Source organism: Talpa occidentalis, unplaced genomic scaffold, assembly GCF_014898055.3.
Source record: "Talpa occidentalis isolate TD23 unplaced genomic scaffold, MPIMG_talOcc4v2.1 talOcc4.9, whole genome shotgun sequence".
NCBI classification, from domain to species: domain Eukaryota; kingdom Metazoa; phylum Chordata; class Mammalia; order Eulipotyphla; family Talpidae; genus Talpa; species Talpa occidentalis.
Window position 1 is genome coordinate 58,122,033 of NW_023605305.1, and position 530,317 is coordinate 58,652,349.

A 530,317-nucleotide genomic window follows, 5' to 3' on the forward strand; every position below is an offset into this window, starting at 1 on the left:
CTAAAGAAGAAAATAACCTGTTCTTGGCATAAAAACTCAGGGCAAGTTGCTTTCATTTACTTAGTACAGGCCTGTCCTTTCATTCTTTACATGGCATTGTATGACTTTCAGAATATCTCCTGAACTATTCTTATTACCTAGTGCAATGCCTGGCACATGAATGAACAAAAGAAGATTCTTTTTTCTATAAGTAGTAGAGAGAAATCTGTATTGATTCATCTGTTCTTTCTGTGGTAAACTGCAAAATGACCACAATTTTTCACCCCTCCTTCCAGTCACACCTCTGTAACATGGCCTTGCAGCCCTTGCCATTAAGAGATGGTGTCAATTAGCCCTCTCAAGTCCAGGATGAACTTGTGACCTGTTTTGGCTAAGAGAATTTAATGGAAGTACTGGTGTACCAGTTGTGAACCCAGGTCCCAAGAGACCTGAATGCTTTCACTTTCTCCCTGGAAACCTGTTCAACTGCCAAGTGAACAAGTCTGTGTTAGTCAGCGAAAGGATGAAAGACCAAAAAGAACAAAGACAAGCTACCCAGTTGGGTCCCTCTAGATCAGACAGACCTCAGCTAAGCTAGTTGCTGACTGCAGATACATGGGTGAGTCCCACTGCTACCAGAACTGAGAAGCTAAACTCCATCTAACTTGCTGATACAAAGACAAGTGAGCTAAATAAGAGGTTTCTTTGTTACAATGAGATACCATCTTATTCCAGTGAGAATGGCATAGATAAATAAAACTAGCAACAACAAATGTTGGCGAGGATGTGGAGAAAAAGGGACTCTCCTACACTGCTGGTGGGAGTGCAAACTGGTCCAGCCACTATGGAAAGCTGTGTGGAGGTTTCTCAATCTGCTAAAAATGGAGCTTCCATATGATCCAGCAATCCCACTCCTAGGTATTTACCCAAAGGATACAAAAACATTAATTCCAAAGGACACCTGCAACCCTATGTTTATTACAGCACTATTTACAATAGGTAAGCTATGGAAATAACCCAAATGCCCAAAAATAGATGACTGGATCAAGAAGATGTGTTATATATACACAATGGAATATTACTCAGCAATCAAAAATGATAAACACATGCCATCTTCTGCAGAACATGGATGGAGCTGGACGGGATCATGCTCAGCGAGACAAGCCAGAAAGAAAAAGAAAACTAACTGGATGGTCTCACTCATAGCAGGAATTTAGAAAACCTAAATAAGGGACCAGGAAAAAGACTATAATAAAGTAAAAATCAAAATCAACAAGCAACTATAAACCAGAGACACACTAGTGGGGGAGAAGGGAGTAGGATCAAAACAAGGGGGGGTGGGAGTTTTATGGGGATGATGACCAAGATGAAAATGAATACATTGTACAAAAATGAAAAATGATGTAAAAATATATAAAATAAAAATTAAAAAAAGAGGTTGTTTTGAGTCACAGAGTGTTAAGGTAGTTTGTTGCACAGCAAAAGCTAACTGATACATGGTTTGATCACACCCTTTTGTGGAAAATATATCAACTACCACACCCTTGTACATATTAGGATACAATGGGGATACCATTTGTATACAAAAATAGATAACCCTAGATTGTACTTATGATTTGTCTTTATATCAAACTGAACTAACAGAAGTTTGGAAGGAATGTGAGTTGGTGTTTGAAAGGGCAGTTATTCATACATTTACTAACAATCTCTTTTGAAATTAGAAGACAAATTGAATTTGGAAGATTGTATCTATTTGGATCTAAATTTTCAAACTTCCTGATATACATTTCCCAAATTTTTACTTTACCAGTAATTGTGTGTTTCTGTACATATTGCCAGGATGAGACAGGATATTTAGATGATCAAACAAGAAAGCATGCTCCTTGAGTTTCTTTGTATATTAAAAGTTCACTTCCATTTCACTATCTTGAGAGCATGAACTTTCTTTAGATTTTCCTTGATAAGATTCCCTTTTAATTTCTGGCCACATGAATATATTCATCCCAAGTGAAATATTAAAAGGGAATTCTTGAGCTTTTCCGGTTCTTTGTACAAATCAGATATTTTAATATGGGACAATGGCACTGAACTTTCTTTATCGCTATGGCATTAACAGAGGGCCTGAGGCAAAAGGGACAGGATTTCTACATTTCAGAATGCTCTTCTTTATAGAGTAAAATCAGTTCCAATTCTTTCATAGCTTTTTAATATGTCCAAGTCTTGAATGATGAATTCTATTCCCCACCAACTCCTCAGTTCCCGGACACTGTGGCTTACTACTGTTAGATAAATAACAAAATTGCTCTCCATGACGGAGTACCTTCTTCTTCCAGATCCCTAAGTCTCTTGGACTCTAGGCCTGCAGATGCTTACATTAAGTCTTCCAGGGGCTACTTGGGGCCTGACCAACTCTGACTGCTGTTACCTGTGCTCCAGGTATGCTATGTTCTAAGGACATTCTAGTTTATGAGAGGTTAGTGGACCTTCTGTATCACCAAAGCCTACAACTTCTGAGATTCAGAATGGGTCCAATCATCCCTCAATTCTTTCAACATAAGCTATTTGATAACTGAGAAGTTACTTCAAGGACAACCTTGTGGTAGAACTCTTCTCATATATGTTGGGTTTCACAGAAAATATTAAAAGTCCCTGTTTTTGGCCACCCAGCATATTTGGTCACCTATCCAAGAGGTCAGTACCTAAAATTCCTGTGGTCTCAATTCCTTATCTTCCATTTGCTTCAAAGTGAATTGAACATTTTTGAAGTGCAAAGATATAAAAATACAAAATACAAATTATAATTATCTTTTTACTCACTTTCTCCATTATTCTTAATTTTAAAATGAATATTGGAAACTACCAGTTGAATTACCAATGAATGAAAAGTGAATGAAAGGATAAATATATTTTTAACCAAAATAACTTTAAATTTGCTAACAGCTTTGGTTTCTGGCACTGAAGACACTGAACCATCTTGAGGTTGCCCTTTGCTCTGAAACAGAGGTAGCAGCCGGCATTAATCCCCTTTCTGTTTCTCCCCTTCTTCCTCATAGAGGTGAAATCTGGGGCTTTAGCAGCTATTTTGTAATCATGAAAAACAGGCATGAAGACAAAAGCAAGCATTCTGAACATTGTAAAGTAGAAATAAAAAGTGTGGTCTTCGATGACATCATTGTATAACTAACTGGACCAATGCCAGCAACTTCCTATACCTCAGGGAAATTTTGTGAGAAAAATAAATCTACTTGTTTAATCCTCTGTTAGGTCTTCCGTGGAGAAAAGTTTACTTCCTGTAGTAACACAATATGAGAACTCGGAGTTATAATTTGAACATTAAAGTAATAATAGTCCAACATCAAATTAAAGAGCTTCTGCACAGCAAAAGAGACAATAACAAAAACAAAGAGAAACCCCACCAACTGGGAGAACATTTTTGCACCCAACACTAATGATAAAGGACTGATCACAAAAATCTGCAAAGAGCTGATGAGACTCAACAACAACAAAGAAAATAATCCAGTCAAAAAATGGGCAGAAGAGCTAAAAAGAAACTTCTCTGAAGAGGAAATGCAAATGGCCAGCAGGCATATGAAAAAATGTTCAACATCACTTGCCATCAGGGAAATGCAAATCAAAACTACCATGAGATACCATCTTACACCAGTGAGAATGGCACATATTAAAAAAACTAGCAACAACAAATGCTGGCGAGGGTGTGGAGAAAAAGGAACTCTTCTGCACTGTTGGTGGGAGTGCAAACTGGTCCAACCACTGTGGAAAGCTGTGTGGAGATTTCTGGACCTACTAAACATAGAGCTTCCATATGATCCAGCAATTGCACTCCTAGGTATTTACCCAAAGGACACAGAAACATCAATTCCAAAGAACACCTGCACCCCTATGTTTATAGCAGCACTGTTTACAATAGCTAAGCTTTGGAAACAACCCAAATGCCCAAAAATAGATGACTGGATCAAGAAGATGTGGTACATATACACTATGGAATATTACTCAGCATTCAAAAAAGATAAACACATGCAATTTGCAGCAACATGGATGGCGCTGGAAGGGATCATGCTCAGCGAAATAAGCCAAAAAGAAAAAGAAAAATACCGGATGGTCTCACTCATAGCAGGAATCTAGAAAACTTAAATAAGGGACCAGGAAAATGAATAACTATAAGAAAGTGAAAATCAAAATCAACAAAAAACTATGAACCAGAGACACTTTTTGGGGGGGCGGGGGCGGGAGGGGAGGGATTGGGGTCAGAATGGGGGGGCTGCAATTGTATGGGGAATATAACAATAAAATTTAAAAAAAATAAAAAATAAATAAAAAGTACAGAGAGGAAATGAAAAAAAAAAAAAGTAATAATAGTCCAAACTGTGATGAAACAGATTGAGACTTATTATAAATTACTATACGTAAACATAACCAGAATAATTTCTTGATTATGTAGTTTGATTTCCAAATGGATAGAAACTTGTGAACACATCTATTATATATGACTGTCTCCTATACAGAAAACATTTTTCTCTACCATAAAGCATTGTTAACATGAACTTGTTGATACTTGGAAAATGCCTCAGGAGATCAAGTTGCATGTTATAATTCTATTTAGTGAAACAGAATTCAACTTGTAAATAAAATTATCCTTGGTTGTTAGAGTGATCACTTTTCATTTGGATTCTACTCTGGTCTCTAGAACTTAATGGTAAGATGCAGAGTCAGGAAGAGCGGTTGGATATCTAGGCCATGACAAAAAGCAAAATGGTTAGTCCTGATAGTAAAGTATGGAATACTTTAAATTTAGTCTTCATATCTATTAAGGAAATTTTTCAGAAATGAGAGTCAGCTGTCCTTCATCTTTTATGATGAAAACCCCAAATCAAGTGGGCTTATGTTTTTACATCTGGGAATCAGCCTAGTCAAAAAGAACTCCCTCCTGGGAGGTTAATATTGAATATTCCTCTTAGAATTGAAAATTTAGATAAGATTTGGATCTCATTCTCTGGGCTTTAATTTAATCTTGTGTCTGCAAAGGGGGAAGTAAAAACACCCCAAATAAATTCCTGGTCTCCTTACATACTTTGTTAATAAACAAATAGAGATGCCCCAATAGGGTCTCCAGGAACCCTCCCCCACACCATAACTCTGGGCATTTACTCTTTAGGGGCACTCATGATCTGTTTGTGAGGAGCAAGCAGGCAAAGTCTTTCTGGGTGAAGGACAGGCTCTGTCCGTCTAGCACCCTCCAAGTCCCTAGAGAATTTCCTTCTTCCCTCAGATAGGAGGTAAAGCAGCTCTTAGTAGATTCACTGACACCTGGAAGTCATCAAACAAATTCCTGCGCTTTTCTAATTCTCTCATATTCATTCTCATCTCTGAAAGGTGTGGTCTCCTGGTTGGTTCTATGACTTTATCAATGTGAATAACATGCAGGTTCTGGGTTATTTTCTTCTTGGTAAGCCTTTTCCCATATAGAGTAAACATATTCCTGGGGAAACAAAGGTATGATCCTGCTCTTATAAAATGTTCATGCGTCATACAAGCCTTTACGGAGACTTAGTACATAAAACAGCAGCTAACTGGTGCCACCTGGAGGGGAAGTGAAGTCTAAACAATAAAGCAAATTTTAAAAAATCTCTTAAGATTCTAATGAAATGAATCCAAAATCATTACAGAAATTTTTTAAATGGAATTTCTTGCTTTTCTCCTCCCTTTTTCTCCCAGTGTACCTGGGCCTATCACAATGGGGCTGAGGCCTCATGTTCACACAGCACTGCAACTTTAGACTTCACATCCTTTGACTGTACTTCCTTCTCCAAATTAACCAGTGCACTTAGTCTTAAGGCTTTATTACACAGTGTGACACACCACTTCCAAATGACAGCACTTGTACCATATTAATCATATTTGAAATGAATCTTAGAATTATATTTTGTTGAAAAGTATCATTCATTGATTATTTCCATCAGAATCACCTGTGGGTATTTAATAAAAATGTAGATTTATGGGCCTCAGTTTAGGCCTACTCCATTTCTTTCATTGTAATAATACTAGAAGGAAGTACAATTTGTTCTTTATCAACTATATTCAGCAGTTACTATGGGTCAGGCACTATTTTATCAAACATGCACAGCACTTATGGGTGAGGCATTGTTCTAAGCACTTTACAATATTCATGTATCGATGCATTAGGTCTTTACAACCAATATTATCCACTTCTGATTTTTGATTGATGAGGAAAACTAGGTGCAGGAAGGTTAAGGAACTTCCCCAAGGTCACATGCTTAATAAGCAAATGGCAGATTCAAACATTCTAGGTCCATAATCTGAGCTCTTAACTGCTATTGCATGCTACTACTCTGCAGTTAAATAGTAGGAATTAAATTAAATAGTCTCAATCGGAATTAAAAAATATAATTCTATTTTCACCTTCGTGTATTTTCAGTATATTTTTTCCTATTTGCATCTAAAAATAGAAAGTATGACTATAACTATAGTAGGGTTGGGGTATGAAATATCCTATCATATGTTAGGAAATGTTTCCATCACCTTCAATATAGTAAGGAGACACAGCAAGTAGACATAAAAATTAACATACACTGAATATTCACTATGTTCTCTGCTCTAAATAATTGATTTTTAATGTTTAATATCCTAGTGATAGGTACTATTGTAATAAATAGGTTATAAGTGAAGAATAAAGATATACTATATTGACATTAATCAAAAGAAAACTGGAGTTGCTATATGATTGTCAGACAAAGCATATTTCAAAACAAAGAAGGTCATTTCATAATGGCAAGTGGGCCCATTATCAAGAGAACACAAAAATCCTAATTGTTTCTAAACATAACAACAAAGTTTCAAAATACATGAAGCAAAAACTGATAGAACTAATGGAGGAAATCAATTAATCCACAATTGTAGTCAGAAAGTTCAACACACCTCTCTCAATAATTGATAGAACAAGGAGGCAAAAAAATCAGCAAAGAGAGTAAATATTTGAATAGCAAAATCAACCAACTTGACCTAATATTTACAGAGTTTTACATTCAATAGTGTATATATTTTTAAAAGTTCATGGCACATTTGTCAGATAGATCATACTATAAGCCATTAAATAAGTATCAATAAATTTAAAAAGCATTTAAATTAAACATAGCATGTTGAAATCCAGAGGAGAAAGTTCTCTGAAAAATGTCCAAATATTTGTAAATACATGGATCAAGAATCAAAAAGTGAATTAGAAGTATTTTGACTTGGATGAAAATAACACTTAAAAATTAGTGGGAAGTTATGAAAGCATTCCTTAGAGGGAAACTTACTTTAGAAAAGAAGAAAGATCTCAAATCAATGATCTCAGCTTCCAATTAAGAAATTCAGTGGAAAAAAGAATAAATTAGATTCAAAGTAAGCAAAAGGCAGGAAATAATTAACATTATATTGCCAAGCAGTAAAAGAAGGCAGAAATCAATAGAAAACATAAATTAAACCAAACGCTTATTCTTCAAAAATATCAAAAAATGATAAACTGCTAACCAGATAAATCATGAAAAAAAGAGAGATGATATAAGGGACATACTATAGATTTTATAAATATTAAAAGAATAGTGAGGGACACTTATGAATTGCTTTATGCCAAAAAAATTAGACCTCTCAAGTGAAATAGAATTACTTGATAGATGCAAACTACCAAAGGTCACTCAAGAAGAAATGGATATATTTGATAAGGGGATAATATCCAAAGTATATAAAGAAGTCATAAAACTCAATAGCAATAAACAATCTAATTTAAAAATAGGCAGAAGACTGAATAGATATTTTTCCTAAGAAGACACATAGATGACCAAAAGATACATGAAAAACTGGTGAACATCACTCATCATCAGAAATGCAAATCAAAATCCACAATGAGTTTTCACCTTATACTATTAGAATAGCCACATATGGTGTTGTAAATCAATGTTACTGTAATAAAATAAACCCTTAAAAAATAGAATGTCAGCAAAAAGACAAGAAATTACAAATGTTGGCAAGGATATACTCTGTTGGTGTAACCACTAAGGAAAACAGTATAAAAGTTCCTCAAAAAACTAAAATTAGAACTACCATTTCATCCAACAAGGAATTTCTTTATCCAAAGAAAATGAAAACATTAACTTGAAAAGATATATACAACTTCTACGTTCATTGCAGCATTATTTATAATAACCAAGATGTGGAAACAACTTAAGTGCTCATGAGGGAGGTATGGATAGGAAAATGTGGTATATATAAAAAAATGGGATACTATTTAACCATAAAAAGAAAAAATATGTGACTACATGGATAAAATTTGAAGGTATTATACTATGAAATATGCCACACAGAGAAAGACAAATACTGTATGATATCACAGATACGGAGAACAGATTGGTGATCATTTGGGAACAGGTGAAATGGGTGAAAAAGGTACAGACTGCCAGTTACAAAGTACCTACATCATGGGGATGAACTGCACAGCATGGTGACTATATTTGCATATTTAAAAGTTGCTTAAAGGGCCTCCCTGGTGGTGCAGCAGTTGAGCACTGGGCTGCCCGCAGCCTCTGCAGTGCCAGTTTGATCCCCGGCTGCCGGCGAGGGTCCCACATGGCGCACAGACCTCTCCTGCCGCCTGCTGCTCCCCTCAGCAGTGTATTTCGTCAGTCTGCCTGTTCTGCTCTCCGCTCTGGCTCTGGTGAATTCTCTCACCCTCCCGCGCTTCTGACTGTACCCAGTGCTTGTATAAATAAATAAATCTTAAAAAAAAAAAAAGGTTGCTAAAGTAAATCTTAAAAGTTCTCATTATAAGAAAAAAAATATGACTATATTTGATGACCAATGTTAACTAGACATGTGAGGATCATTTTGCAAAGTATAAAAATATCAAATCAGTACAGCAGAAACTAATATAATGCTATATATAAGATACACATCAGTAAAAAAGAAGAAATGGATAACCTAAGTAGGAAGTCATATAGCCATTTTAAAAATTAAAATTGTAATTAAATGTAACCACAAGGAAAACTTCAAGCTCAAATGGCTATACTTGGTGAATTCTACCTAACAATAAGGAAACAATAATAACAATTTTATAAAATCATTCTATGAGGCTATCAGTGTTCTCAAGTCAAACGTAGGTAAAGACATTTGCAGAAAAAATATAGTTGATTTCCTTTATGAACACAGATTAAAAGTTCTAAACAAAATATTAATAAATCAAATTAACAACATATAAAAAGACAATATACCATGAACAAGTGCTTGTGAGGATGTGAAATAGTAAAACTCCTTTAGAAGATAACTTGACAATTACTATAAAAATTAAACATATGCCATATAACCCAGCCAATGAAATTCTAGGTATTGAGAAAATAAAGCATATGTCTATATAAAAAGACATGTACACAAAAGTTCATGTGAAGCTCTATTAATTTTCTATTGCTGCATAAAAATTCACACAAATTTAGCTCTTAAAAAACAACAGACATTTATTATCTCTTAGTTTCCATGGCTCAGGAGTCCAGGTATGTCTCAGTTAGGTACTCAGCATCTTCACAAAGTGGCAAGCTAGTTGGCCATACTGCACTCTATTCTGGAACTCAAATGTTTTCTAAACTCACACAGTTGTTGACAGAATTCAACTTCATGTGGTCATAGGACCGACATCCCTATTTTCTTGCTGAGCTGCTTTTAGCTCCAAAGTCTGTGGGCAGTTTCTGGCAATTTGGCCTCAGAGTGTGACAGCTTACTACTCAAAGACAGCAGGACAATCTCTTCAGTCTGTTAAGATGGTGTTTTATAGAACACGTTGACAGACATCAGGGATCCCAAAAACACCCTCAGGCTCTGGGGGGGTGGGCATGCAAACGGGGGTAAGGAGGGAAATAAGGCGTGGAGAAAGACCCCATCCTGGAACTGAGAGCCAGGCACAGGATCTGGGGCATGGGACGCACCATAGCTGCGGGCACTGCACAGGGTGACAGCCAGCGTTTTGGATCTGATAGCCCTGGAACTGAGACTCAGAGTGCAGAAGTCAGGGCATGGGATCCACGCAGCTGCGGGCACAGTACCGGGTGAACATGGGGCAGACACAGCAGCCAGCTGGAATAAGAGCCCCTGTGTTGCGGTGCTCCCCTCCCACCCCCCCCCCTCACCTCCATTTCTCAGACAACCACTGGGAAAAAGCACAGGTCAGCAAGTACAAGTCTCTGGCGCCACCTCATGACCAGAACAAAATCACCAACTAGCTGATTCCTGTTGGAACTGAGTAAATACAGAGGGAGGGAACTGTAAGGGACAGTGCCCAGCAACACAGCACCAACACCCTGGTGGAGTTTTGGCCTACTAGTGCTGGTCTCAGTCTGGTGAACAGTTTCCGACACCCCTAAAGGAGCACTCCAAAGAGATGCCCACCAACACCAGTGGCACAATGTCCCAACACATAGAACTAATTAGAAAGCAAACAACAGGGAGGAGAAAAAATATAAATAACCAAGCAAGCCTGCAGGAGGACACACCACAAAAAGAAAGACATTCACCAGAGCTCAACAATGACATGGAAGAACTTCTTGGCCTATCAGATAGAGGATTAATGATTATCATGATTAAAAAGCAGAAAGAAAATGAAAAGGAAAAAAATGATTTGAGACAAATAATCACTGAACTGAAGAGTGAAATTGAGATCTTAATAAAGGAAAGAAAATATACATAGGAGATTAAAAGATTACTAGAAGAGATAAAAGAACTCTGGGAAAAGCAATGAAAACAGAATTGATGAAATGGAAGAATGGATCAGTACTACCGAAGATACAGAAATAAAAAGCCAAAAGAGAAAAGGAGAGAGAAGTGCAAATGAAGCAGTATGAGGATACACTCAAGACAATTATCAGACTCCATGAAGAGAGGAAATGTAAGAGTTACAGGCATTCCAGAAGGTGAGGAGAGAGACAAAGGAACTGAGAAATTATTCAAGGAGATAATTGAAGAAAACTTCCCAAGCATGAAAAAGGAGATGAATATAGACATACAAGAAGTGAGAAGAACTCCCAATTACCATGATGAAAAGAAAACTACAGCAAGTCACCTAATAGTAAAGCTTGCAAGAGTCCAAGACAAGGAAAAAATAATGAAACTGGCAAGGGGGAAGAAACAGATAACTTACAAGGGAAAACTAATCAGGTTAACTTCAGACTTCTCCAAAGAAACATTACAGGCAAAAGAGAATGGAGTAACATATTCAGCAAACTTCAAGACAGCAAATGCCAACCAAGAACAGTCTCCTTCCTCTATGAAGAAAAAATAAGGACCATCTCAGACAAACAGAAATTCCAGAAATTCATTACAACTAAACCTTCACTCCAAAAAATTCTACAAGACCTAAAGCCAAAACCAATGGAGGAATGAAGAACAGAATAAAGCAAGGAATAAAATCACAAAAAAAGACAAACAAAATGGCAAACACAGATGCCAATATATCAATATTAACTCTAAATGCAAATGGATTAAATTCATCAATAAAAAGACAGAGTAGCAGGCTGAACTAAAAAACAAAATCCAAGCTTCTGCTGTCTTCAGGAAACACATTTAACCACAAAAGATAAACATAGACTGAAAGTAAAAGGTTGGAAAATAATCCTATAAGCAAATGGACCAAAAAAGAAGGCAGGAACAGCCATACTTATCTCAGATGAAATAGACAAAGACACTAGAGCCCTAAATAAAGACACAGAAATCATGGACTTAACAGACATCTATAGGACACTGCACCCAAAAAATCCGAGTACATATTTTTCTCAAGTGCACATGGATCATTCTCCAGAATTGATCACATACTGGGCCACAAGACAAACATCAACAGATACATGAAGATCAAAATCATTCCAACTATCTTCTCTTATCATAAAGGCATCAAGCTAGAAATCATGAAAAGAAAACAAGGAACCCTCCCACTTCATGGTGATTGAAATCCACACTACTGGAAGACCACTGGACTAATGAGGAGATCCAAGAAGAAATTAAAAAACACTTTGAGTTGAATGACAAGGAGGACACCACTTTCCAGAATGTATGGGATGCAGCAAAAGCAGTAATAAGAGGAAAACATAAAGCACATCAACACACAAGAAAGAACTCAAAGAAATAACGTAATCTCACATCTCAAAGAGCTAGAAAAAGAACAACAACAACAAAAAAAAAAAAACAAAAGCCAGTAGAAGAAAGGAAATAATAAAAATCAAAGCAGAAATAAATGAATTGGAAATTAAAAAAACAATCCAAAAGATCAATGAAACCAAAAGTTGGTTCTTTGAAAAAATAAACAAAATAGACAAACCTCTAGCCAGGCTCACAAAGAAAAAATGGGAGAAAACACATATAAATAGGATTATAAATGAAAGAGTAGAAATGACAACAGATTCAGTAGAAATTAAAAGAATAATCAGAAATTACTATGAACACTTCTATGCAAACAATTCAAAAACCTAGAAGAGATGGACATATTCCTAGAATGATATAATCATCCAAACCTGGACAAAGAAGAAATAGAACAAATAAACAGACCAATTACAAGCGGTGAAATTGAGGCAGTAATCAAAGCACTCCCCAAAAACAAAAGCCAGGCCCAGATGGCTTCACAATGAATTCTACCAAATGTTCAGCAATGAATTAATGCCTATCCTACACAAACTTTCAAAATATTGAAAAAGAAGGAATACTACCAAATATGTTCTACAAAGCCAACATACACTAATACCAAAACCAAACAAACAGAGCACAAATAAAGAAAATTACAAGCCAATCTCCCTAATGAACACTGATGTAAAAATCCTCAACAAAATCCTTGCCAACAGAATCCAACAATGTATCAAAGGGACAGTACACCACAATCAAGTGGGATTCATCCAGGGGTACAAGGATGGTTCAACATATGAAAATCAATCAGTGTAATCCAACACATCAACAAAAAGAAAAATAAAAACCATATGATCATATCAACAGATGCTGAGAAAGCATTTGACAAAGTCCAACATCCATTTATGATGAAGACCCTTGAAATTCTCAGGATAGAAGGAACATACCTTAACATGATAAAAGCCATATATGACAAACCCACTGCCAACATTATTCTCAATGGCGAAAAGCTGAAGGCCTTTCCTTTAAGATCAGAAACAAGACAAGGTTGTCCACTCTCACCACTGCTCTTCAATATAATACTGGAGGGCAGGGCAATAAGACAAGAGAAAGACATACAAGGAATCAAATAGGGAAAGAAGAAGTAAAACTATCACTATTTGCAGATGATATGATAATATACAGAGAGAACCCAAAAAACTCCACAGAAAAACTACTCAAAATAATCAACCAGTTCAGTAAAGTAGCAGGATACAAAATCAACATACAAAAATCAGTAGCCTTCCTATACACAAACAATCAATCGGAAGAAGAAGAAATCAAGAAAACCATCCTTTTTATAATTGAAAGCAAAAAAAATGAAATACTTGGGAATAAACCTAACAAAAGAGGTGAAAGATCTATACAAAGAAAATTATAAAACACGGTTAAAAGAAATTGAAGAAGACACAAAGAAATGCAAAGACATCCCCTGCTCATGGATTGGAAGAATCAACATTATTAAAATGGCCATCCTTCCAAAAGCAATATACAGATTCAATGCTATGCCAATAAAGATCCCAATGACATTCTTCAAAAAAATAGAACAAATACTGATGAAATTCATATGGAACCACAAAAAAAACCACAAATAGCCAAAGCCCTACTGATGAAAACAAAGGAGAAAGGAAGTATCACACTTCCAAACTTCAAGCTATACTACAAAGCCATAATAATTAAAAGTTTGGTATTGGAACAAAAACAGACACACAGACCAATGGAACTGAATGGAGAGCCCAGAAATAAAGCCACACTTATATAAACAACTAATCTTTGACAAAGGAGCAAAGAATATGCAATGGAACATGGACAGTTTATTCAATAAGTGGTGCTGGGAAAACTGGACCACCACATGCAAAAAAATGAAACTAGACTATTACCTCTCACCGTGCACAAAAATCGACTCAAAATGGATAAAAGAACTGGACATAAGACCTGAAACCATAAAATATATAGAAGAAAATGTAGGTAAAACACTACAAGACATACATCTCAGAAACATCTTTAAAGACCAATCACCAAAAGCAGTGATAGTGAAGGCAAAGATAAACACCTGGGATTACATCAAACTGAAAATCTTATGTACAGCCAAAGAGACATTAACCGAAACAGAGAGATACCCCACTGAATGGGAAAAAATCTTTGCACTCCATTCAACTGATAAGGGACTGATCATAAAGATATACAAAGAACTTACACCACTCAACAAAAACAAAATAAACAATCCAGTTAAGAAATGGGCAGACGAACTCAAAAGACATTTCTCCAAAGAGGAAAGGCAAATGGCCAACAGGCATATGAAAAAATGTTCATCATCCCTTATCATCGGGGAAATGCAAATCAAAAGCACACTGAGATACCACCTTACACCAGTAAGAATGGCACGTATCAAAAAAACAAGTAATGGGCCTCCCCGGTGGCCAAGCAGTTGAGCGCTGGGTTGTGAAGCTGCCCTCAGCCTCTGCGGCGCCGGTTTGATCCCCGGCTGCTCCCCGGCCACCGGAGGAGGGTCCCACATGGTGCGCAGACCTCTCCTGCCGCCCGCTGCTCCCCTCAGCAGTGTACTTCGGTCCTTCTGCCTGCTCTGCTCCCTGCTCTGGCTCTGGTGAATTCTCTCACCCTCCCACACTTCTGACTGTACCCAGTGCTTGTATAAATAAACAAATAAACAAACAAACAAATAAATAAATAAATCTTTAAAAAAAAAAAAAAACCAAGTAACAACAGATGTTGGCAAGGATGCGGTGAAAAAAGGAACTCTCCTACATTGCTGGTGGGAGTGCAAACTGGTCCAACCACTGTGGAAAGCTGTCTGGAGGTTTCTCAGTCTACTTAAAATGGAGCTACCATACGATCTGGCAATTCCACTCCTAGGGATCTACCCAAAGGACACAAAAACAGTGATACCAAAGAGCACCTGTATACCTATGTTTATTGCAGCACTATTTACCATAGTTAAAACCTGGAAACAACACAAATTCCCAAAAATAGGTGACTGGATCAAGAAGATGTGGTATATATACATAATAGAATATTATTCAGCAATCAAAAAAGATAAACTCATGCCATTCACAGCAACGTGGATGGAGCTAGAAGGAATTATGCTCAGTGAAATAAGCCAGAAGGAAAAAGAAAAATATTGGATGGTTTCACTTATAAAAGGAATATAGGGGAACCAAATAAGACATCAGTATAAAAAAATAATAATAACAGTACAAAACACAACAAAGCAAAAACAGACAATTATAAACCAGAGAGATACTGCAGAGGAGGAGATGGGAGAGGGATCAGAGGGAGGGAGGAAGGAGCACAGGGGACTGTGGTGATGGTGCCTGGGTGCCTTGGAGAAGGAATTTCTATGGGGACTCAATCTGAGGGGGTGGGGGAAGCAAACATTGTCTAAAAAAATTAAAAAATGATAAATGTTAAAATAAATTAATTAATTTAAAAAAGACATACAAAATGTGAATCAGTCTCCAATAATTATGCTGAGCAAGAGAAAAACTAAACAAAGGAAGTATTTAGAGTATGATTCCATTTATATAAAACTGTAGAAAATGTATAACAATCTATAGTAACAGAAAGAAGATCACTAACTGCCTGTGAATAAGAAGCAAGGGCAGGAAGTTATTTGGGCAAAAGAGAGGCATGAGGAAACTTTTGGGGGTGACAGATATGTTCACAATCTATCTGTATTGTAGTAATTGTTACATGGGTATATCATATATCAAATGAATAGTTTAATTTATTGTATGTCAATTATCCCTCACTGAAGCTGCTCAAACAACCTAGAATCACTCTTCTGCTTATTAAAAGCTTTCCTTTTGTAACTTTTGAGTTCTTCTATTTGCTAAATTTTCCAAGTTTATTTTTTAACAGAAGACTCAGCAAAACAGGAGATTTTGTCTGAGGTGGAAAAATACATGGTAACTATTGCTATGTGGGTCCTATTTTGTGAAATGTCTTTTCCTCCTAGCAAACCAGCAGAGAGGAGTTAGAAACCCAGCCCCTAATGGTATGACCATCAACAAAACCATCTTTCAACTCCATTCTATAGATTACCCGATGTAAGGGATGGACCATTTACAGTGGCCTTTTCAATGGCGCATAAGAATGGCACATATCAAAAAAACAAGTAGGGGCTTCCCCGGTGGCGCAGCGGTTGAGCGCTGGGTTGCGAGGCTGCCTCCGGCCTCTGCCGCGCCGGTTCGATCCCTGGCTGCTCCCGGCCACCGGAGGAGGGTCCCACATGGCGCGCAGACCTCTCCTGCCGCCCGCTGCTCCCCTCAGCAGTGTACTTCAGTCCTTCTGCCTGCTCTGCTCCCCGCTCTGGCTCTGGTGGATTCTCTCACCCTCCCGCGCTTCTGACTGTACCCAGTGCATGTATAAACAAACAAACAAACAAATAAATAAATAAAACATGCCTCTGTTAAAAAAAAAAAAAAAAAAAAAAACAAGTAATGGGCCTCCCCGGTGGCGAAGCGGTTGAGCGCTGGGTTGCGAAGCTGCCCTCAGCCTCTGTGGCGCCGGTTTGATCCCCGGCTGCTCCCCGGCCACCAGAGGAGGGTCCCACATGGCGCGCAGACCTCTCCTGCCGCCAGCTGCTCCCCTCAGCAGTGTAAAAGAGCTCTAATATGGTCAAGTTGGGCAGGAGTCATGAAATTGGCTCTTGGCTGTACTTTGGTCCTGACAAAGGTAGGAGGAAATCTGGATAACTGCCACCATTTTGTGGTGCTGGTTAGGAAAACAAACATGTCAGGTACTACAATCAGATGGGATCTGAACTACCACAGATGGTCCTGGAAACAGCTAGTTTGCTAGTGAAGTGCCCAGACATCTGAGTACCTACAACAGAGCTTTTTTTCATTTTTGATAGGGGATAAAGTTAGCTTCTCTACAAATAAGGGATAGACCTATTTAACAAATAGATCCCAGGCACTTACAGGGTGTTTGTGGGAAAGAGTTGTGTGAGTAGGTCTTTCTGAAGACAAGGCAATAAATATTAAAAAAGAGAGAAACTGAGAGAAGCGATTAATGATATTGAATATACCCTAGAAACCCAGGTAGGAAGGACCTCCCTGGTGGCACAAGAGGTTGAACACAGCGCTGTGAAGCTGTCCACAGCCTCTGCAGTGCTGGTTCTATCCCCGCTGGCCTTGGAGCAACCCACATGGCAAGCAGACCTCTACTGTCTTGCCCGCTGCTCCCCTCAGCAGTGTATTTCGTCAGTCTGCTGCACTGTTCCCTGCTCTGTCTCTCGTGAATCCTCTCACTCTCCCATGCATCTGGCCTTACCCCAGCTCTTGCGTAAATAAAAAATAAATCTTTAAAAAAAAGAAAAAAGAAATCCAGGTAGGATATGGCATCTACTGAATTTTGGCAATATGGAAGACTGGTGGATCTTAGTGCATTTTAATCAAGTGATATAAGCAAAAGGCAGATTTTATTGTGCAATGGGTATGAACATGAGGTGAATTAAAGAAATCAAAAGAGCAAATGCTAGACTATTATTAATAAATGACTGAGAAAATATGAGTGATATACTGTTGAGGGAAATAAAAATGCAGGGTCAAAGATGGAGGCATTTAGGAGAGACAAGCATATTTTAAGGGTATACGGCAAAAAGACGAGGAGAAGAAAAGACACGAGAATATGAGAAGATGGATTCTTAAGGCTGAAAAGAAAACAGAGCATGTATTCTTGGAGAATACAGCAAGGGAACATTAGTGGATTGGTGACAGCTCATCCTTTCAAAAGGAGGGAACAAGGCTCTCAACCAGACAGATAGAAATAAATGTATAGATTCCCCCCTTGGGATCTATAGAAATAAATGTATAGATCCCCCACTTGGGAATCAGCCTCCAAAGCTCCTGAGTACTCCCCTCTAATCCCAGCCTCTTCCTGACCCAGGTTCTGCCTACAAAAACTTTCCTCTAGTTGGCTAACAACTGTGGGTATAATACCATTGATTGGAATACTATAATGAACACCCCATAATTTGGATAATTTAGTTTCTAAACAGCAGAGCTTAAAAAAATTCATAGCAACATATTCACTTATCTGTACTTATATTTCTAATTTGTACTAACAGTGAAGGGATGAGGCCAACCTAGAAAAAGTGGGACCTAAGTTTTCAAAGTCTTTCAGAGTTGTTCCATGAGGCTGACTGTGGTTGGGGTTGTAATAAATACACAAAAGCTTAGGGCATTAGACCTAATCTTGTAAACCATCTGTGTTAAGAGTTTTGCTCCAGGCAACCAGATCAGCAACTTCTTCTTCCCATGATTCTTCAAAATCTGTTAATTGGTCATTCTTCCAATCTGCATCTGATTCATAAATCTTTGTGACAATTTCTGTTTCACTTTGTGAATTAGGAGAAAAGTGAACTAGAATTGGAAATAAGAAAACAGAAACTTAAAAGACATGAAGAGAAAACAATAGAAATAGAAATGATGCTATATTTGTAGCAAAACACCTATAATCATTTTTGTGAAAGCAAGAAACCCTTTAAAATTTCTAAATTTCACATTTTGCAATTAATGTTTTTTGTTATGATACATTCTTTCCATTTTGGCCAATCTTTTTGTGCTTTGTCAGTTAATTCATTTAACATAGATTTACTAAGTGTCTGCTAGGTGCCAGTTTACATATAAAGGAAAAGCAGCACAGGACAGAATAACCATGTCTAAGTGAAACCAGACTTGGACTTTGAAAGAGCAGTCTGATAAACAGAGATGGATAAAGAAAGGAGGTGGAGCACTTTTGAGTGAGGACACAGACATACAGAGGACTTGAGTACTCTCACAAGTTGACATGAGAATTTACACTGTGGCAGCTGTTGTACTACATGTATATTATTATTTAACACTTATTTAACTCAGACACAACCCTTAAGATGGGCAGGTATTATTATCCTTGTTTTATAGATGAGGAAATCAAGATGTAGTGACTTACAGTAACTTGCCCAAGACATCCAGCTAATAACAAGCATTGATTTTAGATATATAGAATTCTAGATCATTGTTATAGTGCACAATGAATTCAGTGAAGCTGGCTACTTAGGCTGAGGCCAGGTTAGGAAACCCTTATAATTATTGCAAAGAGGCTTCCATCTTTCCTTAGAAACAATTAAATAATTAAAATTATTACATTTAAATTTTTTTTTCATATTTTTAAAGATTTATTTATGCATACAAGAGCTGGGGAATAGGCCAGAGACATGGGGGGTGAGAGGAGCCACCAGAGACAGAGTGGGGAACAGAACAGGCAGACTGACTGAAATACACTGCTGAGGGGCGCAGCGGGCAAGACAGGAGAGGTCTGCTGCATCATGTGGGTTTCTCCCTGGCTGGCCAGGGATCGAACTTGTGCTGCAGAGGCCGTAGATTGCTTCATAGTGTGGTGCTTAACCCCTTGTGCCACCAGAGAGGCCCCAAATTATTACATTTTTTTGTAAAAGATTTATTTATACAAGCATTGGGTACAGTCAGAAGCGCAGGAGGGTGAGAGAATTCACCAGAGCCAGAGCGGGGAGCAGAACAGGCAGACTGACAAAATACACTGCTGAGGGGAGCAGAGGGCACGGCAGGAGAGGTCTGCACACCATGTGGGACCCTTGCTGGCGGCCAGGGATCAAACGGGCGCTGCAGAGGCTGCAAGCAGCTTCGTAGCCCAGCACTCAACCACTGTGTCATGGGGTGGGGGCGGGGGTGCAAATTATTACATTTTAAAAAGGAGAATGTAGATACAGAATCTAAATTTCTCAGTATCTTCCATTCAGTGTAGTGATCTTGCTTTCTAGGGATGAACCCTCGCTGGTGCTATTTATGTTGTCACCTCTACAACCCCATCACACACTCCTCCTTTCTTTATAGCTGCCACCTAATTCATTGTCTAGTATGGGTTCCAGGACAAATTCATGTTTATTTCCCTAGGGACACATCATATGAACTATGTAATATTCATTGTCTTCTAGTTGTGCTATAGACAAGGGTTATGAGAGTTCTCTTAGTTTCTAGAAGGATTTGTAGAGAGATTTGGGTTCAAAAGCTGCCATTATCCTATGTGAGTTTTTATTTTTGTATTTTAATATTAATCTCTCATTTTCATTAATTTAAAACTAAGTTTTGTCTTTCGCTGGAGAGAAATGATGGACTACTCCAGTTCATTCTAACCATGTTTGGGCCTTTCTGAATTCATAAGGATGAATTTTGGTTACAAGAAATACAGAGTCCAATTCAAACTAGTATAAGCAGCAGGGGAATGTCTTAATCTCACATAAGAGGAAAGTCAGAGGTAGGGCAGTATTGAATGACATAATGGACTCAACACTATCATTACGGAAAAGTTCTTCCCACTTATTTAAACTTAATTGAATTGAAAAAAACTTAAATATTATTCTTATATTCGTTTTGAAAATAAAGCAAAACAAACAGACTGAACTTAATTACTTGGAGTTGGGAAGTGATGTTTTCCTTCAGTTGGATCATTGTTTTTGTGATACCTATTTTTTTCTCTAGTAAGCCGAGCCATGACAACAGCATACCTACAACAAGAAAGAGCAGATATTATCCAATTTTCCAAATGAATTTTGGGAATTACAACATTAGAGAAAAATAGGGCAAACACATCAAGTGAGACAGACATAACAGAGCAATGGGCTTTGAAAATGATGCCATACTGAATTTGACAAATGTGGTGGTAATATTATTATTCCAGGATGTGTTTTCCAACAGAATAATTAGGAAAGTAAACACATACAGTGTAAGATTAATACTATAAGAGTAATAGAGCAGCACGTGGCACAGCAAGTTGCATTCATTTCGGAGGATCACCATAGTAAATTACCTCACACATGGTGACTTAACAGAAATTTATTCCCCCACTGTTCTGGAAGCTAAAATCTAGAAGCAAGTGTTGTTGTGGTCATGCTCCCTCTGGAGGCTCTAGGGAAGAATACCTCCTTGCCCTTTTTTTTTTTTTAACACTTTATTTTATATAATTCTTACTTCATTTTTCATCTTTGCACAACGTATGCATTTTCATTATGGTTATATTCCCCATACAATTGCACCCCCCCCTTATTTTGACTCTAGTCCTTCCTCTCCCCGCCCCTTCTACCCCCCAGGCCCCCCACCTCCTGTAGTGTGTCTCTGGTTTATAGTTGCTTGTTGATTTTGATTTTTACTTTGTATTGATTTTCTGGCTCCTGCTGACTCAACTCACAGTGATCCTTGGGTTCCTTGGCTTGTAGCTGCTTCTGTCCAATCTCTACCTCTGTCATTATGTGACCTTCTTTCCCGTGAGTACCTGTGTCCTCTCCTCATCTTAAAAGGATAGCAGTCATTGGGTATAGAGTCCACTTGACTCCAACATAATCTCCTCTTAACTAATTACATCTGCAAACATCTTATTTCAAAATAGGGTCACATTCTGAGGTTCTAGGTGGACATGAAATTTGGGGGAACATTATTCAATCATCTACAAAGGGAAACAATTACATCAGAAAATTTCAAGACTTATCTTGGGAAAAAAGCACCACAGTGTAGGAGACGCTGATGAACCCAAGTCAAGCTGTCTCAGCATTTTCTTAGAGAAAGAATTCATAATGGAAATAATAAATTTTACAAGAATTTATTTGGGGGTCACTAAGCTTTGGAACATATTAAAGACAAGAAAACTTTTGGTAAAAATATTACTTATTAGGGAAAATGAAGTTGCATAGAATTGCTTCTGTCCCACAAGTGTACCTTGCTGACACAGTACTATAGAAAAGTTTATTCATTTGACAAATATTCAGAGCACCTATTTTGTGCATGGTACTGCTCTAGGACCTAATGACATAGGAAAAACAAGGCAGGGTAGGTCCCTGACCTCACAGAGGTTAAAAACTGAGTGAAAATAATGAAATAATGAAAATCATGATATAGCAGTAGTGATGTTATGATAAATAAAAATAAAACCTCTAACAAAATATTGCATGGGACTGGTGAGAATTGACATTATTGCCTCACGCAAAACATTGTCTTATACTATTATGTAAGTTGGATATAGTTTTTCATAGATGCACTTTATGAGATTGGGGAAATACTTCCGTACTCTTAATTTACTGAGAGTTATTATTTTATTCGGGAGCTGGTATTGACATTTTGCTCACCTATTGAGAGGATCATGATTCTCCTTTCATATTCTATTTTTACATTGCTTATTCTATTTCACATTTTTACTTAATTTTTCAATGTTAAATAAAGGTTCTATTCTGGCATAATAGAACCTTTAAGAACCTTTAAAGGTTCTATTCTGGCATAATAGAACCTACTTGGTCATGTATAATTACCATAAATATTAATTACAATAATTGTGACCAACTTGGGTTTATAACAGGAATGTAACCTTGAGTTAATACTCCCAAAAATCATTGACTCAAATGTTTAAAATATATAGCCATGTATATTTGGATTCAATTTGCTAAAATTTTGGCATCTATGTATACGAAATATATTGATCAAGTTTTTTTTTTATTGTACTGTTTTTGGTTTTGTTATTGAGGTAATGCAGAATTTATAACATGTTCTGGGAAGTATTCCTTTCTGTTCTTTTTTCTGAAGGAGTTTGTGTATTTGGGCATTATTTTTCCTTAAATAACTGGAAAAGTTCTTCATTGAAGCCATATGGGCTTGGAGTTGTCTTTTTGTTAAGGCATATAGCTATTTACTCAGTTTCCTTGTTAGCCATGGGATTATTCAGATTATCTATTTCTTTTCAAATGAGCTTTGGTAAATGCTATTTTTCAAGAAGTTCGTTCATTTCATCTATGTGGTCAAATGTATTGTTCTGGAAAGAATTTTATCTGCATTTTAGAGAGATATTTTTTATTGAATGCAAAATTCTATATTAACAATTTCTTTCCAGCACTTTGCAATTTTCTTCCATTATTTTTTTTTGGTTTGCAGGACTTGTGACATCAATTATTGGTTATTATCTTTTTTTCTTTATAAGAAATATGTGTTTTTTTTAAAAACTCTTGTTGCTTTTAAGATTTTTCTCTTTATCACTGAGTTACAGCTATTAGATTATGATGTGCGTTGGCTTCGTTTATTTATTTTCTGTCTCTTGGAATTTATTGGGCTTCCAATTCTCTGAATTTATAGCTTTCATCTAAATTGGGAAAGCTTTAGCCATAATTATTTCTTCACATTTTTTCCCCTGTCAATTCTTTTTTGGAACACCAGTTACATTTATCTTTCACCACATGATAATGTCCCACAGCTGAGACTGGCATTTTTTTCAGTCTTTTTTCGCTTTACTTATTTTCAAGTTTATATTCCTACATTTTCAAGTTTATGGATCTTTTCTTCTTCAATATCTAACTTGATATTCTTTCCATATAATATATATATGTAAACTATTTTAAATCTATTTTTATCTCCAGATATTACATTGGTCTTTTGTCTGTCCTCCATCTTTCTTCATCATATTTATGGTTTTCTTTATGTCCTAGAATATATTTTATAAGATGTATAATAGTTGCTTTGAGATCTTAAAGATCTACTTATAGATCTATATAAAAGTCATTTATAGATCTATTTATATTGATGGATTTTTCTTTTAGTTATGGATTATATTTTCCTGCTTATTTGCATGACTGGTTATTTTTGATAGGATGTTAGATACTGTAACTATTATGTTGTATGAAGTTGAAATTTGTTATGTTCCTTTAAACATGGCTCTCCATTGTTCCAGTATGCAATTTAGTATCTTGTAATCAGTTTGATATCTTCAAGATTGTGTTTAAGCTTTGTTATGGGCCCACAACAACCTTTGGGGGTTGAGCCCCAAATACTAAGTTATAACCTTTGTGAAATCTCTATCCAATGTCTCTTAAATTAAGAGACTTTGTCATTCAAACTAGCATAAACTTTTTTGAGTCCTCTGTGAGCTTTTTGTGAGTTCTAAAAAATGATTAGAAGCTTATTTTCCTCAGGGCAAACATGACTTTAGAAAACAACATAGCTTGATTTATACTTCCCTCCCCCCACTAATAAATCTTTATCTACAAAAAAACTAAGTACTGATTTCCTTTTTCTTTCAATCACTTGAAATTGTACAGGTAAAACATAAATTATAAAGGTAAACATAACTTATAAAGGTAAAAATGTTTACTGTCACTAAATAAAGACATACAATTTAAATAACTAAAAAAAGATGACATAATTAATAAAAAGTAAAATGAAAGAATGCACTACTTGTTTGTTTTTTTGTTTTTGCTCTATTTTTCTTTTTTTGGTTTATTTTAAATTTGCACATAATTTTGGTGGCACTATCAATTGCTATATATTTTTGAAAAGTAGCTTTATGTGCATAATAAGAGACATAAAACAATCTTTCTTCATCTTATAATTGGATTTTTTGTACCGTGTTCTAAGGAAACATTTGGGCTTCCTTCCACTCCTTTTTTCAGATGAAACAGGTTAAAAAGAGGGTAGAGAAGCAGCAGGTTGTTGAGGGAGAGGGCAGGCGGAAAGGAGAGAAAAGAGACAGACCACTCAAAAGAGTGTCATCTGGAACCAGAACCAAAGGAGCAATTCTCTTATGAAAAAAAAAAAAAAAAGTTCTTTATATGTTTTGACTGCCAAAGCCCCTCTTTTTAAAGAGATGAGAGGGAAGCATGTTTAAGTCACAGTGCTTATAAGAAAGGCGACTCCATCAGATTCTGTGTTACAACCAGAAATTCACGGTAAAATAGGGGCTACATTTTGAGAGAGAAATTGATGAAATGAATTATATTCATAAGAGTTCCGGAAACAAAGATTACAGTGTTCATAGCAGCACTTTCCACAATAGCCAAGTCATGGAACCAAGCTAAGTGCCCCATGACAGACCATTGGATAAAGAAATTGTGGAATATAAACTCAATGAAATACTGCTGAACTATTAAAAAAGATGAAATAGTGAACTTTGGGACAAAATGGATGGGTCACAAGGTGTTTGTAGTAAGTGAAATAAGTCAGAAAGTAGAAGATCAGATGGTTTCACTTACTGTGGAATATAAATAACAAAAAAAAATACATACTGGCAAAGCACAGCAAAAATAAATCTTAGACTCAATGAAAGATGTACTGGTTACCAGAAAGAACTGGGGGAGATAGGAAGGAAAGGGATAGGTCATGAGCACAGGAGGATGGTGGAGAGTGGGTGAAGCACGTGCACAAATGGAGGAGTAAATATAACCCCAAATTGTAAAGACAAGTAAAAGACTGCCAAATTAGTTTTAAAACGATTATGGAATTCATAAAACAGTTAAAGAATTAAATATACTTTGAATTTTAATTTTGAAAAAGAAAAACTTAAGGGAACATGAGAAAAAGACATAATAGCTGTTTTTTGAGACATAAAGAATTCCACTAAACAGAAAAGCCTTATTTGTGTTGCTTCCAAGGACAAGCAGAAATACTTACTTTTCAGTCATAATAGCATCCTTTGAATTTTACCCCTATTCAGCTTTCCCAAAGTTCCCAGACTCTGAGCTGACGTTTGATTTAATGGGGGGGGGGGGGGGGTTGGGGGGAAGCATTGGCTGTAGCACCTGGCAGGCCTATATTTGAATTTCAGCTCTAAGGAATCAAAACAAGACAAACAAACAAAAAACCAAAACAAAACATTTTTTTCCTGTACACTTTTATAAAAGGGAGGTAATTTGTCATTTTCTGTAAGTTTTGTGACAAACTAAAAGTCACACAGTAAAAACCTGTTGAGTGAATGAGAGAAATGTGGTATGGTTGAACATGACAAGGTATTAGATTTAAGCTAGAATTAAGGAGGATTAGAGCTATTTGAATGCTATGTGACGTACTGAACGCCATGTCTCTAAAAACATACAAGCATAGGTTCCATAATTGCTCAGCGGAATTTTTTTTCCCAAAGACGTTTCCCTTTGTCTATATATTTCTAACATGGCCATATTTTAAAAGAGATTATTTACAATGTCTTTCCCAGTGCTAATTCTCTCTTTAACCACAAGATGGCGCTCAAAGCTTAGTCTTTGAGGAAGAAAAAAGCTAGCATTCCTCAAAAAGACATTAAGTATATCATTATGTAAACTTATAGAAGCAATGTTCCAGTCCAATTACCCTGAAGAATAACATAAGCATATAAACTAATGTACTCAGCATGAATGTTTTCTACATAACTGGTAAAAAGGGAATCAAATATGCTAAAACAACATCACATACTGTCAATTAAAATATATACTTACAAAATGAGACACCAGAGGAACTTAGAAATAATATATACTAACTTCTTAATTAAAATGACAGTATAGCCAAGTCCAGAGTATATTTTACAAATGCAGCAAAGTTTTAGAATCACAAAGTTTTAGAACCGCAAAAGAACCCAAGTAGTAAAAGCAATTGTGAAAAAGAACACCACTGAAGGCATCACACACCCTGATTTCCAACAATACTACAAAGCAATTATAATCAAAACAGTATGATATTAGTGTAAAAACAGACACACAGATCAACAGAACAGAATAGAGAGCCAAGGAATAAATCCACATATACATGGGCAATTGATTTACAATAAGGGAGCCAAGAATACAGAAGGGAAGGGACTCTTTAATAAATAGGGTTGGGAAAACAGAACAGCCACATGCAAGAGAGTTATTTTTACATCATATACAAAAATTAAATGAAAATGATTATAGATTCTAAATGTAGGACTTGAACCCATAAAACTCCTAGAAGAAATTCTAACAGTAAGCTTCTTGACATCAGTCTTGGCAAATTACTTTTTGAATAGGACACCAAAAGCAACAAACATGAAATTAAAAAGGTAGAATTAGGGCCTCCCTGGTGGCTCAAGTGGTTAAGCACCGCACTGTGTAGCTGTCTGCAGCCTCTGCAGCACGAGTTTGATCCCCGGCCAGCCAGGGAGCTACCCACATGGCACAGCAGACCTCTCCTGACTCGCCTGTTGCTCCCTTCAGCAGTGTATATTTCAGTGAGTCTGCCTGTTCTGTTCCCCACTCTGTCTCTGGTGAATCCTCTCACTCCCCGCATCTCTGGTCTGTACCCCAGCTCTTGTATACATAAATATATCTTTAAAAAAATAAAAGAGTAGAATACATCAAACTAAAAGCCTTTTGCACAGCAAAGGAAATCATAAGGCAAAGACCATAGACCATATATCTGGTAAGTGGTTCCTATCCAAAACATAATGTTAGAAGAGAATTGGTGAAGTGTTGGTAGGCATGGGGTGAAATTATACATTTGTATAGGTTTAAATCTAAGCTTCCAAAGATACAATGATGTAAACCTATTTTACCTCAATAAACAAAATTTGAAAATAGCAAGTAAATATATTATTCACTGCTGAAAAATACATAAAGAATGCATGTAATTCAATTATAAGAAAACTCCATTTTCAGAGGATCTGAAAAGATATTTTCTCAAAGACATACAGATAGCCAACAAGTACATGAAAAGATGTTCAACATCACTAATTATCAGGGAAATGCTAATCAAAATAACCAAGACATATCACTTCACACCTGTCAAAATGGCTATTATAAGAAATACAAGAAATAAAAAGTGTTGGTAAGGATGTGGAGAAAAGGGAACCCTTGTGTACTGTTGGTGGGTGTTTAAATTGGTACAGTCACATGGAAAAGAATATGGCAGTTCCTCAAAAATTCTAGCAAATGTCTATGATTATACCCTTAGGAGTCCCAAAACAGAACCACAATCTCTACATTATAATGCGCCTTAATAGAACTCAGCACCTACATTTTATTTTTCCATTTCTGGATATTTGTCTGAAGGAAATGAAAAAAACTAACTTAAAATATACATACATCCCTATGTTAACTGCATGCTAATTGCACATTATCTAACTTGAAACATATATGCATCCCGATGTTAACTTCATAGTTAACTGCATGATAAGGAACTAACATTAATAATAGGATTTAAAAGCGACCAAAAAAATTATAAAACTTTTCCCCAAAAGGTTTATGCTTAATTTGTACTTGCAGTTGGGTTGGTAATATTTTTACATTTACCTGAAAAACTTAAGCTTTTAATAGTCAGTAGAAAATAATTTAGTTTTAGTTTTCAAATACAATTACATATTTATCAATAACTTCAGGCAAGTTAATCGCTTTATGCCTAATTAGAAAACTGCAGATATTTGCCTTCACTTTTCCAGAATTTCTGTAGAGAATTTTAGGTGTGAAGATCCAGTTGAAAGGGAAAATCAGGGATCTTGTCTTGAAGTTGTGTTTTCACAATAAGGAAAGTGCTTTGACCTGTGGCGTAGCTCATTTGCTATAGCTTCAAAGGAGGCTGATGGATATTATTGGGGATTACACTTTGAGTTACACTTTTGAGTCCTTACACATAGAGGTACAAGTGTCCACTCCACAAAGTGGCCAGTATTACACTGGAAAATGAAGGAAGAATGCCCAGCATACAGTAAGTGTTTTACAATATTAATGCCTGTTCCTATGTATAGACAAGACCAATATTCTTACTTAGAGCCACACAGAATGTAAAGTTTCTTTAAAATTAATAATTTTCATTTAGATAACCTGCTCATTGTCAAAACTTTTACTATTGGAATAGATTTTTCCAATACTACATAAGCAATCTTTAGCTATAGTGGATAATGTAGAAATAGCTTTATGGGTTTGTGTTGTTCAAAACAACAGCTTGCTTTGCTTTCTGATGTTCTATATTTCACTATTTCTCCAGGGAAAATAAATAAAAACTTCTGATTAGATTCTAGAGTCATATTCTTCCCATGTCTTTGCAGAAATAAAGCATTTACATGACTAGCCAAAAGACAGGCAAAGTGCATTGGTGAAGGAAATTCTATAGAGACTACACCTGAGGGAGTGGGGGAAGCAAATATTGTTTAAAATGAACAATGATGTAAAAAATAAAAAAAATTTAAAAGAATAAACACCAAACCAAATGATTGTTTTCATGAATATTTATGAGCTGCTTATAATGACAATAGGTTCCTATTAATACTAACCAAAAACATGTGTTAAACTTAAGGATTTGCATAAGATATTCATGATAGTCATTTATACTTTCAGTTTTTAATCACTGTTCTATGATTATACCCTTAGAATTCCCAAAATAGAAGCACAATCTCTACATTAGAATGTGCCTTAATAGAACTCAGCACCTACATTTTATTTTTCCTAAAATCAATGGCCTTCACATTTATCCTACTATTAAGTGGAGAAAGAGGGCGAGTATGCATCATTCAACACACAAATTGAGTGCCTACTAGTTGCCAGGTGTCATGCTAAGTATAGAGAACACTGGCTTCCAAAGTGGCCCTGCCCTGGTCACTCTCCATCAACAGCGCAATTTCCACAGCACAGGTGCTAAAGGAGAAAGATACAGAGCACTTTGGAAGGAAAGGATGGGGGAACATGGCAGCCTAAACATGTCAGGAGCCATTTCACAAAGAAATGTTTCTTCATGCTATCCTTCTGAAGCACTGCCAGGCAGAAGAGATAATTGACGAGGAGTTGGGAAGGAGAAAGAAGCAGGGACATAATGGACTAGAACAAATATGGTCACCAGAGATGCTGTTTTCTGCCTTCTAACCTGAGAAAATTTTATAATTTTTACATGATTCTGACAGAAACTTTTGTTTTCTGAAAAGTGGGGGAGCATGGATTTTGTCTCTCCCTCTTCTCAGGCACTAATATTTACTGAATGGTATATGCCATATATTTTACATGTATGATTTCATCTAAGAGTTTGAATGCAAAACAACCCTCTAAGGTAGGTAATGTTATTTTCACTTAACAGAAATGGAAACAAGCTCAGCATAGGTAAGAATTTTGCCCATATCTGTCTGACTCTTTCACCCTGTAACCTCTGGAGAAATGTTTTCTAAGAATTTAATTAGAGCTGCAATAGGAAAAGCATGAATATCTGCAAACTTAACTTCATGAGTACTTACTATATGTTATACCTCAATTTAAAAAAATGGTTTTATGCTGGCTAATATGTAGATAATATTTGAAGCATTTCCATGTACTATTTAATCTTGACAACATTTTTGGGAGGTAAGTACAATTTGCACTACAATTTATCATAACTGAGGCACAAAGAAGCCAGGTAAGTTGCCTATAGACACAGTGGCAGGATTCAAATATAAGAAGTCTGACTCCAGTGCCCCTGTGCTTCAGCACTCCGCATTCCACCTTTTAACTCAGACCAAATCCTAACTTTAGACCACCAGCAAAGACCCTGCTGGGAAAGATATCCCAGGCAGAAGGCACAAAGTGGTGAAGAGATCTTATGTCCCCAAATAATAGTGACAAGAAAGAACTTAGTGTGGCTTAAGAATTAGGTCTTGATTGATGAGGGGATGGGAAGACAGTAGGAGGAGGGACTGAAGCAGAAGAGATAGCTCTTTTTCCTTAACACTATGCAGATGAAAGATTCTCAATTATCATTTTGTTTGTTTATTTAGTAGAAAATTTCAGTGCAAGGAAAATATTTTCAAATATAATAAACAGAGAGATGCATAATAGTATCACACTGCATATACATATGGACCAGTTCACTGGCATAGTTGCCCAAACATTTTCTACTTGAGTCTCCAAGAACTATTTTATTGTATCTCATGTATCTTGATGAATGAGACTTTCAATAATTACTTAAAAAGAATTTGATTTCACCATTCTTTAGATTTTTGCACACTCTATGCAGATAAATGTAATATATTTAAAAAAAATTATTTAGTGGTTTTTTTTTAACTGATCAACTCCAAAATTTAAAAGAAGCAAATATTATCTGATCTAGATGTATTCTAATCAACCACCAGATGGCATAAAGTGTGAGAGTTTTATTCTGACAGGGTCACCACACACATGACAATTTGACCTGTAACTTCAAAATCATGTATTTGGGGAAATGTCCTAGCACTCAAACAGCTCACGATTATTTCAGCCACATGTAGAAGTGAATGGAGAAGTTGAAAATGACATGGCACCCTCTACTTTTTCTAAATTTGGGGACTGGGATGCTGGTAGTACATAATGAATGAATAATCAAACATGTAAAACAAAACATTTTTGTTAAAGTAAAAAAAGGAAGTCATGTCAAAGAAAAATTAACCTTATATTCTCAGTAGATTTAATTACAAACAAAACTTGAATTGTGCCTTCAAGGGAAAAAAATATGCTTGTACTCTTTAAAATTCTGCTTAATAAAAAACTTTTCTACTGCCTATAATTCATTGTAAAAGCAGAAAAGTAGAGCATCTCTCTATTTTGGCTTAAAGTTGATGTAGAAGTCAACAGACATTCATCTGAAAAAAACAATCTGAACTATGATACTAAAAGGTAGGAAAGAATATTTTAAGAACCTTGATTTTTAACCAAATTGAAAACACAGAACATTTTTTATTTAACAGAATATTCATGCAGAAAAGAAGACATTTTGCCAACAAGTCAAAGAGCTAAAAAAATGAGATAAATGCCAAATGTAGGAACATCAATTTCCTTCTGTGGTGGCATATTCACTGAGAACTAAAAATACACATGCTAGAATAAATAACTACTGCAACCTGGCCAATGCCACAGGACTGAGGTGATCTTTGCTCTAGCAGGATCAAGCAGCAGAAAAACTGCCTTTAGGAGTAAAGACACCTTGACTGTAATGTAATGTAATATGGTCTAAGATTCAAGGATTTCTAAGATGCTGCAATAATTTATTTTTGCATTTTATTATATGTTTTCTCAAGAGGTTGAAAATATTTGGTTCCAAGTGAAAAGTCTGTGGAAGAAGAAAAGATATTTGGAACTACAAGAAAGATAAAAAGTTAACTGGGGATATATATACACAGCCCTCTTCTCCCATTTGTAAGCCATATGTGGATAAGGATAATGGGGGTGGGAATAAGAGAATTAATGAGGAAAGTTTTGTGAGATTTCTTCCTTGGGACTTATGCCTTGTCTTCATTTTTGGAAGTCAATATGTAGCAAACATATTTTTTTACCTGGAGTCATATTAAAGGGAAAAAAATGACACTTCATATTCTTATGTTTAGAAAAAGACATTAAGTTGTTGTTTCCAAAGGGTTTCTTCTGGTGGTCCAATTAGATAGTAGAAAACAGAATGATAGATAATTCAAGTTAGGATAATATAGTGAAGATGCAACTACTTACTTAAAATTCCATTCTTTAGCACATGTTTTCTCATGTTTTTTCAATTTAAAATATTCTTCAATGAAACTTGGATCTTTAAGCACTGAAATTAGAGTATTTTTTAAAAAGGGGCTGTGCATACATTCTTTAAAAGTAGTTTAAAGTTGAAAATAATTCACTTCTCATTAAGTTTATATGTGGTAATACTATGCACTATATAGTTCCAATCATCATAATATTCACACTTTCCAAATTTTTCTTTTGTTTGAACTTTGTATTACTGGATATTATTTGAAATAAATAGTGACTTTGAAACTTTTAATTATAATGATATTTGTTCATATATATTATTTGTAATAATGAAGAATGTGTTACACTAACTACAGGCAGCACAGTTTAATAAAATCCTAGTTCAGCACTTCAAATGGAAAATAAAATCTTGGAGCTGGAAGTGAAAGATCTTGATCTTTCACAAAACAAGATGCTCAAAATAGATGATCAGCATTTAAACGAATCTCTTGCTGAAGACAGAAAACTTTCCTCTTTGTTGTTGGGAGGCTGCCAGTTCCACTGATAGACAGTAAATTCACACTATCCTTCCTAATTTGAGTACTAAGTTTCCACAGGTTCTAGATGACCTCTGGAGCAATATTGAGTAAGTTCATCTCTCCCCCATGAGAGAGAGTCCTCTAATATTTGAAGACAGGACAGCTTCAGTCTTCAGCTTTTTCTCAAGACATGATTTTTTAAAATCCTAACTATCCTCACCATATTGGCATTGAGCTATGTTGATGTTGCCATTAAAGAGTGCATATAGAAGTAGCTCAGGATTTTGATTTTGTTAGAATAGTAAAGATTATTAACAGTGGGATTATTAACTCCCTGGATCTATGTTTAGATCCTCCATTATCTATCAATTCAGCTTGGATCTGCACTAGTATTTTCTGGAAATCACATTATGTCACTGGTTCATATGTTTGTAGTTAATTATAAGCCTTATGCCTTCCATCAAATTCACATAAAATTTATTGCAGATCTACTATGCTTAAGATATTGGTAGTTTTCACATGAAATACTATTATGTTATATACATACATATACACTATTCTTTATATCCATCCATCCATCCATCCATCCATCCATCCATCCATCCATCCATCCATCCTCTACCTGTCCTCTATAATTACCCTGGGTTTAGAGTCTTGAACAATTTAACCAACTGCTCTTTAACAGTCTTGCCCTTATCTGGAGCTTCTTGCTTAACAATAATTAATTAACCTCTTCTAACTTGATGAAATTTGTCATTTAAAGAAAAATTTTTAAATGAATTGCTCTCCATTTCTTCTATTAATATTACATGTCTTTCACTAACAATATTCCTATACTTTATTTCTTCAAATATACATGAACACACATACATACAAACATACATACATACTCTTATAGACTTTATTAATGTAGTTTTTTTAATTGGTATATGGTTATACATTCCTCCCTTGCATTAAGGGGAGTAAAACTGAGCTTCCCAGAGTTCTTAGTGAGGTCTCATTATTTCCTTTAGGTGATAAAATGACTAATACCAATAGAGTTTTCTTACTATATATTGGGAACTTGTAAAGGTACTTGTAAAGTAGGCATACAGTAGTTAACATTATAACACCCAATTTACAGATGAACAAATAGAAGGTTGAGTAATGTGTTCTCAATGGGACTACGCTACTACCTAGACAAAATTTACAATTTATTTGAAGTTTCTATTCAAGAATAATTGATTGATATCACTCATTTTTTTAAAAATCACCTTTCCTACATTTTCTGTTTGATATATATATGACAGTACCCTTCTTATATGTTATGAAACCCCAAATGGCATGGCCATCTTTCCTAAATATTCCCATCAATTTTGTTTCATTCATTCATTGCTTTTTCTAGTGAGAGATGAAAAATGCCATACTATTTGTACAAACTTTTAACACTTCCTATTTATTCTCTGTGTTTTTTTCACTCATCTGTCTCTTACCAGCTGACTAGCCTACTGTCTAGACATAGACTCTCAGAGATATTGATTGGAGGAAAATAATGATGGAATGAGGGGTGAGGAAAAAAGAAGAGTGAATTTTTGTCAGAAGTACTTAAAGTTGAAATTTCCCCACTATAACCATATCTTTTCTTTGTGACTGTATCTGCAGTAGAAAAGCATCATCTATTGTCTCTATAATATAGTTCTTCCTTCTCAGAATTACTGAGTATAACTTTTGCTTTGTTTTTTTTCTATGGCACACCTCTTGCTCAATATTTGTATAGGCTGTTCTAAAATGTTTTCCCCATGGCTGAGACTGTCACAATCAAAGAAATATAATAGTACACACGCACCTTAACATGTTTTATTTTCATACATGCTATCTCATGCTAACCAAAGGGGAACAAAAGTAGAATGGATGTTTTTGGTCAATGAGTAGAAATGAAAAATGAGGTACAAAGTTAGATGACTAACCTAAATTCATTTAACTGTATGTGGTAAAACTAGTACAGCATTATGGAATCTCTAACTTCTGTCACCATATTCTTCCCACTAGAGCCTTTCCAACCTTGGTTGCACATTGTAACCACACAGGAGGCCTTAAAAACAACTGCTGCCTGGTCTTGCTCCCAGAGATTCTGATGTAATTGTTCTGGGGATGTGCCCTTGACACGGGAATCTTTATAAGTTCCTCTGGTGGCTTGAATGAATAGAATTAGACAAACAGACAATATTGCCTGCTTATCTTGGACAACTTGCCCTACCTGCAGCTCAAAGACTCAAAGAATGAAAGTTTCTTGGGGTAAAGCAAGCCTCTCCATGATGTTACAGGCTATTTGGTCTGTCTTGATGATAGCAAACAAACATCAGGAAGCCTCTACTTGTTATTACAGGGTACACCGGTCTAAAGGGATTCTTTTCCTTGAACACAAACATTTCCTTATGGGGATCATATTCTGTCATTAAGGTGCTATTGCCCACAACAATATGTATTGGTTTGTTGTCTGCCAAACTTTTTATTTGCCATTCTATAGAAATGGATAGTGGATCAGCAGTACATTTCCCCATATAGTTGACTATAATTACGAATTGGTAATTATAATTATTGAAAAATATACTGCATATACTGCAGAATTTGAATCTAAGCCTCAAACTATACAGAGATAACAATTTTATCTTACATTACAGAGGCAGTATAGAAAGACAGAAATGAGAGAAAGAGCAACAATTGTGGAATCAGAGGATGTGGTTCAAGTCCTTGGACCACAGCCTACTTGTATTAATTAATTATAGTCAGAGTTATTGATCATTCACTATGTGCTAGGCACTGTTGTAGTTTTTCAACCCTATAAGATATATACTGTGATTATACTCATTTTACAGATAAAGGAACAGGGACACAAAAATATTAAGAAATTTACCCAAGGTCACACACCAGTAAATAACAGAGCCAGGATTAAAACTTGGTTATCTGGTTCCACAATTATATATTTATCAATATATGATGTTACCTCTTACATGTACAAGTGGTTAGGAAAATTACTTAGCCACTCTTGGTCTTGATTTTCTCATTTATAAAACAGAGTATATTAAGAATGTCTAGTTCACTGAGTTGATATACCACTATGTATGACATACATTAGGTGTTAAATAAATATGGGTTGATGAATAAGAGAAAAATAAGGTTGTAGTGACTAGAAAACATAATGCAGATTATAAATAATAAACCTACTATTACTATGACATAACTGACTACATGTAATTTGTGGCACAATAATATGTAAAAGAGTTAATATTCAGAACCAAAATACAACCACTCATTACCATTTGTAAAGTAAAAAGCTTATAAAATATGCACAGAATTTAATCATCTTTCCAGTATAAGAATGTAACTGTAGAAAATGAAGTTGTTAGTTTTTTCCCTTTTATTTCTGTTAGTTGAAGAAGCATTCTACAATCTAAAAGCTGCTTTATTATTACCAGAAAATTGGGGTATTAAAAAAGATAGTACTGTATCTCATTCAGCTGAACTATCCAAAGACAAAATAGCCAGCACCATATGTAAGGTTAACATTTGATTCTTAAAAATCAAGTATTGATTATTACTGAAGGAAAGCTCTTGAACACCCTTATAACAAATCCCCAGGGAAGAGGAGGCAGGGTGACTGAAATCTTGCACCAAGGGCTAGAATCAAAGTCTCAAATTCTTTTGGGCTAGAGGTAAACATTACCAGCTTATTGCCTTCACAAAGAGGGATGAATTACATACCAAGTTAGGGACAGATGTAGAAGCAAGAACAAAATTAAACATTTTGGTGTCAAACTCTTTTGAAGAAGAAACAGCAGTCAGCAGTGTTTCATTATTTCGTTTCATTTTAAAATTCTTTATAGCAAGACAAGAATTTCCAAATTTTCTTAAATATTGGCACGTGCTTCCATTATATTTTTCTCTTGCAGTTTGAAGTTTCTAAGTGCTTCTCTATCTTTAAATGTTATTCCATAAGGCACCATCCTATCATGATCCTTTTCTTTTTTGGTTGAACAAGTTTGACACTCAGACTTTCCCTGGTGTGTGCCAATTGTCTTGACACCATGCTAAGGGTTATCACCTCCTGGAACCCCTCTGAGTCATCAGTGCCTCATACATAGTATATACCCAAAATATGTGTTGCTGAATTGACTAGGCAACAACCAACCACAAATCTTTGATGCGAAGTAAACATTCATGTACTTTCCTATCAATAATAATAAAATTATTCCTACTGATAGAGCTGCTAAGAACTATGTTTCTTAAAGCACCTAAAACAAATTACTGGTTTTCACCATTAATCTGAGTCCACGATGTAGGTAATATGTATCATAAAATAATAACCAACATCCTGAAACAACATGTAACTTTTTAGGAGTTTTTGGTCTAACTCACTTTTTTATACCTCTGAAGCTTTACACTACCTTGTACTCTCATTTGTGCCTTCAAGCTAGGAATATTTTTGTGACATTTTGTTCTATTGAAACCAATCATGAAGCAATCACAATGATGAGATGAAATTTGATTGGACCACAAATTAAGGGTATGGTCATGGTGGATAGACTAGAGAGGAAGAATTCACAATGTTGTAGCAGGTAAAATCAACAAAAACTCAACAAGATTTACCAAGGGAGATAAAGAGGTCTAGGAAACTCCTGTGATTCTGATTTAGGCCATACATGCACTAAATGTGACCCACCACTAGGTTGGACTTAAAGGAGGGAAATAACAGAGGGAGGCTAGGTTTTAGGGCAAGATAACAAATTCACTTTGGGACATCTTAAGTATGAGATGCCCACACCGCCTTTAGGTGAGGTGTCCAATATACAGTTATAAATACCCATGCAAAATTTTGAAGAGGGCTTGCCTATAGATAAGGTTTTAGGAATTACTGGCAGATAATGAAAACCATGGTGTGGGTGAGGTTGCTTGAGACTGGGTAGACATGACTATATGAAGACGTTTTTGCTATGGTAAGCAGTAGAGGAGACCTTAGGGAGGAGGAGGAAAACAATGAATGCATGGTGTCCTCGCACTTAAGGGCATAGCTGATGAAAGTGCAGGTAAAATAAAGACTAAAATATAATCCCTGAGTCTGGGAATTAAGAGGTCACTAGTGACATCAGTATGTACCATTTCAGGAGAAGCACTAAAGCAAAGTCATATTTCAGTAAATGCGCATTAAACTGGATAACCTACTTAGAGCCAAATAATGAATTAATGCTCTAAGGTTTGAATAATTGGAACCAGAAAGTTACCCAGCTCTCCCACTATCCCAGTCTTTTTTTTTTTTAGTTCTTAATATATAATGGTAACAAATGATTTTTCCTTAGACTGATAAAATTTAAAGTCCAGGGTTCATATATTTCCCTGCTGTCTTTTTACTTACTACATTCTCTGGATTTGAGGATAATTGTGTTTGGAATAAAAAAAAAATCTCCTCCTGCTATGAAGGTTTCTTTCTGGGGTAGAGAAAGTAATACAAACCTCATAACATTCTGTTTTTTAACCAGACTTAAGTCCAGGGCTCCACACAAAAGAGGATCTAAATGAACGGTTGTTGAATGATTACCATATTGTGCCAACAGAGAAGTTTATCACCCTCAAGTGACAAATATGTGTCGATTAGTCTTTGAAAGCAAGACAAGCTGAGAAAATTAAGAGATTAATATATGACCAGAAGGAAATAGGAGAAGGCTTGATCAACTCACGTGCAGTTCTGTGATATCCTGTGGCTTTTGACGTGGCTATTTCACACCATGACTTATAGTAATCATAAAATGAGATTGTTTTAGTTGATCTGAAAATATAAATTAAAATCCGACAATGAGTAGTTTGCTTTTTAAAATTACTTTATCAGTGGGATTGTTTCAAATAACAATAACATATCATGAGAAAGCAGACTGATCTATAAATTCTAACATATGAATCTAGCATATTAATTTCTCTACTAATGTATGCAACTCATAAAAAGGTGCCCAAACCATCTTTCAAAAGTGTAAGATATCTGCTTTATATAAGTAACATTATAAAAGGATATTAAATTAAAGCATTATGCTCCTAAATTTTCTTTCTAGAATATACAAGTTCCTTAAATTTCTATGCCAAATTTAGTAAAATATCACCTTTATTTCTTTTTTACTATGAGGAGAAATACACCACCAAGGATTGAGGTTATTATTTTACTTTTACAGAATAGGGTCATTTTTAGAGAAAAAGACAACTCATTTCTAATATTGCTGCCTGCATCTTTCTTTTCTTATGCTAATAGTACTATATGCTAACAGGAGAGCAAAGATTGTTATAAAATATTATACAGAAACTATGAAATTTCTCTTAGCTGCATTTCAAATTTTTTTTCTACAAACTTTTTGAACACAGAGATTCTCAACACTTTGTGAACAAAATATTACTTTGGGATATTTTTCAGACATGAGAAATCACCAATTAGCTAGCTTAAAAGATGCTTAAACATTATATGTAAAAGATGTTATGTCTGTTTGCCAGTATAAATTCCTAGCTCTTAGGAGAACGAAGCAACTTTTCAGTGAGAACAAAAGCCAATTATTTTTATAAGTAAATCATAAGTACCTTAAAGTAAATATTTGACTCAATTTTGAAATTAATGGGGCAACATCTACAAGTGTTAATACATTCATTTATTGAAATGATAACTACAGACACCCAGTTTTAAGACTAACATTTTTCAAACATGTTATTACTTTTGCAGTCACACTTAAGTAGAAATCTGAAACTTGGTGAAGATAAATTAATCACTTCTATTATTGCTTCCAGAGCTCCATGTAGTGCTTTCCACTACTAAATGATATACTAAACTAATATTAATTTGCCAATGAAATGTTTCGGCATTTGGCAATGGAGGCAACAAATGAAAGGCTGCATTATATCTCTTGCATGAAAAAGCTTGTGATCAATTTGCTGTCACAGATCATTTAGCAGACAACAATGACCCAAGAGGAAGGAAACTGTCAACACACTGTCTCGTGAAAAAAAAATACACCATCTTCAGGCACAATCGTCTTCATTGTTTTTCGCCCGTTGACGATGACCCATGACCCTCTCCCTTCCCAGTGGTGTCCTGTTCTGTTTCAAACTGTTAGCCCTCGGGGCCTTCTTTTTTTTCCTCCAGAATAATTAAAAATATTTTCCTAAAAGGTATAACTTTAGTATAGTTTCAATATACAAGCAGACTGTCTGAAATATTTGGGAATATTGGCATTTTCAATTGTATAAAAACAGCCACCCTTTAAAATAATAAACACCTATTTCACCATTGTTCAGATAAATTACTGTTTACAAAGCCACATAAAGTTCAAGATTCATGTGTTCACAGTTTCAGCCTACAGCTGGAATTTAGTGTTATCATTAGTATTGTGAATATGAGAAAGCAGAAGATATAATTTAAAACTGGACATCAGTGCTTACTATTGTGTTGGGAAAAAAAGATATAAACCTGAACTGCACATAGAATAGCTTTATATATTATAATAATAAAGGATTACATCATTTAACACAGACATTTGGAGTCTAAAGATACTTCTTTGTGGCAGTAAGAGAAAAAAGAAATAAAAAGGCTGCAGGAGGGAGATATGATTTTATTTTGAACTTAGTGGGGAAGGAGTCAGTTGGGGTAGAGGCCTGAAACAAGGAAAGAGGCCCTCTTGGCTAGGGGAGCATCTTCCTAAGGCTCAGATGAGAAGGGTATGGTATGTGCATATGTGCAAACAAAGGATGTTGGGGAAGAGATGACAGTAACGAGATACTGACCAGAGTGGAGGGTTCCAATTTCAGAGGAGTTGAAATTTAAAAAAAATAAGTGAAACTGGGCAATGCAGGGCTTTCAGATGTCGGCAGAGAATGGGTGTGAGTCACTTAAGAAATCTGACTGATTAGGTGAGAGAAAGAGCAGTCAGAAGTTCTCGAATAAGGCAATTGTGAAATCAGTGTTTGGGTAAAAGTTGTTTCTGGTATTAGTATGCAGGATAGATTACATGAAAGATTAAATGCAGGTGGACCGATCAGGAAATGCATACAGTCATTTAGGCAGGAGATACTGAGAGTTATGCTAAGGTGGCAGCAAATACTCTGAAGGGGAGATGAATCTGAGGCACTCTAAGAACTAACTGGACTAGTTGTTTAATAGGGTGTGGAAGGTGAAGAATCTAAGGGTCAAATATTCTTCAAAAGCCCAGAGGATCAGTTAGTTTTGCTATTAATAGAAAGCATCTAGAGAAACTGAAGTAAAATATGAGTTTAATTTTAAATGTGGCTTTTAGGTGATGACCTTTAGGAGTGTGATTGTGAAACTGGGACTGGAAATATGAGATATGGGTCAAATCAACATAAAGGTTGATGATAGATAATGCCATGAAAGCAAACTCTAAAAGTGTAAGTAAATGTTTTAAAAAGAGTAGAAATCAATTCATAGCTAAAAGGAGCCAGTAAAGGAAATAGAAAAGATTATTAAGGAAATGATGCAACATCCCAGCCATCACCAAAGCCTCAGGACTAAATCTCCAAATGTCTCTGGAGAAGAACTGGGTGCAGGGGGTGAGAGGATTCATCAGAGACAGAGTGGGGAGCAGGACAGGCAGATCTACTGAAATACACTGCTGAGGGGAGCAACGGGCAAGACAGGAGAGGTCTGTTGAGCCATATGGGGGTTAGCTCTCTGGCCAGGGATTGAACTCCGGCTGTAGTGGTGATAGTGCTGAAACTTAACCCCTAGGCCACCATGGAGGCCCAGAGACAGAACTTTCTGAAGTAATTGTGACCATTCAATGATATCAAACATGAAAGTTCTAGGTAGGGAGAGTAGCACTCTTCAGCACTGAGTGTCAGCTGATCTCATCAATGACCTTAGCTAAGTATTGCATCATTTCTCTCCTGAAAACTCAAAACAGTTTCCTAGTTATTTTTCTACCTCAGTCTCTTCCTATTCTAAGTCATCATTGCACTGCTTGAAAACCAACATCAGTTATCTAGTTCTGTAGGATTAATTGCCTTCAAATAAGTTCCCTATCATCTAGCCATTTCCATTCTTTTCTTCCACCATTCATTTGCACATTCAGAGGGCCCATCAAATGTAGCTTCCTGGTGATCATGAGTGTATCATAATGTAATATTACTGTATCCGTGAAAGCAGTTCCATTAAAGATTATTTTGTCTATGTGCCTATTAAACTCTTACTCATCAAAGTTCTGTCCAATAACTATTATGAACATTTGTAAGCAAGTCTTTTTGTGAAAATGTATTTTTATTCCTCTTAGGCAAATGTGGAAGAGAGAAGTATAAGGCAGGTGAATGTTGGATGTTAAAAACATGGATAAACAGGGTCTCCCTGGTGGTGTAAGGGGTTAAGACTCAACCTATGAAGCTGTCCGCAGCCTCTGCAGCACAAGTTCCATCCCCGGCCAGGGAGCTACCCACATGGCACAGCAGACCCCTCCTGACTTGCCTGCTGCTCCCCTCAGCAGTGTTTCAGTAGATCTTCCTGTTCTGCTCCCCACTCTGTCTCTGGTGAATCCTCTCACCCTCTCGAGCATCTGGCCTGTACCCCAGTTCTTGTGTGAATAAATAAATCTTTTTTTAAAAAACATGGCTAGACAATATTCCAAACTGGTTGTGGGTATGTCAAATGGTACAACAATGTGTGCAGTGATGTAAGAGTTCCAGTGAGTTCAAACCCTTGCCAACAAATAGGATTGTTATTTTTAGTTTCTATTGTGCTCTTCCAGTCTCCCATCTCAGTGAATGAAAGCAAAACCCTTCCAGTTCAACTGAAAATCTAGTGATAGACCTATATTTGTCAAACCCACATCCAATCAAATAAAACCTAGAATTCATTGACTTTGCCTTCTCTTCTCCCTTTTCCACAGTTATGCCCTCAACCTTCACCTGAACCACCACCATCTCTCCCATGCTCTACTAAAATAACCTCATTCTTCTGGCTTTCATCTTAGTTCCTTCCCAAAGCATCCCCCCACACAGCAATTAGAGTAGTCCTTTACAAATGTAATATTTTTTAACTTTTAATTTTAAGCAATTCTATGACAAACATTCTCATAGTCTATATTTATGCACTTGTCCGAGTATATCCTTAAAGATAAATTTCTAGAAGTGGAATTGCTATGTCCAAGTAGGCCTTGCGTTAGCACTTTTAAAGTGTAAGGCAAATGTTATGCTATTTTCTGTCTATAACCCTCAAGTTTTGCCTTGCATCTGCCCCTTTAAATTATTTAATAACCCACCCCCACCACACATGCATATTTATTATTTGACCTTTTAGGTCTCTTTTCCTCTTCTCTGGATTATTTAGCAACCTTCTCCCGTTCTCCCTATTATTTAGCAACCTTCTCCCGTTCTCCCTCTGATTTTGTATCTCAGCTTCTGAGCCTCTTTAGTTGCCCTTGGCACTTGTGATTCATTTTCACTTTTTGTCCTGGGTGTCAAAATACCTTCCTTTGGGCCAGAACACAGGAAGTATGCCCCCTCAAACCTCCATACCTGGAATATGCTATTCCCTCTGCCTGGCACAACCTTCCCCCATTGTCTGCAGCTGAATTTCTATTCTGCCTTTAGAAAGTATCTCAGGCAACACTCCTCCTAAAATCTGAATGGCACTCCCACTCCCAAGATTTAGTAAGACATTTCTCTTTCTATGCTCTTCCAGCGTCTTGATCTTATCTTATATTGTAAGTATTATTGTAGTACAACAACTAACAGTAATAGCATCTCTCTTTAAATAATTTTGTAAGACCTCATTGTGGCTGCTCTATTTAAAAAATAAAACCTAGATATAACTTAACTTAATCCCATGACAACTATACCAGAGGCAAACATTAGAATTCATTAATAACAAATTACAGCCTAATATATACTAGGAAAATGGAATATCATTGAAATTTATATTTTATGGCTTCAACTGAGTCCTAGAGATTTCTCTAGAGATGTCAGACTAGCACTAGGTGAGTTCACAAAGCAGACCTGAGTTTTGCTTCATTTATGCTTGGTTTGGTTCAGAACCTACTGAAACTGGTACCATAAAAGTTCTTCTGGTCTGCCTTATTAGTAAACACGGGCATTGAAACTTTGTACACCACTAACAAAAATAACTTTTTAATATTCCAGGGACATTCATGTTTTACAAGTGATAAAACAGTGTTTATGCATATTCAAGAACTACCTCAGTCAATTTGTGCCAACTGCTTTTCTCCACATTGACAAATTGAAGGGTAGCAATGTCCTCTGTTGAATCCCAACTTAATGAGCTACTCATTAGATTAAGCTTACTTTCCTCAAATTTTCTAAAACTGTTTCACAAACTGAAACCATTTGAGTTACTAAATTTTATTCACATTTTATAGAGGACCAGTCAAGGAAACCTGGGCTGAACCACGCATTAATTCAACAATAGTTAATTGGCTGTTTACTACATGTGATGTATTATCAAAATAAGGTTGATGCAAATATTCAAGAAATTAAATGCTGTGGGATCATATATGCTATTATAGACTTCTACCTTGTTCAGGGGTTCAAGACTGAATTGATGCCATTCTACAAGACTGTCTCCAAAGTGCACCATGGCTTCAGCCCCACTTCTCACCACTTCCCTCCAGAACATTTACCTTCTTCTAAGTTGGTTGGATTTTTTTTGATCTCTAATCTATAATGCTGATAACTCATTTTTTCCATTTTCAACAACGAAAAGCAAAAATTAAAAGGGAAGGCAAGTGTATATAGTTATGCTCAAATTTAATTCAATAGCTTAGAGAGAATTCTCCATATTCTTCCTGAAAACATTTTAAAAAATACTGGAAAAGAAAAAGCTATCTACTTTCTTTTTAAAGTTAAAAAACTGAAAATTCAATTATGATAAAAATTGTAAGCAGTTTAAATCAATAGTGTTTTTAGAAAAAATATTGACATAGAATTGTATAAAGAAAAACTTACTTGATAATTTTATCTGGCTTTTTAGGTGTCTTAGGGCTTTCATCTTTCACTGTAAAGAAAAATGAATGGATTTTGGTTTAGTTGGAAGACTGAATATATGAACTTATGTGTACTCTTTACAAATCTTCAAAAATAGTAGTAAAGGAATAAAAATAAGATATAAAGTCTCAAGGAGAGTAAAAGAAAGATGGTGAGAAAAAAATTCAAGATGGGAAGCAGATGTCAAGTAGTAACTGTCTTAGCAAGCCACAGCAATTTGAGACCTAACTACATAATAGAGAAGCCAATAAAAAGCAAAGAGATTTACACTTCACAACTTGAGAAACAGTTTAGGAATAGGAGATACCAAATACCTTTGAAAGATGAGAGGTACAGCACAGATACCAAAGACATATGCCCTCATCCTGTGCAACCAGATGACCACCATTGCCCATGCTGCGGGGGGAAACTGAGCCAGACAGACCCAGCCCTGGAAGATACCTGGTACAAAACAGAAAAGAGTATGGGAAGGGATTGAAAGTAGGGAATTGATCAAATAATTCATATTCAATAGAAGATCCCTTACTCTCTCCCATTTACCAGCTCCCAGAATGTAAACAAGTGCTTTTCTTTCTCCAGGCACAAGGTAGAAGATTCATTTCAGGAGATATCATTAAGCTTAACTAAAGGTATGGCTAGGTCCTTACTGAAAAATCCTACAATGATACAAAACAATCCATCAAAAAGCCCACTTTATATTCAAAATTTCCATTTTTAATGTACTATGTATCATAAATACAAGATATGAATGGATAGTTAAAGATCACTACACCCTAATGTCAATATCTTGAAAGGCAACAACTAAATAAAACAGGCTGAAAAATTGCAATGGAAACACACTTTTCTGGAAATCTTCCAGAATAAAGAGCAAAATGAAGAGATGAATAATAGGAGAAAATAAATTTTAAAAATTTAGAGGATAAGATCAGTAGACCCCAAATATCCAAATATTTGTATATTTAAAAGAGAACAGGAAAATGGAGTGAAAAGAAATTATAAATCACTTAAGAAAATTTTCTAAATTTAAGGGATTACAGCTTGTAATTTCAAGTCTAGAAAATGCTGTATGCGATGAATGAGGAGGAGGGAAAATACAAAAACCACACCAAGAAATAATCAAGACATTTCAGATTCTTGGGGAAAAGACTTTAAAAGCTTCCAGAATGAAAATAAATCACATGTGAAGAAATGGACATCTGAATGAAATCAGACTTCTCAAGAACAGCACTAGAAACTAGAAAGTAATAGGGTCTTTACAATTCTGAAAGAAAATTGTTTCCAACTAAAATTTAACCAAATTATGAACAGGTGACTGTGGAATAAATACACTCTTAGGGCCTTAGAGTCATAAAAGACTTAGCTTTCATAAACCAGGAAGCTCCTGGAAGCTATCTCCAGCAAAATGAAGGAGCACGCCAACCAAGAGGAAAAATGAGGGGTCAAGCAGGAGCTCCAATCCCAGAAGTAGGCATAAGAGCCTTCCCAGAATTCTAGGAGAGAACTGCCACTTCAGAACCAAAGAGGATGAGGACCACAAGAAAGAAGTCTCCACAGTGGGAAATGTACTGGCTGAAAACCTGAGGGTTATTTTAAGTGTTGCAGATAATTTAGGGACAGAATAGATGGTAGGAATTTATTTAAAAACAAACAAGAAAATGAAAAATATGACCATTTGCATAAGAAAAGAAAAATAATGTTAATGGTTCATATGTGATGAGAATTTACTAAGTCATATTAATGTAACCAAACTTTATTAGGAGGAAGTATGGTTGAAATGGCAGTATGAAAGCTAGATATTTGTACTTCAGAAGAAGCCTGTAAGTAATTTCTTACTGAAAACTCCCAAAATGTTAATATAGAATAAACTTAGAATTCTGGTGGTAAATTCCAAAAGAACCAGTCAGATGTGTTGACAGCTGTTAGTGTTTTTGGGGGTGGGAGGTACTCAGGTCTAAGGTCTTATATCTCATTAATAACCAGCTTGTATTATTTATCTTTTAAAGTATGAACATACATTTCTTTGATAGGAAATATATACTTAACAATTTTAGTCAAAACATGCAATTTAGAGACTTTTCAAAAAGGTACTGGATTATCTGGTGCAATGAAATACAAACAGAAAAATAGGAGTTTGTAACCCCAGCTGATACACACACACACACACACACATACACACACTGCATCCTATTAAACTCAGGTTTTCCATATGTCCTGACATCTGCAGATAATAGGCTAACAGTAACAATACTGTAACATCAACAACAAAATTGCATTTAAGTGATGGTATGAAATCTCATGTTGTTAGCTTCTGCACAGTGAGAGAAGTCATCAGTAAAATATAAAGATCCCCAACTGAATGGGAGAAAATATTTGCACATTATACATCTGACAAGAGGCTGATATCCAAAAATCTTCAAGTAACTCAGATAACTCAACAAAAAGAAAACAAAGAACCCAATCAAAAATGGGAAAAAGAGCCCATAGACACTTCTCTAAAGAAGACATACAGATGGCTAACAGGCACATGAAAAAATGTTCATTGTGACTTATCAGGAAAATGCAAATCAAAACCACAATGAAATACCATTTCACCCTACTTATAAGTAAGGGGGAGAGGCTATAGGTCATAAGGAGAAGGAGCTACCAGGATATGGGAAGGTCACTGGGATCTTCACCAACTGGGTTTGAGCTCACAGCTTGGCACATTCTTGTCAAAAAACCTAGGTAAAGACCTAGCTGTTCAGGCTAGGTGTTAGGGAAAGGTTGGAGAATAAGAGGCATTTGCATGGTTGCATACCAAATATCAGGCTTAGACTGAAGATAGCTAGAGTAACTCCAGACCACTGATTGAGAGGAGGAAAAAGTCCCCAACATATTCAAGCTATGTTCTGGCACAAAGCAGGGCCAAATCTTCATATTCTGGACTTCACTGGCTACAACCTAGCAGACTACTTCAATATTAGTTCTACTTCAGGTGCATGGGGCAACAGAGAAGAAATATTCTTTTTCTACAAAAATTTCCTTTCAGTGTTTGAAGACAGATTTTACAATTGCCTTTATCTTTTCTACAATTAGCTAAAGATACACAGTTTCTTTAGCCACAGGAAATGTGATGTCCCAAACTGAGCATAATGGTTTTACAGATGAGGGCCCACTAAACCAGAGCAGGGTAAAGCACATGCTTAGTGGAGGAAAATTTTTCATTGTGGCTTACATTAACTTTGTGATCAAATCACTCCCCGAGAATGTTTTTGTAGATTAGATTTCTGCTATCACGTCAGGTCCCTTCCATTCTCTACTTGGGAATTTTAATTGCTTGATCCCAAGTGAATGACTTTATGTTCATCCCATAAAACATGGGGACACAGTGGAAGTGGGGATGCCTGGCAGAGACACTGATGCTGCTTGCTGTCTGTCATCTGTGCTACCCCCACCATCACTGATCCTGGCTTCCTCATGAGAAAGAGGCTGTGAGGATCAAATGAATAAATGTTCGTGAAAGTACTTTGTAAACTAAAAAGTGAAATCAATACCTACAGCCAAATACTATGCTGGGAACAGAGGATATAGTTCTACACTAAAATTAGTGTTACAAGCTCGCTACCCCTTGAGTTTCTAGTTTATACAATTATCAGTTCCAGTTTTCTGTTATCTAAAAATGTGATAAAACTCCTAAGCTTTTTCTAGTTCTCTTGGTTAATATTTTGCATGTATGTCAGAGACGATTCTTGTGGCATTTTAGTGGAGATCTTTTCAAGCTGTAACAAGAAATTAGTTCTCATAGGGTGACAAACTTAGAATGAGCAAATTGTACTTTTTCAGTTCTCACTCATGGCAGCAGTCTCTGTTGTATGGGGGTATGTTATTTTCTTAGAAAGCTTCAGAAAATCGTTCTAGGCTACCACTCCCAGTGCTGCTGAGATAGCAAGCAAGCTGATAACAATTTACTGTCTTGAATTTCCACATATTTCACTAACATAACTAAAGAATAGAGTGAAAACCAACCAAAGTACTATTTGCTTTGTTATTCATTTGCCAGGTGATTTTTGCAATTTGGGCAGCTTTCATGTCTGGTGATAGCAAAACTGAAGAAATGAAAGAGTGAGGGATGATGTCTACCTGACAAGAGGACAAAAGATAGGGTCAACTTCTCTTCAGTTTTCTTCTCATCCTTTCTTTGCACAGCAAAAACAAAACCTATTGCTTATAGAATTATTTACTATAGAAAATTCATTAAAACCAGCTTTTAAATTTTCATTCACCAGAATGTGGATATAGCTCTGTCATAACTTTGATTATAATTGTATAGTAGGGCTCCCTGAAAGATTAAGTGATATGTATTGTTCATCCTTTCATTCCACAAATGTTTACTAAGTGCAGAGGATAAAATAGTAGATGCTATAGTGTCCTGATAGGTCGGAAATGTGGTCAGAGTGAAGCAGTGTGGCTCCTCTGTATGCAAACCAGTCTCAAAACTGTCAGGGAATGTTTGAGGAACTTGAGGGCAATTGCAACGTGGTTGAAGACACTGAAAAAGATGCCTGACCACTGCCACTTCTTTTGTATCAGACCCTTAAGCCCTGTGGAAGAGAATCTTTGAACTTGGTCACAACTGTACAGATCTGGTACTAGAACTTGCAGGTTCTAGAAGAGGATTGGAAAAAGGAGACAATGGACAGCTCTTGAACGAGCAAGCACATGAGAGATCAGTTTGGTGGAGTGAGTCTGAATAACACTAGCCACTAGATGAGGCTGCTCTAAGAAAGAGAGGCAGGACGAGGAAGGAGGAGGTGGGGCAGGGTACAAAGAAAAGAACTCTGTCACTATGGGCACAGCCCTCATTTGTGACCAACTCATCTTGGCATAAGGGGCCAATGACCTTGTTCTGCAAACTGCACAGAGAACACAGGAGCAATGGTGCCATAGTTATGGAGTTAAGATGGCAGGATGAGAATAAGCATATCAAGGGTATCAGAAAAACACTTGTCAACAGAGCAGAAAGATTGACAAGTTTCAGGTGCCATTTCCACATGGACTCTTAGAAGGAATACCTGGGGGAGAACTCACCAGAAAAAAAAGAGTATTTTCTAAATTAAGAGGAAAGGAGTCCTGGATCAATAAGATCTAGGTAGTGCAGATAAAATCTGAGAAATAGCTACCATAGATCAAAGAGTTAAATTAGGTGTTATATCTTTATAATCAATATCATCTAGCCATATGATCATAACATTTAAAGATAATAAATTTATGATTTTTGATAATTTTTCAAAAAGGATCATACTGATTGGCTCGACAAGTTCAATAAGAGAGGTCTTAATATGACTGCATTATTGAAAATAGATACATAAAACATTCCCCTATATTAGCTGTTTGCTAGATAAATTAATTGCTATACATGTATAATTAATAACTTGCAAATAAGAAGCAGGTTCTTCTCACATTGTAATGGCTGTTGGAAAAGTTTCAGCACTATTAGTCTGTACTTAGATTCATCTTTAGTCAATATTTTGGCTGCTTCCAAATTCACTGGATTTTCTAGCACTGGATTAGAAAGCATAACCTACAGGAAAACACAAAGAACATAGAGTTTATGCTGTAAATTCTTTCTTTGAGCAAAAAGACAAACATTCAAGAAGTATTTATTAAATACCTACTATGTATCTAGCTAGAGATAGAGTCAAACAGATATGGCCCCTAGTTTCAAAAACTGTGGAAAAGTTTCCAAATTTATTAAAGGAAACATATTTCCTTAAATGTTAGTCAAACAAGAAATTTTCAACCTGAGTTATCTATACATCTTATTTTGGGGTGAAGATAAAGTGTGTTTGTGAAACCATGAATATTTTGTGTATTTAACTTTTTTTTCTGAAAAGGTCCATGTTTCATTCTTTCTTAAATGTATCTATCCTAACAGTTAAGAACCAGTGAGCCAAACCACATTTTTCAGTGTATATTATGGTAAGAGTTATTTATTAAAATGAAGGGTTTATAGTATAATGTTATTTTCATATAAAAATCATACTTACATTTAACTCAAACTCTGCTAATCGGTGACCTCAGTCATCCCAATGCCTATGGGATGCAAAAGTATTTGCTGGTTTTGATGTCAAATATACAGGATGTCAAGTGGGGGAAGATTGGGTGAAGATTGCATAGGCCCTTCCCATACATTTCTTTGCAACTTCCTATCAATCCATATTTAGTTTACCTTGAAATAAATATTTTTAAATTGTATTTTTTAAATTGATATCATAGTGGCTTACAACACTATGTATGAGTTAGGGGTGTAAGGGTCACCTCTTCTGATGTTTTATTATATCATACCTACTGCCAAAGTCCCAATAATCCTCTACCATAGTTCCTTAGATTCCTCCCTTTGTTTCCCAACCCCACTTCCCCCGACCGGTCCCCTCTGGTAGCCTCAATTCTAGAGTTAATTTTGTCTGTTCTTTTGTTTTGTTTCTTTCTATTCCACAGAGGAGTGAAATCATACAATATTTGTCTTCCTTCTTCTGACTTGTCTCAGCATAATCCCCTCCAGTTCCACCCATGTTGTTTCAAATGAGAAGATTTCTAATCCATCTTGGTTTTATACTGTACATTCATGAGCCAAACAATAGGATCAAAGTAATTTATAAGTTCCTTTTGTAACTTATTCCTTCCTATCACATGAATTTAAACTGAATTTATGTGTAAAGAGAACTAAACATGAGGAAACATCAGAACACTTCCCCTAAAAAATGAACACATTTTAACAGGAGATCAAATTTAGATCACAGATAAACCAACTCATATATTAAGGCTTGTGAACACTTCAAAATCCCTCCAGATCTATGAAAGATTAATTTGGTGTCTGCAGTAGTTTCCTATAGCTGCTGGAACAAATTACAGAATTTAGCAGCTTAAAACAACACAAGTGTGTTATCTCACATTTCTGCAGGTGGGAATTCTGGGGCGGTTGGGTTGGTTTCCTCTTTTCCAGATTTAGTAAGACTGAAATCACTGGCTGTACTTTGATCACAGGTTCTAAGAAAAGTCTGTTTCCACATTCATCCAGGCGTTTGTTAGCTGAATTCAGTCACTTGCATTTGTAGGAGTGAAAGCCCTATTTCTGTGCTGGCTGTTACCTAGGGGTCACCCTCAGAGAGACCACCCATTCAAGAACTCTCTTGCTTGTCCTTACACTTGGACTCATACATCTCAGAGGCAACAAAGGTGTGGAAACTCCTGCTCATACTTATCTTTCTGACCTCCCCTCCTGTCACATCCTTTTCTCCTTCCTTCTACTGTATTTCTCAGAGTGACTCCTCAGTCATCCCTTTGATCGTTAAGGGTTCATGTGATTACTTTTGGGCCACCATGCGCAGAATTAGCATAGCCTTCCTATTTTAAAGTCAGCTGACTAGTAGCCATAATTCCATTATCAAAATTCTTTCACAGCAGTGCTTGGGTTAGAGTTTGTTTGAATAACCAGAGGATGAGAATAATAGGAGGCAGTGGGGACATCTTTAAATTCTACCTACCATGTATCTTTGCATCTGGACAAAATAGGTGATAAATCATAACAAACTTAGTAGTTCTGCCAGACCATGATCTTGTTTATTTGGCACCTCAAAATTAATATTAGCCAAAATTTCAAATGTTTCTTTTATAATTCATTATGATTTTGAAGGTTATAACATACTAACCTGGCTGTATATTTCAAAATACAGCCAAAATAATACTGACCATAATTCCTAAGTGTAGACGCAGGTCAAAGTGGATAACTGTGTCTTCAGAGTCATGGAAATGATGGCAAGATTTTGCAATATTCTCATGTCTATTACTTGAAAAGCACAAGAATATTCTGTTGCTATTTGAATTTCTTGTTTAGAAAACACATTGGACAGTATTTCCAAGAATACTGAATTGCTCAAGTAAGGATTCAGTGGGGGCTGCACTAAATATTTCAAAGTTGGTGGAATGCAGATGAAACATCTTTAAGAGCAAGCTTTTAGTCTTTGGCTGGAGAGATACCCTTCCTCAGGCAGAGACATCTGGTGAAGTTTATTCAATAGTCTTTGCGTTAACTGTGCCAAAAAGCCTTCTCATATAAAATGTATACAAGCTATTAAGTTTACTTAATTATTCTTAAGAACTGGAATTGAAGAATATTTTTAAACACACACACACATATATATAAAACTCTGCTAAAATAGTAAAAAAATAAATGTCTGACATTTAAATTAGCCATGTGATAGGAAGAAACAACTCTAAAGGGATACTTCTCCAGTGGATAAACAGAAATTTTGAAGCATTAGTAAACAACTAAAACAGCAGGTATGTTTTATTATATCCAGTTAATTAAAGCCCATAAATTCAGAATTCATCCTTTGGATGGGTGTTAATATTTACCTTTGCAGTTGAGCAAGTGTTTGAAGAAATTAAGATTAGAAAAAATTTTGGAAGAGATGACTAGTATATTTAGACTTTAAAATATTTTAAACACCATTTTCAAGTGTCACCCTTCGAAAAACAGTGTAGTAATTATGTTTCTCATGTTATCAAAAGGACAGTCTGCATGTGTAATGTAGGCTCTAGCCACATATGGGCAAATATTATTACTTAAAATTAGATACAATGAAAAACTCAGTGTCCCTCAATTATAGTGTTCAGTGTCCCTCAATTATAGTGTTCAGTGGCCCCAGGTGACTAGTGGCTACTGCATAGGTCAGACTGGACATCTCCATCAATGCAGAAAGTTCATTGGATATCACTGATCTTCAAAGGTTTATGATAGTACAGAAAACAAATAGCAAGCATTGTCAGAAGCAAATGATAATGTTGAACATTTTAAGTTGTGAAATCACTTGATTCACTTCTCTGAGGAAGGCAAGGTTCATGAATGAAGAACGATCTATACCCATGTGTAGTATTATGAAGTTTGAGGCCAAAAGAAAACCTAAGAATAGTTCTAGAATTAAAATAGTTTCTTCCCTCTTTTCTAAAATACGTATTCTTTGGTTGTGAAGGGTGTTAAATAGGAATTTCACTTTAAAACAATAGCCGTTGTAATTCAAGTTCCATTTTTATAATATTTTATTTTATATAATTCTTACATTATTTTTCATTTTTGCACAATGTATGCATTTTCATTTTGGTTATATTCCCCATACAATTGCACCGCCTCCTTATTTTGACCCTAGTCCTTCCTCTCCCCGCTCCCCCCCTTCCCAGTCTGTCTCTGGTTTACAGTTGCTTGTTGATTTTGATTTTTACGCAGCAATCACAAAAGATAAACACATGCAGTTTGCAGCAACATGGATGGAGCTAGAAGAGATCATGCTCAGCGAAATAAATCAGAAAGAAAAAGAAAAATACCGGATGGTCTCACTCATAGCAGGAATTTAGAAAACCTAAATAAGGGACCAGGAAAAAGACTAATTAATACAAACTAAAAATCAAGTTCCATTTTATAGTTGTAGAAATGTTATTGATTTACTCAAATTCTTTAAACATTCAAATATGCATTGTACATCTGGTTCCTTATATTTTGAATAACTGGGGTAAATGAAAGTACTAAAGAGAGCATTATGCTAATATGTCCTTACCTGGAGGGTAAGTAAGATGCTGCTTAATGTATAGCTGGTATTCCACTTATTAGGATTGTCCAAGAAATCTATACAGGGCTGACCAGTATGTTGGTCTACTGTATTGAAATAATACAATAATGTTAACACACATAACAAAATTTTTATTTAAAACTTATGAGCATTAAAATATAAGCAAAATTAGAAAACTCATGACAAATCAGGAAAATCATTTGCAATAACAACAGTTATTATTGTGTAGTTGTTAAAGAATATAAACTTCAGGGTAAGACACACATGCATTTTAACACTTTCACTTATCAGCTATGTGACATCAAGCAATTAATTTTAGCTTTACTTTCCTAATATGTGAAATGGTGACATGATTAAAGCACCTAGCTTCATGTAAAGACTTAATGAAAGGAAGTACTTAATTATAGTGTCTGATATATAGTGAATCCTGAAAAATTGATAAATATCATTATTCATTTTTTATTTTTTAATATTTTATTTCATATAATTCTTTTTTAAAATTAATTTCTATAACTCTTAACTCATGATGATATTTTTATTTTTTTTATTTATTCATACAAGAACTGGGGTACAGGCCAGATTCACGGGAGGGTGAGAGGATTCACCAGAGACAGAGTGGGGAACAGAACGGGCAGACTGACGAAATACACTAATGAGGGGAGCAGCAGGCAAAACAGGAGAGGTCTGCTTGCCATGTGGGACCCTCGCCAGCTGGCGGGGATTGAACCGGCACTGCAGAGGCTGCGGACAGCTTCACAGCGCTGCGCCCAACCGCATGCGCCACCAGGGGAGGCCCTATTTTAAATAATTCTTACATCATTTTTCATTTTTGCACAATGTATACATTTTCATTTTGGCTATATTCCCCAAACAATTGTACCCCCCCTTATTTTGACCCTAATCCTTTCTCTCCCCACCCCCCTTCCCCAGTGTATCTCTGGTTTATAGTTGCTTGTTGATTTTTATTTTTACTTTGTATTAATTAGTCTTTTTCCTGGTCTCCTATTTAGGTTTTCTAAATTCCTGCTATGAGTGAGACCATCCGGTATTTTTCTTTTTCTTTCTGGCTTATTTCGCTGAGCATGATCCCTTCCAGCTCCATCCATGTTGCTGCAAACTGCATGTGTTTATCTTTTTTGATTGCTGAGTAATATTCCATGGTATATATGTACCACATCTTCTTGATCCAGTCATCTATTTTTGGGCATTTGGGCTGTTTCCAAAGCTTAGCTATTGTAAATAGTGCTGCTATAAACACAGGGGTGCAGGTGCCCTTTGGAATTAATGTTTCTGTGTCCTTTGGGTAAATACCTAGGAGTGGAATTGCTGGATCCTATGGAAGCTCTATCTTTAGTAGGTCGAGGAATCTCCACACAGCTCTCCATAGTGGTTGGACCAGTTTGCACTCCCACCAGCAGTGCAGGAGAGTTCCTTTTTCTCTACATCCTCACCAACATTTGTTGTTGCTAGTTTTTTTTAATATGTGCCATTCTCACTGGTGTAAGATGGTATCTCATTGTAGTTCTGATTTGCATTTCCCTGATTACAAGTGATGTTGAACATTTTTTCATATGCCCATTGGCCATTTGCATTTCCTCTTTGGATAAAGGCCATATATGACAAGCCCATTGCCAGTATCATTCTCAATGGTACAAAGCTGAAAGCATTTCCATTAAGATCTGGAACAAGACAAGGATGTCCACTCTTACCACTGTTTTTCTTTTCTTTTTTTTTTTAAAGATTTATTTATTTTTATACAAGAATTGGGGTACAGGCCAGAGATGCACGGGGGTGGGGTGAGAGGATTCACCAGAGACAGAGTGGGGAGTAGAACAGGCAGACGGACCGAAGTACACTGCTGAAGGGAGCAGCAGGCAAGACAGGAGAGATCTGTCCCACCATGTGGGTTTCTCCCTGGCCGGGGGAATCGAACTTGTGCTGCAGTGGCTGCGAATTGCTTCATAGATTGCGTCTTAACCCCTGCGCCACCAGGGAGGCCCTTACCACTGTTTTTCAATATAATAATGGAAGTCCTAGCCAGAGCAATAAGACAAGAGAAAGACATACAGAAATCCAAATAGGGAAGGAAGAAGTTAAACTATCACTATTCGCAGATGATATAATATACATAGAGAACCCTAAAAACTCCACAGAGAAACTAATTAAACTAATCAGTTTAGTAAAGTGGCAGGATACAAAATCAATAAGCAAAAATCAGTAGCCTTCCTGTACACAAACAATAAATTTGAAGAAGAAATTAAAAAACCATCCCTTTTATTATTGAAACATTATTCATAATATTTTAATGAAAGTAATGTAAATAACTTTTATAAATGGATACAAAAACTATTAATATGCTGGTATTATAAAAGGCAGGAAATGAGAAGAAAATTTTGCAAAGGTGAAAAGAGAGGTCTTTGATTTAGCATAATACATTGTATTGTAGAATCACAATAATTAGAATAGTGCAGGAGGACACAAGATTAGTCAGAATGAACAATGTAAGACAAGAATTTAGCAACAAGGCCAGTATGCTTAAAAGTGTTGCATTTTAAAAATGAAATTAGGGGGCCTCCCCGGGGGCACAGAGGGTTAAGCACAGAACTGTGAAACTGTCCACAGCCTCTGCAGTGTGGGTTCGATTCCCAGCCAGCCAGGGAGAAACCCAAATGGCGTGGCAGACCTCTCCTGTCTCGCCTGCTGCTCTCCTCAGCAGTGTTTTCAGTCCAGTTACCCATTCTGCTTCCTGCTCTGTCTCTGGTGAATTCTCTCGCCCTCCTGCACCTCTGGCCTATACCCCAGTTCTTGTATGTATAAATAAATAAATAAATAAATAAATAAATAAATAAATAAATAAATAAATAAATCTTTAAAAAAAGTGAAATTAGGGCCTCCCTGGTGGTGCAAGGGTTAAAACGCAACCTAAGAAGCTAGCCACAGCCACAGCAGCACGAGTTCAATCCTTGGCCAGGGACCTACCCACTTGGTGCAGCAGACCTCTCCTGACTCGCCCACTGCTCCCCTCAACAGTGTGTTTCAGTCAATCTGCCTGTTCTTCTCCCCACTCTGTCTCTGGTGAATCCTCTCATCCCCTACATCTCTGGCCTGTACCCCAGTTCTTATATGCATAAATAAATAAATCTTTAAAAAAAAGTGAAATTACAACTCAGTGGTAAAAGATTATCAACAAGCTATATAAAAACTGTTGTGCAACTGAGTCATAGTCATTTACTACTATCTACTCTTCCTTTTGTTTACTTCTTCTTGTAACAAGAATAACTATGCTGGCACCATTCCCATCCCCACCAACTCTGTGCAGTTTTAGATGAATATATGGTGTCCAGACTATTTTCCCCAACCTCTCCTCTAATGAGATATGGCCACATGACTAAGTTCTAATCATGGGATATCAACAGAAATGTGCAACACCTGTACCATATTTTCTTAATTCTCTTTCCTCCTTCCCATTGGTGACAGTGTGAATGCTAGATTCAGAAATGGAATCCACAGGTTGAGGATGCCAGTTTTGTCTGCTATATACAGACTGGAAAGATATACAGAATCTGGGTCTATACCCTGACATAGTTAATTAATTCAATATTTTTAATTTTTAACTCTATGGTATGAAATAAGACTATGGGTGCCTTGGTGGGAGGTGTGGTGTGGTAACACATATGAGTAGGCATGAACCTATACCTTTGAATCATATACAGTGCTGTACACCATTGTTACCTCAAAAAACTAGGGGAACAATAAATAAAATAAAGATGAAAAAATAAAACTATAGAAATACTATGAGGATGTTAAAATGATTTGATTATATTTGGGGGGAATGATAATTCAAAAATTTGAAAGGACAAAATTAATAGACATGACTACATAAATCCCAAATGTAAAAATAAAATCCAAAATTTAAAATTTAATGACAAATGAAGGGGATAACAATGATAACATTGTTAATAAGTCTGACAATTCAGGGCCTCCTCGGTGGTGCAGTGGTTGAGCGCTGGGTTGTGAAGCTGCCCGCAGCCTCTGCAGCACTGGTTTGATCCCCGGCCACCAGATGAGGGTCCCACATGGCGTTTAGACCTCTCCTGCCACCAGCTGCTCCCCTTGGCAGTGTATTTTGTCGGTCAGCCTGTTCTGTTCCCCACTCTGGCTCTGGTGAATTCTCTCACCCTCCCGCGCTTCTGACTGTACCCAGTGCTTATACAAAAAAAAAAAAAAAAAAAAGTCTGACAATTCACAAAACTAAGAAATTCAATCAATAGACTGAAAAAGTGCTAACTTACCTGCATTCAAACTGCTTATTAAAGTAGAAGATTATCAAAGCAGCAAAAAAAAAAAAAAAAAAAAAAAAAATCTACAAAGTTTCAATGCTCAGAATTGGAGAGTGCTAAAAGGAGAACCTTATACATGCTTCCTGGTAGGAGTATAAATACCATGACTGAGGGGCAACTTGGCTTCATGTATCTGAAGGGATAGACACTTACATAGTCATCTTCTGGAGTATGGGCACTGATCAATAGCAGTCCACTCCTCCCAAGTTCATATATAACAAAACAGACCAAGGTGTTGATAGATGAACTTAAAAAAATTCAACTTAAGACTGTAATGGAGAATGCACTTGAACAACACCTTTAATTGGGTTCTACACAAGTCCTAAGGATGGTTGAAGAGAGTGTTGAGAAACTTCTGAGTCACACATGCTCAGTTTCTTCTCCCATCTCCCCAAATGAAATAAGCCATTCCCATTGGGAGGGGAGAGAGAAGGAAAAAGAGCACTAGTGAGTTTTCTCATACTTGTCCTAGAGACCAAGTTCTAGCTACTCTACAGAAAGGAAAGGGATGAGGAACAGGGAATAAGAATAACCCCCACCTGTTATGTGGCTGTGTTAATTCAGTAATACCTCTCCTGCTTGTTTTAAGCATATAAATGGCAAATGTGGGCCTCCCCAATGGCGCAGCGGTTGGGCGCTGGGATGCGAGGCTGCCCGCAGCCTCTGCAGCACCAGTTCGATCCCTGGCCACCGGCGAGGGTCCCACTTGACCCACAGACCTCTCCTGCCATGCCCACTGCTCCCCTCAGCAGTGTACTTTGGTCCTTCTGCCTGTTCTGTTCCCTGCTCTGGCTCTGGTGACTCCTCTCACCCTCCCGTGCTTCTGACTGTACCCAGTGCTTGTATAAATAAATAAATCTTTAAAAACAAATGGCAAATGTACACAACTTTTCATTATAAATTTAATCTTGTCCTTTAAAAATAGGTCTTAATTACTAAATAATGTAGTTGGAAATAATAACATACTTGGAAAAAATTACATAAAGTTATATAAAGGTTAAATATGAATGCTTCGCTCTCCAATTAGAGAGCGGCAATAATTCAGTTATTGCCAGCTGGTCTATATAAACATACAGAAGTGTGTGTGTGTGTGTCTATGTATGTATGTGTGTGTATATGTGTGCATGTGTGTGTATCTATGTATGTATGTGTGTGTATGACTTTTGTTTGCTTATTATTCCCTGCTACTCCCCCTCCACCCTTGTTCCCCATGATTATTCCATTTCAATGTCAGGGGGGATTTTGTTTTTTTAAATAAATGAACTGTATTTTACATTTTGTTCCTCGAAGTGTTTCTTTCATTTACAGTAAATTGCCAACATATCTCTGGACATACTTATTTTTAAAATATCTGAGCATGAACCATATAGATTTTAGGCATATAGATTTTAGGGATACAGCAATGACCAAAAAGTCTAAAGCTTCCTTATTATATTTAAAAGCAACACATACAGCTGTAGGATGTTTTCTTAAAGACGCCCCTATTAATGGACATTGGTTTGGGTTTTTTCCCCCCTACTTTCCCTATTTCCAAAACAGCTAATGGGAAAACATCTTTATTTTTTATTTTTTTAAGTTAATTAATTAATCAATTTATTTATTTATTTATACATACAAGCACTGGGTACAGTCAGAAGTGCGGGAGGGTGAGAGAATTCACCAGAGCCAGAGTGGGGAACAGAACAGGCAGACTGACGAAATACACTGCTGAAGGGAGCAGAGGGCAGGCGGGGCAGGAGAGGTCTGTCGCACCATGTGGGACCCTCACCAGCGGCCTGGGATCGAAATGGCGCTGCAGAGGCTACAGGCAGCCTCGCAGCCCAGCGCTCAACCGGTGTGCCACCAGGGGAGGCCCGGGAAAACATCTTTAAATATTAAACATATTCTTGTACATTTATGCAAGTATTTCTATGAAATAATTTATAAACATGGTATAAATTACATACAAAATAATTTATAAACAGGAATTTAGGGCTATTTGCATTTTATATCTGATTAGAAACTGTCAAGTTGCTTCCCAAAAAGGTCACACAAAGGTCCCCATTATGTCAGTGAAACCATGTTTGTCCACCTCCACTAAAATTGGATGCTATTTTTGAAAATTTGTAAACATAAGTGATGAATCACATTTTTGGCTTTAATATGCATTTATTTTCTTAGTAATTGAGGTTGCACATTTTTGTTAACTTGTTACGTTTCTTCTATCAAGTGTTTATAGTCTTTGCCATTTTTCTATAGTTTTATTTTTTTTTTATTGGTTCACAATGCTCTTCATATGTTATGGATATTATGTTTCTTACATTATAATTATCTTCCTCAGTTTGCAAAAGCAAATGTATATTATATCTTTTAATAATGTCATTGGCTATAGAGAAGTTATAAAAAGCTTATGAAGTTTAATGTGTCATGTTTTTCTCATGATTTTATCACATTTAGAAAGGTCTACCTCATCAAGCCCATAAAAATTCTACTGTTTTTTTTTCTGTTTATCATTTAAAATTTTTAGAGTTTTTTCATCCATCAGAAATTCACATTATGTATAGCTAAACTGATATAACAATTTAACCTGTTTTCTAAAATATTAATTCATTGATACATCATTCCTTAATTTAAAAAAAGAGTACAACTAAAATAACGAATAACACGGGAATGGTTAAATTTATGGTTCAGTCATTAAAAGTGATCTTTTGAAAAATGCTTAATAAATGCAGACATATGTAACTTAAATAAAAAAACTATAATAGATGCAAAACTTTATATGTAATATCTCAGCTACATAGAAAAAATATCTACATAGAAAAAAACTAAATAAACTTGGTAGTTTCTCTTTGAATTAGGAGTTTGAGTGATCATTTTTATACCTTTTTATATTCCCCAGTAGGAATTTATAATTATAACAAAGTTGTGAAAAACAAACATTATTAAACACTAAGAATGAATAAGGATAATAGGACCAGAGTCCTCAGTGATTAAAATTTCATTTGGTCCTTACCATTGGGATGAAAAGGAATTGTTTTAAATTTCACAAATGGTGGAGCCAAGTTGTACTTCAATGTAAAATTTATTTTCAGCTGGAAGAATAATCCTATGATATAGAAAGAAACAATTTTATTCAAGTGTCAAGTTGTTCTGATTAACTCTAACCTGATTAATCCTCAAGTTTCTTCCTACAGTTTAGTCTTCCCAACTTTTCTAGTTTCATTTATGAATAAATTGGATGAGAGGGTACACACACTCCTCTAAGTAATATAATGGAGTCCTCATTATCTACTCCCACTGAGTTTACAGCCTGTATCCCAACAGTCCATTTCATACACTTACTCCTTCATCCTAACACCTGCCCCCTTCACTGTGTAGCTCACTGGAACTCACTGTTCCATACCCTGTCTTGTCTATAAGCCTTTGTAATGCTGATTACTCTGCCTGAATTTCTTTCCCCTTTTCTAAACCTGGAAAACTTCTATGCATTCTTCAGGACTCGACCCAAACTCAAAAGCCATTCCTAACTCTCCAAAGCAATTTTTTTTTTTAAAAAAGATTTATTTATTTATACAAGAACTGGGGTCAGAGGCATGGGAGGGTGAGAGAATTCACCAAGACAAAGTGGGGAGCAGAACAGGTAGACTGACCAAAGACATTGCTGAGGGGAGCAGCGGGAGAGAGATGAGAGGTCTGCCATGTCACGTGGGTTTCTCCCTGTGTGGCCGGGAATGGAACCAGCACTGTAGAGACTGGACAGTTTCACAGCGCTGCGCTCCACCCACTGCACCACCGGGGAAGCCCTCCAAAGCAAATTTAACTAATCACTGTCTCCTCGGTGTTTTGTTAAAAATACATAATATCGTCTGCAAATAGTGTTAGTTTTACTTCTTTCCCTGTCTGGATTCCTTGTATGTCTTTCTCTTGTCTTAGTGTCCTGGCTAGGACCTCCAGTATTATATTGAAGAGCAGTGGTGAGAGTGGACAACCTTTTCTTGTTCCTGATCTTAAAGGAAAGACCTTCAGCTTTTCGCCGTTGAGAATAATGTTGGCAGTGGGTTTGTCGTATATGGCTTTTATCACATTAACGTATGTTCCTTCTATCCTGAGAATTTCAAGGGCCTTCATCATAAATGGATGTTGGACTTTGTCAAATGCTTTCTCAGCATCTATTGATATGATCATATGGTTTTTATTTTTCTTCTTGTTGATGTGTTGGATTACGCTGATTGATTTTCCTATGTTGAACCATCCTCGTGCCCTTTGGATGAATCCCACTTGATTGTGGTGTATTATCACTTTGATGCATTGTTGGATTCTGTTGGCAAGGATTTTGTTGAGGATTTCTGCATAAATGTTCATTAGAGGGATTGGCCTGTAAACACCGGGGATTACATCAAACTGAAAAGCTTCTGCACAGCAAAAGAGACATTAACCAAAACAGAGAGACACCCCACTGATTGAGAAAAAATCTTTGCACCCTAGTCAACTGATAAGGGACTGATCACAAAGATATACAAAGAACTCACCTCACATGACTCAACAAAAATAAAATAAACAATTCAGTCAAGAAATGGGCAGAAAAACTTAAAAGAAATTTCTCCAAAGAGGAAATGCAAATGGCCAACAGGCATATGAAAAAATGTTCAACATCCCTTATCATCAGGGAAATGCAAATTAAAACCACATTGAGATAACCCCTTATACCAGTAAGAACGACACATATCAAAAAAACAAGCAACAACAAATGTTTGCGAGGATGTGGTAAAAAAAAAGAACTCTCCTACATTGCTGGTGGGAGTGCAAACTGGTCCAACCACCATGGGAAGCTGTCTGGAGGTTCCTCAGTCTACTAAAAATGAAGCTACCATATGACCCGGCAATTCTACTCCTAGGGATCTACCCAAAGGACACAAAAACATTGATTCAAAAGAACACCTGTATACCCATGTTTACTGCAGCACTATTTACAATAGGTAAAACCTGGAAACAACCCAAATGCCCCAAAATAGATGACTAGATCAAGAAGATGTGATATATATACACAATGGAGTATTATTCAGCAATCAAAAAAGATAAACTCATGCCATTCGCAGCAACGTGGATGGAGCTAGAAGGAATTATGCTCAGTGAAATAAGCCAGGAGGAAAAAGAAAAATATTGGATGGTCTCACTTAGAGCAGGAATATAGGGGAACCAAATAAGACATCAGTGTAAAAAAAATAATAACAGTACAAAACACAACGAAGCAAAAACAGACAATTATAAACCAGAGACATCCTGCAGGGGAGGAGGAGGGAGAGGGATCAGAAGGAGGGAGGGAGGAGCACAGGGGACTGAGGTGATGGTGCACGGGTGCCTTGGGGAAGGAAACTCTATGGGGACTACACTTGAGGGGTTGGGGGGAAGCAACTATTGTTTAAAAATGAACAATGATGTTAAAAAATAAAATTAATATAAAAATACATAATAGCACATATTCTTTATTTTAATTATCACTTACATGGCTTCCCCCTCTCCTCACTCAACAAACTTATCTCATTAACCCATAATCGGAAAAGAGAATGATCACTAAAATGTATAGTGACCCAGTCTTCCTGAGAATTTGATTTATGGAAATTTGTGGGGAAATCATAGAGGAAAAAAATTAAATATAATTGTAGGATTTTGATGTCAATAGGAATTTTGACATCCATTCTATAATTTCATGAAAGACTTTTAGATGGTATTTTCAATTAATATTATTTATTGTGTCTACTTCTTAAAAATGTAGTAACCTTAATGTTTAGCATAAAGAAAAATTAAGTCCTAAAATGTCCATTTATGTTGATAAATGACAAAAAAATTAAGCCATATAATTTTAAAAAATGCCATGCAAAGACTTTCAGAAGCCTAGAAAATTTATATGATATAACCTTATACGTAAAAAAAAAAAAACTACAAATGGTATAACTTTTGAAAAAGTTATTGGTTTTGAAAACACAAACCTTGCCAGATTGTATCCTGCAGACCTTCAATAACAGCTTCCCACTCCAGCAAGTCTTCACTCACAGGAAAGGCACTAATACCCTTTAATTAAAAAAAAAAAACAAACCAGAAACAAAGATTAAATAAGTCAAAAATTTCTTTCATCAATTAAATCAAAGATTTGAAATTCAAAAATAAGGTTACAATGAATTCTAAAACCTCTACATTTTCTTTTTCTGATAAGTAATTGATTGGGGGGAAGGGCTATATATTGTCTCATTTCACAAAAGGTAAATTCTAGGAAACACATGCAATAATAAATCTAAAATAAATGATAGGCATTGAAATCACCAGTGGGACTAAGGATCAAGGTTGGGATGTGTGATTTAGGGAAGTCAATTTAAGATTCAAATTAGAAAAGAAGGAAATAAGTTGGAAAGCATGTGACCTTCCAAGCTTTTAAAAACCTTATGGATGTCTTCTTTGAAGACAAGATGCAAACAAACAAACAAAATAAACTTTAAAACACAATTCCAAAATTATTTTTGGAAACAAGAAAAAATTTGTCCTAAACCATGGGGTCCCAACAAAGGGACAAGAATGTATTTCATAGTGCCTCCCCTGGTGGCGCAGCAATTGAGCACTGGGCTGCAAAGCTGCCTGCAGCCTCTGCAGTGCCGGTTCAATCCCCGGCCGCCCGGGTGAGGGTCACACATGGCGTGACAGACCTCTCCTGCCACGCCCACTGCTCCCCTCAGCAGTGTATTTCGGTCCATCTGCCTTTTCTGTTCCCCACTCTGGCTCTGGTGAATTCTCTCACCCTCCCGCACTTCTGACTATCCAGTGCTTGTATAAATAAATAAATCTTTAAAAAAAAAAAAGAATGTATTTCATAGAAAACCGATCAATTATGCTGAAGCATACACTTAAATATGCTCCATATTTCTGAGCAACCACATAGTTATTATACTTGCTAGTTTGGAGAAACATTAAATCTGTTATCTACATTTTCTGTATTTACATGCAAATTGAATTCTTGTTCAACAGCTTTTCAAAGTTTAGGTAGAGCAGAAACACCAAATGTTAGGTTTGTGCATCTGGAAGGTCTGTTGTTGGTTCCAGTAATTATTCCTGGAACAACATCTCCAATGAAGGCAATACTTTTTTACAGCAGGGGTAGAAACAGAACAATGCCACTGAATTACATCTGAAGCAACCCTCCCTCTACAGCTTTATTCCTATTCTCTTCCCAAAGGATTCCCTTGCCCACAACACCTGCCTCCATTTTTAATTTTCATACTATATATGATAATCCAGCCTGTGACCGCCCCCCATGAACATTAACAACCTCACTGATGGCGGCATTCCAAGCAAAACCTTCCCCTGTGTTAAAATGGTCAAGGATGGGCATTTATGTGTGCGTGACAGCAGTTGGCAAATAGTTCAGTAGATGAGCCTCCCTGGTGGTGCAGGGGTTAAAGACAGCGCTATCAAGCTATGGCCAGCCACTGCAGCAGGAGTTCGATGCCCTGCCAGGGAGCTACCTACATGGTGCAGCAGACCTCTCCTGTCTTCCCAGCTCTTCCCCTCAGCAGTGTATTTCAGTCAGTCTGCCTGTTCTGCTTCCCACTCTCTCTGGTGAATCCTCTCACCCCTCCCACCTCTGGCCTACACCCCAGTTCTTGTATGTATGTATAAATCTTAAAAAAAAGTTCAGTAGAATATAAGACTTAAGAGAAAGGGGTTTTGAGTCTAAGGGCCAAATAGTTGCCTAAACTCTCTGAGGCTTAGATTTCTGGTAGGTAAAACAAAGACTGCAACCCTGCACCTACCCTTCACTTACTACCTGAGGGACCCTGATATTCAAGGCCTAAATCCACATAAATAGGGCGGTAGAGTGCACTCAATACCGTTAACTAATATTATTAAGAAGTGATATTAGTTATTATGATGAAATAGATGAAGTGAAAGAGATTCATTAAAAGACAATGCTGTGGGGGCAAGTTAGGTTGAGCTAAACTTCGCCTTACAGAATAAGCACGGATTAAAGGGCTTTTTAAAAATTCATACCCCGATGTAACACAGCCCTCCAAAGCCCCAGCACTCACTTTGTAATTGTTCTTCTTCAGCTTTCGGTTCTCTCTCTCCAGCAGAAGGTAAGCTCTGCTGGACATGATAAGGCGGTAAAGGGTCTGTCACGGGGTCCGCACTCCTGGGGGGCTACTCTGAGGCAGGTTTTCTGGGGTTCCGGCTCAAGCTCCCACACCTAGTTAGCGGACGAAGTGGCTTGCTTTTCAGCACTCTAGAACGCTGTGAGCGCCTCAGAGAAATTGGCTTCTAAGTCAGGCACGTAACAGTGGCTTTCCCGTCTCCTCTGCCTCCTCAAAACCACGATTTCCAGAGGGATTTGCGCCCGCGGCCTGTCTCTGCTGTGCCAGCCCACGCCCTGGTCTCAAGGCAAATTTGAAAGGAGCACCTGGGACGGGCATGTGGCTGCCACGTGAGGTGGGCGTGAGGGCTGTGCGTGCAAGGCCGTGGCAGCTGGTCGTGGTTGCAGCCTCGCAGGTGTAACTGGGCGGCCTCAGCCAGGGAGGCAAACAGGTTGCCTCCAAGCAGGCCCAGGGAGGGAGGTGGGGGGGAGCTTGGCCTCCAGTCAGCCAATCAGAGACAAAGGCTCTGTACACCCTCGCTGCCAATCATCAGCTGCTTTGCTTTGAAAAGCCAATGAGATCCGTTGTCAAGAGAACGACCCACCACCGCCCCACCACCAGCAGCAGCAGCTGCCTCAACTGAGCATAGCTCACCAAAAAAAAAAAAAAAAAAAAAAAACGCTTTCCAACCAGTTAGTGTAGAGGGCTTGGAGTCAATTCCCAGGATCCTGGGTGTAAGTCACAGCAAAAAATGTAAGGACAGGGCACAAAATATAAGGGCACAACAAAGGAGTGTTGTGTCCCAGTATAAAGCACGCTGATGTTTTATTAGCCTATAAAGTTTTAAAGTTACTTAGCTGCCCTGTCCTTATATTTTGTCCTGTCCTTTTATTTGCAGTGCTCCGAAATGATTTTTTTTTCTTTAAATGAGAATCAGGTAGCACAGGTCTGCGCTTATTAATACCTGAAGTTACATGGCATGTTACCATTCACAATACGTTCACAGACGTATTATTATGTCATTGAATCCTACAGTTACCCTGGGAGTATGCAAGTGGAACGGGGAGCTATTTGAAATCTCGAAGATTCTGAACTCTTACCGCAGTTTTGCACCTACAGTTCCTTCTATCTAGACATTTACCACATGCCCTCTGTAAAGACAGGACTGGACCAGCGCAGGTTTTCTGATCCAGCAGACCAGGTAAAGGAGGAATCAGAGTCCTTAGTGGGTTTTTGCAGGTCTTTTATTGGGGTTCACCAGGCATATGGCAGGCAGGGGTGCTGAGGGGCTGGGAGGCTGGCCGTCCTCCCAACCCCCAGCTAATCCTCACTCTGTCTGGGCTCTCTGGTGTTCTCTGCTTCTTCTGCTTCTGCTTCTCTGCTTCTCTCTCGGCTTCTCTTTTGGCTTCTGCTGCTGCTGGTGTCCCCGTGACGCCGCCCTTAAAAGCACAGTCTTTGCCCAGGTGAATCCCATCCACCTATGCCCACACCCTATTCCAGGTGCCCGCCATCAGGCATGCATTCAGGACCGCAAGGATCCATGATCTATCCTGATGGCGGGAGGGCAGAAAAGCCTGACATTTTTCCTTACCTTACACCCTCCCACAGTTTTACTTTCACTCATTCTTCAGATTTAATTTTACCTTTCACTCCTTATGGGATCCCCTAAGACAAGATTAGGTCCCTCTCTGTTGTGACCACATATTTCCCTTCCTATTACCAGTCATCCAACAGTATCACAATCGCCCATTGTCTTCTCCAGCAGACTGAAACTACTTACAGTGGGTAATTTGCCAACCTCAGCAATAGAAACTGGCATTCTTGTTCAGAGGGTTGCTATTTTCTTTCTTTGTTATTTATGTGCTAATTTTATAGAATGGGAGTCAGTTCAATCCATTCATTCATTTATTCATTTATATTAATTAAGCAATACAGTACATGCTGTGGAATGACTCCAAGTAAGTGACTTATCTTTATGGCTCAGTATACAATAAATAAGAATGCAAAACAAACTTATAATTTCACTTCATGTTAAGTGCTATGTAGACAATGGAAGTTAAGGGTTAAGAACGCAAGAATAAGTAAATGGATCACAGTTGTCATCACTGGCTGACAATTGTTGGTGTTTTAAACATTAGCTTACCTCCTGTGTGGAAGAGAGGTGGGTTTTGGCTACTGAGGTTTCCTGAGCTAATGACGGGAACCCGGGCTTAGGTGAGGAATAGGAGTGAGGGTGTTTGTACATGTGCCTGTGTGTCTAGCATCTAGCATGTGTGCGACAACTAGCTAAGTTTGCTTTCTACAGTTAAAAGCAACAGGAACTGGAGACGAATAGCATCAAATGTTCAGATGTCTGGGCCACTTGAAATTGGAAACTTAAAATTAGAGGACTTTCTAAAAATATTTTTCTCTTTATGGACTCACTTTCCATTTATGATAACAAATGTCAGTTTTAATATATTTATCTTAATATAACCTTATGCATAGTGTATATATATATAAAACTTTAATGTATAATTTTAATATAACTTGATAACATCAATGTTCTGTCTGTGTCACATCTCATTCCTAAACCATATCATCTGCCTATTCATCAGACTTATTGTCTGATGAACTCCCATTCCTCACCTAAGCCCCAGTTTGGTTTTTAATAAACCAACACAATCAGGAAAATAAACCCCCATATGTAGTCTTTCCACTATTTTTTGTTTGTAAGTCTGGTGGTAAATGGCATGTGATCTTAAGACAAATGAGTGTTGTGTCCCAGCATAAAGCACACTGATGTTTTATTAGCCTATGTAGTCTTAAAGTTAATTAGCTGCCCTGTCCTTATATTTTGTCATCATGTTACAGTAACATGCAGCCAATAGTAATACCTATCTCTCCAGATCATTGTGAGGATGAAAAGAAGTTATACACTCAGTTACTGGCTGACATAGAATAAGTGATAATAATCAACAGCTGCACTTACCATGTATTGGGCACACTGTACCCTGGTTGGCCTGTACCCTGGTTCTTGTCCAAATAAATAAATAAATATTAAAAAAAACCAAGTGTATGAAACAAGTACTTTTATGATTCTACTTATTCAGATGAGGGAAAATGAAGCCTAGAGACACTAGATAATTTGCCCTAGGTCACAAAGCTGGAAGGTAAAACCCAGATTATCTAGCTCCAAAGTCCATGCTTTTAACCACCCCTCACCACCCATCCCAGTGAACAAGTGTTCTGCTATATGACAAATCTTGAGCATTCTTGACTGATTGTTGGCTATCTATCAGTGGCAATTATTTACTGAGTACTTTAAAATGGGAAGCAATCATATTTATCTGAAGAGTTTTCTCTTTAATCATGATGATGATGGGATTCAATTCTATTTTCTATTTAAGTCACTCCTGATGATGATTTTGAAGAAATTAAAAAAAAAAACTGAAATCTAAAAAGAAAACTTACTAGCAAATATTTGTTTTTATACTTTTCTTGTCTTTATAATTGTTTCATTACAATTCTATAATTGTTCCATAATTGTTTCATTACAATTTCATTACATTACAATTGTCTTTATAATTATTTCATTACAAGTGAAGAGTAGGTTGAAATAAATCCTGCTACGTGCTGTTTTGGGCATTCTCCCACGGCCTTTTATTCTAAAAATAGGTCTATGGGATCGAAAAGAGAAATGTTGCATTATATTTTTTTATGGTAGAGAAAATGCAAAAGTGACCTCCAAGATCTCCATCCCATGCATAAACCTGTGAATATGATGGATTCTCCTTTTGTGATTACATTGTACGGCACATTTGACTTTAAGAAAGAGGGATGATCCTAAGTGAGCCTGACCTAACCAGGTGAGTTCTTAAGTGATACTGGATTCTTTCTGAAGAGATTCAAGATATTGCATGTGAAGGAGATTCTTTTTTGCCTCTTTGAAAATGGAAAGGGCTTTGTGGCAAGGAATGTGGGCAGCTTTTAGGAATTGAGTGTGCATGCTGGCTGATAGCCAGCACAAGAATCAGAACTTCAGTCCTGCAACTATAAGCAACTGAATTTTGCCACAGCCACATGAACCTGGAAATGGACCTGAATTTCACTTTAGAACACAATCTTGAGCAGAGAATTCAATCATACCGTGTCCAGATCTGTCTGGAAACAAATGGATATTATTTTAAGTTATTTTAATATATTATTTTAATATATTAAGCAATAAATAACTAATACAACTTCTGATGTAGAGTGCACAGCTACTAGCCAAGACAAGTTATATAGCTAAAGGTCAATCATTACTGAGTAGAGTTTACCCTAATTTACTGTGCAAAGAAATTGAAGCAGACATTAACATATATTTTCATGTCATTTAGTCAGGGTTAGGAGATAAGATGGGTATGGGATCTTGAAAAAGGAATACTGAACCAATGCTTATGGACAAATTTTCAGCATTCCAGTTGAGCAGGGCAACTGACAGTGTAATTATTTAACACTGGCAAAGTTACTGAAGCCATCTCAAGCTTTAACAATCAAGCATCCCTTCCCCCTCCTTTTTTAAAAAACAACTCTTTCCCTCAGGACTTGAACAGATGTTTTCATTTTACTTACACTGAAAGATTTTTTCTTCTCCGCCAGGAATATGTACCAGTACAAAGTGTTAACCTCATTTGGATTTGAACCCCATCTCAACAGCAAAAGAAGGCTGAGGATCGCCAAATGTCAGCTCAGCTGTGAGGAGTATTTTAAATCATATTTTGACGTATGTTACGCTGTTAACTAGAAAATGAAGTGCAGCACACATGCTTCTAGTAACTCTGGTTTCAAATCATATGATCCCTTCTTTGTCTTAAAGACCTTTTGATGTGCGTTCTCAATATTGAGTTTCTCTGCTTTTAATAATCTTATATTCTTTCCTCAATATAAATGTCATGAAAAGTTTTGAATGCTAATCTTCTAAGATCAAACAGGAAGAAAGAGGTAGGCAGCATAGTTCAGTGACTTGAATTCCTGAAATTTCTCATTTAAAATTTTTATTTTTACCAATAAGAGCCTGGGCTGGAAGAAATGTTTGGTTCACTCTTTTTTTGGAGGGAAAACTAAAGGTGGCCCCAAATTTTAGAATAATGCTAATTACAAAATCATTCAAAATCTGGTGTAAGACAACAGAGATGCAGGGGTCACTTGATCACATTTCTATCTAATTTGTGTCTACCTAACAGGAACTCAGAATTCCTATCACCATCTTTGCTTTTGCAGTGGTGACTGAGTCCAGCTTCAACTAGGACTGAAGGCTTTCTGGGACAAAGGACTTTTCATTGCTCAAACTGGGATAGTCCCTGGCACACTGGCTCAGTTGGTCCCTTTATCTAGGGCAACAAGAACCTTAAAATTGCCAAGGCAACTTGGTAGCAGCTGGTTGGAGCTTGGTATTTAAAGGAGCCCAGTTTGTTTCCTAAGGCACACGGGTGCCCAAACTCCATAATCAAAGTTATAAAATGCAATGCAAAGAATGCTGCTGGGAGGGGATATCATGGATGTCTACAATGAAGGAATGCAGTGCTTGCTTGTGCACTTTACATGTGCTGAAGTGTTTTAGGGGAATCAGGTCTCCTTTCATTTCATTCCCTGCATGGTTGAGATATATGGCATTGAATAATATCTAAGTACAACTGACTGTTAAGTGTGTGGGGGAAGGGGAAATGTTTAAAGATCATAATTATTCTAGGCTTCCTTCAAGTAAAGATCGGTTTAATATACCTAGCCATAATGCTCTCAGTTGCCCCCAGGGGTAGTTCCAGAATTTCAACATGGGAGAAGCTTTGAGGTGGCAGTTGGCTTTGAAGGGGTGTAAGGGATGACATCTGGTTTAGGGATGGCTTAGGGATGCGCTCTAAGCTGTTTTTACTTAGTGTATGTTTATTAGGGGTGGTTTGAAGGGAGATGATGGAAATTATTGAGGGGTTAAGCCCACCCCCACCTCATTGGCATCAGTACTGGTGTTCTACATTATGGCATATGCATGAATAATTAAGTAGAATAGTTCATGCTCTAAATATTTTACCACATTAGAAAATAATGCATCTCTTTCAAAAAATTGTTTAAAACACATTGAACTATGGCAATGTTATGACTTTTTTTTTTAAAAGATTTATTTATTTATTTATTTATACAAGCACTGGATACAGTCAGAAGCGCGGGAGGGTGAGAGAATTTACCAGAGTCAGAGCGGGGAGCAGAACAGGCAGACTGACGAAATACACTGCTGAGGGGAGCAGTGGGCGCGGCAGGAGAGGTCTGTCATGCCATGTGGTACTCTTGCTGCGGCTGGGGATCGAACCAGTGCTTGAACCAGTGCTCAAACCAGTGCTGCCGAGGCCACGGGCAGCTTCGCAGCCCAGCACTCCACCTCTGCACCACCAGGGGAGGCCCGATGTTATGACTTTTTGAGCACCTATTAGATGCCAGATTCTTTATATTTTTATATTCTCATTAAGTGCTCATATGAACTCTGAAAGGCAGATATTGTAGAAAGATTATAAAATTATATAGACTATATATTTTTGATACTTTGTATTAGTCTACTGCAGATTACATGAATTAGTTAATTATTTTAATGCAATTCTGTGAAGTATTTTTTCAGAAGAAATAGCAGTTTAATCACTTGACTAAATTCACATGGTTACCAAGAGTTGAAGAAGAGATTTACCCCTAGGCTGTCTGAGATCCCATGACATTTACTCTTAACATCCAAGCTACATTTAGACCATTTTCTTGGATAAGAAAATAGAGATTTGCCTTACTTACTCAAGGTCATCCGGCTCAGGTGCTGGAACAGTTGAAAAGTACATGTTGACTGCTCTTCTCTTTATCCAGTTTCCATGAAAGAAGAGGGCCTAGACTATACAGTGTTTCATATTATGTCTCAAGAATTTATAGGAGACTTCAAGGTAGCTTTTGTCATACATTTTGGGATGATCCTGAGAAGTTATACATTGCTCCTTGAACACCTCAGGGGATTAGGAGACTAAAACAGTTAAGATACACACACACACACACACACACACACACACACTTCTAATCAGCCCTTTGTGTATATGAGCCAGTTCCACATTCAGGTATTCAACCATGGTCATCATGGTTGGTTAAAACTGTGGACCCAGAATCTGGGGGAAAAATATCTGCATGTTAGCCAATTTATGCAGTTCAAGTGTCGACTATAGTTTTCAGAATCTCCCAAACATTTGTGGTAATAACTTGGTTTAACAGCTATTGTGCTAGTGCAATAGGAGGTTATCCAGGGCAGTACGTGGAACATTTTAGGGTTAAAATCTGAGCTCAGCTGAGAACACCAATTAGTGATGTGGGCCACTAATGCCGGAGAACAGGGACTCTGAGCCGTGGGTTTGCTAAACTGGTTCTGTCCACTTACGGCTTCAGCTGGTTTGGGGATTATGTTGCAGTCTCAACTGTACTTCTCCGTCCCTATAAGATTTTTACATCCCTGTGTTTGACTGTGATGGTGTAACTGCAAGTACCTCCCAGCAGGGCTGTGTACAGATCTTCCTGGACTTGTGGTGTTGCATCTAATAAATCCACCATAGGTTGAAAATATCCTAAGTTGAAAATGCATTTAATACTTAACCAAATGAACATCATAGCCATCAGAACACTTCTATTAGCCCACAGTTGGGCAAAATCATCTAATACAAAGCCTATTTTATAATAAAGTGTTGAGTACCTCATGCAATTTATTGAATAATGTGCTGAAAGTGAAAAACTGTCTATAGAGTATGGGTTGTTTACCCTCCTGATTGAATGACTGCCCGGGAGCTGTGGCTAACTGCTGCTGGCTGGCATCACAAGAAAGAATCTCTGCATATTGCTAGACAAGGAACATACCAATGTTCAAAACTTCAAGTACTGTTTCTACTGAATGCATGTAATTTTCACACCACCCTAAAGTTGAAAAGTTGTTAAACCATCATAAGTCAGGGACCATCTGTACATCCATGTCCTACAGCCAGATTTAGGCTCAGAATTTGTGTTGACTGAACAGAAGTTTTCCAAATGATTGTGTTTTAGTTCTGCCCCTTGCTCTTTTTCTTGCCTGGAAATAGCTTGTCCTTCAGAGTCTGGGAAGTGGCTGCAGCAGCAGATCCTCTTCTGCTGACATGAGTGAGAAATAAATGTTTGCTTTTGTAAGGCAAACCACTGAGATTTTGGGGTTGTTTATTGCTGCAACCCAGCTGACTGATACAAGCACTACACTCTATTTCCAGAGTCAAATAAGTCATTTTGCCTGAATATTAGTTTTAGTCTTACTAGGTTGGCTCTTAATCTATACATGCCATTAGCATGTTTCAGTTCTTTTAAGTAATTTTAATGTGGGTAGATACAAATGAAATTTTTCAAGGAATCCTATTACAGTGGGCCCAAATGATAACTACAGTCATCATTCCCACATTCAAGGACTGAAATAGTATAGGAGACTGACCTCCATCTATTTCTGATGCAATGTTCATATGCCTCTAAGGTCAGTGAGAGCTTTTGTAATTATCACAGGCTTCATGCAGCTGGTTCTGTTGTTTTGGTTATTTGAATTTGCAATGAAGAACACAGGTCCACAAAGATTGAATCAAGTTCCTCCAAAGTGAATATTCCCTAAATAATCTTTATTTCAGCCTATCAAAATATCGAGCTGTTTAAATGTGTAAGTTAGATTCCTGAATAAGAATATTTGCTGATCCTGGGCCTCCCCTGGTGGCGCAGGCGGTTGAACACTGTGCTGTGAAGCTGTCCACAGCCTCAGCGCCGGTTCGATCCCAGCCAGCTGGCGAGGGTCCCACATGGCACGGCAGACCTCTCCTGCCGCTCCTGTTGCTCTCCTCAGCAGTGTATTTCATCAGTCTGCCTGTTCTGTTCCCCGCTGTCTCTGGTGAATCCTCTCGCCCTCCTGCAAATCTGGCCTGTACCCCGGTTCTTGTATAAATAAATGAATAAATCATTAAAAAAAAGTTTTTTAAAAAAGAATATTTGCTGATCCTGTCACTTCAGTACACATACATCATGTCAGGCCTGGCCAGCCAATATTACAGAACTCATTTGTGAACAAGCAATTTATAGATACCTAGGGTTGACCAGTCATGAGTATGTCAGCAGGCCATCTTCCTGGGGTCTCTATGTTTCTAAGCCTTCCGAGACTGATTTCCCAGCAGATTATGTTGAGTGCTCTGATAGCTTGCGATGCTCTCCTTTCTTTGAGTTGACAGTATCCTAATACTCTTGGCATTTATGGTAACAAACTTCAGGTGTGGTCATATTTTGACTGCAAAAATTTTCCCTTTCAGTGTGTGTTCCCTTAATCCTTCTGTTCTTCTAACATAGCATTTCCACTTTAGCATTTGAACTATGGGTTTAGGGGACACAAAGCTCTATAAATTAATATGAGTATGAGTTTCACCTCTAGCACCTCCCTGGGCTCCCTCTTGCTGTCCTCCCTCAGAGCTCTCAGCCCCTAAAGGCAATGGGAGCATAGCCCAAGCAGAGGCGGGCTCTCAGCTGGCCAGCTGGGGCTGATGGGCTGCAGCTGGTGAGCAAGCCACAGGTAACCTCACGCAGCCAACTAGGTCACATTGTCACAGGAAGTGCAGGGGAAGGTGGGAGCCTCCACAGCTGCTTCTGCTCTGTGCTAGCTATGAGCTCGGCATTCCCCCCTCCCAAGAAAGATCAGCCTATCCTTGACCTCAACTTTCAGTTCCAACACAGGGAGAGTTCTTTCAGTTGTGTTAATCATCTGTCCAAGGAGACCAAAAAAAAAAAAAAAAAGTGCACTAAGACTGTGTTTTTTTTTTAATCTGTCCACATTAAGGAAAAATATTTTGGTTCCTCTCCAAGAATATGAGCCGTGGGCGAACTAGACAAGGAGTATATTCTTGACGAAGGCTGAATGCTGTCAGTTTTTTATCCAAGTAACAACTACAAAAAATAAAGCCAATTGTCAAATGGTTAATGTAAAAGGTTTTAGTGTTGAATTTTTGAATATGAAACACTTGATTTTTGTTAAAGGACTATGTGAACTAAAATATTACTACGTGCCTATGTATACACTACTAACAATGCCATGACCTCCCATCCCTACTGCCATGCCTTTAACTTAGGCTCTGTAATTGCTGGCATCTCAAACCTGAAATTTCTGACTCAGTACTTCAAAGCAGGGCCTGAGAATTTGTATTTCTAACCAGTTCGAAGGTCTACTGGCCTAGACTTCGAGAGATACGGGGACAGGTACTTACCTTTGAAGGTGTGTAGATAATAGAGCGCCTCCTATCAAGTTTTTTTTGTGGTTTGCAAGAGGCATCTGAGGTGGTACTGTGAGCTTGCAGATGTTGGTGATTAAGGAATTAAGGCCTCGATTACATAGTTACATGATTGGGGATGGGCGGGGGTTGGGAGGGTGTGGAGAGACAGAGAAGGAAATGGGAGTGAAGGCAGATTGAGGAATTCAAGTGAGAGGGAGAAACCCAACCTGACACTGATCTCACCGCCATGTGAAACGATTGCTTTATTGAGTTTGATCGCTGAGGTGGTGACAAGAGCTGTACCTAAAACAGATGGATAAGGCCCTGAAGGTTTTATTGTATTCCCTTCTGTATTAAATAGCAAAAATGGACAAGTTCTTTGAACTTTCATAATGATACTTATTTTCCTTGACAGTGTGTATTAATCGCCAGATGGGGAATTCTTTCTTTTGGGCAGATATGGTCATAAAGATAAGCTGTGACAATTAAATGACCACATTTATTTTATCAGTGTGGCTGGAATCTAAGTTAAACATGATATGATATACACAGCTTTTTCTTTTTTGGAGTTCTAAGACATGATTTTTGATATCTACAGTCATGTGGAAACATAGAGGCCAAAAAGGATACAACTTTTAAAACCAATTATATTCCACCTGGTTGCAAAGTAATCACACAATATTATTTGATTGAAAAATTAAAATCTTGCCACAGATAGTCTTGGAATTCTCCCCTCCACCTAAGATCACTAGCAAAAGAATGCCCACGTCTATTTAAAATCTTACTTAAAAGAAATCATTTCAGTGAAATTTTAGTAAATAGGAATTATGACTTATCTTTCCATGAAATGTCACTCATTAGGACAAATAATATGAACTTTCTCAAATCTCCATGATAGCACTATTTGGGAAATGATATTTTATGGTAAACATTTTTAATAAACAGCAGCATAAGATAATCAGTGTTTAATATCATCTCTGGTGTGTGAAATACAAATGCATATATCCTCAACATAATAGTCTTTTTGTCATTACAATTCCATGCTTGTCTACTTGAAATGCCCATAGTAACAAGTCAAACATTAAGTAATCAGTGATTAAATGCATGCAATGGAAATATGGAAAGATGACAGGGCAGGATATCTGAATATTGCCATATATACTTGAAGAAAATCTATATCAAGTTAAAAACAAACAAAAGAAAAGAGACCAGATATAAAAATGCAGAGATATATTTTCACTTCTGTGATACAAACCATAAACATAGTTTTGTGCAAAAAAAAAAAAGATCTGAAAATAAAGTCATCTTACAAATCATTAACAGTCAACAAGCAGAAGATATTTTTCAGTTTGTGAAAAAAAATACTATTTCAATACAAAAGGGACTGTGTTATGTAGAGTCACAGTGCTATTATAGAATACATTATTACAAGTGGTTTTGAAATTTAGTTTGCTCACCTTAATGACGTCAGTAATTACAAAATGTTTAAAATAAATGTTATAGTTCTTTGTAAAAAACTAAGTTGAATTTATTTTTTAACCATAGTAATGTTTTTCCAGAGTAGGTAATTTACTGGCTCATGGAATGCTCATTTCCCTTTAAGGGACTCCTAGAAAAACTCAGATTCACTGAAGTTGTGTTTACTTAAAATAATAAATATTTGTGGAAAATAGTTGATTGTCGTAGGATATAAAAATTGTGGTTTGAATCTTCAACATTAAACAGTTGCATAGCAACAAAAGGATACAAACATTCTCCTCTACCTAAAGTTAAGAAATGTAACTTTTGAATCAGCTTATTTATGTCACAAAATGTCTTTTTTTCTACCAGTTTATCTATCAATAAATCTGGATATAGCTAATTCTTTGCGTTCACAGTACATTTAAGTCCATATATGTTGTCTGAAGATTCAGTGTTTGGGAAATGGTAACACATTTTGGTGAAAATATTTCTTTGATTTACCATCCTAGTTGTAGTTTTAAAAACTGAAACATCAACATATTTCTAACTCACTTATATTCTCATCAAATATTTCCAGGAATTGCTTTATATCCTGTCAGTCTCTTTTTAAGTCTCTTTAGCTATAAAATTAAAATAAAAATGAGACTTTGAGACAGTGTCCTTAGAATAAAGGAGTTATTTTTGTAACTAGAGAAAATGCAAACATAAAATTCCTTTCTATATAGAACTTGAAACCCATTAAGAATTCTAAACTTGGCAAAAGATGGCTAGCAGGTAAATAGCGTGAGATGCACATTTGATACCTCCCGCTAACTAAGGCAAAAGTGATCCTGTTCTATTTACCAGTTTAAATAATTCAGTTCTTGGTAATCTTTTAAGTGAGAACTCAGTACTTATTAAAAAAATACTGAAATATTTCACAAAATAGAATTCATAGTCTTTGGACTCCAACTAACTCTATGAATAAATTGTTATAACTCGTGGTGCTAGAATAAAATCTGCGAGCATTTTGGATGAGAAAAAAACATGAGGGAAACGTCAGATTAACTAGATACTAGTGTTGTAGAGTTTTCTACCTCCTCAGAGTCAACTAATGATGAGGACCCTACCCATTGGACAACTCATAGGCAGAAGGTTGCAAGCATTGATATGATCGTCTGCAGACCTCCCAATCTCCAGCCTGTGAGGCTATCCCCATGGGAACCCTTGTTTCTCTCCCATGGATGCTGATTTATGTTGAGGGGCCTTTTTCCTGACTGTGCTTCCTTTGGTGCCTTTTTCCTAATGCAACAAAGTGAACTATTACCCACAATTCCAGTATCCATATCTAGCCTTCTTCGATGCCATATATTATTCCAAGCATTTGTGTAAACACACTGTAGAAAAGGCCATGATCAACAGAGGAGATCCACAAAGGCACACACTTTGCACCTTCCCAAAGGATCCCCATTGTGTAAAAGGCTTCAGGGAAATCTTATATTTGTCTTATGGCTCATTTCCAAATTTGGCCTAAAGTTTCCTCATTGATTATGAAAATCGCTTCCATACAAACATGCATAGAGTCTAAACTGAATCAATATAATTCCTGAACATCTGTCCCGAAGAAAAGACAGCAGGTAGACAAATGCTGCGGTATATACATTATGGGGAAGAGGCCAGTCATGGCGACTGGGGGTGAATACACAAAGCACCATTTGACCTTCCTTTTTGGTTTGATATTAAAATACAAGGTTCTTTTCCTCTTCACCGGTTTGCAGTTCTCAGTACTTGAAACCAGATGTACCAATCCCAATGCCATGTTATGCACCCTGATGGAGTGTAAATCACACAATGTTTTTTTTTTTTTTTTCCTGGCTGGTGTCTGCCTTGCTTGATAAGACACAGTTAAACTTCACAGAAGATACTTGTTGTAATGTCTGCTAAATGAGAACCTTACTTTAATAAAAATATTTGAATATAAATCTTTTCTACGGCTTTCTAGTTTTTCCTGTATACCACATTTACAAAAGTCATGCAATTTACAGTTCTGCAGAAATCATAGATTCGGTGTGTCCATGAATATTGGAATCTCCTAGCAAAGATGGTTGCTTTGAGTCTATTTTGTAGGGTTTTTGAGATTTGTTGCCAAAAACGGTGATACCCATTCCACCAGGATGGTTTGGAATCGACATGTGTGGTAGTAAAGGAATATTTGCTTCCTGATTGGATCCTGATGAGGGCAAGCTTGTCACATGACCAGTGCTAGTTGACCCACTGGCGCTGCTTGGGGACCGACTCTTGGGAGGCGGGCAGTGCTGAATCACTCTGGGAGGACCTGTTGGCTGATAGTGGGCAGCTGGAAATGCTGCATATCCAGGAGGTATTGGGTAGCCATTGATGGGGATGAATCGCTGGTTCTGAGGTATCGGTGGGCCAATGAAACCAGCAATCTGGCCCTGTGGTGTAATACCCTGGCTGGGGAACATATAATTAGGATATCTGGGGTTACTGAGATTACTCACGGGGCTGGCACTAAGGGAGGTTGTCTGTGTGGTGGCATTTCCTCCTGAAGGAGTAGTTGAGCTCGTGTGACTTGAGAGTCCCTCCCAGGACCGAAGTCGGACATGGATATCTTTAAATCTTGGTCTCCTGGAAGGAATCTCATTCCAGCACTCTGTCATAAGGCTATACATTCTGGGTGGGCAATCTTCAGAGCATGGTAACAGTTGTCGTTTTCTCACCATTTCGATCACTTCCTGGTTACTAAATCCATAATATGGTTGGAGTCCAAAACTGAAAATCTCCCACAAGACAACCCCAAAGGACCAGATATCTGAATCAGAAGAGAATTTGCCATACATGATGGCTTCAGGGGGCATCCAGCGAATGGGCAGCAAAGACTTACTCTGCACCCTGTAGTAATCAGCCGAATATATTTCTCTGGAAATCCCAAGGTCTGAAATCTTGACATGAAGTTGCTCTCCAATCAAAATATTTCGAGCTGCAAGGTCCTTATGGACAAAGAAGTGACTAGACAGGTAGTCCATGCCAGCTGCAATTTGAATTGCAATATGTAGAAAATCTCCATGATCCAGGCTGGATTTTACAGTCCCATCTTCATCACTGCTACAGCCAACATCAGAATGTGGGGATCGCATGATGAGGAACTCATGGAGATCCCCCTGATTCATATACTCAAAAAGCATACACACAGGCTGTTCCTGGGTGACAGCTCCTAAAAGGCAGACAATATTGGGGTGGTGTAGTTCAGCCATCAGGGAGGCTTCCTGTTGAAATTCTGTCCATTGCTGGGGGTTGTTAAAGTCTTTCAAGGTCTTTATAGCAACCAACTGGGCATGGTCCATGCCTGGGAGATAGAGATGGCCCTTATAGATTTTTCCAAATGCACATTCACCCAATTCTTCCATAAAACGTACAGCAGAAAGAGGCAGCTCTTTAGCCTTGCTCTGTATGAAAGACAGGAAAAGTGTGGTTTAAAGACATTTCTTTTTCTTTTTTTTGATATTTATTTATTCATTTACACAAGAACAGGGGTACAGGCCAGATGTGGGGGAGGGTGAAAGGATTCACCAGAGACAGAGCAGGGAACAGAATGGTCAGACTAACGAAATACACTGCTGAGGGGAGCAGCGGGCGAGGTAGGAGAGGTCTCCGTGCCATGTGGGACCCTCGCCGGCCGGCCAGGATCGAACCTGCACTGCAGAGGCTATGGACAGCTTCACAGTGCAGCACTCAACTGCCTGCGCCACCAGGGGAGGCCCTAAAGACATTTCTTAAGGTAAGACATGTTGGCATCTGAAAGGAGGAGTGGGGCATATAAAGAAACTTTCTAGACATCAGATTAAAAAAATATATATTGTAGGTTTATAAGTCTTTACATTTGCTGGCTGCCATTGCAGAAGATTCCATAGGTAACTTCTTGTCTGTAGCTCCATGCTCCTCTTAACCCCCCACCCACACCTCTGCTTCCACCCATGGTTTCTTGTTGTTTCCTAGAGTCTTATCACTCAAAGTCTGGTCCTGGGAACAGGAATATCAGCATCATGCAAAGCTTACTACAAATGCAGATTCTTGTACCAACTTCAGACCTATGAAATCAGAGCATGCAATTTAACAAGATCCCAGGGGATTTCAGTGACTGTTAGATTGTAAGATGCATTGCTGTAGACATGCTGCAGAGGATACAGCCTTGCTTTTTAGTCATGCACTTGAAGAGTATTTGGATTCAGTCCTAACCTGTCTATCCTTGCTTTTCCTCTACTTGAAAGCATCACTTTAGTTAAACAGGTCTTCATTAGACATCTCCAAACACCATGCACTTTCTCACCGAATATCATTGTTCCTCCAGTGCGCTCATGTTCTTAGGATAGTTATCCCACTAAACGTCAGAGAAACCACTACACAGTCTCCAGTCGAGGTAGGAAGTTTGGATGATGGGCTGCTCTATTTGCCTCATCCTTGCTTCCTCTGAAACACTCCCTGACCACTATGGTCTCTGCCTCTTTTGGAGTTCTGCTTTAAGACCACCTCATGCAAGAGGTCACGTGATGTCTGGTTACATGCATGGTTGGTTATATTATATGTCTGACTCAACAGCCAGACAATCCAGATTTGAACACTGCCTTCTCCACTTGGCAGCAGTGTGGTCTGCCCATTCTGGGTACAATATTTAATCACCCTCTGCCTCAATTCCTTCACCTATGTATGAAATGGGAGAATAATAACTGATGATAATTATATCTATCTCATAGAGTTGCTGTGAATTTTTAATAAGTTAACATCTTCAAGTACCAGCCTGGTGTCTGGCGCATGGTTAAGTGCTATTTAACATTTAGCTATCATCACCTTGCTTTTGTGGGTTTTTTTTTAAGGTTTATTTATTTATTTATACAAGAACTGGGGTACAGGCCAGATGCATGGGAGGGTGAGAGGATTCACCAGAGACAGAGCAGGGAACAGAACAGGCAGATGGACTGAAAGCACTGCTGAGGGGAGCAGCGGGCGAGACAGGAGCGATCTGTTGTGCCATGTGGGATTCTCACCTGCCGGCCGGGATTGAACCAACGCTGCAGAGGCTGCAGACACTTCAAAGTGCGGCGCTAACAGCCTGCGCCACCAGGGAAGGCCCTATTGTGGTTCTTTTTATGGATATATTTTGTTCTTTTAATCAGATTTCAATTTTTTGAAAGGAGGCATTGCCCTTCCCTACAGCTTTGCATGTTGAATGTTTACTGACCTTAACACAGAGAAGAGAAAGACCCAGCTCACAATGAAAATAAATATTACTGTGTTGTTGATTCTAGGTAGTGTCTATATAGTGTCTTGACTATTTTTGAAGTTCACCTCAAGTTTAGCACTTAGTCTAATTTGTTAAGGGAAAGTAATAAAATCAATATAATTTTACATCACATATGATTTAAAAAAAAAAAATCCTGGGTCTCCCCGGTGGTGCAGCAGGTTGAGAGCAGCACTGTGAAGCTGTCCACAGCCTCTGCAGCGTGGATTTGAGTCCCAGCTGGCCAGGGAGATACCCACACTATGGGTATAGCATGGTGCAGCAGACCTCTCCTGTCTTGCCCGCTGCTCCCCTCAGCAGTGTATTTTCGTCTGTCTGCCTATTCTGCTCCCCACTCTGTCTCTGGTGAATCCTCTCACCCTCCCACGCATCTGACCTATACTCCAGTTCTTATATAAAAATAAATAAAATCGGGCCTCCCCTGGTGGCACAGTGGTTGAGCGCTGGGCTGCGAAGCTGCCTACAGCCTCTGCAGCACCAGTTCGATCCCTGGCTGCCGGCAAGGTTCCGATATGGAGCAACAGACCTCTCCTGCCGCGCCCGCTGCTCCCCTCAGCAGTGTATTTCGTCGGTCTGGCTGTTCTGTTCCCCGCTCTGGCTCTGGTGAATTCTCTCACCCTCCTGCGCTTCTGACTGTTCCCAGTGCTTGTATAAATAAATAAATAAATCTTTAAAAAAAAAATAAATAAAAACAAGTTCCTTATAAATATTATCTTAATAAAAGGATTAATAAAAGAAGTTCCATTAAAAAATAAATAAAATATTTTAAAAAAATTAAGTAAAACAACTTTTTTTAAAAAAAATCCTGCACTTTAAATCCTACTACTCTGAGTATTTCAACTTAAGTTGACAATGTTGCAAATACATGTGGAATGGAAAGCTCTCTGGACAGTTTTAAAACAATAGTTTAGAAGTTAAGTAAAAGATTTCCCTAATCTACACTCTACTAATTTAGAAGCCATCATGAACTCTATTCCAGGCTGATATTTTCTAGGGCAAAATTCCCACTCACCTAATTATAAGTGTAAATAAATGCAACAAAATATCCACTTAAAAGGACAAAATGCAATTGAGAATTTTGAAACATTAATTCTTTGTAAAAATAATATTAATAATTTTAACTAGGTCTCATTTATTCACTAAAGCAGATTTTATGGAGTTTGTATCTGGAAGCATCTTATAATTTATTTCTGCTACGTAATGGTAATGCATTGTTTTAAATATTCAGTAAATGAAAGCTTATTACTCCAGCCTTATTTATTATAGCAATATTTGTAATAGAAAAAAAATTAGAAATGACCTAACTGTCCACCTAAGGGTAACTGATTAAATAAATTATGGTAAAGCTTGTAAATGAATAGTATATAGTTACAGGAACAAATGATGATGCTACTTATTGATATGGAAACATTTCCAAAATTTTACTGCTAAGTTATAAATAAAAAGCAAAAGAACAGTTAGTGCTATATACTGCTTTTGTGTGAAAGAGAAGAAAAAGAATAGATATATTCATATTTATTTATATACATATACACATAAAGAAACTCTGAAAGGACACTCAGGAAACAGCAGTGGTTACTGGAGGTAAGAACAAGGAGGAGGAGGGAGGTTCGGGGGGCATCATTTCATGTTATTTCATAATTTTACATTTTTGAATCAAGTGAATAGATTAACAATAAAAATAAATAAATAAAGAAGTATATAATCAATCATTCCATCTGGTTAATTCAGGAAATTTCCTTTGCAATCATAGCTCCATCCACTACTTTTCCTTTTGTATATTAGAGTGTGGTTCCTATAGGAGTTATGGAGTTCCTGTGGGAGAACAGGATACAGGTGATGGGAGGAGTAACCATTTGAACTAACCCTCTTTATTTCCTTGCAACATTCTGATAATTTTCCTTTTGTAGCCATAATACACCAAAGTGAATTTTTGCTGCATGATTAGGAATTTCAGCAGAACTTTTCCTAGTGATGTTAATGAATGCAATTCATGTGTCATTGAATGGCACAGTGGGTATTGCTTACTTTTTGACCTAAACAGCCTCCTCAGACTTTTGGTGATAAAGATATGACACTGAGAAATAAATTTCTTTGGAGGGGAAATAGAAATTAGGAACTAAACCCAAGGGATGTTGGAGGGATAGAACATGGAGGTAGGGCCACTGCTTGCTGGCCTCTCCCCACCTCCCCCTGCTAAAACTAACCCATAGGCAGTGTAGGCTAATTCAAACCATGTGAGTTTTGTACTCATAAAAATCTGAATTTGTATCTTGGACCTGCTGCTTTCTATTAATGATAGTTAAAACATATAGCACTTACTATGTGCCAGGCACTGTTCTAAGCACTGAACAAATATTAACTAATTTGTGTAGCACAACAACCCTGTGGGGTAGGCCCTATGTTTTAGCTCACTGACCTTGGGTGGGTTTCTCAACTTTTGGGACCTCTGTTTCCAAATTCATGAAATAATATAATATCTAGCTTCCATAGTCACAGCAGGGATCAGATGCAATAAAGTATAAAAGTAATTTTCACCTAATAAATGCTCTTTAAATCTCTATTATCCTTATTAAGGAATCCAGTAATTAAGTAGTAAATACCAATTATTTAGAACTATTTACAGCCTTAAGTAGTTCTAGACTGTCTTCTGTAGTTCCCTCCATCGTAAAAAAAAATTGTGTTAAGTTTTCTCCTGTTAAGCTTTCTCTGATCTCATGTAATTGTTAGTTTGTAACAACAATTCTTACAAAAGGTCCAAAAAAGTGGTTTTGGAGGCTGAGGGTGGGTGGGAAATTGAGTGACCAGCGAACTGCTTCTTGAGGATTCTGGGAGGTGCAGATGGAGAGAGAGGGGAGCAAGGACCCATGTGAAAGAGTGGATGGTGGCAGATGGGAAAGAAAGCATTTAGGCCAAGCTTCTGGGGAGGGAGTGGACAGAACCTTGGCACGAGCCTGATACATAGTCCCTGGGCTTCATAGGCTAAGAAGTCTGGCTACATTCCCCCACACTGAGGTAAGCAAATTAGTTCTCTTCGTCTTTGTAAGAATCCATACTCTTGCCATTTTACTGATAAAGAAAGAGGCTTAGAGAAAATATCAAGAATTTTTTAACAGAGCCAAAAGAATTTCACTTGCATGTGCAAGGCCTTTTGCTTGGGCCACACCACACTTTTTGAAACCAGAGAAGCCTGCTGGCCCCCAATCCCAGTTTGACACAGACTGTCTCTGGAGGTTCAGTGGGGTGGGCGGAGGGGTGGGGGCGGAGGCTGACACCTTGCATATTTGTGATGTCAGCCTTCAGTGTGTGGTCACTTGGTGGAATTGTGATTGTTCTTTCTTTCTATGCAGACACATGAAAAGGCTACATTTTGATCCAAAGTGTGTCTTGTCATTGCTCACCAATACCTGGTGGCCATAAGCATATTCTCCCAACTCCAATTCAGTCTACAGAAGGAAGGAATAGTTTATCAGAGCTAGTCATAACTGAATTTAGGGATCTGCTTAGGAAAAGCAGCACAGAAAGCAACTAAAGCAGATTTCATAAAATCTTTCCTTGGAACACCTGTGCAGCAGCCAGCATAGAAGTATCTAGAAAAAACTGCTTAGAGCTTGGTTTCAGGGGAACAATTTACACAGTGATTTGCATTTTTCAAATGCTCAAGTTACTTGGTACAAATGAGTCTTAACTATAGACTCATTTTCAAATTTTACATAAATCCTGAACTAGTTAAAATATCATAAAAGCCCTTAAGAAGCAGTCAGTAGACTGTACGGTGAGGGCAGGAAATTAGCTGTATTGTCGAGGAACAGATGGTTTACATTATACAAACCCTTTAGGCTAAACTTGTTTAGGTCTGGTATATTGTAAATTATATTTTAGTAATGAAAGTGAAATGACCTCTGCTTGACCTCAAGCGGAGTTTGTCTGTTTGAACCAATGTAGTGGAAAACTATGAAAGAAAATGAAGTCATAAAGTTTTGGCAGTTCAATTTTGGCTCACATCAAGTTAAGGGGTTATAAATCTGTTTAGTTTTTGTTTGACAAGTATTTGTCATACAGGGATGTACAAAATGTAAGGAAGTGTAAAATACACGTGAGGCACAGTGCCAAAGTAAACCAAGGACAAAGGCAAACTGGAATGAATAGGGTCCTGGGCAGCTATCTCTTTATCACCCCCTCCATTAGTTGAATGACAAGATGGGTTCGGTTTATTATGTGCTGTAAGGCAATTAAGTACCTTAAAACTGAAACAGCCTTTCAGTTGAAATGTTAACATTTTTACTTCTCAAAGTAAACACACATCTGCCTCAGTGAGGTTTAAAAAATTATATAATTTGGGGGTAGAGGGGAAAAAAATCAAAGTTGATGTAGAAATTGATACATTATTCTAAAATCTGATTGTCCTCCTTCTCTTAGAAGTATTTGAAGAGCAACTGCATTCGAATTTAAACAAAAGTTTCACAGAAGGAAAATGAACATTTTAGATGTGAGTCAGACTTGAGTTTGGTAGGACTGTCTAAACTGCTGACAGAGAGGCCAGGCCATGGTAGTGGCTTCTTCACTGAGTGATGAATACTACTTGGGAACATGTGACCTTTGTAGATCTACTAGCATAAGATATGAAAGTGATGGACCATGGGGAGAGCTTTTAAAAATTGTAATTATGTAGGTGGCAGATGGATAAGGAAAGCAGACACAGTAACTTTATCTCCTTCCACCTTTGGGAAGTTATATCTTTGGTGATTAAACCTGTGAAATGACTCCTCTGGGTGGCTCAGTTTACTATTAACCTGCATTTCCTGCTCACTTTGCCATAGGAAAGGAGCTGAGGTTTTGTGATTGCCACTAACTTTTGTGTCAGTGGATCTCACTATGTGACTTTTTGCCTCTAACCTCCACAGGGTACAATTGTTCTATTTTTCAGCCCAACTGGAAATAGATGCACAGATAAAAGGCAGAGTCATGTGGAGGTGGAGGGAACAGGAGCCCAGGAAGGAACAGAAAGATGAGTCCAATAGCAGGCGCCGAAAAAGGACTGAATTCATGTTTATTCAATTAACCCCAAAGCTCCCCACGAAGTCCCTTCAGCCCTTCCCCGGTTCATTTCCCATGCCCTAATGCCCCAAGGCTGCTGCTTTCTTATAGATCTTTTTTGCTACATGCATTTATTATTCTAGTTGAATATAAGTGTCTGCAGAAGAGCAGATTCTCTGCAGTAGCATTTGTCCTCAGTCCCATCAGAGTTTCAATGAGGTAGATCCTCAACTTATTGAAATTTCAGGGGTATTTTGAGTAATAGGAGGATATTACCTGGCCCTTTTTCTTTTTGGATGCACAGTTTTTCCTGAGGTCTGTACTCCTTGGGGACTTAACATGCTCTCTGAATCTCAAGTACTGATCAGCATTGTCTATGCTACAGCTGGCAGTGGAAACCCCTAGAAGAGCTTATAAAACAGATTGGTAGGCCAACTCCCAGAGTTTTTGATTTCCAGGAGATGAGGACTCTCCAAGACTGGAGGCCTCACTTTGAGAAGTATTGGAATAAATGAGTATGCCTTTCTGGATCAGACAATTATAGTAAGTCCTCACCATCAGGGTAGGTTCTGGAAACTGCAAGTTTAAGAAAAACCACTATATAAAACTAGATCCTTGGATAGCATTGTTTTTGTCTCTGTCATTTTTTTCCCTCATCAATGTTGCATGGATTGATATTGAACAAAATTTGAGAATCTTGTGTTAGTGAGCTGGGTCCCTGCTCCTTGATGATGAATGACCACAGTGTACCTAAAGAATCTAATTTAGCAATTCTGACTTGCACAAGGCAGAGAAAATAACACTGCTTCAGAGCGGCTTGGGAAATGTAAGAATCATTGACTGGTATTTAATATACTGCATGGCTACTGTCTTAGCAAGATTCAAGGTTTTGAAATACAAATTACTCTACAGCTTGGACCATGGTAGTATTTATTCTATTTTCATGTGCAACCAATAGTGTGGGATATATTTTAATTGATGCTATATGTACTGTATATCAGAGACTATACCTACAGAATAATATGAGGAACCAGGCAAGAACTGTGAGAATGGAAGACATATTCTAAACGTTTGTAATATGAGCCTAATAATAGCTCCATGTATTGAATACTTGCCATGTGTTAGACACTGAGATCATAATAATCGCTATGATTTTTTTCAGAGTGCTTATGTGTTTGGCTATAAGCACTTTATTTATGTTAACTCATTTCATCCTCACAATAACTTCATGAAATTGGTATTTATGACTATTATTCCCATTTCACAGAGTAGTTAAGTGATCCTATGGCTCGCTGGTTGTAAATTCAGACTCCAGAGTCTTTCTAATGACTACACTGCACCCTGGTCTGCTAAGTTCCTAGTGCACCAATTCATTTAACCCTCACAATAATCCTGTGAAATCACAATATGATGCCCCCATTTTATGGATGAAGAAACTAAGGCATTCAGTTGTTAAGCACCTTCCCTAAAGAAGTAAAATGATTAAGTGATGATGGCAAGATTCAAATTCAACTATGTCTGACTCCAAAGTTGGAGCATCTTTCTGGGACGAAAATGGCAGTTTTCATTTGATTCTCAAAGGGTTCTCCAATAATAAAAGCATGAAATCCATTGATGTAAAAGTGGAAAATCAAGGTGTAATGGTTTTCTGGTCTCTCATCTCTGCCTTACTCTGGTTGATTCTCTGTTGTCCCCATTGACAGACTGGGATAAATACCTGTTAACAGCAGCCTTTACCTGAGCTGGTCATGAGAGCCCCAGAGAATATATGAAATTGAGATCTCTTGGTATCTGGACTTGAATCTGCTTAATTCTAAAGCCTATTTTTCCTTTTTTGGTACATTTTATTGGACCTTAGGTAAACACTTGTTAGAATTGTGAAACAATTGACTCCACTCATAAATAAAAATGATTACACTTTAAAAAACTTAAAGGCTACTATTATTTTATTTTAGGAGGTTATGAATAGTTTCAAAGACTACAGTGTAACTAAGTGACTTCTGGCTTATGCAATCAAATTCTAGAGGGAATTTCAACCAAGAATTTGCCACATTTGCTACGTTTAGTTGCACTTCTCTGGAAAGGATTTAACTTCAGAAGCAGTTCTTTCTCTATAATGTAACTCTCTGAGAGTCAGTTTGAAGTTTGGTCATGACCAGGGTTGATTCTGTGGTAGAGTTACTTTATAACATCAATGGGAAAGGTTCTATTCTGTCTGGAAATAGGCAGAAGAGATGCCAGTAATTTTAATGTCAGCTTGAGCCACAAAGTGCTCATAACTTGGGCTCAGGTACTTTAGCCTGAAAATGAAGGCTGTAGAGTGAAATGGGAAAGCACTTAATCTATGGACCTGGGCAGACTCAGGTTCAAGTTTCAGCTCTGCCACTTACTAGCTTTGTGCCTTTATGCAAACTCAATCTCAAGTTTCAATTTTTTCACCCCCCTGCTCCCCAATCAGACTCAAAAATATTCTGCTAAAATAATGCATGTGAAGTATTTTAGCTTATTCATAAGAGCCATTTATGATATTATATACTTACAATACTATTTCTCCCCAAAAGTAAAATTTTTACATAAATTTAAGCTGAGATTCTGATTATCCATTCTCCCAACAGTCAACATCAGATGCTCTCCAACCTGATGGATTTTATACATGATGTGAATAGGGTATGAGGTAGGGGAACTTATGGCAACTGGATGGGCACAAGGAATACCAGAACTGTCCAAAGAGTTAATTTTTGCTGTGATTCCCTTTCCTCTGCCCCCATCCCAATTAATGCTCTGGGTCACTGAATCCTATAGTTGCTTTCGCAACCCACGTTATCCTACTCACAGCATTTGGTAGCTGATAAAAAGGTTTGTGGTTGGTTATACACTGTAACCAAAAATAATAATAACTTCGAGTTATTGAGTACCTGTGAAGTGCCAGACAGTTTCTTGAATTATCAAAAATATCTCTTTCAACTACTATTTTTATCCTGGTGAGAACAGAAAGATTCAGAGAACTTGATTAAGATCTTATGGCCAGAAAATATCAGTGCCAAGATTTGTAATCATATCTCTCTGCTTCTAAATGCTTGCTATTTGAAGTATATCATACCACCCTGCAGAAATTGACTAAGAAAAAAATGTCTAGAAAGCTAAGTTAGGTCCAGAGACTATCTTGGACTTTTGGGTGCTGGGATGAAGAATTTTATAGTTTGAGATTGGCCCCTCCAAGCTGGGGAACCATTATATCATGTGGGAGCTAAAGTGATGCCAGAGAATGAAATCAGCATGAGTGAGAGAGGAGGGAAAAAGGGCGACAAACATTATAGGATGCTTCAATTTTGGGAATGACAGAGGAGCGCTAGTGAAGAAAACAGGAGGAGATAGGAGAAAAGCCAAGAGAAAAAGTATTTCAAGATGGTGGCTAAGAATATTAAATGCTCCAGAGAAGTTAAAGGGGATGAAGACTTGGAAAAGGTCACTGGATTAAATTACATCACTGTTGATTCCCTTGGGGGACATAACAATAGAATGATGAGCTCAAAAGCCATAGCTTGAAGGAATGAGTGGAAAAATGAATGAGGATGTTTTAGCACCAAGTGTAGTGACATTGAATAAGGACTGGGGTTCCAAAAGGGTAGCCAGATCACAGCAGGGATTTTTAGATGGAAGCTTATTGCTGGCAAAATGGAGAATATAATCAAGTGTCAGTACATTTATACTGGCTGTAAAGGAAAAGGAGAGATGAAATTCCTGGAAGAAAAGAAACAGAAGCTGGCAAGAGATGAGGGTAAACTGAGAAATAAAATAGAGTTACCAACTTCAGAAATTGAGGCAAATCCTGCTTTCCCTCAAATGCTCTTTATATCAGTCAGGGGCTACAGAAATTTGACCCACACACCTATGAGGCTTAGGCTGTAGCCTGCCCCACTCACCCTGTCCCTCATTCTCAGTTCCTCCACTCTTAACCTCTCTGCTTCCCTCAAAACCACAAAGGTGAGTCACACAGGTATAAACAAATAGGCTCACCCTTTGCTGGATGGGAGACTCTGCTCTTCTAACTCCCCAGGAACAAATTCCATATCTTTGCCCCCTTAAAGACGACTATGTTTTTGAGACATAGGATGGTTTGTGGGGGTTTGGGGGAAGAAGAAATGGAAAACAATCAGAGGAAGGGAAGTTAGAGTCACCAGGCTTTTGGAGAAGGTTCATTTTCCACAGCACTTTTAAAAAACACCCACTCAGATTGTAAAATTTGTTATGCAATAGAGAAGAATCCTGCTTAGCTCATGCATCAGTAGAGTACTCATCAGAGGATTCTAGTACTGGAAGAGATAGGTGATTACCTAATGCAACTGTATGACTTGAAATCTTTTGCTGAACAAAATAAAAGAAAAATAAACAAGCAGCACGTTACATGAACGGTCTACTTCTTTCTCAACAGTAGAGAAAGTGGATGTTAGAGAGACTTCTCAAGGCCATGGGGCAGTCAGAGGTGGAATCAGGAGGAGAATCTCCATTTCTGACATCAAGGCTCAGGTTAAGCTGCCTCTCTGGTCTACTGCTTCTTTCACCCTCAGATTAGAAGGAAACGTGTACTTCATTAAACAGTTTAACTTCCTACTGCAACATCCTCTCTGGGGACTCCAGCCAGGTCCTGCTGTCAATGTCTGCAACTGCCTATTGTTCTCTTTGAAGAGGGTGGATCTAATCTCCCAGATGGGTTTCTTCTTCTTAATCCCACCCTTGGGGTCATTTTAGCAGCCCAGCAAGTGGAGAGAGATGGGAATAGATAGTTGAAGCCCCGGAGGGCACATTCATTTGGACAAATAAGAACTCCAGAATCTCTTTTTTAAAATTGGTCCAAAAGACCAACTTTCATTCTTATTCCTTTTTCATCCCAGCCTCCAAATACTTTTTGATTTTGTACTTGTAGGATGTTTGTTTTCAGGACTTTTTTCTCTCTTTCTTATGTGTGTCCCTTCCTTTTAAATTTTATAGGTACATGTAATATTTATGTGTCAGTGACCTTGCAAAGCAGTTTTAGAGATTGACTGTTTACATTTAGAAATTTTCGTTAAGATCTACAAAGTCCTTTGTGCTTTTTCCAGGAAAGGCACTCAGTAGAACCAAAACAAACAAGTGAATAACTCCAATTTGATTGGAGCCAAATCCCTTAGGAGAACAAGAAAAGAAAAAAGTTAGCATTTGTTTTTGTTGTTTTCTTTCCCCTTCTCAATTTAGTCAAATACACTTGAGCCATTCCTACTTCCATTCTGGCTCAGAATTGCATGTGAGCTGTTTAAGTCTAAATCCTAAGCTTCGCTTTGGAGAAATCTTGACACTGGGAAATTCTACAAGGCACACATCAGAAATGATCCAGAAATAATGGAAACAATGTTTACTTCACTGACTCTTTGGAAAATTTATCCCAGTATTCTTTGCATTTATTTCTATGACCATAGAGGATAGAGGACTATTATTGCTCTGGCCTCATTTTACACGTTCCTGCAGGACTAGGACTGCATCATTCGGGCTGGTGACTGGTAATGGGGGGCGGGGGGAGAGGGGCCTCTTGAGGATTTGTCACAGGCTCGGTGATACTTGAGGTCAGTGCTCAGCTGAAACCCACCAACTGGAGTCACATTGAGTTGTTTGCTCAATCTCCTACACCCCCTTCCCAGCTTTATTTGTTCTGAAAAAAAGTTATCTTGGGAGGTGGCAAGTGTAAGTGATGGGATTGAGAATTCCTATATTTACATTTTATCCCTTCTAACTACTAGTTATTTGACCTTGGGCAAGATTGCTTGAGTTTCCTGACTACATAATAATGATAATAATACCTACCCTACACCACAGGTGTGAGATAATGAACGTAAAAGTTCCTGGGGTAGTTCTTGACAGTTTGTGCTTTCTCTATGCAACAAAACTCTCTGAGCTTCTTTTTTTTGGAAGACTGAATATATCCAACACATCGTGCCTCTTGGATAGCACGTGTTGCAAAACAAACTTCCAATAAAATGAGATTGAATGCAGGCTAAGGCAGACCTACTCATCCTTCTCCCTTATGGAAATGACTCTCCCATGGTTCCTATCATAGCAATGAGGATACCACCCCTCTGGGATTGCAGCCTCTGCATAGTAACTGCTAGAACCAAATGGAACTAGGTTTCTCTCCCACCCAGAGTTCTGGCTTCTCAAAATTTAGTAACTGAAACAACAGGGAAAGATCCTCAGAACAGACTATAGCACAAAAAGTTTGAAGTCATAGGATATGAAAGTGGTCAACCAGGTGTTACTTCCTGCATGTGTAATAATATTAACCTCTCTTTTTTTCTACTACCTTTGAAAGGTAAGTGTATACTACATGAGATGCTATCATATAAGGCATTGGCTTGCTAGAAGCTAGGATGTCAAAAGAATTGTATCCCTACTTCCACCTTCTCAACACCCAAGCCACTTCAAACTTTGTGGTCTTCAGGGTCTTAGGTTTTTTTTTTTTAATTAAAAAAATTTTTTTGGGCCTCCCCTGGTGGCGCAGCGGTTGAGTGCTGGGCTGCGAAGCTGCCCGCAGCCTCAGCAGCACTGGTTCGATCCCCGGCCACCAGGGAGGGTCCCACATGGTGCGACAGACCTCTCCTGCTGTGCCCGCTGCTCCCCTCAGCAGTGTATTTCATCAGTCTGCCTGTTCTGTTCCCCGCTCTGGCTCTGGTGAATTCTCTCACCCTCCCATGCTTCTGACTATACCCCAGCTCTTGTATAAAAAGAAATAAATCTTTAAAAAAAATTTTTTTACATTGTTGTTCATTTTCAAACAATATTTGCTTCTCCCCACCCCCTCAGGTGTAGTCCCCATAGAGTTTCCTTCCCCAATGCACCCGCGCACCATCACCTCAGTCCCCTCTGCTCCTCCCTCCCTCCCTCTGGTCCCTCTCCCTCTTCCTCCCCTGCAGTATGTCTCTGATTTATAATTGTCTGGTTTTGCTTTGTTGTGTTTTGTACTGTTATTATTTTTTACACTGATGTATTATTTGGTTCCCCTATATTCTTGCTATAAGTGAAGCCATCCGATATTTTTCTTTTTCCTTCTGGCTTATTTCACTGAGCATAATTCCTTCTAGTTCCATCCATGTTGCTGCGAATGGCATGAGTTTATCTTTTTTGTTTGCTGAATAATATTCCATTATGTATATATATCACATCTTCTTGATCCAGTCATCTATTTTTGGGCATTTAGATTGTTTCCAGGTTTTACCTATTATAAATAGTGCTGCAATAAACATAGCGATGCAGGTGTTCTTTTGAATCAATGTTTTTGTGTCCTTTGGGTAAATTCCAAAGAGGAAATGTAAATGGCCAACAAGCATATGAAAAAATGTTCAAATCCCTTATCATCAGGGAAATGCAAATCAAAACCACATTGAGATACCACCTTAAACCAGTAAGAATGGCACATATTAAAAAAACTAGTAATAACAAATGTTGGCGAGGATGTGGTGAAAAAGGAACTCTCCTACATTGCTGGTGGGAGTACAAACTGTTCCAACCACTATGGGAAGCTGTCCGGAGATTTCTCAGTCTACTAAAAATGGAGCTACCATATGACCCAGCAGGGTCTTAGGCTTTTTTTAAGGAAAAAATTCATACTCATGGAACAGTAGTTTTGCTTGACTCAGAATATTTAAAAAAGGAATTTAGCATTTAAGAAATCCAAAAACTATACTAGCAAACGGTACAAACAATAGAAACATATCTTAAGACTTTTTAAATTAGAAAAAAAATTCCAACAAAGCAAAAAAAAAAAAAAAAATCCATCCCAATTATTCTACATTGGGCAAAAAGATTAGTTAATTTGAGTGTGAAGGCAATTTTTTCTAAGATTTTATTAAAAGTAATGCATCTCCTCTTAATGAGGATCAGAAGAATAATATGATCACTAGCCCACAGAAAAGACAAATATTTACTGAATGAATAAATGAATGTTTCTAGGAGTTGGAACAAGAAGAAAAGATAGTCTTTGGGAAGCAAAAATCCAAAAATTTTTAAATGAAATCTCTTTGCTGAGAGGCCTGGGCTTGAGGTGTTGGCTTTCTGGAAAGAAAGGCTCTGTTGTATTTCAGCTGTAAGATGTTGTGCATGTGCTCCATTTAAGGTAAGGGCCAGTGACCCTGAGTTCTGTGCCAGGACCTGGAGCAACCCAAACACTGAAAGATGCAGAGGAAAAACTAAAAGAAAGTGGGTTGATTTAGTATAAAGAGAAAGCTGAGATGTGTTAACCATAAAAGAGCATTCAAAGATTGTAGGAAGGACAATATTTCTCATAACATATGTTTAAAACCAAAGATAAAGGGATTTAGATTAGGCATAAAAAGTATTTTTTTTTAAATAAAAATACAACATAAAATTCACCATTTTTAAGTGTATAGTAGAGTAGTGATAAGTATATATATGTTACTGGGCAATAAAAAGGATTTTTTGACAATGAAGTTAGTGAACAAAGTTGAATTTCTCTCTCTCTGTTGATCTCTTTCAGTTTGCCTGTAAGAATATGGTTTTTTCCTTTTCGAAATCTTGAAAAGAAGCTCACTTTATGAGCCCGGTAGGCTAACAGAGGTAATTTCCTAAGGATTTCTTCCAACCCTAATGCCACTGTAAGGCAGTGATATAACCGACTCCATGCTGAAGTGGACTTACCGATGAAAGTAAGTTCAATTTGCTTTGAACAAAGTGAGAGATACATGGTTATGCTACAAATGAACTCTCACACTTATAAAACTGAGTCATTTGATTTCCAACCTTGGGGAGTTGTAAGTTTTGCTTTAACCTGAAGACTATAGCATAATTATAGCTCTAAACCGCTCACTTTACCTTGGGTTTATATGCGTTCAACATCGACATCTCTACATTTTGACCTCTGACGTGTTTGGGCTGCCTCTGGACAGGCGGTGATGATGACTTCTGATTATTGCGGCAGACACAAATGAAGAAGAAGAGCAAGGCGATGGCTAGGGGAATAGCAACACTTGGCACCAGTATGTAGAGGATTTCCATTTTATTTTTCTCCTTGGAATCTTTTGAATCTGGGTGCAGGAATGAAAAAGAGGAAAAGTTAGACTCGTTCAAATACCATGTAGGCTATCACATCATATAGTTTAAAATGACCAACTATTCTTCTGTATACACAATCAGGAAAAAATAATCATTGCTGTTAACAACTCAGTTCTATCAAACCTTTGATACAATTTATTGAAGTTTAAAATTTGAGAGTTCAGATGTTTAAAAACTTCAAAGGGACTTTGGGAAGGCTTTGCAAGTATGTGGGTGCCCCTATGAGGTTGCTTCTCTGGAGCAGCAGACCTGCGTTTCTCTCACACCTTCAAAGTTAAACGGCACGTAAATAGACTATATACATCCAAGAGCATTAGTGTGAACTACAGGCTCTTCTTTTACTGGCTGCCAGCCCAGATCAACCCCAACATGGTGTTTCAGAAATCACACCCTTGCCAGGTTGGTTTGGATGTACAGGGCCAGTCTTCCAACTTCTAGAATCAACATCACTAAAGAATCCTGGCCCCGGAGTCCAAAAAGCCACTGGGTTAGAATATGGGGTCCTGAAGTCAGAGCCAGCTCAGTCATTGAGGAGCTGTGTGACCTTGAACAAGTCATTCACTTTACTGCACCTCACTTTTTTTTATTCACAGTAGTGAGGTATCTGTTTGGATGATGGTGTACAATTCCCTCCAGCACAAAATCAGTGGTTGACTTGATGTTTTTTCTAAAACTCAAGAATTCTTCTTAAATGCTTTCATATGAATCCAATAATTATGACTGCTAACACTTTGAGCTATATATTTGAAATCTTACATGTCCACTGGACCCTTACTTTGAAAATAATATACAATATCTATAGAAGAACACAAGGCATACTTTCTTTTCCAATCAGTATGAGCCTGACCATTAAAATTAAAAACGCTTAGCATATATTATTATTAATGAATTATTTGACTGGCAAAATAAACATAAGAATTGTGAATGGTAATTAGATGGGTTACATAATGCTATGCCCTACTGACCAATAACCCTATCAACTCTCTTGCTTTGAGAAAACCTAAAGTACAAAAATTCAGATTGACACAAAATGCAGGGATGCTTATTACTTAGAAGAATTAACCATGCATCCATTCACTTATTCTCACACTACTCAATAATTCAGGTAACAAAAGTTACTATTGTCAAAAACATTCTTCTATGTACTGGGAATGCTGGGAATGTAACATTAAACACAACACTTCGCGGCCTCCCCTGGTGCACAGGCGGTTGAGCACCACGTTGTGAGGCTGTCCGTGGCCTCTGCAGTGCTGGTTCAATCCCTGCCGGCCGGCGAGGGTCCCACATGGCACAGCGGACCTCTCTTGCCATGCTGTTGCTCCCCTCAGCAGCGTATTCCATCAATCTGCCTGTTCTGTTCCCCACTCTGTCTCTGGTGAATCCCCTTACCCTCCCACGCACCTGGCCTGTGCCCCAGTTCTTGAATAAATAAATAAATCTGAAAAAAACAAACAAACAAACAAAACACAACACCTCTTTTGCTGTTAAGGAGCCATGGTCGGGGAAGGAAGACAGAGGAGATAATTACAGTATGTTGCTGGAAATGTTACAGTGGAAATATGACTAGAGTGGTGAAGAGATGCAAAAGTTCCTTTACAGAGTGAGTTTCCCTGGCCTCCCTGGTGGCCTAGGGGTAAGTCTCAGTGCTATCGCTGCAATGGCCTGAGTTCGTTCCCTAGCCAGGGAGCTACCCACATGGCACAGTAGACCTCTCCTGTCTCACTGCTGCTGCTCCCCTCAGCAGTGTATTTCAATCAATCTGTTCTGCTCCCCACTCTGTCTCTGGTGAATCCTCTCACCCCTTGCACCTCTGGCCTATACCCTAGCTCTTCTACACAAAAGTAGATAAAATCTTAAAAAAAAAAAAAACTTATTAAAAAAAAGAGTGAGTTTCCTTTGTACATGTACTTGAGAATATACTACTATGTAGTTTTTACTTGTACATGCCTTCTTTAAGGACTTATTGTTCAGGTGAGATAGGGTAGTAATTAACCACATCTCCTTTTCCCCACATAAATAAGAAAATAAGAAGTTAGGAAGGGGCACCCAAAGATGGGTGTTGGGACTGTGCTCTGTAGGTTAACCCACAGAACGATCCGGACAAAGATAAAATCTGGTTCTGGGGTAAGAAAATTACCGATCTACTATGTATTGTTTTCTACTGGCACAGAGTCATGTCAGTTATTATTAACGTGGGCCAGATACAGTTCTAAGCACATTTCCTTAACTCATTGATTTCTACCATCACAATCAATTCCCATAAGGTACGTGCCATCCTTATCTTCATTTCTATAGGTGAGGAAGCTAATTGACAGTGAGGAAGTAAGGACCCAAGTATATGAAGCTAGGAATTCAAAAGCTGGGATTCTTCTCCTGTTGCTTTTGCTTCTTACCCCTTACTCTGGCTACTCACGCCACTGCTAGGAATTTGAGAATGGCTCTTGGTTTGCACCCATTTTCTCATGGTAGGATTTCTCTTGTTTCATGTAAGTAGGGAGGATAATGAAGGTTTGAAAGATGAGGAATAACACTGAAGCTTTTCCAGATGTGCTACTTTTGAAGTCCCTACTGCATACAGTGTGGCAGATGAATTTATAATCCAGCATCCCTGGAGTCCATTCTTATCATTGATGGGAACTGGGGGTATGTTTTCATACTAGCAGTTTTAGTAACAATTGTGTCTGCATGTGTGTGGATGGGTGGGTAGACAGAAATAACATGGAAGACTCTCTACCGTATGTACATGTACACACACATATACAGATATACATAAACACATATACAAAAAAAAGATTTATATGTTTTAGAGTCTGAATCCTTTGAAGATGGCCTTTGTCATCATGTGCCCTTCAGCAGGCACTTAGCCTCTTTGAGCAAACTAATATAAAATGGGGATGGTAATGCCAATTCATAGAAAGGTTGAAAACAATAAACAAAGTAACATGGAGAAGGTTGAAAACAATAGACAAAGTAACATGGAAAGTGTCTATTCTAACTATAAGAAAGTGAAAATCAAAATCAACAAAAAACTGTGAACCAGAGACACTCTATGGAGGTTAGGGGGCGGGAGGGGAGGGATTGGGGTCAAAATAAGGGGGTTGCAATTGCATGGGGAATATAAAAATAAAATTTATTATTAAAAAAAATAAAGTGTCTATTCTAGTACCTGTGCAAACCCAAGTACTCAACAAGCACTCAACATTTACTCTTTACCTTGGAGTGAGAGGGGATTCAGGGAGACGAATGTTGGACTGGCAATTCTACATAGCCTTAGGCAAGAAACAACCTTTTTGATCTCAATATCCTCATCTGTTCAAGGGAGATAATAATAATGATTCCACCATTATCTTATTTGGTTCAGGGGGAGAGAACATTCTCGAAAGAACCCTGGAAAACTTTCACACAGTTGTTAGATCCTATGATTTATAATTAACATTATAAAACACTTAAAAGATTTGTTAGTACCATTGGGGGTGAGGTGGGGAAAGGGGTCCCTCTTGTTATTCTTGGATTTTTTCAGTGAAATTATTATGAGGGTAACAATTACAAAAGGAATGAGGTTAATTTAGTATTAATGTACTGGTAGTCATTTTTCTGGCCTAGAATTTGAGCAACAAAAGAAAGTAGGACTTTCACCTGTCTGGCAAACAAAGGAGTCTATTCTGTACTCATTTCGTATCAGATTTTTCACAGAGTACCTTTGATTGTAAACAGGAGGACTGGGACAAATCCCCCTGTTGGTTTGCAGAAGAACAAACTTCAAGAAGCTAAATCCTTTAAACACAGTAAAACTTGGCTCCTTCTGATTACTCTGAGGATATGCAAACACGCACAATGTCTTCTTGCCAAGTGAAATAATCAAGCAGAACAATACATGGTCAAGTTGGAAGTGACAGAAAATAAATTCAGGCCGATTATAAGTCTGTGATATAATAACCCACTTACTTCCCCACACAGCTTGTTTAGCTGGAAGGGAACCATAGTCTGGCTCAAAACACTTCATACAAGAACAACTTCACAGAACAACTGAACTGACCCATGGAAAACTATAAAATTAACCTTAGTCTAACCCCTTTTTAAAGTTCTGACATTTTTATTCACTGTTTTAACCTGATCCTGGTGTTACCTCAATTATGATGGATAAGAAAGGATAAATAATTTGCCAAAGCTAGGAAGGGTTGGAATGCAAATCTGAATGTCTTTACTCCATCTATATTTTTAATATTATATTACTAATGAAAATTAAAGTGCTATATTGAATTGTTTTTTTGTTATTCTCCTTAAAATTCCATGGTTCCCTCTCACTGGGTATCATATTACCGAAAGAATCACATTAGAACAATGGACATTATTCTTACTCTTCACTTGAAAGGGTGATAGATATCTCCACTGCATTGCAAAGAAAACTGGCTGAATATTACAATGGTGAAGATTTTAAATACTTTTGAATAGCTACTTAAAAGTTAAACTCACATATTAGTTACATCAAGTTAAATACTTGGGATTTTTGAAACCAACAATTTAGTCTGGATCACATGATTAATTTCCTTTTAAAAATCAACAATATGGTATCACAGTTCACATCTGACATTCCTATTTTATTTTTACAATGACATTTGATACTTTGATTAGTAATTAAATATAACAGAGAAAATACTCCTTCCTTATCCTGGGGCTTATAACAAGGTAAATAATGATTTTTTATTAAAGATGTATTTTTATAAAGGGACACATTATCTGGGACATTAGTTTGAGTTAAAACAAGAAAATGCTTAGATCTTTTTTTTTTTTTTTTTTTTTTTAGGAAATGATTCCAAAGTTTTAGTCAATATTGAAATTTTACAAATCAAAGAGCTCTTGCATTATATTATTCAATAGATACAAATGGAAATATTTCCTTTCAATACTCTGGATATATTGTCTGCATAATACTAAACTATCTCATATTTATAAAGGTAATATATATATATATTGCAATTTAATCTAGAAATTTGGCATTTAGGAATACTCTTGTCTTCTTGAACTTGGTTTTTTTTTTTTTTTTTTAGGTTTCTTTTGTTTTTGTTTTTTTTTTATTTTTTTTTATTAGATAATAAATTTTATTGTTATATTCCCCATACAATTGCAGCGCCCCCATTCTGACCCCAATCCCTCCCCTCCCGCCCCTGCCCCCCTAAAAGTGTCTCTGGTTCATAGTTTTTTGTTGATTTTGATTTTCACTTTCTTATAGTTATTCATTTTCCTGGTCCCTTATTTAAGTTTTCTAGATTCCTGCTATGAGTGAGACCATCCGGTATTTTTCTTTTTCTTTTTGGCTTATTTCGCTGAGCATGATCCCTTCCAGCGCCATCCATGTTGCTGCAAATTGCATGTGTTTATCTTTTTTGAATGCTGAGTAATATTCCATGGTATATATGTACCACATCTTCTTGATCCAGTCATCTATTTTTGGGCATTTGGGTTGTTTCCAAAGCTTAGCTATTGTAAACAGTGCTGCTATAAACATAGGGGTGCAGGTGTTCTTTGGAATTGATGTTTCTGTGTCCTTTGGGTAAATACCTAGGAGTGGAATTGCTGGATCATATGGAAGCTCTATGTTTAGTAGGTCCAGAAATCTCCACACAGCTTTCCACAGTGGTTGGACCAGTTTGCACTCCCACCAACAGTGCAGAAGAGTTCCTTTTTCTCCACACCCTCGCCAACATTTGTTGTTGCTAGTTTTTTTAATATGTGCCATTCTCACTGGTGTAAGATGGTATCTCATGGTAGTTTTGATTTGCATTTCCCTGATGACAAGTGATGTTGAACATTTTTTCATATGCCTGTTGAAAATGCTTAGATCTTAAATATGGAAAAGGTGAGAAGAAATCTTACAGAATCTTAGAATTCAAAGGAAATTAAGTCAGTTAAATTATTAAATTGTCTGGGAAAGGTTTAAATTATAGGAGGCAATCAGGGATCACAGTCATTTATTATTTGAAAACTACAAACTAAGTGAGTCTGTCTTGGATAGAGGCCTCACAATGATATGTAAGCATGTGCATGGAAGCCAAAGGGAAAAAGGTGGTAATTAGACCTTCAATTAGCATGTTGGGCTCAGTCATTCACCCTTATGACTTAATGATGGAAATACTAAGATCTATTGCTTTATATATTCTCCAATAAATTCTTTAAAAGACTGAATAGGCCATATATAGTGATTAAAATTGTTCTTAGAAAATATTTTAACTGCAAGGAGTTAAAGGCAATAACTCATTTGTGAGCACTTGAGAAAATTTAGTAACCAGAATCCACATGAGTTCACTAAAAGTTTCTTTAAATTCTCAGGGTCTCAATTTTCTTCTGTATAAAAGGAAAGAGGCAAGCTATTCTTCTTTTTTTTAATTTGAAACATTTTAACTTGGTAAAAAAAAATGACATAATTTAGCATCTTGACTATTTTTGTGAGAATTAAAAATATTTATCAATTTTAAAAATATTTTTGAGGTAACATTGTTATACAACACAGTATATGACTCAGAGGTATAGGTGCATGCCTCTTCAAATGTATGCTATCAAACCACACCTGCCATGAAGGCACCATAGACCTCTACCACCATCCATTGGGCCCCTTTCACATGTTGCTCCCCATCTGTTAGACTCAATTCTGCAGTAAGGTTTCTTGGGTTTATTTGTTTTGGCTTTGTCTGTCCCTTCTTTGTTTCTCTATATTATTCATGAGTAAAGTCATATGGTATTTATCTTCTGATTTATTTTGCTTAGCATAATCCCCTCAGTGTTTTCCATGCTGTTGCAAATGGCAAGAGTTCACCTTTTTCTAATAAGCAATAGTTTTATACTACAGAGTAGTATTCCATTATGTATATATACCACATCTTCTTAATCCACTCATCTGTCATTGGGCATTTAGGTTGTTTCTATAATTTGGCTATTGTAAATAATGCTGCAATGAACATTGGACTGAATATATCCCTTTGAATTTTTTTTTTTTTGCATTCTTTGTATAGATGTCTAGAAGTAGGATTGCTGGATCATATGGTAGATTTATTTTTAATAGCTTGAGGAACCTTCACATTGTTTTCCATAGAGGCTGTTTCAGTCAACATTCCCACCAGAAGTGTAGGGGAGTTCTTTTTTTTCCCCTGCACATCCTCACCAATCCTTATTTCTGACTTTTTTGATCTGAACCATTCCCATAGGTATGAGGTGGTATCTCTTGGTTTTGATTTGCATTTTCCCCATGATAAGTGATGATGACCATTTTCTCATGTGCCTGTTGGCAATCTGTACATATTCTTTGGAGAAGAGACTATTTAACTATTTTTTTTTTTAAATTTTATTTTTATATTCCCCCATACAATTGCAACGCCCCATTCTGACCCCAATCCTTCCCCTCCTATCCCCCACCCCCCAAAAAGTGTCTCTGGTTCATAGTTTTTTGTTGATTTTGATTTTCACTTTCTTATATTCATTTTCCTGGTCCCTTATTTAAGTTTTCTAGATTCCTGCTATGAGTGAGACCATCCGGTATTTTTCTTTTTCTTTTTGGCTTATTTCGCTGAGCATGATCCCTTCCAGCGCCATCCATGTTGCTGCAAATTGCATGTGTTTATCTTTTTTGAATGCTGAGTAATATTCCATGGTATATATGTACCACATCTTCTTGATCCAGTCATCTATTTTTGGACATTTGGGTTGTTTCCAAAGCTTAGCTATTGTAAACAGTGCTGCTATAAACATAGGGGTGCAGGTGCTCTTTGGAATTGATGTTTCTGTGTCCTTTGGGTAAATACCTAGGAGTGGAATTGCTGGATCATATGGAAGTTCTATGTTTAGTAGGTCCAGAAATCTCCACACAGCTCTCCATAGTGGTTGGACCAGTTTGCACTCCCACCAACAGTGCAGAAGAGTTCCTTTTTCTCCACACCCTCGCCAACATTTGTTGTTGCTAGTTTTTTTAAATATATTCACATTGTTGTACATCTCTAGAACATTTCCATCTTGCAAAACTAAAACTCTATATTCATTAAACAACTACCACTTCCTCTTCTCTCCTGACCCAGGCAACTACATTCCTACTTTCTGGCTCAATAAATTTGAGTACGTTAGAGTCCTCCTATAGGTAGAATCACACAGTATCATCCCTCTGTGACTGGCTTACTTCACTTAACATCACGTCCTTAAGGTTCATTCATGTTGTTGCATGTGACAGGATTTTCTTCTCTTTTTAAGGATGAGTAATATTTCATTGTGAGTATATACTATATTTTAAAAATTCATTCATCCATCAGTATGGGCATTTGGCTTGCTTCTACCTCTTAATAATAATGACGAATGAGCAATGGACACGGGTGTGAAAATATCTCTTCAACAACCTGCTTTCAATTCTCTTGAATACATACTCAAAAGTGGGATTTCTGGATCATAATATAATTCAATTTTCATTTTCTGAGGAACATCCATACTATTTTCTACTGCTGTAAATTTTGCCTTCTCACCAAGCATAGGAATTTCTCTATATATACATTTTGAAATAGGGGTCATCCTAATGGGTGTGAGGTGATATATCATTATGGTTTTGATTTGCACTTCTTTAATAACTCATGTATTGAGCATTTTCTCTTAAGATTGTTGACCATTTGTACATCTTTTTAGAGAAATGATTTTTAAGTCTTATGCCCATTTTAAATAAGACTTATCAGTAAGTGCTAAAATTAAATAGGTTTTATAAAATTGAATCTTTTCTTTTTGATGGGATTATTTTTCACTGGTAGACCAAGCACATTTAAACTTTAGCAAAAGCATTTGATCAAGTGACCAATGAAAACCTTATGGACAAAACATGAAGCGCTAGATAATATCAGTAGATGGATTTGTGATTCACCATATTCCTGCACACTAACAGTGTTAATAAGCATATCAGCATCAAATTGTAGAGGCTATACTTGAGGAAAACTACATGGTTAACATTATCATTAGTTATTGGATGATGACATGTTTATCAAACTTGAAAATAGCCTGAATTTAACTAACTGACTATAGAACTACAATTTTAGAGGCTCATATACATCTGGCTAAAATAATGATCCAAAACCAACAGCTGAAATAGTATAAATAAATGTTATAGCTTGCAGTTAGGTTAAAATTGTAGTTTAAGTAAGTTCATGATTAAGCAAATCTACTAAATAATAATAAATGAAAAAAACCCAAATGAATAATAATTTTAGTGAATACCTGAAAGTTCAATTGGATCCAGTGACAGCGGGATGAAATTGCTTAAAAAATGTTCACATAGCAACATAGAACGCTTTCTTGGCAATACTGAGTCATGATCAAGAATATCATGATCATCCTTCTACCTGTTCTTGTTAAAAGACAAGCCCCACTCTCCAAAAAGGTATGTTCTATTCTAAAAGCAATGCTTTAAAGAAGAGCTTAGACAGGGCAAGAAGCATTCAGGAATGGATGGTAAGGAAAGGCCGCAGGAGTGATGTGTCTTTTTAGACTAAAGAAATCAAATGAAGGATGTGATAGATGTCTAAAAATTTAGATGAGAAATTGGGTCAGAGTTTACAAACTGGATCTAGTACATAGATATGCTCCTTATTAGGATCTTTTTTCTTTCTTAAAAAAATTTTGAATCTGTGGCCAACATTTTTTAAAAAAGAGACTGCACATACTACTTTTGGTTTCTAGCTCATAAAAGCAGATTTTGAACAGCAGGAGTCATCCCATAACCTCTCTGGAGGGGAGTGAGGTCTTTGGCAATGTTCAAGCAAAGACTGATTTCTATAGCTCCTTCCAAAGCCTCCAATTTCAAAAGCTGAGTTGACAGGCCTTTTGTAGGTCTGACTTCTGACTCTTGTCCTATTGGCAGGTTGGTGGGCCCAAATAGTTAAGCGTTTCCTAAAGCTCATAGCTAAAGTAGCTTATGTACTCAGTAAATGACTCAATATATACTGGGGACAATAAAAACACCTCTGAAAAAAATTTTATGGCTAAAAATGTTTATGGAACATGATGTAGTTATAAATTTGGGGACTATTATTCTTTATTTGTCAAAATAGAGGAATAGAGACCTAAGTACATCTTGAAAATCTGTAGCATAAAAATAACTCTTCCGGGAAGCTTCAAACTATACCAAATAGTGTTCTGTTCCTCCCTTCTTCCCCTTCCCCACCATCCAGTTCACTGTAATGTTCAATTTTGGTTTGAAGAAATGGTTGAAAGCAAATTGCCTTACAACAGGTCCTCTATGAAATATGTGAGAAGGCTGATGACAGAGTGAGTTAAAAACTGCAGCGTTTGCAATCTGGAAAACATCTGCCTTGCCCTGAACTTAAAGCACCATGTTGTAGAAAATGGTTTGTGACAAAGCAGAACCCAGGGTGGGTATATGTAAGGTTATGGGACAAGTCAGGGCTATTCAGGCATGGAACTGGGCAATGTGCCGTTTGGCAAACTGTAACAAGTCAAGGATTTAAAGGAAATACAAAAGCAACAGACCAGGTATGAAAATTCCAGATGGAACCAAATGGTCCATGACTTTTCTTATCAATGGGTACTTGTCAGTGAAGCTGGTTTAGGAGTACAAACCCTACCACTGCTAGGAAGTTCTCATTGTGTGTTAGAGGCAGAAACCTTAACTTAGAGGAGAACCCAGACAAGTTGGACAGGGTATTTGAAGAAATGTGGCTGAGAAGGTGACATAGAATGAAAGAAGAGGGTCAGGGTTTGCATGTCCAAACACCATGCAGTCAAGGTTGTGCCTATCCATTCAAATCAAGATAGAAACCAATACGGGATCACAATTAGTGGGGGAGAGTGAAAGGACATGTCCTGTGGTAGAATCTACTCAAAGTAAAATAACCAGTCTATTGAAAAAGGAGCTCCCAGAGAAACAGGCATTTTCCACAATTCTGCCCTAGAGCTGTGCAGGAAAGCAATGATAAGGGCTGCAGTGCAACTGTGAACCTGGGAGGTGTGCCTAGGTGCCAGTTGGAAAGAACATAGGCAAATGTTTCTTTTTCAACTTCATTTCCACCCAACCCACAATATTTGACTTGGAAGGTGGCCACAGGGACTAGGAGGTGAAAGCATAGTGAATGTAGATTTGCAGACAGGATCTCAGGGAAGATGGCCAACTCTGAGGACTGGGGACCCAGTACTGCCGGGAAGGGAAGAGAGCTGGGACTTACTTAACAGGAAAAGGGAAAACACGATGAGGCCGAGGGGGAGATGTTGGGGCTAATCCATATCAGTGCTGAGACTAAGTGGAGCACCTTGGGGTCTCTCAGAGCAGATGTCTTTGTGGCTAGGGGCTCCATTCCTGCATCCATGGAGCCGAGTGAGAAAATTAGTGGACAGGGTGCCAAAGACCTAGAGAATTCATGAAGATCAAAGGGAAGAGGAAAATGGTAAAGGAATGTTTATTCCTTTGAATAATTTAGAATTTGTTCTCTAAGCAGCTATAGCATGGTGGCTAGAGGACCCATAGACCTGGCTTGAGTCTTGGCTTCAGTAAAACAATGCCTCAATTTCTCTATCACTAAAATGGAAATGATACCTTCATGTTGTGATTATTGTGAGGGTTAATTAATGCAATGCATTTCATGCAGCATCAATAAAGTCTTAGGTCAGATACTGGTGTAAAGAGCAGCAGAATATTCAATGAATAGCAGTCACCGTGAAAAGGCAAAGCATGTAATGGTACACATAAATGCCGAGAATGATACAACAGAGCTTAATGCAATTTGTAATTATTTTGTCTGATTCTTCTACCAGTTTGTAAGTTACAAGAGGGCATGGCCTGATTGAGCTCATTCACAAAGTATGAAATATGGTAGAAGCTCAACACATATTGGTTTCAGTGAGTTATTTCAATAAAAAATAACCATTCTAATTGTCTGGGATACCAAAGGACAGTCTTTACCAATCTGTCTTTTGTCCTTTCTTTCACTTTTTGCAAACACTGCCCATGCACACAGTCCTAGTTGAGCCAATTCCCACAATTCACAGCCAACATATTTCGTTGTGCTTAATTGTATTTTCTGTCTTAGAGTGAAAGTGCATGGATAAAACAATCTGTAGCAGAATGTTCTCAAGTGTCTTTATTCTAGAAAGTATAACAAATGCTCACATTCTGCATTTAATTAGGCCTATACTTCCTTTAACCTTACTTAGTTGAAACAAAAACAGAAGTTATCAGTAGGAAAATGAGAAACCCCACAGAGATTTTGAAATCTCTTTAACTTTGACTGACTAAAAAATGCAGGAACATTCCCAGGAGACTCCATCCCATTTGAGGAAAAGATCTCATTTCAAATCTGCCCCACAAGCTTACAGTTAATTGTAAGACAAAAAGTTATTCTAATCATCTATCTATCTATCTATCTATCTATCTATCTATCTATCTATCTATCTACCTACCTACCTACCTACCTACCTACCTACCTGTCTATACACAAAAATACATACACACTCACATATATAGCTCATAGAGTTTAAGACACTAGCTATATGTTTGAGTCCTGGGTACATTTCTTATTAAACCATGTGGCCTTGGCCTTAACTCTATGTGTTAATTTCTTTCATTGGGAAAAATAAAATCCAACTCATGCATACAGAACTATTTTATATGGAGTAATACATATAAATCTCTAGTATAGTCTTTTACTCATTGTGAATACTCAATAAATGTCAAACACTATTTTATATTATTGTTACTCTATAGTCTAAATATTATAATTTATACAATATGTACAATATGCTATGCTATATTCTGTAGCCCAAATTATAAAATTTCTATTCAGTCTCAGAGCTTCTCAGCCCTGGCACCACTGGCATTTTGGGCTGGATAATCTTTGTGCAGGTTGTTTTGTGCATTGTAGGATACTGAGCAGCATGCCTGGTCTCTATGTAGTAGATACCAATAGCATCTCCTTACTCCAACCCATTTTGACAACCAAAATATCTCTGAACATTGCTAAATGTTCCCTAGAAGGCAAAAATTTCCTTCCTGTTTGAGAACCACTGGTGTAGGACAAAAAGCAGTGAGTGGCTCTGAGTTAGGAGACCTAATTTCTATTAACGAATTTGTGATGTTGGGTAAGTCCTATGACTTCTCCTATGGGTTTTCTCCTATGGTAACATAATGAAAGAAACTTTATCTTTCATGGTTTTTGTAAGGATGAAGTAAGACCAAATACAATCAATGCTCTGAGGAAGTGTAATAAAGCCTTCTATAATGATTGTTTTGTTAGAGGTGGGTTGTGGAGGGGTGATTATGAGAAGCCTTGCCTGGGAACAACAGCGGATGCTGACCTGCTCTCTTCTTTAATTCTCACATCAGGGAGCCACTGGCCTCTCAGCAGTTTTTTATTGCTCACATGTCAAGGATCCCCTACTCCTTTAATGGATGTATTTGTGGCTTGGACTGATGAATTTAAGAGGAACTGTTTTCTTTCAAAATGAAATGAAAATGTTGTTTTTAAAAATTATTATGGCAAGTGGTGAAAACTGCCTTGTCATCTCTAGACTTAACTTTCATCTAAATTTATCTCTTACATGCCAGAACTAACCAGTCTTCCAAATTTTAACCGTGTCCTCTGCAGATTGATATTTAGATCTAGAAACCTTCTGAGGGTTTCCAAGATCACAATACTAGTAATACTATGATGGATGTCTTCAATGGTCAGGGAATGTGTTTTGGCATCATAGCACATTACAGAAATCACTGTACTGGAATCCAGAGGTGGAATCTAATGTCATTCTTGTATTTATTTCTGATAATTCTTTAAATAAGAGATAGCAGAGTGTGCAGAAAAACAGCACCGACTTTGAATATAGTTAATTATAGATAGAGAAGGGTTCAAGGTCCAATCTCATTAGTTGCATGATTTAGACAGGTCTTTAGTCCCTCTAAACTCAGTGGAATATGTCAGTAACACCATCCTCACTGTGTGGTTGTGTGTTTTATTTTTATTTTTTATTTTATTTATTTATTTTTTAAGATTTATTTATTCATGCATACAAGAACTGGGGTATAGGCCAGATGCGTGGGAGGGTGAGAGGATTCACCAGAGACAAAGCAGAGAACAGAACAGGCAGAGTGACTGAAATACACTGCTGAGGGGAGCAGCGGGCGAGACAGGAGAGGTCTGCTGCGCCATGTGGGATTCTCGCTGGTGGGCTGGCACCCAATCTGCGCTGCAGAGGCTGCGGACAGCTTCACAGTGCTGAGCTCAACTGCCTGGCCACCAGGGGAGGCCCTGGTTATGTGTTTTAAATGAAGATGAATATGTGAAGAATGTGATATCATGAGGATCTTGTAGTTGGGGTGATTGCTTTCTTTCTTCATGGTCTGAAAGGCCAGTTGGGCTTCTTTCACCCCTCAGAATGTGCGTTTTGTCTGACTGTTCAGGAAGCACATTGAAATGAAAACCAGTACTTAAAAAAATTATTTAGACATAAATTCATTGTAATTAAGCTTGGATCAGATTATCAGCAAATCTTTCAGTTTATAAGTACGTTACCACCCTACTTCTGATGAACATTGGTTGAAAATTAAGGGTTAGAAGCCACCTAAGTACAACAGGATTCTCCGAGTGGAGTGAGTAATGTATTCCCTCCTTAACATAATTCACCTGATCTCCTTAAAGAACACATCAGTGCCCTGAGCCAGCCCCGTAACAAGAGCCAAAGTTGTGCATCAGACATGACTGCCATTTCCCAGCTGGGTGAATTTGAGGCTCTCTAAGCCTCAGTTTCTTTGTCATAGCACAGGTTAATTATACCTGCCACAACAGGTAGGTGAATATAAACAAAACCTACAAAACCCACAAGCACTGAGCCTGGCATGTGCAAGGTGCTCAGAAAATGTTGCTTTTATCCCTGGCTCTATTATGCAGATTGTCACACCAGACTGAGTTAAGGAGAGGGGGCAATTAAGTAAATGAATCAACATTTCATTTTATTCTTTTCCTTCTACTGTTGAGTATGACATGGGGAAAAGTCATAAATTATTAAGTGCAAGTTATTTAAAAATATAGGCTTTGAAGTTACCAGTAGTGTTTCTGGTAGAGATATGTTTGTGTTGCATATGAAGGCATTTTAAAGCCCAGTAATACAAAATAGGTCCAGTCACCTCTGAATCTTGTCCTGTTTAACCATCCATAAAGCCATTTTGCAGGGAAAGAGTTTGGTAACATGCAAAATGTAAGGATGCAGTAGTAGAATAATAGTTTTCCAACTTTTCATCACTAAGTGCTCTTATTAATAATTTATTTGTATTGCTTTGGACCTCTTTAGTATATATTTAGATGCCTCTTTGGTGTTCCATAACATTTGAGCTAATTTCTGTTGCATGCTATTGTATCATGACCACTTTCATTCTTCTTTTAACCCCCTTCTCCATAGTGAGCCATCAAACAATATTTGCTAAACTGAGAACTAGCATTTCTTTATCTAAAATTATAATAGACAATATTTATTAAACATTTACTGTGTTCTGGAAAGCATAGAGTTTTTCATTTAATGACTCACTTATTCTCACAACAAGCCATGGGCTCACATCATTATTATTATTTTCATTTTACTGTTGTGGCTTTCCCAACAGTAACATCCTGATTCCCACATTATGCCTGGGAAGTCCACTTGATATTGTCTATGGGCACTAAGATGGACTGATGCCAAAACTGTCCCACACTCCAGGTTTTACCAACATCTTCAATCTCTTTCTCCTGACCTCTAAACATTTTATAGAGGGGGGCACAAACTGATTGAGGAATTTCATTTTCTTCCCATATTTCTTCTGCAGCATAAAAGGATGAGATGAGGATACAATTCATCCACAGATTTTCACAGAAGACTGGGTAATTGCTATAGTTTCATTCCGCTTGATGGGTATTTCAAGGACATAGGGAAAACAGTTATCTTTCTGCTTCCAATATACCTGTTGTGCTAAAACAGTGCATTTGGACATGGACCATTATGAATAACATCTTTACATGAATGACAAGCAGTTTCTCCTCTGCTTCTGCAGAGATGGGTACCTATTACACCCACTAATTCAATGGAGGCAGGTATAAAGGTAAGTTCACTTCTTGAATGCATGCGTTCCTTTCCTACAAGGTATTTTATGTAGAAACAGCAAGTCTATTTACCCTAGAAACACAGCTTGAGAACAAATACTGGCAATCTCCTTTACTCTCCTGATTCTCCTAAAGGGTGGGCATCTGTAAAAGTGATTAAATATATTTAAGGAAATGCCTGGAGACTTACCACATGCAGGGATGTCACACATTTCAGACTTAAAGTTTTCATCCAAGGTAAAGCACCAGGGTGCTTCCTTCTGATTGCCTGGGTTGCGGCAGTAGGAATGGCCTCCATTCAGCTCTGGGAAACGGAGGCCTGTGAAGGTGTGCGTGTGGGGGTACTGGGAATTCCATGGTTGGCACTGGCGCCCTGATTTGGTCACACTGACTGTCCCCCGGTAATCCACACCTGTACTGTTATAGCACTTGTGATCTGAAAAACACAAAAAGAAAATCCCAAACTTTGAAAAACAGAGGAGATGCTGGAGCTCCCAGGCAGCAGTTTCTGGAAGGATGTGCAATTACCCTCATGGCCAAGACCTCCCTGCTGATCAGGGACCAGCGGGGGCAGTCCCCCAGCTTTGGCTGGATGTAGGCAGTTACATTCCTGGGAGGATTTAAAGCTTATGCTTCAGAATAAAACCAGTCCCCCTGCAAGTATTTTTAATATTGAACACAGAAAAAATCAGAACTGGGGTGGGACCTGTGGGCACAGGAGTCATTTCCTAGTGAATTGTTCAGGGAAGGTTCAGGCCAACTGTACTTTCCATTTCTTTTGATGCCTTAGAGCATGAATCATGTGATAAAAAATCTAATTTGGTAGTTCATAGGAAATGTTTATTTGGGCCATCTATGCACTGATGGACAGAACACCCTTGAGAAGGAGGTCCAGTTATGTCCTCCTCCTAGGTGACCACACTACTCGAAAGCACTGTAGCATCTATTGAGTTGAAATAAATTGGAATTTGGAGGGGTAGTGATGACAGGAATAATAGTAAAGACCATATGCTAAGCACAATTCTAAGCATTTCAGATGCATTCAATTATTTCATAATATAGTATTAGTTACCAAAGGAAATAAAAAAAAATTACCAGTCAGTTTAATTCGATGAATGGCAAATGTACAAAGGAACAGTCTTTTGTTTGGTGGTGGTGAGAGAATAAAGGATGGAGGCGAGTATACATATAAATTGTGGTATAATACACACCATAAAATCTATCATTAGTGCATTTATTACATTCTCAGTATTGTGCAATCTTTACCACCCTTGACTTCTAGAATGCTTGAATCTCTTGTCCTGAAAGGACCCCCATCCCATTAGGCAGTCACTTCCTACTGCCCCCTGCACCTTGCCCATGGCAACCCTAATCTGCTTTCTGTCTATTGGTTTGTCTATTCTGGATTATTCATATAAATGGAATCATGGAATAATGTCTGGCTTTTTTCACTTAAGGTTCCCACAAAGGAAGAAACTAAGCAAAGGATTATGATGCTTGTTAAAGTTTCTGCACCCCAAGTTGGTAGAAAAAGCTGCTGAGAAGATCAGAATTTTAAATAAAGATCTGTGTATAACTAAAAAAATGTTTTCCAGATTCACCCATGTTGCAACAAGTATCAGAACTTCATTCCTTCTCATCCAGCCATCCATCCAATGTTGGACATCTGAGTTGTCTCCATCTTTCAGCTATAGTGAATAATATTGTTATAAACACATGCATACCAGTTTTCGTTTGAATACCCATTTTCATTACTTTTGACTACATACCCAGCAGTGGCATTATGAGGGATGTGCACTTTTTATGTGCAGTCATTGAGGTACCATCAACCCTATTTTTAAGTTATCTTCTTGAAGGTAGACACTTTCATCTAATGCACCAGTAAATGTTCTACTCCCAAGAAGTATTTAGCCCATTGGAAGGGAATCTGACTAGCAATATGAATAATTTTACACTTTTTATTGTGCTGTGGGGATGCTGGGCCCCAAGGCAACAAAGATGATCAGGGGCTACCACCTACTTTTATTGATGGGATCCGCCATGGGAATTCCAATCCGGATACAGTTTGCAGCTTCTGGGCTCTCTGGCTGGGGGAGATCTTCACAGTTTGGCAACTTGAGCCTCATCAGAATCATGGGATTTGATCTTGCAAATATGTATTCTGTTTGACACAGGACATTCTCCAGGATTTCACATTCATCGCGACACAAGTCACGGGGCTTTGGGACGGATGAGGTTTCATCACAGTAAGGGAAGGCATAGTGGCACAGGGAAGGAATGGCGAACTGGGAACACTTATCAGATAAGTGACTGGAGGTGCCGATCATGGTGAAGGCAGCTGGAAAACAAACACAATTATTAACTCCCAGGGACCAAGGTTTATCTGCTCCAGTTATCTAGTCAACAGATATGAGATCTAAGCACACATTGGAAGGGATTGGCTGTGCTCAAACAGACATGGCCAAGAGAAGGAGATTCATTTCAGTTGTCTAAGCAGATTACTTTCACTGGGTTGAAAAAAAATCATTTTGACTACAAAGTTAAAAACAGGATTAAATTACATATGTACCATTTCCTAATAAAAAGAATCAATTAGGTTAAAGCACAATATATTTTTCATTTTTACTACAAAGCAACAAAACATTGGGTTTCATCCGGTACTTTTTATTCATTTTGTAAGGCTTCTACAGCAGTTGGCAGCTGCAGGGTGGAACTCACTCGCATGGATGAACCTGATCACAGGATGTGTGTCTTGCCTCTGAGTGCTGTCAGTCTTTGGATGACTTCTTTGTTTTTTTTTAAAGATTTATTTATTTATTCATACAAGAACTGGGGTACAGGCCAGATGCGTGGCAGGGTGAGAGGATTCACCAGAGACAAAGTGGGGAACAGAACAGGCAGACGAGATACATTGCTACTGCTGAGGGGAGCAGTGGGCGTGACAGGAGAGGTCTGGTGCACCATGTGGGACCCTCACCAGCTGGCCGGGATCGAACCAGTGCCGCAGAGGCTGTGGACAGCTTCACAGCGTGACACTCAACCACTTGCGCCACCAGGGGAGGTCCTGGATGACTTGTTTAATTCCTTTGTAGCTTGACTGCTTTCTATTCCATCTTCTGAAAGTGAGGGGACTCACTTGAAAATTCTCAAAGAGCACAACTCAGTTGTTCTGGGGTGTATCACAGAATGTGAGTGGTCACTTACTCTACCCTGAATCCAGTATGGTCTCCAGGGACAAAAATAGCACCAGCCTCCCTTTCCATACCTCCATCAACAGGGAGCTTCTCCCTCACAAGGCAATCTCTTAGGTTGTGGGTGCATTGCTTCCCAAAACATATTCCTCACAACATTAATTCTATAGAATATTAAGAGTGTTTGGGAAACTAGTGGTGGAACACTAGTCCCCAGTGTTCCATAACCAAACAAGTTTGGGAAAGGCTGGATAAACAAAGATAAGTGGATTTTTTTTTTTAACTATAAAACTTTCCAGTAAGAGGATATCCTTTGAAAATCTCCAAGAGAGGATTATTACAAATGGGTTACTAAATATTTATATCAGAAATTCCACTTATTTTTGTGACTACTCAGTGAAAAGTAAGCTAAAGTGTCTTTACATGAGCTTACAGCTCCTCCCATCAGTCCTACTTCTGTTCTCTGGAATTTCACAGAGTCCTCCCTCCTAAAAGCATGAGGGATTCAGCAAATGGCACCTACATCTTCCTAAAGTTGCTACTCCAAGTTAAATAGGTGTCTCTGGACCCCTCTGGACATGGTGTCTGGACCTTCTGTTGTTCTGTGTGCCTGCCTTAGGTTTCTTGCCTGTCTTTTAAATCCTAGCATTTTCAGCTAAACAACAAGGCACCCAGTTCCATCTGAATTTCAGATAAACTTTTGGGATGTATATTAAAATTTGGCCGTTGTTTATTTGAAGTTCGAATGTAACTAGATGTCCAGTTTCTTATATGCTAAATCCAGCAAACTTACTAGAATCTCATAAAGACAGTTTTAATGGCTTGCAAGGGCACATGAAACAGAGACATGATAACCTCAGAAATGCAAGACTCCTGTAAGTACCAGAACTAAGACTACAAAATTGTGTAAGGTTGCCAATACACCTCACATGTTCTAGAATATGATTTGCCAATAGATTTCCATTAAAAAGATTCCTTCAGAACTCTTCTGCACTGTTGGTGGGAGTGCAAACTGGTCCAACCACTGTGGAGAGCTGTGTGGAGATTTCTGGACCTACTAAACATAGAGCTTCCATATGATCCAGCAATTCCACTCCTAGGTATTTACCCAAAGGACACAGAAACATCAATTCCAAAGAACACCTGCACCCCTATGTTTATAGCAGCACTGTTTACAATAGCTAAGCTTTGGAAACAACCCAAATGCCCTAAAATAGATGACTGGATCAAGAAGATGTGGTACATATATACCATGGAATATTACTCAGCATTCAAAAAAGATAAACACATGCAATTTGCAGCAACATGGATGGCACTGGAAGGGATCATGCTCAGCGAAATAAGCCAAAATGAAAAAGAAAAATACCGGATGGTCTCACTCATAGCAGGAATCTAGAAAACTTAAATAAGGGACCAGGAAAACGAATAACTATAAGAAAGTGAAAATCAAAATCAACAAAAAACTACGAACCAGAGACACTTTTAGGGGGGCGGGGGTGGGAGGGGAGGGATTGGGGTCAGAATGGGGGGGCTGCAATTGTATGGGGAATATAAAAATAAAATTTATTATTAAAAAAAAAAAAACCACAAAAAAAAAAAAAGATTCCTTCAATTCAGAAAAACAAAGGGTAAAATACAGAAATCCAGGTCTGTAAGAGACCTATGATCATCTTGTTTTATCATTCATTTCAGATGAAGAGATTTTCAAGGAGAGTCGGAGATCTCAAGGTCACAGCAATAGTAAATCTGGGATCAATAGGCAGAATTCTAAACTCTAAATTCATTTCCTTTCAGGCTACGTGATGTTTCCAAAAACTCTGTGAGGGAAGAGACATACTGGCTTACTCATCACACCATCATATCTTCAGCATCCAGTCCAGTTTCTGATAAGTGCAAAGCACTCAATAATATTTATTGAGTGTTTGAATGAATGTGAGACTTCTCAAAACTTCCTTTTCCTCTAAGGGCAACCTTCAATAAATTATTTTAATGTAAATTCCAGAGCACAGAGATCCTATCTCATGCTTCTTTATGGTCCTGCTCCCAACCTCTATGCTTACTCTCATCCCATGTCAAGAGAAGAACTCAATAAAACTTGTGGTGAAAAAATAGCTCTTCAAGGTTCAAATATAATTTTTTATTTTTACCTACCTGTGATCTGATTTTCTATTTCCCCCTGCATGTGCAAAGACTCCATGTAGACTGTGCGGTTGCCAATAAATCTGGCACATGCAATCCCTCTGTATGGTTGGCAGAATCCATCTTCTTCATATTCATCTCTAAAAATAAAATACAGCATTAGCTGTTGCAGTACATAGTTGGTTCTGACTGTGCGATGTCCTAAAAAGTCACTAGGGGGCGTAGTCGGGCACAGTAGCCTAAAGACTGGGCTAACGAATCAGGCTTCTCTTCACTTCCATCCTTCACTTAAAACATCTGTTGGTCATGTTGGTCAAGTTTCCTTCACCACCTCCCCCTCAGCCTCCTTCCCCCCAATCATCCTGAAGCACAAAATCATCCTTAAATATGGGAGAAAACACTTTTATTTTCGCAGCTGGTGGTGGGCTGGAAGATGATGTAGTAAGAGTAAAGAGGAAATGAGTTGGAAATCTGGGCACACGTTCTACAGTTTTTTGTTTTGTTTTTTGAAGCACAGATTATTTCTACTTCATTTGCTACAAAGGCGTGGGTGCATTATGCACAAGATCCACTCCAACTGATATGTCAACTAGGAGGTTCCACAGGGTGAGATGCTGGGCGCAGCTGGAAGAAACCAGAAGACAGTCCAGTTACATGGCTACTGACTACTGAAGATCCATTATTTCTACGCTGCAGAAAGAGGGCCAGGGCAAACCATCAACTGGAGAATTTCAAGTCACTAATTCCCAGGAAATCTAGAGAAGATGTCAATAAACATTTTGATCCTCTAAAATAATTAAAAATAAAAATAATCCTTTAAAATATTGCTGCCTTGAAATTTTATTTATTTTTTCAGAAGATTTATTTATTTATTTATGTGAGCACTGGGTACAGTTAGAAGCGCGGGAGGGTGAGAAAATTCACCAGAGCCAGAGCGGGTAGCAGAGCAGGCAGACTGACAAAGTACACTGAGGGGAGCAGTGCGTGGCAGGAGAGATCTGCGCGCCATGTGGGACCCTCTCCGGGGACCAGGGATCGAACCAGCGCTGCAGAGGCTGCAGGCAGCTTTGCAGCCCAGCGCTCAACCACGCTGCGCCACCAGGGAGGCCCTGCTGCTTGAAATTTTAATAATAAAGTGGGGGAGGAATAGAGATCTTACCCTAAAGATAAGGGACACCAGGAAGTAAGGGGATTACTGACAATGTGCAAGTGGCTGGAGATGAGGGCACAAGATGTCAGGTTTACTTTGAAAGAACAGAGGCTTTCACCTTCCACAGGGCCTTGATAAGCACAAGACACCAGAGTACAGAATATCCAGTTATTTCTCAAAGGGAGGCAACAGCCAAACAAAAAGCCACCTGCCCACATAAGGTTGACTTCCACCCTGGATGCTCCTCCTCCCAGAGCTTGCTGAAATCCACATATCATTTGAAGAAATGTCATTTCTCCTCACTGGCTACTTCTCATTGCTTCTGAAAAGCATTTTAGGGCAAAAGTTAGGAGAACAACATTATCTCTCTGTTTGTATCATTTGAGTAGCCTTAGCAAACTCTGAGTCCTCTGAGACATGTTTTTTTTTTTTTTGTTCTATAAATGTAGATAATTGATCTCTCAACCTTGTAAGTGAAAATCACGAGAAGCCTATTAAATGCAAAAATTTTTTAAAAATGCTTCACAGAGGCACATAGGATTATTATTCAAGTATTTGCAATTACTAAAGAACACATTAATTTAAAGGACAATATCTGACTAAGTTCCTACTTTGTAAGATGGACTGTGGTCAGTGTTATCTCCCCCACTTGGGGGCTCAGTGTGCAAGTCTAGAAAGTCCAAGATAACAGGAAATTGGGGGGGGGGGGCGGAATATGATAGGGTTGGTCACTCGTTTTTAGTGGCTTTCTGTTTCCTACTCACTAAAACAGTCATACTGAAGCAGAGATGGGGGAAGTATCTTCAATGTAGTCCTGAAAAGAGTTTGTATTGCAAAGCTCTTAAAAACTTAACCTTTAAGTACGAGTACAAATGAATATATCATATACCTGACATAAAGACATTGAAATTTTAATGTTGCAAAATCCTGTGAGCACTCCACATGTTTACTTTCATAAATCCTGGAGTAATGTTGAAGCCTTTTTGGCTTAAACTTTACTTGGGTTGTAAAATTAACCCCACTTTTATTGGGTAACTAATACCATAAACCTATGGGGAGAAAGAAGGTTCTCGATGACCTAGTCTTGGATCTCGGAAAATGAAGTACTGAGACCAGCATAGACTGGCCTGCTGCATAGACACCGCCACTCCTGCTATTATAGATGATGCTTTTCTATCCCTAGGCATTAACAGAGTTCTGGATTTTTAAGGTGTCATTCTGAGAACACCCCTTCCTCCCCCACATTAAACTCTCAAGGCCTCAATTTATATCTCTTGGGAGGACAAAACCCTGGAATTACCCCTAATATAAATCCCTAACCTACTGGGAGTTCCCATATTTTATGTGTGAGGCTTAGGCTAAACTTCTTACCACCTTTCCAGTTCAAGACTCTAAAAAGACTCTTTGAATATGTTTTTTAAGAATAAAAGGGAATGTAATTCCTTGGCCACATATTTCTTATCAACGGCTCAGAATTGCAGGTATATTGAATTTTTCAGTGTGCCCAGAACTCCTGATACTCTGTCCAGCCTCTTGGGGACAGAGGTGAAAACAAAAACAAAGCAAAACAAAACAAAACTACTTAATTTCATTTGCCAGGAAGCAGTTCTCAATGCTGGTGGCTTTAAAAAATCTCCTTAGGATGCTCTCAAAGGTAACAATGTCCAAAGTTCACCTTGGACCCACTGAATTATACTCTCTGGGGATGCATGTGGGTATTCACACATTAAAAAAAATTTTTGGGTGATGAGAAGATGGTTGAGAACCATGGAACTGTACCCTTCAAATGAGTATTATCATGCTTGCTTTACAGAGGGAGAAACTAGGGTTCTCAGAAGTGAAGTAACTGACTTAAACTTACAAAGGCAGCAAGTGGTGGAGCTAGGATTTAAATTTAAAATTCAAGTTCAAGTCATTACACTGTGTTGTTAGATCCCTTATGATGTTCTGCTTTTCAGTACTGTTTTTTTTTTTAAAGATTCATTTATTTTTATACAAGAATCGGGGTACAGGCCAGATGTGTGGGAGGGTGAGAGGATTCATGGGAGACAGAGCGGGGAACAGAACAGGCAGATTGATGAAATACACTGCTGAGGGGAGCAGCGGGCAAGACAGGAGAGGTCTGCTTCGCCATGTGGGATTCTCACCGGCTGGCCGGGATCAAACCCACACTGCAGAGGCTGCAGACAGCTTCATAGTGCGGCGCTCAACCACCTGAGCCACCAGGGAAGCCCTTCAGTACTGTTTTTAATTAAATCAGCTGAATTATAAATGAGATTGGATAATGAGCTTTTATTCTGTACAGGAACTGTTATGTTTCATTACATATAAAATAGATATTAAGTTACTTAATCCTAATGACAGTCTTAGAGAGAAGGTGAAGGAGTAATTACATTCACTTTACAGATGAGAAAACTAAGTGTCAAAAAGAGTAAAGAACTTGTCCAAACTTATACAAGTAGAAGACTTAGATTTGCTCCAACTTAATGACTGCAACCAAGGTATGCAGTTACCTTCCAAAAGGTTTGGTTATGGAGATTTTTGCATTGCCCACAGGGACTTTCTGCTGTGAAGATACCTTGGTGTCTGGTGGGAGGCAAAATGGTTTTCTTTTAAACATGAAGTCATAAATGCCTTTCATCCTTTCTATTTTTTCTGATGGCTTTGGCTGACGGGGAACAAATGCTCTTCCAGCATCAGTCAGTTTTATGCTTTTCTCCTCCTCACACTTCTTTCATCATTGATGTCCTCCATGCTCAGCAAATTAAAAACACAAAGCGGCAGCAAAAGTGCAAGGACACTTGCAATGAGAGTGCCTGAGGCTAAATTCTACAGAGAAGAAAAGTGCATTGTAAAAGGGCAAATGGAATTGTGACCATTCACCACAGCGGCTGGCACCAGCATGTACCAGCTACCTCACCGTGATGTTGAGATGCAGGGGTGCCTTGTAATGGGAACTCATATTTCCCATAAAGGTAATTTTGTGTACAAAATTATCTACAACCTCCTCAATTCCCTCCTATGTGACTGGGAAAAGCAAACACAGTTTGCTCTCTACCTTCGCTGTCTCTTGGGTCTCGCTTCTTCTTCTTTTTTTTTTTTTAAATAAATCTAAGTAACTTTTTTTTTAAGATTTATTTATTTATACAAGAGCTGGGGTACATGCCAGAGGCGCGGGAGGGTGAGAGGATTCACCAGAGACAGAGCAGGGAGCAGAACAGGTAGATGGACTGAAAGCACTGCTGAGGGGAGCAGCGGGCGAGACAGGAGAGGTCTGCCGCGCCATGTGGGTATCTCCCTAGCCAGCTGGGAATCGAACCTGCACTGCAGAATTGAACCTGCACTGCAGAGGCTGCAGAGGCTGCAGACAGCCCCAACCCACTGCGCCACTGGGGAGGCCCTCTCTTGCTTCTTGAGGAAAGGAGTTCATGTGGGATGGCCAGACAGGCCAGACAGCTGGTGGCCAAAATGGTGGCAGCTGGAGTATCTACCCATGAACCAATTCAAACCAAGCAAAGGGAAGTATTGTTGCTACAAGGAACAACAGTTTTTACAGTGGGAGGGAGTTTTACAGTGACAGTGGAAGTCAGTAGCTTCACATTCCTAGGCAAACTTCTCAGGTCAGTGAGCAAAGAAGAGAGCACTTGAAAATGAAAACACCCCTTGTAAATAAAGGGCATATGAAGGCCAAGACACAGTTTTTTAGGAGCAGGGACAAGGAAAGGAGATGAAAGCATGGGTGGGTGAGGTAAGGGGAATGAAAAGATGCAGAATACCCCTAATAGATGCCAAAATGGAGTTGGCCCAAGTTGGAACTATGTGATGTCTCCTCAAGATCTCTCTAGTGCTTCTGGGTAGGGCAAGGTTTCTGCCTCAATTGAAGAGAGAGAAGAGCAAACTCGACTGTTGACTTAGACACATGATTAAAAAGACACCCTTACAACACCTGAGAGGAGAAGTCAAACATTGTATAAAAATGAACAATGATATAAAAAAATAAATAAATAAATAAATACGGGAAAAAAAAAAAAAAAAGGGCACCTTAATGTTAGTGGGAAAAGTGTGAAATGAAGTTTGGCTATTTGTTTCCAATACTGTTCTAATGTTAATTTCTGCTTTTGATTCTTCTACTATATTTATGCAAGATGTTAAGAGAGCATATGGGGTGAAGGATGTATAGAAATGCTCTGCACTATTTTGTGCAACTTCTCTGAAATTTAAAAATATTTCAAAAAAGTAAAGAAAACATAGAAAGTTTTACAGGATGATGGAGAGTGGGCATTTTATTGTGTGCAGACAGAATAGGAGATGCTATGATGTGAGAGTGTTGGGAAGGATCTCAGCTGACCTCACTTAATCTTTCTAGTGATCTGATAAAAATCCCTATCTCTGGATGACTAATTCCCATCATTAACAATTCATGCATTATTTGAGCCTTGGCTTACTTTATATTCACATGCTTCCAGGAGAGATGACCCATTGGATCAGAAAGACATTAACATAGATTAATTGTTACTAGCTGCAGTGGGTACTTTATTTTTTATGCAAAGCTGTACAGCAAGGAAGGTTGGAGCAACAATAAGAAGTGTGCTTGGGGGCAAAGAGCCATCTCCCTCCCCTGCTTTACATGCAGGTCCAGGAGCAGCCTGGTGCCAGTTGAGATGACAGCATACGCACATCTGCGGAGGGGGGCTTGGGAGTCATAGTAGATGAGACCTCTCTCACCTGGTTCACCCTTCACCTAGTCACAAAGTTATCTCAGAATAAAAACTTGATAAGGTCATTTTCTCTATAAAAATCATTATACTTTTCTCACTTTCTTCAGTTTCCAGTTTTCCAGCCTTGTCCTCTGCCAGTCAAACTTATGAATCTAATGGTGCAGCCACACTAGTGACCTGGCTAGACTCAAAACAGAGAATGCACTTTGCTGCTTCATGGTTGCCTCATGCCTCCCCAAGGCTTGGCAAACCCTTTACCCACTTTCACACTCATGAATGCCTTGTCATCCTTAAGAGTCACATGCTCCTAATTCCTCCTGGAAAGAAGTTAGACACCCCCAACTCCTACCTAATATCTTTATCACACCAGTCAGCACATTTCTGACTTTGTATTAGGTTCATCTATTTAGTGCCTACCTTGCTGCTACTCTAAGACAAGGACCATGTCTGATTCAGCCTCAAACAGTAGGGCCCAGCACAGTGCCCAAATCAGCAGACATGGAGAGGGTGCTGCAGACAGATGTTCACATCCAGGGCTTCAGAGTTAGAAAAAAGGCTTGTTGCCTGACTAACCAATGGAACTGTAACAGCTGTGGATTTGTCCCGGGTTCACCGTTCACCCACTGCCAGGGAACTTTCTTCATATCAGAAACACCCTCTGAACTAGAAATTACTTTCTTTCATATCAAGTTTCCACTAGATTATGGGCAGATCTAACAGACTTACTCAGCTGAACTGATTCTTCCTGAAGAGCTAGGCCCTAAAATGTTCTCCTTTGGGGTAATAAGACCAGTTAAAAGGCATGTTTCTCCCTAGCAGGAAGAGAATAGACATAGAGGTAATTTGCTAATTGTAAAAGCTCATCAAACTAAAGCACTGTAAGGGGCAGGACAGGACACAGTGCAGGTTTTCTGATCCCATGCAGACCGGGTAAAGGAGGAGCCAGAGTCCTCAGTAGTTTTGCAGGTTTTTTATTTGGGGTTCACCAGGCATATGGCGGGCAGGGGTGCTGGCTGGGGGGGTGGGAGGCTGGCAGGCCTCCCAGCCCCCAGTAAGTCTTCACTCTATCTGGGCTCTCTAGCGTTCGTTCTGCTGCTTCTCGGCTTCTCTTTTGGCTTCTGCTTCGGCTTCTGCTGCTGCTGTGGCTGCTGCTACTGCTTCGGCTTCTACTGCTGCTACTGCTGCTGTTACTGGTGCTGCTAGCGTCCCCCCGTGACGCCGCCCTTAAAAGCACAGTCTTAACTCAGCTGAATCCCATCTACCTATGCCCACACCCTATTCCAGGTGCCTGCCATCAGGCATGCATTCAGGACAAGGATCCATCATCTATCCTGATGGCGGAAGGGCAGAAAAGCCTGACATTTTCTTTACCCTACAAGCACTAAAAACAAAAACAAAAACTTGTACACAAGTGCTCTTAGCAGCAAAAACTCAAACAGAAACTTGTACACAAGTGTTCTTAGCAGCACAGTTCACACATCAAAGGTAGAACAAACCCAACCTTATCAACAGAAGAACAGATAGACAAAATATGGTAGAAATGTGCAGTGGAATATTATTTAGTCATAAAAAGGAATGAAGTATTAAAATATGCCATAAATAAGAAGGATATCAAAAACATTATGCTAAGTAAAATAAACCTGGCATGAAAGGACACATATTATATTATTCCATTTAAATGAACTATTCAGAATAGGTAAATCCTAGAAACAGAAAGCAGAAGTTGGTTACTAGCTGGGGAGAAGGAAGAATAAGGAATAACTACTCAATGAGTATGGCCTTTTATTCTGTAATAATGAATATGTTTTGGAATTATATGGAGGTGTTGATCACAAAACAGTGTGAATGTACTAACTGCTACTGAATGGTATACTATAAAATGATTAATTTTATGTTATGTGCATATCACCTCAAGTAAAAAAAAAGAAATATCATGTATATGCAAGGAACAGGTAGAGAGGCCTTAGAAGAGAGTCAGTGGTTGGAATTTCCAGCCGAAGGTTCTAGGAAGAGGTTTAAGGAGTAGCTGTGTGGTAAACTGCATTGGCAATTTACACAGTATCAGAGGGTTTCTTTGTTTTGATTCTCATGGCTCTTCAACTAGAAAGCCAGAAGAGTGGTTCTCCAAGCCACAGCATGGCAGCCTCATGGGAATGGATTGCAGTGAATGAAATGATCCAAAACATCAGATTTTATCCTATTAAGCCCCTTTCAAGAGCCCCATTTTGAGTCAAGGAGGAAATCACATCAAGATGCCTCTGCTCAAAACCCTGAATCTCAGTTTGAAGGAAAACTAATGGTTAAAGAGATAGGGAAGCACAAAGTGAAGATTTTCTCAGATGGAAAGTAATTTCTCTTTGCTCAAACAAAAATAACTTGCCAGTGCCTGCCCAAGTGAGCATCATGTTCATAAATGGATAGGAAAAATACCCTTTAAAATGTGTTTATCAGATAACATATTAGCTGGCCTGGCTAAAGCATAGCCATGGCAGATTCACACACATGGTGCTTCCCAGGATTGGCTTTAGTAACCAGGGGGTGGGTATGAAGCTTCCTGCCTAGGAGGAAGGGTTTGACCTTGGGAGGTACCGTCAGATCTCTTAAAGATGAAAATTAACTGTCTTTTAATGAAAAAGGGGATGCATAAAGTTAAAGATCCCAGTAAAGACTGCAGAGTTATTTGAATGTGGATAAAAGCTCACAGACACAAAATTCAAGAACACATTAAAATCTGATGTGGGATGTAAGTTACTACCTTTCCAAAAATATGTCCTTCCTTTTTCTGGACAACTTCTAGCCTTGAAGCATCCTTGATTATCTGCCAACCAGGAAGAGCGGATATCATTTAAGGCTTATCAGCTTTAACTGCACACACCTTGGAATAAAAGGCCCTTGGAGAAGGTGCATCAAAATTATAGGTGGAGATGTGGGAAGTGCTAGTTGGAGTGAAGATGAGAAGGTGAGTGTCCTGCAAGGGGAGCTGTTGAAGGCACCAAAAGTAAGACCTTGGCTGGCTCACTCAGGAGAGCACAGGTTAAACATGTGATCACAAACTTCTCTCACAAAATCTGTTTTCTAAAGATCAAACCAAAAGTGGGTATCAAAGTGGGTAACATGTTAACATACTTGACCTTTAAGGTCAGCTTTCAAAGCGAGCCAATCCAGGACATCAACCCAGAGGGCTGATGACTCAGAGAAGACCTCAATCTTTAAAGCTGAGAATTTAGCTAACTCAAATATCCCTTCTCATACTGGAATGTCTCTGTGAGTCCAAGCAATTTGAGGTGATTGTGTCAAATATCACTTGCTGTTTCCCACACCTGGATACTGATAATTGTTAACATTTATTTCCTTAGCAAAAGAATCCCTTTTTCTCACACCACGTTTTTTGCTTTAAAAAATTAAATTAAATTTTAAGTTTTTTCCCCTCTTGGCCATGAACCATTAAAACAAACAGATGAATAACATTCTGTCATAGTTTCCAGAAAAGTACATAATAGTTACTTGTGTTCAAGTTAGAAATGGGAAGGTATTGGCTTTGCTTCACAGAGATGTCTGGAAACACAAGAGTTGCATTTCGTTTTGGAAAAGGAGCAGGATTACCCAGGCTTGTATCTCACAAATGCAATTTGAGGGAAAATTATGCGTGTAATATATTCTATTCCCATTTAAACACACATTTGAAATGATAAGACTGCACTAGCACAGTTAGAATATTTGTAAGAATATGGAAGATCCCTAGTAAAAAAGCATGAGTGATTTTTTTTCTCTCTTCTATTTACTGAGGTTTTTGTTGTAGGGTAGCCTCACACCATCTAAGAACCCTTGGGGTGTTTATACTTCTCCTCCTATGAAGGACCTACATGGCCCCTAAGCTCAGGCGGGAGCTGGGAGTGGGAAGGTGGGACTTACAGCCCCCAAGGTCAGGGCCCCTGAGTTCTCATTAGAAACCCTTTGGATGTTCTTTGGCAGCTTTCCAAATATCGGCATTCAAAGGACCCCTGATATTTGCCTATGGAGAATAATGGGAGTTTAGAATAATATGAAATTCACACATACCAATGTGGTCAGATTTTCTACCACAAATGTTACTAGGATTGCTTTGAATTTTTTTATACTTTTTTTATGCCTTTGGCCATGGAATTTTGAAAAAAGAGGTTTGTGGAATGAGTGGCAAAGGGAATTTAGAGACTTCCTAGGAGGGTTTTAACTTTATCTTACTGCTCAGAAATGGGGTGAAAACCAATTCCCAATTGTTGTTTTTCTGTGTAATCTCATCTTTGTTTCCCATGCCTTCTTCTGATATCATTTATAAAAGACTACAAGTTTCCATAAAAAGCAAAGCTGAATTGCTAGCCAACGTAGTATTAGAAGGTCTAGTTAGACAAAAGAAAAATATAAAGGGAAACTGTGAAAAAAGAAGTAAAGCTATCATTATTTGCAGATGACATGATAAATATATACAGGGAATCATCAAGATTCCATGGAAAAACCAATTGAAACAATCAATTTAGCAAAGTGGCAGGGTATAAAATCCCTGCACACATAAATTAACTACCTTCCTATCCACAAACAATGAGATAGAAGAGGGAAATATTAAGAAAATGATCCCCTTTAAAATTACACCACAAAAAAATTAATACCTAATACCTAAGAGTAAACCCAACAAAGGAGATAAAAGATTTATACAAGGAAATTTATAAGATATTGTTGAAAGAAATAGAAGACACAAAGAGATGGAAAAATACTCCCTGATCACAGATTAGAAGAATCAATATTGTCAAAATGGCCACCCTACCCAAAGCAATATACGGATCCAACACAATTTCAATAAAAATATCAATGGCATATTTCAAAGAACTGGAGCAAATACTGCTGAAATTCATATGGAATCACAAAAGATCCCAAATAGCAAAAGCAGTCTTGACAAAGAAGAAAGAGAATGGAGGTATCATACTTCCAGACCTTAAGCTATATTATAAAGCCATAATAATTAAAACAGCCTGGTACTGGACCACACATGGACCAATGGAATAGAATTGGGAGCTCAGAAATAAACCCACATATATATGGACAGTTTGTGTATGACAAAGCATTCAAAAACATATACTGAAACAAGGATAGCCTCCTCAATAAATGGAGTTGAGAAAACTGGACAGCTATATGTAAAAAAAATGAAACTAGACCATGAACTCACACCATACACCAAATCCAAAATGGATCAAAGACTTGGATGTAAAACCTGAAACTATAAAATACATAGGAGAATACATAGCCAACACATTTAATGACATAAGTTTTAGTTAGTCCTTTAGGGAGTCATCCCCAACAGCAAGAAAAACAAAAGAGAACATAAACAGCTTGTACTATATTGAACTAAAAAAGCTTCTGTACAGCAACAAAAACTGTAACTAAAATGAAAAGACACCTTTCTGAATGGGAGAAAATATTTTCACACCATATATCTGACAAATGACTGATATCAAATGAGTGATATACAAAGAGCATATAAAGTGCACAAAAACAGAACAACCCAATCAAAAAATGGGCAGAAGAACTGAACGGACACTTCTTCAAAGAAGACATTCAAATAGGAACAGCAGGAACACGTAAAAGTGTGCACAATCACTTATTAGAGAAATGCAAATCAAAACTACAATGAGATACCATCTCACACCTGTGAGAATGGCACATATTGAAAAGACTAAAAACAAGTGCTGGTGAGGATGTGGAGAAAAGGAACCCCCTACACTGCTGGTGGGAATACAACCTGGTCCCTCCTATGGAAAGCGGTTTGGAGGTGTCCCAAAACATTAAAAATGGATCTGCCATTGAACCCAGTAATTTCTAAGCATTTATCCAAAAAACTCAAAAACACTAATTCAAAAGGAAACCTTTACTCCCATATTTGTTGCAATGCTATTTACTATAACTAAACTATGGAAACAACCTTAAGTGGCCCAGAACAGATGAATGGATCAAGAAGATGTGGCACACATACACAATGGAATATTACTCAGCAATTAAAAAAGATAACTCATGCCATTGGCGACAACATGGACGGAGCTTGAAGGGATAATGCTAAGTGAAATTAGTCATAAGGAGAAAGAGAAATATCAGATGGTGTCACTAATATGTGTAAATAAAGTATCTAAATTAATGGTCAGATAAAGACAAGCTCAAAAACTAACCCTTGACAGCTGGCTACAGAACGTAAGCACCAAGGGGAAGGAAGAGGGAAGGATGGGTAAGAATAAAGAAGGAAGGACGCACCATGGTCTATGGTGGTGGAATATGGGTAAATGGGCTGTGGGTGCACTATGGAAATGCCTGATGGGGGTATCCCAAAATTGCCTCAATTAAAAATAAATAAATTAATTAAAAAAAAACAAAAGCAATAGTGAGTTTAATGCCTCTCCTAAACCCCAACCCAAAATACAACAATACAGAGACCCATGTTAAGCATAGACTCTTACACATTCAAAAAAATTGTATTAAAGGCAGAAATTTATATTAAAACAAGGATTGAGATGTGACATACTGAATGAGAGCACTGTAACTGGACAAGTGACAGAAAAAGGACTTTAGGATGTAATTGTGAATTCCATGAGTTCTTTCAGGAGAAATGAGGAGTAGGGGATGGTTTGGGAGGACTTTAATTAGGAAATGGGAAGGTGCAGAACAGAAAAAGAGGGGGACTTATGTACTCAGCATTGCAGCGCTATAATCTCTGTCACCAGAACTTTATAGTCTTGTGGGAGAGAAATGTTAAGTGTGATAATCTTTGTTCCCCCTTCTCTTCTTTCCTCCCTTTGTACCATTCTTCCTTTAATTCCAACCAACAAATTTGTTGTAGCATTGCGCTGAGAATAAAAGGAGCATCCAATTGAGGCTGGGGAAATTTTTGAAGGAGAAATTCAATAACTCATGGTTTAAACTGTATGTTAGCCAAGGTAAGCGGAGTCAGAGGCAGAGTGAGACTTAATGGGACTTTTGGGGTAGGGCTAAGAGGGGGGCAAGAGGCCCAAGGGGGTCTTAATCTGGGGTCTATTGGGGAGTAAAGAGGTTCACCATTCCATTATGTTCTTAAGGACCCAAATCTGGTTTTTATATTCCTCTGACATTTTTTAAAAAACATAGTCTTAAATTCATTACTTGAAAATTATAATAAAAAGGAGAAGGAAGTGGATTTTATACAGAAAGTGATGTGATTAATGACTATGCCAGTGATGGTACTAAAGATTAAAGGCAGGAGGTCAGGCCCTAAGACATCAGGTTCGGCTTGATAAACCCAAGACACAAGAGGAGAGAACATGTAGTGGTTTAAATGGGGAGAGCTGAGTCTATGTCAAGTGGCAGGGAATGGTAAGGGCTGATTGGCATTGGTGTGGAAGGAGACTGTGAACTCAGAGTAGGCACTATGCCTTGTGACTGTCATCTGGATTTATTCCCCATTTCAAGGACTCATTCAGTGGAATGGGACTCTGGTCCAATCCTCTATATAACTGAAAGAAATACGAGTTGCTATGTGACTTGATCAAGTTGAGTAAGTAGTTACACGGGCAGAATGAAATGTACGTCTTTAGAGACCCACAGAACGGGGTTTAATCCTGACAGCTGCCTTCTAGTTGTGTGTGGTCTTGAGCTAGGTATGCAATTTCTGAGTCTTGGTCTCATCTGTAAAACTAGTATATTAAATAAGATAGTATAAATAAACTATTCATTCATGGTAATTGCTTATGAAGTATAAAGTCCCTTTCTGTTTTATTTATTGTAGAAATATGTACTGAATTGCCTACTACATATGGGGCACTATTCTAGACACTGGAGGGAAGAAAACAAAAATCCCCACCTTTGCAGAGCTTACACTGGCTTAGATTTCTAGCTGGTTCTCCCATTCATTTTTTATAATTTGTGTTTTATAGTTCCTTCTTATTGTACCAAATATTAATCATGTGTAAAATATGCATGTGTGTGAACTCTATGGACAATTTAGGGATAGAAAGAGGTATGGTGTAGAAAGTCCAAAAGATTAAGACCAAGAATTTAGTTTTTCAGAAGTTTGATTAAACTGCCACTTTTTTTTGGTCTTTATTTTTTTTTTTGCATATAAGGATACATTTATTAAACTTGGATTGTTGAGAAAACATGTCATATACCAAAAAGGTGAATTTATTCTAGTTTAAATTGCATTTAAAGTTAATATGCTTAAGTGCATACTTTCATTCATAATGTCAGATATAATATTCCAAGTCTGCTTAACAAATGAAGTTTTTAGCATCTGGATTAGAAATGTAACACAACTTTCAGGACTATTAAATCTGTCTACATTTATTTTTTATTTTTTTAATGTTTTATTTTATATAATTCTTACATCATTTTTCATTTTTGTACAATGTATGCATTTTCATTTTGGTTATATTCCCCATACAATTGCACCCCCCCTTATTTTGATCCTAATCCCTCCTCCCCTTCCCCCAGTCCCCCTTAGTGTGTCTCTGGTTTATAGTTGCTGGTTGATTTTGATTTTTACTTTGCATTAATTAGTCTTTTTCCTGGTCCCTTTTTTAGGTTTTCTAAATTCCTGCTATGAGTGAGACCATCCAGTATTTTTCTTTTTCTTTCTGACTTATTTCGCTGAGCATGATCCCTTCTAGCTCCATCCATGTTGCTGCAAACTACATGTGTTTATCTGTTTTGATTTCTGAGTAATATTCCACTGTGTATATACACCACATCTTATATACACCACATATACATCTTATATACATATACATCTTATATACACTGTGTATATACACCACATCTGTGTATATACACCACATCTTCTCGATCCAGTCATCTATTTTTGAGCATTTGGGTTGTTTCCATAGCTTAGCTATTGTAAATGATGCTGCTATAAACATAGGGGTGCAGGTGCCCTTTAGAATTAATGTTTCTGTGTCCTTTGAGTAAATACCTAGGAGTGGAATTGCTGGATCATATGGAAGCTCTATTTTTAGCTGGTCAAGAAATCTCCACACAGCTTTCCATAGTGGTTGGACCTGTTTGCACTCCCACCAGCAATGTAGAAGAGTTCCTATTTCTCTACAACCTCGCCAACATTTGTTGTTGCTAGTTTTTTTAATATGTGCCATTCTCACTGGTGTAAGATGGTATCTCATGGTAGTTTTGATTTGCATTTCCCTGATTACAAGTGATGTTGAACATTTTTTCATATGCCTGTTGGCCATTTGCATTTCCTCTTTGGAGAAGTTTCTTTTTAGCTCTTCTGCCCATTTTTTGACTGGATTATTTTCCTTGTTTTTGCTGAGTCTCATCAGCTCTTTGTAGATTTTTGTGATCAGTCCTTTATCATTAGTGTTGTGTGTAAATTTATTCGTAATGTCAGATATAGTATTCCAAGTCTGCTTAGCAAACGAAGCGTTTAGCATTCGGGTTAGAAATGTAACACAACTTTCAGGACTATTAAATCTGGTGGGGATTCTCTTTGTTTTGGTTATTTTCTCTTTTGCTGTGCAGAAGCTCTTTAATTTGATGTAGTCCCAGCTGTTTATCTTTGCCTTCACTATCACTGCTTTGGGTGATGTGTCTGTAAAGATGTCTTTGAGGTGCATGTCATGTAGTGTTTCGCCTATATTTCCTTCTATATATTTTATGGTTTCAGGTCTTATGTCTAGTTTTTAATCCATTTTGAGTTGGTTTTTGTGCATGGTGTGAGGTAGTAGTCAAGCTTCAAGCTTCATTCTTCTTTTTTCCCCCCCCCAAAGATTTATTTATTTAATTATACAAGCACTGGGTAGTCAGAAGTGCAGGAGGGTGAGAGAATTTACCAGAGCCAGAGCAGGGAACAGAACAGACAGACTGATGAAGTACACTGCTGAGGGGAGAGCGGGCACAGCAGGAGAGGTCTGCATGCCATGTGGGACTTTCGCCGGCGGCCAGGGATTGAACTGGCGTTGCTGCGCTCAACCGACTACACCACCAGGGAAGGCCCACCCAAGGTACTAGTATTATCTACATTTTATATTCAAGGAAACAGATTCAAATTGTCTTTTGTTCCAAACCTTAGGCCTCACTCTAAATTTCCTGTTGTTTCTACTATAAGGAATACTATAAAGTTAGTAAAAATATATATGAAAATATATACAGATATGATTTAGTGAAAATGAGGCAACACCACCAGTATTCATGCAGAAAAAAGGCTGCTATGTGAAAAGTTATATGTACATAGACAAAGAGAGAAGTTATATGGAAAAAAGTTGACCTGGGTTATTGTACCATGTGCCCTCTAAATTGTCCTAGTGCTTAACAATGATACAATGGTTTGATTAAAATACTGAGAAAATGGGGAAAGAAAATGTGCTAGATTTTGTGGTATATAGCCGGGACTCAGCAAAGGAGAATAAGAAGTAGTTGGAGAAGATTTTCTGGAGGACAAAAAGAGGGTGGCAAAGGCAAGGGAGAGATCTAAAGCCAGAGAGAAAGAAGATAAACAGAGACATTCCCTCCCAGTCTAACTTGATACAGGGTCTCTTTATCCAGCAAGGATAGTTCTCATCTCCTAGATAATGACAACGAAAATCCTGGCCAAATAAGTTTCAAGTTTCTCTAGGATATCACCTAACAAGCAGGATGCTGGGACTGATCTTGGCATTGCTGAGTGGAAAAGTCACTGGGCTGGAAATCAGAAGGCCAGGGTCCTTGGTCCTGATTTGACTGCCAACAAATTTTATATCCATATAACCTTGCATAGGTCACACTTAGCCTCTTTTGTCCTCAGTTACTCCATTTGTATTATACAGTATTGAGTTGTGATAGGTTCTTTATAATTCTATCCTTTCTTTCATGTCCCATCAAGAGGTTAAATATCCATTCTTGACCCTGTACGTCAATCTTTCAAGCTGTTGCAGAATGAGCTAACAGGTAGATGAGATTGTCTCTTGCTTACAATGTCAGTGACAGCCCACTGCATAAAGTCCACTAGTGACAATTCTAACACATTAACAGCAATCACAAGCCCTCAATGACCATCCCTATCCACCTCTTCAGTCCTGCATCCTGCCATCGTCCACCTTGTATTTCAGGCCAGAGTATTCAGAATAGCTTGTAGTTTCTGAACACACCACATAGTTACAGACATTTGGGCCTTGACTATTTCTGCTCCAAAAAATCCATTCTCACCTTTCCTCACCTGGCTCACTATCTGTCCTTTATTCTGTCAGTTCCTGTTCAGTCTCATTTCCTTTAAGATGCTTCCCCGAATCCCCCAGATGCATCCATGAGAAGACAAGCTCTCTCTAGTCTCCTGCACATTATACTATGAATATTTGTTGAGATGTCTGTTTCTTTACCAGATAGAAGTTTCCTGCAATGTAGCAGTTCTGATTTTCTTTGTAGTCTTGACCCATCTCAAGTCTCACTCCCAGCAGAGTCCAGTGCATTTAACCTGATTCATAGAAGGTACCTCCCAAAATATTTTATGGGTTTGCACTCTGCTTCCTAGCTATGGTGGCAAAGATTTCCTCTAGACTCTGGTATCACCAGTCTTCAGCAAATCCTCTTTTGAATACAGTCTTGAAGGTGGTCTGAGGCAGGGTCCAGCCCTATTTCTTAAGTGCATTTAGCTTGCTCCTCCTGAGCTATGCACCACTCTGCACCCCCTCCCACCGATTTCTCCAACCGGAAACAAAAAGGCTCCATACTTGGTGCTACACAGGGCTTGCAGAACAGAACCATATCTGCCTCCATGAGGGTATTATTTTAAGCATTACTAAACACCCCTAACCTATCAACTCCTGGCTTTGTAGTCACTTCCAGTTGGAATGTCTTTAGGCTGAAAAAAGACAGGTTTGTGAAAAGACATAAACATCTTTGGTGAGAGGTGACATATGTTTTCTTCTAGTGGAAGCAAAGCACTCCTGTAGATTCTGCAGTTTTTGGACAATGCATAAAATACATCTCTTAGGTAATTAATCTCCTGGCAGGCTATAAGTGAAGCAATTACTCCATGTTTTTCTTTGTCATTGCTTGAAAGTATAACAGTGCATCTATTGAATTTCTTCCTGTCTGGAAAGCCAAACACTGCCTAGAAACCTCTGCAGTAAACATGTAAAACAACATTTCGTGTTCACACGTTTGATTTAAATATTGACAATTTTTTTTTCATTAGGACGTTAAACCCATAGCTTTAGTCATCTTACATGCTTTCCAGGAGAGTGACTTATCCATTAGAATGACTCCCAGTAACTCAATACAAACTTTGAAAGTGGGAGAACCAGGGAACCTGGTCGTCTATTGTGCACACATTCTGTGGTGAAGCAGCTGTAACTGGTTATGAACCAGTGCTGGAAATAGTATTTGGAGCTTTCTTGGCAGATTTCTTACGTCGTTATTCAATATGAATTGTAAATCATATGCTCGTAGTTATGAAAATGTCAGGAAACACCTAGTGTTCATGCTTTGTTTTTGACAAAGCTACTTTTTGGAGCAATGTTGGAAGGCAGAGGCATCCATGTCTGGGATGTAGAAGAAAAAAACACCCTTCTCTACCAGCAGTTTTTGAGAAGTTGGTAATTTGGTCCTATGTGACAAGAGCTGAGCTCGGAACTGAGGGACAAACATTTCACATAGTCTTGATTAGTCCAGGGTGTGTGTCAGGGCTAGTAGAGGTCTGGAAGGAAATGCAAGAAACTTGCTCACTTCTTGCTCAGTTTGGACCAAGAGAGCTTCAGATCAGGGTCAGCACACTGTTTAACTCCGACTCCTGCCACAGCAAGCAATGCCCGGGGGACAGAAGTAGGACTAAGTCAGAGCCAAGAAAGATGGGAGTGAAGTCCAGGGATTGGTGGAGAGCAGGAGGGGAAGAAAAAGGGATGGAAAGAACAAGCAGAAAGTGCTAAAGGAAAGCCAAATATGAGACTACAACATCTAACCACAGTGAAATAAATTTGTATTCCGTTTCCACAAAGATATTAGCATTTAAATTTAGAGTCTTATTAGCACATTCTTGCAAGATATGTAAGGGCATCCTTAATTGACCCTTGAAAAAACAGTGGTTGTTGAAATTTTAGGGAAAAAAGAGAGAATACAAAGAGAATTAAATCATCTAACATCCAAAACAGACAGATAATTGCTATTAACACATGTATTTTCTTTAAAGATTTATTTATTTATGCATACAAGAACTGGGGTACAGGCCAGAGGTACAGTGGGTGAGAGGATTCACCAGAGACAGAGTTGGGAAGAGAACAGGTGGGCTGACTGAAATACACTGCTGAGGGGAGCAGTGGGCAAGACAGGAAATGTTTACATGTGGGTAGCTCCCTGGCCGGGGGTATAGAACTCATGCAGCAGTGGCTACGGATAGATTCATAGGTTGCGTCTTAACCCCTTGAGCCATCAGGGAGGCCCCATAACATTATTTTTAAGCATGCATATAATCACAAAAGTGATTTTTTTTTTTTTTTAAAAATTGGAATTATACTGGAGTGGAAATACTGTAATTTCTTTTTTAATGTAATATTTATTTTCTACATTCTTCTTCTTCTAAAAAATGATTTTTAGTCTTCAATTAAACATTTAGGTCATACCCAAGTTCATTATTTATAAAAATGTTGAGATGAACATCCTTGCATATGAATCTTTATGTTAATATGTGATTATTTCTCTAAACTAAAAACATTGGAGTGTTCATTGTCAAGATACCAAGTATGTATTCCAGGTGCCAGAGCTCAGAGCTGTACCAAAGGTGGGATAGGGGAACATTGTGCTCTTGTGCAGCCAATATGAGGTGTTACATGTTTGGAGAATTTAAAAACAATAATGAAGACAACTGTAAATTAATCTGCTTTTATTACCATATGTGCCTGTTATTCAATGATGTCATATAAAGTTCTCCATCCGGCCAGGGTAGATGGTTCCACTGCCCTGGAACTGGTATGTCACTGCTGGGGTTTACAAGAGTGAAAGAATCATCCTCCAATCTCTGTCTCATGGGGCTGACATTCCAGTGGGGGGTTTGGGTGGAGGGGCAGTGATGGTGATTCTTCCTTTCCAACTTGAGGTTTTTAGATAGTTTTGCTGTAAGTTTTTAGCCTTAAGCATTTTTGCTATATAGCTAAATGGTCATAAGGCAATTCTTTAGTAAAAGACAAAATAACTGTTTCAACAGATGCAGCACTCCCATTTTGCATAATGTAAGTCTTAGCTTGCAGTGTCTCCAAAGGGATGAGCAGATATGGCACTCTTAAAATAATAGATAACAGCCTCCATATATTGACTTATATATGGTAATAAAAGTTATTGGAAGTGTATCAAGTGAGAGTTTCAAGCCAGATGACGTATTATGCTAGAAAATGACAACATATCAATTTGCAAATCCTTCAGTGAGCACTGCCATCCCTCCCACTCATTAAAACCAAGTTTACCAAACTATGGCAACTATCAAAGAGTTAGCGTAAATCACAACCGTCTTTGAGAGCATTAATTATCAGTTCTTTAGCTAATCTACATACAAATTTATGACATACTCTTAGAAGCTGGAGACAAAAGAATCAATCTTTTACTTTGTGTGGCTTTATCTTTTCTATGGCAAAATTTCCTTACTGCCAATTAGTTATGCTGTGAAAATGTTTGCAGTGAACTGCTTATGGCAAAGAATTTCTGTTGAATTTACTGGACACCTCAACTTTAATAGAACTGTGCTTATTAATTGGCCATAGGTTCATCCAGTCAGAGATAGCTAGATGTTCCCAGGTTACTTTATCCTATCCAAAGTGATATGGGCAGGGCCTCCCCGGTGGCGCAGCGGTTGAGAGCTGGGTTGCAAAACTGCCTGCAGCCTCTGCAGCGCCGGTTCGATCCCTGGCTGCTCCCCGGCCACCGGAGGAGGGTCCCACATGGAGCGCAGACCTCTCCTGCTGCCCGCTGCTCCCCTCAGCAGTGTACTTCGGTCCTTCTGCCTGCTCTGCTCCCCGCTCTGGCTCTGGTGAATTCTCTCACCCTCCCGCGCTTCTGACTGTACCCAGTGCTTGTATAAATAAATAAATAAATCTTTAAAAACAAAAAAAAAAAAACAAAAACAAAAAAAACAACAAAGTGATGTGGGCAGAAGAAAAGTAGGCCATCTCTAGGTCAGGCCCAGACAAAAAGAAAGGCGAGGGTGAAGGGAGAACAAGGGAGTTAGGGGAGGAGGAAGAAGAAGGCTATGTCTTTAGGAAAGAAAAGAAAGGGACTGCTCCTGATTAGAGTATAGCCATGAGGATGCTGTCCTGGATGTTATCTAAGACAAAGTATGCCACAGTCCGAGGCTGGTAGAGGGATAATACAGACTGAGCCTCAGGGTGAGCATGGCAAACAGGTACCCTTTGGCTCTAACCTGCATCCTTTGGACTGGAGAGAAATCAGTGTCTATCTTGTTTAAGTCACTGTATGTTTATCTATCTCTATCTGTTTAACTATTTGTCTATCTGTCCATCCATCCATTTACTGAACCTGCTTAGATGTATCCTAATTAAATATTGAAAGATAGACTATGGACAAATAAAAGAAGTAGTTTGCCTAGTCATAACCGTATGCAGAAAAATAATGAAGTATAGGTGGGAGATAGTGAGTGCTTTTGGGGGGAGGCTGTACTGTCATAGTTGTTGTTAGACTCACATGGTCCAATACGGTAGCCACCCAGTTCTCAGCACATAAATATGGCCCAAACTAAGATGAGTGGTCGATGTAAAATATATTCTGGAGTTCAGTCTTAATGTCAACCAAAAAAGTAATACAGTTCATTAATATTTTTATATTGATTGCATGTTGAAATAATATTTTAGATCTATTGAGTTAAATAAAATGTATTGTTGAAATTAATTTCACCTGTTTTTACTTTTTAAAATGTGCCTAAGTCTTAGAAAATTTTAAATTACATATGTGGTTTGAATTTGTGGCTCAGCTCACATGACATTTCTACTGGATGGTGATGCTTTAATCTCCCAATAGCAATCCACCCCCTACCCCATTCTGCACGGAGCCTGCTGCTCCTACTGTGTCATCGACGCCTCAGGCCTCCCAAATCCCAGCCCATCCACGGACCTGTTCATGGGAGGAGGCTCTGCTCTCTGGTATTAGAGTTTATCAAGAACTGTCATGAACAATCATGTAGACTCATTAAAGACTCAGGAAAGGGAGGCCTCTGTGCAGAGCACACCATTGCTTCTTGAACAGTAGTTGAGAAGCACCTAAGGGCACTGCTTTTCAAAAGAACACAACTTTTCCCCTTCGAATTGCTATACTACTCAAAGTGCCCCCTGGAAAAGTTTGCCTTTAAGTTTAAAGTTTATTTTCCTAAAATGCCCTTGCTAAAGAAAAATGGCTTTCAAGAAACTAAGTCACATGTCCAAGAGCAATCATATAAACCAGGGTTCGCACCTAGCTCTGTCCATCCCTGGCTGTGTGGCCTGAATCATTACTGTGCCATTTCAGGAATCCAGGTACTCATCTCCAAAGCCAGGATATTATTACTCACACCTCACACTATGGTTTCACCTTGAACACACATGCCATGGATATAAGCCAACTCTTAGAGTATACACCGAGGCCCCCAGACAGTCCCCTTAAGAAGCTGTTCAGAATCAGAAAGAATCATTAAAATAAAACAAATAACACTGGGATGGGGGAATATGAATCACTCTTGCTTCACGGCCTCATGGAAAAAATTCTGCCAGTGGGGAGGGGGCTGGAAAAGGCAGTAAAAGGGGAGCCACATTCCCACCAAGTACACATAATAAATGTCAAAATTCCTGTCATGCACACACAGCATTCTACCTGGAGGCTAAGGGGTCAGGACTTTGTGTGAAAAAAAAAAAGTAATTGAAATGGTTTTTTGAGAAGGAGGAAAAGCAAGGCAACTTGGTTGTGACCTCAGTGAAATGTCCTTTTCACGTTGGCCCTCAGGTCATGCCTGCCAGAGGGAGCCTGTCAAGGTGATGAAGCTAATCTACCATGAAGTGTTTCATTAGCGCTGTCAAACCAGGACAACTTTTTGGGTCCAAATGCTTCACTTGTTACTCAGACATAAATCTTATCTTTTCATACCTGGAAACAGTTGAAATACCAACAGCTTCCATCCATGAGTCCCAGAGGAGAAAAAGAGTTTCGTGTGCATGGTTTCACTTCACCTTCACCATAACTCTGGGAGCTCGGTAGTCACGCAAATTTACCAAGGTTTGTCTCATTGTCACCCTAATCTGGTGAGCATCAGATTGAGGGTTATAATCAGTTCCATTAGCTAGTCTCCTATCCTGTTAAAAGTATAGAAAAGCTAGGCACATCGAGTTTACGTTTACTTTGAAATAGTAAGGGCATATAAAATGGGCAGAATTTTAGGGCTGCCCTGGTGGTGCAGGGGTTAAAGTCAGCACTATCAAACTATCAGTAGCCACTGCAGTATGAGTTCCATCACCAGCCAGGGAGCTAACCCACCAGGTGCAGCAGACCTCTCCTGTCTCTCCTGCTGCTCCCCTCAGTAGCGTATTTCAGGAGATCCGCCTGGTCTGCTTCCCATCTGTCTCTGGTGAATCCTCTTACCTCCCTACCCCGTACTTCTGGCCTATACCCTAGTTCTTATATGCATAAATACAAAAAAAAATCTTTAAAAAATGGGCAGAATTTTTGGGCCTCCCCTGATGGTACAGCGGTTGAGCACTGGGCTACAAAGCTGCCTGCAGCCTCTGCAGTGCCGGTTTGATCCCTGACCACTTGTGGGGTCCCACATGGCGAGACAGACATCTCCTGCCGCACCCGCTGCTCCCCTTAGCAGTGTATTTCGTCGGCCTGCCTGTTCTGTTCCCCGCTCTGGCTCTGGTGAATTCTCTCACCCTCCCATGCTTCTGACTGTATTCAGTGCTTGTATAAACAAACAAACAAATAAATAAATCTTTTTTTTTAAAAAAGAAAGGGTTCTATTAAAAAATTGCAGAATTTTATAGAGACAAAATGCTAGCAAACTGATCTCCCTGGTTGGGAAGCAGACCATGAACATGCTTGTGATGGCGAATGCCCTGAGAAGTTATGTCTACAGGAGAATCAAAGGGTGTTGTAGAAACAGGAAAAGGATGAGAGGAAGGCAGCTGCCTTAAACTAGGGTGACACTGGGGGCACTTTATAAACATCTCTGAGCCTCACTTTGCTTATGAATAGAATGGAAGATTCATTTCTCTGCACTGCCTGTATCACTGGGTTTTTGTATGTTAATTTTTGTGACGGTGCTTTTGTGCTATAAAAACTTACATAGAATATATGAGACCAGTCAGTAGATGCAGTAGGTGATGTGGCATGAGACTAGACAAACAGTGGTGACATATGGCCTTTATATAAGTCTGAGTAATTTTGGAAAAAGTGAATTTCATCATTTCTTCCCTCATTGACTTGAGGAAAAAAAATTATCCTTTTGTAAACCTAAAACCAAAATGAAGTTGAATTTACAAATAGCCTGGAAAAGTGGGTTTCTGCTTACAAAGCATTTTTCCTATCTATGTCATCTGATCTTCAAAAATCACCCTATGAGGCAGATACTTTAAAGATGAGGAGATGAGGGTGAAGAGATCAGGTAGCTTCCATTTGATCACCTGGTTACTCAATGCTAAGGTAGGGGCTCAATACCAGGTCTGTTAATGTCAAATCTAATATCCCTTCTTCTTCATCCAGCCTCCATTCTCACACCACTCTCTACTCCTACCAAAAATATTTAACAGAACATAATTTAACATCACTGATCAATCACTGGTTTCTACATTGATCAGATGTTGGTTGAAGAGTATATTGACTTTCTAGCACTGTCCTCTATCTCAGAGGGTTTGAAAGACTCAGCCTCAGGGAGCAGGTAATCCTTCTAGATAGACAAGATGTCAAGTGTAGAAATGATTAGATAGGAAGTGTGAGAGTCATATAGCAGAGAACCTAAGTGTCATAGAGTTGATAGAAGAAAATGTCATTGGAGGCTTGGGTGGTGAGGGGAAATTTCCCAAAGGGGGTAAACTTAAGTTTCCTATCAAAGTCATGGCAGAGTGGATGTCAGACCAGATTCTGGGTCCCAGTAAGATATTCTTCATACTACAAAGATTGGTGACCAAGGGAAGAGTAGACTATACATTTAAATTTCCATCTTACCTCTCCTATATACTCTCACTTATGTGTTACTCGGTTTCTGGACATAAACCCTGGTAAGAGGTAGGTTCATGCATTTGTCAAAAAGACAATATCAGTAAAATTATTGAGGACAGTTCTCAGAATGACATACTGCTTTTGTAAAAGAACTAGACTTTCCTAGGTAATACTCATAAAATAAAGGCATTCTTTTTATGTGGCTTTCCCAAAAATGTAGCCTGGTAATCTAAAAGCCCAAGTAGTAAAGCTGCCCCTTTTGAAACTTCCTTTATATCTACCATGTGCAAATTCACCAAGCATAACATTTTAAAAATTGTGACACAAAATCACGGCACCATCCTTTCAAGTTTGATGTAGTCGGTTTAATGTTCGACATCACTGTTCATAGAAATACTTTTTGATCTGAGGAGATATGAAACACAGCCATTCCACAGCTGGAATGTACTGATTCTACAGAAGAGCATGGATTAACTTGAAAGTGCAGGGGAAGGGATGACCTCGTTTCCTTAGTAACTGAGAGTTCACAAGGAACTCCCTATTTGTCTTAACACATTGTAAATCTCTGTCCCCAGTGCCAAACTCTGTGTCTGGCATGGAGGAAGTAGTACAGAAATAAATGTTGAATGAATGAAGGGCTGCTTTCTTTGATGATTTTGTTATTTTATATGCTTTGAGAGTACTCATTATAAACACAATATTGTTAACCATTTGTTGGCATGTGTGCTAAGTACTTTGGAAATATGATCTTATTTGCACCATAAAACAATCACGAGAGGCAGCTAGTACTAATTTTGCTTAGTAGATGGTGAACTGAGACTTAAGGAAATGAAGCAATTTGTTCAAGTTCTCATCTAGATAGGTCCCCAGCTAGTCTCTCAGCTTTCATGGTATACAGAACAAAAGCAAATAATAAAAGCAATATTAGTAAAAATAGATAAAATTTATCAAGTATGCATACTTTTTAAGTGATATGCACCCTCTGTCATTGAATTATTATTAAAACCCTAGGAGGTAAGTTCTATTTACCCCCTTTTACAGGTGAGTGAAATGAAACATGTACAAGAATTCTAGACATTTGTTCAAGGCCACCTAGTGAGTAAGGAAGTAGGGGAGCAAGGTATCCAGTATAAAACTTTACATATTACTTAAAGTTACTTTTCTTAAACAAAATCCCAACCATCTTAGTACTTCTACTTTTCAAAAGTTGAACTGTAACAATATAAAAGGTGAACAAATAGGTTAATCGAATATCCCAGTTAATGGAGAATGATCGCCTGTCTGGTGATGTATTGAATGTGAAAAGAGGATAGGATGAAGATGCGAGTAGTTTATTTTGATGGCTCTCCAATGCCCTCATCAGTCACCACGTCCAGGAGTACTGGAAGACAGTTGATGCCCATTTGAATCGTGTCAGTCAGAAAAGGCAATGTGCCAGTTTTGTTAATGCCGTCTTACACAACTTCTGAGCTGATCTGTCAGCACTGTCTATACCCAGAGTCCCTGTTGTAAAGCAGAAAAGCTGACCTAAGCACACACCCCAACCCCCTTTCTTTAAAGGGGTTTCAGGGCTGTGCAGCTGGAGTTCTTTTAGGACTAACCTTCTAAGGAATCCAGCTTCTTGTTCACATAGTCTATGCCTGCTGTGGGCACCTTCACACTTTGAATCACGAGTCCCCCCACCCAGCAGCCACTCCTCAGAGTGACAGAAATGGCTCTTTCCTTTTGCTTACCAACATTTTGCAAGACAGTATCCAATGGGTGTTAACTGTCTGACAAGTGGCCTATTAGGCTGACTAATTCTGCTGTTCTGACTTAAATGACTCAACTTTGTGTTTCTTGTGTTGCCAACTGGAGATAGTCTTGAGTTGCTAAAATGAGGAGGCAAATATGTAAGAGGCAGGTAACTTTCCCTAGCACTACTCCTGCAGTCATTAGCTCATTTTTTCTTTTTTCTCTCCTCCCAGTAGGTGTCTAATTTTGTCCCTTTCTCTTTTACAGCAAAACTGCCTATGCAGTGAATATGTGTGCAGCAAAATTATTGGGCACAGACAAGGGTTGTGACATTCAAGGTTCCAAATGGGACACATATATAATTGTTCCCAATGTAACCCTCTCCCACAACTTCTTTTTCTCTTTGCCCCTAATTTTTCCTGATTCTAGAGAGGAGAAAGTAATGATGAGGGGTTAATATGTCTTTCAATTTAGAATCATAAGACTGGCCTGTCAACTTATGAGCAATGAGATACTAGACTAGTAACTATCACACTAACTTTTTCTTCATCTGTATAAGGTACTAATAGTTCAACAATCTACTTCTGAGCATACTGTAGGATTTAAAATAGGGTATATGTGTACTCCCTTGTGAATTGCAAAATTAGTAACTGAGTCACTTTTTCAAGAAATATTAAGTGTCTGTGAAAAGCACAGAGATAGTCCATTTGGTGGATATCCATGAAGAAAAATACAATTTCCGGCCTTGAAATATGTACATTCTTGAAAAGAAGGGATATTTACATGAATATAACAGAATGTAGGAAAAAAGCAGGCACTAGAACAAAAAGAAGCATATGATGCTGTGGGACATTAGAGTAAGCTATGCGGATTCTGGAAAACAGAAGAAACCAACACAGTTAAGAACAATCTGGAAGATAAAAATCCATGAAATCTAGCAATTGTCTCATTAAATATGCACTTGTCTACTCATTAATTACATGCTTACTATGTGCTAGCTAAGTATTACACACTGGCATAAATTACTGGACCAAGGTGGACAGGTTGAATGGGAAATGCTGGCAGGCTGTCTTTGAGGATATGTCCAATGGGAAGTTGGAAATGCAGGTCTAGAATTCAGGTAGAGCCCATTGTTAAACATCGGCCCTCCTAATAGTGGCAGCAGCTAAAGCTACAGGAACTAATGGGCTCACCAGGATATATAAATGAGATTAAATGGTGGAAAAAGGACAGGGATTTGTGGTGCAATTCATAAATATAATGATGAAAGAACAAGAAAAATTAGGGCAGACTGAATAAAGAGAACTCAGAGAAATGAAGAAAAAGGTGAAAAATACAAATGAAGAAAGAGCAATCTGCAGTATCCTATTCTGGAAAGATAAAAAGAAAATTGGCAAGCAAGAAAAGACCACTATATTTATCAATTAGGAGACTTTTGGTACACTGTCCCTAGTCCAGGACAGGTTATTGTAATCATCTGATGCCTGTTACCAGTGACCGTGATAGAATCCCTGGACTTGAATCTGAGCTCTGCTCTGCCATTTATTATGCACATCACTCAGATAATGTAACCTTGCATTCTGGGTCTCAACTGAGGATAATCCTTTTACTTTTTTCCTGTGATTATTATGAGGATTCAATGAACACTATTTACTCACTGTAGCACCTAGAACAGCTCTTGACACTGTGCGGGTTAGTTATTCCAAATGGGCCCAAAAGGCCTGCTATTTAAAAGTTCCTGGGATCTGGATCGAGAGACCTCAGATCAGATCAACCTCTCCGCCTCCCTGTCAGGTTCCCACTCATGCAGGACATCCACTGCTTTGTAACAGAGCCCAAGGCTCGGGGCTGCATTCTTGGGAAGGCACATCATGTGAACCTCACCATTTTCTGGAAGTGTTGCCAGAAAAGATGGCCAGATTTTGGAAATAGAACTTTTTAATGATGAGCTTTGGGTAAACCACTGTAAACAAATCTTAAATATTATCACCTTTGACTGATTTGTAAGTTGTGGAATGTGAGTCCATGTCTGACACATGGTAATACAGAAAAAACCCAGGAAGATTTTGTTACTTTTAATCATAGATTTTTACTCCACAGGCTTTTTGCTAATGGATTCAAAGAATTTAACCTGCTTCTGCCCATCTATGTAGCATCTCATTTGTCACCACTGTTTTATAGCTGCAGGCACAGAAATCTGAAATGCTATCCAAAGCTATCTCCTTGCAGACCACTCCCAGACCCACTGGGTGGTACCCCAAGGCGGTCATATCACCAACCTGAAGAAGGACTCCCTAAGGTTTTGAAATGGACTGTGGCCAGTTTTGGGGGGGAAATACATGATCCCGAGTGTTCTTGAGAAGTATAGGAGGACTACCAACACTGCCTTTGAAATGAGTTTAGGCTGTGGGAATAAGAAACCTGTGGGAATAAGAATAACCATCTCACAAGTCAACTGGATTAGTATTAAAGTAATTGTCCTTGTGTAAACCCAATTTTAGGGTAATGCACAAGCTAATTTTGAAGCAGGGGGCTGAGATGCAGATTTCCTGTGCTGTTGAGCTCTTGCAGATCTCAGCAGATAACAAAGCTATTATCCTGGCAGAAATGGAAGCATCCTCAAATCCTGTCAGATGGCAGCACTGACAAAAATTACAACCAAATGTATTTTTACACCAATTCGCTTTCTTAAGTCTGGCTCCTAAAAGCAAAGCATTCTCTTATAGGACGAGTTAAGTAAAAACACAAGACTGCTGCTGCTTCGGAAATCTCCAGGGAATGCCAGGGACTGACAACAGAGGATTTCTGATAGAAGAAAGACACATGGATTTGGAACAAGTTTCTGAATGGCATCATTGTCCTTTTTTTTCTTCTGAGTTTCTTTGCAGGCATTTTGTAGGAAAGGATTTGGATCGGAAACTCAGAAATTACCTAGGCTCACAAAATATAGTGTGGAAGTATTTTTTTTTAACGGTTTCAAGTTAGAGTTCTTTATCTCATTCCTCCTAACATATTCCTGAATTTTTACCTACTCTTGACCCCTCCAACACTACCCTACATTCTGTTTCCAAGATATATGGGTGTGCTAAAGACTACGAGAGAATGTTAAAACTTCCTTGCCTTCATTTCTTATCTGTTAAAATGAGGAAGACTCTTACAAGGAGAGTGAAAGAATATGTTGCCAATGAGCACCATATGAATTTTCCATTAGAATACCATTGAACTATATTGAGTACTAAGCTGGAAATTCAAAACAAAAACTCTCAATAGTTATCCTGTTTTTCAGACCAGAATCAAGTAGAATAATGAGAATGGGGATTAGAAGACCTCAGTTCTAATCCCAGCTGTACCTAGGGTTCAAAGCCAGACAGAGCTGGATTCAAATCCTAGCTCTACATCCAAATGACATCATCGCTGCTGCCATCACACAGCATCAAGACCTTGGGAAAGTTACTTGCTGTCTTTGACTTTCAGCTTCCTGTGTCAAACAATGGAAGTAGTACTTGCCTCTAATGGCCTGCCTTTCCACATTACCAAATATTTACTCAATGTGGGTAAAATATGGATAAGAGGTTAATAGTTGGATTTTAGAACAGACACAGGAGGAAAGCAAACCATCTTCATTGTTTTGATATTGGAAAACCTTACTCTCTGATTCATTCATTCATTTGTACCACAAATTACTGAGCTTTTGTATGTGCCTGTTGTACAAATGAAGAATATTTGGCCTCAAGAAATAGTCATTCTCACTGGAGAAAACAAAGACAGGGAGTCTGGGAATGAAGAGAAGGGCAGGTACCTTGAACTGCAGGATGCAGTTCAAAGGCTTCCCAGAGGAAGTGGTCTAAACTGAGAGCTGAAGGGAAAGAGGAGAATGTGCAAAGACTGCTGAGTAAGAAAGAACTGAGAGTAGTTCAAAATTCTGGAGTATAGATGGGGATAGGGAATGGGGATGAGGACAAAAAAAAAAAGGTAGAGGGACAAAGGACAGGACAGATTAGGAATAATTCTTTAAATCAAGAAAAGGAGTCTGAACTTATCCTGAGGGTAAAGGAAAGAACAATTAGCAGCCTGGAGAGTAATGCAACCAAGTGCTCTTAGCAATTGACTTGACTTCCTTTACCCAAAGGCAATCTATAGAATGCATGTCGCAATTATTATAACCCAGTCTTATGTTGCAATAACAAAAGGAGACTGGTTCCTAAATACAATATATCTCAGACCTACCAGTGATAAATAAGTGTTTAAAATTTGACCATTCTCTGAGTCTTTTGGCACACTCAGACTCAGATCAAAGGCTCTCATAATTTTGCTAATTGCAGCTCATAATGTAAATGGGATATTATTTGGTGGTAGCAAATGGAAAAGGTTTGAAGTATGTACCTAAGTGATCTGCAAGGTTATCTCTGTTAGCAGGGTTAATGTCAGACCCTTGAAGTCAAAAACTCAAGAAAAAAAACCATGTGCTCCCCGCTTATTTGGCCATACCGTAAAGTGAATGTATGATGAATGAATGAATGGAAGAAGATGGAAAGAAAGTTCAACAAAATTCTACTTTCTCCCATAATGATCATTGTAATGTTTGTAAAATATTGCATTCTTTCCTGATGATTATTTTTAATGCTCCTGTACTCTATTTCCCTAAGGAAGCACTTACTTTGCCTTTTGGGAAATCTGGACCAGCTGCAAAGATTTTGGATGGGAAGAGGTCTTTCTCTTTAGAAATTACTTTCATTTGATACCACACATTCCAAAAGCTTCAACAGTTTGTTCCTTGAGTGTAGTGATGACAATTCTAGCAATCATTGTATGCCTGTTGTCTGCTGCATTGCTTGGCTTATAGAGGGTGTTTCAAAACATTGGCTGTCAACTGAATGGAAAAGTTTAGTTTATTATATTTTCTAGCAGGAAGCAAAGGCCATGTAAAACTCTTTATGTTGAAATTTTTCCAAACATTTAAGTCAATTTTCTACTTGACTGTGACCTCCTTGAGGGGAGGAAATAATATCTTCATCAACACTGGGATTCTTCCTGAATGCCTTCCTCCTACTGTGGTCAGCACAATGAATGACATAAAGTGAAGAATAAGGGGTATTGCTCCATCCATGCCAATACCAAACTTATCAATGGTTTGTTCTGTGACCCTGAACAAAGAACTCATCTTCTAGTAACATTCTTTCATCATCTTAAATAGGGATAATGCCTACTTTGCCTCTCTTACAGGGCTCCATGGTGATTCCATGTGGAGAAGTATAATATAAACACTGGATACCAAATCACTAGTGTAGGAAATGAAGGACTGGAGTCAGAAAGATGGGAATTGGGTATGTGATGACCCTAGAGAAGTTACCTCTTCTTTCTAAACCTTATTTTTTTCATTTTTTAAAAGTTCAGCTACAGCAGCCTCTTCAGACTGCATTAAATAGGAAGTGTGTCAGTTGTGTGCAAACAATAGTATAAGCTGCTTTCATGTCAGTGTTGTACATAGAAGATCATCTACAAGATGTAGAAGATTGGACATATTCTCACTGCTCTGATAAAATTCAAAACAATCCTGGGTACACTTTGTTTCAAACCAGAGTCTCTAGAAGATACACCTATGAGGGTAGGCTAAAGACTCAGGCTGTCAGATGCAGGGCAGAGATTTGATTCAATAATGGAGGGTGGGATCCAGGAACATGCATTCGTAACAATCTACATGTGGGATGACTACCAAACTTTGAGAAACATGGTGCTGAGGCTGGGGTGGGGAGATGCCATCATCCCAACTAGCATAAGGGAAGGTACATTTAAAGCAGGGATTTATAATGAAATATATACGTGGAGCTTTTTCCACAATTCAGCACCCTGGCCCCAGCCCTAGAGATTTGATTCTGCAGATCTGGGGTAGTCTGAGATCCCTGTGGCCCTTTAAAATTCATTTCCCTCAATTTTCCTGGAGGTTTGGATTCAGTGGGACTAGAAAGGCCTCTTACCCACTATTTTAAACAATCCCCCCAAGGATGCTTATTATCCAGTAGAGGTGACTCATATAACAGAAGACTGTGGAAACTAGTTGCCATAGACCTTCTTATTCTACACAGAAGTCCCAGGATACAGGCTGTTTCTTGAAACACTCTTCTCTCCGATTCCTTTCTGAAGACTATCATTAGTGATTGATATCCCCATTCACTTTTTGGGTTTAAAATGCACACACGTGTGTGTGTATGTGTGTGTATAGAGTGGAGGCTCACTCACATGACTTGTCCAGGGATTGGGAGTCCCTTAGTCATTCCCATTACCAGTTTCATGTCACTTACCTCTTTACCCTGAAAGCGAGATGCTGAAACATCTGGTTATTTGAAAGTTCTAGTTATTTGAGATTTTGTTAGACTATAGTGACCTCATGTTTTATGACCTAGCACTTACAGCTAAAATATGATTAAATAAAACCCAACCAGATGGCAAAAATGTGATGTTCAAATCAAAACCAAAATTTATATAACCATATAATATAATTAAACATGTCATTTATTTGCCATTAAAATGATTATGATTTAGCACAGGGCCAAACTTTGACCACCGATGCTGAAATTTATGGCTGGTTCCCTCAGGACACAGAGGTGGCTACAGAAATATGCTCTTTCTCTACCCTACCTCCACTTGATGAATGATTATTTTACTTAATAATATAGTGAGTGAGACCAAATTTGAAAATACCTCACAGGTGAGGCCTAGTATAATTATATTTATAAATATAGTTTATTGTAATCAACTCTAAGTGGTGGGCTTAAAATAGAAATTTAAAAGGTGAATTGATGAAAAAACAATCTGTACAAATTAAAAAAACACTTAATTTGCTGGCACTTTAAAATGTGTTCTGAGAATTTATAACAAAGCAATACTTGAAAGAAAAGAAAGGCTGCTAGTTCCCCTATTTAAAGTTGGGAAAACACAAAAGTGAACTATAATAGGCATGTTACAAAGATCATCTGAGGGGGAGGGGGAAACTGAAATAGGAATTGGTAATGATCGTCCCATAAAGACCCTCTGGCTTGTACAAAGGTTTTTTAATCACCCGAACTATTGGTAGTTATTATGGAGTAGTAATTCTCATATTTGCATAACATTGAGGGTTTTGTAGGCAAGAGAATATGGGCCTTACAGCCAGTCTGCTTACAAATGCTCTGCTACTTACTATGTGAATGCGAGCGCAAGAAAATTTTTGGGCCCTCTCTGCTCCTCAATTTCCTCATCTGTAAAGTAGGGACAATATCTACTTGTAAAGTCTATTCTAAAAATTAAATGAGATAATACCGCGAAGCACTTAATATAATGCCTAGTACATAACATGCAAACAATAAGTAGCACCCTATTATTATGGTCCTCATATGATCATTTCAACAACCATATGAGAAAGTGTCCTTGTCCCCATTTCAGATGAGGAAACTGAAGTTCACTAAGCAACGTAGTCTGTCAAGAGCATGCTCTGCCTTGGGCAGCTGGACAGGGACTCTGGAGTGAAGGACAGAGGGAAAAGCCTTCCAGACTTTTGGCACATGCACAGACATTTGAGGCAGGAAAAACAAGGCATGTTTAGAAAACAGTGAAAAAAGAAAAGTGGAACAAAAGACCTTAACTTTCGTGCCAAGATTTTATTATCTCTGAGACGATAAGACATGTAGAACTTCATGCTGTATTGCTTAGCAGAGAACTGGGCAAAAACTTGTGATTTTTCTTTTTTGACACATCAGCATCCTCCCTGCAAAATCCCATCGAGCATGGCTTTCAATAAAATAATAAATAAAAGACCACCTACAGGAGGCCAGCTGGCTAAGTTAGAAACAACCAACAACAGGGTCCAAAGTATGAATCTAGTCCCCAGCTTTTTGTTTTACCAGCCTTAAGGTCTTGAGCAAGTTATGTCACCCTTCAGAACCTTTCTTCATCTACAATATGGGATTAATAATTCTAAGGATATTATAAGCAATGTTACATAGATTATATGAGATAACATAGATAAATAGCCTAGTCCAAGATTTCTCAACCTTGGCACTATTGATGCTTTCTACTGGATAACTCTTTGCTGGGGGGCTGTCTGGTGCATTACAGGGTTTTAAGCAGCATCCCTGGCCTCTACCGACTAGATGCCCATAGTATCCCTCCAGATGTAATAACAAAAATATTTTTAGACATTGTCAAGTGTCCCTGGGAGACAAAATTATCCCTGGTTGAAAACCACTGGCTAAATCCAATGCACAGAATAGGTGCTTAATGAATGTTAAAGTCAATTATTTCCCTCTGTTTAGATAAAACTGTTACAGGGCAGGGAGAGGGGCAGCCCAAACCCTGCAAACCTGCCTATTCTAAATGGTTTCTGCCATCCGCCACATCAACACAAAACATATGAGACTTTAATGGGAAGGAACTTTAATACAACTAGGAAACAAGACAGGAAAGGCAAAGAATCTAGTTTCTAAATCAAGCACCCAAAGTTACCCGTCCCCTCGTGGGTAAAACTCCATCCAAATGGGATTGGCCCAGAGCAAGGCCCCAAAGTCTGCCACAAGTCCAAAGAATCTTCCAGTGGAGACCCACAGAAAAGGGTCAGAAACAACCAGACAAGCCCAGAAGGAAAAGAGCAAAATCAAAATCAAGATAAAAGCTGCCATGGTCACCTACCCATGGGTCTCTCACCCACATCTGTGTCACCCAGTCTACGACCAAATGGCAAGCACAATTTCTTCACATGCCTTTCCATTCCATGTGCCTCCTCCAGGTCTCCTCCTGGCTCTCCATTCTGCTTCCTTCCTTCCTTTGTCTCCTCTGCAGCTTCTTCTCTCTGCTCAGCTCCACCCTCCTTTTGGGTGGGGCAGGAAACCTGGGACCTCCTCCTTTCCTGGGGACCACCCTGTTACAAAACCTGATTTGTTTTTTTTGTGAGGTGAGACTCAACTAATATGGATCTCATTATCTATAGTAATTCAAATAATGGCTGGACTGAAGTCCATATTTTCAGTAATATGAAAAAAATTAGTAGTGTTCATAATAATCCAGAAGACCCTGGATTCACTTATAAAAGATATATTGATAATCATATACATGAAAGTCATTTACATTCAATTACTATACTAAATATGAATAAGTCTTTTACATTTACCAGAGTCTCAAAAAACCCATCTCCTGGTGACCATTTTCAAGCAAATTTAAATTGGTAACTGCATTTAAAAGTGTTGAAATGGTGTTTATACTTTTCTAAAACACTATTTCTGACTTTTTCCTCTAAGGCAAATTAACCTTTCATTTTAATAAACAGGTAAATGAGGCTTGTTTCTCTCGTATCCCTAAAGTAGAGAGTATGTTAAAACTGTTGCAGTGACGTTTTCTAAGTTCCTACTAACTTTTTAAGCAGAAAATTCTTTGGCATAGCTAACCCAAGATCTTCCTGCTGCCTTTTTATCTTGTTTTCTATTGTTCACGTTTCAGTGGAAAACAAAACCAGCTATTCATCAGCAGAGTTCCCCCCTTGTAAACTTGGAAATTACAAGTCTTGGATTTTTGTCTTCTGGACCAAGGGCTCCAATAGGGGGTCAGTTTGAATCCTTGGGGACATCTGGCAATGTCTGGATACATTTCTGTTTGTTGCCATTGCAACTGGGTACAAAAGAGCTACAGGCATCTAGTGGATAGAGGTCAGAAATTTTGCTTAGCATTCTACAATGCACAGGGAGGTCACCCCACAACAAACAATTATCTAGTCCTAAATGTCAGTATAGAAATCCTGTTCTAGAGCAAGGTTCTGATTTTAGCAGATGAATAGTGAACAGATTGTTAGACAGACACACACACACACACACAGTCAGTCAACTCCTTGCATGGGTTTGAGATACAATGCCTTCTCTGGATACCACAGATCTTTGTGCAGGCCCCCATCATATCTCTATGACCTCAAAACAAGACATCTGAATAAAGTTAAAGCCGAGCGTATCCAACAATGGGTGCTTGAGCTCCATGAGCGCTCCAGATTCCCTTTGACCTTCCTCTCTGGACATATCAACTGTAAGCTCTGAGGGCCTAAAAAGAGCTGCTGTGGGTGACAAGAAGTAGGAGGGGGTGTGACAAGAAGTAGGAGCTGGGTTTGCTTGTCTCACTCATCCCTTGTCTACACCAGGAATAGGAGTTTATTTTCTTTTTCTGCCTCACACTGACAGGAATATAGATTTGGTTTCATTTAACATTTCACTAATCGTCTGAAATGTAAAAACTGAACAAACAGATCTGATTCCACAATTTCCACACTCCTTCTTGTGGTGCTGCTAAGTAGAGCTGTTAAAACAAACAGGAGAAATGTGGAGGTCAGGCTCTGCTACTTGTAGTCTTGTTGGCTGTTTATGCCTCAGTCTCCCATTCTCTCTAAACCTCTCCCTGATTCTACTCTGCACTTTTTGAAAGGAGACCCTTCTTTTCCTCATTGCCTAAAGATGGGAAGTACTAAAGTTACTAATGGGTAACAGCCTGACCAGTAACTATATAGAACACAGAAGTTTCCAACAAGTCAGAAAGAAGTTTCCAATAAGTCAGTATGATCTTCAAGTCATACTTGAGTAATATCTAAGATTTTTTTTTGTTAGATGTCAACTGCTTCTGTCAAGAATCCTCACATTGCTATCCCCTTTGCCTGCACACACATCTCTCAGATTGACTCAAGGATCATTCCCTCAATTCATTCATGTCTTTGCCCAAATGTCACCTTATCAGAAAGGACTTCCCTACTCAACCAAATTAAGGTAGCAGCTCCCCACCATGCTACTCTATTTCCTCTTATTCTGCTTTCTATTTCTTTTTAACTAATCACACCTTCCTGGCCTTATTGGGTTTCCCCTTAAGAATATAAACTCCATAATAGAACAGATTCTTTGAACTTTTCCTATGTTTTCACTGCTGTAGCCTTACTGCCTAGAACAGTAGCTGGCTCATAGTAGGTACTCAGTAAGTATTTGTGGATCACATGAAAGTCTCATGGCCAATCTCATCAGGAACTTGATTAGGACTACCTCCACCTCCTCCCCATCCCACTAGTGTGTGGTGGGATCTTTATGGTATTAGTTAATCCCTCCTCTCTTAATCATTTCCACATGTTCACATCTGGCTATTACTAGTGTTTATCAAAACAGCCTAACTAAAGGGCTCCTGAGAGAGACAGGAAAGAGACAGGATCATGGTAAGCAGAGAATCCATGTTCCCCAGCCTCCTGGCACTTCACCTTCTATACACCCTCAGGCTGGAGTCCCTAGAAGTCCTGGTTTTAAGGTCTTTATTGTACTCGGGGTAGAACTTAAAACTCTTTCCCAGTTTACTTTTTACATTGAGAGCAGCTGAGCTGGGTTTTTCTTTTCCCCCCAGAACCATCATAGAAAGTAAAAATAGAGGAAAATTTCTACCCATAAAACTGTGTAAAATACTCTCGTGGTTTCATCTGTGACCCTGAACCTTTCTTTTTTTCCAACCCCCTTTTATTTTTGTAAAAGAATGCACTGCATGCCGGCATCTGGCTTGTAAAAATAAATACAGTGACTGGTTTTCCCAAATAACGTGGCCTAATCATCCAGTGCTCCTGAAAAGACGTGTCTCCTGAGATGTGACAATCTTATGGAGCAATCTATTCCACGGTCCAGGCACAAAGAGGGCACCCACCGAGATTAAATTACAGGCCCCAGAGTGTCTGGGTTTAGAATCGGGACTAACTCTGGACTCCATAGAATTCAATGTTTTCTTGTGGAGGATGGAGCACTTGTGCTCACTTTACCCTTAAAGCAGGTTTGTTATGACTCAGATATGTAAAGGCTTGATCATTCTGGGGCATGTTCTAACGAGGTTTTGGTATTTTTCCAGCTTCGTTTTGTAACTTCACTCGTGGTGCTAATCTCCCAGCAATTTCTAAATCAAGGCATCAAAATTAATATTTGCAGATATTATTGATAGGCATAAAGTTTTCAAAACAAAAGATTCCATTGAATTCCATTTAGTTCAACATACAATCATGAAATATTTGCTATGGTAACATTTTTTTTCAAAAAAATGTTTTCTAATTTTTAGAATATTCAGTTAATGCCTGATTTATTTGGTCTTTATTTGCAATAATAAACAGACTTATTTAAACAAAATGAGCATGTGTGCTTGAAGTAATTATTTTACTTCTAGACCTTTCTCTCAGACTGATGTCTGGTGAAGATGTCTCCTTGGTCTCTTTTTCACTGCATTTACTTCAGTGAAAAAACATTGGTCAATATGCAACTAATTTGTTTTTAATTCTCATTTCTATATTTATAAGCAAGTAGAAAATGTAAACACTCCATTTTTGCTTTTGCAGTTTTCAGTTAGAAATGCAAATACTCGGGGGTAAAATGTTCTGTCAATGATCTCTGCTGAGTTCAGATGATAAATGAGGTTCAATCTTCTCATGCTACAATAACAGTAATAGCAACTGGCATTGGCTGAGCACTTAGTAGCTACTAACATTGATAAAGGGCATTCTATGGGCTGAAGGCCATTTTACCCCAAAGCAATACACTGGAAGATCAGTGGGATTTAACGTAAATCTAACACGTCGATTTAGATGTGTGGCAAGACTCTTAACCGCTCTGAATTTGTTTCTACATCCTAGAGATGGAGGTAGAAGACTGCCGGCCTCATAGTGTTGTGTGTGATTATATGCTCTGTGGACTACAGCTGAGTGACATGCAAGGTTACAGCTCCAGTCCTCAGCAACTTCATGTAACTGCTGAAGTATGTCTGCCTTTTGAGAGTTCCTGATGCATCTACTGGGGCCAGCCAGTAAACATTCTTGGTTAAGTGGAAAATATATCTGAAAACACTTTACAAATGCTAAAACATGCAGGATTTCATTATTATTTATAACATTTATTCTCTTCCACAACTTATTTCACCCATAGCCCTAATATTTATTCCTTATAGTTGCTGGGGAAGTGATTTATTTAATACTAAGAGAAAATTATTTCAGGTTGATGAAGTCCTGAAGTCAAACAAGGTTTGCTTTAGCTCTGTACTGACATCACAAAGCTTATTCCCCTCCACATACAGCTGGGATGAAAGAAAAGGTTGGGAGCACACTGGTGAACACCAATCCCTTTGGGCAAGAATATGCAAGACTGATGCTGAAGAATCCCAAAGCTTTAGATCCATTATCCTCATAAACAAAGAGGGTCGTGATCACTGAAGAAACTTGAACAAGTTACACAGAGTAGCAGACAACGCCAGCCCTGCACCTACCAAGGCGCTTTCACTTCTGGGCTGTGATGTTTTCATTTAGTTTGGAGTTTCAAACTAAATGAGATGCAGTTCCCTTGAGAATTCTGGCAAATGGAGGAAGATAGATGTGAGCAGCTAACTCTCTGTAAAAGAGACCAAGGAGACTTCTTCACCAGACATCAGTCTGAGAGAAGGGTACAGAACACCCATTTTTCTATATGCCCCTAGGAGAGTGAAGAACTTGTTTGAGTTGCACACCCTCACTCCCTTCCACTATTTCAGAGGAGGTTTAGGAACCACTGCCCTGGTTCCAAATTACCTGGACCAAATTTGAAAGGGCTGAATTCTTCCTAACCCAGAAAAATATTGCTTTGTGAGAAGCACATGACTCAGGCTGATAGATAAATACAGGAGAGTGAAGTAGATGTTATAAGCCTTATAGATGAGCAGCAGTTGTGTGTAGATTGGCTGAGACTGCTGCTCTTTGCAAAAGTCTGTTGTCCATCACATAGCAATGATTTTTGAACACTGTTTTAAAAATCTTACTTAAAAAAATTTATTGACATTATTTTGTTTGCTCAATGCTTTTGTGGCAAGTCAATTCACGTTTTTTTTTTTTTTTAAAGATTTATTTATTTATGCAAGAACTGGGGTACAGGCCAGATGCGTGGGACGGTGAGAGGATTCACCAGAGACAGAGCAGGGAACAGAACAGGCAGGCTGACAAAATACACTGCTGAGGGGAGCAGTGGGCGCGACAGGAGAGGTCTGCTGAGTCATGTGGGACCCTTGCCAGCAGGCCGTGATCGAACCGGTGCTGCAGAGGCTGCGGACAGCTTCACAGCGCGGCACTGAACCGCCTGCGCCACCAAGGGAGGCCCAAATTCACGTTTTTTGAAAAGTTAAAACAAGGGGCACTTGTTGGACCAATCCTTCACATCTCCTGTGTCTCAAACTGTCCACCACAGTTCCACCTCCAGAGGTTCTGGAGCATGAAGGAGTTAAGAGTTGGGTTCAGAGCCTCACTTCTCACAGTGGCTTTGGATATCTGGCTTTTTCTGACTCTGCAGCAACCAGTTGGAGAAATGGAGGCAATTTACTCGTCTGTTTTTGTTTTTCTTAGTCAAATGAGGATAATCATGCACAGACCAGAATAGCTTTGTTCTGAAGCTTAAAAAAGAAAATATATGGAAGAGTATTTTGAAAAACTGCATAAATACAATCCTATCTGTGGTAGACAGAATAATGGCCCTTAAAGATGTCCATTCCTAATCCTTAGAACCTTTGAATATGTTAGCTTGCATGCCAAAGGGAGAATTGAGGTTGCAGAGGGAATTAAAATCAGTAATCAACTGACCTTAAAATAAGGAGTTTTTCCAGGATTAATTTTTCCAGGATTTACAGATGAGGGAAATAGACAGTCTAATTACATTGGACCCAGTCCAATGTAATCATAAGCATCCTTTAAATATGGAAGAAGGAGGCAGCAAAGTCAATGCTAGTGTGATAGAGCTTAGGAAAGACTCTCTGGGTTATTGTTGCCTATGAAGATGCCAGGGGCCACAACCAGGGAAGGCAGGCAGTCCCTAAAACCTGGAAAAGCCAAAGAATAAGTTCTTCTCTAGAACATCCACATGGAACCTTGATTTTAGCCCGCTGTAGACCCATTCCAGACTTTTAACCTTCAGAACCACAAGATCATAAATGTATGTCACTTTAAGAATGATCACATTTGAAGTGATGTGTTACAGAAGCAATTAGGGGACTAACCTAGTAAATTGGGAAACTAATAAACTACCCAAACATAAAATTGTATCAGCAGCATCATTGTTGACCTTGTCGTCATTGACACTGTCATCATCTTGACATCACCATCGTTGCCATCATCAAGGCTTCATTTTAAATATTAGCCTGGGAATGAGATTTCTAGCAGAGTAAAATTTTGCCAAAATTATCAGACACCAAAGTAGATGACTCTCATGGACTGGGTCACAGAAGGTTTTATCTTTATAAATGTCATCATATTTTTTTCCATGCAAGCACTGATAGTATTGTTCATATTGTTTATATATTTTATAAACCCTTTGTTCCTAACATAAAAGTACATTTCAGAGTGGATTGATCTTAGCATATTATTCTTTTAAAGGTTTATTTGGAATATCCTTGTTAACATAGCTAAAAGATCTGAGCACTAATCTTGGCTCTCCCAATTATAAGCTGTATAATTTATAGCATATCACTTCTTTGGCCCTATTCTCTCTTTCTGTAAAACATTTGGTGATTGCACTAGATACTCTTTCTTATGTCCTTTTCCAGGTTTAAGAATGTTTGACTTCTTGTTTTATATAATGTGAGACTAACCCTAAAAAAAGAAAGTTCTGTGCCTAATTTCTACCAATTCAGAATTATGGAGGATAAACTTCTAAAATGGAAGCATAATAAATACACAAAAATATGCATAAATTATAAATATAGAGCACAGTGTATTTTTACAAAGTAAGCAAACCCATGTAACTATCACCAAAATATTCAGAACATTACAGCACCCAGCATTCTTCCCGATGGCCCTCATGGTTGTTGACCCTAAAAGATAACCATAATTGGGCCTCCCTGGTGGCGCAGCGGTTGAGCACTGGGTTGCAAAGCTGCCCGCGGCCTCTGCGGCGCTGGTTCGATCCCCGGCTGCTTCCCGGCCACCGGAGGAGGGTCCCACATGGCTCGCAGACCTCTCCTGCCGCCTGCTGCTCCCCTCAGCAGTGTACTTCGGTCCTTCTGCCTGCTCTGCTCCCTGCTCTGGCTCTGGTGAATTCTCTCACCCTCCCACGCTTCTGAGTGTACCCAGTGCATGTATAAACAAAACAAACAAGCAAACAAACAAACAAACAAATAAATAAATAACATGCCTCTATTAAAAAAAAAAAAAAGATAACCATAATTCTGACTTACATTAGTTTTCCATGTTTTTGAACTTTATAAGAAGATATAATTTGGGGCCTCCCCTGGTGGCGCAGCAGTTGAGCGCTGGGCTGTGAAGCTGCCCGCAGCCTCTGCAGCGCTGGTTCAATCCCCGGCCCCGGAGAGGGTCCCACATGGCGTGACAGACCTCTCCTGCCACTCCCCTCAGCAGTATATTTCGTCAGTATGCCTGTTCTGTTCCCCGCTCTGGCTCTGGTGAATTCTATCACCCTCCCGCGCTTCTGACTGTACCCAGTGCTTGTATAAATAAATAAAGAAATCTTTAAAAAAAAAAAAAAAAGAACATATAATTTGTACCCTTTTGCACTTAGCCTCTTTCTTTCAAAGTATTTGTGGGATTCATCCCTGTTGAAATTACTTGTAATTTATTACTTTTTATTGCCATACGATAGTTCATTTTTGTTGCAATTTAATATGGTATGACTACCTCATACCATAATTTACTTATGCTGTTGTTCATGGAAATTTGGGATAATTTGAAAACTATAATAACTTACATTTGCCTCTCATATTATTCTACTTGTAAAATATTAAGTATTTTATACTACTTCTTTGAGTTTTGTATTCCTAGCTTATTTATTTTGAATATACATATTTTACATTTTCTGTCTAAGAAACAAAGTCAACAGGGCCAGAGCAGATAGTGCTATTCCCTGGATATTATACCTGTCTATAAAATAGAATTTTACAACTTCTGTGAAATACTGGATAGCTGTGGCCTCTAATAGCACCAGTACTATATGGTTTCTAAGGTGTATGATAAGCCTAACTGCAATGGGAAGGCAGTGTAAATCCCTTGGATTAGATGATATACTCAGTAGGACTGTCTTGTTTGGAAGTAACAGAAACCAAAGGAAATGTGGACTATATTGCATGGTAAGAAGGGTGTTTCACTGAACTGAAGTACAGGAATGAAAGCTATCACTGGGGGTCTCTCTGTTTCTATCTCGATGTCTCTTTCCATTGCTCAGTCCATATGGGAATTAAGTCTCTTGATGGTACATTTTGACTTTATCTTGGTCCTCATTCCTATCTTGGCCTACTCAAGACTAAACTTGAGTCAAACATTAAAACTATGACTTCTAGAAGCTCCAAATTCTAGATGGGATGGAGTGGAGAAGTGGCAGGGACTGGTTCTTAGACAAAGGGATATTGTTAGTTAAGGTTTGGGGAAACAACCTCAAAGGTGATTATAATAGAAAATTCTAGAGAAGGGTTGTCTATCATAATTATTTAAGAAGAATTACAAAGAATCTCATAAAATATGAGTCAAGCTTGCCATACAAGTCAAAACCCCTTGTCAAGAGGGCCTTTATTCAACAAGCATTAGTTTGCAGCCTTTATCTTGGGCTATAATACAGCAGTTTTTGAAATTGGCTAGGACTAACTTTCAATCCAATTCAACTACTTTTGGTTGAGTTTCACTGGGCAAGTTACTTAACCACTCTTGTCTGTCTTCCTCATTTGTAAAATGGGAATAATAATAATAATGCTTATCTCATAAAGTATTCTGAAAGTTAAAAACTGACATACAAGCATCAAGCATACTGACTAGTACATATTTTTTCTAGTTCTTTTTCAGTTAAAAAATAATGTTGCAGGGCCTCCCCTGGTGGCACAGTGGTTGAGCGCTGGACTTCGAAGCTGCCAGCAGCCTCTGCAGCGCCAGTTTGATTCCCGGACACCAGCGAGGGTCCCACATGGCGCGCAGACCTCTCCTGCCATGCCCGCTGCTCCCCTCAGCAGTGTATTTCGTCAGTCTGCCTGTTCTGTTCCCCACTCTGGCTCTGGTGAATTTTCTCACCCTCCTGCGCTTCTGACTGTACCCAGTGCTTGTATAAATAAAAAATAAATCTTAAAAAAAAAAGTAATGTTGCATAGTAAATAAGAGGTGGTATAGAGGTAGGGGGTTACAGGGCTAAGACGGGAGGAACTGAACTAAAATCAGAAGTCTTGCAATGTAATACTAAGCTTTCTAGCTCTGGGGTCTTAAGCAAGTCACTAAAACTCAAGGTGTCTCCATTTTCTGATAACAAAAAAGAAAGCTTCAGGACAGGACTATATCAGTGGGGTTACAATAGCTTCGTGGACTGAAAGAGTTCCCCACATGTTGCTGAACAGGGTGCATAGCAAGGGAAGTGCAATTTGGTAGAAATCTCTTTAAATTAAGGTTTTGCATCAGATTTTTTGGGGGGGATGGGAGAAGTATGCTGCTTAAAAAAATTAAAAAGCATCTTGAAATATACCAGATGACATACCCTCTCAAGTCTTTCCTGCTAAAACATGAGGCTCTGCTAAATGCTTTCCATTGTTGGAGCTGAGCTACCTTCAGAGCCAGAAGCAGCCTGGACATTTTCAGCAACCCATTAAGTCATCTGTCCTGGGACAGCAGAAAAAACAAACCCTACAAAGGGCCGTGGCTAAAACAGAGAGAGACTCATCCAACTTGTCTAGAAAACAAACCAAGCACACCGTCTCAAAATGCTTTATTAATATAATCTAGGAAATGTCAGCAGGACCATAAAGATGTCTCTTTCAAAGTGAATGAACAACCTGTGCTTTGCTTTGATTATGGCTTATGACTTCCCAGCTTTCAGAGGACAGCTCAAGAGTATAACGCTTCCTACATGGTCACCCTCACCGAAACAGCTGGCCCTGGGTAACAACTGTGAAAATATGTATGTCATTCAAAAGCCCACCATTGATAGGTGTGTCTAAATAGATGATAATTACCAGGGAAATAATGAATCTAGTGCTTGTGTTTTGTGCAAAGCAGGATGAAAAGTGATGAGAAATTCATTCATAGAGAAAGCACCATATGATGTCTCCATGCTTTCTATAAATGAAGGTCACTGATAATTTACATAACTGCAATCAGATAAGCTAGAGGCACCTTACAGATTATCTAGTCTGGTGGAGTTTCCAAACACTTGGAATAGAATTTCTAGCCAAAGTTAAAAAATGTGACACGGTTAGAAACAGTTCAGCAAAATTTCCATTCTGTTTAAAGTAGGGCTTAGCCTATATACAACCTCCCCTTTTTCTACCACCATGTCGCTCTTGGTCAGACATAGGGCAGCTCCATGAATCTTTGAGGGCTCCAGGAACAGTTTAAAACTCACTCATAAGCCCAAACTTCGATATTTATAGTCGACAAAACTGAGCACAAAGAATTCAGGGTATAATGAATTCAGGTTATAATGAAAGGGAAGACCAGGGCTACAGCCAGGTCTCTTATTATCCCTAGTCCAGTGTTCTTGTCATTATACAACAAATGTCTCAGAAGACATTTGAAAGCACCTGCCGTTCACCACTCAGGAGTCATACATTGATATAGACTGTTAAAAGTCTCAATGAAGTTTCTTTCTTTGCTCACCTAAAGGATATCTGGAGAGAGTGCCAGAAGGAAAAGGACATTAAATCTCAACTTTAAAAACATGGGCAACTACCCCCATTCTCCATAAACTCTATACCCCAAAACTCTAAGAATAGTTTGAAAGGGGAAGAAAGATGATGTCAAAACAATTATTTGTTTATTAAAACCAACAATTCAATGAGTCTCAAAGGAACTAAATGGTTAAAGACTCCATGTATTCAGTGATTCAACCATCCTAGTAGTAGGTGCTGTTTAGAGATATCACTTGCTGTTGGGATATGGAGGTGCATGACCCCAGATTTCAAGGAACTCAGTTTTCAGAGAAAAGGCATGGCTTGATGATAAATTAAATGCTATGACTAAAATGGGCAAGAAAGAGAGAGACAGAGAGGAAGAAAATGAGGGGGCAGGGGAAGTGAGGAGAGAAGAGAATAGAATTGTGGTCCATGGTCAGGGATAAGAAGGAAGAAGACAAAGGGGGCATTTTGTGTGAAAGAAGGATATCACTACAGCCTGCTCCACTGCCCAGATGGGACATGTGCCCCGGAACACCAAAGACCAGCATACTGAGATGAGGTTTGTGGTCCCAGGACACAAAGGGATTGTTTGTCAGTTCCATTACCTCCACATCAGCAGCCTCACGGACAAAATATGATTACAGACACCTGACTTTAATATTAAAAAGTTTATTGAGCTTTTTATAGTTTACAATCCTACTGTTATGGTCTCTACCTTGTTTAAACGGGTTAATGCAAAATGTGGAAGCAACACATTACTGGGTTTGTTTTGTGGCCAAGCCCAATCTGTATCTATACCTGAGTCAGATCTTTCACAAAGGTACACCACTAGGCTAATGTGTGACTGCCTGTGGTATGGAAAAAGTACCACCATCTCATCTTAATAACTTTTTTAAAAAAGTATTTATGGACCAGAAGCAGCAACGTTGCATGTGTGCAAATGGGCTGCATGTGGCAATGGGTTTAGTGGTTAAAATGTGGGCTTCAGACCCAGACAGATGGTATTTGAATCCTAGCTGCTTCTAATCATTGAGTGTATCTTTGGAAAAGATTTTTCCAAAGAAAAATTTAATTTCTCTAAGTCTCAGATGGGGATGTTAACAAATGTACTAAATGGTTAGAGCTGCTTTGAACATTACCTGAATACTTAAAAATGACCATTTTACAATAGGTCTATACAAATTTGGGAAGTCAATGTTGGAACTGAGCTCTACAAACTATGAAGTTAGAAAAGGGCTGTCAGAAAAAGGGGAAACAAGAAGGAACTTCAACCATGCCGGTGAGTTCAATCACACTCCTTCCCTCACACTCCTATACCTTTTTCTAGGCCTGGGAGTAGGACTTCACATTGATTTTCATTGAGGAAAACCACCCCAGTCATTTGCTCTGCACCAGGACAACACATTTTTTCTTTCTTCCTCTGTGTAATCAAGTGCAAACAAAATCCAGATTCTAGTCTGTAACAATGACCACATGGGATAGAAACTGATTTCTTCTTAGAAAACACTTAATTCTAGAACATTGAGCTTTTGGGTCATTTCCTTGCACTCTGATGACATCTTATCCCAACTTGTTTATTTGTTCATCTTTAATTGCCCTATGTTTATTGAAAAACAATTGAAGGTGCTTATTTATAGACTAAATACAGCATCAAAGAGCCTTTACTAAGGCAGCTTAGGGTACAAGAGCTATTTGACATAATTAATGTGTCAGTGAATCAACTAAAGTTCATCCAAATGTGACTTGAGATCCCCTGCTCTTAATAGATACTTTTGACCATGATTCTGTTTCTCCTTATAGGGTCTGTCATATGACCACTGTGGGTGTTCCTTAATTCTCTATGGGTGAATGAGGCATGAGACCCCTCTAAACTTGGAACAAATTGATCTGGACATTGAGAACACAACAGATGCTTTTTCTTCTAGGTGCTGAAGGGTTGTTACATTTCCCTGGATCTACTGTGAATGTTATGTATTTTCCTGCCTCCCAAAACGGTAGGTATGGTCAGACTTTTTAATATTCTTTCCTCACTTAAAAAAGGATAGATACAGACAGAGAAATGGACCCCAATTATTGTTACCCTTTTCAAGAAGATGAAAAATGAATCTGATGTGTACATTCCAGTCTGCTTATTTTCTGTTTAATGTCCTTCAACAGGATTTGTCCATACCAACAGTTCTTAACTTACTGGTTTGATTGTTTATTACTGTCAAGGTCAGTTAAAATGGTAGTAGCTAATTTGTGAGGTAAAATAGTGGACCAAAGGTAAAATGTTGCATAATTTTGAGTATAGCACTTTCTTTCATGTAGTAGTGCTCCTGAAAAACTATCAAAAATAGTCTTTAGTCACAATCAAAATATATTTTAAAGGATAGCAAAAATGCTCTAGAAAACCTGAGTCTAGAAAAAACTCTTTGAATAAGCTTTAAAGTCATTTTTAAAGCCCTGTTCTTGTAGACAGGTGATACTTTAGCTTTGCAGAAAATTACCATACAGACTGGTTCTCCCATAAGATTTGTATTTTGTGGTCTTGTCTTTGTTTTCAAAAATTCCAAACTGACCCATCATGCCTTGAAGTGCACACTGTCTTTTACACATGCACTCCCCTTATTTCATTCCTTTTAGGGCTTATCTGAATGCTTTTCTTAATTGTGAGGATCATATTTCTCTGGGGCTGATCTTCTAATCATTTGCATCTGCCTGGAATCTTGGTTGCAAGTGGCAAAATTCCAACTTGATCTAGCTTAAGTAATAAAGCCTTGCTAGCCAATACAGGGGAAAGTAGAGGTACAGCTAACTTAGGAACAAGCCTGGATCCAAGGAATCAGATGAACCTATCTTTCGCTTATCTCACGTCTTGGTTTTATGGCCAAAGGCAATTACAGATTATACCATAATTATACATATAGAAACACAAGAGAACTCTTTTGTGAACTCTATAATAGAGAAAATTTGTGGGAAGATGAGGATGGGCCTGACTGGGTCATTGATCATCCTTGGGCCAGTCCCTATGGCTCTAGCATGTGTATGTAGCATACTGGGTGTGACCCATAAGACTCATATAGTGTGTGAGAAATGAAGTATTTCCTTTACAAATAAGAGAAGCTGTCTGGACACACAAAAAAATACATGCACATAACCCCTTTATGTGTAATTGTAATGCCTCCAGATCACTCCTTTTTGGATCATTCCTTAGATTGCCTGATGATGAATAGTATTGGGAAGCAACAATTTTTGATTAAGGACACAACTGAATCGTGTCTACATGAAAAAAGGCTGTGGGTTTTAAATCTGCCATGAAAATTTTAAGCCATGTCTATTTCAAAACCACTACTGGCAAATATGCAGCTTGGTAAGATTCAGCAAGCCCCACTAAAAGTGGTAGCCTTCCCTTAAATAAACACAAGTATTCACCGGAGGCCCTGTCTACTAGACGCTGCACTGACGCTACTTACAGTTGAGTCATTATCCACATACAGAGACCAAACAAAACCTAGTTACACATGTAACTCATTTGTTATCCAAATCTTCACATTCAGAAATTATTAGTTACTTGTTGACAGACTGATTGATAAGAGTTCCAAAAGGATTAGGATTCCTTCTTTCATTTAAAAAAAAAATTAATGAATTCTACCATGCTGCAGGGTTCTCCTCACTACATTTTTGTGTCTTTCTGTCCAGACCCTGATAACTGCAGGCAGATTCAAGGGAGATTACTGCTTATCACAAGACAATAATAAATACATTTCTGTGTAGACTGAAGAATGTAAATGAAAATTAAGCCCATGTTACATCAAGTGAAAACTATGCCATCAAAACTAAAAGAAAGGGTCAGCTTCAACCTGGTTTCCAGGACCAGTGGTATTTCCAGCTGGGTTCTGTTTTTTGACTCTGCTGTCGCTTTGATCCACCAATTTTTCTCAGAATGGATGCCCACTGCTAATGTGCAGTGGTGTTTTAGGCCCCAATCTGTTGTGCTAGTCCTAATGTTTTTAATAAGCCAGTTATCACAAGCAGTGTGAACCTACCATCTCCCTCCTAACTTTAGCCAACCTCTGATTTGTCACCTCTCTGGGAACACAGATTGCTCTATTGAAAGATGATGTTTATGGGAAATATAACCAAGATGAAAATGCATACGTTGTGCAAAAACATGAAAAATTATGTAAAAATACATAAAATAAAATAAGAAAGATGATGCTGTTTTAGACTGCATCTTGGTGCCAAACCCTTCCATTCTTGTGTTGAAACCCTACAATTAGAAGGTAGTATCTTTAGGAGGTAATTAGGGTTAAATTAGGTCATGAGGGTAATGCCCTCATGATGGGATTAGTGCACTTATTTTTTAAAAGGAGGAGATAAGGGTATTTCTCTTTGCACCCATGTGAATGTGACATGAGGACATACCCAGAAGAGGGTCCTCATTAACAACTTGGCAATGCTGGTACTTAGCGGCAAGAGTCATATTTCTGCTGGTTAAGACACCCATTCTATGACACTCTGTTATAGAACCTGAACTAAAAGAGAGGCTTTTTAAAAAATATCACAAAATGAAGGGTGGGGTAGAGAGCCAAGCTACAAAACAATCTTCGAAATGAAGGTCTCAGTGACTAGTGTATCAATGGCTTGTAGACTAAAAGTGACACACGTTGTTGAATTTACTCTTTTTATTCTGTATATTATATAGTAGGTTAGTTTGCTCTTTCTCTGTATGTTTCAGGTAGGCAAAGATTCCTTCACTGCATAGGCCCAAGTACATGTTGGAAAGAAACTGGACTTTTGGGTCAACCAAGGTCAGAATCCCAGCTCTGATTCTAACTGACCAAGAGAACTTAAGCAAGCTTCTTGGCTTCCATAAGCCACAACTCCTCCACTATAAAATAGGACTTATAGTTGGGCTGTTTCAGCATTAATGGGAACATGTAAGTATAACATTTAGCAATGTGTCCAATAACTGGGCCTTGATAGTTAAGCCCTAAGTAAAACCCTAAATGATCTTAAGATCAGAATAATAAGGATTTTTTCTACAGTGGGTGGTTAAGGTGTTCTGAGATTCAGTTTGGACTCAATTGTAATGTGTGTGCGGTGGGAGGGGGAGCTTGTGGGGGGCACATTACCAAAAATAAGCAAATCTCTAGGCATAAGCAGGGTGTCCTACAACTCAATTCTGACACTGTCTACCTCGATATAGCATCAGGTTTCACTGGTTAAGTGTTCAATACTCTATGAGTTCCCCTCTCCCTGCCAGTTCTGATGCCAATTGCAAGTCTGGGTTCTCACCTATGCTTTTGACTTTTTAATTAGCTTATAAATTGTATACTCACACAATCCCCTCCTTCAGTTCAATTAATTTGATAGAATGGCTCTTAGAACTTAGAGAAATATTTTATTTACTAGCTGACCAGTTTATTGTAAAGGGAGATAACTCAGGAACAGCCAGATGGAAGAGATGCCTTGGGTAGGTATGGGGAAAAGGTGGGGAGGCTCCATGTTCTTTCAAGGCTCACTGTTCTCCTAGACCTTCACTTGTTCACCAACCCTGGACGTTCTCTGAACCCCTATTCTGTAGGCGCTTTATGGGAACTTCATATAGGCATGACTTACTAAGTCATAGGCCACTGAAAATTAAATTCAATCTCTATCCCTTTTCCTTTTCCAGGAGGTCAGGGGTGAGACTAAAAGTTCCAACCCTCTAATCACATGGTTGGTGCTCCTGGCAACCAGCTCAGACCTTAGGGAGGGTTCCAAACATCACCCATTCACATAACAAATGACACCATCATCACTATCCTTACTTAGAAAATTCCAAGGGTTTTATGAGCTAGAAACCATGACCTGTAGACTAAGACCAATATGAAAAATATATACAGGTCATCTGAGTGAATCGAAGTATCACAGTTGTGCTGCATGGAGTGTGAAAGAGAAGCATCAGAAAACAGCCCTGCCTTCACTGGGCTTATTGTCTAATGAGGGGACCAAAGATGCAAATATGTACGAAATAACAGCAGAACAATATTCAGCAGCAGAAAACAAAAAAACTCAACAAAACCCAACCCAAATTACAGATGCTAACTTGCACGTAATTTAGATTAGAAGACAGGGCAGATATTGAAAGTTAGGATAACACCTTCTAAAATATAGATCCTACAATGACAGAGATGCTATCAGTGTTGTGCCTTACTCTATTCCTAGCACCAACACTTGTGTCTGGCTCTTAAGCAGCCAATAAATATATTCTGTGTGAACAGATGAATGAATTGTTTGAATTGCCAGTGGAAAAGCATTGGACTTGGAATGTGAAGAATTGGGTTGGATCCCTGTCCTAATAGCTTTATAATAGTGTATACCTTTTGTAATTTCTGAACCTCAGTTGCCTTATGTGTAAAATGGTTATCTAATCCTTACCTACTGTATGGCGTTGTCATATAACTAATAATACATCTTGTGTGACAGGTACTAATCCATACCAGGCACTTGAAGAATGTACTTGCAGCAAGGAACTAGACCCTTAAGAGTGGATACAAATTTGGACAAATGGAAGAAAGCAATGACAATGCTGCATTTACCTATGTGCCCCTTACCCAGTACGGGTGTCCATGGAATAATAGGATAGAAGGCTGTTTTTCTTTCCTGCCATGGTAACCAATGGCACATGCTCCTTTGCTGTTAACAAGATCAATAAACTTGCCACATTCAGAAATCGACAATTAACCCCTTTTACAACACTTAAAGTCACAGGCCTTTATATTTTATATGGCCAAGCAGGCTGCTGAGCACATGGTTTTTATTATAGCCCTACCCCCTGTTTAAAAAAAACAAAACCCACTACTAATAATTTAACACCTTATAGAACCTGTCCCTCTCTTAATGGTTTTGCAGGGAAGCTCTGTGCACTGCAGCTGTCTCTGCAAAGGCCACCTTTCGGTCTATGCTGCTTAGGGGAACTATATTATCTTTAGTCCTGCTTACCTTTCTAAATGTTTTATGGTCTACAGCTGTGGTGAAAAGCATTTTGGGTCGGCAGAGATTTATTCTCCTTTTTTAATGTTTTTACTAGGCTGAATAAACACATTCTCCAGGAATGAAACCTCTGGCCATGTTGGGAATATGGAAACCTGGGCTCCACTCTAATGGCAGCTCTTCTGTGACTGACACTTGGTTATAACAACGAGTGCCATTGTCAGCTCCAAATGGGATGGTGGTCAGGAGCTCTCAGTGGGTTCCAGAGCACCCACCCGACGAGCCGCTCTGTCACAACTCTACCTGAAATTGCCTTCCTCTTTGTGGGACCCCATTAACACCTGTAGGAAAACACTGGTTGTAAGGGCTCTGGAGAGTCTGGAATATTGAGAATGCATAATCGATACTACTTCTTTGGTGCTTTTATATCCAACATGTGCTCTTTTAACTATTTTTGGCAACTGAATTTAGATAAAGCAAGTCTTTCTCCCAAATTCAAACCAACCCTTAATTTTTATGAGGTTTATAAAACTTTAGCAAAACGATTTCTTAAAAAAGAAAAAAAAATTATTTCCTTAAGCTTGCTCATTCCGTTGATTTTGGCTAAGACAGCTTGTAGAATTGCTAGTACGCTATGAGAAAGATTATTCATATGGTGATTTGGAGCTGGGTTGAATCAGAAAGTATTATAAATCTCTTCTCATGACATTCCTGCACATTTTGCCAGCTTTGGAACAGAATAGGTGTGGGAGCTGATAGGCAGCACCTGCACAGCCTACTGCAAGGCAAAATTGGTCTATCATTTGACCTTCTTGAGCTGTCTCCAAGTTATGCTCCAAGTGAGAGGTACAAAGAGCATTGTCTTGTTGCAAGACATTGGAGCTAACTAGCAAGTGAAAGTCATGCTTGTAGACATACCAATGGGCAGTTTTGGAGAAAATGACAAGCTTGATCATTTCTTTGCTTTTCTTCATGTACCGGCTGGCTCTTGGAGTCACGTTAAGAGTGCTGACTAATGCTAATTGAGAGCTGTTGTGGATTCTGCCTTTCAGGTGATTCCAGGCTGGCTCTGCCTTGAGATGTTTCATACTGAATCTATTTTATAATGGTGCCTCATGTGAAAGAATAAATGACTTTATACAGAAAACTTTCTCCAAATTTGAGAGTATCGTCTCAGAAAGGATTCCCAAAATGGGACGGTCCAGTGTTTTTATTTCAGAGATGAGAAAACATAAGTTCTAGGAGTTTGAATGATTTCCCTGAAGCCTGTAATGATTACCCAGCCTGTAAAAGATAAGGGATGCAAGGGAATGCACAGTTTGGGTTATCTTTTGGGTCAGGCTATCCATAGTGGGTCATGCAGGGATGCTGTCCTAGTAGTCATTATTCCAGAGCATAGGCTCTGGCAGGCTTTATTTATTTATTTATTTATTTATTTATTTTTAAAGATTATTTATTTATACAAGCACTGGGTACAGTCAGAAGCGCGGAAGGGTGAGAGAATTCACCAGAGCCAGAGTGGGGAACAAAACAGCCAGACTGACTAAATACACTGCTGAGGGGAGCAGCGGGTGTGGCAGGAGAGGTCTGCGCGCCATGTGGGACCCCTCGCTGGTGGCCAGGGATCGAACCAGCGCTGCAAAGGCTGCGGGCAGCTTCACAGCCCAGTGCTCAACCACTGTGCCACCAGGGGAGGCCCTGGCAGGCTTATTTAAAGGGCTAATATCTGATCTGACTTCCTGAAAACATCAGCCAGATTTTGACACATCTACAGCATAGCTCTTGCCAATTTTAGCAAAAATGTTGAAATTAACAAAAATTCCAAGATTGTTTCTATAGTTATTAAACTGCATAAGTCCTATTGAACATTATAATCAAGAGTCTCAGGCTGAGGAAGGAGGATAACCTGCAAGAATGCTGCAATCGGGCATCCCCTAGTGGAGCATCGGTTGAGCACTGGGCTGTGAAGTTGCCAGCAGCTTCTGCAGTGCCGGTTCGATCCCTGGCTGCCGGTGAGGGTCCCACATGGCGTGACAGACCTCTCCTGCCATGCCCGCTGCTCCCCTCAGCAGTGTACTTCATCGCTCTGCCTGTTCTGTTCCCTGCTCTGGCTCTGGTGAATTTTCTCACCCTCCTGTGTTTCTGACTGTACCCAGTGCTTGTATAAATAAATAAATAAATCTTTAAAAAAAAAAAAAAAAAAAAAAAGAATGCTGGAACTGACTATATTTGATAGTTTACATGTTACCCAGGCATAAACTCTTAATATATAATCTAAGAAGCCACCCAAGTAAGTTTACCAAATTTCCTGCACAAAATCCTTGAGAGATGATTAAAAAGCTTTGCGAGGCACATTATTCCATTGGGGACAGTATTACTTACTTACAAGTCTTTGTGTTGGGGGTAGAATCCTCCCCTTAGTAATAACCAGTTGTTGGATCTGCTTCTATACCCTGAAGCAATATCAAAAAAGGCCATTCCTCTGTGTAGCTGTCTGACCCTCAACTCACCTATTAAGTGTTGCCTTCATCATCTCTTGTCCACTCTAATCAATCATTTCCAGTACATTCAACAGGTTTGCACATGCCATCATTTTTCTCCCCAAGAATAACTCTCTTCTTTCTGTTTTTGAACACTCCCTTCTTCCTCTGAATCCAAAGGGGTGTCATTAGCAGCTCATAATTGCCCTCAGCAATGATTCCAAACCTTCACTCCTTTCATCAAGGGCCCTACAGTATTCCTTCACCTCTCACTCTGCCCATAAAACTTGTCTTTGACTTCACATGCAGAACAGGCTTTAGGCAGGTACAACCCTCCCTTTTCTTATCTGTGACCCTATCCTAACACCTATTCTTATAAACTTACCCACATCCTTAGCTCTCTCCTTAGCTCCTTCAGTCTGAAAAAGGGGAAGACCAGTCTCCACCAATCATATTTGCCCTGTATTTTCAGGACATTTTTCCCCCTCACTACCTGCCTATATCCTTCACCCTTCAGCTCTGCTAAGAGTCATCCATATTAGAAGGCTTATTATTTATTTCTCACGTCACTACAATCAGAATCCTCCTATTGCTCCGCACATACCAAGGAAGCTGAAGGTCCCAAGCAGACCATTTTACTTCCTGTGCCTGAAATGATCTCACCATGTCTCCTTATTCACTTGTGTTTTTAAACTACTGTTGTGTTTTTACAACAGTAAAAACACATCTGAGGATTTGTCATCCTCAGATGACAAATCTTTTGCACGGCCTTCCCAAAAGAGATAGGAAGAAAGAAAAATTTCATAGGTGTGTTTTAAGAATTAAATGCATAATGCATGCTGAAAACTTAGCATAGTGATGGGCAGAGTAAGTTCTTTACCAACTGTAGCTATTATTATTTTTATTATTATCATTAGCCCGTTAAGCAGTTGCTCTTTCCTTTTCTTTAGGGCTTCATTATAGTTTCCAGGACATTATATTGCATTTGTCTAAGTAAGTGGCAATTATCCACCAATCCACCAGGTTCTAATGGCAGGGACATAATTTTTTCATCTGTATATCCTTAATATTGAACATAAAGCCTGGCACCTCACCTAATAGGAACTCAATTAATATCTGATGAAGGAATGAATGAAAATTCACTTGTATGAGTACAAGGCAATTATTATGTCTTATAATTAACTTGGATAAACTGGGTCTGTGATGATGGCTCTGGCCTTTTCAGCAGTGATATCACATTTCAAACCTCCAATTTACCTCCATGAAATTCTGAACAGATTAGTACTCCAAAGGGCGAGTCACCCTTCCCTGAGACTGGCTCCCTAGTGGGGACAACCACAGGGCTGGATCTTGGGGGCTGAGAGAACTCTTGGCTCAGGCTGGTGCTGCCTGTCCTTGGTGGACCAGCGTGCCATGAGCAGTGGCCTCTCTGGGTTCAACTGTGGGCCAGCTGCTGAAGGTGGAACAAAAGCTGCATTGATGCCCCCACTCACAAAGCAGGCCCTTGGGCAAGGATCAGAGGACTTGCCTGTCAGCTTCACTCTTCCCAGACACAGTGCTCAGCTCCACCTCCGCCTTTAGGAACTGGGGTAATGTCAGCCACCCAGGGCCAGGGAGAAAAGGTATGTTATGCCAGGTGTGAAAGCACTCAAAAGAATGTTGCTTGGTAGCTACAAAATGGAGGTGAATTTTTGTAGATGTTTCATTCTGATGATAGTGCTGATAATTGTTTTGTTTAAGTAACAACACTAGTCAGAGCCAACAAGCTGTCCTTCAACCTTTTCACCCCCACAATAATCCTGTTTATATTCTGTATCTTCCTTCCTCCAAGGACTAAAACTTAAGTATTTTTTTCTACTGTATAAATTTGCAGTTTTCATGGGATTAATATTTACATAATGAACTTTTTGTATGCCAGCTACTTTGCCTCTGCCTTTGGTCTTAGCCAAAAGGCTGAGAAGCAATTACTTTGCCTCTGTAACGGGTGTTTTGCATACTGTTTCTTACTCCTTATAACAACCCTACAAGGAGAGTATACTATTTCTATTTTATAAATGAGGAAACTGAGGCTCAGTTAATTTAAGTAAATTATTTGGGACCACAGACCCGATAATTATGATCTTATTAGTAGTTCATTACTTTGCCCAAGGTCACATAAGTTTTTAAATGATCTCGATTAACCAATAGCTAATTAAGTGAAAAATAAACTTTTCTTTATTACTATTAAAATAATATTTTTATAAATTATATTTACTAAAATACACCTACTTAAAGTAGTACTGTCAGTTAAAGCTTCTAATTAGCATGAAAATACAAGTTTATTTATTTAATCAATCTAATTCTAGATAAACCTGTTGCTCTAGTTGTCCTTTGCTGTCTTTTAAAAAATAGCAATTAATAATAATATACAGTTACCAGTAGAACTTTTGAAATATCATAAATAGTTCATGGACTTCCAATTACTCTAGTGTCCATAGGGTCTGAGGTTCCAGGTGGTGCCACTGCTCTAGGGTATTATTTGCTGTTTATCCTTCAAAAACGATTTCCAAAGTCTTGTGTAAGTATGCTGAATACCATTTTAGTTCTTAGTGGCCTTCTCTAAACTAAGCAAGATTCTGTTCATTGAGAAGGCATGCAAAGCTCTTTCCTTTGACCTGAATGCTTATCTGGAGAAAACACAATTTTAGGATTTCCTCAAGCTGTTTGCATAATCCCTGAAGGTACAGATCATAAAGATTTCAAAGGAATTTTAGGACCTGGAATAGAAATGCAAAGCTCACCTTTGCCCTTAGCTTTGTGTGTCTCTCAGTCAGGGGATCTTGCAGGCCAGGCTTACAGGTGACTCCAGGTGTATGCAGAAGGGTCCAATTTCAAAGTATTCAAGGAACTCTTACTCTAGGATCCAAATAAAGGGTTGAGGCTTTGAATTGCGACAGAAAAACACCCAAATTTGTTTTGCAGAGTCTCCTTGCTATTCCAAGAAATAAGATTCAGTGACCAGGGGAATAACTTCCAGCTAAAAGATACTGGTTGCTCTGTTAGAAAAAAGGGCAGGGAAAATGAGCTGACACTCAGATCCACAACAAAACCACCTGAAAGATGAGACACAAAATATCATAACAGAGGGTAATCACTGGTGGAAAATTATCTTCCTGTGGCAGTCCATCAAACCAGCATAATCAACAATTTGTCAAAGGTATTTGCTAACTTTGGGTATTACATATTCTTACTACTTTCTGCAAAGGACAGGGCAGAATCATAATCTGAGCTTGAAGAAATAGCATACTGAGACTGGAACTCATACAAAGAGTCATATGCATACAAGTATGAAATGCAGCATTACTTATAAATGTTTTTAAGGGGGGGGATTGATAAACTACAGTGATTTCAATCAGGCGGACATATAAGTTTGTAAAGAGACATAGGGAAATTATCTCACTATAAGGAAATTACATAAGGTACAATGTTAAGTGAAGAAAAAAAAAAGCATGGAAGTAATTGTCCACACACAGTTTTTACAGTCATATGTAAGATGCATGGGGAACATGCATGAGTGAAAGCACTGATATTTATTGAGTGTGTATTATGTGCCAGGTACTCTATAAAGCACGAGTTATCTCAAACAATCCTTACCAAATACTCTACGAGGAATTTTCTATCAACATCCCATAAGAATAGAAGAGAAAAATGATACTGAGAGAAGTTAAAGTTACTTGCCCATGATCACACTGTGGGATCCAGAGAAAATGGAAGCAGATTACTCTTTACTTTTCTATTAGGAACTCATGGCTGTGCTGTAGAAGTTAAGTATTTACTGTTTTTTACTTTTAATCTGGTCTCCAAAAGTTCTGCAGTATGATTATATTAAATTTAAAATATTTTAAGACATGTTAAGAAACCTAGCCTCCTCCCCAAAAAGTTTAGATAACACTTTCAGATCTCATTGGACAGTGAATTTGAGCTCTGATGAGGCTGAAGTACAGGAATAAAAATGTTACCCAAATCAGACTCAGCATTTTTGAAGTCCTGGTTATTGGGAGGATTAAGTGAGGTAAGGCATGTCAGATGCTTAGCACAATGCCTGGGGGACACTACAGATATGGTCTATTATTACTACATATGCCAGGTACTGTCCTAACTGCTCCTACACTGGTTATCTCAGCTTATATTCATGGACACTCTGAGTGTTTAACCGTTACTATCTCCATCTTGCAGATGAGAACATGGCGATTCAGAGAGGTTAAGTAACTCACCCATTGTCACCCCGGATATTAAGTGGTAAGGCCAAGTTTGATGGCCCTACCACTCCCCTATTCTGGCTTCTCTCCAATACATGTGAAACATACATGGCTCCATATATTTAATGTTAATGTTAAATAGTTAATGTACTTAAGACTTTACTCTCTAAATACGGTGGTTTCTAAGAATAAGACAATTTTATATGTTTCTTTTCCATCCCTTTAGCATGCCTCGTAAATTACAAGATCCTTCAATATTTGTGTTAATCAGGATGTTTAGTTGCAAGTGATGGAAACTTTAACTGACAGATGCTAAGAAAAAAAGCAGAGGTGCAGGCATAGGAAAAGGTGTTTATAGGCTCATGTTAACGAACAAGTTTACTGGCTTGGTTGGGTTTCAAATATACCAGCTGAGCTGGCTTGGTTATCTAGTCACCCTAGCTTGAATCTAGGGTCAGCTCTACCTACTCTTAGGATATGAGTCAGTTTTCTGCAAAGGAAAAGCTGCCGCTCTTGTCAAAAGAGCAATGAATAGACACTGGGCAAGCAAGAACAACAGATGTCCCTTAGCTTGCTGAATCAAATACCTCAACACTTTAATAATGATAATAATAATAACTGTTCTTCACTGGTCAAGCAACAAACTGTAACCTCATTAGGAACTGCCAGGCAGCAACAGAGCTCTTATTAACCTGATCTCAACTGAAGTGAGCCAGGCCTGGGGGCAGAGCTACAAAGGAGAGCTTACAAATCTCTGACACAGCATTTTAATACCACAGGGGATTTTTTTTTCTTTTCCCACAAATTGTGTTAACCCTTCGGGAACGGGGGGAAACCCAGTGTAGAGCTCATTAGTGGCTTTCTTTCAGAGCTCTTCAAAGAGGCCCCATCATTTGCCAACGTGATTTTTCTTAATATTGTGCAGACGGCAGGCTAATCCATCTTCAAATGATCTAATTGCATCTAACTTTCTCTTAAGAAACACTGTGTGGAGTTGCAAAGTCTTAATTGTGGGGTGTATGAATGTCTCCAAGATTACAGAGCCAAACACTCAAACCAAAGCTGGGGAATTTCCAGTGGAAACTTTCAGGGGAAGAAAATGGAAGCAAACTGGAAAGCTTCATCAAGTCCAGTTCTCAGGCACCCATGTTCATAACATTGACGAAATGCTTCAACTTGCTGGCTAAGAATTTCCACTCAGTGCTCATGGAAGTTCCCTCTGGGCCATCAAAGTCTCATGTTTCCATTCATGATGGAGGAATTAGCTAAAACAAAGGGGCAAATGAGAGAAGAGGAGCAAGCAGAGGAGTAGCTGGGGTCTTCTGATTGGCTGGGCAAAAATTAGGACACCAGGTGGCCAATATTTTCTTAGAGGTTTCCCTGGCCTTCTATTCTCTTAGCCCCACAGCCTTTACACACTTTGCAAAGACTCTAAAGAAATAAAACAGATTTATAGAAAAGAGGTTAAGTTTTAAGCAATGTGGGATTGGAAGGGCTAAGGCTGGAGATGGAGCCATGAAGTTCAGGGCTTCTGGTGACTGTAGGGTGACACACACAAGCAAGAGAGGTTAGTGCAAATACCAAAGGATCCTTTTAATGTAGCAGTTCTTTAAAATCTTATCTATCTTGTTTAGTCATCACAACTACTCAATAGTTTTCTGAATTTGCATTAAGGAGGACCAGGCTTCCTCTTTTGCAGAAGGTGCCTGGAAGGACTGGAATCCAGACTTCTGATTCCAATGCGGACGCCATTCTCTAAATCCCTCCCTCAGATACATCATGATGGTATTAGGAAGCTGGGTCAGGGTCATACACAGGCTGCCCACCCCCCTGAGGTTCCTGGCATGTGTAGGTATAGATAACCCAGCTTTCCCATTCGCTGGCTGGCCTGGGGGAACTATCATTTTTACTAGGATGAAGTCATATATTAAATAATAACATGGTTTCTGTCAACATCAGGCCTTTAGGCCTTTGTTCTGCCCTCCTCCACAAACATATTTATATTGGCCCCAGCTAACAATATCCCACTTTCCATTTGCATTTGCAATCCCTTATGTCTCATCTGGTACATAATATGCAGGAAATTGGGCTGTAAAGGAACTGGCGGTAAACTTAAGACACTTTATTAATTCCACTTTCAAGTCCCCTGTGACAGTGAAAACTGAGGGGATGGGGATGGGGAGGTGGGGTGGTATTCAGGTTCCTGCACCAGAGCCCTTCTTTCCTGCAGATTGGTCCATATTTCCACTCCATGGACCATTTCCAAACAGTAACTCTAAAAGAAGCTGCAGAAAGCAGACCTCTGATAATAGGAATAATAGCAAGCCTCCAACACAGGTTTTTCATGTACCAGAATCCACGCTAGGTGAGTGACACACATTATCACGCTTAATTCTCACAATCCTTTGAGCAGATGCTATTACCGTTCCCATTTTTTCAGCAGAGAGAACTCCACAGGTTATTCTGGAAGCCCAGAGGTTTCTCTGCTCTGAGTCAATCAGCAATGACATGTTCTGTTACGTCTTGATTGTTCAGATACTAACCAAGTACCCTGATTTGGGTAGAGGATATAAAGATGAGTGCTCACAGGAATTGACAACAGACCACAGCGTAGTGTGAAATAGGGAAGCATGAAGGTGCTGGGAGAATGGAGGAAGCATCTCCTTTAGGCTGGGCTCTGGCCACTAAAAGAAGAGGGAATTCTTCCTCACTGAAGTTCTCCTTCTGCCCTAGAATCTGCCCAATTGCTTTTTCCCATAGAGCTCCACTTCATCACCTGCTGAAGGGCAAGGCTGCTGTAAGAGGCCAAACATGCTAGTTGAATTAACAGAATTCTAGCTGGAAGAAAATGGTAGATTTATTCTCAATTTAACCCAAAATCAGAGACATACCTATGACCTGCCATTCTCACTCATCTCAGATGAAAAATCCAGAGGATGATGACAACCATAGCCTGCTTTGCCAAAGACCACCAAGGTCTGTGAGTGTATGTGGGGTGTACAGGTGGGTTGGGGGCAGGGATGTGAGTTAAATATGGGCGCTGTCCTAAACTCTGTTAGGCATTTTGTCTGCACTTTCTCATTTGATTCATTTGTTTTGTTTATTCATTTAATTTAATCTTTTATACCTGCTTCCAAGGACTCCCTGGTGGCCTTGGGGCTAAGCCTCAGTGCTATCATCACTGGGGTCTGAGTTCGATCCCCAGCCAGGAAGTTAGCCCACACATGGCACAGAAAACCTCTCTCACCCATTGCTCCCCTTGGCAGAGTATTGCAGTTGGTCCACCTGTTCTGCTCCCCACTCTGTCTCTGGTGAATCCTCTCATCTCCTTGTACCTCTGGCCTACACCCCAGTTCTTCTATGCAAAAATAAGGATAAATAAATAAGTAAAATGTATACACCTACTTCCAGGTCATTGCATATCCTGTTAATTCTTTATAATTCACCTCCCCCCTGCCTCATCCAACTCCCCAAACCACCTACTTTCCACCTCTGAACTAGTGCAACAGCTTCCTCACTTGTCCCCACCTTCTTTCTGCTCATACCTGGCCCATCCTCCACAGAGCGGCCAGAATGCATTTCCGCCTGCAAATTAGAAGTGACACTCATTTAGTTAAACCCTTCTGTGGCTTCCAGACTCTTGGAAGGAAGTCCACATAGCACCATAAAATCTGGTCCCTGCTTGCCTTTCCCATCTCATGTCACATCTTTTACCCCTTACTCATCCACTACAGCCACATGGGCCATCATTCCACTCTTTGATTATGCTAAATCCTTTCCCTCTTTAGAGCCTTTGCTCTTTTGCCTAGATTACTCTTTCTTCCCCTCAATTCTTCAGAGGACTGGCTCATTCCATTCCTCAGATGACAGTGCAAATGTCAGCCCCCCAGGAGAGCCCTTTTCTCTCCCTAGACTACTATACTTCACCCGATCTTCTATTTGTTTCCACGTTTAGTGTCTATTTCTTCCCCCTTGAACCAAGTTCCACGAGGACAAAGAATTAGCCTGGTGGTGTTCACCACTAAATCCTTAAAGTCTTAACCTGTGAATTTACAAATGGATAGGTCAGAGCACAGGACCCCTCTGAAGGACCTCTGAGGTGAACATCTCAGGATGTGCTAATTTTGTAGCTCAAGAAACTGAAGCTCAAAGGCATGCTGGTTATTCAGACTCAGATCTGCATAGCTCCTAGGCCAGGTCTCTCATGACTACACCAGTAAGTTTCTCAAGGCCCTTCAAACACAAGGAAGAAACAGAATGCAGCATGGATGAAACTTGAAAGCATTATGCTAAATGAAAGAAAACAGACACATAAGGTCACCTACTGCATGGTTCCACTGACATAAAATGTCCAGGCAAATCCACAGAGACAGAAAGCAGATGAATGGTTGTTGGGGGACAGGCAGACATGGGGATCGATTGCTTAATGGATCTGGGGTTTCCTTTTGGGGTGCTGGAAATATTCTTCAATTAGATAGTGGTGATGGTTACACAACACCATGGATGTACTAAGTAACACTGAGACACATATTAAAAATGGCTAAAATGGTAAATCTTATGCATAATCTCCCCCCCTCCCCCCCCCACACACAAAGAGCAACGAAGATTTCCCAGGACAGTCAGGTACTACAGCCTTCTGGGGTCTGAGTCAGGCACCCACTGGAAGCCGTGGTCTTCAGTCTCCTCTGTTGTGTTGGTTTCTAATATGGGAACAAGCCATCTCTTTCCATTGTCCTGACCTTCTGCAGGTTCTGACTGCTAGCTTGGTGGGCTGTTTCAAAATTAGCCCTAATCTAAAAGAATAACATTTTACTTTGCAACTTCTTAATATTTCTCTTCATAATTTATCCTTTCTCTTTAATCAGGATAATCACCAATCACACATCTATATATATTTTAATCCAAGAGGAAATGGAGCCTGCTGAATACTGCTTTGAAATCCTATCAGACTGCTGTTCCTGGTTTTTTTTTTGTTTTTTTTTTAATTTCTATTTTAGCTCCAAGCAGAAAAGAAACTCACAGATACTATTCTGGAGAATTTGTGAATGTTTTAGACAAGGAAAGTCTCTCTGAAAGAGAACCAAGGGTAGTCCCGGGGCTTGGGATGGAGATCTGTGAATGCCTCACACATCTTCCCAACGCTAAAGTCAAAACCACATCTGTTTCCCAAGTTTAATGGAATGCACCTCATTTTGCTCCCAAACATCAAATCTCCCAGTGCACCATCAGAGTGCTTTTTCAGGAATAGGAAATCTGACTTCCTGATCTCCTTCCCTCTCCCCTCCCCGCCCCAAAGACCCCATCGCTGAATTCAATGATATAGACTAAATGTTGGAACCACTAGTAGGAAAGGACCTTCAGGACTCTGGAATGAAGCTACAGATGTTCACTGCATTTGTGGGTCCCTGGTGCAGGAGGGCTCACTGAGAGGCAATGGCTAGGGATAAGAAAGTATTTCACAAAGGATGGTACTCCAGCTGTTAGGTCAAAAATCTAGACTTAGTGGAATTTCAAGACAAGACTGATGGTTTCCCTATTGCTTTGTTCTACAATTTGATACATATTGAAAATATAGAAACTGAAGCAGATTCTATGAAAATTGTTATGGATTCAGTTGTTAAAACTGTTTCATATAATTGCAAATAGAATCATTGCCAGTTTGCAGAAATGCTGAAAGAAATCAAAGGCAGTGAATTTAATGATCTTGTGTTCCTTGCCAGTGATTGAATTGTGGAAGAAGTTTTACAAAGATTTACTGTGCTGTTAACTCCAAGTCAAGACTTTCTTGAAACAGAGGGATGCTTGCCAAATAATTATCAAAGACAAAACCTACAATCTGATTTACATTTTCTTAGTGATATACACTGTACAAGGATATGCTAAACCTGCAGCTCCAAGGAAAGGAGAAATTTATTGTGACCTATAGACAGTTAAGAGAAGATTGGTTATAATTGAAATATTTCATAACACAAATCAATAATCATGACTTTTGTACAGATAGTATGAATCAATATGTAAAAAATTTCAACTGTATTTAATAGTTCTATATAAACTGTAAAAGCTGCAAGAAAAAATTGAAGAATGCTTTGTTGGTCTTGATACATTTATTGTTGCTCTCCAATTTGTACAATATACCTTTGATTTCATATTAATATGGAGTTGATGAAAGAGCTGCTGAATTTCCTTAATGTGGATAGACATAATTTAGAAACTGATAGGCTTGTGGTTAAAGTCAATCAAGTCTTGTAAAAAAGTTGAACTAGTTTCATAATGTGGATGTGAATATTAAAGAAAATAATTTTTTGTGTTTTTTATTTGGTTATTGGAAAATTTTTGAGTGTAGTTGGAACAACTTGGGCATGTGAATCTATGTTTTTAATTACTACTTTTATAAACATAAGTTCAGAGCAAGTATTTCTAATGAAAATTCAGTATCCTAATTAAGATGAGCTGTAAATAACACACACACACACACACACACACACACACACACTAGATTTTGAATATTTAAGAAAAAATGCATCTCATTAGTACCTCTTATACTGATTTGATATTGAAATTATAATATCTTGGATATGTTGAGGCAAATAATATATATTAAAATCAATTTCACTTGTTTCTTTAATTTTTATTTATGGTTAATAGTAAGTTTAAAATATGACATATGTTGCTTGCATTGTGTTCCCAATGGGCAACATTGCTCTAGGTAAACAACACATCACTCATCATAGTATATTCTAAAGACCTTAAGAGAAAGTTAAGAGTTTCATATACGTACATAGAATGGCAAACCAGTACAGTGCTGGAATAATCTGCAGAGGTAGGGACATTGTAAGTTGACCACAAAAATATAAGGTCACCTGCTAGGTAACAGGTGTTTGTAATGATTTAAGCATGGTATATTTTCCACCCCAGGGGCAAGCACTAGTACTTGGGTTATTTCACCACTGTTCAAGTTATAGAGTAGGTTCCTGACTTACCCACTAAGCAATATCAAGAAAATTAAACAGCCTGAGTCAACCTTAGTTGGCCTGAGTGGCTGCCAGACTAATCATTAGTGTCACTAACCACTGGTAATCACTAAAATATGTATTTTCTAAAGATAAATGATACTCTGTAACCATGAGTGCACAAGTTAGTTAGGGCAAGATGCATCAACCTGTCAGCATTATTTAACTATAATAATTGGATTTATGATTTGCACCTGGCTTCAGTGGATTCCTTGGGGTTTTGATGGTTGAGACATGTCACTTGGCTGGAATGTGCCCGTGAGACCAGCTCACTATAAAAGATCTCCACTATGAACTGACTTTGGACTTCTTGATACCCAGCTGCTTCCCATACAAGCCAGCAGAGCCTCAAATCCTGCAAGCAAGTGGTATCCAGTGGAACATAGCTGTAAGAGCTGTGTTCTGAGCAATTTGGACCTTCTGCATTCCATATCCATCTCCTGCTGCTGCTGTGCTAGATACCTTTCCTGAATTAAAACTGCTCTATGAAGATAAGTTGTTTTAGTTCTGTCCGTTCAACCACCAAATATGTAAAGTAACTAATGTGTCATTCATGTACAAGATCATCAACTGATCACTTCCCTACAAAAGGAAGAAATACACTAGCCTGGTTAAAGTCTGAAACCTGAGGTCCATCTGTTTGGGTTCAGATTGAGGCTTTATCCTTTGTGGGGAAGGGATGCATCTTGCCCTAACTAACTTGTGAAGTCATGGCTACAGAGCATCATTTATCTTTAGAAAATACATGCATCGGCTAAATGTATAGTCCCCCAAAATTCATGTGTTGCAACATATCCCCCAATGTAACAATATTAAAAGGCAATTAGGTCAAGAGGGTGAAACCCTCCTGGATGGGATTAGTGCCCTATGAAAACTCTCCTGCCCTCTTTCCACCATGTGAGGACACAATGAGAACATGGCAGTCTACAGCCTGGAAGATGGCTCTCACCATAATCTGACTAAGCTGGCACTCAGATCTCCAACATCCAGCCTGTAGAACTGTGAGAAATAAATGTCTGTTGTTGTTTAGCCACCCTGTCTAGGGTACTTACAACAGCCTGAACTAAGACAGTGAGTTACTTCATCCACAAGCTTGGGAACTCATAGCACACACCTGATAGGATTCTATCAGTTTTGCAAAATTTTATAAAGATGCCTGGCATGAATTGCATTTAGTATTCACCATAGGTAGCAAATTATGTCCTCAGAGTTCCATGAAGCTAATTTCTAGAAGTTTTCTTTCCCTGTTTTTAGTCCCCCCAGAATCCACAAACATTGAAGTCTTGATGCAGAGTAACCCTTTATACAAAACAAAATAACTTGTTATAATAAGAAAGAGCAGATGCATGACCACTTATGAATCTTTCCATTTTTTAGAAAGGAAAGTAAAACACTAGGTTCTCTTGTTAAAGCTGTTGAATGGTTAAGATCAAAAGAGATGAAAAAAAAGTAAAAATTATAAAAATTATATAGGCAAAATAACCATCACATCTACACCTTCAGTTCTGCTCTCTGTCCCAGGTGCCAGTTTTATAATTCAAACTGTTCACTGGATGTTCCCCCTGCAGGCTGGGCAAGGGTAGCAACTTTGAATACACTATCTCTGACTCACATTGTTTCCTTCCAGCCTGCCTCTACCTCCAGCTTTCTCAGGGGTATTGGTGCTTGTGCTGGCCTAGTTTGCCCAGATTCATTCCATGCTTTTCCCTGCTCTGCTCAGCATCCACAGGGGAGACTTGCAACCTGCAAGTCTCAGGTTGCCTGAGTTAGGTAGTTTCTTACAAAGTTCCCCTAATAGAGGCACTGACTGGCATTTGGAAGTGGTGAGGAAGGAAGAAGCCAGGTTATTTCTCCCCCTTCTTTCTGCCTTGGGCAATCAGCAGGAACATCTTCTTTTGGCTCCAGCACCTACAGAACCTGTTTGCCATCATAACAATCTCCCGGGGTTTGGTTAAACCACCTTTCTCTTTGTCCCTCAAGTCTGTGCTACTTCTTCAGCTTCTATCTGGTGCTGAACTTTGAGTATTATCATCATCCTTTATTGGTTTCTCAACAATTTCATCACTTGTGTAACCAATTCCCTATATTAATTTCTCTGAGCTACATACTACCAGTTGGTTCTGCTTTCCTGATTGGACCCTGATGATGCAGTAGGCATGTGATTATCAGACAGAAGCTCTTGCTGCTTTAAATCTTCTGCTATCAACAATATGGTGTCAGGGCAGAACGGTGGAAGTAGAAAGAAAATGCAAAAGAAGATTGGGAGAAGGTGCTTCTCAAATCTAGGTAAATGCACAAGAAATCACTGGGTGTGATTTGATAAAATACAACCAGTGGGCAGTACCCTGAGAGATTTGAATTTAATTTGTCTGAGGTGAGCATGGGTAATTTTTAAAGCTTGTTGGTGATTCTAATATAGAATTTGAATTAAGAAACATGGCCCGAGATAATGAACAGTGACTGTTGCTCTGGGATCATGTATGTATGTAGATGTGCGAATGTGTGGGTATTAAAGTCAGAGAGAGAGAGAGAGAGAGCGTGAGAGAGAGAGAGTTGGAGAGAGAGGAGAGAGAGAGAGAGCACAAGAGAGAGAGAATGAACATGAGAACAACTGTCAGAGAAGCAATAAGGTGAAATTGTTAACACTGACACTGATAGAAAAGAGAGACCAAAGATCAAAAAGAGAAGAAGAAACCGGAACTTTAGGCTGTAAAAGTCTCCTGCTAATTATGTCATTGATGTAAATAACTGATCGTTAGGCTTGTCACCCCTTAGCCCAGTCAAGATTATTTATAACATTTCATTAACTGTTTTTGTTGTAAGACTCGTTGTTTCTCTCAGAAAGCTCTATGACTGTACAAATCGATAATGAATCTGTATTCAAAAACAAGTTAACCCAGTGTCTTTATTTTCCCATCAGCCTTCAGGGTCTGCCAATCAGGCAACAAGGCCATCTGATCAGTGCTTAAAAACCCACGTGAGGACATCAGGGGGCTGTCTCCACTACATACACTGCCTACTGCTGTGAACCCCTCACTGAACTTCAAACAGAGGCACTCAGTTCTCAGGCAGGCACCTAGGAGAAAAAATACTACTGCATTAACTCAAGTGAAGCAGAGTCTGATACCGACTTAGCAAAACAGTTAACTACTCCCCCTTCATCCAGCAGGACACATGTCAGGACACTTCAGAATTCAGTGGTGGAGATGGTGGGAGAGGGAATTCTCTGTAGAATCATTCTCACTAGTTGATCATGCTTGGAAAGGCACATGGCAGATAAAAGAGGACTACAAACATCTCAAACCGGAGAAAATGAATCTCAAAGCAAATTGCGTATAATTCAGAAGAGGGGTTACTACATATAATAAATGAAATAACAAATTGAGTTTCAATGAGTCATAAAATTTAGACTTAGAACTCTGAAATGATATTGAACTCAAGTACTTTAGCTTTCAAATAGAGAAAATGGGGCCTAAAGAAGGTAAGCAATGTGTCCAGGATCACTGGCTAGTGAGTGACACAGAAAAGAGCCAGAGAGTGCCTTTTTTCTAAGTCTTTGCTTCTCAAAGTATGTGGTCCCACAGCACCAGCTGGGATTATGTTAGAAATGCAGCCTCAGGCTCCACATAGACCTATACCTTCCAATCTGTATTTTAACAACACCCCAGGTGACTTGTATGCACTTTACAATTTGAGAAGCACTGCTCTGAACTTTGATTTTGCTGAGCCTTTATGTTCAGGTGAAAAATTTCCTCTAATTTCTGAAAAGTACCAACCCATTTCTGTAGCTTACAGCTGAAACCAATGTTAAAACTCGTAAGCACAGAAACAGAAAGTGTAAATGATGTAGCATGAGGACTTGTACATTAATTTTATTGTGACATCCACTTGTGTGACTTAAAAAGAGCATCTAAGAATCAGAGACCTGGAACATACGATGAGCTTGATTAAAAAAAAAAGTATACAGGAATGAATAAAACTTTGTCATATATGGAGAAAATAGTTTGAGATATAAACTCTCCATGTTCAATTTAACACACATTGGTTGAACATCTACCATGTGGTAGGTGTAGAGAAACATTCATGACTAACGAGTAGGCCAGGAAGCTCATGGCTGGTAGACAAGCTTTTAGAATGTGTGCTCCTAGAAAGCAAGTACTTATCTTTCCTCTTCTATTTTGAAATGTTCCTGCACACAAAGGTACATGTTGCCAATATTCACAAGTATGGCTTTAATGGGAAGCTTTCCACACTCTATTCATACAGTGGGGATTGTTGAGTGATAGGCGTGGATTGGGATATAAGAGCTTGGCTTCTCAACCTCCTGTACTTTTGGATCTATCCCCCCTGGGATTGGGAAATCCTTCTTATCTAATCTCTCCACATTCCCACCATCTGCCCCTTCTCTGCAGAGCACCGAGTCTCAGGCGGGTGAGTAAAGAAAAGGAGGTTAACTTCTTTACTGGAGCAATTGGCCCTGTGTGTCCTGGGCCAGCTGCTGAGTTACTTCCTGGTCCCCTCTCTGCAAGGCACCTCTGCCCCTGACCTGCCTAAGTAGCTGTGCTGAAAGTTATCCTTGAGTTTATCTTGAGTTGAAAATTATATTACTGCTTCCTGGGCTGGGCCAGCACCCAGCTACACTTCTTCACTGTGGCTAAGACTTGGAAGCAGATAAGAAAAGGAAAGAATTCATCAAAAGCTGGTCATTTTGTCTTTCTGCAGAGAGGGACTCCAGTCAAAGGTCAACAGGAAAAAAAGAAATAAAGGCTTCAAACTTCTCTTGTTGAGGTTCACAGCATGGAATGCTGTCCAGCAGAAAAATCTTGCTGGGAAAAAAGCATAGCCTCTGCTCAAATAGCCATGATGATGATGATGCTGATAATGATGATGATAATGATAATGATGGTGATGATTATGATGTCACTCACATTATTACATTTCTAATATATACCAGGCACAATGCTAGCTACTTTATACCTGTCATCTTATTATTTCATTTATTCACAACAACCCTAGGTGATAGGTACTTTACTTTTTTCCCATTCCCTTTTTACAAACTGATTCTACCAATCTCAGAGGAAGAAAGAAATACAACTTAAATTCATTGAACTTTAGTTGTCTCTCAGACCCCATGTGGGACTTTTCATGTCATAAGATAGGTGACATAGTGGAGTCAGTCAGTCAGTAAATATTACCTCATTCAATTAAAGAATTCTTTGTGTTAAAAACTTTATATTCATGATCTCATTACTACTAATAACAATTTTATGAAATAAGTACTGTTATCACTATCTCATTCACAGAAGATGATACTTAGGTGTCTATTTTTAAATGTTTTTACAAGTATTTCTGGCTGCTGTCTATGTTTTAGACAGGAAATACAGTGAAATACAAAGCAGACAAGGTCTTAAGTTTACTTTGCTGACAAATGAATGAGAACAAGTTAGGAAGTGATAAATGCTCTAATAGAATGAAGCAGGGTTATATGACAGAAAAGGACTAGGGGTTACTTTAGATTCAGAGCTCATTTCTGAGAAGGTGACATTTTAGGGGAGAACTGTATGACAAGGAGTTTGTCATGCAGAGATTGGAGAACCAAGACTTCCAAGCAGACAGAACTGCTGGAATAGAAGTCCTAAGATTGCAGAACAAGGCCGGAGCATGCAAGGAACAGAACCTTGGCTAGTGTCACTACAGTTGGGTGATTGAGGTGGGCATAGGGCACAGACAGGCTAAGAGGAAGGCAGAGAGCCTTCTAGACTAGAGTAAGGAGCAGAGAATCTACTCCAAAAATGAAGGAAAGTCCTAAGGTAGGTGGAGGAGGTAAGGTACTACTAGGGTAGAAGATATTTTTAAGAGCTCCCTCTAGTTTCTACAATGAGAAATAACCAGTAGAAGGCAAAAGTAGATGAAGGTAAATCAATACTAAGGCTGCTATGCAGAATTTTAAATATAGAATCTCAAATATGACTCAGAGGAGAAAGGTAGGCAGAAGTGGAAAGCACTTGCTGATCCTCTAGAAGGCGGATTTTTCAGCCTCTAGCAATCTGAATAAGCAGTATGAAGGCAAAGCTTAGGCCTTCCACAGAAAGATTCTTAGTAGTTTCCATACAATCTGGTTGACAGTCGGGCATTTTGGAGGTGGCTGATAAACATTTGTTGAATTGAATTAATGCTTATGTTGGACTAGATCTGTATCTATCAAAAAGTTCAAAACAGGGCCTCCCCTGGTGGCGCAGCTGTTGAGCGCTGGGCTTCGAAGCTGCCCACAGCCTCTGCAGCACCGATTTGATCCCTGGCCACCCGGGAGGGTCCCACATGGCGTGCAGACCTCTCCTGCCACGCCCGCTGCTCCCCTCAGCAGTGTATTTCGTCAGTCTGTCTGTTCTGTTCCCCACTCTGGCTCTGGTGAATTCTCTCACCCTCCCGCGCTTCTGACTGTACCCAGTGCTTGTATAAATAAATAAATCTTAAAAAAAAAATTAAAAAAAAAAGTTCAAAACGTATACCAGGAGAAAGTCAGGCCAACTTGAATGATAGGGAACTGGTGTTGCCCAGATCTCACCAGGATATAAGTCAGTCAATGGAATGATCCTAAAGGATTAAAAATGCAGAAATTATATATGAACTAGGTTCAGTTATAACTTCAACAAGATGAGAATCAAACATCTTCCCTGGAGAGCTGTTTTGGAGCAGAGGTGATATATATAAAGAACACCAACACATAGCCTTGATTTAGGGAAGAGGTTCAACAATAGGAAGCTGCTGATGGAATGAGAACAGCGACCCTCACGAGCCCACTAAGATGGCACCCAACCAGCACTGTTCTTAGACAAGGAGACAAGGACAACAAAGGACCCTGAGGAGGCAGGGAATATAGAATGGCAGAGAAGTCTTCAAAAACCTGTTCCTCCATAAAAGCAATGAGAACATTGGCCAAAAAAAAAAAAAAAGTGAAAATCACATTCTTGGAACCCTGGAAATCAGCCAAAGACTTGCAACACTCTGAGAAGTATTTATTCAAGGAAAAAAAAAAGACTGAAATTTGGTAAGGACAGAGCTCTGTGGAATTTTTACTTGCCCTATTCCCATCTCCTCTTCTGAGTTCTGCGGTAACCTTGAAAGTCAGCTGACTCGCCACCACAGCAGCTGTGAAAAGCAGCAGCCCAGCATTGCTTGAAATGGGGGAGAAATGAGGAAGAGACTCAAAAACCCCATCTTCAGAGAACTGGCACAATGGAGTTGTTTAATGGCTCTCTAGAAAAATCCCCATTCACGGGGCTTGTCTTTATTTCACTGGACTCAGCTTCTTAGTGGGACACTTGTTGAGAAATCCATAGCAGTACCAGTTGGAGAAACAAAAGCCTGGCCAAAAAGCTCAAAAGCTCAAAGGGAGGATCTCAGAAATGAGATGCTCATAGGGTTTTTGAAAACTTCTGACATTCCTGGGGATACAAAAGGATGTGCTTAGGTAAGGGGCTGTGTGCATGCCCAGAAAAGACCTGATAAAGCCCTAAGTTCTCACATCTGGCTAAACTGGAGTCCCTGGTCAAGCAGGAAATGAAAGCAAAAGCATAGTTATAAACTGCTGCAGAATTGAAGGTATGTCCCAAAATACACATGGAGCCCCTTGGTAAAGAGTGGGAAACTTACCAGTTCTTGGAAATTTCTGTCCAATTGTTAATCATTAAGCTAACTGCAGAGAATTCAGTACCATACATGCCAATGTATATAAACAATGCAGAATTATTCCAGGAAGTTACTAAATAGACAGCAGTAACAATAACAACATAACATCAGGAGAGGTGATATGATTTCCAGAGAGGCCACAGTATAATATTTAGATAACTATTTTTCAATAAAAGGTAGTTCTTTGCAAAGATCAACAAAACTGAAAAACCTTTAGCTAGACCAACTAGGTTGATCAAAAAAAAAAAAAAAAAAAAAAAAACACAAATTACTAAAAATTCAGGACTGAAAGAAGGGAAATCATTACTAATATAAAAATTAAAAGAATACTAAGGGAAACTATAATATGTACCAACAATTTAGATAATTAAATGAAATGACAAATTCCTAGGAAGACACAAACAACAAAACTAACTCTGAAAGAAATAGAGTATCTGAGTAGACCCTTAAGAAGTAAAGAAATTGTGGGCCTCCCCTGGTGGTGCAGGCAGTTGAGTGTCATGCTGTGAAGCTGTCTGCAGTCTTTGCAGTGCAGGTTGAATCCCAGTCAGCAGGCAAGGGTCCCACATAGCACGGCAGACCTCTCCTGTCACGCCCACTGCTCCCCTCAGCAATGTATTTCATCAGTCGGCCTGTTCTGTTCCCCACTCTGTCTCTGGTGAATCCTCTCACCCTCCTGTGATTCTGGCCTGTACCCTGGCTCTTGTGTAAATAAATTTAAAAAATTAAAACAAAAAAAGAAGTAAAGAAGTTGAATTTACAACTTTGAAACTTTACACAAAGAAAAGTTTATGTCTGAATGGCTTTACTGGTAAATTCTACCACCCATTTAAAGAAAAATGAACATAAAGCCTTCACCAACTCTTCTCAAAAAATAAAGGCAAGGGAATACAACCCAACTCATTCCAAGAAGCCAGTTATCCTGATGTTAGAACTAGGCAAAGACATCACAAGAAAACTATAGAGCAATATCTTTTATAAATGCAGACACAAAAATTCTTAACAAAATACTAGTGAACTGAATCCAGAAATATATAAAAATGAATTATAGACCATGACCAAGTGGGAATAATTCCAGGAATGTGAGCATGGTTTAATATAAAAAAAAATCAATCAGTATAATACATCACTTTAATGTAATAAAGGACAAAAACCCCATGATCATCTCACAGAAAGAGCACCTGATGAAATTCAACACCACTTCAACAAAATAAAAAAGAGAACTTTTTCAATTTGATAAAGGACACCTAAGAAAAATTCAAGCTAGCATTTTAAAATTTTTCCACTTAAGATCAGGGGAAAGTATCAGAATGTACACTCTTACCATTTCTATTCAAGGTTGTACTGGGGGTTCTAACATAGTTACTAGGGGAAAAAAAATAAAAACATCCAGATTGAAAAGGACAAAATAAAACAATTTCTATTTGTAAATGACATGGAAATCCTAAGGAATACACAACATATTTAAAAACAATCAGAGTTAATAAATGAGTTTAGCAAAGGTGCAGGATATAAGATCATATGCAGAAATCATTTGTATCGCTATAGTGCAGCAATAAATAATCTGAAATGAAAGTACAAAAGTAAAGCAATTCCATTTCCAATAAAATGAAAAATAAAAATATTTACAAATAAATTTAACAGAAAAAGAGCAAGAGTTGAACTCTGAAATTTACAAAACATTACTGAAAAAATCGGAGAAATTAAATAAATGGAAAGACACCTCAAATTCATGGATTGGAGGATTATAATTGTAGATGGCAATACTCCCAAATTGATCTACAGATTCAGTGCAATCCCTATCAAAACACCAGCTGCCTATTAGGCAGAAATTAACAAGCTAACCCTAAAATTCATATGAAAACATAAGGGTTCCAAAATAGCCAAAAAATTCTTGAAAAAGAAGAACAATATCTGAGGATGCAATGTCATTTTTATGTGTCAAATTATTAGAAAAAAAGACAAAGTACAGCTACATGCTGTATCATGCATGAACCTGAAACCATCATGCTAAGTGAAAGAAACCACATACAAGAAGACAACAATTGTGTGATTCTACTTATATAGGATATATAGAATAGGCAAATTCATAGAAACAGAAAATAGACTAAGGGTTATAAGGACCTGGGAGGAATTTCTTTATGAGATGAAAATTTTCTAAAATAGGATAGTGGCAAGGTTTATACAACTCAGTGAATATACTAAAAGCACTGAGTTTTACATTTCAAAATGATGAATTTTATGGCAGGGGAACTATATCACAATAAGAAAGGAGGAGGGGAGCTCCCCGGTGGCGCAGTGGTTGAGCGCTGGGTTGCGAAGCTGCCTGCAGCCTCTGCAGTGCCAGTTCGATCCCCAGCCGCCGGCGAGGGTCCCACATGGTACACAGACCTCTCCTCCCGCACCCGCTGCTCCCCTCAGCAGTGTACTTCATCAGTCTGCCTTTTCTGCTCCCGACTCTGGCTCTGGTGAATTCTCTCACCCACCTGTGCTTCTGACTGTACCCAGTGCTTGTATAAATAAATAAATCTTAAAAAAAAAAAAAAAAAAAGAGAGAGGAGGAGGAGGAAGGGGAAGAAATGGAGGGAGAAGAGGAAGCAGAAGAAGGAAGAAAGGGCTTTGTACAGGGCCCACATAGAAAAAGTCCATAGAAAATAAATTTAGTAAGAGTAAAGAGCATACAAGGGACCTTTCGTCTCGGGATCTGGCACTCAGTATTGGCACAGTTTAACCAAAACCTTAAACATCCATTCCAGTGATTAACACTGTTCTGGCCCCAGGGATCACTTCTCTACCTCTCTTGCCCTGTCCTTGCAATAGAAGGCCACCATGGTTATGTATCAGAAAGGTTTGTGTCTTGTGCCACAATACTAGTGGAGGAGATGGTCACTGCTTGGAGCACAGGAAGGATTGCAGTGTCAACAGCACTTTCACAAGCGAAAACATAAGCTAATCAACATGTCCAATTCTTCCTCCCTATTTGAATGCAATCGATTCTTGCACAACAAACTATCATTCCAATATTTACCAAGTATTCAATTTCTTGTTTTTCTTCATATTCTATTCAGTGTTTCTGAAAGTTCTCAAAATTTTAAATTGTACTTTTAAGAGTTCACATGAATGAAAAAATTTGCAATATTCAGTGCTATGGGTTGAACTGTGACCCCCCTACAAATTTATGTGATGAAGTCCTAATCCCCAATACCTCAGAATGTGATCTTATTTGGAAATAGGGTCTTTACAGACATAATCGAGTTAAAATGAGGTCATTGGGATGGCTTGCAATTCAATATGTCAATATAGCTGATATTCTTATAAAAGGAGGAAGATCTGGAGATACACATCAGGAGAATGCCATGTAAATATCCAGGCAGACATTGGGGTGATGCACCCACGAGTCAAAGAATGCTGACAGATTACCAAAAGAAGAGAGAAGTTTTCCAGTTCTCAGAAGAAACCAGCCCTGCTAATCTTGGACTTCTAGCTGTTGGGACAGTGAGACAATACATTTCTGTTGTCTAAGCCACTTAGTTTGTGGTACTTTCTTCCAGTAGCCTAGGTAAACTAATACATTAAGTGTTGATATTACTCTTACATTTTTACAGGTACAGAATAATCTGTGAAGCATGATAGTGATTTTTTGATGCAATTAAAATAGTTGGGATATATTCTGCAATCATGATGATCATATGACCTCATTACTATATTGGAATATGACAAACAAAATTCTTAGTTTGCTAATAAATTTCTTAGCAAATCTAAGTATTGCTTTAAGAATGTCATTGATAATTGTGGTTGCTACTTGCTCCAGGGAGTATGGTTTCTCTAAATTAAAATTTGTCTTAAAAAATAATTACAACTCAGAAAAGTTTGTCTAATTTGGCAGTGTTGTCAATAAAAAACACACTACACAAAAATCTTATATAAAACAACACAGGTAGTTATTTTGCTAAAATGAAGGTAATAAAAAATTTAATGGAAAAATACATAAAAACCTATAAATTATATATAATATTTCCGGCCCATGTACAGAACATCAAGATATACATAATAATGATTAAAGTAGTCCTTTTTGATCATTCCTGACTTTCAGTCATGTAAGAATCATAACTGCATGTTTTTTTTTTATTTTGTCATTATGAAGGTATATTTGTAAATGTGGGAGGACAGAACATATTTCATTTAACAGTTTGCTAGCTTGATTTACAACTTTAAATACTTAGACGTGTGGTATGTGAGCCTCCATTTGTACTTATGCCTCAGGCCCTATAATTGTCAAAGGTGGGTCAGGACTCAACAATGATAGAAGAAATAAAGCCTGAAGCTATCAGAAGCCTAACTAACATCTCAAACTTGTTCTTCCTACAAATTAAAATGCCATCCTGCAAGCTTCATGTGAAAACCTTATGCAGCACTTAGCAGGAGTGACTAGCAGCTCATAGGCTTTGTTTCTTTTCTTTTCTTTTTTAAAGATTTATTTATTTATTTGTTTGTTTGTTTATTTATACAAGCACTGGGTACAGTCAGAAACGCAGGAGGGTGAGAGAATTCACCAGAGCCAGAGGGGAGAGCAGAGCAGGCAGAGTGACGAAGTACACTGCTGAGGGGAGCAGCGGGCACGGCAGGAGAGGTCTGCGCGCCATGTGGGACCTTCTCCCGGTGGCCTGGGATTGAACTGGCACTGCAGAGGCTGCGGGCAGCTTCGCAACCCAGCGCTCAACCGATGCGCCACCGGAGAGGCCCATAAGCTTTGTTTCTTATGTCAGTCACCAGAGTCTCAAAAGCCCTGAAAGTCCTTGCCAGTATAGTATAATAACATAGGGCTGTGTAGTCCTGTGGTTTCAAATGGTACTCAGTTTTCACCACGTTCCATATACCTAATATATTTCACTGTCCCACATATAAGGGTTGGATAATGGACTTACATTTTATTTCCTTGCAGTAATCCTGCTGTGACATCCTTCCAGAAAACAGAGCAATTTTATAAGTGCACTTGAGTCCTACCTTACTTTGGCAAAAGTACTGTGCACTTTTACAAGAGGCTTTCACAGTGAACCTCAATGTTGTGATATTCCCATGGCTATCATGGTGTTACACGCTACCTGTAGCCTTGTAAGTAAGGTTGTCTGCTTGTTGGAGGCTATAATGATAGGAAAGGGAACTGACATTCTATATAGGAGTTAGTCTTAAGAAGAGGGGAACTCTTAGAAATTGGATAAGAGGTAAGCAGTTGAGAAAGGAGGAAGAAAAATACAGTCATTGGTTTCTAAGAGAAAGAGAAAAAAAAGGGTATCGAAATGCCAGTGGGTGATGCACAAGTATGAAAACTGAGCTACAAAAGGCACCAATGTATTTCCTATTTTGATTGCATTTTATTGCAGTTTTCTTTAAGCAAATATAGCAACTATACATTTCATGTTACTGATGACTAATGTGATGGATAATTGGACAGCTAACACAAAACAGGCTATTTTTAGCTGTGGTTTAGCATCTTTAAAGAATTTTAATACCTTCTCCATAAATATCAGCTCACAAAAGTGGTATACCATCTCTGTATAAAATTCAAAATCATGAGAGACTCAGACTCAGTACATCAGAAAAGTGGCAGCAAAGAATGAATGAAAAGGGCAAGAAGCAAGGACATATCTATATTTAAAAATAACTTTGATAATGAGAAAGAAATGCTCTGATGCAAGTAGAACTGGCAGTAAATCAATAGTTCAGTGCTTATTAGGACAAGCAGATTAGTGAAACACATTAATCAACCTGGGATACAGATTATCAACTACATTTGAAACACAGATTAACAGGAACAAATAAAATACCAGGGTGGGAAGTATTTTCACAGCAAGGAACAAAAGTTTCCCTCTTTGTTTAAGTAAGACTTCAAAAGTATTTCACATATCAACCAATAGTGAGATCATTTAAAAAAAAAAAAAGATTGACTTCAAGAAATACAAGGCACAGTGAACACTCTTCTGACCTGTTTGCAGATCAATCAACATTTTCTACCTGGGCAAGTAGAATGCAATTAGCACTGGGGTGATTTTAAAGACTCTTTTCCAGTTGCTTTTAACTGGCTGATGTAATAGCAGAGCAGTGTGGCTGAAGGCCAATGTTTATTTTTACCCATTACCTGTTTTATTAATGGGATTGTGGGTCACTGGGCCTCCAGGCACACACAAATATATTAAAATATCCCACACTATAATTAAGTGGCACAGAGGGGATTAGAGCAAATTAAGTGGCTGTTATACTTGCCATGGGTGTAGTCTAGGTTAGACATTTCGATGCTTTCATGGCAAAGTCCAGTGAATTTTACTTCAGAAATTTACAAAATAGGGAACATATTTTCTTGCAATCATTTTATAAATGGGTCTTATAAATGGGCTATCCCACCAAATAAAATTATACATAAAGAAAAAGGCATAAATTGGATGCTTCCTGAGCAAAAGAAGAGAATGTCCTAACCAGTACAAAGAACAAATGCACCAACAATAGTCTCAGTTAAAGAAACTGCAGCTTTAGGCTCTATTACCAAGTGACTTAAAATTTATCAAATGTCAAAGTAACTCAATCCAGACATAGAGCTTTCTCCTTCATGTGAGTCAGAGTTAGTGCCTCTGGGTTTTTTAAAGGGAATAAAAATAAAGTGATCACCTATTGTTGACTTGCTCAATAACTAAAGTATCAGAAATGCTTGCAGAAATGTACAACAGTCCCTCTTAAGCTAAAGGCTAGAGTACAGATTCTGACACCAGCACTGCATCAATCTTTGTTTGATTTTACCAAATCCATTATTGTAATTAAATAATTAATCTTAAAATAGCAAATGTAACTAGATCTATACTTCAATCTTCAGAATCAACATTACCATGCTTAAAATTTCTGCCCAGGCTGGTCTCCTGTGAATCTTCACATGAGAGAGAAAGCGTAATGGAATGTGGGCAGGACAAAATGGAATGAAATCTGGAAACAGTGTTTTGGCCCAAGCAGAGCACAACATTGCCTTTGCCCTAGAAATCTCTGGAGGAACCCTTAGCAAAGACAAGTGAGGAGATATAAAGTACTTACGAGGATCCTGGACTTGCCGTTGGAGGGGGGCCTGAAGAAATGAAAGAAAAACAAAAGAAACAGTCATTCTAAATTATTGGAAGGTGAGCAGGGGTCTAGTCAAACCATTACAAATTAAAATTCTTAACCACCCCAAGGTGATATTTATTTTTCTGGGATTTTTATTTTGCTTGAGTTTCCCCCGCCCACCTCTATGAAAAATCATTCCAGTGAGAACGTGTTGGTAACTCACAGTTCAGAGCCTGATAAATGCTATGACAAGTGCTTAAAAATGAGTCAAGAGAGTAGGCATCCTCATGATGTCGGGAGTTTCCAGCGGGGGTTGGGGGTTGCATGAGGACACTGCACAGCAAGCAGGGATCTTTGATGTTTCCAAATTCTCTAAGAACATCCTTCCTCAGAGGAAGGGCTCACTGATACAGGGGCTTAAAGTAGGGGCAATGGAGTCAGACAGATCTGGATGTCACTGATGCTCTGCTGTTTACTAGCTGGACAGCCCTGCCCATGGTACTTAAAACGACTAGGCCTTGGTTTCCTGATTTGTAAGATGATGGGTACAACTTTAGGGTTGCTGGGCACTTAGATATTCTCTATGTGCTCACCCCAGAGAGGCTGAAGGCCAAGGTCAGCTCCACTCAGAGATCACTTACCAAATTTGACAAACAAGACCCCAGTGGTAGAAACCACCTTCTTGCCATTTGTCGCCACACACTGGAAGTAGCCCGTGTCTGTGGTGTCCAGGTTTCTGATCCGCAGCCGAGAGCCATAGCTGGTTGCCCGAAAAGAGATCCTCCGGGGCTCCTGGACCACAGGTGCGTCATTTTTGAACCAGCGGATAGTGGGAGGTGGATTCCCAGAGACTTTGCAGTGCAGTTCTGCTGTCTGTCCCAAGGAGGTGGTGATGTTATTCATGGGTTCATCGAGGGTCAGGTAAGAATCTGTGACATAGGGCAAAGGAGGCGGATGAGAGCAGCAGACAGCTGAGTGCCTCTAAGCAACCCAAATCCACTCCAGGGTGCCCCAGGAGCACAGAAACTGAACAGCAGCAGCAAGGTGGAGTCAGGCATGAAATTATACTTTTACCAAGACCCCATGGCTGCTAAACAATCACCACCGAGTCTGCAGATTGGAAAGACATTTGTTATTACCTATAGTATAAAACCTAAAGTTTTAAAAAAAACTAGACAGTACCAATGGATAAATGTACCTTTTAGACCAAGACAGCATGAGATTTTGTGTTTTAGAGTATTTAAAAAAAAAACTCCTTTGTTACAAACTTAAATAATGCGATGAAGAAGAGAAAAAAATTTAAATTCACCTCGAATCTTCCAAACCTCAAATAATACAATTTTAGCATTCTGGCAAAGATCCTTCTAGCATGTCTGCTTTTGATAAGAAGGAAAGCATGAAAAACTGGAAAAGTAGGAGCAATGTATTCAAACCCACATAGCGCAACATCAGGAAGGACCCCGGAAATCTTCCCGCCAAGGATGATATAAGGGTTATGAAGGCAGGGGTCTCTGGCAGACAAAGTAATGAAGTTATGAACATTTCCATAACCATGTTCATATCAACCACATGTTATAATATATAATTCTGTGCATTCAACTTTTAACTGAGATGTAATTTATGTTCTATGGAATGTAGTTACACCATTCTAGAAGTACAGACAGATGCATATACTAATGTAACCAATTCTCTTATTAAGACAGAACAACATCAACACCCCAGAAAGTACACCTAAGATCTTCTGTAGTCAATCCCTACCATAATGGTTTTACCTATTCCTTCAACCCCATACCAGACAACTACAGCTCCAATTCCTACTATCATTAATTTCACCGGTTCCAGAATTTTGTATAAATCAAATCAAAGTGTAAGTACATCTTGCATTCGGTGTCCTTTGAGATTATATTAAACTATTTGATGCTGAAATTAATTTTATTTAAGTGTATTCTTCAATAAGATGTTAAATATCATATTGATATTAGTTGTGGAACCCAGTCACGGAGAATGTAATTTATTGTTCGAAAATTAAGTACAATAATTTTTAAACTGGGCTATTATTTACATAGATGAAGTTTTGTTTGATTTCATGTTCGCTGACCGCCCATCCTTGAGCAGATGCATGACCATACCCTCCCATCGCCTTCTGCCCTTCTCTTAGTGCCAACAGACATTAGACAGCTTTCTTCACTTCAGAGCTATAAACGCCATAAAAGCAGGCATCCCGAATGTTTTGGTCACTAAGGCATCTTTCAGTGTATCCTAATGTGTAGCAGCATTGTTAGAATTCTCTACAATGATGGAAATATTCTATAATCTGCATTATCTGATTAGTAGCCAGTAATTACTAGCCACAGGTTAAGCTATTGAGTATAAGAAATTTGACTAAAGCAACTGAGGAACAGATTTTTTTTTAATTTAAATTTAAATAGCTACATGTGTCTAGCAGTTACTGCATGGAATATCACAGAGAGAAATTTATTGAACTTAATTGAAAAATAACCATTTTTGAGACATTAAACTAGCTAACTTAACCACTCAAATGGCTATAAAATAGTTTTATAAATGACCAAAATCAATAATTTAAAAATTCAATATTTGCTTTAATTGAGTAGGGATGTTGTGAAAGTCTGGGGAGCCCTACAGGAGTGTGCCATGTGTGGTTGGCATTTATCATTGTTGTGGGGTGGAATATAGGTAAACATGACCATCACTTGCTGTGTGACATAATGATACTTCTCATCTCACTTAAGCCACTGAATAAATATCTTTCACAACAAGAATCATGAACTCATGAATGACTTTGTATCTTTACATTTATGTTCTAATCTCTATCTTTGGACATGTTTCTTTTTCTTTTAAATAGGTTTTTTGAGGCAACATTGATTTCCAACACTGTCTATGATTTAAGGGTATAGGTTCAACTTCTACAAATGTAAGTTATCATACTACGCACATTACCAAAACATCAACAATCCTCCACCATACTGCACTGAGCCTCCCTCCCAGCTTGCTCCACCCACCACTATCCCCTTCTGGTAGCCTTAACTATGTAGTCAGATTGCAAGGGTTTGTTTTGGATTATTTTGTCTGTTTCTTTGTTTCTTTCTATTCCACATGAGTGAAATCATCTGGTATTTGTCTTTTTCCATCTGACTTATTTTGCTTAGCATAATCCTGTCCAGTTCCTTCCATGTCACAAATGGTAAAATTTCAAATTTCATACTTTTTTTTAATAGCTAAGTAGTATTTCATTGTGTATATATGCCATCTTTTTATCCATTCATCTGTTGTTGGGCCCATAGGTTGTTTCCATAGCTTCGCTACTGTAAATTGTGCTGCAATGAAGATAGAAGTGCATATATATCCCTTTGAATTAGTGTTTTTGCATTCTTTGAATAGATACTTAAGAGTGGAATTTGCTGGATCATATGGTAGATCTATTTTTAATGATTTAGAAACCTCCATATGGATTTTACAGAGGCTGAACTAGTGGACATGTTTCTATAATCAGTAAACATATATACTCAGTTCGTGATTGTATTTGCTCAATGATAGAAGCATGTGTTCCCAAGATGTCTGAGTTATGTCAGAGTAGAGAGACCAACGAATAGGTTACTTTTTGATGCTATCTTGATTTTACAGTCCTATCACATACCTAGAAAATGGGTAACTATGTTTTCTTTGTAGAAAACAAATGTAGAAATAGCCATCACATAACAATGCCAATATAAGCATACTGATTAAAACAGTCAAATACAATTTGATTGATGGGGTTTGAACCCCAGGTTTGCCCCTCCACCTATTGTGTGACCTTCAGCAGGTAACTTAACCTCTTGGTACCTCTGTTTAATCATTTGAAAACTAGGAATAATAAGCAGGGTTCTAACTGGCCAAAGTGTTAAGAGGATTAAAATTAAATGGAGCAACCCATGGCAAACATCAACTACTATTTGGCAATAAGTAACCCTTAAATGTGTTCATCAATTCTATTACCAGTATCTACATTAATGGTTTCCTTATAATGCTTTTACTCTGTATCCTGTTACTCTCTAACAATCCAGTGAAGTAGAAAAGGCACATTAATTATCATGCCCTCCAGGGACAGATGAGGGAATCAAGTCTCAGAAATCAGCTGACTTGCTTATGGACCCACAGTAAGACACATGCTTTGACCAAAGCAATAATGTTTGTTCCCTCCCTACCTCTCTCCTTCATCTCTCCCAAGCAGTTGCTTCTCAAGTCCCAGCAAGCTTTGTGGCCAAGCTCACGTAACATATAATGTCAAAAGGGGAGCTACAACTATTTGTCTTGACTCTAAACTCTAGCTGCTTTGCATACCACAATTTCAGACACACTGTGCTTCAAGTCTTTTCTTCTAGGAACATAAATTAGCCAAGAGTCAAAGAGTTATGTAACTGGCTGGAGTATTTCAACTATACTCTGAAAGTGGATTGAAATTTATGGAAAACAATAAAGTTAGTATGGGCTGCAATCAACCCTCTGCTGGTTCTGTTACGTGTCAACTGTGTGACCTTGGGAAAGTTATTTAACCTCTCCTTGTCTCCGTTTTGTTACCTGTGAAATCAGTATAACAACTGTCTCTTTCTCATAGGAGGATTAAATAAAATAGTACCTGGAAAGTGCTTAGAATAGGGTCTGACACAGAGCAAACAGGCTATGAACGTTTCTGTTATCATATTACCTATTTTTTACTTTTTCTTTTTTCTCACAAATATCTTATTCTTAAAGGCAGGGCACGATCATCCATCCAACTCTTTGGTTTCCTGGTCAAATACTGTCCTGAATTTATAGAACTGGGGTGAGACCACTTGCTGAAGACCACATAAGTTATAACTGCAGGCCAGAGAGGTGAATTTGTCCATGACACCCTAATAAAATACCTGAAAACAAATATGAGAGTTCTAGTCTAGTGGCTAGCTCAAGCACTTTGTTTTCAGAGAGAGAAAAGAAAATGTAAACAAATCTTTGTGTTTCCTGAACAAAGGAGCCTCGCAAAAACACAGGCAATTTGATTTTAACTTTTTACTGATAAAGAAAAATGCTCAAAGTTGCTTGCCATCTGTAGCTGCTTGCTTAGTAAGTAGAACAAGCAACTGGTCTGGTCCTCAGTTTGGCAAAGACTGGAAGCATCAGAACAATATTTGGTCTAAACAACATGAAAGCATTTTGTGACTGGAATAAAATAAAGTAAAAATGCATGTCTGTATCATTGCTATCAGTCTTGTTGTTAACAAGCCCCTGGCCATGGGCCATTCTCTTCCCCAGAACCAGCTGGATCCTTCTGTAGCAGCCTCATGGGCCACATGAAGGGATCCCCTCTCATCTCCAACCCAAATTGTGGTGTGACCATTGCATGTTCTGAACTAGCCTTCTTTTCAGATGACACCTGGGCATCTCAGCAAAGAGGCCTGGTGCAGAGGAAATCTGCAAACTGGACCTGATACCTGTTCTGCCAATAACTAGTTGTTTATGTGAGGCAGTCACTTCTCCCTGGGCTTTGGATTCAAGATCTGTCACATGTGCCTGTGGGGCCTACTGTTCTTGGAACAGTTTATGTTTCTAACATGCAGCCAAAGAATCACTGGCATGTTCTGACCCACTGAGCTTAACCCACTTGAGCTTGCCAGACAAAGCAATGTGGCCTCAACATTTAAACCTGGTTATTTGTACTTTTTCTTGGTGGCTTGCTTCAGAAGCTCTGACAAGTATGCTTGAGCTGTGGAAGTGTCCTCATCCTTTTTCCCTTCTTCCCTAGACCACAAATGTTGAGATGGTAGATGGGTGAGTGGGAGGTGGGTATAATCTGACGAGAGAAAAAAAAATTACAGTTTTGCTGACTCTACCTTCAACTCCATGTCCCTGAATGACTTATGTCTCCCAGGGGTGGTACGATTAATGATGATGACACTCCTGACAATGATGATACAATAATGATGATGATAATGAATACCAAAATGGTACTTATTACTATGGCAGGTGTTACAAGCTATTATTATTTCCCCCATTTTACACATGAGAACTTAAGACACAGAGGGTAAGAAAGCTAAGATCACACAGACAGTAGGTAGAAAAATCAAAATGCCAGCAAGTTATTTTGTGAACATAAACTAACTGAATCTAGTTTATACGGAGAGGCAAAACACCCAGAATAGCCAATATTGAAGGAGAAAAACAAAGTTGGAGGGCTGACAGTAACCAACTTCATGACTTACTGCAAAACTATAGTAGCCAATACAGCGTGGTATTGGTGAAAGAATAAACAAAAAAATCAATGAAACAGAAGAGAGCGAAGAAAATGACCGACATATATATATAGTCAACTGATCTTTGCAAAGAATCAAAGGCAACAGGCTTTTTAACAGAGGAATAACAGGACATTCACATTTAAAAAAAACAACAAAAAAGAATAGAGATTCAGACTTTACACTGTTCAGAAAATTAACCCAAAATATTGACAAATAATAGGCTTAAATGTAAAATATGAAATTATAAAACTCCTAGGAGATCCCATAGGAGAAAACTTAGAGGGCCTTTGGTATGGAGGTGACTGTTCAGATATAACAGCAAAGACATGATCCACAAAAGAATTAATTGGTAAATTTGAATTTATTAAAATTAAAAACTTCTGTTCTGCAAAAGACAATGTCAAGAGAGTGAGAAGACAAGCCACAGACTGAGAGAAAATATTTGCAGAAGACACAACTGAGTAAGTGTTATGTAAAATGTACAAGGACACATTAAAACTCAACAATAAGAAAACAAAGTCCCCAGTCTAAAAAATGGGAAAAGACCTTAACAGACACTTCACCATAGTAGATATACAAATGCTAAAGCAGCAAATGAAGAGATGCTATGTTTCCTGTTATCAGGAAATGCAAATTAAGACAATGAAAAACCCATTACACACCTATGAGAATGTCAAAATTCAGAATATTTACAAGAAGTGAAAGTGAGGATATGGAGCAATAGGAGAATTGTAGGGCAGAGAAAATTCCCTTGGTGTGATACTATAATAATAGACACATGTTGGGCCTCCCTGGTGGCAGAAGCGGTTAAGCACTGCACTGTGAAGCAATCCACAGCCTCTGCAGCATGAGTTCGATCCCCGGCCGGCCAGGGAGAAACCCACATGGCGCAGCAGACCTCTCCTGTCTCGCCCGCTGCTCCCCTCAGCAGTGTATATCAGTTAGTCTGCCTGTTCTGTTCCCCACTCTATTTCTGGCAGATCTTCTCACCCCCCTTCATCTCTGGCCTGTACTCCAGATCTTGTATGTATAAATAAATCTTTAAAAAAAAATAGACACATGTCATTATAACATTTGGTGAGAATACAAAATGACACAAGCCACTGTGGAGAAATTTGGCAGTTTCTTAGAAAACTAAACTTTTAACTGTAAGTTCCAACAATTACACTCTTTGATATTTACCCAAAGGAGCTGAAAGCTTAAATTCATACAGAACCCTGAACACAGATGTTTGCAGCTTTATACATTCTGTCAAACCCTGAAAGCACCAAGAGATCCTTCAATAGGTGAGTGGATAAATGATGGTACATTATGACAATGGAACAGTATTTAGTTTTAAAAAGAAATGAGCGATCAAGCTATGAAAAGACATAAGGGGACCTTAAAAGTATATTATGAAGTGAAAGCAGCCAAACTGAAAAGGCTGCATTCTGCATGATTCCAACTATATGAGATTCCTGGAAATATCTAAAAAATGTTGAGATAAAAAAAAAAAAAAAAGCAGTGATTGCCAGGAGTTGGAGGTGGGATAGGAACAGGAAGGCTAATGGGTAAACACAGAAGATTTTTAGGGCAGTGAAAATACCCTCTGTGTGACACTATAATAATACACACACATCATGATAACATTTGTCTAACTCCATATCATGGTCAACACCAAGAGTTGAATGCAAGCGTAAGCTATGGACTTCAGGTGATAGCTATGTATTAGTACAGGTTCATCAGTTGTACAATCAGGATGGGTAAAGAAGAGTTCTGAGAACTTAAAGACTTCTCCCAGACCTGTCTATCCCAACTGATAAAAGGCTGCCCTCTGCCACTCCTTTCGGTCCTGGACAGGTGTGAAACACTCAGAGCAACATGGTTCTGCTCAGACTCTGATCACTATAAGACAGAGAGAGGTTTTTAGGACCTGTTTCCTGATTCTGAACAAGCATCTTGGGGCCAGCTGGCAATCCCCAGAGATTGTGGTAGATCTGGGTAAAAGTTTGGCACTTTTTATAAAAAAAGATTTGATGTTGTTGGGGTTGGTTTTTTTTTTTTTTTTTTGTAAAACAAGAAGATGCAATGCCAGTATTCGTTCAGTGCCATGTTTTCTCCATTACTCATATAAAGTGAAGACCATAGCTAATATTTATTTATTTAGAGTTAGAAAGTGCCAGGAAACATTCCAAGTACCTTACATATAATGACTTTGTTTAATCTAGAAAATGATCCTATGAGGTATCCTTATCTCCTATTTTGGAGATAAGAAAATGAGACACAGAGAAGTAACTGCCCAATGTCACAGAGTCAGAAGTGGCAGTGAGGACACAAACCCAGACCTTTACACACCAGTGATCATACTATTAGCCAATGTACCAATTCCCAATAAGCCCAAACAGCAGTCTTTCATCGTCCTCCCAAGCAGGATTACAGAATATGTAGACTATAAAATATCTGCTCTTTTAATGAGTCTATCCAGCATGGGACAATACCCACTGGTATCAAAATGACTAAATCACTACTGGTTTCTTATATAACTGGAAGTCTTCATCTAGAATGAACGTTTTAAAGACAGCACAGACATGGTTCAAACTGGCATTTGATCAACCTAAAAAGTGAACTGTGAGAAAAAAGAAGTGAGTTTATGAGCTCTCTGGGAATTGAAACTCTATTTCCTCCTTTTTTTCCTTTTTGTATTCCCCCAGTACTCCTGTGTTATTGTGAACTTCGTAGGCATTTAATAAATGCTGCTTGATTAAGTAAATGGAAGGCTCAAGTGTATTTCGGGCAAATGAGCTTTGGAGACACCCCATTTATTACTTACTCTTGACAAGACGTCACATCCACAAATCCCTCCCAACATTTATTACTTAATTTTCAAAGTACCCTCCCACTCTCCTCTGGGAGGGAGGCGGGGCCGAGAGTTATATTCCCATTTTGACAGGTGAGAGAAGCTGAGATATAAAAAGTTTCACAGTCCTTTGCTTTAGCAACCCAGCCAAGTCAGCCAGGGAGCCAGTCACAATTAGTCTTAGGGCCTGGGTCTTGGTATCAAAGAGGTACATGCCAAAATCCTAGTCTCCTACAGTACTGATCCTTTTCAGAAGAGGGAGGAGGTCCCTGACATGAAATAAAATGCTTAGCTAAACATAAAGGAAGGCTGCCAAACACAGTTAGGTCATCGCATTTGACTTTGAGAGAACATTCTGTTCACGCTATCAACCTGCATTCACTTTCAGCACACTTCACCATAAATACTTCTGACTCACTATCTCGGGAAATATTTTTTATCTTAATAAACTCAATGCAAAACATAATCTAAATCGGCTTGCACATTCTTGAGTCAGAGCCACAAGCTGCGTTTAATAAAAATCAGTCGAAATAGCAGGGGACTTCTGAATAACCACAGTTCCTTATCTGACATGGGGCTGCTGGGAAGTCCTGGACACAAGGGGACGAGGAGGTTGGTGAGCTGGAGGTATGGAGAGAGCCCGAGACCACTGGATGACCCCACTTGCTGGATCTTCGTTCCCACCGGACAGCCTTATTGGAGGCTTGTGATAACGATGGTGGAGGGATGATTAAGAACATGGTTGTAAAGTTGAACTGCCTGAGGACCACCTCACATTTGCTGAGACTTAACATCTCTAAGCCTCATTTTCCTCAGTCATAAAATGGCACTAATAGTTGTACTTGCTCAATGGAGTGGCTGTGGGGGTTAAATGAGATGATTCATCTCTGGAATATCAAAAGTATTCACTACCAAGAACTATAATTACCTAGAGCCAGAGGTTTTCAACCCGTACTGAACATCACCATCTCCTGGGAACAATTAAAAAAAATAACACACACATACACTGATACCTGGGTCTCACCCCTGCAGATTCTTTTTTTTTTTTTTCCAATATTTATTTATTTATTCAAGCACTGGGTACAGTCAGAAGTGCAGGAGGGTGAGAGAATTCACCAGAGCCAGAGCGGGAAGCAGAACAGGCAGACTAACAAAACACACTGCCGAGGGGAGCAGTGGGCATGGCAGGAGAGGTCTGGGTGCCATGTGAGACCCTCGCCAGCGGCCAGGGATCGAACCGGTGCTGCAGAGGCTGCGGGCAGCTTCGCAGCCCAGTGCTCAACCACTGCGTCATTGGGGAGGCCCTCACCCCTGCAGATTCTAATTGAATTAATCCTGGGTAGAGCTCAGGTATAACCATATTTTTACACATTCCCCAAATATTCACCTGTCAAACAGGAGAATATTTTCAGTAGTATTAAGGCTATCATTCCCTGACCATTGATTCATGCCTGGTTTCCTGCTAAATCTGGTTTATACTGCTCAACTTATCTCCAAAAGGATTTATCCTCCATTATAGTCCACTGTTCAGCAGAAACCAAGAGTGAAACCATTATCTCCAAGCCAAGACTTCCACTTTAACTTCTGCTGCATTCAAACCTATGTGCAGGTACACGGATGGTCTGGATAAATACTTTCTAGCTAAACAAAGCTACTGTGGACCAGGAGACATAAGGTTTAAAAGTCAAAAGAAAAGAAGTGGTGTGCTGTGTTGAGTCCTACCCTAGCACTCATTTTCTTGAGAGATCAATCTCTAGTGTATCAAGCTGAGCTCAGCCTAACAACCTGAGTAACAAGGGTGGGTATAAGAGTGTCCATAGGAACAAAGACAACAAACTGTAAATGATGAGGCTCCATTTGGGGGAGGGAACAGACATACACCAGAAATGATTCTACAAAAGTACATTTAGATCAAAAGCCCCTATAAATCTCAACTAAGGGGGAATGAAGCCACCTTATAGGTCTCTCTTTGGAAGCACAATAAGTACACATAGCAACTCAAAGGAGTTTAAGAAAACGTTGCAACTTAGAGGCCGGTTTGAATGAATAACTCATTTTTACAAGGAGGTCAATTTTAGGTAAATTGACTCTTAAAAGCTCAGGGAAAAGTACTTTCTCCTCTGAAGTACCCACAATTAAACACTTGACTCTCATTCTCATCCAGAATGAGAATGGCAGGCCTTCAACATTCAGATTCTTTCTACCCCAGCTATAATAATAAAGGCAGGAGGAGAAGGAGACCAACAAGTGTTAAGCACTGGTTCTATCAGGTGCTTTACATATATTACTGCATTTTAGCTTTTCCAGAACCCTGTGATGAAAGGTTTCTTTCTAGCTCCCTTTGAAGGAAGGTACCTGGGCTTACAGAGATTTTAGTACAGCTAGTTTTGTCACAGTTAGAACTGGAAACTAGTTTTATCTGACAACCTTCTCTTACCCTTATCCCCTCTCAACCCACTATTTTATACCTCCCTATTATTGTCCCACTATCAACTCTCCTGCATCCATCAGGATGACACCTCCTTCTCTTACAAAAATACTATAATCTTTCCTTACCCTTAATTTAAATCCAGGTGCAGGTCATCTGGCAACAGCCAATGAGGTTACTCCAGAGACTTTTTTTTCCAGTTACAGACTTTTGTGGTTTAGCTAAGTACTGACTTTATTTTACTCCAATTTTTCAACATTTTTATTATTTGGGGGTATCATATTTGTTACTTTACACTTAACATGTGTGCATGTGTTATTTAAATTTAGAAATAAAAAGAATACTTAGAAATGATGGGCAGAAATAATTATTCATTAGAACAATGGCTTGATTTTTATATAATCCAACTCTTTAGCTGAAATTCACAAAGACACGAGGTTTCTGGCTTAAATGGTCCCTGCAGCTTAGAGAAATATCCATAATCTTGTTTCTGACTTCATCACTCTTTATCCATCCTAACTTTAAAATGGCATTTTTTTTTTAAACTAAAGCACCAATGTCAGCTGAATGCTTGTATCAAAAATGCATTTTTGTGGACCTAAGAATTCTTCAGGTATAGTGTAGATCCACATCCCAAGCAGTCACTAGCAGCTTTTCCCAGATCTGCAAAACCAAAGCAAATAATACCAGCAAAACCACCAACTATTACCTCATTCACTGTAACTTAGAAAGGTTCTAACTTAAAACCAGCAAAAAAAAAGCGCAACTTTGATTCTTATGCTTCGGCCCTGCATGCCAAGCTGCAACCTGAAAACTGCATTCTCCCTCCCCCTCCTTATGGTTGAGTTATAAACCTTTGTAAAATGCTGACAGACCTTAACTATAGCAGGGCAGGATGAGTGGGCCTGCATAATGAACTTTTAAATGACTGGAGATAATATCTAGAAGGCCAAGCCTGAAATATGTTCCTGGTTTGGGCCCTGGGCCAAAGCAAACAGAACACATCATAAGTCATCTCTGTGATTTCAATACCATGGATAGGAGACGCCTAAGCATCAGCATGACGCGTGATCCTCGCTATGGAGGCTTGTGGATGCTTCTTGGTCGTACAAAGTCAACGGTTGTACTTTTCAGCCCAGCAAGGAGCTTTGTGAGGGGAGAGACCAAGTCACATTCAGAGCCTTCAAAGATGAAGACACTGTGTATTTTCACTACACTGCTGGATTCTGGGAGGCAGCAGCTTGTCCAGTCATAATAAATTTTCAACCATTTGATGACTCTTAAGTGGAGACTGGGTGGCTTTCAAAATAAAATTTGCCATTCTGGCCAAGGAATTTCTATTCTATAGGGACCACACAGTCACACCATGTCAGTTTTCTAAAGTCCCATCTTGACTGAACAGGACCCCAGATCCCTTTGTGTGCTAGTCAGCATTCCAACTCGATTCCACTGAGGCCAGCATTCCAGTCTCAGGTTTTTCCAGAATATAAACTTTGGGGGCACACAAAAGGGCACATGCACCATTCTTTCTTCCCTTCCCTGTTCATTGTGCAGGATTTGCATTTCTAAATTTGAAAGACTGCTGACTTGGCCACATCTCAGGTCTCCTGTTGGCAGGGCAGTGTACTGGAGAAGTCCCTGTCACCTCAATGCTCTCTGTTTTGTATAGGGCAGTTTGGCCTTCAGCTTTTGAACCAAATTCTTCAAAAATTAGAGATTACCTGCTCTACTGCTTTTTCATGAAAACAGAAAAGCATGAAGCAACCTGGCAATGAAAACTGAAGTGGGTCCTCTTTTCCTAATAATAAGAGCGAAAAAGCAATTAAACACATGACTGAGAATATTGGGGATTTGACCATGCTTTTTTCATTGTTGGGAATCCTTAAAACCAGCATATGCTTGCTGCAGACAGATGCATGAAATGTTCGCTGAATAAATGAACAAATGGATTTAAGAGCCTGAGCTCGAATCCTTTCATTCTAGCTATGGCATCAAACCGGTAAAGAAATAATGACAAAAGTGTCATCTGAGTGTAGTCCAGGGTATCTAATGGGCAAGAGAAGATGAGGGGACACAGCCCAGTTCAAGAAGACAGAAAAGAAGGGGATGGAGCTTCCCTTTCTCCTCTTTTTGCTCTGTTGGAGCCCACCACTGATTTAAGTGCTAATTTCATCCAGAAACTCCCTCACAGGAGCCCAGAAATCACATTTAATCTGGGCACCTCAAGGCCTGTAAAGATGACACACAAAATTCACCATCAAAGGGGACTCAAAAAAGGAAATTTTAACCTGCTTACTGGGTCAGAGGTGTCAGAGAAGAGTTTCCAAAGAGGTGACACTTAGCAATTGGTGGGATTTTTTAAAAGGAGGAGATATGGCCTCTGTCCTTAAGGAGTTCCTTAAAATCTTGAAGGAAGGAAGAGATATTCCAGGGATCTAATTGAAAGTACAAGTCAGAGTGAGAGTAAAAGCTAAGTGTGTGGTCAAGATGTTGAGTGTTGAAGGAGTTCAGGAGGGAGGGGCGGGGGGATCAAAACGGGCTGGTTGGGTTAACTGTGCAGTGGCAGAGGGGCCAGGCTATCCCCTGCCTTTTATCAGGCAGAGTGTGCAAAAGTGAAGGGGGAGAGAAACCCCAGACTTCCTGTCCTCTTGCTGGAATGTGCAGGGATCTGGGGGAGGGGAGGTACAGAGAGGATATACAGAAGAAAAATAAGCAAATGTTTATTAAACACCTGTGTGGGCCCTGGGGGTGGTGGGGAACAGTCCCATTGCTCCTGAATCTCACAAAACACTAATGGAAAAGAAATTGATAAAAATAATGAGAACAAGGGAAGATACAAGAAAAAATGGTGTTTTCTGTTCAGGACAAGGTGAGCATGTGCAGCTGTAGAAATCAGGGAAGGTAGAGAACACAGGGTCCTGCTTCAGTTGGGCCTAGATGGGGAGCAGGGACTAAGAGTCCTGTTCTAATATTAGAGAGAGCAACCTTGGGAGGGAGGGAGGACAGAAGGCAGGAGATAGGCAGTTGTTGGGGAAAGTGGGGACAGGTCCCAGTCTTGGTAACTCCCCCAACCCCATGTCCCAGGTCACAATGTTGTTTCCACAGTTTCCCTCTTTACTGTGTTCCTCAATGAGGGGCACTACTGACATTTGAAGAAGAAAAGTTCTTTACACTGCAGGCTTGCCCGGCACACTGCAAGGTATTTAATATCCTAGGCTCCTGACCAATAAATGTCACCCGCATCCCCTAGTTATTGTGACTAAGAAAAACAGCACCCCACATACCCATCCATCTGAGTAACCCTGAGGCATCTTTTCATCCTGGCCTTAATAACCATCAGTTTAACACAACAACGCTAAAATTAGTTTAAAAGAAACTGCTTTTGTATATGTAGGTACTGGATATAACATGCTATCAGAAAAGGAATGACTTGAGCAAAAGTCAAAGCCAAGTGTGTTTAGAGTAACAGCAATATCTTAGAAATGATGCCCATTTGCTATGTGGGGAGGTATGGATGAACCAGTAGTGGGGGAGAGGGCCAGAAAGGGCTGGGACAGGACTGAGGAAAGATCTTAAGCTGTGATGAAGGTAATGATTCTGTGCCTCATCACCCAGCAATGGTGAGTTTTCACAGACTGCTAAGCCAGGAAACTTGTGCTCAGTTGGAATTTGGGTGATTGAGTTGAACCAGAGAGGAGAGAATGAGCAAGGAGCTATGGATGGGAGGGAGGTTCACTGTGATTCCTATTTTGTATCCTTACTTCGCACCAAGAGGTATGACCTCAGAAATGCAAAGAAAGCAGACACAGCTCTCTGATGATAATTTCTGATGGGTTTCATCAGAGATCACATGAAAGGATTTCTCCAATAACTGAATATTTAACTACCCTCCCATTTCTTTACTCTTAAAAAAATAATGCTTCAAAGCATACATTTATCTTTTTCTCTTTGATATTTTGTTACAGTACTCTTTTAGAGATGTCTCTCTTTCTTGGCAGAGCCCAAAATAAGTCTTCTGTCTGTTCTCCCAGAGTGCCTAAATGCAGGATCTAGCTCAGAAGAATTTCACAATAAAATGAGACCTCATTCTCACTGGTGTAAGATGGTATCTCATTGTAGTTTTGATTTGCATTTCCCTGATTACAAGTGATGTTGAACATTTTTTCATATGCCTGTTGGCCATTTGCATTTCCTCTTTGGAGAAGTTTCTTTTTAGCTTTTCTGCCCATTTTTTGACTGGATTATTTTCTTTGTTTTTGTTGAGTCTCATCAGCTCTTTGTAGATTTTTGTGATCAGTCCTTTATCATTAGCGTTGTGTGCAAAAATTTTCTCCCAGTCGGTGGGGATTCTCTTTGTTTTGGTTATTGTCTCTTTTGCTGTGCAGAAGCTCTTTAATTTGATATAGTCCCAGCTGTTTATCTTTGCCTTCACTATCTATCACTGCTTTGGGTGATGTGTCTGCAAAGATGTATTTGAGGTGCATGTCATGTAGTGTTTCACCTGTATTTCCTTCTATATATTATATCTTACACCAGTGAGAACAGTGCATATTAAAAAAAAAAATAGCAACAACAAATGTTGGCGAGGATGTGGGGAAAAAAGAACTCTTCTGCATTGCTGGTGGGAGTGCAAACTGGTCCAGCCACTATGGAAAGCTGTATGGAGATTCCTCAACCTACTAAAGATAGAGCTTCCATATGATCCAGCAATTCCATTCCTAGGTTATTTACCCAAAGGACACAGAAACATCATTTCCAAAGAGCACCTGCACCTCTATGTTTATAGCAGCACTATTTACAACAGCTAAGCTTTGGAAGCAACCCAAATGCCCAAAAATGGATGACTGGATCAAGAAGATGTGGTAAATATACACAATGGAATATTACTCAGCAATCAAAACAGATAAACACATACAAATTGCAGCAACATGGATGGCGCTGGATGGGATCATACTCAACAAAATAAGCCAGAAAGAAAAAGAAAAATACCGGATGGTCACACTCATAGCAGGAATCTAGAAAACCTAAATAAGGGACCAGGAAAAAGAATAACCATAAGAAAGAAAAAATCAAAATCAACAAACAACTATGAACCAGAGACACACTATGGGGAGGGGGGAGGGATTGGGGTCAAAATAAGGGGGTTGCAGTTGTATGGGGAATATAAAAATAAAAAATTAATAGATAAAAATAAAAAGGTGATATAGGGAGTTTAAGAAACTGCCAAAATTTGATTTGTAAACATAAACTACCTTGAGACTAAAGAGATAATGATGGGAAAATAATAGAAATACTTTTATTTTGTTCACATTTAAATTAATAAAGTCCCTTTCCTTATTTATAAAAAAAAATAAAATAAAATGAGACCCCAACCCAACCTGCTTGCCCATAATTAACTCAGAGGCCACAGTCCATGATTATCAAATCATGTGATTATATACAAGTTATAAAGGATGTAGCAGTTAAGTGAAGTGAGAAACTAACAGTTGCCTGAAAACTGTGGCTTCCAAATCAAACATAAATTCCTTGACTCCTGTGAATAAGTACACATTTCCTTTCTTATCTCTTATATGCGACAAAGAAGTATAAAACAGAGATGCAGAGACACGCCTGCAAATTCTCTGACACTCCTCTTATCAAAAGGTGGGTCTGTGCCCCCTAGGAAGAACATCTGTGACTGTTTTGATGAACAGAACATTGCAGAAGTGACACTTCTGATTGGTCCAACCTGGGTAACGTGTCCATCCGCTGGTCCAATCAACTCTCCCCACAGAGCAGAGTTATGTAATGTAGACAGGGCTGCTAAAGGTCTGTCACTATGGGTTATGTGGTAGTTATCAGACAACTGGAGTTTACGGGAAAGTAAGCAGCCTCTCTCAAAGTTGTCTATAACAAAGTCCAAGAAAACAACCATGGTATGGGTCATCAATAAGGATGACATTGCCCAATTTAAGTTCCTTCTTCCTTTTTTACTAAAATAGGAAGTAACTTTTCAAAGTCACTCTAGAAATTCTGACAAGTTTCACACTCATCTAGGTCCTTCACAATTATCACTATTTTCTAAGTGGGACCATGAATATTCTGACAATGCCAGCTCATGAGGTGACCTCACATTTTTGGTTGTCAGGGCATGTTAGAAACTTCTTTTTCTCCACTTTATCCAAGATGTGATTTGAAAAACATAAACAAATGTCTCCATTGAACTCCACCCCAATTATTGAAAGCCTGTGAAGATTTAGAAGTCACTCTATTTGTAGATAGCCTGGCAAAAGAATCAAATCACGTTATTAGGGAGATACTACAGAAAGGGAGGTGCTTCAAGATGGATGCTACTGAATAAGGGAAAAGCGGTTATTTTTAAAATTTTGACAATAACTTTAGGGTCTGGTTCTTATTAGCCTTTTTAAAAAACTTTCTTTTCTTTTTTACTGAAAATGTCAGGAAATTTGAAACAGAAATTTACAATAAAACACGTCCCCTGACCCTCTGATCAATTTTTCAAATAAACAAAAATACTTAGAGGAGCCTGGAGAAAGGTGTTTTCTGGTTGTTACCTGATGTTAGTCACTACATTGGTCAGAATCTCACAATTGCTCTTTGAGAAATGGAGTAGAATGGAAAGAACATGAAAATTCAGAGAATGTGTGTGAGCTTGTGAGCTTGTGTGTGTGTGTGTGTGTGTGTGTGTGTGTGTGTGTGTGTGTGTGAGAAAGACAGAGAGAGAACTCGATAGCTCATTTCAGTTGTAAATACTTAAAAAATCCTACACATGCCAACAGGACACTTTCTTGCATACTTTTTCTCCAATCATTCCATTTTGCAAGCTACATTATTCACAAATGAGACATTCAAGAAACACCAATTCTGAAATAAAAATGTGCACACCACCAGTGGAAAAGCAAACAAAAGCAGCTAATGTACTGTGGCTAAAAAAATTTTCAAACAAAGTGGCAGTAATTTACTGCCCTTGCTCTTAGCTGGACCCCGTGAATATAATCAGAACCCCCAGGACTGATGGGAAAGTGTGATTTACAGTAAGTCTCAGGATAATAAAAGAAAATGAAAAAGCAAATTGCGCATGAACATGAAAGCTGTATTTCTTCCGCTTTCAGCATCTGAATCAAATTTCCAGCCAGAATTTCAGGATGAAATTTAGAAGTCCCTCAAGAAGCAAACTATGAGCCAACCAGTATCCATACTCGGACACTGACTCAGCCACCTGAATGACATAATTAATATTTAGGGATGAGATGAACAGTATGCAGTACATAGCAAAGTCCTATGTAAGTGTTTATCAGTGTCATTACTATGCAGTAAAACCTGTTAATCAGAATGTTTAGACAATGAGGTGATAACATTCATTTATTTTCATACTGAAAACCTCCTCCAATCTAGTAAGGATTCAAAGTTGTTGAAAGCCCTTCTGAAACATTAGTCTACTATCCAGGGTTAGTAATTATAATGTATTAAGTGTCAATTTGAAACATTTTACACTGAATCTTCAAGGCTCCAGAAAGACAAGTCAGAATCCCTACATTCCACTACCAACTGGTACTCAATAGCTGTGTAACTTTGGGTATCAGTTTACTCTTCTATAAAATAGGGGTAAAGATACATGTCATGTTTTCTGCCACTTTTGGTGATTAGAAAAATGTAATCATGTCCATAAAATTACTTTGAAAACAAAGCATTGCAAGGCAAATCACAAATAGCATGAAATTGTTATCCTTGCTCTTCAGAGGATCATAGGCTGTTTCTGGGATGCAGGCACAAAGGGCATGGAGATTCCAGACTGAATCAAGAATGCTACATCTATTTTTCATTGTGGTAAAATACATATAACATAAGCATTGTCATTTTAACCACTTTTAAATGTACAGCTCTGTGGCATCAAGCACATTCATGCCATTGTGCAACCATCACCACCATCCATGCATGGAACTATTTGCACATTCCCAAACTGAAACCTAGTACTCATTAAACAACACCCTCCCCCCAACACCTTCCTTTCCTCCCACCAGTTGAATGGCAGCCACCATTTTATTTTTTTGTCCCTATGAATTTGGCTGCTTTAGGTACCTCATGTAAGTAGAACCACGTAGGATATTGCTTTTTCAATAAATCCTTTCTTTTCTTACCCTTTCCATCTTTGTCTTTGAAAGTTAAGTGCAGAAAGCAATGGTAGTTATTTGAGGATTTCATTCTGTGGGCTCCAGATCCTGGAGATTTTTAACAGGACTGTGATTAAGGAATAAAGAAACAAGGTTCTGACAGTATCCTCCACACCCTGATGGGGCTGTTTATTCAGTCTGGTCTTGATTGCCACTTTGGAAGGCTTCTCAGAAACTGTGATACTCTTAAGGTTGTGCAGTGTGGACCAGGGAATGGAGTCTGGCCTCACATCTACCACAAAAGCACTGTTTAATACTGAATGAATCATTTTCCTCTCCGAGTCATGTCTGTTAAACTTGAGGTCACTGGGTTAAATGATTCCAAAGTCATGCCAACTTCACATCCAAGTGTTTTAGTAGCATGTCTACCTTGTAAGATACTTAAAAATATCATTCTCTCCTCCCTACCTTTACCCAAAAACAACATATCTTGTATAATGTAAATGGAAGAGGAGGATACCCATGATATCTTCCCTGGGAAAGCAAAACAGGGACAAAGAAACACTACGACCACTCCCAAGGAACAAAAAAAAAATGAACTGGCCCTGGAAGTTCCTGACAGTTCACTTGGTGTTGTCATCTCTCTTCTGACTAGGAAAAAAGAAAAACAAAACAAAAGAGAGTAGAGAGGAGTTTCATAGCACAAGCCAAAATGTTATTAGAAACATGTACACATACAGGAGCAAAAGTGTTGCTCAAATTCAAGGCTATGACTTTATAATATTAAAGACAAATATGGAGCTAAAGCAAACCATCTGAATTGGAGAAGATAGAAGTCACGATCATTTTTGTGTTATCTCTGAAGTCACACCAAAACGTACACACTCCAAGATTCTAAGGACCAATCATGTTAAATACAAAAGGCAGTGTAGCCAAATACAAGATGCCACAGACCAAGTGAGTAATTGTATTTGGAATGCACAACTATCTTTATCGTTCATATACTTCTCAACTTGGATGCATTTTCAGGAGATACTTCTGGTCTGATAAGAGCCTGGCTCTACAAAGAACAAGATGATCTAGATCCCCATGGAGGAGACACTTTCACACATGAATCACCCAAATAAAATGGCAGCTGCTTCAGAACATTGGCTGCCTGCCAAAGAAACTAACCTTGGGGACACTGAGTCTATCGGGACCTTAGAATGTAATCAGGAAAACAAGACTAAGTGCCTCATCTATCTCATTTCTACAGGTGATAACTTAGGCATATTATAATTTTTATACCCCTGGTTGAAAAACATAGCCCTCATTGGCTGGGATCAAGTCAGTTTTATAGGTATGGGTATTTCCAGAGCTGTGTACTACAAACAGTTCCCTGAGTATGAACTTACAGAGTCAGTGACAGATGAAGTACTATAGTGCTAATTCATAGTATTAGGTAAGAGTTTTAAAAAATATTTGCCATAAAAGGATGGCAGTAGATAGGTTTTATAAGTCTATTCCCATGAAAGTGATCTCAGGGACTCAAGATTTTGAGTTATAGAATTTTAGAGATAGCTGGTAACTGAAATATTAGCTATAACAATACTCCCAGAACGTTCATGAGATAGCACTCCTGAGAAATGATTAGTAGTTGGCTTCAATATCTTTAAGAAGATGGAGATTATTTTTCACTATGGATGGATGAAAGAGATAGACTGCATGAATTACACTAGCAGTTCAGCCTTTTTAAATTTTGGTTTTTGCAGCTATAAAAAAGGGGAAATTTTTATAAAAATGGGAGTAGAAATAATGTGTAGGCATAGGTCTAGCTCTTAGCTATCAGTAAGAGTTAATTTTCTTCTTTTTTTTTAATTACAAAGATTTTACATACAGTAGGCTGAAACCTATTTCTTTGTAACTTTTTCCTACTGGAATCAATTTAAATCTCTCAAAGACCATGGACACATTATTTTTTCCTCTTCTCTAAAGCATCACTTCTAACACTTGTGGACATCAGGGAAGCTTCCGGCAGTCTTTGCTCTTCCAGCCTAACTCTACCCTTTGCCATTCCTTAGAACTAAATTAATAGATCAAGTTCTTTCCTTTAGGGAATAGCAACAAAATTGGGGCAGACCAGTTGGGATCATATTAAGGCAGGGCCCTTGCCTTCAAGGAGTTTAAAAGCAGAATGCAGTCTAGGTAAAATAGGGGCTAGATTAAAAAAAAAGTATTGTTATTGTAAAGGAAGAGGCAGAACTAATCTAAATGAAAAATCAGAAAAGATTTCACAGGAAGTGACATTGGAGTTGGGTATTCAAGAGCTAAAAGGATGTTGAAAGGTAGAAAGCTTATGCTGGAGCAACAACACAAACAAAAAGTATGGTGAAGTGAAAGTGTATGAAATAATTTAAGAAGGAATGTTATGAACTGGACTGTATCACCCCAAAACCCAGATGTTAAAATCCTAACCTCAATGTGACTCTCTTTGGAGATACAGCTTTTAAGAGGTAACTAAGGTTAAATGAGGTCACAAAGGTTAAGACCCTCAATCTATAAGATTGGTGGCCTTATAAGAAAAGGAAGATGTCTCTTTCTTTTTGTCTCCCTTCCTCCCTATGTCTCTCTCTTCTTTACCAGCTCCTGTTTTCTTTCTCTCTGCCACGTGAGGGCACAGTGAGAAGTAGTCCTCTGTAAGTTTAGCTCTGATCCTCACCAGAAACGTCCCTGCCACACTTTGGTCTTGGATGTCCCAGTTTCCAGAATTTTGAGGAAATAATGCTTTGTTGCTAAAGTCATGTAGTCTGTATTCATTAGAGCAGCCCTAGCAGACAAACACAAAGGGAAATTACAGAGAATCAATGGGTAAAATCCGAGGCAGACAATATATCAAACAATCTTGCTAGAAAGGAGGAAATGCAAATGGCTAGGCTTTGGAGACAGGGAGAACATTGTTCAAATCTCTTTTGCTGAATTATTAATTTTGACTATATACTAGTTACTAGTTACTGAGGAGATTGGGCTCCAATCTCTTTGTTAATGGCAAAAAGAGATAATACCATGTGATGGTACTATTCATAGTACCTATGACAGATACTCTATAAATGTCAGCAACTATTACTATATTACCATAATTATTGCTGATCACAAATTTGGTACTGAGGTAAGACATAAGAGTAACCTAGTACGTTCAATGATCTGAAAACTTCTTAATGGTGTTAATTAGGTAAAGATGATGTGCATTCTCTAGTCCTAACATTCCTGGAAAGCAAATATATCTCCTAGAATGCCAATAATAGCAATCTAATTCTGAACAATGAAATACTGTTCGCAAAAGAACAGTAAGAGAAAATTGGTCTGCAATTTTGGCATTCATGTGGTCTAAGGATAGGGGACTGGGGGCATGGTCAGACATGTCCCTGATGTGCTTCCTGCTTTGCAAATACCTATGCATCTTGTAATAGCCAGCTTAAATGTCATCACCTCTACAAACCTTACCTGTAACTCCCCAACTCCTATTGCACATCCACTTTTTTTAGTCTCTTTCTCTCTCTAGACTGTGAGCATCTTGAAGATAGACACATATTATTTGTTTCTCTAGCCAGCATCTACTATCTACCAATTTGCTCCAATGTCTGATACACAGCTCAACAAATCCTTGTCAAGTGAATTAATGGGACAAAATAGGAATGTTGGCTTTAAAAAGATGAGAGAAACAGAAAGATGATAAGATAGGTCTGCAGACTCTCAAAAACATGATCTGAATTACAGACATTTGTAAAAGAGGGAGATCTTCACACTGGCAACAAGACAAGATATAGTGATAATGGGGGCTCTGTCTACATCCTTTTTCAGCCAACAGTCATATCAGTGTCTCAGATGAGGACCAAATTAATGTCAGACACAAGCTGGGAGGTTCTGGTTATGCCAAATGATAGCATTAAATAATATGATTAATGAAACATGTTAAAATACAACAGGCATAGTTTAAAGTCAGTATTGGGACATAAAATACTGATTACACAGTATGAAAAAGGAGACTACAGGTAAATGGCAAAAATTGTGAGAAACTCATGGGATATTTAGTTAACTACAAGTTCATCCAAAGTTAACAATAAGATGATGCAACCAGAAGTTACAGTTAAATTTCTGGTTACAGAAATTTACGTGCAAAATGAAGGAAGAGATGGCCCTGCTGCATCCCTTGGGGCCCAGGCCCACCTGGAGTACTGTGTGTTCACTCCAAGAGGAGGGGAAATAATGATGAAGAGGAGATTCTGTGAGAAATACCACTATGATAATATATGACCATGATCATGCATGACCTCCTGTAATCCTCAAAACAACCTCATGAGGGTTAGATGTCCGTACACCAGGTTTGCTACCTAAGAAGAAAAAAAGCATCCAGAAGCTTTTTGTCATTTTATTCCAAAGTTCAAAGCAACACTGCAACTAATGAGGGCACATGGATGTAACAATGATTTTCATAACAGATCGCTGGGATTAATATAACATAGGTTTTTGACTCCTACTTCTTTTCAATGTACTAACAAATTTATCCAGATGCATTTTGACTTTATCAGTCTTAATTAAGGCTCTAAGACAGTGGTTCAAATACTACATACGAACCTTAGACATTTGAAACTAAGAAAAACTCAAGTCATAATCAAGTCTGAAATGAACACACACAACAGGAAGTTAGGTGGAGTGAATGCCCTTTTGTTTCAGTGTTTCACTTAGTCTGTCCCAAGGAAAGGACATGTAACAACAGGAATATGTGACTGCCCATTTTGTAATAAAATTAGGGCTTGAAGAGGTAAAACAATTTACCAAAGGGTTATATAGTTGCAAAGCATTAGAGCAGAAACTTGGGTCAAAATTGTAACAAAGTCCAAGAACAACCTTCTTCTAATTCTTAGAAGAAGGTGTAGATGTGGAGAAAGAGTGAGAATGAAGAGCATTTGGCACAACATAAGAAAGACCACACTGACATTGGAAATTCTCCAAAAGAATAGGTTAGTCTGGTATAATGTCCTGAAAGAAAGTGTTAACATATAAGTTTTCTTATTAAAGGAAAATGCTAATGGAGAAGGCAATGGAGAAACACTCCTGAGGTTTTTGGAGAAGGGGGTTGTGCATTCGCTAGGGGTGTGGATTAAATGACCACCATGGGTCATTCCACACGGAGAAGATAAATCCAGGTGGTGGAGAAACAGTTCATAGTGGCACTTCATTAATTTGCTGTCCTCACTGGAATTGAACATAATAGTGTTCAATTTGATTCAAGAAAATATCAGTTCTTCTATCATCTTGGGAAAGAGAAAACTTTCCAAAGCATGACGCCAAAGAAAAAAACCATAAGGGAAAAAATGATGTATTTGAATTCCTCAAAAAAAGTCTTCTATGTTAAAAAACACATGTCATAAACGTTAAAAGTTACACTAGTTTTTGTAAATATAATGTCAAATTAGTAAGAACAGAGAAATACACTAATAAAAGGAGAAAAAGGAATGACTTTTCACTAGAGAAAAATGACCATGAAACATGAAAAATCAAAATTTGTTTATCATCAAAGAAATGGAAGTTAAATAACATGTCACTTTTGACTAGACCTAGTCTTGGTAGTAAGTAGAAGGTACATTCTCCAGCACTGTTGCTAGGGATGGTAAATATGCAGACTTCTGATAACATGAAACCAGGTAGTGTTCTATAACAACGAAAACTTGGAATCATCCTAATAATCCCCTATCAACATCGGGGTAGGTTAAATAAACTATGAAAAACCCCTGCAATGGAAAATGTGTAATGTGGCCAATAAAGACTGTTATTAAAAATATTTAATGAACACACAAAGAGGTTTGTTATATTATTAAAAGATGGGGGCCTCCCTGGTGGCACAAGAGGTTAAGATGCAGCACTATGAAGCTATCCACAGCCACTGCAACGCTAGTTTGATCCCTGGCCAAGAAGCTAAGCCACATGGCGTAGCAGACCTCTCCTGACTCGCCCACTGCTCCCCTCAGCAGTGTATTTCAGTCAATCCGCCTGTTCTGTTTCCTATTCTGTCTCTGGTGAATCGTCTCACCTCCCACACATCTGGCCTGTACCCCAGTTCTTGTATGCATACATAAATAAATCTTTAAAAAAAATAATTGCGGATTACAAAAGAGAATGCCCTGACATGCTTCCATTTTGGTAAATATAATGAGTATGTGTGTGTGTGTGTGTGTGTGTGTGTGTGTGTGTGTGTGTGACTAAAAGAATACATGCTATCAGTGACTATATACTTCTGATCAATTTCATTTTCTAGACTTTTTACAGTAAACATGTCTAACTTCTGTTTAAGGAAAAGGGTAATTAAAGGTACAGGAGAACATGAGGATGTTGTCTGCTGTGTATCTAAGACAAAGAGCTTGAGAAATGAGAGGACTGAAACAGAAATGGCAGAGTTTCTGGGAGGGGTATCTTAAAAACAAGAGTTATAAGAAACCTGCCAGGCCCACCTTGCTCAAAAGAGCTGACCTGCTAAGATCCACCTTCCTAATAGATGTTTCCTGGAGATGAGAGTTTTCATGACACAAGAGTAAAGGAAGTGCTTCAACTGATCTTGGGGGGGAAAGTCCCTTTCAGCTGGATTCTGAAGCAGTCTTTCAGATTACCCTAAGCCATTCCTGAATTTCTCTCTTGGAGGATGGGGGAATGCTAAGAACTCAGAGAACCCTGCCTAGTAGGTGTGTGGGGTACTGAAGGCAAGGGCAAGAGTGGGTGACTGACGAGATGCAGGAACCCTTTGTTGTCAGCACTAAGAGGGATTTATTCCAAGACCAGCATCTCAAAGTCAGCTAGCATTTCAAGGTCAAGCCAGCATCTCAAGGTTTGCCGAGCAGAATGACTTTCTCTGAGCTTGTCTTCAATGTGGTTGCACTATTAAAGTTTTCCATGACCTCAACCTCTCCTACCTCCAACTTCTCAGGCAAGCATTCCTACTTACCTGAATAAACTTTATTTAAAAAAAACTCCAAAACCTACAAATTAAAAAATATAGTAATATGAAGACAAACAAAAAGAGTCTGTAAATGTACATTACCAGGATTTCACCACCTACTTTCATAGTTCTTTTAATACACGTGTCTGGTAAACTGTTGGAGATTATTATTCTGATTTTATTCTTAAAATTCTGATAGCCTTAAAATTCTTGGTGTAAAAATAGAGACTAGAAAACACATGCAAGTCACTTTACAGTTTACAGAGCATAACAGTATCATATTAGGGTCTGTTAATAACCAGAGAGGACATCGCTGAATAACAGCTGAGCGCACTGGACTAAATTAAGAGGTTAAGTGGCCAGACCAGGGAGTCTCACTCAGGTTAGGGACAATAGCAGTCAGTCAAAACAGTATCAACACGGAGATATCAAATCCATTTTGTAGTCTTCACAGCATTAGCGATACAAAAGAAAATAGTTTGATAAAAGCTCATCAGTGTGCATTTATTTTGAGTTTTATTTTTTTCTTATTTTGGCAAAATTCATAACATGAAATTAACATGGCAAAGTGACTAAATCACAGGCATTTAGTACATTCACAATGTAATGCAACCACCACCTCTGTCTAGTTCCAAAACATACCTATCATCCCATAAGGAAACAGCCCAACCAATAAGTGGTTGCTCCCTACTCCCCTCTTCTCAGGCCCTCATAACCACCAATCTGCACTCTGTCTCTGTGTATTTAACTGATCTGCATAGTTTTTGCATGAATGGAATATGTGACTTTTGGGGTCTGGCTTCTTTTCAGCATATTTTTGAGATTCATCTACCCTGTAACATACTTTAGTATACTATTCCTTTTTATGGCTAAAAAATACTCCATTGTAACTCTAGCCCACAATTTATATATCTATACATCCATTAATGGACAACGGGGTTATTTCCAACTTTTAGCTACCCCGATTAGTGCTGCTATGAACATGCATGTCCATGTATTTGTTTCAGTACCTGTTTTCAGGTGAAAAACATGTCTCCTTATCTTTTTATATATTTTACTTATGTTTACCTCATTTATAAGAGTACAGGTTATCAATTTTTTAAAAAAATGTGGAAATTAGAGGAAAAACATAAATAAGAAAAAGCATCTAAAGATAAGACTATCCTCTTCTATAAGCTAAAAGGTTTTATAAGCCCATTCTTTCTGTCCTCCCTATAAACATGTATCATTATTTTAGAACTACATAGTGATTGAGAACATGTACTTTGTAGTTAGAAAATGCTAGTCTGACATTTATTGCCTGAGTCACTTTCTCTCAGCTCGTTTTCCTGGCTGTAAATAAGCATAATAATGTCTACTGTGCCGGATTCTGATGGCACATTAATTGAGATGGCATGTGAGTAATATGTCTTGCACAGTGCTGGGGACAGAATGGGCACTCATGAAGTGCTAGCTGTAATAGTCCTTTCACACAAGGATTTGATAACTCCACCACGAAGTACAGTCCCTCGAGAGAAAGTCAGTGTTTTCACCACTGTATCATTAGCACAATGCCTGGCATACAGCAGACATTCAAAAAATACCTGTTGAATGCATGAGTGAATGTAAATGTTGAGAAAGGGATTGAAATTAAATACCTAGGAAGGGTCTCTGGGAAAACAGCTCTCTGAGTTCAGAAGACTTAAGGCACGGATAGGAAATGCTTGCAAGTCCACTTGAATTTTACACAACCACATCCGATGACTGGGATTGGTCAGGTCCAACTTGGGGACCATAGCAAATGGTCTGAAAATAAGTTAGCCTTCACTGAAGCAACTGGGGGTGGAGCTTGGAGCCCTCTGAGGCATGTGGTGAGTTGAACTTCCTAAGCTGTTCAGCCAGCTAAAGCTCAGAGCATTTTTTCAAAGCAAATGAAGCATTTGATGGAATAAACCCAGGCAAAGAGATATTTAAGCATGGGGTCTTGACAGGAACTGCCCTGAAGTAATATTGTTTGGAACTAAAGAGATGATTAGTGAGCTTCTCAGGGCCCTACAGGAAATCTTGCCTGGCACAGGAATGCAAAATTTTCCAACCTTGTCTAAAAGCAGTTTCCCCACACTCCGCTGCCTTATAATGATGTCTATAATGGGTTGCAGAGCTCACTGCTTGCTGTAGCCTACTGCTTTCCTCCTTTTGTGGGTTCTTATCCCAAATAAAATAAGGGATTTACCCTATTATGGATCTTGCTTCTCCTGCAAGATCAGAAAAGCTAAAATGGAGTTGGAGGCACGTAAGCTCCCAAGAAACAGACCAGAGATGAAGGGATGGCCCCTGCCTCAGCAGGGGCTTACTAGCAAGGGGGATATGAAAATCCTTTATTTCAGGGTAACGATCTGATTTCATACAGGTATGCTTTTATACTTCCTCTTTAAAATACCTATCGCTGCTGTAACTAAGTGATTTCTTTTGTATGTGTGTAGGTGAAATTGTTAAACCCTCTCCCACTAAATTGTAGAGTATCTGAAGTGTGGGTCATTTCTGTCTTGTTCATTATTGCATCTTCAACCTCCAACATAAGCCTTACCCACAGCAGGGCAAAAGCATTTGATGAGTAAATTCATCTAAGGCATGTTATTACAAATTTCAATTCAGTTTGGAGGCAATATAATGTATTGGTCAAGGGCATGGGTTTGAATTCTCACTTCAGTGTTTTGTGACTGTGCAAACAGCTGAAATTGCCTTTATTAGTTTCCTGCTATTGCTGTAACAAATTACTACAAACCTAGTGACTTAAAGCAACAGAAACTTATTCTCTTCCAATTCCAGAAGCTATCAATTCCAAATCAGGTGGGACCAGGCTCCATCTGGGGACTCTATGAAAGATTCCATTTCTTGCCTCTTCCAGTTTCTGGGGGCTTCCCCAGCATCTTGGACTGTACTTGCATCACTTCCATCTCTGCCTCCGTCTTCATATCCCCTCTCCTTTGTGGGTCTCTATGAAATCTTCTGCTACTGTCTTATAAGGACACTGGTAGACATTCAGGATCTACCCAGGTTACACAGGAAGATCTCATCTCAAGATTCTTAGTTTAATTACATCTACAAACACCCTTTTTCTAAATAAGTAAAATTATTTGGTTCCAGGGATCAGGACACAGACATAGCTTTTGTGGGCTACCATCCGGTCCACTACATTTCTGTAAGGCTCAATTTTTTTATTTATAAAATGGATATACTATCTCTTGAATTATGAGAGAATTAAAGGTGACAGTCACTTAACATAGATGGTATATGTTTGTGAGGCACAGAGGTATTACTCCTGATGGCCATATAGAGTAATGAAGTTATGTCAATTCATTCAGACATCTTTAAAAATATGACAACATTTTATCTTTATCAATCTATCTCTATGATAATATCTTCAGTGTTGGAACCTGAGCTCAGTCATAATATATATGTCATCACATTTGCTTCTTACAACAATCTTAGACTGTTTTTTCCCCATTTTATAAATTAAAAAACAAACAACAAAACACCTATAGCTAATTTTCAAAAACCTGAAGTTAGTCACAAGCTTAAATTTAAACAAAAAAATCTTACTCCAAGACTTGTTCTTTTGTATGTTACCTCAGAAAATTAAGGACAGAAATGGAAAAGTTCCAGGCATGTGTACCTGGACAAATCATGTTAGAATATTATGGAAAAGTAGTGTACAGGGCAGATTAGCATGGAAGAACTCAAAACAGTGGTTCTCAAATAGTTTTGCACATTAGCCTCACTTAGAGAACTTTTAAATCCCTCACATCACAGACTGTATAGAAGAACAATGAAATTAGAATGGCGCTGGGACAGGCCCAGTCATTAGTCATTTTTAAAACTCCCCAGGGGATTCCATTCACAGTTGAAGTTAGGAACTACTGCTCTATATCAGTAGTTTGAGGACTACTTTGGAGGGCATGAGAACCACCTACCAAATCAGTAAAAATGCAAAGGCTTGGGATCCAATGTGCTTTAATGAGCTGGAGTATCTCTAGTTGCTTCTACCAGGGGTAGAGGACAGCTACTCTAAATGACCTTTCTACTCTGATGTTCTGATTTCTGCCACCCATTCATTTACTCATTCACACACCTGTGCTACAGTTGGAAATACAGGGATGCATAATTCCTAATCTCAACAAGTGCATGGCTGATAAGCTATTCTTACTGCTCTTAAAGCACGTTCCACAGTGCTCTTTTTGGTTGACCCTCCTGCTAGCAAGGATGCACCATGAAGGCTTTGCTTGAAATGAAAATGTTTAATGAATATTTATATGAGGGAAGAAGAGGAGGTAAAGGAAAAGGGAAAGGACACACTTGAAAATAAGCATTAGCAGAGTGGTGAGACACAACCACATCCCCCCCACACAGCCCCCCAGTAAGGAATGAACAAAGTATAGTAACCTATAAGGGAAGGATGAGCTCAGGAAAGGCTTCTTCAAAGTGATGAAGTCTGAACTATGTTTTAAGCATGACAAGAAATTTAGGAGGGTACTCACTCTCATCATTACAAAAAAGAAGTGTGCACAGAGGCTCGATATAGCCTGGAAATAACAAGCTGGCTCTAGAGCATGACAAGCAAGAATGGAGGAGGAACAGAGGAGGCTGAGGAAGGAGCCAGGTGGCAAAGCGCTGTGTATGATTCTCTCCTCCGCCCTTTGCCAAGAGGCCTCTAAGTCACAAGAATTCCTGTGTCTTTGAGCAAGAGTTGACCAAATCCACAGGTCAGGACTAGAAAGGCCTTCTATGATTCCTGTGGGTCGCACCACAGTCGACAAATTTCTGGAAGCACTCCAGGCCAAAGTCCAAGTCATTTCTGAAGTGGCAGCACAGGCAGCTTCCCTCAGAGGCAGGCTTAGGCCAAACTAAAGGACATCGGAGCAGGGAAAAAAAGATGGCCTGGTAAAGTCAACAAATGCTTTCTCTGTTGTTTCCTGATTATGAGTCCAAGATTGTGCCTTGTCTTTGACAGGAATTACCCAAAAATGGTACCAGGGGAGTAAAGAATCTAAGAGTCATGAAAAGAGGTAGATAAATCCTGATTCTACACAGTTAAAATAGGAGCTTAAACACTTTCACACTTGCTCTATTGCTCTTCTGAGTGGTGGTTGCTGGGAGTAGGAAGCTCTGAGCTCTTCACATAGCCAAACTGGTCATTTATGGAACACCCAAGGGCCTCACTCTTTTAAGCTGAATGCCTCACTCTTTTAAGCTGAGTAGCACATTAGAGGGGTTTGGGAGGGCTGATGTGAGCGATTATTGCCAAGAGTTGAAGTTGATAAGACTACGGAGAGGCTGACCCCCTGTGTTTCAGAGATCCTGCCTGATGGCAAATCCCTCTCTGGCGAGCAGACTTTGAGAATCAAGATTCCCCATAAAGGGTCACGTTCCCTCTGTTCTAAGACAGAATCCCACAGCCCCCATCTTGGAGGTTCCTTTTCCTAAACAGAACAGAATTGTCAAATAGAGAGGGCTAACAAGTGACCGGAAGAGCAGCTTGGTGGAAGGTGAACTGATTTCCACGTAACATGCTTCCATGTTGTGTTCAAGGCACAGGGACCAAGAGCAAGTTGCTACTTAGTGAGGGAAAGAGCAGAAGTAGCAGAGCTGCCAAGAAGCTCCCCTGTTTTCCTATTAAGAAATGTTCTCACTGCTCCAGGCCCAGACCACCTGGTGAGTCTTTTTCATCACCATCAAGGATAAGAAAAGTAAGGTTGGAAGGTCAAGAAAAGCTTATCTGAGAAGATGACAGTTGCACCACAACCTGAAAGAGGGGAAAAAGAAGAGAAAAAGTATTCTCAGAAGAAGGAAGAGCATGTCAAAATGCCCTTGGTCAGGAAAGAGCTAGTTTTGCTGGGGAGACTACAGGCAGCTAGAATGGCTGATGCAGAGCCAGCATGGGAGAAGACTGTAAGGCAAACTTTCAGAGACAGAGGCAATGCTGGATCACTAGGGCCCTGAGTGAATGTACTCAAAGTTGAGATTTTCTGACTTGTTTTGTGGTTTCATTGTTATTCTTTTTTTTTTTTTAAGATTTATTTATTTATTTATACAAGCACTGGGTACAGTCAGAAGTGTGGGAGGGTGAGAGAATTCACGAGAGCCAGAGTGGGGAGCATTGCAGGCAGAAGGACCTAAGTACACTGCTGAGGGGAGCAGCGGGAGGCAGGAGAGGTCTGCGCATCACGTGGGGTCCTCCGCCAGTGGGCAGGGAGCAGCCGGGGATCGAACCGGTGCTGCAGAGGCTGCGGGCAGCTTCGCAATCCAGTGCTCAACTGCTGCGCCACCGGGGAGGCCCCGTCATTGTTATTCTTTATGTAACCGTTACCCATGTATAATCCCTCTGAGCTTCAAACTTCTAACCTACAAATTTTTTCTCCACTGAAAAATTACTCCAAATATTATAATATTTCTCTGAAAGTTAATGATCAGATTATAATCAGTAATGACAATCCTTTACATGAGAGGTACTTTATATTTGAAACCATTACATACACGCAAACACACAATTAGTTCTAGAAAAATTTATATTCAGAAAAAGTCATTCCTAGCAAGAGCAAGACAATGAGGAGACTTATTGATGATGGTTCTAGCTGTTGTTTCATCATAACAGCACTTTTGAATAGAAATAAAATGCAAGCCACAAATGGGAGTGACATGTATTATTTTAAATTGTCCAATAGCCCCATTAAAAAGGATGAGGCAAAGTTAAATACTCTATTTCACTTAATTGAACATAATAACAATTATTATTTTAACTTTTATAATTATGTTTTTATTTAGCCTTATTTTATGATTTATAACTAAATATTACATTTTATAATATAATAATATAAAATATTATATTTTATAATAATATAAAATGTTATTATATTTTATAATATAATAAGATGTTATTATATTAACTTTTAAAATTTTATATTTAGTTATAAAATATAAAATATAGTTATATTTTAACTTTTATAATTATGTGATCATAAAAGTTAATTATTGATTACATTTATGTAATAATTATAAAAGTTATTAAACATTTTAGTTCTTTTTTCATGTCCAGTCTTTGAAATCAGTGTGTGTTTTAGGGTTATACTACATCTCATTCTCAGGCTAGTGGCTACCATCCTGTAACACACAGCATTGGAGCCCCATAAAAAGAAGGAGCATTGGTCACTGAGTTGGGTGTAGAATCTAAGTAACTGGGCAAGCTCTCTCCCTAAAGCATACTCCCCTCCCTTTGGAAATAAGAGAGAGAGGAAGGGAGAGAAAGAGATGCAGCAGAAATGAGCACCTATCTATGATAGTCAGGAATGGGGCTCTGCACTTTATTTAACTCTTTAAAATAACACTTTGGCGTCAATATCACTTCTTCCATTTCTACATGCAGTTCCAGAGGCTCCCAGAGCTTTTGTTGTTGAGAGCGGCAGGATGATATCAGTCTTTAAAAGCTAAAGGTACTGTGAATATTAGAAAGCTGTTGGTGGTGGGAGTTTTATGGGAGTTAAAAAATGAAGCCACAATACGATCATGGTCAGAGAAATAAACCAGAAAGAAAAAGAAAAATACCGGATGGACTCACTCAAAGCAGGAATTTAGAAGACCTAAATAAGGGGCCAGGAGAAAAACTAATTATAATAAAGTAAAAATCAACAAGCAACAAGCAACTACAAACCAGAGACACACTATGGGGCAGGGGTGGGGAAAGGGGAGGAAGGATTAGGGTCAAAATAAGAGGGGTGGGAACTGTATGGGGAATATAACCAATATGAAAATGCATACATTGTGCAAAAATGAAAAATGATGTAAAAAATATATTAAAAAAAAGCCACAATAATTAAAAAAAAAAGTAGAAATGTGCTGCTTAAGGACAAAACCACCTGAACTTGGACTGTCTTAAAATGCACATGGTTGGACCTCCCCTGGTGGCGCAGTGGTTGAGCGCTGGGCTGTGAAGCTGCCCGCAGCCTCTGCAGCACCGGTTCGATCCATGGCCGCTGGGCGAGGGTCCCACATGGCGCGCAGACCTCTCCTGCCGCCTGCTGCTCCCCTCAGCAGTGTATTTCGTCAGTCTGCCTGTTCTGCTCCCCACTCTGGCTCTGATGAATTCTCTCACCCTCCTGCGCTTCTGACTGTACCCAGTGCTTGTATAAATAAATAAATCTTTAAAAAAAAAATGCACATGGTTATCCCAAGAACTCCTCCCACCAGCAACCAGTTTTGAAGATGGAACACAAGGATGGATAAAATCTCAGAAACCTCAGTCCAAGGAGGACAGTTCTTTAGCTTGCCAAGTGCCAAGGCTGCATACCTGTCTTGTCCCTTCATCTGCTGCCATCGCTTCAATACCTACAATTACGTACACAAGGAAAGGATTCAGCTACCCCATGAGAAATAGCTATGATCAAAATTCCCAGTTATAGGCCAATTAATGGACTTATAGGCCGTTTAAATAGACTCTGTATGTTCCACTGAGAAATCAAGTAACAGAGAAGGGGAGAAGGGGAAGGAAGCAAGCACTCCTGAAGCAGATAACCTGGTGACAGACCTTGATGGTGAAGTTCTCAGGGCAGAGTTGGACTAAGGGCCTGAGGTGAGGCCAGCATGCATCTATTGTAACCATGGGAACAGTTATCTTAGGGCACAACACCCAAGTGATACTTGCAAATGTGTTTGTTAGGGATTCCATGTGGCCCTTAGAGATTCCATGGGTGAGTGAAAAGAAGCTCAGAGTAACTCCATAGCTTGTGCTTGTAGGAACCATGCTGTCTATGTCCCTTGTGTGTAAAGCTCTAAGCTAGTAGAGAAAGTCAGTTCTCCATTTAAAAAAGCAAACCAGGACAAAAATACCACCAAATCCAGTCTGTCAGCATGGAGAACTATTTGCAGTTGGAAGCAGGTCGCAGTATTTTTTTTAAGTAGTGGGCTCCCTCCCTTTCTGCTACCTACGGGTGCAATTTCCAGCACTTTCTCCAAAAGAAACATTTGGCTTTCTATAGAGAACCTCTGAGACCTCATGTGGCTGAAAATGGAAGAAGGGGGAAAGAGGCCCTCATCACACCCCGCCCCAAGACCCCCACAGGGAAGCTGAGGTTAGACCCCTGTAGATGGATTTATTTTAGGAGATGCTTTGCTTCTGAAGATTTGTTTCAGATATTATCCCAAATCCCATCAACAGTAGTTTTCAACTGCTCTTCCCAGGGGGTCTTGTCTCTTTTAAATTTCATTTCCTGCTGGAAAGGATAAACAGGTAACTGTTATATGCCACTAACTGGATTCTTAACAGAAAGTCATTTAGCAGAACCTGGGCAAGGCTGGGGAGCCAGGTGGGATAGGTGAAGAGAAAGGCACTAAACCAAATGATGGATTTTCTAGTATTGCCCCACAGGAGGAGAGGATATGAATACAAGGGGGACAGTCTATCAGCTGTTGTATGAGACATGGATGCTGGCACCATGACTCACCAGTGGTGCCCTTTAGTCAAGTCCTTTAAACCCTCACGAGGCTCATTTGCCTGTTCTGCTGCACAGGATGGACCGAATTCAAATGATGCATGCAACATGTTTAGCAAGTGCTTAATACCTGGTAGGTATTCACACCAGTGACTATGAATTGGCACAACTGGGATTTGAAGCAAATGTTTTGATACTCTGTTTTCCTGCTTTACACCAAGCATTGTGTAGGGCAAGAAGGGTGCATCAATTGATAAGAAAACCTGACTTTAAAGAGGCAGGCACAAAATAACAAACTCAAATACAATGTGATAAGAATTTTGATCAAAACAGATATAGTAACCCACATATAAAATATCCGGAGACACTGTTGATGGCGTGGACAATGGGTTGCTGAAAGGATTCAATAATTATGTGTCTCCCCCTCTAGAAAGCAAGGTTCACTAAAGCAGGAATACGGCCTGTCTTATTCAGCACTGTGCCATTAAAAGCATGCACAGTGGGGAAAAGGGGATGAGGAAATGTATAAGGTAATGCTTAAATAAAGAAGTTAAGTGAAGAATAAGAAATTGCATGAACAAAAGTCTAAAAATTGGAAACAGAACAATATGTTTAGGGAATTAGAGGCAGGTCATGGAAAAAAGTGCAGATAAAGTGTGGGGGTAGGGGAGAGGTCAGAGGAGTCAGCAGGGGTAAGACCTTGGAGAACCTTATTTACCAAGCTCAGTATGGTGCTAGTGTGGGTCATGACTAAAGAGTGGAAGGTCAGAGTAGGCAGCTGCTGAGGACTGACTACACAGGTTTTGAAATCTCTGCATTGACATTAAATTATGCTTTCTTTACCTGTCTGCCAAAGTACCTATGATTTACCTTTTTACCATCAAAACCAAAGTAATACTACATGAACCAAAAATGACTGTTCTTACTCCTCCATTTAGTTTATCAGTATTGCTAGCTAGATCAATTGTCACAACAACTGTATCAGGTAGGTCATTTACAAAATGAGTAGGTCAAAGCACTAAGAGGTTGAGCGACTTGCCCAAAGTCACACAGTATGAAGGTACGAGAGTCCATTTTCTTAACCATCATACTATTTCAATTTTATCTTACAGTTTACCATTCTTTCTTTTTTGGAGTGCACTCTTTAACCCGATTGATGAATTTTTTATTTCTATAACTTTTTCAATTCTAGAATTTCTATTTAGTTCTATTAAAATTTACTTTTTGTCACATTATCCTGTACTTTCCCTATTGTTTCTAGTCCTTCTTTCATCATTAAACATTTTAAACATATCTGTTCTCGGGGCCTCCCCGGTGGCGCAGCGGTTGAGCGCTGGGTTGCGAAGCTGCCCGCGGCCTCTGCGGCGCTGGTTCGATCCCCAGCTGCACCCCGGCCACCAGAGGAGGGTCCCACATGGCGCGCAGACCTCTCCTGCCACCTGCTGCTCCCCTCAGCAGTGTACTTCGGTCCTTCTGCCTGCTCTGCTCCCCGCTCTGGCTCTGGTGAACTCTCTCACCCTCCCGCGCTTCTGACTGTACCCAGTGCATGTGTAAACAAAACAAACAAATAAATAAATAAAAACATGCCTCTGTTTAAAAAAATAAACAAACAAACAAATAAATAAATAAGCATATCTGTTCTCTTAAATTAGCCTACTGTCTTCAGTTTGTAAAATATAAACTCCATTTGTTTTGTCTAATGACTCACTAATGGTGTCTTCATTTTTTTCCTCTTGCATGAAATATAATTTTAAAATTAAACATCATTAGTAATTTGCTGTTATTGTTTTGTTTCAATTCTGTTTTCAGCGAGAGACCTTCATGTAATGGTATAGTCAGACATTTTTAATATGCTAGTCTTAGGTTGAATTTCTAACCCAACGACCCAGGTGGTTGATAGAAATCTATTTCAGTTTCTGATCAGCCATTCTCATTGGTCACCAATGCAGGGATCTTGCTGCCTATGGCCTCAACAACATCTCCAAGGGATACTGAAATGACAGTCCCTAAGAACCATATGCACTTCCCATATTTCCATAGGGACATTTTGTTTATTTCCTTCTCAATGAACACTGAGTTTGCTCTTCTTTACTGGCACATGGGTATTTCTCCTCTTTGCCTACCAGCCTGGCAATAGATCTGTGTGTGGGTAATTCCACCAGCAGCTCTCTGCAATTGAGGGGACTGTCCTTCTACAGCTCAATCTATCAAACTGACCAGAAGGTTATGATTGCATGTCAAGATATCAGTCTTTCCCATTAGGCTCTGTGTTCACAGAGGGCAGAGATCTTTTTCTGATTCATCTTTTTATCCTAAATCTACAGGCAATGCCTACTAGGCCAGTATAGGAAGCAATAAAAAATTGATCAATAAATAAAAAATGAATTAACCAGATTTTTCTCTCATTTTAAAATGAAATTAAAGACTACACACTAATTATATATAGAGATGACACCAAGAATCCATGGAAAGCCATCCATGTTCTAGGAAAGGTCATGCTGAACAAAGGAATTTGGAACTTGTCTGGGTCTAGCCCTTTGGCTTGGACTCACAAGACACTACTTCCTTCTTGAAAAGTAACTGCTATTAATTATGGTGCTAGCCTGGTAAAAGTTTAGCAGGCTAGGTTCTTGAGTGATGGGTCTACCACCCTGTTAGCACACACCAGTCTCCTTCTATAACCTTAACTGGAATCTGATCAATTCCACACTGTCTGCAATGATGTTATTTTTCTATTGGTACTCTCAGGGGCTTGTTGATTAAGTTCACATACTCAAAGCACCTAGCACAATGCATGGCACAAAGTAGGCACTAGGTTAACACTTAGTAAGCTTTATTTCTTCTTTAACATTTAAAAAAATCAATGTGTAATCTACTGCCTCTTGGGCACTGTATTTGTTGCTAGAGACAAGGAGGAATGAAGCATAGCCTCTGTTTTAATACTGAATTAGAAAAGGACTATCCTGCTGGGCCTCCCTGGTGGCACAAGGGGTTGAGACGCAACCTAAGAAGCTGTCCGCAGCCACTGCAACACGAGTTTGATCCCGGGATGGCCAGGGAGCAACCCACATGGCACAGCAGACCTCTCCTGTCTTGTCAGCTGCTCCCCTCAGCAGTATACTTCGGTCAATCTGCCTGTTCTGTTCCCCACTCTGTCTCTGAGAATCCTATCATCCCCCACACCTCTGGCCTGTACCCCATCTCCGGTATGCATAAATAAATAAATATTTAAAAGAAAAAGAAAAGGACTATCCTGGTAAAATTTGACAATAAAAATTTATCCTAAATATACTTTTACGTAAGGTGAAATGACATCTCACATCATCCTACCACCCACCCCAAAATGCCTCATTAAATATAACTAACAAAGTAACTTTTCTTATAACTGTTTTATTAAGTAATATTCTGTCTTCTAAAGGAGGAATACAGTTCCCAGTGAATATATGAGCACAGAAGAGAGTAGATAAGAAAAGGAAACCATCGACAAGAACTTTAAGGTCTATTATCACTATATTCCCATAATCTAGTATTATTATTGAATTTAAATAGAAATGCAGTAAGTGTGTTGAATGTATTTGCACACATATTGATGTGGCTCATCCATTTACATGGCCCTAGATATGGTGTGACTCCTCATTCTGCACATATTTATTGAAGAAATTCTATAAGCAAGAGTCTGTTTAGATTTTGTAATGGATACAGAAGACAAAATAGATAAAAATCCTACCTCCAAGGGACTTCCAGGCTTAAAGGTAAGATAGACATGTATATAAATCACTATGATATAACATAGAAAAAATGCCTAGGAGAAGAACAGAAAAAAGGATGAAGAGAGTTCCAAAGAAGGAAAGGTCATTTCCTGTTGAGGGATTAGATAAGACTTTTTACTATAGACTTTATACTCAGCCTTGAAAGAGACTACAGCCCTGCAGAAGGAAGAGATTGTGTATTGGCAAAGAAGGAAGGTTAGGAGAATATTTTAGATGACAAGAGAAAGGCAGAAATCAGAGCATACACAAGGAGAAATTTGGCTGGAGATGCATAAGGGAACAAAAAGAGGACTAACGAGAAAAAAGGCTGGAAAGTGAGGATGAACCCGATTGCAGGGACTTGGAATGCACCCTGATTTACCACTCTACGACACAGGACAGACAATGCTTAGCATATGGTGGTGCTTAATTAATACTACAACAACCTTGTAGCAGGAACCTGTTCCCCAGGTGCACACAGGAAGCTGTCATCTCTATGCACAGGCAATTACAAACATTTCAGATATTCTTCCCTGAACCCTGCAATCACATCAAATACTAACTGTAAAAGGTCACCCAGTCAAGAGCTCTGATCAATTCTGGTTGATCAGAATCAAATCCTCTAAATAAGATCCACTAGATGCAGTGTCAGGAAGGTCAGAAACGACCCTATTTCACATCTTGAAGCATTTTTACCATGTGAAACATTTTAGAAGAAGAAAGGGAAGGAAAGAAGAAAAATACCTTCCCAGAAAAAATAGAATTCCAGGTAATTAAATGTTAAATGATTACAAAGTAAGCAAGGAATTTATTTTGGCCTCCGCCTCCTCCTGGTGATCTAAAAAGCAGTTGATTTCAAAAAAGGCCATGCCAGGATTAAAAAATGGAGCTTCACACCCCCCCTCCTTTGGCCCCTCTATGTGTTACCACTGTGTACCTTTGTCGAATTCACTTGAAATGTTCCATGATGAGGTAGGCACTAAGTCAGCAGTGACTGACAACTCTGTTTCTGAAAAGAAAAAGAAGGGAGGGGAGAAAGACAAAGTCAATATTAAATGCAGTAACTTATGGGCTGTTAGAAGCATTACAAGAGATTTCCAAGGGCTCTGCCTTCTGAGAGAGACCACTGCAATTCCGTAGCATATTAAATGGGAACGGCTGTTCTCCATGCCCAAGTTACAGAGGCTATCCAGAGAAACAAGTTGCAGGCCAAATTGGAAGAGTTTACTCTTTAAAAAACAGGCTTGAGTAATATTCCATTGTGTATATGTACCACTTCTTCTTGATCCAGTCATTATAATAAAGTAAAAATCAAAATCAACAACTATAAACCAGAGACACACTTCGGAGGGGTGGGGGAGAAAGAAGGGAATAGGATCAAAACAAGGGGGGCTGGGAATTGTATGGGGACTATAACCAAGATGAAAATGCTTACATTGTGCAAAAATGAAAAATTATGTAAAAAATATATAAAATAAAAAAAGGCTTGAAAATTAAAATACCATTTCATTAAAGAAAACGACCAAACATGATCAAACATAATCTCTTCCTTTTCTTGTTAGAAGACCAGGCTTAGGCTAATACATTCCCCAGTTATCCCAGGAGTAAAAAAAATTTTGCTCCAGCTTATTTCATTTGCTGTGTTTGTGAATGGATAGCATTTTTCTATATTGAAACTTTAAGTCAAGGCAAATGAAAACTAAGTATTTGAGTAGTCATTTGTAACAGTGTACATTAAAAGGTAATTTTCAAACCCACCATAAATTAAAGCAAATATGCAAATTAGCAATCTAAAGCAATGTCTTTCAGCAATCCACTATACTACACAATTGATGTTTCCATGGTGGGTTTTGAATATTTAAGACATCCATGATACCATCTTATTACCACATTTTGATGTAATAGGGTTACAGTAATCTGACAGTAGGCCAGGCTGTGTACACACACACACACACACACACACACACACACACACACACACACACACACTTTCAGACTTTGAGGGCAGGACAAGATCTCAGAGAGTCAGAGGTCATTACATATGTGGCATCATTCTGCCACTTGCCATTCTTTCACTATAGCACAGACACAATTAATTTAAACAATTATAGCCCTTTTAGCCTAGTAAACCTGGGATCTACCTAACAATCTTTTCAGCACAATAATAACAAAAGATGGATGTGAGTTTGAATGCAAGGTGAACTTTAGTAAGTGAAAGACTTGGGATTCAAATGCAGTTGTGCTGACTCTTCCACCCACATACCTCCTAGCAGCCCAGTCTGCTTAGTACTTAAGTCCGTGAAACGACTTGGTTTTCACCTTTCCTTTCTATGATTCCACTTTTTCACCTAGTTATATACACTTTCTACATTTCCTTATTCACTGATGGGGACTCGCTGCCACACGGCCATAGAAGTCACCACAGCCATCAGGGAGTTCTGCCAAGACCAGGATGTTTACCCACTGAGACTTTGCAAAGGCCCCCTTCTAGTTTGTCTACCGGGCCTCCCGTCAACCTGCCACACACAACAGAGACAAGGGTTGTTTGGTTTGTGTGGACCTGCTTGACTTACCGGTCTCCCTGTCCTAGAAGCAGGTGGGAAAGAAAGTAAACAAACCACACATACCCTCCCCACCCCAAACGGCCCCAGTTGCCTTCAATGTTTTGAGCCAAAAACAGCACAGATTCTTTTAAAGGGAACTGAAGTCAGATGATCAGTAATGGCATTAATATACTCACAATTCCAAACTATGAAACCAAAAGGAAAAATTCACTGAAGTAGAAAAACTACTTAATCCAAAACCCCAGTCAAAGGCAGAGCTTCTGCTGTCAACCACTTGTCCTAGGACTGGGTATTTCTCACAGGTGATTTCCCCAGGAAGAGCTAATTGTCTACATTCGGGGGCCCTGCACGAATGACTCCAACCGCAACACCATTCTGACCCCCATCTTGTTGCCACCCACTTTGGCTCTTTGAATAATGGCCTCTTGTTTGCAGTCTTAGGGACTACTGGTCTGCCTTACAAAAAGGTTCAGGAAGCACTGCAATACCCAGACTTCAGGGAGCTTGGGAATAGTCGCATGGCAGCCAAGGCGGCATTTCAGGCAAGGAAGCAAACGCTGGGGAAGTGGTGGGATGAAGACAGATCTTGACAGTATTTCTGTTCAATATTTTCATAGCTTCATCTTACTGCTGCTCACAGTTAAATTGCCAGAAATATAGGTTTCATCTTACAGTATTAATTTTATAGAATGTTAGCTATATGTCACTTGGTTTTTCTAAACTGAGTTTGAATTGCTGGTTGAAAATAATTTGGGCCGATGACAAATGAATGGATTCTTGGCACTGCAAATAGAGAAACTGCTGTCCACTGTCCCTGGACGCTAATTACCACTTGATTCTCAGGCTGCAGCAAAGATAATTTCAATTCACAAGCTCATTAGTGATCATGACCATTCTGAGGAATTTTGTACTCAGCTTCAAAATCTATTCCTTTAGATAATCACATGTTCAGATTCTCAGATAATAGTAAAAACAGATAAGAATATTTTAAAATATGAATAACCTTTGTGGAAAATGCCATCTTCCAAGGCTATAATTTTTAAAAAAGAAAGGTTGATTATTTAGTGTGAAAGTTTAATATTAGCAATTCCTTTCACAAAAGTGGTGCTTAAGATGTTTTATTTTTCCTGAAAGGAAGGCTGAAATTTATTTTTTTAAAGAGTTATTTATTTATTTATACAAGAACCAGGGTACAGACCAGATGCGTGGGAGGGTGAGAGGATTCACCAGAGACAGAGCGAGGAACAGAACAGGCAGACTGACGAAATACGGGGAGCAGTGGGCGAGACAGGAGAGGTCTGCCGTGCCATGTGGGACCCTCGCTGGCTGGCTGGGAACGAATCGGTGCTGCAGAGACTGCGGACAGCTTCACAGCGCTGCGCTCAACCCCCTGTACCACCAGGGGAGGCCCAGAAGGCTGAAATTTAAATAAGAAAAAGTGACACATATCAACTTCATCTCTATTGATTCCAAGATGAGTAACTTTAGCGAAAGAGACAACCTCAGTACTAGTCCCATAGGAATTGCACCGTGAATTCAGCTTCTCTCCCATTCTCCTTGCTGTTCCTAAAGGATGAGATATGTAATATCAGGCTAGCAGCCTCTATGAAACTATTATGGTCATAGCAAATCAGTATTTCCAACTAGGAAACAGTAACTATTTAATGGAAGTATCGATCTAGATTAAAATACTAATTTCTGTCACTTTGTGGTTATAGCATGTGACTTAACATCTTCTGACCTCTACCTTCCCGTCTGTAAAAAGGAATAACAAAAATCATCTCACAGGGCTGAGGTAAGCTTTAAATTAGATAATGGACCATGGTGTCCTACATGGTGCCCAGCCTAGAATGGACACTCGAACTCTCTCCTGCCTTCCCTGTCTCTCTGATAAGGCAGATAGCAGTCAACCTCTACGTGGGCATATGCCCATTTGCTCCTATGTCATTGTCTAGATTTGAAATAACACATTCACCATGCTTTTAGAAAGACTTTCTATTTCACATGCCTTAAAATCCAATCCAGTCTTTTCATTTTGTGAGGTTTTCCTGAATTGGTCACCAGTTCTCTAAGAACATAAGTGTTTGTATGTGGTTTTATTCAATTTGGCAAATTAAGCATGTTTTAGAAAACTCCAACCCTTATCTTTCCTGACTTCTGCAGGAGAGGAAACCATTCTTCTCCCAATTTGATCAATAGGAGCTATTATCTTTGCAGTTTCTGTGATGATTGACTTCTTGGCACTTACTCTGCAAACCATAAGGTTTTGGTATTTAAGCCTGAACAGTGGGAGTGTTATTTGGAGGAAAGGGGGGGGGAAAGCCTTGAATCCTCCTCATTGATAAAAGCCTGTGCTCTCTGAAAGGATTACTGGTTCCTCTCAGCAGTTGGCAGGTAGAGACCCAACGTTTACAGGATGCAGTAGCTCTTCCAAGAAGCACCCAGACATGCCACATCCTGTATCCTGGTCCTGCAACATGTGAAGTTACACAGCAGAGACCAGAACACTCACTAGTGGTCAGTCTAGTGACTGCAACGGGTACATGAGGGACCAATAGGCTACCCAGGGTCTTTCCTGACCATAATCAATGAATCCTAGAATGTTGTATCTGGCTGGACCTCAGAGGCCCAGGACTTACATATCAAACTATGTTCTTTGTATCCACAGGATTTTGTGAAGGTAGAGGAGATGTGAAAGAATTTAGGGGTATAGAGGACAGCAAAAGGCTCTTGTTTAAGCCTGTTATATGGTTCAGGCTCCTCATTTCACAGATGATAAAAGTGAATCACACAGCAATTAAGCAACTTGGCCAAAATCAGAAAAGTTTTAAGATAGAGCCACGTCTCAGAGAGGCTTAGAAATAAATGCATCGTGACCTCTCACTAAGCTCCATTTCCTTAAGTCTGTGATATGTGATACTGAGTTCAGGGAGAAGACAGGGAATTCTCAAATAGCAGGGTCAGTCACACAAAGGGACACACTCTCTTCTCTGGAAAAAAGAAAAGAAAAGAAAAATGTCTCTGCTTGTGATGATTAGGGAGGGTAGTGAGGAGGGATAATCAGAAGTGGGGAATTACTGTGCTCAATGTCTTCATAATGACCTCAAATTTGGAATTCTGATGTAAACTTTATAGAAGTTATCAACACAGCCAGGGAGAAAGAGTGTATACCTGTATTGTAATATAAAATCATATTTTTATATAACCTATAATGACTCTGTAAATAGCACAAGTACTGTACATATGGCAAAACATTTGTTTAAGAAAAATTTGAAATATACCAAGATTTGTGGTAGTCCTCATATTTATATGTAGGAGGCACAGAAATGAAGAAAAAGAGTTGTCTAGGTTTTCTCAATGTCTGAGATGCTCTGCTTGAGCTCAGGGAGCTTCTCAACAGTTTTACAGGGTAGGTACCATTATTTTCTCCACTTTAAGATTGAAGACCCAAGGCAGAGGTCGTGAGGCCCTTGCCTACTTAGCTTGTTGAGGCAGGGGTATGGGGATTATAATCAAACCCAGACAGTCTGGAAGCAGAGCCAGAGTGTCTCCAATAGTGATCTATAGGTGGGAAGAGGGGGTCGGGGGAAGGTGAAAGATGTACCCGCTTGCTCTCCATCTTAAGTCTCCTTCAGCCCCAGAGGTCTTCTGTGGAACTCCAAGCTCTGGAGAATATAGTTACCTCTCCCATCAATGCTTGTGTTCACTAACCCTAAAATCCATTAAGGATCGCAGGGAGTATAAAGGGAGGAGAGGAAATACTTCTTGAATCACACTTAAATGACTATTTTCCCTTTGGAAATACTATTTCATTTTTTAAATCTGTTAAATCAATATTAAGGGTCATACATGATGCCTGTATTTAAAGGACTCATGCCACACACATCTTAAAGTAAATAAAAGTAGTTTATATATTCTTGAAAACTACCTTAAAAGCTGTCATACTTGGGGGTCTCTTTCACAGAACTCTAGAGATTCACTCACTCACTCAGTCATTCATTTAATTCACATGTGTATTGTCAGTTCTATGTATAAAAATTGGGATGAAAAAATTTGACTTGCTCCCTACCATTTTTCTAAAACTGCCATTCTAATGGGAGAAGAGCACAGAAAGACAAACAAAAATTTAAACTGTGTAACAGTGTAAGAATAGGAGTGGACAGAAAAGGCCTCTCCATCCTATGAGTCATCCGCTCACTCCAACCAGGCTAAAGAAAAACACTAAGAGTACTGAATTAAATATCAGAAGAAAAAATACAATGCATAACTCAAAGAAAATGCTAAAGCCAAAAAGAGAGAACATACTAAGTAGAAGCTGACAGACTCAGGAGCTTCTTAGTGTAACAAAAGAATTAGTTCACTTCTGTCTTCAGAGCAGCTGGCAAAGACAAAATAAAAAATTGGAGGGAGCATGCTGGAAAATGCTTAGCTCAGAAATTGATCTTATTTCCCCACAAAGGTTTCAATTCATTTCATTTGGGTGCTACAGATACCTCAGGTTTCCAATGGCATCAACAAACCAGTCATTTCTCCTGGTTTCTACTTGGCCCCGCTTGATTATATACTCTTCCTCTCAAAAGTACCTCCTGGCAATTTTCTTCTTACTCATCCTGCTGTTTCAACTGTCTTTGCCTGTTGGAGTTTGCCATTTAACTTTCCTTTTTGTATGGTCCAAGTACACTTTCATTTCATATTCCAAAATCCATTTTGTAATAATAATAATCTATTACCTATTAATTATCTCTGATCAATTCAAAGTTTCCTGCCATTCAAAAGAAAAAAAGAGACCCAAGAAAGATGCTTTCCTAGTCCCAATTCCATGACAGTGTGAGAGAGCTTATTCCTGACTCTTAAACAACATAAGTAAAGTCTTGGTTAAGTAGGGATGTTGGGATGAAATTAAGCTGTACTGCATGCTCCCTAAAGTTGTAGTAGATTAGCCAATAGTTTGGAAAACTAGATGGCCACATAGGATTTCTTTAAAAACTCCTTACTTTCACCTGGAGTTTAATGTTATTATGTTCATTTCTTTGATCACTGACTCCTTTATCTGTTCATCTACCCAACAAATATTTACTGGATACATACTCTATTCCATGCTAGCTCAGAGCAAGATATGTGCTGGATGGTGAACATAATCAAGATCAATCCTTACTTTACTTAGTTCAATATGTAAGAAAAATAAATTAATTAATATGATAGACATTGTGTACATGGTAGAGGTAGTAATAGGGGCAAAGGGTCTTAGCAGTCTTGGAGGATCCTCTCTTGACCAAAGATTTTGATGATGAAACACAGTTTATGGAGAACCAGAAGTTTAGATAGACAAAAGAAGTTTGGATAATTAATTTCTTCCTTTGAGCAAAAGAGAATTTACTGCAACAAGGAAAGAAGAGCTTAGAATTAATAAGGCAATCACCAAGCCAGAAAGGTCCTTATCATCATGGAGAAAGAAAGCTGGTCTAGGGCCTCCAGGGTGGCTCAGGCAGTTGAGCACAGCGCTGTGAAGCTGTCTGCAGCCTCTGCAGCGCAGGTTCGATCCCTGCAGGCTCGCGAGGGTCCCACATGGCATGGCAGACCTCTCTTGTCGCGCCCGCTGCTCTTCTTAGCAATATATTTCTTCAGTCCGCCTATTCTGTCCCCTGCTCTGTCTCTGGTGAATCTTCTCACCCTCCTGTGCATCTGGCCTGTACCCCAGTTCTTGTATGAATGAATGAATGAATGAATGAATGAATGAATGAATGAATGAATGAATAAATCTTTTTTTAAAAAAAGAAAAGCTGGTCTACAGTGGGTATGTATTCATCTGTCTCTGGTGAATCTTCTCACCCTCCTGTGCATCTGGCCTGTACCCCAGTTCTTGTATAAATGAATGAATGAATGAATGAATGAATAAATCTTTTTTAAAAAAAGAAAAGCTGGTCTATAGTGGGTATGTATTCATCTGTCATAATCACATATCTGCCTTGCCTGTAGAACTTGACTAATAAAAGGAGTCTTCTACTAAAAACAGGGCACACCTCTCCTAGGCCTGGTGATTGGCTCTTAACCTTATATTTCAAATATTTCTAAGTCAATATTTCAAACAGCACTGGGTCTTTGTGCTTTCATCTCCTTAGCAACATAAATATCTGCTGGGAATGGGGTAGTGTAATTTGTTTAAGAGGTTCTGAATTTCCCAGTTCCTTTTACTATCCTAATTTATACTTGGCTCTGGAAAAAGAGAAAATAATTGTTCATCCAACATGGTACTATGCACAGGTTAATGACTTCAATCAACACAACCTGCTTGTTTAGGGAACAATTAAGAAACAGAAGATATAAAACAGAATATTTGATGAACAAGGTACATCTACTTGAAATAGCATGACTCTGACATCAATAAAATCTTACTTGTATTTGAACCTCAAATAGGATACTTCTGTTTCAAGCTGTGTTTTAATCAAAAACAAAAACAACTGTGTTTTTGAAATAAATGAAATAAATCCACTAATTTGATGATATTCAACTCACTGTTAAAAGGACAAAAATTGGTATTACTCTAATCTTCTACTTTTAAATTTGTACTTAGTTCTGTGGTCCATGAGTTCTTTAGCGGCCAGTGAGAAAGTGTTCTTGCATTCTGATAAGATGGTAAATTTCTTGAAGGCAAGGGTCATATATCATATTTTCTTTGTGTCCTTCCTGGTTTCTACATAAACCTGGAACAGACTAATAGGAAGAAGCATAGCACAGGGATGAAACATGTTGACTTTAGAGTCAAACATGTCAAATGTAGCTCTGGCACATACTAGCTTATGACCTTGAGCAAATTACTTCACATCTTTAAGTCCCAGTTCCTCATCCATAAAGTGGGCACAATATTAACAGCCTGTAGAAAAATATTTCATGAGTTCATTGTCCTGCGGCAAAGTATCAGCTATCATTTGGAAAAGATTTGTTTACTTACCAGAGGTAAAGTTTAATTTAATGCAGTAATTCCAAGACTCAGCTGGGGAATTTGTTAAATACATAGGGATTCTAGGATACCTATCCTTAAACTGCTGAATTTCCCTGAGTCTTACATAACCATTCTAGTGCTGGTTCTTTACAAACAACCATTTCAAGGAAACTAATAACGAACAATATGCCTTCAGAAAAATCAAAAACACAAAATGTTTAAAGGAATGGAAAAGTTTGATGTAATTTAAGAATTTAGAAGAATGAGAGGTGGCAGACTAAAATTGAATGCTTGTTTTTGTCACAAAATTTCAAAAATGATCAGCAAACTCGATATAGAAACAGCTCAACGAGTATTAACCAAGAACAAAAGTGGCTGTTCAAAGTCAAATACCAAGGTTTCTCTCATTGGATTGACCAACACGTTAGCCAAATAGACTTTCAGAAGGAAAATGATTACCTATAAAGGGCAGGGCAGTATTATCACAATCTTTATCTATGTTGTGTAGCATCTCAATGGCTGGTATATTTGTGGAGCTCTCCACCAATTGGGCAAACGGGGCACACTTTAAACTGTGTAGTCACCCTGCTGTTAGCATAGAGTAGAGAGAAATAAAATTCTTTCCAGCTTTGATTCTTAGCCACTTAAAGCATTTATAAAAAGAAGCCCACTTTGAATGCAGTTGAAAAAGATATTAAGATTCCAAGCACCTTATAGTAATGCAAGTACCTTGTATTTAGGTAGCACTTTCCTTTCAAGAAAGTTTGTACACAGAACAGACATTAGCTCATGACTCCTCATGCAAAGGATCAAGGGCCGAGATAATCATACCCTGGCTAAGGTTGAAGAAACCCAGACTCACTTAGAGAACTTGTCCAAGGTCCCCTGGCATGTCATCAACTGCCAGGAGAAGGTGACCATGATCTTCCCTCACCCAAATCTGGCTCCACGTGGGCTCTTGATTACACAGCCACTTCCCTAGTTTTCAGGTTTGTTTTTCTAATCTTCTCTAACACACTGTTATTTCAATCATTTCAAAGTAGTAAGGAGTAAAAATTTTAAATCTATTTTAAAAAATAGATTGAATGTATAATTTGTACCTTCTGGCTAACTCTGGAAACCAAGTGTTTAAAATAATGGGATTGAGGGACTCCTAGATTAGTGGAAATTATTTTAATCAGGAAAATAAATTTAGGAGGATTACTATTATCCTGCAAGATAGGAAGATGGTTTGTTCCAGGCATGTTAGCCTGGGCGTGTAGGATCTAGATGGCTGGCAATTTTCAAATACTTAATTTACTTTAAATTGCTCCAGTTCAAAATGCTTCGCCCATCTGGACTGGGTTTCCTGTACCATGTCATTATTGATAGCCTGGGGAGATCAATAATTAAAATGAAATAGAGGGAAACATTATGCAGAGCATAAGTTGGAAGCAGAATCCCTTTCTCTAGCCTGCCCTCCACCACACACACACAAAAAGAATCCCTTCCTAGAACCTCTTAGTTTAATTTCTCCCTCTTATGAAATTCCAGTGTTTTACCTATTCCTCTCAAAACACTCTATAAGGTGACCTACAATTATTAGAATGTACATCTTCTTTACTAAGATTGAATATTTTTTGAGCCTAGGGATGAAGTCTTACTTATATCCACTTTACTCACAGCATCAACTAATGCCTTGTGCACATAACACTCAACAAATGTTTTCTGAATGCCTCAGTAATATAACAGCAATACTTCCCATATATTATCACATTCATTCATATAAGGCAATTTGACAAGTTGCAAAATGGCCACGATTCATTTGTTCCTGTACCCACACCTTTTTTGCAACTCCTACCATGAAGAGATGAAGTTTATTTACCCACCTGGAATCTAGGCTGGCTTTGTGATTTACTTTGGCTAACAGAATATGCCAAGATCAGCTTACCTCAGTCCAGATCAAATAAACCTCAGACATCCCACTGATTCATAAGATTAAAGAAATGCATGTCATTTAACTCACAAGGTTTGGGATGGTTTGTTATGTAGCATTACTTATGGGTAAGAGATACTCATTTACAGATGAGAACACTAAGATTCAATGAGGTTAGGAATTAGCCTAAACCCAAACGGTGAAAGGCCAGGATTTGAATCCAGTCTTGCGGATTGCAAAGCCCACAATCTTTCCACTAAGTAAACTAACCAAATTTCAAATAACCTTGACCATTCAGAAATAAGTTTGAGAAGCAAAGGGCGAGAGAGAAATGGGGGAGGAGCTTCCTTTCACTGCTGTAAAGAGGAAGGAGAAAAGCTACTAGAGGCAACCACCTTAGTCTGACAAGAGTTGTGTTTCAGTAGGTCACTTGATCAGATTCAGGAGGTGCAAAAGTATAGGGTCTCTTTCAAACAATAATCTGAAGGGATAATATTTCCTTATCTAAAACACAGAGCTCAACAACTAGAAATTACTATTCAAAGTTGATGATTTTGTCATTATCTTATGTGCTTTTTTCTCAGACTCTTATCAGAAAGAAAAATAATTTTGCATGTAGTTAGTTATCTGACTATTTCCTTCCATCATCAATCTGCCAAGACTGTTTTGATTTCAAACCTGAAGAAAACAGTGTGAATTGGTTCATGTGACGATATCTGCATCTCAATTGTAGTTCTACCTGCAGTCTTTAAACAGCTTTAGTATTTGTGGCTGCAGGCATGGGAACTTTTCACAGCAATGCATGACCATGCTTTGGACTTGCCAAAGAACTCCTCTTATGTTTAAAGGAAGGTCTCTTCTTTTTCCCATAGCTGTCAAACAGCAGCATTTCAGGAGTCCTTTCTAAGTCAGGTGTGGTGAACAGGAATGACCAATGCTACTGTGCACATGATAGATGAGGAGGCTTGTTTGCTCATGTGTTTCACCCCATCAAAATGGGCTACCTGATCTCTGGTTGATAAGAGAATGTTCTTAATGGTTCCTCAGCTCAGAGAGGTATACACCTTCCACATATGGCCATCCATTTTCAGTTACCAATGACCAAGGTATTTGGGGGAATTTATTGCATTTGGGGAATGACTTGGGTGACAGAAGCAACCCTATGGACTTTATTTTGCTGCCTCCCTTTTGTCTCCTACTGTGAGATCATCTGTTAGAAGGACTCTCTTCTGCAGATCTTTCCCCAGTAGCCTTCTCTGTTGTCCTCACGTTTCCCCAACTGCTGTCGCAAGGTCGCCATCAAACCAGTGTATCCTCAACATGTGAAAGAAATGTATTTAGCAATCTTTTAGTAGCAAAGGCTTTTGAAAGCTTAGCACAAAATCTGAAAGTCATAAAAAGAAAGATGACAAATTTGATTGCATTAAAAATATTGCTACAAGGCAGTTGAAACTTAAAATGAAAGTGACTAGCTGTAATAATATAGAAAGTGAAAGTGCTTACAAATAAGCACGAAAAAAATCCAAGCATGCAATATTAGGCAAAGGATGTCAATAGATAATTTATAAGGAAATATATGCAGCTCTTCAAATATGGAAATATACTAGGCTCACTAACAATATTAGAAATTTAAACTGAGGTGTCAATGAAATGTCATTTTTCTCAGATTGGATTGGAAATTAAAAGACTGAAAACTTACTATGTTGAGGTGAATATGAGGAAACAGTGGACCCTTATATGAATAGGAATATAAATAGGTACATGTTGAAAATATCTATGAAATTTTAAATGCAAATAACCTGTGAATGGCAATTCCACTTCTAGTATTTATCTTACAGATAAAATGATCTTATACACAATTTTCAAGATAGTATTGTTTATAACAGAAATAGACTGGAAACAACCCACTTGTCCACCAACTCACTGTATGAATAAATTATAGCCTATAAAAAATTTATAATGGAACACAATGCAGCTGTTAAAAATAAAGAAGCTCTTTATAAAGGTATGTTTTGCTAAATAACATTCCAGTCAATGATGGGTGACATACAGGATGGTGGCACAATAGTCCTTATCGATAGCCTAGCTGTGCTGTATGCTACACCATCTGGGCTGGATTATGTACATTATATGACATTTGTACAATAATGAAATTGCCTAAAGACACATTTCTCAGAAAGTATCCTTATCATTAAGGGATGCATGATTGTGTATTGATTTGCAAAAATCACCAAATATATCCCTAAGCATTAAATAAAAAGAAGCAAAAGACTTAGAGTACATATAGAAGAGTATCATTTGCATAAAAACAAAAAAAGTTGTATATTCTTATATATGTGCACATAAAACTAATATATGCACATATAAGCTGTATATATATTCTTTGATGAGTAAATATACATTCTTATTTATACATGTGCCTATGAAACAGCTTTAAAAAGGACACACAAAAAATGGAAAGGGTCTACATAAGAGGAGGGGAACTGTGACTGCAAGGCAGGGGGGAGAGACTAATATTTTAATATATAACCTTTTTTACTTTAAAATTTGTATACCATGTGCAAAATGGGCGAGTATAAAAAAAGGAGATTCAATAGTTCCTCCTTCATATGATGTGTGTGTCTCTTGTGGTATGTCTAGCATGTCACATGACTCCAGAGGACAAGCCCCTCAACAGAGTGGGTGGGAGAGTAATAGTAATGATCACCAAAAGTTGCCCAAGGATGTTGACCCTAGGTAGGGTGTTCAAGGATGAGACTTTAGGTAGACAGACAAAGTCTCTTCTGTCCCAGAGAGCTGTGCAAATATGGGGATCTACTATTCTCCAATGTATACATGTTCACTATATATTATTGCATATTTCACCTTTGCTTTTTTTGTACTACTCATCTTTATATCCTCCAGTGTCAGGCACTCATTAGGTACTAGACTTGCTGAATCTCACTGACTGGTAAGTGGAAAAAGAAGTGGATTAAGAGATGCTGGACTTGTCCTGATGACACAGACCTTACTAAGAAAGAGCTATGCTGGCAATGAGCAAAAGGAAGAAGTGTGTGTGTGGGGAGAAGGTACTTCAGCTAATACAACACTGACTAACCAAACAACACTACTAATAAGATTTAATATATTAAGGATAGTTTACAGAGCACATTTGTACATGTTTTCACAAAAACTATGTGTTATTACCATTTTAGTTGTGGCAAAACCAAAAATTAGAGAGTGATGTGCTAAAGGGGTCAATTAAGACTTGAATCCATTTTTCTGTCCTCTAGTGGACTCTATTTAAACCATTGCTAATTAAAGCTTTTAATTAGGATGGGTATCTATCTTCCATCTCTGTAAACACAAATACCCTGAACAGAAGGCTGCATGACATAATTAACATATTACGTGGAATTTTGTTCCATTGTCTGCCATTGAATGTATCACCTAGAATTTACATTATAAACTCTGTTAAACATCTACAAGGTTGGGTTTTTTTTTGTTTGTTTGTTTGTTTTTTAAATATTAAATTTTATTTTTATATTCCCCCATACAATTGCAAACGCCCCATTCTGACCCCAATCCTTCCCCTCCCGCCCCCTACCCCCCAAAAAGTGTCTCTGGTTCATAGTTTTTTGTTGATTTTGATTTTCACTTTCTTATATTCATTTTCCTGGTCCCTTATTTAAGTTTTCTAGATTCCTGCTATGAGTGAGACCATCCGGTATTTTTCTTTTTCTTTTTGGCTTATTTCGCTGAGCATGATCCCTTCCAGTGCCATCCATGTTGCTGCAAATTGCATGTGTTTATCTTTTTTGAATGCTGAGTAATATTCCATGGTATATATGTACCACATCTTCTTGATCCAGTCATCTATTTTTGGGCATTTGGGTTGTTTCCAAAGCTTAGCTATTGTAAACAGTGCTGCTATAAACATAGGAGTGCAGGTGCTCTTTGGAATTGATGTTTCTGTGTCCTTTGGGTAAATACCTAGGAGTGGAATTGCTGGATCATATGGAAGCTCTATGTTTAGTAGGTCCAGAAATCTCCACACAGCTCTCCATAGTGGTTGGACCAGTTTGCACTCCCACCAACAGTGCACAAGAGTTCCTTTTTCTCCACATCCTCGCCAACATTTGTTGTTGCTAGTTTTTTTAATATGTGCCATTCTCACTGGTGTGAGATGGTATCTCATGGTAGTTTTGATTTGCATTTCCCTGATTACAAGTGATGTTGAACATTTTTTCATATGTCTGTTGGCCATTTGCATGTCCTCTTCAGAGAAGTTTCTTTTTAGCTCTTCTGCCCATTTTTTGACTGGATTATTTTCTTTGTTGTTGCTGAGTCTCATCAGCTCTTTGCAGATTTTTGTGATCAGTCCTTTATCATTAGTGTTGGGTGCAAAAATGTTCTCCCAGTTGGTGGGGTTTCTCTTTGTTTTTGTTATTGTCTCTTTTGCTGTGCAGAAGCTCTTTAATTTGATGTAGTCCCAGCTGTTTATCTTTGTCTTCACTATCACTGCTTTGGGTGATGTGTCTGTAAAGATGTCTTTGATGTGCAAATCCCGTAGTGTTTCGCCTATATTTCCTTCTATGTATTTTATGGTTTCAGGTCTTATGTCTAGTTCTTTAATCCATTTTGAGTTGATTTTTGTGTATGGTGTGAGGTAGTGGTCAAGCTTCATTCTTTTGCATGTAGCGACCCAGTTTTCCCAGCACCATTTATTGAACAAACTTTCTTTGCTCCAATGCATAGTCTTTGCTCCTTTGTCAAAGATTAGTTGACCATAAATCTGTGGGTTTATTTCCGGATTTTCTATTCGATTCCATTGGTCTGTATGTCTGTTCTTGTTCCAATACCATGCAGTTTTGATGATTATGGCTTTGTAGTATAGTTTGAAGTCTGGGAGTGTGATGCCTCCATTTCCTTCTTTTTTTTTCAGTAGAGCTTTGGCTATTCGGGGTTTTTGGTGATTCCATATGAATTTCATCAATAATTGTTCTATTTCTTTGAAGAATGCCATTGAGATTTTGATTGGAATAGCATTGAATCTGTATATTGCTTTTGGTAGGATGGCCATTTTAATAATGTTTATTCTTCCAATCCATGAGCAGGGGATGTCTTTCCATTTCTTTGTGTCTTCTTCTATTTCTTTTAACAGTGTTTTATAGTTTTCTTTGTATAGGTCCTTTACCTCTTTTGTTAGATTTATTCCCAAATATTTGATTTTTTTTGTTTCGATAATAAAAGGGGTGGTTTTTTTGATTTCTTCTTCTTCAGATTTATTGTTTGTGTATAGGAAGGCTACTGACTTTTGCGTGTTGATTTTGTATCCTGCCACTTTACTGAATTGATTGATGAGTTGAATTAGTTTTTCTGTGGAGATTTTGGGGTTCTCTATGTATATTATCATATCATCTGCAAATAGTGATAGTTTGACTTCTTCTTTTCCTATTTGGATTCCTTGGATGTCTTTCTCTTGTCTTATTGCTCTGGCTAGGACTTCCAGTATTATATTGAAAAGCAGTGGTGAGAGTGGACATCCTTGTCTTGTTCCAGATCTTAATGGAATTGCTTTCAGCTTTTCACCATTGAGAATGATACTGGCTGTTGGCTTGTCATAGATGGCCTTTATGATGTTGAGGTATGTTCCTTGTATCCCAAGAATTTCAAGGGCTTTTATCATGAATGGGTGTTGCACTTTGTCGAAAGCTTTCTCAGCATCTATTGATATTATCATATGGTTTTTATATTTCTTTTTGTTGATGTGTTGGATAACGTTGATTGATTTTCGGATGTTAAACCATCCTTGTGCCCCTGGAATGAATCCAACTTGGTCGTGGTGGATTATCTTATGGATACATTGTTGGATTCTGATAGCTAAAATTTTATTGAGGATTTTTGCATCAGTGTTCATTAGGGAGATTGGCCTATAGTTTTCCTTTTTTGTGTTGTCCTTATTCGGTTTTGGTATTAGTGTAATATTGGCTTCATAAACGTGTTTGGTATTGTCCCTTCCTTCTCAATTTTTTGGAAGAGTTTGTGAAGGATAGGCACTAATTCGTCTCTGAATGTTTGGTAGAATTCATTTGTAAATCCATCAGGTCCTGGGCTTTTGTTTTTGGGGAGGTTTTTGATTACCATTTCAATTTCGCTAATTGTAATTGGTCTGTTTAGGTGTTCTATTTCTTCTTTATCTAGCTTTGGGTGATTGTAGAGTTGTAGGAATTTGTCCATCTCCTCTAGATTGTTGAACTTGTTTCCATATAACTGTTCATAGTAGTTACTGATTATTCTTTTGATTTCTGCTGTGTCCGTTGTGATTTCTCCTCTTTCATTTATGATTCTGTGTATTTGTGCTTTCTCCCTTTTTTCCTTTGTGAGCCTGGCTAGGGGTTTGTCTATTTTATTTATTTTTTCAAAGAACCAGCTCTTGGTTTCATTGATCTTTTGGATTGTTTTTTTAGTTTCAATTTCATTTATTTCTGCTTTGGTTTTTATTATTTCTTTTCTTCTACTGGTTCTGGGGTTTTTTTGTTGTTCTTTTTCTAGATCTTTGAGCTTCGAGATTAGGTTGTTTCTTTGAGTTCTTTCTTGTTTTTTGATGTGAGCTTCTATTGCTATATATTTTCCTCTTATTACTGCTTTTGCTGCATCCCATACATTTAGGATATTGGTGTCCTCCTTGTCATTCAATTCAAAGAATTTTTTAATTTCTTCTTTGATCTCCTCGTTAGTCCAGTGGTCTTCCAGTAGTGTGGCTTTTAATCTCCATGAGGTAGGATAGTTCCTTGCCTTCTTTTTATGATTTATTTCTAGTTTGATGCCTTCGTGGTCAGAAAAGATGGTTGGTATGATTTCAATCTTGGTGTATCTGTTGATGTTTGTCTTGTGCCCCAGTATGTGATCGATCCTGGAGAATGATCCGTGTGCGCTTGAGAAAAATGTGTACTCCGTTTTTTTTGGGTTTAGTGTTCTATAGATGTCTGTTAAGCCCAAATGCTCTAGGTCCATATTTAGAGCTTTAGTTTCTTTACTTATTTTTTGTCTTGTTGATCTATCCATTGTTGATAGTGGTGTGTTGAAGTCTCCCACTACATATGTGTTTTCTCTGATGTCTGTTTTCAGAGAGGACAACAGTTGTCTGATATATTTTGGTGCTCTTTCGTTTGGTGAGTATATGTTAATGAGTGTTATTTCTTCTTGAAGTATTGTCCCCTTAATCATAATGTAGTGACCATTGGGGTCTCTTTTTATTTTTTTGAGTTTGAAGTCTGTTTTATCTGATATAAGTATAGCTGTTCCTGCTTTCTTTTTTGGCCCATTTGCTTGTAGGATTGTTTTCCATCCTTTGACTTTGAGCCTATTTTTATCTTTTGTAGCTAAATGTGTTTCCTGGAGACAGCAAAAGGTTGGGTTTTGTTTCTTAATCCAGGCTGCAACTCTGTGTCTTTTTATTGAAAGAGTTTAGTCCATTTACATTTAGAGTTAATATTGATATGTTAGCATCTGTATTTGCCATTATGTTTGTCTTTCCTTTGATTTTATTTATTCTTTTAATAACTTTTTTTTTTTTTTTGGTCTTCTTTCGTTGTTATTCGTCCCTCTGAGGTTCTGGCTTTAGGATTCCTTGTAGTATTTTTTGGAGTGGGGGTTTAGTCGCAATGAAATTCCGGAGTTTCTCTTTGTCTGGGAAGGTCCATATTCTTTCTTCATGGAGGAAAGAGAGCTTTGCGGGATAGAGTTTTCTTGGTTGGCATCTGTTTTCTTGGAGTCTGTTGACTATGTCCCTCCACTCTCTCCTTGCCCGTAGTGTTTCTTCAGAGAAGTCTGATGTCAGCCTGATTGGTTTTCCTTTGAATGTTATCTGTTTCTTCCCTCTTGTCAGCTTCATTATTTTTTCCTTGTCCTGGATTCTTGGGAGCTTTACTATTATGTGTCTTGCTGTGTTTTTCCTTTCGTCGTGGAAGTTTGGTGTTCTTCTTGCTTCTTGTATATCAATTTTCAGCTCCTTCTTCTCATTTGGGAAGTTCTTTTCAATTATATCCATGAATATTTTCTCTGTTCCTACATCTCTCTCCTCTCCTTCTGGAATTCCTATAACTCTTATATTTCCTTTCCTCATGGAGTCAGATAGTTCCCGAAGTCTTTCTTCATTCTTTTTCCTTCGTACTTCTCTTTCCTTTTCTGTTTTGGTTCTTTTTATTTCTGTGTCTTCAAGATTACTTATTCGTTCTTCCATTTCATCTATTCTGCTTTCATTGCTTTTCCCAGAGTTCTTTAGTTCCTCCATTAATTCTTTGATCTCCTGCATTTCTCTTACTTCCCTCTTTAGGGACTCAATTTCCTTCTTCTGATCTATCACTTTTTAATCATGGCAACTTTAAATTCTCTTTCTGGAAGGCTCAGAAGTTCTTCCAAGTTGCTGTCGTTGCAATCTGGGGAGTGGTTTTCTTTTTGTGGTGTGCTTCTTTCCTGAGGAGTTTTTAGGTTGCGTGTGGTTCTTCTACTCCCTACTGTCTGTTTTCTAATTTGTCGTATGCGTTGGGACACTGTGTTGCTCGGACTGACTGACATCTTGGGTGAACTTCTCCGCTCCCCTCTGGCTCTTCCAGGAGCCATCTCTGTCTTCTGGGGGAGCTTTCTGCTGGTTTTAGGCAGTTTTTACTGAAGAAATGTCCCTGTTCTCAAATGGCGAAGCGGGATGCAGTCCCTGCGCCTCCGGTTTCAGGCACACTCTTCTGCGCACCCGGTCTGCCCCGGACGTGGGTGCCTGCTCCCTCTGTGGGCTCAGACTGCTGGTCGGAAGGGGCCTGGCGTGGAATAACTTCCCGGCTGGCCACTGGGTCCTCCAGAAACCTTCTGCCCTTTTCAAGCAGTCTTAAGAAATGTCCTGTTTTATAGGGTGTTAGTGACTTTTTTTTTCCTGGTCGCTAGGTGGCGCCAGAGATCTCTCCTATTGTCCTTGGGGGGCTGTTTTTCGCCTCCCCCCACCCCGTGGGACAGAGAACAGAGCGGTAATGGTAGGGTACACCTCAACAGCTTTGGGGTGCTGTGTCTGCCTTGTGCCCCACCGTCGTGGAGAAACCACGCCCCGAATTTTCGTGCCCCGGGTCTCAGTTCAAAGCCCTCAGTTCCAGGACGCGGGCTGTAGCCCAGTTCAGTGGCGCGGGAATGGCGCCTTTTGCACCCGCTCCCGTGCCTGGGCGCCTGGTTCCTGCTCACTCAGGGAGGGACCTTCACCTCAGTGAGGACCTCCGCGCGTCTCCCCGCAAGCCTAGGTCGTCTCCCCGCAAGCCTAGGTCGCAGGCGCGGGGACCTGGGCAGCCGCGATCCAGGTCTGCACTTGCTTTTCAAGCGCGCCGAGCGCGCCGCTTTCCTGCGCCAGCTTACCGGCAGCCCGGGCTGGGTGCGTGTCTCCCGGGGTCTTTGTTCTTCTCTAATGGCGCCCGGAGCCGTTCGCTCACTGCCGCGGCGGATCCTGCAGGGTTCTCCACAGCTCCCGTTCACGGAGTGTGGTGGCTGCAATAGTTCCTTTCCACTCACAGTCCCGCTTGCTGCCTCGTTTGTTTTTGTTGGCCGTTTTGGTTTGTTGTTTCCCTCCTCTCTGCGGGTCGGAGAGTGCCGCCTCTGTGGGCGGGGGAGGGGAGCAGGGTTCTGCGCTTCCCTCCCCTCTAGTCCTCTTTTATGGCCACTTTCTTCTTCGGGCAGTTCGCTGGCGTCACCCGTTTATCTTCCGTGTCCCAGTTCTCACTGGGACCTGCCGCTTTTCCTCCCTATTCACTTTTTTTAATGGGAGATCTTACTCGCAGCGTCTCCTCGCCGCCATGTTGCTCCGCCCCCTCCTAAAGTATAAGGTTGGGTTTTTTTAATATCCAAAACCAAAACAAACAAAAAAAGTATCAAAAGAAATTCTCCTCCAAAATAACAAGGCTAAAATATAAAGTCAGGGATGATGGTAACACTGAACAGGTAGTACTGTTTCCATTCTCCTTTCCTATTGTTATATCATGTTCTCCACACTGACTATGAAATGCAAGTCACAGAAAATCAAACAAGAAAGGTAACAGACAGAAGGGCCAGCACATTTCATGACAATGATGTTGGTGATAGTAGACTGGTGATGGTAGACTTCTCAGAGATTAATAATTAAAAACAGTCCTCCCTAGAGTGTTCCTTTTTATGTGTGTACAAGGACATTCCTTAAAAAATTTTACCTTAAAAAAAAAAACTAAAAAGCATTAACTTTTGATGTCTGCAAATTTCCCCAGGTAGCAGATCTAAACAGTTAAAACAATTAAATCACAAACAATTTAACAAAAATGAAATCTTCTACACGGATGACCCAACTACAGCCCCAGCTAGACATGGGAGACCACAGGGGTGGCCACAGGGGTGGAAAAAAGATGCCTCTCCCTACCAGTTTTTTTTTTTTTTTTAATGCAGCTAGGTGTAAAATGCCTATCTGAGTGCTCATCAACAGGCAGGGATGGGTGACATTGTTCCAAATGTATACATGGCAAATAAACTAAGAAATGATCACATTGCCTTGATGTTGCAAAGTAAGACCTTATTTATCTGCATGTCAGCAATCTGACAACTCCAAATATTTGAAAAATGGCTGTGAAAAATATGTTCCAATATTCTGAGTGGTTAAAGTAGAAATCACAAAACCCATGCAATAAAGCCAACACATGTCAATTGTAAGTGAATCTACCAGTTCTTTGCTAAAGGTTGGGATTTTAAGTTTTTACATAGTTTTAACACGCCTCTCAACTATAGCAGTGCCTTATGTTAGGAGGATTCTGGGTACTCTATTAAAATGCCAAGAAAAGTGAGTTATTTTTCCTTCCCCTGCACTTTTTTTCATTTTTAAAGAAAGGAAGAGAATCTGGCTTTTACCTTTTTTTATGTATACCTATGATTTGGGCTTGGGAGGATGAAACAAAAGAAAATGGATTTTCAAACAGTGTTGAGAAGCTGGGAGACATTGTCATTCAATATTTTCTTATCTTTGACAAAAATACAACTTCCCTTCTCTGGAAAAGAGATTTGGAATTTTGTTCTTAAGGGTAAAAAGGCTTATAATGAAACTAAAAAGTCTTCCTGGATGTTAAGGAGCTCATAAGGAAAGACATTTGGATGAGTTTGGCATATAAATCAGAAACATGCAAAATAGTTTCAACTACTTGGGAACTTTCTGAAACAGTATCAGTATTTCCAAGACACTCCATTCACCCTCCTAAGGGCAAATTTGGAAACTGGCAATTTAGTTTGGCATTGGAGAGTCAATGAATTACAGGACAGGGTGGGGTAGGGTGAAGCGAGTACTCCCTAGACTTTCATGTCTGAAGACCCAAGTTCAAAGTGCTCCTTAGGGTTTTAGCCAGTATATCCTCCTACCACAGCCTTTTCTTTCTGGGCAAGTCTAGGTGTTCATTTCAACAATGACCATACATTCTATGACCTCAGTGGCCCCTATGACCATGTCAGAAAACACACCTCCAGGGGCCTCCCTGTTGGCACAAGGGGTTAAGTCTCAGCCTATGAAGCAATCTGCAGCCACTGTAGCACGAGTTCGATCCCTGGCCAGGGAGCTAATCCACATGGCACAGCAGACCTCTCCTGTCTCACCCACTGCTCCCCTCAGCAGTGTATTTCAGTCAATCTGCCTGTTCCCCACTCTGTCGCTGGTGAATCCTCTCATACCCCTGCACCTCTGACCTACACCCCAACTCTTGTATGCATAAATAAATAAATATACTTTTAAAAAAAGAAGACACAACTCCATGTTTAAGAGGATACCTCAATTTTATTTCAACAGTAGAACCCTTAGTGACTTCTGGGTGCTGGTGGAACCATGAGGAAGGTAAATGAGAGTATCTCTCTCTTAAGGAGCTGACAGCTAAGAGAGAAAAAAAAATGAGAATGGAGAAAATCTGAAATGATGCCAGACTTATCCTAAACTAAACAAAGTAACAGCTACAGTTGTTAGTCATTCTGGCCAATGAGGAAGAAAAGCTGAAAAGGAATCAAGAAAAGCTTCATCTGCTGAATGATTCACAAACATCCACACATTCATTGATTGTTTCATGTGAATATCACTAGTAAGGAGTTATGACAAATGAAGGGGAGAGATGAAGAAATTTCCAGGCACACTATTCTACCAGACAGAATGTAGTTCAAAATTGTTTGATTTGCATGAGGAGAGATTTAGAAGCAACATCACTTAAGAAACAGTGGAAGGAACCCAGAATGTTTGGTCAAAACAAGAGAAGACTGTAATGACTGATGGCTATTTCAAATATCAGAGAGGTGGTTTGACACATGAAAGGAAGATATGATTCATTCTGAGAAGTGGTAAAGAGTAAAATCATGGCTGATAAATTGAAGGTAACCAGTATATAACCTAAAGAATCTATACCAAAGCAAGTTTTAATTGAAGATGAAGAAAATAGTCTTACAGAAAGTTCCCAAATGGACTCATCAATGACCACGGAAAAAACAAAAGCAAATATGTACTGATACTCTACAATTTCAGACACAGAATTGTCTCATTTTATCCTCATGATTTTATGTGGTTTTAATTATCATTATGTCCTTTACTACAGGCTCAGGGAAATTAAATAATTTGTCCAAATGCACCAACCAATATATGGTTGGGCCAATGTTCAAAGCTAAAGCCCTTACTATACTGCTTAAAAAGGAGCTCAAAAAAAGCAGTAAATAACAAACAACTGGTGAGGATACAGATAAATTAGAACCTTGTGGACAATGGTATCACAGTCCTCAAAAATTATAGAATTACCATATGACCTAGCAATTCTACATCTGGGTTTATACCCAAAATAATTGAAAGCAGGGACTTGAACATATATTTGTATACCCAAGTTTATAGCATTATACAAAAATACCAAAAGGTGGAAGCAACCCAAATGTCCATGGACAGATGAATGGATAAACAAAGTAAAATGATATATTATTCAACCTTAAAAATAAGGGAAATTCTGTGCCTCCCTGGGGCACAAGGGGCTAAGTCTCCACACTATAAAGCTATCTGCAGCCACTGCAGCACGAGTTCTATCTCCAGTCAGAGAGCTACCCACATGGCGCAGCAGACTTCTCCTGTCTCACCCACTGCTCCCCTCAGCAGTGTATTTCAGTAGATCTGCCTGTTCCGCTCCCCAATCTGTCTCTGGTGAATCCTCTCACCCCCCCACCTCCAGCCTGTACCCCAGCTCTTATATATGTGAATAAATAAATCTTTTAAAAAAAGGAAATTCTGATATATGCCATAACAAAAATAAACCTCAAAGACATTATGCTAATAAAATAAGCCAGTCTCAAAGGTCAAATAAGGTATGATTTCACTTTATGAGTTACCTAGAATAGTTAAGGTTATGGAGATGGAAAGTAGAATTGTGGGTGCCAGAGGCTGACAGGGGAAAGGAAGTAGGGGTTATTATTTAAGGGATATAGAGTTTTAGCTTGGAGGTGAATGGTGGTGATGGTTACCAAGCAATATGATTGTACTTAATGTCGTGAACTATACACTGAAAGATGATCTACAGGGTCAGTTTTATGTCTAATATAGCTAACTGCATGTTCTTTTTTAAAGGAGTGAGCTGCTCCTGGTTGGACATGTTCAAGTGGAGACTAGATAGCTATATGACCGGGATGCTGAGGAAAGGATTATTATTCCAGGAATGGGCTGGATTAAAAGAATTCTGAGACCCTTTCCAACTCTAAAATTCTATGACAAGAGGACCTCCCCGGTGGCGCAGTGGTTGAGCACTGGGTTGCAAAGCTGCCCGCAGCCTTTGCAGCGCTGGTTCGATCCCCAGCCGCTGGGTGAGGGTCCCACATGGCGCGCAGACCTCTCCTGCCACCCACTGCTCCCCTCAGCAGTGTACTTGGTCACTCTGCCTGTTCTACTCTCCCCTCTGGCTCTGGTGAATTATCTCACCCTCCCACGCTTCTGAATGTACCCAGTGCTTGAATAAATAAATAAATATTTAAAAAAAAATTCTATGACAAGATAAGTACTTTATTACATCAGTAAAAAATTGTTTTATTTTTCCCATAAAAATACAGACTACCTTTTATCCTGGGGCTCCCTGGGCTGGCCCCTGAGACAGCTGGGTCCTGGAGTTGATTTACAATCAGATTCCCTCATTGTTTGTAAAGCATATTACCAGAAAACCATTTCCAGTTCCATTTTAATGAAGACCAATTTGTTACTTTTTTTTCTGGAAACCTCTGACATCCATTGTTATAGAAAAGATACAAGAAAAGAAAACCTAGGTCTTGCAGTTCAAAAATTAATGAAGGCCCTGAAACAATTATGCCTTAAATATACAGAGGTCTCCGTAATGTAAATAGACTGTAATTCACAGCAAATCTTCTTAGAACAAGGGAACCATTTCAGCATGACAGAGTGGGCAATGTAGCAGGCCTATAGTCTGTACTTAATTTGCAATTTTACTTCCATTGACATTGACTAATGTACAAATAGCCTGGCTTAGAGGATCTGGAAAACACTAGGTCACAGTGTGAAATATATGCTAATATAGCACAATTTATATAAAAATAGAGGAATGTAAATAGCTAACTGAAGCCAGAGGTAGTTGCTCCAGCCAAGTGGGACTGAGGAACACTGATAATGCAAAGAGAATGTTGTCCTTGTTAAAACCTCTGGGAACACCACTCTCAGGTTTTCTTCCAGTTTAAAGGTGATGATAAATTAAAATCAATTTACTGCTGCTTTTTGAAAGCCCACATACATCTTTGATTTTCTGATCATAATATGACAAGTTTAATAATCTAGATGAAAAGAAAGTATGATGCAAACATTAACATTCCCAGTTGCCACAGTAGAGGAGCTAATAGAAAAATGGGGATAAGCTGAGAACAAACATACCTTAAAAAAAGTGAAGTGTGTTAAGTTGGCAGGCAGCAAGTCGGAGTAGAATAAGCATGGTTAAAAACAACTGCTGTTTATTTAGTGTTTATAGATTAGGCATAAGAATTTCACACTCCATTATCTCATTTAATACCCATGACATGCATTAAGAACCAGGACATGGAACATAATTTGGTCATTGCTAAACTACGCTGAAATCACTCCACAGCAAAACCATGGATGACTCAACTATTAGCCCATTCCCAGAGTCAGGCAGCTTCATGTACCTCCTGCAGGTCCCGAAGGCTTGGATCTATGAAACAGCATTCACAGGGGGGTGGGGGTGGGGGGAGGAGAGAGCAAAGGCAGAAACAACAGAAAAACCATTGATGGATTCTAGGTAATTGAAGCAGAAAACCCTGAATTTAAGGCCTAAAGGTGAAGCTGGAAATTACATATAATTTATTAGGTGGTGTGGGTTTGGTTTTCCTCCATTACTGTCCATCTTTCACACCATAATCCACCCACCATATGGCCACACTTTTCCAAGAACTTTCTAGTTAAAACATCGGGCATCTATCTCACAAGAGATAAAATTTAAAGTCTTCAGCAGAACATGCAAAGCCCTTTCTAATCTTGCCTCCCATTATTTCAGCCACTCTGAATTACAGCTCACCATTCTGCCCTTTCATTCCCTGCTTCTCTTTACTGAGATGCCCATCCCTCCACCCCTCCTTCCAACACAAATGTATTCTATATTCAAATAGCTATATTCAAATATATTCTATATTCAAATCAAAACAGGAATCATATCTGTCTTATTCACTGCTGGAATCTCAGTGTGAGGAATATAACTGATGCTGAATAAATGCCTACTGAATGTAGAAATGAGAGAAATAGAAAAACATAAATGAAATCAAGGAGAAGGATAGAAGGACTAAATTGTCTCCTCATCTTTCATCCTTGAAAGTCAACTCATTGAGCTATACAGAACCTAGTCATGCACTCCTTTATACCGTTTTTCTAGTTTGTTTCTGTATTTTTCCCTACCTAGATTCTCAGCATCCCAAGGACAGGACTGTATCTGTCTAGACAGGCAATGCTTAGTTCAATGCCTGGCAGTAAACAAGAAATGATTGAGTGAATCCTTTTGAAGAACTTATAAAATCCCATTTATAGGAACCACAAAAGGTAGTAACTTAGAGGTCCCAATCAACATTTGGAAAGGGTTCCTGTGAGTCAAATTTGGCAGACTAGGTTAACAAATATCTGACAAAATATTATTCAAATAAGAACTCTTTCTGTTTTGGTGAGCCAGCCCAGGTCTATGCACTGAAGCTCTTACTCCTTAGAAAAGCTCAAAAGGTCTTCATTCAGAAGTTGTTTATATGCACTTTTCACAAGCTCAGTTATCAGATTTCCCAGGCCAGAGTTGACTAGACACAACAAATTTGAGTGCAGGAAAGGAGATGGAGGCAGATAAACTAGAAGGTACTCAGAGGAGAACAAGAAGAGACCTAAGGACTCAAAAAGCTTAACAGCTTGTGGCAATTAGCCTAGAGTTCAATAGACCCCGGGTATGTACTCTATGGCAGCACCATCCAATAGCTCACAATGATGACCATGCATTATTTTGAAAATGTAGCCCTCCTTAGGAAGACGGGGTGAATGGGCAATCCATTAAGAAAGATTTCCGTTAGACAACAAAGCATTTGGCATTTAATGGGGAATTCTCTGATTAGTTGGAACATTCACTTAGGTGGAACAGTTAATGAGCTGACAATGCCAGATATAAAATGTGTTCCTATAGAAACCAGAGATTCATTTTGTGTATCTGTCCTTTTAAAGTGATCCAACACATGGAAAAAGACCAAAAGAAACATCAGGATGAATATATACATTAAGTCATGATCCTAAATGCAATTCCAGGAGAGAATGTATTCCCATGCAACCCCAAACCAAGTTTTGAAGGCTGAATGGGCCCTTAAATGGCTCTCTGCACAAGAACCCTTGCAGGAATTTATGTTTGATACAAAGAAAGTCAACATGAACTCAATAGGAGCAGCCAACTCAAACGCCATAATGACATTTACAGGATGGGTACCCAATGGAGAATTAACCAGGGAGAATTCTAAGTCACAAAGCAATCACTATGCACTTAACTTAATCCTATTCCATGAGGCACTCTTTCAAAGATGGACAACCAACAAGGTTTAAAATGTAACTGGCTGTGGTCTGACTTGGGAACTGAAGTTGGGGCAAATAAGTAGACAGGAGCCAGCAGTATACAAGGAGGCCCAGAGCTCTGTATCTCATTGACCAGAAACCAGATCCCTTCCTTCCATCGCCCCCGCCCCCCCCACACACACACTTAAAAGCTTCCCCAAGTTTGAGGTTCCCAGGGAAATCTGGGGCTTCCTTGGGAAAAAAAATGTTCCCAATATCCTTATCTCCTACCATTTGGTTACCCTCAGTCATTCCACCTCACTTAGAATCCATTTTATCTCAGTAAGGTAGGCAAGTCTACAAAAAGAATCTCATTTCAGGGGTAAATCTAGGGATGTCATGTTCCCTCTTGGTTTTCTTAAACTATAGGACACATAAAGGGAAAGTTTATTAGTGGATAGAAATGAGACCTGTCTAGAAAGGGTTATGTATGTCTTGCTGAGAAAAAATTAAAAGAGAGAACTAATGTTTATTAAATAATCTTTAGTAATTTTTAGTAGGTACTGTGAGCCATAGATGTGGAGTACATTACATTCCTTTGTATTTTATTTGATCTTTACAATAACCTGCCTAGGAGTATTGTATAGTAAAAGAAGCAAGTGTGGCTTTGAGAAATTAATTTCAGCTTGGAATCATGCAGCTAGTTGAGACAGAGCCAGAATTCAGACCCAGGTCTGCTGAACCTTGAGAACCAATTTACTGTACTCTACCATGATACTAAAGAAAGGACATTTTCCTGTTGGACAATGTTTAGCTAGATCCCTCTGATTTGATGAGGTTATCTTTCTAAATCAACTTAGCTGGCAGTCCTGAGGGTTTACAAACTACCAGCCCCACAATCCTATGCTAATGAAAATTTCTAAATTTTAAAATCTGGTTCAAAGCAACTTCAAGAAAAGTCCTAAATAGGTAGCACAAACACCAATTAGTCCCAGAATTCTGAATAGGTCATCTGGACTTTCTTAGCCATCATTTCTAGAGGGATCTTCCTTCCCCATGTTGCCCATCTCTCAACAGTGTGGGAAGAGCTGAGGACACTGGACAGTCCTTCTTCTCATTCTCATTATCAATCAATATTAAGGAGAGAATTACTGTCACCTTCCTTTGGTAGCGTAGGTCTGAAGCTACTATAAAGAATAAACTTACAGAGTCACTCATATCATCACATGGAGTCCTCTATGCCTCAGTTTCCATATCCATAAAATGGAGATAGTAGTGTTAAAATAATATTTCTGATGATGGTTATGATGATTAAAGACATAATATACATGAAGCATGGAGCATAATACCTAGCCCACTGAAGTCCCTTGATAATTACAGGTGAATTTAGTATCTGCAATATCTTCTTGTGTTGGTTGTTAATATTTTTGTGGTTCATAAATCATAATAATAGCAGGAGGTAACTTTTACTGAGTACTTAGAATGTATAGGCACTATTTTAACTACTTAAGTAATCATCACAACAGATTTACAACACAGGTACTATTATTATTCTTATTTTCCATAAGAAAGCTAAGCCACAGAATAAATAACTTATTTAATCTAGTTAACCAAGGAGTCTGGTTGGATACTCAATGTGCTTCATACTATCGCACTGGTTATACTTACTATTGTTATTATTTTGTAGTATTACTACAGTTCCTGTTAGTACCAAAGAGATTCCCATTCAACTTTTTAAAAGCAGTTCCAAGAATATTCTAATTTATCAAAAGCGCATAATTTAAACTCCCAGAGTCAGTGAAAGGACATTCAATTTTCTGACACTTAATGCAGTCTCTTCGGTTTAACTTCCTGGCTATTTAAAGACTTCTTGAGCTTGCTCCAAGTTTACTGAGCCTACCCAGAAAACAAAATCTTCCTAATGGCTTTGGTTTTGTGGACTTCGTAAACATTCTTACAATGATAAAAGGATCACATGTGGTGTTATCTTATTGAATAATGGTCTGGTGTGTCTTCTCCTAAATGAAATGTTTGAGCAGTGTTTTTGTAGGCCAGTGACACATTAGAATAATACCATATATTTATATAGTGCTTTGCAATTTTCAAAGTGCTTTCCCAATTACTGTCTCATTTGATCCTCACCGCAGGCTTGCAAAGCAAGCAGGGCAACTGTTATTACCATCCCCATTTTATAGGCAATGTGGTCAAGCAGAAAGTATCCTGGGCTTTGAAGAAAAACAGAATAGGGTTCTGTTCCCTGCTCCTCGATGCTCTAACTGTGTGACCTTGAACTGGTTTTCTAACCTATCCAAGTTTCAGTTTCTTCACCAGCCAGTTGGGAATAATAGTTTACAAGTTTATGAAGAGCATCTAATGAGACTGTCAGTATAAAATAGGACAGTACCTGCCACTGGTTGTTGTTATTATTATTTTATTCTATTATGTAATTCTTTATTTTTAGTATTATTTTCTACTAGAACAAGCCATTGGTTGTTATGAAGAGAAAACAAAAAAAAAAAAGTCAGTGAGAGCAAATTTCTGAAAACGAATTGGGCAGGATGGGTTTTATTTCTTTTCAAGCATGGCTTGCAAAGGAAGGGAATGGCAGAGGACCATGAAGAACACCAGAGCAAAGGAAATGAATATGAACTTGCTTCATCAGTCCAGGAGCCTCCACTTCTGTACCAGAGACCTTTTCTCTCTAGGAGCAATCCTGAAATCCTCACCCAGGCCTACCCTCTCCTGACTTCCACCCATCTTTACCAGAGGTCACCAGCCTGAACTTTACGGTCCAGCCAAAGGATCCCAAGAATTGAGGGAGCCTTGTGTCAGCCCAATCTGGCAAGATCTGCAGCTTGATTGTATAATCGGATGAATCCTTCTTACCTGAGCGGTCCTTTCAGAAGACAACATAGGTCACTCTCCAGGCATGAAGAGGAAAGAACCCTTTCTTAAAGACAAACATCAGGAGGATTTAACTTAACTCCCCCCTGGGAAGCTTCAACTGTCCAGTTATACCCCATTCACCCCAGGACAGACCAGATTACTGGAGCTGGGGAGTACCTCTATGAAGAACAGAGACTGGGGAGGCAGTAGGACCTGAATCATTTTCTGGCTCCATTCTGGGATGAGCTGTTTAACTTGTTTGACTTCAGTCTCCCCATCAGTAAATTATTAAGATTGTCGTGAGGACAGAATGAGACCAGTGATATCACACTTTAACACCATGCCTCCTGTAGACCAGATGAATAAACGTTATACGTTACTACTGTTATTATTAATTAATCAGACTGATTGGGGTTTCTCTGATCTGGCAGTGCAGGTTATCCAGACAAGTGTGCTTTTTTTCTCTTCTAACAATTCCCAGAATCAAAAAACTTGTCTGTCCTCTTACAACCTGCTAATATGACTGCAACAGCTTTTGTGGGGATCTTCCTATAAGTGCTTTCTTCTGAAAAGCTAGCCTGGGAAGCTCTCCGTTGAAGAGGATAATGCTTGTGGACAGACAGCACACTGACCCTGGAGGCACGTGTCCTTTGAGGGGCGTTCCTTGACCTCCTTACACACAGCCCCAGAATGACTATGGTCATTTCCAGCGCCCTCCCTAAGATCCAGGCAGCTTAGACATCCATTCCTTCTGGCTAAACCCAAACCCCATTTTCTAAGTTTAACATAAACCAAGTAAGACGCCTGATGACAGACAGAGAAGGGAAAGAGATTGAAAGCAACCTTGAAGAGAACAGCTGAGATCTGTGTCTGCCCAGGCCCAACCTGACAATTACCTCATCCCCCGCAAATGATGCCATTTACAGCAGCTTTCACTAATAATGGTGTAAGGTTAAGAGTGGTACTTCTCTACATAAGTCCTCAAACTCTGAAAATGGGACCTTTGTATTTAGAGAAGTTCCTTGCTGGCCCCCACAGGAAAGGAACACAAAAATGAAGAGCAGTGATATGAATTCACACAGGTCTTAAGTGACTGCCTTATGTTGATCAGAGTCTCTGAGGTAAGGTCATGACAGAGTCACTGAAGAGAAGCAAGGAAGTCCCTGGCTCTCATTTCCTGGAACAATGCCCCACTATCTTTATAACCTCACGCTAGTTCCTTAAACCCCTCAGGCCTTGGCTGCCTTAGCCATATATTAGAGAAATTAATACCAACCACAATTGTTCTTTTTGTAAAGAACTTGGACCTTTGCTGAAGGGGGTGGAGGTAATCACTCTTGTTAGTTCATGGTACACTATCATCACTGGTCAATTAAAGATCCCTTTCTCATTTAATTTTCTGTCTATTCCCTTATATCCACCTTCTTCTCCCCTACCATACACAGCTGTCCCATGAAGTATGCTTTGCTCCTGAATACTGTTGCAAAAATGTATTGTTGTTTTGTGTGGTATTTTTAATTTTTGTAACTGGGATTGTGTTTTAGGGCTCTTTCTATTTCTTACCTTTCCTACCCAGCATTATTTGAGATTAACCAAGCTTCACTACTATCTGCTGCATACCACCTATGCTGGTCTTTTGTCCTTTGCCCATGGGTGCCATTCACTTTGAACTATAACATGGGCTCTTCCTGTCTGCCAGCCCACTCTGCATATTTTGGTTTTGTCAGCTTCCATAATCATACAGGTCAATTCCTTAAAATTAGTATCTTTCTATTATTTATATACATATCCTATAGGTTCTGCTTCTCTGGAGAACTTTAACACAGTTGGACACCTACATTATCTGATTATCACCAACAATGTTGTGATGAACATTCTTGTACATGTTGCTTCATGGAAACTGTATGAGAATTTCTTTGGTTTGTATAACTAGTGGTGAACTTTCTCCATCACAGAAAGATAAAAATTGTTATAATGCTATAAAACTTAATGCTATAACAAATTTAAACATTTTACACTGTTTATCACTGTGTGCCAGTCACCATGTGTGGGAACTAGAGACAGAATAATCTGAAAAATAAATATGATCCCTGCTATTCTGCTATATTTGATTTTAAAAGTATATAAATGGTACTCAGTAAGTGTGTAATAACAATTATTATTAAGACCAAAATTGTCTACACCACTGTTTGCTGTTCAGATTAACATGACTTTACTGTTCCAGTATTTTCATCAACATTCTTCCATTACATATTCCAGGAAATTCTTGGTCAGGGAGATAAAAATTACACAAAATCCCAGAAAACCCTATTTAATAAACATCGATCTGATCAACTTTGTAATAGCATTACTAAAACTCTTTACTTTCCATCTTTGCTTTAACTTTTCATCATTGTTTGAAACTGACTTCACTCAAAATCCTCATATAGCTGTAATTATCAATTCTAAACTACCATATTTTGATCCTTATGCAATCCTTATCATGTTTCTCTACTGAAAGAACCATCTTAACCCAACCCCCCAAATTTCATAAATGTCATGACCTTCACATTTTCCCTGTTTCACTGTAATGTTTTCCCTTCACATAATAATAAACACAGCTTTGCCTTTCAACAGGTCATGGAAGTGGTAAGTTCAGGAAGCCAGCATTCAATTATCTCTACGAAGCACATCACATATTTATTTCCTCTTGTCTTGATCAATGCAGAAGTTGTGACTTGGGACTAAAATCAAGATGCCTAAATTCTAAATTTAGCTGGATTACTAACCCAATAACCTATGGTTTATATCCACCATGGATGGACAATTAACCTCGCCAGACCTATAAAGTGATGGATGGATGTAATCAATGACTATAAATCAATCACTATAAAATGATGATCCCTAAGGCAGTCCCAATGCTAAATGGCATGAAAATCTATGAAAAGGAATCATTAGCAACAAAATGAGGAGTTTCCTGGGTAGCTGAACTTAAGTACTCTTATAAAATCTAAGACACAGAAAAGCAGATATATTATTCTCCTATTAAACAGGTAAATTTTGGTGAGTTGTGCACATGATAGTGGTATAGCCTGAGGAGTGATAATTGCAAAGATGATCAAGAAGATAGTGAGGAATGCCATAGCATTTACCATGGCCTTGGCATTGTTCTAAGCTGTATAAATTCATCTGATTCTTAGAACTATTCTACAAGGACAGTATGATTATTATATCCATTTTACTGATGAGGATATTCATAGGCAATTTTCCAGAACTGTGAATGGCAGCCAACATACTAGGTTCATTTTCTTTTCATCCCTCTCAAGATGTTAATGAACAATAAAACTAAAGGGATGACAAAAGAAAGGTGAGCAAAGAAGACACTGAGACACCAGGGATGCTCCTTTTTCTGGAAATATCTCTCCAATGGTGATGATTTTATATTACCATAACCTGACAACAATTTATTTTAAGTTAATGGCAGGATGTTGCTATTGAAATTGAGAGATGGTGTATAATACTTAGTAAGTCAAATTTTATGTCTCTGCTTCTGTGTTTCCTGAAGTAATGTCAGAATTTTGACTTTTAAGTGGGCCACTTTACCCTCTCTGAGCATCTCCAACTTTCTAAAATCACTAATTTCATGCTTAAACATTTTATAAAGTAGCAGGAAAAAAAAATCAAGGGCATTAGGAGAGCTGTGTTCAAGCCTCAAGTCAATTCTTTCCTGTTTCCTCAGGCCCATTTTTATTTCTCAGTGCTTTGGTTTCTTCATCAGAAACATGAGAGGATTAGGTAAGGTCACCTACTAGAAATCAGACTCCATGACATTGCTTTTGGTCAACGCTACCACTAGTGTGTTGCAGGTAGTTTTCATATGCGTTTTTATTTAACGTATGAGTGCATGTCTTGAATCTCCAAAGAACTGTAAATTCCTTGAGGGCAAAAGCTCTACCATACACTTTGCTTTTGAAGCCATATTAAATACACTTTTTCAAATTCCACAGCAGTATTAGCCCAGTGGATGACCAAAAATAGTTTCCAAATGAATGAATACATGCTTGCAAGTCATGATTTACACTTCAGTCAATTAAATGTTATCTCTTTTAGCAGCCCTCAGCAAGAATTTTTTTGTGTTGTGTGAGCTGAATAATGGAAGTTTCTTTCCTGATCACACTTACAGGTCCTCATTGACAAGATGTCATCCACCAAGGAAATGCCTGATGAAATACTGCCTCAGCAGATTACACAGCATCAACCTCAGGCAGGATCATGGGATCTCAAAGCCAGGGAGAAATTACATAATGCTCAGAAATTTGCTTTGGCACAGGGTGGGGACACTGTGGCACCACTTCGTGTGTGTTCAGCAATTTCAGTATCCCATGATTTTTCTGTTTTATACTTCCGGGCATGAAATAGAATTCTGTATAACTGCTTAACTGGTAGAAAGCTGACCCAAAAGAAAAGTTCATTTCAGAGAATTCATCCAGGCAGAAAATTATGCCATCTTAATTATTAATTCATTTTTTAAAGACTGAAGATCTTTTGCTTTAAAAATTCAGATTTCATTGCTATTTCTAAGGCAGGATGAAATGGTGAAACAACTGTAACTAGGGATCTTTCTCCAGTCCAATGCTAACAGATTCAATTAACAAGACATACAGCATTGTTCAAACAATAGTACTACCAACACATAATCAATTTTTATTCACTTAGAAGATATTTCTAGCTTGAGGAGAGACCAGATTTCTTGTTCTAGTATCTTCTTTTTTTCCTTTTGCTTCTGCCAGCCATCTGTTTTTACTGTTCATTAGCACTTCCAAAGTAGCACGAGGAAATGAAACCAGTAAGTTGGACCACTGTAGAGAAATTCTAGCAAATTGCCTATTGGGTAAAATGATACTTAATCTAAGCTCAATTTTCCATTTATTACAGATAAAAAAGAAATAGCTCTGATACAGTCAGAATGTTGGGTTTATAGAAATCTCTCCTAGTGTAAACATTTTGTAATTTATAAAACTCAGGTGCAATGAAGTAAAATGTTAGAAGACACGTAGCTAGAGAAGAGGAACTAGAACCAAAATCTTCAGACTTTGAGTGCTCTTCCTTTAAACTATTTAGGAAATGTGGTAAAGGTATAGCTTAGAGAAAAAGATGAAAAAGAAAGTTTGTATTTCTAACATACTCTTAGGAAGATTCCAGTAATGTCCACATTAAAGACTTGTATTTAATTAATACTTTAGGAAAATTCAAGTAATACAGATTTCTCCTACTACCTGATAGTACAGCATTCCTACACTGAAATAACATAAAGGGAAGAAGCATTTACCATTAATTTATAAGAAAACATTATTTATATTCCCAAGACCCCCCAAATAACCTACCAAATCATACCAAATAACATATAAATCTAAATCACACTATAGTAAAAGCAGGAATTATGATATATGTACACACACACACACACACTATATATATATATGTGTATATATATGTATATATATATGTGTGTGTATATATATATATATATATATATATATATATATATATATAGTTCCTGGGAAAGGAACTTGACACTGCTCAGCATGCATACTGCCTCTTTCACAGTTTGTTGCAAAACAACACTGGAGACTATTTTTCTTTTTACCTTTTGTTATAAAGCAAAAATCCACTTCAGATTCCTTTTTTTTATGGAAAAGGGGGACTCATGTAAGTCTTTTGTCAAAAGCAATGTATTGCATAATGTGAACTTTTGAAGAGTGGAGGATATCTGTATTCATATTCACAAATATTTCTTGATTACTTATTACTCACTCTTTTTTTGTGCTTTCTCAGATACTCTTCACTACAGTCAAGTTGTTTTTATTATTTCCATTTTTTTTTGAGAATGAAACTAAGGCTCAAAGAGGCTATGAGATTTTCTCAAGGACACACAGCTAAGATTCAAATTCAAGTCCTCTGACTCAGCACAAATCTTTTTTACTCATCTCACTGCATCAGCAACCTCAGTTATTTACATTCCACCTTCTCAGTTTTTATCGCCAGAACTTTTATTTTCTTACTATTTCCCTTTAAACTGATAACAGACTTCTAGATTATCATCTTACATAGGAATCCTGGACATATGGTCGTTTTTGGCTTCTTCCTAAACTCCAAAAGGGGTGGGGGGGCCTCACCTCACAATGTAGTGTTCCAAAAGCAAACCATGTTAGAATGGTATACTATATTGGAACAGTAATAGAACGGCCATCTTCCTCATTGGGATGTCACCATTAGTCCAATTTAACAATGAGTTAACTTTTGCAGCCACTTTCCACTGCAAATACCAAGCTCACTGCCAACAAAACTAGTCACAATTGTATAGTGGAGAGTCAAAACCAGTACTTTCCATTTATACCTATTGTTATAAAATAGCATCAAGACTTCAAATATGCTAGCACAAAGCTTCAACATGTCACCATGAAAAACATAAGACGCTCTACTTGCCTTCTAACCTAGCTCAAATTCTTCACTTTCATGCAGTATTGAGTCATGTTGACCTACAAGTCATTCACCTTCTATATTTTATTTGGAAAATTATTGCTTTCAGAGCTCAAATATTGATATAAAATCTGGAAAAATCTTTAACACTCAGTTCTAGGTTTCATGTGATCATTGGTTGATGTTTGTAGTGATGGTCAAAGAGAACCTCAGAAAACTGATTCACCTCCTGGATCATTTGATCAAAAAGAAAAATTGTTTCCTTTAGCGTTTGTGGAAAATGTATTTTTTGGTGTATTTTAAATATTGTCACTTATATATGCTATCCCTTGTTGAAATAAATCTTTCTCTTGTCAAATAATAAATAAATATGGTTTCTTTAAAAAAAATAAATAAACTGATAACATTTTTACTCAAATAAATTTAGTATTCACTTAAAAAATAATATTCACAAATTTATGAGTTTAGTGAATTAAACACATGTGCTTTATAGGTAATAAACAGAAAATTTTCTACTTTTTTAAAAAGTTCACCTACGTGACACCCAAATTTTCAATTGTGAAGTGATATCTAATACACACTTGGAGAAACGGGTACATCATAGGTATGTTGTAAGAATAAATATATGGTACTTAAAACAGAGCTGTGTGTTCACCATTATCATTATTACCATTAGGCAAAGCTTCCTAATCTTCCCACACATGAGAATCTACTGAGGTGCTTGTAAAAATGCATATGCCAGTCCCCATTCCTAGATCTAGGATAAATCCCAGGAATTGGCATTTTTTAACAAATACCTAGCATGCTTGTACTGATGTTTCCAAAAACTATGTGTCATAATACTGGGGACAGCACGATTTTCTGAAGCAGGAGTCCTTTTGCATAACTATCTCCATTAATACTTTAAGTATCAATTATGAGTTTGTAGTCACCACGTCACAAAGACAAAGTGACTCCCCTAACCCCTCAGTTCAGACCCTGTTTTACTCAGTTCTCCAACCACAGAAAACTCCAAACAGGTTGTCATCAAGTCTGTTTTCAGGTTTCCCTTTGGTAGTCCCTTTACAAATCTCTTTTCCCAATAGTATGGTAGAAATCTCCAAAGGGTAGAAGTTCACTTTCCATAGGCAACACATTACCATGGGTGGAACATCCCAAAGCGGCAAAGTCATAAATATGCTCTGGGCAGCACAGTGGGAGCGTTTGATCTTCTTCCCAGTGATCTTTGCTTGTCATCTGCTCAGCCTCATTCATCACAATAAAGACAAGGAGCTAAATTAGAGAGCAAGTTCCAGTGTCAGGATCTCTGAGGAAGAGACAGACAGTCATCACTCTTGACAGCAGGGACAGAAAAACAAGCAGGACCAGAGGGAAAATGGGTTATGGTGGAATGGCCGCAAAATCAGGTGAGTGCAGATGAATGAGACCCTCATCTGGTGCTAATAAGAAAGAAGGAGGAAAGGAGGAGCCTGGCTCTTTCTCAGCACTAGCTCCCTGCCTCCAAAGAATGGGCACAATAGGCTGTTTGGTCAACTCAGTGTTCAACATGTCAAGGCAGTTAATTTGCAACCACCAGCCAAATGCTGTTCAGTCTTTCTTGAAAATTAAAGTAACTGCCGATGTTCAATGTAAGGAAATTGAACAAATAAGTCTGCATTGCCAGTTTTTCTGAAAAAGTTGAAAATCTCATTATATTACGCCACATTCCCATGTGGCAACAATTAGCTGGAGTTGGGTAGAGATCACTTCCATTAGAGAGAAAATTGATGTCCAGTCAGCATTCCCTTCAATGGGTTGCATCTAACCTTCTCAGCTACCTGCTTACCCTACTGGCATTTGAACTATGAAAACTTTGCAACTCACTTTCCTAGGTAAAGAGAAAATGCCATTGACACAATATCTTCTTTCCTTCCACAAACATCTATATATGTTTGATGCCAGGGTTTAAGACCTAACTAAGATCTGGTAGAATCAATAAGCATAAATTGAAAGAATAAATTAAAAAATAAAGAATAAAGAAATGGCCTAGGCTATCAGGGTGATACAAAACTGAGCATGCTATTGAAGAGACTTCAAGGAAGAAGCCCGAGGCAGAAAAAGAAGTGGAGAGCTGGAGTTTGACTTTTCTTTGTGTCTTGGCAAAAAGCTTCACCTTTCTGAGCTTCGGGTTCCTCATCATAGGATGTAAGGATGATAATATGTAACCTACGAAGTTGTTTCAAGGGCTAAGTGAAAGAATATATTTGAGAGCCTGGACTAGAGGGAAATTCCCCAAAACACCACCAATTAGAAAATGAACATAAATAAGAGAGGTGGGCACAGTGCAAAGCAGGTTAAGGCTTCAGAAAAACCTTTAGGTAGGAAATGAATTTTAATCTAAGCCCTAAGACTTAAATAGGATCAGATTTTAAGAAATGGTAAGCCTGGAAGGTATATAATCATTAAGGTGGGTTTGGTCAGGGCATGGAGAACATATATGGTCAGAGATAAGGTCATTTGGAATTCACCTAGGGAGCAAGCAAGTGTGGTGGCTGAAATCAGACTGCTATTGTGTTCTGTGCCCTGAGGCAGGCTACTTAATTTTTCTGGACCTCAGTTTTCACATCTCAACAACGGGAATAATCATAGGTACCTCAAAAAGTTGTTGACATGGGACTCTCTGGTGGTGCAGGGGTTAAAGTCTCAGCACTATCAAGCTACTGCCAGCCACTGCAGCATGAGTTTGATCCCCAGACAGGGAGCTGACCCACAGGGTGCAGAAGACCTCTCCTGTCGTGCCCGCTGCTCCCCTCAGCAATGTATTCCGGTCCTTCTGCCTGTTCTGCTCCCCACTCTGTCTCTGGTGAATCCTCTCACCCTCTGTATCTCTGGACTACACCCCAGTTCTTGTATGCATAAATAAATAAAATAAGCCTTTTTTTAAAAAGTTGTTGACAGGGTTACAATAACTCATATAAAGCATTTAGAATGATGTCCAGCATCTAAGTTCACATAGAGTATTTGCTATTGTTCTTATCCCTCTGTTTATGATGAGAATCTGACACAGCAGTTCTGTGTATGTTTAGTTTCATCCCAGTGTGGTTAACTTTAGGGTTCAGTCACATCCAGGCAGGGCCAATCAATAAATGGACTGGACCACCCAAGGTCAGTTTGCTTCCTCAGGGAAGACAGAGTTATGTTCAGGCTTTAGGCCAAGGAAAGCCAAGAGAACAAAACAATTATTCTGTTGTTATTATTATTGTGAGGTTACCTTTAATAAGGCCCAGATTAATATGATCTGGAGAGATAAAAAACTGTTTATTTTTCATTAATATTTATTAAGTAGCTACTATTACCCATTATTGGGCTAGAGTCCAGAAACACAAAACATGGTCCCACCCTCACAGAGCACTGTGAGGACCCTCTCTCTGTTCCTTCCACTGGTGAGGGAAACAAATGAACCAAGCAATATCCTAACAGTGAGATGAAGGGGTGGGGCGGATGGGTCCTATGGGAATAGGGAGTAAGGGGTGACCAACCCAGACCTGGGAATTCAAGAAGGAGGTAACATCTGACCTATGATATAAAGAGTGAAATGGAAGGCACAGATACACAAGGATGAGGCAGACAGAATGAACAGGATAGGTGAAGATATAAGTTTTATAATGAAAAGAGAATATGTTATGGAAAGAGGAGAGTAATTTAGCATGGCTGCTGATTTAAGGTTAAAGGGAAAAGGGGCAGGTGATGAGACTGAAGAAATCAGCTGAATCAGCTAAAGAGACTAGATTTTATTGTGAGGTCCACAGGGAGCCTCAAGGGGAATAATGTGGTAAGAATTAGACTGAGAAAGATGAATCTATCTGGAATGTGCATAAATGACTGAAGGCAGGTGTAGGGTAAGGAAAAATGTCAGGCTTTTCTGCCCTCCCGCCATCAGGATAGATGATGGATCCTTGCGGTCCTGAATGCATGCCTGATGGCGGGCACCTGGAGTAGGGTGTGGGCATAGGTAGATGGGATTCTCCTGGGCTAAGACAGTGCTTTTAAGGGCGGTGTCACGGGGACACCAGCAGAAGCAGAGAGAAGCAGAAGCAGCAGAAGCAGCAGAAACCGAGAGAGAGAGAGAGAGAGAACGCCGGAGAGCCCAGATAGAGTGAATACTTGCTGGAGGCTGGGAGGCCTATTCGCCTCCCGGCCCCCCAGCACCCTTGCCTGCTGTGTACCAGGTAAATCCCAATAAAAGCCTGCAAAAGCCACTGAGGACTCTGACTCCTCCTTTACCCGGTCTGCTGGATCATAGAAAACCTGCTCAGTGGCCATTCCTGCCCTTACAATTGGCTTAAGTAGGCAAGATGATCCATGCAGACAGGTATGGAGCTCTCCGAAGACCTGGAAGGACTAAGGAGTAACAGACTGTTTGCCTGTGATGACGCTGGAGGCATCATGGTGGCACAGGAGATGGACAAGGTCCAGGAGCTACAGGACGAGACCTGGCGTGAAGGAGATGCCTGAGAGGACCAGCCAACGATCCCCAAGGCAGCAAGAATTGTCGGGGAAGAGAGGACCGCGATTCGGAGCTCGCCAGTGCTGATGGAAAGGCCTAATGGACTTGGACTGATGGACTGACAATCCCGCCAGAAGGCGGAGGACCTTGGCAGGTTATGTTTTTTTTGAGAATCTGGGGGTGGCCAGTGGGCCTTGATGGCCAAAAGCAGCCTGTGTATGCCCAGCAGCCAGGCGGAGGAGAAAATCCAACTGAGAAGGCAAAGAGCTGGTACTGATGCTAAGTTTGGGAAGCCCTGAGTGGCTGTTAAGCACTAAGTAAGCTGAGGAAGGACAGTGAGTCTCGTAAAATCACCTGTGGGTGACGCCCTGCTTGCTGTCGAGTGAGGGTGAGGAGCTGAGGAACCCGTCCTTGGGGGACGGGTGGGGAACGTGGCTTGGAGTGGAGCCCAAGCTACATGTAGAGTGTGGATCCCCGACCCATGTGCTTGTGCAGTGGGTTGGCCTGAGTGCAGGGGTCTGCGAGTCGCATGGGTGGCTATGAAAGCCGAGTGTTGGAGCGACTGCAGACAGAAACCCTGAGGGTTGGCGATTACCCCAACAGAATAGAATCGCCAATCCCAGAGTGAGTGCATCCTGGGGGTGGATGCTGTGTGTGACTTGTAGCTGAGACCACAGCCAGAGAAGGCGGGGAAGCCTGACGGCTCCTGGCGTGTTAAAGTAGATGCCGTGAGTGATTTCCCCTCCCTCGTATGAGCAGTGCCTTCGGCAGCAGATTTGGTGGTTCATCTGCTGGTACCAATAATTGTCTTTTGCCACAAGACAGGTTGGTGCCCTGCCTGGACTTATTTGTGTTCTGTTGTATTTTGTTGTTATATTGTGATGTATTTGCTTTTGTGGCCATCGCTGCATTGTTCATGTTTGCTAACAAAATTGTATATATGGACTGTATGGCAGAAAACCCTGAGAGGGTGGACCGTAGGGTAAAGAAAAATGTCAGGTTTTTCTGCCCTCCCGCCATCAGGATAGATGGATCCTTGCGGTCCTGAATGCATGCCTGATGGCGGGCACCTGGAGTAGGGTGTGGGCATAGGTAGATGGGATTCACCTGGGCTGAGACTGGGCTTTTAAGGGCGGCATCACGGGGACACCAGCAGAAGCAGAGAGAAGCAAGAGAAGCAGAAGCAGCAGAAGCCGAGAGAGAGAACGCCGGAGAGCCCAGATAGAGTGAAGACTTGCTGGGGGCTGGGAGGCCTGCTAGCCTCCCGCCCGGCCTCCCAGCACCCTTGCCTGCTGTGTACCAGGTAAATCCCAATAAAAGCCTGCAAAAGCCGCTGAGGACTCTGACTCCTCCTTTACCCGGTCTGCTGGATCATAGAACACCTGCTCAGTGGCCATTCTTGAGCCTTACAGCAGGGAAACTTGAAGAAAAGAAGCAGGAGTTAGGGTAAAGAGAAGGGGCATAAAGGAGGGATTAGGATCAAAATAAGGGGGGTGGGAATTGTATGGGGAATATATACAAGATGAAAATGCATACATTGTACAAAAATGAAAAATGATGTAAAAATATATAAAATAAAATAAATAAACAAACAAATAGAAGGGGCATAAAATGAACGATATCCCCACAGGAGGGAGAATCGACAAAACTGGATGGTACATTAGATATGGGCAGCGGGAAAGGAAATGGAGTAGAGATTTCTGGCTAGGACACTGTATGGACAACAGGACCATTCTCAGAGACGGGAACACGGGAGAAGCTGGTTTAGGGTTTGATGGTATAAGATACCAACACAGTTTTGGAATAGGGTGAGGTTTAGGTGATTTTTAGACCCCCCAATAGGAGCTATCCTGCTAACAATTGTCTCTATGAGTCTGTAGCTCAAAAGGGCACCCAGACTAGACAGGCAGAGGTAAGTCATCATTCAATAGGAGACACAGGAGCATGAAACTCTCAACTGGGAATGTGAGAGAAAGAAGAGTGCCTGGCAGCAAACCATGAGGAATAAGAGAATTTAAAGGAAAGAAAACAGAAGTTGCCAAAGAAGTGGGAATTGTATAGTGGGGACTATAATCAAGATGAAAATGCATACATTGTGAAAAAATGAAAAATGATGTAAAAAATATATAAAATTGGGCCTCCCCTGATGGCGCAGCAGTTGAGTGCTGGGCTACGAAGCTGCCCGCAGCCTCTGCAGCACCAATTCGATCCCCAGCCACTGGCGAGGGTCCCACACGGCACGACAGACCTCTCCTGCCGAGCCTGCTGCTCCCCTCAGCAGTGTATTTTGTCAGTCTGCCTGTTATGTTCCCTGCTCCAGCTCTGGTGAATTCTCTTACCCTCCTGCGCTTCTGACTGTACCCAGTGCTTGTATAAATGAATGAATGAATGAATGAATGAATGATCTTAAAAATATATATATAATTGAAAAATAAAATAATAATAAATATCTAAATAAGTATGGGGGGGGGAAGAAGTGAAGTAACTTGTCTGTGTCTCCCTACTCTCCTGGGGCACTAAATTTCATGAGGGAAGGTTCTCAATCTTATGCATTATTTTATTCCCAGCATTTGTCTTGAGTCTGGTGTGAAGTATCAATTCTGTAAATATTTCTGGAGTGAATGAGTAAATTGTCTAAGGTCACACAACCAGAATGTCACACAGCCACAAGAGTTTGATGACTCCAAAGAGGACTTCTCACTCTGTGGGCTAGGAGCATCCAGGATTTGAAGTGATCTGGAAGGTCATCCACTAGCTCTACAGTTCTAGAGTTCCAAGGAAGCCTCAGTATTATACTCATCATAAAACAACTAATAAGAAATTAAATGGACTCATTATTTCCTGGGTATGCACCACCTTCTATAAACACTGAACACTGTTCCACGAACACTCAAAATCTTAGATACACTCTGTATGCACCGTCATGGTCACAGGCAGAACTGTGTGCAGAATGACCTCTTCCAGCTGAAACTGCTGTATGACGCACATGGATCCCAGCCAGGCAGTTCCCCGGATGTTACCATTAGGATCTTTCAGAGAATGGCTGGCTGCCAGACATGAAACTAGGGGGTATGCACAATAACTCATGGACAGGATAGTTGGATTCATTTTCTTCTTTTCTAGCATGGTATGCCCATGCAGCAAAGAAATCAACACTGATATTTTAAGTGTTCATCACATGTCTATATTTAAGATAAGCATTAAATTTTTAAATATTTTTCTCATAAGAAAAACAATATTCATTGTTACAAAAGTTTAGAAGAATGTTAATAAAAAATCAAATGTTTCATAGTCCCACTATCTAGAAATAATCACTATTAACATTTGGGGTTATTTCCTCTCCTTTTTTTACATATGTTTTCAAATAACTGAGATGAATGAAATATATTTGTACATGGCTTTTAATATTATATTCTATTTTATGTACACAGCTTCCAATTTTTAATCAAATTTATGTAATCATTCCTCTGTTTCTTATTCATTTCGTATCAGAATTTTCAGCACTTTAAGATTGTTATTAATAAATTTTACCAACAAATTATGTACATTCTAGGCCATTTCTCCATAATTGATTCCTAAAAGTGAATTACTAAGTCAGATATAACTTATTATTGAAACTTTTTTGATTTGACAGAAAAAAATTCTTAACATCTACCTGTAAATTATAAACAGAGACAGGAGTAGAAACAGACATAGACATGGACACACACAGTCCTACACTCATATGCCCCTGCCCGCTTTCAAAGGTCTAAAACGGACAAAATGTAATAAAGAAGTTTTGCATCTGTTGTAAGAGGAACTTCCTAAAACAGATTTATATACCCCACTTATTTTACAGGATTAAAAAATGTATGTAACTATACTTCATGAAAACTATACTTCATCTTCACGTGGATGTTTACTCATAACATGTTATAGCAAATCTCCACCTACAGGAACCCAAATGCCACAGGGGATTATGAAGTATCAGAACCAGGAAGGAGCTGGGGGACCCTTTAGTCCATTGTATAAATGAGGAAGCTGATGCCCAGTGAGCAAAACTGATGCCATCACCAGTTCCAGTAATAAAATCAAACAAGTACTTGATGGCAAAATAGGACAAGGGCAGGCCACTTTAGGGAAGTTCAATGTTTACTGAATACCTTGCATATACCAGGTATTATATTAAGTAGTAGAAATACAAAGTGAATACAACAGAGTTTATGGTGGTGGTAGAGCATGGAAAGAAGAGAACTAATATGAAGAGTTGTTAAGGGCAATTATATTTCTTTACCCTTTGGAAGGTAGTCTCTTTATGCTGTCACCTTCTATCCTGGCAAGAATTATCCTTTCTCAACTTGGATTCTCTAGATGTTATTTCTTAATGGAAGGAACAGAAACTTCTTAATCTTTCTCCCCAAATTGGATACAGAACATAAACAATGTACCCGGATTTCATAAAGTGGTGAATTAGTAACAATAATACCACAATTGCTAAGATTTATTGAGTGGATACTATATGCCAAGCTCTATTCTAAGTTCTCAGAGTAATTTATTTAGATTGAGCTTCTATCAAATCATAACAAGTCTTAGGAAATGATTTTAGAAAATTCCAAACCTAATGGTGCCAAACACCTAAATCTCATAGAGTTTAGAGAATCCAATTTGATGAGGGAGCACTTAATCAAAGTAAAATGTAACCACTTATGTGGGGAAAATAAAGATCACTGAAAAATAAGATGTGAAGGCCTCTAGGAAACCTCTTACATCTGGTGCAGGAAATGGACCTGAAGTAAGAACATTTCAGCCCAGTCTGGTCCAATGTTTGGTTATTTTCCAATTAAAAATAGCCCCACATGTATATACACAATAGAATACTATTCAGCAATCAAAAAAAGATAAACTCATGCCTTTACAGCAACATGGAGCTGGAAGGGATTATGCTCAGTGAAATAAGTTAGAAGGAAAAAGAAAAATATAGGGTGTTTTCACTTATAGGAGGAATATAGGGGAATCAAATGAGGGATCAGGAAAAAAAACAGTAATAAATTAAAAAAAACAAACTAGGAGGCAACTATAAATCAAAAACATTCTTCAGGGGTAGGGGAGGGAGAGGAATCAAAACAGGGGATGGGAAAAGCACAAGGGACTATGGTGATGGCTCACAGGTGAACTGATGGTGGGGATTTTATGGGGACTATACCTGAAAGAAGAAATCAAACAAAAATGAACAATGATGTTTTATATAAATATATATATATATATATTGTCCCACAATATGTAATGGAAACCAAAATATAACACAAAACAATACTTTATTTCTAAGTGAGGAGGGTTTAAGAGGCAGTTGAAAAAATAGAAAAAGTAATTACAAAAAAGCAAAAAAAGTTCTAAATTAAGACTGCCTGGTTGAGACATCTCAGCAGTGTCACTCAGAAGAAAGAGTGCCAGTTTAGGGTTGGGGACTGGAACATGTTATTGTTGGAGACACATTCAACCTCTCCTTACTTTCTTCTCATCTAAAAACTAATCTCAGATCAGGTAACTTTTTGAAGTCTTCAGAGAGATCATACCTCCAAACCAGATTACCCAACAGAAAATTTTACACACCTAGGCATCTGTTTATCCCTTTGCAAACCCCAGAAGGGATTGTCTTCATGAAAAGCCATGCCAGTGACTCTGTCAACACGCCAAGCTGGGGTGTGCTCTGTAGTCCATGAGGGAGCTGTGTGCATGGGAGGCACATCTTGACATGCACAGCTGACGATCAATGAAGGAGATTCTGGCTGTTGCTTTGATAGTTCTGGTTAAATGAACCAACAAAGCAGCATCCCCAATAGCTCAGCATTTTATTCTGTCTACTTGTTTGACAACTTCCAAAGAAGTTGACTGGCTTTTACCATATCTGAGACATTACATGATAGAGCATGAAGATCACAATAACTGATTGTGGGTGACAGGTAGTCAGCATTTATTCTTTGTCAGAAACTTCACTCAAGTTCTAAGTACCACATAGGATTTAGTTTTCATAAAATCCTGAGGGGTTACTATCAAAATAGGCATATCCCCCCCTATAAAGACCAATAAACTGAGGCTGACAAATTTAGTGATTTGCCCAAGGGCACACAGATGGTTCACAGGAAAGGTGGAATTAGAATCCAGGTCTCTCTAACTACAAAGCTCTTATGACATTCATGCTATAACCACTGCCTCCCACATTTAGTTCAAAAGTATACTTCACGCTTGTTATTAACAAATTTGAAACCAGAAGTGTCCAAGAAGGGACTATTTTCTTTAATATGTAAATGATTTTATCAAAACTAAGTGTTTAGACTGGGTACAAAAGGCTGAATATGTGTGCTTCTCCAAAACTGATATATTAAAACATAATGCCCAATGGCATTATGATGGCATTAGGAAATGGGGGACTCTGAGGGTGATTGTCATTATAGTAGAGCCCTCATGATTCAGATTAGAACCTTTATAAAAGGGACCCCAGAGAACTAGCTAGCACTTAAGTCATGTGATGTTGCAACAAAATATACAGTCCTCTATGAACCAGGAAGCAGGCCATCCCACACCAAACCTGCCAGTGCTTTATCTTGGACTTCCCAGCCTCTAGAATACATTTTTGTTGTTTATAAGTCACCCAGTGTGGTATTTTGTTACAGCAGTCCAAGCAGACTAAGATAACTGGGATTATACTAAATGAACAATAGTAGCACAGTGGTACAGAACAATCTAACACTTCTGATTCTCAGAGGCTCTGAATTACAAGTGTATGAATCTTTGGGGGAAAGACTCTCCACATAAGCCCTAATGGATTTTTGGAAACACCAAGTTTGGTTTCTTTTCTTTTCTTTTCTTTTTTTTAAAGCAAACTTTGGTCAGTTTGCTCAACTTGGGCGACAGGTAGGAGGACATTTGCTGAAATTTCCAACAACAACACTGTGACATAACCAGCCAATACCAGCCACTTTTACCACAAGTGAAAGCTGAGGAGCCAGGGGGTCTAACCCTTCTAATCCAGTCTCATTGGGGACAGATTATAGATATATACATCCAAAATTACCAAAGGAAGCAGGAGAGTTTAGTGGAGAACTTTGAAATCATATGATCTTGGATTCCTTAATTTATCCAAACCTTAGTCTCTTCATCTGTAAAATAAAGATAAAGATACTTCCCCATGGAGTTATTAGGATGAAATAATGGATGGTATAGCAAGGGTATGTGGCATATTAAAAGGTAGCAATTATTATTAGAAAGTCTTCTATTTCCTTGTACCTGTTGGGATATAAGACTGGGAAATCTGAACACAAAGTTAACAGCTACATGTCCCCTTCATGAACCCTCTTTTCCTAGGTTTTCAACTGTTCAGCTTGTTTTACCTCCAGCTTATAAGCTAAACCTGTTTATGAAGTTACTAAAGCTCTGGGTCACACCTCTAACCCATAATGCCAGGTGCTCAGACACAGAAAATGGCCTGCCTAGAATCATGACCTGAGACAGACCACCACCTGCTGAACAATCTATTGGGCCTCACTACTGAGCACACAGGCTTTCTTTGAATAGCCCAAAGATTTTATTAAAACTGGTGAAATTCACCAGCAGATCTATATCACCTTAGAATTAGAAAGGAAAGAAAATTCATCCTTTTGAACCTTCAAAGATCAAACTGCAAGTTCCTTAATGGACAAAGAATGTGATTTGTTTATTTTTGATTTCCCTACTTCTGGCACAGCACTAGCTATAGAATAAGCCTTTCATAAATATTTGATTAAGAACTAGAATGAATAATAGAATTCAGACTGTCATGTCAGTTTTTACACAAACACTAATGTATGCATGTATGTGTATGTAGGCAGGTAGAAACTAGAATTATCTCAGGAAAAATTGACAAACACTGAATTTTTACTGTGAAACTGGACCCCATCACAATTTGATATAACGAGTATTTGCTATGTACCTGCTAAGGGGAATGTGTTGTAGCAGAAAAGAATTGTGAACTCTCTCAGAAGACGTAGCTGGACACCTGACCTTAAAGAAATAAAATAATATCTATGAATCTCTGTTCACTCACATGTCAAAAAAAAAAGTAGATCATGATATCTTAAAGTGTTATTGTTAGGTCAAAAGAGATTATGTAAATGGAAACATTTAACTTTCCATTCTCTTTCCATCCTCCACCATATCTGAGTTTGGGCCTTCACCTGGTTTTATTGAACCATTTAATCTGATCTAATGAAAATTTTTAAATTTTCTCTCTTTTTCCACAAAGGCATCATTTAAACTTCCAGTTTAAAACCTGCCCCAGGGGGCCTCCCTGGTGGTTTAAGGGGTTAGGTGGAAGCACTATGAAGCTACTGCAGCCACCACAGCATGAGTTCGATTCCCAGCCACATGGCTCAGCAGACCTCTCCTGTCTTACCCGCTGCTCCCCTCTGTAGTATATTTCAGTCAGTCTGCCTGTTCTGTCTCCATTCTGTCTCTGGTGAATCCTCTCAGCCCTGGCACCTCTGGCCTGTATTCCAGTTCTTGTATGCATAAATAAATTACAAATAAAAAATAAAATCTGTCCCATTATATTCTGATAGACAATATAATTTCACTAGCACAGCCCACTGACTCTCCTCACACTTTCTCCACTAGCTCTCCACCAATGCTGTTATATGGCAGGACAGGCCACTGAGCGGGTTTTCTGATCCAGCAGACCAGGTAAAGGAGGAGTCCTGGAACCCTCAGTGGCTTTTGCAGGCTTTTATTGGGATTACCAGGTACACGGCAGGCAGGGACGCTGGGGGGACGGAAGGCTGGCAGGCCTCCTAGGCCCCAGTAAGTCTTCACTCTGGGCTCTCCGGCCTTCTCTCACATTCTCTCTGCTTCTGCTTTATGGCTCTGCTTCTCTCTTAGCTTCTCTGCTCCTCCTGGCATTCCCATGATGCCGCCCTTAAAATCCCTGTCTTAGGGGCCTCCCCTGGTGGCGCAGCAGTTGAGCACTGGGTTGCGAAACTGCCCGCAGCCTCTGCAGCGCTGGTTCGTTCCCAGGCCGCCAGTGAAGGTCCCATTCAAAAAAAAAAAAAAGCCCTGTCTTAGCCCAGGTGAATCCTATCTACCTATGCCCACACCCTACTCCAGATGCCCGCCATCAGGCATGCATTCAGGACCACAGGGTTCTGTCTTCTATCCTAATGGCGGGAGGGCAGAAAAGCCTGATACTTTTTACCTTACCTTACAGCTGTCTTGGACTTGCCCCAGGTGGCACAGAGAGTTTGGGATCCCAGCCTTATCATCATGCTCTTACCTTCAGGCCCTCTCTCAAGGTAGGTTCCACAGGAGCCACTCTACTCAATTAAATAGCCACCACCTCCAGGGAGGCTTTTCTCCCCCAGTTTCCTCCTCCTCATGTAGCTAGGAGTAGATGCTGCCCTCTCCTGATTCTTCGAACCTTCGGCAGCTCTCTGCATATATCTCCATGGACTCATGTCTATGTGTTGCAGGGAACCTTATGTTAATTTTTCCTCTTATTTTTTTTAAGGATTTATTTATGCATACAAGAGCTGGGGCACAGGCCAGAGATGTGGCGGGGTGAGAGGATTCACCAGAGACAGAGTGGGGAACAGAACAGGCAGATTGACCGAAGTATACTGCTAAGGGAATGTAGGGTAAGGAAAAATGTCAGGCTTTTCTGCCCTCCCACCATCAGGATAGATGATGGATCCTTGAGGTCCTGAATGCATGCCTGATGGCGGGCACCTGGAATAGGGTGTGGACATAGGTAGAAGGGATTCACCTGGGCTAAGACTGTGCTTTTAAGGGTGGCATCACAGGGACGCCAGTAGAAGCCGAAAGAGAAGCCAAGAACAAACGGAAGAGCAGCAGAAGCCCAGAGAGAAGCAGAGAACGCCAGAGAGCCCAGATAGAGTGAAGACTTTCTGGCCTCTCAGCCCCCCAGCACCCCTGCCTGCCGTATGCCTGGTGAACCCCAATAAAAAACCTGCAAAAAACCACTGAGGACTCTGACTCCTCCTTTACTCGGTCTGCCGGATATTAGAAAACCTGCCCCGTGTCCATTCCTGACCTTACAGGGAGCAGCAGGCGAGTCAGGAGAGGTCTGCTGCGCCATGTGGGTTTCTCCCTGGCTGGCTGGGTATCAAACTCGTGCTGCAGAGGCTGCGGATTGTCTCACAGTGTGGTGCTCAGCCCCTTGCACCACCAGAGAGGCCCTAATTTTCCCTTTTAGATTGTGTCTTTCACCTTGGTATGCCCAGTGCCTGGCATTTTGTAAACATCAATTCCTTGATTAATTTATTCAAGAGGCCCTCTATAGTTACATCCACTTTAAAATCACCTAGGAGTTGAATGAAGGAATGAAGAAAAATAGGAGGGTGGAGAGAGAAAGGAAGGAAGAAAAAGGAAAGAGAAGAAGAAAGAGGAAGGAAAGGAAAAAAAAGAGGTAATTGTAGGGTAAGGTAAAAAGTATCAGGCTTTTCTGCCCTCCCGCCATTAGGATAGATGAGGAAACCCTGCAGTCCTGAATGCATGCCTGATGGCGGACACTTGGAGTAGGGTGTGGGCCTGTGTAGATGGGATTCACCTGGGCTGAGACTGGGCTTTTAGGGGCGGTGGAACGGGGACACCAGCAGAAGCCAAGAACGAAAAGAAACAGAGAAGCAGAGAGGCATGAAGAGCCACGAGAGCAGCAGAGATCACCGGAGAGCCCAGATAGAGTAAAGACTTGCTGGGGGCTGAGAGGCCTGCTAGCCTTCCGGCCCCCCAGCACCCCTGCCTACTGTGTACCTGGTAAATCCCAATAAAATCCTGAAAAGCCGCTGAGGGCTCCTGGAGTCTGTCTGACTCCTCTTGTACCTGGTGTGCTGGATCAGAAAACCTGCACTGTAGCCATCCTGCCCCTACAGTAATTAAATGCTAATTCAGTCCTCTGGTGCATAAGATTGCTTCACCTCCTGACAGTCCTAAAATATTTACAAAGTTGCTATGATATTTATGCTAATTCTTCTCTTAAAGAGATTTTAAAGACTTTTTCCCCAAATGCATTCTCTAATGCCACTTCTATGCTTACTCTCTTCCTTTTGAAACTGACTCACTTTCCAAGCTATATTCTCTTAATAATAAACATTTCTCCTAGAAGACCTAATCCTTTTTGTGTTTTTTAGAAAAATGAAACTTAAGCATATTAGTAATTGGCAATAAATGGTAAGACTCAGTTCAAAGGTTTGAAACAGTCTTTTGAGGGGCTAACACAGGACCCTTTTAAGGAGCCTTGACAGGAATGTTAATTACTTAAGCAAAGTCATGCATGACACACACTTACACCAAGTGTCTGGTCAAACTTTAACAACAAATGTAACTTGAGGTCTCCAGCTCATCTTTCTGCTAAACAGAGCTCCTGGATTCAAACAGAATTACTACTACAGACCTGTTTCTATTAAAAAATAAACTATTATAGAAAGCCCAACATTTTATCCATGAATCCCTTCAGCTGCACAAACTAGAACCTTCTCCATTGATGATCTTGACCACAGAGCTGCTATTAGGAAGTTTAATATGGCAGCAATTCCAGGCATGCTTTCTGCTTTGGCGAAATAGGAAGATGCCTTCATCATAATATGGCTGTGTGAAAGTCTCCCAGTACCAAAAGATCCTTCCACCAGGGAAATTCTTTCTCTCTCCTTCTGGATCAAAATACATTGTCATTCATTCATTCAACAAACAACAAGTATTCTTTTGGACCTAAGAAACTGGGTGATAAATTCCTGTCCTGCCCTCAAAGCGCTCAGTGTCCAGTGAGGAAAGACAGGATCATCCATTAACACTGATGATTCAGGGTGAAAAATGGTGACAGCAGAACACTGGAGGGGCTCTGTGAGCTGAGAGGGGATGTTATTAGTGCTAAGGAATTAGGGAAGATTTCTTGAGGGAGTGTTGCTAGAAGTGGTTGAGTAAAATGAATACAGTATGTTGAGGATGGGGCTCGAGAAGGTAAAGGGGTGAGGAAGGGAATGTTTGTGAGAGCATCCAAAATTGTTGAAGGATACAGCAGATTCAAGGATGGGAATTCAGCATGACCAGAGTGTAAAGATTTGGGCAAGTAGGGAGGTCAATGAGAGCTGCAGCTAGAAGGCTAAAATATTGATTCCTGAGCCCTTAGCTCATATGGATTCAGCTAGTAAATCAGCTGCATAACCATGTCCAGTGAACACAGTGCACAGAACAGGTAAGTATGAAGGGCAGAATAGGAGAAAGAAACTATGAGCACAATCTAGGTTATTCCATTATGGCCAAGTGCTACACTAGAGTTCCCTGATCATTCAAGAAGAAATCGTTTATGATAAGACCCTTGGAAGGAAGGAGGCACAAATCCAGATGATGGGAGAGAGCAAACATATACTTAAATTACTTCATATCTGTGCTCTGAGTAGTAGCTACTATTCCATATGCATCAGCAACTTGGTGACATGAGAAATCCAAGCCAAGGATCAAACTAGAGCCACCTATTCAATATCACCTCTTCCCTAATTCCTTACTAATAGAACTCTGGGGCAGGTAAGTATGATCGTGTGACTAAGTTCTGGCCAATGAGGTATAAAGAAAAATGTTATGTGGGATGCGTAAAAGTTTCTAAAAAGTAAAGATAGCTGACACATGCTTCATTTGTCCTTTATTCTTCTACTTTCCTCTGTCTGGACTGCGATGTGATGGATAAAGCCCCAGCAGCTGTCTTGTGATCCTGTGGTTGAAAACTACTGCTAGGGGAGTAAAATATAAATAAATAAAGGAAGAAAGTACAAAGAGCCTGGTGAATTCGTGGAGACACCAAATAAATCTAGAATTGCTGGCTGTTTCCAGACCATTTTTATGCAAGAGAAAAAAACTTCACACTGTGAGAGCAACTATATTCAGGTTTATCCTATTTGATCCATCATATCCACTATTATATCTCTGCATCCTTTCCTCTGGGCAAAGAGAAAGAAATGCCAACCGTTCCTGAAAATGTGCTTCTCTCACTTGGGACTCAGAATATTCATGGAAGGAAAAAATATGCACTGGGGAGTTCATGCTTTTATTGCTATTTCTGCTCCTGAAATCACAATTCTTCATTTCTGTTGTGAAATTAGCAAACAAAGGATTGTAAGTGTGAAGAAGAACAGGCAACAGCTAGGGGACTCACAAGCAAAGAGACATTCTTAACTGACATACTATTGTTTGTGTACTAGGTGACAAGTAAAGAAGTTTGCAAAGAAAGCAAAAGGAAAATATGAACAGAGCATGAAGTATTTCTCTGATGTACTTGTGTAACCATAAATAACTCAAATAAATCAATTAAAAATGAGTAAATACACTTTAATATAGCCATATAATAGAATTCTATCCTGCTAGGAGACATTAGGTATTCTTGTAAGGGCTGCAAAGATATTTAAGGGACACTGATCATAAAGCAAAAGCAAGTTGCAAAATACTTCATACAGAAAAGCTAGATGAATGAATGGCTAGACTTCTCTAGACAGACGTGTCTAGACCCACTCATAGATAAACTGACTCATGCAGTTATAAAATGTTTTGAAGATATGTAACTAATGTGCTTTCCATTTCCTTTCCACTATTATATCCTTAGGAGAGGGGAGGAATAGAGCAGGAGAATAAGATGTAAGGAAGTAGTCCTCTCCCTTCTGCCTTTGGGGAAGTATAAGGAAACAGAAGGTGTTGGCATCAAGGATCTTTATTTCCCACACTGGGCTGAAATTCCATAAAGGTGAAGGAGGCAGTGTTATGTCTGTAAAGGGGCAAGCAAGAGCCACTCAGAACATGTACTCTACTTCCCACAAGGAACTCTTGGTTGACAGATAGGTCCTTTATGCCCAGAAACCCTGCAGTGACATGAAATTGCAACAGCATGGTAACACTTATAGTGTAACATACTCAAGCTTTAGGAGTGTACTCTAAGACTATCCCTGACTCTCAGGAAGATACAGCACAAGCCCATGGTAACAACATGCCACTCACCATGATGTCATTGCATATAAACTTGCAAGAAACCGGCTACAAGTTCACCAGCCACAGACCTCTTCAATAGACATCAGCATAAGGCTAACCCAGTCACACTAACACAGAGGCTGCCGAGAGGCCAGGGCTTGAACACTAAATCTATCTTCCTCCTCCATTGTCCCACCCCACCCAGGAAGGAGGCAGTGCTGAGGAAGACTAATGAAGAAAATAGACATTACATTTTCTCAGAGGTAGTGTTTGTAACTCCATAACATTAGCCCATGCAATTTTTGATGTTCTGGAAGGATAGCCAAGAAAACAGTAACCATTCTTTTTTTTTTTTTGGTGGTACCCTCGCCTGCAGCCGGGGAACGAACCGGCACTGCAGAGGCTGCAGGCAGCCTCACAGCCCAGCGCTCAACCGCTGCGCCACCAGGGGAGGCCCAAAACAGTAACCATTTTTGATCTTGAAGAAAAGGGCCTGGGAATTAGGAGAAGAGTGAAAAGAAGACTGAATGACTTCTTAATTTGTACCTTTTAGTCAGATTTGAATTATTTCACTACAGCCTTCTATTATCTTTAAGATGTTTGAAGATTAGTTTTAAAACTTCATTCCTCAATGGAGTTGGTTCCACTAGCTTTTTCCACAAACTGTCAGGATGTTTAAGAGCCATTCATAACATGAGTAAGTGACAGTGATACAGGCCTCCTCAGGAAGACTGAATTAGTGAGAGTTAAGGAAACTGGGGTGGAATTTAGGCCACTGCCTTGGGCCTGTCTAATAATAAATAACAACTGAAGTTTATTGAATATTCACTGGGTATTATGGACTCTGTGCTCAGCACTGCACCTGTATTTTCTCACCTATTCTTCAACAACCCTATGAATTAGATTCTGGGGCTCTGGGTAAAAATATGGGACTATGTGCTCTCGGGTCCCCTAGTTACATTCACTTTCCTCTTTAGCTTCCTGAAGGTTGAACCCTCTTGATCAGTGATTCTCTAGCCTCTTTGGGAATGAGCTTTGTCTTTCTGGTGCTGAGGTGATCAAGCTGTGGAAGACCAATTCTCCTGTCAGAGTGATGCATAAAGAATTTATCCAAAGGTAGGGGTTCATTCTGGACCTCAGTCTAGAAGCCTCTCCATGCCCTTGGAAAATCAGTGACTATTCCTTTTTACCAAGGTCCACTTTGTACTAATGCTTGAAGAACATCATCGTCAAACATCATCTCATTCAAGCTTCAGACTGCATCTGCTTTAATATGGCAGAAACTCTAGTGCCACTATCATCCACAGGAGCCACAGTGCCCAAGAGCCAGGTCCACAGGGTGTCATGAAAATGCTGGAGCTGTTCTTCTGCATTCTCTTCCAAGACAAATGCCTAGTGGACAAAACTTTGTAGAGATAACTATGGAAGCACATAGGCCTAGGACTCAGATGGCCTTCAAAACCAGGCTCAGCTGCCTTTCTAGCCAAGAGAGGTTCTGAGCCTGTTTCCTTATTTTTGAACTTAGAACTACAGTGGAAAATGCAGCTGCTATGAGGAAGTATGTAAGCCTACGACACAATGTAATGCACATAGCAGGCATGCAGACAACAGTAACTATAATTACTATAGTTTTTATGGTAACTATAATTACTATAGTTAAAAGTATGAATGTCCAGTTTTTCACAGAGCCTTGGATGCCAAGTTGTTCGTATAAATCAGATGGCAGGGGGAGGGGAAATGGAGGAGGAAGGAACATGAGACCACACCATTTCCATTTTACTCCAGGTCTGTTCAGGATATAAGCCATGCTAAATTTTCTTCTAGTCCTGAGGGAAAGTTGTAATTTTGGCATTTTTAGTTTCCCTTCAAAAGAAGAAAAAGAAACACAAAACAGGAAGCCAGCTGAATTTATTTCTCCTGCTTTGATTTACACTCCCCTTCAGCTCACAATCATTGTTTTTAAATTAATATTTTAACTGTCTCTCCCAAGAAAAAGGAGGGATAACTTATCTGTTTTTAAAAAGAAAATAAGTCCATAGGGCAAAGAATCTGCCCTCATTGAAATAATTCTCTTCAGAAAAGCTATAAATAAGATTTCTGATTTAAAATTGAGATAAGAGTATCTCAGAGAGATGGGACAAAAAAAAAAAACTGCCAAAAAAATAATTTATGCCTACATTAGCAAACTCCCTAAACGGATTAGTTCCTTTCAGTTAAGAGGATTTTTTTTTCCTTTAAAAGCCTCTTTGCAATTAAAAAAAAAAAGAAGAAGTAAAATTAATATCTGTAAACCCCTTCAGACATGTGAACTTAATTTCACTTAACCTGACTGGCCTCTGGGGTTCCACCTTCATTCAAGGCCTTTCTAACTGCCAAACATCTCCAGTATGATCACACCCACTGCATCCACTTATTCAAGCCTTACCCTCTACAGTTCAGCCTTTGCCAGTCCCCACCCCCACCACTATGAACATTCCCCAATGAGTTACTAACCACAAATCCTATTTCCTTGGACTGTGCAGGATCTGACAGAGTTGTCCACTGTTCCATCCCACAACCCACACCAGCCTGTTTTGTCTGTGTATCTATTCTCTTTATTTTCATTAACTTCTCAGATTCTTCCTTGCCTTAACAGAGTTGTATTGAAGTTCAACTCATTACTCCCATCTCACTCATTTTCTGTATGATCTCACCCACCCTCAGGTCTTTATTTAATACTGCCTATAACAGAAATAACTGCCTTCCACCCCCCCACCTAGTACCTCTTGCAAAATAACAGAATTGTAGTGAAGAATCTGACTTCCCAGAAGAAAAAACATATTTCCCAGCCTCCCTTGCAGCTAGGTGTGATCACATGACCACTGTTGGCTGATGGAATGCGAGAAGTGATCACTATTGCCCCTTCCCTCTGAATGGGGTGTAGGCATGCTGATAAGCCATTTGGCCCATACCAATGAAGACTACAAACCAATATAGGTGTCCAGAGCCTGGATGGCTAGTGCTGTGACTCTCATGTATAAGACACTGCTATTTGGGGTCTTTGTTATAACAACAAAATTTATATTCTGACCAGTACTCCAGTGATATACTAGTAATCTAGTGACTCCTGACTAGTCACAGTGATGATTACAATAAATCCACTTGCTTAGCCATGTCTCATTCCTAAGATCCACTATATCTTCCAACATCTAGAGATTACCTCCACATGGCTACTACCTAAGATTTCAGCCTAAACTGTGACTTCCAGGTCTACTTTCTTCCTGTTACCTCTCCCTTCTTGGCAAATAATTCCATATTCTCTGTGTTGAAAAACTTCACATTACCTTTGAATTCACCCTCTCCTTCAAGTCTCAAGTCCTATTTAAGGTGCTCTTCAAATTCTCTCAAAACTATCCCCTGCTGTACAGTCCCCACCCTCACCCTTATGAAAGCCTGCACTGTGGCAAATCTATCCTGCCATACTTACCACTTCATGCCTCCAGAGTCCCTCATCTACTGCAATCCATAGGCACTAGTACTTATTATTTAGTAGTGCCAAGCCCTGAAAAGTGACACATTATCTCCAATCACAATAACCATTAAAGTAAATATTGGGGCCTCCCTGGTGGCGCAGCAGTTGAGCACTGGGTTGCGAAGCTGCCCACAGCCTCTGCAGCGCCGGTTCAATCCCCGGCCGCTGGCGAGGGTCCCACATGGTGCTTAGACCTTTCCTGCCACGCCCGCTGCTCCCCTCAGCAGTGTACTACATCAGTCTGCCTGTTCTGCTCCCTGCTCTGGCTCTGGTGAATTCTCTCACCCTCCTGAACTTCTGACTGTACCCAGTGCTTGTATAAATAAATAAATAAATCTTTAAAAAAAAAATAAAGTAAATATTGGCATTAGTCTTTTACAAATAAAGGAAATTGAGATTCTAGGAGATTAAATAAAACCTTTCCAAGGTCACACATTAGTAAATGGTAGAAATCAGAGTTGAATTCAGGAATATACAAGTTCCTTTCTGCTACATGGCACACTGGAGCATTCAATAAACAATGGCTAAATGGATGAATGAATGAATGCCTCTCCACACTCATTCTTTGTCAACCTTCCTAAATCATGGCTTTAATTATGTAATTTTCATACTCTCAAGACAGAGACAAGGGTTAAGACCCTATAATTTTCATTGCCCCCTTACCCCTTAGTAACCCCAAACAGGATGTTATACAAGTGAAACTGGCAGCTATGCAATATAGCTTTAAGGCAAGACCTCAAATCTTTACCACTACCTAAAAGCCACCCTCCTTAAAAGTCACCCTTAAGTAAACATACAATCTAGGTAAAAAATTTTGTTTGTGAGCTCTAAGGCAAATTCTGTGCTCCTCTCCATCATTCCTACTTCCAACCAGAGAGTTACAGCAAAACATTCCTAGACAGAAATTCTGGAGTTACCACTGTTCTATTTGTGGCACTCAGGAATCCACACTATAAATAACAAACTCTCTGGACATGATTCAGGTAAAACTTGCTTTTGCACCCTCATCCCTAGTACTCTCCCATATAGAACTCCAGCTCCAGAAGTTGCTTACCTTTTAATGGCCCACAGACAGGTGTCCTGTCATAGCTTCATGCCTGAGCTCCTGCTATGGTCCTGCCTGATTTTCTTTCTATGCTATGCTCTGCCTGACTTACTGGATACTTCCAGACCCAACTTGAAGTCAACTCTGAGGCCTCTAGTACCCAATGCTCTCTTCTTATCTCCATTTCTAGTACACTGGTTATCCAAAGGCTGCCCACTGCTCTCATAATAAAATCCAAATTCATTACCTAGGTTCTCAAAATTTAGCACTGTTTTTGTCTATGTCTAGAAACTTCCTCAAAAATACCTGGCATGTTCCTGCTTTGGAACACTTGCACTTGCTGTTTTACTGTCTAGAATATCCTTCCCCCATATAAACCATTCTCTTAACTCCTCTAGATCTCAGATCAGATGAAAACTACTAGTGAGGGCTTCCTCGCCCAGTCCTCACAAAACAGCAAAGTTTCCTGCCTTCCTCCCCCACCACACAATCTGTCGTCGTCGGTCTCTGCTTTTTACCATTGCTACCTAAAACATTACATATGTATGTCTTTATTTTCCCATGTCTCTCCATTACAGTGGAAGCTCTGAAGGGACAGGGAGTTCATTTATTTTGGTTTCTGATTATTCAGTACCTGTTACTCAATGAATTAATATTGATGAAATGAATAAACCAGTGCACATATGCATGAATGAATCCAGCACCACACTCCATCTTGAGCATGCATCTCCCCACACCAATTTTCTTTCTTTTTTTTTTTTTCTTGAGGGGGGTGGTGTTAGAATACATCAAGTTCATTCCTACTTTAGTGTTTTTTTCTTCACTTTCCCAGGAGATCCAGGTTTTATGGAGACTGGGGCTTATATAATCAGAGGTGGAGATGTGGGTATGTGTGTGTTTAGAAAAAATTGCAAATACAAATTAGATAAAGCCCCTCCCAGAGCCTTGGAGATACTGTTAGGCACAGCCCAGAGTATTACCTTCAGTAGTGCCCTGGGAAGTCCTCTCCTACACAGTCCCTTTGCCTGGACCACTCTCAGTTCTTCAGAGAGCACTGACCTTGCCAGTCAGGCCTCCATTCACAGTTATTCTCCATTCAGAAAAAAGTTCTCTCCAGTGTCCCCTCATCGCCTGTTATATTTTCTTCATGTCCCACTGACATGATCTTTACTGATATTTCATCTACTTGTTTACTGTCTTTCTTTACCATAATAATGTCAGTTCATGAGAGACTTTGTCTAGTTCAACAGTATGTGGCATCTGGAACAATGTTTGCCATTTAAAAGTGCTTAAGGGCCTCCCCTGATGGCGCAGCGGTTGAGCGCTGGGCTGCGAAGCTGCCCGCAGCCTCTGCAGCGCTGGTTCGATCCCCAGCTGCCGGCAAGGGTCCCACATGGCACGCAGACCTCTCCTGCCCCACCAGCTGCTCCCCTCAGCAGTATATTTCTTTGTCAGTCTGACTGTTCTGTTACCCACTCTGGCTCACCCTCCCGCACTTCTGATTGTACCCAGTGATTGTATAAATAAACAAATAAATCTTAAAAAATAAAAAAAATAAAAGTGCTTGAAAAAGAAAAATGGCTGCATAATAAAATGAGCCTAACAGCAACTCCCTCTTTCCCTGAAAACCCAAGTGACAACTAGGATTAAGGCAAAGAAACTTGGTAGTTGATTGCCCTCTTTTCCATGACTTCCTGTGACCTCTAAGAAGGAGGGTGATGGCATTTTATTGCTGATGACAAAGACAACAAATTACTTATTGGTCTCACTGGGTTCCTTCTATTTCTAACTCAAAACATTCAGCAAAATATCCAGACAGAATTTCTTGCTCAAAAAGGATGCAAAGTTCAGGGCTTGACTTCACATATTATTTTTGGAGATGTTTGGACTTTCTGGTAAATTTAGTGAGGTTTATTGTTTGTTTATTTGATAAATGTTTTTGGTTGAATTTCCATCCTCCTCCTTCAAATAAATTTATATTTTTAATGAAGTTTTGGTGGCATTATCTTCTTCCTTCAGTTTGGTTTCAGAATAGTTTAACTGCCACAGGATACCCCTCATTACTTCCCTTGAAAGTGAAGGACAACCAATTGGTCCCAAATCTGGCTGCCCTCAAATTCACTTGTGATGCTTGCTACTACCATACATTTGAAGATCTTGCCCTAGATCTACTTCTGAGCATCTCCAGAGGCTGAAAGGGCATTGTCTATTTAACAAACACCTCAAGTGATTCTGATGTACAGCCAAATTTGTAAATTGCTATGAGGAGCCCAAGAGATTCAGATAACAAAGAAGAGATCTTCAAGGTATTTGCTAAAGGTCAAAACAACTGGATCAACTCAGGAAAAATAGATATATTTACCAATGCTGTCTAAGGAAAATGAAGACTCCACCACAACTTCCACCACCAGACAGACAGAAGATACACACACACACACACACAGAGAGAGAGAGAGAGAGAGAGAGTTTTCCTTAATCAGTACCAACTAGAACACTGACCCAAGCTGGGGCACTCAAGAACTTACTAAACTTCTCAAATTTCCAGGTTATCCCTTTAGAAAAACTTAAGCACTTCTGAAAATGATGTAAAATCTTCTCAGTTTTGAAAAAAACATACAGGCCACTAAAGCATCAAATCACTAAACCTTTAGCACTTAGAGAATTCTAGCACTAGCTAAAATCCTAGATATATCCCAGGAATGTTGTGTATTCCATGGTGAAGCAAGGCAGAATGAGAACATCATCATAACCAAAAAATTTGATTTTGCACACTTTGCAATTCTGTGAGAGCTTGGACAAGAGACCCCACCACTCCAAGCCTCAGTTTCATTTATAAAATGGGTATATAATCAGGCTACCTCACTGACTGAATCTAGTTCAGGTTGGTACATGAGACACTATTCTCTTCCCTGCCTATTCAAAACCAGGCACGATTCTCACCTCCTTGTTAGAACTTAACCCCATTACCTCAACTCAGGCAAAAGTCCTTTCTTTTTCTGTAGGGATGAAGGGGCTAAAGGTAATCAGTGTAAATCACTTGACAAAACTAAATTTGGATCTGATTTCATTTATTTTGGCTTTTCCCTTTCCTTTCTCCATACTCCTGACTTGTTATAGCCCCCTTTCTCAACTGAGGCCTCACCCAGCCTTCGTTATGTGGAGAGGCTAGTGTTGGTGCAGGGATTGATGAAATCACACCACATTCACGGCAGTTCTGCATTGCTAATGAAGAATAATTCATTACACACTATGCAATGTCACAGGACATAGCATGCATTACAATATAATAGCGGTAACCTATTGATTATGAATATTTACCAGTGGTTCCAGACCTCACAGTCACCTTCTATATTGTCTACTAGTTAGTAGGCCTGGTACTAGGAATATGTCAACAAATAAGACACACAAAATAAATCTGGCTTCAAGGAGCTTATACCCTCTGGAAGTATCAGATTTCCCATGTTAATACCAATATCAGTTATTCATTAAAAAGTGGGGGGGGCACTCTTTCTTCAATTGGACATAGTGGTTATGTGCAATCATATACAAGTTTGGCCCTTGATTAAAAAAATTTTACCACAAACCTCCATTATATGCATATTTATTATTCAGAGCCTGCATACAAGTAGAACTATACTATTATACTCTGCACTGTAAAACATTTACATAAAATAGAAATGGGTAAAGTATGAAATAAATATGAATATAAATATAAGTTCCAATACTTTCTTGCTTTTTCCTTTTGTTATCCCCATGGGTCAACTGCACACATTTAGAGCATGGTTTTGCAGTTCCAGATCAGCCATGTACCATCTGTATGGTCTTGGGAAGCTAGCTAACGATTCAGTTTCTCTTGTAAAATGCAGACAATAGCCATACCCATTTTGCAGTGATATTGAGAGGATTAAAGCGAGATAATTTAGACAAAGCATTTATTCCTGGCATATTATTAAAACTAAAAATAATGGCAAATATTACTGATATACCATTACTATTTCTTAAGTGGTATCTGTTCATAAGCACAATTTTGAAAGACAGATAGTGTGTCTCCTAGTATAAAACTCCAAAGGGTGGAGGCCATGATTCTTAGTCATTGGTATTAGGTATCAGTAGGGCCAAGGGTTCAAGACCCAACAGGAGATCATATTCTCCATTGTAACAGATGCAGGTAGGACATTACAGTATACACAATCTGTTCCCATTATAAATCTTCTTGTTTTGAACCCCAGGAGGGCTTTCGAGCTGATACCAGTTCATGCAGGTCTTAGCTGTCACCTCCCACCTGCTGCCCCATCTCCTTCACAGGCAGACGCCTTGGTCTATGGGGAGCCTGCAGTGAAACTAGCTGGTACATGCATTACAGTTTATTAAAGGACATGGAAAAGTGCTCAGACCCCAATGCATATCCAAGAGTAGCTTTCAAATTTCCCTGTTTTGGATGGGAATGCTTTAAAACTGAAGTATGTTTTCCTTGGCAGAGGTACCGCCCATTAGATGCAATTTTTTCCTGACATTTCAGGAATTGTTTTATGTCTGTGTTCTCTATAAGGACTGTCCGTGGAGGTCAGAACGGAAATTGCAGTTCTAAGAATGCTCACATTAGCATACAGAGTAATGCACAAGCCCCAAACTAAATATCTCTATCCTGGCTGGCCTGCCAGCATGATGATTAACAAGTTGGGCTGCCACACTGGGGACTGGACTGGGAGCGCTCCCGGGACGGCTGCTCCTGAGCCAACATGGGCAACGTGTGTTTAGTCTATCAGAGTATTTACTCAGGACGCCTATCACCGTGGAACCGAGACAGCCGTCTGAGAGAGAACTGCCTGCATCCCCTGCAGGGCACGATGGGATGAGGTGGATCTATTTTTTCACAAGATTCCTTTCCCAGCTTAACTCAGCCCCCAACTGCCAGGAAAGATTTGGTAAGTTGGTCAGTTAGGTAGCCCAGACAAGCCTGACCCACAAAAGTAAGTTTTCAGAGGAGTGAGAGGTCCTGTGAAGCCTAACTACTGCCTCTGGGGACCCAGATACATTCCCCACCACTTTAAGTCACACTAAGCTCATACCTGGCATGAGGACACCTTTTACCAGACTGTCTGTCTTTGATCAAACATGCCTTGAAGAAACAGGATATATAGATATACAGAGCTCTGATGAAAAGAAAGGGATCAAGCCTTAGAATCTAAAGAACTGGGTTTGAATTCTACCTGCTATAGTTACAAGCTATGCCAGTCACCTCACTACTCTCTAAGCCTGTTATCCCCTTCAGACAGAAATTATAATATCTCTCTTCAAAGAATAACAAAAATCAATAAGAATAATTACATGTTGAAATCTGGATATATTTGATACTGTATCATTGTCAACAAGGAGGAAGTATGGCAGAAATTAAGAAGACAAGCAGATAAACAGACACTGAAAAAACAAACAGGAAAATTTTAAATAGTTTTACTGGGAAGTTGTTCTCTGCCCAAATCCCATGAAATTTCTAGTCCCCATGACAATAATTGAGAGAGAAGGAAGATGCAGTATCTGGTCAGGTTGCACATTACAGAGCATGTCCTGGGAGGGAACTCTGAGCCTCGAGAGCCTGCCCACAGCCATGCACCAGCAAACAGAAGCAAAGCAAACCAGAATAAAGACATGTGCTAGAGGATGATTCTGGATGAGCCAAACTGTTGGTAAGCGCAGAGAGACACACTGAGAATTCTCTGTAGCTAAAACAAACCAATGTACGTTGAGTTTGTCTCACAAATGCTGTATAAGTATACAGTCTAATGTACAAAACACAAGGCCTACCATCTCAGGGATTAGAATGTGGAAGGAAAAGCAAGTCTCCAAGTTGCCCAGTTGAAGGTCAAATTCATTTAGAAACAGGACAGCCCCAATGGGTATATTTGATGTAGTAAGTAAAGGTGCAGGCAGGAGGGAGCATGGGGACGTGGAGCTGGACTACGGTAGATTCAACCTAGAGTTGGAGGAATGACATTAAAGGAAGGGTGAGCCTGCTTCCCCAAAATAGGCCATCTCTGTATCACTGTTTTTCAAAGTACAAGTCAGGACTCATTTGCAGATGATTAAAATAAATCTGTGGTGCTCCACCAGAATTTTGTAAAAATGAAGTAAAATAGTCTAAACTGCAATAGAATAAAAAAAAAGGAGACAAATATTAGATTGAATCACAAATAGAAAGGAAAAGCATTGTTTCACAAAAGTTGTTTTCAGGTGACTGAGTATATTTATGGTATTGAGTATATATACCAGGATGTTCGTTTTTGGTTACAAAACAAAAAACTTTTTTGGTTAAAAAAATTTGAAATACACTGCTTGATAGGCTTTTAATAGACCCTCAATGTGATACTCTTTGAAAAGTGCAGAGCACCATAGTAATGTGGATGCTTTTCATCTTTCCTCATGACTGAAATTCTTAGGGCTTCAAATACATTACCCTCCTTGAGTTTTTATTATTTTAAATTCTAATTCCAAAATGGAATCTCCTAGGATATAAACAACTACCAAAGCCCAAATCTCACAACCACAAGTTCTGATTTAATCTGAGTGGAGCCATCAAAGGGTATTTTTTACCATCTCCCCAGTTACAGCTGAGACTGGGAGATACACCTTTACCCTAGGTGACTTTACCCTAATGATACCTGTGAGAGAAAAGCAGATGGTTGTGCTTACTTTTCAGATGAGGAAATTAAGGTCTGAGTCAGCCAAGGTTACATCCACTTGCCAGTGTCCGAGGAGGAGGGATGGGAAACCCGGTCTCCTGACAGCTAGGTCCAGAGTACCCTCATCTCAGTGTCCCACATTCATTCCTCTACTCAACATCTACCTTCAGTTTAAAATAAAGCTACCCATGAGAGGACAGACCAAAAATTTTTTTAAAAAATTTAAAAGGTTAGACTCTCAGCATTTCTTTGCACAATCATTCTCGGAAATGCGTCAACAAATGCAAGTCCCTCCTTACTGGAATAACTAAATAGACCACTTAAGTAAATCAAGCCATTTGATGGAGGCCAAGAGAGCTATTGATACTAGTTTGCCTGTCTCCAAGGAACAAAATACTGAAAGGCAAGGGCTTAAAATGAATGAAAATGTATCCAATGCACAATCAAATGAAAATGTTGTGGGCCCATGGCCAGGGATTATCTGCCAATTGGATCTCTTTCAGTGCCCTAAATTTAACCAGCTGGGATTCTCTCTCTCCTCTCTCCCCCCCCCCCCTCTCTCTCTCTCTCTCTCTCTCTCTCTCCCTCTCTCTCTCTCTCTTTCTTTCTCTCTCTCTCTTAAGTATCATCTTTTCAACCTTCTGAAAGTAAGAGATTTTCCTTTTAATGGGAAATCTGTATTTCATCATAAAGATGGAACACAACAAGCCTGGTTTAGCCAGTCTCCTGGGAAGTAGGTTCTTTGTGTACTATATGCTTGGCATCAAAGACTCACATTCCAGGAAGTTTATTTCAGGCATGATAGACTGGAAGCATATATCTGTGGAACTTAAGTTATAACCTCATCTCCATTCCCAATACATTAATAATATTTTGCATTTGTAGTTCCTGCTATCACTTTCAAAAATCAACTATAATCTTTTCAAGTTTCCAAGTTTTTCCAAGATGCAATGAATAAATGGAGGTGAGGGTCTGGGGTGGGGTGGAGTGTATGTATGTGTTGATGGGAGGAGAGGAAAAAGAGGGAGGGAGAATTGGAAGAATAAACTCAGGAATTTATAGTGGTTGCAATTTTAAAGAAAATTATTTTAACTGAAAAAGAATAACCATAAATCCAAGTGAAAAATAGAAATAACTCTACCTGTAATCAAATCACGAGGTCAAATTTCTTTCTGGAAAAGTGATGGGTCAGATCAGGGGCAGGTTAACCACAGAACTAGATCTCACCTGGCATCTGCACTGCCAATGCCACAAGTGCCTGGGGAAAGTAGCTTCCAGGGAAGGACTTAGAGACCACTCTGGGGAGGTATGGGGGATACCAGTTCCCCTGTGTGCCTCCTTAAAGTGGTACAAAGTCCAGGGGCCTGCCCTGAGCCACATGCTGTAGAGACCATCTGCTCTGACAGGGGAGAGGCACCTGGTCTGGGCCTCCATAGGCTTCTGCCTAGGACTGTTACAGAAGGGCAACCGTCCTCACAGTTGGACTCAAAAGAATTCAGGAAGGGAAAACCCTGTGATTGCATCAAGTCTGACCAAGAAGATAAGGTTCGGACTTGGGGTTACCTATGAAGCAGCCATGGGATCACTGCTCTAGCTAATCATGGTTTAGAGAGGAAAGGAATCCAGATAGAAATACATCACCTGTTCATCTATCCAGTCATTCATTCAACAAACACTTCCTGAGTAGCCCGTGGGCATGACTGCTGCACACAATCATTTATTTTGGACTATACAGAGTCCAGCCAGGGGAGAGGGAAAGGTGAAACACAGCTCCACTTGCCATGCTGTTCCTCCAGCAGAGGCCTTGACTTTCTAAGAACACATGTGTTTTTCTTCCTACAGAAAAATAATAATTTGCATTTGTTGATCTCTCTATCACCAACCTTGGGCCTCAGAACTACACTTGACCAAAGGGAGTACCTTTGTGTAAAGTTCACAAAAGTGTGCTAAGGCTGGCAAGGGCCCTGCTCCCATGACCATGCATTGAGCGGGGCAATAAGCATACAGAGACGAAAATAGACACTTGGAGACAGAAAGTAAATAACTGCAATAAGACATCACATATCACTATAAAGATGATTTGGAAGAATCACAATAGAAGCCAAAAAAAATAAAAGAAAGGAAAGCCTGTTTAAAAGCAGTATTGATACTGTCTGCAGGGAAATGTTTAGAAAGAAGAATAAGAAAATGACAAAGAAAGAAGAGGAACAAGAGAATTGTGACCTCTGCCTTAAGATTGTTCTCATCAAATGTGGGAAATGCTGCTCAGAGAATCTGAGGGTGGCTAGAAAAGGAAGTGAAGTTCTAAGACAGGTTGGGCTATTTCCAAAACCTTTGTGTTTTCTAAAACACTTTGTTCCCCACAGACATTTATCAGTTCTGTGCCAGGTAATGCTGGGAAGGATGCTGCCACAGGAGATGCAAATGTCAGAAACACAAGAGGATTTGAGAGCATAAACTGAGAGTAAACTGCCTGGGTTTGAATCTTAGTTCTGCCTCCTCTTCTTGCCTCAGTGTGCTCCTCTGGAAACAGGAGATAATATTATCTACCTACGAGGGTTTTGGTAAACATTAAATGAGATAATTCATGTAAACTAATTGGAAACATAAAACACTATATTAGCTATAGGACTATGCAAGTGTCAGCATACTACCGGTGTTCCTAATTGTAATGATAGTAGTAGTATCATTATCTCACAGTTTAGTGAGAGGGGTGTATGTTATAAACACAAGTAACTGGTATAAAAGCAGAAGGGGTCAAAGCCTTGAGAGCAACATACAGCTCAGGGGATGAGGAAATGTTTAAATGAAAAGGTCACTGTATATGTCTTCAGTTAGATGTGTCACATACACAACCCTATAAAACAAAGAGGATTGGTATTATGATAGGCCAAATTTGGAGGCAATGCAAACTGAGAATCAGCAATGCTAAATGACTTTTCTAATCAAGAACAGCTATGATTTCTGGACTCCACTTATTTACTAAATCACAATTTTAAAAAAAAAAAAACTTTCTTTTTGAAATTATTCAAATTTATGGAATAGTTTCAAGAATAATCAAGAGCATTCCTGTCTACACCACTTTTAAGGCCATATTTGTCAATTTCAACATTTTACCACAACTACTATATCCTGCTGTTTTTATCTTTTTTTTCTGGACTATTGAAGAATATTTATATACATCATGTTCCTTCAGTGTGTTTTCTGTTTAAATAGAATATTCCTGCAACTAGAAGATGAGTAAGTGTGAGAGCTCTAATGCACAGCATTAGATAATGATTATGGCCAACAAAACTATATTGCATACTTCAAAGTTGCTGAGACTAGGTCTTAAATGTTCTCTCTACATAAAAGAAATTGTAATTATATGACGAGCAGAGTTGTTATCTAATGTTTCAGAAGGCATGTGGCAATATGAACTCATACAATGTTGTATGTCAACTATATGAATTTTAAAAAATAAGAACCTTCCAAAATAAATCATGAAATTCAGAAAATTTAATGTTAATATCTACTTTTATGTCATCGAGGGGGCATAATCCAACTTTATCAATTGTGTCAATATGTGCTTCAGAGCATTTTATCTGCTAGTCCAAATCCCAGTCCAGGACCACTTACTGCATTTAGTGGTCTTTAGCCTTTAGTCACTTGCTTAACTTGAGCAGTTCCTCCTCTTTGTCTTTCATGACATTGACCTGTGAAAGGTACAGGCCAGTTATTTTGTGGAATGTTCTTCACCTGGATGGTTTGCTATTTCCTCCCAACAAGAGTCTGGCTATGCACTCCTGACGAGAATACTACATAAGCGACGTTACAACCTTCTCTGTGTATCACATGCCTGGATCTAGACATCCAGGTGCATCATGGTCTGGATCTGCTTCTCATTAATGATATTAGCCTGATCCATTGGTCAAGCGGCTGTCCATTTTCTCCATAGTAAATTTGCCATTTTCCCACTTATGGCCAAATAAACAGTATATGAGGAGACACTAGAAATTAATCTCACCCCTTTTGCTTCAGACAATGAGCGAGGGTATTCTAGGAAATAAATTAAACCTGAAATTTGTTCTGCACTTGCTTTAAATCCCAATTCAGAACTTGAAGTGGGAACAGGTCTGGGATGGCAGCAAAGAAATGGTCCAGGGTCATTAAAAATTCCATCCAGTAAATATTTCTTGCTCACTGGCAAATGTAAAACACTGTAGTGGCTAAGACAAAGATGAATGAGATATGACCCCCACCCTCAAGGATCATATAGTCAAGTGAAGGAAGCAGAATATTAATAACATCTTTGTCCATTTTCTTGGCTAATTAGCAGACATCTTCTAATTAAGAGAGAACACATTGTTTACTCCTAGCTCTAAAATCTATCAACCAAAAGGTTCACATAGGAAATACAATGGGCATGTAAAAGAAACTAGGTCATTGATGATATAAAGTTGCCTCGTGGTTAATTAACTCATTTATTTAACAAATGGTTCCAGACTTGGTAATGAGGATATTAAAGGACCTAAGTTAGATAAGATCCATGCCTTCAGAGAGTTTACCTTTCTCATTATACATGTGCTTGGTACTTTATAAATGTTCAGAGAACTCTTACATAAAGAACTTCATTTGATCCTGATCGCAACCTTAGTAAGGAGCTAATGTGCTTATTGGTCGTGAAGTTCAGAAAGACTACTTGCCCCAGATCTCCAGCTGGAAGACACAATGCAGGATATATTATTCCAAGGCCAGTTCTTGGGCCAGTATGTGCTGTATATGTGACTTGTATGCACACCAGCAGACCAGGAAGGAAGTGAGGAGGAATACAATCTAGTATCAAGTACAATTTCCTTCTTCCTATTAATTTCTATTTTTTGTTGTACATGTGTACAACAATTTTTAACTTAGTTGTATATCCTAAAGAATACTAACCTTCCAACTTTTGAAGCGTGTTTTCTAAAAAGGGGTTTTTCTTAAAAAGGGTGTAATCATTATTCCCCCAAAGCATGTGCTTTATTGTTGAATACAACAATGATTGTATTCAAAAAATCAGAAAACAGCTGAATATATAGAGAGCATCCTTTTTTCTTTCTTAGCTTTGATGAGCCAAGGCAGGAAACTAATAGATTATAAATGCTTTGTGATAATGTCTTTGGAACCAATTGATTTTTTTCACTTATTTCTAGACAATGCTAAATAAGCTGGAAAACACCAGTAGAGTGTTCCATAGCAACTCATGACACAAAAGACATCCAATCAAAAGGCTGAAGGCATTAATCCTTTCTCCATGATGGTTACTTACATTTCTTTGGACTGTCACTTTCAATCAGCAGGTAGTGACACTGGAATTCCAGTTAGAACTTAAATGGACTGTCCCATTTTATTCTGGCTAATCTCCATTTCACTCTCAGAAATGCCAACAATATCTAACCGGGGTTTGTTACCAAAGTCTTCACAATTTACAGGACTCTTTTTTTCTTTTACATTTGAAACCTTAGCTACCTCATAAATAACTCCTTTTATCACAAGTGTGGATGTTCCTGTAATGCTACCTGCAATATGTCAAAGTTCCAAAAGTTATCTAATGTGCCAGACAGAAACTGCTTTTGACCTCTGGGTTAACCAACAAACCTGACTGCTTTAAAGCTTCCCTCCTGCTCTGGCTGCTGTTTCAAGTTGTAAATTACTGACTCTCAGGGCAATGACAAGACAGGGTACCAGGACCTTTGCTGAGACTGTACAGTTTGTGATTAAATATGCTCTTGTCTTCTTTTCTCAGTAACCAAGTACGTGGACATTATCTACAATCCTGAAAAGAGGCCTTCTTGGTAACCTAACCATAGAATGAAAAAAACCTGTGGTGAAAGATTTGTGTTTCAACCACTTTGGGAGTTTCTTTTTTTTTTTAAGATTTATTTATTTGTGCATACAAGAACTGGGGTACAGGCCAGAGGTGCAGGGGATTGGGCAGGGAGGTGAGAAGATTCACGAGAGACAGAGGTGGGAGAAGAATAGGCCGATTAACTGAAATACACTGCTGAGGGGAGCTGTGGGAGAGACGGGGAGGTCTGCTGTGCCGTGTGGGTTAGCTACCTGGCAGGGGATAGAACTCATGCTGCAGTGGCTGCTGATAGCTTCATAGTGCTGTCTTAACCCCTTGTGCCATCGGGAGGCCCATTTTTGAAGTTTCTTTTAGAGAAACTTGGTTTTCTCTAGTTCAGTAAACCTCGCCTGATCTAGGCCATCTCAGACCCAGCTCAACTAACACAAAAAAACACATTCAACTTCCCCAACATCCAAGCAAACGGTAAGTTTCTCACCTGTGTTCCCAAAGAACCTTGGACACCTCAGCTTTAACATACACCTCTCTTCATTCTAGTGATTTCCTCAGACAACAGCATGCTAGTTTTTGAACACAGTCTCTGAAAATTCAGGTCTGGGTCTTAATCTAAGCTGATCTACTTATTCTCTTTGGAGATGTGGGCAAGTTGTTTAATATCAGGGAGCTTTTCTTATATCTATTAAACGAGTCTAAAAATGGCTGCTTCAAGCAGACACTTGCTGTCATGAAACGATTAAATGAAAAGAGATGCAGAAAGTGACTAGCACAGATGCTACAAAAATAGCAGCTGTTGCTGCTGCTCTGCCTCCGCTTCCAATATCATTGTTATAAATATTACTAAGTTTTAAAGGCCATTGACCCCTTATCTTCTATTCATCCTGGAATTTTCATCCACTAGAACGGTAAGCATGTAGACACTCAACTATTTGTGCTGAATTTTGAAGACAAATATGGATTTACTAGTATAACAGGTCTCAATTTCAGAAGTTGCAGGAATGCCTCTTAACACATTAGATGCTGGCTAATAATCTCACGAACTCCTAGAGCTAAATTATAAGCAGGAAATTCCCTCCCTTCTTTTTCTCTAACCAAAAGCTGAACCCTAGTTCTTGATGTCAAAGACCATGAATATTAGTTTTGGTTCTTTCAGAGGGGAGGGAAGAGGGGTGGATTAGGGAACCATATTTAGTGTCTCGGGGTTAAAAAAAAAAAAAAAAGATTACTCTTATTAAACATTTGGTTTATAAAACTTTTCCCAAATCACACAAAGCTGGAGATGGATGGCAGATTGCTAAATTCTTGCCGAGTCAAAATGTAAAAGAATCATGACAAATTATTTCTTGGCTCCCTTGTTTTCCCTTTGAAAAAATAATTTACAACGTGGGATGGGTTAACTCCCCTTTACATCGTCTAAATACTTAGAAAATCTATGGCAGGCTCTGTCTGAAAGGCCAATTTGACCCTGTGGGCCTGATTCCTACAAGGTCTTCTCAGACCCAGACACATAAGACACAGACTGTCTGTCACATAAGACCCTGACACCTCAAAGCAAAAATGTTTAAATACAACTTTTTGAAAAGGAAAACCTGCCAAAGCCAGCCCAAATGTTTTCTTTCTGCGAAATTTAAATATGTGTTAAATTGGATTCTGCCCAGCAGTTCTACATCTAAGAATTTGGTAAACAGCTTCATTTCTTGAAATCATCCCACAAGAACCATTCAGGAAATAAGTAAAATTCAGGGTAGAATGTGGCCTTTTGGTCAATAACACCACCTAAAATTTGTTTATATGTTTACTTGGGTCATATGCAAAGTTGAAAATCATACAGGCTTGTTGAAAATCATTTGATACCACACATAAAGCCATGAGGGGAATGTAATCAACATCATACTCTTTATACAAATGAGCAAATGGGGCCTCACCAAGTGTTAGTCTTGGTCACAGAGTGGGTGGTAGAGCTGGGTTCAAACCAGAAGGGTGTAGCTCAGAGCTAACAGCCTCATTGTGAAGCTGCAGAGTCCTTTACTCCATGGCAGACACCTGATTCTATACCACTGGATTCATTGAATTCTTTAACCAGTCCTCAATAATAAATCTCTTATGTTTACCATCACTGATTCTTATTCTCCCTGACACTCTCCTCACCAACACCCTGAGCTGAATAGGAATCCTGAAGCTGCAAAGCTGCAACTGATTGGAGGTAGAAGTTAAGACAAAGCCTTGCTCCCAAAGCTCTAATCAGCATCCCCTCCTCACTGACTGAAACTTATGGTATGGAAGCCATGCATAGCTCATCTCCATATAGTAAGATGTGGGATGTGTTCTGGGTCTTACATGTTCAATTCAGACAGACAGCATGATCTGCAAGTGGTGGGAACACAGGACATGCTATTAGTTCTGAATACTTCCAACCCTACCACTTAGGTCAGTGATGCTGATTTTTTACTGAGCCTCACAGAGTCCTAATTCTTTATAGGCATGTAAAGTTTTTCAAGATCGTTGTAATTGGAGAACACATGTAAAGCATTTAATGATAGCTGGTGTTCAATAAATGTTAATATCTTTGCCTATTAAAAGGCAGAATCCTTTAATGGCCTTTTAACCTTTCTGCAGTCTGGCTTGAAAAACCTCTAAAAGAGAGCAAAGCGACCATGTTCATTCATTCAACAAATACTTACTGAGCACCTATAATGTGTGCCAGACATTTGAATGGGGGTTTTAACCCATTGGCTATCAAGGCTTATTTCTGGGAATGTGAAGGAATATTAAGTTCCTGCATAGCATCAGGCACTTAAATGGAGACTCATACTGAACCTCAAAACTGCTGAGGTCAGTGTTATTAACCTTGTTTGACACAATAGGAAGTGAGACTCGCTTAACCAAGGTCCCACAACTCTGAAAGGCAACAAGAGTTACCACTGTGATGATCTTTTCTCAGAACTCTTGGTCATTTCCCATCATCTCATTGGTTTTTAATTTGGAAAATTAAAGCATGAACCACACTGGGGAGTAGCACCTAGAACCAGAATTCTGTATGGCCCTGTGTCCCCAATAGCTAGAAGATTGGCTGTCCCTGACATCAGAATATTAGTACACGTTTCAACATGAACTTTTACTCCAAGGATGGCCAAAAAGAAGGTTTTTCAAAAGCCAAAAAGATTTATGATGATGATTTTGTGTGTTTTCTGGCTAATAAACACTTTCACGTGTGAAGAATTTAACCTATGACTTGCTTTCACTGTCACACAAGATCCCAGGGAGGAGACATAGTTCCCAAACCAGAACCTGACCACCTTTGAATGGATACATTGACTTAAGTTGGTTTGCAGCAAAGTCCTGCAAGTGAGAGAGAGGCAGACCTATTAAAATTTTTTTAAACGTTCTCTGAATTCTCACAGTGAAAGGCAGTATAGCTTGCCTGTTAAGAGGTCAGGTTCTGGGTCAAGTTGCTGGGGTCAAATTCTAGCATGAGTTCCCGAACTTCTATGTTGCTCTTGTCTCTTCACCTACAAATGGCAATCCCTCATTATCAGAATGAGCAAATGGGTTACAGAAGGAAAAGCACATAGAACAAAAAGAAATTAGTAAATGTTAGCTACTGTTAAGTTGGAGGGGGTTGAGATCTGCCTTTCAGTAAGCACTCTCTAAGTCTTAGCTGTCATGGACATCACTTCCCCCTAACAATTGTGTTATTTACTATTTCATTCAAAAGATACTTAGTGTCCAAGTACTGGAAAATAAATAAGAACTACCCAATATTCTCCTAGACTGCTTTCCATGATCTCTTCCATCAAGGGAATCCCAATCTAATGAATCTAATCTTGTGAATCACACAAGAGATACTCATTATCTAATGAGTATCTCTAATGAATCTAATCTAATCTTGTGAATCACACAAGAGATACTCATTATCTTGAGGCTTAAGTCAAAGTTTTTTTTTTTTTTTTAAAGAATAAGAGTACATTTACCTCCTTTTTTTTTTTTTAGGATTTATTTATTGGGGCTCCCTGGTGGTACAAGGGGTTGGGCACCACACTGTGGGGCAAACCGCAGCTTCTATAGCACGAGTTCGAACTCGGCCAGCCAAGGAGAAACCCACATGGAGAAGCAGACCTCTCCTCTCCTTGCCCGCTGCTCCCCTCAGCAGTGTGTTTCAGTCAGTCTGCCTCTTCTGTTGTCCGTTCTTTCTCTGGTGAATCCTCTCACACACACCTACCCCCCATCTCTGGCCTGTATTCCATTCTTGTATGCATAAGTAAATAAATCTTAAAAAAACAAAAAGATTTATTTATTTATGCATACAAGAGCTGGGGTATAGGCCAGAGGTGTGGGGGTGAGAGGATTCACCAGAGACAGAGTGGGGAACAGAACAGGCAGATTGACTGAAGTACACTGCTGAGGGGAGCAGCGGGACAGTCGAGAGGTCTGCTGCGCCATGTGGGTTGCTCCCTGGCCAGCCGGTGGGATCGAACTCATGCTTTAGAGTCTGTGGACAGCTTCATAGGTTGCATCTTACCCCCTTGAGCCACCAGGGAGGCCCTTAAGTCAAAATTTTATGGAAGGATTACTTCCCCATTCCCCCCAGCCCCCAAAGTAAAGTATTTGCTGTGCAAGGAGAATTCTTGGGAGCCTTCCTAGAGGAGGTGATATTTGAAGTGGGTTTTAAAGAATGAAGGGGCAAATGTCCTCAGATAGGCATGTATTTCTTAGCTTGCTTTTGACACTGCAAAATTTCCCAGGAAACCATGACTTTCTTTACACACCAGCAATCCCAGTTCGCCACAGGATAGATGTTCAATATTTAGTACTTACTGACAGACACAAGAAGCAAAAATTATATTAAACAAGACAGAGGAAGAAAGAGAAAAAATATGGGGAATGGAAAGGTGGTGGGGGTGAAAACCTACACCCGGGAGGCAGGATGTGCTAATCTGCCCTATTTGTGTGTTTGCCCATATAAACCGTAATGGGTCTTTTAAAATGTATTCTTTTCATTTGGAATGCCCCAGCTGTGTTAAATTTCCAAGCCCTTCCCTCTTACTTTTACTAGCTTTGGTATCTAACAGGGGCCAATCTGGGAGCACATAGCGCTCTTGCATTGTTAGAACCAAGTATAGGGCAATGAGCTCACAGCTCTGATCCCACACTCTCTGTTATCCCAAGGAGTAAAGTCAAGTCTCTGATAATTCAGTGAGAGATGCAACATGGAGATTCAGCTCAGCTTAATAATAATGAGAGCCAGTAATACTGCTCTAAGTGCCAGACACTGCTCTAAGCACATATCCGTATTCATCTGCTTATTTCTTAAACAACTTTAGGAGTTAGATGCCATTAACACCCTTATTATACATATTTAGATGAGAACAGCTTAGTTAATGTGAGCACAATTCACATAGCTATTAAATAGCAAGACTAGAATTTAAACTCTACACATCTAGGGGAGACTGACAGCAAGTCTTTCTGGAAGCAAACAGATCTATTCTTATCACCATTTTAGTGAAAGGTGTGCTATGCCTGTAGTTTGGGATTTCTGTGGGATGATGGGTGTAAATGCCCCTCTTACCCTAGAGCCACATTAGCATCTTAAGTCTGCATATAAGACACTTCTGCCTCCCCTGCTGTAAAATGACTAAGTTGCTAATAAAAGCAATGCTTCTCATAGTAACTGGTGCCAACCCCACTCTCCAAGTGCCAATGGCCTGTTGGCTTTTCCCACCAACTTTTCTGGATGGCTCTAAGCAGACAAACCACCCAGACTGCTGCAAATGTTACTTGGAGAAGAGCACGTGCCAGCAGCAACAGGAAAGGGGGCCCACCCTCATTGCAGATGGGAGCTTTCCTAAATAAATCCATCCCCCAAATACGTTAATTATTCTTACCAGGGATTCTTATGAAGCTTGCAATTGCCAAGTACTTCAAGATCAATTTCATGAGCATTTCCCGGACCACTCTATAAGATTGCATTGGCCATTTAACAAAGTGTTTTGGTTCTTGCACAAGGGTTGGGAGGCAGGTACTCAGAGGCAGCCTCAGGGTTTAAAGCCACGCAGCTCCAGTGTGCCAAATCATTAGGTTGGCTGGCCAAAAAGGACCCACTTGCATTTTGGTTTCTCACTCACCAAATCTCAAAGGACTATGGTTATTGAGACATTCTGTTAGGACAGAAAGACGCATTGGCCAACTTTTTAACTCCTAAAAATCCAGAACAAACCAAATAGTGGAGAAAAAAAATCCTGAACTTTAAATTCTTCATGATCTCAAAGAACTAGGTACATTTAATGTTGTCTAAAAGAGTATGGGGCTTGAAAGTCATGAAATCCATCACATACTAGTGGCACCTCATTTCACTAAGCCTTAGCTTCCTCATTTTACAGAACTTTCCTGATTCACAATGGAATCACATGCCAATAAAAAGATCATAAGCTAGAAATGCATTTAATACACCTAGGTTGGTTTCAACCTAAGCTGATTTCTTCTGAACATGTATAATTTTCACACCATCATAAAGTCAAAAAATCGTAAGTTGGGCCATTGTAAGTTGGGAACCATCAGTACAATCTAGATAGCGATATCCATCTGTGACCACTGCTAGGACATTTGGGCAACTTTATAAAAATATGAGAGAAAAGGCTGTCCTTGGAGTGGAAGAACTCCCCAAAACACCTGCTTTGCTGGCCCCAGCTGTACAACTTTGCACATTCCTCAAAAGCTAATTATAAAAAATTTATGAGAAAATCTGAGCAAAGTGAGGCATCCTTCAGATTTGGTTTAAACATCACTCCCTTGGAGAGGCCTCCCTACTCCACCCAAACTGACCCTCTTACAAAATGCTTCCAGTCTACCTGCACAGTTCTACTTCTTTAATACTTACTTCATCTGAAAATTCTTGTACCCAATGCCAGTATCCCCTGTCAAATTGTAATCTAGGGGCCTCCACTGGTGGCGCAGAAGTTGAGCGCTGGGCTGCGAAGCTGCCTGTGGCCTCTGCAGCGCCAGTTCAATCCCCGGCCTCCGGCAAGGGTCCCACATGTTGCGACAGACCTCTCCTGCAGTGCCCACTGCTCCCCTCAGCAGTGTACTTCGGTCCTTCTGCCTGCTCTGTTCCCCACTCTGGCTCTGGTGAATTCTCTCACCCTCCTGTGCTTCTGACTGTACCCAGTGCTTGTATAAATCTTTTTTTAAAAAAAAATTGTAAGCTGGGATAAGTTAAGCCTACATCACTCATGGTTAGCTGCTGCACACCCAGAGTTCAGCACACAGCAAGACTTTGTTGAATCACTGAAGAAACAAATGAAAGTGTTCGAAGGCAGTAGTCAGAAGGATATGGCCTCTTATGACCCATTGGTTCTGAAGACAGGCTAACTCCTCCACTCATTGCAGGGTGGTCCCCAGGGACGGGGGGGGGGGGGGGGAGAAGTCAGGTTTCCTGCTCCACCAAGAAGGGGTGGAGCTGAGCAGGAAGGAGAAGAAGCTGGAGAGGAGACTGGAGGAGGAAGGAAGAAGGATGGGGACACATGGAATAGAGAGACACGTGAAGAAACTGTGCTTGCTTCTTGGTCCTGGACTGGATGAAACAGATGTGGGTGAGAGACCGGGGGGAGGTTAGTAATGGCAGCTTATATCTTGATTTTGATTTTGCTCTTTTCCTTCCAGACTTGTCTGGCTGTTTCTGATCCCTTGCTATAGGTTCCCACCAGGAGGTGCCTTATATTTGTAGCAGGCTTTTGGGCTTCAGCAGGGTTGGCCTGCTTTGGGCCAACCCTGTTTGGCGGATATTTACCCACTAGGGGATGGATAACTTTGGGTGCTGATTTGAAAACTGTATTATTTGTCTTTTCTTTGTTGCACACTAACCGTATTAAAGTTCCTTTGCATTAAAGGTCTTATAGACTAGAGTATGTTTTGTCTTGATGCAGAGGATGGCAGAACCTACTTATAGCAGACAAGTTTGGGGGTTCTGGGTGCCCCTCTCCCTGCCCTGTAACACACTCTTTCCCATCACTCCTAGCCATAGCCACTAATCCCAAGGTTTACATTGCAGGTAAAATTGAAAGATCTCTTATTTTTTAACTTGTTTATATTTATTTTTAATGTATTATAACTTTTCCACTGAATCACAAATGTTTGCTAAGTGGCTCACAGATGCCAGGCACTTTTCTAGGAACTAAATATGTAATCAGGAGCCGAATCATACTTTACCTCCTGGTAAGGGAGGGGGAAAAGGTAAACTATAAACAAACAAATGAATAAGAAAATTTTATGTTGTGATGAGTACATAAAGAAAAATTAAAACAGAGCAATGTGTTAGAAAGTAGTTGGAAGAGGGGACATATTTTCTGTCTATTAAGAAGTTGGGAGGCCTCTAAATGACAAGACATTTCTAGCCATGCAAAAATCTTGGGGGAAAGCTTGCCAGGCAGAGAAGACAAACAGCAAGTGCAAAGGTCCTCAGATCACTAGAACTGACTCATCCAAGGAACAGAGAGAATGTTGCCATGACTGGTACACAGTGAGCCAGTGGGTAAGGGGCATGTGGTGGTGGGGGGGCTGCAGGAAGGAATCAGATCAGGTAAGAACTTGCAGGGGAAGGAGTACAGATTGATGCCAAGTACAATGGGAAACCACTGGAGGATTTTAAGGATCTTGTTTGTATTTTAAAAAGTGCCTCTGGACCTTCCATCAAGCAAGACAACAAGTAGGAGAGCAAGTAGGAAGTTACTACAGTAACCTAAGCTAGATCTGAAGCTGATATGGATTAAGGTAGTAACTGGGAACAAAAAGACTTCAAAGAATAGGTTATAGTTAAAGTGACAGAAAATGTTGATGACCATGGGACTCCCTCGTGGCCCAGCGGGTTGAGCACTGTGCTGTGAAGCTGTCCACAGCCTCTGTAGCGCCAGTTCGAATCCCGGCCGGCCAGGGAGAAACCCACATGGCGTGGCAGACCTCTGCTGACTCGCCCACTGCTCCCCTCAGCAGTGTCCTCAGTCTGTCTGCCTGTTCTGCTCCCCACTCTGTCTCTGGTTAATTCTCTCACCCTCCCACACCTCTGATCTGTGCCCCAGTTCTTGTATAAATAAAAATAAATCTTAAAAAAAAGAAAAGAAAAGAAAATGTTGACGACTTGTGAGAGCAAAGAGAAAGGGAAAAATCAAGGATGATATAATGCAACAGAAAGCAAGCTACCAGGAATCCTCTTTGATGGTGTACCTCCCATGAATTTGGTATCACAGGATAAATTAACCCTCACAGATCTAGAGAGGATAATAATGTCATTATCTCCACTGAACAGAAGGAAAAACTGAAGTTCACATAGGTTAAGTAATTAGTTCAAACTAACAGGACTTTGTGATTGTACTGATTTTTGCCTTTTGAGATTCCACAGAGTCTAGAGTTTGGTTCTAGTGGAAGATGCAGAGGTATACTGTTTGCAAGAAGCCTCTTCAGATATTCAGGCACTCCTGGTAAATAAAGTACTTTGTGAGCTCAGCACGACTGAAGCACCACGCTGGGAAATCCAAGGGCAGGTGTCATGTGCAATCTGTTTTACATCAACTGCCCAGGGTAATTTCAGCCCTATGGTCTCGCATGCCCTGTGACATGATAACATGTGACAGGGCCAACCAGACCCTACCAGCAGCAGAGAAGGCTGGAAACTATTGCTGTCCTTATTATATTTATTATTATTGTTATTATTATTTTCAAGTACTTTTTTTTCTACTGAAAGCCAATGCCAATTATTTTTATTGGTTTTGTATATAATGTAAATGGAATCACAGCATGTTCTCTTTTTGTGTCTGCCTCATTCACTGATCGGTATGTTTTGAGACATCTGTATTACAGCCTGGAGTCAGAGTTGGCCACTGCCAATTTTTAAACCCAGATGGTCATGGTCAATGACAGTGGTTAATATGGACATAGTGGTATATGGAAAAGATCATGAGTATTAGAGCCAGAAAGACCAGGACTAAAATCCAGGCTGACCCACAGGGAAGCGCTAGGCCTGGAAAAAGTTTCTTAGCTCTTTCAGTCTTCAGTTTCTTCTTCTCTAAAAAGCAGATAACAAGGGCCTCCCTGGTGGTGCAACAGTTGAGCGCTGGGTTGCGAAGCAGCCTGCAGCCTCTGCAGCGCTGATTCAATCCCCGGCTGCTCCCCGGACACCAGAGGAGGGTCCCACATGGCGTGCAGACCTCTCCTGCCGCCCGTTGCTCCCCTCAGCAGTGTACCTCGGTCCTTCTGCCTGCTCTGCTCCCCACTCTGGCTCTGGTGAATTCTCTCACCTTCCCACACTTCTGACTGTACCCAGTGCTTGTATAAACAAAAATAAATAAATCTTTAAAAAAAAAAAAAAGTAAATAACAAAAACCACCAACTTCATAGGGATATATGAGAATTACCTGTATCTGTGTAAAAGGACTTCATACTACAGAATATGTGAAAATTAATCAAAAAAAGTCCATCATAATCATCATTATCATTTCTCTATGACAGTCTGTGAATTTAGAAAGCAAAAATCTACAGCCATTCTCTACTTCTGTGGCAAAGAGATAGCATTTAGCACAAAATTCTTGACTTCATCCTAAACTATAATATCTTCCTCTGAAATAACATGCACAAAGTGAACTGTTAAGCAGATACCTGAGGTTGATAACTTTATAGTCCTGTGAAAGTGAAGTAATTACATCTTTATAACTATAAAGTATAAAAGACTTCTCTTTTACTATGAGAAACAAAATGAAACCTCAGGAAAATGAGCCCATCTGAACTTTAGATGCCTGATCTATGAAATCACAGTAATGCCTTCCTCCTAGGAGTATTATAAAGATTAAGTAAAACAAATGTTCAATACTATCTCTGCTCTGCTTCTCCCTCTCCCCAGCTCAGTACAGGGGAAAGGGCAAGCAGGAATACTCTGGAAGTTTCTATAGGGTAAGTAGAGAGGGAGGTGGCCTGTTCTGGAACAGCACAAAGCTAGCTTCCCTAGAAGTTCCATGCCTCTCGTGAATACAGATTAGGTAGTTATAGGTAAGAGATAAACCAAACTAGTAACTCATGAGATACCCTCTCTTTTCCCGCCTACTGCTAAAGGCCATAATTTTTTTTAATAAATTTTTTTATATTCCCCATACAATTGCAACCCCCTTATTTTGACCCCAATCCCTCCCCTCCCTGCCCCCTACCCCCTACTATGTCTCTGGTTCATAGTTTTTTGTTGATTTTGATTTTTACTTTCTTATAGTTATTCATTTTCCTGGTCCCTTATTTAAGTTTTCTAGATTCCTGCTATGAGTGAGACCATCCAGTATTTTTCTTTTTCTTTCTAGCTTATTTCGCTGAGCATGATCCCTTCCAGCTCCATCCACGTTGCTGCAAATTGCATGTGTTTATCTTTTTTGAATGCTGAGTAATATTCCATGGTATATATGTAACACATCTTCTTGATCCAGTCATCTATTTTTGGGCATTTGGGTTGTTTCCAAAGCTTAGCTATTGTAAATAGTGCTGCTATAAACATAGGGGTGCAGGTGCTCTTTGGAATTGATGTTTCTGTGTCCTTTGGGTAAATACCTAGGAGTGGAATTGCTGGATCATATGGAAGCTCTATGTTTAATAGGTCCAGAAATCTCCACACAGCTCTCCATAGTGTTTGGACCAGTTTGCACTCCCACCAACAGTGCAGAAGAGTTCCTTTTTCTCCACATCCTCGCCAACATTTGTTGCTGCTAGTTTTTTTAATATGTGCCATTCTCACTGGTGTAAGATGGTATCTCATGGTAGTTTTGATTTACATTTCCCTGATTACAAGTGATGTTGAACATTTTTTCATATGTAAAGGCCATAATTTTTAATTGTAAAAATGCTTATTTGTACTGCTCCTTTCGTTTTCTATGAGTTTTGGCATTCTTATCTCATCCAGGGCAGATGTTATTTGTCTGTTTAACAGATGAGGAAACCAAAACACAGAAAGGCTAAGAGATTTAACTAGGATCACATAGTGAGTCAGTAAAAATTCTGATGAGAACACAGCTTTTCTGGTATCTAGTCCACCATTTTCTCTTCTACATCTTATAACTCATGTCCCTAAGAACGATACTTCACTGCTTCCTTTATGGTGTTAGTAATTATAACTGAGCCATTGGTTCTTAAGAGTCCAATCTCTTAGATTCCTGCAGATGCACAAGGTAATGACAGACAATGATAATCATGGAAAGAACTCTCCTGGGGTCTATGGCCAAATCCAGGCCTGCTGTCTCTTCTGGTTGAAAGTGACCCAAAAAAACACTTTCCTTGTGTTTTTTTTCTGTCATTTAGCTGTTTCTTTCAAATGTTGTTACTTATAGGTCACTTTGATGGGTGATAACACTAACCCCTGGGACCTTGTTAAAATGCAAAACCTCAGGTTCCACCACAGAGCTTCTGAACCTGAATCTGCATTTTAACATGATTCCCAAGCGATTTATATACACATTAAAGGTTAAATAGCACTGCTTTCAAAAACTCAAGATGTGTTCAATAAATAGTCAATGCAGAATGTATGACTGCTAATAAAATACCCATATTCAAGGTCAGGATAGAATTACTGAGTTGCTTCATCCTTCACTTGTCTAGTGAATAATTTCACCAGCATTTAGTCAAGGCCCTGGTACTTAATAGGCACTAAGTAGACAGGTACAGAACTAATTGATTAATTATTTAACTAGACCATATGTAATGCCTGTCCCTTTTCGCCTATTCTTATTCAGAAAATTTGAATAAATTTGTACATGTGAAGAATTTAGAACTGTGTCTGGCACACAGTAGGTGCTCAACACATGTCAAACATTATTATTATTAATAGACCATGAAATAACTGACTACTTTGGCTTTGAGAAGGAATGAATATCACAGGCTGCCTTTGCAGCTTTTTGGGAATGCCACTTGGTTGAAGGAATATAAACCTTAGAAACAGACTCTCCTGAGCATGCTTTGTAATATATAGAAAAAGTATTCCAGTGGATTCCAGGGAAATGATTAAGTGTCCAGGAGAGGTGGGCTGACAGATTATCAGTGTTGGTATGTAAACTATGTTTGGCAAAGTAGTAGAAAGCAAAGCACTTCCTCATATCTGTATCTGCCACCCCTCTTACTTTTGATATGAAGATAAGAGACCCTGAGGGAATGAATCAGGGTGGTAGAAAAGGGTTTGATAGACAGACCCACTCTATCAAGTCAGACAGACACTTCTGGTTCAAAGGTGGCCTTAAATGTTAATGAGCCTTCACTTGCTAACCACATCTCCTCCCTCAAGTCTTGTTCTTTCCCACTGTGTTGCCTTTGGAAAGACAGTCCTGTCTCTCCACTTCTCAAGTTTTAAAAATCAGCTTAGGGGCCTCCCTGGTGGTGCAAGGGGTTAAGAACAGCACCGTGAAGCTATCCACAGCCTCTGCAGCAAGAGTTCTATCCCAGGCCAGCCAGGGAGCACCCACATGGCGCAGCAGACCTCTCCTGTCTCACCCACTGCTCCCCTCAGCAATGTATTTCATTTGGTCTGCCTGCTCTGTTCCCCACTTTGTCTCTGGTGAATCCTCTCACACCCCCACACCTCTGGCCTGTACACAAGTTCTTGTATGCATAAATAAATAAATCTTTGAAAAAGATAAAAATCAGTTCAAATCCATCCTACCCCTCATCACCGATGTTTCAGTCCATGTCTTCCTTACCTGCTTGGCAGGTAGGTGTTGTTCTGTTGATTTTTTTAATCGAATACTCCAAGTTTCAATAAAAACTCCAGCAGAATAGGGATGACATCTTACATTTCTGTGAAGTCTCTATATGCCTAGCACTGGTGATGCACTAAGGGGTGCTCAGTAGTTAATGGATCAACCCAGCTATTTTCACAAACAGATAAAAGAGAGACAAGAGAATTTGGATGGATTTCCCTACTACTTTTAATAAAACAACTGCATTTCTAAAATAAGAAATAAAATCAACTTTCAGTACTTTAAGCTACATTTACTTTGCCTCTGTTAACCTTACATTCAGTGGTTTTTCCAGATAGTCAAACATCTTGTTTTCTTCACATTCCAATTATCATCAGATCTTCTCCAAGGCAGTTTTAAGTTACATCTAGTTGTGTATCATTACTATTTCATGAACAGTCCAGAAGTACCAAAGACCCTACTAAATACTTTAGGTACATTAATCATAATGACAATGTGATGATGTTGGCACTACTATATATGAACCCAGCTAAAGGAAGAAACATGTTCTAGGAGGGTAATTCCCTCAAGGTCACTGAGCTAGGAACCCATACCTTGTCTCCCATAAGAATCCATAAGTTTCCTCCATCTTTCAGAAAGACTGAAAAGGTCATGTAATAAATTGATAATGGTTTGTTAGCTAATGCAAAAAAAAAAAAAAAGTCAATTCAATGAACATTGCTCACAAGAAAAAGTTACCTGTAGGGCAATTCAGTTCAGGCTATAAAACAAATTCTCTGGGCTGATTTTTGGCATAAAATGTCAAGGACAAAATAAATTTTTTGCTGATTAAAAGAAAAAACTCTCCATGGCAGCTATTAAATTTTGCTGCTGAAGAAAGGGGGCATTCATTGGTGCTGGCTCTTTTAGGTCCTTAATCATAATGCCTAAGCTTCTATTAGTTTTAGAAAAACAAAAAGTAACTTTTTTTCTCAATGTGTCAATAGAATGCAGTCCTTCCCAAAACAATGTTAAATAACAATGAGGTTTTTTAACAATAATGCTTGAAGAGAAGCAGTTCTTCCCTTTCGCCCTATGCCGTGAACCATCATCTCAAAGGTGTCTCAAAGCATTTTATGCCCTGCTATTTCCTCTCTAAATATTTCTGTCTTTTGTAGGCATTTTTTAAAAATATTATCAAGGTTCATTAATACTGGTTAACATTGATCTTTTAAGACTAGCTAGTTTTATTTCCTCAGCAAACTGATCTGTTTTATCATGAAGGGTTAAGATACTTCCTCACGTTAGTCTTCATTTCCTGGATGGAGTCTGAAGCACCGACTGTAAGAACAAAGTCAACTTAGCCTCTGATGGCACAGTCTGTCCACAGGTCCTTGGTCTGAGATGAGGCCTCAGGATGCTCCACGGAGCCCCAGGCTAACTGTGAAACTGTTCCACACACTCAGCCTCAAACCCCACTACTTGTGTGGGCAGCATTTGGCCGGCTCTCTATTTACACAAACTCCCTAACGGTCTCTGGCACCACTGACGTCTCAGAGGGAGGCACAGTACATAGAGTGTTTCACATGAAAATCTTTAAACAAAAGGAATTAAAGAAAATCCCTGTTTAATAGTAAGTTTTTACCAAGCTCCTAAATTCTCAAGAGCATGTGAAATATTAACTTTCCCCAAATGGGAACACAGAGCTAGCCTTGTTTCGATTCATACTGTTAGGTCACAAATGCTCAAGAGAGTAGTATGCCCCGTTCTTAAGAACCTACTGAGATTCTTCAAAAACAGTGGTTAAAAAAGCACAGGGTCTGGAGTCAGACAGACCTGTGTTCAAATTCTGGTTTTGACACTTGCCAAGTCTCAGGTACTTAGCCTGCAAATTGGAGATAATAGTGGTAACTACCTCATTAGATTGTTGTGAGATTTATGTGGTATGATGTGTCTGCTTGTAACAGACATTCCATGTGTGGTGGGGGTTGTGGAAATAAAGTCAGCCTTCCACTATCCCGACTGCAAAGGGATCCTTCAGCAGAAAGTACAAGATGTGAATCTCTAATATAACAGTGTGATATCCATAGAAAGGGGAGGTTCAAAGTCCCCTGTCCCACCCAAAGAAGGGTAGAGATAAGCAAGAAGGAAAAGTGGAAGAGGGCTATGAGGAGAAGATCTGGAGGATGCATGTGGAGGAGAGATGGGAAGAAGCTGCATTTGCTTCTCGACCTTGGATTTGACCAGGGACTTCGGAGACATGGAAGGAGACAATTGAAAGGCAAAGAGATGTGGGTGAGAGATCTGTGGGAAGATTGACAATGGCATCCTGTATCTTGACTTTTATTTTAATTTTGCTCTTTTCCTTCCAAACTTGCCTGGCCCCTTCTGCCCCATCCTTTGGGTCCCCCCCCACCACCACCATCAGAAGGTGCCTTAGACTTGTTGCAAATTTTGGGGCCTCAGTGGTTCTGCTTTGGGCCAACCCTGTTTGGCTGGACACTTACCCATGAGGGGATGGGTAACTTTGGGTATCTAATAGGAAACTATTTTAACTATATTCTTTCTCTTCTCTCCTCCTTATGGCACACTGTCTCTCTATTGCACACTAATTGTATTAAAGTTTTCTCTCTAAAGGTCTTACATACTAAACTATGTGTTTATGTGGCAGATGGCAGAACCCATTTAGAGCATGCAGATTTGGAGATCCTGGTGTGCCCCCTCCTTCTGCTTACTAACATGAACACAAATTTCTAAAACCTCTTCCTATTTCAGTCGCCCAAAAATCCAACCTGAGTCTGACTCAGTTTACTACAGGTGCCAAGGCATCCATGTTGGAGTTAACAACAAGAGCAGCCACAAGGGGGCACTAAACAAGCCAGAGAGATGGGTGGTGGTGTTTCCTGGCTTTGGAACAATAACCCTCACTCTGGAGCCAGCATTCTCACCCTCTCTGCCCATTAAGAGGCTAGGAAAGCAGCACTAAGGGATTGTCTCCCCACCCTTCCTTAGCACCCTCTCAGCACTGGAAGCCTCCAGATAATTCTAGGGCAGCCATTTTACTTGCCCACATCACTGAGCCAGCAGAGGTCCTGCCATAATGCAGTGTGGCTTCCTCTACAACGTTTGCTTCCACTAGGAGCAGGCGGCGACTTTTGAAAGGCCCCACCACTTTCCCTCCACCAACCACAGCCATTTCCCGTGGCCAGGGCTCACCCCAGGTGGTGTAGAGCTCCATCCGCCACAGGTCTCCATTTCCCTGGACAGCCAGTAACAATTTCATATTATACCCTCCTTTTGGATAAAGTAAAATATCAATTGGGTAAACACCACATAATTTATTATTTCCATCAGTTTCCATGAAGCATAGATCATATAAACAAATTTGCACCTAACAATGCAAATTAAATAAAATGACAGCAAACAAATTTAATTAATATTTAATTCTCCTAACACCATCAATTGAAAAATCATCTTATAAAATAGAAAAAAATCAGAAAAGGTATACACCAAGAAATTTAAAGTGAATTTCCTTTGATTATAGGATTATAACTGCTTTTTATATTTTTTTTCCTTTTGGTTATTCATATTTTCTAATTTATCTGCAACACATTTGATCATTCATTCATTTAATGAATACTGACTATTTACCATAAGTCAGGCTGGTGCCGGGTGTTAGAATTACTATGGAGAACAAAGAAGATTTATACTAATGGAGTCCACAGTTCAGTAGAAGAGGGAGCCATTAATCAAGTAATCACAACGAAATATAATTACAAAATGGGAAAAGAGTCACACAGAAAAAGTTAAGGGCAGCATGACCAAATGTAAGAAGGGGTAGGGGTGATCTCGTCTGGCATTGGGCTGGGCTCAGGGAAAACAGCCCTGAAGAAGTGCTAAGGATTATTGATTTGTGCAAAGAAGTGAAGGGAGACAGAGGGTAAGAGAGAGCACCGAGGTTATAGGATCAGCAAAGGCCCAGAGACCAGACGGTGCAAGGTAACAGTCCAGCCAGTCTGAGAGCTGCAGTTGAGTGAGTAAGAAGAGAATAGTGAGACTTGAGGCAAGAGGGAAGGGCCTTTGTAGAAGAGATTGAGGGTTTCAGTATTTATCCTTTATTCAGTTGAAAACTGAGGCAGGAGCGAAATGGTCTACTTTGACAATGAACATGCATTACTCCTGGCTAACCTAAGCGTCTCCCTTCTCTCCACAAGGTCAGCAGCCAACGAGTCTAAGATCAAGGTCAGGTAGAAGCAGACCTCTCCAAAGGGAACAGAGTGGAGTTGGGCCCCTCGAGCTCACCACAGCAATACTTTGTCTCTAGGGACGGTTTGGGAACAACATGTACAGTCAGTGCACAGGCAGAGGCAAATTACACTGGCACAATGTTCAAAACTCTATTTTATCTTAAAACCTATAACCAGTGCTTCAGAGAACAAATGGCAGGTGTATTTACATTAAACACGAAACTCATTCAATCCTGTATTTGTGAGGCACTGGGTTCTTTTATTCTGACTTCACTGAGGTTTTGTAGTCTGTTATCTCTTATTACCATGTTATTAGGCTTTTCCTCCATCCCTACCACTCCCCTGCCCCTAACCCTTTCATACTTTCTCCACAAGTATGTGCTGCTTGCTTTTCCACCCTGATGAGCCCTTGTTGAGAACTGCCTGGCCCAATGAATGCTCTTTTTTATCCTCTTCCCTGCCACAATGGTAGCCAGATCAGACGGATCATTTTGCAGTTATTGTTCATGCTAACAGGAAGGTTATGAAAATCTATCAGGGCAGCCTTTTCCTTAAAGGACTTCAACACAGGTGATAGTGCAGGGGAAGAAAAACAAGGAGGAACTTTTATTTTGTTATGAGCTTTGGAAGCAGCATAAACAGTAGGTTCTGGAAGTTAGATATGGACTGGGGATAAAACAGCTAGACCATTCTAGAAGTGCCATGTCGGGGAGAGATTCGTGGACCAGAAGCAGGAATACTGCACAGGTTGGGAGGGAGTCTATAATGTAGTGTTAGAGGGAGACCCCAGTTTCTTAGTGGGAGATACTGGTTTTGGGGGGTGCGAGAAGTCTTCCTTGGACAAGATTGATACACACATTGCAAGATATTAGCATATTTGGTTGAGGGAGCACTGAGTGCCAAAAGTGGCAAATCCTGTCACAGCAACACACCCCAATCCCTGCCAATCATTGTGACAATCAAAAATGTTTCCAAAGAAGCTGTGTCATGCCGGGGGTAGTTTCAAAAACAGAAGCTATTCTTACATGTTGACTAGCAACCAGTTTCTACTTTACAAGAAGGAGAGAGGGGTTGAGAAATGTTATAAGATGTAAATCCTCAATAATAACATGAAGTTACCAAGAGAGCCTCTTCTTGTATGCGTACACACACAGGCGCACACACACATGCACACACACGTATACTCTCTCTCCCCACATCTATGTTTTTTATTCATGTGGTTTTCCTCCATCCTCTATTCTCAAACTCTGCTGTAAAAATCCTACCTATTCTTTAAGGAGCAAGTGAGGTGACTCCTTTCCATAAAGCCTCTGTGTCTCCCTGAAGAGAGTAACTCAGTTCTCCAACTACTTTCCCCGCATCTTGCTAGGACCCTCATGCCACCCTTCATTGCACACCAGTTTTCAGTGATGGCCTTCCTTCTCCAGTCCGGCCTGGAACCAAGACCACTTCTCCATGTCTGTGATGCCCCAGGCTGGCGCAATGCAGTATCCTGGATCAAGGTCATGAAGTCAGAACTGGATTTAAATTTCACCTTTGCCACTTACTATGCCGGTGGCTTCGGGCAGGCTACTTCTTCACCTCTCTCAGATTCCTCATCTTTCAAAAAAGGTGACCATACTACCAAGCTCTAGAAGACTGTTGTGAGGATTTCATGAGAAAACACTAAGAATGCCTATTCAATAAAGGGAGTGATGGCTGCACTGCTACAAGGTTTACATCCTAACAATAACACTCACAGGGACCATCTCATGTCATCTTGTGTCAGTTTCCTCGACAGACTCTCCCAGAGCCCCACCTGCTCTCCCATGCTGTGGCTGTCAGTCCTAATGGCATTCTTGAGCCAGCTCCCGTGGAAGCAACACAGGCAAGCGATTGATTTTGCCTTGGGAAGGGATGATGCAGTGATGAAAAAGACAAAAGTGGTGGAGGGGGAAGACTCACACCATTTTGTTAATGGCTTAGACTTCACTGATCAGTTCTGAATTCGTTCTTGGAGAATTTGGTTTCAGGTAAGCAGAGAAGAGGGATCTGACAGTCAAGTATGCACAAAACATGTGGTACTTGGACATGTTAATAGAACAATCTGAAAGGACCAGACTATAAAAAGACCTTGAAGTCACTGAAGGAATTTAGACTGGCTTCCTACCTCAACTTACAGGTTCTTACCTCTCTTTCTCTCTATCTCTCCCCCGTCCTCCTACCCCCTCCCCATGCTGTCTTTGTCTATCTCTCCCCTGAAAGCTCTTCTACCTCTGGCATGAGCAAGCTAGGGGAGCCAGCTGGGGGTGGCCACAGCCTGAATTCAGCAGTAACTGAAGCACATTCTTTTTTCTCTCCTGCCTACTCTCTCCCCCAGGAAGCGAAACCACACAATAAACCAGGCAGAACAGGGTTCTCCTTGTGGTCACACATGAACACGCTTGAAGCCATCACAACCTTGGGGGTCTATACCTGATATTTCACATATAATTAGTCACAACTAAAAGCCGTTTCTAATAAAACATTTCTCTCTGTGCTTCACCTTCTTGAATACTCTGGTTCATTTCAGGGTTCTGGTTATTCAGCTGGAGCTGAAAAAGTGAGGGCCAGGGATGTCTAGTTTTTGTTGTTGTTGTTGTTGTTGTTATTATTGTTTTAACATTACAGGGTTGTTGTTTTTTTTTTTCTTCAAGATACCTATTTTTAAAATACATAACCTAGCTCCTTAAACTTAGTCACCCTTCTGCATGCCTGACCTACAGCCCCTGATACAGAGTCTTCCCTTGAACTTGAGGCTGCTGGGTTACAGAAGGCTCCTGAGAGAGGCTGGCATTTACTGGTGGTCGTGCAAGGACAACAATTTGAAGGGCAGATAATGCAGTGCTAGTCTCGGTTGAGTGTGAAAAGCCATTAAAAACCACTAGTGTGAACCACCTTGGCTGTGCCATCCTCCTGAGTTTATTATTGTCTTTCCCCTGCTCTTATCCAAACAGCCTGGACAGCTTGTTTATGAAGGGCTCCGGAGCGGCCCCTTGCAGCAAGAGAGGCGATGACAGAATCACGGGGTGTTGTGGCCACAATGAGTCCAGCTAAGAAAATCTCAGAGGGGAGATATCAAGACAGGCCAGGGATTGGCTTTTGGTCTAAAATAAGCCTGCCCAGAAAGGTGCAGCTAGTAACTGAGCAGTTGCTCAATAAATACGCACTGACTGAATAAAGAACAAGCCATCAAAATCTTTACCAACAGCCCAGTAAAAGGCATCAACAAGAGAAGAGTCAAACTCTCCAAAGCACAGAGCTTACCCCCAAATTCTATCCCTCCTCCTCCCAAGAAATTTGTTTTTGTTTCTGAGGTTGAGTACAGTATTACACTGGGAACTTATTTTTAAAATATTTATGATTTATTTGCTCTTTTTAAAAAAAAGTGGAAATAGAGAAGAAAATCCCGTAACCCAAAGGGCAATTTATATTTTATATACACGTGTAGTTTTTCTTTTATAAATCTAAGATTATGTTGGAGATACAGTTTTATAACCTACATTTACACACTATGCCTTTATCAGGCATAGAAAAATCCAGAAGCCAATTTTTCTTCACTTCTCACCAGAAGCAAAACCACGCTGCATTCCTAAAGATGGAGTCTTTTTTTTTTTTTTTTTTTTTTTTTAACTAGAAATACAGCAGTTCTCAAAGTTAGGGGAGGGAAATAAAAATAAATGACCCTATCAAGTAAAAATAGGGAAGATTTGGTGTCATTATCAGCAATCCCAGCAGAGTTTGCTGATTTCTTATCTGAAGGGCTTCTCCTCACACCCAAGTTTAATTTGCTTTGTTAATCCCAACCAAGATAAAGGGTTTGTATCTCCCCATGACTGCCAGGTTTCTCCTCCTTGTCCTTAGTGGCAGTGTTCCAAATCAAAAAAACAGGGTGAAGAGAAGCATGGGCATCAGATGAGAACTGCCCACATTGTTCCCTTCCTTAAAGAGGTCCCTCATCTTCCCGAACGAAAAAGAACGAATCCAGTACCTTAGCCAGCAGTGTCCAGGATACATCTTCTCCTTTTTTTTTTTTTAAGATTTATTTATTTATTTATACAAGCATTGGTTACAGTCAGAAGCCCAGGAGGGTGAGAGGATTCACCAGAGCCAGAGTGGGGAGCAGAACCGGCAGACCGATGAAATACACTGCTGAGGGGAACAGCAGGCGCGACAGGAGAGGGCTGTCGTGCCATGTGGGACCCTTGTTGGCGGCCGGGGATCGAACCGGTGCTACAGAGACTGCGGGCAGCTTCACAGCCCAGCACTCAACCACTGTGCCACGGGGATAAATCTTCTGCCTCATCCCTCTGAAATGGAATATGCAGCTACAACTGGTCATGTTGCAGTTCTTTTGTGTTCTTTGCCCTTGAATGTATGATCTATTTTTCCTAGACTGTTCCCCCTTCTGGTGAACTCCTACTCATCCTTCAAGATGTAGCCTAAATAGGAACAGACCTGGTTTTCTCCAGTTCCCTTAACAGATCCTGTGCTCCCACAGCACTGTTTGCTGAATAAATTAAAAATGACCAGTTTCATTCCCGTGGCCAAAATCTGATACTGATAGTGTTACAGGGCAGGGAGAGGGGCAGCCCAAACCCCACAAACCTGCCTGTTCTAAATGGGTTCTGCCATCCGCCACATCAACACAAAATATATGAGACTTTAATGGGAAGGAACTTTAATACAACTAGGAAACAAGACAGGAAAGGCAAAGAATCTAGTTTCTAAATCAAGCACCCAAAGTTACCTGTCCCCTCGTGGGTAAAACTCCATCCAAATGGGATTGGCCCAGAGCAAGGCCCCAAAGCCTGCCACAAGTCCAAAGCATCTTCCCATGGGGACCCACAAAAAAGGGTCAGAAACAACAAGACAAGCCCGGAAGGAAAAGAGCAAAATCAAAATCAAGATAAAAGCTGCCATGGTCACCTCCCCACGGGTCTCACCCACATCTGTGTCACCCAGTCCATGACCAAAAGGCAAGCACAGTTTCTTCACGTGTCTCTAGGCTCCATGTGCCTCCTCCAGGTCTCCTCCTGGCTCTCCATTCTGCGTCCTTCCTTCCTCAGTCTCCTCTGCAGCTTCTTCTCTCCCTGCTCAGCTCCACCCTCCCTTGGGTGGGGCAGGGAACCTGGAACCTCCGAGCCCTTTCCTGGGAACCACCTTATTACAATAGCTTGAGCAAGAATTCCTTACCTAGTCCCCCCACCATATCCCTTTTATAGGTCAAAGTGTTCATTTTAATGCTTTATTGCTTAAACACTTTTGTTCATTCAGTTTTTCATTTTTACCTTTACCTAGAATAGCAATCCTAGTGATTTCAGTACTCCAAATAAACAAAAACTAAGTACTACCACTAACAGCATCTACCAATAGATATATCATTCTAATGCCTAGAACAACAACAACAAAAAACAACTTATGAGGTAGTTATAGTTATCTCCCTTTAACGGATGAGAAAACTGAGGTTCCAGGGGATTAAGCCACTCCACAGGATTGATTAACAAAGCCAGGGTTCAAACCTAGATCTGTTAAACTTCAAGGTTACACCACAGGCTTCTTTAGTTTAAAACCTGAGGTCACATGTTTTAAAACATCATGGAAAAGGATAGGCTCAGAGTACTCTCATTTGATTTCTGTCCCCTCAAACATCTGAAGGCATCAGTCCATGTACTGGGCAAATAAACCTCCTAAAGTTCCAAGGCTATAAGCAATGATCTCTCTCTCTCTCTCTCTCTCTCTCTCACACACACACACACACACACACACACACACACACACACACCAGCTGACACAAGACCTTTGTTTCCCTCTGAAACTAAAATCTAAAGGGATGCCATGCATGGCTGCTATAATGGTCTCTTCTACAAAGTCCATAGGGATACAGGCTCAGCCTAACTCACTGCTCACCAACCCTAGGCAGAACTCATTCTTACAATCCAAACTGGCTAAACCTGCATTTCAGGGAGACAGAAAGAAGATAAAGGAGGCACAAAGGGCATATACTAGCTGTCTTTTAAGAAAGGTTCCCAGAATCTGGGCCTCCCTGGTGGCACAAGGGGTTAAGATGCAACCTGTGAAGCAATCCACAGCCTCCGCAGCACAAGTTCGATCCTTGGCTGGCCAGGGAGCAACCCACATGGCGAGGCAGACCGCCTCTGACTTACCCGCTGCTCCCCTCAGCAGTGTGTTTGGTTAGTCTGCCTGTTCTGTTCCCCACTCTGTCTCTGGTGAATCCTCTCACCCCTGCACCTCTGGCCTGTACCCCAGCTCTTGTATGCATAAATAAATAAATCTTTTAAATAAATAAATAAGGTTCCCAGAATCTATCTTACAAGCCACTGTCTAGAACACAGGTGCACAGCTATGCAAGCTGCAAAGGGAGGCCAGTCCAAGATCAGGTATTCCATCCACATAAAACAGGAGGGGAATATATACTGCAAAATAACTGACAACATCTGCCACAAATAGGAAACGAAGCAAGAGTAGACACATATTCTGGAAATACTACCTCTCTTATCAGTAAAGAAGTAATTTTGAACAATACGGTAGAAAGGAAGGGAAAGGGGCCTAGCATTTAATGAAGGCCTATTATGTGTTAATCACTCTACTAGGCCTTCAGGAAACCACTGGAAATAAGACAGACTGTCCCTGCCCTTAGAGAGTTTGTAGCTAGTTACCAGTTAAACAGAAATTCCAATCCAGTCCATGAACAGAAGTATCTTAGGGTTGCCATAAATGTGGTGCTTAAAACAAAAGAATTTTCTTCCCTCACAGTTTTGGAAGCCAGAAGTCTGCAATCAAGGTGTCAGTGGGGTCATACTTCCTCCCAAGTTTCCAGTAGATAAACCTTCCTTGCCTCTTTCAAAATTGGGTGGCTCCAGTCATTCCTCAGCTCGTGACTGCAATACTGGAATCTCTGTCTTCTCTTCTAAGAACATTGGTTTTAGGGCCCACCTAGATAATTCACAGCAATCTCATCTTGAGGTCCTTAAATTTGTTTGTTATATCAGCAAAGGCCCTTCTTCCAAGTAAGGTCACATTCCCAGGTTCTGGGGTTAGGGTGTTGGGAGTCACCGTTCAGTCTACAATAACTAGTACACTAAGAGAGACCGAAGTCATCATCTTCTGTGGCATCAAGGTATCAGTCAGCAGCATCACTCATAATTCCCATTGATATTAAGTATAATTAATTACTTCATTATGAGTTACTCAAAACAAGCACCATTAAATCTATGGTACACCATTAAACCAGAGGTACAAACTCTCAGTTTGTAAGAAACTTTTTCTAAATAAGGTTGTATTCAAAGATTCCAGGATGTGAACACATCACTTTAGGGTCCACTAATACTACAACCTATAATACAACAAAAGCTATCCTTACCAGCTGAAGCTCTGGATTGGTAAATCTGCTTCTACAAGCATTTGTGCAGTGTGGAAAGCATAATACTAGCCAATCTTGTGGTCATATGGATGAGGAAGAAAGAGTCCAGATCTTCTATACTAATCTAGTGGAAGGTCACAACATGAACACAAATGGCCATCCAGGAGCAGAACAAGGAGAAATGTCCCAATTCAATACTATGAGGTTAATTATCTGAGTCAGGGATCCAGAAAAGCTTCATGGAGAAAACAGACCCCCAAAACTAGCCAGACTTCAAGAGGCAAGACTGGAATTCACAATTCTGAGTCCATATGTTCACTGCCTCATGCACCTCAACTTCTCTGAGATCCTGGGACAGAAGCTTTCCTTCAGCATTCCTATCTTGACTGATCACTCTCCTCTGTGTTCTGCCTACACCAGTCAATGAGTTCTTTCTATGAATACAACCCATGAGTCCTGTCTGAAAATAGTGCATTGTGCAAACAAATACACTGTCTTGCTCACTATTGCTCATATACAAATTATATTTCTAGCATTTGCTCTTTGAAACATGGGCACCTTGTGTAATTCACCACTATTTACTTCTATCACTGAAAAATCTGCCATCCACTCATCTTTCATTTTAGGAGACCTATTAGATGTCAGCACTGTTGGAAAACAAAGACCTACAAGACCCCTGCCTCAAGAAATAAAAAGGATTCTAGTGAGTACTGCTTAATAAATTAAGTGTAGGGGCCTCCCTGGTGGTTTAAGGGGTTAAGACACAGCACTATGAAGGTATCCACAGTCACTACAGCATGAGTTCAATCCCTGGCCAGGGAGGTGACCCACATGGTGCAGCAGACCTCTCCTGTCTCGCGCACTGCTCTCCTCAGCAGTGTATTTCAGTCAATCTGCCTGTTCTGCTCCCCACTCTGTCTCTGGTAAATCTTCTCATCCCCCACACCCCTGGCCTATACCCTAGTTCTTGTATATACAAATAAATAAATCTTTTAAAATAGTAATAAATAAAGTGTACTAAATTATGTTAGTAAACTATCATATTAAGAAAACTTGAATAAGCGTGGGAGAAGCCTTGTCCCTGAGACTAGTGGTCCTTCTCCCCTGGCTCTCCTACACACTTTTAAACCAGCAAGCAGAGTATAAAAGTTTTTCATATTAGAGAAGAGACTACATGTGTGTGTGTGTGTGTGTGTGTATTCAGCATGCCAAACACTCTTAAAGATTGTTGAAACTCTTTAAATGCTTAAAAATAAGCCCAGGAAGTGAGACCGAAGAGAAAAAACACTTTCTAGCATTTCCAACATATTTATTCCATTTTCTTCATGGTTTCATGTAGCAGTTACTCACACCAACTGACTAAAAGAAAAAGAAAAGAAAACTGGAATAAAGTTGACCCAGATGTGTACAGCACCTCGCTCTGGGAAAATGTGTGCAGACTTCAAACCTTCACATACTTGAAAGGCAGCAGGAGGAAGAGGCTGGGTGAATTGAGGTTTATGTCTAGAGTCTTCAGTTGCAGCAAGAAGGTCAAGTTAAGGGTAAAACAGTTGTGATGACCTGTATCTCACCTAAACAACCAACCCAAGCATGTATTTCAGACCTCCTCAGGGACAAAGGACTAGGGAGAGACATGGCGTGACTTCAAAGGATCTTTCAGTCAACCTATCACCAAATGGTATCAGAAGACAGTACCCATATACTGCTTTTCTTCAAGTGCATGCAGATGCTGTTGTCATTAATAAAATCACATTCACTAAAAGTGACTGCATTTTTGGTATTTTTTTTCCCTAAGTACTTACTGAACAGAGAGATTCTATCAATGTAATGACTATCATCTCAGCTCCATTTCCTGGGTTAAAAAAAGAATCTGAGGAGAAATACATGTGTTAAATAAATCTTTGTGGAAGATGGAGGGGTAATACCAGAGTAGAAAAAGCAGGAGGGAAAAAAAAAAGATGAGGTAGGAAAGGAGATCAAGCAGTAACAAGGGTACATGTTAGTTACCAAGCTGTTACAGCCTCACCAGTAACTGCTATCTGCCTGGTCTTCAGAACAAAGCTGTGCAGAACCCACCAGGGTTCTATACAGGTCTCCCCTTCTGCCTCCCTTAGGAAGAGATTTACCCAAGGGGCTTGAATCCCCTATACCCCTGGGTTGTATAGCTCTTCCAGAGAAATTATGGGGAGGCGAGTGTCTACTCCCTGGAACATGTTTTATCTGAGTCCTGGCATAGTAGTGGAAGCCAGGGCTTTGGAAATACAAGCTGAGTCAGGCCTGGAGTCCAATGCTACTGGGATCCACTGTATAAGGAACCACAGACTTACCCTGGGGAATGAGATGGTAGAAATGACAGCCAGCTCTCCATTTAACAAGTATCCTTGCACCTGAGAGACAGACAGTTGAACCATTATGGGGTGATATATAATGTGGGTCCCCTACAACTATCTGTAGAAAATCATACTTTTTTGTTACTAAAGATGGGTTTGCAGACAGTATATGCAAATTAAAGACAATTTGTTAAATATACATTCATATACAGATATTCCTTGACTTAAACAGGCTTATATCCCAATAATCTCATCATAAGTGGAAAACACCCTAAGTTGAAAATGAACTTAATACACCTCATCTACCAAACACCATAACTGAACCTAGCCTAACTTAAACATATTCAGAACACATACATTAATTAACCTACAGCTGGGCAAATCGTCTAACATGAAGCCCATCTTGCAATAAAAAATGCTGAATATTTCATGACATTTATTAAATACTGTACTGAAAGTAAAAAGCAAACAAAATGGGAAGCAAAAACACAACACACAATATCCAAATATCTCAGTACAGTATTGGTTGTTTACCCTCATGATACGTGACTGCAGGTCCTTGCTGCTGCCCAGCATTATGAGAGATTACAGTGCCTATCTCCAGTCCAGGGAAAGATCAGGTTTTGAATACAGTTCTTAGTGAATGCAGTACCTTTTCCACACCATCATAAAGTCAAAAAATTTATAGTCGAACCATTGTAAGTCAGGGACCATTTTATATATTATATAGTGTATAAATGGTCCCTGACTTACAATGGTTCAACTTTAATATATTGCATATATATATATATATATATATATATGCAAAAAAATAAAACCCTGGAAAGTTATTACATCAAAATGCTAACTCTGGTTATCACTGGAGTATGATTACTTTTTTAACATCCTCTCTTCTGCTTATTTGTGTTTTACCTATTTAGGAAAGTAATAAACTCTGTTAACTAAAGAAAGACAACTTCTCATTTAAAAAGGCAGGAATCACAGGCCTAAGTGAGCCATGAAGGGAACTGCATTTCTGTATCCGATTTCCCATTTGTAAGTCCATCCTTTTCTTTGCCACTCCTCTTCATTTATTTAAAAAAGAGTGGGGCCTCCCCAGTGGCGCAAAGGCTGAGTGCTGGGCTATGAAGCTGTCCGCAGCCTCTGCAGCACCAGTTCGATCCCAGGCCACCGGCAAGGGTCCCTCATGGCGCGCAGACCTCTCCTGCCACCCGCTGCTCCCCTCAGCAGTGTACTTCGTCAGTCTGCCTGTTCTGCTCCCCGCTCCGGCTCTAGTGAATTCTCTCACCCTCCCGTGCTTCTACTGTACCCAGTGCCTGTATAAATAAATAAATAAATCTTTTTAAAAAAAAAAGAGTGAAAAAAATTTCAGCACTTTATAAGGACACCTGGTTCAGTGGGAGAAACATGTTTTTACAGTGGAAGGCCATTGAAAAAACCACATTATCTGTCAATGCGTGGCTACATGATCTCAGCAAATCCAAGTCTGTTTTCTCATTACAAATTGGGGGTAATAATATGCCTACCCCACGGAATTGTCCTGCGGAACCAGTGTGATAATATGAATTCAAAATAGCCTGAAAGCAACAATGCCCTAGCTATGCATTAGAGATTATCTCAAAGTAGTAAGGAAGATCAGGAGACTGAAGAATATAGATTTTGAGTATGGGAGGATTTTTAGCTCATATGGCTGAGGAGCAATGGGAAGAAATTTCTTTTTCTGTCTTTGGTAGCAGGATGAAGGGAACTAGCGAGATTTAAGAAAAGTTCTAGTAACTTCCTAGCAAGAAATTAACCTGAACTTTGACAATTCTGCCTGCTGGTAAACACAGAAAACACTTTTTAGAGTTTAGCAAGGTTTAAGAGGGACTTCAAAGACTTAACAAATTTTAGAACTAGAATGGACTGCCACTTAGACTTTCACATTTCACAAATGATAAAATACTGGAGCCCAGCCACCTAAATGGCAGGACTTAAGCCAGGTTCCATATCTGGTTTGTGGCAGAGCTATCTTTTGTGGTGAAATGATAACAATCTGAGCATTTGTAATAAGTCTAAATGAAATAAATATTTGTCATACATGATTTCATTTCATTTTTGAAACAACTCCATCAAGTGAAAATCAATGGCCCTCTTTTTAAAGAAGGAAACTGAGGCTCTGAAAACTTAAGCAACTGGGCCTGAAGATGTAGAACAGAGGCAATAAATGCCCACCAAAACTGTGTTCTTCTCCTGTTAGTTTGTAGGCACATCATGCCCTGTCCCTGACTAAGCTGTCACTTCAGCTCCATGGTCCTGGGCAAGGGACCCCCAACCTAGAACTTCTTCCACCTGTGAGACAAGACCTCATTTCCAACATTAATGAGACCTAGAACATCTGGGATTGAGAGTAACAGAGCTAGTCACATTCTGAGCAGTTTCGATGTTTTGTTTTTTAAAATAACTCATATTTTCTCTTCTTCTCCCCAAATCCAGACATGGAACAACAGTTGAATACTCATTTCTAGGGGAGTTATTTTGGTTTCCTCCTCATTTTCCCTGAATTCAATTTTCTCTCATGCTTTTGGCTCTGGATACAGTGATATTAAAATATTCTCTGTTATTTTGATTGGGGGAAATGTGTGGCTTTTTTTTTTTTTCTGGCCAAAAAAAAAAAAAAAAACAACAATAAAGTTTCATGTGTAACCAAAAGAGGGTTTTCTTCTTCATGCATATGCTTCAGTAGTAAGCAAAATGGAAACTGCTATTTTCAGAAACTTAAAATAAAACTAAAGCACATATGTTCTGTAAAAAGCATTGTTTGACAAGATCAAGTTACCTCAAGAGGGAAACGATTTCACAAACTGTGTTCTCTTACACATCAGAATCTCCCATGTGACTCTGGCAGAGAGGGTGGGGGTGCAAGGGGTTAAACCCCACCCAGGTGCATCTGGGTAATTACCCTCTGGACATTTACTAAAGAGCTGACTTGCAATGCTTAACCTTGAGCAGGCACAGGAGGGGTTAAGGGAACTCACACAGCTGGATTTGCATTTAAGGGAAATCCATGGAACAGGCCTGAATAGCCACAAACTGTGAGATTCTTGGAAAGGTCAGTTCAAGACACACATAAAATGTCTTTCACAAATACACACACACATACACACAAATCTTGATAGCACATGTGTTGCTGAGGTAAAACCATATGTTTCCAAATTGTTCCTGGCTTTCTACAAACGATGTAGAAGGAGTGACCACTCCTGGAATTAATGCCCAAGAGAAGGACTCCCGTTATCAGGACCTGTATCTATGAGGCTGAGGGCGGTATGGACATAAGGGCTATTCTGAAGTGTGAATAGAGGTGGAAGGATTTTTGTCACCAGTTTAAGTCTCAAAGCAAGGCCATTTCCCCATTTACCAAGATCTGTTCTTCCCCACATTATAAGGGTGTCATGTTTTACCTGTGCTTGGGAAAAGCCTATAGCAAAAGAAAACAAGGACACAGATTATCCAAGGGTAGTCTAAATGGAAAAGTTTGATTATATTTGGCTAGTAATTGGTAACAATTATAATATTCTCCTGTCTACAAAGTCCCAGGAACCTTGAGTGCATTCTTTTGATTATTAGTAACTTCAATATCATGCTATTACTTGAGCAATTAGACTGTAATTACAGTGAAATCTTCTCATGAGACTATTTGGCTATGTCTTTAGTTTCTGAATCCAGTCCCTTTTTTCTAGTTTTAAATTACACTCCCATCCTCATCCTCTTTTTCCCAAAAACAATCAAGGCCAAAGCAGAATGTCAACAGAATAAGCTTTTCCGATGTGGTGGGAAGGTATTATCACAAATGCTTTGCCATGACTGAAATAACAAATCACAAATAGACATCTTGTGACAGCTTTTTCCATCCTCAACTGGATGCCTACTTTCACGTTTTATTCCCTTTCGATCCACATCCACATCTATACATTATAGGTTAATATGAAATTGTGCACATTTTATTTCATTATCATTGGTTTCTGCAATACTGTTCATTTTTTCCACATAAAGGGGAACTTCTAAAAATATGAACTATTAATAACATCAACAGCTTTATACATCCCTGCCCTACAACTACTCTCATTACCTACTCACATGCAAATGTACTCTCTTCCTTTGGAACTCCTTGAAATTGAGAATAGTTTTTTTTTTTTTTTATCCTTCAGTCATTTACTCTTGTTTGATTCTAACACAGAACTGGAAGTTATTTCACCTTCATGATTCATAGTTCCCTAACCTTGGCCATAAAAGTCATACACATCTATAAAATTAAAGAAAATTTTAAAAAATATAGAAAGGCACAAAGAAGAATATGAAAACAACTCATAATTGCAACACCTAGTATTAAAATCTAAATATTGTGATGCATTAAAGTCTGTACTGAAACAGAACATTTGAAAAAATTTACACTAAAAACCTTATCACTTTTAAAGATATTTTTAAATCCCTGTGTATGCAATTAAAACCACAAATAATTTCTTTCCACACTACTTCTAGAATCTAGCAGTTGAAAATTTGTTTAAAGATACCTACTTCAACTGCATCACTGGAATCCAGAAGGTTTATGGTTTGCTGGCCAGTTATAAGCTCTTGTAGGTTCCTGACCAGATCTATGATCTTCTCAACATCAAGACCAGACTGACTACCCAAGAGTGGGTTAAGCTGTATCTTCATTTGCTGAGGCAGCCATACCAAAGTTCCACTGACTAGGGGGTTCAAACAACAGAAACTTATTTTCTCACAATGGGAGGACAGACGTCTAAGATCAAGGTGTCCAGCAAGGTTTGTTTCTTCTGAGGCCTCTTTTCTTAATGGGCCAGTGGTCATTTTCTTTCTGTGTCTCTACATGATGCTTTCTCTGTCCACATTTGTGTCCTAACCTCCTTTTATTAGAACGCCAGTCATTTGGGAGTGGGGACTCCTTAATGAACTCATTGTAACTTCATTTTCCCTTTAAAGGTCCTATCTCCAAACACCATCATATTCTGAGGTTCTGGGGGGTTAAGACTTCAACATATATATGGGTTTTGAGAAGGAACATAATTCACTGCATAACTGACTGGTTTAAAGTTGCTAACAGTCTAGGTGAATTTTTGGATATGGGATTAAATGAAGTGAAAGGTCCATCCAAATACAAGCCAGCAAAGGAAACAACTGCCAGGTTTGAAAAGCAGAGCTACCTCACATTCACTTGAAATCTTGATCCTAAGGAAAAGAACATGTTACCACAAGTCACAGCAGGACTACCACTACCTGGCTGTGAGACTTTGCACTAGTCCCCTCATTTCTTTAGACATGAGTTTCCTTCTTTATAACATGGAGGCAGTGTCAGTTTAAAACAATGGTTAGATGATCTCTAAATTCTCTATGAACCCCATAAACCAAGAAAGGCACTCAGGTTTTACTTCCTATATAGTCACAACCTTTTTTTTTATTAGTTTTTTTTTTTTACATCATTGTTCATTTTTAAACAATATTTGCTTTCCCCCACCCCCTCAGGTGTAGTCCCCATAGAATTTCCTTCCCTGATGCACCTGTGCACCATCACCTCAGTCCCCTGTGCTCCTCCCTCCCTCCCTCTGGTCCCTCTCCCGCCTCATCCCCTGCAGTATGTCTCTGGTTTATAATTGTCTGTTTTTGCTTTGTTGTGGTTGGATTATTATTTTTTTACACTGATGTCTTATTTGGTTCCCCTATATTCCTGCTATAAGTGAATTCATGCGATATTTTTCTTTTTCCTGCTGGCTTATTTCACTGAGCATAATTCCTTCTAGCTCCATCCATGTTGCTGCGAATGACATGATTTTATCCTTTTTGATTGCTGAATAATATTCCATTGTGTATATATTCCACATCTTCTTGATCCAGTCATCTCCTACATAGTCACAATCTTACCACACTCTCCCCAAAGACACACCCTCTTCAGTTGAACATCCATGCCCTGTCCTGTGGGGTTCACTGCAATTTGATGCCTCTGACTTTGTCCTCCTTTGTCTTCCAACTATTCTACCAGCTATTGATATTTCCTTCACCTGCCTAAAAAATACCCTCCTTTCCCAGCCACAATGCTCTTTCTAAAGATCCTGCTCAAGCGCAGTCTTCTTCATAAAACGTTCCCTAAGCAGAGGTGGTCTCTCCTTGTATTGTTTGGGTTTACCTGTCTTGCTATGCATTTGTCATTCTCTAGCCTAGCCTCACCATTATTTCATTTTTTATAACTACATAGATACTCAAGTGTGGAAAAGAATCTATATATTATTTTGCAAGTAGGGAAAATTAGAAAATATACATGTGTCTGCACATTTGTGCACAAAGGAATCCAGGAAGGTTAAAACAGAAACTAAAGAGTTTGAACACTTACCAGCTAGGGTGAGTAAGAATGAAGCAGAAATAATGGGAGGGTAGGGACGGGGTAGAGGCATACTGAGGAGAGACATGTCTTGGAGTATCCTTTCTGTAATCTGACTTTTAATACCATATACAAATGCATACATAAACAAATAAGTAAAATTAATAAGGATGAAGAAAAAAGCAAGTCTAAAATGGAAAACAAACTGAACAAATGAATTCAATTAAAATGCAAATGAACATCACTGAGAGAGGTAGGAAGGGAAAATAACCCTAGAATCCCAATTCTCACTTCAATCAAAGAAAACATGTTTACTTGCATCTGGTGATTGGACCTGTGACGATATAATGAAGTAAATGGGGAGGAGGGTACACCTTGTGAATAGCTAACCATTGATTCAGTTCTTTTATTACTTTGTTGATATGATAAAGATTGTTGATTTCTACTTAATATCCATTTTCTATTTCCCCTTTCAGCACAGAACCCATTTCATTGGGCATTAGGTAGAAGACAGAATGGAGACAGAATGGAGAGGTCAGTTCTCCACTGCCTATGTTGCCTCTCATTACATATGAAAAAAAAATTAAATGTTTCTCCCTAGTTTTTTAAACCAATATTTTCAGATTCTGTAATGCACAGATTCTGCAGATTCTGCCATTCAGGTTAGTAACAGGGCCAGATTTAGAATCAACACTTCTTAACTCCCACTCAGGGTACTTTCCACCACACATGTCACCTACAAGTAATCCCTAATCACCTGTTGTATTTCTAGCACAACATACAAAGAATGCACCTATTAGCAAAACAAAATAAAATAAAACAAAACAAAACAAAAAGGTCTCTATATCAGTCAAGTCTAATTAAGCTGAGATTAGAGATTTCTCTGGTTATGTTGATTCCATTAAGGCTTATGAAACTCTAAATTGTATTTAAAACTGCATGTCAAAATTCTTCTTTTTGGGCCTCCCCGGTGGCGCAGCGGTTGAGCGCTGGGTTGCAAAACTGCCCACAGCCTCCGCAGCACCAGTTTGATCCCAGGCTGTTCGCTGGCCACCAGAGGAGAGTACCACATGGCGTACAGACTTCTCCTGCCGCCTGCTGCTCCCCTCAGCAGTGTACTTCGGTCCTTCTGCCTGTTCTGCTCCCTGCTCTGGCTCTGGTGGGTCCTCTCACCCTCCCGCGCTTCTGACTGTACCCAGTGCTTGTATAAATAAATAAATAAATCTTTTAAAAAAAAAAAAGGGAAGGTTTTTAAAAAAAAAAGAATGGAAAATTCTTCTTTTCTTTTTAACTGGGTAATCAAATAACTTTTAAAGGTGAAGATAAGTTCTTTTCTTACATCTACAGACACAGACTGAATATATTGAGAAAACCCTTGACGTTTAACCATTGAAAGCATGACCTGTATGTGGTATGGATGTGTGTTTCTCATTCCTACCTTCATAGGCACCTTCCTCCTCTCTTCTTTACCTTGGCTTTTATAACATTGTTTCATAATTCTTTGGTATTCATCGGTCTTCCTATTAGATTGTTCACTTCTGGAGGGCAGTTTGTTAGGTCTAGAATGTCCACTATCTAGAACAATTTCCTTCTCACAGGAATTGTCATCATTAAAAATGAAGTGTGTATAATCCTCAAAGAATGGATTACTGTAACTCTCAAAAAAGCAAAATACATCATTAAAAAGCTTAATTTTTTGTCCTTCAAAAATAAAGTTAATAAAAATGAGATTTTACTCTAAAACAAAGAAAATGTATTTGGGGGCTTTTTTAATTAAAAGTTCATTTGAATAAGACTCTCTTCATTGATTTTGGATGAAATCTTCTCAGGGAAACATTTAAAGATATTATTGGAATCTGAAAAGTGGGATAAATTTTACTGAGTCCATTTGGTGAGAAACCCCAAACACATCAAGGAGAGTTCCAGACCCTTAAACACACTGGTATTATTACATCCTCTACTACAGCTACTGACATAGAATATAGACTTAGTAAAGGCGTGCAAATTGCGGGTCAAGGTGGGGCCAGCCAACAACATCCAAGGCCAAAGGTAAAGCTGCTGTGTTACAACTTCTGCAACGCTGTAGGCAAACAGCTGCTGGTTTAGAATCGTTGCTGGTACAGAGCTCAGGGGGCTTAGAACTGTAAGTGAATAGTTCACTTGTCAAGCACGAATCGGCCATTTCTAAAATCAAGTGGATCTTTTCTCATTTGTCAAGTCAGACTCCCAACACCATCAGTCAGTTCACACTCGGGGTGCTATCTTAGGTTGCTAGGGAGCCAGGCTAGGTCCCAGGGGGCCACAGAAGTCAAACCACACAGGTATCTATTCTGATTCCCCAATTTCCTGTTTGACCGACATACTGTGTAACCCACCCGTCTGTGCTTCAGTGCCATCATCTCCACAATGGGCGCAATACGGCTGCAGTGTGGATGAAATGAGCTTGTAATGTGTAGAATAATGGCTGGCACCCAAAAATAGCCACAGGAAGGGTTGGCTGTTATCATTTATTGAGTGGGTGAAAAATGATAACATTACAATTCTAAACAGATATATAAAGTAAAATATAAAATTAATATGTATTGTTGATGGACACAAAATAAATTGATGGAAGATAATAATATAAATAGTGGTTCACGCTTAGACTTGGGATTACAGATTGTTTCTACCTTTTTTCTACAGTTTTTGTATAATTTTTAGTATAGGAAAAACAACAATTTCATTAGCATTAGTAACAGGACTCAGTTTCCTAATCTGTGGAATGGGGGCAGTTCTGCCAGCATAAACTCTCACTGTCCACAGCTTTACCCTCTGGTACACAGTCACCAGATATCAGCCAGAGAAAATGAAATCACATGTTATTACTTTTCCTTTCCAAAATGGTAGAACAGCCTCTTAGAAATATCTTGCTTCAAACCAAATCACAGTCAGTGGTAAGCATGGAAATTAGTATAAAGAGTAATAAGACTTGTCTCATAAAGTTAATTTCAGCAACACCAGTCTCACTAAATCCTAACTCCCTCGATACTTCTCCCAGCCCCTGGATTATGTGGTGACAGACCGTTACTGGAATCGAGAGGGAAGAAATAATACTCTCTTTAAAGAAAGAAAGAAACTGCCATATGACGTCCGTTCTGCTATTTAAGTGATTTTCCCTTCACCAACATAGAGAAGTTTCTTTACCCCTTCACCTGGTTTGATAGTTAAAACCAAGAGTAACAGTTTATGGCTTAGCAATTTTACAGCAGAACCAAAACAGTTTTGTCAATACAACACAAAAATTAGAACTCTATAAAACTCCAAAAAGCAGAAGATATCTCCACCAACAACAAACATTTCCCTTCCTCCTCTTAATGTTAAATCTAGCGTTAGACAAGCAACAATAAACCAGAGATGCACTGCAGGGGGTAGACTCCAGTTATCCAAATGCTGCCAGGTTTCCTGCTGCCAATGTCACCCTTACCCACGAGATCCATTTAGAACTCAGGACTTCACTGTCAAAGCAGGGCAGTAGCTTTGCTGAAGAGAGACTTGGATTGATGGCCTCAAGCAATTGGGATCAACAACCAGGTACTGCGACACTAACACCTCCTGAGGCTCAGTTCCTTTATCTTTAAAGTGAGGCTGGATATTCAAAACAACTTGAGAACTTTTGCAAAAATTGTTGTGTGAGCATTTGGTAAAATGCATTGCATTTTACAAATGTGCAACTCAGAAGGCACAGAGGGGAAAAACGGCTAAAGGCACAAATGGAAACAAAAGGCAAGAAATTCCTGTGAGTACAGAATCCAATGCAGGGCTACAGCTAACAGCGCTGGGTTTGTGGTTGGGCCTCTGGTAGGCATCTGAGCGCTGTATCCCCACGCCTGTGTGTGCAGCTGCCATCAATCACTGAGAAACTTTTGAGCGTGGATCTTGTGGAGAAACTCAATGAGCCAGAAGCAAAAATGTCTGATTAGGGAGGCAAAATAAACACGATATTCTTGGGACCTCTACGGCCACCAGGTCCACACCCTAGATGTGCACATAACTACCTGACCTGAGGGAAAGTGTGCTGGAAGGAGCAGGCCTCGTGTGGCTGGTGCTTTGCCCCTCCTGGTGCTTCTCCGTGGGTGGCAGGGGTTCTTTATGTACGGTTTCCATAGAGAAGCACAAACTTTCCACAAGATTTATTAACTTCATTTCCCCATCAGAGGACAGGGAGATATTTTTGTTCAGTAGATCATAAAGTCACAGGCATTAGGCACAGGGACCAACATGGGCTGAAGTCAAACAAGACGGTTCTGGGAAGGCTTCCCTGACCTCCAAGCAGAGGAAACTCTTCTCTTCAGTGAGAAACTTTTACCTCGCGAGTGTGTATCTCACTCCCTCTCACTTTTTCTGTCTCCCTTCTTCTCTCACTCACCCCAGTTCCCTTTCTCTCTCCTTTCCTCCTTCTCACTCTCCCTTGCTTTCCTCCTCTTAATCCCTGCTTTCTTCTTCCTAAGCCCCAACTTCCTCCCTCAGTCTTCAAGCTTCCTTTGTCTTTCTCTTCTGTCTTTTTCTTTTTTCAATAACTTTTTCTTTACTGAATACCTACCATATTAGCACCAGGTCCACAGTTGACACACCTTTATTGTAGCAAATGCTTTCTTAATCCCTTATTCTTCCCACACAAGTTTTAAGCATCTATTATAGTGCCAAGTACCCATAGGAAAACTATTTCTTTAATTCAGAAAACATTTACTGAACTTTTTATAGTGCACTGGGAACAAGGGATACAAGAGATAGCACTTGCCCCCAAAGAGCTCACAGGTTACAACTGATCCACATGTGAATAGAAAATAAATGGCATTTGGTCTAGAAGGCAGAAATGACCTGCTGTGCAGAGATCTGTGCGTTCCTCTCAAGATGCAGAGTTATTGCTGGGAAGTAGGCAGCAAGGCTCTACATTTCAGGCACCAACCTTACCCCAGTTGTCTACATATGGTCAGGTAATAGAGTGAGGTCTGGAAAAAAATACTCTCCTTATAACTCTCCACATTTTCCCTCTCCTTTGACTGCTGATTGGAGATTGACAGCATGTTAAGGTAGCTACAGGAGACCCAAGCTGAGGATGGCAAAACCTTTATCAGCCTGGTTCCTGAATGACTGTGTGGAGCAGGGCCTCCCAACCCACTGCAAACTGGTCTTTATAGGAGCAAAAAATACACTTTTAATAAGTCACTGGACTTATCAAGAATTATCAGCTATAATGAGCATTGTCTTAACTAGTATTAATTAAAACAGTATTATCTTAACTAATACAATGTGACAAATATTGTGACCTTAGATGGCAGATATTATTCCAAGAATATTTCCATGAACAAGAGAGACAAAGATTTCTGCTCCTTGGAGCTGATATTCTATTGGATATTTAGCAGCATAGTTGGTTCTCAAAAAAGTATTTACTAGGGCCTCCCTGGTGGCGCAGCGGTTGAGTGCTGGGTTACAAAGCTGCCTGCAGCCTCTGCAGCACCGGTTCGATCCCTGGCTGCTCCCCAGCCACCGGAGGAGGGTTCCACATGGCACGCAGACCTCTCCTGCCACCCGCTGCTCCCCTCAGCAGCGTATTTTGTCAGTCTGCTGTTCTGTTCCTGCTCTGGCTCTGGTGAATTCTCTCACCCTCCCGCGCTTCTGACTGTACCCAGTGCTTGTATGTATAAATAAATAAATAAATGAATGAATGAATGAATGAATGAATGAAGTATTTACTAAATATGTATGCTTTCAAGACATATTAAGCCTACTTATCAGAGGAACAAAGAACGAATAAACGAATAAAAATGATTAAAAGTAGGGACCTAACAATGTAGAACAACGACAGTTTCAGAATATAGTCTCAGTTTCACCAAGTAGAAAGGCCTCCCTCTCTTTTGCCTATTCATTTAAGGTGAACCCTGCTCTCTGTCCCCAAATGCATGGTAGGGACTGTCTTACTTGTTTGGATATCCTCAGGACCTGACACAAAAATCAAACATCTCATAGGTGCTAGATAAATGTTGAGTAAGATATTGTCTTACTGCCTTAAAACTTGTTATGCATATCCTTTCATTTTATCAAAGAATAGCTTACATTTTTACAAATAGTACAAAATTAATTGAAACTGCAGACTTGACTGAAGGAAAAAGCTAAATATTGGATGGTCTCACTTACATATGGAATATAGTGAAACCAAACAAAAGGTCAATAAAAAGTCAAAACTGGGCCTCCCCGGTGGCGCAGCGGTTGAGCGCTGGGTTGCGAAGCTGCGCGCGGCCTCTGTGGCGCCGGTTCGATCCCCAGCTGCTCCCCGGACACCGGAGGAGGGTCCCGCATGGCGCGCAGACCTCTCCTGCCGCCCGCTGCTCCCCTCAGCAGTGTACTTCGGTCCTTCTGCCTGCTCTGCTCCCCGCTCTGGCTCTGGTGAATTCTCTCACCCTCCCGCGCTTCTGACTGTACCCAGTGCATGTATAAACAAAACAAACAAAAACAAACCAGCAAACAAATAAATAAAAAAAAAAAAAAAAGCATGCCTCTATTAAAAAAAAAAAAGTCAAAACTAGCAAACTGCCCAGAGATCTGAGGGCTCAGCAAGGGGAGGAGGGGAGGGGGGTCAAAACAGAGAAGGGAAGAACACAAGGGAATATGGTGGTGGGAGAACTATGGGGACTTCCAGGATGTAAGAAAAAAATGTAATTAAAAAAAAAAAAAACAAAACAGGTGGCGCAGTGGGTTGAGTGCCACACTGTGAAGCTGTCCACAGCCTCTGCAGCACGGGTTCGATTCCGGCCAGCCGGTGAGAATCCCACATGGAGCGGCAGACCTCTCCTGTCTCCACCCGCTGCTCCCCTCAGCAGTGTATTTCAGTCAGTCTGCCCGTTCTGTTCCCCTCTCTGTCTCTGTTGGATCCTCTCACTCTCCCGCACCTCTGATCTGTACCCCAGTTCTGGTATAAATAAATAAATCTTTAAAACAAATTTTAAAAAAAATTTAAAAAGGGACTTAAAAAAAGAAAATATAGACTTGATAGAGCAAATCTACCCAGGGAGAGGTCAATCAGCACCACCAATGCACTTATGAAAATGCCAAAGGGCAGCATCAATGGGAATGAAGAGAAAAGTGAAATCCTGACAGCTGAAGTAGCCAGGAAAATTTTACAGAAAATACCATTAATAATAACAGCCTTTCCTTTTTATGACCTTGTCGAGTTTACAAAGCATTCCCAAACCTATTACTTCATTTGACATAGTTAATAGCTCTCTGGGGTAGTTATTATTAACCTCAAAGAGATTAAGAGATTTACCCAAGCTCAACAGTAATAATTAATAGAGTCAGAATTCGAACTCTCGTCCTTTTATTCTGCATCTGGAATAAGGCTCCAAAGCACTCTTAAGGGGCTTTGCAGAGAGCAGCTTCACTGGGGCAGAGGGCTAAATGTGTTCACTCAACATTTCCAGTGACTGGCTCACCTCTGCTTATGAGAAAGTTCAGGCTGTCTCATAAAGGAACCAGGGACTAGTCAGTATTTCCCTAGTGTCCTGCCAGTCATTTCTGGTGTTTCGCCAACATCGCCATCTTATCCTGATTACATTATTAGGAAACAGAATCCAGTTCCTTGAGTAGATAAGGAAGGAACACTTAAGTTCAACAAGTCAATATAAAATGAAAGGGAAGGGAGAGAAAACATTGCTTAATGGCTCCCAAGTGTTAAGGAAATCCTTCAGAGTAAAGGAAGCATCCAGGACATATTGGGGAAGGTTTCAGCTAGCATGGGGTTCAAGTTATTGAACATAAAACTGTATCACTGGAGAGTTTCTGCTCATATTTCCAGAAATGCCACCACATTTGCACCACTGAGCAAAACCCTAGTGATCCAGGTGCCAAAGAAATCATTCCAAAATTACACCTGTTTTCAAAGCAACTTCAGAAAATATACATGTGTTATTTATTTGTATGTTTCTTTTAACAATATAGCTGAAGTTACTGAGTGAATATGATGTAATACGAAACCTGTTTAATAATGGAATTGGGTGTTTTGGTTAAAGAGAAGCACACTGTGAGTGAAGAATTCAAGGATTCCAGCACACGGAATCGAAGCATGCTTCAGAGAGTATGAGAGAAGCCCCGCGGCACCAGCTGAGTGTGGTGCAGCTGAGTGTGCCTGGCTTCAATGTGCAGGATGGCCGATTTTGGTGGGGGTCGGATTTCACACACTAGTGGGGAGCAAGTTTTAAAACCTGTACCAGTTTTGAAAACACGGCTATCAGGTTTGAAGCCCACGCACTCTGAAAGCCATAAAAGCTGGGGAGTAAATGGATTCAGACAAACTCTTTCGCCTGGGAAGATCTTTGCTTCTGATCCTCTGGCACCACTGCCTGACCACCACTCCTGCCTCCAGCACAAACAGCACCACCTCCTGACCAGCACTGTAGGCCTATGCCTGGCACCCCGGCACCTCTAAGAGCTGTCTGCCATTATCCTATGACCAGTGCCTTTAAGAGCTGGCTGCCAAAACCTGATCTTACCATGAGTTGGGTCCTGGCCCACCGCTTATTGGTGCACCACCAGCTCCAGGCACTTATCTTAGGGACAATGCCATCTTCACAAGCAGCTTTTGGTTTGAACTTCAGTGTCCACTGAACGCTGTGGACACTATTTGGGTTAGACAGACAGCTATTTGTGCCCTTGAAAACTCTTTCCTTTGTTTAAATCTCTCTCAATTTCCCCCTTGTAAATAAAACCTGTTGTTACATTCTGAGTCTGAGTTGTATCTTGCAATTGTGAGTGTACTGGTGAGGACCCACGATCTATAACATTACCCAGGTTTGCATAGTTTCAATAGGAGACTGGGAAGCATGAACATTTAATCCATCCAGTGACACTGTGATCTTCCTATACTCAACAGAAGTCACACAGGACCCAGATGAGTCATAGCAGTAATCTCATAGATGGTATCTTCAAGAGATCCCTAGGCAATACTCCCTGAGCAGAAAGCACAACAACCAGTATCAAATAAAATTTTTAAAGTTAACACAAAATAGAAAATCATAGTGTACCTAGACAGGGGGGAAAAATCTACAATTTTTTCAAAAGAACAGTTTTCAAAAGAACAAGTCTATTCAATAGCTAGTTAAGTGTTCAAAGCCAATGCTTTCAATTCTCTGAACTTAGTTCCTTTATGGTAAAATAAGAGGGAGAAGAGACTGACAAAGTTCCTCAAAATTCTCTATCAGTTCAAGTAGTCTCTGATACAACAACTTCCAGAAGAAGTTAATGGTGCACTGGGTGGCTAATCAAGATGAGTGGGCATGCGTACTTATCTTTACCTTTTCTATCTGGAAGACTCCACATGCCAGAATCTCAGCTGACTCCATCTGGCTTTAACCTCAAACTCCAACTTGCTAAACAGAGGAGGTAGTCTTCTTTATAAGTGGTGGTAGTCTTCTTTATAGTCATCTTTTTAATGAGACCAAGACACAGGGCTTAGCTTCTTGAGTTAAACCTTTAGTATTAACTCAAAGTGTTAACCTTTACCCTAGGTTTCAAGTTCAGAAATGTAGTCAACTTATAAACACAAGTCTATATCCCACTACCTAACTGGAGACAATAGAGAAAAGTAACCATTATTTGTATTTCTAATTTTGATTAATCAATAGATAGTCAAAGAAGAACATGAACATATTATAAAAATGCAACATTCTGTTCATTCTGAGGATTTTCACTGACCAACTATCATGTTGTTGTTTGCCATCTCTAACTTGAGATTATGAAATTTTATCTAAAATATTTTATAACTTCTCCAAAATCCTGGTTAAATCACATACTTACATAAAATGTAGTCGTGCATAAGACTTCATGAGTGTTACATGTTTTAGGAAAGGTATTTGAAAATGGCTTAAATAGTGTAACCTAAAATCTCCTGTCATTCATGTCCAAGAGTGTTCAGGACCAAGGGAAAACATGTATTGCAGGATTTCCCACACCAGCATCAAACTTTGAGCAGCCTTAGTCTACTTGGCAAAACAAAGTAAATGCATGTAAGATACAGCACTTGTGCCAGAGAAAGGGTTTTGACCTTCTGGCCAAATTGATTCCAACTCTATGGCCAACCCAAATGAAAACCAGCTTTTATTCTACAATTTGTAGAATATTTGTAATTACCATTTCTGTCTTTCCCACTTTGCCAACTCATAATCCATTGCCTGAAGGAGGGATTATGCAGAGGGCAGTGGTTTCTGTGTATAAACAGTGAAGGATCAGATACTCTTTGCTCCTTCCAATATTTTTCTTTTGCCCACCTACCCCAGGAATCTCCTGTGCCCAATCCTGAACATGGTAGGAGTAAACATCCTATCACAAAAATCAATTGCACAAGTAGAATATGTGTGATATGTGGTAAAAGGGTAGGAAATTATCTGCAGGTGAATGAGTGAACAAATGAATTAATGTATGAATGAGAGGCTTCACTGCAGAGAACAACACAATGACATTTAGTATCATTATCAAATTTTTTTCTCTAATATTATAAATATATTTGCTCACAATATCATAAATATTTTTTCACAATTTATAAATATATTTTCTCACATGTACTTTGGATAGTGTCAGCCAGAGATTACCAATACTTTTTTTAATGTTTTTAATGGAATGGCCAAATTACTGCCTCCCTTATTTCCTAGAAGCACTGAACTCTATAAATCTAGCACAGAACACCAGAAAAATAAAAAGTCCATACTCAATCAGTAAAAAATAAGACAAGAAATCCACCACAAACAAACTCTATTGTCTATACATCATAGAGAGATGCATTTGCTATAAAATTGTCAAAAATCAGCTTCTTTTCTATTCACCTCACAAACAAGCAACCAAAGGCAAACAAGTGAATAATTATTCAAGGCCAAATTGAGTGTATCCTTTTTCCCCTTGCTCAGTCCCATTTTTACATTTGCCTTCCGGGTGTTAGGTTACACTCTGTCTACTGCTCCTCTCCCTGCACCATGGAAATAGAACTTGAGAAAATAGGGACCAGGGCTGAGGATGCTAAACAGCCAGTCTCTGAAATCACTTTTGTAGCAGGAAGTACCACAGAAGTTTGAGGTTTCATGCCTCACTGCCCTCTCAATACAAAATCCTCCCAGCCACATTGTGCCCAGAAGATGTTTACTGCTGAAACACTCTTCCCACAGTACCCTGTGTCCACCACTGTTGAAACAGGGAAACTGTACCCTCTGTGGCTGACACCATAAGAAAAAACCATCCTGAGACATGCCAGATTGCTTTTTGCTTTCCTCTGCCTATTGGTCCTTGGCAAAGCTACCTGATGAACCCAAACACATCCCGTTCCCTAGCATCTGGGGTGGAAAGGTAATGGGAGGGGAGGGCCTTTGGGAAACCATGCTTGCCACAAAGCTAGTCTTTGTGAATGCAGCTATTAGTCTCTCCTTGTCATATCCCCCACCCCCACCTACCTCTATTGCCCTTCCTGGTTCTATTTCTAGGAATTCCTGGCTACATAGCTGGGAGGGCCTCAATCCTACTCTCTCCATTCTGCGGATGAGAAAATGAAAGTTTAGAGAAAGTTTGGCAACTTGTCCCAGTTCACGGGGCTCATTAGTGATGGCAGAGTCGGGCCAAACCCAGGACTGCTGATTCTAGTCCAATAGAGACTTGCACAAGCTTGGGTTTTACAGTAAGAGAAAGAAGGCTGGGTTTCATTTTGAGAGCTGCAGCTCCCTGGTTGGTGATCTTGGGGAAATAACATTTACCAATCTCTAACTTCTCAAGCTTTCTCATCTGTAAAATAGATTATAACACAGCTACAGCTCACTATGTAGATGTTCAACTCTGATCATATATTTAAAAGTACTTATAGGAATAAAAATGTTACCGCATGTGGTATAAATCATTCTTGATAAAGCACACCTAGTTTCTTTCATTTGTTTAAAGACCCATTATGCCTCTGGGTCAGATGGATTCTCACTCATCTTTTCAGACCCAACTAGCTCTCATCTCCAAAGCCCCTCCCGCACTCTCAGATGCAGTAAGGGATGCAACTTTTCCCTGCACACCAGCTCTCCTGCACTACATTATAATGATTCTTTGTGCCTTTCCCTCATTCAATTGTGAGAGTTTTCATAAAATGGACTGTCTTAATCAACTTCGCATTTTTAGCTCCTAGCACAATTCTTGACCCATAGAAGTGAATTCATTTCATTTATTATTTGAAAAATAATAAAAAGAACAGGGCCTCCCTGGTGGTGCAAGGGGTTAAGATGCAACCTATGAAGCTATTCACAGCCACTGCAGCACAAGTTCGATTCCCTGGCCAGGGAGCTACCCACATGGTGCAGCAGACCTCTCCTGACTCACCGGCTGCTCCCCTCAGCAGTGTATTTCAGTCGATCTGCCTGTTCTGTTCCCCACTCTGTCTCTTGTGAATCCTCTCACCCCTACACCTCCGGTCTGTACCCCAGTTCATGTATGCATAAATAAATAAATCTTTTTAAAAAAAAGTAAAAAGAACAAAGTCACTAAGGTGCAAGATGATTCAAAACAAACTAAAGGTGACCATATCTTCCTCCTTTGACTAGCATATCCCAAAATGGAGCTCCTAGGCAACCACCCACACCTGCAAGTTTTCCTTGGAGGTGTATTTCTAGGTGACACCACCTCTGTCAGTTCTCAGGGCTTCTAAAAAGGTTTCTTTATCACCATCCTATGGTCTCTTTTAACTTGCAAAAATTTTCCCAAAGCATTTTAAACTATATCACTCTTTGACAGTCCCTGGGCTAATTCTGATTCACCACAAAAAAAGAGGAAAGATCTTTCTTTAGCCATTTTTAACAAGGTCCCTCATGATGCAGAGAGGGTAATCTTAATGTTATAAATCAAGCACAGGATGGGCCTCCCTGGTGGCGCAAGGGGTTAAGCACTGCACTATGAAGCAATCCACAGCCTCTGCAGTATGAGTTCGATACCCGACTGGCCAGGGAGCAACCCACATGGCGAAGCAGACCTCTCCTGCCTCACCCACTGCTCCCCTCAAGAGTGGATTTCAGTTGATCTGCTTGTTCTGTTCCCTACTCTGTCTCTAGTGAATTCTCTCACCCACCCACCTCCCCACACATCTCTGGTCTGTACCCCAGCTCTTATATGCATAAATAAATATTTAAAAATCAAGCAAGCAAGCAAGCAAGCAAGCAAGCACAGGAGAATTTCTTACCTAACTAAAACCTGTGACTGCTGCAAATCTGAATAACACTGAGAATAAGCATTTGATGGGTTTGATTAACAGGAACCAGTGTGATATAAAATGTCCCCATATCTGACTCACTGTGAGCCCACATGACATGTCAGAGACATGCATCCCCAAAGGCCATGGCGAATATCAAACAGAAAATACCATTTTCTGATAGTGATCACAATAACAGCTATCATCTATCCAGTTCTTTTTAAGATACTATATCATTGGCGGTAAAGAACACTATTTGGAATTGGAACAGTCCTATAGAAATACAGCATCTGGTTGCTGAAACTGTGGAAAATAGAGAGACTGTCATCAAACAGGGCACAGACAATGTGTTCCCAAATGGGCTGGGCTGTCCATTTGTATCTTTGCATCTTAGTGACTGATTGTCTCTGGAATTCCTCCATTACCATCCTAACCCTCTATTTTCCATTCTACCCTTGCTCTTCTTTCAGCAAACTCCTCTTCATTACTACCTCTGGGAAATCTTCTAGCACCTCCTATACAGAATAAAGTACTCTTTCCCCTATGATTTCTTATAAAAAAATAATAAATTAAATCTGATTATAACCATCTTTCTCTGTTAGAATCTTCTGTTGGACCGTGAACTCCCTGAGGGTAGAAGCTAACCTTTTTCATCTTTTTATCCCCAATATCTATTGTAGAATTTTATACCTATTATTTCTAGCATAGAGTAGATATAAAACAAATGTTAAATGAATGAATGATTGGAATGAACAAAGAGTTCCCGTAACATAAAAAGGACATATTGGCAAATTAATAATAAAAAGGAGTTGAGGAATAGGACTAGGAAGGTAATATTTTCCTATTTCCGAAAGTATTCCAAGATCGCCAAAGAAAAGCAGCTTGTGTAACGTTTATTATTTGCTGGTATGGATAATTAAAACATGGATAAATGTTTACACTTTTAATGAGTCAGTCTGAGATTATATAATCTCCTTGAATTCTTTTCCTAAAATGAAATTCCCTTAAGTAGGTCATGACAGGGAGATTTATCTCAGTGGTCAGGTCCTCTTGCAGTGGAGGCAAGTAAAAAAAATGCCCTTTTCTGGATGTGGTAAGCCAGGGTGGCTTGGGATGGTCTGCAGAAACACTATCTACATACCAGCTCCCTAGAACCTTAAACATGACTAGACTTTCACATGCTTTAATTAGTGTTGCCCATGGATCTCAAAATATTTTTTAAATGGGCTGTAATACCACACTTATCCTAGAAAAGCTAAATCTTCCCCTCGGGGTAGTTTCATTCACAGGCAATTAGAATACAACTGGTGTATTCCAGTATCTGAACATTTTTTAAAAACCAACTACAAATTGCCAAGAGAGTGACAGAGGAAGTAGTAAGTAGAAGTAGTAAGTAGAAGTCTTTTAAATAGTAAAGTTCCATAATACACACTGAAATTAAATTTGCAAATCCCTGCTTTATGTCCCACTTTTAGAGACCCACTCACTCTATAAAAGTAGATTATCTATGAGCAAAGAGCAATCTGGGGTGCGCTCAAGAACACACTGGGATACTAAGACTAGGTCTGCATGTGTCTCCTCTTCTTTCAGGCTTCCTGACTAGGAATCCTCTAAAGCATATAGCTGATGCAGTCAACCAGATCTGTGTTCAAATCTCAAGGTAAGCACTTCCTATATATGACTTTGGATATTTACTGAATCTCTCTGAGCATCCACAACTCCCCTGTCCTCTGAAAACAAAATAAAACCAAAACCCCAAACCAAACAGGAAGCAAAAGGGAAAAGGGAGGTGAGTTCCTCAATGAACCCTCAGACAGCCTCCTCTCTCTCCCTCAGAGGTGGTCTGTGCCCACTCTCCAGAGACAAGCTCCAAGCCACTCAGCTAGGCCATTGCTCAACATACCCAGGTAGAGATAAAAGGCCTCAGTCTCCTGGGATGTCAGTCTAGCCCCTCAAATAACCAGAAAGTCATTTGGGAGGAGGAGAATACGTGAGGGAGGGTCAAGGTCCTTCCATCTATTCTTAGAGAGAGTAGAAAAGTATCATGTGTTAGGTAACTGGAAGAATTCAAAGATGCTCAAATGTCAGCTCCTGCTCCTATCCCACATGCAGCAGGACCTGGATGTGCCTCAGGGGTCTATATTTTGGCTCATCTGTGCCGGGGGGTAAGTGCATGAGTATGTGGGGCTTTTCCTGATATGTAAAATAAAAGTCTCTTTTGGAGAAGAGAGAAATGAGTCTTCAAAGGAAATAACTTCCTTCTTTAAATCTAAAAGGAAATGGTTTTGCAGGTGAAGACCTTTTCTGCAGTATAAGACCCAGAACTTCTGCACCCCTTGGATTCATGAGTGCCAGGAACTGAAGTATGGAAATTGACTGGCAGCTAGTCTTACTCACCAGCTTTTGTAACTCATTCTTGTTAAACCCCTGTTTCAGCAGAATCACAATTATTACAGTCACAGACCTTCCCAGATTCCTGGCAGGTAGTGAAAACAATGTGTGTGAAATCTGTAATACCAAAGCCCAAGAACTAAGTGTCAGAGCTAGAGGGAACCTTAGAATCATCTCTTTCAACCACCTCATTTTACAAAAGAGAATGTATCCCATGAAGAGATGCTCTTTCTAACACACAGGAAGGTTAATAGTTTATAAAATAAAATCAGTAACAAAAATAGACTAAAATAGACTAAAACCTTTATGCTATTTGTTATTATTCATGTTGATAGAAAGCTATATTCAAATGGTATGCTGAGGAATGGGACAGACCCCATCCAAGTTTTAGTGGTGACCAAAGATCCAGAAATGTTAGCCTAGTTACCTCCCAAAGGAATCAAGTCCTCTCTGTTTCACTGATTCTATATCCACGGGCATCTCTGTACATCTCTTCCTGGGAGGAAGATACTTCAGGCCAGCAAACAAACAGATCAGAGATGCTAAAGGGAGATACAAGAAGCTGGCACAGGGCCCTAATGACACCCTAAGATACTGTTCTCCCTCTTCTTCCCCCCACTTCTCTGGGCAGCATCTATGGGTATTTGTCTCCACCTCTGAAAGGAAGATCCTTCAGAGCAAGAGTCACACCCAGAACAATTACTGGTCCCCCAACTGAATGGTGCTTGTTCCCCTGGGGCCTCGACTTAGACAAAATCACAAAAGGGGAAAATCCCAACCTTGAGACTTCATTCTCCAAGTCTTCTTGTCTGCTGCCTCTGTGTAGTAACTGGTACCTCCAACCCATATGCCTGGTTCCCCTCTGAGGAGCCCCAGCCAAACCACCATCTCTCTCTGCACCTAAGCTAACATTTCTAGATCCTTGGTCTGATTCTGGATCTTTGAGTCTGCCCCATTCCTCAGCATGCTATTTAAATACAGCTTTTCATTAATAGTAATCCTAGCTAACATATGGATCTCACTCTATTCTAGTATATTATGAAGCTATAGACTTTATTTTATAAATTATTAATTTTTAAAAAGGAATGTTTTAGACAAGATTTTTAAGTTTAAAAATGTGTCCCCTAATAAAAAAATTTAAAGATTGTTATAAAATAAAACAAAATTACTTTCTTCTTTGGAATAGTTTTTATATTATTTTAATTAAATATTGGTCAGTAATGTATTCATTGAAACTTTTCAGGTATACAGATTTACATTTCAACATCTGTACATACTACACAATGATGGAAAGTTTCAGTAGGAAAGTCCATTCATATTACTAAAATCCATATTAATATGTTTTCAAAACTTTCTCCATTATTCAGCCACTTGACCGTGGAAGGCTCCTATACCTTTGGATTTAGTTTTTCACCCACTCAGCAAATATGTTCTGAGGGACAATTTAAAGAATAACATGACAACATGCCAGGAGCAGGGGTTTCAATCATAACTAAGACAGGAATATCCTCCATGTTCATGCAGCTAATCTTTTAGTTAGTGGTGCTGACCAGAAAACAAAACAAAATGTAAAGAGATAAATTAGTGAAATAATTGGCATATGTATTAAAACTTAAGAAGAAAACAAACAATGGACTCAGGGACAAAACCAGGAAGTTTTTATTATGATAGGGCTGTCAAGCATACTTTCCTGGAGGGTGATATTTAACCGATATCATGAGATGCAGATGATATTCTAGTATATTTTTAAAGTGCTTTGTAAGAATTAACTCATTAGACACCTGTACTAACCATAGGAGATAAGTACTATGAGTTTTCCCACTTTTCAGAGTGGAAAACTGAGGCACGAGGAGATTAAGTAGTTGCCCAAGACTTCTTAGTGGGTGAGTGGCAAATGCCAGATTCAAGTGCAGGTAACCTGGCCTTAAACACTCCCCCCCACCTTGGTCGCTACCATGCTATATTATCCCTCCAAGTTACATCGGTGCCTTTTCCTCCTTCTCCCCTGCCCCGTCTCCCAAAAATCAGTTACTTCCCTGTCTTTGGTGTCCCAGCATTCTGTTCTCATCTCTACCTGCCAACATTTTCTGCAGTCAAAATTGTCTAAGTGTCTATCTCCTCCCCTCATCTACAAGTTGCTTAGAGAGATAGAATGCATTCATTTGTCATAGTTCAACAAACATTTGCTGACTTTAAATAATAAGTAAATAAGCCATTTCAAAGGGGGAATGTTTTGACATCAGAGAAGAAAAAGAGAGGCCAAGGTTTCAGATCCTGTTACCAACTAGCAACTTTCTTCACCTCTCCCATCCTCAGTTTCTTCTTTGCCAAAGTGAAGGAGTTGGTCTTGATGGCCTTTGAGCTCCCTTTCAAACATCAGGACCGTCAGCGAGAGAAGTGAATGGAGACAAGCTGGTCTTTAAGTGTCCCTTGAACTATGCCATGAGGTGCTTTTCAAATACTCACCAGGAATGGCAGGAGGAATGCTAATAGGGAAGGGGAGAAATGAAGACTGCACCAAGCCTGCTGGTACCACCCTCCAAGTGGGAACTGTCAGAGAGGGTACATAAAGAGGTAAAAACAGTCCTGCTGCCTTCTGGGGGCTGCTGGCCATTAGTGCGAAAAGAATGAGCCCAGCCACTCTGTCTGCTCTAAAGCCACCGAAACGCCTGTAACTCAGGAAGGGATTACTTCACTTGCGCAAAACCTGTGATGTGCCTTTCACTGCTTTCTCCCCCGCTATTATTATCCAGTCAAGCATTCTTGGCCATGTAAACAGGTGATTAACAGACAGGTTTTGGAAGAAACAGGAGCAGGAGCTGGATTGGCGCACAGAGTGAGCATTTCGGCTTCCGCCCCTCCCCTCCTCTGAGCACTGTCCCCTCCAGGGACAGCACAGGAGCAATCCCCTCTCCACCACAAAGGCTATGGTTCTTTTGGATGAGGATGTCTCCCAGAGGAGGGGGAGGAGTATCATGAGGGTGGGAACCTCATTTATTCCAGCAACAACAAGGCGAACCTGGCATGAGAAATCAGACTCAGAACTAAATCTGGCAAAACATCTGACAGGGTGCTGGCGGCCAGAGACAACATGGCTTACATCAAGTTGCAAATGACAGAGCACCAATCAGCAAAAAGACTCCCTTGTGTTGTCTGAGGACAGCTCATTTCACCCAGTCATAACACAGGTTTTAACAAAAGCTTAGCATTGGGAAATGTAGTTTTTGGTGCCCTGTCCTCCTGATTATAGAGCTATTTTTTCCTTATTTTTTAAATTGAAATATGAATTAATGTAATGAAATAACATTGATTATAATAATATGTTTCAGGTATATATCAATAAAAATCAACATGTGTATATACTGCATTGAGTTCACCACTTAAAGCCCAATTCTATCTTTCACCAGGCAATGGATCCCTTTATCCTAATTAATTATCCCCCTCCCTGCTTCCCTTCTGCTAAGGAAGGTGCCTTCTTTTCTGGACAAGTATTTTATTGGATATTTTTGGTGTTAGTGGCCTAGAAAGCAAGGGAAAGAGGAATTGATTTTAAGAGGATGGGATGGGATAGATGAAAGACAAAAAGACTCCACTGTCATCAAGAAACCTGTCTCAACAAGAAGCCAAGTCACCAAGAGATTCAACTCAAAGGTTGGGCTCAAATTAACAGAAGTCCATTTTCTGGTTTCAGCAAAGATAACACAATGTTGGGATTTTTTTCTCTAGAACAAAAAAAAAATCTGAGTTGGGAGGGATTATGAGTCCAAACCTTATCTAATACATAGATATATTTTTATTAAATGAGTAATTTTGTTTTATCAGAGAGCTAGCATCTAGAAAGTTAATTTCTCCAATGTGTCTATGAGACACACATAAACAAAATAATTCTGGCAGTGGCAAGGGCTGGTCACTTGCAGTAATTATGATTTACATTAGAAAAAAATAACTGATCATTATTTAAGAGTTTTCTCCACCTGATTCTGAGCAGAGCTCCCTGAGAAAGCTGGTCTGATCAGTCTTGGTATCCAAGGCTCTCATTTGCTACACATACATGCAAGGGCCTTAGAAACCTGGAACCAATTTGACTGCCTTCCCAGCTTTACATATCCTAAATCTCCATTAGCTGATAGCAATTTTAGGAGCTCTGAATGCCAGGGTTGAAAATGGGTGTACCAAAGTTTCATCTACAAGACATCTGCATTATGAAAATTGTTTCCCCATGGAATACTCTACAGAGACAGCCACTTGAACCAAAATGAAATCATACCTAAAGAGACTCACTTGTTATGACACTCCAGTGTAGTTAAAGACTGCCCCTGGGACAAGTCTAGGGGCAGCTGTACTTATGTAAAGGTCAAATTAGGACCGGTATCATCACCAACTACCATTAATTATTTACTATCTTCATCTATAGAATGAATATTTCAGATATTCAATTTAATTTAATCTTTAGTATTACTACTGCAGTCATAATGTGTGCAGAAGATAAGTGATAGAGGATAAGAAAATCTAGGTAAAGGCCCCTTCATTTTCATTAATTAAGTTTCACAGCCTTCTTTAAAATCCTAGTACTAATGCAAACCATATTCTGAAGGAAAGACCCTCACTCCCCAAACCCTTATTTGTTGGAAAATCCCACCCCATAGTGCTGCCACTACTACAAAAATAAATAAATAAATAAATAATCTACTTCAACTAGTTCTCAACAAAGGAGTTAAAGCTACCTTGATCTCATATACTGGTTCTTCTTTCTTCCCTTAACTCCTAAATTAACATTTCCCCAGGTCTGCTCTCAAGGAAATTCTACAATAATGTTTTCTGTAGTCAAATAAGCTTGAAAAATGGTGATTTAAACAGATAAACAACACTTCACTGCTACAGACTTTTCAAGGTCTTTATTTGTTGGTATGTACTATATACATCCCAAGAGCAAGCCAGAATATCACAAATTTTGTAAATGTGCATGACCATAGAAACCTTTTGAATCATAGTATGCCATGAGATTCCATGGAAAATACATAAGAAGCACTACCAGGAGGAAAGGAGGGGCCCATGTCTAGGGCTACAGCCCTTATCACCAGCCACAGATTGTCTCCCAGTGGTCAAAAATTCTCTTCAATTATACAAAGGCTTACATGTCCATCTCATCCAATCTCCTCATAAAACCTGTCCCTTTATTTTTCCTTCCTCATTACCAAGAGGAAATCAATGAATAAATGAACAAACAAATAAGTAAATAAAGCTTTGTTCAAAACATATCTTCTGGCTAAACTATAAGATCTGACTCATTCAAATTCCTGCGGCTTCTCTTTCCCCCTCATCTAATGGCTTATTTCCTTTTAAAGTAAACTGTCCTTTCAATATGGATTTTAATATTTTGGGTTGCCAACTGCTTTAAAGAATGAATGAATGAATGAATGAAGTCATTCAACAAACTGTTGAGGATCTGAGATGTGCCAGGTTTCATATATAGGTGACTAAACAGACTATCCACCTCCACAGAGTTGACAGCCTAATGGGAGAGACTGACAAGAAATAAACACTTGACTATACATTATGGTAAACACTTACTAGTGGCTTATAAAGAGAGAATGTGGTGAGAGAGAATAACCAAGGAGGGGCTTGGAGCTAGGGTGGGTCCACCATTAATGAAGTGTTCTGGAAAGGGAAAGGATGAAGGGTGAAAAGGCTGGTGCAGAAAAGCAAGGTGGGAAAGATCATACCCACAGTGTCCTGTAAACCAAGCCACCGTAAGGATTTCACCCCTTAGTCTATAGGCAAATGGCAACCATTAAAAAGAGTTTTAAACAAGGAAGGCTCAGATTTCTGGTTCTGAAAAATGTCATTTCAGCTTCAATGTGGTAAATCGATTAGAAGGGGACAGAGAAAATGTACAGAAACCCTCAGGAGACTTCGATAAGCTGCATGCCTTGAAACTGTTAAGTAAACGACTATTTGGTTTATTTCCAGTCAGCTCCTCATTGCCGAGGAATGGTAATGGTGTTTTCAAAGCAAAAAAGAAAAACAGGAACATAAGAGGTTGGAGAATGCTAAGGTGTATTTAGAAATCAAGCATCTGCAAACATTCTGCATGAGCTCCATAGCTCATGGGTTCAGCATCTCCCTGGTTTCCTACAGGTGGACCCTGGTACAGAGTCCACATTGGCAGAGAAGGGCAGAGGGGGATCTTCTGGAGTTCCCTGGGTCACACCATCTGTCCACTCTCTCACTGGCCATGTACCAAAGGGGAGTCAGAAGTAAATGCAAAGGAGAAAAGGATGGCATGAAATTTAGCCAGACCAAAGAGGTCTTTGGAGACAAACTGAAGTTTCTATGGTGAGAATGCAAGCTCTGGGGTAAGGAAGGCTTCCTATTCACCCCAAAAGCATCCTGGAAAGCTGCTTGTGCACACAGCCTTGTGTGTCTGAACAAGGAGAATCTTGACATATTCTTACTAAATTCATCAGATAATTTATAAACTGGGACACACCTATTAAAGCCTTGTTCTTTGAATGCTTCCCTGCTCCCACAAAATTTCTAATAAATTTTTCTTCTGAATATGGAAGCTGATAGATTTTCCTCTTTAACCTGGAAGTCTACACAATCCCTAAAAATCAGTATCCCTGAGTTTTCTGAAGAAATAGTAAAGAAAAATACTGAGGTCTTCTCTGGTCTGCAATAAGAAGAAGACTATTTACTGAGTCTCCCTCCATATTATATTAGGAATTTCTGTTATCTTCCAAGCACTTACACCACACCTGTCCACAAATTCCAGTCATCCCAGCATAATTTCACGAATGAAGGAAGAATAAAAATTACAAGTTACTGTATATTTTACTCTTTCCAAGTGTCAGCTTCTGTACCCCATTCTCATATACTTGGGTCACTAAATCATTACAATTCCATCAGATGGTGTGTGTTATCATCTTCATCCCTCAGATGAGGAAAATGAGACTTTGAGCAGTTTTTCCTACTTACACACTAAAGGCATATCTGATTCCAAAGGCTAAATGTTTAACCACCATGGCTTTCCACCAAGAGGCATTTATTTAACTCTTCTCTCGGAGGAATTTTTCTTTCAACTTTGGGAAAACCTATTAGTGGGTCTTGGTGGCTGAATAAGAACCAACTGGAGGCCAACTGCTCTTTCCACCACACCAACCACCCTAAGGGGAATGACCCTGGTGAATCAAAAGCAGGATGTCCAAGATAGAGAAGTCAGCACAAATCCTTGCATGCCCTCATTTTCTAAAAAAAAAATTTTCCAAAGGGGAAAAAAAATGCTATTTTCATTGTAGAAAAGAGTCATTGCTTTCTTTACCAAAGCCAGCTATTTACTTTTTTTCTGGCAACCTCATTGACAAGAGTACATGAGATTCTCATTGGAAGAGATACGCAGTTTTCTTCCACTTGGTATAATTTGGTTTAAGGAGTGAGGCTGTGCAACAGACCTGCCTTCTGTACAGTCAACCTAAAATATGTCTTGAGAGTATAAAAACGAGGAGAGAGAGTGTGTGAAATGAAAGAATTGACAACCGACATAAACACGTTCTCCCCCCCCACCTTTCCAGCTCTCGCTCTTGCTCTTTCTCTTTCTCTCACTGTTTCCAATTTGTTTCATAATTGCATTGAATCATCATCTGGGCTAACACTCAGACCATTTCTTAAATCCAACATGCCCTTTATAGACAGGAAAATGAGACCTCTAACAAAAATTCCCTCCTCCCCACCAAAGCTTATTCTTTGGGTAGTTGGGTGGAGGGGGCTCAAGAGAGGAGGGAGCAGAAATTTGGGAAATCACAGTTGATGAAATGCAAACGTGTGCGAGTGATGCACAGAGTGGGAGGGAGTGAAAAATGAAGTTCTTCTGTGAAAATAATGCACATGTCCCAGGGAAATGAGCCACACATTTTTTATGAATCAAGAGACCAGTGCTTTCTTTATATGTGCGCCAAACAGCATTCCTGGGTAACAGTTCCATATCTCATGAGGTGTAAGTCACTTCACTCCATCTTATTAGAAACATTCAAAACAAGGCAAGTATTTTGAAACCCATAAAATTTATGGAATTCTAAGCACACCAAAGACAGAATGGACGAGGGACTCCTCTGTTTAACTGGTTTTAATTTATATTCACTTTAGCAGTTTAACCCACCTTTAAAATCCAACCAAGATTTGAAAACATTAATAACTATAAACCATTTGTTTAAAACAGCCTCCTCCCTTCTCAACAACCTTAAAAGTCACTTGCTTAAAGCTTTAAGGACACAAGAAAAATGAATCTCAGAATTCCTAGAAAATTGGCTACAACCTTTGTCATCTACCTGATTACTTACCGACCACACAGGTCATTTGAAACAAAAGAAAGGCATCTATCTGGTGGGCAATGCAGCTACCAGCCTAAATATTCCTTAGAAATTTTAGACAGCAATTAATGAGGAGAGAAGTGATCAAGCAAGCCTATTTATCCTGAAGCCCCGTTAAGTTAGGCAGTACACTCTGGCAAATCAGAACAACCAGGTCAAACACCACTATCAAGTTATGTGCATATATTGAATAGTTTCAAGAGGCTTACAAGAATTTCATTTTCCTACTTACCCAAGGAAAGACCCAAGGGAAAATGCAAGTTACATATTTCCTCTTTTAATTCAGCGGTGTTCATTTACATGGCATACCAGGTAGAGTTGAAAAAAAATAAAAGCAAAAAAAGTGTAAACCATGGCCACTGCCCTCTAGGATCTTAATTAGGGCTCAAAAATTCAAATGATAATATTAGCAAACGTGTCTAGAGCGATTTGCCAAGAACTGTGCATACTATCTCATTTGGAAAGGGGAAGTTCAAGAACAGAAAGTGGCAGAGCTAGGGTTTCAACATAGCCTGTCTAATTCTAAAGCCTCTTGAGGCCATTATTGCTCTTCAGGTAGTAACACCTGGAGGGTTTCCATTTTAAGTTCAATAAAAGCTAGCACAGAGAGTTTATTTCGATGCACGCACTGTAATAAGCACTTGGTATAAATTAATTCATTTGTTTTTATTAATGTCCTTATAAAGAGCTACGATTATCTCCAACTGAGGCACAGAGAAGTTAAGCAGTTTGCTCAGGGTCAGACTTTTCCGAAGTGTCAAGTTTGAATTCAAACCAAGGCAGCCAGCTCTAGTTCTTCTATTTGACACCCCACTATCCATCATGGTGGCTGTGTGAATAGGATAATAAGAGTCCAGAACTCTAAGAGAAATACTCCACCACTGTTTTCATCTGACTGTACCTGGGGCATTCTGTTTAGGCATTTTGACATTTATGAAAACGTTGACAAACTGGAACTTGTCCAGCAGAGAACGAGGAGAGAATGTGAGGAAACAATATCCTGAGAGACTGGAATCATTGAGACTTAGAAGGAAATGTTGCGAGCAGATAGGTACCATCTTCCTAAAATGTCAAAAGGTTCTTATCCACCTTAAGAAGATATGGGAAGGAGCCCTCAGACCCAAGTTATTCATCATTCATTTGCTTATCATTTCTTACTAAGGAGCCAGTAGATCTCAAATATAGGAAATGCTACCTCATTTTGAAATCCCTGCATTTCAGAAATGGAATTAAATGCTCACTCAATAATGAGAACCACCCAAGGTGAGAACGGAGAACAGAGATGATTTTGGCTTTGGGTGGAACACTGGACCTGCATTGGACAGTAGGAGACCCTACTGTCATCCATTTATCCTGTATTGTGCTATAGCTATCAAAAAAGTCACAAAAATTCCTCACAAATTACAGACCTTAATCATCTTTAAGAGGTTAACAGAAGCAACCCCCCCCCCACAATGAAAAGAAAGATATTTTTGATGAGCTTTCTATTGAGAATTCTTCTTGTCAAATTTACTAACATAATTCATTAATAATTATCTTGATCTTATGGTATATCTTGTCTACTTTTTGTTTTTACCCTGAGCGAGAAACTGGGGCATCAGCATCCTGGCTTCCCCTGGACCACAAAACCAGCTCCAAACAAACCAGCCCTGGGCCCAGTTTAGAGCAGGGGCAGGCACTCACTGTGGGTCCCTCAAGCAAGAATGTTTTCCAAATTCTGAGTCAGGAGAAGCATCTGAGGTCAAGATCTATAAACACATTCCGGAATATGAGCACTTCCAAGTGAAAAAAAACAATCAAATGGCTTTAAATATAAGTCAGAGAGTACTTCCCATGAACTAATGTATTCTTTTGTTAAAATGAAGATGCATACATATTTCCAGTATTATTATTAGTATAATTCGTAAGGTTTTCTATTTCTTTTGGGGAGAACAGTACATTATTTGTTAAAAGACATAATAAAAACCTTATGCTATGTCAAAGCATCCTTCTAGATAAGATAATGAATTTTCCATAAAGAATATTTTTCCGGAACCAATTCTGAGAGCTTTTAGTGATACTTTTTCTTTTTGTCTCCATCAACAGCTGAGAGATTTGCAAGGATCCATCTAAAAGTATTGAAATTAACCAGTCATAAGGATGGTAACAGGACTGTAGGGTCTATCAGGATAGGACTTTGAACTAGGCTTGCTCACTTCTTCTGGATGTTTCCTTAATACAGATATCTGTTGGCCTGATTTTGTTTTTTAAAGAACAGTTTGGAGGAATGATAGTAGGGATAAATTAAAAAGAGAAACAGAATCTTCCAACAAAATATATCTTCTTACACTATGAGTTTATAATACCATTTGAAACAGAAACACAATTTAGCAGTAGCTGGAAACACTCAGAGGCATCCAAACTCCAGCCTGAATCTGGAAGCAAACATGTGGGTGGAGGGCAGGTCTCCTGGCAGCAGTGACACCTTCACAACTAAGGGCAATTAGAAATCAGAGAAGGATTTGGTGAAAGCAGCTCAGTGCCTATCTCTCCTATCACCTTACTACATCTCCAATTCAGGTTGAGAGAGAGAAAACACTGTCTTCATAAAAACAAAATCATAGATGCATCACTGGTGGCGCAGGGGTTAAAATCTCAGTGCTATCAAGCTATAGGCAGCCACTAAGGCATGAGTTTGATTCCCAGCCAGGGAGCTAAGCCACATGGTGCAGCAGACCTCTCCTGTCTCACCTGCTATTCCCCTCAGCAGTGTATTTCAGTAGATCTGCCTGTTCTGCTTCCTACTCTGTCTCTGGTGAATCCTCTCACCCCCTACACTTCTGGCCTACACACCAGGTCTTGTAGTCATAAATAAATAAAATGAATCTTTAAAAATAAATAAAATCATAAATATACTCTGATAATCTTGGGAACGTAAATAACCTCTCTGATCATCTTTTCCCACCCTCTCTCTGGCTTTCTTTGAGTTTGGGGCACTAAAAGAGATCATAAAAACTCAACATATTTTTGCTATTGGGAGATTTAAAGAAACCAAGAGATTTTGACTTAGCAAAATAAGATAATTATGTCTCCATTAGCACCACTAATGAAAGGAAGAGTGAAAGATAAATAATGGACTATCCAAAAATCATTTGTATTTGATCCTGCAGCCAGATAGATGGGTTCTCTCAAAGTAGGCTGGCCTTGCTAATTATTTTTCTCCTTCTGAACCAATGATAAAATCAAACTTCCTTCAAGAACACACACTAACTGATAAGGGAAGAGAAAGCCAAGAAAGACTGGGTGGCCTTGGACAAATCTGGGAGGAATTCACTGGGTGATATGTGTATGTCTTCATAGCCACTCTTTAGGGAGCACCAATTATAAGTGCATAGGTACATTATCTACTTGTATTATCTCTACTAAATCTCTCAACAGCATTACCATATAAATTTCACCACCTCCACATGGATGAGAATTAGAGGCAACAGGAGGATAAGGAATCTACCTGGCCAAGTGAGTAGGAAAGAAGAAGCTGGGATGTGGGCCTAGATGTGTGTGGCTGCAATGCCTAATTTTTTCCACTATGCCTTGCTGCTTCTTTTTAGAGAAAATTCTCTTAGTGAATCCTCACAGACAAGATCATCAAAAGATAACGAGTATACCATTTCAGGCCAGACATATAAGTATGCAAATGTACCAGGGAAGGGTGATATTTAGCTGTTTACTGAAGGGACCCACTATAGACCACCCTGGCATAATACAAAACATACTTGCCATGAATTTCTTCCCAGATGTGTATACTGGCAGTTTCTGTTGAAATCAGGCAGTTCATTTCTATTTTTCCACCAAGTTTAATACAGAGGATTTCATAAACTCACATTTCAGGTTAGATCTTACACATTGGCAAACACAACATAAAACTGGTATTTAGTCTTGACAGACTCTCATTAGTAAATTAGTGACTCAATATTAAAACTAGAAAACAAGTGGTTAAGAGATCCCAACCTAAGACGAGTTTCTTTAAAACAATAATGACTTAATATACACTATGCCCGTTTCAGAAAGCTTCAAGCTCCCTAATCATTTTCTGGAAGTCTTCCATTTCAACCAGTTTCCATGTTGGTGTAAATCCATCAATCTCCCATAAGGATGTGCATGGGAAAATGAACATAATGTTAAGTGTACAGAGACCTTGTCGTAATGTCAAAATCAAGTGATGTCAGTTTAAATTATAGTTGGAAAAAAACAGAGGCACTTTACAGAGGCACTGTAAAGACAAATGTCTCCTGGAGCCTGTCTGGTTGCCTAGAGCAAAGGCTCTACCAAGTTGGGTAGAGAAACCGGTTTCCATTTGCCTAGCAGTTTTCTCAGTGCTTCCAGTTTCCAAAAAAGCACCTGGCAGTGATAGTGTCCTCAACAATGATAGAGTCCGGTTCAATGGCTGCACACTTGAGACTCCAGAGTCTATCAACTCCTGATGCTCCACTAGGAAATGATCACTTATATCAATCAATCAAGTCCTTTGTTTCTATGATATTCTACTTACTCCCATTAACACTGGACATCAACAAGCTTTTCTTAAGGAACTCACTAACTTCCTGAGTCAGAAGTCCCAATTCTTTCAACACCAAGGACCCCTCCTGTGGTCTGCCCTGTGCGTGCCATGTTTCCAAGTCTCCATCATGTACTTATTACAATGACCAGAACCGTCTACTTCTTTTAGACCATGGAATACTGGAAAGAGTTGAAAGACCTCATTACTTCCTTAATCCAAGGAAACAAGTTTGGAAAGCAATATGATTTTAACATGAAACAGGAAATAACAACAATAGTAATAATGCTTCTCATTTATTGAATGCTTACTATTTATGCTAGGCATTGAGCTAAGTGCACTATTTACATTATCCAATTTAATCCTTACCACAACCTTGTGAGGTAGGCATTATAATTATCTTCCTCATGGAAAGATTCAGAAATGTTAAGTGATTTGCCCAAGGCCACCAAACTAACTCCAGAGCAAAAATTTGAACCTCCACTCTCAGGCTTCAAAGCCGTTTTTCTTCTCCATTCCTCTGGTTCCTTTACTTCTCACTCCTCGCCACATTTCTAGTTCCTTTCCCTTTGGAAAACATATGTATTGTGCACACTTTGGAAACTCTTGGAAAATTTCAAGTTGTCATCTCTCTCTCCTCTCTCTCTCTCTCTCTCTCTCTCTCTCTCACACACACACACACACACACACACACACACACACACACCCTCAAATGAGTGTCTATTTGCTAAAACCAAACAGAAAGGTGTAAAAATACATATCATGAAAAAAGTTTCTTCTCTGTTTCCATCACCACATTTCCAAATCCTAACCATCTGTCCAAGCTCAGCTCAGATGTGGGTCCCCCATAAAACTCTCTGACACTTCTGTCCCCACCACCCACTGAACTCACACAGGAATTTAGCTGTACCTGGGCAATTACAATAAGATAATAAGAGCATCTATTTATCAAGTGCCAACTCTGTACACAGCCTTTTCACAGCTGTGTTCAAATTCTGAAGCAAACCTTCCAAGAATGGAATGGATTATTCACAATTTAAAGATCTAAAAACCAAACTTGAAAGCAATTAGTAGCATGCTAGGAGCCAAAAGAATTAGTAAGTGGTAGACCTTGAATTTGAACCCAGATCTACCAGATTCTAAAGCCCTTTTGCCCTATCCCATGGACTAGCCTTTCTTGCCTCGTAGTTATCTCTCTTACTAGGTGACAAGATCCCTGAGGGCCCGAGCCACATCTGAGTCATCACACATTCATTTATGAGCTGTCTCGAGTAATCCTTGAAATATATGGTGAACAGAACACAGCATAGACATGTAATAAATACTTGTTGAATGAATGATAAAATGACATAAAACCCATGGGAACAGGTAGAAAGAGCAATTGTCATAGTGTTGGCAACAAAAGATAGCACTCACATTTTTCTGGGCCTTTAATTACAGAATCCCCTCCTTTCCACTCAGCCCAAGTTGATTCGTCCTGACGTGCCACAGCTACTTTTTCATTAGCAGCCTCACCTCAGCCCCGCCTGGGGCCTCCTATGTGGTGCCAAATCTTGAGGCCCTCCTGGCAAAGAGAGCAACAGCTTATATTTCTGAAGAGAAATAACTAACTACAATACCATTCTCAGCCGCAACCTTCACTCCAGGCTTCAATATCCACCAAACAGCTAGAATCAGGAAAAGATAAGCAAACCAGGAAAAGTGGAATATTTGTTTCCTGCTCACCACTGACATGTTCCAAAAGTAACCTATGAATCTTGATCTAGACTCATTTTTTCCCTTTTAAAACATACAGGACAAGTGGTCAGGAGCAGGTCCATAAATTTGCTCTGACTTTTATTAGATGGGGAATTTTTTCGTCCGAAAGGTCAGCATAACTTAGAGGAAAAGACAAAAACTCTCTGAGAGTGAAGCACCACGTGACCCCTGACATAACACAGGACTGCTGTCTACTGACAAGTGAGCTGCTTGCTATCGCGTGCAGTTAGAACTCCTTAAAAGTCATCAAAATAGATTAATTTTCCCCATTCAGCACTATCATTTCACATTTCTCATACAGAGTCTATGGGGAAAGGAACTAGACTGGGACTATGAAGCAATGTAGCTGAACTCTTTCATGATGAAAGAAACCATCTCACCGGAGGAATCAAAGCACAGATAGGAGCTGAAGAGGTTGAATACACAAGAGGGAGTCCAGTGAACCCACTCGAGTGCGTTACTTTGTGAAACCACCTGGTCTAACATTCACATTTTGTAAAAATGTCTTATTCATTCATTTTTTTAAAGTATTAATGGTGTGTCTAATGTGGTGCTATGAACTAGGAAACTATGATGAATGAGGCTTTGTCCCTGTTCTCCAGAAGTTTATAGTCTACCATGTAAAGTCAAAGAAAAGAGTTCCCACACAGTACGATAAGTGCAGCACCAAAAGCTAATCCAGCTACGACATACCACCATTCAGCTATATAACTGGCGGCACCAACACAGTGTAACTAAAATTAATTAAAATAATGGTTTTCACTATGCAGACCCAGTGATTTCACCTATGTTATCTGATTTCTTCCTCAATTAATCCATCACACAAAAAAAATACTTTTCTTAGGAAAAACATATAAACTGACTCTCAAATCTACTCCTTTCAAGTCTATGTAAAAGAACACCTGGAATTTCACAGAAAATAAATTTTGGTACAAAGGAAACAGTTTATGGCAAACTTAGATATTTCATGAGATAAACCATAGCTTCTCCATGAAGCATTCTTAATAAAATAGGTTCCAGTCACTGAACAAGCCTAGTCAAAAGTGTACACTCCACAACCACAGTTAATGAAAGTACTTTCTGACTTTAGAGGAAACTTATAAGGAAAAGATTAGGAAAATAAAAATAACTTCAGATTTCTCCTTCAAGGGAAGGAGAAAGTGCCCCTGACCTAAATTTGAATGACAAGAGGAAATTCAACCATTTCTCATGTGTACACAGTGTAGAAAAAGTAGAGCTCTTATTTTCAAAAGAAACCACTTACTCAAGATGATCAAGTGGAAGTAACATTTTGTCATTTGGGAGATGTCGTAGACACCTTTTTGGGGTCTGCACGGAGCAAGCAGCCACATTCTCCTTGCCCATATTTCTTAATGTTTGATACTTGGATTACCCCAGCAGGAAACGAGCAGTCTTTGAAAGGAGGGTTTTGTTCAGAATTCTAATAGCTTCCAGCAATTGCCCCAGACCACACGGAGTACACCAAATTTACTTAGACATCCAGGCCAGACGTGAAGAATTTCTCTGTCAGATCTAGTAAGCTCCACCAATTTAACATGTTGGCTTCTCATGGGCAAAGAGAAGACAGCCAAACAGCACTGGTGCCGGGGGGCAATGTGGTAACATGTGGCAGCTTTTGAGTGAAAATTAATGAACACAATCAGTAACCTTTCTGCCCCCTCTCCTTGACTCATTCAAGGAGAGAAGCAGAATTTCAGCCATTGGCATGACTAGGCAACTGCTGCTCCTTCAAACAGCTTCCAGGTTGTTTTCTGTCTCTACCCGGCATGCCAAATTTCATTGTTTGCTTTCAGGATCACCTCAGGATGAAGTTTGTTGACTTAAAGGTAGAGCCTTCATTTTTTCCATTCAACAGTTTTGTCCTTGTTAATTAGTCTATTAAATAAAAATGTTGCATGGGTTACCTCTGATTCAATCACAAAAGCTATGTACAGTCAAAGGCAATAAATACTTGCTCTTGTTTAGTGCCTTTTAGGTGCCAGGCACTCTACCAGGTGTATTACACATATTAATTTAATGATAACAATTAATAGTGATAATATTATGTATCATATTATGGTATGTTATAATGACAATAATAATAACAATCAGTCAACAATCATTTAGCAACTGCTTATTGTATGAAGAGACTACAGTAAATGTAAAAACATGACTGCTATCACTCCTCACGATCCTTTGAGCAAAATATAATTATTACTTTCTCCTTTTATAGATGAGGAAGAGGATTTCAAGAGATTAAATAAATTTGCCCAAAGTCATATGGCTTATAAATGACAGAACTGGGATCTGAACCCAAGCCTGTCTCCAGAGGCAGTGCCTTAACATCATTAAAGGAGATCACACTGAAATAACATTAAAAGTTTGCTGTAGTGTAAAAAGATGAGACAGATGGCAAAGTTTTCTAGATGACAGCAACAGAGATATCCTACTTATATTACTCATCTGGACCAAAAGCATAACAAAACTACTTTGTAGGAGAATTTTGTCTCCTCACTAATACCAGAGCAGCAAAATATGTGACTCATTTTCATTCCTGAAAAGAACCACCTAGAGTAATCAACTATAAACAAAGACTATGACAGAATAGGTGATACAAAACAAGACAACTATTGGGCCTCCTTGGTGGCACTATGAAGCTATGAGCAGCCACTTTAGCACTAGTTAGATTCCCAGCCAGGGAGTTAGCTGACATGGCAGAGCAGACCTCTCCTATCCCGCCTGCTGCTCCCCTCAGCAGTGAATTTCAGTAGATCTACCTGTTCTGCTCCCCACTCTATCTCTGGTGAATCCTCTCACCCCCCACACCTCTGGCCTACACCCCAGTTCTTGTTTGCATAAATAATTTTTAAAAATCCTTTTAAAAAAGACAACTATTAAAATAACATCCTTTTCATTTTTTAAATTAAAATTAAAAATTATTCCCAAGTAGCTCACTCAGTTTCTGTGAACTAAAATTACCTATCACGGTGTGCATGTATGTGTATGTATTTCCTGTTGGATTTTCTAGTTCTATCACTCCATTCTTTTTTTTTTTTTAAATAATAAATTTTATTTTTATATTCCCCCATACAACTGCACATGCCCCATTCTGACCCCAATCCCTCCCCTCCCGGCCCCCACCCCCCAAAAAGTGTCTCTGGTTCATAGTTTTTTGTTGATTTTGATTTTCACTTTCTTATAGTTATTCATTTTCCTGATCCCTTATTTAAGTTTTCTAGATTCCTGCTATGAGTGAGACCATCCGGTATTTTTCTTTTTCTTTCTGGCTTATTTCGCTGAGCATGATCCCTTCCAGCGCCATCCATGTTGCTGCAAATTGCATGTGTTTATCTTTTTAGAATGTTGAGTAATATTCCATGGTATATATGTACCACATCTTCTTGATCCAGTCATCTATTTTTGGGCATTTGGGCTGTTTCCAAAGCTTAGCTATTGTAAACAGTGCTGCTATAAACATAGGGGTGCAGGTGTTCTTTGGAATTGATGTTTCTGTGTCCTTTGGGTAAATACCTAGGAGTGGAATTGCTGGATCATATGGAAGCTCTATGTTTAGTAGGTCCAGAAATCTCCACACAGCTCTCCATAGCGGTTGGACCAGTTTGCATTCCCACCAACAGTGCAGGAGAGTTCCTTTTTCTCCACAACCTCGCCAACATTTGTTGTTGCTAGTTTTTTTAATATGTGCCATTCTCACTGGTGTAAGATGGTATCTCATGGTAGTTTTGATTTGCATTTCCCTGATTACAAGTGATGTTGAACATTTTTTCATATGTCTGTTGGCCATTTGTATTTCCTCTTCAGAGAAGTTTCTTTTTAGCTCTTCTGCCCATTTTTTGACTGGGTTATTTTCTTTGTTGTTGTTGAGTCTCATCAGCTCTTTGCAGATTTTTGTGATCAGTCCTTTATCATTAGTGTTGGGTGCAAAAATGTTCTCCCAGTTGGTGGGGTTTCTCTTTGTTTTTGTTATTGTCTCTTTTGCTCTGCAGAAGCTCTTTATAATTTGATGTAGTCCCAGCTGTTTATCTTTGCCTTCACTATCACTGCTTTGGGTGATATGTCTGTAAAGATGTCTTTGATATGCAGATCACGTAGTGTTTCACCTATATTTCCTTCTATGTATTTTATGGTTTCAGGTCTTATGTCTAGTTCTTTAATCCATTTTGAGTTGATTTTTGTATCACTCCATTCTTATGTTAGTATATGGCATAACATTCTTTACAAAGTTTTGAAAGGACTCATCTTAACAAAGAAAACATTCATAGAAGTCAAATGGGAAACTGAACTCATGGATTAGATGAGTAATACAAAAAATTATCACCATCTAATTTCTTTTCCCATAGGTAATATTTTTTAAAGATTTATTTATTTATGCAAACAAGAACTGGGGTACAGGCCAGAGATGTGGGGGTGAGAGGATTCACCAGAGACAGAGTGGGGAACAGAACAGGCAGATGATTGAAGTACACTGCTGAGGAGAGCAGTGGGCGAGACAGGAGAGGTCTGCCATGACATGTGAGTCGGTCCGCGGCCAGCGGGGATCAAAACGCACTGCAGAGGCTGCGGACAGCTTCACAGCGCGGTGCTCAACCACCTGCGCTACCAGGGAGGCACCCCATCTAATTTCTATACAAAACCAGTAAGGAAGAGGTAAAACAAAACAACTAAAAACCTCAATGTTACAAAATTTCAAGGGAGAATAAAACAAAAATTTCAGAAAGCTTTAAGGAGAGACAAAAATGTTCATTGTACTTTCAGCAACATAACCCTGAGTAGTGAGGGGACATTTGGAAAGTCTGGTTCTTATAGGTCAAACAATCATTCAATTTGTTTGATAGGTAGTTATGCCTGGAACTTCCAACCCTTGACTATCAATTCAGAATTAGGGCTGACAAGAACCTGCACAGAGCTAGAACCCTGCCAGGGCAGGGACCTTCTCTGGTAATGTGCAGGAAACCACCAAGCAGCCTATACCCACTCACACCGAAGAACAACAATAGACACAGAAATATGACTAGCCCACAATTTGCAAATGTCCATGGGTCACCTAAGACACGGACTTCAGAAAATCCACTGCAGGTAGTGTAAGCCCTTATGCTCAAGGATGTGACCAAGTTTACAGACCTAAGTAGGATGATCCAACTGCTTCCTTATTCTGTGGTCTCTTAGCAGGCAAGTTTCTCCAGTTTCACAGTCAAGAGCTGAGAAGGAGCAGCATTCATTAAGACAATGGTCCAGTTGTGAAAAGTGTTATTGCCAGAGACTGGCTGCCTGAGTTCCAATCAGGCCTCTGTCTCCTAATAACTGTATAATCGTGAAAAAGCTTTCCTTATTCCTCAGAACCTCAGTTTCCTTGTCTCAAAGACAGGGGTTGCTACTAATACCTACTTCAAAAGTGTGTAAAGATTAAAAGAGTTTTTATATGGAAAGTGTTTAGAACAACACGTACCTGGCACATTGGCAAGCACTAAATGAAAGTTAGCTATTACTATGAAATTATTTCCTATTTAGGAAAAAAGGACCTACTATAATAAAAGTACATATCAAAAAAAAAAAAAAAAACCCCACAACAGAACCACAAAGAATAGCAGCTAATGCTCATATTGATTTTTTTTATGCCCCATATTAATCATCATCAGATGTTCATTTCTGCTATCTTTGCAAAGGTGACCATTTGGTTAATTGAACAAGTATCACCACCCATGGTTTGATACAATAGCATTGGATGTTAGCAAATGCCTGTGACACTTGTCACAAACAATGATTAAAAAATATTCCATTAGATTACTAGCTTCCCTTCATTTCAGTTAATGAAGGCTTGATCAGCACATGGTTTCGAGTTTCAGAGACCCACTGATGTTGACAAATCGGAAGTGATCATCCTACACATCTAGAACAGTCCTCACACTGAGTAGGTAGGAAACCTAAAACCAGATATGTGGCACGGCTTGTGCAGAGAGATCCCGTGAGTAAGCAGTAGGCCCGGGAACTCAGGCTCTTAGATGTTTACTCAATCGCTGGAGGCCAGAATCTAGCCTGTATGTCTTCTTCCCCTCATGCCAGCCTAGTACATGTAAACACAGAAGGCAAAAATAAATGAGGATTAAAAATAGGCAAAGTGGTGCAGTGTTCTTTGCTTCTTCAAAGGCATGATTTTAACCCCCCAAAAAGAAAGAGATCTCTCATTCACTGAAAAGAGGAACCAAATGATCTGCTGGTCTGTGAGTCAGGAGACCTGAGTTTGTGTCCTACTTCTTCCTCACTTCTTTGTGACACTGGAAAAGCATTTAATTCCTCTAAAAAAAAAAAAAAAAAAGACCAGGCAAGATGCTATCCTTGGTAGAGCTCCAAAAGTCAAATTTCTTTTAAACCTCATAGTTGTCTTGAAGTAGATCAGGGTATGTCTCATATCCCCACTTTACAGACGGTGACACCGAGACAAAGAAGGGCTACATATTTATGTCAATGTTAAAGGACAAATACTACCTACACTAAGGGGCAGAATTCATACTAAGGGGGGGGAAAAGATATGCTCAATGGCAGATCAAAGGCCCAAGGAGAGACCACAAGTTGCTTCAAACTGAAACTAACAAGGAGACACAGAGCCTGGTCATTACTCCCTAATTGCCAGCTCTCCAGGCACAAATTCTACTTTCATAGATTGGCCTCTCCTATAGCTGCAGAAGATCAGATGGGTTATAGGAGATGTAAAATCAAGGCATTTGGCAAATAGATCAGGCACGGAAAGAAAGCCTCTTGAAATGTATTCTGCCTACAATAAAACAAGATGTATTTCTAAGCATTTTATTGCCATTTCACAGGAAAATCCTGAAATGTAAAAAATGATAATAAATGGAAATTATGTGGCATTCCATTATATTGCTTAAGCCAAGTTAAATTTTCATTTGTCATTCACTTTCTTTGTAGAATATGTCATCTTAGGGCCTCCCCAGTGGCGCAGGGGTTGAGCGCTGGGTTGCGAGGCTGCCTGCAGCCTCTGCAGCGCTGGTTCAATCCCCGACGGCTCCCCGGCCACTGGAGGAGGGTCCCACATGGCGACCTCTCCTGCCGCCCGCTGCTCCCCTCAGCAGTGTACCTCGGTCCTTCTGCCTGCTCTGCTCCCCGCTCTGGCTCTGGTGAATTCTCTCACCCTCCCGTGCTTCTGACTATACCCAGTGCTTATATAAATAAATAAATATATAAATCTTAAAAAAAAAAAAATTAAAAAAAAAAGAATATGTCATCTTAAAATTTTATTTTAGGAGATTTAGGAAATACATAAAAATCAACTCTATACTTTTTTGGAGGGGCGACTCTATCCCAAAGTCCTATACTATCACAGAAAGTCAAGAATGTCCAAGAGTGGACGTCTTTCAAAATTTCTTTCAAACTTCTTGAACATCTTCTCAACATCTTGATGGTTTCTTGTTTTATTGATAAAGGCTATCATCTCAAAGTAGAACCCCAAAATTTCTACTTTGCAGGTTTCTGAAAGCAAGTCAATCGTGTCTCTTTGCAAAACATGTATAAAAGAAAATACAATCAGGGACTCTGTTGGGTTTCTGTAGAGACAGTTCAACTTCAGAGGTGGACAGTTATGTTAAGTTAGGGGTGGGAGACTTTCCGTGTGCCTGCAAGTGTGATAGGAAATATACATTTACCATTTCATTTAATCCTCACAGCAAACTGCCAAGTTAGATCTCACTACTCCTATGGCATAAAAAAAAAATGTTGGGTCTACACAAACATAAGCCTCAAGCCACTTCCATCATGCCAACTGTGCAGGATGGGGATGGAGATGAAGGACTCCAGAGGCACCTTTGGAAACCAACAGTTGCTGAGGAAACAAACCAAGATAGTCTTAAGAGGCTTACCAAATATGGCTCACAATACTAACTCTAAAAGACCCAAATATAGAATAGACTTGCACTTGACCATGGTCCCAATGGCACAAATTCACTATCAATTGTCTCCAGTTGATAAGCACACACAGACTCACAGCTATTTGCAGACCAGCTGCAGTCTACTTGGGTAGGAGATATCCAAGCACATCCAACATGGAAAAGGCACTTAAGATAAGAACACCACCTCAGTCACTGTCAGACCTGGGGTACACCATACCTGAAACTCAACCAGAAAGTGGTTAACTAAAAATTCATCTTCATTTTGTCTGTCTATAAAATGTTTACTCTAGTCTTAGTTCCTTTAGTTTCATGTTTTATTTCAAGCATTAATTAGTAAGCTTTTATTAACCACTTTTTAATGAGAGGCTACAAAAGATGAACACATAAAAACAGGTCTAAGTCATCAAAAACAACTGAATACCTAGAAATTTAAGGGACTTCAACTTCATAAATAAAAACACAGTTAAACTCTTTTCTTTAAAAACTTTTAACTCAAACTGATGCTTGAAAATTGTTCATTCATTTAAGAAATGCTTATTAAACACCTATTAAATGCTTGAGACTTCATTAGATGTTGGAAATACAGAGATAAAAGACATTCCTTGAATAATAAAAAGAGGATAGGCTGCTATAACAATGCAGGGGTGCTGGGGGAAGTGCTGAATTGAGCTACTGTAAGCACAGGGATGAGGAGGACACAGAGGGAACGGCTCCTCACCCACTCTTATGGAGTCAGGGATAGTGGAGTTTGGATTTGGGATGGAGGATAATTCTAGAAGAATCAAATGGTTCACTACCACTTCTGGCCAAGATGGAGTACAGAGGTTGCAACAGGGACAGTTGTCAAGACCTGAATAGCAAGCAATGAAAGGCAGTGATATGTGAGAAGGGAAAGAAACCAAGAGAGCCCTATGATTCCCCTGCTTACTACTTGAGAAGGTGCTCAGGTCTAGGTGACTGAGAGTAGCAGAACTTCTAAGGACAGTAAATGAAGAAGACAGTCCAGGGAGACCAAGGCAACCAGAGTCCACAAGACAGGTATCTTGAGTGATTCTAAGGTTTAAGAAATCTGAATTTTATAGTTTTCCAATAAATAAAAATATTAATCAGATTTTTTTTTTTAAAAAAAAAAAAAGAGTATCAAAAAGGAAAGAGTTCAGAGTCCTCTTCAGTCTATGGTGGAGTACAGAGCTCTGCATACAGGTGAGGCATCTACACAGACTGGAGTGAAAAAATTCCAAAAGAATGTTGCCAACTGGAAAAAACTTCATGATTCACCAGGTATTGGGTAGAGTACACAAAAGGGTGCTGTCTCTCTCAAGGGGAATAATTAACACTAGACTGGATGCCATTCCAGTCCTGCCTAACAAATTTTAAAAGCAAGATTCAAAAGGAATCCACACAAGGCAAAATAGAGAAATGGCCATTAGCCACCCTCAAGATATGCTCTAAAAGATGTTCAGAGTATTTTGAGAAGGGCATTATTAACTGTGCTGGAGAAAGGAATCCAATAGGAAGGGAAGAGAAATTCACAAGACAGAAACTGTCACCTACTTCTAAAGCCTTTATCCTGTCCTGTTCTGGATGTGCCTGCCAACAACAGTTGCTGGAAAATAAGCAGAAAAGTCTACCACGGAAAGAAGCAGGAAGTCAAGCAGTTTGTTTTTTTTTTAAACTGGATTCCAATTCATGAATCCATATGAGAAAGAAGTCAGAAACCTCCTCCTTCCACACAACCAGCCATACCTATGTGGTGCTAACATTTGCCCTGACAAGTTTGTTGGAGAGTAACTTAAGTCGATGGAGAGCAGGACAGTTATATGCCATATAGTCTAATAATAAAACCTCCAAGAATAAAAAAATCCAAAGCAAGAGATTGGCATACATTGATTATCTGGTATTTACATTAAATAACACAGACATTTTATTTTTCCTGAAGCTAGCAGTCAGTATACACTATGCATAATGCGAAGCTAGAAGGAAGTTTTATAACCACAGTGTCCAAGACTCATACTGTACAGATGAGAATACTGAGACCCAGATTGAGTAACAGGTCACAGAGAGGGTTAGTGGCAGCATTAGTTAAAAAATTCACGCCACCTCACCTCCAGGAGCTGAAGGCCATTACATTAAGTCACATTCCCTTTGTCTCTTAGAGTGTATTAATTTATGCTGGGGATTTAATAGAGAAATATAGTAACACAGGAAAGGTTTATTTGGAAGTAGAAAGGAATGCTTTATAATAAGTTTTGGCTTAATGGTTTTACTAAGAATGAGAGTCTCCTTAGAAAATCTCATACTGGGAAATTTACAGTCAAAGAGTCCTTAATGTGTCCCCAGTTCATTGTTTAATGTTCAATTTGTAGCCAATTTTTCTGAGAAAAGAAACTAGGTATAAGAATAAAGCATATTTAAAAAAAAGAATAAAGCATGTGCTAGGACTCTCACTTGAGCTACACACAAGTTATATGATCTTGGGTCAGATACTTTACACCTCTAGGTTTTCACATTTATAAGATGAGGCTAACAACAGTCCCTACTTCTAAGTTTTGAGAATTCAATGAGATAACTGGTGCAAAAGCACATTGCCAGGCACATTGTAGATGTTCAAAAAACATCAAAGGGGCCTCTCTGGTGGCGCAAGAACTATAATCTCAGCACTATCAAACTATTGCCAGCCACTGTGGTACGAGTTCAATCCTGGCCAAGGAGCTAAGCCACATGGCACAGCAACCTCTCCTGTCTTGCCTGCTGCTCCCCTCAGCAGTATATTTCAGTAGATCCGCCTGTTCTGCTCCCTACTCTGTCTCTGGTGAACCCTCTCACCACCCACATCTCTGGCCTAGACCCCAGTCTTGTATGTATAAATACATAAAAGAAATCTTTAAAAAAAAAAATTAAAGGCCATTGTTGCTGCAGTTGAGAACTGTGATTGGTGTAGGAGGTCGTTACTATTATTGTCTTGAGGTTCATCCACAGTAGGCATTGCTGTCCACTCGGCTTTCAAAGAGAACTCAGGTTCATAGATACCAGGCACTGGCGCTACAGCATTGTAATGTCAACAATGTAGGATTCTTCTCCTTAAAAGTTTGGACTTTGCCATAAATTTAAATGTTACTCAACAGTTTCATGATTATTTATTTTATAATAACAAAAGTTAGGGCCTTACTGGTGGCGCAGGGGTTAAAGACAGAGCTATCAAGCTAGCACCAGCTACTGCAGCATGAGTTCAATCCCGGACAGGGAGCTAACCCACATGGCTCAGCAGACCTCTCCTGTCTCACCCGCTGCTCCCCTCAGCAGTGTATTTCAGTAGATCTGCCTGTTCTGCTCCCCACTCTCTCTGGTGAATCCTCTCGCCTCCAACATTTCTGACTTACACCCCAATTCTTGTATGCATAAATAAATTTTTTTTTTGTGGGACCCTCACCAGCGGCTGGGGAACGAACCGGCGCTACAGAGGCTGCGGGCAGCCCCGCAGTCCAGCACTCAACCACTGTGCCACCAGGGGAGGCCCCATAAATAAATAAATCTTAAAAAATATATATAATAAAAGTTATTCTTCTAAGTCTGAGAAACTAATTTCTTTGCCACCTTAACACTATGAACACATGGCCATAGAATTTGGTTATAAAACATAAGAATAATAGTCTTTCTCCATCTCTGCAATGTTCTCACATAAAAGCTGGGTTCTATTACAAGTGACAGGCTGTGTTTCCCATGGTTAAAGTATATGGTAATACAGAAATGTCATGCTACAGATTTGTCCTAAACGTAGGATATGAATTCAACTAGTACGCCCTCCCTGTGAAAATGATCTGGTTCATTTTTTAATTTTTTTCCCTTCTATCAATTCCCAAAGGAACTGGTTTGCATCAGTGAGTAAGTGCTTGCAAAGGTTTCTTCCTCTTCTGGACAATTAATTTATATCATATAAGACAAACTCAGCATGAATCTAAAAACCATGAAATTTCCCAAGGCATATGTGGGCAAAAACACCTCTCCAAGCTTTTCAGAAATGACAGACTGAGGTGGGGGATAGGCGTGGGGGCACAAGGAGGTGGAAGGAATATGGACACCATAAACCCTCTTCAATAATCTGAAGGGCTGTCATGGGAAAGAGGGAGTAGACTTCAGATGCCAAGTATTTGGGAGGGCAGGATGAGAATAAAATGTGTGGAAAAGTTGCAAGGGGACAGTTTTCAGCTCTATATAAGGAGAACTTTTCAGGCCAAGGTGCTCACACATCCATGCCTCAGGAGAGGGAAAAGGATTGCTGTAAATCCAGGCAGCGTCACTGACAAGCTCCTCACATGAGGCAAGTTTTCTAACCTATCTGAGCCCTCAACTATCAATCAGGATAATTATCCCTACATGGTTGTCCCAGAATTGAAAAATGAATACCATATTTGATGCCCAATATGTAGTAGGCATTATGATTATTTCCCCAATTATCGTTACTTCTGACACTCTGTTTTTATCAGATACCTTCAGAACAGGATAATCCATGTGATCTAATGGTTAAAATCTCCCTAGTTCAGCTTTCCTCCTTCCCTAGGTCTTTCCAACAGCAACACATAAAGAAAGAAACATCATCCACCAAATTGAACCCAGGAAAGGATTAAAGTAATTATCTAAGAAATAATTACAAATCATTTTTAATATACAGGTGTTCCCTCTTTTGCCTAACACATGTTTTGTGTAAATCACATTCTTTTTTTTCCCACCAAATGAGCTTATAATTGTTTGCATATGTTTATTATTTTCTTCCCAAAATATCACTTTATGATCATTAAAGAAAATTTGAAAAACAGGAAAAATGAAGCACTGAGAGGATAATCAATCACAGCCTATATTTTATTATTTCTTCCTTATTGTCTCTATGCATGAGTATCAGTGGTCTTCTCACATAATTTTAATCTAGATTGTAATGCTGATGGTGACTTTTTCGCATTTTTTAGTGTTTTCCTCTTAGTTGATGGTTTCTGCATTAAGTTCCTCTGTTCTTAAGACAATTAGAATAATAGTGATTCAAAAGAATTTTAAAATATTAAGGAACAATATGACTTAGAAATGTGGAATTTAGAAGAAGGAAAAAAATCAGCCCTTAAGAAAAGACTGCCAATGCAACCACTTATTTTACGGATAAGGACACTAACACTCTAAGAGACAAGTTGGCAGCAGTCTCTGGTAGAACAGACTTAGGTCGCTTACAAGGAATTCACTATAATCAGACCCCTGATGACCACTGCTAGCTTTCCCAAAGGTAGGACACATTGAGTTCGGATTTTGTATCTTGACTTCCTTAGCAATGTCTGTAAGAAAGTGTTCTGTGTACAATGGAAGGATAGCAAAGTAATTAAAACTAAAATATGCTTTACTGAGATGACCCTCCCAGATACTCAAAGCTGCCCTACAATATAGCTAGCATAAGAGGAAAGGAAAAATATCTCACCTTTGTCCTAACATCTTTATTCAGTTTTTGACATAAATCCAAATTACAATCATTTATTTCATATCATAAAATAAGCCAAAACTAAAAATACTTCTAGTACTAGGACTTGGCAAGGGTGATGAGTAATAGGGGCTCATATTCTGTAGAGGAGTTCACACTGCTGCAGGCCTCTGGAGCACAACCCAGCAACACCTAGGTAAACTGGAGAGATGTATATTCCATTAGAGCCCTCAGTATTTAGCACAGAAAAGACTTTGCCACATGGTTACCAAAAGACATGTCAAATATTTTTATGATAGCGTTGTTTATATTACAGAAAAAAACTGAAAACAGGAGAATGGGTACATTAATTGTGAAATGTTCCCACAATAGAATTTAATTACTGCACTAAAGCAGCGAAAATAACTACCTAGATTAAACTGCAGCTTCTGAATTAACAAAGTTAAATATCAGAACAAAACAAAACAAAACAAAACATGATGTTGAACCAAAAGCACAAGTAGAAGGGCAGGTACAAAGTTACCATTTACATGAAGTATAAAAATAGGCAAAGAAATACCATGTATTAGAGGGTTTATGCATACATAGCTAAAGTATAAAAATATGCCTGGGAATGAAAAGATATTAAATTTAGTTTACAGATTCTCTCTGCAGAAGTAAAGAAGTAGGATTTAGGAGATGAGGATGGATGGAGCTTCAGTTATACCTGTAATGTTTTCTTTCATTTGGAAAATCTATAGCAAATAGGTTAAAATGAATCTTTTTTTCCTGCATACTTACTATATTTTAAAATCAAAACAAGAAAACAAAGCATGATGGCATAACCATGGATTACTCTGGCTATCTAAGAGCCTGAGAAGGTAGGAACAAGAAAGGCCCACCCATTATTTTTGGTATTTTAAGAAGCCAGTGGCCACCACAAACTTCTTTCTATCCCCATGCTGAGCACAGTGCCTGTTCCAAAGTAATACAGATTAAATGGTGAATGAATGAACAGATGGACTGAATGGGTTGCTACACGTGTCTTTGATTAATAAAAATGGGAAAAACAAATATTGTTAATAATTTGAAATTCATACTATTTCTAAGTATGGGTCCATGAAAAGCTCTTCTTAAAGACATCATTACAAAAAAAAAATGAAAACAAGTGGACAGAGTAACCTTTGAAGACAACTGATGAAATGTAGTATTTTTCCTTATTCCAGAGCCAGCAAAGCACATTCATCCCATTCTACCTATCTAAAGGAACAGGGGGTCACTGCTGTAACAGACCCCTGGATAGGACCAATAGCCTGAGATATTTAAGGTGAGTCAATTTAAGTGCTCTTCTGAACCTTATGTGGTGAATTCCCAGCATTTCTCTTCTCCGTTTACCAGCTGCATTAGGATTCTAAATCATTCTGTCTTCATTAAGGTAAGTTGTCCCCAAACTGTCCTCAAAAAGTTAGAGTGTTAGAAAGCAACATGTTAACAACAACAACAACAAAAAGCCAGTGTGATTATCTTGATTTCAAATTCCTGACAATTGTAGGGCGATACCAACTTCATAAAACTGTACAGAAATCCACTACCATATATTTTTGCCTCTATTTTTTTCAAAAAATTCAAGTGTCTTTCAAAAGAACCTAAGCAAAATACATGATACATTCACCAGCCTGTTAATAAAATCCAAAAAATAGCTTAAAATAGTGTCAGCAAAGAGAATCATTTTAGAAAGGACCCCAGACCTCTACTATCTAAGATGCGGTAGATGATTTTCACTTTCTTCTTTATGTCATTAAAATATTAATTTGCTTTAAAATATAATCCTGTAGCTTCCTTCCCAAAATACCTACTCCATGAAGGGAGACATGCATTCATAGTGCCCCTTTAAAGTTTAACAAAAGGAGGATTCAAATGGAGTTACCTCCACTCCACATGTCTTTTTTCAAATGTGTTTTCACTACAGTCACTAGGTCTGCTCTCTACACAAAGGAAGGCTGGAAAACATTTGTGTTGTGCTTCTGGAGTTAAAAATGAAGAAGCTTTTTCCTTTCCATCAGTACTTTTTTATTAATAAGGTGGCCACACTAAGCCAGAAATTATAACCATCTGCTTTAGCCATTAAATGCAGATTCAAAGGCCTAATGATAAAGTGACCTCTTTATTAATAACAGAAAGCAACAAGTGGCCACTTTCTCAGAGCATGCAAAGAAATAAATCAATCCATAAGTTCAGGTTGATGGGCCACCTCGGAAACATCGCCTCTGAAGTTTTCTATTTTGGCCTTCATGTTTTTAATCACGAGGTAAGCGAAATGGGAGCTATGAAAGTACCCCACCGGTAAGTTTTCTTTACCTCCACTATCGATGAGATGCCACTTATCACCTCACATAATTTGAAGGCCCTATCTATTATTTCTCCCCATCATAAAAGAATCACCGCATGCCTCCTTGAACCAAGAAGTAGACACATGGCACTTATTTCCTGCAGTGATCATGTCTGTCTGAATCAAAGCCTGAAACAAAGATGATATGTGGGAAGCCACAACAGGTCTGTAGGAGGAAACCACAGTAAAGTCCCTGCCGCTGTACCTTAATATTTCAGTAACATAGCCCCAGGTTTTCTTTAATTCAAATATTCAAATTTTAAATATCAAGTAGCTACATTACGGTGGGTTTTACTGACTCAGCCTCCTGGGGCAGACGGAAGTTCTTTGTTGCATTGCCAGACAAAGGGGCTTTGGCATGGCAGCACCGAGTCCTCTGCCTCCACCACCACCTAGAGCACAGGACCCTGTGACAGATGAATCTCCCTGTCCAAAGGGCTTCAGTACTGGAAGGACCAGAAAGACCTCTTTACAAACTTCATCTTTCTCCTAACCCAATCCAGACTTCAACCCTGAAAATCAGGAAAGAATGAGCTTATAGAAATAAGTTAAGTCATAGGGGCTTCCCCAGTGGCGCAGCAGGTTGAGTGCTGCATTGCGGAGCTGTCCTCAGCCTCTGCAGAGCAGGTTCGATTCCCGGCCAGCCAGAGACCTCCTCACATGGTGCAGCAGACCTCCTCTGTCTCGCCCACTGCTCCCCTCAGCAGTGCTTTCAGTCTATCTGCCTGTTCTGCTCCCCACTCTGTCTCTGGTGAATCCTCTCACCCTCCCATGCCTCTGGCCTGTACCCCAGTTCTTATGTAAAAATAAATAAATCTTAAAAAAAAAGAAATAAGCTAAGTCATAAAGGATGAATAGTTCTTGAGTGGAATACAGTGGCCCCATAAACAACAGGAGTTTGAAATGTGGGGTCCACTTACATGTGCACTTTTTTTCTTCTATCCCAGGGTTGCACATTCACAGATTCAACCAGCCCCGCCACTGATTGACTGAATCCACTTGTGTGGTACCTGCAGATATGGAGGTCAACTACAAGGGAACTGACCATGCCCAGGATTTGGGTACTCATCGGGGAGAGTCCTGAAACCAATCCCTTGTGGATACCAAGGAACGACTAAGTTTAGGGGGAATCAAAAGTTATGTGAGTTTTCAACTTGGGGTTGTGGGTTCAGTGCCCCTATCCTCAGTCAGTCAAGGGTCAATGACACTTTGTGAAAGATGCAAAAACACTCCTCTCCCACAACAGAGGGAATTCCGCAAATCATGTGTTCACTGCAAAGTTGAGTTCCTGCAAAAACCTATAATCTCTAAGCAAGGAGCCAGCACCTCTTGCTCCACTCCCTTGTTACTTCTCTCCTAGGCTTCCCTTCACTGGTGCCTAACTCCTGTGACACTGGAGATGACAGTCCCACCCATCAAGGCAGAAAAAGACTTCTGCAGGACTCTGGGGACAGAGGAAGGAACACTGGATTGAGACTTCAAAAGGAAATCCTTAGGAGAAACTTGAAGGGGACAACAGAAAGCTCGGCCCCTCTATATCTTTACCTAAAGAAATCCCTTTCTCAGGGGCCTCCCTGATGACACAGGGGTTAAAGACACAGTGCTATCAATCTATCGGCAGCCACTGCAGCACACATAGCCAAGCAGAGAGCTAACCCAGGTGGCGCAGCAGACCTCTCCTGCCTTGCCCTCTGCTCCCCTCAGCAATGTATTTCAGTCAGTCTGCCTGTTCTGCTCCCCACTCTGTCTCTGGTGAATCCTCTTACCCTGCACCCCGCCCCCAACACCTCTGGCCTAGACAACATACCTTAATAAAAGATTCATAAATGAATGAATCTTTAAAAAAAAGAAAGAAAGAAAAGAAATCGCTTTCTCTTTTTTTTTTTTTTTTTTTTTGTGGGACCCTCGCTGGTGGCCGGGGGTCGAACTAGCGCTGCAGAGCCTGCGGGAAGCCTTGCAACCCAGCGCTCAACCGCTGCGCCACCAGGGGAGGCCCAGAAATCGCTTTCTCTTGAACTAAATCTAAACATGCCTTACAGAATGAGGAGTGTGAAAGAGTGCTCCCATGCCATCCAAATCCCAGAGGGTCCTGGAGACTGATGGGCAGCAGACTTCACCTCCAGGTCACTGTTCCTGGGCCTTAGTTCAGGAATCTGGCAGGGTTTTGCTTTACGGTAGCAAGCTTTGTCACATTTGGAGTGTGTCTTCTCTCTATCCTTCCCCACAATTATAACAGACTACGTTAAGCCAAAAGTCCCTGGCAAACTTGGCATTAGACAATTTGAAATCACTTCCTTTATCTGTTGCCTCAGTTTCCTCAAGTTTAAAGTCACACAGTTAGATGGTCCAACCACTATGGAAAGCTGCCTGAAGGTTCCTCAGTCTACTAAAAATGGTACTACCATTCCACCCGGCAATTCCACTCCTAGAGATATACCCAAAGGCCACAAAAACATTGATTCAAAAGAACACCTATATCCCTATGTTTATTGCAGCACTATTTACAACAGATAAAACCTGTAAACAACCCAAATGCCCAAAAAAAATAGGTGACTGGATCAAGAAGATGTGGCATATATACACAGTGGAATATTATTCAACAATCAAAAAAGATAAACTCATGCCATTCCCAGCAACGTGGATGGAGCTAGAAGGAATTATGCTCAGTGAAATAAGCCAGAAAGAAAAAGAAAAATATTGGATGGTTTCACTTATAGCAGGAATATGGGGGAACCAAATAAGACATCAGTGTAAAAAAATAATAACAGTATAAAGCACAACAAAGCAAAAACAGACAATTATAAATCAGAGACATCCTGCAGGGGAGGAGGAGGGAGAGGGATCAGAGGGAGGGAGGGAGGAGCACAGGGGACTGAGGTGATGGTGCACAGGTGTATTGGGGAAGGAAACTCTATGGGGACTACACCTGAGGGGGTGAGGGAAGCAAATATTGTTTAAAAATGAACAATCATGTAAAAAACATATTAAAAAATAATAAAGTGGGCCTCCCCGGTGGCGCAGCGGTTGGGCGCTGGGTTGCGAAGCTGCGCGCGGCCTCTGCGGCGCCGGTTCGATCCCCGGCTGCTCCCCGGCCACCGGAGGAGGGTCCCGCATGGCGCGCAGACCTCTCCTGCCGCCCGCTGCTCCCCTCGGCAGTGTACTTCGGTCCTTCTGCCTGCTCTGCTCCCCGCTCTGGCTCTGGTGAGTTCTCTCGCCCTCCCGCGCTTCTGACTGTGCCCAGTGCATGTGTGAACAAAACAAACAAACAAACCAGCAAACAAATAAATAAAGCATGCCTCTATTAGAAAAAAAAAAAAAAAAAAAATAAAGTCACACAGAGAATAGAGGGTTTTATGGTCCTTTCCAACAGAGGCTCTAAGATTCAGTTGATGAATACAGATCACAAGCAAGGATTATTCTATTAATCTCCATGTTCCTTCTTTTGCCAAATAATGATAGGAATGTGCTTCAGCTAAATGCCCCTATCTCAGCTACCAGTACATCTGCTTGGGAAACATAGAGCTACTTCTATCTTCCTGCTTGCCAACACGGAAATCTTCAAACAAAGACAGGATGATTAATAGCATCTTTAATAGGGCCCCCACCTTGACATTAAATCTTGGACTGAGGTTATCAAAAACAGCAAATACACAAAGAACTTACTCAGAACCTTGAGTGCAAGCCAGAAAGAGAGGGCCAGAGACTATGCAGGTGGCTGGAAGGAAAACTAACATGAATTACAAAGAAAAGGTGCATTGAGTTAATAGAATATAACTCTGGTATTGGGGGCAGGAGTTGGAAACAGATGTGAAGGGCAGGCTATCTCAGTAGCATGAGGAGTGAAAGCAAGAGCCGTAACTTTTCTCAAGCATACAGGCACATTCACTCTCATACACATACACACAAATACAATCATACATACTTACAGACTCACACACACTCATACACCCTCATACATATTTATACCTCATATACACTCACACTCACACATACGTATACATACATTCCCACACACTTACCCACACTTACATAAACTCAAGTAAAGCATATGAAATTCACTATGTTGGCCCAGAGGTACGAGTTGTAGTGCCCTTGGAGGGAAACTGTAGAGTTGAAAGCTGATTAGACAGAGTCCTAAAAACCAGTATTCCAGAAGGAATATGAAGCTAACTAAGTAGTGTGAAGGAGTGGGCGCAGATTTGCATATGGAACAGGGTGGTGGACAAAGACTGTAATATTGAGTTCTACCGTCATCTTCTCTTATATGTAAGTTATTAAATTTCTGGTCTGAATTGTACATCTGTAAAGAGGGCATTTGCAGGCGCGCAGACCTCTCCTGCAGCCCGCTGCTCCCCTCAGCAGTGTGCTTTGGTCCTTCTGCCTGTTCTGCTCCCTGCTCTGGCTCTGGTGAATTTTCTCACCCTCCCGTGCTTCTGACTGTACCCAGTGCTTGTATAAATAAATAAATAAATAAATAAATAAATAAATAAATAAATAAATAAATAAAGTAAAATAAAATAAATCTTTAAAAAAAAAAAGGGAGCATTTGCAAATATTCAGTCTACTACAAAACATTCTTTTAAGAGTGTAAAACACAAACACACAAGTTTTTGGATACAACAGATATGACTGTGTTGATCCAGAGAGATAAGCAGAAACCAAAGAAGGACAGGTAGTTACAAGCAAAACAAAATGGAGGGGGGCAAGGGCTGAAACACTAGTCTGCAAGAATTTACTTTTAATAAATATCCATTGATATTAAGGAAGGAAAGCAGATTGCCCCGTGAAACATAACCCCATTTATGTTGAGAGAGAAAGAAACAGAGAGAGAAGCAACAATATAAAGCAAAGAAGAGAGATTGTAGACACTCTACTAAAAGTAGTTATCACTAGGTTTGGATGTTGGGGATTTTTATTTCTCATTATAGTTTTGTATAATATATAATTTATATATATAAACTTCAGTTTTCTTATTTCCAAATTAATAAAAAAGATACATACAGCATTTTATTTTTTTTTAAAGATTTATTTATTTATTTATACAAGCACTGAGTACAATCAGAAGCGCGGGAGGGTGAGAGAATTCACCAGAGCCAGAGCGGGGAGCAGAGCAGGCAGAAGGACCGAAGTACACTGCTGAGGGGAGCAGCGGGCGGCAGGAGAGGTCTGCACACCATGTGGGACCCTCCTCCGGTGGCCAGGGAGCAGCCGGGGATCGAACTGGCGCTGCAGAGGCTGCGCCACCGGGGAGGCCCCACATACAGCATTTTAAATATGCATTGAGACATAGTGGGGATGGAAGAGGAAGGGAGTACAGCTATAGTGGTAAACCTGAAGTCTGGGGGAAATCATTATCATTCAGAGATTAGAACTATGTTTGAAAGTAGTTATCACATATACAGAGAATCCCAGCTGCTCAATAAAAAACATGAAGCACCTTCTTAATTCAAAAGCACAACATGAAACATTTCAGAAAAATAATATAAATTCCCAAAGAGCCTCAATCTCATTAGGGAACTAGACATGCTCACATAAAATTGTAACTCACAATGCAAGGGCACCAGTGGGACAGTAAATTCAGGGAAGGTGATTTGAGCCAGGTCTTGGAGACCTGGGGGACTTCAGAAAAAGGGATAAAGTCACTTTCTGTTGCAGAGACGATTTAATTAAAAAAGAAGCTCCATTCTACCCAGTCAGCTAGGTAACAGAGAATTCATTGTGTTCTGAGGAACTGAAAGTCTTACAAGAAGGCAGATTGCATGACCTTCCATTTGCAATAGCTTCTTTTAGGAAAGGAAATAATTAGAATCACATAGAAGGGGCTGCTTTATTTCATTCAATAGATAACTTCAAACAGACTTCCAAACCACATGTGCTAGTCTCCTACAGGGCCTAATTTTCACCTCAGTTCCAACACTTACTCAGATTCCCTTCACCTTATCAAGCTCCTTAACTGCTTTCCATCCCTCATCCCCAGGCTCCAAATACCCCAGTGGACTGTGAATTCCATTTATTCTTTATTTATTCATTCAACAGTTTTTCCAACATGTGCTATGTGCCAGCAATGCAAAGACGGTCCCATCTCCATGTAAGACAGTCCCATCCTCACAAAGTTCATAGTCTAATGGCAATAACCCACTCATTAACAGATACTACCAGTTCAATGGCTGAAACAGGCAGGTAGTGTTTCCAAGAGCAAGGAGAGAGACTTTGTCTAAACTAGCCTGAACCCAGGAAACAGAAATTGAGGGAAGGCAAGGGTAAAGGCCTACTATGGTAACAAGTAACCCTGAATGAACAGAAAACCATGTAACCAGATCTCAAAGTGTAGGACAAAGTAGAAAGACACAGTCATAACAGGCAGCACTGACTGAGGACTTCTGTTATAGGCTGACTTAATTGTCACAATAACCTGATATGAGATAGGTTTCATCATCCTAAATATTACAGGTGAGGAAATGGAGGCCACATGGGTTAAGTAACTTGGACAGTAAACCACTTGGATATGCTGCCTTTCCCTGGGGCCAGAAGTGTCATCAGGGGCTACTCTGACATTGGTGTCATCCTAAGGAGCTTGTACTTTTCCCATAGATGATGAGCAAGCAGTAATGGTTTTAAGTAAGAAGGTGACACAGTCAGCTGTGTCTCAGGAAGTAACACTGACAAGGTATGGAGGACTAACCTGAAAACACATAGACCACTTAAGTAGTTGTTGAAATGTTCCAGTAAGTGATAGGATAGCCAGATCTAATGGTATATAGAAGGAGCAGGGGAAACAGATGCAAGATGTATTTGTTGGGAGACAATTCTCTATAGGACTCCTGAGTCTGCACATATTGTGAGAAAAGCACAAGCTGCCCTTGGTTCCAGATTATTTTTGCGAAGATGCTTATATGAAAAACAACCCTGGAAGAATTGGTCTTCCTCTGGAGCAAAGGGTAAGTTGCTTATTGTCCAATATAAAAGGTTTGTGTTCCCTAAGTTCAGTGTTCCTTTCCTGTAACACAATGCACTGCATGTATAGATGTCATCTTGATAAGGACTAGGGGGGAAAGTGCCTAGGGACTAGGCACTTACCTAATATAGGAATCTGCACATTCACACCTACCACAGTCTACACATAAACACTGTATGACTAATCATCTCTTTTCTTTAAACTAAAACACCTGCTTTAAAGTGGGAATCCTGATGATGCCTGAATGACTGCTGGTCATTGACCCCATCAGATGTACCAGGGTCAAGATAACCAGGAAACTGATAACAAGTTCTGGGGACTGAGCATGTCAAATACCAGGAACATGGGTTGTTCTGTGATGGGTTGTTCTGATGGGCTGTTTGTTTATGACTGTCTTTGTGTAACTCATCATAAAAAGGTCAGCTCAAGATGAGATGACATGGCCTCCCTGGTGGCGCAAGGGGTTGAGATGCATCCTGTGAAGCTGTCCACAACCACTGCAGCACGAGTTCAATCCCCAGCCAGCCAGTGAGCTACCCACATGGCACAGCAGACCTCTCCTGTCTCACTGGCTGCTCCCCTCAGGAGTGTATTTCCATCAGTCTGCCTGTTCTGCTCCCCACTCTGTCTCTGGTGAATCCTCTCACCCTCCGCACCTTTGGCCTATACCCCAGCTCTTGTATGCATAAATAAATAAATCTTAAAAAAAAAAAAAAAAGATGAGGGCCTCCCCGGTGGCACAGCAGTTAAGCGCTGGGTTGCCAAGCTGCCCGCAGCCTCTGCAGCGCCAGTTCGATCCCCGGCTGCTCCCCGGCCACCGGAGGAGGGTCCCACATGGCGCGCAGACCTCTCTTGCCGCCCACTGCTCTCCTCAGCAGTGTACTTCGGTCCCTCTGCCTGCTCTGCTCCCTACTCTGGCTCTGGTGAATTCTCTCACCCTCCCGCGCTTCTGACTGTACCCAGTGCTTGTATAAATAAATAAATAAATAAATCTTTTTTTGAAAAAAGTGTTTATTTAAAAAAAAAAGATGAGCTGACAGAAAGATCTCTTCAGGGTACTATGCCCACCGTTTTTTCAGATCAATGGCCAATCAACTAAAAAATATAAGCATTTATAGAATCAATTCCTGTCTCTGCTCATTGGCTTTCTGTAGTCATAGGCAGCACCAGAACCTAGGCCTATTCCCAGTAATAATCTGATTCTCTTTAGGACACCCCTTGGGAACTGAATCTTAGAGAAACAGTCCAAGAACATGTTGACACTCTGGCTATTGCAATTGTGAGTAATAAGGTCCCTTATCTCTAACCCAAGGAATGTCATATCTTCTGCCAGCATCCATGAAACTGGTCTACTAACTAATTTATATGCAAGTAAAGTAAAAATCTCAAATCCCTCATAATTCCTGACAATATTTAGGAAGGAAAATCAGTAAGATTGATTGCTGGCTAAATGTAGATGAGGGAAAGAAAGGAATCACAGACCACTTTTGGTTTATCAGTTTGGCAGCAGGAAAGGACAGTGGTGCCACTAACTATGATAAAATATATAATGCGTACAAGTTTGGGGCACAGGAGGTGCTGGGAATTCTATTATAAATTCATTTTGGCAGCCACTGAGACATCCATGTGGATATATCCAACAAAGAGGTGACTAATTGAGTCAAAAGGGGAGAGGCTATGTTAAAGAGATGGATATAAAGATCATTATCCTTAGGAAGGCAGCTGAAATCACAAGAGTACACAAAATCCTCTGACATAGAAAAAGATTGTTGGATCCTTAGTGAACTAAGGGCAGAGCAGTCATAGGAACCATCACATGCATCCTTAAGCCCGTGGTGTCTAGCAGAGGGCTTGACCTACCTTATGCACTAAATGTTTGTTAAACAAATGGCCAAAAACAGATGGAGAATTAGTTACAATCTTGTTTAAATTAAAATTGTTTTAACAATTACCTATATAATCTTAATATAGATTTTCTCATATCACGACTTCAAGTACAGGGTGTCTAATTTTCATTCACAAGAAATACAACCAACTCCATAGGCAAGTGATTGCAAATTGATCATTCTCGTACGCGCAATATTCTGTTCAGAAGAAGAACAAAATTCTAAGACTCATAACGTTATGGTTATTAAAAAGCAGTATTGTTGGTTTTCTTGCTGGATAAAAGTACTAAGTTCTTTCATCCACAGGATCATTTCTTTATCCATTCATTTAACAAAAATACTTACATAGGACCTACTATGGTCAAGGAACTGTGCTGAAAGCTGTAAGGGATCTAACAAATATAATAGCCCCTCCTTGGAAGAATACACAAAAACATAATAGTGGCAAATAAGTCACATCAAAATGTAGTTCCTAGTCCACAATCAGTAATTTTATGATCTTGAACAAGTTACACTTAACCTCTAAACCTTTAGCTGCCTCATCTGTGAACAGCAGATAATAAAAAGTATGTATCTCATCAAAGGTGATAAGAATAATATTTTATAATAAGACACAAGCAGAGCTTCTGGCATATAGCACTCCCTCAAAAAGTGGTAACTAGTATTATCATAAGCCAGTTAGGAAAGAAATACTCACAGAAAGCAACTCCCTGAAGGATAGTGAAGACCATCACGAATATCACTGAAGTGATCTAAAGGACTACATCTAAAGGACAGAGCTTTAGGAGCCTGATGTAAACAATGACTTAACACTATTGAATCCCTACTGCATTTTAACTTCTTGAAACAATCCCAACAAATCTCTGAATGAGTAGTATTATTCCCATTTTCCAATTGAGGAAACTGACATGGAGACAAGTAAATAACTTGCTCAAACCTGCCCAGAGCAAGTGATGGGATAGGAAGTAAGCCCAGGAGATCAGACTCCACAGCCTAGTACAAAATTACCTCCTCAAGGAGAAAAGGAACATGTTTTTTTAAGTAAAAGAACAGGTATCTAATCATTGGAATAATTTACCTTCGACCTACACCTACAAATACTCCTCTGCTCATATTGAAAGAGTATTCATAAATATCTAAACAGGTAGACTTTTTCTAAGTTGGCATACTACTTCATAGATTTTGCAAACTAAATAATGAAGATCTAGTCTCACACTGAACACCACGTAATAAGGCAAAATCACAGTGCTTCGGGGACTAACTGACCCATGAAATCCAAACTGATTCAAAGTTCAGGGGTATGGGGCTAACATTTGTGAGGTGCGTTTATATAGTAAAATGACTTCATTTACCAATTTCTCATTTATCTGTTAGCTGAGGGCCTTATCTGTTAGCTGTTCATCAACACTTCCTTAAAGATTAATATACACTCCTCACAGATGCAGTTTTCCACTGTTTCCACGAGAACAATGTGAAAAATTGCTACGATATATTAGCCAGTATGCTGAACCATCTTGGACTTCAACTAAGCTTTTGTTATTTTGCCATTTCATTCTCAAAGACAGTGGAGGTGAAATACTATAAATAGCCAGCCATGAAGCAATGGCTAAATGAACTACATAGGCTGTGCCCACTCAGTGTATCACACATTAAAGACAATATTTATAAAGACCTGGAAAAACTATTTTCATATTAAGTGAACAAACCTAGATCCCATTTACGGCATTTTTAAAAAGATGTATGTTTATTTATTTATGCATACGAGAAGTGGGGTATAGGCCAGAGGTACAGGAGATGAAGTGCCATTTATGGCATTTTTAAAAAACATATGAATAGGGCAAAAGAAGTTAGAAGGAAATACACCAAATTGCTAAGTGATTGTGTAACATGAGCTATGGGAGGTTGACTAGTTTCTCAATATTCTTCTATTGTCATCTATGACAATAGATGACCATATATTATTTGTACATTTAACTGCAGTATATTCATTTAAAGGGGGGGCAATAATAGAGAAGAGACCAGAAGAACAGTTCATAAAGACAACCTTATACTGTCTTTACTTTTTGACAGCACTTGTCAAAAATATTCACCTCTTTCAAGGTCTATACTTCTAATATTGCTTGAATGTTTAAAGAATTTGTTTTACAGATAGATTAATAGATAGAAAGTGGTGATGATGGATGGATGGATGGATGGATGGATGGATGGATGGATGGATGGATGGATGGATGGCTACATACATAGGTACATAGATAGCTGTAGACAGATGATCTAGAGGCAGACATTCTTTCACCAAAAATATTCCAGAATAATTCATCTTAGAAATACAGTCCAAAAAAAAATGTAGCCAAGAGTCAGCTTTCCTGTCCACTTCAGTCATCTCTTTTAAGTCAAGCAACTGGTGGTTTTTTGTTATTGTTGTTTTTTTTAAGATAAGGGAAACTTACTCACAAGCATTTTACACATATGGATCAGACCTTTGTAATTCCGAATGAATGATATAGTAACCTATCCATGTATGCACTAGTCACCATACAAGCATGATAGAGTAATTTAGTGCATGCACAATTAGATACACACGTTCTTCTGACAACTACACAATTATGAATATATATATATACATATACATATACATATACATATACATATATATATGACAAAAGTAACACAGCTTTTCAGAAAAGGTTATCAAAACTTTGTTGAAGGGAAAAAGCCTACTCTGCTGGCCGGAAATTCCTAAGTTGAGTCTGGTGAAACAAGCAGAATAGCTACACACACTATAGGAGGAACTTCGGTGGCTGTTTACATCTGGGAATGTGCATCACGTACACACTACTCCATATGCAACCAGTAATCCTCTAACCACTTTCAAAACACCAGTCATAACATGACTCAAAAAAGAATAATGGTAGGCACTTTTTTTTTAAGAACACAATTACTGGAAGAGCTTTGGGAAATTAACACAGCCCTACTGTGGAGGTCAAATTCATATGTAGTTTAAAAGGAAAACAAATCTGACATACTGAACATTTGTCATATGGCTCTCACTGACAGAGCAAGCTGGATTTCAAAGTAAAATGGAAATTGGAGTTCAGTGGGAAGTACAGATGCTTGACTACCTTTCTTTAAGGGGAGCAGAAACATTCCATTAGTTCCCTGCTGCTTTGACCAAGGGAAGCCCAGTCTCCCCTGCCACTCACCCAGGACAGAGCTGCAGTGGTTTTGATGCTGGTTAACAGAAAATTCAAACACACTATACACTTCATCGCTGTAAGAAGTACCTCTATGTGGTTGTCTGCTTTCAGCAACTTCAACTCAACAGGCCTATAGGCTTTTTATGACATAACCAGGAACTAATTAAGAGATAAGGAGGAGGGATAAGGTGGAGGAGATTCTTAAAAGGTAGAAAGTCAATTGCAGTAGAGGTCAGGAAGGAAGGGGGGTTGTTTGGCTATGCAGCAGACATCTTCTAAAATGTAAGCTCTTTAAATAAGGTATCAGTAATTTTTAAGATAGTAACTTTAGGTTTAATTTATGCCAAGAGCAGAGATTTCCTAGAACAGTGTGGAATAGAGGTCTGTGCTGTCTGTTCTTCCTTCTCTGGATGTGGGTATCCTATCATAGACTACCTGTAGAGGTCTTTTTTAAATTCACTTGCTCAAAATTACTACTTTAATTATGAAATCTTAAGAAATTGGGTTTTAAAACTCTTAAAATTTTTAACTTTTTTCCCCCTTATCTCAACTCACTTGGCATTCCTTATAGAGTATTACTTGTTCATAAATTTAGTTTTCCACTGGTAAGTAGTTCCTAAAAATAAATAATGCTGTGTCTTTTTGATAAACTATCTCAAAAGCTTACAATAGTCTTCAGATACTACAATGAGGATGAATCACAAATGGAGTCATGGCATAGAGGCTAAGAGCATGGACTCTGGAGTTAGGCAGAACTGAGTTCAATTCCTGACCAAGTGTGTCAAATTGTGTGACCTTGAGCAAGTACCTTAAAGCCCATAATAAGCCTGATCCCAGTGGAGCTGTTGGGTTGACAATGTGATCATCAACAAAAGCAAGGAGCATATCTGCCCCTAATGACAACAGGATCAAGAAGAAAGAATGCTTTCAATTTTAGTTATTACACAAAGAGAAGTTGTTGTGAAGCAATTGGCAGCTTTTATTTTACCTAAAATGTGTGCTGTGTTAACCAAACCTGGTCTGTTTCTTCATTCAGGGTGGCCTGAATGAAGTTCTAAGTTTCAAAATTTGACTATTTAAAAAAACAAGGTAATCTACCTTGCAGTACATGGCCTCTAATACCCAGCAAAGCAAATACCTTTTAACAATCGAATCATATTCTCTTTTCATCTACATTTTCTAGCCTCAGTTCTAGTTTACTGCACTGTGAACCTCCAAAGAGAGGGGCTGTCTTAGATGTATTTTTTTTCTTTTTTTTTAATAATTTGATGGTTTCTATTTTTCAATTTTTGCATAGAAAAACTGGGGTGTAGACCAGATGTGCAGGGGATGAGGAGGTTCACCAGAGACAGAGTAGGGAGCAGAACAGGCAGACTGACTGAAATACACTGCTGAGGGGAGTAGTAGGTAAGACAGGAGAGGTCTGCTGCTGCACCACATGTGGGCTAACTAACTCCCTGGCCAGGGATGGAACTCAGGCCGCTGTGGTGATAATGCTGAACCTTAACCCCTAGGCCACCAGGGAGGCCCTAGAGGCCTTTTTTATACATAGTGCTTATAACAGTATCTGGCACACAACAGATGACCCATAAATATGGAATGAATTAGTGACTGAATTAGCATCCTACCCAAAGGCACAGGGGTTTTGTGCATAATAAGTATCAAAATAGGTTTGTTAAATTAATGGATTTGAGTAAATCTGGGAGTGCTTTCAAAGGCAAGGACTTCCTACTCACCTCTGAGGCCCCCGGGTCTAGGATAGAGTGTGGCACAAAGAAGAGAGCAGGATCCACTAATCTTTTTGCTCTGGAAACATGTCAACTGGTATTAAAGCAATTGGCCTACTTGAAAAAGCAACTGGTAAAGTTTGTATGAATTCCAGTTCTGGAAGGCAACCTTACACCTGGCACTGTGGTAGACACTTTACATGATGTTTTCTCAACAGCCTTGGTAGTTAAGAGATGATTGACATCATTTTTTAAATGAGTAAGCAAAGGCTCAGAGAGATTAAGTGACTTGCCCCAAAATCACAAAGCCAATATACATAAGAGTCAGGTTTTTTTAAACCCAGGCTTCTGGAGTCCATGCTCTTTCCATTATCTAAGGTGAAGGAAGCACCAAATAGATGGACAACTTTATTTAAAGTTACATGATTTCAGGGGAATAAGAAAGTAGAAACAACACCTGCTCCAACCAATGTCTGCTCCATGTGCTTGCTGTCTGTAACCAAGTCCAGCAGGGCTGGGAGGAAAGAATGTTGGTTAGAGTCACTTTCCCAGCAGCACTGTCCTTCTAGGCTAGTGGCTGGGGAAATAGAAATGTCCACCCGATTCCTTCTGGTCATAATCTACGAGGCCAGGCCAGCCCATCAGAATGCCTCAGCCTTGGAACTCAGAGCCAGCGGTACAAGCTCTACATGTTCTCCAGCCAATACACATAGTTCAAGAGTCCCTTGTGGAAACACATCCACATTTCCAGAGAGCCAGAAGGGGAGCAAAACAGAACTCAGAGGAAGAAATTCAATGACCCTTGGTTTTAGAAAAATCTATTTAAGACAAGCCTAAATCCCATGTCCTCTTCATAGAAACAAACAAAAAAAAAAGATGACATTCATTTAAAGCATTAGAGCAACAGATTGCCATTATGAAAAAGCTCCACTTTAAATTTTTTTTTAGTTTTGTTAAGATTTAGCATGTGAATAACAGTACCCCTCTATGATTGGAGGAATAACGAAGTGAATGAAAGCAAGTAGTTTAAAATATCTTCTACTCTTAATAGTAATTTCAGGTAGAAAATCTGAATCTTATATCTCAATAAATGGACAGAAAGCTCAGTATAAATAATTTTTCATCGATCAAGGGGGACCAAAAATCTCCTAGAAATACTATACTAAGCCCTCTAGTTTGCAAGCTCAAACCATCTAGTTGCAAGCTCAAACCATCTCATTTTAAATACTTAAGGAAGAATCTACCAACCCTCAATTCAAATGCCCCTGCCTCTTGGTGCTTCTCCAGCTAAGCGTGACTTAAGAGAGTCCAAGACTAGGACTTCTTCCTATTACAAGAACTTAATAGCCTGGCCAGTGTGGAGGACAAAAGCTAGACAGGATGTGAGAGAGAAATTAAAGCCAGATTAGTTGAGCATTCTCCCTGACTTGAAAAAAAAAGAACAGGGAAAAAGAACTCTGGATGGAAGCACTGGTGTGATTTCAATATTCCTAAGCATGCCAGAAGCCATAAATATTTGTAAAGCGTAGTCTTTATATTTCCAATGTTCAAGGGCATAGCTAAAGAAATCAGTGTGTAAATATGTACATGTGCTAGCTATTCTTCTAGACCACTAAAAAAAAAAAAAAAAAGGATGCCTAAGTCCAAGTGGAAAACTTTGGCTTGTTTTTGTGTGAAATTTACTCTAGTCAGCCCTGCAGTTATCTGTATTCACATAGCACCTTTAAAAAAAAAAAAGGAGCTTTTAAAGGTAGAACTTCTAGGGCCTCCCCAGTGGCACAGCGGTTGAGTGCTGCGTTGCGAAGCTGCCCACAGCCTCTGCAGTGCCGGTTGGATCCCCGGCCACCAGCGAGGGTCCCACATGGCACGCAGACCTCTCCTGCAGCCCACTGCTCCCCTCAGCAGCGTATTTCGTCGGTCTGCCTGTTCTGTTCCCTGCTCTGGATCTGGTGAATCCTCTCACCCTCCCATGCTTCTGACTGTAGCCAGTGCTTGTATAAATAAATAAATAAATCTTTTTAAAAAATAAAATAAAGGTAGAACTTCTAAACCCATGTCCGATTCCTGTCCTCATTGGTCCCAGAACAGCCACATCCCTGTGCACAGCAGAACCCTAGGCCCTGGAACCCACAAAACAAAGTAATCCTTCTCCAAGATAGCTCTCTAAATTGTTCAGGCCATTATTTTTCCTGGCTTGCTCTTTTCTGGATGTATCCAGTTTGCCACCGATAACACCCCAAGGGTGGTCTGACCAGGGCACACTCAGAAAAGACCAAAATCTGTTCACTCCAGTGTTCACCTATGCTCACAATCAAAACAAATATTTGTACTAGGTATCCCTGCCCGAATCCAACACTGTACTTAAGTAGATTAACATTAATTAAAATTTTTTTTAAAAGCTACCTTTTACTAAGTGCCCTTTCTTTGCCAGTTTTGTTAAGCGCTTTAGATATAATCAATTCCACTGTAACAGGAAATACAAGTTTCAAAAAAAAAAAAAAAGCCACCAGGTATGCAAAATCACACATTAAAAACCACAGGGTTTATGAGAAAACAAGATTGGGGTATACCACTCCAAACTTCATTCCTGACACAAAATAAAAGATAGGACTCTAATCAGCACCTTAGCATCTTTATGTTAAATGACTAAGACATACCATAACAATAAATGTGGTACTTTACCCTGAAAACAACTTGAAGTTTGCTTGTAGAAGTGGGTGAGGGAAGGGCTGCAGCTCCTGGGTCACTGCAAAGTGGTGGAAGGACACTGATCAGGATTTGGACAAAAGTTTTAATACCAGCTGTGCACGGGCGTGGCTCACAACACACGCTGAACTGAGGTCTCCGGCAGGTGCTGTAGGTGAGTGTGGTCCGTGTATTCATGCACAATTCACTTCAGCGGGGTGCAGTTTTCTATATTCACTCAGAGTTTCTCATGGATAAAACCCACCATAAGCAAATACAAAATTTGTGTTATCTGCAAATTGTTCCCTAATATAGTAATCAGATTAGAACAGATTGTGTCTCCAACATGAGTGTTGGAACAGAACTATACCTCATTTCACTGAATCCTAGCAACCCTGAAAGACAGGTAACATTCCGTTTTCCAGAAATGGAAACTGAGTCTCAGAGAGGTTAGGTGGTTCTCTAAGTCACATCATTCATGAAAAGTAGCTGCAGAGGAAGGACAAGGTCTGGTATCCCCTCCACCACCCTGAGCCCTATTCATTGCCACTCATTTTTCCATTTGGGAGCTAGTGCTGGCTAGGAGCTACCCTCACTCTTTCAGGTATCAAAGCGGATTAGAACCTTCTTTGACTTCCCCACTCCCGCTATATTGTCTGCCTCACAGTGATGTGACGTTCCATGGGGATATCAATGTCTACAGCAACTCCACATCCCTTAACTCAAGCAGTGAGCTAAGAGCTCAAAACTAATTAGGTTTCTTTTTTTTAAAGATTTTATTTATTTATTTATACCAGGGTATAAGAACCAGGGTACAGGCCAGATGCACGGGAGGGTGAGAGGATTCACCAGAGACAGAGCGGAGAACAGAACAGGCAGACTGATGAAATACACTGCTGAGGGGAGCAGCGGGCAAGGCAGGAGAAGTCTGCTTGCCCGCCATGTGGGACCCTTGCCAGCCGGCCAAGGTAGAACCGGTGCTGCAAAGGCTGCGGACAGCTTCACAGCGCAGCGCTCAACTGCCTGCACCACCAGTGGAGGCCCTAATTAAGTTTCTTAAGTGTTTTTGGTTCTGCGGGGTTGGGGGATTTTTTAAACCCACTGCTGTGAAACTCACCAGATTCAACAGGATTTGAGCAGATTTCACAGAGCCTAGCGACTGATTTTCTGAAGCCCCTTTCACTGTTTTTCTCAAACCCCCCCTTTCTGGAAGCTCATGTTTGAATTCCTTACCATGGGGGAAAAAAAAGCTATCTTCCTCCATAAAGCAACTGCTGTAAAATCAAAGTCTGATCAAGTCACTTCTGTCTTTGGAACCCTTCCATGCCTCCACCCAGCCGTAGGATCAAATCCAAACACTTGGCACAATGTACAAAGCTCTCCCTCATCTGTCCCCAGACTATATCTCAAGCTACACCTCTGTTCACTTGCCCGCCCTACACGGGATGCTCCAGACAGACTCAATTACTTGCAGTCTCCCCTCCCCCGCCACACTCCATGGTTCCTCACTTCCAGACTCTGTACACACGACATTTCCTGCCTGGAATACTGTTCAAACATCCATCACATCACGCTGACTCCACCTGTACAGTGCCTATTCCATCTCCAGAGCTCAGCTTCAGCTTCCTTTCTCCTGGAAGCCTTCCAGGATCCTGACCCCTCATCTTCATTAGGAGTCCCTCATGGGTGCTTCCCTGGCCTGGAGCACCTTCTCTAGCACAGCTAATAGCCCACTTTACTAGAAACACTCATATATTTGCCCAAAATCCCACAAAATTAAGCTCTGCAAAGGCAGGAACTAAAATATATATGGTTTATTAAATGAGTAAATGAAGGAATGCCATTTGCCTAACATAGTATGAAAGAGTTCATGAGCAACATCACATGTGACCAACACGTGCCAGGTTAGGAACCCAATGGGATCAAACAAAGGATCCAAAAGAGCAAATGCACAAACCACTGACAAACAGGTAGCAGGTCACAGTGGACCATTCATACATTCATTCAACCAAGTTATAGCAACTCTTCGTGTTTCAGACCCTGGGTACACAGCAAAGACCAAAACAGATAGAAACTGCCGTCCTTATGGAGTTCACACTCTAATGGTTCAAGCAGAAACAACAAACTAAATAAGTAGGATATATAATATATCATCATCAGAAGGTAACGATAACATAAAAAAAAAATGACGGAGTTAGGTAGGGCTTCACTGAGATGGTATCCTTCAAAGATCTAGAAAAGGTAAAGGTCAGAGCAGTTCAGGATGGTCTCTAGCATCTAGGCAAAGGCAATACCAAGCAGGAACAAACCTGTCAAATTCAAGGAGCTCAGAGGAGGTGCAGCTAGGAAGGGTGAGCTTCATCTCAGATCCAGTGGGTGAGAAGCACCTACTATCTTCCAAAAGGATACAGTGATGAACCAGAAGGACACTTCCCCTGTCCTTACAGACTTTGCAATCTGGTCACATAGGTTGAAATATGCTGGAATCAATCACATGAACTATAACAACATCAACAATCCAGTGAGTTCAGTCCTCAGCCTAACAAGAGAATGTCAATCCTTAGAAGCAGCTTCATCAGACCCTCCACTGAATGAAGAAACAGGTGGTGAAAGTTGCCCTGTCAGTAATTTTAGTGTTGGCTTCCAAAGATGAACAAGAAGTCTTCTGTACATAAACAGCCAGCAGCCACATCACAGGAGTTTGTGCACTGTGGCTTTCTGATCAAACGTGAAATTAACACTAAAATGTTGTAAAATGTATTATTGCTAAGGGAATTGTGTAATAAAGACAAAAGTTTCCCTATTACTTAAAGTAATGAAAACAAAAATAAGAATTTATAAGCTCCCCAGATCTGACCTAAATTTGCTGTGCATTATTTTCCTACATCTCTTTCTACTTTAGAAAAACCACTACTAATTGCATGCACATTACACAGTATCAACCAAACCTGGATTTGGGTTTCCTCCAAGACCACCAACAGTCTCAAGTTACAGTGAGTTTATTAAACGGGATTTTTTTTCTCTTTAAGCAAAAACTTACAATGTTGTTACCTTTTGGAGATAACATCATTTTCAACCTTATCAAGATAAATGCTTGATTTGTACATTTTAAGAAAACCCCAAGCATATGAACAAGGGGTGGTGAGGCACATTTTTTCAACTCACAAAATAATAAAGGATTTTTTAAAACATACAGTTATTGGTGGCTGGGAGCCTGGAGCTAACAAAAAAAAATGTTTACAAGTTAAGTTTTCACAACTCTTCTTTTGTGTTCCCTGATACAAATGCTGCGGAATGTAGTCTAAGAAAACCAGGAGCTCACCTAGAAGCAGAGAACACAGATTCCAGCACCACTTCAGTGTCACCCAGTATAAATTCTCCCTGGAGGGGCAAGTATGATGACCTGATTACTCACAGCAACATTTCTATATGCTTGACTCTCACTTTATCCTCAATCTCAGTCTTCCTATTAGGAGCTCTACACTCTCACTTCAGAGCACAATACCTAGAGAGCTTCCTGGTGATTCAGTCACTCAGAAGGCACTCCACCCTGTAGCAAGGGCTGAGGCCAAGTAATCCCGCCTGACTCTTTGTCATCACTGGGTCTCTCCTGAGTCTCCTCTTCCTATGCTCCCCTTGGTAAACATCATTCTGAACTCTGCACATATTTCCAACTTCCCACCAGCACAAAAAAGTAAGGGAAGGAGAGAAGTGGAGAGAGAGAGATAAGTAATCAGACCCTCATACTTCTGGGACAATCAGTCTTTCTTATTACCACCCACTATTGTATTTTCTAGTGTGTTCCTCTACCCCTCATGGCCCATTATTTCCTTGTGTCTCCTGCTAGTCTAGATTTTGCACCTGAGGAAAGGCTCACCCAGCTGGAGGCAAAGTTGAAACTATACTAATTCCTTGTTTACTGAGGTAGGATTCATTCCACTAAGCAATTCTTGTTTAAATCCATTGGCACAAATGTAACCTAGTGAATAAAGAGTTTGTTTTAAAAAGGAATAAACACTGAACATTTCTCCTAAGTCACACAAGGAAAAAGAAATGGAAACTTCAAACAATGTTAAAAAGTTAGTCTTCAAAGAAAATGTTAACAGTCTTATTGCAAAATTTATATATCATAAAACTCACCCATTGTAAGTGTACAATTCAAGAATTTTTTGGTAAATGCACCTAATTGTGCAATCCACTTTTAGAACATTTCCATCACCCAAAAAAAGTCCTAATGAAGACACTTCCTGTTGGAAGTCACTTCTCCTACCACCCAGATCCAGGTAAACCATAAACCACTTTGTGGTTAGCATTTTCTCTTCACTAGAAATGTCATATAAACAATCATACAATATATGTTCTCTCATGCCTGGTGTCTTTCACATAGCATAATATTTTTGAGGTTCATCCATGTTATATCCTGTAACAGTATTTTGCTCTTTTTTATTGCTGAATAGTATTCTATTTTATGGATAGGCCATATTTTGTTTATCTATTAATCAGCCAATGAACATTTGGGGTTGTTTCCATTTGGGGGATATTATAAATAATGCTGCTTTGAACATTTGAGTACTAGACCTGTTTTCATTTCTTTGTGTACTAGACCTGTTTTCATTTCTCTTGAAAATGTTAATTTGGGGGAGGTTTAAAAATTATAGCCATTCTGTGAGTGTGTAGTGGTAACTTCTTGTGGTTTTAATTTACATTAGAATATTTATCAACACTGAAAAATATACCATATAATATTAAGAGAAACTAAACAGGATTCAAAATTGCTTGTATAGTATAAGCTCACATATGTGATGTTATACATCAGGACTGAAAATATATCCAAAACATCTTCTATCTTTGACACTGAAGAAGAGAGCATTTTTTTCTTTACACTTAACTGTGACATTTTTGTATGCGTAAATACATAATAAGAATACATTTTAAAAATTAAAAATATTGCTACAGGGCCTCCCTGGCAGCACAAGGGGTTAAGCACAGCACTATGAAGCTGTCCACAGACTCTGCAGCACAAGTTCGATTCCCGGTCAGCCAGGGTGCTACCCATGAGGCGCAGCAGACCTCTCCTGTCTCGCCCACTGCTCCCCTCAGCAGTGTATTTCAGTCAGTCTGCCTGTTCCGTTCCCCACTCTGTCTCTAGTGAATCCTCTCACCCCCCCGCATCTCTGGACTATATCCCAGTTCTTGTATGCATAAATAAATCTTTAAAAAAAATTGCTACAACATTAAGAACTATGTGTTGCAAGTTATTAAGAGTCAGAATACACCCAAGCCTCAGCTAAACTCAACTCTATTATCTGTTCATGAATTACCCATTCTGGGGGTTGTTTGTGGCAAATTTGCAAAATCAGATTGACTTTTCTTTGCCTAAAGCATACTCCTGGGACACTACTTCAGGGATAGTCAACTATAAGCCCTAGACCAAATCCAGCCTGATGCCTGTTTTTGTACAACCAGTATGTTAAGAAAGAGTTTTGCATTTTTAAGTGATTAGGAAAAAAAATCAATATAATAATAAATATTTTGTGACACGTGAATGCTATATGAAATTTAAATTTCAATGTCTATAAATAAATTTTCGTTGGAACGCAGCCAGGCCCATTTGTCTATGGCTACTCTCACACTATTAGGAAAGACTTGAGTAGCTGCTACAGAGGCTTCATACGCAAAGCCTAAATTATTTACTCTTTGGCAGTTTACAGAAAGTTTGTTGACTTCTGCCTTACCAATCCCTGATAGGCACTCAGAAAAAATAAACTCAGTCCTCATATCACTGTAATAGAATGGAATCTACTTTGGTTGACAGCAGCAATATCAAAAACTTTCAAAATACTTTTAAAAGTATAAACCTCTATGCCTCTACCTGGCACTTAGTAGATCCTCAATACTTGTTGGACAAAGCAACAAATAAATGGATGAATAGAGCGATGATGGATGGGTAGGTGGATGGATGGATGGATAGATGGATGGGTGGATGGACGAATGGGTGGATGGACAGATACATAAGTATGTAACAGGATGTATGTATGTAGGGAATTAAAAGTAATTGAGGGCTGGGCCTCCCTGGTGGTGCAAAGTCTTAAGTCTCAGCACTATGAAGCTATTGGCAACCACTATAGCACAAGATTGATCCCGGGCCAGGGAGCTAACCCACAAGGCACAGCAGACCTCTCCTGTCTCACCCGATGCTCCCCTCAGCAGTGTATTTCAGTCAATCTGCCTGTTCTGCTCCCCACACTGTCTCTGGTAAATCCTCTCACCCCTCAGCCACTGGCCTGCACCCCAGTTCTTGTATGCATAAATAAATAAAAAATAAATCTTTAAAAAAATAAATGAGGGCCTCCCTGGTAGTGTAAGGGGTTAAGACGCAACCTATGAAGCTATCCACAGCCACTGCAGCACGAGTTCCATCTCTGGTCAGGGAGCTACCCACATGGCACAGCAGACATCTCCTGACTCGCCCCCTGTTCCCCTCAGCAGTGTATTTTGGTCGAACTGCCTGTTCTGTTCCCTACTGTTTCTGGTGAATTCTCTCACCCCCACTACACCTCTGGCCTGTACCCCAGTTCTTGTATGCATAAATAAACTAGAAGGTAGTCAAGTGTTTGTGTTGTTTTTTTTTTTTTAAAGATTTATTTATTTATACAAGAACTGGGTATAGTCAGAAGCGCTGGAGGGTGAGAGAATTCACCAGAGCCAGAGCGGGAACAGAACAGGCAGACTGACAAAATACACTGCTGAGGGGAGCAGCGGGCACAGCAGGAGAGGTCTGTCGAGCCATGAGGGACCCTTGCCTGTGGCCGGGGATGGAACCGGTGCTGCAGAGGCTGACAGGCAGCTTTGTAGCCCAGCGCTCTTCCACTGTGCCACCAGGAGAGGCCCATAGTCAAGTGTTTTTAAAAAGACAAAACATAGTCTCAATATAGTAAAGATTAAAAGAAAATATACTTTCTTTCAACTGAATACATAGAAGGGTATGCATTTTCCCAGTCTTTATAAAGTAAGCAATATGATTATATGTATAAAAAGACCTTTTGACATTTAGACCTTTTGACATTTGACTCAGTAATTACACTTCTAAGACTTATTGCCAAAAAAGATATGTGGGAAAATTTACAGATAATCACAGCACTGTTTATATGTATGTGTATATATATATATATATATATACACATATATACATATATATACACACACATATATATGAAAGAGAAATCTAACAGTAGGAACTAAGAAAATTATGATATAACTGCACATAAAACTAAATTGTTCAGTGATATAAAACTGATTAAGAGTTAGGTATTTTATTTTTTTTAAAGATTTATTTATTTATTTATATAAGAACCGGGGTACAGGTCAGATGAGCGGGAGGATGAGAGAATTCACCAGAGACAGAGCAGGAAACAGAACAGGCAGACCGACTGAAACACACTGCTGAAGATGCAGAGGATGAGACAGGAGGGGTCTGCCCCACCATATGGGTATCTCCGCAGCCAGAGGGGATCGAACCAGCGCTGCAGAGGCTGTGGACAGCTTCACAGCGCTGCGCTCAACTGCCTGCACCACCAGGGAGGCCTAGAGTTATGCATTTTAATACAGAAAGTTGTTCAGAATAACACTGATGGCAGTGGGGCCAGTGGGGGGAGTCATAAAATTAACTTTCAAGGGGATGAGACCATTTTTTAAGTATATTTACATAGATATGTTTTCAATGTAAGCAGAAATGAAAACAATTATCTCTGAATTACTTTTCTTTTTATTTATCTGCTTTTTTCTAATTTTCTTCCACAAACACATTATTTTAAGTAAAATTAAAATAATATAATAAAATGGACCTAAAAACTCATAAAACATGAATCCAGAATACTCATACCAGTGCAATAAAGGAATAAAATCATAATTAGTTCATGAAAACAATCCAGGTTCTAAGTTCTTCTGGGAAAGACTTATACTCACTCATTCAATAAGTATCAATTCAACATCCACCGTATGCCATATATTGCTTCAAATACTGTGGTTTTATTAGTTAATAAGATAGACAAATCCCTCTCTAAGCACTTCCATTCTGGTGTTTTACACATTCCATATTTCTATCCACCCTATCAGCAAGCACAGTGCTGTAGATGTGAAAGTCCTGATTTAGAAATAATTAGTTTTAGGACTGTATCATTTTACTGATATGTGCAATATAAGGAGACAAAGTTGATGAATGGACAAAACAAAAGAAAATAAACTAGTAGACTTTGATAACCAAACCAAAAATGGAAAGGGTGGGACGTGGGGGAGTAAGGTAGGAGGGGATATATATAATGGATAGTGCTGGGTGTTTTGTCTTGTTTTTTAAAAATGAGGAGAAAAAAAAATCAGTATCAGTTAATTTCTTAACAAAAGGATTCATCACAGCAAGCTTTCAGTGCTTCTAAATGCTTTCATATTCACAGAAAATGTTTGATATAAATACAGCTTTCCATGAAACTGTCTAGCGTGCAAAGTAGGGTAAACCTCGAATGCCAAAATGAGAACACAGGTTCTTGGAGCAATTCTGACTCAGTCCCCAGTCACTTGGAGAGGGTGAAGCTGTCAGATAATATTTCATGAATAGCTAGGCTTAAGTTACTGGAACCAGCTGGGTCTTTTCTTAAGCTACATTTTCCTCTGGCCAGAATATCCTCACGACTAAAGCTGCCTGTTCACTATCACTCCACAGAGAAATGGGTCGTTCTGTTTTCCTCATAACTGCAGACGCTGCTTCTTTTTCAGGATAGGGAAACCCACTGATCTGGAATTCAGCTTATGTAATAACTGGCTCCCTACTGAGGTAAGCCACTAAGAGACCAACACTCAATTTCAGAAGACAGATATTTCTCCTTTTGGGCCAGTGTCATTCATAACATACTGACTCAAAATAAGCACACACGAGTGCTCTCAGTTTCCCATAAGTCCTGAATCACTAACATGTCAACTCATTCCTTTTTTTCAAATGCAGTAGTGAAAAGTTTCCACAATTTCCAGTGGACACCAAATAAATCAACCATGCAACAATTATAAAAATCTTTACAATTAAAGCCATAAGCACTATCCTATGACAGACATCATTTAAAATTGAATAAGGAGGGCCTCCCCTGGTGGCGCAGGGGTTGAGCACTGGGCTGCTGAGGCTGCCCGCAGCCTCTGCAGCGCCGGTTCATTCCCGGCCGCCGGCGAGGGTCCCAACAAAAAAAAAAAAAAAAAAAAAAAAAAAATTGAATAAGGAGGCAAGATGGTATACTGAACACCTGCATTCAAATCTTACAATAATTCTCCCTGGAGAACTTAGGCCAACGTTCCTGCTTTTTGTTTGTTTGTTTTTTAAACTTATCAAGAAAGTAAGAATAATTAGACCCCCATTCAATGTGAGGTTTATGTACAACAGCTTGCTCTAATCTGGGCAAAATATGAGCACTTAATATATTTACATAGTATTTCCAGTGCTGTTCTCCCCACCATATTCTGAAGCACTAAAATGCCCATATGGATGAAAAATGAACAAATATTTTCTTTTCCCTTCCCCTGCTCCCAGGGAATCCTCACAGAGCACAGCAAACACCACTAGCTATAGGACAGAAGCCTGGTATAGAAGGGACATCTATGCAATCAAAGGAAGGAGTTGGTATCAGAGGCCTGGGTTCAAGTCCCAGCTACTTTACTAGCTACATCACCTCATGCATTTATTGAACTTCACATTCCCTCATCACAGACCCATATGAACAACATTAAAAACAATACCTAGTTTATCACAAAGGATTATTATGAAAAATTGTCTACAAAGTCCAATACTATCAACACAACCTCTCCAATCAAGTCCCAGATCCAGAACCTCATCCAACCTTTGAATTTTACTGCCAACCCCTGGTATGTTTCAAGTGACTCATACACTCCTCCAGGTCATAAAAGAATGAATTCTGGTCAAATTCAAAATTCACATCAAACTTTAAATTCACAAGCAACAGAAATAACTGCAGAGTACGAGAAAAGAAAGAAAAGGCAGGACTCACTTTCTCAAGATACTATAGTAGGTCTTCAGTTTTTCTGGAATAATTTTCCTCCTCTAATCTTCCAACTGAAAACTTAACAAAAAAGAAAAGAAAAAACTAAACTAAAAATAAAAAATGCAACTAAAGCCTCAATTTTCAAAGTCCAACTTACTGAACACAGATTCTTTGTACCTGTGGCAGTACAGGGGGATAGATTTCATGAAATAACCAGCAGGTGTACAGAAACATAGAGCAATGACTGCAGGAGCTATGAAGGGGGGTGGGGGTGTATGAAGAAAACCACCCACCTCATGAGGTGACTTGGGTAGTCTCTAAACATTACCACAGCTTCAAACCTACCACCTAGTTTAGCAATTCCATTTCACCAACTTGAGCATCAATCAAAATGACAGCTGACAGTGTCAAACAATGACAATGTCACTGGTAAGGATGAATGACATTTTCTCAAACAAGATGGAATTTTGACTTTTTAAAGACTTGTTGAGAGAAAAACAGGTTTTCGCTTCATCATGCCTGCATACTAGTCTATGGTACCATTTGCAGAATGGGTCATTTCACATATCCAAATCTTGCTCAGATTTCAAGACCTATCTAAGTTTCCTAATTCCCTACTTAGATGAGACATCTCCTATTGTCAACTTCTGTGAATTCCCAAGTTAGGAGTTTTACCTGTGTTATGTATGCTGGATCCTCAGAGTGATCCTGCAATACAGGTATCGTTAACTCACTTTATGAGGACGAAAATAATCCTCAGTGTCCAGCTACTGAATTAGATCTGAACCTAGCTTTATGTCCCAGGCACTTTCTATTTCTCCACTCAACTATTCCAACTACTCTCTGCTGCCTTTCTTCAGCAATTCCCATTTATGCCACATTCTCAGTCTTCAACAGCATCCTCTTCATGGGTATATGTCTTGGCTCCTTAAGATTAAGGTTTTGAATGGAAGAACTCTATCTGTAATTTTTCTCTACCCACCCCCAACAACAATTCCTCCTCCAGGGAGGCAGAAAGTTTAAATAGTTTACATGATTTACTCAAAGTTATGTCTATTCTACAACAAAGCACGTTCAAGCATAAATATGCCAATAAAAGTACCAATTCTCTTTCAAGCTAGGTCTCTTACAAAAGTCACATGCACACTTGAACCTGCTCCCATGTATCAGTGCCTATAAATGCCATCTTCTTTCCCGGGAGGGAATGATGTTTTGTCTGTAGGGTTAAGGAGGTCATTAGATGATCCCACCATAAAAACAAACAAAAGAAAAACCTGATGACCCAAAGATAAGGGTTTGGGGTTTTTTTAATGTGTGAAATGAAGATGTAAGTCAGTCTTTAGGAATTCCAAAGTCTACAGAAACTTATTGTATACACGCTGGAAGGAAGAGAACTTCCTCATCCCTGAAGAAAGTCTCATGAGGATGCTCAGGAAAACTAGGTCTTATCCCAGAGAGTCACTGGAAACTTCTGGAGTCTTCAATTTCTGGGGCAGCAATTTTACCTCATTAGTAACCTTCTAGGAACTCCCATCTAGATACTGATTTTCTGATGTGATAGCAAGGAAAAACAGAAATACAGGGATGAATAATTTGAAATTCAGAGAAATCATACCATGCTTTGTATGCACCCATCTCAAATCCCAGTTCTGCAATTTAATAGCTAGAGAAGCTCCGTAAGTAAATCTCGGCAAGGCTCAGTCTGCTTATCTATAATTTGGGAATGCTGAATGGATGAATAAGATAAGGTTAATAAAGAAGTTAGCATCACATCTGGAACAAAAAAGAATAATAATTGGTTAGCAATTATACATTTCACAATCATCAATTTTTGGACATGTTTGACATTTATGATGCAATGTTTGGAGGGAAAAATACATCTCTCTGTTCATTCCACCAAGGAGTCAACACAAAGGGATGTCTTAGTAAAATATGTTGCTAAAGTGGTAAGGAACATCTAGAAATAATTCTCCAAGTTTCCCTGCTTGTCCCTCCAAAAACTAAGGCCTTTCTTTACCCAGAATCCTACTAGGGTATGGACATAGCATATAGAAAAAGTAATAATCTTTAATCTTTCAAAGAGACAAAACTGGGTTCTACCCCAAGCTCACATACTCACTCGTTGCAGATAATTTAACCTCTTCATAGTTCAGTAATCTCATCCTGAAAAGACCAACATTAATTCATATCTCACAAGGTTACTGTGAAGATGGGGAAGAGCATATGAAAAGTGCCTCACCCATATAAGAGTTCAGTAAAAACCCACTTTATAAGATATCAATTATTACTAAGGGCTCTGTAGAATCTATGGCCACCACATTTCTTCCTCTGGGCTGCCTAGAGGTAGGTGACCCTCATAAGCAATTATTAAAGGTTATTATTACCAACAGAGAGGGAGTCAGAAAGAAGCACAAAGCCGCAACAAGAACATTCCACAAACCAGACCAGCTTCTGCCTTCAAAAGTCTCCCAGGGTCTGCAGAAAAATAACCCAAACAAATGAAATCAAGACAAGAAAACAAGAGCTCTGCCCTACTCCTTAACCTCCTCTTGAGTGAGTCCCAGTGACTGCACTTTGGTTTTGATTAGAAGGCTCCGTTGTGCTCCCCTGTACCCTTGCAGTTCCCCAAGCCCCATCCTAAGCAGAGATGGCTTCTTAGTAAAGACAACCAAGCTTTAATCTCTATACCAGAGCATGCTAATGATACTATACTGGGTTTTGGTCCTTTGCCAAAGAGCAAACAGTGCCAACATTTGTAGACTTCCAACAGGAAATTAAATAACTGCCCTGCTGGAAATATGAACCAATTTATGGTGGTCAAACCTGAATCTTCTAAAACATTGGCATGGTTTATGCGTATCAAGTACTAGGAACATTTGAGGAAGGAGATAGGGAGAAATTCAAGTTAAAACTCAACAAAGTCTTCAAGGGAGACTTTGAAAATGGTCTTTCCCTCCCATCCCTGCTCTGGGTATATCCTTCTAGTAGGTTGAGACCACAGGGTGTTTACATCATTCTGCCCTGGGAAATATTAACTGCTGAAACCTCAGGCAGGGCAGCATTACAGCCACAAATTCAAAAGCACAAGTAGACAGGAAATGCAAAACTCCAGTTTCCTCCCAGAAGCCACGTTCCACACTCTACCCACTATGTTATGAAATACACATTTAGAAGCCATCCTATTATATTAAAGCTTTCCTCTTATACACACAGAGAAGAGTCATACTTTGAAAACTTTCTTCTTGGGGACCTTCTCACTGAGGTCAGAATCCATGGCCATCTTCTCCCCATTGTATTATCCCCAGTACCCAGCACAGAGCCTGGCACATAGTAAGCACGTGACAAAAAAGGAGCTCCTTCTACTATCATTATAACCATCATTTGCTTCTCAACTACCAGAAGGTAAGGACATTAGACTCACTCTTCCAAGATGACCACTATATAAAAGGAGCCATCCAAACACACCTAAAATACCAAGCAGCAAAAAAAGATACCTACCATGGATTATGCATGTGCAATGTACTAAGCAGAATGTGAGGTATTTTTGTTACTGTACCACATGCCGTCCTCACAACATACCCATAAGGTTAATTATTCTTATCTTCACCCTGCAATGATGACATGGATAGTCAGGAAAGCCAAGTAAGGTTTAATGGAGCAGAGGCAGCACTTGAGCCCATATCTCTTCTACCTGTCCCCCAGTCCTGTGAGATGCATATTATTATCCCATGCCATGGACAAAAAAGCCCATGCTGGTGAACATCCACTAAATCATGCTCCTCAGATCACACCTCCTGAATTCAGTCAAATGCCCATTTTCATTCAAGGAGCTAGCAACACATTTCTCTGGTGATGGAAATGGTTTAAATGGTTATGTAGGGTTACATGCACAAAGAGTCTGGATGGACAGTCACTGAACCACATCCATGAATGATTACCATTGTGGATTCTACACAATCCCCAGGTCAGTAATTGCTCTCCTTGGCTCCAGTCACAGAGGACATGGCACTGTCCCCCGACTCCAGCCAGATGACCACAACGCATTTCCCAACCCCATGGAAGAGTCCAGTGGAGAGAGAGGCCCGACACAGTGGCTTTAATCAGAGGACCCAGTCAAATCACCCAGGAAGCTTTTCCCAATGAGCAAGGTCCCCATTCCTCTAAACTGTCCATGTCAGTAGCTCCTGGGCAGGACCTGTGCATGTGTAATTCACCTTGGCTCCCCAGGTGATGCTGCACTCACACTGGATGGCGAACCACAGGGATGGAGTCTCTCAAGCTCACCTGTAGCAGTCAGACAAGCCCTCACAGATCCAACATCACTGCTGGGAAAAGTAACTGAACTCACCTTTTTAACTGATAAAATAAGTTCAAAAAAAAAGAACTATGCTTCAAAAGTTAAAAGCATTTCACCACTGAAGGTATTATTATCATTATTAGTTTCATCCTTCATACACACAAGGTAGTATATTATTAGATCCACACATCCTCCTGGTTTCCTTTCATGAATACTCAACAACAAACAAACAAATAAGAAAGTCAGCCCTATTTCTACAGAAACTCAACATAGAAGGGTTAGGCATTTTTTCTTAATACAAATTATAGGCTACCACCCAAGAAACAAAAAGAAAACCTAACTTCAAAAACAACAGGATTGCTTATCCCCAAATGTATAATATTTGAAGATTTAATGCTCTCAGATTATAATAATTACTGGTATACACCTCGCTCTACTTTTCTCCATATCCAAAAATTCTTTATCACTTGGAGAATCTCACCACTAACAACAAAAGAAACAGGCAAAACTATTTTTCTCCCATAGAGTGACCTGGAAGAACTAGAGTGCTGAGGGTCAGGTGGTCTCAGGCAAAGCCAAAAGGACCAACCACGAATTACAGTGCATTTGCAAAGATAAACAGAGAGGCCAGTAATAATATTCTAGTGCCCTGGCGCTTTTCCCCAAAGAGATCAAAGCTATAGGCAGAAGCAAATTAAGTGAGAAGGGGAAAGGCTGATAGAAAAGGGAATTGAACAGATTGGCAACCAAGTAGGGGTAGGGAAGCAAAGCAAGCTCAATGATCTTTTGTGAATATATGTTCCAGAATAAAAGGAATAAATATGATTTCTAAAGCAACAATTATGCTTTTCTTCATTTTTATTGGGCTCTTCACCCTCAATGTAATTTTGGTTTTAAATCATTCCCGTGATACACAGAGTAATCCACCGGCTCTTCACTGTACTTTCTGACTCACTCAGTCCACAAAACTTTGAGGGCCACAGACCACCCAACATTTTAATTCCACAAACATTTAGTAAGCTTCTACTCAGTGTCAGGTACTATGCTAGGTAGGTTCCATGGTGGGGTACAATGATGTAGAGAAGACACTGGTGCTTATTCTGTAATAGATTAGGGTACAAGCACACACACACACACACAAATACACACACACAAAGCAGTATGTGTTGAGTGCTAGAAGGCACACATTCACTCATTCAACCAACATTTATTGAATGTCTGCTATGTGCTGGGCACATGGTTCTAAGCAGGATACTCTCAACTGGGCAGAAAAGTTTCAAACATACTATCATTACACACAACATAGCTGAACAAATGAAAATGTTTCAACTCCTTAAAACTTACCTAAATTTGTCTTTCCAAAGGGAAATAGATACTCCCTGATTTAGCTTTTTTCATACAACATACAAGCTGAATTTTAAAGAGATTTTTAAATTGTGCTGTTAATTATGAGTAATCTTACAGTTCTCTAAATTACTTAAATGGATAAAAACACCTGAAAAATTAACACTTTTTTTTCATTTTGTTACTCCTTATCTTATTTAAGAGAGGGGTAGGGAGCATTTAAAGGCACTCAGAGGGCTTCCCTGGTGGTGCAGGCGGTTGAGCACAGTGCTGTGAAGCTGTCCACAGCCTCTGCAGTGTGGGTTTAACCCTGTCCAGCAGCAGATATGCCCACATGGCGCGGCAGACCTCTCCTGTCTCACCTGCTGCTCCCCTCAGCAGTATATTTCAGTCAGTCTGCCTGTTCTGCTCCCCACTTTGTCTCTGGTGAATCCTCTCACCCTCCGGCACATCTGGCCTGTACCCCGGTTCTTGTATAAATAAATAAATCTTTAAAAATAATAATAAAAAAATAAAAGCACTCAGAGAAAAATAGACAATGAAATTGAACTCCCAGCTCAACCTCAGCAAGTGACTTAACCTCTCTGGGCTTAATTCAATTCCCTTCATCTATAAATTGGCATCAATAACTCCTCCCTCACAGTAAGTGAGATAAGTATTAAGCAATGTCATAAAAATAAAGTCCTTAATAGACTAATTAACACATAAATCTTAATAAATGTAGTTATATTTTTAATAACATTTAAACACTCAGAGTTGTATCATGGGAAATAACCCTTATAAGTACAGATTATTTCAGAAGTACCACCTTGTTTTATTTAAAGGGAAACTAGAACCTGAACTATGTCACAAAAGCATGTCACATAATTGTCAAGTTATGTACTTATTCAATAGGTTCATATTTTCTGTAAAGTCATCTATCAAGTCATTCATTCAGCAAAACTACTAAGCACATGCTATGTTCCCATCCTTCCTAGAGCTTATGATTTAGAACAGGTATTATTAGCAAAGTGCTTCTATTAAAAAACCCTATAGTGGGACTCCCTGGTTGTGCAAGGGGTTAAGTCTCAGCCTATGAAACTATCCACAGCCTCTGCAGTGCAAGTTTGATCCCCAGCCAGGGGGCTACCCACATGGCGCAGCAGACCTCTCCTGTCTCGCCCGCTGCTCCCCTCAGCAGTGTATTTCAGTCAATCTGCCTGTTCTGCTCCCCACTCTGTCTCTGGTGAATCCTCTCACTCCCACACCTCTGGCCTGTACCCCAGTTCTTGTATGCATAAATAAATAAATCTTTTTAAAAAGGACTTTTAAAATAAATAAATAAGTAAAAAGAAACTTAACTTTAAATCAAAGACATAAAAAATCTTGAGTCTCCAATGCCCTTACTTTGCAGGTGCAAAAGACTGAGGCCCAGAGAAAAGAAGTGCTATTTTGTGTCTCTAGTCATCAGGTAACTAGCAAAATGAGTCAGAATCATGTGTTCTGTCCCAAAGACCAGTTAGGGTCCTTTCAGCTACACCCTACTGTTCCTTTATAGTAGAGAAAAAAAGAAAGATAGAGGGAAGAGTTTTACCAAAGCAGCTGCCCATAGAAATCTGTAGGATTTTTGGCAAAAAGAAGAGGTTACATGGTTCTCCTTGGCCAAATGCCGTTTTATGACAACTGACTCTCTAAGAAGACACAAAATGACTTAAAAAGTAACCTAAACAGGGCCTCCCCTGGTGGTGCAGCGGTTGAGCGCTGGGTGGCGAAGCTGCCTGCAGTCTCTGCAGCGCAGGTTCGATCCCCGGCCACCGGCAAGGGTCCCACATGGCGCGCAGACCTTTCCTGCTGCCTGCTGCTCCCCTCAGCAGTGTACTTTGGTCCTTCTGCCTGTTCTGCTCCTAGCTCTGGCTCTGGTGAATCCTCTCACCCTCCCGCGCTCCTGACTGTACCCAGTGCTTGTATAAATAAATAAATAACTCTTTAAAAAAAAAAAAAAAAAAGGTAACCTAAACAAGACCTCCCTGGTGGCACAGGGATTAAGCACCGCACTATGAAGCAATCCACAGCCTCTGCAGCACGAGTTCGATCCCCGGCCAGCCAGGGAGAAACCCACATGGTGAGACAGACCTCTCTTGCCTCGCCCGCTGCTCTCCTCAGCAGTGTGTTTCAGTCAGTCTGCCTGCTCTGTTCCCCACTCTGTCTCTGGTGAATCCTCTCACCCCCCACACCTCTGGCCTGCACTCCAGCTCTTGTATGCATAAATAAATATATCTTTAAAAAAAAAAAAGTAGCCTAAACACCTTGACCAATTTTTCATAATTTATTGCCCATCTGAGAGTCATGAGAATGCTGATCATTAACTTCTGTCTATTCAAGGAATCTACAGCCTTGAGCAGCCAAGCTCCTGGACTCTGTTCATTCTTGGCTTTTCAGAAACTGCCTTGACTATGTAAAGGGATGTTTAATTCCATGCCCAGTTCACATTAAAGGAAAAGGGGCTCAGCACACACCATTATAAACAGAGGAGCATGAATTTATCTTCTTTCCACTCACCCTAACCTACCTTCACCCAAGTTAGAGTAAATTATATATTAACCCCTACATCACAGTTTTGTACAGTTGGTTGGTTCTGCAGCCTCTCAGCCTTTTCTGTCTCCCTTGGGGTGAGTTTCCTGACACAATTAGGTTCTGACGCCCCACTGGAACCAGGTACATTTGAGAACCTGAGGTCTACACTCAGTCTGGCTTTTGTGGTGAACATAACATCTTTAACTGTCACGTATCAGTTATTTTCCTACAGAAAGTTATTACTTTTGAGAAGTTTAGATTTCATAGGCTAGGATATCAAACCATTTGTATTTGCTTTCCAGCATTATTTCCCAAAATACTCTCCACGGGCCCTCAAAACCCTTGTTTCAGCTAACGAAGGACCAGAGGTACCATCTGTTTCACACCCCTATGCCTTTGTGCTTGCTGATCTCTCCACCTGGTCTGCTCTCTTCTCCACCTTTTCCTGCCAATTACTTTAAAGACCCTCAACATCTACCTCAAGAACTTTCCTGTGAAGTCATCTCTGATGTCCACAGGACAGTTAGTCCCTCTCCATACTTGATACCATTTATCATACATTATATTACTTAGATTATATCTGTGTGTCCCCATCCCACCTATGACTTTTTTTTTAAAGATTTATTTATTTATGCATACAAGAACTGGGGTATAGGCCAGAGGTGCGGGGGGGCGAGGGGGGTGAGAGGATTCACCAGAGACAGAGTGAGAAACAGAAAAGGCAGACTGACTGAAATACACTGCTGAGGGGAGCAGTGGGCAAGTCAGGAGAGGTCTGCTGCACCATGTGGGTAGCACCCTGGCCGGGGATTGAACTCGTGCTGCAGTGGCTGCAGATAGCTTCATGGGTTGCGTCTTAACCCCTTGCGCCACCAGGGAGGCCCACCACTTATAACTTCTTTAAAGGCGGGAACTCTGTCTTTTATTCTCCAGAACTCAGCACTGGGCCAGGAGACATGTTAAGAAAGAAAGTGTGCTTTCTAATTCTTTATGATTTCCTAATTACACAAGAGATTCTGAGTTACGCTGGGAATGTATCAACAAAAAGAACAGAATACTGGGCCTCCCTAGTGGAGCAAGGGGTTAAGACAGAACCTATGAAGCCTGAGAGTCCTCAGTCTCTGCAGCATGAGTTCAATCCCCAGCCAGACAGAGAGCAATCCACATGGAGCAGCAGACCTCTGCTGACTCGCCCGCTGCTCCCGTCAGCAGTGTACTTTGGTCAGTCTGCCTGTTCTGTTCCCCACTCTGTCTCTGGTGAATCCTCTCACCCCCCACCACACACCTCTGGCCTGTGCCCCAGTTCTTGTATATATAAATAAATAAATCTTTAAAAAAAATATTTTTGAATGTTCTCAAATATCTCTTGACGCCACTGATCACCTCCCAAGAAGCAACATTCTTTCCCCGAGTCAACTTTAGGACTTAGTGAACAAATCCATTCACCTGCTAATAATTTCCCAACACACCTATAAAATGAACACATGCACTAAATTCTCAAAATGGATTTCTCTTTTCTTAATTGAAGTCATTTTTCCTCAATATATTTGAATATTTTCCCTTTCCCTACACAAGCAGTTAGCCTTTAAATGCCATTGGATCTGGGCAATTTGCCTGCGTCCAGCCTGTTTGTTCAAATCCAGGGGTTGGTGAATTAAATCACCAATGAATTTTTTTTGTTTTATGAAATCTGTGCTAGTAAGATGAGTTAAACAGAATTGAGTACGGTGTACTATCTCTGCCAATATCTCAAAGCACTTCTTTGATATTCTTGTGGACCTTGCTGTAAGATCCTCTTGTGGACCTTCTTGTGGGCCTTGCTCAATGTGTAAAAAGCTAAAAATCCAAAGTATTCTTGGCTTTGGAAAAGTAAAGCAGATGATTTTACTTTACCAAGAATTTCTTATACAAATATTTTCAGTATCCCACCACCTAAAGTGAGGTATACACTTGAGCAACTTTCTTTCTTTAGCCAAAAGAAGAAAATCTCATTTGATGAAACTTGCCCTTCCTAAAAGTAGACTCAAGTTTTCCAAAGCTGCTGCCTTAGACATAGAGGACAGAGACCAGATTCCTTGAAACTCCCCATTTTCAGAGAGTAACAAGTGCAAAGCATATGATGCTAATTCAAACACAATTTGGAAACAGACCTGCTATGTGAGACCCACTGTTTTGAAGACCTTTGGCACTGAAGTAGAGGCTTCTGTTTTGGGCACCTTTTGTTCTTCCTAGAAGATTTTTCTGTCTTATTTTCTCTTTGCAACCAATACTTTTCACAGATACTCTATGCATATATCACACTGTAGAGTATTCATCAGTTTGCCTCTGAATTACATCCCTCTTGATGGCAGAGAGCTTCTTTCTGGATCCCTAGTACCCAGGCTGGCTGGTACACAAGTGCTTAATAAGAATCTGCTGAATGTTTCTGACTTCCCTGACAATACCTTATCTTGCTCACCTGCAGACTCTGTGGTGGCCAGACCTTGCCTGAAACTGGCCATGGTCCAAAGAAAGCATTTAAGACACTGATGCAGCAGGTGGCCTCAGCATCAGTATTCCTCTGTAGTTGATTCCAGGTGGCACTGGATCAATTTTTGTGATAAGATGACTACACTGAGCCCCAAGGATCTCTACTGATATTATCTAAATTCTTTTGAAGGCATTTTATTCTCCCAGAATCTGGGTCATCTGGGATAAGAATGACATTTCTTCTTGGCAATATCCAAATTTTGTGGTTTACATTCTTTTTTAATTAAAAAAAATTTAAGCTGGATGATTCTAAATAACCTAAATCAAAGCTAATCTTCCCAAAAGCAATTCACACACTATATGTTGATTCACTCATCCCTCATCATTCTTACCCTCTTTTCTGCCTTTTTCATCTACAGAAATGGAAAAATGAAATGCAAATACATAATTTCCCCTGCAGCTCAAGAGACACCTCTGACACAGTCCTGGCAAAAGGAATGTAGTTTACAGTCACCTGAGAGGCTTTCTTTCCCATCATAGATATGTCCATGACCACTGCTAAGAGAATATATGATAAAGTAAGGCAGAGAATCATTCAATGACTCAATGCACATCTACTAAACACTGAATTACTGAATTAATTAAAATACAAACTAAATCACTGTAACAAGAAACTTGAAATTACAGAAGTTTAAATAAGATGGTTTCTCTCATACACATTGGTTTCCAGGAAAAAAATCCAAAATTCATTCTAGGGTTAAATGACAGCTCAGTCAAGTACCTTCCATTTGGCTGCTCTGCCATTCTTAAAGTTTAACCTTTGTTCATATAGTTAAAGATGGCTCACCTGCATTCCAAGCCAAGGAGAAAAAGGGAAGAGATGGTCCACCATTTTTTTGAAAAGCACAACTCAAAAGTTAAACATATTACCTGTGTCCACATCTTTAGCCAAAACCTGGTCACGTCACCATAATCAGCAGCAAGGAAGGTTGGAAATGTGCCCAGCAAAAGTTCCTATTATTATAGAAGAAGGAGGAAGAGGAAAAGAAAGAAAAAAAAAAAAAAAGAACAGGAGGAGCAAGAGGAACAGGAAAGGGGTGAAAAGAGGCAATAAACAATAGGAGGAGCAAGTAGCAGCCTCTGCATGTTCTACATGCCAGGCACTGTGGTAGGAACTAATGATAGAGAGAAATAAATTAAATACATCCTAGTCCTTCCCTTCTAGATGCTAAGTTATTACTAAACTGATAAGTGCCCATAACCTTTGTATCTGCAGAGACCAGCTCAGACCTCTATACTCCATTGATATTTGGCAAGTATGTTTTGAGACCAATGAGTGAGAACGGTAAATAAATGTATGAAGTGGGACTTGAGAAACAACTGTGGACATGCACCTTCCTGTCCTCAGGAAAGCACAGTCTAGTCAAGGAGACGAGATGTGACTATGCATGTAAAGATGGTGCAGTGAGGAACTGCAAAGCCTGGTGCCAAGTGAGGGAAAGTTGTCAGAAACCTCAGACACCAGAAACAGCTCTGGACGAGGAAGAAGGGCAGCTGACTCCCTCTGTCAGCAGGACAGATCTTAGATGAGATGTTGGGATAGGTAAAGACAGTGTAACTAGAAGACAGATGCTGGCACCAATTCAGCATGTGGGAGAGCCCTGCTTAGCCCAGTTGGGTAGAGAAAGAGATTGCCCTCTTCTTTCATCAAGCATAAATTGTGCTAGATAATCCCAGCGCACAGCTGCTGCTCCCTCCCAGAGAGACAGGCATCGAATCTCTATATTTCAAACACAATCTAGCCAAACCCCCACCTTGCCCATCACTAATGATTTCATGGTCCCCACTAAAGCAGCATTTCCCTAAAGCAATTTTCCCAGAAGTGGCAGAAAGATAGAGATTAGTTGCAGGTTGCCATGGAGAGCTTCAGAAGACCATCTGTCCTGGCCCATTTAAGCTTTCACCTCTTCAAGGTTATTCCTTAAAGTCAGACACTCTCAAAAGTCCATCACAGCTGTAAGAGTCTGAGAATCCGATAGCACTGAAACCTCCTAGGATTCAAGAACACCTTGATCAGATGGAGGAAGAAATCATTTATGCAAAGGACCCAGTACAGTGTCTGACAGATAAGAGGACCTCAGTAAAGACTTGTTATTGTCATTTAAACATTGCTTATATTAATATTATTTATTTGCTTTTTGCTTCTTTATCTATATTCATAGCCAATCTCAGTCCAAAGAGAATTTGAAGAAGCTTACAATACAATGAGTAATACAATAACAAGTATTTCTAAGTCAAAGTCAGTAAATCTAACAATGAGACCAGGGAAGAAAACTGGCAAATGTAATTAATGCAAAGATAGAAAGGTCACAATAGTCTAAAAAGGAAATTAACCCTGAGTGACAAATTTTCTCTGAGCTTCCTTGAAGCCAAAGCAAAATAAAAGAAATTAAATTATTTGCATTACAATTATTTACAAAATTTATACCATATGAAAGAAGATACAAAGAAACAAATATGCTCACCAGTTCAATTTTTTGCTGAGCTATATACGAATTGTAGGGAGCTCGACCCAGGTACAAAAAAGTTAAGAAAAAGTCAGGGGGCAACAGGGAGTTCAATGAATAATAAAAAGAGGAATTACTGGGCTAAACAAAGCCAAACAGATTTCTTTGTTGCAGAAAGTTTGTTAAAGTTTGTAGAAACTTCAATATGTTCATTATAAATCTCCAGAAGAGCCATACACCCTACCCTATTTATACCGTATAGCCAAGAAGTTCTTGTTTTAATGGAATGTCTGACACTTTGGGAAATGCCCCTGGAGATGAATAGACAATCAGGGCTTTAATTTTACTGGTGTCATTATAAGACAAGTCAGATCACTACTCTTTACTAGAGACCATATTTTCTGCTTTTCTTTAAAGAAATGAGCACAAGTTTCTGCATCTTCCCACCTTTCCTCTCTTTATTTGGTTTGGGAATCTTGTTCTGGGCAATGCATTATTAGCCATTAAAAAAGACTGCACAGTAGAGCATCTTAGACTTTGAGATGAACTTCCCTTCTTCCTCATTCTGTTATCTGTACTTTTCTGGAGGTAGGAAGATGAGAAAATATTCTCATCTCTACTGTAAAAGTTAAAAAAAAAAGGATCCCACAGAAACTGAAATTCAAGGTCACATTCAGTCAGTGCCTAAGTTGGTCCTGGAATACGGGGCTTCCCAACTCAAGAGTTAACCACGGTGGTAAAGCCTGTCTCTGTCCTGTTTGGGTCCTTCCCTTTCCTAATCAGTTGCCTTTTATGGCTTATTGCATATGTACAGGTGAGTGGCAATGCTGTCTCTCCTTTCTAGATCATTTTGATCCCTTTTCTTTCATCTTTTAATTAAATCATTTACTTTTCTTATAGTGGAGCAGAATTTTCAAAAGAGGAAATGGAGCCCTCCCTCCCACAGCATTCAAGGATTAAAGTTCATCTGGGTATGGAATGCCCACCAGGGACTAAACATATTACTGAGAGGCAACTGCTGAAAGCCAGTGACATATTAATATGAAAATAAATGTGAAGAGCGAGCTCAGCTAAGACATGAGATCTCTAGCTGCTGAAAGACAGTGTCTCCAGCATTCCCAAGGTGGGGTCAAACAGCCAAATGGCACCTGGGGATATTCCCTTTCAGAGTGAGGCAGGGGGCCTCAGAATGAACACTCACTGTAGCATTGACCACTATGATCTCAAAAGACAATTGGACAAAGAGTGCCCTTGAAGATGTTTGGTAGAGGGGTGCCTGCTTACCTAAGCCTCGACCATTCCCCCTCGCACTAAGGTGAGCCAACCTTATTGCATAGAAAAGTCTTTTCTAAGGACCTGCATGCTTCATCTTCTTTCAGTCAGCTTCACTAAGGTCCTTTACTAGGAAAACCTTCTTCACTAGCAGAATTCTGGGTAGGAGGTTTTCCAAATAATACAGTATCCATTCAAGCACCAAATTTTTTTTAAAATATCATAGCTCAGAAGATGTTGCAAAAATAGTACAGAGAGGTCTCATGTATCTTTCAGCCATTTGCTCCAGTGGTAACGTCTGGCACAACTAGAGCACAACAGGCAAAGCAGGAAACTGACTATGGTATATCCACAGGCCTTACTCAGATTTACCAGTTTTATGTGCACTCAGTCATGTGTGTGCATGCATAGTCCATGCATGTTATTTTAGGTGTAGATGCATGAAATCACCACCACTATGGCATGCAGAACTGCTCCATCACGAGGTCTCTTGTGCTGCAGCTTTTGTCCCAGTCATCTCTTTCCCATTATCACCACTCAGTCCCTAACACTCACAACCCTTAATCTGTTCCCCATTTCTGTAATTTTATTTTGATAACTATACAAATGTATCTCTTTTTGTTCATTCAGCATAATTCCCTTGAGATCTCTCCAAGTGCATATAACAATGGTTCATTTCTTCTCACTGCTGAGTAAGTGTTCCATGATATGGATGTACCACCCACTAAAAGACATTGAGATTATTTCCAGGTCTTTTCAGTTACAATTAAAATTGTTATGAACCACTGTAGACAGGCTTTTGTGTGCACATAAGTTTTCATATCTCTAGGGAAAATGTATGGGAGTGCAATTATTGGGTAGTACGTCAATTTTTTTTTAAAACAGGGGCTCCCTGGTGGCGCAAGGGGTTAAGACACAACCTATGAAGCTATCCACAGCCACTGAAGCACAAGTTTGATCCCCGGCCAGGGAGCTACCCACATGGTGCAGCAGACCTCTCCTGACTCACCTGCTGCTCCACTCAGCTGTGTATTTCAGTCGATCTGCCTGTTCTGTTCCCCACTCTGTCTCTGGTGAATCCTCTCACCTCCCACACCTCTGGCCTATACCCCAGTTCTTGTAAGCATAAATAAATAAATCTTTTTAAAAAATCTTTTTAAAACAGTGTTTTGATGACCTTTTCTTCAAATATATATATCACATACTGGGGCCTCCCTGGTGGCACAAGGGGTTAAGATGCAGCACTATGGGGCCTCCCCTGGTGGCGCAGCGGTTGAGCACTGGGCTGCGAATCTGCCCGCAGCCTCTGCAGCACCAGTTCGATCCCCGGCCACCGGGCGAGGGTCCCACATGGCGCGCAGACCCTTCCTGCCACCCGCTGCTCCCCTCAGCAGTGTACTTCGTCAGTCTGCCTGCTCTGCTCTCCCCTCTGGCTCTGGTGAATTCCCTCACCCTCCCGCACTTCTTACTGTACCCAGTGCTTGTATAAATAAATAAATAAATCTTTAAATTAAAAAAAAAAAAGATGCAGCACTATGAAGCTATCCACAGTCACTGCAGCACGAGTTCAATCCCAGCCAGGGAGCTACCCACATGGTGCAGCAGACCTCTCCTGTCTTGCCCACTGTTTCCCTCAGCAGTGTATTTCAATCAATCCACCATTCTGTTTCCCACTCTGTCTCTGGTGAATCCTCTCACTCCCCACACACACACCTCTGGCCTGTACCCCAGCTCTTGTATGCGCAAATAAATAAATCTTTAAAAATATATGTTTCTTCCGGCCAGACCGAGCGGCTGCTGTGCGCACCTTGAAGGACACGGTCTGAAGGGTCCATTCCTGCTGCAAGGATTGAAATCATGGCAGGTGCAGAAAGCGATGCCCAATTCCAGTACACTGGCATTAAAAAATACTTCAACTCTAACACTCTCACAGGTAGAATGAACTGTGTGCTGGCCACATATGGAGGAATTGCTTTGCTGGTCTTCTACTTCAAGTTAAGGTCTAAAAAAACCCCAGCTGTGAAAGCAACATAAAGGGATTCTAAACGCATCCCATCTGCTCAGTTCCCATGCCTGGAGAAGCTAGTGTCAACTCATTATGTGATAATTTGTACAATAAATTATGAACCTGGAAAAATAAAAATAAAAATATATATATTTCACATACTACACTGCCCTCTTTACAGTATAATGCATATTATACTAAAGTATAATGTAGATGATTAAGTCTTACTTTTATTTATTTGTGGCCATTATTATGAGCTATTAAAATCTATAGAACTATTTATCTCTAAATTAAATGGCCCCAAGGTCTTGGAGGTTTTGATCTCAAAGTGCTCACATTCCTTTATTTTTTTCATTAATTGTCCTCAAAGTTAATGGTGTTCTGGTCCATATACGAGGTGATTGAGCACCTAAAATGAGGCAGGTCCAAACTGAGCTGCACTATAAACACACATGTAATTTTGAAGACTCAGTACAAAAAGAAGAATGAGAAATATCTCGATAATTTTCATATTGATTACACGTTAAAATGATATTTTGGGCATTCTGAGCTAAAAAAAATACAAATTTCATCTGTTTCTTTTAAATGTGGCTACTAGAAAATTCTTAATTACATATATGGCTTGCATTTAATTTTATTGAAAAGTACTGGTCCAGAGGGGTTTTGTCTATCTGTTTATTTGCTTGTACCTAGATTGCTGGAGGTGATTATGCTGCCATACATGCTATGTTACTATTACTAATATGTCCTATAATAGTAAGAAGATGTTGTAAGAAAGTGGCCATTCTTTGAAGAAAGTCAAAGCTCATCACTGTTTCAAAATAATAGCAAGAGGCAAGAGAGAAAAGTAGAGATCCGGTTTACAAATGCGAAAAATGTGAATTCTATTCCAACTTATCCTCAATGTAATTATTATTCGTGGTCACACAATTTAACTTCAATGGACCTCTATTATCTCACCTTTAAATTCCTGCATTGCCTTTTTCACGAGAGTGTTGTGAAAATTAAGAGGGACAATTTCTTTGACATTGCTATGATAACTGTAAAGAAACAATGCACATAACTAGAAATACAGAAGTTTTTAACCAAACCCCACACAACTGGCTCATTGAATGAGTCAATGCTCTCCTTCATTCCATAAAGTAACCCCACCTGCTGTCCAGGATGCTCCTGGACAAGCCATGCACATCTCTTCTCCAACCTCTCAAGTTTTTCCTAACAAGAATAATAGAGTCTAGTCCAAAGCTTGTTATACAGTGATTAATTTTTAACAAGAATGTGTAATTTAACAGTACAGAATGTAAGATGATAAAACAAGAGTATAAATTGTTATTGTTATAAAAAACTAAGTCAATTTCTTTGGAAAGGTGAAATAAAAATAACTGTCCCCCTCCCCTGAAAAAAAAATTGCCACTATATTAACCATAGGGTAAGGAGAAAACACTGGGAAAGGGGTAAATACCTCGAATAATTTTCCATCTGAATTGCTTTACACGTCTTTAAATTTCTAGTTCATGTTCGAGAAAGCCAAACTGGGTGTCACAGCAGGTGCACTATAAGTAAGGTGTGGGCATAAAGAAGACAAAGACCAGCAAGAACCAGGATAAAAGGAAAACCCTTGATCCTAAACCATCAGACTAAATGAATGGGCATTTAGGCATTTAGTGAGGCACTATTTCCTCATTCCCTGCTTTAACTGACCTTTAACTAGTGCTGAAGCAGGCGTCTGCTTAACCACTATCATCAGAATGAAGGGGACGAATATGCGAGTCAGTCATATTTTCAAAAAGATTTAATAGTCATAAATAGAGCCACGTAACACTAATGTGTGCTCACAGTAGAAAGTACAAAACCAGGTCAAAAAAAAGTTCCGAAGCTATTGAGTCTTTAAAGTCACCCATTAATTCATACAAGAGATGAATTCAATGTGAAACAGTGACACTGTGATAAATGATGGCACAAATTCTCCCATCAAAATCAATTGTTGAATCATCTGCACTAGGGCTCAGATAAAATAGTAACATATCAGCAATAAGCAATATTTATTACATTCCTATATGCTAACAGCATTAAATTATTTCATTTAATAAACATACAGCAAATCACACAAGGTATACATTGTAAAGACGAAAAAACTCTAAGATTAACAAGAGCCAAGTAAGCCCTCTAATGTGGTAGTTCTGGTATTCAAGGATCATGCTACATCCTAGAATCACAAACATCCTTTGGCAACTGACTGTGTACTCTCAAGAATGACAAAGTCCTTGAAAGACTTTTTATCATAGAAAAAGTGTTAATGTTAATGTGCATATGAATCACCTGGAAATCTTGGTAAAATGAATACTCTGATTCAGTAAGTCTGGAGGGCTGCTGAGAGTCTTTCTGCATTCTAATCAGCTCCCAGGTGATACTGCTGGTCCTCAGACCACACTTTGAGGTCTGAGGAGCAAGGTATTGTCCTGGAGCATGTCCTCTGATCCTCCTTCCCAGAGGGCTGATTTCTTCCAAGGGGCAGAGGTCACTCAGAACACCAATATCCTCTCTATCTCCCTAGCTGCTGTCCTGCCCAGATTCTTGTACCTGGGATAGGACTGATCCTGCTAATGCTGTGTGGGCAAGAGCTCTTGGCATCCCTTTACTAAGGGTTATGCACAGGAACACCAAGAAAAACAAAACAAAGACCACATTCCTTGGGCTTTTAACCTCAAATTCAGAACCACCTCGTGGAAATATACCATTATAATAAAGTCACAAACTGGGCCTCCCTGGTGGCGCAAGGGGTTGTGACACAACCTATGAAGCTATCTGCAGCCACTGCAGCATGAATTCGATCCCCTGCCAGGCAGCTACCCACATGGCACAGCAGACCTCTCCTGACTCACCCACTGCAGCTCTCAGCAGTGTATTTGAGTCAATCTGCCTGTTCTATTCCCCACTCTGTCTCTGGTGAATCCTCTTACCCCCCATACCTCTGACCTGTACCCCAGTTCTTGCATGCATAAATAAATAAATCTTTAAAAAAAAATAAGGTCACAAACAAGAGGTAATTTCATTAGGTAACAGAGCAAAACATCTTAAAGGAGTTGACAAGTGCTGTCAGAGTATCTCAAAGGAGTTAACACTTCCAATGCAGAGAAACACTGAGGCAAAGATGGACCCATGGTAACCCCTGGACCCAGCCCTCCTAACATCAAACCTTATCTGTCTGTACAGAATCCCTGTCTTTAAACCTGGCTGCCTGCCCATCTCCTAGGCTGAGGAAAGGAAAATATTCATGATCTTGCCTTCATTATAAGGGGAAATGTTAGCTTCTGCTTCTAATTAAGCATTTTATACAGATTTTTTTTTCTTTGACCATAAAAGATATCCAACTGCATATTTTCTAAATGATCCATACAGATCTAATAAACAATGTTTTTCCAGTAAAAAGGCAGCTCCCATTGACTCCTTTGTCTGCTATAACAATGTGCTTTCCAATATTCATTGATTTGACAAATAATTAATAAATGCCTCTCTTATTTTGTTAAGCCAATGAGCTGGGCACTAAAGGTAGGAAGAGGAATTAAACACCACTCCTACCCACCCAGAGCTCACAGTCCAGAAGGGGAGATAAATATGTAAACAAATCATCCCCATAGAGAGTGACAGTTTAAAAAAGGGGGGAGGGTGAGGGGAGAGGAAGAATGGTTTTATTCCTTTCCTCAATTCTAATCCCAAATCATAATTGATTTCCAGTTTGAATGAGCTAAGTGGTATAACAGATGGAAAACAAGCAAAGTAGCACTCTATTCCTGAAATACACAGTGATTAGCAATCAACAACCACACAGACCTGTACACCAGGCCCTCCCTTAGGCACTCAAGGGATGACAGGGAATTCAACCCACAAGGAGTTTCCAGTGCTCTTGGGAAACAAGATGTAGAAATGTTACAGGCAACCCCAATGTGAAATGGGTTGGTCTGACTATGGGTCCTCACCCACACACTTAAAGGGACTTAAAATGAGACTTAACTGCAGGCACACACAAAAAGGCTAATAAAGGGTTTATTTACCAAAATAAAGGGGAAATGAAGAGAGGAATAACCAGGAGAAAGAGAGAATGTGTCCTACCAGTTCCACTGAGCTAGCACACTGAAGGCTGGCAGGAAAACCCAAGAATCCCCAGGGCCCACATATCTGGTTATATACCAAGCCTAGCTGCTTAATTCCACCCTTAGTTCCCAGCAATCCTGCCTTCAGTGGTGATGACATTACAGGATTCGTAGTCCTTGGTGCCTTGGATCTCTTTGGTCTAGAGTGGGGGTGGAGTCCATAAAACCTGAGTTTGTGGAGTTCATTCAGGACATTCCCCTTCCCCCAACAAAAAGAGTGAAACAACCACCACAACTAGCATTCTAGAAGTTTTTATACACTAGTAGAAGTTCAGCAATGTAGACTATGACTAGATCTTAAAAAGTTTTGACCCTGCATGGCCATGGACAATAGGATGGCATTAAAGATTATTCTGAGAAGGGGTAATGACATGATGAAAGCTGTTTGTATATTTATGTATACACACACACACACATATATATCGAATATATCTAATTTATAATTTAGATATATATTACACATATATCTAATTTTATAATTTAATAAGAAGAAAAGCTATTTTTACTGACCCCCTAGTATATGCCTATCACTATTAGTCCCAAAGACTCATATATATTATCTCTAATTGTCCTAACTGTCCTTCAAGGTAAACATGATCATCCCCTTTCTAGAGATGAGGCAACTGAGACTCAGTAATATAAAGTAAATGTGTGGATGGTAAAATGGCTAATAAAATGTAGGTGGATCTAGGAAAATTAATCCAGGTCATTACATTAATAACAGGAAGAGACTATTAGCAGGGGAATTAATGCAAGGCTGCTTGGATAATCCAGGTAGGAGGTGTGGTGAAGACACTAAAAACAGAAAAATTTACAATGCAACTTACTCAAAGAACTTCATCTACCTTTTCAAAGTTATCTGCGATAGATCGCAATAAGGCAGCAATAAAGTAAATAAACACAATATGTTAAATACCTACTATGTGCTGGATACTATGTGCCATGGGGTTGAGGACGCAAAGACCTATAGAGAAATCAGTGGTGAGTCTATAATAACAAGGCAAGGTGATGGGACAGTGAGAGAGAACAACCCTGTTCTCTTTCCCGTCTTTGGCAACTGACTGCATGTTACCTGGAATAAGCCCAGGCACAATACGGGGACCCACCACAAGGGTCAGGTCTGTGACCTCCTCCTTTCCTCCCCAAAGGCTGTGCACCTCCGACAGACTTGATCCTCAAGGACTCTCTTTGGTCCTGATTATGGATTATTCTACCAACTACAGAATTTGCAGGGCTTGGTGCAAAAGAAAAACGCAGTTGCTTCATTCAAAAAAAAAAAATTAGAAATTTCAAGACAGAAACAGCAGAGTATTAAACCCACTAAGGGTCTAAAGGAGGGAGGACCTGTGCAGTTGTACAGGTTGCACATCCACAAAGCTAGTTCTAAACTAGTTTCTACTCACTAGATTGGTAACAACAATTACATGTGGTGCAGAAGGCTGTCTGACTGCGTGTGGAGAAATGATTGTTCTATTCCTATTTCTGGAGATCAGGAGGAGACCTAGTGCCAAGGAGAACAGGAGTCAGCTCAGTGAAAGTTGTTTAGTTGTGGGCTAGTAAGATAAAGGATAAAGTTGCCCAAGAGCCAACTTAGTCTTTTCCTGAATATGATTTCCAACGATTATGTGGTACTGTATTCAGAGAAAAGAAATTTGATGGTCTGTACCCTCAAAGGTTATCCTTAAGATACAGAACATAGAGAAAAACTGAATCTACCATCAGCTCCATGTAAAAAAGAAAAAAAAACTTCCGAAGTTTCATACACAAAGCTTGCTTAATATTTTAAAAACTAATCACAACCATTATTTGGGTATACCAGTTACTAGACTCAATCCCTTTTAAAGATATATAAACCTTCACAAATATCTTACAAGCAATATTAGAACCAGAATAAAATATGTTCATCTCCCTTATAGATGGGCCTGTTTCATTCACCCACTTCTCTTGTAAAACACTAATGTTAATCAAAACAAACCCAACTAATGGCTGGATTTTAGACAAGTTTCTTTTGCTATTGGGCTAAATGTGCTTACCTGTAAATTGAATGGTGGCCCGGATACTCACAAGGTCTTCCCAACCCTGACAGCCTACAGCTCCCACAGCAGGAACCCAGCAAAATTCTATCCTCTCAGCTCAGCACTCCCACATAAGTTACTCCAGAGCACCAGATGCACAAACCACAAAGTCTAGCACAGCAGAAATTAAATGGCCCCACAGACAGTACACGTGGGTTCTTGTCCTGGACCTACCAATTACTGTCTCAAGGTGTGACTTGTAGCAAATCACCTCACCACTGTGAGCCTCGGTTTCCTTATCCCTAAATTAACTAGAAGAGAACTTAGGTTGTTCCTTGTAAGGCTCTGTGCCTGGTATCTTGAAAGTTCTCAATATTTGTTAGTTATTTTCATTTGTTAGTTATTTCATCAATAATAATGTACTAGACCATTATTATTATTCCCTATTAAATATTATTTCCTATTCCAACAGGTAAGAAGACTCATTTTAATGCAAAATATAAAGAGACTCTTCCTCTTATCTAATAGGTTTAACATTAAGTATCAATTAATTATACACTATCAAAAATTCATGATGACCTTTTATTCTCATCAATGAAAAATTCACATATTCTTAAAAAATATGAACCATGACTTTATAATCATTAGTAATGCTTGATTCTGAGAACGTCTGTGATGATTCTGAGGCCCTGGACTGGGATCCACTACTCTAATACCAGGCAGCTCAGAAGGCCCCAGTCTATTGCCATGTCCACCTTCAATCACCTTGACTTTCTGACTCCTCTGCTCTCTCACAACCGCCCTTACTGTCAAGATCTAAAGGAGAAATCAGCATAAATTGCATTTGGAACAAAATGTGTAACTATGCATGTTTCTTTTTTCTTGGAGTACAAACTTTTGAGGGTGAGATGATACATCCATTTCATACAGAAAGTCTGGCCCAGTCCTGGATAACTGGATTTTATTATATATTAAGAAAAAACACAGACTACACTATTAGAACCAGAATGCTTCTTTAAAGTAGTGCTTCTTCAACTTTAATTTGCATGCAGATCACCAGAGAATCTTGTTAAAATGCTGGTTCTGATCCAATAGGTCTGGAGAGGAACCTGAAGCTGCATTTTTAACAAGCTCCCTGGTGACATAGATGCTGTTGTTCAACAGAGCTGGGTCCAGCCCCACTGCTTTACAGTAGAAAACTTGAAGATCAGAGAATGCAAATGTCTTATCTGAGTCACACAATCACTTAGGCAAGGCAGGACTAGGAGATGAATTCATATTGACTTTTAGTCCAAAGCTCTTTCTTATATGACCTGATGGCTACCTTTCTCCTTGGAAATAAACTCCTTTATCTTTCCTAATAAAGACAACACATATAAAAAAACACACACACACACACACACATATCCCCTAAAGGATAAGAGTTGAAGAGTAGTCTCTTCCTCAGTTTCCAGTACAGAGTTTTGCAAAACAAAAGATACTCAAAATAATATGTCAGTAGATTCATCTGATCAGGGAAAAAATGAAGCATTCTGATTAGAGTAAGTATTCCCCTTTTCCTCTCTTTCAAGACTCATTTCTAAGCAGCCACACCAGGTCTCCAAAATTTTCTATACCTATATACTGTTTTCCCTAGAGGTATTTTCCAAAATAAAAATTTAGTGACATGAAGGTCAAAACAAGCTATTATTCTAAATCAATATTTAAGGAAAAGATAAAGGGTTTCCCCCCAACCTCCCACCCCTGCCTCCATATCAGCAGGATATTTTATATTACTCAATATCCTTTGTACTAGACCATTTAAGGCACATGAAGTGTTTGAAGAGTTGCACTTAGCAGTCTAAGTGTTCAAACATGATGGCTTCAAAGCCTCCCTCACACTCCCACCACTCAGAATCACTCCCAAAGACTTCTGTGGCTTTGAACTATATTTTAACAACTTTAAGAGTTCGAGAACACTGTGCTACAAAACTATTCAGCTCAGGCCCAAGTTCACAGTAGGTTCACAATATATCCCTGACCAACAGTGAACCTACCACTTAGAATTACAAGTTTGCCAAGTTTTCAATAGAAACTTTCTTTAAAAAGACAAAAAATGCATAACCTCAAAGGGAAGAAAAAAATTGCTGCATGTCAGCTGTTGAACATTCTTATTCTATCTACCACTTTGTTAAAATTAACAAGTTCAATGCAAATACTTTGTGTTTGGATCTCACCACACTTAGGAAACCAAGTTAGAAAGGTAACACTTAAAGGCAAACTAATTTTTCCCCTTGAGAGAGGAAATGCCAACAAAGCTCCAGGGCACAAGAATCCCTCTCAGTGGGGCATCTGATGGCCTCTACCTGGAGGGATATAAACCATCAGGCCCCTGGAGCTCTGGCCTGGGGACTACCCATTCCAACCACCCAGAACCTACCCTTACAACCAGCAACTCCCCTTCCCCAGCACACAGGTGGCCCACCAATGCCAAAAGACAGCCTCGTGGAGGGCCATGATTCACTGTACATATTTCTCTCAAAACGAATTCTAAATTCCTCTCCCCGGCCCCACCGCCACCCCCACTCCACCAGTACCACTAGTCTGGGAGAAAACAGGGATTATGGTCTGATCCCAGTGTACCCCTGATGCCCAGCCCAGTCCCTAGCACGTAGTCAGGATTTGCAAAATGCTAGCTATTTTATTTGTAATATTAATGTTTCCTCTGCATCTCCCTTCTGGATCTCTGCTTCCCCCAGTGGGCTTCCTAGAACCAATTTAGGGTTGGAAGAGACAATCAAGCCAACTCATTTTACAGATAAGGAAATTAAGTCCGAGGGAAGTGGTGGTCCAGCTAATGACCTAGCTGGAAAGACTCTATAGCAGCTGACAGCTACTGCTGAACTACACCAGTCCCTCTTCATGCTGCCTGCAGGGCACGGAGGACCACTACCAGTAAGAGGAGGATGGCTCATTCATGGCTTAGGGCTGGAGGCTATTCCAGACCCCAGCACAGGGAAATTCTAGGTGGTTAATTCAAATCAATATCAGGGTATATCCTAGGGTCCTCACTGTGACATGGTCATTTAACTCACAGTTGATTAAAGCTTTATGTGTGCACTTGGTACAGGCCTGTGGTCTGAATTCACCCTCACTAAAAGGCAAGGAGGTGAGATAGGATAGCACCCCAAGTTTTACAGATGGGGAAGTGAGGGTACTGAGGTTTGATCAAGGTCACAGTCATGAATTGAACTGGCTCCTGGGGTTGGGATTTTAACTTCAGTCTAATTTTCCTGGGGGTGGAGGTGGCCTTCAGCCCTAAAATACACACTTTCCATTGCCAGCCTCCCGCCCTGGCCCTTACCTAATTGCTTTAGCGGCAGCTCTGCCTAATCATAGGTGCACACAATCAGAGACAGGATTCTTTCCCTGGGGGCTCCTCTTCTCCAGAGATTAGCCACAGTCCCCAGGAGGCTGTTATCCCAACCCCAGGGAAGGGCAGCATCACAGCCAAGATGGAGCTTATCACAGGAAGTCACCGCTGCGCTGGGGAAAACAAAGCACAGACAGCATGACTGGAGTCGGATCACAGGCACCAGATGTGGTGCCTGCCTGCCAGTCATCAGCAAGTGATAATGAAGCAACAACCACTTCTACATTTTCAGAGATGCTGGGAAGGGCAGCAGCAAGCCCCCAAATCAAATAATGTATCCCGAGCATCTCCTAAGTGAAGCGCAGGGACCCCTATCTAGGTCTTCATTGTATCCCCAGCACCTAGCACTGTGCCTGCCACAGAGTGGGCATGCCATCAGTACTGACTGACTATTGTGGTGGGAGCAAAGTACTGCTCACCAAAATGAGAATGGGTACCCAAGCTCACCATCAGTTATTCTGTTTGGGATACAAGTCCCTTCACCTTGTTTCTCCATTCGACAGGACTGTGGTATAAATGCACAGAATAATTTTAAAGGGTACAGTTGTTTAGGGCCATTTACTTATTGAACATCCACTATCTACCCAATGGAAAATTAGAGAAAGCTACCATCAAATTCTGGGTTTGGAATTACAGGTAGTCTGTTATCATGGAAGAGAACAGACTGGTGGGTCTAGGATCTCAGGAGATATTTTTAGAAATGTGAGAAGACTTGCCTCCAACTTTACCTCACAGTTCTTCAATGTTTCAGAAAAAAATGCTTGCCAAATCAACTGGATACTATAGGTCAATCACTCTAAGAGACTTAAGCATAAAATGAATTTTCAGGGACAGGACAGAGAAATTGTGTAAACTGCAAACTTCCATTTCTATCTCATTCTCTTTGCAAGCAGCTAGGAATGAAAATTAGTGTAATAACAACAATAAATGTCCTTTCACCTGGATTTCTCACTTGATATACATAACCATACTTTGAGATTTTACTAGCCCATTTTACAAATCAGGAATCAGTTCCAGATGGGTAAACATCTTCCCCACCCAAGATTAAACAGCAGATGAGTGGAAAGTCAGGCCCAAACCCCAATTTTTTTCTTCTCCAAACCATTCATTCTCTCCTCTTCAGGAACTCTCTCATACAGCATCATATAAAAGAGACCTACTCCCTCTTTCCCTGTTATCTAGAAGTTAAGGATACTTTCATTTCCTTTTCCATTAAATGGCTATGATGTTAATAGAGCCAATTGAATAGAGTGGTTGTCAGGATTAAAGGGTATGTGAAAACTGCCTGGCACACAGTAAGCAATAGATACAATTGCTATTGCATTGTTGACCAAGAACACACTCTCACTTCAAGGCTTTTGAGCTCCTTGGGTCTCTCCCTGGGGGAGTCCTCCCCCAACAGCCACAGAGCTCAACCATGGCTTCCTGCTCCTCTCTGCTGAGGAGTCACTTTCTCACAGAGACCATCCCTACCAATACAATACCCCTCCCCCCACCCTCTCACTCACCCATCACAAGCCCTTTTTTTTTTTTTAAGATTTATTTATTTATGCATACAAGAGCAGGGGTACAGGCCAGAGGTGTGGGGGGGTGAGAGGAGGATTCACCAGAGACAGAGCAGGAAACAGAACAGGCTGATTGACTGAAGTACACTGCTGAGGGGAGAAGAGGGCAAGTCAGGAGAGGACTGCTGTGCCATGTGGGTTGCTCACTAGCTAGCCAAGGGGTTAAACTCCTGCTGCAGAGGCTGAGAACAGCTTCATAAGTTGCATCTTAACCCCTTGCACCACCAGGAAGGCCCCATCACAAGTCCGTTTACAAGGCTTCATTTTCCAGAGCATTACTATCACATGATAGAGCATGTATTGCTTTTTGGACTCCTCCATAGGTAGGGTCTTTTACACACTGCTTTACCCCCAGCAACTAAAAGATATGCTGAGTGACTAACAGAAGCCTCATGGACCCATTCACCAAGAAATGGAGACAAAGTCTTGTTTGCTATCTGACCCTCAATCTCAGATTAGACTTTCAAGTTTACAAGGTGCTTTCCATCCTTTATCTCCTTTCATCTTCTGTAATCTTCAGGGAAGGGGCTGTAATGTACATGGTAGAGATGAAGCAACTAAGACCCCAGACCTCAAAGCACAGCAGCTACAAGGGGAGACAGAGACCTAGGTGGGTTCTAAGTCTTCCCCCAACCTGGCACTTAGACAACGGGGTCTCGATCACCCTCCCAGTAGCTTTGGTCCTGTTGGAGCATCTGATGTCCTCATCACCACCACCAGAAGGGTTGACTTACACAGAAAGGGCTAGGAAATGAATTTTATCAATAATTTGGAGAAACCAACAAATCCGACAGCAAATTTTTGCGCACTCATATGTCAGTGTTATAGGGCAGGGAGAGGGGACCACCCTGTTACAAAAGTAAACCCAGGGCTTCCCCGGTGGCGCAGCGGTTGAGCGCTGGGTTGCAAAGCTGCCCGCGGCCTCTGCAGCGCAGGTTCGATCCCCGGCTGCTCCCCGGCCACCAGAGGAGGGTCCCACATGGCGCGCAGACCTCTCCTGCCGCCCGCTGCTCCCCTCAGCAGTGTACTTCGGTCCTTCTGCCTGCTCTGCTCCCCTCTCTGGCTCTGGTGAATTCTCTCACCCTCCCGCGCTTCTGACTGTACCCAGTGCATGTACAAATAAAAACAAACAAATAAATAAATAAAAATACATGCCTCTTAAAAAAAAAAAAAGTAAACCTGTAACAGGGTGGTCCCCAGGAAAGGGGGAGGTTCCCTGCCCCACCCAAGGGAGGGTGGAGCTGAGCAGCAAGAGAAGAAGCTGCAGGAAGAGACGGAAGAAGGAAGCAGGATGGAGCCAGGAGACCTGGAGGAGGCACATGGAGCCTAGAGACAAGTGAAGAAACTGCGCTTGTCTTTTGGTCGTGGACTAGGTGACACAGATGTGGGTGAGACCCGTGGGGAGGTGACAATGGCAGCTTTTATCTTGATGTTGATTTTGCTCTTTTCCTTCCGGGCTTGTCCAGTTGTTTGTGACCCTTTTCTGTGGGTCCCCACTGGAAGATGCTTTAGACTTGTGGCAGGCTTTGGGGCCTTGTTCTGGGCCGATCCCATATGGATGGACTTTTACCCACGAGGGGACGGGTAACTTTGGGTGTTTCATTTAGAAACTAGACTCTTTGCCTTACCTGTATTGTTTCCTAGTTTTATTAAAGATCCTTCCCATTAGTCTCATGTGTTTTGTGTTGATGCGGCGGATGGCAGAACCCATTTAGAATAGGCAGGTTTGCGGGGTTTGGGCTGCCCCTCTTCCTGTCCTATAACAAACCCACCCATTATTATCAATAGTATAAAAATGCTTTCTAGGTTATTGTTTTAGTGCCTCCCAGACACCCTTCCTGATTCCCATCTGCCATTCCACAATCAAGCCTTGATTAGCAGCTCCCCCAAACAGTGCCCGTACCCTTACTCACAGCCATCATCTTTTTCATGTTCCCCACTACGCCAGCCTTTGAGCTCTGGGAAGTGCTTGTAACCCTAGCACCCAGTGCAGTGCATATGCAGGTCCCAATGTACATGGCAACCTAGTAGCACTCTTGGAAGACAAAAATACAATAGTCCAAGTCTTTCTCCTCCCCTACCACTACCTCAGCCCCCAAGAAAACGAACTAAAAGCTTTACTAAGCTCCTTTTTTCTTTCCTGCCCAGAAGAAGAAAGGTAGGCAAGTCTGAAGCTGATGGATCCTAAGAATTTAAGAAGTGGTGCTGTAAGAAAGGCAAAGACATCCAGATCCAGGACTTCCAGGCCCTATCTGCATCCAGACTGTTAGCAAGTACAAAACCTAGGGAGTCACCCCCCCACCCCCCCCCCTAGTTAAGAAAAAGAGAATAAGAGCTCCCCAGGGGATATTTCCCTAGTAATGAGACCTTTCAAAATTCCTGAAGAATGAAAAGGGAGGGGGAGGGCAAAAGGAGGAGGGGGAGGGAGAAGGATGCTCAGGGCAGGGAGGAATCACTCATCAGCTCATTCTCAGCCCACCATCACAACCTGCCTGCAGGCTCGGGCAGGGAGCTCTCCCCTGTGGCAGCATGCCAGCCTCTTCTACACCTTCTCTCAAACACAGGCTACATGAAAGAGAGAAAGAGGAGAACTATAAGGGAGAATTTTAATTTGTTGCCAATTAAGGGCAGCATGACCCTAATTTATAGCAGCAGAACCGAGAGTTATCAGAGATTTTCCATCTTGGGAAAACAGCCCTGCTCTTGAGCTGCCCACTGGTCCTCTGCAAATAGAGTCCATAGCAGGTTTAATTGAGTCCAGATTGACTTTTCACAGGGTTAGATTCCTCATCTTTTGGAAGAGATAGCCTTGGAGGTTCAGTTGTTCAAAGATGCATTTTTCAGTTGCTAGATAGTAATAGCAAAGCAAACTGGAGCTATCCCAGCCTCTAGGAAGTAGGCACAAAACTTAGTAAAGTAAGTTGAGGTCATCTAATTGGTACCGTACTGGAGGGGGCGATCCACACGCAGACTCAAGTCTACAGAACATCCAATCCAGTGATAAAGAAGATAGCACAAAAATAACCATGTAAATAAATATGTAATTACCAATTATAATGAAGAATATGTTAAAACAAGGGTGCTTGCACAACAGCCAGCGAGTCTGGTGAGTCAGAGAAGTGACATGTACATCAGAGCAGAAAGACTGGTAAATTACAGGCTGGAGAAGGATGTTCGGGGAGAATAGCCCATTGAAAAGCCACCATAAAAAAGGTTCAGGATGAAACCTGAGGGAACAGCAGACACACTGGAACGTCTGCCTCAAAATCCTGTCAGAGGATCTTGATAAAGAGAGGACAATACCCTCTCACTCCCACTTTATTTCTTTAGGTCAGACTCCTTAGGTCTTAATTTCCTGTTGGCCTGATACCTGTGAACTTTCTTCTGGATAACGTACACCTCTTGCTCTGTCTCTTTGCAGGATGCACATGAACACATTTTCACTCTGACCTTCGTATTTTCAGAAAAGTTCAAATATAATCAAGTCTTGGACAGTGCCCAGCTGGAACAACAGAAAATGCTGGGCTGTCCCCATTCACTGGCTTGGACCACTCACTGGAGCGGCTGCATGACGGAAGGAAACAAGGTGGTATCTGCTCAGCTCCTTCAGAAAAGCCTCCCAGTAATTTTGTTCGATGCACACCTCTCCTCAAATCCACAAGGCTCACCCTATGTATCTTCCTCGGGGCGCTGAATCATGCTGAATTTAGCACTCACCTAATGCATATTTGGTGATTTCCCATGGAGTAAAATTCGCTAGACAATAGTTGACTAACATAAAATTTGGCCTGCCATCTAAAGGAGCAGAAACTGGTTACATGGCATTGGAGAAATTACTTAACACCTCTGAGTTTCAGCTTTTTCTTGGGAATAAAGGTGTGTCCTTTTATAAATATACATATACAGAAAACATTATCAGAAGTTATCTCTGAGTATAGGATTATGGGTGATTTTTGGTTTTGTTATATTTTTTTATTTTATTTTTAATGGATATAAGTTTTCTCATGAGACCAGGCACTAAGACTGCTTCCTCTTAGGTTTTTTTTTTTTAAAAAAAAAAGAAGCTGGGGGCCTCCCTGGTGGCGCAGCAGTTGAGCGCTGGGTTGCGAAGCTGCCCGCAGCTTCTGCAATGCTGGTTCGATCCCTGGCTACCAGGTGAGGGTCCCACATGGCGCACAGACCTCTCCTGCCATGCCTGGTGCTCCCCTCAGCAGAGTATTTCGTCAGTCTGCCTGTTCTACCCTCCGCTCTGCCTCTGGTGAATTCTTTCACCCTCCCGCACTTCTGACTGTACCCAGTGCTAGTATAAATAAATAAAATATTTAAAAAAAAAAAAAAAGAAGCTGAAGGAATCTCTCAGCTTCCACACCCCAAAGGCTGTCCCTAAATCCCAGGCCAGACTATGATTAGTCGATCAGTAAAGTCAGGGGAGGGAGGGTAATGATCTCCAGTCTCCCCATGACAAGCTGAGTTTAGGTCAGAACAATTTCTCTCCCCAGTTGATAAAGGGGCAGGAGCAAGTGAGGGGAATGCAGTTTGATTCCAGGTAGGAATTCGGGAGTCATTTAATAATAGAATTCCACTACAAAATACAAAATGCCTAGGGCCCCCCTGGTGGCACAAGGGGCTATGTTCCAGCACTAAGAAGTTATCGGTAGCCACTGCAACATGAGTTCTATTCCCACCTAGGAGGTTAACCCACATGGCGCAGCAGACCTCTCCTGTCTTGCCAGCTGCTCCCCTCAGCAGCATATTTCAGTTAATCGTCCTGCTCTGCTTCCCACTCTGTCTCTGGTGAATCCTCTCAACCCCTGCACCCCTGGCCTACACCCCAGCTCTTGGAATGCATAAATAAATAAATTTTTTAAAAGTTTAAAAATAAATACAAATTGCCTTGCCAAACACGTGGTTCCTAGCAGACATTCAACAAATGATTTAAAACAAAGATTGAAGTCTAGGTGATGGGCTATAGCAAAGGAAAGACAAAAGAGGAGAGCCCTGGGGGTTGAAGAACAAGATTTCAGCAAGGAGAGATGGCAAGACCAGCATGAGCCCATGTATAGGGGGCAGGGGTGGATGCTAAAGTACAGATTCTTAGAAACTGCAAGGCAAGAGAAAGGGCCAGAAACAAGGCCAGGAGAGTGAGTTTGATTCAATAAGTTATTCGCATTGCTATTGGGATGGATCAATCTTGTCTCCCTAACAAAAACAGCAAACTTCCTCCAAGAAGGTATTGCCATATATTTTTCCTGCACCCACTTTAGCTGCTAAATAAATATTTAACCAAATGGAATCTCCAGTGACTTCTTGGTAGTTTACACAGGACATGTCACTCGGCAGATAAAGGAGCTGTGCCTCTTGGATCCCCTCTTTCCTTCACTCCTCTGTACCAGCCCTCAGCAGACAGATGGACTGTTCTGTTGATTTGATTCTTTGAGTTTGAGAGAACTCACTTTCACCAACAGCCTGGCTTGGTTAAGAAACTTTCTAAACCTGAGTCCTGAGGCAAAGATGTGGGAGGGCTATTTGTAAAAATGTTTGAACTTACATGTACAGATAGATTTGACCAAACGGATATGTAACCCCAACACAACCACAAAATCTGGCAATTGCTCTTTGAAAAAAAAATTTTTAATTGACCAAAAAAAAAAAAAAAAAAACAATCGAGTTTCAGCCAGTATAAAGGAAGAAAGTTTTATTCCCTTCACCCGGGGCTTTTGTCTTGGAGAAGGAAACCAATTAGTGATAAATCCTGGAATCTCCTTGCCCCTTTACTAACTACTCCTTGCAAGGGGCTGGGGTACTTTGCAGGGACTTATTGATGAATCAGTTAGAACAAACAGCGCATGCTCCACTCAGCTCCTCCCTCAGCTCTTCCCAGCAGGGAAGAGGAATGTCATTGATCAGGTGCCGCCAGAGAGGCCCCCACAGCAGGTTCTGACTTTCTGAAAATGATCTGATCACATGCAAAGCACTTGATTCCCAAGACTCCAGATGTGAGTGGGCAGAGCACTGTGAACAGCACAGAGAGAATCAAACCAGTAGATTAAAAACCTCATCAAAAACCATTGTTGCTTGTTATCAGCGGTCTACATAACTCACCACAAAGAGGCAATATTGGGGGACGAAGTTCCTATATGACACACAATTCTCTGAGGGCAGAGGAGGCCAACAGTCACCGCCAAGCACTACTTTCTCGAAGCATGCCTTTCTAAGGAATCAATAAGAAGGGCTAACTTTTTTTTTTTTTAAGATTTTATTTATTTATTTATACAAGAACCAGAGTACAGGCCAGATGCGCGGGAGGGTGAGAAGATTCACCAAAGACGGAGCGGGGAAACAGAACAGGCAGACTTAACGAAATACACTGCCGAGGGGAGCAGCGGGTGAGACAGGAGAGGTCTGCCACGGCCGGCCGGGATAGAACCGGCGCTGCAGAGGCTGTGGACAGCTTCACAACGCAGTGCTCAACTGCCTGCGCCACCAGGGGAGGCCCAAAAGGGCTAACTTTTATCACACTGAAGTTCAGGTAGGAAAAAGGAAAACAACCAATACTCTGCAGGGATTGTGAAAACTTATGTAAAAACCATGAAATACCCCATTTGGAGTGAAATCTAAGAGGTGAGGATATAATCTCCCTTATGAAGAAAAAATAGAATGAATTTCTTTGATGTAAGCCCAAGCCGATCAGGAAACGGTGTCAGTTTCGCAAGAAGACCACATAGGAGTTTTCCAAGGACGTCTAAGATTTCAGGCATCAGGCTCTTGTTTTCACCCCATGATGTGCAACCTTCACAGAGCTTAAAAAGTTCCCGTCCTTGAGAAATGGCCACATAATTATATCCCAAAAACTGCCCCAGAGGTGATTATATTATAAAGCCTAACAAGGTGCTAAGGTTTAGAAATGTGTCCTATCACATGCTGGGAAAATCTCAAAGGTAGACTGTGGTCACTCTCCATTTCATTCACAGACACTGCTGGACACAATGAGCACAACCCAGGACTGGAAAGGCACTGCCCATGGGCCTCCCCACTTGTCAAGGAAGGCACTGTGATGGCACCTGTCTTACAGGAAAGGAAAACAAGTCACAAGAGAAGTCAAGTCATTTGTGGAGCAGTCAGGAAAGACCATGACGCCTAAGTCATTCCCTTAGTCACTAGCAACCCACTACAATCCCCAACCACTTAGGAAACTCCTTGTTTTTATTAACTTCCCAGGATACTTGCAAGTGAAGGTTCTTAGGTAACAGGAATCCTAACTCCAGGCTCATCTGCATATAAATGCCTCACAACTTTCTGAAAAACAGTAACTGATTTGAGAAACAAGTGAGAATGAGGCAAATTCTTTTGCTGGTCAAACTGCAGTCAAAGCAGTCACATCAGTATTTTAGAGTCACAAATTCCCAGTACAAGCAGTTTTTGAGAGCAGAAAGCACTAGAGTCCTGAAATCAAAGAAGTTGAGTTTCCAACAGGCCCACCAGCTACAGTGACGCTAGGTAATAAATACTATTTTATAGCATTATTTGGAAAAATCAATGATAGCATTATACATGAAAAAACTGTACACACTGCAAAGACTTTTACAAATGGAAGATTTAATTACAAGTATTTGTCTCAGCTACTTGGCTGGAATCTGACAGAATTTGAATCGTCACAGTTTAAAAAAAAAGATGCAGTAATACATAATCATCAAGGACAAAATTCCAACTTCAGGATAACTAGGTTCAAATATTGGGTCTCCCACTTAATTTGCTGTGTGATCGTGAGCAGATTACTTACCTGCTCTGTGCTTCTCTTTGGGTAATTAGTGCCCACTTCATTGGGTTGCCCTGAAGACTATACGGTTACAATACTTAAAGGACTCAAAGAATGGTACTTGACTCATACCATGCTATATGTATTCAACATTACTACCCTAATATGATTTTCCTCAAGAAAGCAAAAGGTCGACTCAGATTTAGTTGCCTCAACTACAAAACAAAACTGCTGTAGCAGAGGGAATAAGACACAATATACCTTTGATAAGCAGCCCTGAAATACACTGTGTTTTTAACTCTCTGAGGAATCCTTCTGGAGAGAAAGATAACTCTTGATGCTCCCAGTAAAATCCTGCTTCCTCCTCACCTTCCCTTCATATGTAAAAACCACACAGGCACCACTCAAAGCCCTCTTTCTTCTTCTTTACTCTTCTTACCTGAAGACCAGCTTTATTCCGGAGTGAAGGCCCAGTTTAAGAACCCAGGACAGCCTGGGCAAGTCCATGGAGACAGTGGCAGCTGCAAAATGCCCAACCTCTCACCTCCCTTTCTCCATCTCAACCCTTCCCCTCCATTAAGACTCAATCAATGCCCACTTATTTCTGAAAGACCTCTCTCCCTCTCACCCATAATCGCCAACTCTGCACTCACTGGCTCTATAATTATTTCACAAGTGCCTATTTCACTGGCCCTAAAAGGTGAACTCCTCCAGAGAAGAGGCCAATCATAGTTCTCCCTTTCCCCACAGTGCTTAGTACAGTGCTAGAGACATCATGTGTGTCGTAAATAATTTAGAAGAGGTTGAACTCACTGGAAGGAGCCCAAGACTCCATGGAAAGTAGTCAGATGCAAACTAGGTCTGAGCTTCTACTCCTCCTCCCCAGGTCTGTGCCGGATGCTGCTATCAGATCACAGCATTCCTTCCCGGAGATTCTAGAAGAAATCTCAGGGGCCTCCCCGGTGGCGCAGCGGTTGAGCGCTGGGTTGCAAAGCTGCCCGCGGCCTCTGCGGCACCGGTTCCATCCCCGGCTGCTCCCCAGCCACCGGAGGAGGGTCCCCCATGGCGTGCAGACCTCTCCTGCCGCCCGCTGCTCCCCTCAGCAGTGTACTTCGGTCCTTCTGCCTGCTCTGCTCCCCGCTCTGGCTCTGGTGAATTCTCTCACCCTCCCGTGCTTCTGACTGTACCCAGTGCATGTATAAACAAAACAAACAAACAAATAAATAAATAAAACATGCCTCTATTAAAAAAAAAAAAAAAGAAAGAAAAGAAATCTCAGAATCCTTCTTCATACTGCACCCCAGGCAGTCAGTTGCCTGGAAAAGTGAATCTGTGATCTCACCTTCGAGGCACCTCCTTCACTGAGTTCCCATAGACTTAACCACTATTGTCATAACTACCATAACTAACAACTACAGAGTTATTTACTTCTCCACCTCCACTACACTGGCCACTTTCAAACTCTTGATCTTGAGGGCCCATAAATAACTCAAATCAGCATATAGAGAATGAGAGGCAGAGTTTCCCAAAACAATATTCACCCTATAATGTAACATACTCTGACATTTCCTATTATATTCTACCTAAAAACGCTGGTCCTGACCCACTAAATTGATCTCATGGTACGTTGTGGTTAGTCGGCAGCTGTAAACTCCCCCCAGCCACACCCCAATCTCAGCCTACTTACAAGAGAAGTTTATTTCCATCTTTCTCACATAAAGTCTAAATAACTGTGGGCCAGTGGGTAGCTTCCACCAAGTAGAAAGTGTTTCAGACTATTTTCATCTTGTGGTATCTTCAACTCATGACTTCTAGGGCTACCATGTTCAGGATCCTAGCAATCCTGCCAGGGAAGCCTTTATGAGCCAAGCCTACGAGTGGCACTAATTGCTTCCAAGCTCATTCCACTGGCTAATATTTAGTCACACAGCCTCATTGAACTACAAGGGAACTGGAAGATGAAATCCAGTTATGGCTGAAGAAGAGACAGAAACAGGCCTGATGACCAGCTCCCAATCTCTGCCATATCCTCCAGGGCAAAGGCCTAGCCTCATTTCCCAGTAACCAGCAGAATGTTTGGTTCAAAATAAGTACATAAAAAAAATTCATTAGTGAATGAATGGGAAATAGATAGATTCTGGCCAGAGTTCCAGGAGTGTTAAAGTTTATGACTAGGCAACATGATTCTCTCCAATTCACATCTGCACAAATCTCCTCCCCTGCCCAAAGCAGAGCTGAGGCCAAAAATCTGGACTAGGGCAGGTGAGGAAGATACCAGAGCAACTTGGCTTCCTCCTTTCATCTGGAGACTGCACAGCCACTTACTCTTGCAACAATCACACGCCTGTTGAAAAGGAACACAGTGGACAATTAAGAGCACACCAGCTTTTGAAGAAGAGAAATCCTAACTGGGCCTCTTTCTGGCTACAGATGGACATCAGAATACTCACTGAGTGCTCACTATGTGTGCAGCATGGGGCTGAGCCTTTCCACATTTTATTTCACCCTTAGCATAAATCTCTGAAGGACACTAATGTTCTCCCTCTGACCCTCGAAGACCCCAAGTGAGAATGAATGTGTTCCCATAGCATCTTTTTCACAACCCTCTCCTAGAATTCACTTGTAAGAGAGCTAGTTGACATGTGAAGGTACACGTCTGTTCATCCTGTCTCTCCAAATATACATCAAGGATAGGGGGAATGGCATTCATTTGAAAGCAAAAAAACTAGGGTTGAAATACCAGATCCCTACTTAACAGTTGAGTGAGGTTGGCTGAGACACTAACCTTGCTGAGCCTCAATTTCCTTATCTGTAAAATGGGGTCGGAGCTCTACCTCAAAGGGCTGCTAGGACATATAAATCTGATCTCTATAAAGAATTATAGCTGACACATAGGAGGCTCTCCTCTCCATCTCTCCTTGAGGGCAAGGATAATGTTTTATTACTGGGTTACTAACATCATGTTCAGCACATAATAAATATATAATAAAGGTTACTTAAAATGCATTGAATAAGAGGCCTTGCTGTTGAAAAATAAAAGCAAAAAACACAAACCCTGCCTTGGTCTTTGGAAGTTTTTTATCTCCTCTCCCCCGTCCCACACACTTCATTACTCTTCTCTTTTTGGGTAACATGAACATTTTTTTTTTTTAACTCAGAAATTTTAAATGGTTAACAGAGCACCTCAGGATTCTTTCCTCCGGCCATTATCCTTCCCTTTCAAGTTGTGCTCAGCAAGATTATTTGGATATTGGAGCTAAAAAACGGTCAGATTACAAGTGGAGGTCTCTGAAATGTAACATTCCCCATTGCAGGATTCTGGAATTACACCAAGCACCAGGGAGGGGTTACTCTTCCCCAAAGTGCTGGCTGTTCTGAGGGTAGGGGGGAGGGGTAAACAAGTGGGAAGGGGATTGGGGGGGGGGGGCCCTTTGTTTTAAGTCTTTACAAAACTCAAAACCACACTTTGAAATCTCCTCCCACCCAGGTCCCCAGCATTGGCCTGGGAACTGCTTAGCTCTAGAGTGCCTTACCTGTTCCCCAAAACACAAAACACTCAAGAATCTTAAAATATTGTAAAAATTGCTGCTCTCTGAGTCTTGGTTTGTACCTCACAACATAATGGCCATTGTTTTGGAGCCAAATTTTCTGATTTCTCCAGCAAACCCCTGATAATGCTAGTAGCTAGCACACTGCATGCTAAACTAGGCCCTCATTGCTGTTAGGTGCCTTACGTCCACTATCTTCTTTAATTCTCACAAAACCCTATATTAGTCAGATATCAGTATGCCACTTTGCAGAGAAAGAAACTGGGACTCAGAAGGTCAAAGAACTTTGCCTACTGTCACATAGCCAGTAAGCAGAGGAACCCCAATTTAAATCCTATTTGACTTCTGTTACTCCACACTGCTTTTTTAAATGGCTATAAAAGAAAAGTCCTTTCTGTATAGAAACACTTGAGAAAATAAACAGTTTGGACTGGTTACTCTTTCAGATCCCTTCCCCCTTTAAAAAAAAAATCTATGGCTTTATGGAGGTTGGGGGAGGAAATGTAAGGAGACCAAACATTATGAGGCTTGGCTTATCAGTATTTAATAACAGCTTTTGGATCAAAACGTTACAGAACCTTATTTATGGACAGAGAGTTACTGTCAAGCAGAGCCTTTTTATACAACCTTTTCATCTGAGGATGTTGTAGCCTTCTACTGCCTTTCTATTAGTGAGAGATGGGGTGTGAAATTTGCTGGCCCTGCCAAGATTATCCCATTAAATTATCTGCCCTATTCCAGTGTGATTCACTCCAGGGCAACAACTGGGGAGTCAGACCCCTTAACTGTCCACGCCTGAGCGTTCCAATGGGGGAGACGTGAAGGAAAAAGCTCAGGTGGTGGTAGCATCCCAGTGACATAACATCAATGCACGTTTCACTGCCTTACCAAAATAAAGTAGATGCCACAATTATCCCATTCCTAAACAAACTGAAAACCCCAACCGAGCTTACTGCAACAAAGAGAGAGCCTTTTTATGGCTGTTTATTTTTATTTTGTATTCGTTAGCTTTTTAGATATTCCTGGCATGCAAGTCAGGCTCCGTGTAACAAGCAGCTGCATTTAGTTAAGGATTTTCGAAGAGTTCCCCCCCCCCTCCAACCCTTCCCCCTCAACCCCAGAGAACTTTCTCAGACTCATAGAAGACTATTCCTTTCTCCTCTGGTGTCTACAGAACAGTCTCCCCTGTCACACCTCAGGGGAATGGAGAGGGCCAGCCTGAGGCCCTTCTGTTTGAGAGAGAAGCCTTGAAGACTTGAGCCTTTCCCAGCTGGGGCTGGATTCACTAGATCTGGTCCACACAGATGCCTTGAAAGCAGGCAATAAATCACCCCTCCTCCACCTACAACCCAGGTTGTACACCAAGATGCAAATACAAAGTCACTTGATCAAAACATATCTTGTTGTTTGGAAGGAGCTGCCAGAGACCATCCTCATGAGCATCAAAGTTGCAGTTCATTACAATGATCAGACCATCCCAGGCCCTTCTGGTCTACCTCTGAGTTACAGCAATACTGATTCAGAAAACTCCAGCACAGGGAGAAAAACTGAAACTGAGTGTCTCCAATCATTTCTCACAACCCTTTGATATGACTAAGAAAATGTCCTTTTGCTACTCTTAGAAAACCTGGAGAAAGGGCATCTTTGGCCCATACATAAAGAAGGTATACTTATAAGACTTAAACCAGGAAAGAATGGTTAGGGCAATAGTTAAGAACATGAATGCTTAGGGTTTATAAGCTCAGCAATGCCATTCCTTAACTGTGTCACCTTAAGAAAGTAACTTACCCTGTCTGTGCCTAAATTTACCCATCTGCAAAATGGACTAATGATGCCATTTCTCTCATGGGGTTGGTATGAGGATCCAGTGACCTAATACTTGCAAAATGCTTAGAATGGTGACTGGCCCAGTGTAAGGATTATGCAAGTGTTTGTTAAATAAATTATAAAAACAGAGGCATCTCAGAATGCTTGGTTTCAGAGGAAAACATTCTTAGTTGAGGTCAAAGGACTTGGTATCATTCTTCAACTTCCCCCAGGCCCAGTAACGGCCTGCTTGGCTGGAAAGAAACTGGAAAGAGAGGAGAGGGAGAGGTACTTTAGAGTGTGCAGACCTGGGCTAAAGCCCAGGACCCACCACCAACCCTCAATCCCCTGCAACATATTCAGGAAGGCAACTCATTGCCCCAGGCATCCAACACTCCGAATCAATGGTTTCTATCTTTTTGGTGTTGCAGTTTTCTTGGAAAATCTGATTAGAGTTAAAAACATACTAGCACAAAAATGCACATAAAATTTTATATATTATTTCTGGGGGTTCACATATCTCAATTTCATGTACCTCAAGTTAAGACTCTTTAGACTGGATGCCTTTCTTCAGAATATGACATGAACGGTTTTACTTAAATCTCATAATAGTCCCATAAAGCCAAGAAAAATGAACTGACACACCCAGCATGTGGAAGAGAAAAGATCTGAGCCCATATCTGCTAAACTCCAAGATCTGTGCTCATAACCATTAAGCTCTACTGTTAAGTTCTACTATCTTCCTTCCTATTAGAAGATGAGGCAGAAAAGAAGAATCCTTGAAAATATGTCATCTTGTAAGAAAGTCAAATAACAGAACAATTTTACATAAGACCAAAAAAGTTATTCTCCATTCATTCAACAAAAATCTATGGACTACTCACTATATATATGTATATACATGTGCCATTTATATGTAGGTATACATTGACATCAATACACATATACTCTACAAAGCATTCCATTCTTCATAGGATGCTGTATAAAATTTTCAAAAATATTTGAAATGGAGTATGTGGTCACCATCAAACCACAGCCAAATTGGATACTAATGGATGCAAGTGACACACCATTTAGAAACTTTCAAGTCTAATTTGAGGTCTATGCTCACCATGCAGGAAAGTGAGAGCAAAAAATACAGACCAAAGTTGAGTTTTTAAAAGGACCCCTAACTAAAGATCAGGCATCAGAGTAGCAAAACAGCCTACCCAAGTACGCTGAATCACTACTGGAAATGAAATATTTCCAAAACACAACCAGAGGCAGTTTGACTACACCTTTTGTCTCATGGGCAGGCTCTGGGTAGCTCCCCTTAAGGAGAATTTTCAGGAGTTTCCAATAAAGTTGGGCTGGCTGGCTTGAGCCCGCAGTGTTTTCACAGGGAAAGCTGACAGTCTTATTGCCCTCAAGAGACTCCTTTTCCAAAAGTAGACAGGACATATACCTATTAAAATGGCTTGGAAAGTTGACAAAATGACAGCAAATACAGGAGGACACCTCCCTCTCATTCCAAGTGATCAAACCACACCATGGACAGAATTCTGAGGAAGGCCCAGGCAGATTTCGAAGCCATGATAGAAGGGAAGATCCATAATGAAAAGACCAGGAAAAAAAAATTGAAAGATTTGGTCCCCTTGGCTAACAAAATAAAAAAGTGATGGGAGAAATGCTGTGCATTTGAGCATATTTAAATAAATAAAGGAAACACATCTCCCTGAAGCTGATTTCCTGAGTCACTTGGTGATTTACCTTAAGATTCTTGGATCAGAAAGTAAAGTAAATTTGAGTTCCACTAGAAGCCTTATCCCCAGAGAAAATATAAAATATTAGCAGAAACAGACATGGACTTAGAAGACAACAAAGAAGACAATAACAAATTTGAGCTCACTGTTGAAGAATTTGGAATAGGCAATAATCCTTTTTTAAAAATACTAAACCTATAAACAGTTCAAGGAGGCAGAATTTGAATGACTGCTAATAAGCAAGTTGTGTTACACTCAGCAAAATCCTTTCATGGACATTTACCTAAAGGCAGGTGACCAAAGAAAGGTGTGCTCCACCCCCACACTGCCCCATCCCCAGAGACTAGGATCTAAAAGCAACCATTGTTGAAGGGTTATGGAGAAGTAACCGGAGGGAACAGAGGATACAACAGAATTAATCAAGGCCCCAAGCTATAGGAGTCCTACCCTCGCTAAAATCAACCTGGTCATCTCCACCTCAATTTGCTGGGTAACCCGACAACAGAAGGATGCTTGCATTGTTTAGGCAGCGAGGCCCATTTTTGGTTTTTTACTTTTCACCCAGGTGTTATGGCATGGAGCCAGATGTTTGGCATCACTGAAGCAAAATATCCATGTGACCAAGCTGTTTACATTTCATTAGGATTTTTCATCAGGAAGGTGCACTCCCTGCTGATGAACATCTTAATTACAATTAGGAGAGCGGTATTTTCCCCCGAGGAGCCGCCAGATTAACACAACCACACTACAGCATCAATTTCAGAATCATCCGGAAAAAACGTTGTTCCTACTTCCCCAAAATCATGTCTAAAAATTCAAAATTTGCACACAACTTCCTTGCGAGTACCTACCAATAAAATTAATAGCTAGATTTTAGTGAAAGCTAATTCTGTCTTCCCAGTACCCTCAACTGCTAAAGACCTCAGATCCTTTTCTTTTCCTAAGCACCGAGCTAACTTAAAAATGAAAGATGCATGATAAAAGGGCTGAGACCTATTTATCCACACGGGTTAGGGCTGGCAGTGGGAGAGGGAAGAATCCAGAGGCTCCAGCACCCCCTCAAGGGATGCATGTTAAAAGTGAGGCCCAAGACCCCAGAGACTTTAATCAACTTTCCCCCTCCAACCTCCAAAGAATGAATCGACTGTCTCCACAGGCGCAGCCGGGCTCTTCCCTCTCATTGTGTCGGGACTCAAACGCAGCAAGGATCCCAGCTTCCCGCAGCGAACTAAGACGCTCCGGCTTTCGGTGGAGTCTTTCTCTAACTGTTGCAATTGTCTTTGGAGATTACCAAAATCAAGTATGCATTAGACGGCTCCCCCTCCCCTTGTTTGTAACACACACACACACACTCACGCACACGTGCACACCCTGAGCACTTTGGAGCAGCAGGCCGCCTCTGACAGCACTTTTTACACAAAGTGGTGGCAGCGGCAGCAGTGTACACGTTGTGGCCTCCAGCGTGACCTCCAGAAGGCTGGCGAGCCGGGCACGAAGGAGATGCAAGGCCGCCAGAGCCCCAGGAGGACAGGGCTTTTGTTTGGGTCTCTCTGCGGACATCCCAGGCTGTGGCAGGCACCCCTGAAAATACAAACCCCGACTGCACCGCACCTTCTGGGACGGCTCTCAATTTGGGAGGAGAAACGAGCCCGGACACAGGTTGGGGCGCCAGAGGGGTCCAGGGCGAGATGGGGACCAGCCCAGCACGGAAGTGCCCGCGTCGCCCTACGACCCCCAACCCTGCCACGTTTCCTGTCAGCGCTGACAACTGCGGCTGGGCGCGGGGGAAGAGGTCCCGGAGCGCAGATCCGGCCCCCTCAGGGGCTCCGGGGCGCATCTACCCCAGCCTCCCCGGGCGCCCGGAGTCGCCCTCGCCAGACCCCGACGGGTCACCGGCCGCGCCCCCACCCCCAGGCGGGCACGGCGCTTCCCGTCAGCCCAGAGCCGAGCGGGGCGGCTGAGGGGGCAGCCGGCGGGGCGCGGGCGGGCGCGCCTCTTACCTTGGGCAGCGGCCCGCGCGCAGCCAGCAGCAGCGCGGCCAGCAGCGCCAGGAGCGGCGGGCGCGCCCCGCGGCGGCGCGGCCGGTGCATTCCTCCTCTCGCGGCGGGCGGCTGCGGCGGCTCCCAGGCCGCGCGCAGAACATCCACGGGCACTGCCCGGGGTCCAGCCACCTCGTCCCGGCCGCTCCCCTCGCAGGATGCCGGGGGCGTCTGCAAGTTCTTTGTCCCTCGCCTCCGCCCGGCCGCCTCAGGACCCCGGCAGCGCGGTGCCTCCTCAGCCCTCGCAGCAGCCGCGCCTCGGCCGGCCGGTCCGTCGCGGGCTGCGCGTGTCGCTCCGGCAGAGGGCGAGGCCCCCGCGTGCGGGCTCTGAAGAGAGCGCGCCCTGCGCCCGAGGGCTGCCGTCCCGGGCTCCCTCCGCGGCCGCTGCGGCGGCTCCTCCCGCTCTCGGCGCTCGCTGCGCTGCTCTCGGTCTCCCTCAACTTGTCACTTTCCACCAAGTCTGCAGCCCAGCGCCCCTGCGAGCCCCGACCAATGGCAGACGCGCGCCCAAGCCGGCGACCTGGCGCCCTCTGCTGCCCGCTCTCCGTGCCTGCACCTCCGCCGCGGGCGGAGAGCTGCCGCCCGCGCGCCCCCGCAGCGCCCGCCTCCCCTCCCCCACCGCGCTTCAAACCCGCAGCGGGACCTGAGGCTGGGGGTCTTGGGGGGTCTTGGGGGGTCTTTTGACCGTGGAGGAAGCCGAAACTGGACTCTTGCTAAGTAGGTGGAGACGAACGGCTTAGTCGGGACACACACATTCGAGAAGTTTCAGCTCTGGCACTGTTAACTGTGTGTATTGATGCAATACAAATTCCTTTTGATTGCTTCTTTCTTCTAAGTGATTTTTGCTTTCCTGTTTTATCTTTCCAGCTTCATTGCGTTCAAATCAATGTCATCTCTACTGCTTCCCTTTAGAAATGTATTGGGGATTTTTCGGTGGTCAGTTTTTGTCACTATGCATGGCTTCTGGAAAGGTGCTTTTCTGTCTTCAGGGTGAACTTAAATGACTGTCTGTTTGATCTTTATAGTAATTGTGATATTTATGCCGTCTATATATAGGTGCACAGTTTTTTGTCCAGCTGTTCTGGACATATGTTTCTGCCCTTTCTCCTGGTTTAACTTTACCGTTTTGGTAATGCATAAATACTCAGCAGTTGTACTTTCTCTGTGAAGATGGCCCTTGATCTGATAGAGTGGGGCACGTGTGTGCTGATCCAAACCCTCCTGTAGCATCTGAGGATGCAAAAATAATATTAACTTTTTTAAATTTTATTTTATTTTATTTATTTATTTTGTGTGGGGGGGACCCTCACCTGCGGCTGGGGAATGAACACACACTGCAGAGGCTGTGGGCAGCCTGGCAGCCCAGTGCTCAACTGCTGCACCACCAGGGGAGGCCCTTAACTTTTTTTTTAAAGATTTATTTATTTATTTATGCATAGAAGAACTGGGATACAAGCCAGAGGTGCAGGAGGTTGAGAGGATTCACCAGAGACAGAGTGGGGAACAGAACAGGAAGACAGACTGAAATACACTGCTGAGGGGAGCAGAGGGCAAGACAGGAGAGGTCTGCTGTGCCATGTGGGTAGCTCCGGGGCTGGGGCTGGAACTTGTGCTGCACTGGCTGCAGACAGCTTCATAGGTTGCGTCTTAACCCCTTGCCCCACCAGGGAGGCCCTTCCATTAACACTTTTTAAGTCATTAAAAATGTACACCAATTTGCAATTTTAAATAGATGATTCCCACATTATAGTCCTAGAAATTAAAATACAAGAGAAAGAGTAAGTGACTTGCCCACAGTCATACTTATGATGGGGTCGCTAATCCAAGGCTCAAACTCATTACCAAAATAAAACTAAAAGTTCTGGGCTCCCTGATGGTGCAAGGGGTTAAGATGCAACCTATGAAGCTGTCCACAGCCAGTGCAGCACAAATTCAATCTCCCACCCCACACACACCTCTGGCCTATACCCCAGCTCTTGTATGCATGAATAGATAAATCTTTTAAATAAATAAATAAATAACACTAAAAGTTCTTGGTCAGATCTTGGCATATTACAAGCACTCAATAAGTGGGAGTGGTTACTGTTTGGGCAGTGATAGCCTCTAAGTACCTAGCTTTAGGATTCTGTAATGAGCAATCACCTTACAGAGGGTGAGGACTTTGTAGCCCACAGTATGTCCCAGCAGATCATAGACTCTAGACTTGCAGCCCTCTGCCTCAGGCAGGTGAATGACTAACCCATATGGCACAAACAGTTACTTATTCTTCTCCAAGACTTCAGGGCAGGAGCCTCCCCAGCTGACCTGAGGTCAAAGAATGATAGACAGAGAGGCCTTGGGTCAACCAGTTAATGCCCAAATAGGTCTGTTCTCCAAGTTTCTCTGCCAGAGACCCATTCAATCCTGTCTCAATAATCTCCAGTCACTTGCCTGAGGAACTTACTGCACAAGGTTCTCTTGTTGGGAAACTGCCTTTCATGGCCGACCTCAATAGACCATGGCCAAGAAATCAGAGGAGACTCAGTCACACCGCACATTGCTGAGCAGTCTTCCATTGTCATACACAGTTGCCAGACCCTTTCCTTTCCCATCTACCCACTCTGCCCCCCACCCCCCCCCCCACCCCACCCCCACCCCATAACTGCTAGGCCCAGGTATCTTAGGTAACAGACGGCTACCAGTGCTGAGTATACAGAACTTAATGACACTTTTATCAGTACTTAAACCTTCCAGGAACTTAATCACAGAATCATAGACACGAGGAATGTGACAGCTAGAAAGGCCTTGGAAATTAACTAGTAGAGTCCCTCGACATTTTACAGAGGAGAAAGGTGAAACTTCCTTGCCCAAAATGACACAGCTAAAGCTAGTCCAGACCTGGGTAAATAGGCCCTCAGTGTCACCAGATCAATTGAAATTTAGCTATGACACACTAATTTGCTTAGAACAGGTTAGGAAAGCCCCTTCTGTTTAAAAGAGAAGAAAAAAGGAAAAGTAGATGCAAGTTTTACAAATGCCAGTGCTTAGGAATACAGGTTTAGGGATCTGCTGCCCAGGCTCATGCTCCTGATTCTCTGGTCTCTACTGAATGACTATGAACAAATATCTAGTCCCTCTGTGTTTCAGTCTCACATCTGTGAACTGGTAATAATAATAATAATAGTGCCTTTCCCATTCTGTTGTGAATGTTAAATGAGTTAACCCATATAAACTGCTTTTCTGAGTATCTGGGAATAAGTAATTAAAAGTTAGATATTATGCTATCTTTAATTCTTTTACTGAAGTGCATTGTATTAAAACATTGAATAAATTTCAGGTGTGCACATCTGTTAGCTTACTTAGACCATCAAAATTCCTGTGAGGTCAGTTTTGTCTTCAAAATGTTTACAGACAAAGCAGCTAAATTGTAATAAGGTTAAGAAACTTGCCCACGGTCACAAAACTGAGATAAGACTCCAGTGTAAGTCACTTGCTCTACATTATACACAATCTTCATTTCATATATTTTGTTTCATTGGCCTCACAGGTCCATTTGTACAATTGTTAAAAAAGAAAAGAAAAGATGCTAACAAGATAAATTGGTTTCCCCTGTGCTGTGCTTTTTGTCCATGCTGTATCTCTCTCTGAGCCCCTGAATCAATGAATAAATTAAATGAAAGGAATAAAAAGATCTCTGTACCAAAGAAGTACAAAATATTATTGAGAGTAATTTAAGAATTAAGGAGATGGAGGATAACATTAGGTTCATGGATTGAAAAACTCAGCACTAGATGTGTCATGAAGGCCAAAAAATGTATCAATGTATTGGAGCAGGAAGTTTAGAAATGGACTTGCACATAGCAACATTGTTTTTTTCTTTTTACAAAACTATCAGTGTAATTTAATGAAGGCGAAAAGGTGAAACTTGATTTGTCACTACTCCCATAAAGAAAAATTAATTTGAATTAAGTCTTCAGTGTAAAAATTAAAGCTATAAAGCTCTCAGAATAAAATATACATAAGAATCTTTGAGAGTAAAAGCTAAGCAATGACTTCATAGGACACAAAAAGCTGTAAATGAAAAAGAGAAATTGATGAATTAGAATTCAACAAATTAAAAGCATCTGCTCATCAAAAACACCTTTAAGTGAATGGTCAATAAACTCATGAAAAACATGTGCAATATAATTCAGCATCAGGGAAATGCAAATTAAAATCACAACAAGCTACCTTTTACACAGCCACTAGAAAGGCAAATATTAAAGATATTAAAATACCAAATGATGAGTGGATTGAGAGGGCCTTTCAGTTTCTCATACATTACTAGTGAGAAGAAAAAATGCTGGGCCTCCCCTGGTGGCGCAGCTGTTGAGCGCTGGGCTGCGAAGCTGCCTGCAGTCTCTGCAGCGCCTGTTCGATCGCCAGTGAGGGTCCCACATGGAGCGCAGACGTCTCCTGCCATCCGCTGCTCCCCTCAGCAGTGTACTTCGGTCCTTCTGCCTGTTCTGCTCCCTGCTCTGGCTCTGGTGAATTTTCTTACCCTCCCACGCTTCTGACTGTACCCAGTGCTTGTATAAATATATAAATTTTTTTTAAAAAGCTACATAAATATCTGACTAAAGGTTCAGTATCCAGAATATATAAATGACATTCAAAACTCAATAAAAAAAAAAACTACATGACATAAATGAGCAGAGAATCAGATATAACACCAAAGAAGATATATACATGGTAAATAAGCACATAAAAGACATTCAACATCAGCCTCAAATTAGGGGGCCTCCCTGGTGGCCTGATGGCCTAGTGGTTACGTCTCAATGATATCACCAAGACCTGAGTTCAATCTCCAGCCAGGAAGCTAACCCACATATGATACCGCAGACCTCTTCTGCCTCACCAGCCCACTGCTCCCCTTGGCAGTATATTTCAGTAAATCTGCCTGTTCTGCTCCCCCCTCTGTCTCTGGTGGATCCTCATTCCGCCCACACCTCTGACCCACACCCCAGTTCTTCTATGCAAAAATAAATAAAAAGATTTTTAAAAGTAGGCTCAAATTTAAACCACATTAAGACACCATTACCTCCTTATTAAAATGGGAATTAAAAGAATACTGAACCAAATATTCATGAAAATAAAGAGAAATTGGAGATTTCATACACTCCTGGTGGGAATGTAAAATAGTACAACTTTGAAAAACAAATTTGCAGTTTCTTACAAAGTCAAACATGCACCTAACTATATCACTTCTGATATAGTAGGAATCAAAAGAAAATTGAATGCATATGTTCATATAAGGATATACATGAATGGTCATGGCAGCTATTTGTAATATTCCCATGGGCCTCTACTGGTGGTGCAGTGGTTGAGCGCTGGGTTGCGAGGCTGCCCGCAGCCTCTGCAGCGCCAGTTCGATCCCGGGCCAACGGCGAGGGTTCCACGAAAAAAAAAAAAAAATTCCCAGGCTGGAAGAACTCATATGACCTCTAATGGGTGAGTGAATAAACAAACTATACAATGGAACACTAAAATGGTACATCCAGGGCCTCCCCGGTGGCGCAGCAGTTGAGGGCTGGGTGGCGAAGCTGCCCGCAGCCCCTGTAGCGCCGGTTCGATCCCCGGCTGCTCCCCGGCCACTGGAGGAGGGTCCCACATGGCGCGCAGACCTCTCCTGCCGCCCGCTGCTCCCCTCAGCAGTGTACTTCGGTCCTTCTGCCTGCTCTGCTCCCTGCTCTGGCTCTGGTGAATTCTCTCACCCTCCCACGTTTCTGACTGTACCCAGTGCTTGTATAAATAAATAAATAAATCTAAAAAAAAAAAAAATCAGAGCCTTGCCTTTAAAAAAAAAAGATACATCCATATAAAGAAACACTATTCAACTATCAAAAAGAATGAACTAGGGCCACCCTGGTGGCGCAGGAGGTTGAGCGCCGCGCTGTGAGGCTGTCTGCAGCCTCTGCAGCACCAGTTCAATCCCGGCAGGCTGGCGAGAACCTCACATGGTGTGGCAGACCTCTCCTGTCTCGCCCACTGCTCCCCTCAGCAGTGTATTTCAGTCAATCTGCCTGTTCTGTTCCCTAATCTGTCTCTGGTGAATCCTCTTACTCTCCCGCGAATCTGGCCTGTACCCCGGATCTTGTATAAATAAATAAATCTTAAAAAAAAAAAATGAACTAGCAATATATTCCACAACATACATAGATGGGTGAGTGGTTGGATGGATGGATGGATGGACCTCTCATGCTGCCCGTTGCCCCCCTCAGCAGTGTACTTCGGTCCTTCTGCCTGCTCTGCTCCCAGCTCTGGCTCTGGTGAATTCTCTCACCCTCCCAGGCTTCTGACTGTACCCAGTGCATGTATAAACAAACAAACAAACAAATAAATAAATAAATAAAACATGCCTCTAAAAAAAAGAAATAAAATAAAAAAACAAATAAATAAATTAATAATACATGCCTCTTTAAAAAAAAAAATTGAGGAGATCTGGTAGTACCAATTCTGCACTATGGAAGTGAGTAGAAGACAGCAGGGGAGGAACAGTTGGCCCTCAAATGTCCTCACAGAACCCACCCTTCCTCACACCCTGACACTGGGCCTGTCTTGCTTATTATAATATAAATCTGACCCTGGAGGCATTAATATGTGCAACCACATTCCGCCATTCTGCCTGGCCTTGTTAACCATAATTTCCAGAGGGCCAGCCATGTTTGTGAGTTGTCCTCTGGAAATGACCATAAGCTGTGTTGACATCTGGACAGTTATTCAATAGAATTGACTCCTCTAGGCTGCATGTGTAAGCACTTTCCACATGCACACCAATTGAAGCAGAGATCTGGCAAGTTTCCAGCATATTTGAGCAATGTAGATATTCAATCTGGATTTTTTTGGACACCGAAGTAGATGTGTTCTGGGAGTCCTGACTCTCAGATGACCCAACTTGACATTCTGCCTTGATCAGATTTACCTTGCAACTGCCCTGTTGCCATAGACCTCTGCTCTGATAGGCACAACTTTAAGTGATTTTATAACCACATTAAATTTCCTAAGGAAAATGATGAGTGTTAAACCCAGTCCTGCCCAGCACACTGAGAAACCTCCACATTAAAACTTAAATAAGCCTGTGAAGTAAACAAGCAAAATGTATTCAGGACAAAAGAGGGGAAAACCAACAGAAAACACATAAAAATGTTATTAAAAAAAACTACTAAACTGCTACAATTAGTGAATACAAATCACTTTTTGGCTCTGAGATAGTTCCTCACAGCACACAAATGTAAGTTAAAACGTATGCTTGAGACCTTGACATACATCTGCTCTTGATCTTCTGTCAATACAAAATATTTTTCTTCTTTCAACCTAAACATTGAATCAGGAAGCCTGTAATAAACTATATAGTGCTAGCCAATCTAAAAACATTTTTGAAAACCAAAATCTAGAAACAGATACATCTTCTCATTTGTCTCTCCTCATAACTACAAAATCAAAGAATAACTCGAGGTTTGAAGTATTCTGTCTTAGACTGAATTTTGTCCACTGTGAAACACAGGTCACTATGAAGATAATTGCCTTAGACAGATGCAGCTATGGAAGAGCCACCCATGGGGGGAGAATCAGCTGACTCTGTATGTCCATAGTTTGTTTTGCTTTGCTTTTCCAAACAGTGAAATACTTGTGGTTAATAGTTCTGTGGATTCCATCCCCCAAGAGAAAATGCACTACACCTGACCCATTTTCTATTATAATTTCTTAATAATAAAGTTAAAGAGCTATTATCTGTTGTGATGTGTAAACACTATCAAGGCAAGAAGATAGCATGCCTAAAACTAACACTCATGTTAAGGGAATATGCTAAAAATTCTCAATAATAAAACACAGGTACCATCAGACTCAAGACAAAAGCTGGTATCTCAGTACAGAAATGTTCCAGTTTTCCTTTCTCATCTTACTCAGAGTATGCCACTTACTCCAGGCTCCCTTATCTTGCTAATAAATGCCAGATTTTATTGACACATTTCATCTGCTTCTTACCATAGACACCAAAACCTCTGGAATGTGGGGTCTCTTTTCGAGCCACTATTATCTCCACACATTTGCAGGAAAGGCACTATTATAATTCTCCCAGGCTCATGACTTTGTTTTTTAAACATAGTCCCATCACATACACGGTGCATCTGTTTTCCTCTCGGAAGAGCAGCTTTCTTGATTACTCTGCCTTTTCCACACGAAGCTTTTGATCCACAAGCTTCCAAAGTGATACAGATTTGTTCTCTACAATGAGCAAGAAAGCTGCACTCGATTTTTTTTCTTTACTACGGCATAAAATATTTTTTTGTTTGGGGTTGGGGAATCTATAAAACTACCATGGAAAGGGCTTCCTTAAAGAGTAGAAAAATATGTACAAGTTCACCCCAGGAAGTTGCACAGAAGTTGAGCCCCAAAAGTGATACATAAAATCCCCCAGTTTGAGCAGAAAGCATTTAAAGCACTTGAGGTTTTTCCCTGTTGAATCTTCTTTTTTTTTATCTCATTGAACTCTGAGCTCTAGACTCCTGACAACATGAGGTACATATTGTCACTACAGGGTTTTTCATCTCTGTGTAATTTTACTGACCAGCTCAGGAGAATCCCTGGGCTAGAGGGAATTATTTGGATTCCGATTTTACAGCTGAAGAAACTGAAGAAAAAAGCAAAGAGTTTCCCACTGAGGTAGAGAAAGAAACTGTTTGAGGGGCTCAGCCTTCAGGATTTCAGAGTTCAAACACTCAGAACATTGAACCGGGAACAGGAGGGTCTTCTAAATCTAGAAGGAACTGCTGGATGTTGTCATTCTCTCTACATAATAGGGCAGATTTGTGTGGGCAGGAAGAGCAAGAACAGAAAACGGTGATCAAATGATAACTATATTCAAAGAAGTCTTATTTTATGTAATTGGATATGATTTCAGAAATATGGCCATTCTCTCCTATCACAAGCATTAGTTAAGTCCTTGGTGCCAGATACATCTAAATCCATTTTATTGTGTGTCTGATAATAGCTTTTTCTCACAATCTAAAGAAGAAATCATTTGGGTACAGTTGAACTACATACCAAAATTTCTCTTGGAAGGTTTGACTTTAGTATAAAAAAGAAAAGACTTCGGTTCATTAAAAAGAGCTTTTCTTCCTTAGCACATCCATTTACAAAAGTTTTCACTTATAATATGGAGACTTAATTTCCATGCCCAGAAGAACCCCTCCTGGTGATTGATTTGTGAATCCTGCTGGAAGCAACCAAGTGTAATAGAAAAAGTAGGTAGAAAAGTCAGGATAATCTGTTTCTGGTCTTGATAAGTGATAACAGAGTATCTATATGTAGTGTGCAGTTTACATGCATTTTCTGCTTTAATCCACACAACAACTTTTTGAGTTTGATATTGTTGCTGGAGAAGCAAAGTTAGTCACTTGTGATTGTATTCAGTGCCAGTGAGGCTAAGCAAGTAGTCTTTTGGAATCAGACTGACTTGGAAATCTCAAAAACGTTTACCAGTTTAGAGCTATCAACTGTCCTGTTTGCTTGGGATTCAGGCGTTTCCTAGGAGGCAGAATTTCAGCACAAACCAAGATGGTCGCTCAACTTGCAAGTTGTGTAACCTTAAAGAAAGTGCCTTCCTTCTCTGGACCACAAAGGAGTTTGGAGCAGAATGATCTCTAAGGTTCAATGGAGTGCTGAAGTCTGATTTCCCATCTACGTGGAAACACAGAGGGAGGGCTCCCACAAGGAAATCATAATGTCAGATTCTTTACTCTGTGCTTTATCCTTCCCTTCTATATAACTAAGTTCTTTTGATTTATCCTGAAAGCACTGTCTGACTAAATCTATGCAGCTACCATAGAACTCATAGTAATAGTTCTCCACTGAATAAGCCTGGGTATGACAACCTCCATTTGCATTTGCTCTAACATTTTAAAGTCTATTCCACACTTATTTCATCCAGGCAACCTCTCTCTGCCTGTTTCACCATCAAAATTGGAAGAATAAAAATCATATCTCATAGGGTATTGGGAGTCAAGATTAAAGATGTGAAAGTGCTTCTGTAAACCATAAAGAAATATAAAAAAATATGAGCCCAGGCTGCCTCCTTCAGAGTGAGGGTGCATGACCCACAAGTTCACCTCCATCTAGCCCCGGATCTGTTTCTACCCTCACATCCAGTCCCACACAGCACCTAATCTGTATGGACTGTTGATGGTAGAATATTTTATTCCAAAGACCCTGGAACCCTTCTTATTTTATCCATCATTCCAGAAGTTTCCTATGACCTCCTTATTCAATAAATAAAGAAACAAGAAGCTTTTCTAGACATGAGGATTGAAGATGAGGGTTAAGATAGTAAGGATGGGATCACTCAAACTCCAGAACAACAGGGGAAAAAAAAAGAAACTAAGTAAGGTTCACAATCATCTTTTTTCTTTAATGGGCAAAGTTGTCAAGACCCGCTAATTCATGGAGTTATTTTTGAGGGTCAAATGAGACATGAATGTGAAGGGGCTTTGAAAAGGAGGTAAAGGAATCTACATAGTAAAGTGTTAAGTATGCTTATGGATATGTACATAGATGGCATAAATATACTTCCTCTAGTCCAATACTCTTATTTTATAAGTGAAACTATGAGGAGTCAAGGAGGGTTAATAACTTGTCTAAGAGCACACAGCCAGGAGACATGATGAAAACTCAAATACCTTGACATTTAGCCAGTCCTCATGGATTATAAAGATTGCCTTACTTTGGGATCCCCCAGAAGCAGACTCTGAGGCAAGGATTCAAGTACAAATGGTGTATTTGTGAAGTACTGTATGGGTCACTGGTTGGGCAGTGAGAAGGGAGATAGGAAACAGAAGGAACCAATCAAGCATGTTTCTTCCATGAGCAACTGGAGCATCATCCTGCTGGGAAACAGCAAATGTCACACTCCTGAGAGTTATCTCACTTGATAGAAAGGTGGCTGGGATATTTATCCCATAAATCATTGGGGGACAGCTGCTAGGATGTGTCAATTCCCCCATCATTCCAGCATGGAGGTAGAATGGATTCCAGTGGCCAGAGAATCTCCTCAGGCAAAGATTCACAGGAGTTAGCAATTGGAGTTTGAGCTAGCATGCCCAGCAGTAGTACAAGTTGAGGGGATAGTGACAAGCACAGATAACATCTGTGACTGATTTCTTGGGAGTCCACTACTCTAGAGAATGCTGAAATTCCCTCTACTACTATATCCCATCATAATGTAAAACCCTTAAGGCAAGAATATTTTGGAGGGCCTGTTTGTTCATTGCTGAATCTTCAAGACCTAAAACAGTGATGACACATCATAGCACTTGTTAAAAATGGTTGAATGAATGAATAACATTCCTGACCATTGCCCAATCATTCTGCTTCTCCTCAAATACTCCTCCAGTGAAGAGGCCCTCAGGATGATGTAAGGCAGCTGGGTCTTTTGCTGATCCATCCTCTGAGCTGAAGTTTTCCCTATGTGAGCCATCTTCTGGCTCTAGTTTTCTCTGGGGCCAAAGAAAAATAAATCTAATTCCCTGTTCCACTTGAAAGTCCTTCAATATTTTTGGCTCTCCTTCGTGTGCCTGGTTCCTACAGCTGTGCTCTTACAGTATGGTTTTAGATCCTTCATTGTTCTGCCAGTGGGAAGGACACAGAGTTAGGAATCAGTCCTAATATTTTCATGAAAGGTGATCTTGGGATAACTCCTTACCCTCCCTTTTCCTCTCCCCCCCAAAACCCCAAAATTAATAAAAATCTCAACGTTGGTGTGAAGATTAACGAAGACCATGTTGGTAAAGTGTCTGGTATATGGAAGGTTGCCACAAGGGTGAGTTCCTTTCCAGAACCCAGTCAGCAGTCTCTGGTTATAATCCAGCTTGTTAGCACAAGGTTTAGACATGGCATCCACAAATGGACTTCCCTATTCATCTGTACTTACAGACAGACTGACAGAGGGACAACAGAGGGGCTACAGCCTTGCTCATTCTGATGTGCATAAGAACTTGCTCTAGTCTCTGTCAGCTTGTGACCATATCAAAACTAGAAAGCAACTCTATTAACACTCTCCCAGAGTGCACTTCTTTGGCAACCCATACCAAACACATATTGTTTCCTCTTGAACTTTAGTTTTAGTTAAAACTAAAACCTGAAAGTCATTTTTTGCATGGACAAATCTACCACACCCTGCATCAGGTACAGTTGGCTTTTTGAACCTAAATGTAGGACTTTCCATTGATCCCTGTGGGATGTTTTCCTATTGTAATTCTGACTTCCCACCAGCCCTTACAGCAATTAAACTCTACTTCCATGTCTCCTGGTTCACATCATCCCTTGGAGCTATGTCCTAAGATGAGCAGGAGATAGGGGAGATTGAAATCTTTCTGCCAATCTTGCTACTTTGCAGCTGATCTTTTAAAACTCCTTTATGAGAAAGTAAATGGAAACTCCTAATCCACTACATCATAGTAGAGAATGTCCCTTTATGTTATCCAAACTCTTTTTAACCAAAGATACGAAAAGAAGTAGTAGTATTTTATATTTGTCAAAATCCAAAGACTGTACAACACCAAGATTGAAGTCTAATGTAAAACAAACAAAACCTCACCTTATATATGTCAAATAATAACAGCTTTGCTTATGATTTATCATTTGATTCCCACAGGCCAGTTTTTTGTTGCCTCTATTTACAGATGAGGAAACTGCGGCTGCACGTGAATGCTAAAGACAGATCTTGAACCTAACTCTTCTGACCATAAGCCAAGCGTTCTGGGCTTTTCACCACCATCTCCTGGATTTCAAATCCCATAAAATTTTTCTGGAAATGAATTTGTACCTATTAGTGTGCAGAATACAAAGGATGCTAGCTGCAAAACTGTTTCATAAGTTTTTGTGGTAAAGTGTATGCAATCAATGTGGATGGCAGCAAACTAAAACAATGAAGAACATGGTCTTTCAAATCATTTACTTGCTATACAACTTCAGGCCAGTTAATTGCAATATAACCTCTGAGCCCCAGTTCCCTCACTTAGAAGATGGAAGCAATGACAGCACTTTCTCTCCAGGAAAATTGTGAGGATTGTAGAAGATACTGCAAGTCAAGCATTCAGCATAGCAACTGGCATAAACAGGGTTAAAGAAGGTTCAGTTATTATTACTCTTGGGTACAGTATTACCACTGTAACAGGCATCACAGTGTGGTGATTAAAAATGTGGAGTCCCAGGCCTCCCTGGTGGTGCAGTGGGTTGAGTGCAGTGCTGTGGGAGCTGTCCACAGTCTCTGCAGCACGGGTTCAATTCCCGGCCGGCCAGGGAGATTCCCACAAGGTGCAGCAGACCTCTCCTGTCTTGCCCGCTGCTCTCCTCAACAGTGTATTTCAGTCAGTCTGCCTGTTCTTCTCCCCACTCTGTCTCTGGTGAATCCTCTCACTGTCCCGTGCCTCTGGCCTGTACCCCAGCTCTTGTATAAGAATAAATAAATCTTTGAAAAAAATATTTAAAAAAAAATGTGGAGGGCCTCCCCGGTGGTGCAGCGGTTGAGCACTGGGTTGTGAAGCTGCCCGCAGCCTCTGCAGTGCCGGTTCGATCCACGGCTGCTCCGGGCCACTGGAGGAGGGTCCCACATGGCGCGCAGACCTTTCCTGCAGCCCGCTGCTCCCCTCAGCAGTGTACTTCGGTCCTTCTGCCTGCTCTACTCCCTGCTTTGGCTCTGGTGAATTCTCTCACCCTCCCATGCTTCTAACTGTACCCAGTGCTTGTATAAATAAATAAATAAATAAATAAATAAATAAATAAATAAATAAATAAATAAATAAATAAATAAATATAAATAAATAAATAAATAAATAAATAAATAAATAAATAAATAAATAATGTGGAGTCCCTGGGTTCAAATCCCAGCTCTGCCACATACTGTTTACCTTGGGCAAGTTTCCCATCTGTGCTTTAGTGGCTTTATCTGCGAAAGAGAGTGACCACAGTAGTATCTACCTGCAGTAGTGTGGTGACAATACAATGAGCTAATGCATTTGAGATGCTTAACTCAGGGCTTGGCACACAAGTAGCTCTCCTACAGGCTAACTAGTAAGATCAAACTCCTCCTTTTCCTTCAGCTATCCCAAGTCTAGTGTTGCAACCAATTGCAACACCACTTTGGGATATATTCCCATTTGTTTGAAATGACACCAAGGGAGCCAGCTCTCATGATGGTCTCCCCACCTCTGTTTCAAAGTGACAGCCCATCTATTCTGACCAATAGCGTTCTTTTCCTACTACCTGTTCAGATTCCCAGTGCCAGGAGGCTTCTCTAGAGCAAATGACCCATTAACAAGGGTGCTGGGAGGGACAAAAGGATAGCAAGACAAGGTCGAGACAGGAAGACTTCACAATCATGGTTATGGTTTAGACATCCTTGGCCTCCTACAGAGAGTGGAGAGGAGTGTGATCCCCAGTGGTAGTGGGAGTTGTCTTCAAGGCTCTGCCAACAGAGAGCTGCCTGGAGGGTGATGTCAGGTTCTGTATCATTATAACAATTCCAAGGACCTAAATTTTGTGAACACAATCCCCTTTCACTTAGGCCCCAACAGATAGTCCTTTGGCTCCTCTTGTTCCCCACTTTTGGATGCTGCATAGAGTGTGTGTTTTCTTCTCTGCACATGCACTCAGTGTGTCTGGGAATGCCTGAAAGTTCATTCTTTCAGAATCTCAGACACTAAACATACCTTACAAACATGTGTCTTTCCATTGTGAAAGAACGCAGGATGGAATGTCTTGGGCAGATGGTTTAAAGGAAACCCCAGTCAACAATGCCAACTCAAAAATAACAGCCTTACTGAGATAGGGGCTAAAGAAAGCATTTCTCAGGTGGTTGCCATTTCACACTCATCCTGCACACCAGTTGGAAGCGTCTCAAACCTGATACCATAAGTCCTGAAGTTATTGGAGACTGGGCAAAGTCGTCATCCTCAAACATCTATTTATGGTCAAAGGAAGGGAAAATAAAAACTTATATTAAGAATATTGTTGAATATAAATATGACATGATTAATGAATCATAATTCATAGTTTGAAAACTTTTTTAGGTGAAACACAAGATCTGGTAGTAATTTTACATTTCTAGAATGTTCACTCATCTCTGCCATCAGGGAGGTTTCTATGGCAAAATTTTACAAATGGACCTAAGTCATGGTGTGAAATGCAAGCGAGAAGACAGCATCATCTGGAGGATGGCTCAGTGAGTGTGGACACCAGCGCCCTGCGTGTGGGCCCAGATTCTGTCACCTGCTTGCTGGGTGACCTCACAGTCAACCAGGGATGCTAATCCTTGTCCCGTCTGCCTCCCAGGGCAGCTGTGAGAACCAAGTGAGACAATGCGTGTGAAAAGAACTTTTTGAAACTACAGTGTTCCACAAATGTAAGTTATTATGATTCAGCCTTGTTGTTTTTGGAAAGCTTGTTTCATTTTATATATCACATGTATTCTTGTCCCTCCCTCCCCCCAGTCAGATCAAAGTGTTTGCCTTTCTCTTCAGAGTGAGGAACCTCTGATCTGACAGAAAGAAATGAAGTCACCAGGCTCGCTCCTCTTGTCCAGTTTACGTCTGCACCATCAGAGAAGCACACTCCCTGCAGGGCTGAGCAGCCCAACCCTCGTCACCCGGTTCTGAGGGGAAGTCAGACAGAGCACAGCAGTCCCCGCTGTCTGAATTTCATTATGTAGGTCTCCAGACAAGCAGAGGGGAAAAGTGCAAAGGAGCGGGTCAGTGTCTGAAATGTGAGAGGGGCAGCAGTCTCTGAAGTGTATGGGAATGAGAGGAAACTTAATACTGCTCCAAAGGGAAGAGGGAACATTGCATCATGTGAAAATAATCGCAAGTGGTCAACAGAGCCTGGGGGTCTGGGGAGCCCGGCTTGCCCACTGACCTACTTGCAAAAGGGCTTTGACACTGTTCTCTTTGCTTCCAAGGAGATTCTGCACTGGGGCACTGGGGCACACTAGTACATCAGTCTGGTGCTCATGTGGACAAGAGATTGGACTGAGGTCCTAAGAGACCAGCTTCCTAGGAAGAACTGCAGGGGGCGTTTGAATCTAAACCAGAATCCTGACAAGGAGCCCGGAGTTTGGAACTGGAAAGGAGTTGGATATTCCACCAGTTAGTCAAAACTGTTTGTTGAGCACATAATATGTCCTAAGTACACACATCACTTAATGCTCACAATAACCCTATATATGTAAATTATCATCCCTATTTTATGTGCAAAGAAATGAGTTAAGGGAATTTTCCAAAGGCACACAGCTAGTAAATGGCAGAGCCAGAGTTTGGTTTCAGATGTGTGCAACTCCAGGTTTCTTTATTCTAAACTCTCTGTTCTATCCCTCTCTGAAAAGGAAGTGGGGCCTTAGAAATTGAATGGAAACAGACCAAAGTACAGGAATGGAAGGTCTACATTTCTGCCATGTTGGTGACTGTTTTTCTGGGCTGGGGGAACATTAGTGTAGTTTCCTCTGTACACCTGTGATGTAAAAGTTGGCCTCCTTTCCCAAGTAGGTCACACATGGCCTGATTCTCTCTGTGATTGGGTGACAGATTACAGTCACTAAGAAAGCAAATGTAAAAAAAAGCAAGCAAGCCCAAATGCCCAAAAATAGATGACTGGATCAAGAAGATGTGGTACATATACACCATGGAATATTACTCAGCATTCAAAAAAGATAAACACATGCAATTTGCAGCAACATGGATGGAGCTGGAAGGGATCATGCTCAGCGAAATAAGCCAGAAAGAAAAAGAAAAATACCAGATGGTCTCACTCATAGCAGGAATCTAGAAAACCTAAATAAGGGTCCAGGAAAAAGAATAACTATAAGAAAGAAAAAATCAAAATCAACAAACAACTATGAACCAGAGACACACTATGGGGGGTGGGGTGGGGAAAGGAGAGATTGGGGTCAAAATCAGGGGGTTGCAATTGTATGGGGAATATAAAAATAAAGTTAAAAAAAATTAAAAAACCCTAATTTGAGGGGCCTCCCCTAAAAAAAAAAAAGCAAGCAAGGACATAGGAAAGAGGGCATGGTGGAGGAGAACTGACTTGCTATTACTTACTGATGAGTTCTCCTTTGGTATTTTATCATTGTCTATTGCCATAATAATGTTATGTAAGAAACCATCCCACTACTTAGTGGCTTAAAATCGCAACCATTTATTATTGCTCATGCATTTAGAGGCTTGCTGAGCTTACCCTTTTGTCTGCCACCAGCTGAAAGGTTTACTGGGGAAGGCTGATCTAGGATGGACTCAACTGGGATGTCTCAGCTCTGCTCCATATGGTGTCTCATGTCCCAGCAGGCTAGTTCAGGATCATTCTCATGGTGTGGCCCAAGAACAAGAGAGGTAGTCAAAGCATGCAAAAATTTAGGCTTGGAATGGGCATTCCCTTTCTTAGTGGCATTCCACTGGCCAAAGCAAGTCACAGGACAGCCCAATTCAAGGGGTAGGAAAGTAGGCTCCATCTCTTCATGACTGGCATTGCAAAGTGCATGAGAAACTGCAGACATTTTTTGCAATCAGTAGATCATAGGCTTCAATCCCAATCCCAAAATAAAATGAAAGTTAGTGGTATTTTCCATACCCACTTCTCTGCCAAAAACCCTCTGTCCATTAAATGCAATTTCTTTGCTCAATATTTCTGTGTCTTGTTGGCATTAGACCGGAGAGGGAGAAATAGAATGACTCTAGAATTTGGGCAGATAAAAGAATTCCTTCTTTCTTAGCAGTTACTAAAATTCTGACTTCTTACCCAGTGACTTCACCCCTATAATTTTTACAACTAAAAAATTGCATTAGAAAGTACACTTAAACTTTCTCAGTGAGCCATCCCAGCCTAGTCATACATATATGGGAATGCCATCAAGTCCCAGAAAACAGATGTTCATTTAATAAGGTGAATTTTTACTAATATTTCCATTTCACTGCTAATACTGTTTTTGCAATCTGAATATAAGACACAAAACTCCAGCAATTTATTTCCTACATGGTTCTGAGATCATTGGCTCCCCAGAGGTACACCTTTGAAATCCCTTACATATGAAATTATTGGAGTGATATTTGACATTTGTGTGCCAAAAATTGTTACAATGCACTGGAAAGAGCAGTGACTTGGAATTAGGAGAGTTGGCTGGTACTGAAGTCAAAGAAGCATCATCCATCAGTGTGACATCAGACACACTCTCTGACATCAGACTTTCTAGATTTGAATTTCAGTTCCATCATATTCACTTTGTAACCTTGGGCAAGTCAATTAAGCTCTCTGTATCTCTTTCCACATCTATAAAATAGGCATAAAAAATTGCCACCCTCACAGGAGTGATATAATTCAAATAAGATACAGGGGAAAAGGTGGGGGGGAACTCTCAAAAAGACATCTGCATCTCCATGTTCATTGCAGCATTGTTTACAATAACCAAGACATGGAAACAACCTAAGTGTCCACTGACAGGTGAATGGATAAAGAAAATATGTATGTATACACAACAGAGCACTCTTCAGCCACAAAAAGAAGGAAATCCTGCCTTGAGGGCATTATATAAGCAAATACTAGATGATCTCACTTATATGTGGAATCTAATAAAACCAAGTTTATAGATATAGAAAATAGATTGGTGGTTGTTAGAGGTGGGTTGTTAGAGGGGGGGAGGATGGTGGAATGGGTAAGGTGGCCGAAAGGTACAAACTTTTAGTTACAAGATAAATAAGTCATGCAAATGTAATGTGCCCCATGATTCCTATATTTAACAGTATTATCTGTGACCTCCCTGGTGGCTCAAGGGGTTAAGTCAGCACGATGAAGCTATCCGCAGCCACTACAGCAATGAGTTCCATGCCCAGCCAGAGAGCTAACTCACATGGCGCAGCAGACTTCTCCTGTCTCACCCGCTGCTTCCCTCAGCAATGTATTTCAGTAGATCTGCCTGTTCTGCTCCCCACAAAAAAGCAATATTGTTCAGATATATGAAAATTGTTAAGAGAGTAAATCTTAAACATTCTCAACACAAGATAACCTCACTCTTCTCCCTCCTCCTCCCCTGCAGGATGTCTCTGGCTTATAATTGTCTGTTTTTCCTTTGTTGTGTTTTGTACTGTTATTATTATTTTTTTACACTGATGTCTTATTTGGTTCCCCTATATTCCTGTTATAAGTGAAACCATCCGATATTTTTCTTTTTCCTTCTGGCTTATTTCACTGAGCACAATTCCTTCTAGCTCCATCCATGTTGCTGCAAATTGCATGAGTTTATCTTTTTTGATTGCTGAGTAATATTCCACTGTGTATATATACCACATTTTCTTGATCCAGTCATCTATTTTTGGGCATTTGGGTTGTTTCCAGGTTTTACCTATTGTAAATAGTGCTGCAATAAACAAAGGTGTACAGAGGCTCTTTTTTTTTTTAAGATTGATTGATTGATTGATTGATTGATTGATTGATTGATTTATACAAACACTGGGTATAGTCAGAAGTGCAGGAGGGTGAGAGGATTCACCAGAGACAGAACGGGGAACAGAACAGCAGACTGACGAAATACACTGCTGAGGGGAGCAGTGGGCGCGGCAGGAGAGGTCTGCGTGCCATGTGGGACCCTTGCTGGCGGCTGGGGATCAAATCTGTGCTGCAGAGGCTGCGGGTAGCTTCGCAGCCCAGCACTCAACCACTGCAGCACCAGGGGAAGCCCTACAGAGGCTCTTTTGAATCACTGTTTTTGTGTCCTTTGGGTAGATCCCTAGTAGTGGAATTGCCAGATTGTATGGTAGCTCCATTTTTAGTAGAGTGAGGTACCTCCAGACAGCTTCCACAATGGTTGGACCAGTTTGCATTCCACCAGCAATGTAGGAGAGTTCCTTTTTCACCACATCCTTGCCAACATTTGTTTGAACCGTGAATTTTTATTTATCCAGAGTTCCTTACTTACAGATTTTAGTGGATGCAGATGTCAAATAACACTCAGATATGGGCTATAAATTATATGAGATTATGCACTGTACAGGGGGTTGAGGGGTGGTCTATGTCCCTAACACCTGCTTTGTTCATGAGTTGTTAGTGGTAGAATGAGGGGCAGCCTGGGGCCTCAAACCTACATCCTCTAAGTGGGTTCTGCCATCTGCTACATATAGAGAAAATACACTCTTAATGGATAAGACCGCCAGTAGAAAAGAACTTTAACACAATTAGGGTGCAACAGAGGAGAAAAGATAAAGAATAAGTTAAAATAGTTTCCAATTAAACACCAATAGTTGGGCCTCCCTGGTGGCGCAGCTGTTGAGCGCTGAGTTGCGAAGCTGCCCACAGCCTCTGCAGTGCCAGTTCTATCCCCAGCCGCTGGCGAGGGTCCCACATGGCACGCAGACCTCTCCTGGCGCCTGCTGCTCCCCTCAGCAGTGTATTTCATTGGTCTGCCTGTTCTGCTCCCCACTCTGGCTCTGGGGGATCCTCTCACCCTCCCGCACTTCTGACTGTACCCAGTGCTTGTAAAAATAAATAAATAAATCTTTAAAAATAAATAAATAAAATAAACACCCATAGTCACCCATCCCCCTGTGGGTAAATGCCTAGCCAAACAGCGTTGGCCCAAAGCAGGACCTCCAAAACCTAAAAGCTTGCCATAAGTCTAAGTCACCTTCTGCTGGCAACCCACAGGAAAGGGGAAGCAGGGCCCAGACAAGTCTGGAAGGAAAAGAGCAAAATCAAAATGGAAGTCAAGCTGCCATTTTCAGCTCCGCATGGGTCGCTCACCCACATCCCTGTCTCTTTTGAGTGTCTCCTTTCATGTTCCCCAAATCCCGGGTAAAAGTTCAAGGTGGAGAAGCAAGTGCAGCTGCTTCTTACATGTCCCTCTGTTCCATGTGACTCTTCAAATCTTCTTTAATTCTTTCTTTCAACCTTTTCCCAATCTTTTTTTAGCTTCTCCTCGCTGTTCAGTTCCACCTTTCCTTGAGTGGGGCAGGGAACCTGGAACCTTCTCTTTCCATGGATACTGTTACATGACTTTTCGTTGGATTTCAGACATCTATTCCTTTCTGGTCAACATGTTAGACTGTTAACGTTCTTTTTTTAAAAAAAATTCTTCCTGATACTGAATTAATGTTTTTGGAGGACATTAAGTCAGGTAGAAATACTTAGACGAAGAAGAAATTGTGATTATTTTGAAATATATTGAACCCACCCATAAAATTATAGCATTTAAAAAGTATATAGAGATGTCTGAACTCGACTCAGTGAAATCTTCAGGATGCAGTATCACAATAGACCCTCTGGATGGAAATTAAAGAAAGCTGAGGATCCTCTCCACCAAGGCTTCCCATGGTGGAAATTTTATGGCACACCACTCTTGTTTGAAGTAAAACTATCCTCGATACCCTTCAAACTTCATCCAGCTGTTTTCACACAATGTGATGCCAGAGAAATAGACAGGAACTTAATCATGTTTATGTAACTGACAATGATGATGGACATGTGAGGATGTCAGCCTGGCTTAAAGAATGTGGATAGTGGCAGATCGTACCTGGCACATAGCAAGGCTTCATAGCAAAGGCCATTATCTGTCCTGTGGAAGATGCAGAGCGCCAATGTGTCCACACCCCATTACTATTTCTGTGAGAAACAAATGAGGAAATATATAAAGTAAAAAGACTGCTAGGAAGTACACAGAAATAGTTGTGTTTGGTTAGCCAGGGATTCTTTTCCTTTTTCTTTCCAATATTTTCTCAATTTCTCTTTAATGAACATTATGTTTATTGTGGAAACAGCATACAGTGTTATTAAATTTTGAAAGGTATTTTTGAAAAGCTCTATTTTGCCTCCTTTCAGTCTTTATGAATCAAATACTTTCCAGACCTCTAAAATGTTCTGAGGGAGAGGACGTGAGGAAGACTTTATGTGAACTGACAGGGAATCATCTTCTGGCAATAAAGCTAATCGATGGTTATTTTTCTTCTTCTTCTTTTTCTCTTTCCTTTTTCTGTTTCTTTCCTCTCTCTTTTTTGTAAATGGAGCTGAATCAATTATTTGCAGCTGTGGGAGCTGCCACATTTATTTCTTGAATGATTTTTTTTTCCTACCAAAAATTTTCATTGTCAAAGCTGCCTGTGCAAAATGAAAACCTATAAACATTTACATATTTGTAGTTATTATTTTTTAAGCAAAACAAATATGAATTAATCTTTAAATCAACTACACTGTGGGGGTCAACTTTTTTTAAGTTCCTTTTTTTTAACACCAGTAGATTTAGTAGCCAGAAACTAGCTAGTCTCTTTGCAGAATCCAAGCAACGTAAAGGCATTGACCTCAGTTAAACTCCTGACCAGCCCAGCTAGTGAATAAAGTAAACAAAAATCCCACAACTAAAGCTTGATTTTATGCCCCAGCTGTGGGACAGGATGTGAATGTTTTAACAAACAAACCAACAACAAAGTGCAACCACCACTACCAACTCCCCAGCACTAGGGTGTGGCTCCACTCACCCGAAGTGGTACAAGTCCTCCCCTAAGTGTCCCTGGATGAAACATGACTCAGAGTTCCTGGACCACTACTGCTGAGCTGGAATTCACCTGGCATTAATTAGAAGCCCTAACTCAGATGGGATGTGTGGCGGGACTAAGCACAGGCTGATACAGCACTTGACAGTCTTGAATGCCAACCATTGTCCTGATTTTTATAGTGAAGGAAGAAGGGACAGGAGTTCAAATGATGAGTCCCCACCACTGGTCAGGCTCTCTCACCTACCTAATCTTATTTCATCTGTACAACAACTCTATGAGGGGAGGATTAGTGTTCCCATTTTACAGATGAGGAATCTGAGATCCAAAGAGGCAAAGTGACTTGAAGAGAATCACAGAGTCTGGAATAAAATCCAGAGCCTCCAGGGCAACTGCCCAATAAAGATAGACTGGCAATTCCCTAGTGTGGAAATATATTTCAGGAATCTCCAATATTGGGAATTCTCAGACCATTTTTACACCTAGAAGTTCTTGTACCTCAACCTGACCCTGAGTCTAAAAGAGTTTGTAGATTAAGATTTAATCCTGGTTGCACAGGGATTAAAGACAGAGCTATCAAGTTATCACCAGCCACTGAAGCATGAGTTCTATCCCCAGCCTTCCAGGGAGCTTACCCACATGGTGCGGCAGACCTCTCCTGTCTCACCCGCTGCTCCCCTCAGCAGTGTATTTCAGTAGATCTGCCTGTTCTGTTCCCTATTCTCTCTGGTGAATCCTCTCACCCCTGCATCTCTTGCTTACATCCCAGTTCTTGTATGCATAAATAAATAAATCTTTAAAAAAACATTAAAAAAGGTAGATCTTTATTAAATGCACCTTGCTCAAGGTGTGCCCAGGTCAGGCAACCATACATCCTTAAGGAGTCTGAGCCCAGGTCTTAGGAGATGAAGAGGCAATCTCATCTTGTCTCTGAGTCTTGTCGCCCAATAGCTCAGAAGCCAGACTCTTCTAACCTAATCCTAAAATGGCCACATCTCCCTTGGCAGGCTTTATTTTAGTGTGGAAGGTGATAGGGCTAGAAGATAATGTATAAATATTTTAGGACCATTTCCTCATAAAAAGAACAAGGGGGCCTGGGAGATTTCCCCACATCTAATCTATGTCTGGACAACAATCTTTAGGACAAGCTCACAGTAATAGGGCTAGCTGTTTACCATAAACTTTATCTAGTTCTCAAGCCAGTATTAACAGAAGAAAATGTTTTCTTGAAACAAGTATAGAACATGAATTTTTTCCCCCAGAATCAATAGTATACTTCAAGACAATCAAATGATTTATCTACTCTAAAGCCTCATGTTTTAATCAGCTACTACAAAATCTTGCCTCTTTGGGATCTTGGTGGAATTTTAGATTAGCCATTTCTTAATTTGGGGGGAAGGGCATTGACATGCACTCACTTGGAATAGGGAGAGATTGAGGTTTTTCCAAGGAGAAAGAGCAGAGGTGAAATAAATATAAAAGGTCTCCCACAAACCTAGGTTCCCAAAGCTGATGCTACAAGCAGGCTTCTGCCTCATATGGAAAGGACCCCTTCATTTGGCTCTAATTCCTTCTGGTCATAATTACCTGTTATTATGATAATCTTGCTACCACAATACAAAACTCTAGAGGCTAGAGAAAATATATATTAAAAAAAAGCAAACCACCTCTAATCCTATCACTGACCAATAACAACATTTCAGAGGGTTTTCCCCTGCAATCTTTTTCCTCTGTGAGCTTCATTCAGCCATCGAGTGGGTATTTATTGAGCAATTACTATGTGTCTGACACTGCGTTCTTTTGTATTGTTGCAGACATTGTGGTAAGCACCATCTTTTCTCTCCTTTTCACTGAATAGTGTAAACAGTTTGTAGTTCCAACATCAGATAGGAAAAGATGACAGAAAAACCCTTGAAATTAAACTCCACCCTTGAAGACTGAGGTGAATTCCCAGGACCATCTTGGGTTATTCTCAGTTTGGGAAGTAACCTGAATCTCAAGTCTGGCTGTTTCTTAATCATCTGTGCCCAGGAGAATGGGCTGCCTCAGCAGCTTGGGAGTACACTTGGGGTGTCATTTACCTGTAGGCAGTTCCATAGGCCCTAGTTACCTGGGACCTTGATGGGGAAAGGAGAAATGTCCTTCCTGAGAGGAGCAGACTTTCCACTCCACTCAGCCTGCACCTTCTCATCTCCACTGACCTGAGGTCTGGGCAACCTGCGGTCCCTTTCCTTTGTCCCAAGGAAAGACCACAAAAGCTCTAGACAGTCTGTCTGTCCCCAGGGACATTGAAAGGAATAAAATGGTAGCCCTCGCTTGTAGGAGGAGATTTAGATGTAGAGATGTTATGTGACTCATCCAAGGTCACACAGCTGCTATGTAGAGGAGGTGAGATTTGGACCAGGTAGTCTCATTCCTATGTAGGTTTCCTCATCACTGTTCTAACTGCCTCCTATAGCATTTACTCATATCTGTGATGTACCAGGCACTATGTTGGGCCCTTTACACAGGTTTCTCTAATCCCAAAATAACCTCTTAAGGGGGTTGTATCCATAGTAGTAACTTCTGGAGTCAAATGGAATTTGTCTACAGTCCTTCAGATTCAGTTAAGGCACTCACATTTTGTGCCCATTCTCCTCTGCCTTTTGTGCCATATTACAAAGAATGTAGATTCTAGAGTGGGCCAAACCCGGGTTTGAATCCCAGTTCTCCCTTACAGCAGCTTGGGATCTTAAGCCTCGGTTTCTTCATACAAAAATGGACATAATGTTTAATAAGTCAGATCAGGCAGGTAAAGCACAATATCTAGCATCGGCATCCAGTAAGTAGCCACAGTTATTAGTAATAAACAATAAGTATCAGGACCGTGACTCATACTCAGGGTTTCTTGGCTCTGCAGTGGTGAAATTCCTCTATACCAGGGATATCACACTTTCTGGGACCATGACAAATACTCTGTCAACCTAATCCTGCTAGAATGACAAGAAATCATGTTCTTTCTGAAACACATGTTTGCTCTTATAGGCTATACTTGCAGTGCTGAGAAATGTGGACCTTTTCATAAAATAACAAGCTTCTCTGTCTAACCCTTGTGATAACTTGGCTGTAAAAGTTCAAGCAAGTTGGGCACGTGGTATGTTAGAAGACAACTTAGCAAAATAACAATAATAATAAAATGAAAAAGGGAACTTAGCAACTCTTTACCCCACACTCCTGATTCACATGGGAAACTTGTGATGCTGTTGCTCCTTGTCCACTTGCTACTTTGAAGACTTTGAGTCAGTTTGCCTATTTCAAACAAATCGCAGGACTAACTGCATTCAAAACCAGCATGTCCTTTTGAAATGTTTAGGCAAGATAGGTGCTTTTTGAATGCAGATGGTGGCAATGGAAAAAAACAACTTTATTCCCATTCCACCCAAATTCTTCTAAATCAGTTTGGCTTTGCAAGTAGCTACACAATACAGCACAAAGGAACGAGTGCCTGCCTTTGCCATTTAACCCTGTCATCTACTAGTTCTCTGACTCAGAGATTGATTGATTCCTATGAGCCTCAGTTTTCCAATCTGTAAAAAGGGGGAAATAATTCCCAACTGCTAATGCTGTTGTGAGGTCTAAATAAAATAACAGACATAGAACACTTAAAAAATCCTTGATGGCCACAGATACGCAAGATGTTATGGTGGATCATAATAATTAAAATCCAAGTTGTCATTTTTAACCATAAAAATAACAGAAACCTTCATTTGTATTTAATCCCTGGTTAAAAAAAAAAAAGCACTTTCTAGAATGACATGCAGCTTTGGTCTGTGGTTGTATAGATTACTGGTAAATATTTATTACAGGTGACTGCAAAGTCCCCAGATGTGTCTAAGTGAACACCAGACAGTCATTTGTCCAGTGTCTAATTCCTTCTCTCTGAAAAACTTTGTCTTGTTGTATGAGCTAGACCTTTGGTGGTGAGCATAATTCACTTTACACAGATCAGTTGGTAAGTGTCTATATACCTGGAGCCCATATAATGAAACCCATATAAGAAAACAAAACTGGCACACACTTGAGGTGCTTGAAGAGTGTGAAGGAAGCTAGTATGGCTAGAGCAGAGTGAGTGAGGAAAAAGGCAGGAGGAAATGAGATCCAGAAGCAGTAATAGACAGGGACCCCCAAGGTCACTGAGAGAGGTAGTGTAGGGGGACTGTGAGCAGAGGATCTTTGCTCCACTTAGGTTTTGACCGCATCATTTCAGAGCAAGCATGGAATCAGGGAGGCCTGAGAGTCAATGGTGGAGGTGATGAAGACTGAATTCTGGATATAAGAAATAATATGTAGGAGAGGCTGGTGTCAGGATGATCCAATATTTTGGCCTGAGTAACTGGAAAGAAGATAGTAAATCAGGTCTTGGGGAGACCAGGAATTCTGCTTTTAGAATATTAGGGGAGAAAAAAATCACGTTTGAGTTTTATTAAGAAAAATTTCCATGTGATTTTTTTTAAGGCATGCATACACATAACATGTGCTATGCTTTTCAAGGGATTTTCTTATCCACTATCTTATTTGATCTTTAAGGTAGTCTTGTGAAGTTGCTGCTGCTAAACACATTGTCATTTGGGTTTGAGTGGGGAAGTGGAATCACTACAACTGATACCAAATAATGGGTTTATAATAGAAATGAGACCTTCTGTACTGTGTGAGCTTCTGGAGAAGTTGATATACATCAGCAGGGCTGAAAGTCAGAAAGGAAAACTGCAGGTGAAGATAGCAAAGACAAACTGGATCCCAGGTGGACAGTCCAGATCCATCAAGATAAAATGGTGCCTGGGTCTGTTTCCTATCACCTCCAAGCACAGTGTTGTGGTGGGAACAATAAGGGAAGCTGTACCCTTGGCATGCAACTGTCCAGATGTGACTTGGCACTTGAAAAAAAGTAGAGGAGACTCTAGTAAGGGCTGAAGGACACTTCAATTCATCACATAGGAAATTTTCCCTGGTGGGCCTGATGCAGCCCCACACCAATGAGTTGAGCTAGCAGGTCAGTGTACTGGGTATGAGTGCCGCCACACTGCTGCTGCAGCATAAAAATGGCTCCTGCTTTATGTCCATCTTCTAAATCTAGCACAAATTTGTCTTCTAGCCAACTTGAAATGGAATCTACCCAGAGAAGGCAAGTCTGGTAAATAGCATTCCAGTATAGCTGAGTTGATATGGTGTAAAGCCACCACATCCACTTTACAGATGAAGACAATGAAGACCTAGAGTAGTTAATGGGCTTGCCCAGTGCCTTGCAGAACATTTGTAGCAGGCATGTCCTCAGGGTCCAGTTTGGCTGGCCCCTAACCCACTGGCTTTAGTTTCATTTTTGGAATGTTTGCTGTGCAACAAAAACTGAATTGTTGCAACCTGTGTTCATGACAACTCTACGAAGTAGGTATAATTTTCCCCACTTACAACTGAAGATTCTGAGACTTGAATAGGTAGAAATAATAAACCAGTGTAACACAACCATGTACAGGGAAAGCTGAAATTCAAAAGCAGGATGGTCAGACCACAAGCCCCATACTGTCACCATCTGGGTGTGTGGTCTTTCTCTTTACTAAATGCATGTCCCACCCTATTTCCCAGGCTGGAGTATCAGAAGATGGCTCACATCGAGAGGTCCTGGCACCCTAGTTTCTCCTCTGCTGACTGTGGTGCTGGCCTGTGGCCAGTTTCTTCCCACCCCAGGGACAGTGTAAACACACAGTGAGAAATGCTTTGTTTAGTGCAATCAAGAGTTGCACTGAAGAGAAAGTGTTGTCCAAACACAACTGGGAGAAAGAACCAGAGCTTAAGCTCTGACTTGGGAGAAGCCCACCAGCCTACAACCACAGCAACCAGAGCATAAAAGTCAATAGGTGTTCCCCTTAATGCTGAGAAGTTTCACGTTTCCAAAGAGACCAGAAAATAGAGCTGGATGGGGACATGAAAAGGGCTACTGCTTTAGTAACGAAATCTAAGATTTGTGGCTTCAGAGTTATCAAACAATTCTGCAATCATTTCATTCTCTTGTTAATAGCAATAACAATAATAGAATAGCTGTTATTACTTATTATAGTTGATTACTTATTTTGTGCCAGGCACTGTTCTAAGCATTTCATAAATTAAGTCAGCTAATCCTGACAATAAGAATGTGTAGTAGAAACTATTATTGTCCCCATTTTAAATATAGGGAAACTGAAGCTCAGGTAATTTGTCTGTAGTCACATGAGCCCAGGAGGAATGCCTTGAAAGTTTAACCTCACAACCTTTATATTAACTACCTTTCAACAACCATAGAGGAAAGGAGACAGGAAAGGTGGATGCTAGATATAGTTCCCATTTTGCAGATTAGAAAACTGAAGCTCAGGATGAATGAGTAGTATGCTAAAATCTCCCTACCAAGCCCAAATTTGAAGCCAGAGCCTTTGGACTGCAAAGTGCATGTTCTTTCCATTCTGCCACACAGCCAAGTCTTCTCACATCTAACTCAAGTCCAACCACAGTTACTTGTGGTTTGCTAGAAAGACTTACTAGTTTGAATACCAAGTAGGCAATTTGGCAAGCAAGGTAAGCCCAGAGACCAAAGCCATCTTTCTGGTGAACAGAAGGGTCCTCTCATGTTTTCAGTCAGGAAAGGATCATTTTGACCAGCCTGCAAACAGAAGAACAAATAGTCTGATTCTTGGAAGTTAGACAACCCCAGCTCTGGTCTATGGTCATAACTATGGTCATCCTCAGTGTTTGGCCCCTTAGAGGCAATGGTGTAATCACTCATCCATATTTCAACAAAACTCATTTACCCAGTGTGGGCTTATTAGACAGCCCCACCCCACCCCAACCATGGAGGGAAAATTTGCTCAAGATCATCTTATGCATAGTTTTAATAATTCTAGAACCCAAATTTCTGACTCCCAATTCAGAATTCTTTTACTCTAGAGCAAGACAGGAGCAAAACAAATACACAAAAACAAGTGACAGGCAAATCAGTGGGAATTCATTAAAAGTTTCTCTACCTAACAGTGAACGGCAGAAGTGACTAAAGCAGTTAGTTGTCCAACAAAGCATCCTGTTCTTCCACAGTAGAGTGATGTTCTGGAAAGTGACCACTGAGCCAAGGTCTCTCTTTCCCTTGGCATCTTGATGTGGTTTTGTGACTTGTTCTCACCAGTGAACTGTGAATAGAATAATGTAGGTTATGAGTGTTTAAGAAGTGGGTGTAACTTTGATACTTCCACTCTTCCCATCAAGCAGAGGATCCTGCAGACCCTGCATTCCTGCATGGAGAAAAGAGCTTGGCAAAAAGAAACATGTTTGGGTTCAATACAAACAAGAAATTCTATTTGCAGGAATTATTTGTTACATCGTCTAGCACTACCTTAACTAAATACGCAGATGAGGCCAAAGTACCAGCCTCTGGGTTGTTGCAGAACATCAATGGTTGCATCTTGCAGGCAGTCAATAAGATGCATACAGGTTAATCAGCCTTTCCTAGGAGAAGAAAGGCTCTTCTTCAGAGGTGGGGCCTTCACTATACTGTGAGTCCCTCATGACTGAGAGCTGTCTCATTGCTGGCTGCAGAAGCCCCAGGGTCTAACTCAGTGCACATTAAAAGTGTTTGATGAACCGATAACCTCTAAGACCCTGCTTGCCACCAGTGCACAGTGAATGGCCTCAAGATTGGGACTTAGTGGCAAATATCTTGACAGCAGAAATAAAATGAATATTTCTAAAATATCCAGGAGAGAATCTGAACTAAGTCTTGATCCTCCCTCAGCCAGACAGACCCTACAATCACTACAGCAGATGGAAACACGGAAATATTTTGGACTTAAACAACACTATGCTTATAATAAAACCAAAGAAGAAATCCCTCAATAAAATACCCTTGTGAAGGCCCCACCAGGGAAAACTTCCTATGTGATGAATTGAAGTGTTTCGATCCTTTTCCTAATCCATGGCCATGCCTTGCATTCCCAAGGATTTTTTTTTTTCCTTGGGAAGTTTTATGGGGAAGGTCTTGAAATACCCTGGGGAAGAGCTTATGGCAAATGTTTTAATAGGGTACAGTAGCCAAAATATGATACTCGATATAGAAGGAAACCCAGATGGTGACTGGGTTGTCAGGAAATGCAATTTTCTATTTTTTCTGGGGAAAAGTTTTTCCTGAATTCCAGAACCTGTAGTGATTTGGTCTCTTAGAGAGTTGATTTGAAGCTTCAGTACAAAAGGATCTCCTGTTGGGAGGGGGTTCCTGACCACTACATCTGGGATCACTCAGCAACTGGACTTACTAACTCCTTCTAAGTTGTAGAAAATTTAAATTCTTCAGCTAAGAAAGAAATTCATTCATTTGAGAGTCCATGGGCTGATAAACACTAATAAAATGATGAGAGCCCTACTGCATGATAAGTGGTCTGCAGACACTATTCCTTTCCATGGGTACTATGGGTATTTTTATCTTCAACTCTGAAAAGCTGGCATCGTTACTACCAATTTATAAACTCATCAACTGAGGCCTGCCAGCTGTCCAGCCGGGACCTGGCAAGGTCTGGCTTCAAGTCTAGGTTTCTTTTTTTTTTTTAAACTATTAAAATACTACTTTATTCATTCTGATTTGTTTATTCATACAAGTAATCATTCTTTTATTAAACTTTAACAAGTACCTACTTAGCATCTGTTAAAATGGGGATGCAAAAAGGTAGAAGTTGTGTTATAACACTGGTTTAAATTTATTGTATTTAGAAGGAATATTCAGAATAAGAAAGACCTGCATTGTCTCAGAGCATTAAAGTCTTTCATGTTAGTTTCTTTTTTTTTAATTATTTAAATTTTATTTTTACATTCCCCTTACAATTACAACCCCCTTATTATGACCCCAAGCCCTCCTTTCCCCGTCCCCCACCCCCCCCACAGAGTGTCTCTGGTTCATATTTGTTTGTTGATTTTGATATTTTCTTTCTTATAGTTATTCTTTTTCCTGGTCCCTTATTTAAGTTTTCTAGATTCCTGCTATGAGTGAGACCATCTGGTATTTTTCTTTTTCTTTCTGGCTTATTTCGCTGAGCATGATCCCTTCCAGCGCCATCCATGTTGCTGCAAATTGCATGTGTTTATCTTTTTTGAATGCTGAGTAATATTCCATGGTGTATATGTACCACATCTTCTTAATCCAGTCATCTATTTTTGGGCATTTGGGTTGTTTCCAAAGCTTAGCTATTGTAAATAGTGCTGCTATAAACATAGGGGTGCAGGTGCTCTTTGGAATTGATGTTTCTGTGTCCTTTGGGTAAATACCTAGGAGTGGAATTGATGGATCATATGGAATCTCTATGTTTAGTAGGTCAAGAAATCTCCACACAGCTCTCCACAGTGGTTGGACCAGTTTGCACTCCCACCAACAGTGCAGAAGAGTTCCTTTTTCCCCCACAACCTCGCCAACAATTGTTGTTGCTAGTTTTTTTAATATGTGCCATTCTCACTGATGTAAGATGGTATCTCATGGTAGTTTTGATTTGCATTTCCCTGATTGCAAGTGATGTTGAACATTTTTTCATATGCCTGTTGGCCATTTGCATTTCCTCTTCAGAGAAGTTTCTTTTTAGCTCTTCTGCCCATTTTTTGACAGGATTATTTTCTTTGTTTTTGTTGAGTCTCATCAGCTCTTTGTAGATTTTTGTGATCAATCCTTTATCATTAGTGTTGTGTGCAAAAATGTTCTCCCAGTCGGTGGGGTTTCTATTTGTTTTTGTTATTGTCTCTTTTGCTGTGCAGAAGCTCTTTAATTTGATGTAGTCCCAGCTGTTTATCTTTGCCTTCACTATCACTGTTCAAATCCAGGTTTAGATGATGCCAAAATCCACTGTGCAATACTCCTCCTGACTCCATAGCCAGCATGCTTCCCACCACATCACTGCTGCCTGGGGGACAGAGAAAGACATTCTCTCTTGAATTTCACACAGTGCCTCCACATTGGGGTTTGGCCTTGCTGAAGGGATAGGGCTAAAATATCTGTACTTCAAAGGTCAGGAGATGCCCTTAACAATCTCTCAGAAACCCCTTGGACTCTTGCTTTGCTGTTTAGTTAATTCAGTAATCATTGCCATCAAAGGTAATAAAAAGATTCCTTGCTCCCTTTCCTCTGTCCTTATGAGCATAGAACCATTGTTCTATAAGCTTCTTTTGCAATGAGGTGCATGAAAAATAACACTCTTTAGCAGTTTAGAGCATCACACTGATTTTAACATCCATTTGGGGATGCAAACCCTATGGGAGCAGGTCAAATGCAGGAACCACGCTCTGCTGTAGAATTCAGCTAGCAGAGTTGGACACAATAAGCTGCCTGTGCATTCCAACCTGGGATACCTCTTAGCCCAGCTAGACGATTTCCCCAAGCCCCAGTGCTTGGAAGTGCCAAGCTCATTCTGGCAGGAAACCAAGTACAGTTTCTCAGGCTCAGACGAAAATTATTCTCTCCAGAACCCCTTGACATGCCTATTTCACCTGCCACCTTTCCTGAGCACCTCAGAATTTCCCTCTCTCTAGGCCAGCCATACTTGCTTTTTACCCAAACCGCCTCTCAAAAGAATTTCTTTTTTCTGTTTCTGCCCTGTAGTATAGCTCTTTTAAAAAATCTGACATCCATTGGGAATTTATTGCTGCTTGCTTATCACAAAAATGTAGCAAAAAGCATCAGTCACAATCCAACTACTTGTCTCCATCCTTGGTCCATTTTGCAGACACAATAGCTATAGAGTTGGTATAAACATAGCATAGGTATCACTTTGATATCTATAGTCCTGCCTCTATATTCCTTCATGGCTAGAATGGCAAATGGGTCTTGTCTCTTGCTCCGACTCCGTTAAGTCTGACTTGAGAAGACCCTGGGCTCACCAGGTGAGCATGCTGGCAACAATTCCAGCAGGTCTTCAAATAACATCATTTTTTTCAACTTGGTTTCTTATAACCTTGATGAGGAAAAAAAATCCTGGCTACTATTGAAGTAGAACAAAAAGACATTGTTATTTGTAGGTCATTTCACTGAAAATCACAGTTTCCCATCAACAATGTAAAGTGAGGACTCACTGTAGTATTTCTGCCACTAGCTCATGAGGAGAGGCAGTGTGGGGGCACACCAGCCCTTGTGGTAGATTGCCTGAAAACATGACCTTTGCCAGTTCCTTCTGGCCCTAGTCAGGTATTCAGGTCAAGTTTGTTCCCTCCCCCTTGAGTCTGGGCTGATTATCTTATTTTTTTTCTATTAACCAGTTGAAAGCAGTGGAAATTATGGTGTGACTTCTAGTCTTTCAGAGTCCTTGCAGGTTCTAATCACCCTCTTCAGCCACTACATGAAGTTTAGGTTAGACTGGGTGAGATACACAATGAAAAGAGACCCACTCAGTTCCAGATCTGACAGTCACCTCTGTGAGACACCAACATGGGAATAAAGCCATCTTGTATATGGAGCCCAAGCCAGGCTCCCAGCTCAGCACATCCACACCACTGACCCGATCAGTATCTGGTGCATCAGCAGAACTGTCCAGCAGGGCCCAGGCAATCCACAGAACCATGATTAAAAATATGTGATTTTTTTAATGTCACAATTTGGAAAAATTCTGTTATACCATCGTAGATAATGCATGCAAGAGTCTATTTCAATAACAGATTTTCCTAACTTCCACTACAGACCATCAAGTCACCTCTCACATAACATCTTTCTTGACCCTTCACTGCTCAAATGGAAACTGCAGTTCTCTCTTTTGTGTCCTCTCTGACCCCTTAATTTTCTTTTCTTTTTTTTAAGATTTATTTATTTATGCATACAAGAGCTAGGGTACAGGCCAGAGGTGTGTGTGTGGGGGTGTGGGTGTGAGAGAGAGAATTCACCAGAGACAGAGTGGGGAACAGAACAGGCAGATTGACCAAAGTGCATTGCTGAGGGGAGCAGCGGGCAAGTAAGGAGAGGTCTGCTGTGCCATGTGGGTTGCTCCCTGTCTGGCTGAAGATCGAACTCGTGCTGCAGAGGTTGTGGACAGATTCATAGGTTGCGTCTTAACCCCTTGCGCCACCAGGGAGGCTCTGAGCCCTTAATTTTCAGTGTACGTATTGTTTGCACATCTCTCCCCTTTTCTGGATTGTGGATTGCTGAAGACAACTGCCTGGGTTTCATTCATGCTTATATATCACCTAGCTCTATAAGGGAGTGACTGGCATGGTGGTAAGTGTCAATAAAGGTTTGGAGAATGAATGAACAAAGTGAGTGAAATGACCATGGCACTGAGTCTTCCCTCTGCCTGTAATGCTGCCTCCCAACTCCCATGTATAGCATATATCCCCAACTTCTCCTAATCTCTAATCAGCAAAAACTTCCTCTACCACCATATCCAAAATAACAACCACCTTGGGGCCTCCTTGGTGGCGCAAGGGGTTAAGCACAGCACTATGACGCTGTCTGCAGCCACTGCAGTACGAATTGAATCTCCTGACAAGGAGATACCCACATGGTGCAGCAGATCTCCCCTGTCTCACCTGCTGCTCCCCTCAGCTGTGTATTTCAGTACATGTGCATGTTCTGCTCCCCACACTGTCTCTGATGAATCTTCTCATCCCCCCAAGAAATTCCTTCTTCTTAAAGCAAAAACAAAAATAAAATAACAACCACCTCTATCTCTCTATGCCTTTTCAATCCTTTTAATTTTCCTGTGTAGCACATACAATCCTCTGAGAATTTATATACATATTTAAAGTGCGTGTGTCCCCACTAGGATAGAAGCTCATGATGTCTGGCACTTTGTTGTATTCAACAACAGTACCCCAGTACCTAGAATAAAATTTGATATTTAGTAACTATTTATTGGATGAACAAATAAATAAATGAAGAAATGCATTGTAATTGGAACAATGAATTTTGGTAATTTTCCACTTTTAATTTGGACAGTCCTCTATTTCAAATTGGATCTCAATGGTAGACATTAGTATACAATAATATCCAGTTCTCCTTTCTTTCTTGGGTACATAGAAAACCACTCACCCCAACAAATTTGTGGTAATGTGTGGCTGAGTGTGTACATCCGGCTAAGGTGCTCTGAGGGGAAGTGGCAGCTATCACTTCCAGGTTTAGGCACAGTGAGAGGGTGTGTCTTCTCCATGAGTTCTTGCCCTGCCTCATGTTGAGATGATGGAGACCATCATCATCAAATCAAAGGAGTCTTGGATTACTGAGCCACTGTATGGAGAACAGCTGCCCTGGAGCATCGCCCATAACCACAGGGGAATTTGCATGAGTAAGAAATAAACTTGGGTTAAGTTAAGCCCCTGAGATTTGAGAGTGGGCTGTAACTGCAACAAAGCCTAGCCCATTCTGATCCAAAAAAGCCTATTTGGTTTAGAGATCTTCATATCTAAGAAATAGACCAGGCAAATGTGGGATGATAGGGGAAAAAATGAAAAATTTCCATCGCCCAAATACTAACACACAATTTCCAAGTTCACGTGTCCACTCTGAGCCAGGCAAGATGCCAAGTACTGAGCTAGGCCCTGAAGGCCTAAGTGCTGACTCAGTCCCTTTCTTTCTAGAGCTCACAGAGGAGTGAGAGAGGTAGGCTTTGTATTAAAATACAGTGGGATATTGCACAGATAGAGTTCTACTATGTATGTTCAAAGTGCTCAAGATGCACAGAAGGTGAAGCCCCATTCTGTCTGTTTCCAAGTTAAGATCTTTCTAGGCTCAGCCAAGCAGGGGCCATTTCTAGGCCATTCACAGGAGCCACACTAGGTCAGACTATCTCTGGCAGTTACAGATGACAACCAAGGAAAGAGGGCACAGTTTTCCTTCCTTCTTTATAGCATCTCTGTTGGCTCCTGGGTGTGGAAGTCTTCACCTGGTTCTGCAGCTCTTCTCCTAGCCTAGACCTCTAAAATCAGAACTCTGAGCTGGTGTATTAGTCCCAATTCTCAGAGAAACAGAACCAAGAAGATATATATTTGTTTGTTTGCATGTTTATTATAAAGAATTGGCTCATGTGATTATGAAGGTTGAGAAGTGCCAAGAAGCTGGATTGCTAACAGTGTAGTTCCAGTTCAAGTACAAAGGACTGAGAATCAGGAGAAATAATGGTTTAAGTTCCAGTCTGCAAGCTAGAAGACTGCTCAAGTAGAGCCAATGTTTCAGTTTGAGTACACAGGCAGGAACAGACCAATGTTCCAGCTTAGGCGGGCAGGCAGGCAGGGCAGGCAGGCAGGAAAAGTACCTCTTACTGGGCCATATTTCTATTCAGATCTTCAACTGATTGGATGAGGCTCACTCACATTAGAGAGGGCAATCTGCTTCACTCAGTCTACAGATTCAAATATTAATCTCACTAAGAAACATTGTCATCGACACACCCAGGCCTTGGCCAAAGGTCTGGTCCAGTAGAGTTAACACATAGAGTTAACCATGACAACTGCTGACACATGTCCTACACATGCTTCACAACCAGTTCAACTTTGGAAGCAAAAGGAGATGAAGAGAATTCAATAGACCAATGCCCAATGATGATGGAAGTAACTCTCGTTCTATTAATAACCAGGCGTATTAGACACATTTTTCCTAATCTTTGTAACAATCCTGAAACAAGGGTAGAATTATCTATATTCTGTAAAAAAGAAGATCAAGATCAGACAAGCAAGTACCTGACCCAAAGTAAGTCACTGTATCTGCTGGTGGCCCTTTAGAGGACTGTACAGCATGGAACTTCTCTTCTAATTCCTGCCTTATGACCAAATTCCTAACTTTAATACCTGCCCTATTCTGACCTGCAATTATAGTTCCCTATAGCCTATGTGTTTATAATAGCAAGTAAAAAATCCTAGTCACCTGCCACTTACTATGAAGAAAAGTATTACTTTTAACTAAAAGGATGTGGTGAATGCTGCAGGTAGCAAGTAGGACAGGTAGGTCTTTCTGACCCAAATCCCTTGTCTTCTCCCACCAATCTCATCTGGCTACTTCTGCAAAGTCATTATAAGAACAATTTCTGGCTTTTGAAGAGCACCCGAGGAAGTCAACTCAGAAGTGGTACTCTAATAGCAATGTGTCCTCTGGGTCTATTATTGGCCTTAAACCTGAAGATCTCTACGAATTTTTCTGCCTAGGGTGGTTTTACAGTATGTTTAGGATTGGGTGGCTGCTGCTTCAAAATGACACTTTGATCTTCTTTCACTCGGTTCAAGCATGTGATCCAATTGTTTCTCCAATCAGGAGCAACTGAAGAGGAAGTAACATTATAGAATTGGACAGCAGGAGCAGATGCCTCAGCAAAAGTCAGAAGACAGTTGCCATTGCAGCTTCGGCTGAAGGGCGTACTGGCCTGTGGGGCAGGGGCAATAAGGAGTGAAAACACAAGCTTCCGCCAGTGTTTTTGTCAATTGGGGCTGCTGCAATATTGTAAACTGGGTTACTTGTAACAGAAATTTATTTCTCAATGTTCTGGAGCCTGGGAAGTCCAAATCAAGGTTCTGGCAGATTCAATGTCTGGTGAGAGCTCCCTTGGCTGAAGGGAAGGAGGGAGCTACCTGAGGCATCTTTTGTAGGGGCGCTAATCCCATACATGAGGGCTCTGCCTTCTTGACGTCATCGCCTCCCCAAGAACTCAACTCCTAATACCATCATATTGGGGATTAAGTTTCAATATAAGAATTTGAGGGGACACAAATATCAAATTAGCAATCAGGGAAGACAATCTTTAGGAACAAAGCATTTCTAATCTTTATCTTTTTAAAAAAAAGATTTATTTATTTATGCATACAAGAGCTGGGGTACAGGCCAGAGGTGTAGGTGGTCAGAGGGCTCGCCAGATACAGAGTGGGGAATAGAACAGGTGGACTGACTGAAAGACACTGCTGAGGGGAGCAGCGGGCGAGACAGGAGAGGTCTGCTGCACCATGTGGGTTGCTCCCTGGCCAGCCGGGGATCGAACTCTTGCTGCAGAGGCTGCGGATTGCTTCATAGTGTGGTGCTTAACCCCTTGTGCCACCAGGGAGGCCCATCTAATCTTTATCTTTTGCTGAGACATCTTTAGTCCAAGAACCAATATATTTTCTTGCTTACAAAAGCCAACTTTATTAGGGCAAAGGGCTATATAAATATGGCATTCTAAGAGTGTCTAAGGTATGTATGTGTGTGTGTGTTCAAAATAGTTTCTATCTAAACTTACAGTTGGGCCAAGACTTGAGCCTAAATCACCCTTATTCCACACAAACACCAGCTATCCTCTATGCATATATCACCTGCATGGCTGATATGTTTATTTATTTATTTATTTTTTATTTTTTATTTATTTATTTTTTTAAATTTATTTTTATTTATTTATACAAGCACTGGTCATAGTCAGAAGCACAGGAGGGTGAGAGAATTCACCAGAGCCAGAGCGGGGAGCAGAGCAGGCAGAAGGACCAAAGTACACTGCTGAGGGGAGCAGCGGGCGGCAGGAGAGGTCTGCGTGCCATGTGGGACCCTCCTCTGGTGGCTGGGGAGCAGCCGGGGATTGAACTGGTGCTGCAGAGGCCGCGGGCAGCCTCACAACCCAGCACTCAACCGCTGCACCACCAGGGAGGCCCTACATACGTATTTATTTATTTATTTATTTTTAAATTTTAATAATAAATTTTATTTTTATATTCCCCATACAATTGCAGCCCCCCCATTCTGACCCCAATCTCTCCCCTCCCACCCCCGCCCCCTTAAAAGTGTCTCTGGTTCGTAGTTTTTTGTTGATTTTGATTTTCACTTTCTTATAGTTATTCGTTTTCCTGGTCCCTTATTTAAGTTTTCTAGATTCCTGCTATGAGTGAGACCATCCAGTATTTTTCTTTTTCTTTTTGGCTTATTTCGCTGAGCATGATCCCTTCCAGCACCATCCATGTTGCTGCAAATTGCATGTGTTTATCTTTTTTGAATGCTGAGTAATATTCCATGGTATATATGTACCACATCTTCTTGATCCAGTCATCTATTTTTGGGCATTTGGGTTGTTTCCAAAGCTTAGCTATTGTAAACAGTGCTGCTATAAACATAGGGGTGCAGGTGTTCTTTGGAATTGATGTTTCTGTGTCCTTTGGGTAAATACATGGCTTATATGTTTAAAATAAGAAAATGCTTGTTCTTCCCATCAGAGATACAAGCTCCCAGAACCATTTGAAGTCAATGCTTTAGTCAGTGAGTATCAGTTTCTTCTTTTTTTTTTTTTTGGCTCCAAACAAACCAAAAACAAGTATGTAGGCTTTCGCCAGGAGCAGTAGCTCACCATGGTATAGGCAAAGAGTTTTAAAATTTTTTTTTTTTTGGTGGAACCCTCGCTGCTGGCGGGGGATTGAACTGGTGCTGCAGAGGCTATGGGCAGCCTTGCAATCCAGCACTCAACCGCTGTACCACCAGAGGAGGCCCTAGGCAAAGAGTTTTAATATAGGTCTGGAGCTGACAGAAGAGGACTTGTCAGCCTCCAGGTCATTTGGAGACATAGTGGTGGGCTTTCATGTGGGCTTCTTCGCTGTATATCCAAGTAGGAGACTGCCTAGTCAAGCTGGTCTTCATTGGACAATCTCATTTTATTCCTCTCTTTTTTCCAATTTAAATTTAAACAATTTTTCATTACTAAGACAATTAAAAATAAACTCTAATCTCTTTGACTCACTCAATGTTCCCTTTGTGTCTTTGCTGGAAAATTAGACACAGCTGGGAGCTGCATGTGTACACAAGGACACAGACTTTGGAATCAAAGAGATCCATGCTTAAATTCATCTCTCAAGCAGGGAATTGGACCCTTTGAGCCTCAGTTTCCTCATCCATAGAACCAGATGATTCTACCAACTTCCAGGATGTAGAGTATCTTGCATACAGTAGACATTCAATGAATGTTTTCTGGTCTGCTATCTCTCTCACTGAATATTACTTTACAATTACATTTCCAAGAATAGACCTATTGCATTTGCATCTTTTTAATTGAGATAATGTTGGTTTACAACATGTATGTGATTTGGGAATACAGGTTCACACTTTAAATATATGTAACCATAATATAGCTACCACCAAAGCACCAATAACCTTCCACTACAGTCCACTGAAATCCCACCACCTCTGCTCCCACATCCCCTTCCCATTCTGGTAACTTCAATTCTGCTGTCAGAATCCAAGTGTCTGTTTTGGTTTGGCTTTCTCTTTTTCTTTGCTTTCTTTGTATTTTGCATATAAGTAAATGATCCTGTATTTGTCTTTCTCCCCCTGATTTATTCCAGTTAGCCATAATCCCCTCCAGTTCATCCTTATTGTCACAAATGGCAAGATTTCGTTTTTCTTTATAGCTGAATAGTATTCCATTGTGTATATTCTACATTTTACTAATCTGCTTAATCTGTCCCTTAGGTTGTTTCTATATTTGCTATTGTTAGTAGCGCTGCAGTGAACATAGGAGGGCATGTGTATTTGCTATTTGTAATAGCTATGGAGTATTTCATTGTGATAATGTTAGATTTCTCTGCTGTCTACCCAATGATGGAAATTTGGATTGTTTCCAGTTTTCCCTTTTATGAATTGACTTCTATGAGTATCTTTAGACAGATGACCTTTCCCCCACCCCCCGAACTTATTTCCTTAGAGTAAGTTCTCAGAAGTAGATTTACTGGATTGAAGAGAAGGAAGAGCGTTGTAGTCCTTGTTCTGCATGCCAGGAATAATGATTTTTCTGAGAAAATTCTGTCAGCTGAAAGAGTCCTGCATATGTGAGTAGCTATAATGGACTTTTCCCATCTGCCACTGCTGTTCCTGTCACAAGACCTACTAGAGAAATCATTTACAGCCTCTCATTGGCAATTGCCACTAAGTAGGAGGAAATGTTAACCAAACAGAGAAGAAAGGAAAAGACCTGGAATGTGCAGGAATACAAAGCTTGAAGTGTGAAGATTGAAAAAGCTGTATTTAGGGGTTCAGTTATAATTTGACTAAGCACTTTGGTTTAGAAGTAAAGGAAGCTGAAAGAAAAATCTTCAAATAAGTTAGTCCTTCTTCACTCTATATGTTCAAAAGGCAAGTGGGTTCAAGTCTGGGCCTTCCTGTTTGGGACATCTCCCCACTAGAAGAGAGAGATATTAATTAGTAAGCTGGGGTTAGCCTTCCTGGTAGCGCAGGGGATAAGTCTCATGTTATCAAGCTATTGCCAGACACTGAGGCCTCAGTTCAATCCCCAGCCAGGGAGCTAATCCTCATGGCTCAGCAGACCTTTCCTGTCTCGCCTCCTGCTCCCCTCAGCAGTATATTTCAGTAGATCTGCCTGTTTTGCTCCCCACTCTGTCTCTGGTGAATCTTCTCAACTCCTGCCCCATGTACCTCTGGCCTAGACCCCAGTTCTTTTATGCATAAATAAAATACATCTTTTAAAAAAAAAAGAAGCTGGGAAAGTCAAATTAAAGATATATGTAGACGCTCAAACTAGAGGAGAGTAATAGAACTGAGGCATAGAACATGAATCAAGAGCTTCCCTGAAATGACCAAATGAAAAAATCAGTAACAAGAGTGATGGAAATATAGATGGAATGAAGGAGAAACTGGAGAATTGGGGGTCGAGGAATGCAGTAGGAAGAAATTTCAGAAAAGATTTTTAATCATGCTGTTCAAATCTCAAATTTTCTTGCCAATATTGTTTTCAACTTGATCTATCAATAATAAAGAAAATTGCATTAAAATAGTGAAGGATTTGTTCATAATGCTTTGTAGATTTAACAAGTTAACATATTTCGAAGCCATACTATTAAGTAAATGTAAGTTTTCAATTACCTTCCTAATAAGGACCTCTTAGCATGATGCAATGATTCTCTATCTTTTTAAAAAGTTTTTCCTACTCAAAATCTATTTTGGTTTGCATTGACTTAAATAAACCTGCTTTCTTTTGATTAATATTTTCCTGAACATTTTTTCTAGCCTTTGATTTTAAAATTTTGGTTCATATGTTACAGTGGAGTCTGTGGAAAAACACATAGCTAATTTTTGTTTTTATATAGGCTGAGAGTCTATTTTAATAGCAGAGTTTAATCCATTTCCATTTAGTTGGATCACTGATTCAGCTGTATTTATGTCAATTCTTTTATTTCGATTTATCTTTTCTATTCATAATGCATTTACTGTTTTATGCACACCTTACATTCTTTGGATTGACTACATTTTTACTCTTTTTTTTTTTTTTTTTTTTTTTTTTTGTGGGACCCTCACCGGTGGCGGCCGGGGATCGAAATGGTGCTGCAGAGGCTGCAGGCAGCCTCGCAAGCCAGCGCTCAACTGCTGCACCACCACGGGAGGCCCTGCATTTTTACTCTTACTCATCCCCTTCTCCCTCTACTTGTTTGCAATTAAATGCTTTGTGTCTGTTCTTTTTAGCAAAATCTAAATAATATCTTTATTCTTTTCTTTAAAAAAAATACCTTGGCTTCAAGATGCTTTCAATCTGATGCCCCACTTCTCCAAATATACATACCATTTTTTGTCCATATTTTACTTCTATACTCCTACTCCAAGCAGACATTAGACATTACTATATTTTCTTAGTTTACCTACAAATTTACCAAAATCTTTATTCACCATGTCTCTTTGTATATTCCAAACCTTGTACTATCTGAAGTACATGCTTTAAAATTTTCCTTACTAAATGTCTAATGCTAGTATATTTTCTGTTTTTACATCTCTGAAAATTTCTGTATTTTACCTTTATTTTTGATGAATAGTTTTCAGAGGCATGGAATTCTAGATTCAATGAAGATATCATTCACCTTTGTCCCAAATTGGAATGATGAGTCTTTAAAACCTCATGCCAATGATTCATTGGGCTGAGGGTAAACAACTGCCCTCAAGAGTGTGACACTGAGCAAGGCAACTCTCCGCAGCTGAGAGCAATCTCTGGGGATGGACTCAACTGTATTTGCTCAGTTGCCAGTACCCTTAGTAGCACAATGTTCCTGATGACGGTAGAGCACAGACTTTGACTGGCATACCACAGCATCCACTAAAGCCCACCTCCCAAGTTACTGAGATCCACTCTGGTATATGTCCTAGAAGCAGGTTTTTAGGATTATAGTGGACCACTTTCTTCTGAGAAATTTAAAAACAGGAAAGTCAGGGTATAAACTACTACACTGAATGCTGCACCTAGTCTCAAGGACCTTCCTCTACTATCCAGACATCTTACCCTCTGCAAGCACCTCTGAAGGTATAGATGACTTAGATGAGGGTTTTTTTTGTTTTTTGTTTTTTTTGGGGGGACCCTCGCCGGCGGCCAGGGAACGAACCAGTGCTGCAGAGGCTGTGGGCAGCCTCGCAGCCCAGCGCTCAACTGCTGCGCCACCAGGGGAGGCCCCACTTAGCTGAAAGGCTGACCCAGACTCTCATCTCTGAAGAATCTGAACTCCTAGTCCCTCTGCCCGTCTCAGGCAATGCCCATTACACTTATCCATATAACATCAAAAATGGGTTAAGAAGTAGGAAGAAACATTCAAATAAATCACCCAAAGGCTAAGCATATTCTTCCCTGCCCCCACTGTATAACATCAGCTCTACATCTTTCTGTGTTCAGCATCAATTACCCTTGCCAAGGGCCTGAAATGACAAGAGAACAAAATGTAGCAGAAAATTTAATGGAATTTTGTTTGCATCCCCTGGTGGACGCATTTTTCCCATTGTAAGCCAAGACTGCTAAACCTACAGAGCCCAGAGCTATGGAGATGAAGTCCAAATCCCCAAATGGGTAATTGAGAATTATAAGGGGTCTACTCCTACATAAACCCCTTTTCTTCTAAATCAACCCACTGAGGGACAGCACACCATAACTTTTAGCAGATACGATTCTTCTGTCTTGCCATTCATTTGGGCAATAGCATCTACCTCGATTCTGATGGTTAAAAGGCTGAATGTGGCCCCTATTTGGGGGGGGAATCATATCATCTCTATTGTTTGTAGAAGTTTGATTCTCCTAGCATCAGCTCTGCCCTGCAGAGGACAGCCATCACTGAACTTCTAGGTGATAGTCCTCTTTTTCTTATCAGTGTGTTCCTTACCGCCTTGGCAAGTGGAGTGTCTTCTGGGCCCAGCTGTGCAGTATCATCTGGTGGATTTCCCAGCCTTCAAAAGCTTATTCATTCTAGTTTGCATACCTCTCCAAGGTATTTGCTCTTTCCTGCCAATATCTCTTTCCAATACCATAGCAACTATGGTATTTCAACCTCACATACTATGAGTTATAGTCTTCTCCAACCTGTTAAGAGTCATTTTAGAAATGTGTTAGAAGTGTGACTTCTTAGAAGTGTGACTGCCTCCCAGGATCCTAGTCAGGGAAAGTGGTGCTGTACCCATAAACTTTTCCTTGTCTATTTTTATGGTTTTTTCCTCTTCCTTGACAAAGCTCTCTCAGAATCCAGTTCCTCCCACACCTTACCAGTTTCTGTGGGTACAGATTGACTCAGTTCTGCAGTTTCTCTAGGATATAGTTCCTTTCTTCCTTTACCAGTTCTAGTACTTCCCTGGCTAGGTTATATTGTGATTAAATCCTATTTTCTTGACTGGAGGCGAAGGGTAAGGTAAATAGAACTGTCATGGTCATCTTGCAAGGTTTCTGCACTGTCTTCAAGAGTTTAACAGAGGATGGTAGGCTCCTTCTGCAAAGACAGAATTTGGGACAATCTGGGGCTCAAGATATTCATTCAAGTGCATGAACCCAGATGTCCTTCTGCAATAACTCCAGGTCCCATTCCTTCCCAATCAGGGTTCAATATTGGTGGATTTAGAACCCTGTCTAGATTTAGAACTGCTGTTCCTCTTATGATTAAATCCTGGACCTGATGTTCAGCTCTTTCTGTTCCATACTTTCCAAGAGGATAGTATCTATATATGTTGCTGAATATCAACCCTTACCCTTTTATTATCCTTCTCCAAAGCTTCAATTGCTCCCAACCACACCCATCTAATTTTATTCTCTTTATAGCTTATTCCTCCTTACTAGCCAATGTCTGATCCACCACTGTATAGAAGCACACACGTATATCTTCCCAGTTCACTGTGGTGAAATTTTATCAATTGCTCTGCTAACTTGTGCCAGAAACAATATGCAAGCCAACTAGCATAAGAAGTGATGGCATTCTTATTGCCAGCAGCCCACTCAAAAATTTCATATTAACATCTGCATTTGGGGGCACTTTAGGAACCAACTGTTGCAGGTCAGATTTCCTGGGGGCACTTTAGAAACCAACTGTTGCAGGCCAGATTTCCTGGAATATAAACTCTAGATGGACGTTTGAAAATAGGAAACTTATTAGTGAAAATTTTCAGAATAAATTTGAAGGACAGGGAAGAACAGAATTGAATAGAGTGAGAGGTTAGTATGTTGATGCACTCACAGCAAAGTTCTCAGCTAATCCCAGGTAGAGTTCTGAAGCTAAGTTTGATCTGCAGAGTAACCCTGAAGCAGACAAGAAAGCTGACTTGATTCCTAGGCCTGCCCTATTCTCCCGATGCAGACTGCACTCAGGAAGGGGAGTCACCTTGGATGAAAGCAACTCTTAACAAAGGTTTCCAGTGGAAGGGGAAAAAAAAACAAAAAACAAAAAACAGAACAATGGAGCCATAGCCTGAAGACATGGCATGGTCAAGGAAAAAGCTTTTTAAGTTATAGAGACTTTAGCCCTTTCTACACTGAATGGAAGGAACTAGAGGGAAGAGTTTTTCAGCCTTCAAAAACTCTAAGGTTCAGCCATGCTTTGGTAGCAGGAAAGATTATAAAGAAGAGGAATATGCACTCCAATTCCTTTGCTGAGAACTGACAACACTATCAGAGAAGCAGCCATGCAAACCTTGGAGCGCTTGGGAAAATAGTTCTGTGTATGAGTGCAGATGTGTGTGTTTAAAAGTTACTCATTAAACAATCATGAGAATAGAGAGGTATGCCTGAAACTCACACAGATGGGGAGCTCTTGAAAGGAACCAGACCTGGAAGAGAACCTATGCTTTGAGAAAATTTGCAATTAAAAAAATCTGTTACACTTATTAAAGCAGTATTTCCCAAACTTCTATGAACATGGAACTTCCCCTCCCCCAATTTTATTGAGAAATAATTGACATACATCATTGTATGCGTTTAAGGCGTACTGCATGATGATTTGATTTACATGTATTGTGAAATGATTATCACAATAGATTCAGCTATATACATCAACAAAAAGCAGGAAAAAAGGCTTTCTCCTTGTGATGAAACGCTTAGGATTTACTCTCTTAACAACTTTCCTGTATATTGTACAGCAGTGCTACTTATGATCATCATATTGTTCATTACTAGTAGTTATTTATTTTATACCTGCAAGTTTATACCTTTTGACTACCTTCCTCCAAATCCCATTCACCCCCACCCACAGCACTACTACCTCTGATAACCACAAGTTTGCTCTCTCTCTGAGCTTGCTTGCTTTAGATTTCATATTTAAATGTGAGATCATACAACATTTCTCTTTCTCCATCTAACTTATTTCACTTAGCATAATGTCTTCAAGGTCCCCATCCATGTTGTTGTGATTGGTAGGATTTCCTCTTTTTATGGCTGAATAATATTCCCTCTTATTTATACATCCCACAACTTCTTTATCCATTCTTCTATTGATGTACACTTAGGTTGCTTCCATGTCTTAACTGTTATAAATAACGTGATCAACTTTTAATATTTCTGAAATATCTATCAAGCTTTTTCACAACTCTCTTCAAAACTCAGTTTGAGAAATAACCTTAAGACTTTAATCAGTCGTCCAATGGTCAAATTCATTATCAGGACAGATGTTGAATAAATAGAAGAATGATAAAAACATTCTTATTCAACATCATTTCCATTTGGAAGATACATATAGAGTACCCACTATGTAATAGATTCTGTTCTGGTCTCCAAAGACAGAGAGTTGAGGAAGGCTAAGGTCCTACCTTGCAGAAGTTGGCAGTCTCTAGGAGACTTGGATGAGCCCACAAATAAATATTATAGTGATTATGAGTCCCTTCATCGAGAGATCTGGGTGGCCAGCCAGGTCCAGACATGGTCAGGACATGTCACTTTCATGAGAATGTCCCTAAGTAAGCAGGAAGGCTGGCCTAGGTCTGGGAGACGGGATTCTAGGAGGGACCAAGGAGAACTGCAAGAGGTCTGGATTTGGGGTAAGAATCTATCTAGACCAACTCTGCCATTACCTGCTCATGGAATCTCAGTCTAGGCCACTTTTTTAATCTCCTGAAGCTTCTGTCTCATTTGTAAAATGAGGATAATAATAATCCACACCTCACAAGGTCTCCATGAGAATCAAACAGGAGAAAAGGATGTGAAAAATTACGTAAACCATAAAGCACTCCACAAAGAAGGATCTTGTGACTTACTTATTCCTTCACAAAGTGCATTTCAAAGAAAGCTAAACAAACTCCCCCAAACTTTCCACTCTCAGGGCTATTTTTATTTTGTGATTTTCCAAGCCTCAAAATGAAATTGAAAAAAAAAACCTTCAGCGGCTGCTTTTTATATGGTAGTTTATAAGAGTCAGGATGAAATAGAAATCATGATAGCACAAGGCCCCAAGTTTACATTCTCAGAGGGAGGCCGAGAGCTGGGAGCACTGATGACTTTAGGGAGGGCAGCTGAAATCACTAACGCCAGCCTGGCTCTAACCAGCCTGTGTAGTTTTAAGTGGTCTAATCAGCCCTGCTTTTCACAAACACAAATAAATAAAAATTGACATTACATCGGGCAACAATATGGGCATGCCCCGTGCAATTAGAACCAGCTGAGTTTATGCACCCCATGGTTTATGGAGAAGGCAGCCATGCACTGCGCTCTGGGGACAGATGTCTATGTGGCTTCTTAACACACATGTTCCAGGGCAGCGATTCCCAGCCCCTTGTGGGGGATACAGACTTTTCTCAGATGGCTCTAGGGATCCATGTGTTACAACAGTGTTGTCAATAGACTGGCTGAATACTGGCTTCCACAAATTCGTAGCCATAATTTTCAATGTGCATACACCTCCTGGGGACTTTGTTCTTTAGGTATTTTCTCAATTAACAGATACTAAAGGCACAGCCACTGTGACGTGGGGTAAAGTGTTTTTATGTTAATAAAGCTTTTTTATACTTGAAACAGTTGGATACCATTGTTCTAAGGTGACAAAAGCCCCAGGATTTATTGAAATCAATTTGAGAATGCTGAGGTGCATGGAGAAAGGTTGGGGGTCTGAAAAAGGACAGGAACAAAACCAGGTTTTAAGACTGGACCTGCTCTTGAAGGATTCTTTTGCGCTATTATCCCTCTTACCTAGTGAGACCCTGTCTCTGGTGGTCCAGCCTTGTCTCCTCCAGAGAGGAATTAACAATGCAGTGGTGGTGATGGGGGGGTCATCTTTCTAAAATGCAGATCTGAGAATAATATTCCCCTCCCCAGCTCTGGAAACTTCCCAATTCCCTGAGCACAAAATACAAAATTTTTCAAATGGCTCAAAAGGGGCTAGGCAAGACCTACTTGCTTCCCCTTCCCATCAGACCACATCTCCTGCCCGTCCTCCACTCTCTATTCTCCAGTCATTTACCTTCCTATCTTTTTTTTTTTAAAGATTTATTTATTTATGCATACAAGAGCTGAGGTACAGGGTAGAAGCGCAGGGCTGGTGAGAGGATTCACCAGAGTGGGGAGCAGAACAGGCAGACTGACTGAAACACACTGCTGAGGGGAGTAGAGGGCGAATCAGGAGAGGTCTGCTGCTCCATGTGGGTAGCTCCCAGGCCGGGGATTGAACTCGTGCTGCAGAGGCTGCGGACAGCTTCAAAGTGCTGCATCTTAACCCCTTGAGCCACCAGGGAGGCCATGCCTTCCTATCTTATCTGCATACAACACCCCCTATACATGCACACATACGTCACCCCAACCCTATGCACTATGCACATTTACACCCTGATCCTCATTTTCTCCCTCCACTTTTGCTTGAGGAACTTCTATTCTCCCAATTTCACATCTTGATTTAACTGTCATTTACTTGGGAAAGTTTGCCAGAATCTTTCTTCTCAAGACTAAGGACCTGAGTGGGTGTTCCTCCTGTGGGTATAGCTCCCTGTAGGTGTTTTATGGGGTTTCTAAACCAGGTCTCCATCACCAGCGCTTCAGTTTCAGTATAAGAGGGACTGAGCTTTGTTCTCTAGGGTGTCCCTGTGGCAGAAAATCAGTCAGTAATAGATGAATAAATGTATTCAATGAATGTCTTTCCCACTGATTTCAATGAGTGATGTTTTAGACAGAGGAACCACTTCCCTCCACATCCCCATCACATCTCCCCACATAGTCAACCACTTATTCCACAAACCCAGATGGCCTGGGGTGCAGGTACAGCTTCAGAAGGTTCTGGCATTGGTGACACTCTTAGAAAAGGAGATACTTGGAGGGTGAGGGGTTATTGGGGTTGATGATGAAAGAACAGAGTTGACTCAATGGAAAAGGTAATGACACAGCTAATGTCAGTTTCTCTCTCTCACTCTTTCATCTGATTTGATCATTTGCTGATCAAAACACTATCCATGTTCCCTCTTGAATTCATAGGCATAGGATGCTGCTGAGGAAAGGGTTCAGGGAGGGTCAGAAGTTACTCAAATTTGCCCAATAAGACAGTACCAGAACTCCAATGAGGACCCAGGTCTCCTGATACCTCCTCTTTTCAGAAAGCATGGTGCTGAGGCTGTGCGCACACTTCCCCAGAGAAATGTGCCAAATCCCAGAAGTAGCATATGTGCCCTTCAGTCATAGACTGCCTCGGTAAATACGCATTGCTTCTTGGCTTGCAAAGCAAATATTTACTCAAAACCCACATAGCATGGTGCATAAGTTCCTGACAGCCCTGGGCATTTTCGAACTCACTTATCGTTTATTTTTAATTTGTTTTTTAGTGAGTATATTTTCTGCATGAGACCTGGAATAAACAGAGTTCAGAGTAGAGACTGAGTGAACTGAAAAGCGGTTTTCACAAAAAAAAAAAAAAAAAAATAGAAAGGAAAAATGGAAACCCAGTTTCCTCTAGATTCCAATTTCTGACAAGTCCATGAGAAAACCAATCAAGCTTACCAAGCTTACATGGAGGCCATGCTCCATGGGAGGGTAATCTTTAAGGCATCATGTTCTCTGGGAAATAGGTTGAAGAATTAAGGTGCAGGTGACTCTGCACATGCATCAGATTGAGACTCCAGATATCTAGATTCTGGTTCTAATGTTGTCTCTAACTAGTGACCCTGAGCAAGTGACTTAATCTAGATCATTTTACCTGATGCTCTATATTTACCACAGACAAAATTAAAGTTCAGATCCAGTAGCTATCCACTGGCTAGTTATACAAAGCCTACTAGGAACCTAACTGTTCTAGGACTCACCACCCAGTTCCCCAGATCAGGTTCCACTGCCCTGCACCAGATGACTGCGTCAAAGATGTGGGCCCTTATCTTGTGTCTCCCCAAATCTGAAACTCTGACCAGTTTTACCACCATATACCTCTGCTACCTTCTTCCTTCTTGGGTTTTTGTCACTCACTTTGATTTACCAGCACATTTGTTCATAAAATATCATCTACAAATATGGAAATTTTTTTTAAAGATTTATTTATTTATGCATCAAGAGCTGGGGTACAGGCCGGAGATGCAAGGGGTGAGAGGATCCACCAGAGACAGAGTGGGGAACAGAACAGGCGGATTGACCGAAGTATGCTGCTGAAGGGAGCAGCAGGCGAGACAGGAGAAGTCTGTCTCGCCATGTGGGTTTCTCCCTGACCGGCCAGGGATTGAACTCGTGCTGCAGAGGCTGTGGATTGTTTCATAGTGTGGTGCTTAACCCCTTGCACCACCAGGGAGGCCCAAATATGGAAGTCTTTGCATCAGCCCCACTTTGTTGATATCTATGGAGTTGCTTATAAAAATATCCCTGTCATTCCCTGCCCGGCATGGCTCTATGTCATGCTCCACTTGCTGGCAAGCTTTGCCAGCCTGATAAGGAGCCCTTTATTTGCCCTTTAGGGAAGTTATGACTCATATCGCCAACTTCCCTTCCCTTTCTAGAGCTCATGTTATCCATAAAAGGGGCCAGGATAAATGTTGTGGGCAAGATTAATCCCTGACCTGAGTTTTAAACATTCTCTGTAGGGCATAGCTGAATTAGTGATACCTTGTTTTCTGAGGAACTAGTTAGTTTAACCAGAGGATGGTTATCTCAGTCAGAGACTTGTCTACTCGACGGGACTGGTTGATTTAGCAAGAAGCTGCATAGCTCAGGTGGGGTCTGGTTAGCAAACTCAAGGGCTGGTTAGTTCATATTTGGATTGGAAATTGAAGCTCAGGGGTTGGTTAATATATTTTTCTGGCTGATTAACTCAGTGTGTTGTAGCACTGGGCTTTGGAAGAAAGGTCCTGATCTTTATCTCCCTGAAAGCATCACTCTGCCAGGTTTACAAACCACAAACCCGAGGCCTTACCCAGGTAGCAAACACACAAGCACAAAGAACAGGGGTGGCCCCTGCTCCACGGGAGAACAGCTCTAAGGCAGACCCAGCCTTGAGCTCACATCTAGGATATTTGGCCTATACTATCGAACCCCAAGCAGGGTACCAGTGGAAAGGATGGTGGTGAGGCATAAACATTCATCTCTGTATTAATGCCACAGTGTCCACTTTCCTCCAGACCCTGAGCCAGGTGGTGCAGATGCAGACAAGACAGCACCATGCATACCCTATTGTACGATGATGCCTCACCAACCTTGTAGTTTGGAGCAGTCACATGACTGATGTTCAGCCAATGGAAGGTGGGCACAAGTCATGTGCCACACTGCCAGGAGTGTCTTAGAAAGTCTCCTTCACAGTCTTTCTCTTTTCCTGTGTTTGCTGCAGATGCAGAATTTTAGAATAAGACTCTGAGGTCCTATGGGAACCCGAATGTGGAGAGTCACAAAATGTATGGAACCTGGGTCTCTGATCACTGCACAGAACAGACACCTCTCTGAGCCTCATGCTGACTGGCCTTGATGGGAGCAGAAATAAACTTTCATTGTCTTAAGCCCCTAAATCTCACAGGCTGTTGCTGCATTTAACCCACCCTGACCAATACACTGCCCTTCCCCTTTCACTCAGCAGACCTTGCCTCATTCTTTTCTCAGAAAGACAGGCCATCCAAGAGTCCTTTCATTTCCTTCTGACTTATCCTTCACCTGTCTCTGGGTCTATCCTTATGCCATTGCCCCCACTAATGCTTTCATCCACCATGGTGCTTGATCCCGTCCCCCTATCAATTTTGCACCTGCTTCTGGTGACTGTCATCTGCCTAAAATATATATTTAACTCTCTCTAAATAAAAGGAAGTCCCACCTAGAAGTTGATTGTTGAGGCAAGTCATCCTCTGGTCATCCCAGGAGTCTGGAGAAATAGGGGCAGTACAGAGACAGGAAATGGCAAAAACAAAAGCAGGCAGGTGGGCAAGAATGTGGTGAGGGTGGCCTGGAGTTCACACTTGGTGATGGGATGTCACTGAAAGTATCTAAGCAGGGATGTGACGTGATCAGGTCTTGATTTGAGAAAGTCATAATATCTAGAACGGTGTTTTTTGGCACACAGTGAACATTCAATAAATACTGCTGAACAATTGTTCCATAAAAACTACATCTTGACAGAGGGATATTTTTGTCAGGTTTTTGGTCCCCTAGACTCTTATTACTATAACCTAAATCCCCTGATCTTACATTAGACCTGATTTCTTCATGTGAATTTCCTCCCGCCTTAACATCGGAGCCTACTCCTTGTAAGAAGACTGTGAAATTCGAAAACAGCTTTCTATAAAAAATTAAAAAGTATATATTATACTTTTTTTTACTGTCAGACTTTATTTTTCTGGCTCTGCACAAAGTTAACATGTTTTCCACAGGCCAGGCTTCCTTCTCCAAGGACCAGCTTCAATGTATCCTATTCTCGCCCCCTAGTGGTGACAAATGGAGGGTGACTTGCACTGTGAGGTTAGAGCTTGGGAGCTTCTTGCCATGAAAATATTGTATGGGGAATATAAAAATAAAATTTATTAAAAAAAAAAAAGAAATACTTCAGTTCATGGAGCAGACACACTCAGGGCATTTGACTTCAAAAACAGTTGTAAATAAAGACCTAAAGAGTCCAAAAAATATCTAATACCTTTGCAACAAGGAGTATTTTGTTTTCAATAGTAAATCTGCCAACCAGAGGGAGACATGTTTTGGTCACCCAAGTAAAAAATTTCGCCAATTCTCAGAGCCCTCAAGGACTAACTAGCAATAACTCTTAATTTCATTTTATCATAATCCTATCCTAAAATATCATCCCCTCAGAGCTCCTCCTGAGGAATTCTGTTTTGTTCATCTTTGTTTCTGCATATCCAACATAAAATAAGAGTTGACACTGAGCAAAATTTGACAAAATCTCCCCCCTTTCAGAATTTCTGGTTCTCTCTTCAGTTTTCCGTACTGGCTTCCTAAAAGGGGCTTCTTTAAGAAGCACTTCAAAGGAATTTTACATTTTGATGATAAAATAAATCATGAGTCTGCTAAATAGTACTAACGAGGCATTCATTCTACGGTTTTCAGAACTTGTCAGATTGTGATTAACTGTGAGTTTCACAAAAACTCAACAGCCATTGCTTGGGGGTAGCAAGAAGTATTTTTTATTCCTGTTGATAAATGCCATCTCCCTCTGGGGCCACAGGGCCAGTTTGTATTTAATTACTTAGTCCAGTCCTGTCTTAGTCTCTATACAGATCAGGAAATTCTATTGAAGGAGCAATAGATTTGTTACATAAATCTTGAGGCTCAAATTTTGGATTTGAGCCCTTGTCAAGTCTTAAGTCTTGTATTCTTCAATATTATGTTCTATCCAGACTAAAGTTTAGTTCATTTGGATTAATGTAGTAAGAGAATTGAACTGGGCGTGAGAGTTGGGTAAGAATTGGATGAGCAAAGAAGATGAAGGAAACGATGTGAAAGGCAATGTTTCTTGAGATGGATGAATGGCATCCAGTACCTGGAATGTGACCTGGTGCCTGGAGATCTGTAAGATGGATGGATGGATGAATGGGTGTACAAAAGGATGGATACACAGATGGATGGGTGCGTTGGTAGGTGGCTGGAAGAATGGGTGGGTGAGAGATTGGTAAGTGGATGAATAGATTAACAGGTGGGTAGGTAGGTAGATGGTTGAAGGAATGGATGAATGGAGAGGTAGTTGATGGGTGGATAGAAGAATGGATAGGTGAATACCACTGCATATGTGGCATAAAAGTTGTTTTCTAGACATGAAAAAAAAAAATGGGAGTGATTTTTAATAAGCATATCAAGATCTCAACTAGACAACCAATACTGATGATCAAATGTGTGAGCCCAGGGCCTCCCCTGGTGGCACAGGCAGTTGAGCGCAGCGCTGTGAAGCTGTCTGCAGCCTCTGCAGCACTGGTTTGATCCTGGCTGGCCGGCAAAGGTCCCACATGGCACGGCAGACCTCTCCTTTCATGCCTGCTGCTCCCCTCAGCAGTGTATTTTGTCAGTCTTCCTGTTCTGTTCCCTGGTCTGTCTCCGGTGAATCCTCTCACCCTCCTGCGCATCTGGCCTGTACCCTGTTCTTGTATAAATAAATAAAAATAAAGCTTTAAAAAAAATGTGTCAGGCCAGAGAATCTATAGACATATTGCTGGGACAGTTTTACCTGCCTTTGGAGTTAAGATGGTGTTGTAGTTAAAATCAAAGACTTTGATTTCAATTTAAACTTTGAGCACCATTTCTTAGCTGTATAGTTTTGGGCAAATTTCCTGACATTTCTGAGCCTGATTTCTTCATCTATGCAAAGAAGATAATACTGTAGAGTATTCTTCAAAAGGATAAATGAACCAAATTGTGTAGAGCTCTTAACATGTTACCTGGAATTCAATAACTGATAAGCAAACTTCAAAGATAAATAAATAATGTGAAGTGGATTAATATGAGACATTTGGTGGCCAAGAACTTACCTAAGAAGTAAGACTTAACACTTGTTAAAACTATTTTTTTAAAGATTACAATGTATTAATTGAGGCTTCTGAACATAGGACAGGTCAGAAAATAGACTTTGGAGCCACTTCACCTAAAATCCAAAAGATAGATTAGCAGTGCAGGAACTTCAAACTCAGAGGTTGAGTCAAAGGTAGAGTCATTTTGAAACCTGAATGCACCTGCTATTTGCTTACTTGGCAAGTCATGGAATTAAGAGTGAGAATCCTGTCTCTCCACATGGACCCTGCAGGCTGCTGTCACAGTGTGGAGCTGAAACAGAATTTCCCCAGGATATGGGATATGACTAAGAGAGGAACCAGGCTACATAGCCTGAAGCTTATAAAAATGTGGGGACCTTCTTCAAGAAAAATAGTAAGAATGCAAAACACTATTGCACATTTTACAAAAGTATATGGCCATGTAGGCACGTTGCATGGGTCTGAAGGGGGAGAGAAGGTTGCTGAAGCTTATACTGCAGTAGCCTTATGGTGGATCTGCCTCTGACCACACATAGTGTGCTCCTGTCTCTAAGAGGGACTGTGTTTGCCTTCAGCAAATATTATATAATTGCATATGTACTTCTAGAACCTTGGTGCTGAAAGACACCTCAGAGATTATCTAGCCCTTCATTTCTCTTTTTTCCCAATTATATTCATTGAGGTAAAGTTGCTTTATATCATTGTATTTGTTTTGGGGATTATAGGTTCAAACCTCTACAAATGTATGTTTTCACACCTTGCTTACCACCAATGCACCAATAATCCTCTACCATGCTCCATTGGGTCCCCTTCCTCTCCCGACCCCCCTACCCTTTCCCTACCCTTCTGGTTGCCTCAGTTTTGCAGTCAGATGTCAAATGTTTGTTATTGGTTTGGTGTAGCCTGCTCATTTACCTGTGGGGAGGCAAAGGATTTTGTGTTAAGGTCACACCGGCTGGAATCATGAGAGTCTAAGAGTCAAATGCATCCCATGAGAGAGAAAGCTCCTTAGGGACTTAAGTATGCAAATCTGCATTAACCTTTTATAAATGGATAATATCTATGCAAATGAGAAACTATATTTTTTAACAGAGGAAAGCATAACAAAAAAAATGTAAATCTATAGGCCATGCAGGCAGCTGAGAATTGTTTTTAATAATATTTCTAAAGAATATTGTAGGATATGCTTCTTTAGTTGCTTTAAAACTGTCTACTACACATATATACACAATGGAATATTATTCAGCAATCAAAAAGGATAAATTCATTCCATTTGCTGCAACATGAATGGAACTAGAAGGAATTATTTTCAGTGAAATAAGCCAGAAAGAAAAAGAAAAATATCGGATGTTTTCACTTATAGCAGGAATATACGGGAACCAAATAAGACATCAGTGTAAAAAAAAATAACAGCACAAAACACAACAAAGCAAAAACAGACAATTATAAATCAGAGACATTCTGCAGGGGAGGAGGAGGGAGAGGGATCAGAGGGAGGGAGGGAGGAGCACAGGGGACTGAGGTGATGGTGCACGGGCGCATTGGTGAAGGAAACTCTATGGGGACTACACCTGAGCGGGTGAGGGGAAGCAAATATTGTTTAAAAATGAACAATGATGTAAAAAAATTAATATAAAAAAATAAAATAAAACTGTCTACCACAATTGAATCATTCAGACACACAAGAATTATGAAGCACTATCTTAGTTTGGGTACTCCTGAAAGCAGAACCTAGGATAAAGATTGAGATGTGGGTAGTTTATTTGGGAAGAGAGTGGGAGGGGAGCAGGGGGGAAACCAAGGTGAAAAGGCTGGGATAAGAAACAGAAGGAGGAAAAGCCAACAGAGGGTGCGTGCAAGTTACCCCTGTGGGCAGCTGTGGTTCACTTCTGATGAGGACTCCCTGCACATTAGTGGAGACCATACTTCATAACAGCCCCACTGGGAGACTGGAGACTTTGATCATCAACCCCTACTGACCACACATTGAAGTTTGCCAGGGGCATGAATGTTCCAGCTCTTCCAGACTCTGCCTCTCTTCCTTTCCCTTCCTTTCCATCCCTTTCCCTATTTTTTTTGCAAAAGCCCTAAGAAAAGTTTAGTAGTTAGCATGATAGAACTGCCCGCAACAACTGAAAGCAGAAGTGGGCTAAGATGTGGCATCAAGCACAGAAAACGCTTGTACAAATATTAGTTATGTACCAAGAGCCAATGTCTGTCTGACATATTTTTTTTAAACTGGGCTGATCCATCCACATGGTCCATAGATGCATAAACATACATCACACACAGTCCCATGTCACTCATTCAGCAAATGCTTGTCTATATCCAGGAACTAGATATAGAGTAGGGAACAAAGAAGACTTTGTCTCTACTCTTGTGAAGCAAAGGCAGTAAAGAAAGAAAAGTTGAACAAGCAAAAACACATTAAAATTCTTTGCTAGTAATTCAGTCATGTGTTGCTTGAACATTCTAGTCAACAACAGACTGCATATGTGGTGGTGGTCCTGGTAGGCTATTCCATGAAGCCAGGGGTGTGTAGTAGCTACCATCTTGGTTCTTGTAGAATATTCTATAAAATCTACACAGGGAAATTGCCTAACAACGTGTTTCTCATACTGTATCTGTGTCACTGAGTGACACATGACTGTAATTATTTATCCTGACAGTCTTGATATGGCTATGGGATAGTGACTAAGTAGCTACTTTGGAATGAGTAGTCCTGGAAGCCTTCTTGGAAGAGGTGGAATTTGCCTCAAGAGAATATTATCAGGAGGCCAGTGATGGAAGGGATTCTAAAAAAAAGAAACAGCTGGGCAAAGTGTTCAGTCAGAATGGAAGTTGGAATGTGTAATCAAACCAAAGAAGGCCAGGGTGGAAGTTTCAAGAGCCAGTCAGGAGACAGGCCATGTGGCATGTTTGAACCAGGGTGAGATGTTTGGATTTTATTCTGAGTGGATCATGAAGCCATTAAAGGGCTTTGAACAAGGGAGTGGCATGTTGTGATTTTGATTTTAAGAGTTCACTTTGGGGCCTCCCTGGTGGCGCAAGAGGTTATGCACAGCACTGTGAATCTATCTGCAGCGCAGCCTCTCAGCCCGAGTTTGATCTCTGGCTGGCCAGGGACCTACGCACATGGGGCAGCAGACCTCTCCTGTCTTGTCCGCTGTTCCCCTCAGCAGTGTATTTCAGTCAGTCTGCCTGTTCTGTTCCCCACTGTTTCTGGTGAATCCTCTCACCCCCTGCACCTTTGGCTTGTACCCCAGTTCTTGTATGCATAAATAAATAAAAATAAATCTTTTAAAATATATAAAAAAAGAGTTCACTTTGGCTGCTTTGTGGAGAATTGGAGTAAGACAGGAATAGAAGCAGTAACCTCTTTAAATGGCAGCCAGTCTGTAATCTGGGCAGCGGATGATGGTACCTTGTGTTGTGGTGGTGCCAGTAGAGAAGAGTAAAGGGCTTGCTCAAGATTTTTGGCTTGAGAATCTGGATGCCTGGGAATTTATTTATTGAGTTGGGGAAAACCAAGTGTGCTATCTGGGTTCTCCAGAGAAACAGAATATAGAAATGCATACATATATACAAAGAGAAGTGAGTGAAAGAGAGAGAGATAGTGTAAGGAATTGGCTTATGTGAATTGTGGAGACTAAGAAGTCCAAGACCTACAGGCTGAGTTGGCAAGCTGGAGACCCAAGAGAACCAATAGTGTAGTTCCATCCAAGTCTGAAGGCCTGAGAACTAGGAGAGCCAATGGTATAATTTCAGTCCAAGTCTAAAGGCAGGAAAAGACCAGTGTCCCAGTTGGAAGACACTCAGGCCAAAAAAAAAAAAAAGAATTTATTTTTTTGAAGCATGAATTCTTTTATATAACTGAGGGAAAATAAGCCACATATTTTGAAGATGAAGCCATTGAGGGGATAATAGTCAACTTTTAAAAGGATATTTCTATAATTAATTATGCCATTCACATTAAGTCATTCATAACTGAACTTTTTGTTTTGTGTTTTAAATGTACAAAGAACTATCTGGTAGATGTCAAGGGAGATCACTTAATCCAACTTGATGAAGCCTATATCCCTCTCATACTATTGGAAACACTGGCAGCAAAGAGTGGGGGCCATATTTCTGCATCTGACCAGGCTGACGAGCAGACACGAACAGCAAAGGGAAAAGGTTAGTTGAATTTTCACCCGTGACTCCAGTTATGCTGGTGACCATCTCGTTTTCAGAGATTTAAAAAAAAGCAACAGGGGCCCCCCTGGTGGTACAGTAGTTAAAGTCTCAGCACTATCAAAATTATCGTCAGCCACTGAAGCATGAATTCTATCCCCTGCGGCCAGGGAGCTAACCCACACGGCACAGCAGAACTTTCCTGTCTTCCCTCAGCAGTGTATTTCAGTGGATTTGCCTGATCTGCTCCCCACTCTGTCTCTGGTGAATCCTCTTATCCCCCGTGCCTCTGACCTACACAGCAGTTATGGTATGCATAAATAAATAAAAAATAAATCTTTTTAAAAGGCAAGAGAAAAAGAACTCTTTTACTCAACCCTTGATTCTACTGAATCAAGCTTTGACTCAAATTGAATGAGGCTCACCCATACTGGGGAGGACAATGTGCTTTTTCTTCCACTGATTTGAACATTAATCTTATGCAAAACACTCTCACAGACATACCCAGAAATACTATTGAACCAAATATCTGGATACCCTGTGCTCCAGTCAAACTGACACATAAAATTAGCCATCATAACAGGGAAGAAACAAGATGGTCACAACAATTCAGGGAATCAAGTTTCTTTTTTCTTATTTATTTATTTTTTAAAAGATTTATTTATTTATGCATACAAGACTGGGGTACAGGTCAGAGGTGCAGGGGGTGAGAGGATTCACCAGAGATAGAGTGGAGAGCAGAACAGACAGATCGACTGAAATACACTGCTGAGGGGAGCAGCAGTCAAGACAGGAGAGGTCTAGGGCGCCATGTGGGTAAGTCCCTGGCAGGGGAGCCATCTTGTGCTGCAGTGGCTGTGGACAGCTTCATAGGTTGCGTCTTAACCCCTTGCACCACCAGGGAGGCCCTCAAGTTTCTTTTTTAAACCGTATTGAGACTCCTAAAAGATAGTGAATTAAATGACAAATGAATGAGAAGTTTGAAGTTCTGGGGAGAGGCCAGGGCAGGATATTATAAATTTGGAACATACTAATTTATAGATGGTTTGAAGGAACTAGATGATACCACCTAGTTAGAGAACAGCAAGAGTAGATGACAGAGCCCTGGGGCATTTGTATTCATTTGTGCTCATTTTCTTAGCCTGCTGTAACAAACCACCAATAAATTTCCATTGCTAGTTTTTTTTTTTTTTTTTTTTTTTAAGATTTATTTATTTATTTATACAAGCACTGAGTACAGCCAGAGGCATGGGAGGGTAAGATAATTCACCAGAGCCAGAGCGGAGAGCAGAACAGGCAGAGTGACAAAGTACACTGCTGAGGGGAGCAGCGGGCGGGCAGGAGAGGTCTGTGCGCCATGTGGGACCCTCACCCGGTGGCCGGGGATCAAACTGGCGCTGCAGAGGCTGCAGGCAGATTCACAACCCAGCGCTCAACTGCTGCGCCACAGGGGAGGCCCATAGATTTTTTTTTGATAACTCCAAGAACTCTGATTCAGAGTCCTTCTGATGGTGATTTGTATTCCTGGCCATTGTGTTAAGAAACCTATTCCTAACTCTGACCTCTGGAGCCCAAAACTTGCCATCAGCTCACCTAGGATTCCCAAGTTCCCATTAACAAGGAAAACAGCCAATCCTTAATTTTGCTCTCAAAGTTAATAGCCTAAGTGGATCAAGAAGATGTGGCATATATACATCATGGAATATTACTCAGTGATCAAATAAATAAACTCATGCCATTTGCAACAACATGGAGAGAGGTGGAAACGATAATGCTAAGTGAAATAAGTCAGGGGAAAGATAAATACCAGGTGGTATTTATATACTCTACCACATGTGGAGTATAAAGTAACCTGGTCAGGTGCAGCTAAAGAAGGTACCTGTGGGAAATAGGAGGCATGTTGGAGAGAAGCCAGGGTGTTTTGCTACTTTTCCTCAATTCCAGGCAGCATCTGTGGCCCTGGCTGGAGCTCCTCTGTGGCCTCACTTCCTATTAAGCACCCTTCTCTCATCAGAAAGCTCTACTGTGGGTTTGTACTCATGCCCAGACCCTCCTCTGAGGTTCTGACTTCCACCAGGCAGCCCTGGTAAGACCATCTCCTCCTAAATCACTCATCTGTGGTCTCCTCACCTTCTTCTACTTGCACTCCCAGCTCTTCAGACACCTCTCTAACAAATTCCCTGAATTAAATCCCCTCTACTGAGTTCTATTTCTTGCCTGGACTTTGACTGACATAAGCTTAATCCGCTATCTTTCTCAGGAGTATGCTAATTTAAAACGAAAATATGGAATGAGTACAATGTAGATCACAGGAATGAATACTGGAATTTTACTTTAAAGAGAGGGGAGATTTAGGATTGCTGGCCTCTCATAACACACCATGTAAGTAGATGTGGGATTCTTTTGGGTGAGCTGGACTCTCGGACTGGAAAGAATAGCGTTTGTCCAAATTAGCTCCATATGAGGACAAAGGAAGAACTGTAACAATCTGACCCCACGCCTGCGCAAGAGCAAATACCAGAAAGCCATTGCAGACCCAAGACTCTGGACTTGAGCTGTATAATAGGGTAGATAACAGCCCCCAAAGATATCAGGTCCTAATGGAACCTGTAAACACTACTATATTGGTCAGTGCAGGCTGCCATAATAAAATACCACAGACTGGTTGGCTTAAATAGAAATTTCTTTCTCACAGTTCTGGAGGCTGAAGTCCGAGATCAAAGTGCTTGTTCCTGGTGAGAGCTCTCTTCTGGCTTGCAGACAGATGCCTTCTCTCTGTGTCCTCATCAGGTTTCCTTCCTCTCAAGACTTCTTGCCTGCTCACATGCCTGCGCCTTTAGGAGGGATCGAGTATATGTAGTGGTTCCCAAATTTAATTAACAGGATCTTTGTTCCCATATACCTCAAAGACTAGGGTTTTCTAAAGCATACCTCAGGAAATGCTTCTCCGGGAACCCAATCCTTAGTTCTTTCTTTTAGTCCAAGACTGCCGGGGAGTTTTCAACAATGGCAAAGAGCAGGAAACTGTATTCTTGGTTTCTGAGCTGGGATGTCCCTTCAGGCAAAGACTTAAAATGGAGGAAATTAACAACTCTAAAGACAGAAGAATATGTAAAGAGTCTGTAGGGTAAGTGAAGTAATCAGGCTTTTTGCACAACAGCCTCTGTGGCTATCACTGTGGCCTTGATAGTGTTAAAGCAGGAGGCGCTTGGGAAACTGGGCCAGGGGCAGCGCACCTTGATGGTGGACACCTGGAGCATGGTGTGGGCATGCATAAGTGGGCACACCTAGACCTGGAAACCAGGGATATAAGGTCGGATGGTGGACACCTGAAGCATGGTGTCAGCATGCGTAAGTGGGCACACCTAGGCCTGGAGGCCAGGGATATAAGGTCAGAGTCATTCGGACTGTGAGAGAACGGCTATGGGAGAATAGCTACCAGCAGCGTGACTATAGAAGAGGCAAGATCAAAATAGAATGCCAGAGAGCCCAGGGTAAAAGCATGAATATTTGCAGGGGGGTGGGAGGAAGGGTGCTGGGAGGCTCTATTATCTGCCTGGCCCATGCCTCTGCCTGGCCCTTGCCTGCTTCCTTGCATGCCAGCCTTCCTGCCTGGTGTACCTTGTGCTTGGTTCCCCAAGATAGCATTAAAGCCTGAAAAATCCACCAAGGGCTCCAGAACTCTCTTTATCCATCTGCCTGAATTAATAGTGAACATGTGTCCTAGGTTGGAATCCTTGCTCCACGACTTATTAACTGTATGACCTTGAGCTGTCATTCTCTCTGAACCTCAGTTTCCTAGTCTTTAAAATGGGGATATTAGTGTATTCCTATCTGACAGGCAACAGTGAGAAAAAAATGAGTTGAATGCATGCAGAGGACACTGTGTGTTGCCTAAGGGCATAGTAAATGCCCAATGGAAGCTCTTGTTATTACAACAAGGCAAAACTGTCACATTTCAAATACACCCCATTATTTACCCCAGCTTTTTATTTCAAGAGAGAGGGGAAGGAGACAGAGAGAGAGAGAGAGAGAGAGAGAGAGAGAGAAAGCACAAACATTTTGGCTTGGATGGGAAATTATTCTTTGAAACTGACAACTATAATTTGTCTTGAGACTGCCAAGCTCTTGGGTTGAGCCTTCATTTTGGAAAAAAAGAGACAAGTGAGATTAATCTGGGGCCTTCATTACTTACTCCATCTGGCCTGGCTTGGCACGGCCCCTTCTCTCTACAAACTGATTACTCCTGCAAGAGTCTCAGCAGAGTGGCCTCTAATGGGTTCTGACATGGCAGGAATGGGGCTCACACAGCACAGAGATAAGGGCCCCCGCACCAGGGCCAAAACTCTTCTAGCACTATGGCCCACGTGCTCCACCACAAAAAGCAACTGAAAAGGAGCCATGGTCTGTGGGCCAGGGTAGGTCTTGGGGTCCCAAGGAGCACCTCAAAGGGAGCAGCAGGAGCAGACATGTGGATGGGGCCAGTGACTGGGATTACCAACTGGAGTGTGTTCCAGTGAGCGTGGGCACCCTTTAAGCCTAACTTTATAGATAAAGGGGATAGGAAAGTACTTGTGGGAGTGAAGAAGGTTGTTGTTTTAAGACATTTGCTAGTAAAAATCTGCGGAAAAACTTGCTCACATTTTACCCTGTGCTTGTGGCCCCAGTGTGGTGGGGCTAAAAAGGGAAAAGAATTGATGTTGACAAAGCTCCTACTATGCTCCAGCCAGGGGCCAGGCAGCCTCCATACTGTTGGCTTCAACTTTCAGCACAAGCCTGAGCAGATATTCCTGTTATCTGATTGAAAGAATATAAGGCATTTTAACTTGGTCTCACAGTAAGAGGCAGAGTCAGGATTTGAACGGGGGACTGTCCATGTGGTAATCATGCTCTTTTGCACCCTCATTGGCAGCCTCTAGATTCAAGAAAGTATGAGTAAGGATAATCTTCCATTACCTGAATAGATATCCTCTCTGTG

General features: G+C 39.9%; 3 protein-coding genes and 1 long non-coding RNA gene across 23 annotated transcripts; 2 read left to right on the forward strand and 2 right to left on the reverse strand.

The window, feature by feature from the left end:
• Positions 1–18,052: 18,052 nt before the first annotated feature.
• UBE2U (ubiquitin conjugating enzyme E2 U) lies at positions 18,053–67,936 on the reverse strand. 9 transcript variants are annotated; one of them, XM_037498703.2, is made up of 10 exons: positions 66,916–67,935; positions 64,828–64,909; positions 61,854–61,946; positions 54,510–54,607; positions 50,359–50,479; positions 44,881–44,929; positions 38,619–38,707; positions 32,381–32,462; positions 20,631–20,725; positions 18,059–18,566 (listed from the first exon to the last, which is right to left on the reverse strand). In XM_037498703.2, exons 1-10 carry the CDS (start codon positions 66,979–66,981, stop codon positions 18,394–18,396), a joined length of 948 nt encoding a protein of 315 aa, XP_037354600.1. In that variant the 5' UTR covers positions 66,982–67,935; the 3' UTR covers positions 18,059–18,393. The 9 variants fall into 9 exon arrangements, with proteins under 9 accessions (XP_037354609.1, XP_037354601.1, XP_037354600.1 ...); XM_037498706.2 differs by having other exon boundaries at positions 18,528–18,566; positions 20,623–20,725; XM_037498704.2 differs by lacking the exon at positions 61,854–61,946 and having other exon boundaries at positions 18,056–18,566; positions 66,916–67,936.
• On the forward strand, positions 67,157–119,427 carry LOC119235382 (uncharacterized). Of its 9 annotated transcripts, none has more exons than XR_008550275.1 (7): positions 67,157–67,312; positions 67,993–68,158; positions 70,615–70,805; positions 71,578–71,672; positions 97,556–97,724; positions 113,948–114,220; positions 119,207–119,427. It is a non-coding gene; the product is annotated as an uncharacterized LOC119235382 (long non-coding RNA). The 9 variants fall into 9 exon arrangements; XR_008550273.1 differs by lacking the exon at positions 119,207–119,427 and adding an exon at positions 115,679–115,942; XR_008550276.1 differs by lacking the exon at positions 119,207–119,427 and adding an exon at positions 115,679–115,942 and having other exon boundaries at positions 97,556–97,635.
• On the reverse strand, positions 76,796–411,927 carry ROR1 (receptor tyrosine kinase like orphan receptor 1). Of its 4 annotated transcripts, XM_054691317.1 has the most exons (10): positions 411,007–411,927; positions 342,190–342,249; positions 242,141–242,212; positions 202,027–202,314; positions 201,377–201,407; positions 119,564–119,691; positions 116,242–116,559; positions 114,412–114,657; positions 97,891–98,102; positions 76,796–82,147 (listed from the first exon to the last, which is right to left on the reverse strand). In XM_054691317.1, the coding sequence occupies exons 1-10, from the start codon at positions 411,230–411,232 to the stop codon at positions 80,720–80,722; spliced, it is 3,009 nt and encodes a 1,002-aa protein (XP_054547292.1). In that variant the 5' UTR covers positions 411,233–411,927; the 3' UTR covers positions 76,796–80,719. The 4 variants fall into 4 exon arrangements, with proteins under 4 accessions (XP_054547292.1, XP_054547293.1, XP_054547295.1 ...); XM_054691318.1 differs by lacking the exon at positions 342,190–342,249 and having other exon boundaries at positions 411,007–411,922; XM_054691320.1 differs by lacking the exons at positions 342,190–342,249; positions 411,007–411,927 and adding an exon at positions 378,501–381,549 and having other exon boundaries at positions 76,797–82,147.
• A 25,443-nt stretch (positions 411,928–437,370) lies between these two features.
• On the forward strand, positions 437,371–437,641 carry LOC119235384 (ATP synthase membrane subunit K, mitochondrial-like). The gene has a single exon (XM_037498714.2). The coding sequence runs from the start codon at positions 437,371–437,373 to the stop codon at positions 437,545–437,547; it is 177 nt and encodes a 58-aa protein (XP_037354611.1). The 3' UTR covers positions 437,548–437,641.
• The last annotated feature ends 92,676 nt before the right edge of the window (positions 437,642–530,317 follow it).

Bases quoted from the DNA above. Each gene is read 5' to 3' on its own strand.
- UBE2U (XM_037498703.2), bottom strand. From the start codon at position 66,981: ATGTCCAGCAGAGCTTACCTTCTGCTGGAGAGAGAGAACCGAAAGCTG. The intron at 32,463-38,618 runs GTGAGTTGATCA...CTCTAATTTCAG, and splicing joins AGGATATCACAGAACTGCAC to TGCTTAAAGATCCAAGTTTC. The intron at 20,726-32,380 runs GTAAGTAGTTGC...TTCTTGTTGTAG, and splicing joins GCTAAAGAATGGAATTTTAA to GTATGCTGTTGTCATGGCTC.
- ROR1 (XM_054691317.1), bottom strand. From the start codon at position 411,232: ATGAATACACGGACCACACTCACCTACAGCACCTGCCGGAGACCTCAG. The intron at 202,315-242,140 runs GTACACAGTGGT...CCTATGTCACAG, and splicing joins TTCAAGTGAATTCGACAAAG to ATTCTTACCTGACCCTCGAT. The intron at 116,560-119,563 runs GTAGGTAAAAAT...TTTGTTTTCCAG, and splicing joins AATAGAAAATCAGATCACAG to CTGCCTTCACCATGATCGGC.
- LOC119235384 (XM_037498714.2), top strand. From the start codon at position 437,371: ATGGCAGGTGCAGAAAGCGATGCCCAATTCCAGTACACTGGCATTAAA.